This window comes from Kogia breviceps, chromosome 18, assembly GCF_026419965.1.
Source record: "Kogia breviceps isolate mKogBre1 chromosome 18, mKogBre1 haplotype 1, whole genome shotgun sequence".
NCBI lineage: Eukaryota > Metazoa > Chordata > Mammalia > Artiodactyla > Physeteridae > Kogia > Kogia breviceps.
Genome location: NC_081327.1, coordinates 47,024,760 through 47,526,934, shown reverse-complemented (window position 1 = coordinate 47,526,934; position 502,175 = coordinate 47,024,760). Strand labels below are relative to the sequence as shown.

Here is a 502,175-nt window from a genome sequence, read left to right as displayed (position 1 = left end):
CAAACTGAAGGATAAAACCCATATGATCATCTCAATAGCTACAGAAAAAGCTTTCGACAAAATTCAACACCCATTGATGATAAAAACCCTCCAAAAAGTAGGCATACAGGGAACTTACATCAACATAATAAAGGCCATATGTGACAAACCCACAGCCAACATCGTCCTCAATGGTGAAAAACTGAAACCATTTCCACTAAGATCAGAAACAAGACAAGGTTGCCCACTCTCACCACTCTTATTCAACACAGTTTGGAAGTTTTAGCCACAGCAATCAGAGAAGAAAAAGAAATAAAAGGAATCCAAATCAGAAAAGAAGAAATAAAGCTGTCCCTGTTTGCAGATGACATGATACTATACATAGAGAAACCTAAAGACACTACCAGAAAATTGCTAGAGCTAATCAATGAATTTGGTAAAAATAGCAGGATACAAAATTAATGCAAGAAATCTCTTGCATCCCTATACACTAATGATGAAAAATCTGAAAGTGAAATTAAGGAAACACTCCCATTTACCACTGCAACAAAAAGAATAAAATATCTAGGAATAAACCTACCTAAGGAGACAAAAGACCTGTGTGCAGAAACCTATAAGACACTGATGAAAGAAATTAAAGCTGATACAAACAGAAGGAGAGATATACCATGTTCTTGGATTGGAAGAATCAACACTGTGATAATGACTATACTACCCAGAGCAATCTACAGATTCAATGCAATCCCTATCAAACTACCAAGGCATTTTTCACAGAACTAGAACAAAACATTTTACAATATGTATGGAAACACAAAAGACCCCAAATAGCCAAAGGAATTTTGAGAAAGAAAAACAGAGCTGGAGAAATAAGGCTTCCTGACTTCAGACTATACTACAAAGCTACAGTAATCAAGACAGTATGGTACTGGCACACAAACAGAAATATAGATCAATGGAACAGGACAGAAAGCCCAGAGATAAACCCACACACATATGGTCACCTTATTTTTGATAAAGGAGGGAAGAATATACAATGGGGAAAAGACAGCCTCTTCAATAAGTGGTGCTGGGAAAACTGGAAAGCTACATGTAAAAGAATGAAATTAGAACACTCCCTAACACCATACACAAAAATAAATTCAAAATGGATTAAAGACCTATATGTAAGGCCAGACACTATCAAACTCTTAGAGGAAAACATAGGCAGAACACTCTATGACATAAATCACAGCAAGATCCTTTTTGACCCACCTCCTAGAGAAATGGAAATAAAAACAAACAAATGGGACCTAATGAAACGTAAAAGCTTTTGCACAGCAAAGGAAACCATAAACAAGCTGAAAAGACAACCCTCAGAATGGGAGAAAATATTTGCAAATGAAGCAACTGACAAAGGATTAACCTCCAAAATGTACAAGCTGCTCATGCAGCTCAGTATCAAACAAGAAAACAACCCAATCCAAAAATGGGCAGAAGAGCTAAACAGACATTTCTCCAAAGAAGATATACTGATTGCCAACAAACACATGAAAGAATGCTCAACATCACTAATTAGAGAAATGCACATAAAACTACAATAAGGTATCACCTCACACCAGTCAGAATGGCCATCATCAAAAAATCTACAAACAATAAAGGCTGGAGCGGGTGTGGAGAAAAGGGAACACTCTTGCACTGTTGGTGGGAATGTAAATTGATACAGCCACTACGGAGAAAAGTATGGAGGTTCCTTAAAATACTAAAATAGAACTACCATATGACCCAGCAATCCCACTACTGGGCATATACCCTGAGAAAAGCATAATTCAAAAAGAGTCATGTACCACAATGTTCACTGCAGCTCTATTTACAATAGCCAGGACATGGGAGCAACCTAAGTGTCCACTGACAGATGAATGGATAAAGAAGATGTGGCACATATATACAATGGAATATTACTCAGCCTTTAAAAGAAACAAAATTGGGTTATTTATAGTGAGGTGGATGGACTTAGAGTCTGTCATACGAAGTGAAATAAGTCAGAAAGAGAAAAACAAATACTGTATCCTAACACATATATATGGAATCTAAAAAAATGTTTCTGAAGAACCTAGGGCCAGGACAGGAATAAAGATGCAGACATACAGAATGGACTTAAGGACACAGGGAGGGGGAAGGGTAAGCTGGGACAAAGTGAGAGAGTGGCATGCACTTATATACACTACCAAATGTAAAACAAATAGCTAGTGGGAAGCAGCCACATAGCATAGGGAGATTGGCTCGGTGCTTTGTGACAACCTAGAGGGGTGGGATAGGGAGGGTGGGATGGAGACACAAGAGGGAGGAGATATGGGGATATATGTGTATGTATAGCTGATGCACTTTCTTATAAAGCAGAAACTTACACACCATTGTAAAGCAATTATATTCCAATAAATATGCTTAAAAATGTTAAGATATGATGACAATGTCTCATGAAATAGAAAATAATGATAAGAAGATAGAACTTATTTTTTAAAAAAGAAATGCAAACTCTGGAGTTGAAAAGTATAACGACTGAAATTTAAAACTCACTAGAGAAAAGAGAATGTCAAGAGAATAAGAGAAAAGCCCCATGCTGGGAGAAAATATTTGCAAAAGTCCCATCTGATAAAGGACTGTTACCCCCAATATACACAGAACTTGTAAAACTCAAGAGTAAATTAAAAATCCTGATTAAAAACTAGGCCAGTCATTAACAGACATCTCACCAAAGAAGATATACAGATGGCAAATAAGCATATCAAAAGATATTCCACATCATATGTCATCAGGGAAATGCAAACAAACCTACTAGAATGCCCCAAATTCGGAACACTGACAACACCAAATCCTGGTGAGGATGTGGAGGTATAGTGCCTCCCATTCACTGCTGATAGGAATGCATAATGGCACAGCCACTTTGGAGGACAGTTCAGCGGCTTCTTACAAAACTAAACATCCTCTACTATAAGCAACTATACGTGAATAAAATGGACAACCTAGGAGAAATGGACACATTCTTAGAAAAGTACAATCTCCTAAGAATGAATCAGGAAGAAACAGAAAAAATGAACAGACCAAACACAGGTACTGAAATTGAAACTGTGATTTAAAAACTTCCAACAAACTAAAGTCCCAGACCAGATGGCTTCACAGGCGAATTCTATCAAACATTTAGAGAAGAATTAACACCTATCCTTCTGAAACTTTTCTAAAAAACTGCAGAGGAAGGAACACTCCCAAGTTCATTCTATGAGGCCACCATGGCCTTGATACCAAAACCAAACAAAGGTATCACACAAAAAAGAAAATGACAAGCCAATATCACTGATGAATATAGATGCGAAACCCCTCAACCGAATCCAACAATGTACTAAAAGCATCATACATCATGATCAAGTGAGATTTATTCCAGGGAGAGAAGGATTCTTCAACATATACAAATCAATCAATGTGATACACCACATTCGCAATCTGAAGAATAAAAACAATATGATCATCTCAATAGATGCAGAAAGAGCTTTTGACAAAATCCAACACCAATTTATGATACAAACTCTCCAGAAAGTGGGCACAAAGGGAACCTACCTCAACATAATAAAGGCCATTAAAGGCCATATATGACAGACCCACGGCTAACAACATCATTCTCAATGGTGAAAAGCTGAAAGCCTTTCATCTAAGATCAGGAACAAGATAAGGATGCCCACTCTCGCCACTTTTATTCAACATACTTTTGGAGGTCCTAGCCACAGCAATCAGAGAAGAAAAAAGAAGAAAAAGGAATAAAAGGAATCCAAACTGGAAAAGAAGAAGTAAAACAGTCATTGTTTGCAGATGGCATGATACATAAAAAATCCTAAATATGCTACCAGAAAACTACTAGAGCTCATCAATGAATTTGGTAAAGTTGCAGGATACAAAATTAGTACACAGAAATCTGTTGCATTTCTACATACTAACAATGAAACATCAGAAAGAGAAATTAAGGAAACAATCCCATTAACCATCACATCAAAAAGAATAAAATATCTAGGAATTAACCTACCTAAGGAGGCAAAAGACCTGTACTCAGAAAACTATAAGATGCTAATGAAAGAAATCAAACATGACACAATTGGAGAAATATACCATGTTCTTGGATTGGAAGAATCAATGTCAAAGTGACTATACTACCTAAAGCAATCTACAGATTCAATGCAATCCCTATCAAATTACCAATGGCATTTTTCACAGAACTAGAACAAAAAATTTTATAATTTGTATGGAAACACAAAAGACCCTGAATAGCCAAAGCAATATTGAGAGAGAAAAATGGAGCTGGAAGAATCAGGCTCTCTGACTTCTGCCTATACTACAAAGCTACAGTCATCAAAACAGTATGGTACTGGCACAAAAACAAAAATATAGATCAATGGAACAGGATAGAAAGTCCTGAGATAAACCCACACACCTATGGTCAACTCATCTATGACAAAGGAGGCAAGAATATAAAATGGACAAAAGACAGTCTCTTCGATATCAGTGCTGGGAAAACTGGACAGCTACATGTAAAAGAATGAAATTAGAACACTCCCTAACACCATACACAAAAATAAACTCAAAATGGATTAAAGACCTAAATGTAAGAACAGACACTATAAAACTCTTTGAGGAAAACATAGGCAGAACACTCTATGACGTAAATCGCAGCAAGATCTTTTTTGGATCCACCTCCTAGACTAATGAAAATAAAAACAAAAATAAATAAATGGGACCTAATTAAACTTAACAGCTTTTGCACAGCAAAGGAAGCTATAAACAAAACTAAAAGACAACCCACAGACTGGGAGAAAATATTTACAAATGATGCAACTGACAAGGGATTAATCTCCAAAACATACAAACAGCTCATGCAGCTCAATATCAAAAAATAAACAACCCAGTCAAAAAATGGGCAGAAGATCTAAATAGACATTTCTCCAAAGAAGACACACAGATGGCCAAAACGTACATGAAAAGATGCTCAACATCACTATCAGAGAAATGCAAACAAAAGGTATCACCTTGGGCTTCCCTGGTGGTGCAGTGGTTGAGAATCTGCCTGCCGATGCAGCGGACACGGGTTCATGCCCCGGTCTGGGAAGATCCCACGTGCCGCGGAGCGGCTGGGCCCGTGAGCCATGGCCACTGAGCCTGGGCGTCTGGAGCCTGTGCTCCACAACGGGAGAGGCCACAGCAGTGAGAGGCCTGCATACCACAAAAACAAACAAACAAACAAACAAACAAAAAAAGGTATCACCTTACCCCGGTCAGAATGGCCATCATCAAAAAGTCTACAAACAATAAAGGCTGGAGAGGGTGTGGAGAAACGGGAACACTCTTGCACTGCTGGTGGGAATGTAAATTGGTACAACCACTATGGAAAACAGTATGGAGGTTCCTTAAAAAACTAACAACAGAACTACCATATGACCCAGCAATCCCACCCCTGGACATATATCCAGAGAAAACCATAATTCAAAAAGGTACATGCACCCCAATGTTCACTGCAGCACTACTTAAAATAGCCAAGACACGAAAGCAACCTAAATGTCCACTGACAGATGAATGGATAAAGAAGATGTGGGGTGTGTGTGTTTACACACACACACACACACACACACACACATATATATAACGGAATATTACTCAGCCATAAAAAGGAATGAAATAATTTCATTTGCAGCAACACAGATGGACCTAGAGATGATCATACTAATTGAAATCAGACAGAGAGAGACAAATAACAAGGTATGACTTATATGTGGAATCTAATAAAAAATGATACAAATGAACTTATTTACAAAACAAAAACAGACTCACAGATCTTGAAATCAAACTTATGGTTACCAAAGGGGAAGCATGAGGGGAAGTGATAAATTAGGAGATTGGGATTAACATATACACACTACTGTATATAAAACAGGTAATCAACAAGGACCTACTGTGTAGCACAGGGAACTCTACTCAATATTCTGTAATAACCTATATGGGGAAGAATCTGAAAAAGAATAGATAAATGCATATGTATAACTGATTCACTTCGCTGTACACCTGAAACTAACACAACATCGTAAGTCAACTATACTCCACTAATATTTTTAAAAAGCATCCTCTAACAATATGATCTAGCAACTGCACTCCTTGGTAGTCACCCAAAGGAGTTGAAAACTTATGTCCACACAAAAACCAATATGTGGATGTTTTAGCAGCTTCATGCATAATTGCCAAAACTTGGAAGCAACGAAGATGCTCTTCAGTAGATAATGGATAAATAAACTGGTACATCTAGACAATGGAATAATATTCAATACTAAAAACAAATGAGCCATTAAGCCATGAAAAGACATAGAGGAAATTTAAATGCCTATTACTAAGTGAAAGAAGCCAATCTGAAAAAAGTTACATATTGTATGATACTAACTATATGACATTTTGGAGACAGTAAAACAATTGCTGGTTGCCAGGGGTTTGGGGAGAGAGGGATGAATAGGCAGAACACAGAGGATTTTTAGGCCGGTGAAAATACTCCATATGATATTAGGATGGATATATGTCATTAGACGTTTGTCCAAATCCATAGAATGAACACCAAGAGTGAACCTTAATGAAAACCATGGACTTTAGGTGATAATGACGTGTCATTATTGGTTCATCAGTTGTAAGCAATATACCACTGTGGTGGGAGATGCTGATAACGCAGGAGGCTATGCAAGTGTAGGTATGGGGTATATGGGACATCTCTGTACCTTCCTCTCATTTTGATGTGAACCTCAAACTGCTCCAGGAAAAAAAAACAAAAAACAAAACAAAAAAAAAACTTTTATTTAACGTTTTAGTAGAGAAGCTAGTCAGGGCAATTAGGTAAGGAAAAGAAAAAAATTCATACAGATTGAAAGTAAGAAGAGATCTCTATTCAAAGATGGCATGATCTTTTATACATAAAATTGTAAGGACTACAAACTCTATTAAACTAGTTCAACAAGACAGCAGGATACTAGAATAATATTTTAAAAATCAAATGTATTTCTCTAAACTAGCTATTAACAATCCAAAAATGAAATTATTCAAAAGAAAAATACATTCACCCAGGTACTATAGGAAATTACAATAGCCAATTTGAGTAGCCCCTTGGCTTAGGATGTGCCAAAATATTTGTTTAAATATGGATTTTTGTTATTAAGATGATGCGAACGTCTCTGAATATCACTGTCTCCCATGTGAGAAATTCTGGGTAACTACTGAATGAAATCAATTTGTTGCCAGAAGGGATCACACAAGTTTGGAAGGAAAATGAACAGAAATATTTACAGCAGAGAAAAAAAAAATCCTTATTTAGGAATAAGAAAACCCAATAAATTAACCATATGAGAAATTGAGGTTTCTTTTGAATCCGTTTAATCAGAGAAATTTTGTTAAAGGAATATGCTGTTGATATGGCCAACTCAGTTTGGGATCTCCCAGAAATAACTCATCTAGAAAGCACGACCTTATCAAAATCAAAAGAACTTGTTAAAAGATATATTTGATTGTCCTAAACACACACACACACACACACACACACACACACACACACACACACACACACACTAGCTCAGCCTAAAAAAATTCACAAGGTGTCTTTTTAATCCACTTAGAAGTTTTAACAATGGGTAAGAATCGTGCCTTCGATTTGATCCTTGCTGCCTAAGCTCCATCATCCTTTACTGAACAAAGACCTTCTGAAATTTATCTCTCACCACTTGATGATAAAAAGCAGTTACCTCTTCCAAGTCTACATAGTCTCTATGGTCTTTTGTCTCAAAAATTATGTATGTATGTATGTACTTATTTATTTATTTATGGCTGCATTGGGTCTTCATTGATGCACGTGGGCTTTCTCTAGTTGCGTGAGTGGGGGCTACCCTCTGTTGCGGTGGCTTCTCCTGTTGTGGTGGCTTCTCCTGTTGTGGAGCATGGGCTCTAGGCATGAGGACTTCAGTAGCTGTGGCACACGGGCTCAGTAGTTGTAGCTCACAGGCTCTAGAGCGCAGGCTCAGTAGTTGTGGCTCACGGACTTAGGTGCTCTGAGGCATGTGGGGTCTTCCCGGACCAGGGCTCAAACCCGTGTCCCCTCCATTGGCAGGCAGATTCTTCACCACTGCACCACCAGGGAAGTCCCTGTCTCACAAATTATTCAAACTACAGATTTACCAAAATTTTCATCATAGAATAAGAAGAATAGCCATTATTATAGCCTTCAATATCAGTTTACTTCCAGTCTGCCTAATAACTATTGTGCTAATGCCACATATATTAGTTTTCATTAAGTCAGACTTCTCTTCTGGGTACTGTTATTTATAATAGTTAGAATGGGCCAGGTCTGGCAATAACCCCACATTCAGTGGCTTAGTTATATTTTCTGCCATCACAGGCAGCAGGCGACTCTGAACATCTTATTCACTCAGAGATACAAGCCAGTGGGGCAGCAATCCTTTCAAATATTACCAAAGGGGGGAATAATCGCAGGGGGGTATCAAACCAACAGTTAAATTATCTCACTCAAAGACATACATTAACTACTGCTAGTAACTCATCCCAAGTCACATGACTTCAGTTAACCACAAGGGTTTTCAGAAATGTAATCCTTACATGTGCTCTGAAGACAAAGACGCAGTATTAAAGGGGGATTTATTAGCTTACGGTGGGGGGTTAGTATTTATCCCCATAAAAAGCCAAAAGGATTTCAGAAATAATGGTTAAATTGGAAAACCTTTTTTTGATATTACAGCAGAGTATCACATAAAAGTGTGTGCAGATGTACACAGAATGAGAAAAATGTTATATTAAATGTGCTAGAACTGAAGCGAAACTTAAGTGACACAATACAGTGGAAAGTATACTTCACTTTCAACTTAAATATACTATTCTTCCTAGTCTGTCGGCTGGACCAATCACAATATAATAATACCTTATGTCATTTAGCAAAACTCCTGTCAACTTATCAAGATCAATCATAACACTTTCCTTCGTTTAACTGAACTACTTGCTATCTCAAATTGGCAATGTCCGCTCCACAGAGAATTAGCAAATGATACAGTTCAAAGGGATTTTCAAGTCATTTAGCAGTATAACCCTAAACGCGATTGCTTTTCTTCACTTAGCCTCAGACTGCTTAAGGCAAAAAATTGGCAGAATTCTAAGTCACTCAATAGCAGGTGGTAGTGCTGGGGTTAAAAATCAGACCAGCCAGCATCAGCATCACTGCTTTTGCTTATAAATGCAATTTCCTTTGATACACTGAAGTCAAGAGCAATGAATAATTACTCACTAATCAAAATGTAATAAAACGTTTCCATTCACAACAGCAAAGGAAACATGCTGTGACGTATCTAGAAACACAATTTTAAAATATTATCTTTTTAAGGAGCATGGTATTAATAGATAGAGACAGAATAAGAGAAAGCTGAGCTCAGACACATACTCAGGTGCATGTGTGGAGACTTGGCTTATGAAAGGGGTGGTTTTACAAACCACGGGGAAATGATGGCTTTTTATTGAACGCTAATGGGAAAATTGAACGTCCATAGGAAAAAACCAGATATCCTTGTTCATATCACATACTAAAGTTAAGCCCCAATATTCTAAACACTCAATGAGTAAAGCTAATCTAAAATGTCTAGAAAATATACAGGTAATTGTCCTTAGGATATATGGGTAATGAAGGTTTTCTTAAATTAGCATAATCATAAAGGAAATCCTGCTACATCTGTGCCATAAAATAAATTACAAACAGATTCAAAACACAAGACATAGACAAGGAGCTTATTCAAGCAGCCTGTATAAAGAAATCCTAAAAACCAGTAATGTACAAAATATGTATGTGCAATTCACCTGAAAAGCAGCAAACACAATGAAAGAAAATGTTCTACCTCACTGGTAATCAGGAAAAATGCAAATTGAAGCCAATATTTCAGTCCTACACAGGAGAAACTATAGTACATTTTGAGGAAATTGATCTGAGGAGAGAATCACCAGATTGTTATTAACAACTAATATGACGTGGAGAGCAATAAATACATATTCTACTTTGATATTACTTGTAGGCTCTCTTTTTGGCTTCCTCCCCTACATCAATTTTTACTATAAATAGTTCAGGGACAGACAGCAAAGACGATATAATCAAAGCATGCCAGAAAATAAATGCGTGCAGCAGTCTTAAAAGAATTGAGAGGCTTGTAGCATCACGGAGCTGACAGCCCTGCAGAAACCACACACCTACACAAGAAATGTAGCCTGAAGACAAGACGCTCTTGGCATTTAATTTAACAGGGTGCTAATTAGGTGAACAACAACAAGAAACATGCCAAGAAGATACTTTTGGAGATTTTTTAAAAATGCTGAATGGATAGAACAAAACACTAAATATTCTCATTTGAAGTCAGAATGTTTGGTTTCATATGGCTGCATAATCTACCACCTCCAAATGCAGGGGCTTAACGCAATAATTTATTATATTTGTTACAGTTATGTGGGTTGACAGGGCTCAGCTAGACAATTCACACTTGGGGTCTCATACATAATAGCCATCAGATGGTGGCTGGAACTGGAGATTCACATGTCAAGTGTCTCAGTAAGGATGTGGGAACATCTGAGGAATGGCAGGGTATCCTTACATGGCCTGGTTTTTCCCAGAACAAGACTAAGATAGAATCTGCCAGAATCTTGTAACTAGCCTCCAAAATCCCAGACCATCCATTCTACCTCATTCTATTTGTCAATCAAGTCACTAAGGACAGCACAAACTCAAGAGGGCTGGGGATAGGGGTGGACCAGACCCCATCTCTTGACATAAGCAGCAGCATGTGGGCAAAGGGAGGGAAGAAATGGCAGAAATCTTTGGAGACTATGCACTACCCAAGATAACTTCAACATTCCTTCACACCCTAGAGTATATTACTAAAACGATTCTGAAGAGTGAGTCTCTTTATGTGTTAGCACCGTATGTGAATGGAACAGCTCTTCAAGCTTTATCCCAAGCCATGCCTGGGCACAGAAGTCATGAGTACCGCCATGAGAATGGGGTCGTTCTATCTCTATACCCTGAAAATAACTCCTTCTATGGCAGATCAAGTCACCTGGCTTTTTTCAAGGTATTGTTTGAATCACTGAATGTCAGTCGAGTCAAGTCTAAGCAATCAAATCGATTTTGTGAAATGAAATTAAATGATCTTCTGAAAATAGGATATACATGTCTGAAGAAATTTCATCCTAATCTCCCAGTTCATCCCACCCTCCCCTTCCCTCCCTGTAGCCACACGTCCATTCTCTACATCTGCGTCTCTATTCCTGCCCTGCAAGTAGGTTCATCTGTACCATTTTTCTAAATTCCACATATATGTGTTAATATATGATATTTTTCTCTTTCTGACTTACTTCACTCTGTATGACAGACTCTAGGTCCATCCACATCTCTACAAATGACCCAATTTCATTCCTTTTTATGGCTAAGTAATATTTTATTGTATTTTATTGTACCACATCTTCTTTATCCATTCATCTGTCGATGGACAGTTAGGTTGTTTCCATGTCCTGGCTATTGTAAGTAGTGATACAATGAACAAAGAGGTGCATGTGTCTTTTTGAATTATGTTTTTCTCTGGGTGTATGCCCGGTAGTGGGATTGCTGGATCATATGGTAGTTCTATTTTTAGTTTTTTAAGGAACCTCCATACTGTTCTCTGCAGTGGCTCTATCAATTTACATTCCCACCGACAGTGCAAGAGGGTTCCCTTTCTCCACATCCTCTTAGGTTGTAATTCTTACTGAGAATAGCTGATAGCTATATCTATCCTCTAATCCTTCCCTCTTTTATCTGACCTTTGTATCTCAAAGACGAAAACAATATCCAAACTATGTAAATGCCATGGGATACTTTGCTCTAATCCTGGCATGTAGGACAATCCCAATGATCACAAGAATATCTTCATGTCTTCATGTGTCTGTATCATCAGAGGTATTTTACAAAATAGACTAATTAAGTCAAAAATAATAATAAAGTAAATATCTAAAGTATCAAAAATTTTGTGCTGTTGATTTTACAGGAGTCTTTAAAATTTCATACCACTTTAAAAAATGTATATATATATATATATTACATGTAACAACTGTATTACTTGATTCCCCATGTCCTCCTTTTCAGAAAAGTCAAACCACAGGTCAATCAATTTATATATGAACTACCTTGAAAAGCACGAAGATAATTCTGCAGCATCATGGTGAAAAAATAATTTACTTTTGCATTACAATATTTACAAGCATTTGGTTTTTCTCTTCCATGAAAACGTGCAGCAGCTTCACTTTTAAAAATTCGCATTTAGGGAGTATCTTGTTCTGAAGGGCAATGGAAGTTGTCATAGAAACAACCATAATTACAAGAGAGACATTTATCAGGGAGGAAAAGACTTATCTTAAAATCCGATCTACTTTTTCTTTGTTGCTGAGGAAACGAGTCATTTGTTTGTTTGTTTGAGGAGCAAGGTTTCTATTTCACGAGTGTGCAGAGCATTATTGACCTTCTAGGCTTGCACTCCCCAAAGTCCTTTCTTTCACGTATCTTGAGGCTCAATTTAAAGTCAGTGTTCTGCATCCTAAACTTGCTGCTGAAGACATGATGTCTCCTCACAAGAGTGATTTAAGGAATCGTGTGATGAACACAACAGGCTATTGTTTGCATTAGAGGGGGAAAAACATCCACGATATTTCCCAAAGCAAATAATTACCTTCAATAATATGTATTCTTGGCGTATTCAGAGTTAACAGGAAAGCACTGGAGTAGAAGCAGAAAGACATAGGTAAATACCTAATTTATAACCCTTTAGAACTTTGTCTCCATGACCACTTCATATATATCTTAACTGTTGTGTCCAGTGCTTAAAAAATACATATCTTAAATATATGTATATATTTTATTTTAAATATATTTATATGTAATATATATCTTTAACAATTTAGAAAGCTAAATCTGTATTTATTCATATTGTAAATGTACATTTTTTAAGCATTGCATTCAATTTATATATACGTATATTTCTTTCCTGATATTTAAAAAATTGAGACTTTCTTTGAGTTTCATCCCCAGATAGATGTATGGCAACTTTCAAAACAGAGAGAATATAATGAAATTAAAATAATAGTAGAATTTTAGAGACAAGATGGCAGAATAGAAGGATGTGAGCTCACCCCTTCTTATGGAAACACCAAAATCACAACTAACTGCTGAACAACCACCAACAAAAATATGCTGGAACCTACCAAAAAAAGATACCCTACATCCAAAGACAAAGAAGAAGCCACAACAAGACAGTAAGAGGGGTGCAAGTGCAATACAGTCAAATCCCATACATGCCAGGTGGGCAACCCACAAACTGGAAAACAATTATACCACAGAAGTTCTCCCATAGGAGTGAAAGTTCTGAGCCCCACATCAGGCCACCTAGCCTGGGGGTCTGGCAATAGGAGGAGGAACCCCCAGAACATCTAGTTTGAAGGCCAGCGGAGTTTGATCTCAGGAACTCCACAGGACTGGGGGAAACAGACTCCACTCTTAGAGAGTGCCCACAGGGTCTCGTGAGCACCGGGACCCAGGGTAAAAAGTGGTGACCTCATAAAAGACTGGGCCAGACCTACCTGCTAGTATTGGAGGGTCTCCTGGAGAAGCAGGAGGCAGCTGTGACTCACTTCGGGGACAAGGACACTGGCAGTGGCAGTTCTGGTGAGTACTCATTGGTGTGAGCCCTCTTGGAGGCCACCATTTTCTCACTAAGTCCTGGCGCCACCCAACAGCTTGTAGCCTCCAATGCTGGGATGCCTCAGGCCAAACAACCAACAGGGCAGGAACATAGCCCCACCCATGAGCAGACAGTCTGCTTAAAGTCTTTCTGAACAAACTACTAGTGATAAACACACCCCTGACATGGCCCTGCCCACTGGAGGGACAAGAGCCAGCTCCCCCCACCAGTGGGCAGGTACCAGTCCCTCCCACCAGGAAGTCTGTACAAGCCTCTTAGTCTCATCCACCAGGGGGCAGACAGCAGAAGCAAGAAGAGCTACAACCCTACAGCCTGCAGAATGGAAACCATAATCATGGAGTTACACAGAATGAGACAGCAGAGGAATATGATCCAGATGACAGAACAAAATGCAACCCCAGAACAACAACTAAGTGAAGTGGAGACAGGCAATGTACCTAAAAGAAGAATTCAGGGTAATAACAGTAGAGTAAGTCCTCTACATACGAAAGAGTTCCATTCCAAGAGCATGTTCATAAGTCAAATTTGTTCATAAATCCAACAAAGTTAGCCTAGGTACCCAACTAACACAATCAGCTATGTAGTACTGTACTGTAATAGGTTTATAATACTTTTCACACAAATAATACATGAAAAACAAACACACACAAAAAATAAAACATTTTTGGGACTTCCCTGGTGGTGCAGTGTTTAAGAATCTGCCTGCCAATTCAGGGGACACGGGTTCGAGCCTTGGTCCAGGAAGATCCCACATGCCATGGAGCAACTAAGCCCACGCACCACAACTACTGAGCCTGCACACCTCAACTACTGAAGCCCACGTGCTCTAGAGCCTGTGCACTGCAACTACTGAGCCCACACACTGCAAAAACTAAAGCCCATGTGCTCTAGGGCCCATGTGCTGCAACTACTGAGCCCGTGTGCTGCAACTACTGAAGCCCGCACATCTAGAGCCCATGCTCTGCAACAAGCCACTGCAATGAGAAGCCCGCACACCACAACGAAGAGTAGCCCCTTTGCCGCAAATAGAGAAAGCCTGTGCACAGCAATGAAGACCCAACACAGCCAAAAAAAAAAAACCGAAATTATTTTTAATCTTATAGTACAGTACCTCGAAAAATACAGTAGTATCAGCTACATCACCACTGCTTTTACGCTTGCTTCTGGACATCCTCAGCTTGAAATAAAGATACTGTACTACTGTACTTTATACACTACTGTACACAAAAGCACAACCACTTGTAGAGGATGAATGCACATGAAAATGTACACCAGACATGTGAACTAACTTATGTAACTGGCCATGTGAACACACATTTGCATCTTTGAAAGTTCACAACTTGAAGGTTTTTATGTAGAGGACTTACTGTAAAGATGATCCAAGATTCTGGGAAAAGAATGGAGGTACAGATTGAGAAGATACAAAAAATGTTTAACGAAGACCTAGAAGAACTAAAGAACAAACAAACAGAGATGAAGAATACAATAACTGAAATGAAAAATACACTAGAAGGAATCAATAGCAGATTAACTGAAGCAGAAGAATGGATAAGTGAGCTGAAAGACAGAATGGTGGAAATCACTAACACAAAACAGAATAAAGAAAAGAGAAGGTAAAGAAATGAGGACAGTCTAGGAGACCTCTGGGACAACATTAAATGCACCAACATTCACATTATAGGGCTCTCAGAAGGAGAAGAGAAAGAGAAAGGACCTGAGAAAATGTTTAAAGAGATAATAGCTGAAAAATTCCCTAACATAGGAAAGGAAACACTCACCCAAGTCCAGGAAGCACAGAGAGTCTCAGGCAGGATAAACCCAAGGAGCAACATGCTGGGACACATAGTAATCAAACTGACAAAAATTAAAGAAAGAATATTAAAAGCAATGAGGGAAAAAGCAACAAATAACCTACAAGGGAACTTCCATAAGGTTATCAGCTCGTTTCTCAGCAGAAACTCTGCAGGCCAGAAGGGAGTGGCATGATATACTTAAAGTGATGAAGAAGAAGAACCTACAACCAAGAATACTCAACCTAGCAAGGCTCTCATTCAGATTCAACAAGGAAATCAAAAGCTTTACAGACAAGCAAAAGCTAAGAGAATTCAGCACCACCAGACCAGCTTTGCAACAAATGCTACAGGGACTTCTCTAGGCGGAAAAGAAAAGGCCACAACTAGAAACAAGAAACTTACGAATGGAAAAGCTCGCCAGTAAAGGAAACATACGGTAAAGGTAGGAAATCATCAGCACACAAATATGATATCAAAACCAGCAATTTTGAGAAGAGGAGAGCACAAATGCAGGATATTGGAAATGCATTTGAAGTTAAAAGACCAGCAACTTTAAACAATCTTGTTTATATCTAGACTGCTATATCAAAACCTCATGGTAACTGAAAACTGAAAATCTACAATAGATACACACACAAAAAAGAAAAAGGGATCCAAACACAACACTAAAGATAGTTATCAAATCACACAAGAGAAAAAAAAAAGGGAAAAAATAAAACCTACAAAAACAAATCCAAAACAATTAACAAAAGAGCAATAAGAACTTACATATTGATAATTACCTTAAAGGTAAACAACTTAAATGCTCCAAGCAAAAGACATAGACTGACTGAATGGCTATGAAAACAACACCCGTAGATATGTTGTCTACAAGAAACCCACTTCAGATCTCGGGACACAAACAGACTGAAGGTGAGGGGATGGAAAAGGTATTCTATGCAAATGGAAATCAAAAGAAAGCTGAAGTAGCAATACTTATATCAGACAAGATAGACTTGAAAATAAAGACTATTAAAAGAGACGAGGAAGGACACTACATAATGATTAAGGGATCAATCCAAGAAGATATAACAATTGTAAATATCTATGCACCCAACATTGGAGCACCTCAATATATAAGGCAAATACTAACAATCATAAAAGGAGAAATTGACAGTAACACAATAATAGTGGGGGACTTTAACACCACACTTTCATCAATGGACAGATCATCCAGACAGAAAATCATTAAGGAAACACAGGCCTAAAGTGACACATTAGATCAGATGGACTTAATTGATATTTATAGAACATTCCATCCAAAAGCAGCAGAATACACATTCTTCTCAAGTGCACATGGAATATTCTCCAGGATTGATCACATGCTAGGCCACAAAGCAAGCCTCGGTAAATTTAAGAAAATTGGAATCATATCAGGCATCTTTTCTGACCACAATGCTGTGAGATTAGAAATCAACTACAAGAAGAAAAAACTGTACAAAACACAAACACGTGGAGGCTAAACAATATGCTACTAAACAACCAATGGATCACTGAGGAAATAAAAAAAATACCTAGAGACAAATGAAAATAAAAGCACAATGATCCAGAACCTGTGGGATAAAGCAAAAACATTTCGAAGAGGGAAGTCTATAGCAATAAAATCTTACCTCAGGAAATAAGAAAAATCTCACAGAAACAACCTAACCTTACATCTAAAGCAACTAGAGAAAGAAGAACAAACAAACCCAAAGTAAGTAGAAGGAAAGAAATCGTAAAAATCAGAGCAGAAATAAATGAAATAGAGACAAAGAAAACAATAGAAAAGATCAATAAAACTAAAAGCTGGTTCTTTGAAAAGATAAACAAAACTGATAAACCTTTAGCCAGACTCATCAAGAAAAAGAGGGAGAGGGCTCAAATCAATAAAATTAGAAATGAAAAAGGAGAAGTTACAATTGACACCACAGAAATACAAAGGATCATAAGAGACTACTACAAGCAACAATATGCCAATCAAATGGACAATCTAGAAGAAATGGACAAATTCTTAGAAAGGTAAAACCTCCCAAGACTCAACCAGGAAGAAATAGAAAATATGAACAGACCAATCACAGGTACTGAAACTGAAACTGTGATTAACAAACTCCCAAGAAAAAAAAATTCCAGGAACAGATGACTTGACAGGAAAATTCTATCAAACATTTAAAGAAGAGTTAACACCTATCCTTTGGAAACTCTTCCAAAAATCTCAGAGGAAGGAACACTCCCAAACTCATTCTATGAGACCACCTTCACCCTGATACCAAAACCAGACAAAGATACCACAAAAAAATAAAATTACAGGCCAATATCACTGATGAACATAGACGTAAAACTCCTCAACAAAATACTAGCAAACTGAATCCAGCACACATTAAAAGGCTCATACACCATGATCAAGAGGGATTTATCCCAGGGATGCAAGGATTTTTCAGTATCCACAGAAGAGTCAGTGTGATACAACACATCAACTGAAGAATAAAAACCATATGATCATCTCAATAGATGCAGAAAAAGCTTTTGACAAAATTCTACACTCATTTATGACAAAAACCCTCCAGAAAGTGGGCATAGAGGGAACACACCTTAGCATAATAAAGGCCATATATGACAAACCTACAGCTAACATCATAATTAAACGTGAAAAGCTGAAAGCATTTCCTCTAAGATAGGAAGAAGACAAGGATGTCCACTGTCACCACTTTCATTCAACATAGTTTTGGAAGTCCCATCCATGGCAATCAGAGAAGAAAAAGGAATAAAGGGAATCCAAACTGGAAAAGAAGAAGTAAAACTGTCACTCTTTGCAGATGACATGATACTATACATAGAAAATACTAAACTACTAGAGCTCATCAATGAATTTGGTAAAACTGCAGGATACAAAATAAATACACAGAAATCTGTTGCATTTCTATACACTAACATCAAAAGATCGGAAAGAGAAATTAAGGAACCAATCCCATTTGCCATCATATCAAAAAGAATAAAATACTAGGAATAAACCTGCCTAAGGAGGCAAAAGACCTGTACTCAGAAAACTGTAAGATGCTGATGAAAGAAATCAAAGATGACACAGATAGAAAGATATACTGTATCCTTGGATTGGAAGAATAAATATTGTCAAAATAACTATATTACCCAAGGCAACCTACATATTCAATGCAACCCTTATCAAATTACCAGTGGCATTTTTCACAGAGCTATCGATAGAACAAAAAAAATCTTAAAATTTGTATGGAGACACAAAAGACCCCGAATAGCCAAAGCAATCTTGAGAACGAAAAATGGAGCTGGAGGAATTAGGCTCTTTGACTTCAAACTATACTACAAAGCTACAGTCCTGAAAACAGTATGGTATTGGCACAAAAATAGAAATACAGATCACTGGAACAGTATAGAAAGCCCAGAAATAAACCCAGGCACCTATGGCTTATTAATCTATGATAAAGGAGGCAAGACTACACAATGGAAAAAAGACAGTTTCTTCAATAAATGGTGATGGGGGCTTCCCTGGTGGCGCAGTGGTTAAGAATCCGCCTGCCGATGCAGGGGACGCGGGTTCGTGCCCCGGTCCGGGAAGATCCCACATGCCGCGGAGCGGCTGGGCCCGTGAGCCATGGCCGCTGAGCCTGCGCGTCCGGAGCCCGTGCTCCGCAACGGGAGAGGCCACAACAGTGAGAGGCCCGCGTACCACAAAAAAAAATAAATAAATAAATAAATGGTGATGGGAAAAGTGGACAGCTACATGTAAAAAATGAAATTAGAACACTCTTTAACATTGTTCACAAAAATCAACTCAAAATCAATCAAAGACCTAAATGTAAGACTAGATACTATAAAACTGTTAGAGGAAGACATAGGCAGAACACTCTTTGTCATAAACTGCAGCAATATCTTTTTCAATCTGTCTCCTAGAGTAATGGAAATAAAAACAAAAATAAATAAATGGGACCTAATCATACACAAAATCTTTTGCACAGCAAAGGAAACCATAAACCAAACAAAAAGGCAACCCACATAATGGGAGAAAATATTTGCAAACAATGCAAAAAAAACAAGCAACCCATTCAAAAAATGGGCAGAGGACCTAAATAGATGTTTTTCCAAAGAAGACATACAGATGGCCAAGAGATACATGAAAAGATGCTCAACATAGCTAATTACTAGAGAAATGCAAATCAAAACTACAGTGAGATATCACAATGTGATACACCAGTCAGAATGGCCATCATCAAAAAGTCTACAGACAAATGTTGGAGAGACAAATATTATATGATATTGTTTATATGCAGGATCTTAAAAAAAATGATACAAACGAACTTACTTACCAAACAGAAACAGACTCACAGACTTACAGAATGTCCTAATGGTTACCAGGAGGGAAGGGTTGTGGGTCAGGGATAGACTGGGAGTTTGCGATTGACAATGTACACACTGCTATATTTAAAATAGATAATCAACAAGGACCTACTGTACAGCACAGGAAACTCTGCTCAATACTCTGTAATAACCTAAAGGGGAAAGAATTTGAAAAAGAAAAGATACATGTGTAAGTATAACTGAATCACTCTGGCACACACCTGAAACTAACTCAGCGCTGGTTGTTGTATGTATGTATGTATTTATTTGTTTATTTATTTATTTATGGCTGCGTTGGGTCTTCGTTGCTGTGAGCGGGCTTTCTCTAGTTGCAGTGAGCGGAGACTACTCTTTCTCGCGATGTGGTGGCTTCTCTTGTTGCGGAACACGGGCTCTAGGCGCGCGGGCTTCAGTAGTTGTGGCACACGGGCTCAGTAGTTGTGGCTCATGGGCTCTAGAGCGCAGGCTCAGTAGTTGTGGCGCACGGGCTTTTGTTGCTCCGTGGCATGTGGGATCTTCCCGCACCAGGGCTCGAACCCGTGTCCCTTGCATTGGCAGGCAGATTCGTAACCACTGAACCACCAGGGAAGTCCCCTCAACATTGTTATTCAACTATACTCCAATATAAAATAAAAATTTAAAAATAATAAATAAAACACACAAAAATAGTAATAAACTTAAGCAGGGAAGATCAAGAAAGGATAAAACAAACAGAATATGTGATGGAATCTGGTTCACATGAAGTCACTAGAAGGTGCAGTTGACTTCACTTCATTCTCCCATCAGTCAGTGTGATGAGCAGCGCTCTCACCCTCCTGCTTGGCAGTGTCCTAATGATGCTATCAAAGTCCATGCTTAGAGGAAACACAATTCTCTCCACCTCTGAGAAAAACTTCTCCCAGAAGCATCAAAGACCCTGTGTAAAGCACTTAACTTTTTGAACAACATTTTATACTACATCGCATAGGTTTCATCTTGTATGTCAAAACATCTCAAAAATGACAATGATAGAAAATTAAGTTTCAGGAAAAGTGTGCATTGGTGGTGTCAGAAGGCTGGGTTCCTGGTTCATTTCTCCTCCAGATTGATATAAGGATCAAATATGAGCATCCAGGCTGATGGAAAGATTAGAACACTTCAGGTCTAAGTGTACCATTTCAATCAATTAGTTTCTTTAGTAAATTTCAATGAACCAAGTTATATTCACTGATAATTATTGGAGTGCAGTTGTTCTATTTTATCCCTTGCAAGTAGATTAGACCAGCCAACCAGAAGCAGAATTTCATTCTCTTTCACGAGAAGACTTTGACAAAGCCACAGGCTATGTATACATTAGCCTTCTAAATTAGTCCTGCCCATGGAGGACTAACAGGCAGAGCCTACTAGTGTTGGAAACTAAACACACACACACACACACACACACACACTTAGAAGACTGAAACTTCAGAACTTGATGTTATAAAGCATGGCCTTGGAAAAGTTTGGAGCAGATTACAAAGGCCATGAATCTCTGGATAAAGACACGAACAAAATAAATATTATTATGTATCAAAGATTAACTGTATGGAAACTATATCCTAGCCTGTAGCTCTCTTGCTTCTAGATTTCACAAATCATTAAAGGTACACACACACACAGAGCGTGCGTGCATGCTCACGTGCAAATAAACATGACAGCCACATACTCTTATTACCTTTCATTGCAAGTTAAAGCCAGGGAAGGTGACTAAGCATCCAAACATACAAGTGCACAACACACATACACTCACACACACCTCACACTGTCTCCCAGTACCATTTAAAAATGTGAAGGTTATTTTCACGAATCCAAAGGGCCAAATTAGTTTAGTACCAGAGGATGTCAGTCTTAAGAAAAATTCCACAAAGCAAAGTTTTCTTCTTTTTCTGAGATTAATGTACATGATTCGTCACAGACTAACACAAGTGTTTGGGCCAACATTAAGGAAGGTCTGCCTTAGGTAAGTGAATGAGTGAATCTGCTGGATGGGATTCAATGAATCATTTTCAAGCTCTAGCCATGAAAGAGATCGTGCATTCGACACAAAACACTAAGAAATGACAAATAAGCCTGATTTCTATCCAGAGGTGTAGACATGAAACAGATCATCCCACAAGTGATACTGAAACTTCACTTTCATCAAGTTCTGTGAATACAAAGTTCCAGGTGTAATGAGAATTCATGACAGGAACATTCCATCTGCTTGGCCCCCTACTGCAGCATACAGATGAGCTGCCCAGCAGCAGGGAGAAGTTCTGCTCTGTTTCTGCCGTAGTCATTTGATCCTGATCAGACCTTCATTCAGTGAGTCAACATAGTTCTTGAGGACCTAGTGTGTCCTTGGGACTTTTCCTGGGTGTTCCAAATGATTTTGATATTCAATGACAACCAGATTAGCCAATGGCATATTTATTGTTGCCTCAGGCTTCCCTAATCTCCAGGCTGTGAATCTCTTTTCTTTTTCTCTCTCTCATTAAATGTCTTAGAGAACACTCTTCAGTTCTATCCAGCAGAAATGGCATGACATGTTTTCATCAAAAAAAGACAGAGTTGCTCGGTTACCCGTACCTTCTTAGTTCAAAATGATCCTGTCTCTATTATATGTAGCAGAAAAGCCTCAAAATTATGTTATTTTACTTCCTGTTAGCCTTAATGTAAGTTTACCTGTATTCTTACCATATTCTGAATCTGTTTTGGTAATATCATCAGGATATGGGAAGTACTAAAAACAAGAGGGGAGGTTAGAGTCCCCCATTGGCTTGACATTATCCAAAATAATTCCACACAAAAAAATATAATGGAAATTATATTTTAAATATATTTTAAATAATTATTTAAAATATTTTAAATATTATTTTATATTTTAAAAATATTTTAAATATTAATATTAAATATTAATAATTAAATATTAATGGAAACAAAATATTCAGGTTTAAGAATTAGAGTTAATGCCTGATTTTTAAAATTTAAAAGCTCAGGGAACTTCATGAAAGTTCAAATATAGACATAGTCCAGTCTTGGGAGGTGAACTTAACGGTCTATTTCTCTTTCTCTCTCTCTGTCTACACAAACACACACACACACACAAACATACACACACACAGTAAAGAGGATGGCAAATTGAAAAAATGAGGTTTTGTTTTTGAGGGATTTGTTTTATGGGGGGACTGCTGTCATTGTGTTATTCCTTATAAAACTGATAAAAGATAAAATATAGAAGTATCCAGTATGCCAAAATATGGTTTGTTTTTCCCAGCTATCTCTTGAATATATATTTTTCTAATTCATTAAGGATGTTTCTTTGCTCACTTCTGCTCGCAGTGCCATGGCTGGTGCTTTGCAATTGCCACACCTATGGAATCTAAGCTTTTAATGACAAACTTCACATCCTTCCAATGAGCATAAGTTCCCATTAGGATTAAGCTTAAATTGTACTTATGCTCAAGGCGACTCCTTCCTCTCCATCTTGCCACATACCTTACACTATTGTGAAATGGCTTTCTCCATTTTTGTCCCAGTGTGTCCTCTCTCTCCATAGACTTCCAGCCTAAAGCCATCCTTGGGAAGACCCCGCTATACTTTGGTCACTACAGATCTGGAAGGTTTCATCTCATGGGTAGACCCAGGCCACATTCAATGGCCTGATCATTTGGGACCACCTTTAGTAACTACCTTGACTCTCTGTGTTCTTACATGATGTCCCTTCTTGTTTTGACTACTTCCTTCTTGACCTAGGAAGAAGTCCTACTTTTCATACTATTAACCTCCAGTCATGATCTGTTCAGGGAATGGACTCATCTTCAAAGTTGAATAGAAAAAAAACACAAAGTGAGCAGAGGGGGAAACTCAGAATGCATATACTTTGCCCTTATACCTTTACTTGAGACTGTGTCTGTATTAGCTATTCATTGCTGCGTAACAACTTGCCACAAATATAATGGCTAAACCAACACCCATTTACTATCTTCCAGCTTTTGTGGGTCAGGAATCTAGGCACAGCTCAACTGGATCCCCTGCTTTGGTGTTTCTCAAAAACCTGGCAATCAAGCTGGCAGCCAAGGTTGTGGTCTTGTTGGAAGTCTTGACTGGGAAAGAACCGGCTTCTGTGCTCACTTATGTGGCTACCAGCAGGATTCAGTTCCCTTTGGTCTGTTGGGTTGAGGGCCTCAGTTTCTGGCTGGCTGCTAGCTAGGAGTTGCCCTTGCTGTGTGGGTCTGTCCTACATGGCAACTTGCTTCATCAAAGCCAGCAAGAGAAAGCATCTGCTACTAAGATGTAGGTTAGGGACTTCCCTGGCGGTCCAGTGGTTAAGAATCCATCCTGCAATGCAGGGGACACTGGTTTGATCTCTGGTCGGGGAACTGGGATCCCACATGCCACAGTGCAACTAAGCCCGCATGCCACAACTAGAGAGCCCGAGTGCCGCAACTACAGAGCCCAGGCACTCTGGAGCCCGCACGCCAAAACTAGAGAGAAGTCCACGCACTGCAACCAAAGATCCCACATGCCACAACTAACACCTGACGCAACCAATAAACAAACAAACAAACAAACATATAACACAAAGTTAATTCAAATTTTAAAAAAGATGTAGGTTTCATTATTGTGTAATGTAATCAATTACAGAAAATACTTGGGAAGTGATAAGCCATCACCCTTGCCATATTCTATTGGCTAGAAAATTTCTAGGCCACTCCACACTCACAAGGAGGGGACCACACAAAGGCTCGTACCTGAAGGCAGGGATCACTAGGTGGTCACCTTAGAAGCCACCTATTGCAGCATCAGCACAGGAAAAAAAAGTGTTAAAGACTTCCATGCCCACTTACAGCTATGGGAGCTTCGTCCATGGGCAAGTGACTGTTTCCACACAGAATAATATGTTTCTATAGAGGCTGCAAGCACAGTCTGGACCTTACTCAAAACGATAATCTTTTATCTGTTTGTCCAGTCTTCCTAAATTGACCTGGTTAAGGCAAGAATCAGATTTCAGGGAGAATTTTTCCACATAATGGCTTTTTAGCCGTGTGAAAGGCTAACCACGGGCCTATAATTTATTCTTCCCTCCTCCGGGGTCCCTGAAGAAGTTTGACCCTGACCAGAATTCTTTGCAAATATCGACTGATTGAACATACCAGCTAAAAGATAAATGAGTGTCCTGAAAGCGTTTGCTATGCACTGATTACTAACTTAGAAATGATTTTAGCATTATAACCTGGTCCATCTGGATTGTTTATATTACATTATCCTGCAGATCATGGGCTGAATTGGTGCTGAAGCTATACAGAGAACCAGAACAAGGTCGTGTGTCTAGGGAGAGTCGGGAACTCAGCTATGTCCCTGGCTAACCCGTCACATGTGAAGTCACTTCTTGACAAACTCCAGAATATGTCCTGATGTGGGAAAGGACACTCAGCAAGTCATATCTGCAGGGTTGGAGCCTCCCAGATGTTGTGTACGTTACTGCTTCTGTCTCGTATCCATTGATAAATATGCATAAGCCTGGTGTTGGGTAAGTCAGTAACATCTTTCTGAAGCAGTGGGAACGATAAAGGTGAAGGCATTGGAGCAATGTATCTACTTAACAGCTTTATTGAGATATAAGTGGCATACAAAAAACTGCACATGTTTAAAGTTTTGGCAGATGTATGCATTCTAGGAACCACCCCACAATCAAGATTATGGAAACATCAGATTCGATACTGCTGACCCAAACCCTGATAGATGCTACGATTTGGGGTTCTCCTGAAATCTGGGCTCCTCATGTTATGCTGCTGTCTAGGGCTCAAGAAAATCCTCAAGAGTTAGTAAGCTCAATTATTATGCAGGGAATTAAACGGTAGCAAAAATGTTCTTGTTACCCAAGGGCAAGGTGATACTAAGGGGGAAGGTTATAAAGATGAAGAATGAGGTAGTAATGGACTTATTCGGCTGGGATTGTTTCATTGCTGTTGAAAGCAGGATGGGAAAGGAAGAAATAGACAAGATCATTAGTGGCTGTTGGTGGCATAGTCTTGTGGCTTGAGAGGTGAAAAACCATCTTCATCTCCAGCTATGACAGCCACAAACCTTCAGAAGCCCCTTAAAATTCACTGCATGTCACCTAACATGTATGAGCACAAATAATCTGATCATAGAGATCACGATTTGGAATAGAAAATACGTAAAGAGGGACTGAACTCACTCCCTCAGCTGAAAGCATAACAGTTTTTTAACATCTTTATTGGAGTATAATTGCTTTACAATGGTGTGTTAGTTTCTGCTTTACAACAAAGTGAATCAGCTATATGTATACATATATCCCCATATCTCCTCCCTCTTGCGTCTCCCTCCCACCCTCCCTTATCTCAGCCCTCTAGGTGGTCACAAAGCACCGAGCTGATCTCCCTGTGCTACGCGGCTGCTTCTCACTAGCTCTCTGTTTTACACTTGGTAGTGTATATATGTCCGTGCCACTCTCTCACTTTGTCCCAGCTTACCCTTCCCCCTCCCCATGTCCTCAAGTCCATTCTCTCGTCTGTGTCTTTATTCCTGTCCTGCCCCTAGGCTCTTCAGGACCTTTTGTTTGTTTGTTTTTACATTCCATATACATGAGTTAGCGTACGGTATTTGTTCTTCTCTTTCTGACTTACCTCACTCTGTATGACAGACTCTAGGTCCATCCACCTCACTACAAGTAACTCAGTTTTGTTTCTTTTTATGGCTGAGTAATATTCCATCGTATATATGTGTCACGTCTTCTTTACCCATTCATCTGTCGGTGGACACTTGGGTTGCTTCCATACCCTGCTTATTGTAAATAGAGCCGCAATGAACATTGTGGTACATGACTCTTTTTGAATTAAAAACCATTACATTTTAAAAATAAATTAACTAAGGGTTTGGGAGCTGCTCACCCAACCCTCAGGAGAGTAATCCTAGGAACGAGGAAATGGGCTGGGTGGAATGGCCTCTGGGTAATAATGAGAATACTTGGAAGGATCCCTCTTGGCACCCAGTGTACCATAATTCGCACAGTGGGTAGAGGAGGCACTTACGGAGCCTGCAGGTAAAACTCAGAGGCTCTCAAGATGCTGACAGGTAACACCACTACAAAGGCTCATCCCTAGTGTAGAAAACATGACAAGAAAACTTGCTCTCTGGTTGCACTGTCTTTACTGAAATGCATGATTGGGGTGGACACCATGTGTGCATGGGAGATGATGGCCCTACGCTCTTCAGTTACGTGTGTCCCATGCCCGCCCTCCACCTGGTTTCAACTGAAATGCTAAATGAGGATCTTTGCAATTCCCAAGCCCCCCCACCCGTGTGAAAAAATATTAACCAGTATAGAATTCCAGGAGTGCAAGAGGAGATTAATGCTTCAGTTAGCACCAACGGTTGCAGGAGGGACACTGCTCTCCATTAATTCTCTTCCTAACAGCCCTTTCAAGCCCAAAGGCAAAGCAGATGATTTACAGATACTGATAGTGAACTTCTGGGAATTCCTCTAGGTAGACCCATCAGTCGCCTCAGAGGTGCTGTAGATATGTTTCAAAACAAAAACAAAAACAAAAAACTGCACCAAAACGCAATGGCCAAAGGAGACTAGTAAGCAAGCAGGGCAGAGTTAGCTCATGCTTTCTTTTCTATTCCTATTTCTGAAGCCAGTCAAGAAGACTTTGTGTTGATGCGGAACTACCTCTGGGCTATTTTGACTGTTTACACGAGGACATTTAAATTCACCAGTTCACTGTCACAATCTAGGGTGGCTTCCTTTGGTCTTAATAACCATTAAGGGTAAGTTGATAACATCAGTGATACACTGTTGCCTCCTCCAGGAAAAAGCACAGGGCTGTTTAGAGACTGTGATCATCCATCTTGCCCATAGAACATGGCACATAAACCCCATTAAAATGCAAGAGTTGCCCCAGTCTGAAAATTTGGGGAACGGGCCTCTGAGAGCCCTTCCTCAGAGGGTGAGAAATAATTACGATCTAATCTCGACCCCACCACGAAACGGCCCAGAGACTGGAAAAACCACCTGAGTTATGTATGGCAAAACCCCATCTCCCATTTGGCGATATTGTTAGTCCTATTCACAAAGTCACCGGAAAGAAATCTGAGATTGAAAGGTGCCCTGACAGAAACAAGCAAATAAAAGATTTATAAAGGGCTGTCAATCAGGCAGTGTCTCTTGAGCCTCATGACCCCCAAACACAAACGACTGCAGAAGTGTCAGCAACTAGACCACACACAGACTGGAGCCTTTGGCAGAACTCAATATAGCTCCTCGGTGGAGACAGCGGGAATTTTGGAGTTGAATGGGGTCTGATGCAGCTGCTCGATACAGCCCTTTAGAAACGTTAACTAACTGTCAGCTCGTTTTGGGGTGTTGGTAGAAATCACTCCTACCGCCTGAAATCTTCAGACAATCCTGAAACCACAAACGCCCAGCATGACTTGGGTGATGGCTGTCGGAGAAACATTCAAACTGAGAAAGGATCTCCATGACGCTCACTGATGAATGGATATGGTATACTCCCGAGCGCACTTTAGCCGAGGGTTCAAAAGAACTTCACTTCGTTGATGCACAGATTGTTTCACTGCATTTGGAGCCAAGGGTAGAAGCCCTCGAGGACCTCTCTGCTGTGACAGCTAGATTGTCGGAACCCTAAAATTCTCCCCTAGCGATGCAAAATGCCTCATGTCTACTGAGTGGGTTTCCTAAACTGAAAGTCATGAAGCTGCTTGGAAATCAGTTCTTACATGGTCTACATATGGTGGAAGAAGGAAGAGGCTGAAATGCTATTTTGAGAAGTTCTCCATTAGGAGGACAAGTATTTGCTAATCCAAGTAGGGACACTAGAGGGAGCTCTCTTTCAGGAGACTGGCCAAGGCTGGCAGTCAATTTAGAGACAGGGCAAAGAAATCTGAGAACAGACGGTCTGTATTACTAGACTCACACATCAATCTTGCCAGCAGTTCTGGGAAAGAGTATCTGCCCTTACTCAGGGGACATGTTAATAATAATGAAATCAGATCTATTTAAGAGACAATGGTGCTAGTGGAAAAATGTCACTAAGACTGAGCAGTCCAAAAAGGTAGCTGCAATTGGCTATTGAAATGTGGCTGGACCAAACAAGAGGCGTCATACGTGTAAGATACATATGGGATTTCAAAGACAGCACAAAAAAAGAATGTACAAATATCTCATTAATAATTTTATTTTGATTACATGCTGAATAATTATTTTGGATATATGTGGATAAATATATTATTAAAATAATTAATTTCAACTTTTTAAAAAGCTTTTTTTAGTGTACCTCCATTAAATGTAAAATTATATATATGATGTATATGGTATTTCTTCTCAACAGTACTCTTCTAGTTTGCTTATCGTAAATAACCCTGTAATTTGTGGACTTCAGTTGGGCCGAATGATTGAAGGCACACTTGTAGCTTGGATAGGGCTACAGGAAGACCAAGATGTAATACATAAACTGACAGACACCCAGAGTTGGCTACTTCCCTGTGATAACTGGTTCTACACATGCTCAGCTCTTGTCACTACAAAACCAAAAGATTTACTAATTTGGAAGAGGGGACTTGGAGAGATGTATCTGTCAGGTCCAGGACCTCCTGCATCGTGACATGGAATATGCATGCATTGTATCTGCTTCATGTCCTTTGTTAGTTACGATAAATCTTCACACTAAGACGGACATGTTTCCGGTGGATCCAACTGACAACCTGAGCTTTGTATCTGCACAAAGGTTAAAACGCTATTTGTTGTTTTTACCATGTTTTTTTTTAGCAAGGTCTGCGAGACATTACTAATGCTAGGTCTTGGAAGACAGCATTATTAAGCCACCTGAAATCTGTTCATTTTCTGCAGTATTTGAACAATCTACAGAACTATGATGTGGGTCTGCACAAAGACCAGCCTTGAATTCACGTGGTTTGTCTGCAGTCACCTCCCAGGACATGACCCCAAATTGTCTACATGACCTCTGATCATACCTCTTGGATTTAGAAACCTAGTTCTCCACATAAGGAAACTGTTTTCCATACAAAAGGAGGACAACTTTTATTAAACAAATACAAACAAATGAGATCATTTATTAAAATAATAGGACATTTTCTTACGTGGAATAAAAAGCTGATGAAATGATTGTAAAAACTAAAGGATTTCTACACACTATGTTGTGTACCAGGAACTAACATAGGATGGTAGGTCAATTATAGTTCAGAAACAAACTCATAGAAAAACGGATCAGATTTGTGGCTACCAGAGGCGGGGGGTGAGGAAGGGGGAACTGGATGAAGTCAGTAGAAAGGTACAAACTTCCAGGCGTAAGATAAGTAAGTATGAGGCATGTAATGTACAACATGACAATTACAATTAACACTGCTGTACGTTACATATGGAAGTTGTTAAGACAGTAAATTCTAAGAGCTCTCATCACAAGGACAATTTTTTTTCTATTTCTTTAATTTTGTATCTATATGAGATGATGGATGTTCACTAAACTTATTGTGGTAATTATTTCATCATGTAAGTTAAATCATCACGCTGCTCACAAACTTCTATTCAGTGCTGTGCTGTACGTCAATTACATCTCAATAAAACTGGAAGAAAAAGTAAAAATAAATTAAAACAGGGATATTTCTTTAAAAAAAAAAAAACTGAAGGATTTCTAGATAGGTGTCCTCAGAAAGGCAAGGAGGGAAGGACCTGGCCTGCTTAGAAAAACACAGGCTTTACTCTCACTGTCGTAATAGGAAAAGCAGACTTTGAGAATAAATAAAATACAAAAAAATTGGGTGTTTTTAAGAAGAAAGAATAAATTAGAGGAAGAATAATGTAACTTAGGAGAAATTTGAGACCTTAAAAACCAAGATAGATAGAAAAGGGGAAAAAAGGTATAACTGGGTCCATACGCTCACAAGAATATGTCATAAAAGTAGAGCATGTCCTATAGTTTCTAACAAAAAAAATTTCAGGTGGACACAATGGAAATACAACAGAGAAAGGGAGGCTGTCTCAAAAATCAGAATAGATCAACACCTCCTCAATTAAAGGCCAGAACCCAAGAAGCCACTGAAAGGAGGTCTCAACTCTATACAGAGAGAATCTCAGAATATTAGAAAGATTTTAACACGTGGTTACAGGAACTTTAGACAGATATGAGAGTAAGCTCCATACGCAGATATTATTATGTAATGTTAGAGCAATCTATTATTTATAATTAGAGACTGATATATTACTTGTTCCTAAATATACTCAAGAATTGGTAAATTAGGATTTTGAGAGAAAACACAGCAAAGATGAGACATTTATGGGGTGTCAGCCAGGGCAATCATAGACCCAGTCAAGATGTGTGTTGACGCTGCTCTAACAGGACGTCACTTGGATGGGATTATTTCTGTCGACAGGATGAACATGGTCAAGATTTATGGGACTTTATGTCAATTGCAAAAGCTTACTTTGTAGCTCTGGGATTTTTAAATGTCATACCACTATCAAGACTTTATCTAAAGGAAAAAGTCAGGGACATCTCTGGTCCAGAAGCAAAGAAAAGAAAGGGAAGAAAGGGCCTTAGTTCCAGCAAACATTATTAGACCTTTATGTAATATTTACTATAAAGAGCAAAACTGGAACGCAGGTTGAATTGTTTAGACCACAAGAGCATTCTAGAAAATATTCTTGAAACGGAGAAGGAAGGAAGGAAGGAAGGGTGGGGGGGTGGGCAGAAAGCAATCCAGTCAGGGTGATATTCAAACTATTTAGCAGCCAGTTAGAAAGAAACTAGTTTTGATTTCACATTAAGATTAAGCACCGGCCAAGAAAACAGGCAACACGCTCGGACCACAGCAATAAACAAGCCCGCGTCTGTGTAATCAGCTGAGAATAGGCATATGCCCTTCAGGCACAAATAAACATAATGAAAGTTAGAACAAACTAATAATATTTCTTGCATTAGGACACATACACACACTTACATTGAGATTGATAATTAGAAACATTTGCAAAAACTAGCTATAAAAAAATGAGGAGATGAAACGCCAAGATGTGAAAAACATTCAAGCCACAAGGGCAAAAAATAAAGAAATTTTACACGTGTCCAATCATGAAAACTAGGTTAAGTTAACTGAATGCAAATCAGAATAGCTTTAATTTCCTCACTAAAACAGAAGACTTTGGAATAATCAACAGAAACATCAGAGGAGAAGACATGCTAAAGTTATAAATGGATATAATTTCAATGTTAAATCATAATGGAGCGCTAAAATAAATTATTATTTGATGTGTGACTGATTTTAAGGCACATCTACTACTTGTTACCTCTGACCAGTGTAATTAGGGAGAATGTAAAAGACTTCCAATTTTTATATTTTGCTTTTTTTTTCAATGATCATGTTAGAGAATGCAAGGTAAATATATGTTGCTCTATAAAAACAACCAAGAATTTGAAATTAAAATAAGAATAATAATACACCTTACTATAGCATCAAAAGCCACAAAATAATTAGGAATGGATTTAAAATTGGTAAAAGATATGTACTTTGAAAACTAGAAAAAGAACAAAGCATAAACAAATTAACAGAGATGAAAATAAATGGAGAGATACATAATGTTCTCATGAATCAGAAGGCTTAGTATTGTTAAGAACTGATTTCTCTATAACTAACCTTTATATTCAGTACAATCCCATACAAAAAGCCAGCAGGCTTTTTAATAGAAATTGATGAGCTAATTCTAAAATTTATACGGATATTCAAAAGACTTCAAAAGCCAAAAAACACTTTTGAAAAATAAGAACAAAATGAGAGGACTCATTCATTTCAAGATTTCTTCTAAAGCTAGACTAATTAGGATGGTGTAGTGGGAGACGCAAGAGGGAAGATATGGGAACATATGTATATGTATAGCTGATTCACTTTGTTGTAAAGCAGAAACGAACACACCATTGTAAAGCAATTATACTCCAATAAAGATGTTAAAAAAAAAAAAGATGGTGTAGTATGCGTATGAAGATAGAAAAGTAGATCAATGGAAGAAAACAGAGTGCCTACTAGACTCATATGTATAACAAGAATAGGTTTGCCAGGGCTTCCCTGGTGGCGCAGTGGTTGAGAATCCGCCTGCCGATGCAGGGGACACGGGTTCGTGCCCCGGTCCGGGAGGATCCCACGTGCCGCGCAGCAGCTGGGCCCGTGAGCCGTGGCCGCTGAGCCTGCGCGTCCGGGGCCTGTGCTCCCCAACGGGAGAGGCCACGACAGTGAGAGGCCCGCGTACCGCAAAAAAAAAGAAAAAAAAAAAACAGGTTTGCCAAAAAGTTGCCAAAGTCAGTCAATGGGGAAAGATTTTTCTTTTCAACAAACAATGTTAGAATAACTGGATATCCATGTTAAAAAAATAAAAGAACTTTGTCCCTTTCTGGGTATGCACAAAATTAAATCAAAATGAATATAGTTGAATACTTAAAAGGTGAAATTATGAAACTTTTCAAAAAATACCTTTATAACATTCACGAACTCAATGAATTTTATACAGAACAACCACATTAAGACATGATATTGAAAGACATGAATAAACAAATGAATCACAAAATTAAAAATTAAATTTCATCAAAATTTTGTCTTCAATAATAAAAATTATATAATTGGACTCATATCAAGAACAGATAAATAACCCTAACAACTCAATATCAAGACAAACAAGCTAACTTTAAAATGTGCAAAATATATGAAGAAATCCTTCACCAGACATAAATAGCTAATGAACGCATGAAAAATTATCAATATCATTAGTCATCAAGAAAACGCATATTAATATACTAAAAACTCTCTAGGAGAGCTGAAATTTAGAAGGCTGGCAACAGGAAGCTTTTGCAAGCATGTGGGGCAACTAGAAATCTTGTATATCTCCTCCGGGGATACAAAATTGGATAACTATTTTGGAAAACAGTTTGGTTTGCCAGTTCCTTACACATACGCTTACTACGTGCCTCAACAGTTTTATTTCTAGGAATTTACCCAATAAAAATGAAACTTATGTCTACACAAAGACTTCTACATAATTGTTCAGCAGCTTTAGTCGTAATAGACCCAAACTGGAAACACTTCAAATGTCCTTCAACTAGTAAATGGATAAATAAATTATGCTATGTCTACGCACAGAATACTATTCACCAATACAAAGGAATGGGCAACTGATACATAAAATAACATGGGTCAATCTCAAAAGCATTATGCCGGAAAAAAGAAGGTACACACCACAGAAGTCCCTATTTTATTATTCTATTTATATAAAAATGTAGAATAAGATAAACTAACCTATAGTAACAGCAAGAAGATCAGAGCTTGCCTACAGCCGGGAGTTAAGAGGGTGACTTTGTATTTTGATTGTGATGGTGTCAACACTCATCTAGCTGTATGTTTTAAATTAGTGCATTTCATTTTATGTAGACTATGCGTCAATCAACTTAGTTTGAAAATACAGACGGTAAAGGTAGTAGATGCTCTATCAAAGGGATTGGATAGAGGGAATAGCTCTTTCCCCCGTCCTGCAACACCAAGAGGAAAAGAGACCCTACCTGTAGTGCATAAACTGCCTCAGACCTATCAGTTATTGGAAATAATTGAGAATGAGAATCTGAGAAAATCTTTGACTTTCTGATAATAAGACAAGCGTACCTTTATGCTTCGAGATTTAGAAACTTGCTATAAATCTAATATCAGATGGAACAGCTTCACCAAATCTTAGTACATTAAGAAATTGTTAATGTCGTAGATTTTTTTCTCTTCTCTTACTTGTTAATAGTACGTTTGTTCATAGAAAACATTCTCTGTAAATTGCATTTCAATTTGAACCTGGTGTTTCCTAGGTCAAGTGCATTGACATTCTGAGGTAAAGCTTCCTGTCTTTTCCCTAGTGGTGCCAAGTAATTTCACGCCTCAGTTCTTTACGTTTGTGTTGCTTTCCGGGCCTGGAAGTTTGTTCCCTGCTCTCTGTTGGCCGGCTCCTCCTCAATCTTCCAGAGCCAATGTAAAAACTACTTCGTAGAATCACCATTCTGTTTCACTGAGGTGTTCTTTTTTTAAACTTTCTCATTGCACCACATTCTACTCTTTCAAAACATTTGGATCTTATGCATTAATAAATAAGATTTTTTGCTTTCTATCTGTTCTCCCTCTATGCTACGTTCTATGACCCCATTCCTTTCAGTACATAGAAATGCTGTTGGTTATTGGAATCGTTCAGTGCTTTTGGATCCTAGAGATGATTAAAGCAGAGTCAAGGTTTTCATACAAAGAGAATGTACCATTTTTAAATATGTGCTTTATGTAATCACTTGGTAACGTGACTTAATCTGGAAGAAAACTGGGAGGATTCTGAAGGCGGGACTAACATTGTGAACTTTACATTTCTTGTTCCTAAAAGAGTTCTGGTGAATACAAACAAAAAACAGTAACAGCAGCAACAAACCATCAAACAAACACAAATAAAACAACAAAAACTAACTGGTCATCTTTGGAGGATGATAAGGAAACAAGTCTCTTTTTTTGAACGACAGTAGAGGCCAATATATGTGAAGAAAAAACTTACGTATTTGAAAAGAGGGTTACTTCAACAATAACAGTTGAAGAAATCAATATCCCCAAATGAATAGAAAAACTAGTCAAATTAAAACTACAATGACATAAAATAACAACTTTGGCAAGAATGTGGACAAATTAGAATCTTGATATGTTCCTGGTAAAATGTGAAATGGCACCTAGATGTTCTAGAATTAGTAGTGATGGTTGACAGATTTATAAATATGCTTAAAATCACTGAATTGTATACCTTAAAGGGTGACTTTGATGGTAATGTGAATTATATATGCTAAGAAAAATGAAGGGAACTAAAAAGTGAATCAAAACCATGATACTTCAATATTTTTAACTTAAAACTCAAAAATAAATATGTATTTATTCCTAATGTTTGCAAAGAGAAATGAGTGAATATAATCCAGTGATTGTCCTTCTGTGTAATTTTCTCACAATCCACACCCATAATGTATCTTTTTAGAAACTTAGTTTGAGGTTATTTCAAACTGAGTGAGAAATTAAACATATTTTTTGGATCATTCTCAGGGCAGAATCTGTCTAAATATTTTCCCAATCTTTTACAGTTATCTCATCAACACCTAATTTGACAGCTATTTTAAAGCTACTCTTCTTTACTGAGTCTTTCTAAAGCCTTTAATTTAGCTCAAATTGAACCCTTAACTTTCTCTACTTTCAGCTTATATTTCAACAGATTTGGTTTTGGTATTTCATTAAAACATGTAAAGAGAGTAACAGCTACAAGTGACAAAAGTAGTTTTGAAAGCAATATAACTGATTCTTGACAAGCATGCAATTCAGCTGGTATAAAGAGAAAGGTGAGGGCAGGCAAAAGTAGCAATGCCATGGCTACAAGCCAACAGGTAGCACAAAATAAACAGTGGAGATTCCAGTTAGTTCCAGGACAAAGGTAAGTGGAAATTACCTAAAATAATTTCTACTATACTTAAACCTGATATTCCCAATACATGGGAAGGTCATTGCATGCACACGTAGAATAGCAAGGGCAAGAGGATAGGCTTTTGGAAACATAAATGAAGATATTTGACTAGTATTTATACACTCATGGATGAATCTGTGCCCTTAGTTGAAAATATTCTTCAGTCTAGTTTTTAGGACATTTACTGCAAAGAGATGGTGATAACCAAAATTTGATGATTATGAGCATCTTCTCCCATTAGAGTCTCACCTCTCTGTCTTTACTCTGAATGGATTTCTAATTACTGACTTGGAGAAGATTACATGGACTGGGTTCAAATCCTTTTTTACTCTCTAGCTTGGGAAGTGGCTTTCCTCATCTTTAAAGTGGCTATAATGATGGATGTGTTAGGCAGGACAGTGGGTGCCAAAGTTTCCAACACCCTAATCTCCTATAAACATGGTATCTTACTTTGCAAAAGGGACTTGGCAGATGAGAGTAAGGTTAAGAACTCTGAGATGGAAGATCATCCTGGATTATTAAAATGAACCCAATCTAATCACATGGGTTCCTCAAAGTAGAAGAACAGGCAGATGAGTGTGTCAAAGAGACACAAGATGAGAACTTGACCATCTCTAACTGGCTTTAAAGACAGAGGAAGAGGCCATGAGCCAAAGAATGTGGCAGCCTCTAGAAACAGAGAATAGCCCCCAGCCAAGAGCCAGCAAGGCAACGGGGACCTCAGCCCCACAACCATATACAACTGAATGCTGCCAATAGTATGAATGTATTAAAAAAAAAAAAAAATTCTCCCATAGAGTTTCCAGAGAGACACACAGCCCAGTAAAACCTGGACCCCTGAACTATAGAATTATAAAGTAAATGTGTGTTGTTTTAAGCTGCAAAATTTTGTGTTAGTTTGTTATGGCAGCAGTAGAAAACTAATAAGATAAACTCATCCTTATGGAGCTGTGATCAATTTAAAATTAGATAGTCCATATAAAAAGCAAGCTTGTATAGAGCCTATCACTTAGTTGTTAATAGTTTTAGCATCACTATTTTTGTTATCATTAGTATCACAGCACTTATAACACTTGATGAATTTTTTATGGCTATCTTTTTAAAACAGATTGTATACTTCTTGGTGGCAACAGTCATTCTAATTTATCTTGGAATACTCAATTCTAGCAAGATGCCACACCGTCGTGGGTGCCTGAATTCTTTTGTGTGTGTGATATAAAAAGAAAGAAAAAGAATTCAGAGTGCTAGAGTCTGCATTTCAAACACTTTGGAATTAAAATGAAAGTAAACTTATCTGTTGTAACTGAGTCTTAAATAGGCTAGGACATGACCAGGAAAGATTGAGGAATGGAAAACACCCATAAGACTAAATGTTCTGCCCCATGGCTGACTGTGTTTCGACATGGTTGCTGTTAGAGATGATTTGTATGAATGACAGAACATGTGTGGAACCAAAACATAGATCTACATTCATTGCTGATGCGATTGTGGCATCAGAAGTAGGAGTTTCTATTTCCCTCAGGTTCTGCTCAATAAGGCTGAGTAGAAAAGATGAACAACCAATAGTAAGAACAGCTCTGTGACCTCCTCTATAATAAATTTCTGGCCAGTCAGTATTCAAATTGTTCCAAATTGATGTCTGTTTGTGTTACTGCATGCACAGAATACTCATCAGGGATTATACCAAAGGATATGAGAATAGAAAGAGGCTTCAAGAAGTTGAATTTAATTACTAGAAACCCTGTCACCAAGACAGATTTTTTTCTCCTAAGCTTCTATTCTCCTTGCTCACAATGACATCCCCAGAGCTTCGGGGCACAATTTTTACTGCTTTGGAAAATGTTGTTGTATTTTCTATGAATCAACTAGGATTGGATAATTACTTAGTTGAAGTTTACAAACAAAGCTTTTAACATATCAAAATGGAACATGTAAGGCAGGTAAAGACAAGAAAGATATAAAATACCATTGTTTCATGTTAGGTATCACTCTACTCTTAAATGCTTGAGAGTAGGTAGGAGAAAAAATCTCACAGGAATGGGAATTATCTTCATCTCTCTGTGAGGGCATGATCCCCACCTCCTGGTACTTATACATCATCTCCTCTCCTTGGATATGGACCAGACTTGTGACTTCCTTCTAAACTTTAGAATCAGCAAAGGTGTCATAAGATTGCAAAAATTATCTTGCTAGAAGACATTTCCTCCTTTTCAGCCTTTGAGGAAGCCAGCTGCCATGCTGAGATGGCCTATAGGCAGCAACATGTGACAGGCACCTGAAGGTGGCCTCTGTCCACTAGCCAGCAAAAATCGCAACCCTCAGTTTGATAACTTGCAAAGGGACTAAATTCTGCCAACAACCACATGAGCTTGAAATGGGATCCTTCCCCAGTTGAGCCTCAGATGAGACTGACACCATGGCTCACAGATTGACTGCATTTAAATGGAGGATCCTACTAAGCCATTTCTGGACTCATAACACAGAAAACAGGAGGTAATAAATGTATGTTGTTTTAAGCAATCGCTAACAAATATACTACGTTTCAAAGGCAACTTTTTACCTGTGAAGGCTGAGAAAAGTTGCCTACTATTAGGTGTTATCTCCTATTCCCTCATTAAATGCTAAACCAGAACACGGTATCTGTTGGCTCATTATAATACTACATACATCAAACTGGATGACAAGTGGAAGCCAGCCTTGTATTCAACTTCAATACCTGCATTATTTAATTTGTTGTAAAGAGTTCTCATCTCGTTCTTCTTATCTTACCTAGCCTAATCCCCAAGTCAGGCCAGTTCATGTCCCCAGTATTTCTACAACTCTTCTGGTTCTTTTCATTCATAGCCCCAGGTCCTGATTCAGGTACCAATATCTCCCACCTCTTGAATGTATCAATTTCCTTCTGGTCCAACCACCACCTCACCCTCACTGCTGTTTCCTCCCTTCATTTCACCTGTAGCCTGAGCAATATCTCCTATATAAACATGGGATTATGTCAAGTAGATTCTTTAAATCCTTTCCAAAGCCTCTGAACAAAGGCTAAACTCCTCAGTATAATTCATATTATGCCCCAGATTTTATTTATTTTATACACCTAGCTAACAAAGCATATTCTGCTTTCCTAAGGGTAAGATTGTGCGTGTCTTATCATTTTATCCTCAGCATCCTGCATGTTTGATTCAAGCCTGAAACAAATTTGGCAGTTAATATTTGTTGCAGGAATACACGAAACAATAAATAACATATTTGTAAAAGTTTAGATCTCATGTTAAGTGTTCTTACCACCCCCCCAACCCCCCCGCACACACGCACACCCACACGAAAGCTAAGCAATACAAAAAATCTTTTGGAAGTGATGGTTATGTTTACTACCTTGATTGTAGTGATGCTATAATGAGTATGTGTATATACTCACACTTGTCAAAATGTATACGTTAAATACGTGCAATGTTTTGTACATTAAGTACACTTCATAAGGCTGAAAACAATTTTAAAGGATTAAAAAATTTAAAAAATTAAAGGTACCTCTTTAAAAACTGGATCTCATACATTTTGTGCATTTCCTGAAATTGGTATTTATTCATTATTAAACCTTTTTCTGTAACAACCAAAAGGCATCTGTGTCTACACAGCTGATACTCAGGTATTTACATATGTGCACTTGTATCTCCTTACATACATGCCCCAATGGGAAGGAGGAGAAGTGAGAGGAAGCAGGGCACAGGTACAGCCAGGTAGTAACTACCATTGAGTGAGATAATGGTCGTGTCTGTACTCTGTAGGACTCTGTACTGCATAGTTTGAACAAATAGTTAGCTTCCCGGTGGCCACAGACAATTCAAAAAGCACGTGTCTTATACATACATTACCAAGTAAATGCAAAGCTCTGAGAGTTATCTACATTGCTCTCATTTTAACAGAAAACCTTCACCCAACACAACAGAAAGAGACTGGAGAGCCACCCAATGGCCGTGGACTAACCAATCATGAATTTGCCACTTCCTATGGTCCGCACTGTTTGTAACTTTGGCCGCAGATAATACGTTTACAGACACTGCATGCAGATATGAACACACACGTCTCTTTGGCCGTTTCCATATACCGAGTGATTAAATTGTACCAAAGAATTTATTCAAACATTTTTGTTCAGACTCCCCCCCCCCCCCCCCCCCCCCCCCGTCTTTCTCTGAATGATACACAAAGACAATGAAATGAACAAGTCGCTGATCTGCATGAGAGTAAAAAGAATTTCCAGCAAATGTTAAAAAAACGGGGCTTCTTTGCAGGCCATGGATGGAATTTAGGCAGAGAGAACGCAGGCAGAGTGGTGACTCCACCCACATTCCTCGTAGCTGGTGTTCATTTAAAGTAACAGGCTCTGTACAACTTCTTCTGCGCTGGTAGTTCGAGAAGACTTGAAAAGCCATTGAGCGATTCTCTCCTGAACCCAACCATCAGTCTCTTAAAGCATGAAAATTCAGAGTATCTGAAAGCAAGTGGTCTCGTTATTTCCTTTCATGGCTCCATTTGTGCTATCCAGTATGGTAGCCTCTGCATTTGTCTCCTGAGGGTATGAAATGTGGCTAATGGAAATTAAGATGTGCTATAAATGGAAAATACACACTGAATTTCGAACACTTAATGAGTTTAAAAGAATGTAAAATCTCATTAGTAAATTTTATATGTTTATTACTTATTGAAGTAACATTGTGGATATCTTGGGTTAAATAAAATACAGTTGGCCTCTGAATCTGTGGATGTGGAACTTGCAGATACAGAGGGCTGACTCTACTCTGCCACTTTATGTAAGGGATTTGAGCATCCCTGGATCTGGGCATTGGGTTAGGGGTGGGGGCGGCAGGTCCTAGGACAAATACCCTACAGATCCTAAGAATGACTATACATTATTAAAGTCAATCTCACCTGTTTCTTTTTCGTTTAAATGTGGTTACCCCAAATTTTTAATTATATATGTGGTTCCATTGTATTTCTATTGTTCAGGGCTGCTCTATGTAGTACTAACTTCAGTAGTGAAAAGGGAGAGGTGAACAGTGCTTCTGGCAACTTTCTTGCATTTCTCACGGACAGGGAATCCACCTCCTCTGGACTTCACAAACTCTTATGCAGGCCCAAGGCTATGGAGTGAATGGTGAGCCTTTTTAAGTGCTTCCTAGTTCCTTTAAAAAGTAGTGGTGTATCCCTTTAATTATAATTTTTAGCTCTTTGCTCTAACACTGCTATTACTTATCTTGCAAAACACAAGCTGTAGCGAGTGCTTGTCGGGTCCGTCTTCTGATCATTAACTTGCATGCGCCTAAGTCCACCGTGCTATAGTATCTCGTCATTTTGTTGTTTTCATCAATAAAACTTTTTGGTTGCAAACAAAAGAAATCCACTCTGAATAACGTAAGCAGAAAAAGACTGCATTGGAAGGATATGTGCAAACCATGCCTCGGAGGTGGGAGAATAAGGCTCAGTAAACTAGCAGGAACCGAGAGGGGGACAGACAGTGGGAAACACAATCAGGCCCACACCTTGTGTTCTGACACCCCGTCCACTAAATAAATAATCAGTGATGTCAATGTTTCTACTGTCCCTGTACTTATTTATCTTCCTCAAATCTTAGGTGGGAGCATTTGATTTGATGGAGCCCAGTCATCCAGGCCAGTGCCCTTCCCACCACAAGAGGCTTAACTTGACCTCTTGCATGTTAGGAGGTCCCTCCCCTCCACCAAGACTCACGCACGCAAGGGGGCCTGCCACAAATTTGAGAGAGCTGTTCAGAATCTGGGTAACTTAACAATGACAACTATCCCTATAAATCCTTCCAGAAAGATCACTTCTGCAGTCTATCGCAGTGGATAGTAAGTTTGGCAATAGAGGTGACACAAAAATTTGAACTTTCTATTTTTAGTGAAAAAGATGCTAGTGTATTACAAACAGCATGGTCTTAAATGCATCAGTGTATAAAGATACACTTTGTGATGTAACAAACATTTCCTGTGCTTTCCAAAATTAAACTGGCCCTCTCAATGTGTCTCTAATGAGGATTGAATCTTAGCTTCAGAGCCTTTCAGTTTTTTCTTTTTCAATCTACAGACATGTTAGTCTTAACCTAAGACCAATTAATCTAAGACCTATTTGCCTTAGTTCAGCCTCTAAGAATGAAGGATCAAGGAGCAGTAGATAATTGCATATAGACATTTCCATTAAAGGGGACGAGGTAGGTCTTTTTGCAGTTGTTGTCTGTTGACTCTCACTATGAGAGTAACTCTTTATATTCCTGATTTTATATAGAGCTGTGCCTACAACTAGCTGTTCATAGCTTGGGGTACTCACTTAACTGAAATTATCAAATTGAAAAGTCTCCTTTTATTTACTTAAAAACTTATACCCATTAAAGCAATTCATGTGCATCTAAAAAAAAAAATAGGACTTATCATGTAAAGCAAAACTCATCTAACCTGTAATTTCTTGCCCTTAGTCCCACTGATTTGAACTATTTTTTGTTTCAACTATGGAGGTTTTCTTTCAAATCTGGAGGTTATCCATACAACTTTAAATAAAGTAGTCATACTATAATTTAAGTCTGTCATACAGAGTGAAGTAAGTCAGAAAGAGAAAAATAAATATCGTATATCAATGCATATACCATATGCGTTAGACACAGATGTAGAGAACAAATATATGGACACCAAGGCGGGAAGGGGGGGGATGAATTGGGAGATGGGGATTGACACACATACACTACTGATACTATGTATAGAATAGATAACTAATGAGAACCTACTGTATAGCGCAGAGAACTCCACACAATGCTCTGCGGTGACCTAAATGGGAAGGAAATCCAAAAAAGAGGGGATCTGTGTATACGTATAGCTGATTCACTTTGCCGTACAGCAGAAACTGACACAACATTGTAAAGCAACTATACTCCAACAAAAATTAAAAAAAAAAAAAATCTATTATTTGTACCCAAGGCACTGAATGACAACATTTCCACTTCTCATTTCACAGTCTATTGATTCCATAACACCACAAACAATTGTAATTGGTAAAGACAGAAAAGGAAGTAGAGGACGCACAATGGAGAATAAAATACACTGAACCAGAGGTTTCCAGTGACCATATTTGAGACTGGTTTTGCCTTACTCCGTCTCTTAATGCAAGGGAAAAATTGGGGGTAAATTGTCAAACAGACCTGGGCTTTTATTACGTGAGCCCTCGTATGGGAAGGCAGAGGAGCCGCGGCCTTCCTCCCAGACCCATGATGTGGAGGCCTGAGCTTAGGTGTGGGCAGGGGGGCGGGAGTGTTTTGGGCTCTTCCTGCAAAACCACCCAAGCAAGAACCCCTCTCTTCTCAAACCGGGTATCCTCTGTGTCAGGTGCGTTGGTAGCTCAGCAGCCAGAATGCAGCTGCTATTTGCATCTCTGTTGTTTTCTTTTAAAGAACTCAAGCCAAGAGCAACACGTTAAGGAAGCAGAATATTTATTTCTGGCATTTGCTTATTCAGGGCTTCAATGTCGTAAGTTAGAAGAATCTGAACGTCAGGATATACCAAGCACCATGGTGTGTGTGTCAAAAAGCAAAGCAAGGGAGTAGTCACCTGTTACTTGAAGTGAAAACTAGAACTTCTCTAATTCTAATCGCTATTTCTTGTTGCGTGCATGTGTGAGCATGCGTCCGTGTTTCACTGGCACGCGCACACAAATGTTATTGGCGGAGATAGTCTTCTAATTAAATACATTTTGTAACACACTGAAAAACTTCATCAATGAATATGACTTCCACGTTTTAAACTAGCTACATAGTTACCTAAGGGATAAAGGGTATAAATTTTACCATTATCCAAGCTTTAACAGAAAACCTGGTTTCTTGCAGCATTTCCCATCTTAGTTAATGGTAATTCCATTCTTCCTGTGGCTTGGTCAGAAACTTGTAATTATCCTATAGTTCTCTTTGTTTGTTTTGTAACAAATCACAACAAATCCATCAAGAGAACTGCTCAGCTGTACATTCAAAACATGTTCAGATTCCAATCACTTGTCAGCTCTTGGTCCGACACCATCTGTCACTGATTTTCACAGTAATCTACTAGCTCTTCACCCTCCTTCCACCGAGAGCTCTTTAAAATTCCTGGTCTGATAATCTAGCATCCCTACTATGTCTGACTCTGATATCTGCTTTATGTGTTCAAATTGTGTTTGGGGCCCTTTGGTATGCTTTGTAATTTTTTTTTTTTTTTTTTTTTTTTTTTCTGATAGCCAGACATGATGCACCAGGTAAAAGGAACTGCAGGAAATAGGCCTTTAGTAATGTGGTGGTGAGGTGTGAGGGGAGAGGGGTGCTCCATAATCCTGCGATGCAGGGCTCAGTCTTTGAGCTGTGCCTCTGGATGTGAACTTCACAAGTGTCCCTCTGTGCTTTTCTCCCCGCCCTGGGTGAGACACGATGAGTCAAGTGGGCTACGGTTGCATTTTTCCCTTCTCCCACTTGGAAGGCTAAAGGCAGCCAGAGTTGGCTATTTCTCTCTGAGGTCAGTCAGGCTCTGACAATACCCAGCATGTTAGGTTCTGGTGAACTAACTTCTCCTGAGGCAGGCCTTGTTAAGAAGAAGGGAGTGTCTTCTTCACAAAGAAGAAGAAGATTTCAAAATGATTTGAAATGATTTCAAAAAGAAAGATTTCAAAATGATTCCTTGTCTCTTCCCCTCTCAAAAGCCTGGGGGCATTTCCCCCCATGTCTACTAGGGGAAACTGGTCGAGTCCCAGGAGGGAAATCTCATAATATTGTGGGTCCCCCACCGCCATGAACAGGTCCCCCTGGAGTATTCAACTCTCAGATTTGTCCACACTGAATCACTGGCAGTTCAATCACAGGTCAGGTTTTCCTACGCTAGCACTGGTTCCCGAGGTGCTGTCTGCTCCTGAGTCTCTGCCCTGGGAAACTGAGACCCCCTGCATTTGCCTCTCGGCCTCTCGAGTCTTGGGGGCAGAGGTTCTCCCTGTGCGCTGCCCTCTCTTACAGATCCAAGATGAGCTGCTGATTCAGGCTGCTCAGCTTTTCACCGCCTGGTAGGAGGGAGTGGCAACTTCCAAGCTCCTTATGTGCTGAGCTGGAAACCAGAAGTCCCCTCGGGCAGGGAAATACATTTACATTTCATACACTCTCTTTCAGTTGAACGGCCTAAAGCCCACGTGGCACTAAAGCTTCGGTGAGAGTTCTGGGCCCTAACTCATGACTTTACCATTCAAACTAGTGCTCATGTATTCATGCTGGAAGAGCTTCCTGTATTTCTTTCTTCATTCATTCATTCATTTAAAAAATATATATATTGTGCTTCTCCTAAAGGCCAAATGTTATTCTAAATGCCGGGTGGAAAACGTGAATTAAACATGGTTTCTGTTCTCAAACCACACACGATTGGAAGTGAAGTTCAGGGAAAACATTTCATAATGTAACCAACCCTGCCATCTGCTTGGACCCTCTTCTGCACAATGTAGAAGGAGGATTGTGTGGAATTTTTACTACTTAGGAAGGAAAAAAGGTGATAGTGGTGAACACAGTTGCAGCTCCAATATATTTGCATGTGTTATTTATAATACAGTAAATGTATGACTCCAGACATCTACTTTGGATTTGTGTGTGTGTGTGGTCATACATTATATCCTAATGCCAGAAAATATGCTTTCTAGGTGCTTAATTGGATTATTTTATGACCACGATGAATGGTTTCTATACATACAACAGCAAATATGGTCTTGAGCCATTCTAGTTGAATCTTTAGTTAATGTCAGAAGACAGTCCCTCCATCCCAGTACATGTCTGGTAGAAACCCTAAGTTGGTCAGTGAATTTTCTTTTTAAATGGATATTAAATTTAAAATTTCTTAGAATTATTCTTGCATGATGTTTATGCTGGCACATCACGTGAGCTTAGAGAAAATTAGCTTGTTATACAAAATAATGCACTTAAGTGTTTGAAAGATTTAATAAATATGGTGTTTTAAATATTCATAAAATCTCATTACAGACTCAAAGTTTTGTAAAGGGAGTAATTCTTTTAAGTAAATATATGATAAAACATTTTTCACAGCACATCAATATCAGAGTTCAAGGTAAAGAATGTACACTAGATGTGTAATTGCCGCCAAACATTACTCCTGCTACTAGCCTTCACTCATTCATGCATTCATTCATTCAACAAATTTTCTGGTAGAACCGTCAGTGAGTTAGCTGTTACGAAGTGCCGTAACAACTTAAAGATATGTTTAATAAATATTTTTGAATCAACACTGGATACGTGGAGGAACAAGACACAGTACTTTGTCTCTGAGCTCTTCCAGTCCAGAGAAGAATACAGGTAAGACCCAGTCTTAACATATACTACACTGAAGGTCACAAGATGCTGTGAGGGCCTGGAGGAGGAACCCAGTTTAGACAGTCAGAGAAATGTTGCTAAAAGAAATTGTCTCTCATATGAGACTTGCAGGATAAGTACTGAAACAGAGTTCATCACTGGCCTGATGTGTCAGGGATCATTGGGACATTTTGGGCACTTGCTCCTCCTTGGGGTAAGGGAAGATGTGAAGCGAGAGGGAAGGGGTCATTAATTACTCTCCTAGCACTGTGATTGCAAATGCTCTGCTTGTGGGTTGACTAGTCTGTGTGTCACTGCTTTCTCAGGTGACAACAGGGAGTGTAGGTGATGAGGCGGTTCCTCTGGGGAAGGTTCAACCTCATAGCTCTATGGAGCCACTTGGAAGCTGGTTCTGGGGCTCCTTCAGATGATGAAAGTTGAAGAGCAAGTTCTCTCGGGTTTTGGGTCCCTCATCTGTTCACTATCTTGTATCTTTTTTTCAACTTAATCATTACCATCAACATTCCAATGCACTTAATTCTAACTTTAAAGGGAATCTTTTTAAGCCCACACCCCACCAGTTATCATTCTATCCTCTACTTCCCTTTATTCATAGTTTCTCAAAGAGTCATCTCCACAAACCGGTCTCCATTTTCTCAATGTTCGCATCCCACTCCAATCTGGCTGCCAAATTCAGACATCCATTTTTCAAAATCCAATGGGCATGTTTTAGTCCTTATCCTACCAGACATCTCAGAAGTATTTGATGCAGTTACCCCCAACCTCCTCCTCCAACTTTTCTCCTCTCTTGGCTATTACATTATCACCTTAACCATTGTTTCTGAAACCGAGTCCCCCTAAAACCAAGTTCTTCTGTGGAGTTTATGGTGAACCTCTCTATCCAAAACTTTATTCTCTTTCTTGTCCTGCACCTGTTCCCTCTCAAGATTGAGGAGTATCAAAGAAAAGGGGGGGAATGAAACCAAGCAGGACATTGCAGGTCGCTCCCAGGTCCAAAACCCTTTCTGTGTCCTGTGTTTCTTATTTGTAGGCCTTCTCTGAGTTCCAAAGGGAAGATTCAAACAGTTACTAATTAGGGAAGTGAGGGAATGCAGAAGCAAGGGAAGAGCAGTCAAGAAACAAGAGTGCAGTGATAAAGCAGAGTCCTAGTTCCTCCTCAAGGATATATATATATATATATATATATATATATATATATCCCTTTGATACATATCTTTGAGTTTTTCTGATACATATCTTTGAGTTCTTCTACAGGAACTAAGGCCCCCACCCAGGTGGAGGATGGTAACTTCAGGTTGAACACAAGGACTGCACCCCAGACTGGTTGGAACCAGAAGGCTGATGATTGCGATTCTTGACACAGCACCCATTTACCTCACCACCAACCAATCAGAAGAAAGGTATACATCCAGAAGCCCTCTCCCCCAAATTTACCTTTAAAAACTCTTCCCTAAAAACCATTGGGGAGTTTGGGTCTTTTGAGTATAAGCTCCCATACTCCTTGTTTGGCCCTTGTAATAAACCTTTCTTTGTTCCAAACTCCAGAGTTTCAGTTTGGTTCGCCTCACTGTGCATCAGGCACATGAACTTGGGTTCAACAACATTTCTCCTAAAGCTGAAGTACTTCTGTCTTTGTTTCAATTTTCCCTTTTTATCTGATCTTTTAAATATTGAGTTTTCTTTTAAGACTCAGTCTAAGATCTTCTCTTTCCACTCTTTATTCCATTCCTAGATGATCATGACCATTCCCACTGTTTTAAATACTACTCATATATCAACAGTTCCCAATTTCCATTTCCAGCCCTGATGATCTCCACACTCATCTAGCCAAATGCCTACTCAACAATCAGATATGAATAGTTCAGATAGCCCAGAAATAACATGCCCAGGACCCACACCTTCTGACATTCATCTCAATAAAAAGAATTTCCACCCACTCAGTTGTTCAAATTAAGGGAAAAAAAAAAAGACTTTGAGTTGCACTTTTTTTTGGAGCAACTGTGGTGATGGTTTCATGAATATTTAACTATCTCCAAACTCATTAAGTTGTATACATTAAATATGTACAGCTTGTTGTATGTCAACCACACCTCAATCAAGTCGTTCAAAAACAAAAGGAAAAAAATCATAGTCAGTCTTCACAGTTCCCTTACTCTCAAGTCCTACACCCAGCTAATCAGAAAAACCTTGTGATTGATATCTAAAGTATTCTTCAATCACCTGATTCCTCCCCAATGCAACATTCAATCAAGTTGTCCTCATCTCTTACAACTGCTCTGGCCAGCCATAATGTGCTTCATTCCGGTCCATTTCCTCATGTATCACATAGATCCAAATTTTATATGTGAACCAGCTATATCATTCAGCTGCTTAAACCCCATTATAAACATCCTATTCCATCAATGATAGAATGGCCGTATCTCTCATGTATATTCATATGATGCGGTACTACAGAGCAATGAGAGAAAATCAAGTCATGTTATATGTAACAACATGAATACCTCTCAGAAACATGTTGAGTGAAACAAACCAAAAACAAAAGAGCCTTTACTTTATAATTCCATTCATTTAATGTTAATAAAAGAAGTAAAGCCGATCAATGGTAGAAGTCAGAATAGAGGTTACACGTGGATGAGTAATCACTGTAAAGAATGAGACTGGTAATGTTTGATGGCAGCTACCTGCATGGCTTCACTTTTGTGAAAATTCACTGAATTGTATAGTTCTAACTTGTGCATTTTTCTTTGTGAACATTATGCCCCAATATAAAGCTTACTTTAAAAAGGAAATGAAGAGTGTTTGGATCTTTCATAGATCAATTTTTTTGAATTACTAACCACTCTGGGTATATTAAAGCTAAGAAATAGAAATGGCAGAATTTTCTGCTGGGTAATTATTGTGTATTTAGAAAAATGCCTAATTATACATTCAACTGACACACTAGAATGATTTCAGAAAGCCTTGGCTAATACGAAAAATATGTGTTCTGAATAAATAATATCCTGTTGTTAGAAAAGTAAACATCCAGGCCTATGATTAAATAATGTTAATACAACTATGGTAAAGAAAGAAATGGAAAAACATAAACAAAGTCTAGAAATACAACATTACAAGTTCTATTCTTGTTGTTGGGTTGACAGGAATAGAAACATAATTCTGTTTGAGTGGGGAAAAAAAGACAGAGGAGCTACAAGAATCCGTACTTTAGAAATCATAATTAAAACATGACTGCTCCCTTTATAATTGTGAGATTACTTTACAAATACTCAGTGTTGGTATTTTTATCTCAGGTGTCTAGCAGAGAGAGCTAGAACACTGATTTCAGTTCTAGAACTTTGGAGTTACTTGTACACATATTTTTTGAGAAATATAATAACAGACATTCATGAGTAAAAACTATCAAAGCCAGTACATAGGACATAGTCTGTTTGTAATAACACACAGTAATAAATTGGTATTACCTTCTTAGCTTGTAAACTCAAAATCAACGTTCAGAATAAATGCTATGGCTTGAAACCCCTCCATCACAAAGTATATGGTAAAATATTGAAACTGAGCAGGACCCTTTGGGGCCCTCCCAGGTACAAATCCTTTCTGTGTCTCCCATTTCTCATTTGTAGGCTTCATTGAGCCTCCATGACCTTCTGTGAGTTTCAAATGGCAGATGCAAACAGTTGCTTATCAGAGGAGGGAGGGAAACAAAGGGGGAGCAGTCAAGAAGCAACAGTGCGGTGATAAAGCAGGGTCCTAGTTCCTCCTCAAGGGATAAACGTAACAATACCTTTGAGCTCTTCTGCAGGAACTAAGGCCCCACCCAGGTGGAGGATGGTAACTCCAGGCTGAGCACAAAAGTCCTGGAACTTCGCCCTATTACCTCACCACTAACCAATCGAAAGAAAGTCTGCACACAGTGGAAGATAACGAAGACTTTGATCCCCTCCCCAAATGGTTAATTGTGATTAATTCCCCCTTTCTCCCTTTAAAACACTTTCACGGTTGAGCAGCATCTTCAGAATTGGTTCTTGGACACAAGTCCACCTTCTCCCCAGGTTGCCATCCTCCAGAATAAAGCACCCTTTCCTTTCCTATCAACACGTGTCTCTCAAGTATTGGCTTTTGAGCAGCCAAACCTGAGCTTGGTAACAATACAAATTAGAAATAACAACTTAACAAGTAATGTAAATTACAGCATTAATTATGTTCTTTCAAGTTCTTTCAAGTTATGTTTACCTAGGTGAGAAGAAAACGCTGGAGACTAATCCTTTGGATATATGATGTGAAAATTATTAACATGATTAAGTGGTTCATTTAAAATTTATAAATCATTCACTCCCCCTGAAAACTCAGTTTTCCTAAATCATTAAAAGTTCCATATATTAAAGTTGTGGATAATATTACAACCACATAGGCTATAGATGTTTTCTGCTTGGTCATCTTTTTATTGGAATGAAAGATGTTAAATTTCTATATTAATGTTCCCTCTTACCCCTATTTAATTATTTTTCATAAATTTTTCTGATCATTTTTGCAGAAAATCAGAATTTTTACCGATTCTCTCTATAGACTTCTCTACATGAATTCAGACATATTCTTAAGATATATTTACATACAGTTTTTAATAGGTAAGATTTTGTAATATTTTAATGTTCCCGGTGGGGGAAAGAAGTCTCTAAAACGAACGGGAGTTTCATTACCAGTCTAAAAACAACTTCGTTTTTCTATTCTCAAATGATTAACTCCATTTTACAACATCTGATAAACATCAGCCTGAATGGTCTCTTGTGCGAGGATGGGGCGTTGGAGAGGGAGTTGGGCAGATAGATGTTGAAGTTAGTCATGAACGGGAGCACAACCCCTTCAAATTCCATTTCACGACTCACTTCATGTTCACAGCTGAATTTGCATGAAAATCAAATTCATAAATTCAGCCATGGCTTTGATCAGGAATTCTGAGGTTGTTATTGTTCTCTTTGAATTGTTGTAAAAGTCATGGCAGATGGTAATGTTTCTTGAAATGTCTGTTGACACTCGTTTCCTTTCCTCTCCCAGCACAATACCAGGAAATCTTTAGTACCTTCAAAGGATCAGCCCATCTTAGACCCTGAATGGTCCTTAGATCTCAGTCCCTCATTTCAAAAGCTACAATCTGAAACAGGCCTCTGTCCTCTAACTCTTATCCCAGTGACCTTTCCAACATTCCAGTATGGTTTCCAAGAAAGTGAGCACCAGAATCTGGGAAACATTGTGAGTAATTACAAACTCTGCTATAGAAGCAATCGAGGGAAAATCAAGCAATCTACATATATATGTACACACATGCAATTGCTATTATGCCTTTATATGGGATATTTATCGATCTATATTTATATTTCTATATACTCTAAGAAAATTATAAATGGAAATCAATTCACAAATACTTTATATTTCTTCTATATATGATGCATATTTAAACATTTACATATGTCCCCATAGATGATATTTATAATGATTAGCTCAGAGAACACATTGATTGAGTAGAGTTTGGAAATCTGTGAACATCTGAATCCCAGACCTGCTGCCTAAAAGCTATAGGACTTTGGACATGTTATTTAACATTTTGAAGATTTAAATATATATATATATATGGGATTGTTGTGTGGATTAGATAAATGAATACATACATTTTATATATATATATATATTTATATATATATATATATAAATGCTTACCACAATGCCTGACGCATGCCAGTTAAGATCCTTTTTTCAAGTTTCAAAGACATCTATGTGTGCCTGGAAGTGCACTATCCCATACCATGTGCCAGGAAATAGGCTAACTGCTTCTCATGCATAAGCATGAGCATCAAACTCTTCCATTTACCACGGAAGGTTGGTATGACTGATACCCTGGTTACAAGCGAGGGCACAAACCTTGGAGGGGTACAGTGGCCTGATCAACATCTGATGATGGTGACAGATGCAGCTCTTCTCTACAATACAGCCACACATAATTTCAACTTAAGCCACACAAAGTTCTAACTCAAGGACTGCAAGTGTGTTGATTTCAATAGCCTAGTCTCTAAAATTAATCTCATGCTCACAATTTCCTGAAGCATCAGAAGACATTTTAAAGCATTAAAAAATTTCTATTCTGATACATTTTGCCCAGATCTGTATAGTATCATCATAAAATTATACAAAAATTCTTCCCTTCTAGTCTGCTTTTTCCTGATCTAAGACATAACCTATAGGTGGATTTAAAAATGACAATCACCACCACAAGAAAGAGAAAATAGACACCTGTTCTTTGGAACTCTACCCCCACACTATGTTGTAATCTGATATCTCAATAACCATTAATAAATTTCTGGGCTAGGACTCAAGATTCTATTCAGTAATAAAATTTAAAAAGCATCTCTTTTGCATCCAACATTTAGGCAATAGGCCAAGAAAGAAAACAAATTATCTTGACTTGTTTGCCAGCTGGTGCTTTAGACCAAATGGCCAACTACCAAAGAACCAAAGAAACACCATTCCTCCATCACACAGGAAAATGAATTTCTTGCTAAGCATACATACTTCTGACTACTGAATAAGTATCCTAAGAAAAAAATTAACTGCCACAGTAAAACTCAATTTCCTCTCACCCGACATGCATCTGGAAACTCAGGGAAAGACAATATAAAACTGCTGGCAGTAGGGGTTTGGGATTAGTACGGCTATTGATAAATGGCTGTTAATCACCTTTTGTTGAAATTGTTTCAGTATAGTTTCCCATCTCAGTGTAAATATTTTGCTTTTATTTGTTAACATGAATCCTTAAATGGGGAAATCATTATATAGTTGTGTTATATGTATGCGTGTTATATACACATACATATAACACAACTATATGATGATTCATGTATGTGTGTGTATATATATATGTATATAAAATGTTCTAGGCATCTAAAATATATATTGTAAAATAACTTAACAACCCACAATGAATAGTCTCTTTTATGATATTATGCAATCATAATTAATAATTCCTGGTCACTTTTATTATATCATTTATTAGTGTCAGAGATATTTAGAAACACATGAGACTTGCTATTGGAAATGGAATTTGAGATTGGATTGATGCAGATGAAACACTAAATTTTAGCCATATTCACATGCAGAAAAATGTGAACTGGTTAGCAATTTTCTGGCTACCACTAGTTACCCAATTATCATTTAGCACAAATTTTTCTCCGGAAGATATGCCATTTGGAATTTCTTGTTCCTTCCTACTCTCTATATCATTTAACCTGAAGTTTGGAAAGGAGTACAAACATAGCAAATTCCATACCAGCATATATTTTAAGATGGGTAAACTCTTGTGACATAGCTTAATAATTTTCAAATGCACTAGTAGCTACACAGCATATGGCGCAGCAACAGCCCTCCCATGGAAACCTCGTGTCTTATACTCCAGTGACTTCTTTGGAATGTCCACTTAACTCTTAAGTAATTACTTGAGCTGTAAAGAGGTCCAGCTCCTAAAATTCCACTGCATAATAACACTGTTGGTAAATTCTGTGGAATTACCAAGAAGAAGAGCAATTTGGGAAAATCTTGGTTAAAAAAAAAAAACATGATCAGAATTTTGAAATTCCTAATGAAAAAAATACAGACACCTGTGTATATTAGGCATAATCTCCTATTTACGCTTCTTTCCAGGTTACTATTTAATCATCTTTATATTGTAGCAACCTGGTTGAAATCAGGTATCTAAGTTGTTTGTTAAACTTCTATTTTATTCATGTAAAACTGCATCGTTTGGAAGAATGTAACAGAAGTGGCTATGTTAACACTGATTATAACTAAGTCTGACAAGTTCTGCTGACCTATGGAAATAAAATCATAAAACTTCCATTTCTTATGAAAGGAACTGAAACCCTAATTTGAAGAAATGCTCCATTTGCATCTGCATGCAGCTTGATGATTTATGATAGTGAGAGTTTTCATCTGAAATAGAAAGATGCCTCTTCAGGAGTTATTATATAGTGGAAATGAAATTTCCTAACCTATTTAGAAGAACCAGGTTGTGCATTATCTTTCACACTGCTATCTCACTGCCTTCATTTCAATAACTTCTCCTGCTCTTCTCTGCTTACTCTGGGGAGAAGGAGATAAAAAAATACGTTATTCCATGAAAATGGCAAAATAGCTGATATTTATTATATTCAGGTAAAAATCTGCTTGAAGAATAAGTTAAAAATACATATAATGATTCTATTCCTGAATTATTATGTACTTTGTTGCAATATATAGTGGTGGAGGTAACATTTTATCGACTGCATCCCTCTATATTAGTGATATTTCGATATACAACAACTGAGGACAAAGAAAGAAAGAGAGGACTTTGAAAGTTATGTAATGGGGATCAAACGCCACCAAGGTTCACCAAGTTTCAAAACAACCACCTCCTTTATTGATGAGATTCTCTAAGTTACTAAGTGGTCTATTAGTACTTAAAGGTGTTCTTACGGTGGCCAATTACCGCACATAAAAATATACCATTTGGGGGGTCTTATTTTTTTCTGCATTGTCATTTTAGAGACTGCATTTATCTCTTACAGTGTGATTACAATAAAATAACTAGTATGTCCAATGAGGAAACTTTGGAGATGTTATCTTTAATTACTCTAATATAAATCAAAATGTTTTGATTAATTTTTAAAATTTTGATTGCCAAGCTCCTGTTGAAATTCGAAAATGCAAAATCACTCACACTGGAAACATTTCTATTTGAGCTGAAAAGTCTCTCTGTCATAAATCATAAGGCTGCACGTACATGCAAATGGAGCATTTCTTCAAATTAGGATTTCAAGTCCTTTCACATTATAGCACTTGCCCATGCGTGACCTTCAGAGAGAGCTTTGTTTTTTTCTTTCCTCAAACATTTGCAAACGTGACAGGCAGGGTAACATCAAGGAGATGCCGTGCGTGTGTATTTTATAGGAATGTGTCAGCCAGCTGAGTGCGTATGATCGTCAAACTTCAAGGTTAGAAGGGAAGGTAAAACGTATTTCGTTCAACCATATGTTCTGATGCTCGAAGCATCTCCAGACGGAGGCTGACTCTGAGTTTGACCACCCGGGGCTTAATCCCAGCTCCTCCCTGTCCTGGCTTTTGGCATGAAGTCAGTTACTTCACCTGCTGGTGTCTCATTTTCTTCGTGTGTAAAATAAGAATAATAATAATAGAACCTCTCTACAGCATCACCAAAAAGGACTCGAGTTATTACGCTTGGTACCCACTCAGCCCTCCGCACTTCCCATAGTGAGTCTCTGCTCTGAGCTGGGTAACCTCCAGGGAGTTTCTTATTTGGGGGCCAACATAGATTGTCGATGGTATATTTCTTGTACTGAGCCCAAATGCATCTGCTTGGCATTTCTTTTCATTGTCCTAATCCCACCCTCCGGAATTAGGCAGCAAAAGGCCTCATCTCAACTTCTCTTGAATTATCTTCAAATATGTGAATTCAGCATGGGCTCCACATTCAGACTGGGTAGGGACGCAGAAATTTACTGCAGCTAGTAACCTAGATCCTGTAACACCATGTTTCCTTGTGGCTTGAGAGAGACAAGAGACAGAGACGGAAAGGGGAGGGGGGAGAGAGCGCGCGCGCAAGTACAGTGGTGCAGGGGCAAACGAATATAAGTGCTTAGGATTTAACTTATGGTGATCATGTTAATGATGATGATGATGGTGAAGACGGTGAGTCTCCTACGAGGTCAAATACCAGGGACCCTGGACAAACCGTTCAGAGCTTCTTCGCATGTCACTGAATACCAGTTATCACGTGACTGCAAAGTTACCATCATGCCTATAATCTGAATGATCACTGTCGTGGGTGAATTCTCTTCTGTAGTTGTGACAATGAAATCATCGTGGTAATATGCTGCACCTAATTGGCCCAAACTGCCCTAAAGTGGTTGCATATCTTATCAAGATCTGAAATTTTCCCTGATACGCAAACACTGCAGCCCATTATCTAGAAATTCTGAGCCAAGACCTTTCTTTTCTTTAGTTGCAATGCCTGTTAACCCCCACGCTCTATTCCTCAATTCTATTTACTTTTCAAATTGAAAAAAGGCAACCTTTCTGTACAAACTTCCTCCAATAGAACCATATTTCTCTCCATTTTAGGCAAGTTTTTTCATGTTATGGTTAAATATTTTTCCCTCAATTGTTTATATGGTGTGTTTTCTATGAAATATTTTTAAAATAAATTTATTTATTTTATCTCTATTTATTTTTGGCTGCATTGGGTCTTCGTTGCTGTGCGCGGACTTTCTTTAGTTGTGGCGAGCTGGGGCTACTCTTTGTTGCGGTGCGCAGTCTTCTCATTGTGGTGGCTTCTCTTGTTGCAGAGCATGGGCTGTAGGCGCGCGGGCTTCAGCAGTTGTGGCACGCAGGCTCAGGAGTTGTGGCTTGCGGGCTTAGTTGCTCCACTGCATGGGGGATCTTCCCAGATCAGGGCTCGAACCCGTGTCCCCTGCACTGGCAGGCGGATACTTAACCACTGCGCCACCAGGGAAGCCCTTCTGAGAAATATTAAGGGTGTTTATAAAACAAAGCATCACCTTCCCTCTCACTAAGAGAATGATGATGGCCTTATAACTACATCTGTCCTTCCCCCATCCTTCTCTTACAATCTCAACACACGGTCAGTCATCTTTCTACAACATCAATGTTCCCTTCATTGATTAAAATCTTCTGCAGAGTATCACCTACAGAATGAGACGTCTTTTCAAGGCATCCAAAGCAAGCCCGCTATTATAGGAGCATTTATTTTCTCACCAAAGTCACTGTGTTAAATTTCTTGCATCTCACACCGCATCTGTAGCACTACCTGGTATTTACCCAATTATTTCATGCTGTTTTGGAGCTTCCTCACAATCATACCTGATGTTCTGGCTACATGGAAACGCTACCACCCCCACTTAAACACACACACACACACGCACACACAGACACACTCAAACACACACACACATACACAGCTGTTCAGCTTAAACGTTTTCTCCTCTTTGAAGTATTTCCTGTTTCCCTTCGTACTGCTCCTGGCTTTGTAATTTGCATGTGTTACCCTGGATACACTTGTCTGATTTACTTCCCTGTCTCCTCTGTTTGTGAGACCTTTAACTTGCAGAATCTATCTTTTGCTCTGTACCTTTGGTCTACTGTAGACCAAAATTTAGAGTGAGCATCCCACAGCAGCTATACATGCAGAATCCAGAGCCTAACTGTGTGAAAACAATTCATTTCCCCTACAGTGTGACTTGGAACAACTTCTAAATCCGGTTTATCAGTATCTGACTCAAAGAATTAATTTGAGGAATACATTAAAATGCTTAGAATCGTTTTTGGCATTTAGTAAATGTTCAATTAGTGTCTGTTATTAGGTATTTTTAAATTATGGGGTAGTATATATAGACAGGAATGTAATACTAATTAAAACTAAAAGTGAGCTGGCTAAGTTCCTGGGCATTAAAATTTTTAAGTTAAACAATTAAAAATAGGGGTAACGTCATTTTATTCCAGCGTCATTCCGATTTTCAATGATAAAAGGATAGGGACTTCCCTGGTGGCACAGTGGTTAAGAATCCACCTGCCAATTCAGGGGACATGGCTTCGAGCTCTGGTCCGGGAAGATCCCACATGCCACGGAGCAACTAAGCCCATGTGCCACAACTACTGAGCCCGCACTCTAGAACCCACGAACCACAACTACTAAGCCCACGAGCCTAGAGCCCGTGCTTCGCAACAAGAGAGGCCACCGCAATGAGAAGCCCGCGCACCGCAACGAAGAGTAGCCCCCGCTCACTGCAACTAGAGAAAGCCCGCCTGCAATGAAGTCCCAACGCAGCCAAAACTAAATAAAAATAAATTTTAAAAAAGATAAAAGGATAAAAGATAAATTGTTCATTATGTGAACAATATTTAATATTTAGTAAACAATCAATTAGTAATAATCACCAAGTATTTTTAAATACTGGAGTAACTATTTACATATAAAAATGATAGAGAATATTTCTGATATGCAAAAATGAAAAAAAAATCAATAAATTTCCAGAGAGGAAAAGTAGCACACAGGCAACTTATGATAAGTGAATTCTGTTTTTTCTATTATAACTATGAGAGTTCTTTACATTTGGGCCTTCAGTTATAAAGTAGTATGGTTTTTTAAGGACTGAAATTATGTTTTTATTAACTTTAGAATTTATTTTTAAAGTAGTATTTCTTATATTTAAGTATTTGTAAATAACTGAAATTTTCTTAGTTTCTCCTGCTAATTTCTCACTTAAAAATAAATGTTAAGGGCTTCCCTGGTGGAGCAGTGGTTAAGAATCTGCTTACCAATGCAGGGGACAAGGGTTCGAGCCCTGGTCCGGGAAGATCTCACATGCCGCGGAGCAACTAAGCCCATGTGCCACACTATTGAGCCTGTGCCCTAGAGCCCACGAGCCACAACTACTGAAGCTCACATGCCTAGAGCCCGTGCTCCACAACAAGAGAAGCCACCGCAATGAGAAGCCCGTCCACCGCAACAAAGAGTAGCCCCCGCTGGCCACAACTAGAGAAAGCCCGCGTGCAGCAATGAAGACCCAATGCAGCCAAAAGTAAATAAATAAATAAATTTTTAAAAATAAATAAACATACTGTATACATAAACGTTAATTTTAAAAGTTACTGAACATAAGTAACTTTATTTGCTTTCTTCTTCCTGGAGCACGAGAATAAAATTTTGTGTTGGGAGAAAAAAACCTTTTTGATCACAATTTGTACACTTTACACTTTCTATTACTTGTACACATTATTTTTTAATAAAATAATTTCATTTAAAAATATAGATTTTTAAAATGTACTTTAATAAACCTATCATCGTTCTACCTTTCTAATGATACTTGTATATGTGCTTTAAAAAGCAACCAGAATGAGTTTCACCAAATGTAAACAATGATGATTTTTGGATGGTCAGATTTAAGAAAACGCTTCATTTTTTATTTGTGTGCTTTGTTGCTTGAACTGAATGCATTTATCACTAAAAATAATGGTAGACTATATTCCCTAGATGGAAAATATTAAAATTTTTAGTTTCTTTTCACATTTGGAGGGCAAGTAGATATTTAAAAACCAACAATATGGAAAAATAGAATGGATCTGCTGATTACACATTAAATCCTTCTAAAGGTCATGAGACTGAAGTTAAGTAAGCAACTCTTTATAATTTTTAGAATTCATACATCCATTTGGCATATATTACCAAAACCCAGAGGGCATTAAAAGGAAGAGGAATTTTCCACATTTTTAATGCCATTATGGTCTCCCTACCATACAACTGAATCAAGAAATAAAAATATTCATTATGTACTGAAAGCATTCATGTAATATATAATTGTGAAGATATTATGGAAATTGCTGTCTAATCAAATGTAAAAGGAACTGCTGTGTTTGCCTGTCTAAAAAAAAAAAATAACTGTACCACATAAGCCTGTGCATTCTCCGCACTTTGCCATAGGCAAAAAGAATTACGGTAATCCTTTTTATAGGTGCTTACAGTAGAAAATACGTTTTGAAGAATAAAGTAAATTAGCTAAACGCTCCAGAGGCAGAGAATATTGGGGTGATGCTGAGTGGCTCTGCTTTGGCTGTCATTTCCAAAACAGGGAAGAGAGAACGTTAGTTTAGTTTTTAATAGCTAGTTAATATTTGGCTCATGTGAGTTTACAGACAAAAAAATATCAGCTTCATCTCATCCACCTATATCTGACTTCAGGCAAGGACAGAGGATCGATGCTCTGGATGGCGGCAGAATGCTAAACTGGCTCCTCCGAACTGGTTTGCCAACATATTAAACCCTAAATATCTACTTGCTGGCAGACGATCTTCATTTCAAGCCCTTTACTAATGCTTCTCTGCCTTTTCTCCATTTCTTCCCCGGAGCATCTGTTACTGCACACATCACAGAATACACAAACGGGGTTCTCCCTTCTCATTCAATAATCGACCAAACAAAAAAGCCTAAGCAAAGCTGAAAACAAAGAAGAAACAAAATTTAAAAATTCTAGTATTCAACTATTTACAGGAAAACTATACTCTTGGTCTGATTTACCCAGATAATTCCTTACTTTTGCTGTACCATAAATGTGTAAATTCTAATCCAGAATTGTCTGATAACCACAGTTTCAGAGATGAAAGCAAAAGTAAAATAGAGACACCTAATAAATGTTAAATGCTCTAAGTAATCCACTCGGTAATTTCCTTAAATGTCTAACACATACATTGTATTCAGCACCAGAGGCAGTAAAACATAAGCCTCTGTAAGTGTGTCAGATATGTGAGTTCAACTCACTTCCTAACAGTAAGTCCTTGGACACAATACATATTCCCTCCAAAACTGAGTTTTCCTACCTTCAATTTGGACATGATAATAATAGGTAATTATAACAAATAGTACCAGTCTCACTGTGATTTTGAGGCTTGAATAGCATAACGCATATTGATTTCTAAACAGAGCACCTGGAGGTAAGCGTGTGGTAGAAGTGCTAATCATTCATTCCAAATATGTTATACGTAAGCATTCTTTTTAAAGGGGCTCTTCAAAGTCTAAACTTGACACCCAGAGAAGGCCGAAAGCTGATTAGCGTATTTAAGCACTAATTCCTACAACCCGGGGTCACGGCACCTTAATCATCCCCTCTGATGGATTGACTGAGCTGAGCCTCTGCAATAAGTTTCTAGGCACCAGAACTCCCAGGATTCCTAAGTTTAAATAGTTTTTGTCTAAGCTTAAGAAAGAACACGATGAAAGCAAAAAAGGTCAGTATATCCCATGTTCCCCTTAGATGTTAAAGATCCAACGAAAGCTAGTGTTACAAGCAGGACAGTAACACTAACACTGTCCCTTGAGATGTCAGGGCAACAAGCTCCCTCCTGAGGACTGTGTGTGCCACTGGAGTGGAGCTTATGGCGGCTGTGACCCTCAGCGCCAGCCCCTGCTCTGACTTCAAACTGGCGGCTGCTGTGACAGCTCTCAGTGCCTCTCAGGGCCCAAGTTCTCTGGGGGACCCTCGTGTCCCATGTTTACCCCAAAGTGTCTGGCTTTTAGGAGAACCGATAACTCTCAATTGGTCTGTCAATACCACCTCCTGAGCGAGGGCAAGTTAACTAGTATTTCCATGAGTGAAGGCACACTTCTGTGCTAGACTTTCTTCCAAAGATGTCTCTTGGAGAAGCTGGCTGATGTTCCATAGAGCTCCTTTAGAAGACCAAGGTGTCGCGCGGGTGGAATCACACAACTAGTTGACGCTGCTCCCATCCTTCCGTGACTTAGGGAAGATGCAGGCTCACCAATCAAGCTTGGCAGGGCTACCCCTTCACCACCGCCTCCAGGACAGATAAAAGGGACACTTTTATCTGCCTGATCAGAGCTATGTATGTCTACATTTCATGACGTGCTTGCAGGATCACCTCTGTCCCCTTCGGCTGGCTCCCACGTTCCCACAGATCCCGAGGTCTTCACAAAGACGTGTTTAGAACAGGCACCGGGGAAATTTACAACAATGAAAAAGAGAACCGCGAGTGGCTAACTCAGGGAATTACGTGTAAGTGTCAACACCGTGGTTTTCTGACACCCAAAGTGCCATCAAAGAAGGAACAGAAATCTCTTTAAAGAAATTAAGGGAGGGGCTTCCCTGGAGGTGCAGCGGTTAAGAACCGGCCTACCAATGCAGGGGACACGGGTTCGAGCCCTGGTCCTGGAAGATCCCACATGCCGCGGAGCAACTAAGCCCATGCACCACAGCTACTAAGCCTGCGTTCTAGAGCCCGCGAGCCACAACTACTGAAGCCCGCGCACCTAGAGCCTATGCTCTGCAACAAGAGAAGCCACAGCAATGAAAAGCCTGCACACCGCAACAAAAAGTAGCCCCCGTTCGCCACAACTAGAGAAAGCCCGCGTGCAGCAACGAATACCCAACGAAGCCAAAAACAAATAACAAATAAACAAAATAAATCTATTTAAAAAAAGATGTTCCTTCAAAAATAAAAGAGAGATTAAGGGAAAAAATGTTAGATTTAGTAGAAATAACAGTAACATTTACAGGTGAATCAGGTGGCTATGTAATAGAAGCTGAATTGGACCTCTGTGCCTGCATTCTTTTAAAATTTGCTTGATGTTAATATAAATGATAAGAATTGATAGTTAATGCTACGTTTTGCCATTTCTAATAAAATTTTTATAATGGAAAAGCCATTATTACCTGCCTAGTGTGTTAATCTATTCTCTTGATTTCCCCACACACAGAAGTAGCCTTTGCCAAATGATTAATAGTTTTTATGGTCACAATTAACTGTTATTGAGGCCATGGAACTCAGGAGGAAATGAGAAATCCCTAAAAGGCAGCCTTAAAGCCCATAAAGAGACAGTAACACACTACATATTGAGTCCACTTAGACTCTGAGCATGCAGATTAAGGCTCATTTTGTGGTCACCATTAAAAATACAATGCTACAGGCACTCACTTTTGAACAAGGTTTAAAGCAGAGGTGTGCTGGAGACAGCCAGCTTGTACCAGCTCACAAGAAAGCCAATTCTGTGAATTTCTTTTCAACTCTTCATTCAGCAATGTCAAGTTGGTATGTTGAAATGGACCATGGTGGGAGTATTTACACCATGGAAATTGGCAAAAGCTACAAATCAGGACTGTGTTCCTCTCTCTGTTTACCAACACATCCCTACTTAAAAGAGCAAATTTTAAATAATCAGAGTTATTCCCCCAAAGACGTGTTGAGATAAGAAAAAAGACTGAATAAATGCAACAATTCCCTAAATAAAACTCTGCATCTCATTCCTTAATTTCTGTCTTTTTTTTTTTTTTTTTGGTACCCGGGCCTCTCACTGTTGTGGCCTCTCCCGTTGCGGAGCACAGGCTCCAGACACGCAGGCTCAGCGGCCATGGTTCACGGGCCCAGCCGCTCCGCGGCATGTGGGATCTTCCTGGACTGGGGCACGAACACGTGTCCCCTGCATTGGCAGGCGGACTCTCAACCACTACGCCACCAGGGAAGCCCTTGATTTCTTTCTTACTTTATTATTTTATCACCTATCATCTCTGCTTCCTAAAAATTGTCTTTTCTCAGTCTCACTTCTTAAATTCCCTGTTGTCTACTGCATTTTATACATTTATTCTTTTCTGAAATATCTGATTTACCTTTACTGATATTTACTTCTTGCTTTTATTAACAATTATTCATAATCAATTACATTAGACGTAAGTAAGGTTCCCCTAAAACAATGTTTCCCATTAAGAGCCTGATGTGGGACAATTTAGCAAGCACATTGTGAATGAGAAAATGAGTAGTGCTGGTAGAAAAAGGAATGAGAGGACTGAGGGATAACAACAATTGTAATAATAGGTACCATATTACCTATCCTATGCCAGACGTTGACCTTAACACTTTTCATTTACTTTGGTATGGATGTAATTATTCACCAGCTAAAAGCAGTCCCTCTAAGATCAGGAACAGGACAATGATGTCTATTCTCACCAACTTTTATTCAGCATAGTTTTGGAAGTCCTAGCCAAAACTATGGAATCACTGTCCCAGCCACAGCGATTGGAGAAGAAAAATAAAAGGAAACCCAAATTGGAAAGAAGTAAAACTGTCACTGTTTGCAGATGACATGCTACTATACATAGAATAACCTCAAAACCTCAAAACCTAAAGATACAGTGGCATCTTTACTGAATCAATGAATTCAGTAAAGTTGCAGGATACAAAATTAATATACAGAAATCTGTTGCATTTCTATACACTAACAACAAAATATCAGAAAGAGAAATTAAGGAAACAATCCCATTTACCATTGCATCAAAAACAATAAAATATCTAGGAATAAACCTACCTAAGGAGGCAAAAGACCTATACTCTAAAAACTGTAAGACACTGATGAAAGAATCTGAAGATGACACAAAAGATGGAAAGATACACTGTGTTCTTGGATTGGAAGAATCAGTATTGTTAAATGGGGTTATAACATTTTTTTTTTGAGGCTGAACTTCATTTTTTTTTTAAATTAATTTTTATTGGAGTAGAGTTCCTTTACAATGTTGTGTTAGTTTCTGCTGTACATGTGACACAGCAAATGTATGGTCGAACAAAGATTTAAACCCAGCTTTTATTTATGCTTTCTCCAGTGTTTATGATCTCTAGTGATGTGATTGAACAGATGTGTTATTGCTGAAGGGCATCTCGGTGGATTGTAATATGTGAGAAGAAAGGACATATAAACAGAGAAAGGGTGGTTGACTGCTTTTAAGTGAAGGTAAGATAAATATTTCCTGAACTAACCAGAGGAGAGGGAAAAAATGAAAGAGGTGCAGGCATTTTTATAAAAAGATGGACTTTCTGAGTCCTGGAGGTTATTTCAGACTTTGTTGAGCTTTCTAGCAAAAATGGTTCAATTACCAGTCTAAAAAAAATTGGATTTAGCTTTGAGTCAGTGTCAGGAAAAAGATGGCTCTGAGAAATTTGGATCCCCATGATAAATCAATTATTTGGATTTTTAATGTCACTTATTAAGTGTCTGGGGTTCAGTTACTACAGAATTATGACCTCACAGAGCTCTGTTAGAATTGTCTGGAATGAGAAAGCTCTAAGCCAGGATCTAGATTACCCTATGTTCCCTTTCTGTCTCAATTTGGGGTCACATCCTCCATGGGGCAACTCCCCAAGCCTGAATTAAATATTCCAAGCTATGTGGAATGCCCGAGTCCAAGTACTCATCACACTATTGCTGGGCTCCCTTAAATTATAAGACCCATGAAGACAAGAGAGCTATCTGTCTTGCAGATTACTGCATCTGTAGTACCCAGTACAGTGTCTCAATGAACCAATTTTGAATAAATGGATGAAGGAAGGAATAAATGAGGTTTCTGGTGGCCACAAATTTACTATCTATTATTCTGTTGCAAAACCCAGTTTGGTTGGTCACACCTAGACCTCTTCATACTTCTAATTTCAATACTATCTACTATTAATCACAAAATTTTGTTAGAGGCAAGTTTAAATAACAAATAGCCTGCTTCGCAAATCAGTTAATTTTATCCTGGCCATTATAGCCACAACATATTTGGGGGGAAATAATGGTATTAAGCATACACAGATCCTCAGTACAATTTCAGCCAGATTAAAAACAGATCAAATAGTAGAAAAGAAAGAGTGGTTTTAGAAAAAGAACCTTCCTTAATTCCATTCTATTCTTTCTGACCCCAAAACTTGGCCTCATCATAGTTGTCTGGTCTCCAACAAGAGCCACTTCATGTAGCATTGTTGATTCACATAAATGCTGCAACATTACTTCCACAGAAAAGCAGCACACTTATTAGGGTATAAAAGTAATTGCTGATATTGATCTGTTTTTGGATATATAAAACAAGAAGAAAAATAATGTTAAAAATCCCCCCCTAAAAAAAATAATTTTGAAATTTAACAGGAAAAAAAAAAATCCCACTTATTTAACAAGGCCTCGTTGCAAACTTGTACTTGTCTTCAATCAGCAGATTTGAACCCCCCAAAATGGAGGAACAGATAGTTGGCTAGATGGTACATAGAGGTAGAGAGAATAATGGCCCCAACAACGTTGAAAACTAGGAAAAATGATGTTCCTGCAAAATTTGGTCCTGGATAATTTAAGCTGGATTGTATGGCCACCACAAAGAAACTCATAAGGCCAGTAATGGTAAACAGTGAAACTGATATAGATAAAAAAATTTTCTATTATGAATCAACCGTGTTGTATAACTACACAGAAAAGGTCTTAATGAAAATACTTTCAGTAAGATATAATTAAAAGGAGAAAAAATGAAACAATTTCACATCACTCCATGGAATACCACTCGGTGAAATAAACTACGTTAAAGAAAGTAGCTCTAGAAAATATTTTTCTTGACAATTTCTGTCAACACTGGTATAAACCTAATTATTATGATTGTATTTATAAGTATATATGCAAGACTCAGGAACTAAGTGATCACTTCATGCAGAGATGTAGAACTGTATTTCTATTCTTAGAAACAACAGGAACTTCATTTTTCCTTTTAGCTGATGACAGCAATATTCTTAACTCTTCTGATGTGTAGCTTGTAGAACAGGCATACACATTAGGTTGGCCAAAAAGTTCGTTCAGGTTTTTAAGAAGTTATGGAAAAACCTGAACGAACTTTTTGGCCGAACCAATCCTTGGCCAATATGTACTGGGTTATCTGAAAGTATTACTGAGTACTGGTACCCCAGTGTATTACATAATTGATGGGGTAGTTGTTTAAATTCAGAGCCAATTATTTTGTTGAAAGATGATTTAAGAACACATGTGGACTTTTCCTCTTTACTGGAAGTAGTAGATTTTGATAGCATCTATCTTTGGTAGATTAACGATAGTGTGAAAGTAACAAGTTGTCCTTAAGGAATCACTCAGATTTGTTGATAAAAGCCCTCAATGGCTCAATCCAGAGATCTAGTATTTCAGAACACATTCTAAAAGTTGAGTTTGTAAATTCACTTAGAGAGTCACGTGGTTGGAGCTCTCCTTGGAGAACCTTAGAAGTCATTTGGTTCTGTGATGTACTCCTTACAACCTGATGGACCAGCGACTGCCAGTAACATTTTTTTTTTTTTTTTTTTTTTTGTGGTACGCGGGCCTCTCACTGTTGTGGCCTCTCCCATTGCGGAGCACAGGCTCCCGACGCACAGGCTCAGAGGCCATGGCTCACGGGCCCAGCCGCTCCGCGGCATGTGGGATCTTCCCGGACCCGGGCACGAACCCGTGTCTCCTGCATCGGCAGGCGGATTCTCAACCACTGCGCCACCGGGGAAGCCCTGCCAGTAACATTTTTAACCCACACAAACAACGTCCATGTGAATCACAGTTCATAAATGTAACGCTAGATAACACCTATCAAAAAGGCTTTGAAATAGTTAATCTTATTTTACGAACAAGTGAAATGAAGCAATTTGCCTCAAATCACTTAATTTTTTAATGACAGAACCAACACTGGAATCCAGTTATAGTGACTCTTAGTCATAAACTCACTTCAAGAAAATGAATTACATATTCTAATTTTATAATTTGTTTTTCAATTTTTAATACATTTGCCAACAGTTCAAACTCCATCTTCTTTCATAGCTGACCTCCAGATGATGTCACCACAGAATTCAGAATTGAGTAGGAAACTTGCAAGTGCAAAATATATTTTCAAAAAGGGATAAATCATTGAGGGAGTAATGTATCTATTATACCATCACTACTTGCATTCTGGAAGAAATGGGTCCACCCTTCTTTTGCTTGCTTCTTTTGTTTTCCAAATGAGTTAAAGAAAGAGAGCTTCTCTGAGGGAGGCAGGTCAATTCTATCGCCTTGTGGCGACTCAGACTGCATCATCAATCATCTGAACACTCCCAGCTCCCCGAGTCTTTCAATTTCTCCTTCGAGATGGAAGGGCATTTTTACTTCACTTGTTTGGTAGACTATCGTTTGATCTAGGCTCCATGGAACTATCAAAGAAAACTATTAGGATCAGCTCCAAGTATTTTTACTAAAATGTTAACTCTTCAATTATGAGAGAATTCGTATCGATGAATTCTGTCATATTCAATCTTCTATTGCACACACACAATCAGTCTAAAACTGCTAAAAATCCACTTGATCCATGTATCCCTGGTTCTGGTTGACATATTAGCAACGTCTGAATCTGAGATGCTGTGCTGGATCTTTTTTCCCCCAGGAGCAGGGCTCGTACTTTGTCATTCAGGACATACTAAGAACTGACCCTGGTTATTGACTTGGAGGCAACAAGAGGCAGAAAACCCCTGCAAGGCATCTGCTTCAATAAGGCCTTCACTTGGTCTCCAGGCCAGGGGTAGCTAATCTCCTCTGGCAAAGAGGGACTCAGGGACTCTGAAGACAAAAAGGTCTTGTACTGAAGTACCCATTCCTCCCCAGGCAAGTCTTAGGGACTGTTTTTTTCCCCCTATGAGGGCTCTGATTTTGACATGGGAAATCTACGGGGATTGTACATTTAGTTTTATCTGCAGCTTTGCTACGTTGCCATCAGAGCCTGACTTTCAGCACGTTGCTCCTTGAGGCTGCACGAGGTACCCCTCAAAGCTGCATTTGAGGCCACCTGGCTTCCAGAACATGTCTTAAATTGGCAGTTGACTGCCCAGAAATTGTCACATCTTTCTGTAAGTTCCATCAGAAGCCACGCTACTCCATTATCCTGACGTAGAGCAAGAATTCCTTCATCTTCCAGGGCAGTGCCGTGAGCTAGCACCTCCTTCCTGGTAACCCAGCCACTGTGTGCTAGGGATTATTGCCACCCTACTTAACGATGAGCCATATGGTTACAATTACTTTTATTCAGACAAGCGATCCAAATCCTAAAACCCATCGTGAACATCTGTATTTTAAAAATACCTCTAGTACAAATTGTCGTAGTCCATGAGATTTAGAAGAAAATAAAGCCTGAGGAGAGGATTCAAGTGCCAAAACATCATTCGGGTGGCACAAGCCCAGAGGAGAGGAAGGAATGGGAAAGCAAGTGAGGCCGGGGAAGATGGTACGCACCGAGATGCCTACTGCTTCGCAGTGACGCATGGGATGAATGACACAGCAGATCACAGCAATGTTCGTTCACCACTTGGAAATTCTCAAAGAGTTGCAAGGAGGGATCTTATATTGCGGAAGAGAAACGAGGAGGAATCTACCTCCTTGGATCCCCCATGTTTCCCACTTCCTGTTAATTGCTTCCCTTTGGGGAGAGGTAATGACCCCAGACCCTTGAACAGGCACAGAGAAACCCAAGTCTCACACCTTGCGGTGTGATACTCCACCGCACTTCAATCGTCTGGTGTAGGTGAGATGACAAGCAAGAGAGAAAGAAGAAGGCACCTGTGGGAATCTGAGAAGGTTGGTGAAGGTTTTGTCCCCAGAGGGTCCACAGTCACCTCTCATTCACCAACCCACCAACACCCTCCCATCAACAGACCTCACCACACATGTGGGACCTCCACTTTGTGCGCGAGAAAAACAGATGCCGAAGAGAGACAATTCATGCCATGGGGCTTCAGAACCTGCTTGAAGGGAATAAAAGAATTAAGAAGGCCTGCAGTTTTAGATGATACATAAAGCAGACTATAGATATAGAGTGAAGGGGTAATGAGAAGGGAGGAGTTTATTAGGGAAAGCTTTATGAATGAATATGTGATGGGTCTTGGTCTACACTTTTTTTTTTCTAATGCAAAACTTACAAATATGCCTTCTGCCTCTTCTATGTCTTGGTGCCCTGTCATCCCACTATGTGTGTGACACAATTCTCTGTCATATTGTATCAACATCACCAACCACAGCTCAGCCAGTTGATTCAGCAAAGTCCAGGCATCCCAGCATGATTACACATCTTAAGGGTTGATATAGCTGGAGAAGTCTAACTCATTTTTTTTGATAGCTACATTACTTAGGTGATCCCTGACTGTTCTAACAGTCTTCAAGATAGTCAAAGGTATCCATGAATGCAGAGATTTATAGAGAAATTTTTAATGAGAATAAAAACTGCAAGAGAAAAAGGTAATGGACAGAATTGATCATGCCAGGGAAAATATTATCTTCACAATTTATGTAACTGTGAAATACTTCATTCGCATGCAAATCACACTTTTTTTTTTTTTTTTTTTTTTTTTTGCGCTGTACGCGGGCCTCTCACTGTTGTGGCCTCTCCCGTTGCAGAGCACAGGCTCCGGACGCGCAGGCCCAGCGGCCACGGCTCACGGGCCCAGCCGCTCCGTGGCACGTGGGATCCTCCCGGACCGGGGCACGAACCCGTGTCTCCTGCCTCGGCAGGCGGACTCCCAACCACTGCGCCACCAGGGAAGCCCCAAATCCCACTTTTAATTCATAAACACTGAACACAATTTATATAAACTGAATTTATATTACAATATTATAATGCTATTAATAGACAAATTGGTTCCCAAATGTATTAAGTGCATAAAGACGATTACTTTCCTAAAGCAGATGCATAACAGATGATGCAAAGATTCTTTATTACATCGCTTCCTGTAAATTTTTCTCAACAAAATGGGCTTTACTAATGTTTTGAACGTACAATATTTGAAACCTACAACGTGTCATACCCAGATGAAGATCACACACTACTAGAAGATATTTACTACAAATACAGTATAACAATTTAAAATCGCTTTGAATAGCAAATATTTTGTGCTTCTATTTTGTATGACTACTCTACACTCACGCGTGCACACCCCCACACACCATCCCCTACACATCTGTATGTCATAAATCATGAATCATGGCTGTGTTTGACAATGCCGACCTGATAGCGGGATACGGCTTTTGGATCAGTTAATTCCTCTTCTTTTTGTAAAGACAATTAATATTAATAGAAACAATCACATTTCAATTTAACTCTATATGAGCTAAATAATGTGGCCCCCAAAGGTTACATTTCTGTGTGTTCTACATAGTGACTACATGCCAGTTAGGCTAACACAGGTAACATACATGATACCTTGTGTTGTTTAAGATTCCATTCTGATAGTTAAGCTCTTTCTCCAATGCAAACAGTTGTTGGTCTGACTTTCGCCAGTCTGTGCCAGAAAGATTTAAGGACTATTTTGGGACAATTTGGTTAATAGAAACATGTAGGTCCTCTCTAATATGTATGGTTTTAAGCCTTACTTATAGTTAAGTGTTCATGTTCATTGGTTTGTAAGTACAGGGTATTTATTTCTATCGTTCTCTGCAGTGAAATTTTTGAACCTTGATAAGTAACCCTCCCACATTGTTTTGATCCATTTAATTTCTACATTTGAAACAAGACTTTTGTTGTTGAGAACAACTGAACCACTGACAAAGCCTTCCAGCAAATTCATCTAGAATGGGGGCTCTGGCCCATGCTGGGTCGGGAGACTAGTAAAGTCTGTGGATTCCAACACAGAATAATGTTGATATACAGATATCAAAATATTATATAAAAATGTATGTTTATTACATTAAATAACAAGCTTTCATGGCAGGCTAATAACTGCTGTAATTTTCAGATAGGAATATACACTATATTTTGAGATATCTATAACAACTATAATGTCACATGAAAATAGTCTGGTCTCTGTTGGTGCTAATCACAGGGACTGTCAATATTACTTTGGTTAGCGGTCAAGAATCAGAATTAACAGAAAAGCTGCATGATTTCAATTAACTCAGCTATGGTCCAGTTTGCCTCCATCAGATTCACTAATATATCATGAGAATTTAGTAGGATGTCTCCTGAAATTATGTCTTTCAGGGGAGATTTGATTTCTCATATTCCACAGGGAATTCTGGAGCATATAAGACGTTCACTGTATTTTTGCCATGCCTGCGTTCTGTGGAGGAATTGTTTACCTCTCAAACAACTCCAATATACAAGTTGTAAAGTCTTTAGGAAGAATTATGCGTGATAAGATTACTTCTGCTTTATGCAAACTGTAGCAACATGATACTTAGAAAACAGGATAAACACTGTTCATGAAACACTTACATAAATACAAGGCTTCTATGACAAAATAAATGTATCCTTCGGTATTAACATAACATAGGTATAACCACAAAATTATAGGTGCATCTACTATTATTGTGTAATTTTAATAAATACAAGTCAAACTGGCAGTGCTATTTGTCTTTTAAAATACACATTAACTTTACAGTCTCCATTTCCAAGTTTCCCCAGTACTAGTCCCTAAGTGCTTACATCATAAAACTAATTTGATTTATATAAATAAATAACCGTCCAACCAGCTAGTATATCAGTGTTACCCAGCCTGTGAATCACTGAGACATATTTCATTTGAACATACATCCATCAAATTAGTTCCATATGTCAACGCAAGAAGCATTAACTTTCACATGGAGAGAGGATTCTATAAAACCATCACTGACAAGGGAGTTTCACAGCTCTTATTTTTATGTGAAGCTGAAAATCTAATTTAAATGAATACTAAACAAGCTTAGTTTTATTGAATATGTGTGATATATAGTATATACGGCTTTAGCCTAACTTCCAGAATGGGTAAAAACAAAAAAAAGGGCACTAGTTATATTATCTCCATTACCCATAATAATTTTAATTGCATGAAATATGTAGTTTTGAATTAAGCAAACTTTCCTAAGAAGCATACTCAACCTTAAAGTGCACGTGCAGTCATGCATGAGTATGTATGAATGTATGTCCAGACACATGTTCACAGGTGAGCACATGTTGGGAGTACAGGGAAGTGCAAGGGTCTGTGTCTAATAGTGAATGCATGTGTGACAGTGGGTGTGTGCAGGTGTCTCCCGGAGGGGATGTGTGATGGAGAAACTTGCAGGAGATACACGAGAGGGAGAGAGGCATGTGGCACGGGTATTCACTACGTAGATTTCTGAGAGGGATGAGGGAGGGAACTGCGGATTTATGAGGGGGGCTTGTGAGAGAGGATTTGAGAACTTCTGAGGGCCGCAAGTAATAAATACCTACATGGGGATTGAGGGACGTGGGGGATGGGGAGAAGGGGGGGCAAAATAGTAGGTGTGTGTGGAGGGAGAAGGTGTGTGTGGGGGGAGAGGGTGTGTGTGCGGGGAGAGGGTGTGTGTGTGGGGAGAGGGTGTGTGGGGGGAGAGGGTGTGTGTGGGGGGGAGAGGGTGTGTGTGCGGGGAGAGGGTGTGTGGGGGGAGAGGGTGTGTGTGGGGGGAGAGGGTGTGTGTGGGGGGAGAGGGTGTGTGTGGGGGGAGAGGGTGTGTGGGGGCAGAGGGTGTGTGGGGGGAGAGGGTGTGTGTGGGGGGAGAGGGTGTGTGTGGGGGGAGAGGGTGTGTGTGGGGGGAGAGGGTGTGTGTGGGGGGAGAGGGTGTGTGTGTGGGGAGAGGGTGTGGGGGGGGAGACGGTGTGTGTGGGGGGAGAGGGTGTGTGGGGGGGGAGAGGGTGTGTGGTGGGGGAGAGGGTGTGTGTGGGGGAGAGGGTGTGTGGGGGGGAGAGGGTGTGTGGGGGGGGAGAGGGTGTGTGTGTGGGGAGAGGGTGTGTGTGGGGGGAGAGGGTGTGTGTGCGGAGAAGGTGTCTGTGGGGGGGAGAGGGTGTGTGTGGGGGGAGAGGGTGTGTGTGTGGGGAGAGGGTGTGGGGGGGGAGACGGTGTGTGTGGGGGGAGAGGGTGTGTGGGGGGGGAGAGGGTGTGTGGTGGGGGAGAGGGTGTGTGTGGGGGAGAGGGTGTGTGGGGGGGAGAGGGTGTGTGGGGGGGGAGAGGGTGTGTGTGGGGGGAGAGGGTGTGTGTGGGGGGAGAGGGTGTGTGTGCGGAGAAGGTGTCTGTGGGGGGGAGAGGGTGTGTGTGTGGGGAGAAGGTGTGTGTCAGGGGGGAAGATGTGTCGGGGAGGGTTGAAGGGAGGTTTGGGAAGGATGTTGTGGCGGTGCAGAAGTTTTGGGGGAGAAGGTAGGGGGAAGCGTGAGTGCATGTGTTGTGCTGTGCTTGCATGGGTGTGTGCTGTACACCTGGGCCTGCCTCAGCAGTGAGTATTTAATTCTAGTGGAGAGGAATTCCCAGCTTAATTGCCAAGGAAGTTGATGGGAGAGACTGGGATGTAGGGCGAGTACCAAAGAGCGTTTCAACAGCTTGAAAACTTCACGTGAGCCTGGTTCTCCATCACTCCTCACCTTGAATTTACAGGCTTTATCCAGCACCAGCACTAATTAACTGTCCTCTGTTTAAAATCATACAATATTAAAGATTCAAGGTCATTAACTTCAAATCCTCAGTTTGGCAGTGATGTTAAGAAGTTCTGAGAAGTTTCAGTTTAGGACTCAAACTTTTCCTTTTCCCTTCAGACTTAGTGGGTACTTGCATTCTGTGTGATTTTGGTCAGGTACCACTGAGGACTATGCATTTGTGGGAAGAAAAATTACTGTAACGCAGAGAAAAATTTCTGGAAGACAAGCTGCCATAGGAGCTGAATAAACTTCAGATCTGAGAGGGTCATACGGACAGAAGACATAGCCATGGGCTGCAGATAAATAGGGCCCAGTGGGTGTTTCAAGATAGAGAATTAAATCAAGCGTATCAGCTCTTTTGACTCTAATCCCTTGCTGTTTTCAACGGACTTCCCTATATTTTGAACTCTTGAATCTTTACTTTTCACCCTAAATTGTCAATCTTGATAATATTTGACTTGTGGGCTCTAGGTAGTAAACCAAACCTTAATTAAACTCAATACAATTGCCCTAAATGCAATCTTAGAAATATTTTACCATTTTCCATTTTTTGAGTATTTTATGTTTATAAACATATTTACTCACAAGCAACTCATTTTTATTAAGCAATTTGGTGGCTTAACCTATGTCCTTAAAAGGAACAAAAGAGGGCTTCCCTGGTGGCGCAGTGGTTGAGAGTCCGCCTGCCGATGCGGGGGACGCGGGTTCGTGCCCCGGTCCGGGAGGATCCCATGTGCCGCGGGGCGGCTAGGCCCGTGAGCCGTGGCCGCTGAGCCTGCGCGTCCGGAGCCTGCGCCCCGCAACGGGAGAGGCCATAACAGTGAGAGGCCCGCATACCGCAAAAAAAAAAAAAAAAAAAAAAGGAACAAAAGAAAGCACCCCAGACTCAAACCTCATTTCTTTTTTTTATCGACTCTCCTTTCTAGGTGATCTTATCCAGGATCATGGCTTCAACTATCACCTCCTGATTCACGACTCCAAATATTATATCCAGGTTCATGTATCCTCAAACTCAGTCTCTGATATCTCCTACTGAATGTCCAAATGTTTTCTCAAACCTCGGGCTTACATGTTCAAAGGGAACAAAAGAAACTTGAATAAATAATCATCTGCCTCTCACCCTTCCACTGTCACTCAAGCAACTTTTATCCTTCACACACACACACACACACACACACACACACACACACACACACACACACACACACACACAGGCAGCCTCTATGATGGTCCCAAATGATGCCATCTTCCGATACCCAAAGCCTTTTGTAATTCCCACCACTCGACACTCCTGTTTCTAATAAATGGAACCCGTCAACTTTAAAGATGCTAACCTGGGTTTTGCTAGCAGACCCTCCCTCTTGCTGGATTTGATGACGCAGAAGGAGAGAAAAGCCATGTGACCAGTAGCTGAGGGCAGTCTGTAGCCAACAGCCAGTGATGAGCTGAGGCCCTCAGCAACCCTTGAGGAGGTGAATCCTCACAACAGGCTTGTAAATGAGCTTGGAAGGAGATCCCTCCCCAGTGAAGCCTTCAGTGGAGACCCCAGCCCTATTTGGCATCTTGACTGCAGGCTTGTGAGAGACCCTGAAGCAGAGAATCTGTATCCGTATTCCTGACTCACAGAGACAAGCTAGCAGCTTAAAACAACAAGCAAATGTTAACTTTGAGGGTGATTGACTACGTAGCAATAGATAAAAAAGGACACATGTACATGAGTTAGCATAAATTTGAATATATTTTATGTACTATTCTGTACTTTACTTTCATTTATGTAACATATTTATTGAGGATTAAGTGATTAGAAGTGAGAAAAATTACATGAGTTCAAAATAAGTGTGCTAGCCACGGTAGCTAACCATGAGTCGTTATCCTCAGTTCTGTTACCACCTCCACTGTCCCCATGACACCTGCTGTACCAATGGTTCCCACAGCTGTCACCATTACTATTGGGTTAGCCAAAAAGTTCATTCGGGTTTTTCCATAACATCTTCCATACAATGGCTGTGCCTACAACCAGAACTGGGTTAGACTCATTCCTGCCTCAGGGCCTTGGCATCTGCTCTTCTATTGCCTGGAATTATCTTATTAGCCCTGGAATTACCTACATGGAATGTTGTCTCATTTTACTCAGATTTCAGCCCAAATATCAACTCTCCAGGGAAGCCTGCTGTCCACCCTATCTACAAGAGCGCTGTCACTCTAATATCTGTTTTTTTATTTTTTAATTTCATACTGTATGTCATTCACTAGTGAGAAAGTTAAAAGCAGTCCCTGACTTCACAGCTGGGCCTTGACGTTCCCCGGCCCAACATCAGCTACCTCACAGGACACCATCCTCGCACAAGGCCACCTCGTGACTGTGACAAAATGTGACCGCCTCCCCCCCAATACTATTTTATAATAGTGCCTGAGCACGGGCAGAAAACACTGCGAACCCAAACAATCCTCAACTTCCCTCTCTCCCAGCTGAAAGCAATGATCCCTGCTGCTTTACCGACCCCAGCACTGGCCTCTCTCTGTTCTTCACTCCCAGGCAAGATTAAGATTCACAACCATAGAATTCCCTGCATTTCTTGGCAGCATCCAAGCCAAAGCAAAGCCCCGCTTTCTGAAAACTTCCCCCAAATTATCTAACACCAACTCAAACTCTACAGTCCTTTCTAACTTCTTGTTACTGAGACATCCTGTTCCCTTATGGAGTGTGTTGTCCTTTGTTGCAACGAGTGATAAATCCAGCTTTACTTAACTAACGGTCTGTTGGTGGTGGTATGTGGTTAGAGGACATTGACATTAGCTAAGGGAGCTATTACACTTCGTTATTATTGGTTAATTGTAAGCTCTGAAAAGGTGGGAACTTTTTGCTCTTTGTTTTCACTAACACTATCTCCACAACCTAAAACAGAGCCTGGTGTGGGTTCAGTGATCAATACCTTTTTGCTCAGTCATTGAAAGAAGTACTCCTCCCCCTAAAACGTGGGTTGCAAAAGAATCAGGAACGAACAGAGTTTGGAGGACCCCTTATCTGTTTTGGATAAGGTCCCTTCCCAACTGACTTTGTATTATTTAACTCAGAAATTGAGAAACTAGGGTAGATCTTCTTCTTAGGTATAAATCTATTGTAGGGACACAGAAATTTCTCTCTTCTTTAACTTCTCTTTAATAGATAGTAGAAACAAAAATATCAACACAAAGCAACAGTTTTTGGAAACAAATAATTAGATCTATGGGCAAAAGAGGTACAATTTGCTTCCCAGATAAAACCGAAATAAAGTTATGGATTCTACCATGGATCATAACCTCCTTTCAAACGTGAACAACACCGTAATTATTCTGGGGCTACAAGTTTCAAACAGTTTCTACTAACAGTACTGGCAACCATGGTAATAGATGGCTTCATGACTCTCAAGGGCTTGGAAGCATCAATAATTCTTTTTCCTTAGTCTACTCTATTTCTGATGAAGTCCCATACTTTCCTTCTCAAGATCTTAATTTAGACATCAACCCTACTGTCTTCATTAATATCTTCATTATTGCAAGGCACTTATTTACATCTTATCGATATAGTTATAGCTGATGTTCTCTTCAGCTTATCTCTTTATTTTTTAAGTTGGTAAGACCTTCTATAGGAAAATGAAGTAGCTTTTGATAAATCACAGTACTTTCTTCAACATCAGATTAACAAAGAAGAGATTTCACTGAAGAGAAATGGCACCTCTAGCTGAGTATCAGTGCCATGAGCAAGGACCCAGTTTGAGTGACGTTCTGTCTTCTGGCACCGTCTATTTCCCCAGGAGCACACTACCATTACTACACCACGCTGTCCTTTATCCTTGTACATGGCACAGGGAGCGTCAGAAAACAGCGGTACAAATAATTGTAGCCATCGAGGACACGTACAAGATGTTTGAATTTTTTTCTTGGCATTGAAACCCAACGTGCTGACCAAAAGACTTGAAAAGCTACTGTACGACATTTCTTAGAAGCTCATTTATTTTCCATTTCATTTGTGGTTGTAAGTGTACTGTTGGCATTCATTGTGATCAACACACACACAAAAACACAACTATACCAAGCATGCTTACTTTCTCCTGTTTTTGCACTTTAAGTCTGAAAGGCAGACTCTTAGGCACCCCCATCAGAAACATTTACCCCCCACGCTGGGGATACACTTTCTTGGTTATTATATGCAGTTTCATCTCCCTTGTTTCCACCGTGGTAACTGCTAGCGCATTGAAATCCTAGTTACATATTGCATTGCAGTAACTAGGAGATGCTATAGCCTGGAGAGCTTTTAGCGCTACCATCGCTGTCTTGGATTACAACATGAATGCCAGACCATCTGTCAGGGAAGTGCCGCCAAGAGTGGATATTTATCTGGCTTCCCTGTCAATTTAAGAGGACTTAGCAAGTTGGCCACCTGCCAGCAACTACAGAACCAACCTTCGGAGATATGGCTGCTGAGGAAATGACTGAAATTGTACAATTTTCATCTCCCTTTTCATTTCTACTATTTTTCCACGTCTGCACATAATGAAAGGGGAACTGACTCAACAACCCATGCCCTCCCCGGCACCTCGCCGGCTCTTCCACATTCACTCCTGATTCTCTCTCTTTCTTTCCATCCTTTCTTCCTGTCCAAATCCCATCCATCCTTCGGGGCCAGCTGAAATTAAAACCACCAGTGGAATAAAAAATATCTCCTCTACCTTCTGTGTTCTTCTTGGCCTTTGGCCCAACACATTTATCAAGCATCTATCACGTATCATGTTATTGCCAGAAACCTAATAGCTTGTGCACAGCAACATATCAGGAATGTAAAAGCCTCTGTAACTCACTAATCTTCTAGCAAGTGACTAGTCCATGATATCCACTAAGTAGTTATTGTAAACAATTGGACTGAAGAGGCAAATCGCTAACCAAATTTAGGGTTAGTAGAAACGCTTGTGAGAAGCACTTGCTGAGATTTTCCGAGCAGGCCACCCTTGCAGATATAAAGACAAGTCAGACGCAGGAGATTAAAGTCCAGCATGAGAGTCAGGCAATCCTATCTCAGTGTACTAGGTTTATTTCCAATGAGCAATAGGGGAAGGTGTGGGAAAACTTCCAAGTAAATGATTTGAACTAAGGTGCATAGATGAATTGCTTATTTTTTTTCTCACGAAACACAGATCGAAAAAAAAAAAGTTACCTTTAACTAAAAGCCTCACAAAATGGTCCTATTTTCATTTACTCTAGCGGGCAGAAAATGAGTTACAGTTTGTTTTTCTCTGGGATGTTCCAGCTACCTTTGGTTGAAAAATACGGCTGCAATTTTGGCATAATGTTTTTGGCAAAAAGGGAAAGTTTCAAAAGAAAATGGAAGACAAGAGACATTAGATTTGTTTTTATTATCTTAGGAGAACAGCTTTCCAAATGTCCCCTAAGCATAATTATTTCGCCTGAAAACTTGGAGCCTCTCCCTAGGGTTAGGTAAATGACTGCAGGGGAATAGAAGGGGAGGTCACCCAATCGGGAGAGGTCAAGGGTTGTCAGAAATTGTAACGGCCACTGCGGGATCCAACTGGCTTGCAGGCTGGGCGCTCAGAAAAAGCCCACGTTGGCAGCTCTGCTTGGGGTTCAAGAGATTCTGCAGAGGACGGTCACTACAGCCAGTAACAACAGCGAGGTGGCGTGTGTGTATGCGAGTATGAGTGTCCCTAAGAACACGGGCTGCCATACTTGACTGCATGGTGGAATCTCGCAAGGAGTTTTGAAAAATACCAGTTCATGGGTCCCAGCCCAGGGATTCTGATTTGACTGGTCTAGAGTGCAGCCGAAGCTTTTGGATTTTTAAAAAAGATCCACAAAGTTTTAGAAACACTGCCATAAAGATAAGATGACTCGACATAGTATTAGAGACAGCCACAGTCATTGTGAAAACAGATCAGAATAGAGCACAAATTGGGAATCCCAGGATATCAAATTTGTGTGGAAAACAGAGGTGCAAGAATATACAGTTGGACACATAGTAAAACAACTATATCCCAATTAAAAAAAAAAGAATATACAGTTGGCAAATAAGTCTCCCTATGGAATTTGTAGAGGACTTTTTTTTTTTTTTTTTTTTTGTAGAGGACTTTTAAAAGAGGGGGATATGATATTTGTCTTTGTCTGGCTTACTTCACTTAATATGATGATCTCTAGGCCCATCCATGTTGCTGCAAATGACATTATTTCATTCTTTTTTATGGCTGAGTAGTATCCCATCATATGTACAGATATATTACATATATACACAAAGACAAATATACGATATCACTTACATGTGGAATCTAAAAAATGATACAAATGAACTTATTTGTAAAACAGAAATAGACTCACAGACATAGAAAACTTACGGTTATCAAAGGCGAAGGGCGGTGGATAAATTGGGAATTTGGGATTAACAGATACACATTACTATACATACAATAGATAAGTAACAAGGACGTAATGTATATAGCACAGGGAACCATAGTCAATATCTTGTACTAACCTATAACGGAAAAGAATCTGAAAAAGAATATATGTATATTATATATATATGGATCACTTTGCTGTACACCTGAATTACTGTAAATTACTGTAAAACTACACTTCACTTTTCTAAAAAATCAAAATAAATAAGTAATGATAAAAATAAAATAATTAAGGGGACCTAAAAGAGTCATGGTCAATCACGGAGAAAATACAGAAGGTGTGCGAGACCTTGTGGCCAGGAGTTAAGAACCGGAATGAGACTGGTCAAAGGTTCCAAGGAGGAATGGTCAAAGATTTAAGAAAGGACAGCTGTGAAAGGCCCTGGGAGAAGGGCACCGGTTCCTCACTGGTAGCAGCATGGGGTCACCACTTGATCAGACTTCAGGAGGATAAATGTATCACACAGGGCTCTAGGCAAGTATACCCATCCATCACCTACCACCGACGGCACTGAGTATTTCTTAGCTAATTACCTGTTAGCTTGTCAAGTCCTAAGTTAAATAATTCTTTGAGAAACGTTAAGCCAGATACATCTGCATCTTATACATGGCCAACCTTTGGAAGGTCACGGGAAAAAAACATCCATTCGAGGACTATTATGCTGGTCATACCAAATGGAAAATACTACACAAATGTCAGGAAATCCTGCCACAGTTTTAGACCACAAGGACAAAGGTCACTTCATGTTAAGCCACTTTTATCTTTTTCACTCTAGGCACATTTGTAAAAATCGGCGCTTTTACCTATGAATTTGAGGTTTCACAAGAGAATGAACATTTGTAAAGATGCCCAGCAATGACCAACATGAACTAAGGCTCCAACTGAGGGAGGCTGAAGCTCTATAACTGAGACTTGGGTTTAGTTTGGGCAGAAAAAAACAAAACATTTTTTTCAAAAAAATGTTTAAATGTCATAAAGCGTCAAGACTTTTGCACCCGTTTGAACCATAACATGCAATTTGCTGAGGAGACTCGCTGTGTTCTGTCTCCCAAGCAGAGAAAATATACGGCAAAAGCAAACAAATAAGGCTACAGCAGACATTTCCCATTGCGCGAAATGATACACATCCTTCCCAAATTCATTCCACCTGGGGACTTCCAAGATCTAAAATCCCAAGGAGTTTTCGTCCAAATATTTTAACACGTTTAGTTTAAATTTTCTTTCCCCCCATCGGCTGGATTTCAAGACCTAGACGTTCATCAGGACTCTGCTCTCCCTCACACAGAGCCTCGTGGGAGAACGGATAGGGGGTCTCACAAAGGATTTACTTCAATAAAATTCTCTATTTGTGCAGTGTGGACAGGATTCTGATAGTTCTTTGTGTTCCCTCCCAACTGGTTGCTCAAAAAACAACCGTGGGGGGCTTCCCTGGTGGCGCAGTGGTTGAGAATCCGCCTGCTGATGCAGGGGACGCGGGTTCGTGCCCCGGTCCGGGAAGATCCCACGTGCCGCGGAGCGGCTGGGCCCGTGAGCCGTGGCCGCTGAGCCTGCGCGTCCGGAGCCTGTGCCCCGCAACGGGAGAGGCCACAACAGTGAGAGGCCCGCGAACCGCAAAAAAAAAAAAAAAAAAAAGTCAGAAGCCCTGTACATTCTGATTTGTTACTGAGAATTCGAATTTTCCAAATAACTGTTGCGGCCTCTCCCGTTCCAAATAACTGTTGCGGCCTCTCCCGTTGCAGAGTGCAGGCTCCGGACGCGCAGGCTCAGCGGCCATGGCTCACGGGCCCAGCCGCTCCGCGGCACGTGGGATCTTCCCGGACCGGGGCACGAACCCGTGTTCTCTGCATCGGGGACGCTCAACCACTGTGCCACCAGGGAAGCCCTAAAATGATTTTTTAAAAACCTTATTTATTGTGCAAATACATCATGGTAAATAATTTAACTGCTTAATTATAATAAAAAAAATAAATATTTTGCTACTACACCACTGTGAGAGCATATTTGCCTCCCCAGGTGAAAATCTTTATTTACATTCACATTATTACTACTTGCATTTAATTCCCAGAGACTTAAGACATTTTACAGCTCAGAGGATACTCAACTGGATTGAATATCAGCCTACTCAGCAAATTAGGCATTTGCTCATGAACTTCAAAAGAGTCACATTATACTTGAAATCAAAGCAGAATGTTAACATTATCCCTCTTATTCAACTTCAGAAACAAAGAGACAGGAGAGAGAAAATGGTGTGTAAAAACAAAAAGTCACTTAAATCATAGACAAACATGGACCCATGGTTTCTGTCCACATCACAAGCCAAAAATGAGTTAAGTCCAGTCGCTTATATTTAGAAGAATTAAGTTGAAAATTACCATTGATTTAAAAAAAAAAAATTAGATGTTCACGTTTTAGCTTTTTCTTTGGGGATATGGTGCAGGGTGGGTACTTGTTTTGCAAACACGCATTTAAAGTGCATTCTTTTCCTGAAATCAATACCGAAATGACTTACTTGTCAATAACTGCAACACGGAATCAGACGAGGTCATATGCAGAGGCTGGGTGGTCTCTGGCTTAGTGAGGATGAGAACTCGGGCACTCAACACGCGTCCCCACGGAGATTCGGCGTCACCACCTTCTGGAAGTCGCCAGCTCACCGGGTCAGCTCCCACCTCGGGCTGCGGCTTCTTACGCACAAGCCCCAATCCTTTCCCGGCAGCCCTCCCGACCTGCGTCCTCCGAATAACAAGCAAAGCCTAAGAACAGCTCTCGAGCCATCGCCATCGAGACTAACGCAGTCTTCTACCAGCTCCGAGACGTTGATTAAAAGTGGAAATTCCTGTTGCTCGCACTTACCAGAATCACGTGACTGGGTTTGGGAAACCACAGCTGAGATTAATTTTATTTCACCCTATGTTGAGAAGTACTCCGTCTACTACCTAGAGAACGTTGATAGAAGTCACAGACACCCCCAGTGTGCCTATCCTGTTTTGCCAGGCAGTTTGGAAACTGCTTTGGAAAAGATTCTTGGAATTTATGCTTTGACTGTAGTAAAACAATTAATGTTCTCCTATTTGCATTAAATATTGCGTGAAAATAATGGCCTGTGTATTACTGATGAGTCAGTCAGTTGTCTGGATTCAGGTGAAATGCATAATAATTAACACCTATATAGCACTTGGTATATGCCAAGCTTATGTATCCTGAGTGCATTTATACAGGTAATATTGAAAGTCACTTGCAGTGTTAGGATTTGTAAGACATCTTCCAGGAGGCTGTGACAAGTAGGCTTTGGAGTGTATGTTGTCAAATAAAGTTAATATGGAAGACGGAGGTACTTTGAGAATTTAATAGGGCAAATGAGTCTGCAAAGTTTCTACAATGTATCCTTTAACCATGTCGCATGGAAAGTAATCTAGCTGCCTTTATGAATTTCCAACAAAGTAGATTTTTAAAGTGTCTTTTATAATTCAGGCAAGTGACTGTAGAAGAAAACATACACAGAGTCCATAAAACACAGAAGCAGATACACACAAGTGCCTAAATGACACAGGCATATAGATACATGCATACAAACATATATATATATACAAATATTGATAGATATTTTATCCATCTATAAAACACCAAATATATATATGGTGTTTTACATAAACGTTTCCTAGAGGAAATTTTCTGGTCTCTTAAATCACGTTCACAAAGTACACTGTACCCTCTGCGACACTGAGAAGGTAAGTGGTCTGTGGGTGTGTGCAGTTGCAGCCGGGGAAAGCCTGGGAGGCATGGCTGCGGAGCTCTCTGTGGGGGAAACACTCTCACAGGCCACGACCAGCCTGCGTGAGCATGAAGTGAAAAGCTCTGTGTCAAAACAGACGTTCTTCAAAACAGATGCCGAAACTTCACAGCTCTAGCGTCTGCAGAATAAAATCATAATTATATTTTTGCATCAGTGAGACGCAAAACAAGTCAGCACCAACGAAAGGACAAAGAGCCAGAGGATGTAGTGACAAAGATGCCTTCCTCGTCCAAATTCTAGCCAGGCTCCTCTGACTCCAGGGCCCTCTTCTCGACTAGGCCTCATCCCTGCGCTAGAAAGACCTGAACCAGCACTAACAAAGTTTCAAACATCCCTAGGAGGGCCCTAGCTTCCCTTAAAGTGCCGGCCTGGAAAAACTCAAGGCTGCCGAAACGGTTTACTGCTTGTTGCAGCCAACACCTGAGGAAAGTAGGGTAGAAGCCTAGCTTCCGGAATTGCCAGCAAGCAGACACGGCTGGCCTAATCGTGCCTACACTGACTAACCCTTGGTCATTTTCCCTTCCCTGACTCTAGAGCCCCTGCCCACCTCCTCCAGACTCCCCACCTCCCCTCTTTAAAATGCCAGTCACCTTTGTACAAATCCAAGTTGAGTTCAGCTAATGCTGGACTCTTTCCCCTATTTCAATATTTGTTACTAAGTAAAATCTGTCCTTACTATCTTAACGAGTAACTGACTTTACCTCTGACAACAGCAATAGGGACTATTTCAAACAGCCAAGTCGAAGGAGAGATCAGAGGCTCCCTCTTTAGAGAAGAGGGGAAGGGAAAAATCAGACTTAAATTGAACTGAGCTGTGCTTCAAATTGAGGTGTAAAGAAAGTGATGTTTCACGTGGAAAATTATGGTTATTTATTTTTGCTCCATTAGGCATTTTCTGCTAGAAATATACAGAAGTTAAGTATTTGTGGTAAGTTAAGTATCAGGATCAATACTTTAATGTCTTTGATTTTTTTTCTTGGCTTTTGACTGTATTTACTTTTTAAAAATTGAAGTATAGTTGATTTACAATGTTGTGTTAGTTTCAGGTGTACAGCAAAGTGATTCAGCTATACGTATACATATATATATATATTTTTTTTTTCTATTTTCAGATTCTTTTTCCTTATAGGTTATTACAAAATATGGAGTATAGTCCCCTGTGCTATATAGTAGTAGGTCCTTGTTGGTTATCTATTTTATATATAGTAGTGATTCAATCATATGAACCTCTGTGACCATCCGTTAGCCTCACCTGGGGGCCACTACCAAGGAGGCCAAATATGGAACCACCTGAGCAACAAAGCAAACAGTCATGGGACTGGATTATGACCCACTGAATAAAACAAATAAGCATGAGTCCATGAATAATTAAATAAACACTTAAATGGTGGAGAAGCGTAGCTCCTCCTTAGGGAAAAGTCCAAGTTAATAAACATGGAAGGAATGAGGGAAATACAAAACACCATGAGGCAGACATCACTGTAATAACTGCAGGAGGCAAGGTGCGCTAACGGATGCTGAAATCAGTGGGTGAGAGTTTAAGGAGAAACAGGATATCAGCCTAGGCTAAAGGTAACTTTATAAAGGAGAAAGCTGACAGCCACCATACTGACCAAGAATCCAGGGTCCATATCACAAGGAATGGGACATAGTGACATCATGCATCCCATGATACTACGAACTGAGCAGGACACAACATCACTTCTGCAGTGTTCTTGCCAAAAAATGCATACACTCAATATGATCCCGAGAAAGCATCAGGAAAACCAAAACTGAGTGGTATTCTACAAAATGATCAGTTACTCTAAGAAATCAGAAGCGTCAAGGTCATGAAAGATTAAAGGCAGACCAAGGAACCGTCCCACATGGAAGCACGCTAAAGAGACACAGCAGCTACCTGCCATCAGGAATCCTGGATTAGATCCTGGAACAAAAATAGGATATTAGGGGGAATATTGGAGGAATTTGCATAAGAATCTGTAGGTTAGTATCCAATGTTAATTTCCTGGTTTTTATCATTGAAGTATGACTGTGTAAGTTGTTAATATTAGGACGCTGAAGGAAGGGTAAATGTAGACTCTCTGTCCCAGTTTTACAACTTTCCTGGAATTAAAAAATTATTTCAAATAAAAATGTTTTAAAAAAGACAGAGACCTAGCATTTTCATGTGGACCCATCCTTTCTTGCAATATTTCCAAATTCAATCTAAAGTGCTATCGAGACATTTAATTTCCCTCCTGGTACACATTTCAGTTTACTCTTCTGAAAGTTGCTACTGGTGTATGCATGGGCACAGACCTCCATGCAAAGGGCCAGGTCTGTTCATCAGCGAAAGTCCAGCTTGATTAGTAATAAAATGCATTTACTATAAATGTAGTTACACTCTTTCAACATTACAATAAGTAAAGAAACTTACTGATGAATGTAGCATGCAAAATGAAATGTTAATCGCCCATAAGTGTTACTGTGGGTAAATTGGTATTGAACAAGGGCACCATTTTCAGCACTAATCTATCTGATGTGACTCATTTAAAACACATTTCAGTACCTCAGAAACACTATTTAGCAAATTTAGGTCATTGAGTAATTGGCTTTCATTAAAGTTTTCTTAATTGGATACTTTTGAAATAGGTTTATTAGTGATCACAAAATGAATCTATAAAGGAACCTGTAAAAATGGAGAATTTACCATGTAATGGACACTGTATTCATGGTTATTACTATCAGGAGAAGGGCATGTGATAGATAAGCTACATTTTGCTTAATGTTTGTTTGAGGTATTTTATTGCTCTAAATAGGTAGTAAATGTCCATTTAAAAAGAAAAACAATAGTCAGCAAGCTGCATAAAAAGTAACTGGAGGACTGTCTACATTTCTACCAGTTTTAATCAAGTAAGTGAAATCAATCACCCTCAATCATCCTACACGCCGAAGTCACTGGCAAATGAAGCCATGTTGACGCCTGTGTAAGCACAAAAGGGCTGCTGCCATCCAGCCAGTGCACTGAAGCAACTGGAAACATCCAGTCCAATCAAAGAGTATGTGCTTGCTTGCTCTCCTCCGCTCCCACCCCACTCCACTTGGATTTCCAGTGAAACAATTTTCAAACCAAACAGAACTATATTAGAAAATATAATCCACCCAACGAATTACAATATTAAAAATCCCCATCTTCTTCTAATTCAAACACACCATCTAATCTATAATGCTCAAACCATAATCCTTTTCTTTTAAACTAATCCAAATGCTCATAAGAGTATGCATATATTGTATAATTGTGAGCACATATTTTATGCATCTTACATAAACTCAACAAAAGAAAGTTATAGATCAGATAACTGTGGCGAAACCAGCTTTCAATTTTACATAGTGGCATGAATAATACTGAACAGAGAAAAGTAAATGATGGATTGTGGCAGCACTCTTTATAAAATATAAAAAAGTGGGCAGGAGGCTAATGTGTTTCATTAAGAGCAAATAAGAGATAGAAGGACTAGACAATGTAAGAATTGCAACTTATAGAGAACAAAGTTTTCAGAACACAGATTTGTCTTTTATTTGTTTGCTTGTTTGTAAGACAGTAAAAGATTGATTTTAGTAATGCAATATAACCAAGATGCTGATTAAAGATGCTTTATTGATAAGTCCAGCGGCATGAGGGGTGGGTTAATCTCTTTTGCTAATATTAGAGGCTGCATTTAAACATTACTAGTGGTCTTCAGGTCCTGGAGATAAAGATAATTATTTATCTTTGCAGCAGTCTTGCCTTCTTATGGGGTAGTCATGAGAAATTGACCCTTCAGTTATGTCAGTTATATGTATACAGAAAGCAACCAGTGCTCAGTCATTATTTACTTAATCTATATTTATTCAGTTAACTCTGCTGGGTGGCTGTTAATCAGGCCCTGGGTTGGTGGTTGGACTGAATGTGAATGAAACACAGAGGCACATCTCTTGATCTCATGGTGCTGTGAGTCAGGTGTTTTCAGCAGGAGAATCTGATGTAGTAATGGAGACCATGGAACCTTTGCTGAGAAAATGATGCTCCAAATGATGGAAATGAGTTAACTAATTGATTTGAGGAGAGAAGAACGTACTGCAAAGGAACTGCAAACTCAAAATCTGTGCAGTGAGGTCAGGGGATAAATGGAAAATAAATGGAACTGAACTAAAAGAATCTTAGTGTGGGGTTTCTGTGTCTGATCTGAGGATGGGGCCAGATCATGATTATGTTCAGGTCAACCACATAATTTATCATTAGAAATGTAACATTCTTGATAGTGAAATATACATTCATAATTAACCTGGGACACTAAGGGTAACCCATATAGAACATACGATCACCATCACCTTCATCTTCAGAGCAGAGAAAGAGAAACTTCTAAAGACACACAGTGAACATGAGATGACATACAGAGAGGTTTGCAGAGTAGGGGATGGCCAGGAGGTTTGGGGGTTGTGGTCCTCATACGATAAACTAACTAGGAGGCCACTGCAGTGGACTAGCCAAGTGATGACAGTAGCTTGAGCAGGGTTTCTGAAGAATGAGACAAGAGGATAGGGTTATGATACAGTTAAAGGACAAATGGACACATCTTGGTGATGCATCAAATACGGAGTGTGAAGAAAAGGGGCTCCTGGTTTGATTTCAACTTTTGGCAGGTAGGTGGATGGGGCTGCTATTCTATAAAACTGAAAACACTGGAAGAGGCCAGCGGCAGGGAGATGCAGATTGATACCCAGTTGGGATGAAGTTTAGAGCATGAAAGATGAGGCTAGCCTTCACGTTAACCCAGCGGTGACTCCATAGAATGTACCAGAGAGACTATGTCAAAATCCTCCACTGGGTACTCTGCAAGGATGGATACTCTATACACTAGGAATTCACTGTCAAACACTTTAATTGTCCTGGCAATGACTTGGAAGCTAGACCCTATTCTGTGTCTGAAGTAAAGGTTTCTACCAAGTAATATGAATATCTTTCATCCTGGGGCAGAACGAAATCCAGTGTCGGCAAGGAACTGCACTTCCCTTTGGGCTGTGGTCTTTATGTTTTGGGAGTGGGAAGGCAATTGTACCACGTTGGGTGGGAAGGCAGTAGTACAGAAGAGTGACTCATTGAAAGGGCAGGATTGGTGGACTCTAGGAACTGTAATAATCGATACCTGATTGAATTCAGTTTTTCTGCTTTGGGAATATTTTATATTATTTCCAAGATGTCCACAATTTTTTTTCTTTTACTTTCCTCTCTTCTCTGTGTTTAGTGAATTAAGCGAAAAGCTTGGACTACATTCAGAAGCTGGTTATAAAAAAAAAAAACAGAGAGAATCTACTTAGCTTAAACTAGACTCAAGTTTGGTCACTAGAGTAATGGTCTCATGTGGGCAGCTGGCTGAATAACATATAAGGACCAAGATAGGTTTGTAGAATATGATGCCATTCCTTCAGGGACTCCAGAAGACCCTGCGGGGAGGAGGTATGCACTTAAAAGATTCAACTTCCTACAGTCCTGAGATAAGAACTCAAACTATTTTTCCTTGGGTATTAAAGGAAAGGATGATACATGAAGGCCACAGGAACTAGGTAGAGGTCTAGCTTTGTTTCCCTGAGCTGTCTGAAAGCCAGTGGGAGGTTCTAAACCTTTCCCCATACCTACTCCTTCAGTGCAAAAGCAGTAACATGGCAAAAAAATAGTTGCATGTATGTAACTATAATTTTGTTAGCGATTTAGTAGCAATTTTGTTTGTACAATATTATAACTCAGAAAAGATTTCCCTTCAAATTAAGGATCATAAGAATAGACTGACTCTATGTTAACATTATGCTTTATAGCTTAAATTCTATAGCTAAGCTTCAATTTCATGAGAGAAGCCAACAGAAAAGTAGAAATCGCTCAAAGAAAATTTTATCACCGTATTGATGTCATACATCATGAAATTTCAAAAATGATAAGGTCGAAGTGCAGTAAATTTCGCTAAGAAAGTCAACAGGAAATATGAGAGATTTTCTTTCTCTTATACAAATTACAGGTAGAAAAAGGATGTGTGGACATGTGACACCATTCAGAAACTATCATCAGTATTGACCCCACTATAGTTCTTAATAGTTGAAATTAGTCTGGTCAGTGTTTGTTTTAGTTTCTAATTTTTTTTGGGGGGGTATGATAAAATGTGGTGTTTTGTTATATTTGGTTTATTTTCCTTCATAGAACTACAATACTTTTCCAGAAAACGTCATTCTACGATAATTTATTTGGTGCCATAGACTTCTACTAAGAAAAGTTTGCCAGATATCTTAAGCAAATGAAACAAATTATTGCAAAGAGTCTCATAATCATCCTAGTCATTTGTAACCATCGTCTTTTAATATGTATTTTGGAAGAACAGGTCATTTGACTGCTCAATTAAAAAATTAATTTGTTCCTTAGGGAGGGTGGGAGGAAAGCTCAAGAGGGAGGGGATATGCGGATATATGTATACTTACAGCTGGTTCACTTTGTTGTATAACAGAAACTGACACAACATTGTAAAGCAATTATATTCCAAAAGACATAAACAAAAAGAATAAAAACATGAAAAAAATTAATTTGTTCCTGTTGAAAATATGGAGAAACACAAATTCATTCACAGAAATGTAATTTATCAGAAAGTTTCTCACACGAACAGCTTGGAAGCAGATATCTTAGTTCAATGGGCATGAAGCCATGTCTAGTATCAGCACATTGAAAAGGAACATTATTGTATTACGAGCAAACACAAATTAGTCTGGCATGATGCAAGGAATTATGATAAGAACTGGTCTTGCTAGCTTGTGGCTTGATAAAATAGATATTACTAATCTAATGACTTTTCGAAAAATAATGGCTAGAGCTCGTAAGAGGCATATGAAGACAACGAGCAAGTCAAATTGTGAGAATTTCCAATCTTTTCTCAGGAGGAGGAGCAGGAAGTTAGAGCCAAGGGAGGAGCCCAGAGTCCACTCTGGCTAGATTCACTATTTGCATTGCATCCATACATGGAAAGTGAGACAAATGTATGCAAAGAAATGGACCAGACATTCTATACCTAACACAGGAAATATGGGGACAGACAGTGCTCTGGTCTCCCAAGCATTTTACACAGAGAAGCATAAAGGACACCCGAATACAGGTTTCTCTCTAGAAAAGTTCAAACAAAAAGGATCTGGAGTAAAGGATATTTGACTAGTTGGATGAAGAAAAAGACAGTAAATGGGGGTGTGGTAGGCAAAACAGAAACAGACTCACAGATATAGAAAACACACTAGTGGTTCCCAGTGGTGAGAGGGAAGGTGGGGTAGGCTTCAATGGGTTCTAGAGGCAGCCTTTTCCACACTGGGGAATAGAACTGTGACAGTACATTGGGTAACATAAAAGTCCTCTAGTTTTGAATGGGGCTCAGAGCAAGAAAGGGTTTTACTGTGGGTCCAGACAGTAGACAAGTGGTCCTGCCTCTTGGACCCTATAACTCTGCAGACCCTATGCTCTTAGTGGTATCAATGATGGAAGAAAATGCCGTGCAGTCACCAATGGGAATAATACACTGCAGAAATTCAAGATTGGGAATCAATGCCATGTCATTTGCAGCAGAGAAATACCCAACTCTCTAAAACATCCCCTGGCATGCTACTGAGCCCTGCTAGAGATCAAGTGCCTCACACTAGGACATTAAGTGGGGTCAAAATTGTCCATAATGATCTGGGTTCTGTCAGAATCACCAAGTTACAACGTTAGCGGAATGGCCTGCCTAACTACAAAATGGTGCATCTGGGATCAAGCATTAGCAGGCACAAGCCATCTGCAGAAGGCACTAGCCCAGACCCCCATGTTCTCCACTGCTCTCCCCTGGCACGTTTCCCTTGGCTCACACTTAGGGTTGCATGAATGGTCACTTATTACCAACTGCTGAAGAAGGTAAAAGAGTGAACTTGGTGCATGGATGGGATGATTTAGAATGTGGGTGAAGCTGAACTTGAAAGGTGGCACTGCTACAGAGTCCCAATCAGGATAGCATAGAAAGACAGTGGCGAGGAGAGACCCACCCAATGAATAGAACTTTGGGATGGTGGCCCCGGTCACTCACTTGGTATGAAAGAAATGGCCCAACGTTATAATATATATGGACGTACAGGCAGTAATTTGGTCCGTTTGTCAGGACCGAGGAGATTTGGAAGATCAGAGACAAGGAGGTCTGAGGTAGAAGCATGTGGATGGACCTATGGGTAGGTGGGCATGAAATGTAAAGATCTTTGCCCACCAGAAAGCTTATGCTGCTGGGGAATAATCCCTAACAACCAAGTAGACAGAAGGACTTAGCCAGTTGGTATCAACCACTCAATCACTGGCCACTGAAGCGCTCAAACAATGGGTATATGAGTGGAGTAGTAGCCACGGAGCTAGGAAAGGGAGCGATGCATCCTAAGTAGATTAGCTCCCACCCATCAGGACCGTTGTCACCACTGCCCCTCCTGAATGTTCAAATGGTCAGCAGCACAGACCCGTGCTCGTTCCCCACAGAGATTCCCCTCTACAAGGACACCAGTTTTGAGGCCAGCTGTCTACATCAGATCTTTTCTACCCTGAAATGGACAGACATTACTTTTGATTAGCAACATTACTTATTTCAGGTATGGATTGCCTTTACTGCCTGTGAAGCATCAACCAACAGCACCTTGTGAGTGTCGATGAAGACCTTCTGATGGTGCGATATGGAAGGACCAGCATATCCCACCGTACAGCGCACTCTCACGCATCCTTTGCTGTAACGCGGATCTTTAGCCAGTGCAGTGTTACGTGGGAGGTTATGTCAGGGGGAACCGTCCCGATCGGTAACAATAGACAGAGCTGCTGTTACGCTATGGGGGCAGGAAGAATATTTTTGGCATGTAGATGCCCCTTTGACCAATTTTAATGGTAAATGCCAAAGTACAACAGCTACAGCCTGGAAAGGTCATACTAGACAAGGGTTCAAACTCTGGAGAGTTGTCAGCTCGCGATAGGGGAGTCGGGTATGGGTTGTAGAGGAGGGAGAGAATGAGTCCCAGGTGCAGCCAAGAGACCCCCTGCAAGGGCCGGGTCTGTGGTCCGTTCTACCCTCTTCCCTGGTGTAAGTTCCCCCAGGGCAACGAGGCCCACCGGAGTCCTGAAGGAGCTGCTCCCAGAACTCCCAGGAAGCAGGTGGGGCTGAGCAGCAGAAGGTGGACCCTCAGGGACGGTACACTGTGCCACCCAGACCCCCAGACGCTGAGGAGGCCTAGCCTCCCTCTTCAGGAGCCATCTAAGCTGCAGAGAGCTGTTTGTCCAAGTTCATGCCCTGGTCACCAAGCAGTCAATACCCAATGCCTGCATGATACAGGAGTAGAAATGCCCAGCCCTCTCACCCCAATTCAGGACATCTTTAATGGGCCACATCAACAGGCTTGGCTGAGTCTCTGTTGTGATTGTACCAACTTCTCCATGTGCCCCATTTTCCCCAACAGATGTTCATCTCTACAACATTCCCTAATAAATTTCCTTCACAATAATCTGTCTTAAGACTTTGCTTCCCAGGGAGCCCAGCCTGTTATAGCATGTAATTAAGAAACATGGAGGTAGCTAAAAAGAGACAGCTAAAGGAGCTGAAAGTGATATGGCAGGGGATATGGCAATGGAGAGCTATTTTTCCTTCTAAGATTTCTTGTATTGAATACTATTTAAATTTTAAGATATATGCATGTATTTTTTTAGATTTAAATACAACATTATAAATAGGGAAAAGAATAAAAAAATGATTTCACCTGAGAAGCCATTATAACTGTGGGTTGGGTTGTTTTACATCCCATTTTATTTGCATTTGCAAATCTTCAAAGCCAGGCTGCAGGGAAGCTATTGATATACCACAAGTCCAAGTCTCTTACCACATAATATGCAAAATGTTCATGTTCCCTTGCTCCTCATGTCGTATTCTTTCTCGTACACATGCATGTGCTCACTCGCACACAATCCTAACACACAGTCGGCTGCTAAACTTTTTCTTCCCTGTTATCGCTCTCCATCATCCCAACTTTGGAAGAGTAGAAGGCGAGCAGGACCTACTGAATGCATCTGTAAAATTGCGTTATTTAGTTAGATTCGTCATTCCGTTGACACATGGATTGGAAAGTCAAACAATCAGCTACACACTTTAATATAAGATGTGTCATCTTCTATCATGAGGAAAACATTTGATGACTCAGTCAGATCTAACTCATATTGAGTATTTCACAAAGACTATATGTGTTTCGATGAAAATGATCTTTCCTAGAGTCAAGAACCATAAGCCTAAGAAATATTTTTTTAAAGAAAATTCTGTCAACAGCAACGACCTACCAGATAACGGTTTATGTTCATTTAAAAAGGATATGGAAAAGATCAAGAACTATAGGTCATTCTGGACCAAAAGGATACCAAGATCCTTTCTACACCACTAAGTAATTGTCAAAACTCCAGGTCTTAAGGGCACTAATGATCAGCAAAATGTGGCGTGAAAATGAAATTCTTGTCACAGCTTCTTCGCTTATTACATACGACTACATGTCCCCTTGGGAATATAACCTCATAGATATGCGTCTCAGACATTTCATCTGTAAAACTGAGCTGTTCACACTAATATATCAGCGATTGCCAGTTGCACGATGGACTCTGTCGCAAGGTTCTGTTATAGATGAAGGACAATATCATCTGATGAAAGGTAATTTGGAACGCTTGACTTCTGTCTGGTTGGTTGTCTAGATAAAGCTTCTCCTGGTTGCTGTCTTTAACTTACCGCCTGAAGAATTTATTAAATTTGCTTTAAAGAGCAACACTTGGGAAAGGATTTTAAAAAATGGAACTATTTCCTAGAGTGGACATGGTTTCTACAAAATTAAGATGTCATTTCCCATGCGTGACCCTCATTTCATATGCCACCCTAACTCCACTTCATTTGCATATTGCACATTTGGATTTAATGAGATTTGGGAAATGTTAATTACATATTGTTTTCATTTGAACTCACCAATAAAGAATTTTTAAACTTTTATATTACAGCAGTGTGTACTATATTCTTACATATAATCCTGTGCATCTATACAGGGCTCACTATGTAGATGAGCCAAGTTCTTGGCAGAAGTAAAAGGATATCACCCAATTTAAATATAAAATAACCTTTCAGCAAACAACTGCTAACAGTCAAATCATTGTTCTTTGGCAAAACTTAAAATCTATTTTAACTTCCTTTACTTGTTACAATCAGTAAACATCTTCCTATTTTTTCTTTCATTTCTGAGTCCAGTTAAAAGGAAAAATTATAAATGCAGCTTTTGTTAACAATTCATAATAATCATGGGGTGTACCAAAAGGTTCAAAAAAAACCACAAACACCAGTAAAGAAGGCATACATCTACGCATCTTTTTACTGTTTTGACAAAAAAAAATCCAGTATAATTCCCTCATTTTAAACTTTTATACAACATCTCAAAATATATTCTGCATTTTACTTCAAAAGTGCATTTTATTAAGAAAAAAAAAAGGAACAGATTACAAATCAGGGAATGAAAGTCATGGCAGATGATGTATCAGTGCGTTTTGACGCTATAATGTTGAAGTTCCTAGCCGGCAGACCACACAGTATTGCGAGGCTTCACCATCTTATAAACCTGTTTACATTCCAGCTCCCAACCAGGTTAAAGCTGCTACTAAATAACAAGAACACGTGTGAAAGATTCAGAGCTGTTAAAGCATTTGTGTTCAGCTTTGCATTAAATGAAAACTACCATTTTCATGTTCAATCCTTTGATAGCTACCACGAGCCTTTCAACAACCACAAAAATGCCATTTATCCATATAGGTCCTTCATAAACTACTGTTAATTCATATCCTTGAGGTTCAGTCGGGCATTTATAGAAACATCAAAATGGATATAGTGCTGTGAGAAAAGACAGGCAGGTTTTATAAGGAGAGTCAAGAGGGAAAATAAAGAAAAAATATGTTTAATTTACATAATTCCAAATTGTTCTGGGGTGAACAAACTAAGGAATCCAGTTTTTCCTTGGCAGACACCTTGAAAGTGTGAGTGTAAATTCCGAAGTGCCTCTGCTATACAATTGGCTTGTGGAATTCAAAGATAGCTACATGCAAGCATCTTGTTTACATGGCCTCAAAGGTAATTATTGCAAGTTTTATAAAGTTATTGATAATTATTTGAACTTCTGGTATGTATATATCTCCTAATCAAAATGAACTAGTTAGTAAGTTATACTGATTTTTGGTTCTTTTCGAGAAATATACCCCACCATCGTAAATGAGAAGTGACTAGAACGACAGACTTAGAATATGACATGCAATATGCCATCACTCCTTCGGAGGAGCATTCTTGAATAACTCTACTGGATTTGCAAAAAAGGGGGCATGGCTGCAGCTTATATTTCAAAAAGTACGTCCTGGAGGTCAGTGCACAGCAAAATATATGCCTGAGGGGGGATACAGTTTAGAATGAAGAATGGAGCTCTACACTTCAAATTGCCTCTTTTTTCTAATACATAAGAAGATGCTCCATGGAATACAGTAAAGGGAGATCAAAGAAAAGTGGGTGATAAACTTTAGGAAAACAGAAATATAAACCTATAAAGAAAACTGACATAAGGTTTGGGGGAAAATATTCTCAGAAGTATATTTCATTTGAGATATTACAGTTGTAAAAAAAAAACCAATTCTTTGAAGGGTTAAGAATTGTGTTTTTTATATCAACGAGTTTACCTGCCAGCACCGAACCATGAGAGCAAGTTAAACAGAAAAGTGTTAAAGGCAAGACATCACATACTCATGAGCAATGCACTTTGTAGGTCTTGTTACATATGAATTGCACGTTCAGAGCTGGAGCCTGACACTCAAAACCTAAAGTTTTCAAAATCATTGAGGAAAGAAAGCCAAATAGAAAAAGAGCAATACAAACAAACCAGTGACAACAAACATATTTCGACACTACTGATACATTGTATTGAATGCAATACAGAGAAAGGCAAAGGGGTTTATATACTTTTGGCCACTGAAGATGCAAACACCAGCCAAACAGGATCTTAGAAGCATTTCCAGGTCTATGGATAACACCATGGGGACACTAAAGCAAACACAGAATATGTTCTCAAATCAAGCAAGGTCATTAGAGTCCAATTTTGACTTTTACCTCTCACACAACTTAGGTATCACTTACGGCTGAGAGGCCAGTGCTACGCTTTTCACATTGAAAACCTGTAGCTCTCAAGTGGGTTAAACTTCTGTTTTAGATCATATCAGAACAGCTGGAAATTAATATCAATATCTAAAACTCCTTGTTATACAGAATGACCGCTACGAGAAGTATGTCACTGGAACAGGCCTCCTGGAGCTGTCTCGAGTCTGGACATGGCAACATGGCAGTGCTGCAAATCCATTGCCTGTACATTCAGTGTGAGACTTTTTTTTTGTCCCTTGAGAGCCCCTGGCTATTAAATCAGACTGCTGTAATGATAAGGTAAATCACTGCTGCCAATCAGAAGAGGTACTCTTTCTGATTTTCACTGACTGCATTTTGTATATTAAGCTCACTTTTCAAAACAGCCTCAGCACTGTCTACATTCTCTGACCTTTTTGCCTCATTTCTTCTGTATAACCTTTTCTGCTGATAAATGCGGACAGCTATGGCACTGAGGCACAGCAAGATAAAGACCACAACAGCTATCAAACCTAGTGAGAGAAGAGAAAAGAAACACAAAATCAGAATTGCTGTCCAGATAGAAACTGTAGCCTTCACTGTTGAAGAAGTCATAATAAAATTAGTTTCTACTGAAATCAAGCATCGAATTTATATACATTGGAAATATCAATTTCAAATCAATATCAAAACCTTAGGTATCTCTGGATCAAGTGGTATCAAAATATGTTCAGTTTACTTCGGAGTTCTTTCAGTCTTGTAGGTTCACCTTCATTTACTCTGAATGCATATTATATTGGATTTATTCAGTGCATTTATATATACAATATGTTAATAACACAAGGTATTACCTACATGTCTCTAAGACCATGGGGTCACTTCACATTAATACCCAGACAAGTTTTAATTATTTTGAAATTAGAGAGTAATAGTAACATCATAAAATAATCCAATGTGTTTTTAATACTTAAATATGTAAACATTTTTTATTATTTATTTTATTTTATTATCATTATTATTTTTGGCTGCACCATGCGGCATGTGGGATCTTAGTCTCCCGACCAGGGATCGAACCCATGCCCCCTGCAGGGGAAGCGTGGAGTCTTTACCACTGGACGTCCAGGGAAGTCTCTGTGAACATTTTTTAATTGAAATATAGTTGGTGTACAATGTTGTGTTAGTTTAAGGTGTACAGCACAATGATTCAGTTATACATATATACATATACATATATATCTATTTTTTTCAGATTCTTTTCCCTTATAGGTTATTACAAAATATTGAGTATAGGTCCCTGGGTAAACAGTATGTCCTTTTTGTTTCTCTATTTTATAATAGTAGTGTGTATAGGTTGATCCCAATCTCCTACTTCATCCCCTTAAATGTAAACACTTCAATGAAGTTGATTATCAATAATTTGTTATATTGTTAAATAGCAGGAACAAGTTATATATATGAATAATCTTGACTAATGAAATATGTTGATACTAATACATAGAGTAATTATGTCTATATGAGGAATATTGATTGTTTGAAACACCTGATTGTAAATAACAAATTTAAATACCACCACTGTTAGCTATGGCAAATGGTTACCAATCCTGGCATTACGTTAAGTCAGTCTTCTTCAAAGTGCGATCTATGAATCCCTGGTGGTTCCCGGGACACTGTGAGGGGTCCACAGGGTCAAAACTATTCATAATAACTCTAAGATGCCTTTTGCACTGTGTTGTAACATCCACCGATAGGACAAAACAAGGTTAGGTAAACTTCTTGGTACCTTAGCATGAATTAAGGCAAGGCCACCAAACTTTAAAAGTGGTCACTGAATTCATAAAGTAGAAAGCAGGCATTGCACTACGAGATTCATTTAAGAACATCCTGGATGAAGCACTAAAAATTACGCATTTTACCAAATCGTGACCTTTCGCCATAAGTCTTTCTAACATTTGGTGTGATGACATGGGAAGTATTTGTAAAGTACTTCTACTGCAGCGTGAAGTATGACGGTTGTCTCCAGGAGGAATGCTAGCGTGAACATCTGAGTTGAGTTGTGAACTGAACTAGCTGCTTTTTCCTTTAAAGAACACTGTTTTTACTTGAAAGGATGACTGACAGATAAACTATGGTTGTTTTAACTGGGATATCTGGCAGACATTTTCTTTAAAATGAAGTAAATCTGTCACTTCAAGAAAAACAGGGCTTCCCTGGGGGCGCAGTGGTTAAGAATCCGCCTGCCAATGCAGGGGACACGGGTTCGAGCCCTCGTCCGGGAAGATCCCACCTGCCGCAGAGCAACTAAGCCCATGCGCCACAACGACTGAGCCTGCGCTCCAGAGCCCGCGAGCCACAGCTACTGAGCCTGTGTGCCACAGCTGTTGAGGCCCACGTGCCTGGAGCCCATGCTCCGGAGCAAGGGGGCACCGCAATGAGGGGGTCCCCGCCCTGCAGTGGGGACTGGCCCCCGCTCGCGAGCCCACGCACAGCAACAAAGACCCAATGCAGCCAAAAATAAATAAATAAAAATTTTAAAATTTATTAAAAAGAAAAGAAAAGAAAAACAACTGACAATGTAGGATGCCAATGATAAAAGCCAACTTTTCAAATGAAAAATAGAATTTGGAAAACTGTTGTCCGTCATCATGAGTTTGAGAGCTCCCTTGTACTTAGACTCTTCTGATGAAATCAGTGGAGGTACTAATATAGTGTTTTCAGACGAAAACAGGTACAATGAAAACAGTGATGCGGATGGAGTCTCATATCGTAAAACAAGGACCCTTCATCCTAGTTTAAATTAGGTATAAACAACTCTAACAAATCCAATTGAAGCCAAAACTTTGAAGGCCCTCATCAGTCACAATGGATTCCACAGCACAGGATCTGACGGGCATATTCACTACAGCCAATCACAATATTGCCGGGGGCTAAGCCGATTTTTGGCGAGGTCAGCCTTATCTGAGAGAGACAGCAATTCCTTGCTGACAGATCCACCATAAACCTGGTAACTAAATTCTGTACTGTACTTGAAATCTGAACAATTTACTAATGGATACGATTTTTCGTAATTGGTCATATTAATAAAGAATAATTTAAATCAGAATATCCATTTGATGTTCTATATTTTGCCTCTCATCTTAGAAAAGTAATCAGTTGAGTTGCTATAAATATCTCTACTGTCTGGTTATAGGCCTCCAGTCTAAAGAAAGAGATTCTGAACACTTTCAGTGTGGAAAGCTGATGAAGTAGATACAGAGGGCAGAGGCTACTGCAGGCCCCGGCATTACATCCAGACAATCAAAATCATGGTTGGACTCTGGAAATGGTTTGCTCCATGCATGTGATTTCCCTTTTAACTGGAGACAGTGTTATGTCACGGTTTGTCATGTCCACGACAAACCTTGATCTAACCTGTTATACAAAAAAAAGGAAGAAAGGAAGTAGGATACTCTAAATGACATATGGCCGTCTACAGCACTCTGTGACACTGCCCTCTGAAGCTCTGGGTGAATGTGGTTTTATGAGGAAATTATGTAGCTTTCTGTCTAAATCTGAGCATTCATAGCTGTGTATTCTGGCCAGAAACCCTCTACAGTGTCTGAATCAACAGTTTTAAATATCTTACTAAATCAACTTTCCCATCTCACACTATTTATTTATTTACTGTTTGTAACTGAAGAAAAAGATTACCTAAAATGTAAAACATGGGGGAATTAGCCAATTGGAAACTACTTAAATGGATTAATTATTGTTACGCAGTGGGTGCAATTGATGAGTAACGCGACAACAAGTGAAGAACTCTAGCACAACGCTATAGCAGGTGGAGCAACACGCTACAGAACGGTATTCTGTGATTTAGCCGCGAAACTGTGCGTGGCCCCAGGCGAGGCCTTCCGGGCTTAGATGGCCACGACCAGCTGCTCTGCTCCTAAAGCTCAGTCTGCAGTGATCAAAAGCAGACACTCCTGGATCTGTAGACCCCGGCGAGACCCCGAGCAGCAAATCTTCCATAACTCTTGCTCTGCTCTGTGCATTTGAGTCAAGTGAGAATTTCACAGGTCACCTATTAGTTGTCTCCATTGTGTGTTCCATTCCAACACACAATGACTTACAAACAATATTCTAAAGATTAAATACTTGCTGTAACAATAGCTTGACTATACATTAACTACTTATATCTAAATCTGTATATTTATCTCCCTATATCCTTGCTATATATCTATACTAGTTAAATGCACAGAAAAAGCACCATTATGGGACTGAGACAATTTGTTTGACTAGGAATCCCAACCGTTTGCAATGTTGAGCACATTTTAAATGCTATAACTTCAAATGAGTTTTTACCACAGATTGTATTAATACTATATTGATATATTTATTTTAGACATGCAGTTATTACCTACTCTTCTAAGGTTCTACTCTTCTAGGGTTTTAGTTTTTGTTTTTCACTTGTTATATGACTAAATGAGGAACCTATTTTATGCATCTTTAATTTATACCTCATTAATTTGATAAAAAGTAAAGCAACTGAAAAAGCAATGGGGAGGTCAATATTCTCACAAAGATTTGACCAGTACTCTTCTCTGTCTAAATAAAATTCTAAGTTCTTAAAGGAAGTCGGTGTCTACATGAGTAAGGGTGTAAAAAATAGAACCAAATGAATGAGGTATAAGCCCACATAAGTTGCTCAAGTATACGACTAATCACGTTACCTGGCAATATATTGATAATAAAATAATTTACTTTTTATGTCCATATCATATGCAGAGTACGGAGGAAAGGGGAGCCACTTAACATTTCAATAATCTGATTAATAACATTCTTAAGACCATTAATCAGGAAGGAAAAGGTTTATGTAGGGGGTTGGTTTTGAATAAATTATGTCTCAGAGAAAATGCTGGTTTACTGCCAGGAAGATATATGTAAAACTTTGTGTGTTAATTTTGCAATTTAAAATAAGTATTGGGACTTCCCTGGTGGCGCAGTGGTTAAGAACCCGTCTGCCAGTGCAGGGGACATGGGTTCGATCCCTGGTCTGGGAAGATCTCCCACGTGCCGTGGAGCGACTAAGCCCATGCACCACAACTACTGAGCCTGTGCTCTAGAGCCCGTGAGCCACATCTACTGAGACCTCGTGCCACAACTACTGAAGCCTGTGTGCCTAGAACCGTGCTCCGCAACAAAAGAAGCCACTGCAATGAGAAGCTCGCGCACTGCAACAGAGTAGCCCCTGCTCACCGCAACTAGAGAAAGCCCGTGTGCAGCAACGAAGACCCAACACAGCCAAAAATAGATAAACAAAATAAATATATTTTTAAAAATTAATAAAGTAAGTATGAACCACCCTTATTCCATTAGTTTTGTATTTGATAAAATGCAAATTAAAATGTAATATTCATTGAGAGGAGCATCTAAACCATGGAAATATACACCTTTATTAAGCATTAAGGCAACATTAAATATATGCTTCTAATGTTAATCTCAGGTTTTTTCCTACTTCTTACATAAACCCTTGCAGAAGCAGGGATGTGTCCAAGACAAAAAAAATGACACTTCCTCAAATACAGTCAGAACACCCTAGGGAATGTAGATGGCCACTATCAAGCTAAATAATATTCATTAGTACATAGTTTAACAGCTATTCTTCGAGTGTGATGTTTCAGTGACTTATCAATTACTTACACTGAAACTCTCCAAGGAAGCTTGGAATTCAGGATGATGCTATAAGACAATCCAGTACAAATAATAAAGCACCCCACTGACCTCAGGATTCACTGCCTAACTCTTGGGCTACGTGTAGATTCTCCACAGACAGCTTCTCTAGTGCTAACTACCTCATCATTAGCAATGATAGGAAGAGCTCGCTCATGCTTTCTACTACCTCCAATTACTGCAGAGTCACTCTTGATTGTGTTAGTGACGGGTTCTCTGTCATCTCTTGTTCCAGAATGATCTGCAGTTAAAGGACAGAAAAGGGGGAAGAGGGGGATATCGGTGAGTAAAAAGAAGAAATGTTTCAAAATTCATAAACCTTTTAAACCAGAACAGAATTATAGAGGTCAATGTGGGATGTCTGCAATTTTAACCTTAAGCAATGCCCACATGCAATGGTCCACAGGAATAAAGAACTGAGAATCTAGGAGAGAAATGGGAAAGGACTGCAAATTAAACAAAACCAATTTCAAGAGACCATCTCGAGAACACAGAGTCCCAGCATGAAAAGATTTTCAAATGCAGTGGACAAGCTGTGTTTGGGACTGGGTAAAGGAAGAGCCATAGGCCACCTGCAAAGGAGTGTGTCCTCTCCCTTGATGTGGCGTCAGTGCCAGCCTGGGCCACACAGCTGGACTCCGTCACGTGTCCTGTGATGGTGATGGGGGCTGGGCGGCTGCGGTGCAGAGCTGCCTTCAGCGGGGCCACGTAGCTGACCTGCACAGCAGAGAGGCAGCCCAGGAAGCCCTGTGCGCCTGCCAGCGCCGTCTCCTGGTCCACATCACTGTGCTCTGTGAAGCCAAAGAAACACCACAGTGTCGATGACGGTGAAGGTGCAAACGGGCAACGCCACAAATGGACTATTCCAAGTCGTGACGACGCAACAGCAATACATACTCAGCCGTTAAATTCCTTTTGCTTTTGTCTTTATTACAAGAGATCCATTCAATCTTTCCACAACCTCTGGTGAGACATCCCAGGTTAATGAAGACAAGTTTTTAAGTATGGCTAATTAAATATACTGAGAGGTCTCTGGAAATAATTAAAGTCTCTACAAGAATGGGTCAGATAATGAACTGATCAGGGTTCGTGCGAGATGTTATCATGTTAGAGGTTGACTCTCAAAAGCTCTGAGAGACTCTTAATTCTTCACGTACAGCGGTGAAAACTTTCATACCTCACTGACTTTTCTCCGTTTCACTGTCCACCTGTCACTCAGACTGAGATATGTGTGTGCCCCCGATACATAGATAACCCCTCTCCCCATTTTAATGAGCATTTAGTTAATATGGAACTATTGTGGGACAGAGATTGGTTTGAGTGTCAAAATATTCATTCATAATTTTACAGTGAAGAGGATATTTCACGCTTGGCAAGCATGAAATCTAAACAGGGGAATTAATTGTAGACTTTTAACGTTCAAATGTTATCAGACTACGATGCATCCACCCATCCTATATGATCATAAGGCATCAAGACTACTTCCCCCTGTGCTGCAACATTCCGGGACACCAACGTGTGAAGTTTGGCCTCTTCAAAAACTAATATAATAAATATTGTATTGATTGAATGCTTATTATATGGTAGGCACTGTTCTAAGGGATTTGCATGCTTGTGTTTAAACCTTACAGTAGCCATGAGTATCCTATTCTAGTCACACAGAGCAGACCCTTTAGGTTCAGAATTTTAGTGATTTGCCTGAGGTTACTCAGCTGTTGGCATTGTGCACTGGACTCCAGGCCTGTTGGACTCCAAAATCATAAGCTTCTTTTGTTTATAACTGACACATTCTTTCCTTCACTCCACTTATATCTTCTGCAGTGCATTTTTGGCTTGAGATTTATTCTTCTTTTTTTTTTTTTCGCGGTACCCGGGCCTCTCACTGTTGCGGCCTCTCCCGCTGCGGAGCACAGGCTCCGGACGCGCAGGCGCAGTGGCCATGGCTCACGGGCCCAGCCGCTCCGCGGCACGTGGGATCTTCCCGGACCGGGGCACGAACCCGCGTCCCCTGCATCGGCAGGCGGACTCTCAACCGCTTCGCCACCAGGGAAGCCCTGAGATTTATTCTTGAAATGACTCTGGGCAACTCCGTTCTGATTGCGCCTGTCTTGTTATATCAAGGCTCTTGAAGATCAACACTTCCTGCTGCCTCATTTTCATGCACGTTTTATACCTTTTTAATGAAAATACTGATTAGATGTTTAGCATCATGAATCTCACACTCTAAAAAATCTGAAAATTAGACAGATAACATCACTTTCCTGTTGTGCTGGGGGATATGGTATTCAGACCCAGGTATCCTAGCTCTGGCGCCTATGTCCTTACCATTAGGCTGTCCTGCCTCGTAGCACAAAGAGCCCTGAGAGGCTGTCACTTTGCTGCTCCGTGAGCGCCCAGGGAACCCTCAACGCCCAGCACCACACGGTTACACAGGAGGCGCTTCTTCAATGTGTATAAACCAAAGAACTGACTCAGTCCCACCGCACAGCAGTCACTCATTTGAATGGATGGAGATACATTCAAATATACATATTTTTAGAAAGAGACGGGGTTCTTGCTTTGGGGTTTTTTGGTTTATTTTATATATATTTTCTTACTTTAACAAGAAATAAAAAGGAATATACTTTAATAGCAACATAATCAGAACAGTGCTTTTCATATTTCTTCTACAAGGTTAAGATCTTGAATAAAATTTCTATAGACCTGAAAAAATTCTTACCTTTTGAACAACAACAGAAAAAGTAAATAGATAAAATTCACTTCTCTGGTACAAATCTGATATGAGGCAACTTTTAAAAACCCTACACCTTTAAACTGAAAATATTTACCTATTACAAAATATTGTAGAAAAAAGCTTTAAAATCTACAACTTAAACTAGTCTGTCAGTTAATATTTGTTTTAAGAGCTAAATATACAGGCAGCAAACTCATTCCCTGCTCTTTGAGCATCTTGCATTCTAGTAGGGGAGACAGACAATAAACATGAAACAGGAATGGATGAAAATTCTGACGACTGATAATGCTGTGAAGAAATAAATTAGAAAATGTGATGCAGTGTCTCTGGAATAGAAACTTATCTTGATGGATTAGGTGATTTTGTGTGTGTCTATTTTAAGGATGACTCTGCCCAGCCCTAGTCTCTTAATCGTCTGTAGCTATTACTCCAGCATCTTCTGGCTCCATCACTTCTTTCTTAAACTTTGTAAGATGCCCTGTGATTTAGGAATTTTTTATCAGATTGTCCCTGCTGTTTATCTTCTCTCATCTATTACGCATAGACCACGGTGGCCCCTTTTAATCCGCAGACTTGGAAAATTGCATATGCTTTGCAAGCAACTCTTGTTTCCCTTTCATCCTTTTTATCCTTCTGGCCTGCCGAGTATTCATGTTGGGTCTCCTCTGCATATTCTTTAAGTGCTTTTAATCTCCCTCCTGATTTCTATCTTTTAGGACTTGCTTTTGTGGGGGTCAAGTGCTTCACCCACTTGCTCTTCCAGGGGATGATTTCAAGTATCCACAAAGGTCATTCTTTTTTAGTCTGGAAAAATCACACTTTTAGTTCCTCTAGGTCTCTTGGTTGCTTTGCTAGAATTTCCTTACAGTGATCTTTACTCACTTTCATTCAGAATGGGGTCTGTCTCCTTGAATAGCTTAATTCTGGCTGTTTTGGTTTCTCTCCCACTTGACTGCCGTTGAATCAAGGGTTGTATACAGGGTTGTTTTTCTCATCTGCTAGTTGATTCTCTGTCACTGCCTTCCTTAGGGGGCTGACGCCCAGAGAAGGTAGACAGCGTAGCAGCTGTCCCTGTCGGTGAAGCTGCCATCCAAATGCTCACCCAACCTCAGGATAGAGAGGACATGGTCCAAATTTCAGGATTCAGGAAATCCTCACGTTTCGGGTCATTCTCTCCTCGGCAAAGAGGGAAAACAGAAGCACTGAGTTTTCAATGCTGCCCTTTCCCCACGGGGTCCAGGGGTCTCTGCAAGCCAAGCATTCTCCAGGATCCACACAATTCAGGGTCGCCCTTAAGACTTTTCTAGGCTCGTCCCCAGACTCTCTTCCAACCAGAAGCGGGGGGCGTCTCACAACTCTGTCTCACTGGCAGCCCCCAGGCACCCCACCTGGCTGCGCTAGACCGTCAGCTCCCTTGGTTCAGGAAAGTCAGTGGGTCGGAACTAGAATCTGGAGAGAAAGGGAACTATGGGACTTTGCATCCATCTTCCCAGAGTTGAGTCCAGATGAAGTTAACAGCTATATTAAGTTGCTTATAAGCAGTACATAGTATCAGAGAGCTGCACTGACATCTGTGTTCGTAAAGCCAGTGAACAAAAACATTTATCTTTCCTATTATCTGACTCCTGAAATGCCAACAGCATGTGACGGTTAGAACAGGACAGGTGGGGGAATTGTAGATAAATGTCTCTTACTTCATTGAAATCCTGATAAGACAATTATGTTTGGGATGCTTCCGGTTAGAAAAATTCTTAACTGACTCAGATTTTGCAGGTGGTCTAGCCTGTTAAAAAGTTAGCCTCAACTGTATCTTCCAACCAAGGGAATGGCTTCTGCTTTTGCAAAGAAATCTACTAAAAGTTCTACAAGGAAATAGAGGAACGAGAAAGTAAAATTCGTATGAAGCGCCTTTCTGTTTATTACCCAGAGAGAGGACTGTTTCTGGAAAGGATATGAAGTAAATGAAGAACAATAAAAAGAAGAACTGCTTCATGAAACTGCTCGTGGCTGTCAAAACAACAACAACAAAGAAAAACAAAACAAATAATTCAAAAGAAACCTAAGTAGTTTGGCCATACCTATGGAAAAGGGGCCACCTTAAAAAAGGATCTCAATACCTTTAATACATAGAGATAAAGAAAGCTTGCCAGAAAATGGTGCAATGAGTCAAAGGAGCAGTGCTAATGTCCGGCAGGACATTTTTACCATCACAGGCAATTACAACAAGGATTCAACAACAAAAGTTGGTGGAAAAGTCAAATGGCAAAGCAGACAGCAAATACTGTGTGGATAAAGGAGCAGTTTTTTTAAAAATAAACGGTATTTATTTGCCAACCAAGCCTACTCCTCTGAGATACAACCTTGAGAACGTGATTAATATACAAACTATTTATAGTGAGGCATCTCGGGGTAACCGGAGCTTCTCTTTTGCTTTCAGCATGACCTGTGTCATCTGAAGTGTCATCTGACTGGACATTTACAAAATCACAGTGTCCTTAAGTAACTGAATTAAACTTTCTTATGTACCCTTTGGCTTTGAAGCAGGTTTTACGTAAAATGTCCCTGAGATTGAAGTCCGTTCCTGAAGCTCTTCTGAGGAGATGCTGTAGACAGCCTGTTCCTTCTGACCACATACTTTATTTACATCTGGCCTAGATCTCCACTGCAGAAATCTGAGTTACTTCCTGGCTCTGCAGCCTCAGAAGAGATAAATGATCCCTATGTGGTCACTGCCTTTAAATATACCAAAGCTACTGCTCACAGTGAGTGAAAACATCTTCAGGCTTTCAGAAAACTCTTCTAACGTAAAAAACAATCTGTAAACACAACTCAGAACTTAATCTAATGAGTTTGGGATAAACAAAGCAAATGTCATGTAGCCTCTTAATTATGGAGGAATATGAACCCAGTTTATTTGATGTGATGCAACCTGGCTCTTCCCACCATGATGTACCCACTGATTTTTGCTGTCAGTGTTCTTACACCATTACATACCTGGCATTAAAAAGTAATAAACAGTGTTAAACTTCACTCAGCTTCTGAATAGTAATTTTCAGTCATTTTGTAATAGGTTAAATTATATCATTATTCAAAATGTGGGCACATTTGCTATGAGAAGTTTTATGCAATTTCAAGAGTATGCAATGATCTTAATTGAGATTTTTTTTTTTCATATGGTAGAATTGTGACCCAATAAAAGCTTAATGAATTAGCGAAACAACTTTATACCTGCATATTTCCTTTGATTAATTACATAATTACATCATAGAGAGATGTCTCTTCATATACTCTTTGAGTAAACAGGTCTCTTAAAGGAGCCGACTGAGGAATCATTCACTTTGGCCTCAGTACTTAACACATTTTGAACATGCTTAACAAAGAAACGACATCAGACTGCCTGCCTCTTCAGAAGGAAGAACAGAAAGACAGGAATTGCTTTCTCTCTGTCCTCCAGTACTCACTTCTACAGATGAGAATGGACTGTAGGAGCAGTTTTTGGCTCCAATCACCGTTAACAAGCATTACTGGCAGCTAGCAAGCAAGGAGGATAATTTATAGGTAACACTATCTTACTCTGATGACATGGAAACCATCTCTAACCCTCTTTTAGATTTAACGACAACACGAGCAGAATTCACATTTCACCGTCTTTCTTCTGACTAGTGCTATAGACCATCATTAGGCCGGCCGGTCCAGTACCTCTTCTCTGTGGCCGCGCCCTCTCTCCACCCCAAAGGTCCTGCATCCGTACCTCCCGTCAATTCCATCCTCTCTCTCTCAGCCATCAATGCCTGGTCTTTAATAAATTCACGCACACAATACTGTGAGTCCCTGATCATGGCTTTATTTTTTACTTATTCCTGGTACAGGTACATTTTAAAGCATGTCAGTAATTAAAGAAATAAACAATTGCTTTCTCCTTTTTATTTTAGAAATTATTTGAGTTTTATCTTTGTATGAAGGCTTCGAGATTGTGGCAGCTGATAAATATATAATTCGGGATTTGTGACTTTGGCTTTTATCATTTAGTATTTTTTGCAGTGTAAGTTCAGCTCTGTTTTACGATGTTTGACGGCCAAGTGAAAGTGACGCAGGTGACATCCTTGTCGAAGATGTACACTTGCCCATCCCACCTGGAGCGTGTACTCATGATTATATGTACCTCTGACAAAATCCCACTGTCGACCTTATCATTTGCTTTGTAATTAAAATCAGATAATATGTTTCAGCCTCATGAGCGCTCTTTGCTTTTGGCACGTGACACTTCTGATCGATGCTCGGGTATCACGATGAGGAGAAAAGCTGTTTTTAAGTTTCCAGGTATGGCCAATTCAAAATGATGTAGCTGACTGTCTGGAAACGATTAAAGCCACCACAAGGATGAAGTCATTCTAAGTACTGAAGATGTTCTATGACATTTTAATTATTAAAATATTCAAAAATCAAGCTGATGAATACAAAAAAAAAATGATTTAAAGTAGGTTCCTTACTTTTCTTGCTCTAAACTATACTTCTCTTTTAAAACGTGCTTTTAAAATAATGCCTCCATCATCTTAAGAGACGTTTCACAATATATTTACAAAATTCCTCACTTCTGGGCTCTTGAGTTTTACATGAACGGTTCCTGACACATTGAGATTGTTCTCAAAACTCTTCATCGGAAACTGAGTAGATGTCCTTTCGTAGCTGACTACAGACTTTACTTACATCTGGGCTAAACCTCCACTGCACTAAACTGAGTGTATTCCCTGGCTCTATGGCCTCAGAAGAGAGAAATGATCCTCAATGGTCAACAATCACCTCTAATATACAAAAGCTACTACTCAGGATGAGTGAACTTAATCATGCAGCGTCTACTCAAATGAACCATAAAACTATTCTAACATATAAAAGTATCCAGATGCAGAATCCAGAGTTGAATTTTACAGTGAATTTTAAATATGAAAAGCAAATTTAACGTACTTTATTGAATACAGGGGCATCTAAATTGAGCTGCTTGGCAAACAGCTGGATCATCTCACCCCAGCTCCCAACTACTAATGACTATTAACGCCAAAGTTATTGAGTCTTTAACTATTTTAAGTGTAGTAGGGAGTTGGAGATGGTTTCCATGTCATCATAGTACAGCTTGATATTATTTCTAAAATTTACCCTCCTTTTCAACATCTGCTAGTAATGTTGATTAATAGTGACAGCAATCCAAAATTATTCCCACGATTCTTCCTAAGTTTAAGAAATGAGCACTGGAGAAAAGTGAAAGAGGGGAAGAATTTCCTTTATTTCTGGGTTTCCATCTAAAATGGCAGTGGATGGTCATACCCTTAAGTCTTTGGTTGAAAATAGGCAAATTATAACTCCAAAAAATATTGGTCAATGTTTTCTTCTGCTCCCTTAAAAGAAGTATTCAGGAATTATAAAACGAAACAAGTATTTAATTTTTTTTTTTTTTGGCTGTGCTGCCCGGCTTGCGGGATCTTAGCTCCCTGACCAGGGATTGAACCCGGAGCCTGGCAGTGAAAGTGCCAAGCCCTAACCACTGGACCGCCAGGAAAGTCGCACAGTATTTTAATTTATTTTAATTTGGAGGAAATTGGGAACTATTTTATCCCAAGCTACATAGGGTACATTATACTCAATTAGACACACAGGAACATTTTGTATAATGATTAGCTGTATGCCCACTAACCATAAATTCTGTGAGGGCAGATGCAGTGTCTGCCTTGCTGAGTGGCATCTCTGTGTACACAACAGGTGATCACAAAGTATGTGCTAAATGAACAAGGGAGCCAAACGGACTTACAAAAATGAAAAGCATAGTTGATAAGTGAGGGCACGTGAGAATGTGCCTTGCAGACCTCCAACTAGATGAGAGAGATTGACCAAGGGCCCCAGCTGCTGGGCTCTGAAATCCGTCCTCATGCTTGGGCCAGTGTCTTGCTGCCCATGGGCTGTTCCCAGCCAACAGCCCATCACAGCAGGGACTCTAAGGCAGACCCATCCTTTGGAAACATGGGGCTCCTCTGATGGATGACAGACTCACGGGCTCCCCAAAGACTGTTTAACCTTTGTTGACTGCACAGAAGTCTAGGATGCTTCTGTCTAACTTTCCCTCCCTCTCTCCTTCACTTGAAGGCAGAGCTGCATGCCATCTGATGGCTCTCCCAGTCTTGGCAAGCTCTCTCCCCACGTTCTCTTTCACAAGTGTCCCCTTAATAAAATCCTCACATGGTTAATTTTGTCTTGGCAATGGCTTCCTGGAGGACCTTGACTAACATAATAAGAAACTTCAAGACTGAGTAACTCTCTGGAAAACTACTAGTTCCATTTTAGCATCAATTTTGCTATACATCAGTACACCATATTACAATATAAGAATGTAGTACATAACATTTTGTTGTAAATTCATATACCACACCATGTGACCATAAATTATTAGTCTCCTCTGAATTACAAATGATTTGAATGTAATATTAGTCCTTGGTCAAGATCCGCACCTTAGGCACGTACCAAATAAATTCTTACTTTTGAACTTTAATCTTAATTTTCAGCATGAGTGATATGCATTTTAATAATACTCTGTTCTCTGTGTGTGTGTGTGTGTGTGTGTGTGTGTGTGTGTGTGTGTGTGTGTGGTACGCGGGCCTCTCACTGTTGTGGCCTCTCCCTTTGCGGAGCGCAGGCTCCGGATGCGCAGGCTCAGCAGCCATGGCTCACGGGCCCAGCCGCTCCACGGCACGTGGGATCCTCCCGGACCGGGGCACGAACCCGTGTCCCCTGCATCGGCAGGCGGATTCTCAACCACTGTGCCACCAGGGAAGTCCAATACTCTGTTCTTGAATGAAAACATTAACATCTTTAATTCCTTATTAATCTGCTATATTCATTATAAAAAGGGAAACAAATATTTATATAATGAATGCTTTTATTCTACTGTTTGATTAATACAATCCTCCTTATAAAGTGCAGATCAGTTTCCCAATTGTTTTATAATATATTTGACTTATTTCTATTCACACAAAATAGTTTCATCAGCAACTCTGGCATTCAATTTGAAGATGTCATTTCTTCAAAAATATGATTTTATCAACATTATGCATAATTGTTAGAATTTTCTATCTTGTATTTTACATTTTTATGTAAAATGCCTCATCTCAGAACTTGCTAGACTGAGGAGCTCTTGAAATCGGGATTTGTTATAATTATCTGATTTTTTAATTACTGTAGTTGAATTTATGTAACTTATACTATGAAACTCACTTGGGATATTCCAATTAAGCTTCCAAATATCTAAGTAGTACTTTGCACATATTTTTTATCTCCACTATAGCATACTGGAAGAACAATGCAATTGATATTTCCCCTGCTTGTTTGGAGAATAAGAGCGTACAATACTGGTGCTTATCATAGTACTAGAAAGCCTATAAATATTTACAAACTTAACTATTAACCTTCTCAAGGGCCAATATTTTGATCATTCACCCATAGGTTTGATCAAACATTCTCAAGGTTCTGAGATTATGTACAGGGAATGCAAGAAATGATATAGCAAGGTATAAGTAACTGAAAAGGTCAAAAAAATAAAAGATTCCATTTATTATCTTGGACAAAATATTCAAGGTTAGTGTCAAATATCAAACTAGGAACTAAAACCAGACTACAGAAAGTCTCCCACCCCCACTTTTATAACTAAAAAGAAAATCCCTTTTAAAATGTACTGCCCCTCTTTCTTTTTTTTTTTTTTTTTTTTTTTTTTTTTTTTTTTTTTTTTTTTTTTTTTTACTGCCCCTCTTTCTGTTTAGTCCTTGCTGGCAAGTACGAAGAAAAGCGCAAATTTTTTTTTTTTTTTTGCGGTATGCGGGCCTCTCACTGTGTGGCCTCTCCCGTTGCGGAGCACAGGCTCCCGACGCGCAGGCCTAGCGGCCATGGCTCACGGGCTTAGTTGCTCCGCGGCATGTGGGATCCTCCCGGACCAGGGCACGAACCCGTGTCTCCTGCATCGGCAGGCGGATTCTCAACCACTGCGCCACCAGGGAAGCCCAAGCGCACATATTTTGATGTTAAAATGGCAAGAGTATGTTTCTACTTCAGTGCTATCATCAGAAGTAACGAGTGGATAGAAATAAGAATGATAAGGCATTTAGATAGACACTGGGTTATAAGTCATTGGGTTCTAGCAGGAGCGGCTGGCCACTGCATCTCAACAAGGCAAACAGGATCCAGGCCACAACCTAAAGCATAGTCACTAAGCAGCAGAAAAGCAATTGCTTCCTCCTCCATTTTCTTTTAGATCTAATCCTAGTTTTCTCATTAGATGATGGTTTATCCATTTGGCAGCTGACTGATACACAGTCTGTTATTTCTACTTTTATTTGATATGCTTGAAGTGTGAGGGCAATACCGTGTTTCACTATGCTGGACTGACGCAGGACACACGCCAGAGTGGCATTACTATCAAAGTAGCATGCTTGCTCACCTTGCAAAAGGTCCCTGCTCACGATTACATACACCGCTGAGGAAGTACAGCTTCTGCCTTGATTATCATTCACTTCAGAAATGAAATTACGCAAGAGATTTCTTTTGGCATGATGAAGTGGCGTGTGCGTGTGTGTGTGTGTGTGTGTGTGTGCGTGTGCGTGTGCGTGTGTGTGTGTGTCTGGCATATGACTCTTCTGTTCCATGTTTATGCATCACGATTGGGCCAAAGGCCATTCCTTTTACTTACCTAGAATCCTGCCCAGTACAAGGGATCTGACCGCACTGAGTTCTGTACCTGATGCAAGGTGGACTTGTCTCCTCGCTTTCTCGTCAATCTGTAAAATTGTTACGTGAGATGCAAACATCCAAATGGATGCCGTTGTTGAGGACAGGAGGCAAAAGAAAATGATAAAATAGGCAATAGTTAATATGGCCCCAAAGATTTAGGAAAACAAAGTTTAAAGAGTTAGCCATTTATACAGGTGAATATTATTTTCTAAACTATTTCTATGCACCCTCAGATACCAGTGCACCCCACCTTCTATCCCCTTATACCACTTAATTTTTCTCCACTCTATAAGAAAGCCAAAATGGGGAAAACCAACAAAAAGATGCAAGCTATTCTCATCTTGATATTTTTACTTAGCTGGTTATTTTCACTGGAGTCATTCAGCTAAGAAATTTTCCTCTATCTAGAGGGCTGAAACATTAGTGCTTTTCTTCAAAAGCTGCTAGAGTGAATAATTCAACGTTCTCTTCTGTAATTCACATGATTTTAAAATTTATTCTGATATTGCAATCATTAATTTCTGTGCTAGAATTATGGTTGCATGTACACCCATCTGAAGTAAACTGGTTTCATTAGAGTAGCAATGGTCCTACCGATAGCATGTTATGCTAAACTAGAAAGCATTTCCCACCTGGGTAAAGCAAAACAAATAGGAAAGTTTGGCAATTTTAAGTATCAAATATTAATAATATTTTGGACAGAATCTTATTGCTTAAAAAAAACGGAACACGTCTGATGGTCTATGATCTATGCAAGAGGATGTCTTTGTTTAATCTATCCATTATCCAAGTTCTGCTGTAGGTCCTTCCTGCTGGGGAGCATCATTTTAACCACTGCTTCTGTTGCATTTTCTCTATTACCTCCACAAAGACCACTGCTTCTTCTCTGTTAATCTTTACGTGGTGAAGCTGCCCATCGGCCATGTTTTTGAAATCAAAGTTAACAACATCGGGTTCTTGATGTCTATTTAGCTTGTACCTGATCTGCAAACTTCCTAAAGTAGGGGGAAAAAGTTATACTTCAGTTAAAATTGTATTTTAAAAACTACTTAAAAAAACTCAAGAGTCCTTTTTTGATATTTATTAATTTCTGGGGGAAAATTCACAGTAGTTCATCTGGATGTACACTTTCCTCATAATCCCTAGAAATCAGTTTCCATGTGAAGTTGCACTATTTTCAAAATCAAGAGCAAATATGCTGCGAATAAGCAGGCTCTTTCTTGCAAAATTTTCACTTGTCAAATATGTGATTAAGCATTTGCAAATCTCTGTACTAGCCTCTAACTTAAAAAAATAAGATTTAGTATATTATGAAGTGCCAAACTGCTGTGGAATATTGCAATAACGTTGTTTCTATAATCTCATCTTTCAAAAAAATATTTCTACCATTCCTGAAATGCAACTGATAAATGGAATTATTATAAGCAAACACTACTTACTTAATTGCCTGTAAAGATGTCAATAAATTTACTTCACAGGATATCTTCCAGTTTAACAGAGAAAATGTCCTAATATATATAGATAAGCTTCAAGCTCAAAATGTATACAGTGAGGAGAAGTATACTTATTGAACAATATTATTTTTATTTTGGTGTTCAGTGCCCTTGGGCCATATCTGATTCAGTTGAAATGATATATTCACACGTTTGTATGTTCGTTTGTTTTCCTCACCCAGAGGATTTACTCATAAAATTTTTCTCTCTAATCCAGATAAAGGGAAGAGAGCAATGCCAGTAAGCGGCTTTCTGTAGCACACACGTCCTAAGCCGCATACCACTACCCTGCACCGATGTACTAGCATTTCCCGAGGCTGCTTTGTTGCCGAAAATCAGAACCAACAGATTATTTTGTGGACGTTTTCTTACACATAACGCTAGCTTGTTAACATTCTCTCAAAACTCCTCTACTTTGATTCAAAGGAAATTATTTGTTATGTACAACTAGGCATCTTATTTCAAAATGAACCACTAAACTGATACTGATACATGGAATAGTAAAGTGATCCTAGCAATGCTAAAATATAATAAATATTTTATCTACATAAATTAAAAATTCACACTGTGTTAAACTACCAAAATTATAAAGCGATAAAGGCATTTTAAGTATTTTAAATAATCCTCTTAGGGCTTCCCTGGTGGCGCAGTGGTTGAGAATCCGCCTGCCGATGCAGGAGACACGGGTTCGTGCCCCGGTCCGGGAAGATCCCACATGCCGCGGAGCAACTAAGCCCGTGAGCCATGGCCGCTGAGCCTGTGCGTCCGGAGCCTGTGCTCCGCAACGGGAGAGGCCACAACAGTGAGAGGCCCGCATACCGCAAAAAAAAAAAAAAAAAAAAATAAAATAAATAAATAAATAAATAATCCTTTTAGATTAAGTTGATAGGATAGTACTGAAAACCCAAAACTGAATAACAGGACAGGCACGCTTCTTTTCCTCTTTGTAGCTGTTTGTTTTTTTTGCGGTACGCGGGCCTCTCACTGTTGTGGTCTCTCCCGTTGCGGGGCGTAGGCTCCGGACGCGCAGGCTCAGCGGCCATGGCTCACGGGCCCAGCCGCTCCGCGGCACGTGGGATCCTCCCGGACCGGGGCACGAACCCGTGTCCCCCGCATCAGCAGGCGGACTCTCAACCACTGCGCCACCAGGGAAGCCCCTCTTTGGAGTTTGGGAAGCAGGCGTGCGAGAGGACCCATATTGTTCCTGACCGAATGTTCTAACCCAGTTCTCTCTCGTCTGAACAGCACTCACCATTTTTGGCAATGATAACTGAAAGGTATTCTTTATAAAAGGAGTTGACGTAGAGCAGCAAGCTCGGGGTCCGCGTGGTGCGGAAGCTAAACTTGATCGTTTCCCTGCTTAGCCTCATGTCACCGTGGAATGAAGCCGCGTGGGAGCTGGAATTTTTACTTAGGGAGTAATTTTCTTGAAAATTGTAAATCACAGATGAGCCAGATCCAAAATAGGCGGAAATCTCTGAAATGATACGCACATTTCACATTAAAAAATTTAAGAAACAAGGATGTTGTCTGTCATACTGATACTTTTTAAATTTAAAAAATAACTATCCAAACTTTAAAAAATCATTTTACTTACACGAGATTAATATCCTAAATTTGCACATAAACACACACACACTATATATATATATATATATATATATATATACACATATATATATTTGTATAAAAGTGAAGAAGGTGGTAGGAGAGGCAGCTAGCTCGGGATGCCAGAGCTCGGCTCTCCTCCATTACTGTTCAGGGCAGTTGTTGAACGTGAGCTTCAGATGCTGCTCACAGATAAGGTAGCAACGTCTCCACTCCCTCAGAGCTGTAGGTTTTTTGTCTGTTTATTATTTTTACTATCTATAGATACACGTTTTAGATACTACATAACATGTGGATGCAGAATAATATTCCCGATTACACTTAGCAAGATGAACTGGAAATCATTTAGGTTCAGAAAATAAAGACATCCTCTTATAAAGACATGAGGATGTAAAGACATAGGTCTTAGTTCTAACTTTAAACGTGAGAAGCATAGAATGGTAGCAGCAGTGATTGATTACCACAGGTTGATTTCAAACGATAACTTATTCCTGATAAAAAGTAGATGACTTGAAGAGTGCACTTTGGCCAACTTTCCATTAAATAATCTCAAATGCTTTCATTGCAAATCAGGGACTGCTTCAATTTGCAGCCAGTTTTCGTTAGCCTCCTTCAGGTAAAGGTTCAGTAGCCCAGAAACACTTAAATAAAGCAAGTGAATTAAACTCGTTGACATTGTTCTATGAGGAACTACAGCAAACGTTTGTCTGTTCATGGAAGTCTGTTCAGAACGCGAGTACTACACTCATTTCGTTCCTTCCGCCACGACACGGATCAGTGAACAAGACCAGCTGAAAACGAGTCCGCTGTTTCACTTCACCAACAGACAGTTGACATTTCACAGAGCAAAACGACCGAGTATCTCTATTTTGTTACACATCAATACTGAATGGAAACGTTATTTATATTCCTGGAAATAATATTTGTTTGGTAAAACAACAAAACAGTTTTTGTGGTAACACAACAAAAAATGTCTTTGCATTGCTGACCATCTTCAAAAATAACAATCATGCTTTTAATGATCTGAAAAATGAGAACTGCCCATGGGACGGGCTGTTGACACCCATATTACTTAAGAGCATTAGCTGTAGATAGAAAAGAGCAGACAGTGAGCAGCCAACACTCTACAACACCTAGAGGCCACTATTTACCATCAATAAACATGGTGTTCAAAGAACCGCGGCAAATATTTAAGTAGTGAAATGTCATCGGCATAAAATAGGCAATTTGCCAGAAAAAATTCAGAAATGGAAATACTTTTGTTTCAAATTGCTACAGAGAAAACTAACTGCAGGAGGTTTTATTCACGTTGGATGGTCTTGCTGCTGGGGCACCCGCGTCACACTCACCATCAGAGCAGAACGGCCCTGCGTATGCAGAGGAGGTGCAGTCACAGGAGAACCCGCTGGGCTTTTCCCTGCACTTCCCGCCGTTGTGGCACAACCTCCCGTAGCTGCTGCAGTGCCCTCTGCAGCCCGGCTCCACTCCGGGAGTCACCTTGGCTCTTTCTTCCAAGTCCAGGGCCATTCCGTTCAACTGCAGAGACCGAATGCATCCCAGAAAGCCCCTCTGTCGGGTGGCCGTTCCACCTAAAAGGGAAATACTGCAAATGCAAACACGTTCCTAGGTGTTTTGTTCAGGATTTTAAACACAAAACTGAGGCCTCACAGAGGGCGGCCAAAATCATGGCCTTAACAGAGAACCACTGGAGTCTGAAGAGCCAATATACTTTTAGAAGCACGATTTGTGACAAAATAGTAGAAGAATTCAAAAAGATAAAAGATAAAACATGGATTCATTTTTTTTCCCAAAGATTGAATTTGTTATAGATTTGTTTTCTAAAAGAGTTTTATTAAACTTTAAATTGGAGACTTTTTTTTAAATCAGTCTCTTTATTTTAAAGAACTTAAAGGCTCTTTCATTCAAAATAACAGTGATATGCATTGCTATTCTTATGTAGAACCTAATCTTTTTCTTGCAATTTTAAACAAGCATATATTTGTGGGTAAGTGTGGTTCGTCCTTCACATTGAAACCTGATCCTGATGCCGGGACAGCTTTAATTTAGTGAGAACTATGAAGGAATCCTTGAGTTTTTCTAACTTGACTGTGCGTTGATATGATCTTTTGGTTCTCTTTTCATCAAAAGCACACAACGTCAGATTGAGCACGGGAGTATTTGCTTCTGTCAGGCATATTTCCCAGTGAATTTTTTCTAAGTGTTGGACCAGTGTTCATTGTTAAAGATTCTCAACGAAATCGCGAAAGGGGATTAACGAGGACACATTAGATTCGTGTCCTAATCTAAATAATCTGGGCGGTTTACCCAGAGACAGTTAGGTGGTCTTGGGGCCTCTGAAAAGGAGCTTCATCTTTGAACAGATGATGCTGCCTCACCTCCAGGATCCTATACCTGCTCTGTACCTGTTCTCTCCTCCCAGAACGTGTTAACTCCCCCTACCCACCCCCACCACTTCATTTAGCAAGTTCCTAATCTAGCCTCATTTACCTAAGGTCTCCTATTCTCAGAGATTAAACAGGTTTTTTGGTTTTGGTTTTTTGTTTATTTTTTTTTGTATTTCAGAACCAAAATTTGGCCAGAAAGACCCTAAATAAGTATGTCTTTGTCATCATCTAGCAAGCTTTACTTTTGTACAATGTTCCTTGTATATTATCAGTGTATCTCCATCAAAATACACATTCAGTAAGGGTTGTTTCAATCACACTATATCCCCAGAACAAAGAACAGTGCCTGACACATAATAGCTGTGCAATAACTATGTATAATTATAACTAATTATCAATTAATATTAATTCTCAATGAATTTACTGTTAATAAATAATTAACACACTCATTCAATAAACCGACTGTACCTTAGGGGTAGGAGATGGGAGCTTGGTGCTTCAAAAGTTGAAGAGAGGTACAGCCTTTCCTCACAGGGATGTTTGGGTCCCTGGGACTGAGGTTGTCGATAAAACTCAATGAATATTTCTGAATAAATTAATTCTCTGTTTTTGGATAATGAAACACCATGAAGAGGACAATAAAAGAATTTCTGAGAATTCTGAACTCACGGTACTAATGCTATTTAGTCATATATTTCAAATGACTGTATTTAAATATCTGTATTCAAATGGCTTCAGTTGACATAATTTGTGCCTTTTCAATGAAGAATATGAAAGTCTTAAGGGTGTGGGTTATATTTTCTATTTATAAATCCAGATGAAGTATGGTATGGAGCCAGACATCTTACAATTCCAGTTTATGTGGGCAAGGAAGAGAAGGAGTTGCTTTTATCCCAGAGTTTCAGAATTGCTGACACAATTGTTTGATCCCTCCTATATTTACTCAGTCTCCTGCCATCCTTGAAGTCTCTCTTCTCCCCTTACCTTGAAGACATCTTTTCTCTTCCTTCCACATAAAAGCTGCTGCTAACCCAACTCAGTAAGAAAGTCTAGGGCTCAGTCAAGTCTGTGACAGTGATTCTTTTGGCATCCTTGCTGGAGTTTTCTTTCCTGGGAAAGGAAGGCAGCCTGCAGCCTTGGTTTTAGCTTTGGCCCAGGCACTCTTTGGAGGAGGGCCAGATGCTGTGAAATCTGGATTAGAGGTGTATTCCTGGTGTTATTTCATTGACTTCGTGTTACAGTATTTTAAATCACAGTGTAGAGTTTATAGTACACAGTAACATTAAATCATGGCCTGTTATGCATTTGTCACTCTGAAACATCTACAGTCTCTCGATTTAGGGGTTTGTCTCCGTCTACCAGTGACATAATAATAACTAAAGAACCCAGAGTCCAACAACTGAATAATCCATATTCATTGGTTCCAATTCATTCATTCTTGTTTGTTTTCTGCTGTATTGTTTCAAATGATGAGGAACTAGAGGCATAGAAAAGTCCAGGGACTAGCCCATGGGTATAGCTGAGAAATTTTAGAATAAACACATTTAGCCAGAGGCAGAGTTAAGACTAAAACCTACAGTTGGCCTTTAGCTACAAGGATGCCCCTTTCCTCTCCACATAAGAATATGGTCAAAGAAGAAAACTTCCATTTTCTTCTCCCCAGATCACTTTTGGTTTGAATGGCATTTCAGTTCTGCAAGCTTTATTTAGCAGCTCTTTGCTGGACACTGTCTGACATTGGAGGTACAGAGTTATATGCAACTAATCGTGGTCTCAGAGATCTCACAGTCTAGTAATGGATTTAGACAGAGAGACGTGAGCACAACATGATGTCAGTGGCAGAAATAGATACCCCGTGGAGAAGAAGGTCAGAGGATGGGGATATTAACAGGTGAAAATACACATGTAGACATGTGAAATATATGCCTAAATAGCAATCGTAATAGTGAGACGAAAATCAACACAGTTTTGTAAACAGGACTTCTTAATTCCGTACTTTTAAAGAGTTAATGCTTGCCTAATCAAACAGTTTTAAACTACATTTTTAAATTACCAAGAAAATGTAATATCTAATTAGATATAAACATTTACAGCACACATGTATTGAGGATTTTTAATTTACCATTAGGTTTCAAATTAATAACCTTTTATTTTAAGATGTAACTGTTCAGGAAAACATGACTAATGTAAATAGGATTGGGCTTGAAAGCTTAATTAAAGAGTCCAATGACTTTTCCAGGTTAGAGTATGTCCAATTAAAATGAGTTGCAGTTTGATTAATTGATTCGGGATGTTTCCGCTGAGTTATTGTGTTTGGAACTGTCTTCCAATTAATTTTCTATCAATTTACCTGCCATATTATATCAGATATAATGGATTCCGTAACTTCACAAACACTGAAGTATTCTGTGAAACAAATACCCAACGTTTCTATGTGGATGAATATAACTGAATCTGTTCCCTTACGTAACAGTATTGGGATACTGCACCTAAATAAGTGCACACGGTGCTGAGTAGAGACTGAGCCCAATCCCTTTATCCCATTCCACACTCTCAGGAAGTTAGACTAAGTGACAGATGCTACTGTCACAGGGTACAAGCTGGCTCTTTCCTATGCCAATTTTCCACGACTTTTGTGGCAGGAAGACCTTTCATTTTTTAATGGCAAATTATTTATGTGCTGTGCTTGAATATCATTGAGGATTAACTGGGAACAAGTGTGTAATTTGCCCAGGGGCCTTAGAGGAAAAAAGAAATCAAGGTCCCTACACTTCTCTTTAAAATCCAAAGTTACAGAAGCTTGTCAGAGTACAGGGGTTCTCTCCGACCAGGGTGCTGTGCAGAGAAAGGCAGGGAAGGCCCTGATCCTGGGTCACCTGGGGGCAGGGAAGTGACTGGGCGTGAGGGCTGGGCCGCGACCAAGTCGGGGGACTGACGGGAAAAGCGGTCCTCTGTACATCACGCGTTGGACCTTCAGTCCTGTCCTTCCCAGCCATCCCCTAGGTCTGGGGAAGATGCAGCCCCGCAGAAATGATGGTATCAGTTAGTGTAGAAAGCTGTGAGACTGGGAGCCCAGCTATAACTTTGCCATGGAAGGTTCCTCACTGAGCAAAGCCCTGGGCGGGCTGGGAAGAGGAGGACTGTTCTCCCGCACGTTTAAAGAACGATCATGGTTGAAAGAGGCAGGTGGTGTAAGCAACCGTGTCACAGGCAGAAAATTCACTCACTGTTCCCTGAACCAGAGTCAGTGGTGAGCACACGTCCCAGTGGCAGTTGCAGCAGGGAAAAAATGGGTCTACTCAGACTTAAGGCCACGGCACTGTCTGGTTTGACCACACTAAGGTCTATTTCAAAGAAATGAGTGTTGGTGCTATTAGTCATATTCTCTGATCTCAAGAGATCCCATCTGAATCCTGATTTTAGTCAAGTCACTCAGATTTGCTCGCTAGACACAGAAAAGTACACTGGGAGCTTCTTTGGCTAATCACGAGGAAGACCTCTCAAGGAGGGGAGAAGAAAATAATTGAAATAAATGATATGATTACATGAAAGAGAAATGTGACTTTCATTGCACTGCACTTTGGTAATGAGGGAACATATTTACGACTACAAAAGAAAATTAGTCTGTAATAAAAATTATTCAAACATAAAGTTGTTTGGCATTCTCTTCCTGTAACGATATTGTAGCCTATCAAAGATGAACCGAAAGCAAAAAGAAAAAAATCTAGAACATATTATAATTAAGAACTTCTGCTCATCAAAAGACACCATTAACAAATGTGAAAATGCAATCCACAGAGAGAAAGGAAAATATCTGTAGTGAATTTACCTGAAAAGGACTCATCCAAAATATATAAAGAATTCTACCGTTTGCTTTTGAAAGCGGGCAACCCGGTAGACAATGGGCAAGAGATCTGAACGGCCACTTCACAAAGAACGCTGCCCGAATGGCCGACAGAGATTGGATAGAGTCTCCCGATGCCTGGCGTATGCTCATTCCAGTGACCCGGTAACTCCATCCCACGCACACACCCCGCAGATATGCAAGCGCATGTTCACCAAAAGACCAGCACAACGATGTGTTTGCAATATGCAACTGTGAAAGTACACCAACGCCCATCAACAGTAAATAAATATCTTTGTCCTGGCACTGCCGGTGAGTGTCCCCAAAGCTCTCCAGGCCATATGAGTGTGTAACTAGGTTGAAAACCAGCTTTCAGAGCTTCAGTATGCTTAGAGTTCAGCATTAACCTTTGAGTATGGCATTTAGAGACTGCTTGCTCTTGATACTTAATAAATATTTGTAGATTTGATGCAGTTCAAATGCAATGCAAATGACTCGTGAGTCTACATCAGGAGTCCTTACTTCTCCTTCGGGCCCTGGTCCCAAAGTATCGAAATGAAGTTTGCCCCATTTAAAAAGCTGTCAGTTGGGCTTCCCTGGTGACTCAGTGGTTGAGAGTCCACCTGCCGATGCAGGGGACGCGGGTTCGTGCCCCGGTCCGGGAGGATCCCACATGCCACGGAGCGGCTGGGCCCGTGAGCCATGGCCACTGAGCCTGCGCGTCCGGAGCCTGTGCCCCGCAACGGGAGAGGCCACAGCAGTGAGAGGCCCGTGTAGCGCAAAAACAAACAAACAAACAAAAACACCTGTCAGTGAAAAATTTAGGCTGCAAACAAAAATTTTAGAGCTGGTTGAATGAAAATCAATTCAAGGCTAATTTAAGACGCTTCTAAGAAAAATGCTGAGTTTACAAACCAAAACAGAAAATGACCACTGTCACAATTCAGCTTAAAAAAATGATTGATTCTTTTCTCTGCCTCATTTCCGTGGCTGGAGCATGTCTGTGGGTGTAAAATCCCAGCAGTGACTCTCAACATTGAGTCCTCAGTGTTTACAAGGTCAAGGGCATATGTTAATTACACCAGTCAGCATCGTGTTGCTAAACTTCTTTTTTAAGGTCGGGAATAGCACCTCTGAATAGGACTATTTAACGAAGATATGTCATAAATCACACACATACAAAAAAGGACAAAGTGAGAGAACGTGAAAAGGTTGGTAAAGAGCCAGTGCCATAATTTAGAACAAGAACAGAGAAAGATGGGCTACAAATAGGAGGGGAAATCATCCTTTTTACACTGAAAAGCAATGTAATGGTTGAGATTATTTGGGGGAAGGGAAGATGTTCATTGCATTGTTGCTATTGTTTCTTATCTGACTAACACACTACATTAATGTTAACTTTTTCATACAAGGATTTTTGTTCATTATTTTATTACTCCTTCACTTCCCATGCCATCCTACAGTTTAGATTAGTTGAAGATAATTGTGCCAATATTGGGAACTGCAGGGATTGTTAAAGTCCTTCTGTTATAATTCTGTGGGGCAGGCTAACACTAGTTGAAACTCCAAAACTACCTATGATTTCCTTATTCCTATTTCAGTTGCCATATAATTGTTGCCCAGCTGAATCACATTTTTAGTCATGCTTTCTATTTATTTTTACTGATTTTGCTCAGAAGTTAAAGCATTAGTCTTGCCTCAGAGTTTCACTCTGAGATGTGAACACACTTTACGATTGGTCTTTAGGGGAGAGAGTGAAGCAAGCAATGGAGAAAAATACATTGGATTCTTTCATGTTATCCTACTGCAGCAGTCACTTCTGAGAGACTGCCAAAAACTCTAATCTCAAAAGAAAGTAACATCAACAAATATCATCAATGTAGGCCTGGCTATGGTAGCACAGGGAGCTGGAGAAAATAATTTAATTCAAAATTAACATATATTCAAATATCTGCGACGTTCTACTTGTAGGTAAAAGTGTTAAAGATAGTATCTCAAACAAACAAATTTCTACATTATCGAAATTTCTACTGTTTCGTATTTGTAGTACTATAAAATAACTTCATTTAGTATTTGAAATATTCCACAACAGGTTTAATGTTTTGTGCTATATTTGTTTACAAACAAGAAGGTGCATTTTTTTTTTTTTTTTTTTTTTTTTTTTTTCAGTACACGGGCCTCTCACTGTTGTGGCCTCTCCCTTTGCGGAGCACAGGTTCTGGACGTGCAGGCGCAGCGGCCACGGCTCACGGGCCCGGCCGCTCCGCGGCATGTGGGATCCTCCCGGACCGGGGCACGAACCCGTGTCCCCTGCATCGGCAGGCGGACTCTCAACCACTGCGCCACCAGGGAAGCCAAGAAGGTGCATTTTTGGTAAAAGCTGCTAAATGCTGGGGTAATAACATAATCTAACTCTGACAGACTGATACTAACTTGGCCTTTCCGTTTTGCCCTGTATTTCTAAAAACAGTGTTTCCACATAATTTAAAACATCATCATCATCATCATGTGTCTGAATTTAAACATTTTTATTGGGGAAAAGAAAGTGATGCTGAAAACTGTTGACTTACTCTTTGCAATTACATCTATCTCATTCATTTGTCCTGATACCCAAATACAAATGATAGTCCTTATGCATGGTTGAAAATATTGATTAGTCATAATTATTTTTTAATATGGATGGGTGAACTACAAATTAAACTCTTGAACCCTTAAGTAAGGGAAATGAAATTGCCCTTTAAAATTTTAACCAGAAAATCACTTATATTGGATTAAAGTGGAGCCAGTCACCCAAGGATCACTGGCTCTGAGCGCAGACTTAACTCCAACACTTTGAAGGTATTAACACACGGGGAAACAGTTTCCAAGACAATGTCCTTCTACGTCGGACGCACTGGCACAGAACATATGAACAAAGCAGCCAGATTTCCTGGGGAGAGGGTGATTATGGGGCAGGTGGAACCTCATTGAAGGAGGTGGGATATTTTCTCTAGACTATGCAGAAAAACCAGGGGTCTTTTCCAGCCTGGCACAAGTTTGGTCTGTATTGTATATGTGGGACCAGGGAATAGCTTTAATCATGCTACATGTTAGGATTAAGGAAGAAAACAAGAAAAGTTAACTTCAGGTGAAACTAAAGACTGAGAAATGATGTGAAAAATGCAAAGACCTTGCTGAAGGATATTAGCAGGAATAAAATTAGTGAAACACTAACAGCGATAACCGACTCACTAGCAAGAGGTGTGCATCTCCATGTAAAATATGTCCCAACTCTCTTTATCACCATTTCCCCTTTAGCCCGTGCCACCATGATCTCTCATGGGGACTGATGCCGTGGCCTGCTTCTACACTTTCCTTCCATCCATTTTCCTCACAGCAGTAAGAGAACGTGGAAAATGTCAATTAGACCATGCCACTAGTCTGATCCTTTAGAACAAAATCCAAATTCCTCACCATGGCCTTTGTACCATCCTCCTCTCACACCAATTCTCTCCTCAGCCACCACGACTTACTCCTTAACTCCCGAGAAGCTCATTCCCACCGCCTGGGATTCTCTTCCTTCAGATATTCCCAGGGTTCCCTCTTCTGCTTCATCTGGCCTCTGTTCCAATGTAAGGTCCTCAGAGAGGACGTCCAGGAACACCCTACTCGACAGAGAAGCCCCCCAGACCAAACTGTTGCCTGATACCTTACTTTACTTTTTACTTTATTGTATTTATCATTATCTGAAACTTTATATACATACACACACACACACACACACACAGACATATGTGTGTATGCATGCCTGTGTGTGTATATGTAAATTGTTTTTATATATATTTATATACATATTTTTTTTAATTCTGTCTTACTTTTTACTCTTTTATTAGCTGCCTCTTATCTCTTCCACTGAAACATACTCTTACGAAGGCAGAGAACTACTTTTGGTCTCGGTTGCGCTACATTAAACTAGCTGTAATTATTACTAGTTTTTTACTACTTTTCACCCACTTTATGCTAATTCCATAATTTCAATTCTACTGAATCTTCCTACAGGGGAAAGGTATTTTCATCTAGAAATAAAAAAAAAAATGCTGATTTGTTTGATAGTAATGTTGTGAATTGACAAATTACTATTTTGTCTTGTATGTATTATTCTATTAGCTTGGTTGGGGCCCTTTCCTAAGAGTGGTTCACTCTTGCAGTAGAGGTGAAGATGAAAACAGACCCTTATGTGGCCTCTTGACAGCCAACAATGTGCTTCTAACTAAGGCTGCAAGTTTTTGTTTTTTTCTTTAACATAAGTCCATCTTTAATATTATCACATTAACCACTTCAATTTACTCAGTTACCTATGAGTAGGAAGGAGGGAACTGTATAAAGAGATTTTTATTAATAGATGTAACTTTTTTTTCAGAGATCTTTCTTTCTGCCTTCCCTTTTTAATTTTCAACAACTTTGACTGAAACATAAGAAAGACTTCAGTTTTTAAAACTTTCAAGTAACACAATCATCCTTGAATTTAACACATGTAGGAATGTCAAAAGCCTAACCAACTGCCTCCATAAAGATGAAATCTCTTAGATCTTATTAAAATTATAAGACATGACTGATGGCAAAAGACTCAAGTCTGTTCGAACACACAGTTGTGTGTCATAATAGTACTTCTATCATTACAACTACCTGAAACCAAATTAAGGCTAGCATTCCCATCAGACACAATATACAGTGACTCCATTTCTATGAAGTTAAAATTCATATGAAGAATGAAAGGTCAGGCACAGGCAAACTGCAGCAGATTTCACTGAAAAATTCAAGGACTGTTTCAGCTTTCTCAATTTCTAAGAATAGTAAGGCTATTTCCTAGACCCTGACAGATTTGAAATTGCCATACCTTTTGTTGTGGCCATCTCTTATTTTTTGTAACTCAAGAAATATCTATGTCAATTTCCTGACTGAGCTCCTAGCATGTTATTAAAAGAAAAGTTATGTATTTCTTTTCATGATTTCTTTATGATTTCCATACCCTTAAATAAGCTTAATCCTTTGCAGTGAGAGAGAATAAAACAAGGCTGTTAAGCAAGAGAAAATGTAATGGGGATCTGATGAGAATTTTGTCCTAAAACACAACTCTTACAAGTGCTTGAACTATAACTTCTGATAATTTACAATTTATCCTGCTTGACAGCGTTGCTGTGTCGTCATTTACAGTAAAATGTATGAAAAGTGATCAAGACATAATTCCTTGAACTTCATGGTCGATAAGTTCTGTTAAGTAATTAGCAGAGATATAAAATAAAACAAACACGCCCAGAAGGATTCTGCTATCAAGTCTCTAAAATACCAAGTGAATGTATTTAGAAAATAAAGGAACAACGTTTGGATATAAATATGAAGTAGGTGGTCACAAGACATGAGAAAAACATGGAAAATAAGGGACACCAGAAGAACTAGTGAAACTGGTCAAATCATGGATCCTACACACTTTACTCGTGCTTTGCTTTTTTTTTTTTGGCCCTGCTGTTGGCCTGTTTTACACAGGGGTCACTGGTTGGCATCAGCTGGATTTACAAGGAGGGTTCCTCCATTGCCTGGGGAAAAGAGGTACACATTTCCAATATTATATTAAAGACATTAATATTAAAGAAAAACTGAAACAAGTCACATAATCTGTAATAATAAGAATGTTTACGTTAAATTTATACAGTGCTCTATGTCAATCATATCTCAATAAAATGGGAATGGATTAAAAGAATGCAGGTTTAGGAATCAGTCAAACGCAAATTTGAATCTCATTTATTAGGTGGATTTCTGAAGACAGGTCATTTCAGCTCCCTGAAACTCAGTGACCTCATCTGTAAAACAGGGATAATACCCATTTCACAGGTTGCTTACGAGGAAGTAATGAAACACCTGGCGCAGCCTGGAACGTAGGTTCTCAATAAACGGTGATTTGGTGGTGCTGTTATCACTATCTTATAGTTGGTGCTATTTTGTTTTGGCCCATCTCTGCACTTACGTCATGCAAGTAAAGACAAAGTGCCTAAAAGCAGGACTTACCCACAAAGAGCTGACTGTTGAGCTGTAGGAGGACATGCCCATCAGCCGGCGCAGGCTGCGTCCTGGGTGAGAGCTGATCCACTTGAACGGATGCCTCTTTCGTGTTCCTCTCAACCCTAACGTGGTGCCACCGGTTGTCGCTGAAGCGAGTGGGTGACTGCACTGAGATTTCAAAAGGCCCATTCCCCACATCGAATGAAAATGTCACGACTGCAGCAGCTGGAAACGTCAGACACGAAGATTGTTCACGTTAGTCCGCGTGCGGGAGAGCTGAGTCTTCAGTACACTCAGGAATAGCAACCGTAGCATCAACGGTCACCAAACATGAAGACAATGGTTTGAACTCTATGGAAGGAACCATTGACGTCGGCACAGAATAGATGTGGAATGAGACAGTAAAATACATTTGTATTTCGGGGAAAAAATGGATTCTAAGAAATTCATCACCAGAGTTAATTTTTCGTGGCGATAAAAATGAAAGCTATTTAGCCAGGGCAAGAAAACTAAACAGCGTCTGGCATTTTACATAAAAATAATTTTGACGGTGATTCAAAGTTTATTTAATTTCAAAAGCATGCAATATGCATTTTTTTTTTTTTTTTTTTTCGGTATGCGGGCCTCTCACTGTTGTGGCCTCTCCCGTTGCGGAGCACAGGCTCCGGACGCGCAGGCCCAGCGGCCATGGCTCACGGGCTTAGCTGCTCCGCAGCATGTGGGATCTTCCTGGACCAGGGCACGAACCCGTGTCTCCTGCATCGGCAGGCGGATTCTCAACCACTGCGCCACCAGGGAAGCCCTGCAATATGCATTTGATATCAAAATACTAATAGCAGTCTAAGAAGATATCAAAACGATACAGCTGGTTGATTGAATTAAGTAATTTTGAAATTAACTGAGAATTTGGATTTTTAATTTTTTGAATTTAACAGACTTCAGTTGGTTCTAGAGAGGACTAATAATTTCCCCCAATTATTAGATATGTTCAATATCAAATAATTTTCTTGCAAAAACGCTATCTTAATATCATAGTGTTTTTCAAAAGGACACAGTGAAAAGATTCAGCTGATAAAGTGGAAACATAGTAATTTACAGATTAGTTAAAGAATTTACTCCGAAATGGACTCCCGTAGACTTCTAAGGAAGAAAAGACTTACAGCGCAGCTCTAGCCGCATAAAATCAGTAATCCCGAGGTTCTCTAGAAATACCCCAGACGAAGCTGTTGTCTTAAAAAAGAAAGACACATCTGCGCTAAGTTCTCCGTGGAAAGTAGGAAAATGAAGGTATGAAGCCTCAGTATTGAAGGAAGCTGAATTCCAAAATAACCCTGTTTTTTTTTTTTAAAGGGAAAAATAAAAAAGGAAAACAAATTCATAAAATAAATGACATAATTACATTTCATACTTTTTCTTTGCAGTTTTAAAATATTGCTAATTTATACAAATCTGCTTTTCTTTTGTCTCTTAATTATTCAGTATACAAGACATGAAAACGTGATTGGAGATTTTTACAAGGGTTGAAATTCTGGATTCCTTCCAACATAGGAGATCACTGCGGTAACAGTCTGAAAGTTATATTTCATATAAGAAAAATAACCTGCAGCCTAAATACCAAAGCATTATGATAAGATCTGCCAAACATTGATAGACATTTTTTTATAACTTGAAAATTTAAACACCTACATTACTTTGAATAACAAAAACTCTACAGAAGCTCAAAGTGTTTTTTGTTCTAATACTTCTAACACACCTTACAGAGTTACACCACCAACTACCTGTTTTCGTTAATGGGCTTTGTGATTTTCTAAACTGAGATTGGCATCTAATTAAAGATCAAGACACTACTTACTCTGTGCTATGCTGATATTCTCATGAAAATGCTCTTTTCATTCAAAACTATCTTTTATTTTGCTTATAATAGTGAAGTAGGAAAAGGGTTCTCAAAATTTTTTTAAATGCTCAAAATAAGGAGAAAATGTTTAAAAAGTGTAGTGTAAAGTAAGACATCGGCAAAAATGATGTGGACTATACAGTAAATTATAATTTCTGTCCAAATACAACTTCTTATTTTCACCTTCCCATTCATTTTTTTGGTTACATCTACAAGTTTCTACAAGTTTTCTTTTGAAAAAAAATATTCTCGGTCTTATAAAAACAAAGCATGGAAAAGAAAATACACATGCAGTGGGCATGAAGCGACGGAAGTGAAATCCAACTGGATACACGTGGTTGATGAGAAGCATTATCGGAGAAATGAACTAGGCACTGCCGCTGCCACCAGCAAGTTGTCGACACATCAAAAATAAATATACATCTTCAGTTTTAAGCAACTGCCGTCATATGTACTCACAACACTGAATGAAATTCTACTAAATAACCTTCCTGGAAGAAAGACGTATTGATCCTCTGAAGTTAGAACACAGGAATTTCAAAACAACGTTTCGTTACGTTAGCAGAGAACAGATACCTCGTTAAGTTAAAAGTCACGAACTTGACTTGGCTTCTATTTGTTCCTTAGATTATAATTTATTTTCTATAAATTCTGGATCCAAACAAACAGTGCTTACATCTATTGTATTTTTTCCTGTATTTCCTATGGACTTGATTTAAAAGTCAATCCTCAGCTCAAAAGTGGACCATTTTAGAGCTGAGTTTATTCAGCTGAGAATATACTTAGAGGGCTTTTTTTTTACCTTTGTTTTCCTACAGCCAAATGAAACTGTATATTTTCTGAGTATGTCAAACTTTGCCCTTATTTCCACTTTACAGCTATTTCTGTGCCTAGACATTTTGCTCTCTACGAAAGAGAGCAAGAAAAGCAAAATATCAAGCCAGGGGTAATAACACATGTGTTCTTAAAAGTTTTTACCTGACCTATTTTTAGAAGGAATTAAATGCCTTTCTGTTAAAATGTATGAACATTAAAATAAAGCTGTAACTTTAAATTATGGAGTATTATTAAATCTTGCTCATTTGGAGTGATTACTAAGAGGAACACTCAGAATTACTTAAAGATCTAAATTAGATATTATTACGATAAGAACATAATATCCCATTTGTTTCACTTTTCTATCACAACTAACCCAATAAAGCATCATACAGAGGGCTTCAGGGAACTGGCTGAAACGGAGGAACAATTCTTTCAATTGCTGTTATTTTTACAATGAATGCTTCTACAGTAATGAAAACAATTTATTACCTTAGGTAGTTTAAACACTCACACACACATAGTACCACATTTATCTAGTTAGCAAACCTTATTTTACAGACTCACAATAGGTAAAAAATGAAGTAAGAACACTTTATTGAATTAAGAAATTGCTGCTAATTCACAACAACTATAAAGACAGAAAAGGCCAGTATTTCCAAATGATAGCTCAGCTCCTTACAGACTGTGCCAGGACGCACCCAGGAGGATCTGGGCTGCCTCTGAGAAAGGAGGGGCAAGAAAGAGGAAGCAGAGCAGAGCCCAGCAGGCAGACACCAGCCAGAAGCGGCAGGTTTTTGAAGAGAGGATTTCATGCCTGGGGTGGATTAAAAATCCCTAAGCCACACGTGGAGCAGGACCAGAATGCAGGCACTTACTATATGAATGCTCTTTATCACCCCAACAAAATGCCATTTGCAGCAACATGGATGGACCTTGAGATTATCATATGAACTGAAGTAAGTCAGACAAAGACAAATATCATACGATATCACTTATATGTGGGATCTAAAAAGTGATACAAATGAACTTATTTACAAAATAGAAACAGACTCACAGAAATAGAAAACAAACTTATGGTTACTAAAGGAGAAATGTGGGGCGGGGGAGGATAAATTAGGCGTTTGGGATTAACATATACACACTACTATATATAAAACAGATAATCAACAAGGACCTACTGTAGAGCACAGGGAACTCTACTCAGTATTCTGTAATAACCTATATGGGAAAAGAATCTGAAGAAGAATAGCTATATATATATATATATATATATATATATATATATATGTTAAAAAACCATAATGCATTATTATAAGTAATTATTACTAATAACTAATAAAAGTCATTAATAATTAGTAGAGTCTCAATTACATTCAATATAGGGTACTAGAGATTTGGAAAGATTCCTTCAGGGATGCCACTTACTTATTAACTTTCCAGAATTCAAAAGAAATTGTAAGGAATAATGGGACCCATATGGTGTTTTACATAGAAAAGGAAGATGTACTAAGTATTTAATTCCATACATAAAGGAAAAAGAGCCCGTACAGGAAAATTAACTTAGTAGAATATTAAGATTACAAGTAATTTTAAAAATATCTGTTTTGCTAAACTTTTATTTATATCATTTATTAATGATAATGATTCTCCTTTTAAAAGTAACAGATTTATAGAGACAGAAAGTAGATTAGTTGGCTGGGAAGATGGAAGGATTGAAAGATGACAGGGGCTAAGAGGTGAAGAGTTCCTTGTAGGGTAATGAAAATGTTCTAAATTGATTACAGTAATGGTTACACAATGCTATGAATATACTAAAAGTCACTGAATAGTTCACTTTACATGGGTGAATTGCATGGGATGTGAATTATATCTCAATAAAGATGTTTAAAAAAAGGACAGTATTTGAAAAATCTGTTGTTTTTTAAGACATTGTTTTACCTTTAAAATCAAAATGCATATGACACGCTAACACTACCTTTCCTTCCTTTTCAAAACCACTTATATGAAGTATGATTGACATGTAAAAAGCTGTACATATTTAGTGCATACAATCTGATGAGTTTGGTAACACTACCTTTCTTTTTTTTTTATTAAAAAAAATTTTATTTATTTATTTTTGGCTGTCTTGGGTCTTCGTTGCTGCGCGTGGGCTTTCTCTAGTTGCAGCGAGTGGGGGGTACTCTTCACTGTGGTGTGCGGGCTTCTCCTTGCGGTGGCTTCTCTTGTTGCAGAGCACGGGTTCTAGGCACTCAGGCTTCAGTAGTTGTGGCTCGCGGGCTCTAGAGCGCAGGCTCAGTAGTCGTGGCGCCCGGGCTTAGGTGCTCCGCGGCATGTGGGATCTTCCCAGGCCAGGGCTCGAACCCGTGTCGCCTGCATTGGCAGGTGGGTTCTTAACCACTGCGCCACCAGGGAAGCCCCCAACACTACCTTTCTTAAAAGTGAATAAACTAAAATGAAATACAGAAATGCTAAGGCAAGGGATAGTTTACTAGTCAAATGAATCTTTCTGAGCACTTTAATCATTTTAAAAAGCTGGAAATATGGGTTTCTTTAATGAAAACTTTTATTTTGAGAAAACTGCAGATTTTCATGCAGTTGTATGAAATAATAAAGATTCTGTGTACCCTTCACCCAGTTTCCTACAATGATAACATCTTGCAAAATTGTGGTACGCTATCACAACCAGGGCACTGGCATTGATACAGTTAAGATGCAGAACATTGCCGTCACTGCCAGTATTCCTCAGGCTTCCCTCTTAAAGCCATACCCTCTTCCATCCTGCCCTCAACCCCTCCTTAACCCCACGACCACTAATCAGTTCTCCATTGTCATCTGAAAAATGCTCTACAAATAAAGGCATACAGTATGTAGCCTTTCGAGACTGACAATTATTTCACTTGTAATTACTCTCTGAAGATTCACACAGCTTGTTGTGTGTGTCAATAGTTCATTCCTTTTTACTGCTTAGTACGCCATGGCACGGATGTTCCACAATTTACTTAACCATTCACCTGTTGACAGACATCGGGGTTGTTTCCAGTTTTCAGCCTTTAGAAATAAAGCTGCTATGAACATCCACATACAGGTGTTTGTACAAATGTAAGTTTTCAGTTCTCTGGGATAAATGCCGAGGAGTACAATCGCTGAGTCGTGTGAGAGTTGCATGCTTGTTTTTTATGAAACTTCCAAAAATTTCCAGAGTGGCCATATTATTTTACACTGCCACCAGCACGTACGAGTGATCAGTTTCTCCACATACCTACCAGGATTTTGTGTTGTCACTATTTTCTTTTTTAATTTTAGCCATTCTGAAAGGTGTGTAGTGATATCTCATTGTGGTTTTCAGTGGTTAATGACTTTGAGTATTTTTTCAGGTGTTTAATTGCCACCTGTATTCCTTACTTGTTGAAATCTCTCTTCCTGTCGTTTAGCCATTGCGTTCCTGGCTTGCAGACGGTTGCATTCTCACCATGTCCTCACGTGGGCTTTCCTCTGTGCACAGGTGGAGAGAGAGAGGGCTCTCTGGTGTCTCTTTGTCTTCTTACAAAGACACGAATCCAATCAGATTAAGGACCCGTGCTTATGACATCATTTAACTGAAATTATCTCCTTAAAAACCCCACTGCCTAATACAGCCCCATTGGGGGTTAGGGCTTCAACATATGAATTTTGGGGCTGGGGAACAATTCATTTCATAACATCCATACTTCAATTGGACTGCTGCTTCCTTCTTCATTGTTGACTTTTGAGGGGTCTAGTATCTCTAGTATCTCTGGATACTAGTCCTTTGTCAATTCTCAGCCCACATCTTACTTAACCTATCAGCCACAATTAATGGTTGCTTATTTTCCTCTCTTTGAAATATTTTCTTCATTTGGAGTACAGGATACCAGCACTCGTCTGCCTTTCTCATTAGTGGCATCGTTCTCAGTTTCCTTTCTTTCTTCTCGCCCAACTCCCCAACCTATCAGTGTGGGAACGTCTCAAGGGCCTGCCATTATACTACTCCACCCACAATAACTCTTGCGGGCCTTTGCATCACTTTAAATATGCTGCTGACTTATAAATATACAGCTGAAGCCTGGAATTCTCAAGCTAACAACTCCACAACTCTATGTGAGTGTCTAAGAGCATCTCAGCTTTAATATGTTCAAAACCAGAATTCTTCACCCTCCTCTGCACCCCCTTGACCCCAGCGGCAGTCTCCTCCGTCTCAGTTCGTGCCAATTCCACGCCTCTAATTGACTGCGAGACCAAACACCTTGGTATCACTCTTGACCACTCCTTTTGCAACCTACCTCAATCCCTCAGCAAAGCTGATTGCTTCCCCTTTTGAACAATACACACGTGACCACTATCATCACCGTGCCCGTGGCCCAAGCCATCATTACTCCTCAGCTGTTGGTGACATGGTCACCAGCTTTACCCTGCTCCGTCTCACTAAAGCGTAAGTTAGATCACACTGCTGTTCTTCCCCCAATTCTCTCCTGTTTTCCATTCTCACTCAGGTTGAAAAATAAAGACCTTTCAAAACCCTCAGTGACCTGACCACCAGTGTCCTCTCTGACTTACACCGTTCTCCTCTTTGCACCCTCTGCTCCGGACATACGGGCTATTGTGCTGTTCCAGGACCCTATCACCAACGGCCCCATCTCTGCGTGGATAGTCTGGCTTTTCCTGCTGTGAAAAGTACTCTTTCACAGATACCACATGCCTTGCTCTCTTGTTTCCCTCAGATTTGTATTCAAATGCCACCTTCGTGGTGAGCACCTAATAACCATCGTATGTGAAATGCTCAGTTCCACCCCAGCCCCCTCTCAGCTGTACCGCCTTCACAATGCTCACCAGTGTCCGTCACACCAGATTACTTACCTGTTGCCCACCTCCCCCACCTCCGGAGAACTTGAGCTCCAAGAATGCAGATCTTCTTCTCTATTTCTTTTTGTCTATTTCGTTCACTGCCGTTTCTCTCTCTCTCCCTGTCAGTCTCAATATGGGGAAGCCATGGTGCAGTGTATGGGCTCAATAAATATTTGTTGAATGAAATTAAAAGATTCTCTTTGTCATAGTAGCAATCAGAAAGCTTAGAATAATCACGCCCAGTTTGGTTGTATCATATGTATCTCATAAATATACTCAAATTCTTTGGTAAACAAATAGAAAGAGGAAGGTAAAGAGGGGAGACCAAAGAGAGAGAAGAAAGAAGAAAAGCAAGAAGAGGAGGGGGTTAAAAGGGTGGAGAAACTTTAAGAAAATTAAATGAAGGAAACACAAGGAAAGAAAACAAAATGAAACATAAGAATTAACGTAAAAGGAATTGATTAATGGTGAAGGATTATCAGATATAGTGGAGCTTGAAAAATTATATGATTATCTGTTAAAATGGAATCGATCCTCTTTCTTTTTAATGGTGTATATGTAGTCTGCCAAACGGAACAGAACTCTGCCAATGGAAGAGAAATTAACCAAATCACTAGTCAATATCTTTTTCCAGTCTAAGAATACAACGTCTGCAAAGTTATTTATTGCCTACACGCACCTTTGATTATTTAATGCATTCTGGGCAGCTGTGATTTCTCAGACAGCTGAAGAAGTCGATGCAGGCAAAATGAAGAAACTAATTTCAATGACAAGCGTCTTAGAACAATCTTTTCTAACCATGTAGGCTTTGGGGGTGCCTTGCTTAGACATAAAATTTCTACATGATGAATTAACTGAGAAGAAATACATTTCATAAAATTGGCTGAAAAATTCAAATGCCAAAGAGTTAAAAATACTACCTTGTCCAGATTAACAAATTGAGAGCAGAAATTTAGATCACACTTACAACTCTTTAAACCGATTATAAAATGCAGGCATACATTTTACCACATCACAGCCTAGTTCAGGAAAAATTAATACCAGCGCATAAGACTGAGATGCATCCTTGTTAAGTACTGACCTATAAGGATAACTATTCCTTAAATTATTCTGTCAGCAAAAGCAAATCACCTCAAGCTGGAAAAGTCAGTTTGGCCTCAGAATTTCCCACAGCAACACTACAAACTAGAAGATACAGGAGCACTGTCCACAGATTTCTGAAAGAAAATGTTGCCAGCCTAACTTTTTTTTTAAGCATTAAGGTAAGAGATACACCTTGTCAAATTTGAAAGAATGCTGAGAGTAAAGCACATACAAACTCTTTTGGGGAAAAATAAAAATAAAGCATTCCTTCATAATGAAATACAGTCCATCAAAAGATACCTAGAAAAGCTATAAAAGACAAAGTTAACTGCATCTCTTAGTGCAGGTAGAGTAGAATATTATGTACAAAGTGGTGAAAAGTCACAAAGTGTGATTCAAAAATACTATACCGGTTTCTGAAAAGGTTAAACATAGGGTTACCTTTTGGTCCAGAAGTTCCACTCCTAGATGTATACTCCTAAGAGTGGAAATATACATGTCCAAAAAAACACACCTATACACAGATGTTCATAGCAGCATTATTCATAATAGGCAAAAAGTGGAACCAACCCAAATGGCCAACAACTGATAAATGGATGAACAAAATGTGATGTATCCATACAGTGGAACATTATTTGGTCCTAAAAATAATGATTTTTTTTTTTTTTTTTTGCGGTACGCGGGCCTCTCACTGCTGTGGCCTCTCCCGCTGCAGAGCACAGGCTCCAGACGCGCAGGCTCAGCGGCCATGGCTCAGGGGCCCAGCTGCTCCGTGGCATATGGGATCTTCCCGGACCGGGGCACGAACCCGCATTCCGTGCATCGGCAGGCGGACCCTCAACCACTGCGCCACCAGGGAAGCCCAATAATGAATATTTGATACGAGCTACAACATGGCTAATCCTTAGCAATGTGCAGGCTAAGTGAAAGAGGCCAGTCACAAAGATCACAAACTCTGTGCTCTCATCTATATGAAATGTCCAGAATAGGCAAGTCTGCAGAGATAAAAAGTAGATCCACGGTTGACTAGGGTTGGGGTGGGAGTGAGAGGAAAACGGGGAATGTCTGCTAACACATACGAGTTTCTTTATGGGTATGAAAATGTTCTAAAATTGATTGTGGTGATGGTTGGACACCTCTGTGTAATATGCTAAAATGATTAAATATACTAAAATACCATTAGATTGTATACTTTAAATAGGTGCATCATAGGGCACATGAACTATACCTCAATAAAGCTGTTACCAAAAAAATAACATAAGGTTGAACCAGCCAACTTTGTCTTAGAGTTCTGAGGAAACAGATACTCTCAAGCATTTGCCAACTCAGGAAATGCAACACTCATGGCTCTTTCTAGAGGAAAAAAAAAAAAACAGCACCACAGAAAATATCAATTACCTGACAATGCAATCCAAGAATAAATTTTAAAAAATCATTCAAGAATAGAGAGGCTCTGATGATAGTACCAGTGGTTAGCATTCAAAAATAAACAACCATACAAATAATAGCATAACTAACAAAAATTGGGACGTGGGGGAAGAAAAAGATGAGGAAGGGACAGATGAGTGCTAATTTGCCCATTTTTCAGAATAGATCGATGCTATCTAAAATTTAAAACAACTTGAATATAAAACCAAGTGACTCTATAACCTTTAAAATGTTTATGATTTTTTTAAGTTTAGCAAGATCATACAAGTTGAATATATATTTATTAGACATATAAATAATATAAAGCAATCCCTACAGCTTCAATTTGCTTCTTCTTTCTCTGTCAACTTCAGTTAATAAAGTTTTGCAAATTTATTTCTAAATCTCTTTCTATTCTTCTGTCTAGAACAGTGCTTCTCAACCTGGGGCTATTTTGCACCCCAGGGAACATCTGGAAATTTCTGGAGCCATATTTGGCTGTCACAACTGCGGAGGGTACTACTGACACCTAGCAGGCAGGGGCCAGGGATACTGCTAAATGCTCCACAATGAACAGGACGGCCCCCGACCACCGCAAGGAGTTACTCAGCCCAAGCGTCAACAGTGCCGAGGTTGGGAAACCCTGCACTTGCGATATTTAGAAACGTCTGGAATAATGCTCACTGGTATGAAACATTATTTCTGAGTTGGGTGACTCTTGGTGATTACTGTAGTCTTTTCTTTGACATTTCTGTATATCTTAAAATTTTAGAATGACTTCATATCAACTGTCATTAATATTTAATATTTAAAACAATGAATACAGGTATATACACGTAGAATCTTGTCACAAAAGAATATTATTGTAGTTCTGAGAATTATCAGGACTCTCAGTCTCAAAGAAAAATGGAAATCTTTTGAAAGTGTTAGAAAGAATGTTTGTTGCCCCACATTTGGGAAGTTTCTTGAATATCAGTTACTAGCTAGTAATGTAAATCTTTTCAAAAGAACACAAAACAAAAAGCAAAATATGTCATATTTTTCTTTCTTCAAGAAGTAGTATTTCAGTTTTATAAAGACACTGTCTTATTAAAAGGGTGAAAAATCAAAAGTATTAAGTATAAGTAAAATCATGTGCTTATTTGAAAGCACTTTCACTGCCTCAAGCCCACGTACATGAATGAGAAATGGCTCAGGATGGTACTAGATGCCCTTCGTACTTTGTGATTTTTAAAATTCAGAATAAGTCTTTCAAAATATAAACTCCTTTAATTAAAAGTATATATTTGCATATCATTTAATTTCTTATACAATAAAAAACTTATTCCTGTTCTCTCACCAGTAACTCCAAGCTCTAGGTTTCTCGAGCTGTATGTGATAGATCATTCTCATTCTTTCATAAGCTGCTATTTATTGATTATCTTTCATGTAACAGGTAATGTACTAGGTGTCAGGAATACAATAATAAATGAGCAATGGACCTGCTCTTGAGGGGCTCGGAAATAATTAAAAGCCAGCATGAGAAGTATATCTTCGTAATTTACTGAACATTCTCTGCAAGTGTAGGTGAAGTCCTCTGAAGACCTGTGGAAGGCTTCATGTAGGAAGGGCGTGAATGTGAGTGTGAATGGTTTCAGTAAAAGGGTTGGGGGTATGTTGCAGATGAAGGAAAGAAAGCCAGTGAAGAGGAAATGGAGCCAGAGGCCATCCGTGGTCGATGAAGTTTCTCTGCTGCAGGGCCTGCAGAAACAGGGGAAGTTCCGTGTAGGTATCCTCCTGATGGAGGTCAAAAGAACATTTAACCCTGGGGGTCAAATACTACTATGCTTCCTCCTTAGTGTGAGGGGAGAGTTCTGAAGGGGACGCACCTACAATTGGCAGGCTTTCCAATAATTTTTAATGCGTGCTTAAGCTGAAGAATTATTGGTCTAGAGCAGTGGTCCCCGACCTTTTTGGCACCAGGGACCGGTTTCGTGGAAGACAATTCTTCCACGGACGGGTGGGGGCGGGGGGGACGGTTCAGGTGGTAACGCGAGCGACGGGGGGCGATGGGGAGCAGCAGATGAAGCTTCAATCGCGCGCCTGCCGCTCACCTCCTGCTGTGCGGCCGGGTTCCTAACAGGCCGCGGACCAGTGACCAGTCCGCGTCCCGGGAGTTGGGGATCCCTGGTCTAGAAGACTTCTGATGGCACCTCAAAAATGAAGGTGGTCCCGCTGCTCCCAGGAGGGTGAGCAGAAAGGAAAATACACGTACAAGCCCTCTTAGTTATAATCTTTCTATTAACTGTAAACCCAGATGTTTTCCCGTGATTCCTTCCTTTGACCCTTTGTCTCTAAAGTCAGTAAAAGTCGGCAACATATTCAGTAAGATCCTAGGAGTGTCCCGGAGAAAACCCACGTCACTGAAATCTTTACCAGTCGGTTTCTCTGTTTTATTATTCTTTTACAATTTCAGCCATTCTCATAGTTATATATTGGTATCTCCTTGTGGTATTATTGTACATTTCCCTAATGACTAATGGTGTTGAAAATCTTTTCATGTGTTTATTTGGAATCTGTATATTTTATCTGACAAAATGTATGTGCGAATCTTTTGCCCATTTGTTAATCTGAATTTTTTTTAAATTGCACTATTAGAAAGTTCTTCATATATCCTGGATACTAGCCTTTATCAGATATGAGCTTTGCAAACATTTTCTCCCCATGTGTCGTTCTTCTTTCCATTTTTTAAAAATTAAGTTATATTGGAGTAGAGTTGATTTACAATGTTGTGTTAGTTTCTGCTGTGTTGCAAAGTGAACCAGTTATACATAGACATATATCCACTCTTTTTTAGATTCATTTCCCATGTAGGTCATTACAGAATATTGAGTAGAGTTCCTTGTGCTACACAGTCGGTTCTTATTAGTTATCTATTTTATATATAGTAGTGTGTATATGTCAATACCAATCTCAATCCCAATGTCATTTTAAAAGCAGTTTTTAATTTTGGTGAAACCCAACTTATCATTAAAAAAATTTATGGATCATGCTATTGACGTTGCATCTAAGAAATCTGTGCCTAACCCAAGGTCACTATGATTTTCTTCTGTATTTTTTATAGTTTGTGGGTTTACATTTAAGTTTATGATTAATTTGAGTTAATTTTTATATGCAGTTTGAAGTATGGGATGAAATTCTTTTACTGTTTTTGTTTTTGCAAACGGATTCTAATTGTTCCAGCACTGTTTCTTGAAGAGGACTATTCTTTCTCCCTTGAGTTGCCTTATGTGTATATGTATGTGTGTGTGTGTGTGTATACATATATCTATTCTACCCCATTAATTGATTTGTCTATCTCGATATCAATGTATACTGATTTGAATTGTGTAGTTTTGCAACAAGCCTTGAAATCAGATAGCTAACTCTCCAATTTTGTTTTTATTATTCAAAATCTTTTAGCTACTCTAGTTTCTTTGCTTCCCCCTGTACATTTTAGAATAAGCTTGCCAAATTCTGCAAAAAAGAAAAAAAAGGAAAAAAGTGCCTGCTGGATTTCGATTGAGAGTGTATTAAATCTGTACACCAATTTGGGGAAAATTGACATCTTAATGAAATCAAATCTTTCAATCTATGAGTATTACATTTTTATTTAGTTCTTTAATTATTTCTCATAAATGTTATGTATTTTTGTTATATTTATACCAAATAATTTCATTTTTGGGGTGCTGCTCTAAGAGGTACTTTTAAAATTTCAATTTAGAGTTTTTCATTATTAGCGTATAGAGATATAATTTATTTTTTGCATATTGACCTTGCATCCTGTAACCTTGCTAAACTCACTTATTTTTTTTTTTTTACAAATTCTTAAGAATTTTCTGCCTAGAAAACCATGTCTTCAGTAAATAGAGACATTTTATTTCTTCCTTTCTGATCTGTATGACTTGAATTCCTTTTCTTGACATACTACATGTGCTAGGACCAACAGTATGATATTGAATAGGAGAGGTGAGAACAGACATCCTTGTCTTGATCCTGATTTTAGAGAGGAAGCATTAAGTCTGTGACTGTTCAGGATAAACAGTCAGATTTTCAGATTTTCACAGATGCCTTCTGAAACACTGAGAAAGCTTTTTTAAGTTCGTAGTCTGCTTAGTTTTTATCATAAGTACGATGTTGAATTCTGCCGTTTACTTTTCACCTATTTTTCAAAAAATTTATTTCCATATTTATAAATAAATATATTCTTTAAGGTCAACAATATTTACTAAGTTTTATATCTGCAGCACAACTTTAAATGGGACTTTATCTTTCATATCTTTTGTGCTTTTGGTAAAACACCTAACGATGTTATCTATGACTTCTGACATTAAGCAATAACAGCGGTAGTAACACAAAATTTTATACCCATCTACGTTTAAAAAAGTGAAAAGAAAGACTTGGAGTTAGGAGCAAGTTCAGATCTGGTACCTGTAGGTCTCACTCATTTTTGTTTATTTGTCCTGCTTTCTCAAGGCTTCCATCTTCTTTCCTAGAAAAACATGGCTAGATATGAAATTTTCAACATCTCTGGTTTGTGTGATAAATCCAAAATATTATTTTTTTATTTTCACCTTTCCATTTTTCTGTTCAAAGAAAATCTAAAAAGTCTGTGTCTCAATGAAGGGTACTAGCATTCTTATTGTCTCAGCAAACGGTGCTGCCTGCTTTACTCAAGCCAGGAAGCTGGAGATCATCCTCACAGCTTTTCACCCTCACTCCCGTCAAAGTCATATTGAACTTACCTCCCTAACTGAGCCCCTTATTTAAGCCCCATGACAACTATTGCCCAGTTCAAGCCTTCATCATTTTCCTTGTCTTACGTCAAAAGTCACCTTCCTGTCTTTAGGTTTATAACTGATTTCCATGCTTTCAGTTGGATCGTAAGAATTAAGCTAAGTCTTAAATTATCCCCGTCCTAACTAGTGTTCCAGTCCTAATGCCTTCAGGATAATATCCACATGTCTTTCCTCTGCTTATAAGGCCCACAGTGCATGATCCCGTATCTAGAAGCCCTACATCTGCCCAGTGTATCCCACTTGGAAAGGAAAAAACTGTGCGTAGGGCATTGCACCCTCAGAGGTACAGTCTGCCCATACAGAGAAAACGGGGGCAAGTCATCACTCGGCCCCCGTCATTCTTCAGACTGAGAAAGTTTTTAAAAAGGGCCCTTTATGCAGAAAATGCTCTATGACCTTATGTGGGGATGAGCCTCAACCCTCACGTAGATATGGGGGACAAGAAGGCCAAGGAAAGCTCTCAGGGATTGTTTCATTAATCAGTCAGGTGTTAATCAGCATGTCCCTAAATACTTAAGAGTATTTGTAAATCCTTGTTCCTAATGCTGTCCGCCTCCTTCTGCAGCCCCATGGCCACAAAAGTTTGACACTCTAGTTCCTCAGCCTGAAGACTATGGACCTTTCGGACCAGATAATTCTTTGTGGTGGAGGGCTGTCTTGTGCCCCGTAGGATACTTACAGCATTTCTGGCCTCTCCCTTTAGATGCCAGTAGCATAAAACCCCCTCACGGTTGTGATAGCCAAAACTGCCTCCAGATTTTGCCAAAAGTCCCCCGAGGGAGCAAAGTCCCCTTGGATGGAGAGTCACTGCCCTGAGGGAAAAGATGCTGTGTGCTGAAGTTCGTGACGGGAAGTCGGAAAGAAAGAACCCCTAAGGGACAGAGCTGGGAGTGACCTTAGTCAAAGCGGAACAATTCCCCAGGGGTGATGGCAAATGGAGGAAGCCGGCCTGAGCCCCTGAAGGGTTAGGATCCGAGCCAGCAGTGAAGAGTGCACGCGATGTACAGAACAATTTCTCTATAGTCACGCAAAATCATCGCGCTCCTCGGGATGCATCCTGCGTTTGTAATCTCGTTTCTTTGCGCATAACTTGTCTCTGCACGAAATAGCCTATGTCCTCTTTAAGTGACTGTTTAAGGCCTCCTGGCAGAACAGGAAGTAGAGGTGATAAAGATTAGGGATGTGGTAGGTATCACGGCAGACCGTTTTTTTTTTGTTTTTTTTTTTACAATGTATATTCACATTTTTATAGGCCAGTATCATCTTTGCTTTTTTAACTACGCAACTCCTGCTATGTATCTCCATAAATCAATGCATTGTCCGACCATCTCTTCCTCGTTTGATCCCCTAGAATAAAATTTCATTTTAGGATATACTTTTAAGGTAAATAAATATTTCTTCTATTTGCATTTTAAGTTCTGGAAATAACTAAAAGCAAAAATAATTGACGCATCAGTCTCTAACCTAGCTGACTTCAGAGAGGTTATCAACGGATATGTATGCTAATTTCATTCCCTGCTGAAAATCTGTATTTTCTATGAAACTATATTTTAACTAAAACATTCCAGTTTAGAGTGTTAATACACTGAATATACAAAACAGCAGGTACCACTGATATAGACTAAAAACACACACAGACAAACTGGAAAAAAAAATGAGATTAAAAAGTTGAAATGTGTTTGATTAAACTAACATTTCATTCCACCGATGTTCTAATTTCACCCCAGGCCCAACGGTATAAAACTCACCATACATTCTTGATAATTTTACGTAGCACTGAGGCCTTCCTTTATAGACAATGGCACGCAGACATTTAGGAATGATGGAGTGAGCGTACGAACCAATCAAATAGAAATGCTTTGTGTTTTCTTTCTCTTTTTTTTTTTCTTTTCTCCTTTGCACTCTATAGGGGCGGTTTGTTGATTGACTAAAGGAATGATTTCAGACACTGCTTATGAGTTTTCACAAGAGAAGTCTGATTAATTATTATAAGATAGAAACATGGTTCTTAAGTGACATCACTTTCCTCAGACATGTTTACGGCACGTCGTCACCACTTACTGTCTCCCCGGCAGAGCAGAGGCCCTAGTTTATAGGCTGCTGCTGAATGTGGTCGACCGGTGTCTGTGATCACAATCTTAGTTACAGGCAGATGTTCTTTATAAGAAAGGAATCCAGTGTCATTGGTCCTAAAAAACAGTAACAACAGCAAGATTCTTAAAATTATTCTGATGAACATAATTATAAAGTAAACAATAGTCCTTATTGCATTTCAAAGCCAAGATGTTCTGAGCTAAATCTGCACACACAGAAGAGTCAGGATCAAATTACTCATCTGAGAATGGAAAAATATGGCAACATTTTAGTGTCCCTTGCAGACGGAATATAGCTGGTGACTTTTAAACTCTGTTGGCCATTTTCTACCTTTTAAATGAGATGGTTAATCCACAGCCATTTAGTGTAATAATTCGTAGTGTGTTTTCAGATCTACCGTTTTGATATTTGTTTCTTTTTTTTCCCCACAGGATATCTTGTATTTCTGCTCCCCCTTTCATGCCTCCTCTTGGTTTACTTCATATTGTTTTGCATTCGATTTTATTTTTTCCTCACCCTTTAGCTATATGACGGTTTATTGTATTTTAATATTTTCTTTATAGATTATAAGACGCATCCTTAGTCCATCACGGTCTACTTATATGTTATGTTGTATTACTTAATATAAAATGTCAGAAGCCTACCATGGGATAATTTTTAACATCCTTCCCTAAACAAAGACCTGTTCTTTGGGCTATGGTTGTAATATTTTAAATCCAGATGTTATAAACGTTATAATTTAATTTACCTAATCCAGAGAAAAATGCAAACACTGGCTTTTACATTTACTGACACATTCATGATTTCCAGTGCTCCTCATTCCTTCCTGAAGATCTGTGTTTTAATCCGGTGTTAGTTCTGTTTAACCTGAAGAATTTCCATCAGTATTTCTTACGGTACAGCTCTGTTGACAACAGATTCTCTCAGCATTTGTTTAATCCGAACAGGAATTTATTTTACTTTCATTTCTGAAATGTATTTTTGCCCTGTACAGAATTCCAGGTTGACAGTGCTTCCTCTTTCAGCACACTCAAGGTATCATTCCATTGTGTTCTGACCTGTGCTTCTGATGAGAGGTCAGCCTTCATTTGTATCCTTATTCCCCTGTACGGAACGTCTTCTACCAGATTCACCCAAACTGGCTACTTTGAAAACATTCATCCTTATCACTGGTTTTTAGCAATGTGAACAACAAAACCAGGTGTGTTTTTCTCTGGTTTTTATTCTGCTTGAGATCTTCTGAGTTTCTGGAATCCATACACTGAAGTTGTACTAGTTACCTACTGCGGCATAACAAATTATCCCAAAATGCAGTGACTTAAAACACGACTTTTTACGGTCTATGATTCTTCTGATCTATGATCCTCTGTCTCAGGGTCTCTCCCAAGGCCATACTCAAAGTTTTGGCAAGGACTGCAATCAGCTCAGTACCTGAGTGGGGAAGGCTCTATTTCCAAGCTCACCCTGTGGCGGCTGGCAGTACTCTACTCCTTGCTGGCTGTTGGACTGACAGCCTCAGTTATTCTCTGGCTGTGGGTTGAAGGCTGCCCTCAATTCTTTGTCCACGAGAGCTCACGACATGGCAGATTGCTATGTCAAAACAAGAAGGCTAGAAGACGCAGAGAATTTTGAGCAAGTCAGAAGTCACAGTCTTCAGTAACCCAGTCTCTGAAGTGACATCTCATCACCTTTACCATATTCTGTTCTTAAAAGCAAGTCACAAGGTCCATGTGACATACAAGAGAAGGAAATTACACAATGGTGTGAATAACGGGTAGTGTGGAAAATTGGGGACCATCTTCTCGGACATAGTCTTTGCTGTAAAGGCAGTGGACCTTCTGTCATTTCTATGGAAAGCTGAGGGCTTTACAAAGCCCATTTCAATTAATGAGACTTAAGCTCTAAAGTCTGTCTCTCCTCTGGTGGTTGCTGCTGAAATTCCTGTGTAGCTTGTTCAGTTTCCCAGCTGCACCTCTCTGCTTGGTTCCTAGAAATCTCCCCTGTGCATGTGCAGCTCAAGGGTCAGGGGTGTGAGAGAAGTTGATACAGTGGTCTCCCCTCAAGTAGTTTTCTCCTTTCTGACATGTCCAGCAATCAATTGCTAGTCATTCTGGCTGCTCTGAACTTTCCTCTGATACCCCCAGTCAAAAAAAAGTCTAGTATTCTCTTTGAGTTCTAGCCACTCCATGGTAGGTGGTCTGGTGAGTAGCCTCAAGGAAAAGGCACATAAACATAAATCTCACCCACTTAAGTTCCCTTCTTTTAAGGTTTGAAGGCTCCCAACTGTGGTAGTTTCTGCCTGCATATGGTTATTCTCCACTTGCTACAAGTAGGTGTTTTTAATAAAGCTTTCCTGGGATTATAAATGTTATCTGGGGTTAGGTTAGTTCTATGCAAGCTACTTAAGCATAAGAATTTACTATGAAAAATTTCAAAATCTTATTTTTAAAAATTATTTTTGATGAATAAAGTGTCATGTAGACATTGGAGAGCTATTGGTGATTAGATTAGTTTAAAAGTTTTTTATTCACATTTAAAAATACATTATTACTGTGTGGGCATTTTCTGTGAAGGCAGCGAGAAAAAAAAAAGTATCTCCCAAAGGAGTAGAAATTTTGAAAAATTTTGAGTAAGAGGGACAATATTTTTCATACTGAACATATAACAATAAGAGTATAATCATGACACCATATAGATGCCTCCTTTAGGGTATTCTAAAATAATCTGGTTTTTGATATAACAGTCTTTGATGTTTGACAAATGAATAAATGTAATGTCAAATGAATAAATGGAATATTTCAAGCTCGATTTTCAAATCCCTAAATATTATAGATTTCCTTTTTCAAAATATGATAAATGTAATGTTAGTTTTTCATAGCATAGTGTATCCTTTAAGAAAATAAAAGAGCTACATGTTTAAATAATTGTGGGAAATTCTAAGTTTATATATTTAAAGATTTTATAGGCAGATTATTGAAGAGATGTGTTAGTAATTAAAGGCTGTAAATATATTTTGAGAATAATATAATTCTTAATTATACATAATTTTAAAGAGAATGATAATTGACTTACAATGAAAAGCAGACATGAAACAGATGCCTCTGTTTCATCATATTACAGAAATAAAAGGTGTATGACTTAAGATCCATTACCAAAAAATTCAAATAAAAAGATAGTGATCTTACCACTTAGAATTCAGATTGTAATACATTTCATCAAAGCGTACCTTTAATTTCTTCACTGTACTACCTTGTTTAGTATCTGCCTACTTATATATGTTTTGAGTGATTCATTTAAAAAATTAATAAACTTGATTTTGCATAAGGAAATCATATTGAAATCACCATTCATTCCGGTCAGCATCACAGTTGCAGTAATACTGAGAATCAATGCAGTTCCCCTCTAATCCACAAGTACATTTTTGAGGGTCAGGTAAAGAACCTCCCCAATAAGTTTGTGTTTCATTGGTTCTTCCAACCCACCAGCTCAGAGGGGTTCCATCTGAAAGACAAAGGTGAGAAATGTGACATCTGTTCTATACCCCAACGCTTCCATCCAGTATAATTCCCTCCTTCCCAAATCATTAAAAAGAATAAATGGAGAAAGACTGATTTGATGTAGTGATATTCCCAACACTGTAATTGATGGCATTTCCCTAAGAAAGTTTTTTTAAAAGTATTTCATTATTTAAGCTTAAATGATTGATATATTTCTCTTTGAGTAGAAAAGAAACCAGCAGTTCCTATTTAATTCAGGCGTAATAGTAAAAAAAAATGTACTGAGAGCAGATCACATATGCAATTTTGTTAAAAATAATTTTTCGTAACAAGAAGGCATCAAATTATAAACCACAGTAATTAACATATGAGAAACAAAATTGATTTGAGATCATGAAATGCCCATTAAAACATTATGAAATGCTATGTAAAGTTAGTGATTTATCTCAATATATTTATTGGCTAAAAATAAACTAGTTGTTTATTAAACATTAGGCATATTATGGCACTCCCTTGCTATGATTTAAGATATATTTGAAAGTGTATATTTTTTCTTCCATTTACTGGCTTGGCTACTTATTTGAAGACTACAGAAATAACACTGAAAGATCTTTACGCCCGAAGCAGATAATCCACTCAAAAACAAAGTTTCCCTTAACCAAATGCATTTATTTCTATGACGAAAGTTCAGCTACCAGCTCCTTCACAGAGCTAAGACTAAACACGATGCCAAGGAACTAGAGCAAAGAACAGACAGAACATTTAGATGCGGCATGCAGGCAATCTGTCTTAGGGAAAAAACAAGTTAGAGAGGAAAACTCATAGTCACTTGAGAATCACGGCATGAGAAGAAGGTGACATCAAATCAGTCAGCTCCTCAAAGGTGCTTGATCATTTTTCCATTGACTTGCAAACCTTTTAAGTGGCTGCCATTAGCCCTACTTTTACTAATTTCTCCCTTACTTACAAATGCCAAAGCTCATAAAAACTTATTATTAAATTGGACCTGTGCTGATGCAAACCACCTCTCTCCCAGTGTTACTATACATTCCTGTCCACTATGCCAGGAAAACAAGGAGTTGTTGGAAGCTTGTGTTATACATTAATTAATATCAAGAATCTTCAGCTTCTTTAATTGCATGATTAACTGATCAACTAACTGAAGGTGAAACCTACTTGAAGCATTTAGTAGATCTATTTCAACATACTGCTTAAAACATCATGTGTTCATAGATTTAAAAAATAAATCATTATTCCTAAATATTGAATAATATTTTCGCATCTAAATTTGCTATCTTCCTGGCACTTCTCCGATGGTCCAGTGGTAAAGAATCCACCTTGTGATGCAGGGGACGCAGGTTCGATCCCTGATCAGGGAACTAAGATCCCACATGCTGTGGGGCAACTAAGCCCACGCGCCACAACTATTGAGCTCGTGTGCCTCAACTAGAGAGCCTGTGTGCCACAAACTACAGAGCCCACGCACTCTGGAACCCACACCACAACTACAGAGCCCAGGAGCCCTGGAGCCTGCGTGCCACAACTAGGGAGAGAAAACCCACACACCACAACTAGAGAGAAGCCCGTGTGCTGCAACAAAAGAGCCTGCACCACAACGAAAGATCCCGCGAGCCTCAACAAAGATCCCGCGTGCCGCAACTAAGACCCGACACAACCAAAAATAAATTATAAATAAATAAATAAGTAAATAAATAAATAAATTTGCTATTTTCCCTACAAAGTAGAAAGCACTTAATGTTTTAAAGATACCAAACACCTTCAGTTTCCTTCAAGACTTTTTGAAGTGTCCTAAAGAATTTACATAAGTATAAGGAAGAATTAAGAAAAGCATGAGAAAATTTTAAAGTTGAAATTAAAATGATAAAGTATCAGAGATCATGGTAGATCATTTCTATTCTCACGGTTAAAATCCCAAATGGCTTGAGTATTCATATTGAACATCCTTCCAGTGTGCTGAGCTGCAGTCCCACAGGTTGCTGGAAACATTTTCATATACATTTCACTTTATTCATCCACAGTTATGGCACCGTTATTACGTGAAGCTGCTATATTCTCAAGATCTGAAACTGTAAATGTAACTTGTCTGACACCGCCTTCCTGATCTTCCCCATACATTTCTTACTGTGACCTCGAAATCCAAATTGTTCCCTCTTTTCCACCTCAAATCCATTCTACATGAATTCTAGGGCCACAGACCTGAGGAAAACCTGTGTATTTAACAGTTATCCTCATCATCTGTTCTACAGGCTTCTAGAGTTTACTGTTCTCTTTACTAGTGGTTCCCAAACACCTGGGGGCCCTGAAGGTAGGGAATCCTTCACACTCCACGTCGTCCCCTTGACTTCGCGTGGTGCTCGCTCGCTAACACTCTCGCGGATTCTGTGTTCTGGTTCTTTTAGGCATTGACTCATTTGTGATTTTGATTTTGATGATTGTCTTTCCTCTTCTTTCTTCTCTAGTTAAGCAACTCAGTTCCATTTTGTTCCATCACATTCATTTACCCTTCTAAAATTATGGTTCTCCTTCTTCTTAGAATACACTTCTGTACTTGCTTATCTATTTTTCTTTTTTAGATTCTAATATCAATGTTCACGAATAATGAACAATCAGCTGCAGACTGAACTGGTAGGTTCACTATGACCACGATGCACTGGAGAGCTGGGAAGAGAGGAGCTCACTTCATGCACTTTGTATGTGTTATGACACCCAGCCACGCCCACGGCCCCCTGAGGCTGGTATGAGTGGCCCCAATTCAGTGAAGAGAAAATAAAGACTGAGAAATACTCTTCTATCCAAGTTCGCTACCTAGTCAACAAGAGACCTGGACCTTGAACCCAGATCTCTCCCCACCTCTAAATCCTATGCTCTTTGCACTACAGCTATCAGATGGTCAGTCTCCAATGGGATTGGGGCTTCAGGGGGTTAAGATTTGAGGGGATACCAGCAAGATGAGATGAGTTAGGAGGGGTTAAGAGGCTGAATGAGAACATTCTGAAAAAGAAGAAGGAGGAAAAGGAGGAAGACGGAGTGGAACTCAGGCATATGGGAGAAAATGATCGGACTGTATTAAGTGGGTGGAGAAGTAAATAGGATTGGGGCTTAACTGGAAACAAAAGATTCAAAGGTCATAGCAGGAGTTCAGAATTTTTCTGCGTGACCCATATAACACATGATATTCACATATGAAACACATTTCATTTTAAAGTTCTTGTCATTCTGTCTGGAACGCCAACCTCTCTTAAGACGACAAATGAAAGGGAACAAAGCAGCTTTATTGTGCAGATGTCTTAGAATCTTCTCTGACTACTGAAGAAAAACACACCCGATTATTGCTGCAGAAAACAGTGTGCTGGGGAGGGGCAGGAAGGTTCAAAGGCAAGTGGGTCCAGAATACGCAGCTGAGGTGTCCAGACAGAAGAGTCTGCACTGGACAGAAGAGCTAGGAAGGCACTGGAGCTTCTTAAACAGTAAAGTGTTGTGATGGAAGCAGTGTTTCTTACAGGTGAATTCTCTTCATGAAGGCTAACCTTTTGGATGATACAATGGGATGGGTGGGCAGGAGATATGGACTGATGGCCGGCTGAGAGGCCAGCAGGAAAGATCTTGCAGTAACTTCATAAAGTAGGTCATTAAAGCCCACACTAAGGCAGAGCTGGTGGGACCCGAGATACTGTCACATAATGAGATGCTCTAAGGGAGAAAACACAAGACCAGAACCATAATTTAGGAGCAGACTGGTTATTAAAAGTAGAGTAAGGCTTCCCTGGTGGCGCAGTGGTTGAGAGTCCGCCTGCCGATGCAGGGGACGCGGGTTCGTGCCCCGGTCCGGGAAGATCCCACATGCCGCGGAGCAACTGGGCCCGTGAGCCATGGCCGCTGGGCCTGCGCGTCCGGAGCCTGTGCTCCGCAACGGGAGAGGCCACAGCAGTGAGAGGCCCGCGTACCGCATGAAAAAAAAAAAAAAAAAAAGTAGAGTAAAAGAAAGAGTTAAACATGGTTTTCTGATTCCTCTTTGAGCTACTGAAAAACAAACAAACAAACAAACTGTGTTTCTAGCAGACTGTTCTAATTTTCAGTTATACCCAGAGGGTAGCTGTCAACAACCCGTGAAAGAGTCACACAGAATAGTCACTTTCAGAAAAAGAATTCATTTTCATTAGCTCTCTTCCATGGCAAAAAACCAACCGTATGTGTCACTTGCCCTTTATGAGGGATCAACACTGCGCATCGAGTATCAGAACAGAGCCCTTTTCTGTGCGGTTCTCTGATTAAGGGCAGGCAGAGACTCTAAAGACAATCAAGGCTTTGAACAAAGCTCAGCGTGAACTGACCTTGTTCTTTTCTTCAAGCAACAGCCATCTCTGTGGCTTCCAGGCTGCGACACGCTCGCTAAAGACCCAGGGAGCGCACACCCTCGGCGGCTCGAGGTCTCCGCCTCGGCCGACTTAAGCTCCGCAGGAGCTGTTAAGTAACGCACACTGTGTGACGCGAGTGGGGGGACAAGTGCCCCAATTTACTTACCTTCCGTATTTACAAGCCGTGACTTCTTGCAGTAGTAGGTCAGCTCCTGCTCACAACGCTCCGCACGGTTAACTGTGGCCTGGAGCTGCTCCATGCTGGCTGCGTACTCGAACGACCCAGCATAGGGGCTCTCTGGGTTGGTACTGCGGACTCTTGTGACATCAGAGCCATTGTGCTGGATGATGGTCCACGCAGTTTCTTGTATGCAGAAATGGGGGAAGAAAGAGAGGAGACCATCACTAGTCTGCAAAAGTTAAAATAAATAAAGAAAATCAAAATCACCTTTTATCTGAGTCAAATTTTTCTCGTCATCAAACCTATCTGAGAGGTAGAATCAACACAAATGGATTCTTAAAACTTTTAAATTATGGTCAAGTGATTTTTTTTTTCCCTGAAATTTATACGATTGCCACGCATTTGCAGTGTTTTTATTCTACTTTTTCATATAATTCAGCCAGAAAATATTCATGGTGAAAAATATTAAGAAAACTGATTATTAAAATTTGGGGTGCATTTCATCCAATCTGACATTCTGCTTTTAGAAGATGCGTCATTATTTTTCTTCAAGAAAGAAAAAAATGATGCTATTATAACTGTAAAACATCGTTGATTGCTGATGCACCCTGAATTCAGAGATGTTACAATATGAAAAAAAAAAATGTATCTTTGAATTTGTAAAATATTTTAAATGACATAACGTAAACAATGACTTTTCTAGTCTTATTGTATGCTGCCAGCAAAAAGAAAGTCAAAAATTTATGGCCTGTATATATACCTCCCTTCAGACAATTTTTAATTATGAGTGTACATCTATTTCTTTTTTATATCAAGTTTTGGATAGAGGATTTTTTCAAAACGTGGGAAAATGTACAAAATATTTAAGTGGGGAATGCAGGATACAAAACTATATATAATATGATTATGATATATACACAAACACACGCATAAATATATATTCATCGGACACAGATGTTAGGAAATTACACCAGAAATACATCTATTTCTTTTAAAATCAAATGTGAAATATTCATCTTGGTATCATGTGATCTGCATAGTCACGCAATGCAAATAGGAAGTTACTTTTCTGAACATGCGATACAACATCAGCAATTCAACTAACACAAGAAATAATATATCTTTGAGTAGGTACGAGAGCTATCACTATTAGCACCTGAATGTCTGTAAACATTTCAATCATACTGATTACCAAAACTATTTAGATGAAACAAAAATCCGACAAGGTTTGTAACAGAAGATGGCACATCGTATCCATCCTTCAACTTTCCCAGCAATAAATTTCTTATTTTTACTGTGATATACGCAGGCCCAAGAACACATTAATCAAAAGGCCTCCAATTTAATAGGTGAGAAACAGATTGGAAGTTGTCAAAACTCTGCTATAAATGTGCTGTTAATCACATAACTCTTCTGTATTAAGAAGAATATTCCAAATTGGAGGAAAAGAGTAGGTAGAAATCCCCACCAGCCTCTTTTTAGCTAATACATTCACACGGATCAACACAATCAAAACAAGAAACTTCAGTCCCACCCGTCTCCTGGTCATCAGAATTTTGAATAGAGAGGCCTGTTAAATAAATGAGACAGGGGGCAAACTTTTTTTTTTTTTTTTTGCGGTACGCGGGCCTCTCACTGTTGTGGCCTCTCCCGTTGCGGAGCACAGGCTCCGGACGCGCAGGCTCAGCGGCCACGGCTCACGGGCGCAGCCGCTCCGCGCCATGTGGGATCCTCCCGGACCGGGGCACAAACCCATGTCCCCTGCATCGGCAGGCGGACTCTCAACCACTGCGCCAACAGGGAAGCCCCAGGAGGCAAATTTGACAGCCTTACTCCCCTCCACGCGTGGATCATTATTTTCCTCTGAAACAAGAGCTGTTACTTTTATTTCCACCTTGCATTTCAGCTCACCGAAGCGCTTTAACAGTAAAATATTTTCCTTAAAGAGGACATGATATATAAGCTCATGAAATTAATTATGGATGACCAGACAGCAGTACAGTGGAGAGATCATCAGGAGACCTGAGTTGCAGATCTGGCATGTGTCTGTGCCCTTAAGAAAGTCAGGCGAAATCTGAGCCTCCATTTCCAAATTTGGAAAAAAAAAAAAAAAAGAGGTAGAATATAGGAAGCAATATATTAAGTCTCAAATTCTATCATTTTAGCCACACAATCTTGACTATAGAAATTTAAGACTATTAACCAGGCAAATCTGTTAGCCTAGCCTCTGGTGGACTCTGCTTTTATTATTCAGCAGAATGATTCATCTTTTCTTGTGGGGAATCAATGGCGTCCATGAAGCAGCTCATGTCTGGCTGAGCAGCTGCTGAAAGAGAGGGCGATAAACCTCCTTGAAACCTTTGTCTCTTTGCTTTTGGGGTCACCCTGAGAGGGACTTCCCTATCGCTTAGCATCCACTGGGTCATGAAGAACGCGCTGTGTTCTTGTAAGGTCTCTTAACGTATTGTAAGAAATCCAAGGCCATAGTGCATGACAGCTGTTAAAGGGCAGCTCATAGAAATGTTTCCTTTTGAAATTCTAAAATTTCCATACTATGATAGTTTCTGTAAGTGATTTCATTTTCTAATATAAAGTGCTACAAAGGAGGAAGTTACGAGGATGCCGCGCTTATCAGATAATCAAGATGTCCAGGGCAAAGCAGAGACGTGAAAGCATCACAATGGATTCTGAGCAATGGAAATGAGAGCCCGGCATCCATGCTCCAAATCGCATGTGCTTTACTAATAGACGAACGTATGCAAACTATGATACTGTTCTTTCGGACGTGATTGTGTTATCTGATATTTCTACAAATACCTATTTAGAAATTACAACTACAAAAAAAGTAGACTTTACAATGCGTAATTCAGTATTTTGTGATTTAATCTGTCGGTTTTTCCACTATTACAAGACTGATAGGTTCTGATTTGCTAACTATACTGATAGGTTCTGATTTGCTAACTATAGTATCTCCAGCATGTGGGCTTGGCACATGCTGAAAAAGACATTAGTCACCGAAGGAATAAACACGTGAATGAATAAAAACAAAGCGTTGTCCAGACTAGAGCACTGCCTTCCAGGTTATCTGGTTGTGATTCTGTGGTGGCTCTGAGATTTTCATTGCCTTTTAACTATTTTAGAACTTTGTAAATAGGAGACATCTGATGCAACTGCAAAATAATGATAAGGCTGAAACTGTGAAGGGTATGAGACATCCCACTTGCAAGCTAACAAGTTATCTTGCCTTCTATACAAATTGTATCTATTTATCGTTAGCTCGCTCTCTCTTTCTCTCTCTCTCTCTAGATACAGTGAGTGCCAGATGCACCTAAGCCTACTTCAGTTGTACCACGAGAGAGGGACCCCCAAATTACAAGACTTGGAGCTTATAGAGGATGGCTGGCACATCTCCACCCCCCCACCCTCCCCAAAGAGTGAGAGAGGAACTCGGGAATGCAACAAATCTCTGAGGAGAGGGCGGTCAAGGTCTTAGGTTTTAAAATGTAGGTAAATACCTCTGGGGGAGATAAGCTTCAAATCCCTCCAGGGAAATCCACTCTCTCTAAGACGTATTTACATTAAATTATCCTTTAACACAGACTTCCAGGGTTTTTTTGCTTAGCAAGCAAGGCATTGTTTCCTTACAAGTAATTCTGTCTACAGACCAGCAAATTCAACCTGGTAGAGGTCGATGGGCTCCTCCACTAGGGAAGAAGCAAGTTTTGCCTCCCTTGGCCCAGTCACTTCAGCATTACTGATGTGTGGATATGTCTGTTCTTTGAATCCTCTTTGAACTGACTGTAACATCTTACCAGTTTCCTCAGGAATAAGGTTAAACATTAAACAAGATCTTCAAAACGTGATTTTTAGCTTTTATTTTTCTATCTGTATAAGAGTTGTGACGTTATTTTTTTGAAAATTATCCTTTACCAAGTGCGAAGAGGGTTGTCAAGGTAAGGAAACACAGGGAAATGAGTAAGAAGAGATAGCAGAAAATCTATGAAATTAATATATATACTAAAACATTGAAAGACAGTTTGGGTCTACTGGTGTCTCTCCCTGAAAGTGATTTCTAACATATAGATTGTATGTAAAGCAACTCGGTGATTAAGAACTTGATTTATCTTGGGCTGACTGTTATTTTCTAGTGTGATAACAGTGTAAAGAAAAAACATGCTGTTTAAGCAACACAGTTGCAGAGTGTGTGTTCCTTCAGGATTAATAGCTGCGGGTGACAGAGGTGATAAAGATTGTAAGAGTGGGTGGGAAGTGCTATGTTAAGGAAAGCTGCGAGATGAAAGAAAAGCTAGCATCCTGGAGCAAAACTTGATGTAAACAAGGCTGCATTTGAATACCGAGAGCGAGTTATTAACTCTCATAGCTATTAAGAAGGTCTTTACTATTGAAATCCCTAAAGTAAAAATAGTTTTGCTATTATGTCTTTTTTTTTTTTTAATAAATGTATTCATTTATTTTTGGCTGCGTTGGGTCTTTGTTGCTGCTCACGGGCTTTTCTCTAGTTGCAGCGACTGGGGGCTACTCTTTGTAGCTGCGCACGGGCTTCTCACTGCGGTGGCCTCTCTTGTTGTGGAGCATGGGCTCTAGGCGCACAGGCTCAGTACTTGTGGCACGTGGGCTCAGCAGTTGTGGCTCGCGGGCTCTAGAGCACAGGCTCAGTAGTTGCAGCGCCCGGGCTTAGTTGCTCTGCAGCATGTGGGATCTTCCCAGACCAGGGCTCCAACCCGTATCCCCTGCATTGGCAGGCGGCTTCTTAACCACTGCGTCACCAGGGAAGTCCCGTTATTATAAGTCTTAACACTCTCCAGGCTTCTCATGCAATGGTCTCTGGGGCCCCTATCTCAGAATCACAGGCGGAGCTTGGTTTTAATATTGTAGACTTTGGTCTCTAAACTTACTGAGTCAGCGAAACTAAATCCAGGAGTCTTGGTAGTGGGGCACTGGGAAAAGTTGACTTTAAACCACAGAATTATTACTTTCACAAAAGTTAAAAAGCCACGGCTATACCTCTCAGCAATTTCTCTGCACTGAAACAACCGTCTTTAACCGTACAATATTTGATGCTGAGACATTTCTTGAACATAAAACTATTTCTTTACAGAGAAAGCAATGGCTTTAGTGTACAAGAAGAACAAAAAAGCCCTATGCATTTCAACAGAGATAAACCACTGGGATTCATAGTATCCTAATTATTTTTAAATTATATATATATATATTTTAACATCTTTATTGGAGTATAACTGTTTTACAATGGTGTGTTAGTTTCTGCTTTACAACAAAGTGAATCAGTTACACATATACATATGTTCCCATATCTCCTCCCTCTTGCGTCTCCCTCCCTCCCACTCTCCCTATCCCACCCCTCTAGGTGGTCACACAGCACCAAGCTGATCTCCCTGTGCTATGCGGCTGCTTCCCACTAGCTATCGATTTTACGTTTGGTAGTGTATATATGTCCATGCCACTCTCTCCCTTAGTCACAGCTTACCCTTCCCCCTCCCCATATCCTCAGGTCCATGCTCTAGTAGGTCTGTGTTTTATTCCCGTCCTACCCCTAGGCTCTTCATGACATTTTTTTTTTAGATTCCATATATATGTGTTAGCATACGGTATTTGTTTTTCTCCTTCTGACTCACTTCATTCTGTATGACAGACTCTACGTCCATCCACCTCACTACAAATAACTCAATTTCGTTTCTTTTTTTTTTTTTTTTTTTTGGTGGTACGTGGGCCTCTCACTGTTGTGGCCTCTCCCGTTGCGGAGCACAGGCTCCAGACGCGCAGGCTCAGCGGCCGTGGCTCACGGGCCCAGCCGCTCCGCGGCATGTGGGATCTTCCCGGACCGGGGCACGAACCCGTGTCCCCTGCATCGGCAGGCGGATTTTCAACCACTGCGCCACCAGGGAAGCCCAATTTCGTTTCTTTTTATGGCTGAGTAATATTCCATTGTATATATGTGCCACATCTTCTTTATCCATTAATCCGTTGATGGACACTTAGGTTGCTTCCATGTCCTGGCTATTGTCAATAGAGCTGCAAAGAACTTTGTAGTACATGACTCTTTTTGAATTATGGTTTTCTCAGGGTATATGCCCAGTAGTGGGATTGCTGGGTCGTATGGTAGTTCTGTTTGTAGTTTTTTAAGGAACCTCCATACTGTTCTCCATAGTGGCTGTACCAACCTACATTCCCACCAGCAGTGCAAGAGGGTTCCCTTTTCTCCACACCCTGTCCAGCATTTATTGTTTCTAGATATTTTGATGATGGCCATTCTGACCAGTGTGAGATGATATCTCACTGTAGTAAATTATATTTAGAATACTCTGTTTAGAAAGAATTTTCAGTTTTTAACATAGTTTAGGAAATTATCCATTCAAAAGGGATTTTCTTCGTATCTTTTAGCTTGTAACGCTTAAAGATATTTAAATCCACGTGGAATCATCTGTTGGACAGTAATTCTAGACTAAGAACTTTTTTTTTTTTTTAGTTACACATTTGCAAGCTGCCAATTCAGCATTTTGTCTTGCCTCCATAATTGGTATAGCTGATTGCTGTACCTTTAGCATATGTTATTGGCTACAAGCAATGAGACATTGGTAGAATGTAGCCTTTTCTAGTGGAAACATTTTCAGGCTGGGAGACGGGACCAGGGTTTGATGTCTTCATCTATCCCTAATGATATTCCTTAGTCTGCCTCCGTCAACCTCCTTGAGCCGTGGTTTCCGCATTTGCATAACCACATCAGTAAGCAAAGTTTCAAGTTGTAATGTGCATTTTTCACTGGGTTGTTACATTCTGGGACTGTCACTTTTGTTTGAATATGTTTCAATATTCCGGAGCTTCTGAAGATACTTCCCTGTTTCCTAACTGGATTATCTGTGTCTCTGTCCTCCACTGCTTGCTCTTCAAATGGCTTTAAGTTTTCTGAATGTCCTCTTTTTCATCAATACTTTTTGAGAATTTTGCTAAAGCACCTTTAACCTCTGTGTGTGTATATACACATAAATTTACTTCTTCGAATTGTAGAGTTGAGGTGTGAGACTCAGGTAACTAAAATAGGCATATTAGTAATATGACAAGGTAAATGTTGATTTAATAGAAATGAAATAATTCATTCAATAAAATGAAATTAATAATTTCCTTACCATTTAGATGGTCATGAAAAATGTACATGGCCTATAAATTACTGAATTATTATGCATAATAATCATAATGTAGGCATGCATGTATGTGTATACAGTCAATCCTCATCATCCGCAGATTCTCATCATTTGTGAATTTACCTACTCAGTAAAATTTATATGAATCCCGAAGTCAGTTCTTGAGGTGCTCTTGCGTGTCTGTAGACACAAAGCAGAAAAACTGAGTTGCCGAATATGAATATCAGCGGCCCAGCTGAAGTTGAAGAGAGCCACACTCTGACTCCTTGCTTCAGCTCTCATACTGTAAACACGTATCCTATTTGTGCCACGTTCTTCGTGCCTGGTGATTTCACTATCTAAAGTGGCCTCCAAGCATAAAGCTGAAGAGCTGTCCAGGGTTCCCAGGCACAAGAAGGCTGTGATGTACCTTCTGAAAACACACGTGATAGAAAAGCTTCCTTCAGGTAAGAGTTCTGGTGCTATTGGTTGTGAGGTCAATGTTAATGAATCAACAGTATGTATTAAATAAGGTGTCTTTAATCTGAAACACTACTAAAACAAGGTTATATATTGATCAGTTGATGAGAATACTATGACCAGAGACATGCAGGAACCTCATCTTACTGTAATTCCCTGGGAGCAATGGTTCAGTATTCACTAATTCAAGTGTCTGTGGTTACTTTACAGAACATTACTATCACAGATAATGAGAACTCTGTGTGTGTGTGTGTGTGTGTGTGTGTGTGATATTACTTAAAGCTTTAAAGATTACAGATACTTAGAGGTATCTGAATCGCAGAATCAAAACTTCATAAAGCATGTGCATATGAATAGTTCAGGGTGCTTTTGTGGGAATGCAGGATTCACAGGGATGCAGTGATAGACTGTTAAATCTCTCTCACAACACAAACAGAAAAAAATCAAAAAGTTATTTGAGGGCTTCCCTGGTGGTGCAGTGGTTGAGAATCCGCCTGCCGATGCAGGGGACGCGGGTTCGGGCCCCGGTCCGGGAAGATCCCACATGCCGCGGAGCGGCTGGGCCCGTGAGCCATGGCTGCTGAGCCTGCACGTCCGGAGCCTGTGCTCCACAACGGGAGAGGCCACAACAGTGAGAGGCCCGCATACCATAAAAAAAAAAAAAAAAGAAAAAAAAGTTATTTGACACTTAAATTCATATCTTTCATTTGCAAAATTTTCCTCTTTTCTCTGTGAAGCCTTCTCACATTTATTATGTTCAATTCTCACATAATAGAGCGGGGTGTTCTCTAAAGTTTGAGACCCACAGGTCGAAAACAGCTACTCCCAAACCTGGGTGCACAGAAGCATCAAATGGGAAGATTTTTAAAAACACTGATTTTATCGTCTCACCCCAACCCTTTGTGTCCCCCACTGAAATTCATAACCCCCAAAGGTAATGGTTTTAGTACGTGGCACCTCTGGGAGGTCATGAGCTCAACAGAGAGGAGCCCTTATGAATGGGGTTAGTGCTCTTATCAAAGAGACCCCACAGAGCTGCTTCTGTCATGTGAGGATACAAGAAGTCTGGAATCTGGAAGACAGCCCTCACCTAACAGTGCTGGCACCATGACCTAGGACTTCCCATCCTCTAAAACTGAGAAATATTTCTATTGTGTACAAGCTACCCGGTCTGTGGCATTCTGCTACAACACCAAACAGACTGAGACAGGTAGCGTCCTCAACGATGGTGAGAGCAAACAGAAGCCACCTTGGTGTGTTATATGAAAAATCTCTAAGACACATTCTATAGTAATTTTCCCGAATATTTGTGGCCAAGGTTTTACCACGACCCTGCAGTTTTCAGAATTACACATTAATACAAAGGAACTGTTGCTCCCATATCCAACTGCCTTCTCCGTTCCACATTTGAATGTGGAACAGACATCTCAAACTCAAAATGTGCAAAACTGAGCTCGTTATCTTTCCCTTCAAACCTTCTCTGACCACATCTCAAATAATGGCACCTTAATCACTCCAATTTGCCCAAGCCAAAAATGTGGTGTTATTTTTTTGGTTCCTTTTGTTTTCTCATTCCTCACACATATTCAATGAGAAAATTTAATCTCTGTCCACCATCTACATTGTATCATCCAGTACAACCCACCATCTCCAGCTCTTGCCTGGATTCTTGCATTACTTGAACTTGGTCTCCAAACAGACTTCCAAACTCCTATTATACATATACATCTTATCTATATGTATGTACATATTTGGTACACACACACACACACACACACACACACACACACACACACATTTTCTAACTCCTTTCTACCGCTGCTCCTAGATAGGCATTTCCCAACACAGGAGCAATCATGATTTTATTAAAGGAAGTCAGATTGCATCTACCATTGCTTAAAACTCTCCAATGTCTTCTCAGCTCATTCAGGGTAAAAACCAGAGACCTTACACGTTGTAAGGACCCATGACTCTTCCTCTCCTGCCCCCGCCCACTTGATTCCCTCTGGCTCTCCTACTACTCCCAGATTACTCACCATACTCCAGCCACACTTTAGCTGCTGCTGTTTTCTCAACACACCTGGTAAGATCACCTCTCTCAGGACTTAGCACTTCCTATTTCCTCTGCCTGGAAGGCTCTTTCCCTCGATATTCACTGCCAGATTTTAAGTAGTAAATCCTCCTCTGCCATGCCTCCTGCTTCAATTTCATATTTCCTTCTTTCTGCTTATTTTGCTCCATGAAATGCTGACTTCCTGACACAGCGCTATCCAATGTAAACTTTTTCCAATGATGGAATAGATGGCTATGGAGCAGTTAAAATGTGGCTAGTGAGACTGAGGAATTGGCTTTTAATTTAATCTTATTTTAATGAATTAACTTACACTTGTAAAATTTGTTTCAAGTCATTTAGTTATATTAATTAATTTTAATTAAATGTGCATCTAAATAGGCATTTGTTGCTAGTGGCCACTACACTGGACTGCACGATTCATCTAGAATCTATTTGTGTTTGATGGTGAAGGGATCAAGAGTCTATTTTACAATATTTACAGATAATTTTCCCCAGCACCACTTGTTGAAAAGACCATCTTTCCCTCACTGTTCATCAGTGCCACCTTTGCAATGAATCAACTATCCATATATGAGGGAGTCTGTTTATAGATTCTCTATGTTGCTTCATTGGTCTATTTGTTTATCCTTTATCAATTACATGCTGTTTTACTTAGCCTATCAATATAATGTCTATATTATATCTGGTAGAGTTGAGTCCTCCAACTTTACTCTTTAAGACTGATTTGGTTCTTCTTGGCCCTTCAAATTTACTGATAAATTGTAGAATCTGCTTGCCAATTTTCACCAAAAAAATTACACCAACCAACAAACACACTGATGAAATTTTAATTAAGGTTTGCACTGAGTCAAAACCTAGTTGGGAAGAGCTGACGTTTATACCACCATATTGAGTTTTCTAATCAATGAAACTTTCATATTTCTCCACTTATTTAGGATTTAATTTATCTCAAGAGTATTTTACACTTATCTATATAAAAGTTGTGCACATCTTTCTTTAGATTTATTACCGTGTATTTGAGGTTTCTGATGCTACTGAAAATAGAATCTTCTAAAATTTCATTTTAATTGCTGGTATACAAAAATGAAATTAATTTTTACATTAACTTGATATCTAGTGATCATCCTAAATTTTAACAGTTAGTCTGTAGATTGTTGAGAATACTCTCAATACATAACCTGGCCATCTACAAACAATGAGAGTCATAGTTCTTCCTTTCCAGTACATATATCTTTCATTTCTTTCTCTTGCTTTATTGCACTGGCTAGGACCTCCAGAACCATGGTGAACAGAATGATAATAGCAGGCATCTTTGTGTTAATGTTGGTAACAGGGGTAAAGTTTTCAATATTTCACAATAAACTGTGATATGTGCTGTAGGTTTTTTTATGGGTCCTCTTTAATAAATTAAGGAAATTTTCTTCTATTGGTAATTTACTGAGTTTTCATTTTCTCTTTATCATGAATGGATGTTGAATTTAATCAAACACATATTCCAAGACTATTAATTCCTCTTTAAGTTTATGTAAGTAAAGAATTCAAGAATAAAATTCATTTTTGCCCAAATTTAAAAAGTAAATATTTTCAAAGCTTTCATATGTATCTTTTCTCTTTTATTACTATTATTTAAAATATTTTTCCACTTTATGTTGGCAAAAATTGTATATATTTAAGGTATGTAATGTGATGGTTTCATATGAATATACACTGTGAAATGCTCACCATAATCAAGGTAATTAGTATTCATTACCACACTTGTTATATATATATTTTTTCTTTTCATCTCCCTACTCCCCTCCCCTTGGGCAACCACTTGTTTGTTCTCTGTATCTGTGAGTCTGTTTCTCTTTTGTTATGTTTGTTCATTTGTTTTGTTTTCTAGTTTCTACTTATAAGTAAAATCATATGGTATGTATCAATCTTCTAAGAGGAATAAAGTCTATCCTTTTTGTTTTGGGACTTAATAAGATACATTTATTATTAGATGTTCTACACAGATACCACATGCATAGAAAATAATGACATTTAAAATCACCACCATTAAACTACTTTTTAAAGATTTACTTTAAGTTCTTCTACTGAACAATATACATTTTAATCAAGTTGCAAATTATGTCAACCTCTTACTTACTTCACTTTAATTTTGTGTGTTTAAAATTTAACTATTAAATGAAAATTGATTAACTCACCAGTCATATTACAATATAGAAGAAATGGTTCCAGGGGACCACTTCCATCTACATCTACATAGTAAAATCCTGAAGTATTTCCTCTATGCTTATAGGCTTCACATGACTGCTCATAGATAGCTGTAAAAAAAAAAAAAGTATCATCGTAAGTGAAATAGTATAAAATTAATTTCTTTAATTTTAATTTGGACACAGAATACTCCAAGTCTTGAAATTTTTATTTACATTACTGACCAGAAGAAAAGTTAACACACACTTTAAAACAAAACTCATTTTTTAAAATTAATATGGTTGAAAGAAAGTTAGATAGAAAAAGGGAAGAATGAGATTGTATTTTATGGCATTTCTTTTTAGATTAAAGGAATATGAGAATGAAAATTTAGTTTATTTTTACATTAGGTAAAACAACAAAAGAGATGGTAGGTGTTTTAAATGTTAAGATCCTTATAAGTATAATGTGACTTCCATTTTGGACATGCATCCAAATGGATCTTTTGACAACGATTTTGGAATTTCTAATTCTAGTATCACTTTGTAATAACCTAACATGTAAAGCACAATAGTGTAATCTCCTTAAATAATCTGTTATTCAAAAATTATGCAACAGAAAAGTTTTAAATAATGCTTTAACTAGTCTCCTTCCTCACATAAAATTATCTACAGATAAAATCCTTTTTTCCATAAAACAAATATGATTTACAAAGCTTCTTGTGAATAATTTTAAAAGTAATTTACATAAGAAACTTTCTCTAATGCTCTGTAATGAGAATTTAAGATAATTAAAATTCAAAGCAGAAGAAATATAAAATATATGCCCGCAAGTGGTCTCAGTGTGTTTTGATCCATAATTGGATGTTTTTAATTACACAATTATATATTTGCCATGTACAAGGTTTGATATTAACAACTGTATATGATGCACTCATCTCATTGTACACTTGGCCAAATGTAATGGTGACTTCCATCAAGCTTTTAATTTTGTGAAATGAGAAACAAACCATCCCCTGAATATCATTCCTTGATCTATTCTAAATTTTCAAAATTATGTTAATGAGTTTTTAGACCATATGAAATAATGTAACTAATTTTCTCAATGTTACCATAGTTTCTTGGTTTTATTTTATTCCTACTGTATATTACATAGACAGAAATATAAGATGGATTGGTTTCTAGTCACATTTGTATTTTGTGCAGTGAAGTGGGCATATGAAAATGGTTCATTTATATATTACTATACGTGCATACATGCATTGATAAATTCTTTGAAAGAGGCTGGGATATAAACATAACTTTGCAGATGGGGCTGGTATTAGAAAGAACACACAATTGCATGAGGGTAATTGGGAGTACTTTTGCTTTATGTGTATGACTTGGCTTTTTATAACATGACTGTTTAACATATTATTTTCTAGTAAAATCTTTTAAAAGACCCCCATAACTCACCCTCCCTCAACTCAGGCTAACGATACTGATGGCTTCCTCATAATTGGGTTTGTCATCCTGGCCCCATTTCCCATAATGGTCATTGGCAAAACCCTTTGGCTCCCTTTAGACTACCTGCTCAAGAACCTGATAAATTAACTCAATGATTGGATCAAATTGTGGACCACAGATGAAAATATGTTATTTATTCACCGTCTGAATTTTTTGGCTCAGAGATGTTTGTGTTTATACTTAGATTTAGTCATTGATAACAGTTGAAAATAAACAAATAGTCAATTAAACACATTCTATTAGTTTTCTGTTTTGAGTTAGTTACTATAATTGGGATGATACCGGATTTGAAGAATTAAAATACACCGTCCCTTTGCTGCTGGTGACCTGGGACAAGTAACTTGGCCCTGGCTTGAGTGACAGCAGGCGTTCTTCCTGTTCTTATGAGGCACTCCAACACACACAAGCTGATGCCCCAGAAAAGACTGGCCGCATTGGTGAAGGCAGGAGGGTGAGGCCAGAAGGTCCCGCCGTCCCTGCTCACTCCCTCTCCAGCCCTGAGTCAAGACTTCTGAGGGTCCCTTGTGGAGCCTCCAGGGCTGGGAGCCCAGGATTCCAATCTCAACTCTAGCAGGAGTACAAAGCAGTGCACAGTGAAGAGATGAGAGTGGTGAGGCTGAGGACTGCACCTAGCGCCCTTGCCTGAAGTCATGGCTACGGGCCAACAGTACTAAGAGGTAAGTTGCTCAGCAATGTCAGCAACAATGTGAAAAAATGGGAAGGAAATAAATGGGCATTTGGGTCTCCCAATAGGCAAATGGGCATCCCACGCCCTGCACGAGTAGACAAGAAAATGACATGAGTCTTACGACACACGCAAACTTTTCACCAGGAAAAACCTGAACGGCTTCTAACACAGGAAAAGAGTATTTGGTTGTGGTCCCAGCCTCTGGAGCATAATTGCAAGCGTTCACATTCTCACTGTGCCTCAACTATTTCAGGCGCTTCTGGGCGTGGTGATTAATCTCTCTCTGTAACCTAGTAAACTAGGGATAGTAACAATGACTACACCCACCTACTAAGGTCTGGTCATCAGAATTAAATAAGTTGGGACATGTAAAATACTAGAGCAGTACCTGGCATTTAGAAAATACACAATAAAATTAACTATTATGATTAATTCCATTTCTACCATCCTTATTCTCATCATCCTTATTAATGGAGTTGCAAGAGAATTGAAGGATCACCTATTCTCCACTGTATTTTTTTTTTAACATCTTTATTGGGGTGTAATTGCTTTACGATGGTGTGTTAGTTTCTGCTTTACAACAAAGTGAATCAGTTATACATATACACATGTTCCCATATCCCCTCCCTCTTGCGTCTCCCTCCCACCCTCCCTACCCCACCCATCTAGGTGGTCACAAAGCACCGAGCTGATCTCCCTGTGCCCTGCGGCTGCTTCCCACTAGCTATCCACCCTACGTTTGGTAGTGTATATATGTCCATGCCACTCTCTCACTTGGTCACCGCTTACCCTTCCCCCTCCCCATATCCTCAAGTCCATCTGCACTGTATTTTATGCTTATCCTTAGCTGCCTTTGTTTTCTACACGTGTTTTCCCCTTGCCAGCTCTCTTACTCTTTTCTGTCTTCCTTTATTTTGTGTGCTTCTGTAAGCTACCTTGACTACTTTATGAAAAGAAGTGTGGACTAAAAATAAACTAGAAATCAACTGAATGCTAATAAGATCCAGGGTTGTACACAGATGGACATATATACACACAACAACAACAAAAAAGGGAAATAAATAAGGGAATCAGGACAGAGGCCAGAACCACAGGTGTGTGTGGCTTACAGTTGTGGCAAGTTGCTCCCCTGTAGCCCGTGTTTGTACAGTTGCAGTGAAAGGTGTCCCAGGACTGGGAACATTGACCACCGTGTTCGCAATAGTTGGGCAAACACCTAAAAGAAGGTGCAGATACAATTACTACTACTCGTTTTGAGAAATCACAAAATACTAACAATTTATACATGACCATGTGAAAGAAGAATGTCAACAGTAACCTAAAGAGTAAATACAGTGTGACTAATGGTCATTCCATTTGTCGTTATGGTTCCTTAATCACAAAACTAGACCTTAGATCAATAAATTCTTCAGGTTTCAACCAATTCTCAGGTAGCTGTGACTGCTTAATTTTCAACGTGGTGTACAATATCATAGCCCTCTCTTTTCCCTAGTGACATAACACTAATTCAATATGTTGCCAGAAACATCAATAGTTTACATAAAATAACAACATTTAATCATACTGATACTGAATATTTAAAGGAGGAGGGAATAAAGAACAGAGAAGGAAAGAAGAAAGTGGGAGGGAGGGAGGAACATCTCTATTCACTTGGTGTCTACATCCAGGAATGTTGACAAGATGTACAGTGTAGATGCACAAACTCCAAGCAGTGGGTCAGGGCGCATTAGGATGCTGAATCAAAATCACAGGGGCTCCCAGGATATTTTAAATTTTTAAGAGAAATACAGGCATACTCAACATCTGTCAAGCACTGCGCAACTTATCAGCTTCAGATACTTAAATTTCAACATTAAATAGTAATACATTCCACTTAATCATGTCCTATCTTTGAGAAGCTGGAGTCTTAGTAGTTGTTAAAAAGTAACACCATGTGAAATCAAGTTAAACAAAAGTAAGGGTAGCAGTGTCTGATCTGATCCCAAGCTTTGAAAGGTTGTACACTACATTAAAAATAAATAAGATATTTTTCAAATTTTATAATATATAATTTAAAAACATAGATAAGAGTAATATATGTATAAATTACTTTTTCAAAGGTTTCTAAATTGTTAGGACAGGGCTTCCCTGGTGACAGAGTGGTTGAGAATCCACCTGCCAATGCAGGGGACACGGGTTCAAGCCCTGGTCCAGGAAGATCCCACATGCTGCAGAGCAACTAAGCCCGTGCGCCACAACCACTGAGCCTGTGCTCTAGAGCCTGCAAGCCACAACTACTGAAGCCCGTACACAGAGAGCCTGTGCTCTGGAACAAGAGAAACCACCACAACGAGAAGCCGGCGCACCGCAACTAGAGAAAGCCCACGCACAGCAACGGAGATCCAAAAATAAATAAACTAACTAGTTAATTTAAATAAATAAATAAATAAATAAATAGTTAGGACATAAACACTTGTAACGTTGCCTGGAACTAAGCCACTGTTTAAATGAAAACGTTAGTTATATCTTTTGGCTTAGGATACTGTGAAAAAATTACTGAAATACATTAAGGAACCCTGGATAAAAAAGTTGAAGAGCTTCTCGTATCAACTCAAATAGCCCTGATCAAATAACTGATGCTTTTTAGAATTTAAATTGAAAGTTATATTGAGACCGATGCTCTCATTCACCCCAGAATAAAAAAATAAATAAATTACAAAATTTGTCAAGACTATATTCTTTTTTTTTTTTTTTTGCGGTACGCAGGCCTCTCACTGTTGTGGCCTCTCCCGTTGGCGGAGCACAGGCTCCGGACGCGCAGGCTCAGCGGCCACGGCTCACGGGCCCAGCCGCTCCGCGGCATGTGGGATCTTCCCGGACCGGGACACGAACCCGTGTTCCCTGCATCGGCAGGCGGATTCTCAACCACTGCGCCACCAGGGAAGCCCCAAGACTATATTCTTGATGAAGTTTCTGCCACCTCCTTTTTTAAAACTAAGACTGGGAACTTCATGTTTTGCTTTTAGGATTTTCCCAGTTTTAACTGAAAATAACGTTACTGTTTTTTCTGATTATAAAAAACAGATATCCACGGTACAGAAATCAAACAATATAGGAAACAATAGACAAGAAATATAATTTATAATTTCAATATATAAAAATTACCACTATAAACATATATGTGTGTGTATAATGTATTATGTTTTTAAAAGTCTCTATTTAATAATGCTTTGGAAGCTATGTCAACAGGTATAGCACATAAGACCAAGACAGATGGATACATATTTTCTGCTGAATATAAGAGAATGGAATGAATTTAGAGATACTTTTGGAAGTTTAAAAGGTATACAAATATAAAAGGTACGTTGGTTCTTGCTGTTATTTTTAAGATTTCTAGGGTTACCATTAGCCTAAAATTTTCTTTAAAAAATGTATAGTCAAGATTTATCCATAATTTGCTACTTCTGAAAAGCGTTTTTAAGGTGTGGTACCGAAACCATAATTCTCCTGTTGTGCTGTATCATGCTCTGTTTTACAAGCGTGCACCTCCAGAAAGCAGGCAAGACGGATTCCTTGTGTAAAATGGCAGCTGCAGAGAAACCCATGTTGGAGAGGTGTGGGTCTACTTGTACCAAAAGAATGTTCTGCGATCTGAGATGGTCAAAATGACCATCATTCATAGTGTGGATGACCGAACCTCCCCACCCACTGAGGGTGAGGGCTCCCTGCTTCTGTGAGTGAGACCCACCTCAAGAGAGCTGGCCCAGGGAGCCTTGCTACAGGGCTTCCCCGAAATCAGGATTAACGTTCCTGAGCTGGCATGGCTGTAATTACGGAGATGGTCACTGTCACTTATTCCCCAAATCAAGCCACTTGAGGTTTATCGTCTCAATTCTCCCTTTACATATCATCTTTCATTATAGAAAGTATTATTTTATCTACAAATTGAATTAAATAAACACATATTCATAGAGAGAAAATGATGTCCTTCTAATCCATTGTTAAATAAGATTATAATTATTTTTTTCTACACATAGAATAATAACTACTAGTGGTTCAAAACAGGATCAACAGACATTGATAAACGGTCTTCAGATATAATAGATGTGTGTTTATGTTGATAAAATGTTTCATACAAATAAAAAGTTATTCTTAAAACTCAGACTTTGGGACTTCCCTGGTGGCTCAGTGGTTAAGAATCTGCCTGCCAATGCAGGGGACATGGGTTCGAGCCCTGGTCTGGGAAGATCCCGCATGCCACGGAGCAACTAAGCCCGTGCGCCACAGCTACTGAGCCTGCGCTCTAGAGCCCGCGAGCCACAACTACTGAGCCCGCATGCTGCAACTACTGAAGCCTGCGCACCTCGAGCCCGGGCTCCGCAACAAAAGAAGCTACTGCAATGAGAAGCCCACACACCGCAACAAAGAGTAGCCCCCGCTCGCTGCAACTAGAGAAAGCCCGCACGCAGCAACGAAGACCCCACGCGGCCAAAAATGAAAAAAAAAAAAAAAGTTAAGAAAACTCAGAATTTATCTGTTTGCCTCATTGCTTAATTTTTTTAAAATCTGGAATGGCTATGACATTTCATTGAACTCAATAATTAAAAATAACTGCCTTGATGACTGGCAAGATTTAGGCTATAGTCGCCCACGCCTAAAACTACTTTAAAATTATTAACTATCAATTATTATATTAAAAGTTACTTGTCCTCTGCAATGAATGCCCAAAGCTTGCACTAGCATGCCCTGTGCTGGAGTTCCTACTGAAACTACTGGAACATCCTCACACCTTTATCAACACTATGGCTCCAAACTTTTTCACAGGGAGTTTCCTCTTTATTTTCCCTGCAGAGAAGATAGTAATGGGTTCTTCAAGGTATACCTCAGGACCATAGCAACCAGTTAAATTCCTATGTCTCTGAAATAGTATTCAGCTGTCAGGGAAGCAAAATCCAGTTTGATAACTGACCACATAGGTCTCTGCTTTACTGGTACTTGATGGTCTAGATTACTGTTAGGGTATCCTAAGCTATTGCATTTAATGATATATTTTTGGTACATTTATATCCCTCTAAAATTATAGCGGAATCAACATCACCTTTTGTGAACTGGTAGCTATTTGTACAAATAAATAACATGGTCACATGTCTTCTAACTAAATTTTATCACTGGAAATATGAGGTATAAAACTAAAAGAATATTTTCTTATTTCTAATGTGAATATTATCTCTTTCCGGTGGAACAGATGATGGTAAGAAAAAGGAGAGAAAAATGTTTGTTTTACATACAAATTTCAATCTGCTGCCAAAAGTTTGAAAATGGACAGGTCAAAATAAAGAAGTGAAATTGCCTTTACCTGTCTGTGATTCCACAGGAGTCTATCTGAAGGTCGCTGAAGTTCCCAAGAGACTCCTGCTGAACTGAAATCAGATCTACCATCTTGTGACTGATAGAGATGAGTCTCATACATCCCTGAAACCCACCAAGTGGACTTTTACATTTGGATCCATAGCTGTTGTCAGGACAACCTGATAAAAACAAAACAAAACAAAGTTGATAAGGATACATCGTAATGAATCAAGACTCAGTACCTTCACTAAAAAAATTTTTTTAAATAGGCATTTGATTAAATTAAAATGGAGGGGAAAGCCCACTGCAGTCATAATTCATCTGATCTAAATTACAAATAGCAATTCATACAAATGTATTTCTCTTTATTACCACAGGACTCATAGGAAATTACTACTGTTATAATAATTATGTGCAATGATACTAACTTGATCCCAGCTTTAGAAATATACAGATCAGCTCCAGTATCCTGAACATGTCAGGCAGCACTATTAAATTATGTATAACTCAAACAGAGGAACTTAGTCTTTTGAGATGCAAAAAGAAGAGCATAAAGGAGGAAAACATGCACGGTACATAAGAAAAGATAAATCAAGAGTCCTGAAATACCTTTGTGTTTAAGGCTATTCTGAAAAGGAGTTATGACGACGACTTGGAATAAAATTACAACTATTTATGTAATTAAATACTTTTCATATGCATTAAGAGCCACATATACATGCATTTTAATAAATCATAATGGCTTAATGTCAAAAACGTTTCATTGTTTGACTTTATTTACTCTCTGCCTCATAAAGGAGTGTTCCATTTGTATTGATTTTTTTCCTGGCATTTATCTAAGACCTGTTTCTAATTATTTAAATAATAAAGAACTCTAATATTAACCATTTTTGTCTGGGGTTTAATGATGTTCTCAGTGTTTCTCTATCCAAGTGAAATAAACAATTTTATGGAGTATGAACACATATATTATACTTATGTATTTTTCATTAATCTTTCTTTGCCGTTCTGGTTGTCAACCACTAATACAATTTCAAAGAATAAGGAATGAATCAGCAATTTCCTAATTCCTGTACAATCCAAGCTACTTTTCTACCTGGGAATTTCCATTATAATTAAATATTTTGACTGAGGGTGTTTCTCCTTAATGCTTTGTTTTCCTATCAAAATACTTTTACCCAGCAAGGAAAGGCCAGGATTCATACTTAAAACTGTTATTGGGCACACTGAAATATTGTATTTTAAGCAACGGAGACTGAAATTTAAAATTTAATATATCAAGAAAAGGGGATGAAAGTTTTTTGAGTATCAGTTAATTGTACACGGTTCTACACACACTTTCAGTGCTTAAAATTCTTCTGTGGTATAGGATACAGTTACCATAATCTGGATGTGTTTTCTAGGTGACTTATTAACCAATTAAGAATGTTAAAATAAAAACCGAGAGGATAACAGTTCGATAATATTTGGGGGCAACTACAATACGTCAGGAATATAAACAGCGCTGCTAATCTCCTTTTCTCCGGGTGGTGTTTCCTGACGCATTTCAAACTATTTCCGAATAAAATAAATTGGGCGATATGCCTCTATAGGGAACAAAACTAAGCAAACTCACAGTCACGAGGGGAGGTCATGGAACTTTACAGAGAGCACAGCGGTCATATTATGAGGCCCTTCACATTCCTGGCTACAATGTTTCATTAAGCAAGAGATTCTAAAGAACAAAGTAGGGTTCGACCCAGGTTGGTCTCATTAGCCTATGATAACAGACATCCACAGGTTAATATAACGCAACAGCAGAGAGAAATTCAGCACTGAACTGGTTTGAGATGAAAGTTCTAAAATATGAAGATTTCTAGGGAATACTTCGTGCTGAATTAATGGATGGATCCATTACTAGAGGCAGGCAGCATGTTAAGCACCTCTGAGACGGCAGATGAATGATCACTGCATGTACCAGAAGTAAGATGTCGGGTTTGACTTCGGGGTGGTGTGGCCAGTTCACTGGAGGGATGATGTCTGATTTATACAAGCGGGCGTGTGAGGGTGCTGCACACAGTCTAGTATCTCTAGCTTGTGCTACACGGTGTGTTATGCGATCGCACAAAGATCGCACAGGGGAAGGCACAGCAGTTCGACTTTCCTCCATCTTCAATCTGGAGAACCCAGATTTAAATTTTATAGTTTATAAATGATAAAAGCTGACCTCAGTGATTGTTTTGAAAGGCACACATTTGAGGAGGGAGAAAGCGTAAACAATGATGGGCACAGAGTGGCGTGTGGCGGTATATGCAGAACGCCGTGAGCTCCGGGCAGCCCACTCTCTCAATAGCCGCACTCAAGACTGACACAGAAAACAAACACAGCCCAGGCCGGTGGGACAGACTGCCCCTTGGCATGGGGGCACTTATAGGTTAGACTGATTGTAGGTTAGCCAGCTTATAGGTTAGACTGACTGCTGACAAGATAACTGGAAACTGGCAGCTGAATTGAGAGAGGACCAAAGGGGAAATGGATGGGAAGTGTCTCAGAATGTAGGATGTTTATTTACTTGAAGACGAACTGGCTGAAAAATTAACTACCTACAAAAAAGCCCTCCATCTAGATAAAACAGATCCTAGGAATAAAGGGCACTGTCAGCCACACAGCGGAGAAGGTTTTCTAGGGTGACCAATCGCCAAGTTTGCTCTGGGGGTGGGAAGCAGGGAGGCTGTTCCCAGGACTCCAGGCTTTCAGTGCTAAAACGGGAGAGTTGTTGGTGCAGCAAAAATAGAAATGAGACTTCTCTTAAATAAAAATGAGACTTCTGTTTTCTGATAAACAAGGAAAATAAGGAAACAATGAACAGGGTGGGAAACAACATAAACAGGCCTGAAAGAGTTAAGCAGTCTTGGCTATTCTTTAGCTGTTACTACTAACCAACACTTGTAGCTGGACTTCTCCTTCACAAAGCTGATTACTCTCTGACTCCGTATGAATTACACCCTGCACCTGGCTTTCTTCTCCCCTTACACTCTCTTGTAGCATTCTTTGTTTCAGAAAGAAGGTCACCGGCCAATAACTTCAGAAAAGACCAACCCCAGTTACCAAGTTGCCTGATGCCATCTGTGGCTGTTTTGAAATTTTGCAAAAGGAAAAAAAAAAAAGCAAGACCTTCATTAGGATATAAAACCTCTCCCTATTCCCGGTGGGCGGGAGCAGGGGGCGGGGGTAGCCTGCTGTGTCCTCTCTTTGGCCGGCAAAGAATAAAGCTACTTTTTCTCGTTCCTCCAAAAATCTGCCTCCGTATTTCTTTTCGGCACTGGTGCACGGAGAGCCAAGATTTTGGCTTCACCGGTCACCCCACTGCCAGTACCACTCAGAAAATGAGCCCCTGATCCAGTCCTGCCCTTTAGGGGACCCTTTTCTAACCCTCCTCCAGCCATGATTCTGCCCATGGCACCAGGGGGTCTCACAGGAGAAGGTGATGTGTCCACTTGGAAACCGCTCCCCTCTATAGCCCATTCCAGAATCCAGAATTCCCACCCCAGAAGCCCTACTTGGGCTTCCAGAAGGATGGACCTCCTCTACCAGGTCCCGGAGGTGCAAGGCTGGGAGGAGGAGGGAGAGATGTGGCAGCAGGAGGCCTCCTGCTTTCCTTTGGACACTTGCTCACAGCCCTGGAAATGTCAGGATGCCCTGGGGCTTGCAGGGTATATACTTAGTGATTAATAGAATCTCATGACAAGATCAAACATACTCTGGTACTTAAGGATACCAATTGAGAAGATGACTGAATAAACAGAGACGTTGCCTAAGTAAACTTAAGATTGGTTATTTAAATAAAAGCCCTGAAGTTGGAATTTTATTATGGAAACTGTCACAGTATATTGTTTAGGGACTTAGGAATATCTTAATAGATGTCAAATCATAAAGAACATGACAGGAGGCATAAAACTCCAATTCGAGACGATGGTTACCTGGGGACATGAGGTATGATCATGGAGTGACAAATGGATGTTGGTAATGTTATCTTTCTTAAGCTGGAAAATGCATGTGTAGAAGTGTATTTTAAAAATAATAATGAGTATTCTTTAAATTGTATATATGATGTGAGATGTGAACAATACGAAGGAACTGGGTGTGGGCTATTTGGCAACTCCCAGTGTATCTTTGCAACCCTGTGGTAAATCTAAAACTATTCAAAAATTATTAAGTTCATTTAATTAAAATGGTGTACATCCTATGTATCATAATAAAAACAAGCTCAATTATAGAGTGCACATGTGATATATTTCATTATAAAGTAGTATAGTATGAATAAAAATCAATCAAAATTTTGTGCAAAAAAATAGGTAGGCATCATTAAATCTGAACATGAAGGGTTTAAAGTAATTTAAGAATGATGATTCTATTTTCATTACTTACACTTTTATGCAGTCTGTTATTTTTGTCATCTCTTTTTTGCATCATTTAACAAAATGTTTGGGTTTTTTCTTACCTCTTTTAGTGCTTCTAAATCTTTTCCTTTGAAGTGAAAGCTCTTGATTAAGTTGTTCTACACAGATCTTCCTTGACTTACAATGTGGTTACATCTTGATAAACCCATTGTAAGTTGAAAATATCCTAAGTCAAAAATGTGTTTAATATATCCAACCTGCCAAACATCATAGCTCAGCCCAGCCTACCTTAAACATGCTCAGGACACTTACATTAGCCAACGGTTGGGCAAAATCACCTAACACAAACCCTACTTTACAATAAAGCATTGACTACTCACGTAATTTATCGAATACTGTACTGCAAGTGCAAACAGATGGGTTGCGTGGGAACAGAATGGCTTAAGTGTATCTGTTGTCTACCCTTGGGATTGCGTGGGTGACTGGGAGCTGTGGCTCGCTGCCACTGCCCAGCATCCGGAGAGAGTACTTTTCCACAGGTCACTAGCCTGGGAAAAGATCAAAATTCAAAGTACGGTTTCTACTGAATGTGTATTTCTTCGCACCATCATGAAGTTGAAAAATCCTAAGTCAGGGACTGCTTGTATATCTTACCATGTATTAAAGGAACATGTTCCTGTGGACTGCTATAAAATCAATCATATATTCCATAAGGTTTTACAAACCACTTGGTTTATAAATGAACAAATCACCCTAAAGGAAGCAATTATATCTTTTAAGATTGTTGGCATTATGCTGCCTTTCACAGTAACGGATTATGTAGGGGTTTTTTGGTGTGTTTGTTCACTCTTAATATAAGATGAATGATTCACAGTCTGTGTACTTACTGTCAATTCTTAGAAAGGAATTTGTATTTTATTGATGAATAATGAAGACTGGGCTTTCAACCAAATTCAAAAGTGCTTCTAGATAGAAGTCATGATTACATTTCAAAATAACAAGAAGAAACACCTCAAGTCATGATTAAAAATGAGCCTTACTACTAACAGTTTTACAACTTTGTCTTTCTAATTAATGTCAAATATTGTCTTATTTTAATTTTCCAGTGTTAAAGGTTCATTTCCACTTCCAAGGTTTGCTTTTTGAAGATTTTAGTTCAATCAAACATCCCCTGGACAAATAAACACATTTGTTTCTGTTCTTTAAGAGAGATGGCCTGGTGCTGAAGGCTAATGCCTTCATTTTATCAACTATATCAGTGCATTATTACTAAGCAGTGAGAAGAGGCTTCTGGAGCTAATTAAGTTAGATTATTTGTCCACTGGCATAATATTGGCCTGCACTGGGCAGCAGAAAATCAATAAGAATGCTCTAGAAAAGCTAAGAGGCATGATCAGGAAAACAGTGCAATGAAACGAGCCCATAAAATCTGAAAAAGACGTACATGTAAGGCCATTCAACATTAGGAAAGTATAACAAAATTTGAAAGTAAGAACTGAAGAGCATGGTCTACTTGCAAGCAATCTCATTACAGAAATCATAAACGTAAGTCAGTCCACCTCCAAGAAATGCATTTTTAGGTCATAATTAATCATCGTGATCTACTCAACATTTCCATGTTCAAAGAAAGTGAGAAACTATTCCATAATATTGACACTGGTTAAGACACGATGACTTTAAGACACAGGGGTAGTAACTGCGAACATGGTTCATTGCCCATACGGAGCAACCGTCTCTCTTACCTCCAAAATAATAGGTGCCCCCTGAATAAATGTGCTCAGGCCCCAGGGAAGGAGATGCAGAAGCCACTTGGCCGTCCACCGCCACGCTCAGGTAACTCCTTTTGGCAGACAAAGAGATGGAATGCCACTGTCCATCATTTAATCCAACACCTGGGGGAGGTAAAAATCAGTTAAAAGAGATACCTCTTAACAGTGAACATTGTAAGCAGTTGGCTAGAAATAGCAATGTACACATCACTCAATCAAGGGCAGCACTCACAACTGTTAATAAAAGAAAAGAAGAAGGGAGAGAGGAAAGGGAGGTCAGTGGGCAATCAGCACCCTCTGCGTGGAAAGAGTGCATGATTATCTTCCTTTCTTGGGGCCTCAACAGAGAACAAAATTCTAACTCAACTTGGGACAATCCTGAATGGTTCAAATCTTTCAATGGTTCAAATCTTGTTTGGCATGGCCTAATTTTCAGCGTCCACCATGTAATTTACCTTTTAAAAGGAAGGGTTTGGGAAGAGCACAGATATTTTCCAAAATTCTAGGTTATACCCAATAAATGATTTATCTGCTCTTTTACACCTTGGTGTAGTCATTTTTTGTGAGACTAGAATATTTAGCAAAGTACATGAAGTCAATCATTACAGAAATATTTGAAGAGATTATAATGCATGCTGAAAGCATACTGGTATAATGCAAAGTTAAAAAATAAAGCAGCGTGTAAAACCATATTTACATAGCTGATCATAATAATTTTCAGATTTTGTATTTGCACGTTCAACCAGTTGCCATAATCTATTGGTAGCTTCCAAATCAATACTCAGGGCACTTTTGGGGTCAGGCATAGACAGGCACAGAGCAGAGAAAAATTTGAGTTGACTGACGTGCATGCTTCTAGCTGAGGTCAAGTAAGGCAAAACTTCTTATTTCAGCTCTCACATGTAAATCTGTCTTCACATTTTTGTGTTTTTTGTTGGTGATTTTGCTGTTTAAAAGGCCCCCTGGCACACTGATGAAGAGCTGTCTGGTGTTCTTAAGTGCAAGAATGCTATGATTTGCCTTATGGAGAAAATACATGTGATAGATAAACTTCATTCAGGCATGAGTTATAGCGCTGTTGGCCACGAATTCAACATTGGTGAATCAATAATAAATACTAAATAACGTGTCTTCAAACACAATCATACATACAAGGTTGTGTTGACACGCAGACAAAAGTGTTGCCACCACAGGCTCACAGGAACCTAACCCTGTATTTCCCCTGGAAACAACGGTTTAGTATTTGCTAATTCCATGTTCACGGCAACTTCAGAGAACATAACTATTGCAAGTATTGAGAATCGACTCTATACATACAATTCTAATTATATTCCTAATTTTATATAAATATGGGAAAGGACTGAAAGGAAATATCTCTACATATAAACAGTAATTTTTGCATAAAAGAAAAATGTGGTTGTTTTTACTTCTCTTTATAATTTTTCTGTATTTTCCAAGTTTACATATATAATAAAAAATTGCTACAATCAAAAATCAAGGTTGGGCTTCCCTGGTGGCGCAGTGGTTGGGAGCCCGCCTGCCGATGCAGGGGACACGGGTTCGTGCCCCGGTCCGGGAGGATCCCACATGCCGCGGAGCGGCTGGGCCCGTGAGCCATGGCCGCTGGGCCCGTGCGTCCGGAGCCTGTGCTCCGCAACGGGAGAGGCCACAGCAGTGAGAGGCCCGCGTACCACAAAAGAAAAAATCCAGGTTTTCTTATCACCTAGAGAAACAGTCACTAGTCCCTCCTAAGGCAGTCCCAGTGTCATGAATCCAGGAGATGGTGGAGCCTTTCGCTCGTAAAGGGAATTACGTCTACAAAGGTTCTGTTTTGAACAGTCAGCAGACAGGTGGAATCTAAGACTCTCTATTGTATGTAAACCAGTAAGGTTCACATCCACCGAAGAGTCAACTCCGTATGATTTTGCAGATCAAATTACTGAGCAAAAATATAAGTACTCTATTAAATCTAAAAGTCGTGGGCCTCTTTCCTGATATTATGTGCAATTTCTTTATTTCTCCAGCTATTTTTGACCACAAGCTTTCAGACAGCAAATGCATGGAAGGTGCATTAGATGCTGAAGCTCTTCTCCCTGTACTCATTTAGTATAACACAAATTCCATCCTGGGCACTAGAGCTTATTTTTAAATTATATCCATGAAGCAAAAAAGATTTCCAAAGACCCAATTCTGATTTGGTTTGTGAAAGATAATGAGAAAGACCTAAAAACTGAAAAATGAAGAATGTAGGCTAGATACTTTTAGACACATTTTCTAAGAGTGCACTCTGAAATAGACGGCTGAATAGAGTTACATAATCCCTGACGATATGAGACTGGACTAAAATAAATCAAATGTCTCAAATTTGTCATCCTGTGCTTCCTTTAAGAGGATACATTTAGAGTGAAAATGCTTGTGCTGAGTTTTGCGTCACACGGACGAACACTTCCCACCCTCCTCACCCCACCCTGCGTCTCCCGCGATCTCTTCCTCAAAGCTCGGGGGCGCCTGGACACAAGGCTCTGCTTCTGTTATCTCATCTTAGGCTTTCCATTGGCCTGGGACGGTGCTCATCAAACTACCTGCGGTTATGGACATTTTCTTTTCTGATCTACTGCAGACTGATACTTTTATAAAATTCAATAAAAATGAATGACTGAAACATTAAAGAAAGAAGATATATAAAATACAAGCCCACTGACCATATGCTTAGAAGGTGTGGCAGTACCTTCTTTGCTCTAACGGTTTCTAGGAGCTTACTCTCCATTTTTGTAAAAAATGGAGAGTAAGCTTATTACCCATTATCTTGGTAATAAGTATTTCAGGGAACCGGTATATTCCAAGGAGCACGCTCTGAGAAGCAGTGCTCCAGGTAGCTGCCGCAGGAGAAAGTCAAAGGCTTGGGGGCATCTTCTGTCAACACAGAAGCTAATTTAGATTAAGAACACAAGTCTGTCAGGACAGCCATTCCGGGATATGACACAGTTAAACGCACCCATTTGCCCAGCTTGTGGGTTACAAGGTTGTGCTATGCTCGTGGGGGAAACTTCAGAAAGCTCTTCTTGAGCCTCATTTGTAATAGACATCGCTTGCTTATGATGAGGAGACTTTTATTACCTGTCAATGGGATTTATTGCTCAAACTAAATTATGAAAGACCCATTTAATTCATTTCACCTAACTCTACATAATAAAAAGGATAATTTTTAAATTGGATTCTATTTTTCTTTTAAATCTACAGCTCCTTCCACTTTAATGTCTGATGAGAAGTGAGCCCCTTTCCAAGGCCACATCATGGTGAAAGAGGGGAAGAAAAGGAGGAATTGCAGAATCTGTATTTTTTCTGATTCATGGTATAAGGGAACTAAATGCTAATTCTAGCACACGACTCCCGCCGCTCACAACTAGAATGTAGGGGAAGGGATATGTTGTTGGTATAATAATAACAAAATAATAACAGCTTTAGTGACTATTATGCATACCAGGTACTGCGTGCTTTATATGCATCAGGTCACTTAATCTTCAACATTACTATTGTTATTCTCATTTTAAATACGGAGAAAATAAAGCTCAAGAGGAAAAACAAATCACCCAAGGAAGTATCCAGCTGGTGAGCTGATTCCAAAACCCACACTCTTCTCGGCCTACACGACAGGTGGGCCCCTTATTGTTTTGCTCATGTTAAACAATTAACTTTGAGAAGGAGAAAAGCAGCCCCTGAGAGCTAGGGGCTAGCGGCCTGGTACCCTCGGGGAGGCCTTGGTGTTGTGAGATACTGGTGGGCATCCAGAGCTAGGCCTTGGGGTTCTCCAATTGAGCACGAACAAGCTCACAGAACATCAATATTAGACAAGGTCACTCTGTCACTACAATGAATTGGGACCAAAAAAACCCCCCCAAAACAAACAAACCCCCAAAGTGCTTTACAAACTGGCTTAAGCACAGACAAAAGCAAGGCTACTGTGCAAACCACAAAAATACCAAGTCCTCTCCTGGATCAGATGAATAACAAGTGACTTTTTAAATCATTTACAGATCTAGCCATATTTTATTCCTCCATCCCTCTAAATAATACTTACAGAGATACTTAACCACACAGTTACCCTCACCTCCTGGCAGCATTTAATCCCAAGCAATTTTCCATTTCCTTGAAACCTCCATGCAGAACAGCTAACTCAACCTAAAATCCTATGACAAGCGGTCTTTAACACCTTTGTAATGAGACTCTTCCACGGTTTCCCCGGGTGAGGGTTCTCCCTGTTGCCATAAGCAACAAACCCAACCTGTTTGATTGCAGGTATGATCGCTGTGGTCTCTGGGCAGAAACCCTTGACAACTCCAGCTGGAAGAAGAGAAGAACAAATGGAAGGGTTTGCAAGTGCAGGTGGCAGGAGAACGTGGGATCCTTCACAAGAACCTTCTCCCTCTCCCCTTCTTCTCCTTCTCCTCCTCTTTTCTTTTCTCTCTATCTCTCTCCTTCTCTCTTTTTCTCTCCCTCTCAGGCCCCAAAACACATAGACACACAAAATAAAGGAGGAGGAAAAAGGTTTATCTCTGCTCCTTGTATATAGTATCAGGGACCAGTCTTAAAACTGCTGCAGAAATATTGTGACACTTTAGCTGCCATCACTCTTTCATAAGATTATAACAGGCATCCATGAAGTAGGATGTGTAAAGGGGAAAAAAAAAAAGCCTGTTATATAGGGTAGATTCTTTGCAAAGAAGCAAAAGGCAATTATACAAAGGCCATTCCTCAAGGAGCAACTGAAGGACTTTGCCTGTTCCAAGGAACTTTTAGTGCTCTGAAACTGTGCCAGACATTCCTATATTCACTAATAGCCACTAACCAGAATTAAAGCTCCATGACACCAGATTGCTCCTGCCAAGAGGAAAATATGGAGGTCAATGCTGCCAATCCCTTTAGGGCAAAGTGGGACTTTCATGGAAAGTCCAGAATTAAAGATCCGTGACACCAGATCTCTCTTGCCAAGAGAAAAATATGGAGGTCAATGCTGCCATCACCTTAGGGGAAAGTGGTACTTTCAGGGAGCGATGGGGTTCTAAGGGGAAAAGTAGGAATATTCCAACAGTGAAAGGGAAGAAGGGGGAACTTTAAAAATGGCTTCTCCTGGGTGAGGCAAATCAAGAGGGCAGTCCCATTGCCAGGGCCACAAGGGTCACGAATGCCTAGTAACTGAAACATGCAGAAGCATCTCGTAGGCGGAGTCAAGATGGCATACTGGGAGAATGCGGAATTCGCGTATCCTCACAACTAGGGTACCTACTAGGTACTGGTGGGGGACCACGGACACCTAAGGGAACGGGAGGAGCCCCTAGTGACTGGGTGGGACGCGGGGTGTGGGGGTAGTGAAGGGGGAGGAGAAGCGGAGGCGGGATGGGACTGGCGCCCCTGAGGGGCGGCTGGGGGAGGGGAGGAGCTGCTACACCAAGCGACACCCACCCCCCGTTAGGGGGGGAGACCCTGGGGGAGAACGTGGAGGAGGGGCGCGGAGGAACGGAAGGGAACGTGGCCAATGCGTTCCCTGTCCACTTCGGCACCGGGAAGGCTGCTGGGCTCCCGGGCCTAATCCTCGGTCCTCGGAGCCTCCCTCCTGCGCACGGAGCCTAAGCCCCGCCCCCACACCCCCAACCAGGGCCCCATCTCTACACTGGGAGACCCCGTCCAATGAGCTGGGCCTAAGCCCCACCCACACACCCTCACTCAGGGCCCTACCTCCAAACTCCGGAACCCCACACTCCAGACGACCTCCTTTGGATGTGCTGCCTCTCCCCTTCCCCAGGTCCTAAGCAGACACCCCGCCCCACGCTTGAATGTCTCCCCACCTAGACCCCGCCCCCAAGGGACTTTTCCAGCTACCTAGGTCCTAAGCCTAGGCCCCGCCCCATGCTCAAACGTCACTCCCCTAACCGCCTAGGACCCACCCCACCCTAAACCCCACCCCTGCCTAAGTTCCACCCTCATAGCCAGGGCTTTTGTTTTTCTTTTCTTTTTTCTGTTGTGGTTATATTTTACCTTGTTGTAGTTGTTCCAATTATAGTTTTATTTTTCCTAATATATTTTTTATCTTTCTAATTGTATTTTGTTTTTTATTCTTTGATATTATACTGCTCTTTTTTTTTCGTTCTTTCTTTCTTCTTTTTTTTTTAAAAACTGCACTGTGAAGCTTGTGGATCTTGGTTCCCAGGTCACAGGTCGGGCCCAAGATCCTGTGGTGGGAGCTCCGAGTCCAAACCGATGGACTAACGGAGAACCTCAGACCCCAGGGAATATTAATGGGAATGAGGCCTCCCGGAGGTCCTCATCTCAGCACCAAGACCTCACTCTATCCAACTGCCTGCAAACTCCAGGGCTGGACGTCTCAGGACAAACAACCAGTAAGACAGGAATACAGCACCACCCATAAAAAAAAAAAAAAAAAGAAAAAGAAACGACAAAAAAATAGGTTACAGACGAAGGAGCAAGGTAAAAACCTACAAGACCAAATAAACGAAGATGAAATAGGCAACCTACCTGTAAAATAATTCAGAGTTATGATAGTAAAGATGATCCAAAATCTCAGAAATAGAATGGAGAAAATACAAAAACCATTTAACAAAGATCTAGAACGAAAGAGGAGATATGGGGATATATGTATATGTATACGTATAACTGATTCACTTTGTTATAAAGCAGAAACTAACACACCATTGTAAAGTAATCATACTCCAATAAAGATGTTTAAAAATAAATAAATAAAATAAACAGAAAATAAAAAAATAAATAAATTTTATAGTTCTGGGAGGAGAATTTTATACTTAACTTTAAAAAAAAAGACCTAGTGGCAGGACAGGAATAAAGATGCAGAAGTAGAGAATGGACTTGAGGACACGGGGAGGGGGAAAGGTAAGCTGGGACGAAGTGAGAGAGTGGCACGGACTTATATATACCACCAAATGTAAAACAGAGAGCTAGTGGGAAGCAGCCACATAGCCCAGGGAGATCAGCTCGGTGCTCTGTGACCACCTAGAGGGGTGGGATAGGGAGGGTGGGAGGGAGACGCAAGAGGGAGGAGACGTGGGGATATATGCTTATGTATAGATGATTCACTTTGTTATACAGTAGAAATTAACGCACCATTGGAAAGCAACTACACTCCAGTAAAGATGTTTAAATTAAAAAGAAACACCTCAAGTACTATAAGGCTGCATCTGCCAGGCCCTGCCCATGGGAGCAAGAAGCTTGTTTTCAGGCCTGATTTTCGCCTTTAGGCAAAAGCGACAGCAGAAATGTAAAACTCAGCGGAAATCTCAAATTTGACAATAAAGAACTTATTTTAAATAGGAAAATATAACCGTATGGTTCATTAGGTTCTTGATCTGAATGATTTCTGCTTTGCCATCTATAAAGGTGACAGAGACTGACAACATTTTATGTCATGAGTGATGTTGTAGTGCTGCTAATATGTTTTATGCTTTAGACTATTATAATATCCTTAATATTTCAAAAATGATTGAGGCTGGCATAGTATTTTTGAACCTTTCCAAATGACGATTTGTAAAACTACATCACATTAAAAATTTCGCCTGATATTTCAAACATCTGCACAATTCCATTCTTCCTCAACATAATATAAATTTTTATTCCATTGTAAAAAACATAAAAACTCTATGTTTTGAAAACCTGTAAGATTTATAATTTAAATCTCTAGTAGCAAAGAAAAATTGAGCCATCCTTATATAATGGAATGATGCAGTATACGATTCTCACCCACAAATAATAGGTCATCCATTCTCTTCTGAGTCGTTATGATACAACCTGACAACTGATTTAATTACCGTACACTGCACCTGTGAAAGTCTTCTCCTATGAGAGAAACAAATGGACCACGTAGCCATACCATTTAAATAGCCCGCTATCCAATGCAAAATGTACTTTCCTCACCGAAACGAGCAAAAATTAAAACTTTAAAAGAAACTAGAAAGATGGGAATGGGGGAGTTGGTGTGTAAAGTCCTACCTGTGTTATCTGAAGTGCAACAATTTTAATATATTGACTTTCATATTTTGTCGAGGATCCTTGTTATTAGCTATGGGCACAATCACACAAAGTCATATGATGTCATAATAGATTACAGTGTACACGGATTTAAACATTAATTTAAAAAATCATTTGGGTTAGTCTAGATAGACTTACACCTAGTATTTTATTAAGTTTGTATGTATGACTGTGAAGTGTTTAGAAATGAACTAGCTTCATGGGGCTCAGTACAATAACACTGTACTGAAGCAGCTTCTTTAAGATGTTGAAAATTAGGCTATGACTATAACCACCCCAGACGATGTCAAATAACATCACAATAAACTACACATTAATAGCAAGCTTACATTTTTAGTCCCTCATTTTAAGGAGCCTATTAATTAGTAATATGACACTGATTAATTTATTTCCTTTTGTCAAGACTGCAAATCTACCACATTTTGAGTATTGCATTAAAAAGTCACAGCACAGTACCTCTTAAAAATGATAATTGATACTGAAGTTTCAGTTCCCACATTTACACTACAGTGATATACGAACAACAAAAAAGATACACAAAGACTAGGCATATTCATTTGTATACCTGTATTTCTTATATTTGGTTTCTGACTGTATTTTAACTTTTCTTCCTCTCCCAGTCATATTCTACTAATTTTGGTCAAAGTTAATATAGCTGAGTAGTACAATGGCATCTTTAAATTGTTTTTAAAGATCATTTATTAACTTGATGTCTCAGTTTACCCCAATGTGACCCCTAAGTTGCTTGGCTTGGGTATTATTCCATATATATGAAAATGTGATGGAGATCCTTTGTCAAGAATTATATAATTTTAATGAAGAGACAAAAATATCCCTCACCCAAAGCACTGACCTAAATTAGACATCAATTCTCCAGACACTCATACAGTCTCTTTAATTATATTCTAGTCATTAAAATGGTACCATATTGCCTAGAAGTGCAGAGAATTCCATTTGGTTCCCAAATGAGAGACTTTACACAAATTTTCTCCCCAAATATATGCAACACCACACAAACTACAGCAGCAAGTAAAGTTAATTTGACTAAATATTTAGGTTTTACATTCACACTAATATTGAGATACAGATATAGATTCCAGAAAGACCCCTCCCCATCTCTCAAAGACCAGATAAGACTAATAACTGTGTTACACAAGACTCATCTTCCATTGAAGACACCCAGCAAACTTGCGGTCCATTTCAAAGCCTTTCATATTTTTCCCAGAACACATTTCCTCGGGATATATTGATTTACCTGGACTGGGCGAGAGGGTCATGGAAGGAAATTTCGATTGCCCCACAACTATCATTTTGCTTAATAAGAACTGCTCGTGTTGAAGACATATTTAAAAGAAAATCAGAAGCGAGCTCCTCTAAGGAAGAGATAATCTTATTAACTCAAGTATTCATTTGTTAAACAAATATTAATTTGGGGGTCAAGCATAAAAGTTTATGGAGAAGGGACAGAGAGATAATGAAATCTTTCAAACGCAAATACTTTGCCTACAGGAATACACTTATTACCTGCTGTGATGTCACTGGGTAATTTTCCTGGATGGTAGAGATTCAGCTGAAGTTTTCCATCATTAAGAAAGAGGAGGAGAGCCCCTGAAACCAGCTGAAGCTCACGGAATAGCAGAAGCCCCTCCTTATTCCAGGTTCGAAATTGAAAAGTGGCAGAAACCTCATCCTCCCCGGAAGAGCCCGGCAGTGCTAAGTAACTCCTGGGGCTCAGAAAAGTCACAGGCACACACTGTGGTTCTGAACAAGAAAACAACACATTTCCCTGAGAATAAAGTAAAAGAAAAAGCTTTAAGAATGACACTCACATCACCTTAGTGATAAAATCTGAAATACAGAGGCTGTTTATCAGTCTCTAATTACCCCTGATTTAAAACAACAACAAAAAATCGCTGTCAACATGAATATTCAAATCTTTGCCATATGTCTTAAAGGTTCTTCAAATCCAGGGATACATGGTCAGGCAAATCTTTCCCTGCCTTCTCTGGGTGAAATTATTTCCTCCCCATCTCTCAGTTCACAAAGGCCTCTAACTCAATGCAATTGAATTCAATAAAAAATTTAATTAAAACAACTCTTTTTTATGTTTTATTTGGTTTTCTCTTCCCACTTATTTCACCCTTTTGCTGCCTTTGGCTTCTAACCCACCCCATAACATAACCAACATTAATGAGCTACTGGTTTTCCTTCCATGTTTTTTCATAATTCTCTCTGTTTCCATTGACATATACAAATATATATACACATATATATGTATATACATGTTTAAGTTATGTGTTCACTTACATGTACATACACCTAAATATGTTTTGAATACATATACCTACACACTAGGCATTATTTGTTTTATTAAAATAGGAGCCATGTTTTATGCTGTTTACTGTATCATGATTTTATCATTAACCAATAACTTATGGAAATCCCTTTGAGTTATCTGGCAGAAGCCTAATTCCTACTTTTATTGCTTGCATAATATTTTACTATGTGAATGCTCCAATTTTAGTCAACTGTTTCCTTGTTAATGTATATTCACTTTGTTTCCAGGTTTTGCCTCTCTGAACAACGCAAGAATAAATAACTCTGCATGCTTCTCTATGTGCTGGTATTTTCAGTTCTGCAGAAGAGGGATCTAAATAAAGAACTATTGTATCTACATGTTTTAATAAACATTTTCAGCTGCTTCTCTGCCCACCAAAAAAAGTTAAATTCTCCACATTTCCAACAGTAGTACACAAAGGACGCTTTTCCTACATCCTTGACAAAGATATGCTTTTCCCCACATCCTTGACAGCAATAGGTATTACATATCTTTTAAATTTGCATAAGTTCAACAACAAAATGCCAAAGTGATGTATCATTCTTATTTATCTTGCATTTACCTAATAGTATATCTAAGCATTTTTCATAAGTTTGTTGCTCTTCTGGACTCGCTTTCCTCAGAACGGTCTGTTCATACCCTCTGCCTATTTTTCATTTTTCATTTTTTTAGGTTTAACATTGCATAATACAATGTAGTACTTACATTCTTTTTTGAACCATTTTTGTCTTTTTCTTATCATTATGCGTTTGTCATCAGATTTACATGTATTATTTCTTATCTAATGGTTTTTAGGTAGATCTTCAAGATACATTAGAATTGCATGAATTTTCATTAAAATATTGTACATGAAGGATTATTTTGCTATTAGAGTTAAATACATATTTAAGGATTAAAAAAAAACGTACAGGTCCGAACTATTTAGAAATAACTAGAATGTTCCTTAACGGGCTTCAGAAATCAAGATAAATGTTTTTATTTTACTTGAAAATAATCTTCAACAAATTTTCTAAATATAGATTTGAAAAGTCAATGAAATCACTTTATTTAGAAGACTACACATTGGAATTAAACTACTAGTCTTGGTTAAACAAAAACATTTGGCTATACTGTGATTCTGTTAAAAGTGAATTAGCTTTCACTGCAGACAAATGCCTGGCCCCAGTGAATGAAATAACAAAAGCAGAAGAGTGAAATAAACTGACCCATAATGTAAAGGCAATTATAAGAGTAACAAACCTGGTAAAAATGGAAACATTTACCAGCTGCATTTGGACAGCTGTCTGCTACTCTACAAGCAGCAAATCCTCTTGGCAATGAAGAGTGGGTGCTAGCTGCACGAGCAGCTTCTGGGAACTCATTTTGCAATGAAACACTCACATCCATCTCTCTATAATATTTTTATTTTCCATTTAAATTCTTTTCCCTTTAAAAAAAACTATCTAAAAATCTTGCTAGATGGTGTACTCATATAAATACTATCAATTCACACAGAGAATTAAGAATAAAATATTTTGTAAGCAATAAATAATCCCATGATGTGGTTTGGGTTTTGCTGACACAACATGAGCTTACATTTACATATGCTGAATTTTGAACAATTAAAGAAATGTATTCAAATGGATAGATGTGTCTGCTTTTCTATCATTAAGCTGGTTAAGCTAGAAACCACGTTTCACAGAATCTCTTTTCTTGTCTTACTCTGGTTAAAAGTTAGCCAAAGAGGGAGCTTGCGTGATATGAGTCAGAAGTGAAAGGCTGGCCGTTTTCCCCCCAAAGGTTTTCTGTGTGTGATAGAGCCCAGGGAGGGATGATCACAGAGGGGCTGGTTTATTCCAGTTTGTCCTGGCTCTTTCACTGGGCTCCTTCTCTTCCTCCAGACAGCTGGGCTCCACTTTCCAGCGCCTCTGATGATTGTTAAGATCCAAGTCCTAAAATAGATCCTTGTTCCTAAACTCATAGTGGTGCCGCTTCCCTGACTGAACCCTGACCGATAACAGTTGTATTTAAATTTCTGCTGCATTTCCATAGAATTAGAGTATAATGCAGCCTGACGAGCACTGCTCTTGGGACAGACTGGCAGATGCAATCTTGTAAAGGCCTATTAGTTTCTTTTATTGGTTGTGAATGACCGTGGCAAAATACAAATTTTTCAAATGCTTCTCTAATCTACATGGATGTTATCTGATTCCAGGAACTTGGTATGCTTCTTCAGAGAGTGTGTCAGGGAGTATCTTATAAAGGAAATTACAGAGTAAAAGAAATTAGTCTCCTGGGAGTAATACTAGCACAACAAAATAAATTATCAGTTGTACCAAAAAAAGGCCTGCTTTACTTCATATAGATATAAAATAATCATGCCCTATGAATTTAAAATTTTTAACATAAAATTCATCCCTTACATGCATATTGCCAAGCACAGAGATGTTTTTAAGGAACAAGACTAAAGTCTAAAACATCACATCAAGTGAGAATTCAAAATGAAGCAACTTTGTAATGTGGAAAAGCCACGTGGGTTTCCTCATTTCTTCACATGAAGACTCAAGTCTTACCATAATGACGATCTGTGGGTCCTGTTGCTTGGCCAAATCAATAACATCCACTCCATTATAATAGAGATTTTCTAAACACCCGTGAAAATGTTTACGAGGGAATGACACTGATTTCCCAGGTGCTGGAATCCCTCCAAAGCTGATCTTAGAAAGAAAAATGGCATCAATAATATTGTTTAGTGATTTCTTGATAATCTGCTTAAATCATTATGATTAGCAACTATAGCTGTAATCATCATAGATAGACCGATTTTTCAGTACTGTACACTGCCATATTGTTCATTTCAAATGGAGATTTAAAAAAATTAAGATGCAGATTTTAAAACAAATTTATATGCATTCAGTTTTCACTTACACAAGAGCTTGATTATTTTTACAAGTGGCTAATCACACCTGATTTTAATATTTTTTGGTTGTTGAAGAAAAATACATCTTTATATCCATGGTAAGCCTTGACAGCTTTAACAATGTCACCGATTACAATGACATTTTGTTTCACATACATTTCTGGCACACGTTGATATCTGTGCGTTGGAATTGATTATTAATGAATCAATGAATCTATTTATTGCTACATTCTCTCCATCAATCTGCACTGTTCAGGAGTGCCCTTTACCCGCCCCTACCACCACCGATCAGGCAACACATTCTGTATTTACTTGTGATGAGATCTCTTCGAGAACATTTCCTACAGGTGGCAATTTGTGACTACACATTGCAGGCGAAAAAGATGACATTTCTGTGTAACAGTAAATTAACGTACTGGGAGAAAGATGAAGCCTCAGTAGTATATGCACAAAATTTGCTACTTGACTTAGGTCACCTAGAGGAACACTTCATCAGAACCTTGACTGACTCTGAACGTAGGTTTTCTATAGTGTATTTTCTTTCATGCGGCTACACCACACACACATTACAAAGTCTGCATGAACTGGGACGTAACCGTCACACCTCATAGTCGAGATGCAGGTAACTGAAGTCTCCCTGGGCGTGGAAACGATGCCTGTGCTCATCCACTGTGAAGTTGACTTGTTTGCCCACGCGTTGGATGCGCACCGAATGCCAGTGCTGGTCGTCCAGCAGGCTGCCCAGCGTGAGGCTGATGGGCACGTGAGTGGAGGGCAGCTTAGCTTCACCTTAGAGGAGAAAAAAATAACAGCACCATTATCCTCCGTTCTAAAAAAGAAAAAAAAGTTTCTCTGGGGGGCACCGGAGTCTCTCATGACAACTGCAATCTCTTTCCACACTCCATCCAAAACGCTAGTCTGAACTTACCTCAAGTTTGAATATAATATCCTCTCAACCTTGTTGTAATTTCTTCCTCTGCTAATTCTCTTTATTAGCATTACCCACCATCACACTCTCATTTTCCATGTAAATTTTATATTTGCTACAACCTCATTATTTTTACTACCTCAGTGTTTTTCAATGACCCATCCCTTTCATCATGATGTTTGAAAATTGCTAAGTGGTTCTGTCAGCACTACGACATTGAAAGAGGGTCCTGTACAATTTGCAAATTAGGAACCATTTTTACGTGCAAGTACAATATGTGCGTGTATATATATACATATCGCACATATATACATAAACACTTGAATGTGGAAATAAGGCACCTTAATTGTTAAAAGAAAGATAAGCTATAAGAGCGTAAAGTTACTAAGGTGATATCTAAATGACCAGATTTTTCAAGCACTTGACCCAAATGGTTTTACCTGAATTAATAACTAAAAAGAGTTTTCCTCTTCTTAATTCCAGTGTGATGTGATCTCCATTTTGCCCTTTCCGGTGGAGTAGAATCCCGTCACTCTGCATAGTTTTAAATTTCAAAGAAATTACATCCTTTATTGGGTTTAGGGATTTTTGATCAAATCTGTAGAGAAGGCAACTTTTCCCATCAAGATCAACCACCTCTGATCCTAGACAAAGATATTAAAAGTCATTCTAAGGATAAATATGCTTTTCATTAAAGCATTTTAAAAGTATATGTATAGAAAGAGCATTATACTTGTACCCATACATGTATATTTCAGCTCCAAGTTAATCAAAATAATGGAAAATAAAACCACCAAATGTCTAATTCCTGGGATTGATTCCATTTTAGCCTTTACTCACCTATTTACAAAATTCATGATCTAGAAATACATTTTGAAATGTATTCCTAATTTTCTCTTATATTATTAAAGGCTGTTTCTCATTCCATAATAAATTAGGGAAAAGGTTATAATCAATACCCATAAAACCACTTTGCATATTTCATGATCAATATTTTTAATGACATTCTTGAAATGTTGAAGTTAAATGGTTTTTTAGCTTCTGAAAAAGTAGTTTTGAAATCTCAAAATTCTTTCTATATGGCATATATAAAAGAGATCGACACATAAATACATACACATACATCGGACTCATCAATGCCACCTCAAGTATATATTAAACTGACCTTTGTGTTTTGTTTTATTTTATTATTTTTGTGGCTAAGTAATAGTATGTAAGAGCAATGCTATTTTCTGTCTTCTCAAGGGCACTGTTGGAAAGATATTCACTTAATGACATTATAAGGGCTGTTCTGCTGCATTTGTATCATAACTGTTACACTGACAGGTTTTTTCAGCTTTCTGACAGTGTCTTATCTACTCATTGTCAAGATCACTTTTATTCAGTTCATCTGATAAAAGATGTCATGTTATACCAGTAACATAACAGTACATCTGTCAAAATCAGTTGCACCCAGAGCAAAGAACTGATAATACTCAGAAAGCCTTGCAGTGTTTCCTACATTTCACAAGTCAAAGATTTTTTTTAAGGCAATTACCCGTGAGAGTGCATTTATGTAATAAATGAAGAGGTTAGGGAAACCCAATAAAATAGGAAGCTATTTTTCAACTGGTTAGGTGACTTCTCCCAGTCAACAAAATGACATTACAGTTCACTCATCTTGTTTCATTCGACAAAATTATTACATCAACTTGTATGTCCAATATGCATGTCTTTCAGATTATCCATCATATTTAATGGGAACCATTTATATTCACCACCGCCCCCAATTTTTTCCAACTATTTTATGCAGCTATCTTTTGGAAATTCAGAGGTTTGATTTTTCCATGTCTTGTTAATGTGCTTATGAAAGAATTCATTCACCAAGTGCACATGAATAAACATTGCATTCTGTAGAAAGAATAATGTTAACTGAATAATTACTCCTTGTTATATAGCTGAATGAATGTGCATGGCAAAAACATAACTCTGTGTCAAAAACAAATAATGTGTTCTATGATAATTAGATTACAATAAATTAAGAACAATTCCAATAAGACAGACTGTAAATGCTGACACATTTGGAGCTATGCAGTTGTCTCCGAGTTAATGCATTGCTTAAAGGCAACCATCATTATAATGATTTTATTTCAGATAAAGTCTATTTTGGGAATTAGCTACCAAGAGAATTTTTTCCCCTATGAAGGTCTAGCCTGTGATACTTCAGCCTTCTATTTCTTTATTTCTCTCTTCTTCATTATTGTTGTTATTACATTAATAATGGTCATATTAGCCTTTCACGGCACCAAGAGCTTTGTGCCTGGAATATCTCCATCAGCAAAGTGGGATAGTGAGAAACATATTAGACGATTGATGCCTAAAGCAATGGTATACTACTTCAACTCTTAAATGGAAGCCACTTGCCATTTTCTCTCTTACCTATTATGTTCTTACTTGACAGGTATCACACTAGGTAGTTGGGTACCTCCATTCAATAAATATTTATTTAGCCCATCCAGTCTGAGGCCCTGTGACGGATGCTGAGATGAAAGAGGAATCAACACCAACATGGCCCTTGTCCTCATGGAACTTACGTTCAGCGAAGATGGACAACACGTAGCAAGTGAAAGGGTAAGTTCATAAACCACTACGAACCATAACAGGCGTTCTGATCAAGACTAAAAGAAGCCTGGGGTCACTTTAATTCAGGCAGCTGGGAAAGCTCAGTTCTCAGGTCTAGAAACCTGATGCTAAAGCAGATGGTAATCAATAATCTTCTTACTATTGTCAGTCTTCAAGTCCTAAACTTGTCCTCATAAAATAGAATTATTCTTATTATGCTTAATTTTAAGATGGCTAGACATTCTCCCCACACATGCTCTCATTCACTGTCATGAAAGGAGGCTCTGAGGACACTGAGACACTCCAGGGGCAGTCAGTAACTCAGCCCTCAGATTTCACATGCAATGTGAACAATACCCTTCGGGGAAAAAAAGGCTAAATATAATTCCGAATGTAAGTACAATGTCAGTACGGGGAAACTTCAAGTTATATCCGTGTAGTATATGTACAAGGATTCCCATAAAACAAAGAAATTCAGGATGATCCCTAACAGTATTACTTTAGATAGAAAACTCACTTATAAACGCTATTTACAGAACTTATCTGATATATAAAAAGCATGCAATTTTAAACAATCATCATAAAACGTTGTGCTATGATAAATACAGTTAACGATATAAAAATCTGGAACTATCTGAAAAAAAATAATCTTTTGAGAGAGGGAGAGAGAGGAAGGGAGAATCTGAATTTTCTCCAAGGATGCTGGTGGGAGGGACAGGTCTCGCTTGAAACTGATATTACCACTGTTAAGAAAATTGAAAAAGCTGGAAAATAAATCAAAGGAATAACTTCATGTCCTCTCAATGTCATGCTGGAGCTTTTTAAAAGAAGCCCGTCTAATTAATTCTAGGTGAATTCACAAATATCTTATTTTACTATTTATTACTGATGAGGGCCAGTCTCTAAGTTACATGTTCATTTATAGTTTTGTTTTGTTTTGTTTTCCCCATAGAGATGCAAATGACTTCTGTCAGATAGAAAATATATCCCCAAAGGTTATGGTTTTATTGCCCTGTTGGACATTAAACATTTGTGTACTTAACCTAGTGATAGTAATTCAACATTCTTTTTTCCAGCTTTTAGGAACCACTTGCATTCTTGGCCTATGGCCCCTTTCTTCTCGTATAGGACCAGCATCAGAGCATCTTCAAATTTCTCTCTTTCTCATTATCTCTCAAGGTTTGCATTCACAGTCACATCTCCTTCTCTAACTCTGATCCTGTCACCTCTCTTTTATAAGGACCCCTGTGACTACACTGGGTCCACCTGGATAATCCAGGATCATCTCCCCAACTCAAGACCCATAACTTAATCACAACTGTAAAGTACCTTTGTCATGTAATGTAATATATTTACGGTTACAGGGCATTATTCTATCACAGCAAGTTACCTGCCCTCTTTGTCCCTGTTCCTTCATCTGTAACATGGGAATAAGAGTACATTCTTTTTTTAAAGTGAAGTATGGGTGATTTACAATATTTCTTAATAACAGTATATTCTTCATAGGTCTGTTGTATGAATGCATATCTATACAATTTTTGGAAGTTCCTAGCATATAATTAGAATTCAATAAATGTTAACTACTATTAATGCTATTACTTATTAGAATACTGGGCAGGGAAAGAGGGATAGCAAAAATAGTTTAATAAATACATTTGGTGTGTTTATTTTTTAAAAGTGGACTCTAAAAAATAATGCATTTCTGAAGTGCACAAGAAATGCTCAATTACCAATGTCATTGCCAGGTTATGAGCAAGAATGATTTTGAGCCATCTGTGGGTTCTGTGGCTTTTTCTCTGTCTGTCAGCCAATGCCTGAGCTGACTCACCACGGTAATTGTCGGTGACCTGAATCCTCCTCAGTGAATACCTCCATCTCAGATCTTCTCATTTACAGCAGGAAGCAAGGAAAGAAGTGGCTCAAAGATTGCAGGCCCTACTCTCATATCAATTCTCCCCGTGACCCCGGGGAAGAGGTATAGCCTGTTTGATCTGCATGATTCAGAAATATAATCTCCCATAGAATAAAGAGTTTTCTGAAAGAAAATATTCCTATTTCTTTCAGGGAGTTGTATGAGAAGTGGAATTGCTGAAACACGTATTCTGCGCTCCTTCTACAGCACATATTTACGGAGACCTTTCTGCGAACACAGTGGAAGACACAGTAGTGCATAACACGAAGTGCATTTTTTTTTCCAGGAGCTTACGGTCTAGCGGGGAAGACACACGTCCCTGAGATGTGATTGTTCATGCTTCACTTCTGCATCAGGGCTGGGTCCCGAACGATTTCTAACACGTGCAGGAGGAGCTGAACCTCTCAGCCTCAGAGAAGGACATTAACTAATGGGCAGAAAAGCTTCACCTCCGTGAGCAGCAAACTGCTTTTCTACCCCTGCATGTTTCACATGCAGACACACTCCTCATTGTCGTATCTTCCACTTGACCCAGCACCGTTCCCTCTCCCTTGCATCCTATCCCTGCTCCAGAAGTTTGAGGCTTCTCCTATTGTGAGGGGTTGCCATTTGAAAAATCAATGTCTTCCCCACCCTGTAAGTGAATTACTACGAAAAACACATCCAAGGGCATGATTTCTCAAATTGGGGTCCATGGTCACACCACGTGAGAATCACCTAAGGAGAATCTCTTGTGGCCTCCATAAACATTCAACAAACATCCTGCACTCTGCCTGATGTCCGCTAATTTAGAATCTCTGAAAGACAACCCAAGAGTATAGGTTCCTGAGTGATCCTGAGGCAGACGACAGCATAAGGGTTATTTGACAAGAAGAAGAGGTAGCTTACAGAAACCTGTTCTCTGAAAATGAACAACCTCATTGCGTACTGAATTGTACCATGGAAAACAAAATTGTTTTATTTATCTATACCATAGGTGGTACTTGCAGAAAATTGTGCAGGTGGTAGTGACTTGTCCCTGAAACGCCTTTCAGGGAGAAATGGATTCTGTCAGTTAAACCATGACTCATAGCATTATTGATGAGATCAGTTGACTAAGAAACTTAAAAGAGAAAAAATGGGAATAGAAAATGCATGAAATGGAAAACAAATCATTCAAAATAGAAAATTCACTTTATTGAAGGTCATCAAAGAGTTCTTGAAAAAGACATGAGACTCTTCTAATAATTCTTTGGGAATCAACCCAAAAACACAAATAGAAAAAGAGTGCTACCACTAGAGAAAACAGCTATGGACCAAACTCTTCTGGGCTAAATTGAATTCAGTCTTAAACACCGATCATACTGCCTCTCTATTTAAAAATTACTACCTATGAATCACTAAACAAACAGAGGTCCAATTTTGACTTCTAAAATACATTAATGAGACTGAGTCACTGTTCAACTATTATATAGTGAAATATTAAAGCTACAGCATGATGTGTAGGCACGTGAGATCTGCATTACAGAATTGTGCTTTTAAAGAGATGAAGAGGAGAGACCAAGCACTCGCGAAATCAACGGGAAATGGGTTGTTCTATTTTTGCACAGTGGCATAAAAGAACATAGAATGATTTAAGGGACTCTTAGGTTTAAAACAGCTAAAATTAATATGGTAAAAAGGAAGAAGGCACAGGATCAAATGCTGTATATAACCACAGGGAAAAGGTGACTTTACTATCATGGTTTTAAACAGACTGAGTTAAGGTCAGTGATAACACTCCAGGAGGTTATGGAAGCAAACATCATCATGGCCACTTACATATCAATTTAAATTAACCTTTTAAATAGATTTGAAATCGGTAACATCTACTTCATCAAGGACACTGGGGTGTGTCATTGGAGGATGTAAGCTGGATTTCTGTTTCTGATATTTATTTGTTATTTTTGTGATGTCACAGAAATCACTTAAGTGCCGATTCTCTATTTCCTTATTTGATATGTGGAGAATAATTCCAACCTCTCATGCTATGCCAAAAAAGCTGTTGGCACCCGAGGGAAATATCAAAATGCCTTGACAGTTATCATTTAGTATGCTATTATTATCATTCTAATAATAACAACTTTTGAAATTTCGTATGTTCATCTCAGAGATATTTCTCTTTTCGTCAGTTGCTACTGCTTGAGTATAATAAATTTGGATGTTTACATATTTATTCATTTTGGGGCTTATATCATGGCTAATCAGATATTTTTCTTAATAGCTCCACTTAACAAATAGTTACTGAACGTTTACTGTGCCAAGTTCTACAGTAGGCGGCTGTGTAACAGGGAACACATTCCGTCCTCATGGATCCTCCAGTCCGAAGGAAAAGAAAAACAACATGCAGCTCATCCCATCTGAACAGATGTTTTTACAAATTGTTAAGTGGAACTTGAAGGAAAAGGACAGGGTAATATCAGAGGTTTGAGCAGAAAGGTCTAAATTAGGTTGTTGATTAGGGACGAGATCTCTGAGGAAATGCTATTTAAGCTGAGTAGATCACCACCTATGGGAACACCTAGGGTCGGGAAAGGAAGAGGAGGTGGGGAGGGGGAGAAGAGGGTGAGAAGAGCTGGGAGGGTGGGAGAGTCTGGAGAGGGATGGATGGTGTGGCAGAAACTAAATGGAAGAGATCCACAGGGAGCTGAATTACCGGCAGATCACCTCGACCCTGTGACAGCTTGGTTCCAGGTTTCTCTTGGACAGGTCTATTTAGGATTTGTCCTTAGTCCCCGGACGTAACAACTGGTCCTCAGTTATGGTGTTTATTCCTAAGGCAATGCCTTTCTGGCTTTTCAGGTAAAAGCCCAAAGTGTTTAACAAGTCTCCCTAAATTGGCAGAACTTGGACTCCAAAGGTGTCCTTCCCAGAACTAGGCACAGGCTGGATGAAGTCCTCAGGACTTGAATCTCCCAGCTCTTGCTTTTGCCTGGTGCATAGTGGGCATGGCCAAGTCAGGAATCAGGCAAGGATTTCAGGGGAACGTGTATGCAGGAGTCAGCGCTCTCCCTCTCTGACACCCTCCTTTTCAGTATTCCACCCTAAATTTCTAATCACTCTGGCAACCTTGAACTCTGACCCCCGTCTCCTCAGCCTCGTAAAATCTGGCTACTTGCTGCTGAGTATTATGATGTTCTTAGAAAAAAGTCAGTTCAATATGGATCTCCAGGATTTTGCTTTCCATCTTTCAAGAATCGAGTCCTCTCAAGTTGCTGCCTGTTTTGAGTTGAATTTCAAAGCCCTGAAGCATTTTTTTAAACGTATTTTATCCAGCCACTATAACTGCTGTGGGCAGCAAGATAGTCCAATAAAAGCTACTCTGTTATGACTGGCACCTAAAAGCAAATCTCTCTCTTTTTGTGAAATTTTATTACTATTGACTTGTCCATTAATTTATTTAGGATCGCAAAATGGGCATATGCTGATTCTACTATTCCTTGTTTATTTACATAAATATAACTTTAAAGAGAAATCCCCTCTAATCTTCTATTTGATTACCTTGAGGTACAGATTACATAGGAAGAGTAGGATAAATGCTTGATGTTTTCTCTTCATTTATTAGCTTTCAGAATAATGAGTCAATTCCTTAATAGTTCTCCTGGTGACCAACGAGGGTTTTGTGGGTTTTTTTAGTATTATCATGAACTCATTCACTTAAACATAGTTAATATGTTTCAAAACTGCAGTTACTATCTTTATTGATGCTAAAATATTTCCATCTTTGGTCAGTGAGAGCCCCTTCTGTTGGCTGAGTTCTTTTGACATTATTCTGGTGGGTTTTCATAGTCTCCTTATTGTCTGGCATTCTAAAAGCTAACCTCATTTAAATTTTAATATAACTTCACATATCATCAAATTAAAATCTTAAGTCTATAAACTTTGCAAAGAATTAGAATGTATCCACTTTGATTTTAGGCCAACGTGAATCCATCTTCTTTTTAAACTCTGACATAAAACAGGATCCCTCAGCTACAGTATTAGCTGATAAACAATCTGAGAGCAGGGACTGTATTTAAAGCACCTTGTCAAGATTTTAGCAGTTGACATGTTGGAGCTGCTTAATAAGTAGGTATTGGATTCAATCACGACTATTCTGTAGGGTAAATCTGACACATTTCCTGCTTTTCCTTTTTCCCCAACCCAACAGGTGGTGTGAGAGAGCTGCACCCTGAGTAGACAGAAGGCTATTACTTAGTTTTCCTTCAGTGTTTTTTCACCCAGATAAACAATTGCACTTTTCATGTTACTTTCTTATATTTCCTATTAATAAATTTTCTAAATGGAAATCTACAGATGTAGGTAGTTCCAACTTTCAGTATTTTTTACATCATGAAAGGAATACTCTTATTTTAAGTTAACATGAGGTTTGTAATTTCTGACTTATTTCCATTTACTAAATAGAATCCATAATTTTCTTTCACACAGTCTGCATTTAAGCAAATGAACATAAGAGTGCAACACTTCTGCACATTTCTTCTCCGCCAATCCTCTCGCTCAGTTTTCCCTGTGCTCTATGCCTGATCTTCAGTGGACTGAATGTGACACTTGAATGACAGGAAAAGCCTTCCTGAAGTTCCCCAGACCTGCCCCCATTCATTCATCTCTGTCCAGAAGACTAATACCAAAAAAGGACCACCCGATCGCAATACAGGATAACGTGTGCATGACGTGATCCGGAGCAGAACACATCCTCTGACCTAAACAGGAAGTACTAGAGAGGGTGTCAGAAACAGTGATTTCTATGCAGGGAAAAGACAATGAGTAAAAGAAGTATCTAGGTAGGGGAACGAAGGCCAGATGTGTGGTGATCGCCCTTTGCTTCATGAAAAGATCCTAAGACTAGAAAAATCATGAAATCACAGCACTTCAAAGAAACTGTAATTATTTCGCTATGGCCGGGCAGTTGGACGCTTTTATTCTGCTGAGGATGAGGAAGGAGAGATCGTGGATCGCAAAGTGAGAGTGTTTACACGACAGCTAGAGAAAAGAAACTAAGAATTAATACCCAGGGCAATTGCTTCAGCAATTCACCCACCATTACACATTATCTCCTGTGGCTTACCTGCTACTTCTGAAGCATTCCTCAGACTCACTCTCTTGCACCCAGGTATTTTCCTTTCTTGCCTTTGTTCACCCTTTGGGACACACTGAGCAGAGTAGTAGTTCTTCATCATCAAACACTGTCTTTTCTTTTTCTTTCTTTCGCAAGTTATTTCCTTACCTACACCTCTTGTCTAGATCTGTAAACGTGTTCACAGTGGCTATGGCCAAGTCATCTGAAATTTACACTTTCCCTCTGAACCCATAAAATTTAGCTTCTGCTTCTCTCATTACTCAGGAAACAATGTCAGGTTTACCCACATAAAAGTAGAACATGCTCTTTGATATGGATTTTCCATTCACTTGATGCTCCTTCATAACAAGTTACTGTTCTAACTCAGGGTAATAAAACCATGTGTGGTTCTCACAACAGCCACTTTCCCAGCAGTATTCACAGGGACATCTTGCATCTATAACTTCAGCCAGCACACATATTAGGCACAAGGGGCCGGGGGGGTCTGGCATAAAAATGCACACTACCTGAAAAACAGTATAAAGAACCTGTTTTAACTATGACAGAAATGCGTTTCTGTTTTTCAGAGACATGAGTAGTTGTACAAACATAGCTTTAAACTTTATACTTTTATTATCAACAGTAAGTGGAAAGGTTATGATTTAATAACTAATGATATTTTATAGGTTTCAGTTCTGTAACTTCACCCCAGAGGGTGTGGAGTTCCACTTGTCCGTATTTCACAGTCACTTAAACTCAATGAGTCAGCGATGGAATTAATTCTCTCTCCTGCTCCCTTCCGGACCTTATTTGTTCGCCAGTGCCCCCTCCCAGGAAATGACACCACCTTCCAGACAGCTGTTCAAATCTGATAACTCAGTGTCCCCTCACATACAATCACTGAATTCTCTTGATTCAATAGTAGCCTCAGCACACTGTGAAGATGATTCAAGTCAGGAGAACTCTCTCTCCTCATTGCTGGTCCTCTAGTTTGAGACCCCAGCTGTCACTTGCACAAAGGAGTTCAGAAGCCTCCCAACGGAGCTGCTGCCTCTACTCTGTACCCCTCATTTAGCCCTCCAATCTGTACCCCTCATTTCAGTCTGAATGACCGTTCTCAAATACACACCGATCCCTCCAAGCAATCCTCATTCCGTTCTGGACTAGAAGACACCCCTTCTCCTATTTGGACCGTTCTCCCAGCCTCTCATGTGAAAATACCTGCACCTTAGTTTCAAAACCTATTGCCATAAACTTTCTCATACTAACCTCAATTTATCAATCACGTTATTCCTAACACCCTACACTAATGCTACCATATTTTGCATTGAGTTTGTATGATTCTTATGACATTGCACGTTCTCATCTTTAAGAAAAAATATATTACTTTAAATTCCTCCCTATACCCAACAGCTAGTAGATTTCTCTTTCAGCAAGTGTCAATAGACATTTAAAAGATGAACACATGTATGATTCATCAAGAGTACTGGTTTGGGAAGGTGATGGATCTGATTTTAAATCCTAGGTCTTAACACGGGCTGTGTAATCAGCTGTATATCAGTTCTTAATTTCTCTAAGTCCACTTTCGCCCGTATCAGGAGACTTGTGAAGCACCCTGACATACAACATGCTTGAGTGAGTCACTTAGGCAAAGCCCACCCAAAAGTCATATTAACTTGGTGCGGGCAATGGGAACACACACGCTGGCAGGTTGGATGCAATCCTCCAGGCCTTCCTCAGGCTCACAAGAGGCCCACTTCATTGCCAGCAGGTACAGGTGCACTGGGACCGTGACCTGCGAGAAACCTGCTCGTGTCGCACCCTCCCACATTTTTCCTTTTTTTAAGGATTGCGGAAGAATGGCCTTGCGTATCTGGAGAAAACACAGTCTGATCTTGGATCTGGGCTACTCAGGAGAGTTGCAGACAAAATCTTGAGTGGGCTTCTTTTGCTGACCTACAGTTCTTCCTTTTGAGGGCAGGGGACACTGGTGGTCTCAGCTATTTCTGTGCCAGACAACCCAGAACAAGCCACAGGGGTCATTCAGCAGGCCACAAAATGCTAACATCCAAGTACCTACTTCACTGTGTTGTTAAAATGGTAAAAAATAGTACCTGGCACATATTAACTGTTCAGTACATGATGATTAAATAGTATCATGCTTTAGTAAACTAATATTCTGCGAGGCTAATGGTATGCAGAGGTGGAGAATAAGAGTCTTGACTATGGTGTAATTGAGGAATTAAAGTCAATTTGGTCAAATACATTCCCATAAGGCGTTCACACCCAACCCATTTTGAGGTTATTTTCGGTCACCTGTGAGAGTATTTTTCCATTCAGTTTATTTTTTTTTTCTCTTTTATCCAAAATTTTCCGACAGCCATTTTACGTTGAATCCTGCTGTATCATTTTACCGTGCGTGTTTACGTTTGAGTTTAAAATGTCGGCTCTCACTATTGACCCTTCAACCGTGGGTCCATGAAAAAAGGGGGTTGACTAAGTGCCCGCATGATGTGTTTACTCCAAGAGACAGCAGATGAAGTCACAGCAAAAAGAATGTTCCATGGGGTTGCGGGCCGGGTGCGGGGGAATCTGAGTTATCATCCAGCACGTGGCAGCAGAGAACTCAAAGGAGTCTGCACCCCAGCAGGCACTTCATAGGGACGTTACTGTGGGAGACCAGCATCAGTAGCCTTGTGAAACTAACGTTGAATTTACATATGAGATCGAATGTGTATTAAGTGTGTGCTGCTGGGGAAACTGCTTAACATTTCTACGACTCCATTAGATGCGTGATTTTTAGGATTAAATTCATATGTCTATAAAAACTATTATCTGACCCAGAATAAGTGCTCAGTAGCGGTTTGCTGTTATTATACAGTGATAAATAAACATTTTGCAAGGTAGACGCTCTGAATCAGTAACTATAGATATGAATCATTTAGGAGTTTGCTTTGCTGATTGTCCATTGTGTGGCACGGGCTTTATTAAAACTCTACGTTCCAAAGACAAATAAGACTGACTGTCCAGATTCTGTGTTCCAGAATCGCAATTTGGGGTGGGACATATTTTTTAAGGATGATTTTATTCAAGGGGGATCACAGTAAAGGGAGGAGCTGACACATACCAGGAGCAGCTGAGCTGAGCTGCAGAAGCCAAGAAAGCTAGAAGAAGTCAGGCAGATGATGAGAAGTAAGCTGCCCGTGGCTCATCTCTGCTTTAACAGCTGGACGAGGCGTGAGAATAAGCTGGGGTTCTGGAGTCTGGCAGGCTTGGCTGCAAACCCAGCTCTGTCACTTCCTATCTGGGTGGCTGGAACAAGTCACACAGTCTCAACATCGAATCTCTAAGCTCTAGCTTCCTCAATTGCAAAGTAGGGGAACGGAACAAGTCAGCTAATAATATTTATCTGGACTTGGTTTGGAATTATAAACTAACTGGTTAATATGGTATCGGACACATAATAAGCACTCAAGAAAAATTTGTTACGTCTAGAATTATAAAAATTAATCCTATTAACGTTAGTGCTATTGCTACTAATACTATTATGACAATTCTGTCAACGTGGTTCCTCTGTCTGACACAGGGCAGAAAACTTCAACAAGCTGCCTGCCCTCTTTATGACATGCCTTCCTTTTACATAAATACAGTGAACCTGAAAAAGTGATGAAATACATGTGAAGAAAGCTTTAGTGGCTAAAAAAAGAAAGGTTTACTAGAGGAACAAGGATGCAGTGAATTGAACAGTTATGGGTTCTCTTCCAGATTCTTCTGTGGAGTAAGTTGTGAGACGCTGGGCAAATTACTGACTCTCTCCAAACCTCAGATTGCTCGTCTGATGATTGTAGATCATGTTAACTAACGACAGGATGGTGCGGCTTGAGGTGGGCCTGTCAAGAACTCTCAGGTCTCTGTCCCACAAAAAGCCATAATAAAGTACTTCATTAAGAGGAGACTAAGTGAAATCTGTGGTTTCTTTCTTTTATGTGAAAGTATTTCAAACACATCTTACATTTTGGCAGGGGTCTTTACCTTTTCTATGAATTTATGCACAGGGCATAGCATATTTATAAGTGAGTTTCATGGCATATTGTTTTTAGGCTGTAGAGAAAAACATGCTTTGGTCTCAAAACAGATGATTGGTTTTACTAAATGGGCCACTGTCTTTTTTTTTTTTTTTTTTTTTTTGTGGTACGCGGGCCTCTCACTGCTGTGGCCTCTCCCGTTGCGGAGCACAGGCTCCGGACGCGCAGGCTCAGCGGCCATGGCTCACGGGCCCAGCCGCTCCGCGGCACGTGGGATCTTCCCGGACCGGGAAGACACGAACCCGTGTCCCCTGCATCGGCAGGCGGGCTCTCAACCGCTGCGCCACCAGGGAAGCCCCTGGGCCACTGTCTTTTATTAAATTTAGGGTGCCCAAATGAAACATCATCACATATAGTCTATGGGGGGACATTCTAATATTTAAAAGTTAAGATCCGGTCAAAAATATCAGATTTGGATAAATGGATTCACATATGTCTACAAACATGTATCTCTATCTATCCATCTCTGTAACGATTTGTCTATCTGTAAAATGCTTCCATTTCTGATTTAAAATATAAAGGCTGAACACGTAAGTCAATATTGGCATGTATGGGCACAAATAAAGCTTCCCAGGGAAACTGCTCCCGTCTTTATGTCTCTTTACATAGCTCTTAAATCAATTTCAGCATACAGTTTGGCTTTTAACACATCTCCTTTGATATCTATTCTGCCGTGTTGGATAAACAAACACTTACTATATGCACACCCAAACACCTCGATTCGCATTCCAATTCTGCCCCTGGGGTTCCATTCTAAAGGGATGAAACGCAGAAATCTGGCTTTGATAGAAGGCTGCAGTCTGTAGTACACAACACTGTCTGCATTTGCATTTCCTGAAAATCCCTAGAAGAAAAGAGAAAAGAAGGAAATCAATGTACCTGGAGCAGATCTATTTCACTTTGTCTCCTACAGTGTCAACAAGCAATGTATGATTTGCTTTTTTACTATAAAATGGCAACCTTCTTTAAGAAGATCATACTGTTAACAGTCATGCCATAACGTATTTTCATCCACATAAGTTACTATTGTCTAAACCTCCTTCTATCTAGCAGTTTAAATTCCATCATCTGCAGCAAGCCAGCTTTCAAGTATGAAAACCCCAGTAAAGATTGTTTCTATAAGGTGCAGACGAAACATAAAAGTTACTGACATTGGGAACCATGAGAAACACTGAGAGCATCTTCTTCCTGTATTCAAAAGCTAGCGTCTGATTCAGCACAGAAGCTGCTTACGTCATTGATGAATGAGTAAGGTTAAGAGTTGTTTGTATTGCGTCACTTTATCTGACTCACGAACATAAAAGAAAGTCATCGCCAGACGTTCAAGTCAGAGCTGCCCTCTGAGAAGAGGTTGTTAAACTTCATTCACCACAAGGCTGGATACACACCTTAAAAATTGTTGTCGCCTCTCACTTTTATTCAATAAAAAATAATACAATGAAAGCACCTGTATTTAAAAAATTGTTAAGGGAAGTTGGAATCAATAATAGTCTGGAAAGACCTGAAATGAGACTCACAGATTCTAGATTTGGAAGCTAGAAAGACCATCGGAATGATGCTGAACTAGTACCATCCAATTGCGGATGAGGAAGTTCAACGTCAGCATGGCGAAAAAAGAAATCTCTGCCGTTTGCAAAACTATAATATGGTATGACCAGGAGCTATGCTCCTTCCACAATATCAGGATGCATCTACCTAACACAGAGCTCACCTGCAAAACCCACACCTAAACAGCTTTTACTTTCTCCTACGTGACATATGGTAAAGCTTCATATGTGAAAAAGTTAGGATGAGGCACTTGTTCTCAATAATTGATATTTAATTTTTATTTCAGCTTCTCCCCTTCCACCTCTTCCTTCCTCTCCTCCCTCCTTTTCTCCTTCTTGTCTTCCCCTCCGCCTCCTCCTTCTTTTTTTGTTTAACTGTAACAATCAGGATACGTAGGAACCAAATAAAGGATGATGCTACGACCTCTTCAGCTGCATGATAGGTCCCCTTAACCATGACTGGATCAACGAATGAGGTCGCCCTCACGTAGATCATACCGGACAAAGCAAATATTTTAGGAACACCAATATCCAGGGAGTTCATTCATTTGCCTACTTTTCTTTTTACTTCACAAATATCTCTTTACCAACATTTACTAAAATATTTTCTAACACAGTAAAAAAAAAAAAAGTAAGGTTGGGTTTTTCAGTCAAATTAATTTGATTTGATTCCCCTTATCAGTCAACTCTACTTCCTGCTCCCCCAACACCCCCCACCCCAGTACCTCATACACCCAATTTTCAGGCTCACACAAAACAGACAGTTCTATGATGGTGCCTCCAAATTATATCCCAAATCTGGGCATCTCCCTTCATCTCAGCTACGACCGCCAGGTTCAACAAAGCATTCTCTCTCCAGAACTACTTCAGTGGCCTCTGCCTCATCTTTTTAGTCTTCTGTTTCCTATCACCATCCCCATCCCCATCCACATGCCTAATCTCTTTCCCTCTGAGCAGTCAGTAAGATTTTTAAAGGTAAGATAAACTATATTACCCCCACTGCTCCCTTTACCACTTAGAAGAAAATCCAAATTTCTTATGAAACATAACACAGTCTTGGGCGATCTCCTCCATGATGCTTTAAGCACAGGGAACCTCCGTGTAGAAGCCATGCTCAGTCCTCCTGAGGACCCCTGCGCCAGCTGTTGCATAACCAGCTCCTCTTGTCATCTCAGGCCTCGGTCTAAAGAGCGCCACCTAAGACACGCCCTTTTCGATCACAGCTTCTAAAGGAAGTGCACCTGGCACGCCAGCATCTTACCTTTCTGTTTTATTTTCTTCATATTATATATTTTATATTTCTTCATATTACTCATTATTTTGATTATTTGCTTATCTTATCCCCTAAGAAGACAAGCTCTGTAAAGCAGGGAACTTTACTGCCTTCCTTCCATAGTACCTAGAATATGGCTTGGCTCAAAGTGGTTCTCAACAAAGTATCTGTTGGATGTGTATGTTTGGGAAAGACTGGGCTTAAAAACAAATCAAAGTTCAGCGAGTGTCTTGATTATTGTATCTCTATGAAGATGTCAAATGAGAATGTACAAACGAGCACTGTATCTCCTGAGGGAGGAACAGTTATCCAGCATGTTTCAAACATATTAGGCCCACGTTCCTGGCTAATATTTCCCAGAACATAAACAGGAGAACATCGTTTAATCCCACAGATATATGGACTCTGATAACCAGACACTTCTAGAACGTTCCATGCTATTCCACCAGATGAAATTTCACACTGAGGATTTGCTATCAAAGGTTAACTGTATTCTTTATGGTACTCTCTAATCCCCATCCTCACTTCACCTTTGGGGCACCATGGTCTGCATTTCTGTCGAAACCATGAACATTTGCCTGAAAATGTCCATTTATACCAACTTTTTCTTTAGAATGGCTGACGAAGGGCAGGTTCATTTGAGACAGTGTTTCCCAAACTTGGACTACACGTTAAAGCTCCCAGTGCTCAGACCCCGGGCATTGCTGTGTGTGTGTGTGTGTGTGTGTGTGTCTGTGTGTCTGTGTGTCTGTGTGTGTGTCTGTCTGTCTTTACAGGCTCTCCAAGTCAGGGTAATGTGCCTCCAGGATTGAGGACCTGGTTTAAAGACATTCAATCCTAATCAGACCTTCTTACACTTCTGATTCTATTTTCCTGGGTACAACTGGCAGGTTAATACAATACCTGATTATGATTTCTTACAGTGAGCTGCTGGGGGATGAATTAGATAACCCTCCAAAAGATCTCACAGTTTTTCAAAATCAATATAAGTTCATAGATAGAGACAGATGGCACTCTGTGATCTCAGCATTTTATGGGATTGGGAGAAAAGATGCAGGTGACAATGGCAACAGACAGGTAAATGGGAAGAGGACGTCTGTAAATGGAAGCCTTTCACAGTTTATCCGATCAATTTATGAGCTGTTTGAATTTTGAGAACATAAAGACGAAATGTAAATTACTTAGTCTGTATAAGTAATAAAAACAGCTGAGCACATTCAAAATTTTAAGTGATTATTTCTGACAAGGGATGAGGGAAATTGTGAGGTGGGGGGTTATGGGATTTCTACTTAGCACATTTTAGTCATTTCTGAATTTTTTTAATGAGCATGTATTAAGTTTATAATAATTAGCAAAATAAAGTAATGCATAGACATGTAAGTGTAAACAGTGACAGAATAGGCAGAAATCCCATTTAGTAATGCTCTGGGTACCTTAAACAACATTCTAAGATTAATGCTACTGGGAAAACATGCACCATTACTACTAGTTAAATATATTTAACTGAACAATAATACTTGCATTGTTTTGTTCCACTTGTTGCTAACTTTTAAAACATAAGATAATAGAGACTCTGCTGTGGAATTCAATATCTAACGGGAATTTTTTTAGAATGTCTGTGAATGAGACAGGGAATTGACGCCATTCACTTTATAAATGAAAAGTCCAATGCATACTAATGTTCCTAATGTAATTCCCTTGCCTAGAAGACTTTTCTCAATTTGCTATGAAAATTTTTTCATATACTCATAATTCATAAAGGAATGCATGAATTTAAATGTCTCATTCTTTTGAAAAAATAATTTTATTATGAGAATGTGTATGTCTTCCCTTATATTATATATTCTGAACTTCAGTGCTTGTGCAAATTACCTGAGGTGCTGTCACGCACTAAATCTGTGAGAGGGGCCTTAGAAATCCGCATTGCAATGCAGGTCAAGCTGATGTGCGCTCTTGGTCTTTGGCCTGCTCTTTGAACGTTCTTCAGGCTTGTGGATAAATCGTGCTGTTTTTCCCCTCCCTATTTTACCTCAAAACGTTTCAGAGAGGGAAAAGATTTTAGGAGAACAGTTGACTAGAGCTAACCTCCAAAGGGAGAAATAAGTAACAAACGTCTTCTGTGCTATCAATCTGAATGTCTTCAGTGTGAAAGCTTGTGTCTCAACATCAGACACAGCAGAAATATATATTCTGTAGTTTTAATATTTCCCTCAACCCTGTGAAGTATTTTTGTGCCCACCGTAAAACTGAGGATAACAAAAATTATAGAGCTTATGTGCCTAAAACCACACAGCTAGAAAGTGACAGAGTAAGGATTTAATTCTATACTTTTCTGAATCAAAAGCCCATAATTTAGCTAAGCCATCAAAGGCCTCACTCCAACAGAACGTGAAGGCAAACAACTCACCCTAGAGGAAACCTGATATTTCTTCTGAGGCTGTTTTTCCCTTTTTCTCATAATATATATTTAAAATCTTTGACACATCTGGAAGTAATGCAACTTAGATTATTACTGAACTGGGACACAACTCTACCAGTTGACTTTTATAGACAAAAGGATTGTTCTATTAACTTTACATTTTCGCAAAATCACTACAGCTGAAGGGAAACAAAAGACAAATTTTCAAACATCAATAGGACTCTTGCATATAAACAGTAACCTCCTAATAGATGCATCATGTAGAAGAATATGCCATTAGATCATCAAATATATGAAATATCTACAAGTAAAATTAAGGTGATGTGTCTTATGTGATAAAAATCAAAAAGCCTTAATTGTATTTTTCTTTTCTTTGAGACTTGATGATTTTCAAACTCAATGAGATGTTCGAAGATGGTTTAGAAATGTATTCTAACCAAGATAATTTATGGGGTTAATGAATTAAAGTTTTTCACAGGATTTTAAGTATTTTCAACGTGCTTCTAAAGTTTACAAAGAAGTGTAATAGCATTAACTTCTTTTGCTAATAGTAATTGAGCAACTCATCTATGAAAGCCAAGATGTATAAAGGGAGATGGCCATATGGCAGTTCATAAGGGGCTCCAAAACACTGCTGTAATAAATTAGAAACATGGGACCAGTTACATGTGGTTATATAGCAGATCTGTAATTACATGTAAATTCGTCCAGCTCCCACCAAAATAAACAGCAATATTAGTGGAAATTCAATACAACAAACAGGCAAATATTAAAATCCTCTGACCTCTCTTATTCATGTGACTTACATATGACCTTTTTCCAAGTACAATTCATTTTGACACTGTCAGCTAATATGCAGAAACTAAATATATCATAGCAACATGCTAATGGAAATCAGCTCTTTATTTTATGATGTTAGTTATAAATCTTTACTAAGTGTGCCTCCGATGAGATCTTCTGGTCAAGAAAAGCATAAAAGAAAAGAACAATAAGAACTACCAAAAAATGGGAAATATGCTAACATAAACCCAGATAAGAATAATGTTTAAACATATGTTGAACAAGACATTGTAACTACATCCAACAAAAGTTGATTCTATCTTGAGTGTGAATGGAATTCATTTAATGTAATAGAAAACCAGCAATGAGAGTACAGCAGTCAAATCAGAAAGTTAAGTTTTGCTCTGTATATATAATAACTCAATTTTCACTATAAAAGAGTATAGAATTTTATTAATATTAAATCAGTTTCTACTATCCCTCTCAGAAGATATTCAATATCTTTAAAATATTTATTTGGAGGGGTACCAAATTATTAACAATAGTTCTCTGACGGACCACAAACCAGTCATTATTTTAGAATCTGTGGAGGCACAAAGTTGTAAAATACGCGGGTTAGGCCCTTTTAGCATAGAAGGGTTTGAATTCTCAAAACAGAAATATCAAAGGGCAAGAGAGAAAAAGCACACGGAAGATACAATCTTCACTATAGTCCGTAACTATTGTTGAGACATAGTAATAAATTTTCACATGCCTGATATATGGACAGGTCATTAAGCCTAAATTTATATTACGGTGATAACATGTACAATTTTGAGGAAGATTAAAATTTGACTGAGATGCAAAGTAACTTTTAACTAAAAAATGATAATAGGGCTTCCCTGGTGGCGCAGTGGTTGAGAATCCGCCTGCCGATGCAGGAGACACGGGTTCGTGCCCTGGTCCGGGAAGATCCCACATGCCGCGGAGCAGCTAAGCCCGTGAGCCATGGCCGCTGAGCCTGTGCGTCCGGAGCCTGTGCTCCGCAACGGGAGAGGCCACAACAGTGAGAGGCCCGCATACCGCAAAAAAAAAAAAAAAAAAAAAAAAATGATAATATTATGGTAATGGTAGATTAGGAGATGCTGAACAATGCTCCTGCTAAAAGCTGTAGAAAATTTAAAATAGGGACTGAAGCTCTGAAAGACAATAAAATATTAAATGTCCGAGATTTGGGAGAAGAACAGCCAAAGAGACCAACCCTACCTTTGGGGCCCCTGTTTTCCTCTTTAGGTGACTTAAGGATTTCTGAAGAGGAGAAACTGAGCAGATCTGTTGACAACTTCACAGGGTTAGAGACAAAACTTTACTGCTAGAGCCCTCAAGGACATGAATAAACCATAAGCTTCCACAGGTTTTGTGTCAAAACTTTGAGAGTCTACAACTAAGAATAAATGGTAAGACAGAGAGAGGCAACTCCCCACAGGGATGAAAATTCAGCTTTCCATCTTCTCCATCTGTGAAATTGTATGATGATGGTCAGAGATAGCTCATACTCCTTGCTGCCTGCAGAAGCAACTGTAATTACCTTCCGTAGCAAGACATCCTTCTAGATCTCAACTTAGCGTTCATTTTTTTCATATATAATGTCCTACCCACAATAGAAAAGAATAAAACGTTAGCAGAAATTGTTCTTAAAGGAAATTTATAGTCTTGAACATGCACACATATTAGTAAATAGGAAAGGCATCAGTTCTGTTATTTAAAGAACTCGGAAGTCATCACTCTATACAATAAGAAAGAGGGACAAGCTTAAAATCAATGAATTTTCTGAGACCCATCAGAAAACTGAGGTTACATGGTGCTATGGACTAAGTTGTGTTCCTCTAAAAACGTATAGGTTGAAGCCCTAACCACTCCCATCGTTATAGTATTTGGAGGTGGGGCTTTGGGAGGTAATTAGGTTTAGATGAAGTCATGAAGGCGGGGCTCCCATAATGGGATTAGCATCTTTACAAGATGAGGAAGACAGACCAGAGCTTTCTCTCACTCCGCCAGGTGAGGACACAAGAAGGCTGATGTCTGCAAACCATGAAGGGGCCCTCACCAGGAAGCAAATCGGCCAGCACCTTCATTTTGGACTTCCTAACCTCCAGAACTGTGAGAAATGAATGCCCGTTGTTTAAGCCACCCAGTCTATGGCATTTTGTTATACCAGCCTGAGCTGACTAATACATGTGGCAAACCACCCCCATGAGATCTGGAGAGAAGGCCACCCAGAGACAGCAGAAATCTGTCCGTCCACTGGTGCCATAAAATGATAGACACTCTCACGGTAATTCTGATGCATTGATGGAGGCCGAGTGTGGGCTAGCATGAGAGTGAGAAACTCCTGAGGGCTCTGGTCTGAGAGGAACCCCACATTTTTGTGGGCTTTCCCTCCAGGAAACTTTCTATGCTCTGTGGCGGTCAGAAAAAAAGACTTCTTCTTGGCTCTGGCAAGGAGGGGGAAAGGTAATCATTGTGAAATATGCCCAGACTATCTCCATAACAAACACTTTGCCAGAGCCTTATCCCTATGAAGGGCCTCCAGAAACACTAGTGAAGGTCACAGATTCAAGACAAAGGCTAAAACGCTAACAGTTAATTGCAATATTGTAGAATGATCTCATTCCACCACGTCATACCACCGTACCAACAGGACTCCGGTCTCATGGTACTGGATAACAACTGAGAGAAATGCAAAACCCAGACCATATCTGAAGAGGATGCCAAAGTCAAAGGAGAGGCAAAAACAAGGATACTAGATGAGTTTGAAGCCTCTGGCACCTATACCACCTGTAGCAAACATTAAATACAGCCTAATTTCTAGCCAGATTAATATACATTCTCACATGAAATACCTATTTACCTCAGTTCCCACTACTAGATACAATATGTCCAAATTTCAACAAAAAGTTGCAAGGCATGCCAACAGGCAAGAAAAAAAACCGTGTCTGCATAGACAAAACAATCATCAGAACTAGGCTCGTGTATGTCACAGATGTTTGAATTATCAGACTAGAAATTTTTAAAAACTATGATGAATATGCTAAGGACTCTAATGGGAAAATTGGACAACATGAAAGAACTCATGGGGAAGGTAAGCAGAGAGATGAAAATCTAAGAAAGAACCAAAGATTGCAAAGTGTTTAGAAATCAAAAACACTGTAACAGAAATGAGGAATGTCTTTGATGGGTACATTGATACATTCAATGTAGCCAAAGAAAGAACCAGTGAGCTTGAAGAACATACAAATTTCTCAAATTGTAATGCAAAAAGAAAAAAAGTGGAAGAGAATATCCAAGAACCATGGGATAACTGCCAAAGTTGTAACATGTGCAAAAATGGAACACAAGAAGGTGAGTAAAGAGAGAACGGAGCTGAAGAAATATTTGAAGTCATAATGGCCAATGAATTTCTAAAATTAATGACAGACACCAAACAAGATCCAGGAAGTTCGAAGAATAAGAAGAAGGTTAGAAATCAAAATAAAAACTATACTTAGTCATACATATTCAAACTGCAGAAAAGCAAAGATAAAGGGAACATTTTGAAAGCCAGAGGAAAACAAATACCTTACCTTTAGAGGTAAAAGGATAAGAATTATATTGGACTTCTCATCAGAAATCATATAAGCAAGTAGAGAGTGGAGTGAAATATTTAAAGTGTTGAAAGAAGTAAAAATAATCTTGGAATTCTATAGCCAGAGAAATTATCCTTCAAAAATAAATGAGAAATAAAGATTTTCTCAGACAAAAACTTATGGAATTCACTGCTAGCAGACCTGCTCTACAAGAAATATTTAAAAGTTCTTCAGACAAAGGAAAATGATAGAGGTCAGAAACTTGGATCTACGTAAAGAGAGGAAGAGTAGTTGAGAAGGAATAAAAGAAGGTAAGATAAAATATTTTCTTTTTCTTTTTTTTTGTTTTTTTGGCGGTACGCGGGCCTCTCACTGTTGTGGCCTCTCCCGTTGCGGAGCACAGGCTCCGGACGCGCAGGCGCAGCGGCCATGGCTCACGGGCCCAGCCGCTCCGCGGCACGTAGGATCTTCCCGGACCGGGGCACGAACCCGTGTCCCCTGCATCGGCAGGCGGGCTCTCAACCACTGCGCCACCAGGAAAGCCCTGTATTTCTTATTCTTAATTACAACATGACTGTTTAAAGAAACAATAGTAAGAGATAACACAGAATCATACAAAATGCTCAATTACATTCAAATTAGGCATTAAAAAGGGGGAACAGCAACAACAGCAAGAGGAACAAAAAAACACAAGACAAATACAACAAACAGAAAACAGCTACAAACGTGATAGATATTAATCCAAATATATCAATAAGCACTTTAACAGTGGATCTAAATACACTACTTAAAAAACTAGTGCTTAAAACACAGACCTTCAGAGTATAAAGGAGTATAAAGGATGACCAGACCTTGTTATCTACAAGAAATTCATTTTAAATAAAAGACTAAAAATAGATTAAAAGAGATGGGGAAAGATATACTAAGTTAGTGTCAAAAATCCAGAAATAGCAAAATTAAAACCACCGGATCAATAAAATAGTAATCAGTAAGAGTTTATTGTGCATATTAAGAACAGTTTTAGGGACTTCCCTGGTGGTGCAGTGGATAAGACTCCACGGTCCCAGTGCAGCAGTCCTGGGTTCGATCCCTGGTCAGGGAACTAGATCCCACATGCACGCCACAGCTAAGAGTTCACATGCTGCAACTAAGGAGCCCGAGAGCTGCAACTAAGGAGCCAGCCTGCCACAACTAAGACCTGGTACAACCGAATAAATAAATATTAAAAAAAAAAGAAAGAAAGAACAGTTTTAGAACTGGGAGCTTTCAACCCCAAAACTAATATGAAGCTCAGAGGCACATTACAGAATGGCTTATAAAGTGAAAATGAGGAAGTGGTTTAATCTTTACAATGATTGGTTATTACACTGGGGGTTTCCAGCCAGCAGGGGATTGATCAAAAGTGATTATTTAATACCGTGTTTAGGAAAACGACTTAAGTTTCTTTTATGATTATCAGAGGCATTTCCAAGAAGTAAACTAAGTTAAGTTTTGTTCCTGTGCATGAAATAGGCTAGATTTAGTTTTGCTTATGTGGCTTAAATGGTTTGGTCTGCTCAGGGAATTTTCAAGTTTGGTTTTCATTTTATATTTCACTTTTTACACTAACACTACATCTAAATAAACCTAGAATAGCTATATTAATTTCAGACAAAGCAGCCTCCAGAAAAAGGAAGATTATCATAGATAAGTAGGTACATTGCATATTGACAAAATGATCAGTCTTCTAAGATGGTTTAAGAATCCTCTGTGCATATGGACTTAACAGCAGAGTCCAAATAACAAGAGGCAAATACTGATAGAACTGTAAGGGGAAATAGATAAATCTATTATTATAGTTGGAGTAATTGATACATCAAGGAGTCAGAAAAACAGTAAGAATGTAGAAGACCTATATCACTATCAATCAAATGGATCTAATTGACATTTTAGAATATTCCACCCAACAACAGCAGAAACAGTCTTCTCAAGTTTATGTAGCATTCACCAAGATAGACTGCATTATGGGCCCTAAAATATGCCCTCACAAATGTAAAAGAATACAAATCATACAAAGTATGCTCTGAAATCACACTAGAATTAAACTATTAATCAGTAACAGAAAGATAGCTAGAAAGTCACAAAATGTTTGAAAATAACCCAAGAGTTAAAGCAGAAACCCCAAGTGAAATGTTTAAAAACGTATCTAAATGAAAATGAAAGTACAATTTATCAAAATTTGTGGGATACAGCAGCATTTTTAGCATTAAATACATATATTAGAAAAAATAAAGATTGAACTAAATAAGTTTCCATCTTAGAAAACTAAAGAATGTAGAGCAAGTTAAGTCTAAAATAAGCAGAGGAAGAGAAGTAATAAAAATGTATACCACAAATTATTGGAAATGCAAACAGGAGTGCAGTAGACAAAACCAAAAGCTGGTTCTTTGAAAAGTTTCCTAAAATTGATAAATCTCTAGTCATGCTGTGCAAGAAAAAAAGAGAGAGAAGACCCAAATTATCAATATCACAAATGGAAGAGAAGTCACTGCTACTGAGCACATGGATATCGAAAGAAGAAAGGAGAAAATTAATGAGCCGAGGATGAATGAAGACATCAGAAAAAATACAGTAAATTAAAACCAAGGATGAAACAGGAAGTAGATAATAAAGATAATGCTTTGAAGGACATTTCTTTCTTTCTTTCTTGAAGTACAGTTGATTTACAACATTGTGCCAATCTCTGCTGTACAGCAAAGTGCCTCAGTTGTACACATATACACATTCTTTCTTTAGTGTTCTTTTCCATTATGGTGTATCACAGGATATTGAGTATAGTTCCCTGTGCTATACAGTAGGACCTTGTTATCTATCCAGTCTAAATGTAAGAGTTTGCATCTACCAGCCCCGAACTCCCAGTCCATCCCTCTCCCTTTCCCCGGCCCCCTTGGCAACCACAAGTCTGTCCTCTATGTCTACGAGTCTGTTTGTTTTGTAGATAGGTTCATTTGTGCCACATTTTAGATTCCACATATAGGTAATATCATATGGTATTTGTCTTAAGGCTTTGAGGGACATTTAAATGAAAGAAACTCTAGTTAGACTGATCAAGGAAAAGAAAAGTGACACAACCAATATCAGGAATGCAAAAGAGTATCTTACCATCACCTTACACACATTAGAATGATAATAAGAGGATATCTGGAATCATTCTAGGCCAATAATTTTGAAAATTAAGTGAAGTGGACAAATTCTAAACTGCAATTTACCAAAACAGATGAGAAACAGGAAAATCTGAGTTGCCTACATATAGGCGAAATTAACTGTATAATTAAAAAACATTCCCACACAGAAAAGTGCAGGCCCTCTGTTTTCCCTAGTGAATTCTTCTAAACATTTAAGGGTACAATAATGCGGGTATCATATAAACCTCTTCAAAAAGTAGAAAGACAGAATGCTTCCCAGCTTGTTTTGTGAGGCCAGCATAACCTTGATATCAAAATCTGACAAAGAACTTGTAAGGAGGAAAATAAAAACCTGTCTTATTAAAACATAGATCCAACAATCCTCAAAAGATAGTTGCAAAATTATTCTAGAATATAAAAATAAGGAAAAATGGGCTTCCCTGGTGGCGCAGTGGTTGAGAGTCCGCCTGCCGGTGCAGGGGACGCGGGTTCGTGCCCCGGTCCGGGAGGATCCCACGTGCCGTGGGGCGGCTGGGCCCGTGAGCCGTGGCCGCTGAGCCTGCGCATCCGGAGCCTGTGCTCTGCAACGGGAGGGGCCACAACAGTGAGAGGCCCACATACCACAAAAATTAAAAAAAAAAAAAAAAAAAATAAGGAAAAAGTCTAATAGGTCATAATGCAATCAAGCTTATTCCAGGAATATAAGGATTGCTTAATATTTTAAAATTCTTCAATATAATTAATCAAACTGAAGAAAATATGGTCTTCTAGATAGACGCAGAAAGAGTATTTGATTAAATTCAACATCTAAACAAGATTGAAACTTTTAGCCAAGTAGGGAATTTCTAACTCTGTAAAGGATATCTACAAAATTCTTACAGTAAGCATCGCATGTAGGATGAAATTCTGAGAGCTGTTTTGAGTTTGGGACCCAGACAAGTATGTTGTCTACAGACCCTCAATTCAACATTAGTACAATATTCAAATTAGTACAACAAGGTAACAAAAGTGTTTAACAGGTAATAAGGATTAGAAAGGAAAAACTAAAACTGCTATTATTCATAGGCTGCATGATTGTGTACGTAGAAATTTTTCTTTACTCTGTAGAGTGAGTTTAGGCAAATCTGCTGGGTAAAACTCTCTCTATAAATATGAACTGAACTTGCACACCTATTAAGGTGGCCAATATCCAGGACACCGACGATACTAAATACCGGCGAGGATGTGGAGCAATAAGAGCTCTCATACGTTGTTAGTGGAAAGACAAAGGGACAGGAATCACCGAGATACTCTTGAAGGAAAACAAAGTCAGAGGATTTTCTTTACTGAATATGAAGTCTTAAAATGTGAAAAGAGAGAGAGAGAGACAGAGAGAGAGAGAGAGAGTCATACTGGCAAAGAGTTACTCAAACAGACCAATGGAACAGAACAGAGAATCCAGAAACAGACTCAATATATATGGACGGTGAATTTTAACAACGTTTGCAACGCAGAGCCGTTAAAAAAAAGAAACAACAACTTCTTTTAAATGCCTGGCACTGGACCAACTGAATATCTACTGTGGAAAAAAGAAGAAAAAAATTTAATGGTAAGTTGGTTGATTACTACTTTCAATCACACGCAGAAGAGAATTCCAGTAGGATTGTAGGCCTATATGTGAAAAGCAAAACAATAAAGCTACTAGAAGATAGCACAGCTGACCATGTTCACAACTTTAAGGAGGGCAAAGACTCCTCAGACGTGACTCAAAAGGCACGAACCATAAGAGGAAAGATTGACAAACCCGAATCTATTAAATTTAAGAATGTCTATTCACTTGAAGATGTTAAAACAGTGGAAAGAGAAGCCACAGAACAGGAGAACCTATTTTCCAGTATATTAGTAACCGGAACATAGGGAGGACGACAGAGCAATAAAAAAGAGGAATAAAGGCAATACCTAAATGACTAACAAATCTAAAGAACGGTGTCCAAACTCATTAGTCATAGAAGCATTGCAAATTAAAACCAGTGTGAGAGCTGTGCACATCAACCCGGTTGGCCAAAATTGAGGGAAACATTAAAAAGCTAAAATAAAATAAAACTGACAATATCAAGTGTTGTCAAGAATGTCAAGCAAATGGAATTTTCATACACTACTGTTGAGAGTGTAAATTAGCATGATCTCCATAAGAAGCCTTTCACATATTCCACTGAAGTTCAACATATACTTACTTGATGAACCAGCAATTCCACTCTGAAGAAGGCACCCTACGGAAAAGCAGATGCTGTGTAACAAAAGACCTGCATGTTCCTGAAGTATTATTCAGAAGAGACCCAAAGTACAACTCACATGTCCATTTGTAGAGTGGGTAAACAAATCCAGATGCAGTCATACAATGAAAGGTTGTAAAGCAAAGAAAATTAATCAACTATATACCTATACACCACAACATGGATATGTTTAACAAGTATAATGTTAACCCAAGAGGCCAGGAGTAAAAAACATACATATTACATGGTTCCTTCCGTACATAATTCAAAACTGGCATTAGTAGTCATGATAGTGAAAACTTTGGGAGAAGAGGGAGGCAGTAGTGATCAGGAAAAGGATGAAAGGAGGTGTCTGAGATCCTGTAATATTCTTGGCCTTGGTAATATTTAGACAAGTACGTTCACTTTTTGATCATTCAATGAGCTGTACACATACATGCCTTTCACCTTTTTCTGGATGTGTGTTGTACTTCAATATAAAAATAAATGAAAATAATCTTGGGAACTATGGAAAAGAAATACGTCCTTAATGCTTTCAAAGATAGTTCAGTGAAGACAATCAAGATTTAAATTTGCATGTATTTGTCCAAGAGCAAAAAAAAAAAAAAAGACTTTGAAGAATACCTCATTAAAATTGTATTTTTCACTCTTGTGCTTTTTTTTTTTTTTTTTTTTTTTTTTTTTTTCTTTTTTTTTCTCCCACCCTCCCTATCCCACCCCCCCAGGCGGTCACACACTCTTGTGCTTTTTTATATAGATCATTAAGAACACCATGAGAAGTACCTTTCAACTTCGGATTTTAGATATCATATAATTTATCATGCATTATACCATAAGGAGCTCCATTAGCAACTTTCCTTTTACCATTAATATTACAGAGAATAATGGCATTCCTATGACCATTACCATTAAAATAACTATTGTTCACTGATAAAACTACTGAGTTTTCTGTTAGAGATATTATAAAATTTAAAGAAAAATATTCCTCACTTATCTCATATTCTATTAATGTTTTTACAGTCTTTCTAATATATTGATTAATCTTCAGAGAGCTTCAAAATGGCATTGATTCACCTAATGAATTGCTAATAGATTTCCCAAGTAGAAACTTAAATATGTTTTAGAAAGATCCTAAAACACCCATCTTTCCAACAGAATAAAATAAAATATCCATTTATTATACTTAATTTGAAAAACTGAAATGTTTAATCAGCCCTTATTGTTCCATCACTCCTTACTGTTCCTTGTAGTTTTAGTGTCAATGGCTCTTATTTTGGCCTCTGAAGCCATTCCTAATGTAATACATATTAAATACATTATATTATGACTGCATATTATATGTGCATTAATGTACATTCTAATGTGAATTGCAATGTACATTAAATACTATATACTTTATTTAACTCGTGAACACTGTACCTTCATTTAGATCATAACCTAAACCTTCATAGGAGTTTGTCACTCAGAGAAGCTACGTAACCTCTAAGGCGTGCCTAATTGTAACACTGAGTCTTAGCAAGGTACAAAGATTAATGGTCTCTAAAGTATTCTTTTTAAAGTCGGTGCCAACTCGATGTTTAACCAGATTTTTTAGAACACATAGATGAAACTGCAATTATTGTAGTTATACACATATAACTGCAGACATATAGCTATATATGTATATAGTAGTTATATAATACTACAGTATGATTTTGGGTAGTTTGACCTTCAGATTCTGTATAATTTGGTCGCAATTAAAGTTTCATCACGCAGAAAGTCAAGGGAGAGACTAGTTTGTGTGGCAATAATGTAATCAGGGAGCAAACACCTGTAGACTTTCCTATCCCATCCTCATCAGAGACAAACCCACCGGTCCTCTGCGGGCAAAGGGTGAAAAAATACATGCAGCAGACACTGGGTTAGAGGGACTAGAGCAAAAGTGTTCTATTTCAATCAATAATAACACCTGCTTATTTGCATTGCCTTTTGAAACTCTGCCAGATGTAGCAAAATAAGAAAACAAACCAGTAAGCGGCTCACATACCCATGGGTACCTCGACACAGATAAATGGAACAAAGATTACAGAAAACTCAAATGCCTTAATGCACGTGCTCCAGTTTTAATGCTAGGGTGTCTGAGATTTAGAAAATATTTCCTCCACTCGACAAAGCTGGCAAAAATTCATTTATTTCTTGTTCAAACAAATATATCTTTAATCTTTGTAGACGAGTTTTTAAAGCCTCAATAATCATTATTCCAACAACTGAAACATTAATAATGTCTTCACCCCCTCTTCACAGAAGAAAATTAAAGATGTCCTTCTAAACCTTGGATCTGGAGACCTTAGTGTGCCCTGGTGAAACAAGACTACTGTGGCTCTTAATGGATAGGCACCTGCCACTTAATAGCTGGAGGAACCTCCATGAGCTATATTCCTAAGCCTCAGTGTCTTCATCTATGAAATGAGAATAGAAATAATTACTTTCAAAGTTCGAAGTATGAATTAAGTAAAATAAAGCAATTCATATCTGCTTGGCTCATAATAAGCTTCGATGAAGTGCAGCTGTGGTTGCTGTGTGGCGTAGCGATCGGGTCCTCGCACATGGCGCGCCGTCCCCGACGTCGAACTAGTCTGACTGAATAGCATTATTGGGGTTTAATATCTGAGTCTCCCAGCCAACAGCAACTCCTTTGCAACTCCTCTAAAGGTCCTCTGATCAAAGTGACAATACCATTTAGGAAATAAAGTGTTCTAATAAATACTTATTTGAATGTAATTGACAGTATTTTTAACGTCAAGACAAAAATTACCAAGAAAATACCTCCCAGAAAAGTTACTTAAACAAAAATAGTTTTCATTTCTTAAATGCAAAGTCTTACTTCTTTTTAAACTCATGTACCTTTGAATATAAATTTTGGAAATTATACTTCAGTCAGGGTAATCATAGCACCACGTAGCAATAAGAGGTCCCTGAATGCCCATATGATTTCTGTTTCAATGCAACGGAGGTTAGTTGATGAACATTTGAAGAATATTTCAAAAGGATGTAATAAATTTAAACCAGATAACTTTTATAGATATCTGTATGCATCCTTGAAGTCTGTTTATAAAACATATTGCACATGATTTTAATGATACTCTATAGGTTTTAAAATTCTACTTATTTGAATTTTAAGATACTACATTGTTTTTAATATACAGAATAACCATAAGTATTTCCTTAAGGAACCAGATAAAATGCCTCCTTGCTCTGTAGAGATAAAGAAACTAAAATCAATGAATCTGAGGGCACCCCCTCCTAGAATTCCAATGACACAGTATTGGGGCTTATTACTTTATAGTTTAAATATCATTTAATATTTATCTTAACATGACATGTAGTGTAGACTCTACTTTTCTATACATTCAAATTTGCCTTGAATTCTTCCAGAACAGTCACGAATTCTTCCAGAACAGTCACGAATTCTTAGACCACAAATGTGACACTTAGGAATAAAGAAATGACAGATGCAGTGACCTACTCTGGCTTTGTTCTCAGCTCAGGTATGAAAATCATGGTTCTATAAGAAGAGGAAAAAGCATCTGCTCTGAACACGGACTCCTCCAGCAACTCCTCAGGGACTCAGATCTGGATTGAGTGCCAGTACCGTACAGAGTGCACGTGCAGAGAACAGGCTCTGGCAACAACAGTCCTTGATACGAACTTTCTTTCGTACTAGATTCCGGCCTTGGAAAAGTTATAGTCTTTATTTGTATACTGGGAATATACAATGCATTCTTCCAGTTCACTGCTGGAAACCTGAAGGCCAACTAGATGTTTGATAATGTAAATGAGTTACTGTTACTTTTTTTAGGTTCTGTTTCTTTCTTAAAAAATGAAAACAAAAACAGAGGCTTTTGCCTTTCAGAGATGCACACTAAAATAGTTAAGGATGAAAGGCTAGGCTGTTCGTGTTTGCTTTGAAATAATGCAATGGGAGTCATACACAGGGTAGATGGATGGGGCAGGATTAGCCATAATCTGATGGTTGGGGAATGTGAACAAAGGTGTTCATCTTGCTTTTCTTTTTACTTGTGTGTATGGAGTACACGCGGGCAGTGATTTTTGTGATGATTAAATGAATTCGTGTAACAAGCTTAGCATATGTACAAGCTAATACTTCCTTTTATAATATTCTTCTACTTATCATAAGTATGTATTTTGAAAGTTGCCTATTGACAGGCAAGAGACAGTTATTTTAATGTATCTAGTCAACTTAAAAGCTCTCAGTGCACCACACAAAAACTGATTTATTTAGTCATCAAGATTACATTTGATAAAATTATTAGTTTCTGTATTATACTCTTCAGTTACGTAAAAAGGTGTAATCTCGGGACCATTTACATGTTATACATCATGTTTCCAAAACAATTTATTTAGACAGTGATGATATTGAAAAGTGCCGTCCTCCATTTCATTTTGCTCAGCAATTGACCACAGGGAAGGAGCGATCACTAAACTAGTGTGGTTTGATGCTGCTCTCTAGAATAATGTGATCTAATGTTACCTCTTAGGGTGAGGGGTAAAGTGCTCATAGAGAGTGACACTGAAAAAACACAAATCTGTTGATAAGAAGCTCATTAACAGTTGCATTTGGGCAACCTACTAATTCTGTGTCATTTTCGAGTCAGAATTTAAGAAATGAAACTATTTCCTTCTTTGAAACACATGCTTTTATCATACATTTATTAGAAAGTTGTTACTACGACAGCATTGTCGTAAGTTCTTGAAGTACTCAAAACATGAGTGTTTATGTAAAGTACTCTGCAATTCTTATATTCAATCTTAAATTTCTAACACGTCTATTCCCTGTGCTAAGTGATTTCACGTCTGCATTTAATGCTTACAAAAATCTTGACAGGGCCTTATATATAGACACCACATATTGAGCAATGTAAGAATGATTAATCAGTCTTGCCAGACACCCACCTACACTGAGAGTCTAACTCAGCCCCTTAGTTAACCTTACTCCAAGCTGTTTTGCTTCAGAAGTAGAATGATGTTGTTTTAAGGAAGTGCACTGGAGAAGGGAATTCTGTACGGGTTCTTCCAAAGGTCAGATCTAAAGCATTTTTTAAAAAATTATTTATTTTATTTATTTACTTTTGGCTGCATTGAGTCTGCTGCTGCGTGTGGGTTTTCTCTAGCTGCGGCGAGCGGGGGCTACTCTTCATTGCGGTGTGAGGGCTTCTCATTGCGGTGGCTTCTCTTGTTGTGGAGCATGGGCTCTAGGCTCGTGGGCTTCAGTAGTTGTGGCATGCAGGCTCAGGAGTTGTGGCTCGTGGGCTCTAGAGCACAGGCTCAGTAGCTGTGGCACACAGGCTTAGTTGCTCCACAGCATGTGGGATCTTCCTGGACCAGGACTCGAACCCGTGGCAGGCGGATTCCTAACCACTGAGCCACCAGGGAAGCCCTAAAGCATATTCTTAAACACACAGCCTCCTTCAGCTCTAACACAGTAATAATACCCGGAATGCCCAGATCACAGCTCTGCTTGAAAGTAATATTACTAAAAGTGTTTGCTCTCTATGGGGCTGTGCAAATACGAGGCATTATTAAACACACTGACTTATATACGATGTGTTATTATGTCTAAATCCATTGGATTAAAATAATGTGTAGGGCTTCCCTGGTGGCGCAGTGGTTGAGAGTCCGCCTGCCGATGCGGGGGACACGGGTTCGTGACCCGGTCCGGGAAGATCCCACGTGCCGCGGAGCGGCTGGGCCCATGAGCCATGGCCGCTGAGCCTGCGCGTCCGGAGCCTGTGCTCCGCAACGGGAGAGGCCACAACAGAGAGAGGCCCGCGTACCACACACACACACACACCCACACACACACAAATAATGTGTAATTTATACTACACATTTTTGAAGATACTGAATTACTTTCAAGTCCAGAGCACTAAAATATAATTACCCTGGCACATGCACTTGAGGGAATATTATGAAGCAATTAAAATGGTGATTTTTGCAGACTATTGAAAAATTAGCATGCTCTCTTCTTTACTTAAGGATGAAACATGACTGTGTGAGCAGCATAATTATAAGTTAATTCAAAGTTAAGCAAAATACAAAAAGAATAAAGATGATACATTAAAGTTTTAATAGCAGTTTGTTAAGGGATAAACTTACAGATTTCTTTTTTAACTTCCTCCATTTGGCAACTTTTAATGATATGATTATAATACTTATACATAGAAATGTAAACAAAAGAGGAAAAAGCAAAATACATTATTCTTTTTTCATCTACTGTTAGTCTCTTTCCTTTTCCCAAATCCCCTCGTCCTGGACATTATCCACTGCAGTTTCTCTTGCTCTCTTACCATGGGTTCCAGTGACCTCAAAAGAATATCCCCTAACTGAATATCGATTATTGGCAATTTTATAAAAACCCAATTTCCTAAATTCTTTATAACTTTGCCTTTTGATAAATCATCTGAAAAATTAAATTCAAGAAGAACAAATACAGAAAACTCCTTGGGGGAGCTTTACTACTCTGCAGACCAAGTATGAATCACCCTCCATGCGTCTCTCATTCCACGACCTTCCTGTGACAGAGAGATGTACTTGTTTCTCATTTTACAGATGAGAGAACTGAAACTTAGAAAGGTGAAGTGACATCCAAGATCACACACTTAGCAAGTTGAGGAAAAACAAATACACTGTACAAACAGATGCTCAAAATTGTTATTTAAAAAGACAGTAAGAAATAAGATAATACTTTGTGCTTAAAAGGCTGGCCTAATTCAGAAAACTGCATAATAGAGGGTATTGGCAGGAATGTGGGGATATGGGGCCCTTCGTGTAACGTTGGTGGGAGTGTAGACTGATACAGCTCCTCTTGAGATCATGCTTGCCTTATATAATTCAATCACTGATCAATCACTGATCCATGTATATCCTATTACCTAGTGACTCAGTTTCTGGTAATGTAGCCAAAAGTAATCGTCGTGAAAGTGCATAAAGGGGCACGCGGGTGATGCCCTTTGCAGCACGGTGGCTGAGAGCTGAAAGCAACCTGAGTGTCTACGGCTGGGAGAGTGAGTGGCCATGAAGGAGACGTAGATGCCCGGTGTGCACTATTACACGCCAGTCAGTGAGCCCTCTGGATGATTCTGATGCAGGCTAAACAAAGCTCGAGAACCTTTGTACTACAGGAGTCTAAGGTTTGCTGTAGCATAAGATCTCTCTCTCTCCCTCTGCATTCATATATTCATTTATATCCATTTGTTTATTTATTCATTCATTTATTCATTCATTCATTTATAATGCTGTGATTATAACCATGAAATTTTATTCATGAAATGACAGAATTTATGAATTGACGATAACACTAGTATTTTATGGTTCAGGCCTTATTATTTTTGGTTCTTTACTGCTAGTCTTAGGTATGTAACAGTTGCTATAGGTTCTATTCCTAGAAATGCATAATAATGAAAACAAACCTACCCGCCCCCTATCTGATGTTGCTACTGTATGCACGTTCCAAAGCTTCTTTCCTTCTACTGCATGCACAGCCCAACTCTCCTTGGAAATTGAGGGAGTAAAGAGCTACTGTCCCCACTGATCCCACTTCAGTTCATATCTAACCCTTTACGATTTAATCTCCTTCCCCACCATTCTCCTGACATGAACAGCTCAGTGATCACCCACATTCTTCTGACCATCGTATCTAGCAACATCTTTCCGTTCTCGTTCTTCATTTTCCACCATCCCCCACCAACATCATCCACGGATCCTCCTCCGCCTAGAAACTTCTCCCTGCCTTTGGACTCCTAGTTCAAATATCACCTACTGCATAAACCCTTCTCTCATGCCCACATAGGGTGCACTGTTCCTTCTGTAGGCCCCTGGGTCCCCATTCACTCAGTTACTAAAACAGAAGTTGGAGTATAAAGTCCTGTTTGCATGTGTGACTGTGATATCCTCTGCAAAAGGGAAAGTGTCTCATCCATGATTGATTCACCTGCAGGTATCTCACTGCCTAAGGCACAACACTAAATAAGTATCTGCTGAATAAATGAATGAATATTTGATGCTCAAAGCTTCGTAAACATTCATCCCCAACACACACACACACACACACACACACACACACACACACACACACACACACACACACACACCTCTTGGAATACTCTTTAGTCCCAGGTCAAAACCATTCAGTGACCAACGGAGCACGCCCTTCTCAAGCCTCCTGTTGGAATCCACCCTGGTCTCGCATGCCTTTTCCTTCACCCCTGACTCTCACATACTCTCTCCCCATGTGCTGTCTCTCCAGCCAGGCTGCTCTCTGTACTCTCCCGTCTCTTCTCCCCTTTGCCTTTGCTCCCAGGGGACCCGGAATGACTCCCAGACCCCACCCACCCAGGAAAACTCTCCCTGAATTTCTATCACTACTTAAATTACATCCCAAATGCCCCAGTTCCACAAATCTTCCTGGTTCCCCTCAACCCCTTGAGGCTCTGCTTCCTTTGAAACTTCTCATGATTCTCGCGTGTTTACTTACTGACCTAATTATGCTTTTACAATAAATAGCTTCAGTTCTTCCCCGAGTGTCCACGGGGAAGCTACAGGACTTCTGAGCGATGTGGATGTTTCACGTGTAAATGGGGAAGAATGCTACGTCCTGTCCTCACAGAGTAGCATTGGAGAGTGGTCGGTGTGCAGGCCCAGCAGTGCTGACTGACACATGCTATGCATGAGGTGAAGGACAGTGAGAAAGAGAAAAGCAGCCCTGGCTGCTGTCAGCTGGGGGCCAGGCCGGCGTTTTACAACTGAACATAAACAACATCACAAGACACCAACATCACACAAGGTTACCCTGTGACTGCGATGGAGTGAGACAAAAATAAGACCACTCTGCCATCCTGCCTGAAGGCATACCCAAACTCAAAGAACGATTACACCACCAAAGTATGGCGTCCACCTCTTGGGCTAGCATGAATGGCTGCTCCTTCCACCAGTTACAGCTTTAGCCCCGTCCCATTCTCCACCTCATAGATAAAAATTAGGAGACTCAAATATGACCCGCCTTCTCCCTTGTTGTAACAGGTAGTAAGCACGGCATTGTTTGACCATAAGTCTATTGTTACTGCTGGTGTCTGGCTGCTGGGCAGCCATGGCGGCTATTACTGAAATCAGTTATGTGCTATTTTTTGTTGAATTAAACGGCTAGCTCTGATGTGGGTTTGAAAGAATGTGAAGTCATTCCTTTTGCTCTTTTAGATATATAAATGCCTAAGAAGTTAGTTTAAGGAAGTAAAATTTATCAATGAGTTCCATATCATGGAGTCTCTTAAAATATGTCTTACTTTTAGTTGATGTTGAAATTCTTCCTTATTTATGATCAAGATGCTTTTATTTTAACCATTGTTCACGTTAATCAAAACCAGAGATCTTTTCAGGGGGCCACAGTGTTACTGGTGCCTGTCACTGGTTTGTGTGACCAAGATAGAACTGCCAAAAGGTTCTCTGTGTACATTTATTTTTACTGAGGATACTTTCAAAATACCATTTCTCTTTAAATGAAATAATTTATCACACTCTATTTTAATGACCTTCAGCCTGAAAAAGGAATAGTGAAAGTGGAAAGAAAATAATAATGTCAAGTCCTCTGATGTCCTCTAAGGACCTGATCTGCGCAATTTCAGAAGGTCATGATCTCCCTGAAGCCCCACCTCACTGCTTTCCAACTGGCTTCCGTTTATCGTCCTCACGGACATTCCTCCAGGAGCTTCACGTGTTGTCATCAGAAGGAGACCATTTTAAACATACAACTGTCTTTGAAAAAGAAAAATCTTTGTTGGCTCTGGTCACACTGATTTGCCTAGTCGTTCTATTAAATCAGCAGAAATTTATTCATCATGTTATCACTTTGGGAAAGGGAAGTAACTATGGCCCTAAGTAAAAAGGGTGTAAGAAATGTTAGTACTGACTGGGGGAGAAGACATTAAAGCCTGATTTCAACCTTGGGCACTTGCCACGGTAGGAAGATGTGAATGACATAACTCGTCACAGGGGTTGAATTCTCGCTATACTCCTTCTAAGTTCGACACATTCGTTCACTGACATTGCCTAGGGCCTCTTTGATAATCATAATGTTTTAACTGAACTAAATCAATATTTAAGTAGACACCAAGAATGCTGGAATTTAAGTTCAATAAAACTTTTATTTCAAAGTATAATTTTTATTTCAAATAGTGAAAACTTTCATTATAAAAGTAATTTAAATATGTTGTTATAGAGTCTGGGAGGAAAGAATAAGGGAAGAAAAAAGTCCTACTCACCATTGCAGCATTTCTAAAAGTTAGTGGAAAATTGGGTCATTTCCTTTAGCCATTTATTGAAAGTTATAGTTCCATCCATTAAATCATTTTATAATTGTAATCTGATACCAATAAATATAATATCTTTCATTTTTATTAGAGCTAATTAGCATTTGGAAGATATATTTGCTCTTTTTGCACTTTCCAAACACGATAAGGTATGTGCACGTGTGCACTTGCAAATCCAACCTTCCCGATTTCAAAGACAGTAAAGGACATGGCATCTGTGATTTACAGAATAAACTCCATTTTAATAGACACTATTTAAATAGCTTGCTCGAGGTCAACCTGCAAAACCAACTCTATTCTACCACTAAGATCAGAGCCTCTCATGATGAATGCCAAATGATAAGATGAATTTTTAAAGGCACATATTTTCAGATGTTGTAGAAGTCAGAGCTTGCCACATAAAACAGGCATAACCTTTCCCCCTACTCCATTGGATCTTATTCTTTGGCTTCTCTGTTCATCCCCGTGAAGATGAACATATAGACATCCATACACCCATGCAGCCAGAGGAAAAACAACCAGAGGGGAAATGTTTGACACAGGAAAATGTGCTCACAGTCTAATAGAGTTTGTTTCTGTTAGGAAAAAAATGAAATAAACCATTTGCATTGACTCTCTTTTTCCTCTGACCTCATTTAAGCCCCTAATGTTGAAGTTATTTTATAGCTACTTGATAGACCCAACAGTTCTCTAAAGAGGCATCAAGGACTTCTACATCTTAGTCAGATCTCATGGCACGGAGGGCTGAAGAATCTTCTTAAGGAGGCTGGCTGGGGATGCAACTCAACACGAAAATGACATGTTTGCAGCATCCGCCAGGCTCTCCTAATGTGCCCTCCCCTCTCCTGTGGAGCTCTCATTGCAGCCTGAATGTGGCCTCCCCCGACCCCACCACCACTCCAACTACTGTAACCCTGCATATGCTTCTCCTCTGCCAAAAATCAGAGCGAGATTTAGACAATCACGGTTGTTAAGGCCATTTCACAGGCTCAGAGCAGTTAAAATCTTTGTGATAAAATTGTTAAGCCTCTTACGCTGAGACGCCGTCTTTCTCAGACTTGGCAAGAAGCAAATGGCAAGGTGCAAGCAGAGACGCTGGTCCAAGCACTCTGGCTCCCTCCCGCCCAGCACCGAACCTGCAGCCACCTGCCCACTGCTGCCGTGACGGGCGCCAGCTGTCACCAGGCGGGAGGCTCCGGGACGTCTGTGCAAAACGAATGAATCTATGCCCAGGTATCCGTGTCCATGTGCAAGCTTTAACAATTCAAATTCCATGTCCATTTGTTATTTCAAATAAGAGTTCTGCCCTAAGGACTCAACACTCAAAAAAATTGTTTTATTTTTTCTTTGAGTTTGACGGAGCCACATTTCCCAAATGACAATATGTGCCCAGCACAGCTGGCAGTGTTTGGGAGAAAATAAATCTCTGCCCCCCATGCGCTGAGAGGACACATTTTCCCCCATTTCTTCAAGGATTGTGTTCCAATCATTTTGAGTAGACTTACAGTGTCTTGTTTTTTTAAATAAAGTAACGAAGTTGAAAGTAGGTCTGCAGGGTGACTTTCTCTACCCTTCTTTCCCTAGCTGCTATCTTTTTGTAGGACTCACATTATACATCCTTAATATTCTGGTTCATGGTTTTCCAGTGAGAGCTTTGATTTCACAGTTAATACAGGTTCTCCTTTCGGGTGAGTGATATTTAGGAATATTTCCTTAACATAACTGTCCATTTAAAATATATTAGGATCCATTTTTGATGCTAACTGTATTGATTAATTTGACATATCTTACTATTTACTGACACTGAAAACACAAGCTAAATCCTGTGGAATGGGGCTATTCACATTTTAATGTGCATACCAGTTTCCTGGGGCTCTTGATGAAATGCAGATTCTGACTCAGTAGGGCCTGGAGTGGTGCCTGAAATTCCACATTTCTAATGAGCCCCCCCTTTTCACCAGGCTGTTGCTGGTCCCAGAACCACACCTGGAGCAGCAAAGCTGCAGAGCTGCGCTACTGGAGCTTGCTGTATCTGACATCACATGGGAGAACTGTTCAGCCATGATTCCCGAACCCCATTCCCAGAGGTTCTGATTGGGTAGGCTGGCGTGGGGTCTCACATTCTGCATTTCTAACAAGCTCCTAAGTGAGGCTGATGCTGCTGATTAGTGAATCAGACTCCGCATCTCATACGAGGTAATCTAGCTGAGCTATAACGTGCCAGCCTGACCCTTACCCGGGCAAGCATGCAGTCTGGCGTAACAGGACGTTTTAGACAAAGAAACGTTAGCATGCTTCAGAGAACACTCCCCCGTTAAAAAGCAATTTCTAAAAGTCAGATACGAATTGCAAAGACTGCCACTGGTGGAAAGAAAACTGGAGGTAGGTTGACTTTTTCAGCCGAAAATAGTAAGAGATGTGGAATAAAGTAATATTTGAGGTCATTTACGTTGGAAATGTTTACCATATCTGATTTTTTCTCATGTGCAAGAGGGCAGCAGTAATCTTTACACTTTGGCCAAAAGTCAGTATGCCTTACTGTCCACATCCACAGACAAAAGCAGTTAACGGGAACTAAAGGAATATCAGACTCTATACACTTCCCAAACTTCAGGAAGGTAAACTTCTATAGTTCAACCCCAAAATGGTCAAAAGAGTTCAATTTAGCTAAGAAAGCCAAGGAGGAGCAAGGATGGAATAAAAGTTGGCGAAGTATGGACTTATGATGGTTCATTTTATGTGTCAACTTGACTGGGCCACTGGATGCCCAGATATCTGATTAAGCATTATTTCTGGGTGTGTCTGTGCAGGTGTTTCTGCAAGACAGTGGCATCTGAATTGGTGGACTGAGGAAAGCAGATGGCCCTTCCCAGTGTGGATGGCATCATCCAACCTGCTGAGAGCCAATACCTTATAAAAAATATCTTTATGTATACATATAATTGGTTCCCTTTCTCTGGAGAACCCCAACTAACACAGATTTTGGTGCCAGGAGTGGACTTACAGGGACAACCGTGGTTTCAGGCCACATCCTAGGCTTTTGATTTGTACAGCCCTTGATAATGCATGCATGGGAAGGAACAATGCTTACTTACAACAAGTAGAGTTTTTTGGTACCTATTATTTATGGGGCCAGAAGACAGAGAGTTGAACTCCAGTTCGTGAACAGAGGCCCTGTTGTGAAAGCTTACTGAGGTAAGAAACTCTGGACTTCTCTTAGAGGAAGTGATCGCACACTGAGGTTTCAAGGGGGAGGTGAGTCCTGACAAACGGATACAGCCCAGACCCTGGGCTTCAGAGTGTGGTCCAGCCCAACAGGCCTCAAATGCAATGATGAAAAAGAACGTGATGGCTTCAAAAGACCAGCTCCAACAGATAACGTAGGAGCACTGCAGCAACAGATGTCAGTAACCCACCGTGTACCTGAGGCTTTTGCCATTTCCAGACATGTCTTGCCAAATCCCAGCTTTCGGCAACACAGAAGTTTATCTGAGGGCTTTATCTATCTCCCAGGGAGGAAGCATGAGCCCTCCACCAAAGACCGGCCAGAGAGGGTGGATGACTGACTTGCCCTGTGGGTAATAACACTGAGACAAGTGAAGTACATCAGCTCTTACAATTCCCTGCCAGGATTAAGCTCTAGTTGCCCAAATTGCACTTTTATCAGCTGCTTTCCCTCTCTGCCTCATTTCCCCCCTCTCCTACTGATGCTTTGGATCATCTTCCAAATAAATAACTTGCACTCCAAGTCTTGTCTCAGCATCTGCTTCTGGGGGAACCCAAACTAAAACACATTCGTTCCGGCAGGCATATTAGAAAGAATCAGAATATAGAGCACAGACGGGTTCACCATTCTGAGGTTATGAGGTTCCCATAAATAGAACCATTGACGCACTGGATGGAAGAATTGCTGCAAGCAATAATGCAGAAACTACTCTCATGACATTGATTCGAGATAAGTTTCAGAAGTAGATACAAACACAAGACAGACTCATTTGATACGTGTTATGTGTGCACGTGTGTGTGTCAGGACACATACTTCTATAGGTCTGCATGATACCACCGCATTGCCTGACCCCACCACACAGAAAGCTTTATCCTGCTCACAGATTTCCTAACATTTGAGTTTGCCCTAGTATCTAGCAATATCCATTTTCTTTCTTTCATCAGTGAAGGTGTTTTTGTACATATTTATATTCTGTTCTATACTATACAGTGTGATCTACATTACACCAATACATAATATTTCAGCTTATATACATACACATATATAATATTCACTAGGTACATGTAAATTTTTTTCATCTTTTTAGAATTACTTTCCACCACTTTATTCTAGAATTGCTATAAGGGCACAGAAGTTCTTATTACCTATTATAGTTTAATCACAAAATGAATGATTTTACACTACAAGCAGAACCTGTTGGGACAGACTTTACTTTGGAGTCATATACTCTTCAAGCTGTATGACTTGGACAACATTATTTAATTTTGTTGATTTTAGTTTCCTGGCATGTACAATGTCAATAATTATTTCTGTTAATGTAAGCTTACCTGAGGAAAAAAAAATAAATAGTCTAAAATATTTCCTGGCATGGACAGGTTAAAAGTCCATAGATGACATATTTGTCTATCATAGGAAATGATATTATTACACAGGAGATATTATTACAAGTCATGGTATTATACATGAGATAACTATAATTTTAGTACCTTGAGTTTTTCCTTTTATTTTGTGTTCATTTTACCTTGTGCAAATGGATATATTTATGAAAATACTAGAACCGTATTAATGGCTCCTTCATTTGTTTCAAATCCATTTAATCAATAGTCTACTAAGTGTACAATTCTGAATGCTTCAGAACCACCTCGTCACTGCCCCCAAATAAGAAAGAATGGTGTTTTGCTGTGTAGAGGGAAGTATTTTTCCTTTTTTAATTATTATACCAATATTTCAAAAATGCTGACATTCTAGGAGAGTGAATTCCTGGCAGTACACAATGCTGCTGCCTTTCTGGGGATGGAGGAAATAAACAGCACACTACAATGAACTCTCTGGGTAAATGTCTCAGAAATGTTCCTGACGTCACAAGATCCTGACTTAGCTAAATCCATGAGGTGGGAATTTGTAAAGTAATTGCTACTCAACTACATATGAGGGTGATCTGTATGCCTCTCAAGTCAGTGACATAGGAAAATACAAAACCTCTCACTTTGGGGCCAAGTAGACTGGCAAACACCTCTAATGACTGATATTTACACAGTGCTGGGTTTCAGAAAAATTAATGTTTTTTTTAATGAAATATTTTCACTAGCCTAGAAAAGAAGGAAAGAGGGAGATATAGCTCTACTACGTTTACATAATAATAGCAATGACCTTCTTAATAATAATAGTAACAGCTTTACGTTTACGGAGCATGGCCTACACATTTGGCAGTACAAGTAAGTGCTTTACATTATCCTAGCTCATCCTCATGACAACATAATCATCCTTATCTAAACCTCTATTAAATCACACTGGCTGACAACATGAAATCAAGATTTTGTCCGTGTTCAATGGTTTTTCAAACAACATTAATTTTTATTACTTCTTCACTAGATTATTTCATGAACATTAATTCTGAAGTTTCAAAGGGCAATTTCTTTTTTTTAGTACTGTGAACTTGATCTTACCATATTTTATCACAAAACCTGATTTAAAAAATTGTAGAAATAGGGCTTCCCTGGTGGCGCAGTGGTTGAGAGTCCGCCTGCCGATGCAGGGGATACGGGTTCGTGCCCCGGTCCGGGAAGATCCCACATGCTGTGGAGCGGCTGGGCCCGTGAGCCGTGGCCGCTGAGCCTGCGTGTCCGGAGCCTGTGCTCCGCAGCGGGAGAGGCCCGCGTAGGGCAAAAAAAAAAAAAATTGTAGAAATAAAGAAGCATTGCTTAGCACATGATTTATAAATATTAAAAACAGCAATTTATTTCACATGAAAATGACAAAACAGTGAGATAACAAAATCAATTATTTTAGCCCTAAAGGCAGATAGGCCATTGGTTCCAAAGGATTTACAAAATCAATTAATCAATTTCATGAACAGCTGCTAAATTACATACTGAGATCTGAGGCTGGGATGAGCTCCTCTCTGAGCATCAGTTCCAGTCTTCACCAGGATGTTTGATGCTGATACCTAAATATGCATTGCTCTCTGTCTTAAGGGCTTTTCCAATTTGTGATGTCACTTATTAGACTGTAGATACTATTTGGTGAGTATGTTGTCTATGGCATGGCTGTATATCAAATTGCTAAAAATTTAGTGGCTTAAAACAACACAAACGTGTTATCTTACAGTTCTGTAGGTCAGAAATCTGACACAGGTCTTACTGGGTCGAAATCAGTAAGATGTCAGCTTCCTTTTAGGAAGCTCTAGGGGACAATCCATTTCGCTGCTTTTTCCAGCTGCTAAAGGCTGCCTGCATTCCTTGACTCACCGCCCCTTCCTCCATCTTCAAAGCCAGCAACAGCAGTTTGAGCCCTTTTCACACTGAGTAACTCTGACCTCCTTCCATAGCCATCGCTCCCTACCTCTGAATCTCCTCTTCTGCCTCATTCTTTGACTTTTAAGGCCCTTGTGATAACATTGCGCTGGTCTGTATAATCCAAGGTAACCTTCCTTGTTCCAGTCTCAGCTGATTAGCAACTTCAATTCTATCTGCAACCTGAAATTCCCTTTGTCGTGGAAGTTCACATATTCACAGGTTCGGAGATTTAGGATGTGAACATCTTTGGAGGGCCATTCTGCTTACCATAACAGGATGCACATTATTTTTTGTTTGTTTGTTTGTTTTTGTTTTTTTTGTGTGTGTGTGGTACGCGGGCCTCTCCCTGTTGTGGCCTCTCCCGTTGCGGGGCACAGGCTCCGGATGCGCAGGCTCAACGGCCATGGCTCACGGGCCCAGCCGCTCCGCGGCACGTGGGATCTTCCCGGACCGGGGCACGAACCCGTATCCCCTGCATCGTCAGGCGGATTCTCAACCACTGCGCCACCAGGGAAGCCCACAGGATGCACATTATTAATGACACACATTCATTTATTTTTGTCTGGATATTTCCTGAGTCCCTATTATGTTTCCAGCTCCAAGTGAGGCTCTGGAAAATTAACATAAATAATACAGACAGATCTTTGGGAGCTTGCATTTTAGATTTTAGTCTTATTAACTCCTGCAAGTAAACACAGATTGAATTTTTAAAAGGTGTACCCCTGAGAAGGCGAAAGACAGTTTCTAAGAGAAAAAGATGTGAAAACGTACCTGAGCTAGTGACCCATATTGGTTTTTTTAGGCAAATGGTAAGTGACAGCCAGTTCCCATTATTCACAGATTCTGTACTTGTAAACTCACCTACTCGCTACAACGTATTTGTAACCTCAAAATCAATATCCGTGGTGCTTTTGTGGTCACTGGCGGACACGCACAGTGTTGGTAAGTTTGAGCTGCCCTCGGTGCGTGTTTCCAACTGAGTTAAAACAAGGTAATAGTCTGTTTTCCTGTTTCAGTTCTCACCCCCTAAAGCAGTGTCCTTTTCGTGTGCTACTTAGGGTCACATATTCACATTTTTGTACTATTGTTGGTGATTCTGCTGTTTAAACGACCCCTGTGCATTAAGGCTGAAGTGCTGTCTAGTCGCAAGGGCAAGAAGGCTGTGATATGCCCCATGGAGAAAATATGTGTGGCCCATAAGCCTCGCTCAGGCATGAGTTAGAGTGCTGTTGGCCGTGAGCTCAATGTTAATGAGTCAGCAATACAGGCATACCTCGTTTTATCGCACCTCACAGATACTGTGTTTGTGGCAACCGTGTGTCAAGCAGGTCTGTCAGTGCCATTTTCCCAACGGCATTTGCACACTTCCTGTCTCTGTGTCACATCTCGGTCATTCTCGCAACATTTCAAACTTCCTCATTACTATTATCTTTGCGATGGTGACCTGTGATCAGTGATCTTTGATGTTATTACTTGCTGAAGGCTCAGATGCTGGTTAGCACTTTTTAGTGATAAAGTATATTTTAATTAAGGTATGTACATCATTTTTTAAGACAATGTTATTGCACACTTAATAGGCTACAGCATGGTGTAAACATAACTTTTATTTTTTATTTTATTATTATTTTTTAAACATAACTTTTAAATGCACAAGGAAATCAAAACATTTGTGTGACTCGCTTTATTTCAATATTTGCTTTCTTGTGAGGGTCTGGAACTGAACTCGTGATATCTCTGAGGTGCGCCTGCATACATTAGCATCTTTAAACAGAAACACACATAAAACAAGGTCATGTATTGATGGGTTGATGAAAATGTGACCAGAGGCTCACAGGAACCTAACCCTGTATTTCCCCCAGGAGCAACAGTTCAGTATTGGCTAATTCAGTGTTCAGAGAGAATTTATAAAACATCACTATCGCAAATAATGAGAATTAACTGTACTTATTGTATAGCTCTTACTGCTTTAACTAACTGCTGGAAAAATCCATAGTAAGTGTCAAGACGAATCAACTAAATGCATTATAATGTCATAAAAAATTATCTTTAAAGATTTATAATTATGCTCCTAACATACAAATTATTTCATACTTTACAAGTTGCACCTGTCAGGTGTCAGAATAATTCACATGTATATGTCCACTATATGTATGTCTTAGGTTATTTTTCTTTAAAAAAAAATATTGTAGCTGGTTGAATAGTGACTTTAAATGAAATCACTGATTTTTAAATTTTTAAACGCACACTTCAAATGTAGCTCGGGTACTGAAACATATGTTTTCCCTGTTGTTCCCGTTTTCCAATTTTACTCTATATTAGGTATTTTGAGAGGAAAATTGCAGAACTATAAATACAGATGCTAATGAATCATCATAAAAGAAAATCTTTTAAAAATGTGTTATCATGTATGCTTCATACTTTGGAAATGATTTCTAAAAGCCTAGACAAATGTAGGTTAGATAATTTTGAGACTATTACAAAGCTTGGCTAACAGGACCACTTCCAGTCACCTTCCATGAGTGTTCCTGTGAAAGGGGTAAAGGAATCTACCCTGTTGTTAAGGTAGATGCTGGAGAGGTTAATCCACTCGTCAGCTCCTCTCTGTACCACACTCTCCAAGTACGGGGAACTGAAAGGCAGGTCAGTTACAGCCAGAGCTATGCGTGGCCCCAGGCTCAGGCATCACTTAGCCTGAGGTATGGGGGTAGAAAAACAAGAGAAGATATGGCAACCCTCTCATTTCCTTTTTTCCCCATTTCTCTCCTTTTCCTTCCCTGTAAGATCTGCCTTTCATTCCTCTTCTCTATTTCTTGGTAGCAGCAAGCCTCATCTCCCCACTCTCCACTCCCAACCCGGATGCTCCTTTATCAGAATCAGCCTCCCCTGGGTCTGGACCACCTCCTTTCATCCCCGATGGAGACAACCAAATCCACATTAGTCTCAGTACTCTATTCAACTTGGTCCTGATGGTATTCACTATTCTCAGCCTTATTGCAGGTAAAATTATACTGTGTAAGAATGGAAACTTCAACTACTAAAAACTTAAAGGGGAGAAAGCATATATCTGGCATTAAAAGTTTTACTATAGACATTTTCAAACATTTACTCAAGTAGGGAGAATAGAACAAAAAAGTCATCTATATCCAGTTTCAAAGACTGCTAACTCATGGCCAGTTTTATTTCACCTCTACCCACACCCCCTCCCTCTTCATAACCTTCCCTATTAGATTATTTTAAATCCAGTCTCAGATATATTATTTCATGTATAAATACCTCAAAAAATTTCTTTAATGGATAAGGATTTAATTTCAAAAACCTAAAATGTTGACAACAGTTCTGTAATATCATCAACATCCTGTGATGACTGCTCACCTCTTGAAAGTGTATGCACCTGTGTGTGCGCATGTATATGCAATATTGTTCAAATCAGCTTACTCCAAATTTCCATACAGTTGATGTTTGTCTTAACTATCTTTTTACCTATGGATCATCTCCCTTTCATTTTCTCATCAAAAACTGCTGGCCAATTGTCTTATAGTTTCCCACAATTTGCTGATTGCCTCTCTATGGTGTCATATGATATGTCCTATCTAGTTTGTAAACTGGTAGTCAGATTTGGGGGCTTGATTTGACCTAGGTTTGACTTTTTAGCCAGAAGCCTTCAAAAAACACACTGTATACATCTATCAGGAGATGCATTACACCTGGCTGTCTCTGTTTCTATGATTCTACAGATCACTGATGTTCTCCAAGTACGTTATTTCATTAGAGGTTATAAAATGGTGATATTTTGATTCTATCATCCTTTGCTCAGTTTCTTATTTAATCTAGAATACTTCTCTAAAGACAAACATCCTCTCAACAAATGCCTGGCTACCCTGAGATGCAGTTTAATCAGAAAAAGCAGAGAAATCTTGATTATTCCTTTTTTGAACCAGTGTTCAGAATAGTGAGTTGATCCTCTAGCATCTTCCAATGATGGTAAATAAGGAAATTTTTGTATTATTATGAATTAATGAACGATTAACTCACTTGGTGTTTCAATACATTTCTGGAATTATTCTTATTGATATTCTAGTTGAAATCCTTCTCGAGTTGCCTTCTGAGTCTTTTTGACATGACCCCAGTAGTCTTTGGTAAAATATCTAGTTTTCTGGTACTATAAGATATTCTAGATTTATTTTGTATATGTCATGCCTCATATCTGGATTCAGCTGTTTTTTCACAAGGAGTCCTAAGTCCTTTCAGAGTATGATATTTGGGATCCACAATCCAGGTGCTAAGGGAGATCACTGTTTTAGGTTCATGATACCTTCTTGATCAACAAAACTAGGTAATGTTCTATTTTCCTTACAGAGAAAATATATCAAGTTCATACTGATATATCCAATTCCAATTCAGAATTGCAGGATATTTACTTAACCTTTTCAATTTTATTTTATTATTATTATTTTTTATTTAAAAAGTTTATTAAAGAACTTTAAAAAAATTATACAGAAGTAGAGGGAATTGGATGATGCCCTCCACTTGGATCAACAAATGTCAACTTTTTTTTTTTTTTAAACTTAATTAATTAATTAATTAATGTTTGGCTGTGTTCGGTCTTCGTTTCTGTGTGAGGGCTTTCTCTAGTTGCGACGAGGGGGGCCCACTCTTCATCGCGGTGCGCGGGCCTCTCACTATCGTGGCCTCTCTTGTTGTGGAGCACAAGCTCCAGACGCGCAGGCTCAGTAGTTGTAGCTCACGGGCCTAGTTGCTGCGCGGCATGTGGGATCTTCCCAGACCAGGGCTCAAACCTATGTCCCCTGCATTGGCAGGCTGACTCTCAATCACTGTGCCACCAGGGAAGCCCTTCTTTTTTTTTTTTAACATCTTTATTGGAGTATACTTGCTTTACAATGATGTGTTAGTTTCTGCTTTATAACAAAGTGAATCAGCTGTACATATACATATATCCCCATATATCTTCCCTCTTGCGTCTCCCTCTCTATCTCACCCCTCTAGGTGGTCACAAAGCACTGAGCTGATCTCCCTGTGCTATGCGGCTGCTTCCCACTAGCTATCAGTTTTACATTTGGTAGTGTATATATGTACATGCCACTCTCTCACTTTGTCGCAGCTTACCCTTCCCCCTCCCCGTGTCCTCAAGTCCATTCTCTAGTAGGTCTGCATCTTTATTCCCGTCCTGCCCCTAGGTTCTTCAGGACCACTTTTTTTTTTTTTTTAGATTCCATGTATATGTGTTAGCATACGGTATTTGTTTCTCTCTCACTTACTTCACTGTGTATGACAGACTCTAGGTCCATCCACCTCACTACAGATACCTCAATTACGTTTCTTTCTATGGCTGAGTAATATTCCACTGTATATATGTTCCACATCTTCTTTATCCAATCACCTGTCGATGGACACTTAGGTTGCTTCCATGTCCTGGCTATTGTAAATAGAGCTGCAATGAACATTGTGGTACATGCTCTTTTTGAATCACAGTTTTCTCAGAGTATATGCCCAGTAGTGGGATGGCTGGGTCGTATGGTAGTTCTATTTTTAGTTTCTTAAGGAACCTCCATACTGTTCTCCATAGTGGCTGTATCAATTTACATTCTCACCAACAATGCAAGACGGTTCCCTTTTCTCCACACCCTCTCCAGCATTTATTGTTTGTACATCTTTTGATGATGTTCATTCTGACTGGTGTGAGATGATACCTCAATGTAGTTTTGATTTGCGTTTCTCTAATGACTGGTGACATTAAGCATCCTTTCATGTGTTTGCTGGCAATCTGCTTATCTTCTTTGGAGAAATGTCTATTTAGGTCTTCTGCCCATTTTTGGATTGGGTTGTTTGTTTTTTTTGCTTTTGAGCTGCATGAGCTGCTTGTAAATTTTGGAGATTAATCCTTTGTCAGTTGCTTCATTTGCAAATATTTTATTCCATTCTGAGGGTTGTCTTTTCGTCTTCTTTATGGTTTCCTTTGCTATGCAAAGGCTTCTAAGTTTCATTAGGTCCCATTTGTTTATTTTTTGGCTTTATTTCCATTTCTCTAGGAGGCTGGTCAAAAAGAATCTTGCTGTGACTTATGTCATACAGGGTTCTGCCAATGTTTTCCTCTAAGAGTTTTATAGTCTCTGGCGTTACATTTAGGTCTTTAATCCATGTTGAGTTTATTTTTGTGTATGGTGTTAGGGAGTGTTCTAATTTCATTCTTTTACATGTAGCTGTCCAGTTTTCCCAACACCACTTATTGAAGAGGCTGTCTTTTCTCCACTGTATATTCTTGCCTCCTTTGTCAAAGATAAGGTGACCATATGTGTGTGAGTTTATCTCTGGGTTTTCTATCTTGTTCCATTGATCTACATTTCTGTTTTTGTGCCGGTACCCTACTGTCTGGATTACTGTAGCTTTGTAGTATAGTCTGAAGTCAGGGAGCCTGATTCCTCCAGCTCTGTTTTTCTTTCTCAAGATTGCTTTGGCTATTCAGGGTCTCTTGTGTTTCCATACAAATTGTGAAATTTTTTGTTCTAGTTCTGTGAAAAATGCCATTGGTAGTTTGATAGGGATTGCATTGAATCTGTAGATTGCTTTGGCTAGTAGAGTCATTTTCACAATGTTGATTCTTCCAATCCAAGAACATGGTGTATCTCTCCATCTGTTTGTATCATCTTTAATTTCTTCCATCAATGCCTTATAGTTTTCTGCATACAGGTCTTTTGTCTCCTTAGGTAGGTTTATTCCTAGGTAGTTTATTCTTTTGTTGCAATGGTAAATGGGAGTGTTTTCTTAATTTCACTCTCAGATTTTTCATCATTAGTATATAGAAATGCAATAGATTTCTGTGCATTAATTCTGTATCCTGCTACTTCACCAAATTCATTGATTAGCTCTAGTAGTTTTCTGGTAGCATCTTTAGGATTCTCTCTATATATTGTATCATGTCATCTGCAAACAGTGACAGCTTTACTTCTTCTTTTCTGATTTGGATTCCTTTTATTTCTTTTTCTTCTCTGATTGCTGTGGCTAAAACTTCCAAAACTGTGTCAAATAAGAGTGGTGAGAGTGGGCACCCTTGTCTTGTTCCTGATCTTAGTGGAAATGGTTTCAGTTTATCACCATTGAGGACAATGTTGGCTGTGGGCTTGCCATACATGGCCTTTATTATGTTGAGATAAGTTCCCTCTATGGCTACTTTCTGGACACTTTTAATCATAAATGGGTGTTGAATTTTGTCAAAAGCTTTTTCTGCACCTACTGAGATTATCATATGGTTTTTATTCTTCAATTTGTTAATATGGTGTATCACGTTGATTGATTTACATATAGAAGAATCCTTGCATTCCTGGGATAAACCTCACTTGATCATGGTATATAATCCTAATGTGCTGTTGCATTCTGTTTGCTAGTATTTTGTTGAGGATTTTTGCATCTATGTTCATCAGTGATATTGGCCTGTAGTTTTCTTTCTTTGTGACGTCTTTGTCTGGTTTTGGTATCAGGGTGATGGTGGCCTTTTAGAATGAATTTGGGAGTGTTCCTCCCTCTGCTATATTTTGGAAGAGTTTGAGAATGATAGATTTTAGCTCTTCTGTAAAGGTTTGATTGAATTCGCCTGTGAAGCCATCTGGTCCTGGGTTTTTGTTTGTTGGAAGATTTTTAATCACAGTTTCAACATCAGTGCTTGTGATTGGTCTGTTTATATTTTCTATTTCTTCCTGGTTCAGTCTTGGAAGGTGGTGTGTTTCTAAGAATTTGTCCATTTCTTCCAGGTTGTCCATTTTATTGGCATATAGCTGCTTGTAGTAATCTCTCATGATCCTTTGTATTTCTGTAGTTTCAGTTGTTACTTCTCCTTTTTCATTTCTAATTCTATTGATTTGAGTCTTCTCCTGTTTTTTCTTGAGGAGTCTAGCTAATGGTTTATCAATTTCGTTTATCTTCTCAGAGAACCAGCTTTTACTTTTATTGATCTTTTCTATGGTTTCCTTCATTTCTTTTTCATTTATTTCTGATCTGATCTTTATGATTCCTTTCATTCTCCTAACTTTGGGTTATTTTTGTTCTTCTTTCTCTAATTGCTTTAGGTATAAGGTTAGCTTGTTTGTTTGAGATATTTCTTGTTTCTTAAGGGAGGATTGTATCACTATAAACTTCCCTCTTAGAACTGCTTTTGCTTCATCCCATAGGTTTTGGGTTGTCATGTTTTCAGTATCATTTGTTTCTAGGTATTTTTTTATTTCCTCTTTGATTTCTTCACTGACCTCTTGGTTATTAAGTAGTGTATTGTTTAGCCTCCATGTGTTTGTATTTTTTATAGATTTTTTCCCTCTAATTGATACCTAGTCTCATAGCATTATGGTCGCAACAGATACTTGATATGATTTCAATTTTCTTCAATTTACCAAGGCTTGATTTGTGACCCAAGATATGATCTATCCTGGAGAATGTTCCATGAGCACTTGAGAAGAAAGGTGTATTCTGTTGTTTTTGCATGGAATGTCCTATAAATATCAATTAAGTCCATCTTGTTTAATGTGTCATTTAAAGCTTGTGTTTCCTTATTTATTTTCATTTTGGATGATCTGTCCATTGGTGAAAGTGGGGTATTAAAGTCTCCTGGTATGATTGTGTCACTGTCGATTTCCCCCTTTATGGCTGTTAGCATTTGCCTTATGTATTGAGGTGCTCCTATGTTGGGTGTATAAATATTTACAATTTTTAAATCTTCTTGGATTAATCCCTTGATCATTATGCAGTGTCCTTCTTTGTCTCTTGTAATAGTCTTTATTTTAAAGTCTCTTTTGTCTGAGAATTGCTACTCCAGCTTTCTTTCGATTTCCATTTGCATGGAATATCTTTTTCCACCCCTTCATTTTCAGTCTGTATGTGTTCCTAGGTCTGAAGTGGGTCTCTTGTAATCAGCATATGTACGGGTCTTGTTTTTGTATACATCCAGCCAGTCTATGTCTTTTGGTTGGAGCATTTAATCCATTTACATTTAAGGTAATTATTAATATGTATGTTCCTATTACCATTTCCTTAATTGTTTGGGGTGTGTTATTGTAATCTTTTCCTTCTCTTGTGTTTCCTCAGTAGAGAAGTTCCTTTAGCATTTGTTGTAAAGCTGGTTTGGTGGTGCTGAATTCTCTTAGCTTTTGCTTCTTTGTAAAGTTTTCAATTTCTCCGTCGAATCTCAATGAGATCTTTGCTGGGTAGATAATCTTGGTTGTAGGTTTTTCCCTTTCATCACTTTAAATATGCCCTGCCACTCCCTTCTGGCTTGTAGAGTTTCTGCTGAAAGATCAGCTGTAAACCTTATGGGGATTCCATTGTATGTTATTTATTGTTTTTCCCTTGCTGCTTTAAATATTTTTTCTTTGTATTTAATTTTTGATAGTTTGATTAATATGTGTCTTGGGATGTTTCTCCTTGGATTTATCCTTTATGGGACTATCTGCACTTCCTGGACTTGATTAACTATTTCCTTTCCCATATTAGGGAAGTTTTCAACTATAATCTCCTCAAATATTTTCTTAGTCCCTTTCTTTTTCTCTTCTTCTGGAACCCCTAAAATTTGAATGTTGGTGCATTTAATGTTGTCCCAAGGTCTCTGAGACTGTCCTCAATTCTTTTCATTCTTTTTTCTTTATTCTGCTCTGTGGTAGTTATTTCCAGTATTTCGTCTTCCAGGTCACCTATCCATTCCTCTGTCTCAGTTATTCTGCTATTGATTCCTGCTAGAGAATTTTTAATTTCATTTATTGTGTTGTTCATCATTGTTGTTTGCTCTTTAGTTCTCCTAGGTCCTTGTTAAACGTTTCTTGTATTTCCTCCATTCTATTTCCAAGATTTGGGATCATCTTTACTATCATTACTCTGAATTCTTTTTCAGGTAGACTGCCTATTTCCTCTTCATTTGCTTGGTCTGGTGGGTTTTTACCTTGCTCCTTCATCTGCCGTGTGTTTCTCTGTCTTCTCATTTTGCTTAACTTACTGTGTTTGGGGTCTCCTTTTTGCAGGCTGCATGTTCGTAGTTCCCATTGTTTTTGGTGTCTACCCCCAGTGGCTAAGGTTGGTTCAGTGGGTTGTGTAGGCTCCCTGGTGGAGGGTACTAGTGCCTGTGTTCTGGTGGATGAGGTTGGATCTTGTTTTTCTGGTGGGCAAGTCTGCGTCCGGTGGTGCGTTTTGGGGTGTCTGTGACCTTATTATGATTTTAGGCAGCCTTTTTGCTAATGGGTGGGGTTGTTTTCCTGTCTTGCTAGTTGTTTGGCATAGGGTGTCCAGCACTGTAGCTTGCTGGTCATTGAGTGGAGCTGGGTCTTGGCATTGAGATGGAGATCTCTGGGAGATTTTCGCCGTTTCATATTACGTGGAGCCAGGAGGTCTCTGGTGGACCAATATCCTGAATTAGGCTCTCCCACCTCAGAGGTACAGGCCTGACACCTGATCAGAGCATCAAGACCCTGTCATCAACGTGGAAATAGAGAAAAAGGAAAAAAAAAAAAAAAAATATATATATATATATATATATATATATATCGTTGCTCCCAAAGTCCACCGTCCTAATTTGGGATGATTCATTGTCTATTTAGGTATTCCACAGATACAGAGTACATCAGGTTGATTGTGGAGATTTAATCCGCTGCTTCTGAGGCTGCTGGGAGAGACCTCCCCCTCTCTTCTTTGTTCGCACAGCTCCTGGGGTTCAGCTTTGGATTTGACCCCACCTCTGCGTATAAGTCGCCTGAGGGTATCTGCTCTTCGTTCAGACAGGACGGGGCTAAAGGAGCAGCTGATTCGGGGGCTCTGGCTCACTCAGGCCAGGGGGAGGGAGGGGTACAGATGCGGGGCGAGCCTGCGACGGCAGAGGCCAGCGTGAAGTTGCACCAGCCTGAGGCGCACCGTGCGTTCTCCCGGGGAAGTTGTCCCTGGATCACGGGACGCTGGCAGTGGCCGGCTGCACAGGCTCCCGGGAGGGGAGGTGTGCACAGTGACCTGTGCTCGCACACAGGCTTCTTGGTGGCGGCAGCAGCAGGCTTAGCGTCTCATGCCCGTCTCTGGGGTCCGTGCTGATAGCCGCGGCTCGCGCCCGTCTCTGGAGCTCATTTAAGCCGTGCTCTGAATCCCCTCTCCTCGCGCACCAGGAAACAATGGTCTCTTGCCTCTTAGGCAGGTCCAGACTTTTTCCCAGACTCCCTCCCGGCCAGCCGTGGCGCACTAACCCCTTCAGGCTGTGGTCACACCGCCAACCCGAGTCCTCTCCCTGCCATCCGACCTCCGAAGCCCGAGCCTCAGCTCCCGGCCCCGCCCGCCCCGGCGGGTGAGCAGACAAGCCTCTCGGGCTGGTGAGTGCCGGTCGGCACCGATCCTCTGCGGGAATCTCTCTGCTTTGCCCTCCGCACCCTGTGGCTGCGCTTTCCTCCTTGGTTCCAAAGCTTCCCCCTTGGTTCCAAAGCTTCCCCCTCTGCCACCCGCAGTCTCCGCCCGCGAAGGAGCTTCTAGTGTGTGGGAACCTTTCCTCCTTCACGGCTCCCTCCCACTGGTGCAGGTCCCGTCCCTATTCTTTGTCTCTGTTTGTTCTTTTTTCTTTTGCCCTACCCAGGTACATGGGCAGTTTCTTGCCTTTGGGGAGGTCTGAGGTCTTCTGCCAGCGTTCAGTAGGTGTTCTGTAGGAGCTGTTCCACATGTAGATGTATTTCTGATATATTTGTGGGGAGGAAGGTGATCTCCACGTTTTACTCTTCTGCCATCTTGAAGGTCTCCCCCAACCTCTTCAATTTTAGATTTTTTTCTCTTTTCTCTTGCACTGAAATTTTGATTTCTAACGATATTTAAATGATTGCTTAACTGTTTTATCAAAAGAAGTTTTAGAGCCAGGAGACAATATTTTAAATAAAATATAATGGGTATCATTAATAAAATGTGTTTATTGAAAGTAGTTCAAGATTTTTTTGTCAACGGGTTCTAAAACAATAAAAATACACAACTGCTGTGCTTTTAAGTCACTTAAATTAATTCTTTTCTGTGTGTGTGCCTTTAACTGAACATACAGGTTTGTTTCATGTTACTGTTCATCTTTAGAAATAGCTTCCACGTTTTTATTTAATATTGGTATACAATTATTAAATTGTGTATATTGCTTTATAGTTAAATCTAAAAAACAAGGCACGTCCAGAAAAGTCTAGCTCCTATCCCTATTCCATCCTTCCCCCATAGGTTATCACAGAGGTAACATTTTTTTAATTGGTCTTGCTTATCCTCCCGTTTATTTAAAAAATATGAGCAAATATGTAAATACATGTGTATATTTCCATTCCCTTTATTTAAATAAATGGTAGTATACCCTATCCATTTTCTTCACCTTGTCTTTGTCAAGGTAATTGAACAAATGTGACAGGTAGAGGTCAGATATGTATTAATCTTTTTAAATGGTCTTCACCCTTTAAGGGTTAGCCAGATGAAAAGTGATGATCTCATGAAGGAAGGGTAAGTAGAGTCCAGGTCAACCTACAGTAAATTTTGGAGCCTTTTCCAGCCTAATTCCTCAATTATCACTGTCCACCTGCATCCTCTTTTCACTAGCATGACATCAGAATTATTATCTCGAGTTCTCACGGAGACAGCTGTGCATCTGTCAGAGTCTCTGCTGAGAGAAGACTGAGGGGTGGGGGACAAGGAAGCTACTGTGTCTTGTCTCATGTGTCAGCTTTGGGGACTCACTCCAAACACACATGAGCGGCCTCTATCTTAATGTCTCCAGGAGGCACAGAGTTTTAGAGAATGTCAACTTTTTTTAAAAAAAGAGGTACCTTCATTAAAATTGTTAGATTTTAAATTTTAGCCCATCCAATGAAATGCATTTTGGGGAAGATAATGTGAAAGTATCTATAAATTCCTGAGAAAGTTTCAGGAAAAAGTAATTGTGGGTAAATGATAATAGGCAATCGAGAAAAGCAGTTATAAGGTACAGAGAAAAACTTGGGAAAGTTGCAAAGCACAGTCGCAGAGGAGAATAACAGGAGAGAAGGTCCACGGATAGTCAGTAATAATATGGTAATAATTACAGTGGCACATATCTAACTGAAAAGAAAGTAACTGCGAGTTCATGATGCATCATAATTTTTTCTTGGCATTCTAAGGTGCACATATTGATGCTTGTGGTGTGGAAGAAGCATCCTATATATATGACTTCCTGAGCACACATTGGCTCTATCCTTGGTAACTGCTGTATCATCGGAACTTTTACATATTTATGGATGATTCAAGTACATATTGTTCTCTTCCAAGCATTGTCTAGTTGTGAGAACACAGCTCTTCAGCTATATAGAAGCAGTATTTCTAATAACAAGCAATTGATGAAAATTTTTAAGAAAAAAAAAAGTTCCCCTAATCACATTCAGTTTCAAAGTCATCTCTTAGTCCTCTTATTGTTACACTTTGCTTGAGTCTATTCACATAATCTTTTGCATTTTAAAAAATGGGGAAAAGCATAAAAAATACAGACTACAAAATGTACCGATCATTTCCCTTTAAAGTATAGCAACACTAATTTCAAAGTAACCTTGCAATCTGAAGGAACTTAGTTTCTAACGTCCTTTTCATCAGTGAGATGGAGACCAATTACACGATAGAGAGAGGCATGTAGTTTTTCAGAATATGTAAATCCTAGTTCTGTCTGCCCATGCCAGAAACGGCTTGATGCCCTCAGCAATCTGTCACCATCCTCAGCCCCACTGATTTCATTTTGGATGCCACAAACCCTTTAGATATAACATCTTATTTAAATTAAAATAAATAATAGTGTATGTGATCTAGTCCTAAATATATAGAGTCATTTTGAGCACATTTTCCAGCAGAATATAATGGACCTAATGTCTTGCGAAACTGCAGTAAAGCTGAGTATTAGTTGGTATTTTCCTCAAAAAATATGTAGAACTTTCACTATGAAATTCTGACTTGGGACATCAAGCATTTGAGCAAATGTCACTAAACTAGACAGACAAATAAACTCACAGCCAAGGACTTCATAACCCGAGGTCATCAAGACGTACACCATTTTATAGATATTAAGCGTATCTTTTAAAATCTGAACTTAAGCATAGAGAAATCCTTCACATATCATTAGCCCAAGTATGGTACAGGAAGCCAGAATATTCCACAACCATGAATCAATTTAGAGAAAAGATGAGGACCACTGTCCTGGCCAGAACCAGCTAAGATCAGTCAGTAGTGATTAAAACTGATGTGTGTGCACATAACTACTAAATTAGAAGTAGGAAATCAGAAGGCACTCAAAAGATAATGTCACAGCTTGGTTAATCTACAGTTCTATTGGGAGGAAAGGTGTGATTAATAGATTTATCTCACATGAATGATAATCTGAGTTATGAGGGTGTGACCTCTGGCTGCCATGTACAAGGTAGGATGGCAATAATAAGACAAAATCAGTAAGAGGAAGAGTGTCATATTTTGGAATTGACTCAACTAAAATCAGAAATGGAGAAAGACAGAAAGTAAAACCAATGCCAACTCTAAACTCCAAAGAAAGTTTAAATGATAAAATAAATTTTACAAATTAAATTTTTAATGGAAAAGAAACATATATAGAATGAGAAATAGGAAAGGAAAACTATCTAACCCCTAGATTGTGGTAAGAGTTTCTGTTAATTTCATTCTTTTTCTGGGTATGTGAACTTCCTCTAGGATGCCTTCCATAGTCACTTCCAAAACTCATGAGCCCTTTGCTTTCTTTTCTCCTACTTCCCATGTCTTTCTGTGAACTGGAATGATTTGTTAAGGACCAGAAAGTAGGGCTGATTTAATTAGATCCTATAATAGCCGAGGAACGATGCAGAGTGAAAGGCATCTGTGATGACTAATTTCATGTGTTAACTGGGCTAAGGGATGCCCAGATAACTGGTAAAACATTATCTCTGGGTGTGTCTGTGAGGGAGCTTCCAAAAGAGATTAGCATATCCCAGTGAAATCCAAATTAGCAATTTGGAACCCAAAGTGAATTTTGCTCACTTTTCCCAAATGCTACATGTCCATGGAGTCAGTAAGTTTTTTTTATAGATCTTCTGTCAATTCCGTATGAATTTTCTTTCTTCCTCATGAAAATAAGCCAGCAAAAAGAAAAAAAAAACAAACCTCATTTCTCCTCCTCTATGAATATCAGCTGGTTACGGCAAATTCTGGCCCTCTCAGCTCGGGTCCTCTCCCAAATTAAAGGTCACTTCCTCATCCTCACTGCAAACTTCTCAGCAACTCTCTGCTTCAGTATCCTTTGGATGACTTATAAAACATCCTGGACTTAAATGACCTTCACGTGCTCCTTTTTAACACATCCCTGCCCACATCTTGGTCCTTAATCATTTCCTGTGATTGCACCATCTTTGAAATTCTAAGTGCTTATAATTCTACTCTTTGATCCCAGACAACTAGACCTTCTAGCTCTCTCAATTCCATTCTCCCACTCTTATTTACTTTTCAGCCTCAAAAACTCCACCGTTCCACTGACACTTTCCATCTCTGTGACAGTTAATTTTACGTGTCAACTCGACTAGGTCACAGTACCCAGAAATTTGGTCAAATATTTTTCTAGATGTTTCTATGAAGGTATTTTTAAGATGAGATTAACATTTAAAGCAGTAGAGTTTCTAATAAAGCAGATTACACTCCCTAAAGTGGGTAGGCCTCATCTGATCAGTTGAAGGCCTTGGGAGAAAAAAGACTGACCTTCCTAGAAGAAGGGAATTCTGCTAGCACATTGCTTAAGGCTCGAACTGTAACTCTCCTATGTGTCTCCAGCCTGCCAGCCTACCTTGCAGATTTTGGACTCGCCAAAACTCCACAATCACATCAGCCAATTCCTTAAAATAAGTCTATTGTTCAACATCCTATTGGCTTCATTTCTCTGGAGAACCCTAACATAGTCTTCCATCAGCACCCCTGCCCCCGACTTCACTTCCCCCCCTACATGGTGCTAACTCTATGACACTTTCCTTCTTCTATGCTCTTGCCAGCCCAAATGTGTCCTTGTCCTAGACAAGTCCTCCCATCACAGTATCCCCATAGATTCCAACACTGGGTCAGACTAAGAAACTACACCCTCTGCTCCTGCACATGGCCAGCTGCCCACAGCTGGAGAAAACCAAACAACACCGCACACGGGCGCCCTGTGTGTGTGTGGTCTCCAGCCTATGCTGGGCTCTCAGTGCAACACAGAGATTCTTTTCCTAGTCGGCACCATTCTCACTTCTCTTTGTTCTCAGTAAACACAGGAACTTTCTGCCCCTTGAGAGACCTTCTACGGACTGAAGTTCAAACCCCTCTTTATATTTTTTCTTCTTCTTTTATAAGAAGATATGTCTCTCTTCAAAACCAACTGGGATCTGGGTCCCTTTGCTCCACCCACTACCTGTGGAATCACCCATTCACGTTCAACCTCTGGACCTCCATGGGCTCCCACTCAAGTTCTAACCAAGCTCAAGTCTCTCCACTAACAAGTCCTCTATTTGTCTCTGCATCACTTATCCTGTCTGTTTACCATTATGCCGCTTCCTTTCTCCACACAGCCAAACTACTGGGAATAATATTTGCCATTTCCTCTTCCCTTGTTCTTACCATGGTTCCTTTCCAAAAAACCACTGCATTCAGTCAGGCATTTACTTTCACCTCATAGCTGAATTGCTGATAACCTCAGATCTATTGCTAATTTTGCATGAGTTTTTTTTTTTTTTAATCACATGGTACTTTTATTTATTATTTTTTTAAAGTCTTAGATACTTAATCTTTTGCAGTCAAGCAGATATTTCATTTTTGCCTCTAGGGAAAGCACAAAATTCCAAAGCTGCTGTTGAAGATTTCAGCCCCTCTAGTCCTTATGTAGTTGTGAGCTGAGTACTAAAATGCTGACTATTGAACTCTTTAGAATGGCGCCATTGTCAGCAGATCGAAAATCCATACTATTCTTCACCTGATTCTTTGCCAAGTTCATAAAGGTGTTTATATTTTTCAAAAAACCTTTGCATGAGTTTTTAATTTTTTTTTTTTTTTGCATTTAATTCTGCAAAGGTCCCTTCCTCCCTCCCTCCCTCCCTCTCTTCCTCCCTCACACAAATTCTTTAAGGCGTGTATTATTGCTATGCCCAATTTGCAGACGAGGTAAAAGCAACTTGTCCAAAATCACACAGCTTGTAAGAGACGGTGCCTGTATCTGAAGGCATGTAATCTGGTAACAGAGATGACTTTTTCAATTGCCCTCCATAGCCTGCCATCTCTTCCTTCTTTTGCATGCTATAGCTCTGGTACTTTGAATTTGACATCCCAACTATTCAAGTCACTCTGGGCTCAGACTAGAGAAATAGAACCAGGGTTTCCAGAAAGCCAACCTAAGCATGCGTACAGAAATTGTGTGCTGATGGCATTTGCGACTGTTGCCCCAGATTATCAGATCCTGTCGTATTTATTCTGTTTCCAATCCAGAGCCTGGGGATGGTGAGTTTCAACGGAGGAGAGGAGAGGAGAGATGATTCACAGGGACTTTCCAGGGAGTAAAGGCAGGAGACAGCCACGTTCTATGGTGTGTGTGGTCCAATGTGAAAGGTTGTATAGATGCCCATGTTGCAGAAGACTCCAGTACAAAAAGCCCTACGCAATGTTCTAAGCAGACTGTAAATAGAAGTAAACAGAAGGAGTATATTTCACGAATATATAGACCTGTTGTAATCACATAAAATGTAGTTCCTTGTGAAAACATCTTTTAAAAAATTGTGCTATAATCAAGTGTATACAGCTCAGACGAATTAAACGCTCAAAGGCTAAGAAGTGAAAAGTACAAACCAAAAAAGTGAGAGAAGCCCATATGGAAATTCAATGTTTGTGTGGTCATGTATCCAAAGAGTTTGATTTTATGGAAAAAAAGAAGAGAGAGAGAGAGAGAGAGATTGAACAGACCAATTTCTTTCTAATTTAGAGCCGTTTTTGTATTTACTTGTCATCTTTGACATGCAAATTTTTAAAGAAAGCATAAATATCACTGTGAGCTTAATTAATTCATGTATTTATTCTAACCTAAGGATCAAAAATCTATTTCCAAAGTGACACATTGAAAAGAGGTTTTTTTACCTTTAAATTTCAGAGTGCAAAAAATGGAACTGCCATTACCATAATAGCTTTGTAGCTCTTGGGACAATTTTCTGCAGCTTTTCCACAAACTTGCTAAAATAAATACAAATTTTTTTTCCTGAAACTTATATTCCCCACTCACCCCCAGCTCATGATGACTCTGACATATTGTAATAAAGCCATTGCTCCCTGAGGATCTCTCTTTTCACTGATCCAGGAATTTTCCTCTTCTCTCTCTCTCATTGAAAAAGAACCCTATTACTGAGCATTTAAAATGTTCAAGGCTCTAAAAGGAAGACAACCTTTCAGTATGAGAGATTAATAATAACAATAAGAAGCACAGAAGGGAATATAGGAGTTCAAAGCCAAATAAAATTTTCATTTGCAGGATACCAATCAAATATGATTTCTTTTGAACTACATTTCTCTGATTTATAGACACAGCTCTGCAGAATATTTCCTAGTATTTTTGCTTCCTGTTTTCCTCCCTTTATCATCACGGCTGCTTCTGGACAAATGCCCTAACATTTTTCTAAAGCACGGCTCTTCTAAATCAAGGATTATTCTTTATGAACATTTCTGAAAGGAGTAAAATGTAGATAACAGTACAAAGAGAAAGTCTTAGACAATACCAACTCAGAGGCAGGACTCCTAACGGCAATTAGGAATATGGATGGAAAAAACCAAACAGTTCAAGTCCTGGTTCTTATGGCTAGGAGTTCTTCTTTTACATACTTATACGAAATATCAGATGGATGCCCTCATCTCAGCACACACAGACCTCTGTATTGTAAACTGGTAGACACATCACCAGTTTACTGTATTTTGGATTTGAAGTAAGTAATCACAAAAGTGTTTCCTTTTACTATTACGTTTTTATTAACATCTATTCTAAACCACATTAGCAAAAAAGTATGGTGGTCCTATCTCCAGTCATGTTTACCATCTCCTTGGAATATCTCCTACCTCCTAGGAATTCAGTACACATAGTATGCATTTTAGCCGGTAGCATTTGGGTATTTCTGTGAAGCATAAAATTTGGAACAAAGGAAAACATGTAAGAATAGTGAAGGAGAATGAAAAATATATGAATGAGGTTTGAAATTCAGTTGATTAAGGTTATACAAACAATGCAAAGCACTCCAGAAACGCTTCTTGGAAATAACACTATGGAAGATGTCACTGGAAGTGAGACTCTAGAGATGAATTGGTGACTCCTGGAGAAGTGATGGGACAGGCTGAACCACAAAGTAAGTGACTGCAAGGCCCTAAGTTGGAAGGGATGAAGCCCGCCTCCGATAAATGAAGGACATGACCCACGAGTCTGAAAATACAAGAAACCTTGGTGAATGTCCCAAGAGTGGCAATTAAGTGTCTGAAATTGGAGCTGTGGGACATGAGGAAGCCGTTAGCGAAAACGTGCCAGCTCTGGAGTTGGGTGGGGCCATCAGGTCTGCCAGCCAAGCAGAAACATTTCAGTCGGATAGCAGCGTGCTGTTTTTGTACAGCAAATGCGTGTAACAGCCCCATCCCAGAGGCAAAAACAAATGTGTATTAATCCAGATACACTCTTGTACCTGGTCCTCTGCAGTGAGCCCTGGACTCATCTGCAAAATGCCTGATGAGAAATGGAGCAATGCTACCTTTCCCACATAGAAAGCAAAACCATACCCTGAACCACAATACATATTTTGATAAACAACAAAGGACTGATTCATAATTTATTATTTTTGTTCTCCTGCCTTAGAGTAGATGATGTGTAAAAAATGACACTTGGGCTTCCCTGGTGGCGCAGTGGTTGGGAGTCTGCCTGCCGATGCAGGGGACGCGGGTTCGTGCCCCTGTCTGGGAGGATCCCACGTGCCGCGGAGCGGCTGGGCCCGTGAGCCATGGCCGCTGAGCCTGCGCGTCCGGAGACTGTGCTCCGCAACGGGAGAGGCCACACAGCAGTGAGAGGCCCGCGTACCACAAAAAAAAAAAAAAAAAAAAAAATGACACTAAACCAATGATTTAATCTACACCATGAATTCCTTTCCTTCAGTATATTTTGAAATACTGTTCTTTCCTAGCTTTGTATATTCATCGATATTGGGAGGAAAAAGAGCTAAATGTAAAAACTTTATAAATCTGGCTCTAGTTAACATGAACTTAAGTGGGAACTTACTATCTTAAATCTCAATTCCTTCAGTATCAAAGTATCACTGATGGACTTTCTTTATGGGTTGATGGAGAAGCATGCAATTTTACTACTGAAAGGAATGAGTGATCACTCAGTAAGTATCAATACCTCGGTCTGTAAGAAAATGAAGTTCATAGAGGTGAGTTGTCCTCAGGAACATACCTTCTTAGGGCTGTGCTGGTCGTGTGCTTGTTTCACTTAGAACCGTGTATCACTGTCTCCCTGCTCTGTTCTGAGACACAGGGAGGGGGGCTGAGTGACAGAGGCTGAGAGCCCCAGGCCCCTGTGTTAGCAAGCTGCCTGCTGGGCACCAGAGAGAGCTTGACAGGTGAGGGGAAGGGAGGAGCCAGGACATTCCTCTCTGCTCTTGCTCTGCCCCAGGCAGCTTCTTGGTAGCAGCTGAGCCTCTTACAAGGCTCCTGCTCCCCCCATGGACACACCCTGCTTCCAGAATCCTCTATTGGGCAGCCTCGCCATGATTCTAGCACTATCTGGCCAATGTCAGCCGCAAGCTCTGCAAACACCACCTTCTCACCGTCCCTCCACTCTTAGAGTTACAGCATCTGCTTGCTGTTGCTAGGCTCTGAGTTGCTCACCACATCACACGTGGTTTGCTTTGATCTGCTTTTCCATCACCTGTAACCAATTTCCCAGAATGACTTTGCAGTTTCAGATGCCTGGAGTAATTTCTGATTTTCTGACTGAGTATTGACTCACAAACAAATTTAGTATCAGAACTATGGTGGTTTTCTATTCTATGATCAAAGATTAGATGACATGCTGCACATATAAGTGCCACCCAACCATTATATAAATATAAACGTATATTTAAACTACTAAAAGAAATATTAAAATAATATATGATGCTATATATTGATAACTCCCATAGGCTCGATACTATCAATAAATGTTACAAGATAATGTCATATAAGTGGGAAATATCCATCATCTGTTTTTCTTAAAAATTCAATAATTGGATCATTTCCTATCCATTCCTGTTATCCTTTGTTTCTTTCACTCCCAGATTATCCCTTCTGAAACCTCATATAAATCCAATCTTTACCTGTGTTTTTAATAAATAAAGATATATTCCACCCATTGTCCCCATCTCTTTCTCTTCACTCCTTAAGATTTATTCTTTAGTATCAAATGACACTTCAATTCAAAATTTTACATTGGTTTTGGAATTCACACCAGAAATGGCCAGTGTATTTTTACATCATGTCTCTGATGGCCATACAGTATTCCACTGTGCACAGGTACTATAATTTACTTAAGCAAGTGACCTATTCGTGGTGGATTGGATTGATATTACTTTACTACTATGGACAATGTTGCAACGGAGATTCTTGCATCCTTTTCTTCTGCACAGTGCAAGTGAACTTGCAGGATAAATCCCTGGTTTGAGTTGGTTTTTGGTGTAGATTATATATTTGGATAGATTTAAAGCATTAGCCAACATTGTTTTGGATTCCCTTCCTTCAACACACTAAAACATTCATTACCTTCTAAGAGTCTGTATCTATTTATTCTCCCATGAAAAGAGTCTGGGAGTGCCTCTTTCCCCATGTCTCAGGGCAATGTTTCTCATGCTTTTAATCAGTCGAGTTCTCCTTCCAAATGTGGATTTCACACACATGATACTTGAACATATAGCATAGAGGATACTTAAACCAGATTACTGGCGGTCCAGGTGTGTGTGTGTGGTGTGTGGACTTGGGAAAATAATCTCATCATCCCTCAATTTTCTTATACACGCTCTAGGCGTTATCATAGTACCTAAATCACTGGATTGTGAAAATTAATTGAATATATATATATATATATATTAGTATAAATCAATATATAATGCATGTAGAATAGTGGAATAGTGCCTGGCATATACTAAGTATTTAATAAGTATTCCTCCTCCTTGTTTTTAAAATGCTTCTTGTAAAAATTCACTTTTAGTTTATTCTTGTGTTAAACAGTAGTATCCATAATATACCATGGACTTGATGTAATAATTTTAAAAATTTTAAGAAAAGTCATTACAGTAAATGCATAACTATTAAAATTAAAGAAGATATTATTTTGTTATACACCACAATTTGGAAAATAATGTCTTAAATAACACTGTAGTTCCAAAATTCCCATTTCTTTCACTCTTTTAGGAAGTGTTGTATTTCTTCAATATTAAATTAGGTTGAAGACACTTTTACAGATTCATATATCATGTTTTCCTGTCTATTAACTACCTGTTTATATTCTGCCTACTTTTTAAAAGAATAAAGCCTTGTTATCTTTTGGTTTTTTAAATTAGTTTATTTATTTATCTATTTTTGGCTGTGTTGGGTCTTCGTTGCTGCACGCAGGCTTCCCCTAGTTGCGGCGAGCGGGTACTACTCTTTGTTGCGATGCGCGGGCTTCATCGCAGTGGCTTCTCTTTGCGGAGCATGGACTCTAGGCACGCAGGCTTCGGTAGTTGTGGCACACAGACTCAGTAGTTGTGGCTCATGGGCCGTAGAGTGCAGGCTCAGTAGTTGGAGCACACAGGCTTAGTTGATCCGCGGCATGTGGGATCCTCCTAGACTAGAGCTTAAACCCACATCCCCAGCACTGGCAGGCAGATTCTTAACCACTGCACCACCAGGGAAGTCCCCTAAAGCTTTGTTTTTTGTTACTAATTTTAAAGAATGTTTTGTACCTGTGCTAATAGAATTTTTCGATGATGATGGATGTGTTTTCTATCTGCACTGTCTAATACAGTAACCACTGGCTTAATATAGCTACTGAGCACTTAAAATGTGGCTAGTATGACTGAAAAACTTTACTTTTATTTCATTTTAATTAATTTAAATTTAAATAGCCCTATATAGCTAGTGGCTACCATACTGGACAGCATAGTCTTAAATATGAAGGAAATTGGATCTTTCCCATTAGAAGGACAAAGTTAACATCTGGCTTATAGCTTGTTTTTTAAAAAATTTTTTAAAATTGAAGTATAGTTGATTTACAATGTTGTGACCCAGTCTCTGCTGTACAGCAAAGTGACTGAGTTATACACATACGGACATTCTTTTTTTCATATTCTTTTCCATTATGGTTTATCACAGGATACTAAATACAGTTCCCTGTGCTATACAGTAGGACCTCGTTGTTTACCCATCCTATATATAATAGTTTATATTTGCTAATCCCACACTCCCAGTCCTTCCTTCCCCAACCCCAGCTTTTTTTTTTTTTAACCTAGCCTTGATCTTTAGTCAAATCCTTCTTGCAACACATACTCAAGAAATGTATAGGAGTACACTGGATCTAAGATGAACCAGCATCCTGCTGCTTATGTTTTGTATTAAATTAAGAGTATGTACTTGATTATCCAGTTTGCTTATTGAGTAATCTGATGGTTCCCATACTTTGCAGCAAACTGGAATAACAGGATACTGTTTTTTAAATCCTAATACCTGGGTTCCCACCCCCATATATTATTTAATTGGCATGAATGCTGCCTGGGCATCAGAATTCAAATGGCAGTAAAATTTGGGAAACACGGGCATAACTTGTCATCAGTGAGTAACCTGGGAATGATGAGATGCAGATGCACCAGAGAATGGGGCTGACACATGTCTCTGAGGAGTTACATCACGAGCAAGGTATAAGAGCTGAAGTGCCCCTGGAGCTGATGGCTGTCCTGCTCTGTGGTGGTCCCACCCACTCAGCCTCCCCCACTGTGACCATGTTTATCCCAGTTCAAGTTGTTGGGATACTTAGAACCTGTTCAGCATAACTGAACACCCATTATGCTGTTGCTTGTCCGTGATCCTTTTTGAAGCCTAAGTAAACTTGTAGGTGAATGAAGTCTATTCAATCATAGGCAGTCTGAATATCAGTCTTAGCCCAAGACCACTGCTGCTAATAATCAAAGTGGGCCTTGCCATCACTTAGGCTAGAAATATTTTCCAAAAATTTATACTTTTTCTTTTAATGTTGTTTATACTCTTTTTTTTTTCATGCAGCTTTGAAAATATTATCCAATTTTTCACCTTTTCCCCTGTGGTATCTGGGTTTGGCTTTCTTGCTTAGAAAGACACACCCTTCCAATATTATATATGTATCTATACATTGTCCTGAGAGTTCTCTTAATACTTTTGTTTGTGTGTCTGTATTGTTTTTAAATATTCAACTAATTAAGAATCTATTTTGATATAAAAATGTTATTATTTATTTTTCTAGAAGCTATAGCTTACCAAGTTCCATATTGACCAATTTACATTCCCTCACATATTTTCATTGCTCTATCATAGGAAAATACCTAAATGTATTTGGATTTGCTAATGGATGTTCTATTTTGTTCTTCCACTACATTTTAATGTGCAAGTATAAACATGTTTTAATTAACACAGATTTGTAAAATTTTCCTAATATGTAGATTCTCCTTACTACTGTTATTTTTGCTAACAGCTATTTTCTCATATTCACTATTTATATATGAAATTCAGAATGATTTCACTTTTGAGTTATTTTAGGTAGGATGAATAGCTTCATAATATTATTTTCTATTTCAAATAGATATGTCCTCACATTTAATCATCTTCTTTTATTCCTTTAGTAATATTCTAAATATTATTTTCATATATCTCTTATATTTCCTTTAAGCTTTTTCCTTGATATTTATTAATTTTTGGCTCTATTATAAGTGGACTATGTATTTCTTTTATATTGTCTACCTAGTTATTTATATGTAGGAAGATAAATTACTGGTTTTAAAAATTAATTTTATTCTTAGGCACATAATTTATTTAATTATCTTTTTAAAAATAGTAAGATGATTAGCTTAGATTTTTAAGGAATTATTGTATCAATGCCAAATCATACCTCCTTTCTAGCTTTATATATTTTTCTAGCCTCTGATTGGACTGAATTATGTTTGATAAGTTTGAAAATTAAAAATGTAAAACAGAAAAGAGAGACTCATACATTAGTCTTTTAGAAGACCTAACTGATTGAGTACTGGAGAGCAATAAAGAAACATTTCAGACTTAATTGATATTTATAGGACATTCCAGCCAAAAATAACAGAATACACTTTCTTCTCAAGTGCACATGGAACATTCTCCAGGATAGATCATATCTTGGGTCACAAATCAAGCCTTGGTAATTTGAAGAAAATTGAAATCGTATCAATTATCTTTTCGGACCACAATGCTATGAGACTAGATATCAATTACAGGAAAAAAATACAAACACATGGAGGCTAAACAGTACAGGTAAAAAATACAAACACCTGGAAGCTAAACAATATGCTACAAAATAACCAAGAGATCACTGAAGAAATCAAAGAGGAAATCAAAAAATACCTAGAAAAAAATGACAATGAAAACATGACAACCCAAAACTTAAGGGATGCAGCAAAAGCAGTTTTAAGAGGGAAGTTTATAGCAATACAATCCTACCTTAAGAAACAAAAAACATCTCAAATAAACAACCTAAGCTTATACCTAAAGCAATCAGAGAAAGAACAACAAAAACAACAACAAAAAGTAAGCAGAAGGAAAGAATCATAAAGATCAGATCAGAAATAAATGAAAAAGAAATGAAGGAAACAATACCAATGATCAATAAAACTAAAAGCTGGTGCTTTGAGAAGATGAACAAAATTGATAAACCATTAGCCAGACTCATCAAGAAACAAAGGAAGAAGACTCAAATCAACAGAAGTACAAATGAAAAAGGAGAAGTAACAACTGACACTGCAGAAATAAAGGATCATGAGACTACTACAAGCAACTATATGCCAATAAAATGGACAACCTGGAAGAAATGGACAAATTCTTAGAAAAGTACAACCTTCCAAGACTGAACCAGGAAGAAATAGAATATATGAACAGACCAACCACAAGCACTGAAATTGAAACTGTAATTAAAAATCTTCCAACAAACAAAAGCCCAGGACCATATGGCTTCACAGGCGAATTCTATCAAACATTTAGCAAAGAGTTAAAATCTATCCTTCTCAAACTCTTCCAAAATATAGCAGAGGGAGGAACGCTCCCAAACTCATTCTATGAGGCCACCATCACCCTGTTACCAAAACCAGACAAAGATGTCACAAAAAAAGAAAACTACAAGCCAGTATCACTGAAGAATATACATGCAAAAAAACCTCAACAAAATACTAGCAAACAGAATCCAACAGCACATTAAAAGGATCATACACAATGATCAAGTGGGGTTTATCCCAGAATGCAAGGATTCTTGAATATACACAGATCAATCAATGTCATACACCATATTAACAAACTGAAGGATAAAAACCAAATGATCATCTCAAAAGATGCAAAAAAGCTTTCAACAAAATTCAGCACCCATTTATGATAAAAACTCTTCAGAAAATGGGCATAGAGGGAACCTAACTCAACATAATAAAGGGCGTATATGACTAACCCACAGCCAGCATCATTCTCAATGGTGAAAAACTGAAACCATTTCCTCTAAGATCAGGAACAAGACAAGGGTGCCCACTCTCACCACTATTATTCAACACAGTTTTGGAAGTTTTAGCCACAGTAATCAGAGAAGAAAAAGAAATAAAAGGAATCCAAATGGGAAAAGAAGTAGAACTGTCACTGTTTGCAGATGACATGATACTATACATAGAGAATCCTAAAGATGCCACCAGAAAACTACTAGAGCTAATCAATGAATTTGGTAAAGTTGCAGGATACAAAATTAAAGCACAGAAATCTCTTGCATTTATATACACTAACAACGAAAAATCTGAAAGTGAAATTAGGAAACACTCCCATTAACGATTGCAACAAAAATAAAATACCTAGGAATAAACCTACCTAAGGAGACAAAAGACCTGTATGCAGAAAACCATAAGGCACTGATGAAAGAAGTTAAAGATGATAAAAACAGATAGAGAGATATAACATGTTCTTGGGTTGGAGGAATCAACATTGTCAAAATGACTATACTAGTCAAAGCAATCTACAGATTCAATGCAATCCCTATCAAACTATTAATGGCATTTTTCACAGAACTAGAACAAAAAATTTCACAATTTGTATGGAAACACAAGAGACCCCGAATATCCAAAGCAATCCTGAGAAAGAAAAACGAAGCTGCAGGAATCAGGTACCCTGATTTCAGACTATACTACAAAGCTACAGTAATCAAGACAGTATGGTACTGGCACAAAAACAGAAATATAGATCAATGGAACAGGATAGAAAGCCCAGAGATAAACCCACACACATATGATCACCTTATCTTTGATAAAGGAGGCAAGAATATACAATGGAGAAAAGACAGCCTCTTCAATAAGTGGTGCTGGGAAAACTGGACAGCTACATGTAAAAAATGAAATTAGAACACTCCCTAACACCATACACAAAAATAAACTCAAAATGAATTAAAGACCTAAATGTAAGGCCAGACACTATAAAGCTCTTAGAGGAAAACACAGGCAGAACACTCTATGACATAAATCACAGCAAGATCCTTTTTTGACCCACCTTCTAGAGTAATGGAAATAAAAACAAAAATAAACAAATGGGACCTAATGAAACTTCAAAGCTTTTGCACAGCAAAGGAAACCATAAACAAGACCAAAAGACAACCCTCAGAATGGAATAAAATATTTGCAAATGAAGCAAATGACAAAGGATTAATCTCCAAAATTTACAAGCAGCTCATGCAGCTCAATAACAGAAAAACAAACAACCCAATCCAAAAATGGGCAGAAGACCTAAATAGACATTTCTCCAAAGAAGATAAGCAGATTGCCAACAAACACATAAATGGATGTTTAAAATCACTAATCAGGGCTTCCCTGGTGGCACAGTGGTTGAGAGTCCACCTGCCAATGCAGGGGATACGGGTTCGTGCCCCGGTCTGGGAAGATCCCGCGTGCCGCGGAGCAGCTAGGCCCGTGAGCCGTAGCCACTGAGCCTGCACGTCCGGAGCCTGTGCTCCGCAATGGGAGAGGTCACAACAGTGAGAGGCCCGCGTACCACACACACAAAAATAAAATAAAATTTAAAAATCACTAATCATTAGAGAAATGCAAATCAAACCACAATAAGGTATCACCTCACACCCATCAGAATGGCCATCATCAAAAAATCTACAAACAATAAATGCTGGAGAGGGTGTGGAGAAAAGGGAACCCTCTTGCACTGTCGGTAGGAATGTAAATTGATACTGCCACTATGGAGAACAGTATGGAGGTTCCTTAAAAAACTAAAAATAGAACTACCATCTCACCCAGCTATCCCACTACTGGGCATATACCCTGAGAAAACCATAATTCAAAAACAGTCATGTACCACAATGTTCACTGCAGCTCTACTTACAATAGCCAGGACATGGACACAACCTAAGTGTCCATCAACAGATGAATGGATAAAGAAGATGTGGCACATATATACAATGGCATATTACTCGGCTATTAAAAGAAACGAAATTGAGTTATTTGTAGTGAGGTGGATGGACCTAGAATCTGTCATACAGAGTGAAGTAAATCAGAAAGAGAGAAACAAATACCGTATGCTAATACATATATATGGTTCTAAAAAAAATGGTTGTGCTGAACCTTGGGGCAGGACAGGAATAAAGACGCAGACATAGAGAATGGACTTTAAGACACGGGGAGTGGGGAAGGGGAAGCTGCGACGAAGTGAGAGAGTAGCACTGACAGATATACACTACCAAATGTAAAATAGATAGCTAGTGGGAAGCAGCTGCATAGCACAGTGAGACCAGCTTGGTGTTCTGTGTCCACCTAGAAGGGCAGGATAGGGAGGGTGGGAGGGAGACTCAAGAGGGAGGGGATATGGGGATATATGTATGCATATAGTTGATTCACTTTGCTATACAGCAGAAACACAACACTGTAAAGCAATTATATTCCAATAAAGATGTAAAAAGGAAAAAAAAGAAACATTTCAAAAGGACAGAATTGCTTCCCAGAGAGAGGATCTCCATATGTAGCTTCTTGGGACTGGGGAATGAGAAAAGTTAGAAGCAGACATCTACAACACTGAATCACAGCAAAAAAGAAGAAAAGAGGGTGATGTTTGGTCACTGAACTGTCACACGGTAGAATGTGAGATTACAAATTGTAAAGTATTTTTAAAACATGCCATCCTCTGGTTAATGATTTGAGAATAATCTGGATGAGACTATGCACTCTGAAGAGGGCACCAAATCAAATCTCCTGCTATAACTCTAATCACTCTCTTCAAATTATTTTATTTCCTGGCTTAGGGACAGATCAATTGGAAGAATGTGAAGCAACATTACCATTTATCTTATATCACTGTATACATGTTTCCACAGCTCATAGGAGTTCATATATATTTTTGTATATTACATATTGATGTAAAGTTCCAATATACATGTGCCCGAGAAGTTTATGAGAAGGGACTGACGTAACATGTTACAGAATGAGCACAGATGCGAGGAGGTGAAATAAACCACGCTGCTTGACAGAGAAGGTGCCTAGCAAACCATTCTGACTCATGACTGATGTCACATTAAAAAGCTCAATGCAGCCACCTTTAACCATGCACTCCTAGGTTAATCATTTTCAAAAGGGCGGAGAACTTACAGTTAAATAGAAATGTAAACAGGAGATTCCTTGAGGATAAAGACTAATAAAATAGACTTTCAATAAAAACATCTTTTTGGCACTCAAGTAGAGGCAGTGTTGAAAGGCTGAAGCAGCTTAAGGCACTCTCCAGGCATTTGCCCAAGTACTGAGCCAAGAATTGCAAAGTATTATGCTTGATGACTTGACATGTTGACTTACACGGCATCAGCACTGTTATACTTTATATCACCACACATGACTTTTGAAGGCTTAGAATAACATAGGGAAAGGTCTAGGAAGGTGTGCCTCACAAGGCGAGGAGTCCACCAGTCTTACCACACACCTCCCACTTGTATTCCTGCCTCCTTGGGTTTCCTATTAAATGCCCTCAGTCACCTATTTATTTGACTGGAGATAAATAAATGTTAAAATATTTGCAGGTGGTGCTTCTGCGCTGTCTGGCTTATGGAGTTGACAACTCATCATTCACAGTGATAATAATGCCGTGAATATTTTGCGACAGGGGATGCTTATGTCTAATTGACTATACTTGTCATAGGCACTCCGTGTCTTTCACCAGCCAAACCCAGAACCACGACACTCAACACTTCTAATTAAAAAATAGTTATGCTAACTTTAGAAATGTGCTAATATGAAATTATGGGTTTTTTGTTTGAAAAATCAGATACAATTAAAATCCAGAGGGAGGAGATATGGGGATATATGTATATGTATAGCTGATCCACTTTGTTATACAGCAGAAACTAACACACCACTGTAAAGCAATAACTCCAATAAAGATGTTAAAAAAAAAAATAGCACCTGACACATTTTTTTAAAAAGTAAACTATCGTGCATAACAATCATATTTACTTAAATAATTCATAAAATTAGTACCATCCCATTCCTTGCCCTTATAGTCTTCAGTGTAAAAGAAGCTTGAGCATATATCAGAGAGACTTTCTATAGTTTGGCTGTAAAGTTCCTGCACATGTTGATTTGCTTAAAATAATTTCTAAGATGTTCGTGTCATGAAGTTTCAGCAGTTGTTCTTAGATGAGTGAAAATTATACCTTACATTTCCTTTTCCAATCATGTACAATAAACTGGCTGAAAAGTCTTTTGATCATGGATGTTGAGAGAATTTATTTTGTCTTCAATTTTAGAGGAACAATTTCAGTAGCTTGCATTTCTAAGGTTTCGTAAAACATTTATATGCTATCTAGTAGAGTACTTTGTATAAATTACATTTGTGAGCACTGGACTATCAATTTTATTCCAAAGAATAATTTTTTAAAATATCATATATCTCTCAAGTTTACAGTTCTATTAAATATATGCATGGCCACATAGATAACAAAACATTTTGCCTTTCTTTTTAAAGATTGTTTGTAAAAAGCAGCAGGGCATTTGATTAATTCTTTCAGGTATGAAGAAGTCACTGTTCTCTCTAGTGCTTGAAGAGGGCTAAATAAAGGGAGAATGAGGAATCCTCATGGCAGCATTTCCATCCATATTGATGGGTTTTATTTTATTTGTCTCTAAACTTGTAACAACTGCCTTTTCTTCCTGTTTCCATCACATACTCGTATAATGCCTTAGGTGTTTCCTAACTCTCTTTCACAGATTTATTAGTATCATCTGGAGCAGACTGTGAAGCTCTGAAAGAAAACTGGCAAGTTTTGTATAATTTGGATACATCCCATAATATCTACAAAAACTGGGCAAAAAAAAAAAAAAGTTAGGAAACACATTTGTAAAATGTGACAAAGGGTTAAGTTCTTTACTATGAACAGCAATTAAAAATTGTTCTTTGGCCAAAAAAAAAAAATCCGAAAAACAAATTAAAGTGATCTGCGTTATACCAGGTGAAAATGTCAAGAGCCAGGGCACAATTTGCCATGTTTCATTCTTCCTGCGTTGGCAATTACAGATTCACAGAGAGGGAGCTTCCATCAGAGTGGGACCTGAGTAACTGTGGGGTAAAAATAGAACTATTCGCCTATCTGGGATGAGCAGGTAGCATGAGTGTGTGTGTGTGTGAGTGTGAGTGTGTGTGTGTGTGTGTGTGTCTACACATATCAACAAAGTGTGAAGATTTGACACTGTTTTACCTACACCATATCCTTACCCGTTTTATGTGTGGCCATGGCACCAGCTGCACTAAGTCTCAATTCTGATCTTGACATTCATCTACTTTCTTCACCATATTCAAAATTATAGTCCGGTCGTTACCAAACTTGACAGTCCATTCTGACCACAGTGTCACTGGTTACTACATGGGAAACCATATCTCTGGATAATGCCAATGTCCATTCTTTTGTTCACACTTTTCCAGCTTCATGGAACTGCTTCCTTAATCCTTCCATAATCCAAGTGTTAATGCTTTTTTCAACACCCATGTAAGTCCTGCTTTTTTTGACAAATTCATTCTACAGTGATCTCCATATTCTGTCCATTTCCAAAGCTCTAGGAGTCTGTACCACACATTTGCACGCTCCTCTGACTCATTCTTTGGTTTGTTCTGATGTGTTTTATCTTTTCAACAACATTAATATGAGCTCTTTTTTTTTAACATCTTTCTTGGAGTATAATTGCTTTACAGTGGTGTGTTAGTTTCTGCTGTATAACAAAGTGAATCAGCTATACGTATACATATATTCCCATATCCCCTCTCTCTTGCATCTCCCTCCCACCCTCTCTATCCCACCCCTCTAGGTGGTCACAAAGCACCGAGCTGATCTCCCTGTGCTATGCGGCTGCTTCCCACTAGCTATCTCTTCTACACTTGGTAGTGTATATATATATCCATGCCACTCTCTCACTGTGACCTCTTATAATACAGAATTTCATACAAAGTTAGGCACAGATTAGGAGATCAATGTATTCAAATCTATTCATTGATTGATTGACCTTTTTTTCACTAATTTACTCAACAAGTGCTGTGCCACACTGGGTGCTGAGTGCTGCAAATGCAAAGATGAGAAAGACACACCTTTTCCCATGAAAAAGTTCAAAATGTATAGGGGAGAGAGAAATGTAGCCTTCTAACTCTAAAGTACATTAATCTGGTACAATATAAATGTACTAAAAGGAGGAGTTGATAGGTGGAGGGAGGGGTCACTTTTAGTTGTGTGATCATAAAAGTATCCTATAAGAAAGTGCATTTCATTTATTGGTTCATTCGCTCTTTCCCTTATTCAGTCATTCATTCAGCAAACCTTTAGGAATTGCAGGCAACATGCCAGGTACTGTTAAGATGGGGGATACTGGGATGACAGGTTGGAAGGTAGAGCGTCTATTCGCAGGGTGCTCACACTCCAGAGGGGAAAACAATGAGAAACCCAACAAACGATAGCACAGTCTAAAAAACAATGTTACCGCGCCAGGTAATTGTGATCGATGCTGTCTGTCTTTACATTGATTGGTTTGGACTGGTTAAGGATATCATTCACGTCGCTATTGCACCCTGAGCACCTCCCCTTTAATAAGTAAGTGAAAAAGGCAAATGTGCACTATCTAGGTTTGGCTTTCCTCAAGCTTGATCCATGAAAAACAATTAATTGTCATAGTTAAGATTAAAATTTTTTTTTAAATATCAAAAACATACATCTTACTTAACACAGCTAAATATTAGCACGAATTAGCCGCCATATACCTAGTTTAAAATCCAATGCTTATTTTGAAAAAAAGAGTAAAAGATAATCCAAACACCTAGTTAAAATAAATACCTCATTAAGCTTTCATTGCTATTTGTTCATAATTACTGGTTATTTTATCCCTACTTTGAACGGTTTTCATGGAACTAATTCAACCATAATATCCAATGTTTCTCGCTCTTATACAGAACTTTAACTTGCTTTGGATTTTAATGCAGGTTTTCTTAAAAATGCGTAGAGAAAACTTCTCCCAGACTGAGAAAGAGGAGGGCTACATCTTCTCAATTCAATTTACATCAATAAACATGCACTGGACGACCACCAAGTACTTTAGAGATACAAAGGTGAGTAAATCACAGTCCATTTTTTCAATGACTGTATAATGTATAACGGACTTCTAGGAAGTTTCAAAAGAGAGGCCATTGACTGATCAAAGAAAATTATCATTATGGGCCCAGATAGGCCTCCAACTTATCTGTGTGCTAAGAATGATGCTTCATTAAGTTACTCATTTTCTCTGGTTCCAGCAGCTCAGGCAGAGGAAAATTAAAAACCAAAAAAAACACAGTCCTTTGATTGCAGTATGTTGTCCCTGGCCCACATAAGATCCAAACCAATACTTTCCTACACTAAAAAAAGAAGTCCGTTCTTCACCACCAAGCAAACTTCCTTTAGCTTCCCTCTTCCATTGGGTGTTTATATACCATCAGTCAACTACAAATACCACCCATTTTATTACAAACGGCCTCCCTGTCAGTCTCCCCTACAGGAGCTGTGCCCTGTCCACAAAACACAGCATCTTACACACTTGAAAAGACTAGAGAATGGTTTATATATAAATCATATATGTGTGTGTATATATAAAATATATATATAAATATTCCAAATATTATACATAAAAACCTCCATATACTAGAGAGATTAATTCATAAATCTCAGTCATCAGAAGAAATAAAAGCAATAAATTCTTTTCAACAAACTTAAATAAAGACAATGCAAAACTACTATGTTATTGAACAAAACTTAAAATTTTTTTTATATAGGTTTATTTTCTTTCTTTAACTTCCACACTATTTAGTGCACTAATAAGATTTTTCTTTTCACTTTCTGAGGACTCTGTGAAATAAGTTTACCTTTAGTATTTTCGTAAATTAAACCATAAAATGTATTAGAAAATGAATAGTAATACATTTTCTCTTGAAAAATGTTTTCTAAGTAATTCTGAAGATTCTGTTTCTAAACTTAGTTTAAGAGATTCGTAAAGAGCATGTAGGGACGACTCTACCTCTCTCTCTGAGAGGCTATGAATTCTGTTGAAGAAACATACCCAGATACTGTCCTCTTGTCGATACTGTTTCCAGTTCCTGCCACTGTCACTGGACATTAGGAGGTAGCTGGTCACCCAGTTGGAGCTCCCATATCCCCCTTGGGTGGCCACAGCTGTGATCTCCATTCTCTCTCCAAGGTCAATCTGCAACCACTGGTATTTGTTTGACACAAGTGGAGACCAGCCACCAGCTCCTTTTGTGAAAAGAGAAAAAGGAGAAATGAGCAAAGAATTTGTTAAAAATCTGTTCGTGAACTAGCAATTCCGATAAGACTGCTCCTCTATGGAACTTAAGAAAGACAAATTTCCAAAATACGAAACTTTCCATAATGCTTGAAAAATATAGAGAAACAAGTATGTAATGTAAATGGATGGAGCCTATGTTAATTATGTTCATTTCTAGGCGTTTCAACCACCTGACACTGGGAGAGTTAACTGAATGAGGTTAAACTCATTGAATGTTTAAACCACTTAATTTGACAAGCAGACATCCACATCAACACTTGGAACTGGCAAGTTTACTGCCCACATGCATGACTGTGTAATGATTTGGCCTTACACCCCTTTGCCCAGAACGTGATTTACCTTCACACTGTGGTGGAATTAGAAGACTACCTTTGATGTCTGATCATGTTTAGACTCCTTAGAGAAAGAAGTACAGCATTGAGCCCGGGAATACAAAGATGGCCAAGGGACAGTTCCTGCCTTCGCCGTCTTTACGGTCTTATGGGAGGAAAAGACATTGAAAAGGGTATTTGAAACACAACATGAAAAGTGTTAATGGTGAGGCAGGTGCAGGGAATAATAACACAGTAAATAATGGAGAGCTCTATCCAGTGATAACTGGCTTGCAACAGCGTGTGAGAGACCATTAAATTTTCAGCAATTTTGCAAGATGATTGTTAAAGATAGCCATCTCTGCAATTGGCCATGGTGGGAGTATTTAAACCACGAAAATTGCCCAACTCTGCAAATCAGTACCCACTCCCACCCCAGCCAGTTTACCAACACATCACTAGTTGTATCCTATCTGGGAAGGGGGGTGGTGGGTGAGAGGACAGTGGATAGGAGAGCCATGGTAAATTGTGTTTGAGCACTCAGAAGTGAGAAACAGAAGTCTGTTGTATATTCAAGGAAATATGGATAGAAGAGAATTTATTGTGTTTTGTTTTATCCAAATGCACACCAGAAAATTACAGACGGGATTACCTACGTTTCATTCTTCCAGTTTACTATAATAGTGCTTTATTTGAGGAATTTATTCAAGTAATACTGACATTGCTGACTGTGTAAGTATTATGTAGTCACTGTAAGAAACATGAAATAGGGTTTATCCCATTCTTACATCCATAATTATCTACTATTCAATATATATTAAAATGCAGTATCTGTTACGTAACATACCATGTAAGAATATTAGTACATGTTTTCTTTTCCCCATTCTTTTGCCATCCACCTTGAGACTCTGATAATAAGTTCTGACATTTCAGATAGAGATTACCATAAATTTATATACAGTTTTTATTCAAGCATTATTCTTGACATCCATGCCCTGTTCTATAAACCTTGAGTCAGGCACTAATACAAAGAGATGCCCAATTTTGCTATTACGGTAAGGCACATACCTTTGTGAGACCTAAAGGGACACATCTGTACTAATAATTGCTTTAATAAGATTTTAAAACCCTTCTGATGGCAGATACAACACAGTGACACTCTGAGAGATGCAAAGCAGAATTCTGGGTTACTTACAGCTTCAAAGGAGAGAAGACTGCAAGGAAGGGCCATAGAGGGAAATGCCAACACAGAACGGGTGGCAAGTTGAAGTCGTAGAGGGCAGCTTACGTATGGCAAGCGGGGTAAGGTAAGCTAAGTTTTGTGAGCTCCAGGGAAGAGGGCCTGTGTCCGGGTGTCTGGACCTGGCTCCAGGATGATCAGGGTTGATGTATAGTGGCCACAGAGGGTGTGAGCACAATAAAAGAAGGGGTTGGGTTTGGACATAATCAGCTGCTCAAGAAGGGGACTGACGAGCTTCTAGTCAGGGCCTCAAACTGAGTTAAGACAGCATGTTTTTTAAGTATTATATTCTAACAGTCTCCTCCCTTGACAGTATCCCACTAACTCCTGATTCTTTTTTTCAAATTTTCTTCTTTCTTGGAGGGAATCATTGTTCAAAAGTGTCTTCCACTTTGTACATCAAAAGTACAATGCTCTCCTTGTTGATCCAACATATTGATACATTGTGCAATTTTTATTGGTGTGTTTTTACTTTTCATCTTCTCTGTATTTGCCCCTGAAGAACCTGTGGTTTTGGCTAGTAACCTGGATGAGTGGAGTTCTCTTGGTCACCAATACCATCTACCATGTTTAGGTGAGAGTGAAAATTTCTTGTATTTTAAGTAAGAGGGCTTGCTGGGTAGACATGGGCCCTGGCTGCATTTTGGGGTGTCTTGGGGTCATTGACCTGGCATGGCTCTGCTGTCCACAAAGGGCACTGCTCATGCAGCCTGTCTGCAGAGCAACAAGAGGCACAGTGCTCTTAACTAGGACACAGCGGTGTCCCCCATATTGTTATGATACATAGATGGGAATCAGCAGTTCCCAATGGATGTAGAAAAGACAGTAGCAATAGGGGTTAGGGACTCTCAGGATTTAGCTACCTGACAGTGGGCTCAACCTTCCTCTCTAGAGTTACCAATAGACCATGTCTTTGAAGTATGGGTACATGAAGGGAGTGGTGAATGGGTAAAAACTTCCCTCTACTGTCGTATCTAATTTTACAATTCTGCCTCAGGGCCTATCAAAAGTTTGGAAGTTGAAAGTCTTCCAGGGTCCGATGTTCACCAAGCATCCTTGGTCCATCTGTGGCATACCTGCATATGTGTTACAAATGCCTATCTCTCTGCATTTTTATCATTTTTTGCATAGAAAAGTTGGAAAAGAATGAATGAAGTGCCCCCGGCCAGCCATCATCTTTACCTGGAATTTCTGTGTTTGGAATTTTATCTACATCACCTTATACCTTTGAGAAAATACTGAGTTATTTTGTTTCGTGCTCTTTCTAGTTAATTTTAATGGTCTAAAGTCAGTAATGAAGAAACATTTTTAATACAGAATTGCATAATGTCTCTGTGGCACTGTGACATTCCTTTATAGATCAGTATTTAAAACATGAACACATGAGAGAAGCGCAGTGGGAAAAAAAAATCAGCGTAAGTCTAGTGAGTTGAAATTGGATCATCAATTCTCATCAGGAGCAAAAGAGGAACCTCTCACTGACCACTCCTCTTCCCAGGATCACTCACCATTACAGCTGCACTAACCAACTTGAAACATCCGCAATTAATTGACCTTGAACATTTCAATTTCTCACCTGTGGTGAAAAGGTACTGCTGATCTGCTAAATCAAGTGCTACCATTAACGAGGTACACCAATAAAGTAAGGGAAGTTCAGATGCGCCTAGGCTTTACCAAGTAATTTCAGCAAGATAAGTCAGCCAGAGGGAATCCAGAGAGTCCTACAGGGTTTTAAACTGTGTGGCTCTGTAGACACACATGGTATAAGTGCGTGATGGAGTGTTATGATTGTTCTAATTTTAAAACAAATGTTGACTAGTAATATGGAAAATGCAAACATACAGATATAGATAAATAGACATGGATATAGAACTCAGCACACTTTGGGAGTGCCAGCCTATGATGACATGTAGGGACAATAGTGACATGAAATGAAAATGCAGCTGCAGCTGAGGTTAAGCTACCCCAGGCGTAGCGTCACTGCCAAACCACCTAGCCTTCTGGAGACGTCGTATTGTCATAGTGTTTACTTTTTGAATGGAGAAAATGATGGCTAACTCCAGCAAGTTGTTAACCCTGAATTACTATAAAATAAAATATAGTGAACTTTTAAAATTTACTAACTAAAATTTTCAGCTGGTGGTCAAGTATTATTTGTCCTTAATGATGCTTTTAATATGCCGATAGAGTCAACATCAGGTAGAATGTCGTGAGACCAATGACCATCTTTCCATAACCCCATCTACTCCATGGTTACTGACACTTAATCCACAACACAGAGTCTTATTCCTCCATTTCTTTTCTTCCCCATATCGCAGCCCTCCTTCCCCTATTCCACCCTCCTTTTTCTCCCGCCTTGGCCTCATTACTGAGACTTGGCATAATAAAATGTCATAAATTTATTCAAACAGAAACATTTCTTGCATCTTCATATCACAGCCTGAAAACTCACACTTAAAAGCCCTCTACCCATTAATGAGACTTTTACACTAAGCACTGAAGTACTGCTATGAGATTTAAATTTAAAAAGCATAATAAGTGCCTATTGATTTCTCTCACAGACAGCAAGCACGTGAGTATATGGTAGTTGTTACTTTTTGAATTATAAAACAATTATGATTGCTATGGACTCCAAAGAGTTACCATCACAGTAAAGTTGAGCTTTGGAAAAATTTAGTTACTGAATGACCACAAAACACAGCATCCCTTGTGTCTGTTGCCTACTACTTTTAAACACCAGGTTCCTCAGGAACTGGCTTCTGTAACACATGTTGCTATGGACTGTCAGGAAGAAAAAGCAAACTAAAATTTATCCGGTGCCTACTGTATGCTAAGCACTCTCCTAGAAATTTTATGTACCATATTAAATTTAATTATTAAAATTATCTAGTGAGAAGAAATATATTTTAACATCTCTTCTTTTCAAATGAAACTTTTAAAAAAGAGATTCACAGAAGCTAAGTAAATTTTCCCAAAATTTTATTATAGATGAGAAATTATTTTTTAATGATTTTAATCTGTTAGGATCTCATTTAAGAAACCTCCTCCTTTTTCATTCTTTAACCTTGAAATAATTATACAACCACCATTGCCCCAGAGTGGTATATTTTATCCCAAGAATAAATTCAAATAATAGATTGCATTATTTAAATATAAATAGGTAACTGGAGGAGTTACATTTAAAACCCTTACATCCTTTCTAGTAGGTAGCACCAATATTTAGTTCTGGACATGGAGGCACACGTTCCAATTTCATGGAGTGAAAGAAAAATCGAAGAAAAAAATACTCTTGGTTGGAGCTTTAAAATACAGAAAAGAATCACTTCTATCCCCCACTGATACTAAAAACAGCATGACTGCCACTGCTGATGGCCATCAGCGAACGTGGTGTGTCACAGTGTGTCAACTTTGCAGAGGTTGGAACACACGAAAGGGCAAGCCATATTTCTCAAGATGTAAAGCACAGGACACAGGTGTTCAAGGACACAAAACACAAGTGAACACAGTTCAATGACAGTCCTAGCCATCATTATGGCATCTACATTTCTAGAAAATAACTGGCTTAATTAAAATTGTCCTAGGGAAGTTTCCCTCTAAGATAATTACATTTTTTCACATGTGATTTCATCTAGATTTCCCCACAACTGTAAGTTTGCCTGGATCATTTTGATCCTGACGTTGAATTACAATAATGTAAAAAGAAGAGAAAAAACATTGTGCCAGTATTTGTCTGTCTCCCTTAAATGGTTCGCAGTGTTCCGGGGCCACCATTTAGAACCTTATCAAGCTTTACAGTTTTACCAGTGTAGTTCTTTTCGCTGGAAGGCAACATGGCCATCGATGCTCTGTGCCTGGCTAGCCTGGCCTCACGCACACTCCTGAATCTTGGCGTTGCTGCCCCTGGTCACAGTTATTATTACAGGTACAGGCAGGTCAGCTGAGCCAAGCCAGCAGGGCAATTCCAGGATTTCGTTGAGACCATTAGAGAAAGACCCTTTTTTTCTGCGTGAACGCTGAAAGGATGGGAATCGGGCATCGAGCTGTAGGAGCAGTTGTTGTGGAAAACCTGAGTGAGGCAGCAAAGACCCAAGCAGAACTGAGAGATGAGGTGAGACCCAGTTCTGATAGCACAGCCCAGCATCCCTGGGCCCGCAGGGCTTCCCTGCACTTTCCAGGTAAGTGAGCCACTGGCCAGCCCCTTCCCCGTGTGCTGAACCCACTCGGGCCACTGCATCAGCAGGTTTCCATTCTCTCCTTCATTATTTTTTTCTCCTTAATGATCATACCCATTAATGTACATGCATGCTGTTATTTTTCCCCCTTTAAAAGAAAAAAAAAAAGTTCTCTTGCCTCCACTCTATTTTTCCTGCTTTTTATAGTAAGGTAATATGTTATTTCAAATAAGATGTCCATACATACTCTTTCTGATGTTTGTCATTTCGTTCTATCTCAGGCCAATTCCAATTAGACTGTCAGTCCACGCCACTCAACGAAAACTGCTCTTGTCAAGGTTACCAAAGAACAGCATGTTACTAAATCAAATGGTCGGATTTCAGGCTTCCTACCACTTGGCCTGTCAGTGACATCTGAGACTTTCAACTACTCCCAATGCCTTGATGTTCTCTGTCCACTTAAACTTCCATAAAGCTCCTTCTCTTAATTTTCTTCTTAGCTTATTAGTTGCTCCTTCTCACTCTCCAGCGTTGGTTCTTCCCTTTATCTCTTCCCGCTGAAGGCTGAGACGCTCCAGGGCTCAGTCCTTTGCCCTGCTTCTACTCCGTCCTCATCTCCTTGCTGACCTCTCTTGGCCTCATGGACTTAAATATTAGGTGCCAATAATTCCCTAGTTTCTATCTCCACCCCCAACCTCTTCCCTGATATTAGACTCTCTACTTGATATCTTTAACATTTCCCAAACCAAACTCCTCTTCTTCCCCCAAATCCTACTCTATTCACATGCTTCCCCAACACAGTTTATGACAGACAATTCCATTCGTAAAGTTTCTCAGGACAATTAAAAAAAAAAAAAATAGAGTGTGCTTGACCCCTTTCTTTCTCTCTCACCATACTACCAAACCAACAGAAATACTGCTGGTGCTACTCAACTCTGCAGAATCAGAGGATTTCTCCAGCTCCGCCGGTGCTCCTTTCTATTCCAGCCTGGATTCTTGCCATAGCAACCTAACAAGTCTCCCTGCTTCCCCCTTTGCTCACCGAGACTCTCTCTGTTCTCTATACAACAGGTTTACAATATTATTCCTGGGCTCAAAACACTGCAGTAACTTTCACTTTCACACACAGTGAAAGACAAAGTCATTACTATACGGCCTCCAGGTTCCTTAAATGGTCTGCCCTCCTTGCACGGCTCCCGCCCCAGGTCTGGCTTCCCAGATCAGTACCCTCTGTCAATGACCGGCCTCCTCAAGGTTCTTCTAGCAAACACCATTCTCCCATCTCCCACCCCACGCTTTGATAAGCCATCCTTTCTGCCTGGAGCGCTCTTCTCTGAGATAGACTGGGCTAAAATCTCTGCTACCGTCAAGTCTTTGCTCACATGTGACCGCTCTCATACAAGCATTCCTCCCCTGACCTTCCCTATTAAAATTCCTTCCACTCAGCAATCCTGCTCTGCTCCCATTCACCTTAATCTAAACCACTTTTAATTTTTTGTCAGATATGGACATATTTATACATATATTTCTCGTTTAGTATCTTTCTTTATCCTTTATCTTGCCCTATCAGAATATAAGCTCAATGAGGCCTAGGGTCTTGGCCTGTTTTGTTCAAAGATAGATCCTACATGTCTAGCACACTGCCTGACACATAGTAGGTGCTTAATAAATATTCACTGCATAAAGGAATGAAATAAATCTGTTTCCATATGGGTATAAGAAGACTATGTTAATTCATATACCAAATATGAATATATTACACCTAGTGGCAAAAGCTGGAACTAAATAAAAGCACAAGACACTTCTCTTTGCAAAATGGTACTTTCAGTGAGGTTCTCGAAGAGAAAGCTTAGGCACTTGGCTGAGACACACACACACACACACACACACACACACACACACACAGAGGCATGCAAGTAAATACACACAGCGTCTACCAACCGCCTCAAAGTTCCCTAGTTTAATCAATTGTAAACTACATTTCCTAGATGTATTTATTGCTCTATTTTTGGATTTTTTGATACAATGAAAGAGATGCTTTTTACTTCATTTCCCCAGCAAGGTTCTAAATTAATAATACCTTACTAAATTCTCATAGGTTTCAGTGTTTTGCTGTTGATCAATTTTTCCTCCCAGCAGATTGGCAGACTGACTTTCAGCCCTACTTCTTGTACTGCCAGATCAAACGTTTCTAAAGTGTTCAATAATTCAGTGGATTAATCAGTAAATATTTACATCCTTTCTCTGCTTAGGCATTTTGATTCGTATATTTGATGTGCAAATTTTGGGGAAGCCAAATTTCCTCTAGGAGACTAGAATAAAATTACAAAACCACCAAAAGCTGTGCGTTAGTTTTTTTCACCACAGCCAGTTTTATTTCATTCGAATTAGTAGCTTTGGAAAAATGACTTTGAGCACATGATGTCTGGAAATGCAGACGGTAATCAGGACTTGCCCGTGTTTTGCTCTAAGACCATTATAATACTTTTCTAAAAGTTTCGATTTAGATCTACTACAGTGAGGCAGGTCATTTCAGTAAATGACCTCATGCATCAGATAGAGCACACTGACAATATCCCAGAGACTGAAAAACCATTTTTTGCTTCCCTACCTTTTTTTTTTTTTATCTTCCCCAGCCGGAGACAGATGATAAGCTGCCATGAGTCAAATGTCCTCATATCACTCCTGGGTTAAGAAACTGAAGTCACTCTTGTACCCAACAGACATTATTTCCACATAATGACTGGAAATGCCAGCAATACTAGGGCATAGTATATGAAAAAAAGGGAAAAAGTACAAAACCAGTTCCAGGCATTTGATTGATTAAATCATTTAATATTTTCCCAATTTGTGAAAACGCTAAAACATTAATACAGCATCACGATCCCAATGAATGAGATATGTTTAACTCTGGGCTTAGATCTTTGTTGAATTTAGTCTTGAATACACATACTTTAATTCTACGATTTATTCCTTTTTAAGTATTATTTTATTGTGGAAAATTTTATTTCACAGGCAATGGGAAAAATTATTAGTGATGCTGGTGACCGAGACAGCCTTAACATTCCCCTCAGCTTGACTAAACTTCAGACAGGTTTTTTTCCCTGCCCATAGGCCCCTGACCTCCCTTTTCTGAGAGCATTTAATTGAGGGAAGTTGCAGTTGTAAATTATTTCTCTGCTCCTTGCAATGTAAATCTTCATCAAGCCTCCTTACAGTTTTACAATCCAAGAATGTCTTTCTCAAGGACCAGAGTCACCCCTCTGAAATGTAATCAAGATACAGCCCTATTAGCTCATCAACTCAGTGCTTAAAAACTCTCCCACCTTGATTTCAACAGAGCAGAGTTCAATCTCTCTCCCCTACTGCCGAAGTCTTGACCCCCATTGCTATGGTCTTGAATACAGTCTTTCTCGTCTTTTTAACTCAATCCAGTGCAATTTTCTTTGACAAGAGATAATTGGGGTTTTTTTTATTAGAAGGATGTGCTTTTCATTTTTCTACCTAATGAGTCAAGTTCCCCAGAAACCATTACACAGAGTCTGAGAAGATAAAGAACAATGCTTAGAAATGAATGAGGGTCTGAGCAGAGCTAACCAGAGGGGTCCTTCAGGATTGTGACAGCGTCCAAAGACCACTGCCCATCTGCTCTACCTATGAACCAAAAGAATGTCACAGCCAGCTGCGGGGAATCTGAATAGAACAAGAAGTGTCATGGGGGCGTGGCCAGAAAGGGTGATGGCCTTTGTCACGAGAACAGTCGAAGGGACCAAATGACCACTAAATTTGGCAGTGTGAGGACCAACCAAACCACACTTAGCAGGTATCACTGGCCTGGGACACAAGGATCCAATCAATGATCTTGTGGTGGACAACAACACAACAACCGACATATGTCAGGGGAGCCCCCCGCCCGAAGTGCCAGGACACCATCTGAGTTCCTCTCACGCCGACTGTCATTTTGGAAAGGAGTGGAAGAAAGATTAGGAAATCAGAAGGTCTGAGCACTTACCTGGAAGAGACTGACACAACCAAAGGAGGTTCCTTTACCCAGCAGAGGCTAGGGGGTTTGAGGTGACTTGGTAAGTGGGCAAAAATGGAAAAGAGTCTCTGAGCTGAAGAGCAAACAGGATCTTCCCCGGCTAAATACAATACACGCAGCTGCTAAAGCTTTGGCAATACTGAAAAATATATGGTGTTTCCATGTTACTTCCCAACTACTAACATAACCTGCAGACTCACAGCTTTGCAACTAGTGTGAGAAAATCAGATCAACCAGTATTTCAGATCTGAAGGATGAAAGATACTAGAGTGTCTTTATGAGTGTCTTGTGCGTGTGCTTAACATCCCCGAAGCTGCCGATTATGCATTTTATATAACTTATGATTTTCTAAAACTGTATGTGGATTGGCCAGAATGAGGTCATTTGCACGTGTACACGGGTGGTCGACCAGAATCAATATATCTATCTGGTTCAAAAAACACTTTGCCATATGCACAGCATTGATACAGTCAGGTCTACGCTGCTCCAGAGCAGAATCACCCCACATTCATTGGGCATCACACTGATTTTTGGTACAAAGAAGAGAGAAACACACACACACACACACACACACACACACACACACACACACACACAGTCTGCTGGCTTTAACAGAAATAACGTTCTACAATAGCATGTGGAGTGGGATCCAAGTAGGACTGAATGTGTGAAGCCAACAGGTGAAATACTCCTCCAGCATCGGGGAACCAGCTCCACGCGGCCCTGGGCCCAGGTACGAAGAGTGGAGCACACAAGCGTTAGGGCTTCATAAAAAGAATACAGGGAAAAATACGCTTTTACAAGATTTATTCCAAAATGGCGATACCTGACCATTAATTTTGCCAGTGATACACATACAGTTAGATTTTTTAAATTATCCTCAATTATTACATGTGTATTCAATGGTTTCTTTACCTCATTATGTAAAACAAATCCCGTTTCGACATATGAGAGTCTGGGAGAGTTTATTGTGCCAAAATAGTGAAGACTCCAAATAGACGAAAATGGAACAAACCACTGTTGCGTGGTTTTTGCCACTCAAGCCCTTTTATTTATTAATCTGATTTTAGCCTACAGTCATAAACTCGTCATTCTGTCATTGAATCACCTAAACTGAGAGATAAACACCTTCTAAAATTAGATGCCACCAATTATTCTGTATTAGAAACAATAGCACACATTGCCCTGGCTTCACCAAGAGGAAAACGGTCTTATTTTGAGGGAGTGTGATCGAGTCGGTCAGGATGTGAAAGGTGGGGAAGCACAAGGAGAAGACGAAAGAACACATCGTTTTGCTCTGTTTATCTCTATCTTATTTCTATTTGTAACGTATAATGGAAAGTTCTAAATTGTCCTTTTTGATAAGAAGAAAGTCTCACAGAGGAACCTCACTTCCACTTGAACCAATGAGGCCTTTCACACGATCGTCAGGCCACCTATCATGGTTCATGGTTCCCAGTGTCTATTGACCCACTGAGTCATAAAGTAGAGCTTCCAGCTGGGAATGAGAGTTAATGCCAACTCTCTGGATCAGAAAAGATGGACCCCAAACGTAGGTCATGCTTCTGCCTAGCCAGTTTCAAACTGCTGCTGGCAATGCTGTGCCTCTCACCCACACCCCTGCGCCCTCCCACATGCTCTGTCACCACACGGGAGAATGCGGCAACCGAAAACAGCATCCTAGCAGAAGCAGCTCGACGCATGTTCGCAGCGACAGCTAGGACAACTATAAAAAACCAAATACTTTTGATAAGCAAAAGGAAAAGTCAGTTATCAACATGGATCATTCTGGAGCAATTGTTTTTGCTTTTACGATATTCTTTTTCTGAAGAATTAACATAAAGGTTAATTTGTTGGTACTGTTTGGAATGTATCTTCAGAGTTTAGAATTTTGCATTTTAATTTTTTAAGTTACCACCAAATTTTTTTTTAAGTTTTTTAAGAAAAATAGAGAGGGCTTCCCTGGTGGCGCAGTGGTTGAGAGTCCGCCTGCCGATGCGGGGGACGCGGGTTCGTGCCCCGGTCCGGGAGGATCCCACGTGCCGCGGAGCAGCTAGGCCTGTGAGCCACGGCCGCTGAGCCTGCGCGTCCGGAGCCTGTGCTCCGCAACGGGAGAGGCCACAACAGTGAGAGGTCTGCGTACCGCAAAAAAAAAAAAAAAAAAAAAAAAAAAAGAAAAAGAAAAAGAGAGAGGGAGAGATAGGGTGGAAACATCTGGAGGTGATGAATAAGTTTAGGGCTGTGATTATGGTGATGGTGTCATGGGCATATACTTATCTCCAAACTCATCAAGTTGTATACATTAAATAGGTACAGCTGTATACATATCAATCATACCTCCATAAAGTAGTTTTTTAAATTAGCAATTCATAATTTTAAGAAATATGAATGTAATATTTCCAGAGTCAGCTGAGCTTGTCAAACATAAATGTCAAGATCTTTATATTTTTGTTTATAGGTATCAATTTTTCCCTTAACAAATCATAACTGAGTAGGAGAGTATTGTGGTGTGTTAATCGCCATAAAAAAAAGGTTTTTTGCAAAATTATATGCAATCCTAGGATTTTAGGCTCCTTTACATAAAACACGGGAGGGATAATATAGTTGCATGGATGTTATATTCAAGGGGACCTCCCAGATGATCTTCAGACAGAGTTTCAATAGTGAATTCACGATTTACATGATTCTTCAGGGATGATGCTTTCAAAAAAAAGAACAACGGCTTTTTGCTTTTGCTATTTTGACATACTGTATCTTTACAATATCTATCTAGGTCAATAAATGAGCTGCAAATAAAACCATCAGGAAATGTTTCACGACCAAAATTCTGTCACTTATGGCAAGTCCCTCCTTCTCTAGCTCCAGATGACACCGTAACTTTCTGGGTTTTTTTCCTCACTCCTCTGGCCAGCCCTTTTCAGCATCCTTCATAGAGCTCCCTTTCTCTACGTTTGCTGAAAAGCTAACACAACTGTCCTCTCCTCTTTTACTTTACATTCCCAGTGGATTACATTTCTCATGCCTCTGGCTGCAATGATTAATTTTTTTTTGTTTTTGGATGACGAGGCCTGATCTTTATTTTTAGCTCTGACTTTCCTTTGAAATCTGTATTCCAAATCCTGAATGCTTCCCATATATCTATTCATGGATGCCCTACAGAGATCTCAAACTCGACATGCCAAAAATGGATGTCTTACCTCCTGTCAAAACCATATGGCCGTATCATTCCCATCTTCAAGTCACTCAGAGTAAAATGTGAAAATCATTTCTAATTATTCCATTTCAATAATAGAAATTTCTACATATGTAGAAATTGCCAGATCTGGTCAACGTCACCTCCAAAGTGATTTTCATTGTCCCTTTTGCATTTCGTTATTCCTTAGTTTAAGTCCGTATGTCAACCACTCAGTTAAACTTATTTTCTGTATTTATTTTTAGTTATGGGGGATACAACTTTGAAGCAAGTAAATGAAAGCATGAAAAGACATGAAAGCATTTGAGAGATCCTAGTGAGGCAGAACTGAAAGGCCTTGATGTCCTGTGGGTAACCCCTTCGATGTCAGACGATGGGAGGGCAAGGAGCATGGAGAGGACAAAGTCAAGGATGACAGCTTGGAAACCTTTCTGGATGGTGGTGCTGAGAGTAAAGAGTCATCAACCGAAGGGAAATCTGAAAGACGTAAAACTGAAGGAATGGGAACCCTAAGGAAGTACGAAGGACTCAGAATGCTGCGAGTGATTCATTGTGGAACAGAGGGGCAGGCCTTCTAGGGTGATAAAAGTGAAGGAAGCAAGGCCACTGGGATTTGCACACGTTTTCAGGATTTGGAGAGGAAATCAGGAAATTGTGTTCTGAGCCCGATGGCCTACCTTTCCTAAAAATCTTCAATATGTGCCTTTTAGAAAACCAACCTGTTTTTGCCATCATTCCCAGAGTTGCTTTGGTAAAAGCAGGTTGAATCATTTTTCTCCTGGTTACAAAAAGCATCCTTTTTGACACAGCATTTAATTCAACTTCAGTCTGGCAGTGGAGCCTCAGAAAATAGTCTATTTTTCTATGAAGTCTGTTCTCATTCTCCACAATTTCATCTGAATTATACTTATTCCTGTGCCTCTTACTCAGCCAGGACTTTGTTTCTTCCACCTCTCAGCTGCATCTCAAATACCACCTCACCCACAGTCTCACTTTAAGAACTTTGTAATATGAGATAATATAGTTTATTTATGTTTGTTAAATTAATAAATAAGAATCAAGTTTCCTATTAGAATACCACTGTCATATTTGAAACCCACTTGGCAGAAACGTTTGTGTGCTGCTCAGACATGAAAATGAGGCTTGCCATTAGCTGAACTGCTATTGTTCTAATATGGCCAAACTCAGAGCAATTGAAATAGATTAAATAGATTCTGAGATGACTTCAGAAGGTCAAAGGGCTGTGAGAGTTTTGCTTTCTAGTAACAAAGTAAAATGACAGACTTTTTTAATGAGCAAATCGACATTTCAAAGGATCTTAAACTCTATGCCATTTCTTTACTAAGACATAGTTCTGATTAATTCCCATCAATTTTGGGGGGAATATCTGAAATTGTGTCTTGAATTCCAATGAGTAAATGAATATTGGCCAAATATTAATTTAATAAAGTATCAACATAATAAAGTATCAACATAATTAAGTATCTTAAAGTTTAAATGACTGTGGTTTGTGTGTAGATTACAAAGTGGTAGATTTCATATTTTTGAACAACATAATAAACACTTTTAACAAACTCTTTTCAGACTTTTTCAAAAATAAGAAGACAGAAATGAGAGGTTAAAAGTTGAATAAAGGAGAAGCTATAAAGTTTAGGATATTTCTAATTTTTAATAAAAATTATTAAGCACAAGAAACTAGGTTATAAAATACCACTTTCTTTACAGTCCCTAAATGTCATCCCTCATAACAAAGAATATAGAATTTATCTCCCTAATTATATTTACTAGTTATGCTTTTCAGTACTAGATCACACACAACCTTTTCAAACAGAGAAAAATATGGTACACAAGGAATTATCAATATCATTCTAATCACCATCATTAATAACCACGATTTACATCCTAAAAACCTAAACCAAAATGTGATCATTATACCCATCAGCACATACATAATCAAAAGAAATGCTAGGTATATCCAGAAAAGAAGAAAACTCTTGATTTGAAAAGATATATACACCCCAATGTTCACAGCAGCACCATTTACAACAGCCGAGATATGGAAGCAACTTAAGTGTCCATTGACAGATGAATGGATAAAGAAGATGTGGTACATATATACCATGGAATACCACTCAGCCATAAAAAGCATGAAATAGTGCCATTTGCAGCAACATGGATGGACCTAGAGAATGTCATAGTAAGCGAAGTCAGACAGAAAAACAAATATTATATGATACCACTTATATGTAGAATCTAAAAATTAATACAAATGAATTTATTGACAAAACAGAAACAGGAGGGACAACTTCCCCGGGAGGATGCACGGCACGCGTCAGGCTGGTGCAACGTCACGCTGGACTTTGCCACTTCAGGCTCACCCTGCATCCGTACCCCTCCCTCCCCCTGGCCTGAGTGAGCCAGAGCCCCCGAATCAGCTGCTCCTTTAACCCTGTCCTGTCTGAGCAAAGAGCAGACGCCCTCAGGTGACCTACATGCAGAGGCGGGGCCAAATCCAAAGCTGAACCCCTGGAGCTGTGCGAACAAATAAGAGAAAGGGAAATCTCTCCCAACAGCCTCAGAAGCAGCAGATTAAAGCTCCACAATCAACTTGATGTATCCTGCATCTGTGGAATACCTGAATAGAAAACGAATCATCCCAAACTGAGGAGGTGGACTTTGGGAGCAAGATATATATATTTTTTTCCCCCTTTTCTCTTTTTCTGAGTGTGTATGTGTATGCTTCTGTGTGAGATTTTGTCTGTACAGCTTTGCTTTCACCATTTGTCCTAAGGTTCTGACCGTCCTGTGTTTTTTTTTTTTTTTTCTTTACTTTAAAAATTTTTTCTTCTTAATAATTATTTTTTATTTTAATAACTTTATTTTATTTTATCCTATGTTATTTTATCCTCTTTCATTCTTCCTTTCTTTATCTCCCTCCCTCCCTCCCTCCCTTCCTTCCTTATATTTTCTCCCTTTTATTCTGAGCCGTGTGGATTAAAGGCTCTTGGTACTCCAGCCAGGTGTCAGGGCTGCGTCTCTGACGTGGGAGAACCAACTTCAGGACACTGGTCCACAAAAGATCTCCCAGCTCCACGTAATATCAAATGGCAAAAATCTCCCAGAGATATCCATCTCAACACCAAGACCCAGGTCTACTCAATGACCAGCAACCTACAGTGCTGGACACCCTATGGCAAACAACTAGCAAGACAGGAACACAGCCCCATCAATTAGCAAAGAGGCTGCCTAAAATCATAATAAGGCTACAGACACCCCAAAACACACCACCAGACATGGACCTGCCACCAGAAAGACAAGAGCCAGCCTCATCCACCAGAACACAGGCACTAGTCCCCTCAACCAGGAAATCTACTCAACCCAGTGAACCAACCTTAGCCACTGGGGACAGACACCAGAAACAACGGGAACTACAAACCTGCAGCCTGCGAAAAGGAGACCCCAAACACAGTAAGATAAGCAAAATGAAAAGACAGAGAAACACATAGCAGATGAAGGTGCAAAGTAAAAACCCACCAGAACTAACAAATGAAGAGGAAATAGTCAGTCTACCTGAAAAAGAATTCAGAATAATGATAGTAAAGATGATCCAAAATCTTGGAAATACAATAGACATAATGCAAGAAACATTTAACAAGGACCGAGAAGAACTAAAGAGGAAGCAAGCAACGATGAACAACACAATAAATGAAATTTAAAATTCTCTAGATGGGATCAATAGCAGAAAAACTGAGGCAGAAGAATGGACAAGTGACGTGGAAGATAAAATAGTGGAAATAACTACTGCAGAGCAGAATAAAGAAAAAAGAATGAAAAAAACTGAGGACAGTCTCAGATACCTCTCAGACAACATTAAATGCACCAACATTCAAATTATAGGGGTCCCAGAAGAAGCAGAGAAAAAGAAAGGGACTGAGAAAATATTTTAAAAGATTATAGTTGAAAACTTCCCTAATATGGGAAAGGAAATAGTTATTCAAGTCCAGAAAACACAGAGAGTCCCATACAGAATAAATCCAAGGAGAAACACACCAAGACACATATTAATCAAACTATCAAAAATTAAATAAAAAGAAAACATATTAAAAGCAGCAAGGGAAAAACAACAAATAACACACAAGGGAATCCCCATAAGGTTAACAGCTGATCTTTCAGCAGAAACTATGCACACCAGAAGGGAGTGGCAGAACATATTTAAAGTGATGAAGGAGAAAAACCTACAACCAAGATTACTCTACCCAGCAGGGATCTCATTCAAATTTGATGGAGAAATACAAAACTTTACAGACAAGCAAAAGCTGAGAGTTCAGCACCACCAAACCAGCTTTACAACAAATGCTAAAGGAACTTCTCTAGGCAGGAAACACAAGAGAAGGAAAAGACCTCCAATAACAAACCCAAATCAATTAAGAAAATGGTAATAGGAACATACATATCGATAATTACCTTAAATGTAAATGGATTAAATGCTCCCACCAAAAGACACAGACTGGCTGAATGGATACAAAAACAAGACCCATATATATGCTGTCTACAGGAGACCCACTTCAGACCTAGGGACACATACAGACTGAAAGTGAGGGGATGGAAAAAGATATTCCATGCAAATGGAAATCAGAAGAAAGATGGACTAGCAATTCTCATATCAGATAAAATAGACTTTAAAATAAAGACTACTACAAGAGACAAAGAAGGACACTACATACTGATCAAGGGATCGATCCATGAAGAAGATATAACAATTGTAAAAATTTATGCACCCAACATAGGAGAACCTCAATACATAAGGCAAATAGTAACAGCCATAAAAGGGGAAATCGACAGTAACACAATCATAGTAGGGGACTTTAAAACCCCACTTTCACCAATGGACCGATCATCCAAAATGAAAATAAACAAGGAAACACAAGCTTTAAATGATACATTAAACAAGATGGATTTAATTGATATTTATAGGACATCCCATCCAAAAACAGCAGAATACACATTTTTCTCAAGTGCTCATGGAACATTCTCCAGGATAGATCATATCTTGGGTCACAAATCTAGCCTTCATAAATTTAAGAAAATTGAAATGGTATCAAGTATCTTTTCTGACCACAACACTATGAGACTAGATATCAATGACAGGAAAAGATCTGTAAAAACATAAAAACACATGGAGGCTAAACAATACACTACTTAATAACGAAGTGATCACTGAAGAAATCAAAGAGGAAGTTAAAAAATGCCTAGAAACAAATGACAATGAAAACACGATGACCCAAATCCTATGGGATGCAGCAAAAGCAGTTTTAAGAGGGAAGTTTAGAGCAATACAATCCTACCTTAAGAAACAGGAAACATCGCCAATAAACAAGCTAACCTTTCACCTAAAGCAATTAGAGAAAGAAGAACAAAAAAACCCCAAATTTAGCAGAAGGAAAGAAATCATAAAAACCAGATCAGAAATAAATGAAAAAGAAATGAAGGAAACGATAGCAAAGATCAATAAAACTGAAAGCTAATTCTTTGAGAAGATAAACAAAATTGATAAACCATTAGCCAGACTCATCAAGAAAAAACGGGAGAAGACTCAAATCAATAGAATTAGAAATGAAAAAGGAGAAGAAACAACTGACACTGCAGAAATACAGAAGATTCTGAGAGATTACTACAAGCAACTCTATGCCAATAAAATGGACAACCTGGAAGAAATGGACAAATTCTTAGAAAGGCACATCCTGACGAGACTGAACCAGGAAGAAATAGAAAATATGAACAGACCAGTCACAAGCACTGAAATTGAAACTGTAATTAAAAATCTTCCAACAAACAAAAGCCCAGGATCAGATGGCTTCACAGGTGAATTCTATCAAACATTTAGAGAAGAGCTAACACCTATCCTTCTCAAACTCTTCCAAAAGATAAGCAGAGGAACACTCCCAAATTCATTCTATGAGGCCACCATAACCCTGATACCAAAACCAGACAATGACATCACAAAGAAAGAAAACTACAGGCCAATATCCCTGATGAACATAGGTGCAAAAATCCTCAACAAAATACTAGCAAACAGAATCCAACAGCACATTAAAAGGATCATACACTATGATCAAGTGGGGTTTATTCCAGGAATGCAAGCGTTCTTCACTATACGCAAATCAATCAACGTGATACACCATATCAACAAACTGAAGAAGAAAAACCATATGATCATCTCAACAGATGCAGAGAAAGCTTTTGACAAAATTCAACACCCATTTATGATAAAAACCCTGCAGAAAGTAGGCACAGAGGGAACTTTCCTCAACATAATAAAGGCCATAAATGACAAACCCACAGCCAACATCGTCCTCAATGGTGAAAAACTGAAACCATTTCCACTAAGATCAGGAACAAGACAAGGTTGCCCACTCTCACCACTCTTATTCAACATTATTTTGGAAGTTCTAGCCACAGCAATCAGAGAAGAAATAAAAGGAATCCAAATGGGAAAAGAAGTAGTAAAGCTGTCACTGTTTGCAGATGACATGATACTATACATAGAGAATCCTAAAGATGCCACCAGGAAACTACTAGAGCTAATCAATGAATTTGGTAAAGTAGCAGGATACAAAATTAATGCACAGAAATCTCTTCCATTCCTATACACTAATGATGAAAAATCTGAGAGTGAAATTAAGAAAACACTCCCATTTACCATTGCAACAAAAAGAATAAAATATCTAGGAATAACCTACCTAAGGAGACAAAAGACCTGTATGCAGAACATTGTAAGACCCTGATGAAAGAAATTAAAGATGATACAAAGAGATGGAGAGATATACCATGTTCTTGGATTGGAAGAATCAACATTGTGAAAATGACTCTACTACCCAAAGCAATCTACAGATTCAATGCAATCCCTATCAAACTACCACTGGCATTTTTTACAGAACTAGAACAAAAAATTTCACAATTTGTATGGAAACACAAAAGACCCCAAATAGCCAAAGCAATCCTGAGAACGAAAAATGGAGCTGGAGGAATCAGGCTCCTTGACTCAGACTATACTACAAAGCTACAGTAATCAAGACAGTACAGTACTGGTACAAAAACAGAAATATAGATCAATGGAACAGGATAGAAAGCCCAGAGATAAACCCACACACATATGGTCACCTTATCATTGATAAAGGAGGCAAGAATATACAGTGGAGAAAAGACAGCCTCTTCAATAAGTGGTGCTGGGAAAACTGGACAGGTACATGTAAAAGTATGAAATTAGAACACTCCCTAACACCATACACAAAAATAAACTCAAAATGGGTTAAAGACCTAAATGTAAGGCCAGACACTATCAAACTCTTAGAGGAAAACATAGGCAGAACCCTGTATGACATAAGTCACAGCAAGATCCTTTTTGACCCACCTCCTAGAGAAATGGAAATAAAAACAAAAATAAACAAATGGGACCTAATGAAACTTCAAAGCTTTTGCACAGCAAAGGATACCATAAACAAGACCAAAAGACAACCCTCAGAATGGGAGAAAATAGTTGCAAATGAAGCAACTGACAAAGGATTAATCTCCAAAATTTATAAGCAACTCATGCAGCTCAATAACAAAAAAACAAACAACCCAATCCAAAAATGGGCAGAAGACCTAAATAGACATTTCTCCAAAGAAGATATACAGATTGTCAACAAAAACATGAAAGAATGCTCAACATCATTATTCATTAGAGAAATGCAAATCAAAACTACAATGAGATATCATCTCACACAGGTCAGAATGGTCATCATCAAAAAATCGAGAAACAATGAATGCTGGAGAGGGTGTGGAGAAAAGGGAACACTCTTGCACTGTTGGTGGGAATGTAAATTGATACAGCCACTATGGAGAACAGTATGGAGGTTCCTTAAAAAACTACAAATAGAACTACCATACGACCCAGCAGTCCCACTACTGGGCATATACCCTAAGAAAACCATAATTCAAAAAGATTCATGTATCAAAATGTTCATTGCAACTCTATACAATAGCCAGGACGTGGAAGCAACCTAAGTGTCCATCAATGGATGAATGGATAAAGAAGATGTGGCACATATATACAATGGAATATTACTCAGCCATAAAAAGAAATGAAACTGAGTTATTTGTAGTGAGGTGGATGGACCTGGAGTCTTTCATATAGAGTGAAGTAAGTCAGAAGGAGAAAAACAAATACCGTATGCTAACACATATATACGGAATCTAGGGGGGGAAAATGTCATGAAGAGCCTAGGGGTAGGATGGGAATTTAAAAAAAAAAAAAAAAAAACAGAAACAGACTCCCTGACATAGAAAACAAAATTATGGTTACCAAAGGGGAAAGGGGGGACGGGGAGGGATAAATTAAGAACATGGGATAAACAGATACACAGTATTATATATAAAATAGAATAACAACAAGGATTTACTGTATAATGCAGAGAACTATATTCAGTATCTTGTAATAACCTATAATGTACAAGAATACATATATATATCCAGATCACTTTGCTGTACCACCTGAAACTAACACAATATTGTAAATCAACTACACTTCAATTTTTTAAAAATGCTAGGAATGACTCTGGATCTGCTAGCTAAGAATAGAAATCACCGATGTATTCTACAAGGTACTAAGTACGTCACTGTTCTTGATTCTCACGATAAGCCTAAGTGATAGAAACTATTATTTTTCCCATTTTAGCCATGAAGAGACTGAGGCAAGGGGAGGTAAAATCACTTGTGAAAGGTCACAGAGCTGCAGTAAATCAGGCAAAACCCTAAACACGGTCCTACCTCAGAGCCTATTCTTTGTGACTTACGATAATGGCTTCCACCTTCATGAACTTTATCTTTTATGAAAGAAGATGACACATCAGCAGGTGATACACATTATATGAGGAACTGAATATACACTAAAGAAGTTTAGGATACGGCAACTGCTGGCTGAGTGATAAGGGAAACAGAAACATTTCATTCAGGTTCTAGGGTGGGATTTTGAAAGGTCAAAATGAAGGGTTGGAGCCTTCGGAGCAGAGGAATGACTTGAGGGCAGACAGGTGCAAGGCACGTTTTCCAGGATGGCAGTAACAGACTGAAGGGAGTGAAGGGACATGGAGAGGTCAGTGGTCACTACGGCAAGAAAGGAGAGTGGAACCAGATTGTAGAAGTCTTCCATTCAAAGCTAAGGAAAGAAGTGTCAAACTCTCAGCTCCTGAGGACCACCTAGTGTGTGTTTTCTGTTTGACACACACGTGGATCACCAGTTTTAGATAACTTGACAAATAGAAACCATCCACAATTTTAAATGTACAGAATAAACAATATGTTAAGATCACTAATAATAGGCATAGTTCTTCATATTCTTTTATAAGAAGATGGTATTTGCAATTTAACAAGCTATACCCAGCCTGATGGATAGTTTGGTCTGTATGGGAAGCTTCCACAGTGAGTTGGTTTAACTATCACTCTTGATATTTACTAAAGAAAAAAAAATCTTAACTTATACACCACTGAGAAAAACAGATGTCGTGAATATACAAATTAACATATTGACGGATTTAGTTTTCTGAGCAACAATCAAGCACTGGGAACATGTGAAACTCTTTTGGTTCATGTCTTTTGCATCACAGTCCAATTTTTAAAAGAAATTTTTGCATCTTTCCCCCCGACATCATTACATCTTGTCTCATGAGAGGTAAGTCCAGGTAAGTAGTATGCCAGAAAGTGTTTAAAAACTAGTTCTCTGTGGGGAAAAGTCCTGCTTTACAGCATTTGTCAGTTCCTGTGGTGTAAATGCTCCCTCCATGGCAGATTTCAAGCTCCCAATGTGACAATACTGAGTTGGGAAGAGCTGCTCTCCCAGGCCGGCAGGTTACTGACCACATCTCAGATAAGCTACTTGAGCACAGCAGTTGGAATCATATTAGAGTTATGAATTTCTCAGTTACAGCCTCAGGTGTGAAAAGTGCATTTCTTCCTAACTCACTCTAATTTTGTCTCTTGAGCTCCTATTCTGTCCAATGTAGAAAATCAATCTAATCATTTCAGAGGAACTCAGTCCAGTTCATGGATTTCTCAGTCGGTTCAGGATTTTATTTACGTCACCTTCAGCTTTGAAATGCTTGCAGGGATCTGCCTCCCTTCCTGCCGACCCTGGGGGCAGTGGAGACCAGGACCACTCTTTCTCCGTGTTTTGCGTGGGCGGTCAAGCAGCTTCCACTCTGCACCTAGGTGACTGGTTGCAGATTAGTTGGGACATGGCTTTGTCACAACATTCTGATGCTTGTCCCCCCAGCCCTGGTGTGACGCTTTGCCCACACCCACCACTTCACGCCCTAACTTCTGCATCCATTCTTGGTGCCCACAGCAACTCCTGGTTCCCCTCACATGCCATCCAGGGCTGACGTGGGCCCTGTCACACCACTGTCTCTGCAGTGCAGCAGCAGGATGACTTAGTGACTTCTCTTGGGGCGGGCAATCTCCTCTCCAAGCACCCTTTCACATACAGACACCTGAGTGTGAATGAAGGGTTCTGTCAACTTTCCTACTATGGACTTAGTTTGAGGACAGGACTTCAGGGAAAATGATCCCTCACACTTGCTTTCTCACATCTCTTCCCTCAGTGGGGTACGGGGAAAAGGGATTCCTTTAGGCTGGTCACTTCCCCTTTCAAATCATTTATATTTTAGATCTAAAAGGTACCCACTTAACTTTGTTCCTAAGCTGGGCAGTGACCATCCTTTCCCTTAAGCCATGGGTGGCGTGTGCCTATCTGCGCTGAGAGGGGAGACGAAGGACCAGTGGGGAGGTCATGTCTAATTCTGCTCCCCCCATCACCCCACATAGAGAAATAGCCACCGATGCAATTATTATTGTCATTAAAAATGCTCATATTTCATCCTTTATTAGAGCAATGTATGCACTCACTTTTCCCAACATTGACCAGTTTACTTTCATGCAAAAAAAAAAAAAAAAAAAACCCCAAAACAGAAACCACTGCCCACTTTTTTACAACACAATAAAAAGAACCCCCCAACCCCTCACTTCCCAGCAACCTTGGTTTGGTAAGACAGTCACACTGAGATCTGTGACTGTCTGCCCACTCTCCTCTGTGAACAAGGTTTCTTGTATCCATCCAGGGCCACCTCAGTCCAGTTCCACAGCATCTTCCAATCTGCAACGTTCACCAAATGATCCAGAACACAAGGAAAAGTGCTGTCTCCTGCAGTATGGGTCACCAAGGCTAACCAGATTCAAAGGCTGATGAGGCCTTTGCACTTACAAAGGCAGAAGCAAGATTCAGACTCAGAAATCAAAGTGGTTCTTACGTTGAAGAAAGCAGGAGTCGACTAGTATTTTCTCCTATTTACTCCTCCATATCCAGAACTACTGAAAAAATCTAGGTTGTGATGGTGTCTTTTGAGAGACGAATTTTGCAAACAGTTTATTCTACTTTGCTCCCCAAGCATAATATTAATAATGAGATGGGGTTTTGCTATTAGGAGTGCAACTTTGATGCATATCAAATTCATAGCATTCACACTAGAAGACACTAGTTTAGATCCGTTTTACAATGTGTAACTCTTTATTGATAGTCTCTATTTGTTGAGACACCATGCTCCTGGTTCTTTGAGCATATTTAAGAGAGACAATTTAAAGTCTTTGTCTAGTAAGTCCAATGTCTACCCAGTGGTTTTCTTATTTAGATGCCTGTATGAAATCACCACATTTAAATATGCACATATCCCAACTTCTACGATTTAATCTTTGTACCAAAATCACAGTCACTCCTTATATTTATGATATTGTATATTTACTAGATTTGTAGAAGAAACATAAGTAATAACACACAAATTAAGCAACGATAGGTTACTTAACAGAAACTATACAGGCATGCCTCAGAGATATTGGGGAATCAAGACCACCACAATAAAGCAAATATCACAATAAAATGAGACACACAAATTTTCTGGTTCCCAGTGCATATAAAAGTTATGTTTACACTATACTGTCGTCTACCAAGTATGCAAGAGCATCACATCTTTTTAAAAATGTACATACTTTAATTTAAAAATGCTTTATTACTAAAAAAATGCTATCACCTGAGCCTTCACTGAGTCGTAGTATTAACATCTAGATCACTGATCACAAATCACCATAATAAATATGATAATAATGAAAAAGTTAGAAGTATTGTGAGAATTACCAAAATATGACACAGAGACACAAACTGAGCAAATGCTGTTGGAAAAAATGGTAACAACAGACTTGCTCGACACAAGGCTGCCGCAAACCTTAAATTTGTAAAACCACGATTATCTGCAAAACACAATAAAACAAGGTATGCCTGTACTCTGTTAGTGAATTGCAGACAATTCATACATTCTTACACTTTAATTTGTGAAAAGTTTTTGAGTATTTTTTATTCCTTTTTCCTTGAAACTACCAAATGATCTGCTCAACCACTGCATAATATTAGCTGGACTTCGGAAAGCACGTTCAGAAACACCTATACATGCAAGGGAGGTAGGAATGAAAGTCTTAAGCAGGCCAAAAACAAGGTCACAACTGTGCTTTAAATTTTATTTTTATTCAGGAAAGCCTCAAAGTTGCATGACTTTAAAATTGCAAGGTTATTAAAATAACCTTGGTTAGAAATCCAAAAACTGCATTCAGGTAGTAGCAATGGAAACACCCCCCTTCTCCCCCCAAAAAGAGTGTAACAGAGACAGATTGCAAACCACGAATACACAGGATTTATCATCTTCAGGAGGAGGGATCAAGGGAGAAATAAAAGGTGATTCTAAGAATTTTAAGCCATGGTGATTAAGATAACCACCAGGAATCAGAAAAGAAAAATGATTACAAGCAGAAGCTGGTTTAGATGTGATATATTTAACTTAAGACTTATGTTGAGCTTTTTTGTGAAGACAAGACATCTAGCAGGCAGCTGGAAAATTCCAGCAGGCAGTTGAAAATACAAGATCGAGATTGTTAGACATGTTTCTCCTCTAGCACAAATGTGGGAGGTGTCTGCACAGGCCTCCTCCTGAGGCCCTGGCAGCACACCACCTCATTCAGGGAGGGCATGCACAGTGCCAAGGTCAAAGACAAGGCTCTGGAAAAACCCACATAAACATTGTCATTTTGGCATGGAGTCTCTGATCTTGTGTTTCATTTTTATACAGATATTTTTATATAGTCTATTAAGTCAGTTGTATTTTATATGGCCAATTTTACAGTCAATTTTATGTGTGTCCCTTTTCTTTTGTTAATATTCATGATATGTCAATTTTTTGAAAAAGGACTCAAGGGAAAAAGTAAGAGAAGAATAACAAATAATCATCAAATCACTGAAATGTGATTTTAGGCTAGGCTTCTACTTAAATTATTGGACCTTTAAGGACCTAACAGTTCCCACTGAGGGAGAAAATCTCTGATATAAAGTCCTATTTGAGAAGAAACACAGAGAAGTCCTTCTAAAATAGTGTAATTTTTGGGCTTCCCTGGTGGCGCAGTGGTTGAGAATCCGCCTGCCGATGCAGGAGACACGGGTTCGTGCCCTGGTCCGGGAAGATCCCACATGCCGCGGAGCAACTAAGCCCGTGAGCCATGGCCGCTAGGCCTGCGCGTCCGGAGCCTGTGCTCCGCAATGGGAGAGGCCACAACAGTGAGAGGCCCACATACCGCAAAAAAAAAAAAAAAAAAAAAATAGTGTAATTTTTGTACATCTTTTCCCATGGAATTACATCTGAAGGGCAGCCTTCTAAAGGGTTACAGTTAAAAATCAGATGAGATAATTTATGAGAACAGATTTTAATTTGCAGAACTATTAGAAAGACAGACAGACAGACAGACGTGTCATATATGAAGTGACGTCAGTAAGATGGCAGAATAGGAAGTCTCCCACTCATATACCCCTCAGCAACAATAATCTGGCAGCCATCCACGGACAGAAGCCCCTTTGTGGGAGCTTTGGGATCCAGCCACAGGCCCAGAGAAGTCTTGCCCCGCCCAGGGACCCACCAGGAGACACGCCTGACGGTACCCCCTGGAGGTAGGCCCACTGATTTTAATCTAAAAGAAGATTCTGAAACAGTCCTGTAACTAAACCCCAGCCCTCCCAGCTGCAGTTCAGGGGCTGGGCAGGCCAGCCGACGTTGGTGTGACTGCAGATCTTAAAGTAGCCCCATCACCTGACCCCGGGCCCTTGCAGCTGCGGTGAGGGAGCAGCCTTGCCAGGATACACGCCATCCCTGCCCCCAGAGGTAGGCCCTCAAACCCTAGTCTGACTATGAATATAGAATTGGTCCTGGAACCCAGCTCCACACCCTCTCAGCTGCAGATCGGGAACGGTCCTGCCCGCTCAGGAATGTGGAGGGAGACACCTCCCCCCCCCCGAAGTGGCCCTGTAACTGGGCTTCAGCCCTTCCCGGCCACAACGGAGAGCAGTCCCACCTGCCCTGGGACCTGGTAGGAGACACGTGCCTCCACGCCCCTGAAGGCAGCAGGCCTGCAGACCTTGTCCCAGCTATGGGCCCTGAAGTAGCCCTATGAATCAGTTCTGGCTCCTCTCAGACACAGTCTGGGACTAAACCCGCCTGCCTGAGGACCTTCCCAGTAAGGCTCCTTCAAATGCACAGACAACAGCGCAAGGCTACTTAGATCACAAAAAATCAAGCATTTGTGACACCATCAAAGGACACTAATAAACTTCCAGTAATTGTCCCCAAAGAAATGAAGGTCTCTGGACTAACAATTCAAAATAATCACCTTAAGGAAGCTCAATGAGATACAAGAAAACACAGACAGATAACTAAACAAAATCAGGAAAGCAATGTATGAATAAAATGAGAAGCTTAACATTTCCAAGCAGTCTTTTGATGAGATGCAGCTCAGAACTTTCCCCCTTGAGGACAAAGCTGGAAGATTTTACACATGAGTTCTCATCTTCTGTCGGTCAAGGTAGCCTCACACGTAGGCAATAGTGCCCATACCCCACCATCAGAATGTATGGTGCCCAGTGGGTTCCCTGGAAGCAGATCATCCCTCAGCATCAGAGGAGCCACAGGGCAGGAAGCTACAGGTAAGTGGTACCATCCAATATGAGACCCTGTTACACCTATGGGAAGCTGAACTTGGTCCTGGTTGGAGAAAGAGGTGGGGCCGAGAAGATGTAAGTGTTGCCTAAGAGGTGTCCAACACACAACAGCACATCTGTAATTATAACAGTCTCTAATATGAGTGAATACAAAAAAGATGGTCTTCTACTGCTAGCTATAGTCACAGTTCCAATCCATCCTCTCCTGGGTAAGATGCTCAAGATACTTATGCATAGATCAGACAAGAAAGCTCTAGGCGCTGCTTTCACTGTTTCTCTGGTTATGCAACCCACCATGCTTTCAGAACACATGTGCACCCCAGCCTAGAGAGAGCGTCTCGGGTGGAGGTCAAGCCCGACCCCCTTCACACATGTATGCCAATATTTTGTTCACAAGAGAGAGTGGCTTTTAATTTTCCTTCCTTGTTTGTCCTTGACAGGGTTTGGTATCAAGGTTATGCTGGTCTCATAGAATGACTTGGGGAGTATTTTGACTTTTTTTCTGTCCTCTGGAAGAGAATGTGTAAGATTCGAGTCACAGCTCCCTTAAGGGTTTGGAAGACTTCACATATGAATTCATTTTAGCCTGGAGTTTTCTGTTGGAGCATGTGAATTATGGATTTACTACCTTTACCTGACAGGGGAATATTTAAATTTTATTTTATTTCTTGGGCACAATTTTTCAGGCTGTGCTTTTTCAAATAGTTTGTTCAATTCATTTAAATTTTCACAATTATTAGCAGGAAGTCTGTTAAAATATCCTCTTATGTTTTCGTCTTACTGATTGTCTATATCGCATGTTTTCTATTACATTAATTGATGTACTGTTCTTTTATTCCTTTCCTTTTCCTTACTTTGGGTTTAATCTGTTGTCCTTTTTCTAATTTCTTGAGAAACTGAATAAGTAGGCAATGGATGGGTTATTAATATTTAGCTTTCGTTCTTCTGTATTATGTGCAGTTAAGGCTATCCATTTGATCTAAGCTGCATCTCACAATTCTGACCTATAGTATTTTGTTATCAGTGAGTTTAAACGTTCCCTAATTTCCACTGAGATTTCTTTTTGAAAAGTGTGTTAATTAAATTCCACACCTTTCTGGGTTTTTAAGTATTTTTTAATTATTGATTTCTAGTTTAATTCAACTGTACTAGGGCACCTACTCTGCATTATATAAATCCTTTGAGATTTGTTGAAACAATTTTTATGGCGCTGAATAAATTTAAGTAAATATTCTAGGTACTCTGGATAAGAATGTGTATTCTGCAGTATTTGGAGGCAGAGGTTTATATATGCCACTCATTATATAAATATAAATTACATATGTAAATATTTTGTCAAATTTGTTAACTGCTGTTAAAATCTGTATTTCCACCGATTTTTTCTTTGGCATACTTCTTAAATAAGCTACAGAGAGAGAAATACTAAAAACCTCTCACTATGTTTAGTGTTTCAATTTGTAATGTCTATTTCTCCTATCACTTCTGTCCATTTTTCTTTCTGTATTTTGAAGCTCTGTCATTTCGTGTAGTACATGTCAGACTCACTATATGGTATTTCCTTTTTCTCCAGGATCTTTGACCCTGAAGGCCTGGCTATCTTGGTTTCTCTCAGATATCTTAAAGTGGTTAACTTTCTAGCTGGTTTACTTGTTTATAGAAAGGCAACTAACTGTTATGGGCTGAGCGTGTCTCCACCCCCACCCCCCAAATTCACACACTGAAGCCATACCCCCCAATGTGATGGTATCTGGGACTTTGCAGAGGTGGTTAGGTTTAGATTAGGTCTTTAGAGTGGGACTCCCCGCCGATGGATTAGTGACCTTATAAGAAAAGGAAGACAGATCTTTCTGTCCCTCCCCACATGCAAGCACCAAGGAAAGGCCACGTGAGCACACGGCAGGAAAGAGGCTGCTGCAAGCCAGGACAGGCTCTCACCAGGAACAGAATCTGCTGACACCCTGATCTTGGACTTTGCAGCCTCCAGAACTGTAAGAAAAAAATGTCCGTTGTTTAAGCCACGTCGTTGGTTGTATTTTATTATAATGTCTAAGGCTAGGGTTTAGACTAGAGTTCAGACACTAGCTTTTCTAAATTATTCACACAGCCAGCCACCTTGCTAGCCACCTTGCCAGTTCGTTTAGCGGGAGGTAAGACAAAGGCTTAGGTAAAGTTCTATCATGCAGAGTTTCCTGGGAGATCAGGCTGTGTGGGGGGCTTCACTTGAAATCGCTTTCCTCCCCTTGCGAATCCGGCTTCTTATACACTCCCTCACAGTTTTCTCCTGGGAACCATCCCCTAATACACCTTTAGCACCACAACTGTTGATCCAGGGTGTGCTTTTGGGAGAACTCAACCTAATACATCACCCAATTACTTACTCACTGTTTATTTTCACTGTACCTACATGTGAAATTTTCCTCCTCAACAGAATGAAAAATATTAGATATACACAAAGTAGTGTAGCCTATATATTAATGATAATTTTAACTTTTATGAATGTATTTTAACTGACTAAATTTAAGTTCCTGTATCAATTTCAAGAGGTTCATATTTATAACTTGAATTCCTATATTTAAAACAGTTGAAGACATTTCCTAAGCCAGGCACATTCTGTGTCTTCTAGTTTGAGAGGACTTAGAAGGACATTCTGCCTTAAGATTCTCCCCTTCTTCTTGAAAATCCATCAACGTCACTCACTCACATGCTTTGAAAATCTCCATTATTAGAGTGAGTCAAAAGGAAAAGAGATGGTGCCTATAGAATATTATAAATTTTAAAAGTACATTGTCATACAATTCAGAGATCCCCAAATTCAACCCCATACTTTTACAGGAAAGGAAAAAGGAGAGGAAATAACTTTTCCCCAAGACCACCCACAATTTAGTATTATAACCTAGTTTTTGTGATTCTAAAACCAGCATTTTTTATCACTATAAATTTCTAGGATCGGCTACATGGCACATTCACTGGGCTCACATTATCAAACTGATTTAAAGCTGAAGAAAGCATGGTACAGGAAAGACAGTACGATAAAGGGTAAGACTGAGGGAGGAGCAAGACACTGGCCAGGGATTAGAAGAGAGTAGAATATGTTCTTAAGGAAGAAGGCCCAGAAGGGAGAGCTACATCCAAAGTGAGAGAGAAGCAAACATTCAAGAGGACAATCACCTCTGGTGTTAAATCAAATGAACTGACAGAAGAAGAGAAGTGATTCTATATTAATCCCAGAAGTGAGAGCAAACTCTCCTATACTTTAATGAATAGAGGATACAGGCATATCAAGAAATAAGATGTAAATATTCACTGATCTTTATTTCACCTTCTCAAAGCCAGTACGCAAAATATAACCTATAAGTACATGTGACACACCACTGACCATAAAACTGATCTGGAACTTCATTTGCCAAACCTTTATTGAAATGTTAGTAAGTTTTTTTTTTTAACTTCATAAACCAATTTCCAATTGCTAAAAAAGTAAAACTATTTTAAATAAAACCACCAGATTACCCTAGGTCACAGACTTTGACTAAGGATGTATGAGAACATTTTATCTTTACTTCAAGCTAATAATGAACATATAAAATATAACTCTTGGTTTGGCCCTGAATCAAGGCCAGCAGTTTGGCTGTTGGTGTCAAGCAGGAGCCTAAAGAAGTCTCTTTCTCTGGTCTGTTGGCCATTTCAGAACCTTGGAAATACAATGGTCAATTCATTAGAGAGAAACATCTAAGTCATTGGTGATAGATATGGGCTAATACTTATTTGTAATTGATTAATACTGGGATTCCAAAATTTTGAGATCTCTGATTTAACTCATTCATTAGAATTGTAATACTGTTAAATCCAATTACTACAAAAAAATTGCTGAGGATCCAAAAATAGTCAGATGATTCTGAACTGTGAGCTTTCTTTGAATCTTATCCTTTCATATGGTCAGGGCCCTGACTTGTGTATTTTAGACTTCATTCAAATAGGAAACCTACATTTACTATTGGGCTGTAAAATTTTTTGAGTTGTATATTGAACTGTGAAAGTGCATCTATATTACGGACATTGATTGAGAAAGTTACTTTCATAGTAAATGCACCATTTAAATATGGTGATCTTCATTATATGAAAGGCATAAATCTTGCTGGATTTCATTTGCCTGGCAAGATGTACAAATATTTGGAAAATAAAATGTATTTTCTTTAATAGGAAGACTTCCTTGCTCTTTTGAAAGGAAAACTGATTTTTTTTCTATTCTGCTTATTAAATATTTTACCAATTTATTAATTATTGTAACAAATGTCTGGTAAAGGATTACTGCCCTTAATATATAAAATTCTTGTGCAGAGTAATTAAAAACTAAAGATAAATGCTCAAAAAAAAAAGCAAATTCTTTGACCCTGCTTTGCTCTATAATTAATCAAGAATAAAAAGACTCTTCTGCCAGAGTTATGAGGATGCCTGAATTTTGAGATTACCTCTGTATAAATCAAAGTATATATTTGGTCCTGTGCGGTTTGCTAAAGTGGGGTTAATTGGCAGGACATACTCTGAAACTGTTTAACATTCTCTTGGGACTGTGCCTTTGTAATACTTGTGGTTACAACAGTGCCATGATCATTTTCAATAAAGCCAAAACCACTTCAGTATTATCCCTATTCTTCCAAAAGAAAGCTAGAGAATTAAAGCATAGGGGTTAAGTATTTCTTCCATCTTTAAAAAAGTGAGAGACAAATGTAAAATAGATAGCTAGTGGGAAGCAGCCACATAGCACAGGGAGATCAGCTCGGTGCTTTGTGACCACTGAGAGGGGTGGGATAGGGAGGGTGGGATAGGGAGGGTGGGAGGGAGACACAAGAGGGAGGAGATACGGGGATATATGTGTACATATAGCTGATTCACTTTGTTACACAGTACAAACTAACACAACATTGCAAAGCAATTATACTCCAATAAAGATGTTAAAAAATAAATTTAAAAAATTACTTCCTACTTAAATAAATGAATTTAAAAACGTCTTCCTAAAAATAAATTAATTAATTTTTTTAAAAAGTAAGGTAGTAGGATTTAAACCCAGGAATGGTGAATTGATCCAGATAAGTCTAACACCAAAGTGTTCACTCTTCACCTAAAATGTCATGCTCCACTGGAGAGAGTACAAAGGAGAGAAGCAGAGCAGGTTAACTAAGGTTCAGGTGCGCTGGAGAAGCTCGCGTCCTGTGACTAGGGGGGTGGCTCTCAGGGATCTGACTATTCCGGTATTTTTGTCAGGTCCAAGTGCTCTCATCCCAACATTAAGAACTGTACATTTCCTAATCTCAGAGATCAATTAGGGCAAGACAGAAAAATAGGGCAAAGCTAATACAAAGTTGGGTGCTCACAGCCTGACTCAGCACGGAGGTGTGGGTCCCTTGCAATTCAGGTAATTATTCAGGCCGAGGGCTTACTCCGGCACATCGCATCCTGCGTGTGATGGGAAGCAGTTGATATGGAAGCAAATAAGCTGTTGGCATCTTTTGTTCTCTAGCCAACTCTATAAAAATAGGCGGTCCCTAATGCAGTCAATACTCCACACTCAGTTCGTGAGGCTCACCTGCCCCATTTGTGGTCCTGGGGACCACCAGGCACATTTCAGACCTACACCCACCATGCCAATGAGGCTCGCCTTTTCTGAGGCCTGAGTTTTTTCAGTCCTGTACAAAATTCATCTCTTATTCTTTTCCTCATAAAGTACTGGTTATCAAATATATTAATTTTATCATTTTAAATGTGACAATTATAAACGATTATATGCAATATGTTTAATGGCAAGAAACGTTTACCTCATCTATCCTCTTAAGCACTGACACGCACCATGCGTACCTTGGGAATTTATCTCTGCGATTTTAATTTAAGCATAATAGTTACATGTAAAGAAGCACAATGATTTAGGGCAGTAAGAATTGCCAAATAGGACTTCCCTGGTGGCTCAGTGGTTGAGAATCCGCCTGCCAATGCAGGGGACATGGGTTCAAGCCCTGGTCGGGGAAGATCCCACATGCCATGGAGCAACAAATCTCGTGCACCACAACTACTGAGCCTGTGCTCTAGAGCCCGCAAGCCACAACTACTGAGCCCGTATGCCACAACTACCAAGTCCACGTGCCGCAACTACTGAAGCCCACGCGCCTACAGCCGGTGCTCCACAACGAGAGAAGCCACCGCAGTAAGAAGCCCACGCATTGCTCACTGCAACTAGAGAAAGCCCACGTGCAGCAACGAAGACCCAACACAGCCAAAAAAAGAGGAAAAAAATCGCCAAATAATTCTGTAGAGAATGTTATAATTTTCCTCACTAGAAGTACATCCAGAATGAGAGTTCTCCCTGTCAACTAACTAAATATGCTGATTTCTCTACAGACAGATGCTTGATTTTAACAGCAAACCCTATAGGCATGAGGAAAGCATTGCTTTATAAGCATTTAGAGTAGAACGGCTTAGCTGTGGATAAATAAAATAGACAATGGGAAAATACAGACATACATTCCACTTTTTAGCAAAAGAGGAAATATTTTGATCTTACAGAATAAAGGAGAGAAAACTCACAGTATTGGTTACTTATGGAAGCAAACTGCTATATAATTAAACACACGTACATATATATGTTTACATTCACACATACAAATATTTTGTTTTTGCTGTGTAGCCCCATTTTATTTACTGCATTATACAAGCACGTCAGTTTGCAATAACCCATTTCCAAGGTTTCCCAAGTACATGAAAATAAAGAAACATCCATTTGGATTATACTGCAACTTCAGGAACAGTTCTACATATATGGCTTCTCATATTCTGTCCTAAGAACACACTTGGACCATTAAATGGCACACTAGAACCTGTATGAACTGTACACTGATAATGGCAACGATTTAAGATGCCGAATGTAATTCAAACTACACTGAAACTGCAAAACTGGGACTAATATACAAGGGCAGAGAGATTTAACTCCACTGCAAAGCCGGTATTAGTAGCAATTAGTTTTTGTTTGTTTGTGTGGTTTACAGTTAATTTTGGATCACACGTCTCTGAGCTATGAAATCTGTCAGGTTGAAATTGAGATGCATCTTCCCAGTGCAAAAAAAAGTACGAAAGAAGTCACTCACTCAGTGGCACTTGTACTAGCTTCCCAGGGCTGCTATAACAAAGTGTCACTAACTGCACAGCTTAAAAGAATTTACTCTCTCACAGTTTTGGAGGTTAGAAGTCCAAAACTGAGGTGTCAGCAAGGCCATGCTCCCTTTGTGGGCTTTAGAGAAAAATTCTCCCCCTGGGGCTTGCTGGCAATATTTGACACTTCTTGGTCTGTAGCTATATCATTTCAATTTCTGCTTCTATCTTCTCATGGACTTCTTCCCTCTGTCTTCTCTGTCTCTGCATCTCTGTGTATCTCTTTCCGCTTAGAAGGACACCAGTCACTCAATTTAGGGACCAGCCTAACCCATTATTACCTCACCCTGATTATGACTGCAAAGACCCTAGATCTAAACAAGGTCACATTCTCAGGTACTAGGTGATAAGAATTAAATATATCGTTTAGGGGGACACAATTTAACTCACAGAAGTCTACTCTTTGCTCCCTCCCAAATTCATGTCATCATCATGCAAAATACATTCACCCCATCCCAACATCCCCAAAAGTTGGTGTTTTTTTTGTTGTGTGTGTTTTGTTTTTGTTTTTTTTTTGGCTATGTTGGGTCTTCATTGCTGTGCGAGGGCTTCCTCTAGTTGCGGCAAGCAGGGGCCACTCTTCATCGCGGTGCGTGGGCCTCTCACTATCGCGGCCTCTCTTGTTGTGGAGCACAGGCTCCAGACACGCAGGCTCAGTAGTTGTGGCTCATGGGCCCGGTCGCTCCGCGGCATGTGGGATCTTCCCAGATCAAGGCTCGAACCCGCATCCCCTGCATTGGCAGGCAGATTCCTAACCACTGCGTCACAGGGAAGCCCCCCCCCAAAAAAAGTTTTAACCCATTCTAGCATCAACTCTAAGTCCAAAATCTCATCTAAATATAATCAACACAAGAAATCCTAAATCTTATCTTCCAAACCATCTAAATTAGACATAAGTGAGACTCTGGGTATGGTGCATCCTGAGGAAAACCTCCATCTGTGGACTGTGAAACTAGAAAACAAATTATCTGCTTTCAAAATACAATAATGGGACAGTCATAGGATAGACATTCCCATTCCCAAAGGGAGAAACTGAAAGGAATAAAGGGGTTATGGGTCCAAAGCAAGTCTGAAACCCAGCAGAGCAAATTCCACTAAGTTTCAAGGCCCAAGTATAATCCTCTGTGGCTTGATGCTCGGCCCTCTGGTCCTGCAGAGGCCCCACTGGCCCCAGACTCAGGACCTACGGAGACCTTGCTGATCTAGCTTCCGTCTCTTTCAGGCTAGGCAAGTAGTGTTTCTGCTAGGATAAAATTCTCAAAAACTGCCTCCTATGCAATTGACAGAAGCATGTCCTCCACAGATCTTTCTGGATAACCCCATCTGTATTCCAGGGTTCAGCTGAGATGATGGACTGCATTCATAGTCACACTCCTAATTACTTTAGCAAAAAATGTGCCCACATCCTTGATGTTCTCTCTAGAGCATTTTTTGCAGTATAGATAGGCTGAGAAATTTCCAACTCATCAAATTCTGGTTCCTTTTTTGCTTGACAGCTCCTTCCTCCATTCATCCCTTTCCTCTGGTGTTTTACTATAAGCTGCAAGGAGAAACCAGGGCACATCTTCCATATGTTGCTTGGAAACATTCTGAGGTAAATATCAAGTTCATCACTTACAAATTCTCCTTTCCACCCATCACTAGAACACAACTCATCCCACTTTCCCACCACTTTATTACCAGGATTGCCTTCCCTCCAGTGTCTCATAATATGACCCTCTTCTTTTGGAGACCTCTCCAGAAGCACTTTATCCTCCACATTTCCACCAACAGCAGTCTCTTCAAGGCAATCTAGGATTTTTCTATCACACCCCTGAAAATTCTTCCAACCTCTGCCCATTACCCAATTCCAAATCCACTTTCATATTTTTAAATATTTGTTTCAGTAGCACTAAACTTACAGTACCAAAATCTATATTAGTTTCCTAGGGTGGCTGTAACAAAGTATCCCAAACTGGCTTAAAGTAACAGAAATTTATTCCCTCACTGCTCTGGAGACCCAAAGTCCAAAATCAAGGTGTCACCAGTCACGCATCCTCTAAAAGATCCTTCTTTGCCTCTTCTCACCTTCTGGTGGTTGCTGGCAAACCTTGGAATTCCTTGGCTTTTAGCTGCATTACTTGAATTTCTGCTTCTATCTTCACCTGGCCTTCTTCCCTCTGTCTTCTCTGTTCCTGTGTCTCCAAATCTCATTCTCCTTATAAGACTTTATCTGGAGCCCACCCTAATCCAATATGACCTTATCTTAACTTGATCACATCTGCAAAGACTCTAGGTCTAAATAAGGTCAAATCCATAGGTATCAGGGTTAAGATGTGAACATATCCTTTTGAAGGACACATTTTAACCCACAATGGAATTAAGTGACAAAATTAAATTAATATACCTCAAAAAAAAGTAAATTTTCTTCTTCCTTACTGGTAGAAATGGAATAATTACATTTAACGGTAGTCTTTTTCTGATTTCCTTTCCCCATTACAGGGCCTAGTGATTATCACAGTGTTACCCAGGGCACTTCTTATGTCATAGATGGAAAGCAGTGGGCTGTTGAGCTTGCTTCCTTATTTCTTGCTTGTCTGTTCTTTGGCTCTAAGTTTTCCAGATTCCATAGCAAAAAGGTAACCCTATCTGTGTTTCTAGGATACTAGGATCTTTATTTGCTGATTTAGTTTATTTATACATGACCTGCTGACTTAGCTGAACACCCTTCCAGAGCCTGATTTAAATACCACAAGGAATGTCGGCATACTAGTATAATATACAGCCTTTAATAAATCATTCAAAATCTGATATTCTCTTGTGAACTCTTCATGTAATTAATAGGTAAAAAAAGAAAAACTAAATAAAAAAAAACGTAATCAAGCAGGTTGACAACCAGCAAAAGATAATTAAAATGATCCTGTTGTGTTTCTCCATTTCATTAACATGCAAATGAGATTCATGAAGTTTAATATTGTGTTTCACCAAGAGCCACAGAAACGAATTAAGAATGAAAATGAGTCCTACTGATAGAGACTCCCGATGAGTATATATATTAATGCAAAATATGATTTGATCAAATCAATAACATATTATACATATACATAGAGAGAGAGATTTATTGAACCTCAACAAATGAAAATAAAGATAAATAGTTACATTAAATTTTGTATCTCTTTTGATGGGCCAAATCCTATGAAACATTATAACTCAAATGGAGTGGTGGTAAATGCTAAACTCTGCTTTACTTTATAAAGAAATATAAGATAGAAACTTCATTCTAAGGTCAGTGTTGTGACGACAGCATTCCTACGGAGAGGACTGGTTGGTTCAGGATCTGGACTGACGCCCATAGGGCTAGGAAATCCCACTTGCCTGTGGTAAGGGATTCAGAATTGAAAATAGGAAGAGATAGTCCAATGTGACAATAACTTTCACTATAAGGCAAATAAATGTAACTGACAAGAATTATCTACACAAATATATTCAAAGCCCACAAAATTCTCCATTCGATACAAGGATCTCAGTTATTACTCTCCAATGATATTCTCACACTAAGAAACACACAAAGTTATCTCTGCAATGGAAGAGGCCACAACAGTGAGAGGCTCGCATACCTCAAAAAAAAAAAAAAAAAAAAAAAAAAAGACAGCACAAAGGATAAGATCAAGGAGTAAAATTAGAAGAAGTAGCTGTGAGAAGAAAATAATAGAGTAAATCACAGTTTTAATAATATATGATGTCGGTGCCTTTTTTTATGGTTGTTAAAAATATTTTCTTTATTACTATTGCCAATCCTCTTTCCATAGAATGCATGAGCAGATGGGTTTTGCCTTAGCATATTATAGAAAGGGATAATAATGATACTTTGTCTTTAAGTGCAGAAAGTTTTGAAATTCTCTTATATCTACAGCAAGTTGCCATTTAATTATCTGCACTTTTCTTTAAACATACTCAAGCAATGAAACACAACCTACCTAAGAGATAGTCAACTATACGAACTGAGTACTCCTAACGGAGCATGAAAGCTTATTAACTTCCCATTCCTCAACAGGAGAGAAAGTCATGTCATTCATTTTAAGAATTAAATAAACTTAGGGATGATTATTGTTAAATAACTAGCAACTTTTAAAATTGCTTCTTGCAAACTTCCTTGCTTATCTTGAAATAGAGGGCCAATTAAATTTTCATGGCTACTGTATACATAATGATTGTATATTGTAGAAAAGTATATTTTAGGATCAAGATGGCAGAGTAGGAAGACCCGAAACTCACCTCCTCCCACACGCACACCAAAATAACAACCACTTAGAAAGTAACTGTCAGGGATTCCCTGGTGGTGCAGTGGTTAAGAATTTGCCTGCCAATGCAGGAGACACGGGTTCCAGCCCTGGTCTGGGAAGATCCCACATGCTGCCAAGCAACTAAGCCTGTGTGCCACAACTACTGAGCTTGTGCTCTAGAGCCCACGAGCCACAACTACTGAAGCCTGTGTGCCTAGAGCCTGTGCTCTGCAGCAAGAAAAGCCACCACAATGAGAAGCCTGTGCACCACAATGAAGAGTAGCCCCCACTTGCCGCAACTAGAGAAAGCCCGCATGCAGCAATGAAGACCCAATGCAGCTAAAAATAAATAAATAAACAAATTTATTTTTAAAAAGAAAAGAAAACAAAGTAACTATCTATGAGAACAACCCGAAGATAAGAAAAGATTTTCCACAACTAAAATATAAAGAAAAAGCCACAACAAGACAGGTAGAAGGGACAGAGATGGAGTCTAGTCAGTAACCCCAGCACAGGATCAGTGACCCACAAACATGAGGGAAATCATAGCAACAGAGGTCCTCCATGAGGGGCATGGTGTTCAAGCCACACATAGGGCTCTCAGCCCAGGGATCCTGCACAGGAAAAATGAGGCCCCAGAAGTCAAGCTTTGAAAACCAGCAGGGCATATGTTTGGAAGAGCCAGAGGGCTATAGAAAACAGAGACTCCACTCTTAAAGAGTGTGCAGAAAATCTTACATACTCCAGGTCCCAGTGTAGAGGCAGTAGTTTGAAAGGCACCTGAGTCAGACTCACTTAATGCCCGTGGAGAGCCTCCAAGAGAGATAGGAGGCAGCTAAGACTCCCCTGGGAAATGAGACACTGGTGGTGGCCATTTTTGGAGTCTCCTCCTACTGAGCTGACACCAGCACTGGCAAGTGCCATTCTGGAATCCTCTCTCTAGCCTATTAGCGCCAGGAGCTGACAACACCCACCAGTGAGCCCACAACAGCCATGCACCACCAGGTCACATAGCCAGCCAGGTTGGGGGTCAGCCCCACCTGCCAGTCCACCCACAGTAGTGGGCCCTGCCATAACAAAAGGGCGCATGCAGCCCACACAGGGGACACCCCTGGAGCATCTAGCTCTGATGGTCAGAGGGGAGTGTGCTGCTGGCCCCAGAGGACATCTCCTATGGAAGACCACTTCAAGACTGGGAGACATAATGGAACTACCTAATACATAGAAATAAACACAGAGAATTAGGGAAAATGAAGAGACAAAGAAATCTGTTCCAAATGAAAGAACAAGACAAAACCTCAGGGAAAGAACTAAAGGAAATAGAGATAAGCAATCTACCCAATAAAGAATTCAAGATAATGATCATAAAGATGTTCACCAATCTTGGGAGAATGGATGAACAGAGTGAGAACTTCAACAAAGAGTTAGAAAATTTAAAAAGAAATCAGAGCTGGAGAATAAAACAACTGAAGTAAAAAATACACTAGAGGGTATCAACAGTAGATTAAATGATACAGAAGAATGGATCAGTTATCTGGAAGACAGAGTAGTGGAAATCAACCAAACTGAACAGGAAAAAAAAAAAAAAACGTTTTTAATAAAGGTAATTAAGGGACCTCTGAGACAACATCAAGCATAGGAACATGCACATTATAGGGCCCCAGAGGAAGAAAAGAGAGAAAAAGGACCAAAGAATTTTTGGAAGAAATAACACCCAGAAACTTCCCTAACCTGGGGAAGAAAACAGACATCCAGGTCCTGGAAGTACAGAGTCCCAAACAAGATGAACCCAAAGAGGTCCACACCAAGACACATTATAATTAAAATGGGAAAATTAAAGATTAAAGTGAGAATCTTAAAAGTAGCAAGAGAAGAGCAACTAGAAGGGAACTCCCATAAGACTATCAGCTGACTTTTCAGCAGAAACTTTGCAGGTCAGAAGGGAGTGCATGACGTATTCAACGTAATGAAAGGAAAAAAACCTACAACCAAGGGACTTCCTTGGTGGTCCAGTGGTTAAGACTTTGCCTTCCAATGCAGGGGGTGCAGGTTCAATCCCTGGTTGGGGAGCTAAGATCCCACATGCCTCACAGCCAAAAAACCAAAACATAAAACAGAAGTAATATTGTAACAAATTCAATAAAGACTCTAAAAATGGTCCACATCAAAAAATCTTAAAACAAAACAAAAACCCTACAACCAAGAATACTCTACGCAGCAAGGTTATCATTCAGATTTGAAGGACAGGTACAGTTTGGCAGAGACGCAAAAGCTAAGAGTTCAGCACCACTACACTGGCCTTATAAGAAATGTTAAAGGGACTTCTAAGAAGAAAAGAAAAAGCCACAACTAGAAATAAGAAAATTACAAAAGGAAAAAATCTCACTGGTAAAGGTAAACATATAGTAAAGGTAGTGGACCAGCCACTTACAAAGCTAGTAGGAAAGTTACAAGACAAAAGTAGTAAAATCATCTGTATCTACAATAAGTATTTAAGGGATACACAAAATAAAAAGATACAAAACATGATGTCAAAAACATAAAATGTGGTGGAGGGACTAAAAACATAGAGTTATTAGAATGTGTTCGAGCTGAAGAGATCATCAAATTAAAATAGATAACTATACATAATAAATAATTATATATGAACCTCATAGAACCACAAACAAAAAACCTATAACACATACACATAAAAAAGAGAAAAAAATCAAAATATAACATTAAAGACAATCATCATATCAGAAGGGAAGAGAACAAGAAAAGAAGAAAGAACAGAGAAGAACTACAAATATAACCAGAAAACAATAAAAAAATGGCAATAAGTACATTCCTATCAATGATTACTTTAAATGTAAATGGACTAAATGCTCCAGTCAAAAGACATACAGTAGCTGAATAGATTTAAAAAAATAAAAGACCCATATATATGCTGCCTACAAAAGACTCCTTGCAAATCTAAAGATACTCACAGATTAAAAGTGAGGTGATGGAAAAAGAAATTCCATACAAATGGAAACAAATAGAAAGCTGAGTTAGCAGTAATTATATCAGACAAAACAGACTTTAAAACAAAGATTGTAATGAGAGACAAAGAAGGACATTACAGAATGCTAAAGGGATCAACCCAACAAAGATATAACACTTGTAAATATATATATGCACCCAACATAGGAGCACATCAATATATAAAGCAAATATTAATGAACATAAAGGGAGAAATTGACAGTAATACAATAACAGTAAAGGACTTTAACACTCCACTTATGTCTATGGATCATCCAAACAGAAACTCAATAAGGAAACACCGACCTTAAATTACACATTAGACCAGACTGATTGATATATACAGAACTCTCATCCCAAAATAACAGAATATACATTATCTTCAAGTGCACATGGAACATTCTCCAAGACAGATCACAAGCTAGGCCACAAGAAAAAGTCTCAGTAAATTTAAGAAAATTGAAACCTTACCAAGCATCTTTTCTGACCATATGAGTATGAGACTAGAAATTAACTACAAGAAAAAAACTAGAAAAAACATAAACACATGGAGTCTAAACAATATGCTACCAAACAACCAATAGGTCATTGAAGAAATCAAAGAGGAAATTTAAAAATACCCTGAGGAAAATGAAAATGGAAATCCATGGCAATACAGGCCTACCTCAGTAAACAAGAAAAATGTCAAATACATAATCTGAACTTACACATAAGGAAGTAGAAAAAGAACAGAGCCCAAAGTTAACAGAAGGAAATAATAAAGAGCAGAGCAGTAATTAAAACAAACAAACAAAAAAAGAGACCAAGGGAAAAAAAGACCAATGAATAAAAGAACTGAGTTTTTTGATGAGATAAAAAAAATTGATAAACCTCTAGCTAGACTCATCAAGAAAAAAAGAGAGAACCAAATAAATAAAATCAGAAACAAAAGAGGGAAAGTTACAACCAACACCACAGAAAAACACAGGATCATAAGAGATTACCACAAATAATTATACAACAACAAATTGGATAGCATAGAAAAAAATGGATAAATTTCTAGAAACATACCATCTTTAAGAATGAATCAGGAAGAAACAGAAAATCTGAATAGACCAATTACTAGTAATGAAATTGAATCAGTAATCAAAAAACTCCCAACAAACAAACGTCCAGGACTAGACAGCTTCACAGGTGAATTCCACCAAACATTTAAAGAAGAGTTAACATCTATCATTCTCAAACTATTCCAAAAAATTGAAGAGGAAGGAATACTTCAAAACTCAGTCTAAAAGGTCAGCATCACCATGATACCAAAACTAGACAAGGACACCACACACACAAAAAATTACAGGCCAATATCATTGATGAACATGGATGCAAAAATCAAAATATGCAATGCATTAAAAAGGATCATGCACCATGATCAAGTGGGATTCATCCTAAGGAAGCAAAAATGGCTCAATACCTGCAAGTCAGTTGATGTGATAAACCACGTTATATGGTCAATTAATGTACAACAAGGAAGGCAAGAATATACAATGGGGAAAAGACAGCCTCTGCAATAAATGGTGTTGGAAAAATCAGACTACACGCAAAAGAATCAAACTGGACTACTTTCTCACACCATATACAAAAATAAACTCAAAATGGATTAAGCACTTCAATGTAAGATCTGAAACCATAAAACTTCTAGAACAAAACATAGGCAGTATGCCCTTTGATATTGGTCTTAGCAATATATTTTTGGATCTCTCTCCTCAAGCAAGAGAAACAAAACCGAAAATAAACAAATGAGACCTAATCAAACTAAAAAGCTTCTGCACAGTGAAGAAAACCATCAACAAAACAAACAGGTAGCCTACTGAATGGGAGAAGATATTTGCAAGTGACATATGCAAATAGGGTTTAATATCCAAAATATACAAAGAACTCATACAGCTCAATATCATAAAAACAAACAATTCAATTTAAAAATTGGCAGAGGACCTGAATAGACAGTTTTTCAAAGAATACATAGAAAAGGCCAGGCTCAACATCACTCATCACCAGGGAAATGCAAATCAAAACCACAATGAGATGTATCTCACACCTGTCAGAATGGCTATCATCCAAAAGGCAAGAAATAACAACTGTCTGTGAGGATGTAGAGAAAGAGGAACCCTGGTGCACTGTTGGTGGGATTAATTGGTGCAGCTGCTATGGAAAACAGTATGGAGGTTACTCAAAAAACTAAAAACAGAAATACTGTAAGGTCCAGCAATTTCACTTATGGGTATTTACCCCAAGAAAATAAGAACACTAATTCAAAAAGATACATGCACTCCTATGTTCATTGCAGCATTATTTACAATAGCCAGGATATGAAAGAAACTTAAGTGTCCTTTGTAGATGAATGGATGAAGAAGATGTGGCATATACATATACAGTGGAATGTTTATTTTTCATTAAAAAAATAAAATCTTGCCATTTGTGACAACTTAGATGGATCTAGAGAGTATTATGCTAAGTGAAATAAGTCAGAGAAAGACAAACCAGTATGATTGCACTTATATCTGGAATCTAAAAAACAAACAAAACAAAATGAAATTAGATACAGAGAACAAAGAGGTGGTTATCAGAGGAGGAGGGTTGAGGGGATGAGTAAAATAGGTGAAGGGAATTAGGAGTTACAAACCTCTAGTTATAAGATAAATAAGTCATGGGATGTAATACACAGCATAAGGAATATGGTTAATAATACTGTAATATCTTTATATGGTTACTAGACATAACACGGTGGTCACGTCACAGTGTATTTAAATGTCAAACCAATATACTGTACACCTAAAACTAAAATTATATAGTACATGAACTATATTTTAATTTTAAAATGAAAATAAAAGAATTCTAAAGAAAATTTATTTTATAAGATACATTAAAAAAATCGCCAGATTTAGGGAATTCAATTCTTTGGCGCTAAAATGATGATACAAGATCTTGGAACAGGTGCATCCCTTTGCCATTCTAGAGCCAATCCTAAATGTCATGTACATCTCATCAGTTTCTGCCATTTGCTTATTTACAATACATCACTTACAATGATTTTACTAAATGAGAATGGAAGATGAATGAGATTCGTCATGAACCAATCAGAGCAGAAAAAGCAGACTTACCATCTCTTCGATTTAGCCTTGCAAATCCAGGACCATGGCTGCTAGAGAGCTCGGATGAACTGCTGAATGATGCCTGAGACAAGGCAGACACCAGAGGGTCATCACAATCGTCTGCCAAAAGGAAAAATTCCACATCCAGGTTAGTAATGTGCTGACAGCTTACTTGGATTCAACAGATAAAACAAACAAAACAAAACAAAACAATAAATCTAGGATCTCTAACAATATGCCCACTGCTTATATATAGTGTAAGTTCAATATGAGAAAAAGAATTTGAAGACAAGAGCATATGGAAATGGAGAAGGAAAACTTCGTAGAAATTACAAAATAGTATCTTGAGGTAGAAACGGTTTACTTAAACAAGAAACAAAACTACCTAATCAGTATTCCTAATTTACATAAATAAATGTATATTAGGAAAGAATTATAAACTTAACTAGATTAAAACTAAGAACTTAGGGTTGTCAAAAGACATGTGATGTAAAGAGAAACATCACAACATGGAGAAAGTACTCCCCAAACAGTTTATAATTAGTATTGCAAATTAAGGAAAAAAAAATAATAATAAGGAGAAACAAAAACTCCCTTTAAATCAGTTAGAAAACACCCTAGAAAAAAATGACATAAGGCTAGACCAGAGAGTTCACAGCACAGAACCGCTATTAAATGATGATCAAACTCAAAGTGTAAATTAACACTACAATTAGATACTATTTTACAAACAGCAGACCAGCAAGATTTAATAAGTCTGACAACACCAGATGGTCCAGATAATGTGGGCCAAGAGAAACTCCAACATCCTGCTAGTGGGAGTGTAAAGGCAAGCACCTACTTTTAAAAAACAATTTGTCATCAGCTTGCATATTTGAACTTCTGTACCCCATGGTCCATTGATATGTATTTCCTCCTGGGCAGAGCCTCCCTATGATGAACTGCTGGTCTCAAGAAGCTTTGCCTTCTGGGTGTTAAACAAATACTAGTATTTATTGTGTGCCATCAGAAAAGAAGTTGAGAAGCATTAACCTAGAGAAACTCTTGTATTTGTGCACAGGGAGATGTGTGCAATTTCTAGCAACAATGTTCATGATAGCAAAAATTGATTAACAATCCAAACATTTACTGATCAAAGAAGAGATCAATAAATCATAGTACTTTTCACAATGAAATAACATACAGCAGGAAAAAAGAACTACAGCAACACACACCAAAAAATAAGTAAAATAAAATAAAAAGGGTGGATCTTAGAAATAAAATATTTAATGAAAAAAGTTATAGAAGACCATATAATATATGTTGATAGAAAGCTAAGTAATACATTATTTAGGGACACATGTGACTAGGAAAAAAAACTATTTAAAAAAACAAAGAAATGAAAAGCTTAGAATTCAGGATACTGGTTACTTCTAAAGGAAGGCAGTGTGTGTGTGTATACATACACATACCTGTATGTGTATATGAATAGGTATGTAAGGATATATATGAAAGTATATACATGTCTTATCTATCCTATTATGTATATCACATATCCAATAAAAAGTAAGGCACAAAGAGTGAGGAAAAGTATAAGAACAGTCTCATGTTGACCACAATATCTATACATGCTTATTTTATTCAGCTAATTCTTCATTTCATGCAGTCTTCAGATTTTCATTTTATACAATTATTAAGTTGTTGCCAGTTTTGCTCTAATCAGAAAATATTTCTCTTATATTTAGGATTTAACATATGTTGTTAATTAAAAATCATGCAGGATTATTGTCCCAATTTTTAAATTAACAATAAACATTTTAAATAAATCTAGGAATTATCTAGATTCATCTGAAATTTTATGAAGCCTATGCTTCTTGAACATAGGTTTTTTATAAAATAGTCACTACCAGTTTTACTGCTTAAAAATTCAAACTACAATATTTTTCTGCAGTCCTGCCATTTGAAATATGTACTTTTTCTTAAAGTTAAAGGTTTAAAGTATAAGTGGTAAGTAAAAATTTACCAACTTAACATTTGACTGCCTTTCAAAAGAATTTGCTAAAGGTAGCATTTTATTTTTTAAGATTGTCTCATTTTCATTTAAAGTCCCCTTTTTCTTCTTTCACACCTTAAACTCTTTAGCTCAGTGGCCCCCAAACTTTTTGGCACCAGGGACCAGTTTCATGGAAGACAATTTTTCCACAGATGTGGGGGGATGGTTTCAGGTTGATTCAAGCGCATCACGTTTACTGTGCAATTTATTTCTATTATTATTACCTTGTGATATATAATGAAATAATTATACAACTCACCATAATGCTGACAGGAGGCGGAGCTCAGGCGGTAATGCGAGCGATGGGGAGCGGCTGTAAATACAGATGAAGCTACGCTCGTTTGCCTGCAGCTCACCTCCTGCTGTGCAGCCTGGTTCCTAACAGACCACGGACTGCTACCAGCCTGTGGCCTGGGGGTTGGGGACCCCTGCTTTAGCTAGCTCTTAAAAAAGACTTGATAGCTGGCCCACAGTTCCTGCATGTCTATTGACTGGCTTAAGTACTGACGCTCAATCTAGTTGTAATTCAAGTGTTAAGAAGTGTAGATATAAAAAGACATAACAATCCATGAAGTGTTGAAGGAAATTCTGATTACACCCAATCACAAGCAACAACCAAAATGCTTTAGTATGCTGTGGAAGCTATGATGTGTGTGTTAGTGTGCACAAATGAGCACACTATCTATATTGGGGGGGGGTGTGCATTTGTGGGTGCGTGTCTACCAAAACTATAATCATTTTTGAATGATTATGAGTATTCAGGTATAAGTGTGACCCAACAAGGCTGTTTAACTGCAATTCACAATCAATTATGCAGATTCAAATCAATGTTTCAGATGTAAAATGCCTCTCCATTGCAATCACTCTAGAGGGCATATATTTATTGCACGTTTGTTTTTGCCACTATAAATTGAGACTCAATACTGTTTTATTTTTAGCTTAAAAAGAATGGGATTAATCTAAGAGAAGGGGTGCTTATTCCATTTGTGAGAAGAGGGACATGTGATACAGGAAAGAGATCGGCAGGGGACGGGGTGAGGAGAGGACAGATGGGGGCTTCTGGTGTTTGGTAAAGTTCTAGCTGTAGGTCTGATTGGTGGTTACATGAGTACATACATTTCCCCCCAATCTGTAGTATGTTTATTTGGCAGCAGAATATTCTAAAGTTATTCTTACAAAGAACTAATAATAGTGAACACACATTCAGTGAGCACTCTCTGCTAAGAACTTACAGCCATTCAACACGTAGTTACCAATCTTTACCACTCCTCTTTGAGGTACTGATATTGTTTTACAGATGAGGTAAAATTGAGTCACAGAGTTTGGTAAATCTGCTCATCTCATTGTGATGGGACCATGATGTTTATAAAGTGAGTTGGGGTCCAGAATCTAGTAAGTAAGAACACCATGATTATAATCACTATTTCTTTAGGTTTGGAGTACAGGAACATCATCAGACACCATAATGACATGAATAAAATACCTCTCAGGAAGGTACACACTCCAATTCCACGTTTACCAAGCTATTTGTTTATTACCAATTTGATCTGCAATAGTCTTAACACCAGGGGAGGGGGATCTCAGCAATAATGAGTCTGGAGTGAGTAAAACGGATATTTCCCTCTAGACATTAATGAAATTGTATTCTGGATTAAAAATCAGTCTCCGTGGACTTCTCTGGTGGCGCAGTGGTTAAGAATCTGCCTGCCAATGCAGGGGACACGGGTTCGAGCCCTGGTCTGGGAAGATCCCACATGCCACGGAGCAACTAAGCCCGCGAGCCACAACTACTGAAGCCCGTGCGACTAGAGCCCGTGCTCCCAACAAGAGAAGCCACCGCAATGAGAAGCCTGTGCACCGTAATGAAGAGTAGAGCCCCCCTCCCCCCGCTCACCACAACTAGAGAAAGCCCATGCGCGGCAACAAAGATTCAATGCGGCCAACAATTATTTAATTAATTGTAAAAAATGAATCAGTCTCCTGTGAATTTCATTCCAGAAAACCAGTTTTCTCTGACTGTACCAGTTAAAGCAGTAAAATGCAGATTCTGGTCTCGCAAAGCTGGGAACCATAACCGGGGGTGATTTCCCTCCCCCTCCCAGGAAACATTTAGCAATATCTGGAGACACTTTGGTCATCACAACTTGGGGGTACTATTGGAATCTAGTGGGTGGAGGCCAAGGATTCTGCTAAACATCTTACAGTGCCCAGGGTGGCACCACACAACCAAAAACTATCCAGGCCCAAATGTCGACAGTGCAGCCATTGAGAAACCCTACCCTGCACTCTGGTAAAAGCAGCCCAATGGACTAGTTTTGTCCTGGACTAATCCCCCAGCTAGAACGCTCAACTTCCTCTCAAATTTCAGTGATTGTTAGTTCTACTTCACAGCTTTTCAGAGTGCATATAATCATCATTCAGAGTGTATAAATATACAGGCGTTTCAGGAAGGAGCTTTTCAAAGCTGAAATAATATATTATTTCAGCTCAAAACATAATTGTATTTTTTAATTAAGTACTATATCAGATCATCATACTATCCTGGTCCCTTCACCAAGGGACCAGTATATATGTACATATATACTACATTGTATGTATATACTACACATATACTATATGTATATACTATACATATATTTATATAATAGTATAATGTATTATATACATACTATATGTATATGTACAATATTTGTACTTATATATGTATAATGTGTATAATCATATATATGTATAATATATGTATAACACAGTATAGTTATACAACATACAGTTATACTATACTGTGTTATACATATGTTCTACATATATTACATATACAATTATACATATAAATATGTAATCATATATACAATTATAATAATTATACATACAATTATACATGTGTGTACAGGCATGTGCATGTGTGTTATAACATACATATATTACAACATACATATGTATAATGTATACGTGTGTGTGTGTGTGTGTGTGTATATATATATATATATATATATATATATATACATACATATACACAAGCTGACCCTTGTATAAATGCTAAGTTGGCTGTCATATCATAAGTTTAAGTGATGGCATATACTTACATGGTAACCTTATATAGATATGTCTGAACATATTTATATATACATATTATATGCATAAAAATGCAATAACAATACGTATGATTTTATACAGACATATATAAATATATTTCACATAATATGAATAATACATATAATACGAATACATTTCTTTTTTTTTTTTTTGGCCACATGGGGCTAGTTTATTGCAAATACCTCGCTCTCTCCATTATTTTTGCTTTTTGGTCCATTTTTCCATAAAGAAAATTAGAACACACCCATACACCCAAAGGGGAGGAGGGTCCAGAAACAAGAGGTGGGGTGGGACATGGCCTCCCCTGCTTATGTCTAGGCCCCGGGGATGGCCCCCCAAAGGCTCCTCTCCTTCCCGAAAGCACCCTGTCTCAGTACCTCTAGGGTCCAAGGAGGCAGTGGGATATGGCAGAGCCTCTGTCCTTCTCCCTCTTGTCTCCAGGCGAGACCACTACAAGTGCTGGGACTTAGCGGGGAACAGGAGAAGGAAGACAGGCAGACGGTGGTGCGGTGGTATATGTAATTTACGTATTTACGTATGTAAATATATAGTGTGCAAGTACTGACACCTCTGCACCCACCCCTGCAAGTCTCCAGAGGACTGCCCACCACAGAAGCTGCTGAACAGGGAGAACCTGGGCCAACTGTGGAGTGGGAACGTTGGGCCTGGACCCTGGACGGCTGCAGCCCCCTTGCCGCATCCTAAACAGATAAGCAGCTCAGGTTGTGGCCCTCACCTCACCACACCTTCAGTTCTCCCCCGGCACTGTAGCGTGCTCGTCTCTCTCCAGCTTCCTGCACGTCAGTGGCACATGCGTGCCGCTAGCTCTGGTTCTGCTCAGCTCTCGCGTTGCGTCGGCGTGGAGGTCCTAACTCCCAGTTTCCCTCTTGCTGCCTCTTAACCCTAAGAAGGAAGGTTCCTAAACTGCAGGGGCCCAGTGGAAATTCTCTGCTGCCTCTCCAACTTTCAGGATGGGCACCTGGGAGACTGTGGCCTTCCTGGCCCCCCGTGCTGCTTATTGTACCTCCCACCACCTGCACACGGGATGGATAGGGCTGTCTACCTCCCAGCAAGAGAGCCCTAGCCTGCATCCCGCTTTCCCTTACAGCGGGAAACAGCACCAGGACCGCTTCGCCCCGGGCCTTAGGCTGCCGCATTGCATGCTGGGACTCAGCTCCCGCCGCTCCTTCGTTTCAGGTGCTGCGGCTGAACTGTGCTGCCGCAACTCGCTCGCAGCCGAACGTGGTGGGGATTGGGTAGAGCTTGACAACCTTGGTGAAGAAGGGAAGTTGACCGGGAGAAAAAAAAGCACATTCTAGGTACAAGGGGCACAGGAGAGTATGAAAGACTTCAGTCACCAGTGAAATTTATAAGCACAGTCATCAGGGGGAAAGCTTGTACAATTCAAAAGGGTAGCAAGGCATGTTTGGTTAATTAGTTAATTCTTTCCGAGGAAGAAATGAACATCACTCTTACTACTCTATGCTTTTCCAAAATTATATATGTTATTTTTTATACAACTTTTCATAGTCAGAATTTCCACATTAAACTTGATAATACAGTCGGAAATGTGAAACTATAGTTCTGTCTTTTTTGTAATTACAAATTTGGTGGGTAATTTTTTAGTATTCTCAGTCTTTTTTGATTTCATGTAAAGAGTTTTAATGAATTATGTTAGAATATACATATTCCAGGGGAAAGAATTCCCTGATTTCTGTTGAGACACTTTCTTGTGTATGTGCGTGTGCACACACATGCAGAAAGAGACACAAATCCACAGCTTTCGAATCAATACTTCAGAAAAGACATCATTTACTCCTCACTGTGAGAGAAGAACTTACCATTGTCATTAAAAAGACAATGATAAATTAGACCTCTGGCGAATTGTGTATATGAAAAAACTCAATAGCCTCTTACAAATAAAGATGCGAGCTATATTGAAAGTATTTTAATATAGCTTGATCAAAAGTAATTTAATTTTATTTTACAAAGGGATTTAATTCATAATTCTGATAAGTAAGTAAAAGCTGTTCCATTTTTAATAAAAGTAATTCAATTTTCTTAATCTCTGTGCAATACTACCTGTACTAAGCTAGTAGTATATTAGTGCATATTATTGGCTGCTTATGTTCTCAGTCCTTTACATGTGTTAAATCCTGACAAATACCTTATACTATTTGCTACTATTAACTCCATTGTACAATTGAGGAGAAAGGGACACAGTGGTTACACGATTACCCAAAGGCACACAGCTGTTGTTCGGAGCCGCTACATTGTTGAAACAGGTACTGGTAATCTAAAATATAGCTGACCAAAAGTAGGGCTAATTTTCAGTAACATTCAGCTTAGTTGCCACTGAGTAAAACAACCTTCTCTGTTATTTGGAAGACCCACCAAAATCAACTGCGTACCTGCTAATGTATCATATTTCCCATGGGAATACTCATTGAAGAAGGATAGGACAGGGCAGGACAGGATAGATAGGAAACATGCTTAGAAATCTTCAAAAATTCCCATATACGAGAGGCAGAAGTGGGACTTTTGACAGGGAGCTTTGGTAACATTGGAATCTCAGCCTTTTCAGAAAACAGTTTACTATTTAGACCTAACCCAAATATTCCACTGACGAATGCAGGATTAAGGAATGACCTTCCCTTCAAGAAATCTGCTTCCTTAGAGAAAATGTTCTATTCTGATCTATATTATTGAAATTGTCATCCAGTTGAAATTAGAAATCATGGACTAATTTAGGAAAAGTGTGGAATTAGGCTAACATAGGTCAGAAATATTGTGTACAAGGCAAGATTTCATCCCCAAAGTGAGAAAACAATATTGTTCTTTAACCATAAGCCAAATCTGAGTTAGTTCTACAGATTATTCAGGTCCAGTTTTAGGATTCCAGGAGGAGTCCCATCTTCCTGCCCTGGCATGACACAGGATCCAGTCCCTGAGGACCACTTCTGCCCAATGAGAGACTGAATACACAAATGGACAATGGCCACACTACACACAAAAACAGAACTTCTGACCCATAACGTGCAACAACCAGCCCAGGAACCAACCTGCTAGCCTCGGTAGCCACCGCAGAAGCCTAACGATAATCCCTTGTAGCAATTGGGCCCATACAGCCAGTACTTGGTAAATATCTTACAGCTTCTCTAATTTGTGCCCCTGCTTCCAACTTAGGACTGGATAAATCTCTGCTAAATACAGAAGAACCCAAATACGCACACCTAATCCATCACACAGGATGGCCTGCTTCTGGTTACCCTGTCTACAGCTTCCCCCTGGCAACAGCTTCCAATCAAGGCATACCTGATGCCTTCTCTCTTTTTTTGTCTTTTCACTATAAAGCTTTCCCTTGCCCCCTGCCTGCCTTTGACTCTCTGCCAAACACAAGCGATGGTGGCTGACTCCCTAGCTATAGCAAACTCTGGATAAAGAGCCTGTGTTTGTTCTCATTTGGGTGGCCTTCGTTGATTTCCACATCAACGAGCTCTTCCCAACTCTGCAGGCTCATCCTCACAGTTGTAACCACCCTAAGCATTCACTCAGCACATCAAAGAAAAGCCACAGAAGGCCATCTTAAGAATTTGTAGAAGACCCAGGTTATGTTTGAAAAGTAGCATCAGCCTCCTGATAAAATAATATATACACGGATCAGCCTCAGGCTGTCATTTTATGGAACATGCACCTATAGTAATTCATCCTAGCTACATAGTATAATCACTTGAGGGAGGTTTAAAACTTTCCCATGACTGTGCCCTATTCCAGGTCACTCGGACTTGCTTTGTCTGGGGTGTAGTTTAGCCAGGACCATGGTAATTTGGAAACCACTAAGACAGACTTGCAAATTAATTTCTATCCAATTGAGAGATTTGTTCCTTTTGCAAAACTCTTTATGCTTTTCATACTGTTTCATGAGGCTATTTAAAGATTGAAGAAATGGTTATGGTATCACACACCCCATCCCTTTCTCCCTATGTAACTATGTCAACTGACAGTGTGTGGAGGCAGCTACCACATAGTGACATTCTGGTGAGAAAAAAAGAAAAAGAATACATTTTAAGGAGTAGTGATGATACAACTGGGCTTGAATAAAATATAATTTTTCATAAGAGTAGGTGACAAAATATGGGCCTATCCTGATTTTTCTCTCTCATCATTACCTAAAATAACATTTCAACTCAATTAGATACCACTGAGTATAGATCACTGCTAAATTCTTTAGCTTGAGTAGTGATTTGACTCTGACATGAAAATTAACATTCACTGAGGAGACTAGTTTTAGACATAAGACAAACATGAGCTTCTAACTTTGTCAATCAGTGGCTTAAATCTAAAAAACAACATATTGCTGTAATTCAAAATATATTGCTGCAACTCAAGTAAATATTTATCAGTATTTTTTCTAGAGCTGAGTCAAAGACAGAGATGATTTTCTACTTGTCAAGAATTCATTTTGGCAGCAGCCTATAAATTTCTATGCATTTTCTCCTACATAATCCATGGGTGAATAACATATACACACACATAGATACATATGTGTATGTGTGTGTGTGTATAAATACTCTGATGTTCATGGGATAAGGTTTCACTTGGAGGCAAACACTGGCTTACATACCCAAGTTATAGCTTTGGTTTGAATAGCTTTCCCAATTAATCTTCACAATTAATGGATTAATGGGAGGGCAGTTAACTTTTAATAACAGCACAGCCAGAGGCTGATTGATTTTAGAGGTTTAATAGCAACTATTTAAAGTCCAGATATTAAGACAAAGAGACCTACAAGTCCACCAAACAAAACCAACCAAAGGTGAAGGGGTGGAAGAAATCATTTAAAAGTAAAGACAGGATCAGAGTTCTAGGAATCTGTACACAACACAAGCCTTTACTGACAGATAAATGACCACATGTGACACCATGATGATGTTACCGAGTCTAAGCTCCTACTTCTCGCTGCACGACAGGCCAATAAATCAAGAGACAAGTTGTTGGGCCAAGGAATAACAACTTTATTTGGAAAGTGGGCAGACCAAGAGGTTGGTGGACTCATGCCCCAAAGAACCATCTTTCCTGATTTAGAATTCAGGCTTCTTTTATACTAAAAGGGGAGGGAGTAAAGTCAAACATTTCCTGGTTCTGGTCAGCCTGTGAAGGGATGTGTTCATTTCTTCCTCCCTGCTGTCCTTCACAGGTGGGCCTGGTCAGGATGTTTCCTGTGAGCTAAACAAAAGTATTTTAGCTTAATGCTCATTAACTGGGAGGCAGGGTTCCCAGAGATGGGCCATTATGTATAATTTAAGCTTACAGGCAACATCCCTTTAGTGATTAGCTTGTAAGAGAGTACAAAAAGTTCTTCCCTATTACAATGAGTAGATTTAAGACTTGTAACCATATTTCAAATTCATTCCTTTTATGACCAAATCTAAATTTCAGAACTGACTTTTGACTAAAAAAGACTTAAAGAGAGAAGCTTTAAGTAGGTATAAAACTCAAAATCATTCAAATAATAAACTGTAGAATGTACAATGTTTATAACAGAGATATAAAGGGGCCTCTCATAAATTTTGGATTTTTGTGGAGCAGAGGTGGGGAGAGGTTTAGAACATTAATAGGTGTGTAACTTGGATAAAATAAAATATGCTTCAAATTAAGGAAGAGGAAGGCCAGTCTAAAGAAAATTGTCATGTAAGGTTAGAAATGGATAGTTACAAAAAATAATAATACAAGTAAAAATGATGTTCACCAAACATGAGGTTTATGCTGTTGACAATCTAAACACACAACATACAGTCAAGCAAGAGAAAAGATGAAAGCCGTAGAAAGTACCACATATAAATAAATCCAAGGACATTCTGTCTACATTTGCTCATACACAGATTGAGGAATGCATACAGTGTGAGCTCAGGTATAGGAGTTTATGTGAATCCTCCTCCATTTATTGCAAACAACACACATTAACATTCCTTTAAATCTATGATAGAACAACTAAAGTCAAATGGTAATGAAGGTGTATCTTTAAAAGAAAATAGGTTTAAATGTATAGAATAAAGAACTTTTCTTCTGTTTTTTTTTCTTTCTTTTTAATAGGTTCACGTAAAAACTCGAGTGGGGGCTTCCCTGGTGGTTCAGTGGTTAAGAATCCGCCTGCCAATGCAGGGGACATGGGTTCGAGCCCTGGTCCGGGAAGATCCCATATGCCATGGGGCAACTAAGCCCGTGCTCCACAACTACTGAGCCTGTGCTCTAGAGCTCACGAGCCACAACTACTGAGCCCATGCTCTGCAACAAGAGAAGCCACCGCAACGAGAAGCCCGCGCACCACAACAAAGGGTAGCCCCCGCTCGCCGCAACTAGAGAAAGCCTGAAACACCCAATGCAGCCAGAAATAAATATATAAATAAATTTATTTTTTAAAAACTCTTTTTTTTAATTTTTGAATTTTATTTTATTTTATTTTTTTTATACAGCAGGTCATAATTAGTCATCAGTTTTATACATATTAGTGTATACATGTCAATCCCAATCGCCCAATTCATCACACCCCCACTCCTACCCCCCAGCCGCTTTCCCCCCTTGGTGTCCATGTGTTTGTTCTCTACATCTGTGTCTCAATTTCTGCCCTGCAAACCAGTTCATCTGTACCATTTTTCGAGGTTCCACATATATGCGTTAATATACGATATTTGTTTTTCTCTTTCTGACTTACTTCACTCTGTATGACAGACTCCAGGTCTATCCACCTCATTACAAATAACTCAGTTTCATTTCTTTTTATGGCTGAGTAATATTCCATTGTATATATGTACCACATCTTCTTTATCCATTCATCTGTCGACGGGCATTTAGGTTGCTTCCATGTCCTGGCTATTGTAAATAGTGCTTCAGTGAACACTGGGGTGCATGTGTCTTTTTGAATTATGGTTTTCTCAGGGTATATGCCCAGTAGTGGGATTGCTGGGTCATATGGTAATTCTATTTTTAGTTTTTTAAGGAACCTCCATACTGTTCTTGAATGAATTACTACAGACAACTGCTTGTTTTTTACAGCCCAGGAAGAGCGGCAGAGGGTGTAAATGGCTGCTGTATTAGTTTGCTGTTGCTGCTAAAACAAATGACCACAAATTTAGTGTCTTAAAGCAACACAAATGTATTATCTTACAGTTCTGGATGTCAGAAGTCCAGAATTAGTTTCACTGGGCTAAAATCAAGGTGTCAGCATGGTGGTATTCCTTGTGAAACTCTAGGGGAGAGTCCGTTTCCTTCCCTTTTCCAGCTTGTAGAGGCCGACTGCCTCATGCACAGCCCTCTGATCTCTGCTTCCACCATCATATCTTCTTCCTGACTCTCCTGCTACCCTCTTTCACGTACTCTTGTGATTACACTGGGCCCATCTGGATAATCCAGGATAAAATCCCCATCTCAAGAGCCTTAATCTAATCACATCTGCAAAGTCCCTTTGCCAGCCCCGTTGTAACATTCAAAGATTCCAGGGATTAGCCTGTGGACATCCCTGGAAGGCCACTGCTCTACCTACCACAATTACCAAACTGTTGGTGTAGAATCAAAAAATAAAATTTTTTTCATTGCCCAGTGATTTTTTTTTTTTTTTTTTGTGGTACGCGGGCCTCTCACTGTTGTGGCCTCTCCCGTTGCAGAGCACAGGCTCTGTATGCGCAGGCTCAGCGGCCATGGCTCACGGGCCCAGCCGCTCCGCGGCATGTGGGATCTTCCCGGACCGGTGCACGAACCCGCGTCCCCTGCATCGGCAGGCGGATTCTCAACCACTGCGCCACCAGGGAAGCCCCTGCCCAGTGATTATTAAAAAGTATTGATAGTTTTGAGTCTGATTTAGTGACACACATATACTGCTTTAATGATGAGACTTTCTATTTTGAGTAAGCCATTAGGGTTAACAATGGAATCCACATATGTGACTATAATTTCAGAGCAACAAGACTATATCATTTCCAAAGTCACCTGGAAGATTATCCCAATCCTCTCCTCAATGCACAAAGCTGAAAGAGGTTCTTCTCTTCATTTTGAGCACCTGCTTCTTCTCCAAGTCTCAGCTGTATTTCCTGATTCTCTATGGAACCCCTCCTGAACCACCAGTCCCATCCCTCAGGAAGGTCCCTCCTTAACCTCAATGGGCTTCTATGACAACACCTCTCAGGTGATCTGGATCTCCACTTGCTGGGATGAAAGTGTCTGGAGGGTCAGCATCATAAGTTACATGTCATCTCACCCAGAAGCCAGAATATAGCATAGCATAGTGATTACAAGTACAGCTTCACAGCCATGCTCCAGGAGCTCAAGTCCTGCCTCTGCCATTTACTGAATGACCTTAGGCACTTTATTTAAACGGCCTTCCCCCATCTCTCAATGAGGATAATGACAGTACTAAGGTAAGCAGGGCTTTCTGAGAATTAAATGAGTCAGCGTATAAAGAATTCTAGTACCTGGTATATAGTATTGTATGAGTGCCTGTGATTGCTACCTTAAGTAATTATTATAAATTCAAACATTTCAAGAGTTGGAACTGGATAAAATTTAGCTGGATATCTCTTACAAAAATCTTATGATAAGAATTAACCCTCGAGAAGGGGAAAGAAAGAGAGGACAGCGTTTAACATGCCCAATCACATTGTTACTTTCTCTCTAAAAAAAGTGGCACAGAATTATTAACCTGAAAAGGAAGTTAAATGTCCTTGGGATGCACTGTTTTCTATTAAGGAATAATTTTTAATGTTCCAAAAGGCCATATTTTTCTTTATATCTCTTGAATTTTAGAGTTACTTGCTTCATTTACTCCAGAAAAATAGAATTTAAGACTGCAAATGATGCAAAAATTGAGTGGCCATGATTCATAAGCAAAGTGGAAAGGATTCAAAGGACACAGGCATCTCTTCATTTAGACACCTTTGATGATGTAGTTAGAATGTTCACAGCATTCAGGCTGTGCCCAGCTACTTCACATGTGCATGAAGTCACAGCAACGATGACCTCCTAAGTATGTGATAGTTCCATTAACTGATTATTTGCAACCTGAAATTTCCATGTTTTAGACTTTGATTCCTGGAGGGAAAATTGGGTAAGCCTCACTTCAGTTCCTATTCTAGTCATATTAGATGATATTTTGACATTTCTGAAGAAATACTCCATTTTATTACCAAATTATTTTGAGAGTTGTTATTTATATCTCAAAATATCACACTTAAAGATGAAGGCTCAAGTCCTTCATAGTCATAAGAAATTTTTCTGCAGATAAATGCATTTTAATAGGTGAGTCCACAAAGCTATCTAATAAACAGCTATTTCTAACTAAGGGACAGGGGAGTGGGGGGCAAGTTAAGTAGAAACAATAAGCTTCTCTGAGTTATAACATGAAGTTAGATGGAGGATATTTCCAGTTCATTGGCTAAGATCATTTGTTTGATGTCATAATTGAACAAGGGATGAGCTTGGCTGGCCTCTGGGATTGATTTCCACTCTGTTTTTGACAACTTAGTTAAAAGCTGGCTAAGCAGGTATAAGTTAGCTCAATGGGACAACAGGCTGATACCAGTTCTGAGTTCTGGAACAACCCCCTTTCCAACAAGGCCACACTCCCACCAGAGAACCACCACTTTTCAAGGACACTTAGATGTTTCCAGCCCCTGATCTCCTTAAACATAGGTAGCATCATAGCACGGGCCCCATAGCCAGGAGAGCAAGCCACTCAGTAGTCAGAGTTTTAAGATGGCCCCAGGATTCCAGCCCCTTGTAGAACTTTGTATAACCTCCTCCCCTTGAGTGCAGGCAAAACCTATGAATGTGATAGGATGTCACTCCTGTGATTAGATTACATTATAAAGCAGAAGAGATTTTGCAGGTGTAATTAATTAAGAACTCTAATTTCATTAACTTTAAGTTACTCAAAAGCGAGATTATCCTGGGTGGGCATGACCTAATCGGGGAAGCCCTTCAAAAAGTCTTAAAGGTCAAAGACACAAAGAAGTCGGAGAGGACGTGAAACACGAGTAAAATTGTTCCCACTGCTCTTGTAGAAGAAAACTGTCATGTGTTTCTTACCATATAGTGGTCTCTAGGAGCTGAGAACAGCTCCAAACTGACAGCAAGCATGAAATTGAGGGCCTCAGCTGCAAGGTTATTCTGCTATAGCATGGGAGTTTGGAGAGGACTCCAACCTCAGATGAGACCATAGGATGCATCCTTCATCTCTTTTAAAAATTATTGTAACCCTGTAACATCCTGATAACATTCCTTTGTAACTAAACCAAATACTGGTAACTCATTTACCTCGTGGTCTTTTCATGTTTATGAGTATACATATTATTTGTAAATATCACTTTTTAAATAGTTAATTTTATCTTAGATATATGTACTATGTCTTGAATTAGATCATAAATTATTTTAAAATGGAAAACACATTTCAATTTTTGCATATCCCACCATGATTTACTTTTGGCCTCAAAACACAACTTCTTAAAAAAAAACTTTGAATCTTTGTCATTCAACTTTAGCTCTTAAAATAATTAGCTTAAGGGCTTCCCTCGTGGCGCAGTGGTTTAGAATCCGCCTGCCGATGCAGGGGACACGGGTTCGTGCCCCGGTCCGGGAAGATCCCACGTGCCGCGGAGCGGCTGGGCCCGTGAGCCATGGCAGCTGAGCCTGCGCGTCCGGAGCCTGTGCTCCGCAACGGGAGAGGCCACAACAGTGAGATGCCCGCGTATCGCAAAAAATAAATAAATAAAAATAAAATAAAAAAATAATTAGCTTAAAATAATCCTTAGAGCTTTTAATATGATGATGGTATTACAAGTGGCCATATGTTGTGTTGCTTTTCAAGACTACCATGCTTAAAAACCGATTATTCCCTACAGCAGAAACTAACACAACAGTGTAAAGCAACTATACTCCAATAAAAAAAAACCACAACTGATTATTCCCATAATAAAAGACAAAACCCAAGAGTCTCATTCAAAATTTTTCTCTTTTTTAATGCTAATTTTTTGTATACTTCTACTTTTACTTCTCTGGAATTAGAAAGAATGGTGTATAGTTTCTACTTTGTTTTCATGTGAATAAGTTATCATTTTCATGTTAATTCCTACAAAATGCTGTTGAGTGGACCAAGTATTTGTTACCTGTTCACACCATCACCACTCCAATATAAAAGACATCCTCTCCTTGACCCATCACTCCGGTACTTCCCTGACATGTCACTGCATCTAATCTACTGCAAAGTGACTTTACATGTAGCAGCTAAGGCATTAATAGGATGAACTGATCCATGCCACTGTCCCAAGGATATCTTAACTGGAGGCCTCTAGAGAAAAGTGCTAACAACAATAATAGTTACAGTATTGCATACTATGCCTTAGCCGCGGTAAAACCTTACAACAAACTTGTAAGGAAGATATTATCTCCATTTTCTAGATTGTGAATTGAAGATCAGAGAATGTAAATTTCTTGTTGAAGACTTTGGGCTTTTTTTTCTTGTATTCAACATCTTTACTTTAAAGACTATATTATACTACCAGCACACCTCCCTCACTTTATTGCCTGAACTTTTAAAGTTATTTGAGCCAGTGCATTGTGTACAGTATCCTAATTGGACATTATGTGGGAGAGGCAAAGTTGTCTATACAGTAGACAACAATGGAACATACTTTCCATAGTGAGAGTTCTTTAAATGCATCTATATATATATATATATATATATATATATACACACAAATGTATTTATTTATTTATTTACTTATGACTGCATTGGGTCTTCGTTGCTGCTTGCCAGGCTTTTCTCTAGTTGCGGGTTTCTCACTGCGGTGGCTTCTCTTGTTGCAGAGCACGGGCTCTAGGAGTGCGGGCTTCAGTAGTTGTGGCACATGGGCTCAGTAGTTGTGGCTCATGGGCTCTAGAGCGCAGGCTCAGTAGTTGTGGCACACGGGCTTAGTTGCTCCGCGGCATGTGGGATCTTCCCGGACCAGGGCTCGAACCCGTGTCCTCTGCATTGGCAGGCAGATTCTTAACCACTGTGCCACCAGGGAAGTCCTAATGCATCTCTGATATGACAGATATCACCTTCAAAGTATTGGCTAATTTAATTTTTTGAAGACAAAACACTGTAAAAATTGAAATTAAAAATCTCTACCATGTTCTAGAGAACACTGAGCCACAGTCAGGAAGATGAATCAGTATAGTACAAACTTCACGCGACTCTCATTTCTGCCCTACCTACTCCTCCCCAATCCATAATCAGTATTAAAAGCCCACCACAAACACTCCTTTGCTTGAGAAGAGAGAGCCTGAGTGTCTGCATATCAGATAATGTCTCCATTGATGAGAGTGTGATGCTGGAGATGGTTTACAAGCCAGTTGGCCAATATCCCTGCAGACAACTGGGCCCTTGGAGAGCAAACGGCTACAGCCACCTCGTTAATTCCAGGATGTGGTCACTCCACTTACTGGTTTTCTGCCTTAATTTCAGATTCTAATGAATTTCTCCACTTGGTTGGGCGTTAGAACTGAGGCTCTGGTGCTTCCCAGCACTGGCTCCCTTCCTACTCCCACACACGTTTGAATGGGGTAATGTAAATAATCTAACTGCCATGCATAAAACCTGGAGCGTTTGTTCTAAATTCATTTTCAACTCTGCTTGCCCCCATCCCATCAACCCTTCTTATGAACACTATAGGACTATTACATTTCGATGATTACATTTTGGTTAAACTCCGCTATTACAGTGTGATTAAACTAGCAGTTCTATTCGGGTTCCAATGCTCTGTGCCACTGCTGCGACCGTCAGCTTGGAACGGCCTCTATACAGGGAGCCATTAGCTGACCTCCTTGGGCTCAACTGTCCTCCTTGTCCTCCTGGCACCCTGTATAAGCCTCTTGCACAGAAAGTAAAACAACACGTTGAAATCCTGCGTTCACACGTTTCTTGTCCCCATCTAAATGCTCAGCCCCAGAGTGTAGTTGAAAAGCCTCCACCTTTCTGGCTGTGACAGTAAAACAAAAGGAAAAGGGTGGTTACAGAGATGCTGAAGAAGGAAGAACGAGTAATTTGTGACCACTCGAAGAGATGGGTGAAGGTAGCAGAGAAATAAAAGTGTCTTGAAGGGTCTCTGACTGTGGGTTATCAGGAAAAGATAACACATTTGATCTAAAGAGCACAGACATGATTTCTGGCTTCTAGGTTAGTATCTGATTTACCAGGTCTTGTAGTATGAATAATATTTTTTAAAGAAATATTTAAAACAAACATTTTTTGTATGTTGCAAATGCCTAACTAAATCAGAAGTGGCAAGTTATTTGGAGTCTTTGGGTAAAGGGATATGAAAACAGCATGCTGGAGGACTACATATAACCATTAGCAGAGTAAAATATTATCCATTGTTTGTCTATCTATCTCTCTGTCAAAAATTTCTCAGCTTCTTTTTGTTTAGTAAAGTTTGACAAATTTAAGGAATAAAAACCAATTATTTCATAGCCTGAGAATATATATTTCAATTAACTTGGGAGAAGTTTAAGTGATAGATTGAAATCAAGATTTTCCTGTAAAATCACTATCTCATTCTTCAGTACTAAGGATTTAATTTCCACTGTGAAATAACTCATGACATGCATGCACACCTGGAAGAACAGGTCCCTTTTTATTTTTTAAAGGTGCAACATAATAAATGAAATATGTTACTGTGGTTGAGTAAAATATAAATAATCATGATTTATTAGAATTCATTTAATACCTCAAGTTCTTTGCAACGTAGAGCACTAATATGGGTAGGGCACATTCTTATCTAATAGAATTTTGAATGTATGTTTGCTGGTTTTCAGCAAAATTTAAATTACAGTGTATTACAAATGCTGAAATGTTAAGTGGTCAGGATGAGTTAGCTAAATGGTTATCATCAATTTAAATAGTTTGTTAAAGACCAGTTGCTGATTTTGTTGTACTTGAAATTCTGATGTTCAAAATACTAAAATATTTTTTTAAAAGAGCTTTTCTTCTTATTTTTCATAAATCTTCTGAGTTCACTTATAAATTAGAAAAGGTTATTTCTTTACAACTTTGTTGAGTAAAAATCTTCTGGGTTTTTCTTCATAGCTAGATGTGTCCAGGGGCATATCTTAAAAATGTAACAGCCTCAAATGTTTCCTGCCACAGATTTTTAAATCTCACGAGATTGTGTAACCCTGTAAAACACACTGGCAGATTAAAGCTCTCTAGAGGGGCAATTACCTTAGCTTTTCTCAATGCTTGAGGTATCAAAGATGGTCAGTATTCTATAGCATTCATCTATAGTTTCTGAATGCTTAGATATAGCAAAAGAAGTGGATTTGAAATTATGAGGCATTTCCCAAAATGGTACAATTAGTACCATTTCTCTCTTTCCTCTCTCCTTCTCTCTCTCTCTCTTCCATTTTGAGAGCAGAGTCTATATACATCTTTATGTACCTGTTTTCTAGCACATGCTTCAACATGGAAGGCACTTGGTAAATGTCTGTTCAACTACATTGAAGAGCAAGTTGTAAAATTTTAATCAACTTCTGCTTTTCTATTTTGTCTAGGTCCTCTTTTTACACATCAAGTGACAGATACTTCCACCCAGACTGTATTTGTCCTGAAGCCTTTAAACAACCCAACTAAAGGAATTCAACCTTTTGTCAGAAGGAGCAAGTACTGAATGTCTACTTTCTAAGACACCTGGGTGGGGTGGGGATAGATATATGAGTGGGAGACAGACAAACATAGTTATCAGTGATGGGGAAGAACAGTCCGCAAAAACCTCAATTCAGGTCACATTCCTGTTCCTGCCAAAAACAAGAGATGTCATTAAAATGTAACAACATGCGATGCCAGAAAGCACTCTGTGTGAGCCTTAGTTCATACAGGTTTTACTCAGTATATCACCATGGCATGGACCTTTGTAAAATATTGCATTATACATACCACACACAATCTCAAAAAATTCAAACATGATCCTTTGTAAACAGAGTGGGGAAGAGAATGAAAAGGAAACAAATAGAAATGAATTAAAATTCCTTATTCAGAAAGAAAGCAGCTACATACAAAAAGCATATTACACTTTTTGGAATATAAACACAGTTATAATAAAGCAAAAGTAAAAGCCAATAACTGGAATAGACTATTCCTTGATCTCACGTCTCTCTCCATTCAATCAGTCATGACATTCTGTCAGTCTTACATGTTCACACGGAACAAGTCTGTCTCCACTGTCACTGTCTCAATTTATAGCTCTTGTTACTTCTTACGGGAATTAATTCACCCGCTAAATATCAGATTCTGTGTTCCCAAGACAGACTCCATTCCCCTTCCCTCATCACTCCTTCCTTCATATTGCCAAGAGTTTTAACTTTACAAAAGACAGATCTAATCTATGTCACACACGTGTACATATAACACTTCTAACAATAAGATGATCCCCTAGAGAATATCAATACTTAGGTTTTTTTTTTCTTTCTTTTTTTTTTTTCTTTGCCGTACGCGGGCCTCCCACAGTTGTGGCCTCTCCCGTTGCGGAGCACAGGCTCCGGACGCACAGGCTCAGCGGCCACGGCTCACGGGCCCAGCCGCTCCTCGGCATGTGGGATCCTCCCGGACCAGGGCACGAACCCGCGTCCCCTGCATCGGCAGGCGGACTCTCAACCACTGCGCCACCAGGGAAGCACAATACTTAGGTCTTTGCTTTACACGTAAGACTCATGACCTGGGATGCTTCCTGACTATTTCTTTAGTTTTCTCTGCTGCCAGTCCTCGCTTTGAGCCAGTCCTTCTGGACGACTTGCAGTGCCTTCCAATGCTCCGCGCTTCGTGAGGCTCCTCCGAACTGGAATGTGTTTCCCCCTACTTCCCCCTCCTGGCTCTTCTATTTGTCCAAGAAACCGCTTTCTCTGGTGTTCCGCCTATAACCAGCCCAGAAGCCTCGTATTCCTGTCTCTCATCATGGCAATCACACTGCTGTGCTTTTCCACAGAACTAGAAAGTGGCAATGTTGAGCTTTAAGCCCAGGGTGGGCTAGTTAAGTGAGCCAAAACAGCAACTGAGCACATTGCGTGTAATAGAACTAACCACCCTATAAGCACCCTGAATAGTAGTGTACATTTTCTTGTAAGAAAATCAAAACCTTAGGCATAAAATATGATCTCAAAAGCCTTTGTGTATCTGGGAGTCAAAACTTGCATTCTCAATTGTTAGCAAGAAGTTACCGATTCTGACCATTGTAACATTTCAAAACCACTGATGCTGCAGACATGTGTAATGATAGGTAGCACACTGTAGAGGCTAACTAAATATTTGCTGAGTGAATAAATGAATAAAATGAGCAGAGTAAGGTAAAGCCCAAAAAGCTTCAAAAATTATAAGAGTAAGGAACACTTTAATAGATTGAATGAATAATCACCCCACCCAGTGAAAAGTAATCGTTTGTATGAAACCAAATACATCCAGGCAATGTAAACATTATTTCACTAAGACTTTTTATAATATTCTTAGTTAGTATTTCTTCTTTCTTTCTTAGGTATAATTCTCTAAATCATCAGTGCCAACTGAAAAATAACCAGAGTCCCAATGAGTGCAATTATACAGTTCATTTAATATAGAACATATTCACCGGTATAATTCATGGGGATAAATTTACAAACTCATAGTCAGTGAAAAATATAATAACTCATATCAACTCTAGTAATATTACTGGTCATATACTGATTTTTAAAGGAAATGAGAGGAAACATATAGGTTACCAAATAAATCAGAATGGCATTACATCAGGAATCTAGATTGAAATGAAGTGTTATCACAGCCTGCTTTTCATTTGAATTACTTTAAGGCATGTCTTTCTGTCTTCCCCAAATGGTTTGGGGTCCCTGAATGGCAGGGATTTATGATTTTACCTCATTAGCCTGACTAGGAAAAAAACTCACGTGTCGTTTTAGCGGTTGAGTAGATGGATCATTTCTTTACCTACCACACTCACCCTCCAAAATATAGATACTCCAGGGTAACTCTGGTATTTCTTTTGCTGTGCACCACACTGGAAGCTCACTTAGAAAATAAGCAGAACCCCTGCAATGGCAACTGTTAGACAGATAGGTACGTACTCTGTTTATATCTCTTACTTTTAGAAGAATGTAAGGCTTAAGAAATTCTTGTTGAAGAAGAAGGAGATTACTTGAATTAGCTCTATGTGTATTAAATAAATTTAATTAATTAATTTTTTAAAAAAAGAAAGTCTTGTTGAACATAAAGAGTAAAGACTGATCACAACCTTCAGTTCTAGCCTCTCTGCTAAAAATGCTACATTCAGTTCTGGGCATCAACTGTATCTTTTAATTAAAAAAATAAAAACAGCACATTCGAGAAGATGCAATAAATTTCAACTCTCAGATTAGCCATTTGCTTGCGGTATTTCACCTCGTATTTGACTAGCAGGTGAAATTAAATACATTTATTTTCAACAATATCCAATTAGTTCCAAGCATATAGCTATAAAACTGTGAAGATATACTTTGTGAAAGGTTGCCTTAAGTGCAGAGTCACAGAAGTCCACCTAAAAAAGTGGATTGTACAAATTAAGAAGAAATTCATTTCAGAACCAATTAATTAATGCCCTAGGAAATCGTTTTCCCTTAATATTTTGTACTCGTGTGATTGGGAAGATAGAAAGAAAACTAGAAAGCATTCAATATTGTTATACCTAGAACTAGAAAACTCATGAATATTGTTATATCAAAGATAATATTGAAGACTTCCCTGGTGGTGCAGTGGTTAAGAATCCGCCTGCCAATGCAGCAGACACGGGTTCAAGCCCTGGTCCGGGAAGATCCCACATGCTGCGGAGCAACTAAGTCTGTGCACCAGAACTACTGAGCCTGCACTCTAGAGCCCACAAGCCACAACTACTGAGCCCTCGTGACACAACTACTGAAGCCCACACGCCTCGAGCCCGTGCTCCACAACAAGAGAAGCCACTGCAAGGAGAAACCCGCACACTGCAACGAAGAGTAGCCCCCGCTTGCCACAACTAGAAATAGCCCGCGTGCAGCAATGCGGACCCAATGCAGCCAAAAATAAATAAATAAAATAAATAAAATGTAAAAATAATAATACTGAAATGGTGATCTCATTGATTTTTTCGATAGAGCAAATTTTTAAGGTGTACTGTATTGCTTGTGCAGAGTAACGAGGAAATATTAAAGAGAGCTGAGCTAGATGAATAGGGGTCAGTAGTCAAAGCAAGAGTGAGACACAAAGTGCTCTGAATGTCTCTGATATTTTTCTTTTTCAGAAAGAAACTGGGATTGATGAACACCATTCAAAGGCATATCAGATATTTCACAGAATCATATCCACTCTGGGAGACTGGCTAAAGGGCTATTGGTCCTGGTTTAGCTGTGAAAACAGAGTTCTCATTCAAAATTGTAAATCTGAAGTTTTTCTTTTTCACTGTGATCTTCATTAAATATAGGTTGCTTTTCCTGATTAAGGAGGGAATAAAAGTAGGGAGGAATACCAATCTGTTTTGTTGAGATATTGAAATTTTTCTCAAAAAGATGGAAGAAATTATCATTTTTTTTTAAAGGAAGACAAAACCGAAGACGCCAGAAGGAAATCAAAATCAGTACCAAGGGAGGAGTGATATGGCCGTTAAGAGGTTCTTCCCATAAACAGTGACTCATGCCTTCTGGAGAAGACACTAGGCTCATGGTTACAACTGAAAACCTGCACTTGCAGCCGCCCATCAGAGGCCACGGGCACCAAGCTCCTGAGAGACACACGTGTAAGGATGATTGGTGATGCTGCTGAGGGCTGTAGAGACAAGACGGCTGTGTGTGTAACTGACAAGACCAATGGATGAGTGAGCAGGTTTCCTGGAGGGTGACAGATGTGCTTCTGCGATCTGTCAAGTGTGGCGATCTCTACCCACCACCTCTGATTCATGTTTGAACAAATGATACCACCGGAAGAGACACAGAACCATCTTTAAGTGTTATAAATTCTAGAGCAGGAAAGGGAAGGGTGTTGACAGTTATCGTGTTAAATTTCTCCTTCCAAAATAAATTTAGATTTTCACTAAAGTGGGGTAAAGACATTGAACACTTCCTGACACTGACATGTGTAAATGGCTCAAGATCCTGTGATCTTAGAGAATTACAGGAATCTTAAGATAGCCATATACTAGAAACAGACACTGGTAGACTGAGAAACTTTAAAAATAAATCAGTGAACAACCAATTGGTTCTTAACATTTAAATAAGAGCATATCCACTTGATAAGTTACGAAGAACCATTTAAAAAGACAAAGAATATTTAGCCACAAGAGAAATGCACTGGAGATGATGGAAAAGCATGCATAAGAGAAAACACTGGTGTGAACAGATGCTACATTAAGATTGAGTGAAACAATGTATGGAGAACATCTGTCCCAGTTCCCAATACTAGGAGGGCATTCTACAAAATTTAAATTAGACAAATTTTAAATTGAATTTAAAGAAGTTATGAGAATGATGATTGTTCATTTGTTTTACCTATGTTGTATTTGGTTGGTTTTGGCTTGACCCAGGGAATAAAGGGAGAATCTGTGTGCTCTGCGTGTTACAGATTAGAAGTGGAAAAGCTCCAGAGAAACCAAACTGCAAAATCAACTTTTGGGAAGGGGACATGAGAAACACAGGGAGAAAATCACAACACAACTGGAGCTCGGTAACATAAAGGAGAAAGGAATTGGGAGGGGGATAGCGGGATGTCAGAAACTCTCTCGGGCAGAGGCAGTTAGAGAGCACCAGGCCCAGATAAAAGGAAAGAGAGAAGCGTCAGGGGGTGCTAGCGCCTGCGACAACCGGGCAGTGGGGGTTAGCGGAGGAGCTCCCTGCGCGCGATCCCAGCAACGCCACTGAAGAAGGGGTCCATGGAAAGACAGCTTAAAAAAACTTGTAAGATGACTTCGCTCGCTTGACCGGTTTCAATAGGTCAGAGCAATATCTGTCTCAAATACCAAGAGAAGATACATTTTATTCAGGCAGTTGAAACAGGGAGAGCATTTACTATGGACTGAATTATGTACACCACCCCACCCCTCCCCCAAATTCATACACTGAAGTCTTAACCCACCATGTGACTGCGTTTGGAGATAGGGCCTTTCAGGAGGTAATTAAGGTTGAATGAGAGCATAAGGGTGGGGCCCTAATGGAATAGGGCAGGTGGCCTTATAAGAAGAGGAAGAGACACACCAGAGAGTTCTGATCACACACAGAGGAAAGGCCATGTGAGGACACAGTGGGAAGGTGGCCATCTACGAGCCAGGAAGCGAGGTGTCACCAGGTATCAACCCAGCTGGCACCCTGATCTGTCATTTCCAGCCTCTAGAAATTTGAGAAAATTAATTTCTGTTGTTTAAGCCACCTAGTCTGTGCCATTTTTTATGACAACCCTAGCAGACTAATACAGCACCCAAAGGGAGCGTATCCCTGAACACGGGGAAGGAGAGGGGTTTCACAGAGGCAAGAAACAAAATTGAAGAGTGCCTTGGTCTGGCAGTGTTGCAATCTTGCAGAAAGGAGCTGGTTTTCCTTTGTGATTTGAGCTGTTCCAGCCCCTTAGAACCTATTCCTGGAAATATCGACTCAAAGAAGGAATTTAGACAGAATGGATAGGTCCTTGGGTATCAGTGAGCAAGGGTAGGGGGTTGTCGGTGGAACTCAGAGGAGAAAAATTTACACTTATACATACACTGGGTGATGTTTGATACTTTATTCAACTCGTAAGGAAGAGCTTGTTGATAAAATACAAGTGATAGGATCCTTGGAAGAAAACAGGCACATTACCTTATAATTTATCACACCAGGGAGGGAACCCTGAAAACAGGCAAGTGTGGGTTCTAATACCCAGGGGAGGTGATTTATTTATTTATTTATTTTGCGGTACGCGGGCCTCTCACTGTCACGGCCTCTCCCGTCGCGGAGCACAGGCTCCGGACGCGCAGGCTCAGCCGCCATGGCTCACGGGCCCAGCCGCTCCGCGGCACGTGGGATCCTCCCGGACCGGGGCACGAACCCGCGTCCCCTGCATTGGCAGGCGGACTCTCAACCACTGCGCCACCAGGGAAGCTCAGGGGAGGTGATCTTAAAGGTTCACGGAGAAGATGAGTGTATTCCATTTCAAAGAGCAATGGCTTTGACATCATGAAAGTTGGGTTCAAGTCCCAGGTTACCCTTCCTTACTCAGTGGCTTTGGAAATACCTCCTACCTCCTAAAGTTCAGCTTCCTAGTTTGTAAAATAGTGATAACAATGTCTGCCCTCCAGGCCTGTGAGCTACACTCCACCAGCTTAGAGTCCACAGAGCCCAATGCAAAAGGAATATTTGTCAATATTAATGATAACATACGTCATGTGTGCAAAGCTATGAACTATAAAATACTAGCAATGAAAGTCCCAAATGTTTACCATGAGGAGGAATAAACATGAGAGGAATCTTAAAAATGTTGACATTTTACAAGAGCATAAGCTTTAAAAATGTGTGCAATTAAAAGAGGAATATACAGGGGCTTCCCTGGTGGCGCAGTGGTTGAGAATCTGCCTGCCGATGCAGGGGACATGGGTTCGAGTCCTGGTCTGGGAAGATCCCACATGCCGCGGAGCAACTGGGCCCATGAGCCACAGCTACTGAGCCTGCGCATCTGCAGCCTGTGCTCAGCAACGGGAGAGGCCGCGATAGCGAGAGGCCCGCGCAGGACGATGAAGAGTGGCGCCCGCTTGCCGCAACTAGAGAAAGCCCTCGCACAGAAACGAACACCCAACACAGTCAGAATTAATTAATTAATTAATTATTTTTTAAAAGAGGAATATACAAGTTCAGAACTCATTAATGCTTGTCAAAATTACTAAAGGCAATGAAAAACGTTTTGCATATATTTATAGACAAAAGAAGACCAAAGAAGTTGCAGGTACACTCTTTATAAAGTTAATGATGAAAAGGAAAAAAGGGAAAACTGATTTTATTTTTCGTCTACCCTCCATAAAGGAGAAAAATCTTCAAATGGGAAAATGTAAAATAAAGGAATCGAAGCGCAAGATAGATGAAGGAGTTGAAAATTTCTTCCTGAAATGTGGCAAGAACTTTGTGGTCCAACTTTCCAAATTGAAGATGATGACCTGGGAGGCCCCACAGAGATAAGGAGGCACACTGATGGCAAGAGGAAAGATGCTGTTCCAGGTTTATGCTTATGATGCATTTTGGGTTTGCCTGTCCATTGAACATCCTCAATCCAAAAATGACCTGATAGGGACTTCCCTGGTGGCGCAGTGACTAAGAATCCGCCTGCCAACGTGGGGGACATGGGTTCGATCCCTGGTCCGGGAAGATCCCACATGCCGGGGAGCAACTAAGCCCGTGCGCCACAACTACTGAGCCTGCGCTCTAGACACCGAGAGACACAACTACTAAACCCGCGAGCCACGACGACTGAAGCCCATGAGCCTAGAGCCCATGCGCAGCAACAAAGAGAAGCCACTGCAATGAGAAGCCCGTGCACTGCAACGAAGAGTAGCACCCACTAGCCACAACTAGAGAAAGCTCGGGCAGCAACGAAGACCCAACACAGCCAAAAATAAGTAAATAAATTTATATTTTTTTAAAATGACCTGATATAGTGACCTATCAAATGACATTTGCTGTAAATAAAAAAGGAAGCAGAGAGAGAAAGGGAGACATATTTTCTAAAAAATCAGATTTGATACTCTATGATCAGGAATAGGCGAACACTCAAGTTTCTACTGAATTTCTGTTAGAAGAATGAAGAGAGGTGAGGTGGTTTGATCAGGCAAGACTCCACAGAGGAATGAGCTGAGGCTTGCTTTCATGAGAAGTTGTCCAGGAGGATTTAGAGGAAGTGATTGAGGGCAATTAGGCAAAGGGAACAGCAGCTGTAAAGACCAGGTGACAGAGGCTAGAGGACACTTGCAGTGGGGCAGGATTGTTAGGGAGAGAAAGCAATTAAGACAGACAAAAGGGGAAAGATAAGCAAATTCACAGGAGGAAGATACTTGTTTGCTACCTAATAAGTTTGGACTTAATATACACCTAACAATGAAATACAGCTGAGACAAGACTCGCTTTCATTTTGATAAAAACCTTAAACATTGATTAAAAACATCAATTCATTACGGCAGACACCTAAAAATATGATATATGTGTAGTATTTAAAAATACTGCATGAGTCACAGGAAGTAGTGAGGGAGGAAGGGGACAGCTGCTTCGCAGGTCTCTCAGCCAAATCAACCCTGGCAATCGCAAAGATGACAGATGCCACGGCCAGATCACCCTCACATCCAGGAAAGTGATCACGGAAGGCTCAGTTTTGCTAACTCAGAAAAAGAGGGCGCTGCTGGCATCTTCTCTAGAGAATGTGTCAGTGATTAATGATACTACATACATTCTTCTCATACTAATCTGTTTCATGTTGCAATTTATATATATAATTATATATATATATATATATATATATAAAATAGAGAGAGAAAGAGGGGGAGAGAGACAAGGCAAGCACATATCAAGTCTTTTAAGAGGTGAATATGATCATTTACAAGGCCACACCAGCAAACGACTCAGTTTTATGCATCAAGCATAGAAAATTATTGTGATCACAATTTTATTCTTAGTACCCAAAATTCTACATCATATTTTTGGTAGCCTCCTTTTTCCATTTCTGTAGTAGACATTTGACTATGAAATATTTTATCATATTCCATTTTGTGATTAGATCCTATAGGTTGCTATGAATTTAAGAAACCAAAAGTTATCTTCAGTGTTTGCTCTTTGCTTTCTTACACGTATGCTAGTTCTTTTCCAGAATTTTCTCTCTTTTGTGTGTTTTAGGAAGAACTACACATCTTATGATACTTAAAGTTGTGTTATGACATTTTACAAGGCGCGTGATGTTTTCTTAACAGTGTTATAATACAGGCTCATGTTAAAGTACAACAGTTCAAATAAGCACAGAAATCATACTCACAATGGAACAAAAGAGCCTAACTGAGCAGCTTTATAACCTTGTACAGAATTCCCTCACCACCACTTTAGATAGAATTGCTTTTATTTTAGCAATGTTCTTTTAATTAAGGCCTAAACATCTAAAACATGGCAAATGTAAATATGTATGATAAATCCTTAATTATGAGGATTGCTAAGCATTCATGCAGCTTTCTGCCTTGGAGATAGATTCTTTTTGTTCAAAATCCGCCAAAATTGAGAGATAAAAGTGAATGGATGTGGAAAATGTAAAACTTTGTTTAGAATGCCCTTCTCCTGGTAGCAGCAGCACTTTACCACATTGTCTTCTAGAGTTAAATTGTGTTTCAATTTATCTAGCGGCTTTTAAGTCAAAACCTCTCCTGCCATTTTCTGCCTTTGTTGCCGTATTCAGAAAGACTAGCACCCCGAGACTGACTAGAACGTGAGTTAACTATTGGGGATCCTGAGGTCTTCATGGCCTTTGCCTAGAAAATAAAGCACTTTGAGGTCAGAAAAGGGCAACACTGTCCCTCTGCTTGGGATGGGTTTAAACTGGATCCAGAAAGACCTCTTGCTAATATTTTTAACCCCACACACTATTTTAAAACTATACAAGAGGGCTTCCCTGGTGGCGCAGTGGTTGAGAGTCCGCCTGCCGATGCAGAGGACGCGGGTTCGTGCCCCGGTCCGGGAAGATCCCACATGCCGCGGAGCGGCTGGGCCCGTGAGCCATGGCCGCTGAGCCTGCGTGTCCGGAGCCTGTGTCCCGCAACGGGAGAGGCCACAACAGTGAGAGGCCCGCGTAACGCAAAAAAAAAAAAACCAAAAAACTATACAGGAGACTATTCTGGTATGGTAGCAAAAAAATAAAAATCTTATTATGTATCCCAACAACACTTAATTGAAAATGTGCCACCTAGGGGAATGTCTTCCATTTCTCTGCCGACATGGCCTGTTTCCCAGTCCCTACTCACAATATCTTCCAACATATGCATGCACACACACACACACACACACACACACACACTGACAACTTCCTCTCAGCAATTCATTTCCCTCACATACCACTTTGCATTTAGTTCCTTTCTTCTGTTTGGTTATCTACTGATGAACATATCTTAAAAGACAAACATATCAATATCTTTGAAAACTAAAGACAAGTCTTGAAGATCTAAATACATACTCAATCTTTTAGAACAAAGCTGTTAGTCCAGAGAGAAACTGAACTTTCTCAAATTTTCTCGAAAAATCTCTCTTTGGGGTCTGATACCCAAAGGTAATTGGTTTACATTCACAGGAAAATGTGGGGTTCTCAGCTATGGGCCACAGGGTCAAAGGTCTGTTCATTGCCATCCAAGCATCTCCCAACTCCAAGACTTGCAATAAATTCCTAGGAGAGTTTATCAATGCCCTTCAACGGACATTCAAAAAATCTCTCTTGGGACTTCCCTGGTGGCACAGTGGTCAAGACTCCACGCCCATGAAGGGGGCCTGGTTTCGACCCCTGGCCAGGGAACTGGATCCCATGTGCATGCCTCAGCTAAGACTTCGTGTGCCACAACTAAGAAGCCTGAGTGCCACAACTAAGGAGCCTGCCTGCTGCAACCAAGACCCAGCGTGAGCAAATAAATAAATAAATTTTTTTACAAAAATCTCTCTGTAGGTTATAACTACAGAGTAAGTCTGAATTAACAAAATTACAGGTTGTAGTTTGTCTTAAAACTATATGATAAATGTAATTTAGGAAAGCAATTGAATTTATATATTCACATACTGTTTCTAAACTAATATCGACCTGTGACCTCACATGTAAGTACCATATTTGCCAGTGAGGGGAAAAAAATGGTTACAGAAACAAATATGTTTTTTATAATTTAGAAACACATAACATCTTATTCTGGAGTACTGCCAAGAAATAAGAGGTACTCACTAAACAAAGTAATTAGAGCTATACGACAACTGATACATATCACACCCTTTTTTTCCTTTGTGATTTAAAAACCTTAGAGGTAAATTTCTTCACTGTTCTATTAAATACTTATAGCATTAAAAAATTTTATAGTTACTAATTTTAAACTACTTAAAATGTCAAATGTTTTTAGGCTGCACTCACTTTTCCAATTATTACAGTGGAATGACTCATTAACTGTAACATAAACGGGCTCATTTTTACCTCCAGTTATGCTGTTTCTCTGGTTTTATGACCAGAGTACCACTTTTCCGTGAACCATGACCAAAATGCACTGGGAGAGAAAAAAAAAAATGAAGCACATACTCTTCCTCTTCCAAATACCAACTCACCTCAGAAGAACTGAAGTAATAATGACAATTTGTAATGTATTTTGCATATACATTCTTTACCAGTAAGTAATACTGTAGTTTCAGGTACCACGTATGTGAATACCTTGGCAAAAGACACGCTTGCAAAAACTTTATCCTCTGAAACTGAATTGGGAAACAAAAATATCTTTACTTGTGCTAGTAGCATATCAGATATGGTGTTTACCAACACGGAGTCACCAAAACCCTGCAGTGATCAGCACCGTGGAAGGTCTAAATTCATAGATTATAAACAAGGAATGATAGTTCTAGAAGTCAAATAAATAAACACATATATACATACATGCCTAACTGAAGCACACAGCCAGACAATGACAGCCTTAGAACTCCTTGAAAAAATTCAAATGCTGGACTCTCAGACATCAAAGTTTCTCCCAAAAAGTTACTAAGAAGATAATCCAATGGTCAATGACATCTTGATTATTTAGAAATGCATTTACTGTAACTTAGTCTTATGGGTAAACTATCCATTATTTCTCAAGAAATTTTAAACTTTAAAAAAAAACTCAAAGACTTCAAATTACAATATTAATATTGTGGATGAATTATTCATTTAAGTATATTCAGTTAATTGAGGCTTTTTGATGAGTTCATTCTTCCTTTAAGGACCTTCAGTGATAAACAAAAGTTCTTCTAAAGCTCCATAATTTTTTGTCTGCATTTAGTTTAGGGCATTTATTTCTCTTTCTGAGATTTTCCTTTTTATAGGGACCCAAATCAAACTGACCTTAGCACGTGATGCTACAATTCAAGACATGTTTTTAAAGGTCTGTTTGTTAAAGAGTGTTTCTAAAAGTTCCCACCTGAAATACCCATTAAAACAACAATCCATATATTCTATGCGAATTCACCCCACCACCACCAAGAACACAGCTCAGTTCACTTCATGATCGTGGTTAATCCACGGAACATCCTCTATTTTAAGCACATACTCTATGACGGGTCCATCCTTCCTTATCATACAGTTAACTTGAAAAACTGCAATAATTCTAAATAAATACTAAACAAGTTACTGAGGTCAAGATTTCTGAGTCGATAAAAATGAAAAAATAATTAAGCTAAGCAATAATGGAAACACCAGGCCACTTAAAAAAATCAAACTGCATTATTTAATATTTCACCAGAAACAGTCACCTACAAATCTGAATACACATATCTGGGATTTATGTAACAATGCTGGATAAATTCTTATTATTCTTCCTACTGTTTTCAGGGGCTGGGTCATTCTGTAAACTTTCAGTCACAACAGAGGAAAGGAAAAGATTATTTTAAAAGGGCAGAGAAGGACTTCTTAAATAACCTGACTAATCAGTGATATGATTCGTAAGTTGATAACATTAAGGCCCCAATACGATTTATCTAAGGTAAAGGAGATTCAGATTCTAAATACAGTATCAAATTGTGAAAAAGCGGTGTTTGCAAAGCAAGACTTATATTCTATTGTATAAAAGTTCAGAACCATGTCATGCGAGTGTCACGATCTTTTATCATCTATTTACCATGGAGAGTCATGAATCCCACCATCATTCTCGTCCACACCCAGAATAAGTCACATTAAGCGAGCTAGATGAGACAGTCTTAGGCCGTCTTTGATCTGGAAATTGGTCTTTTGATAAGACAGAAATCTTCATTAGCTCTGCACCATTGTAAACACTATTATGAAAAATAAATCATTTTAACATATGGCCATTTATTTGGGGGAAAAATGCCACAGTGAAATTTCAAGGAAAAGAATTTTTAAAATATTATATTGTATCATATTTTTTAACTTAAACTTTTTAAAAAAAACACTGTAGTAAAGAGTAATGTAAATAAAATGAGGCCACTCATCAGTTCTTGGAAATGAAAATTAAATACAATTCCAAACGGACAAGGCATTTCCATAAAAATTAATTATCTTGGCATGAGTAGGTAAAAGGCACCTGCTTAATTATTATGAATTCTCAGTGGGCAGTGCTTAAGTGAAAATCTATTTTTCAATTTATTCTAGAAAGTTTGCCAATTTCAGAATTTTTAGGAAGCTGCTACTGTAAAAGTCATAGGGACAAAGGCATTCTTCCAGTAAGATGATTTACATCATACAATCAGTGATTTCAAATGCATTTTCCTTATTAGTATGGAATGGAATATTTTACACTAATGAAAGTATAAAATAACAACAGAATTTTCATTCAAAATATCTAAGCTGCAATTACTTATACACTTTATTGAACTTCTTATACTAAGGGGATTACTTGAGATTGAAAGTGTCTCTTTAGCAGCCAAAACTGCTGAAACTTTGCAAATAGTTATAAATAATTCATAACTATGGAAATAACAAGATTTCTGAAGAATAATGTCTTTAAGAAGACACATATGAAGAAGGTGCTAATGAAGGCTTCTTCTGTTATAGCTCCTGGAAATTGTAGCACTACCTTCAGCACTTCAATTCTTCAGGAATGTATTTGCATGCTAAATAAAGACTAAATTTTATCATAGCAGTATATAATTTATCCACTATCCAAGTCACATCATGATATTACGTTGTGTATTATTTAAGTCAAGGGTCAATGAACTTTTTCTATGAAGAGCAAGAGAGCAAAGAATGTTATTTAGGTCCTTGTATAACAAGAGGGAAATCAATTTTAAGATAATTTTATTGAAAAAACTAAAAATATAATAATAATTGAGTATAAATTGTTGCCATACAGGTCTACTAATGAGAAGAATGAACAACTAAAATTTGAATTTCAAATAATTGTTTTATGCCACAAAGAATTCTTCATTTAATTCTTTTCAAACATTTCAAAATGCAGTAAATCAACTATACACCAATAAAAATTAATTTTAAAATATTGGAAAAAAATGTAAAAACCATTCTTAGCTCACAGGCTACTACACAAAACAGGCAGTGGGCTAGATCTGACCCATGGGCCATATTTTACCAACCTCTGAACTAAATATTACATTATCTTACAAGTGACATTATATAATTCTATTAATTTGTTTTCACTAAAGAGGTAAATTAATTCAATCTTGATACAGAGATTGGCTTCCATAAAGGAATTGTTTGCATGTGATACAAATTCTGAAATTAATTTTAGAAAACATAAAAATGTTTTTTACTTAGGTTAAGCGCTAGGTATCACGTGGAAGTCATGTGTTTGATTCCTTGTTGGCTATTAGCTGTGTTATCTCCATAGCTGGAGGCTGCCCTTATCAGAAATGATTTGGGATGCATACTATCAGGAAAGGGGAGAGTGCACCAGATTGATGAAAACAAATCAGTATTGCTGTTAGAAAAGTGAGTCAAAGTTCAGGCTCATCTTTATATCCAGAGGTCAGCTACTTATGTATTGTAACTCGTAATTGTATTTTAACAGTACTTTACTGTTTATACTAGTAATTTTTGCTATGGAAAAGAATTTGGGTGGGGCGGAGGAGGAAAAAAAGAAAGTTTCTAGAAAGACGTACAAGGCTGAATTTGAACAATTTGAGAATCTGTCCAGTAGCATTTAGGTGGCATCCTAGAGCCCACAAGAACGATCATCTATTCAAGTCATTACCTTCATCTTTTGTTCATTTTAACATATTCTTTAGTGCTTCTTTCAGGGTAGATATCAGATACAGCCTTTATTCCAATTATGGAAAAGAAAGCACACAGTGAGAAATTAACTTCTAATTATGTCATTCATAAGCTACTTGTTAAGCATTAAATACTCTCAGTATACCTGAAGCCAGAGAGCTTTCATCACATGATCTGCAAGAGTAAAAATAAAAGCAAAACTCTTAGCTGCCTTCCGACTTAACACCTTTTCTTCTTTTACAGTGTCCACCCCTCCCCCAACAATGTCTTAATGCTCAGAAGGAAACTGTGGGTTCATAAGAGCAATTTAAAAATAAAGGGACTTCCCTGGTGGCACAGTGGTTAAGACTCCACGCTCCCAAAGCACGGGGCCCAGATTCGAGCCCTGGTCAGGGAACTAGATCCCACATGCATGCCACAGCTAAGAGTTCATGTGCCACAACTAAGGAGCCGGTAAGCCAACACTAAGGAGCCCACCGGCCGCAACTAAGCCCCAGCGCAACCAAAATAAATAAATAAATGAAAATAAATATATTTTTAAAACAATTTTAAAAAATAAAGAGATGACTCCCTTTTCAGTGCATGTATCTTACTAGCAAGTGAAGAAACCAACAACAGCCTGTGCAGCTTATCAAAGAGCAAACCCTACTAGGAGGCTCTGTCTCTAAACTTTCACAGAAGGAACCCTTCAATATAATAACACCCTGACCAGAACAAGGAGGAAAGACCTGGGGCTGGTTCAATGCTTTTGAAATGTCAGGTAGGGTGCTAATAGCCAAAGAACGTGGTCCATTCAACGTTTTTCATCTTTAGTCAGAAGAGGAGTCAGCAGACACCAAAGATGTATAAGCACATGCATCTAGTGGTTTATGCATCTTTATATAAATATATACATATGTTCACACACACACACAAAGATACAGATGAACATGTATGTATGTATGTGTGTTTGCACAGAAACCTTCTAATGTAAAGTTACTCTGTTGATTCATTAGATCGACTAACATTCAAATTAAAGTGTACCTAATCCCTGAGCTGTCCCTGGCGTATAGAGTCCTGTCCCATGAAAGCTTTCATACTGGCGGCCTTGGGCAGTCTTGGGCCGACTCAGTGGATAGCAGATTTGCTCCTGGTGAATCAGCTGTAAATAGATAGAGGGAAAATGTCTTTGTATTCACCAGAGAGACTGACCTTTAATTTCTTTTATTTTTATTCAGTTCTCCCTGACTTTAATATTGGTGTTCAAGATTGATTCAGGTTTTAATATAAAGTCTTGTCCAAAAGAATTACTGGAGCTATTATAGTACTTTAAAAACACCTACGCTGGTTGATGGTCACTTGTCACTACGCTGAATTACAACCTTGCTGGTAAACATCTAGACTTGTTCCTCCAAAAAAGATACAACACGTGGAGTACCAGGACTTGGTAATAAGGACCCTGCTTTCTTTCCCCCCCACAAAATACTAATGAAATAAAACTTGGGAAATGAATTTTTTTGTTTTATATCTACTGCTGCAAATCATACTGTCAACGTGATAGTAACAAGAAATTACTAAATGTACCTTTAATTATCTGAAGTCATTTAACTGCATTTATGACACTTTAAGACCAGTCAACTCTTAAAACATATGGTAACCAAGAATTCCAACTTTAATATTTAAGTGTTCCTAATAATTTTAAATGCTATAGGTTAAGTTAATCAAATGTTTAAAAGAGCATTAAACTACTTCCTGAAGAATAAACCAAGGCTAAAAGAACACAGAATCAGGACTGAAATTCTAAGTGTCAGGAGAGGCCCGGCCAGAGCTAAGCACCCATGAATCTTCTGCTCTCCTCAGATCTTCTCAGCAGCTCATCTTTCCTTTGAAGAAGATATATTACAAAGAAGCTATTGAATGTCGATCTGCCTTTTATTGGACTTCAAGAAAATTTAAAAGTGTAAACAACTAATAGCCCCGTCAGTCACATTAATCAATTATAAAATCAAACAGTCAGCGTATTGGAAAGACAAGACTGCCTCCAGGCCAGACTTAAGCTCTGCTTTTCTTAAGGGAAGGATGCTTCACATGATGTGCTTTATATTGTAAGAGTGACCTCTAGCGCTTCCTTTTTTGTTGAACTTCGGTAGTTGGACGATGAATGACTAACGCGTTTTCTACAAAACTTTCTCTGTATGTGTGTGTGGGGGGTCTGTGTTGTTATTGTTTGTCTGTTGTAATGTTGGTCAAATGCTGCTATGACAGCGTTCCAAGATTTTGATTAGGTGAAAATATGCACATTTTATTGACTCATGGGATTCTGACACCCCCAAGTTAAAACAGAATCTAAAACACAGTGCAGCATCCGAGTGAAGTTCTCTTCTTTCAGAGTGACAGATATACCACGCCATTAAATGAGCTAATACTGAATGGAAGCACGGAATCACAGTGGCCATTCAATGTAAGCGAGCGCTTGGCTTGTGCCCGTAAGGTCATTTATAATGTTCTTCCCGCATCAGAGTGCTTTAGAGCACTCAAGCGACGAGCCGTAGCAAATGCCTGGCTGCTGGCTTATTTGTGTCCCCCAAACCTAAACCTGCTTGAACAGCAGTGACATAAATTCCTGATCAGGCCTCATAGCCCTTTCTTGAAAAGCCGATGAGCTTTTCCTTTAAAGTCCAAGAAAGAGAGAAAAAGTTGTATTTGCTGAGCTTGTTGATCATTCATCAGGGAGGGGGAAATTCTCCCGTTGAGAGATTCGGGGCCAAATGTAACTTTTCAAACTCTTCCTTATCTCTAATAAAAAGTGGATGAAGGGACCTCTGTCAAATTATTTTGGATGATACTTAAATTAGAAATAAGGTCTTAATAAATCTTCCCTGGGACCATTAACTCAGAATCAGAATATTCAATCACAAATTTATAAAGTTAAAAATTCAAGAATAATACTTTTGAAAAAAGCACCTGAATGTATTTCTTTAAGCAAGATGTAGGAATCAAGCCCCCTCTTTCAGCAGTGCTCAAGTCTCATTCTGATGGCAGTGAGGGCACAATTCCTAATATTGAGGTTCACCTCTACCAGTGCTGCCCCTGAATCCTGCAGTACATTTCAGTTATTATCCTGGCATCATTTTAAAGATGCAGCCAGCTATCAGTCTGCCAAATTGCAAACTTCAGAAATCTAAGCTAATGTAGCATAAAGTCTGCCAGTTGTTCTCCTGTTAGACATAATTCCAATAAGATTCAGTAAACCTAAAAAAGGGAAGAAACGAAGACATTCACAGGCTATTCCATGATTAAGATGACGATTTAATGTCTTACTAGAACTTGAGTGTTCTCAGTGAATACACAAAGACGAGAGGACAAGATTCTGCTCAGAGACAAAAAGAGAAACGATACTTTGCATATTCTGACCAGACCAAGAGGAAAGACATGTGTAAACCCAGTCGTATTTGCAAGATTTTAAGTGATGCTTCATTTATAGCAATGTGCTTTGCAGCAATTCCAGCTGCAAATAATAATCATAAAAAACAACAGAATTAAAGTTTTGCAGAAAGGCCCCCTTCGAGTTCTAAATAATTTGCTGTATACTTACAGGAATTCCCAGCTAAAACCCTGTTCCAGTTTGGAGTAGATAACAGAAGTAGCGTCTTGAGAACAGCTCCGGTGACAGACCCCATGTTCGCATTTATTGGGCTCCTGCAAAAGACCTTGAGTGGCTCTCCGAGGGCTCCAGTCCTGCTCTCAGTCTCTCTCTCAGCTCTGTCTGGGTTTTCAGCACCTCTGGGTCTCTTGGTCTCTCTACCTCCTCCTCTTCCTTCTCTCTCTCTCTCTCTCTCTCTCTCTCTCTCTCTCTCTCTCTCTCTCTCTCTCACACACACACACACACACACACACACACACACACACACAAACACACACACCACAGCCCTGACTGCTCACTGAAAAGCTCTCAGCATCTTTCCGAATGAGCATCCACACTGCCGAGGCCACGCCCACTCCTCGCAGCCGTGGTCCCAGAAATTGGCAGCAGCAGCGTCCCTCCTCCAAATTCACAGCAGCGCTCAGAGCTCCGCCGTGCGCTGCTGATGAAAGCTGGACTTGGAGGCGAGGCCTGCCGCTCCTGGGCCTCCTCGGGGCTCCCTCCCCTCTCCTCTATTCTTCAATAATCCTTAACCCTTTTCTCCCCTCTGGAGATGTTCGTTGGGGGAGGGGTGAGGCGGTGGAGCCTCCTGATTTTCTGGAGGTCTTGCCTTCAGCAGAACCAGTCAACATACTGAGCTAATTCCTGATTATCCGGGAGTGCATCCAGGTAAAATTGTGTTTTGTTTCAAAACAAAAGCATAAAATGAGACAGAAATAACTAAGCAGCATTGGTAAATGGTAGCTAAAACTGTCCTTGGGGAAAATACTTGCTGTTGTTTTTCTCTGTTTATATAAAATTATCCTCTTCAGCTATGGTGCCAGGATTTTATTATGGAAATGCCTCACAAGGAAACAGACATTCCTGTTTGGCAGATATTTAAAATCATCTAGTAATAGTCTGCAAGAAATTAACATTTCTTATTTTAGTGCATCAGGAGTACAAATCCACAAACTGAATGCTTTGGATAGATCTATTTTGATGAATGCTTCAGGCTGTGAATACACAGTGGCATTCTACAATCAAATTCTTTAATAATAATTCCCAAAAGGCCCAAAAATAAAAATGATGGGATACTGAAGAAAGGGAACCCCTCCCCCAAAACACACACACACACACACACACACACACACACACACACACACACTCACACCAAACCTCCTAAACAATATAAAGATGTAATTCAAATGGCCTAAAGGAGAGAGGAGTAAAGTTGAATTCAGAGGATCACCAGCTACAGAAAAATTACTCTTCAAATGGCTGATCCATGGATACTGCCAGTTCTTGGATAGAATATTAAAGTATTTAAATAATGGAGCTAGTATCACATAATGATAAGTGTATAACATGGTGTCACAGAAGGATAAATAAGCTCTTCAAAATAAATGTCAAGATATTTAACTTAGAATGTGCTAAATTTTATAACAATAGAACACTGAGGTTCTCAAGCACTTCTTGGTGATAACAAGTTAGAAGAAACATAAGCATTCAGCAGCAGCAACCTTGCTGGAGAATGAATGAAATAAGGGGGAAATGACAGAAGCATTCACCATAAGAGCTAGCTCTTGCCTACAAACAAAGCAGAATAGATATTTTTAATTTCCCTATTTTGCAGATGAGAAAACAAGAACAGGGAATTTAAATGACTTGAGGAGATCATAGTTAGTAAATAAAGCACTGAGGATTGAACTTTGTTTCTCTGACCCCAGTTTTACTGCTCTCACCCTAGGACTTGCTGCCCTGTCACATAAGAGTACAGCTCCTTCCTGACCTCTGTCAAAGGCAGTGAAAACCTGAAGCCCTTTAAAAAAAAAAAAAAAAAACAGCAAAGGAAAAGAAAGGTCATTGTTCAAGTGTTTACTCTGTAATTCTAGGCCTATATCCCTGATTTTGTCATTTTCTAACATAACATGTTAAGCGAAAGCAGATATAAATTGACAACTTCTGTTAAGTAATTATTGAAGGGGATTAAATATTGTTGAACACATATTATATGCCACTTGTTATCTAATTAAATTATTATAGCAATCTTTGAGGGAAATATCATTGTGCCCATGTAACAGACAAATAGGTTGAGCCTCAGCAAAGTTAAGCAGTATATCCAAAGTGCCATGGTGAGTAGGTTCAGTATTCTGGTCTGCAAAGCTCTGAAAGTATTTCCTTCAATGACTCCACACAGACAATTTTTGGAAGATGGCAGAAGAGTAAGACGCAGAGATCACCTTCCTCCCCACAGATACCTCAGAAATACAACTACACGTGGAACTGCTCCTATACAACACCCACCGAACGCTGGCCGAAGACCTCAGACCTCCGAAAAGTCTAGAAACTCCCCACGTACCAGATAGGGCAAAAGAAAAAAGAATAAACAGAGACAAAAGAATAGGGACAGGACCCGCACCAGTGGGAGGGAGCCGTGAAGGAGGAAAGGTTCCCACACACTAGAAGCCCCTTCGCGGGCGGAGACTGCGGGTGGCGGAGGGGGAAGCTCCGGAGCCGCGGAGGCGAGCGCAGCCACAGGGTGCGGAGGGCAGAGCGGAGAGATTCCCGCACGGAGGATCGGTGCCGACCGGCACTCACCAGCCCGAGAGGCTTGTCTGCTCCCCCGCCGGGGCGGGCGGGGCTGGGAGCTGAGGCTCGGGCTTCGGTCGGATCCCAGGGACAGGACTGGGGTCGGCTGCGTGACCACAGCCTGAAGGGGTTAGTGCGCCACGGCTGGCCGGGAGGGAGTCGGGAAGAAGTCTGGACCTGCTAAGAGGCAAGAGACGATTGTTTCCTGGTGCGCGAGGAGAGGGGATTAAGCGCGTCGCTTAAAGGAGCTCCAGAGACGGGCGCGAGCCGCGGCTATCAGCGCGGACCCCAGAGACGGGCATGAGATGCTAAGGCCGCTGCTGCCGCCACCAAGAAGCATGTGTGCGAGCACAGGTCACTGTGCACACCTCCCCTCCCGGGAGCAAGTGCAGCCCGCCACCGCCAGGGTCCCGTGATCCAGGGACAACTTCCCCGGGAGAACACACGGTGCGCCTTGGGCTGGTGCCACGTCACGCCGACCTCTGCCGCCGCAGGCTCGCCCCGCATCCGTAACCCTCCCAACTCCCCAGGCCTGAGTGAGCCAGAGGCCCCGAATCAGCTGCTCCTTTAACCCCGTCCTGTCTGAGCAAAGAACACACGCCCTCAGGCGACCAACACAGAGAGGCGGGGCCAAATCCAAAGCTGAACCCCAGAAGCTGTGCAAACAAAGAGAGGGGGAGGTCTCTCCCAGCAGCCTCGGAAGCGGCGGATTAAATCTCCACAATCAACTTGATGTACCCTGCATCTGTGGAAAACCTGAATAAACAGCGAATCATCCCAAGTTGAGGAGGTGGACTTTGGGAGCAAGATATATTATTATTTTCCCCTTTTTCTCTTTTTGTGAGTGTGTATGTATGTGCTGCATGTGATATTTTGTCTGTATAGCATGGCTTTCACCATTTGTCCTAGGGTTCTGACTATTCCGGTTTTTTTGTTTTTTAACTTAAAAAAATTTTTTTTCTTAAAAATTATTTTTTATTTTAATAACTATTTTATCCTACTCTATTTTATCTTTTCTTTTCTTTCTTTCTTTCTTCCTTTCTTTCTTCCTCCCTTTCTTCCTCCCTTCCTTCCTCTCTTCCTTCCTTTCTTCCTTCCTTCCTTCCTTCCTTCCTTCCTTCCTTCCTTCCTTCCTTCCTTCCTTCCTTCCTTTCTTTCCTTTCTATTTTTTCTCCCTTTTATTCTGAGCCGTGTGGATTAACGGCTCTTGGTGCTCCAGCCAGGCATCAGGGCTGTGTCTCTGAGGTGGGAGAACCAACTTCAGGACACTGGTCCACAAGAGATCTCCCAGCTCCATGTAATATCAAACGGCAAAAATCTCCCAGAGATCTCCAACTCAACACCAAGACCCAGCTTCACTCAACAATCAGCAAGCTACAGTGCTGGACACCCTATGCCCAACAACTAGCAAGACAGGACTACAACCCCATCCATTAGCAGAGATGCTGCCTAAAATCATAATAAGGCTACAAACACCCCAAAACACACCACCAGATGTGGATCTGCCCACCAGAAAGACAAGAGCCAGTAACATCCACCAGAACACAGGCACTAGTCCCCTCAACCAGGAAACTTACTCAACCCAGTGAACCAACCTTAGCCACTGGGGACAGACACCAAAAACAACGGGAACTAGGAACCTGCAGCCTGCAAAAAGGAGATCCCAAACACAGTAAGATAAGCAAAATGAAAAGACAGAAAAACACATGGCAGATGAAGGAGTAAGGTAAAAACCCACCAGAACTAACAAATGAAGAGGAAATAGGCAGTCTACCTGAAAAAGAATTCAGAATAATGATAGTAAAGATGATCCAAAATCTTGCAAATAGAATAGACAAAATGCAAGAAACATTTTAAAAGGACCTAGAAGAAATAAAGAGGAAACAAGCAATGATGAGCAACACAATAAATGAAATTAAAAAATACTTTAGATGGGATCAATAGCCGAATAACTGAGGCAGGAGAATGGATAAGTGACCTGGAAGATAAAATAGTGGAAATAACTACTGCAGAGCAGAATAATGAAAAAAGAATGAAAAGAACTGAAAACAGTCTCAGAGACCTCTGGGACAACATTAAATGCACCAACATTTGAATTACAGGGGTCCCAGAAGAAGAAGAGAAAAAGAAAGGGACTGAGAAAATATTTGAAGAGATTATAGTTGAACACTTCCCTAATATGGGAAAGGAAATAGTTAATCAAGTACAGGAAGCACAGAGAGTCCCATACAGGACAAATCCAAGGAGAAACATGCCAAGACACATATTAATCAGACTATCAAAAATTAAATACAAAGAAAACATATTAAAAGCAGCAAGGGAAAAACAACAAATAACACACAAGGGAATCCTCATAAGGTTAACAGCTGATCTTTCAGCAGAAACTCTGCAAGCCAGAAGGGAGTAGCAGGACATATCTAAAGTGATGAAGGAGAAAAACCTACAACCAAGATTACTCTACCAAGCAAGGACCTCATTCAGATTTGATGGAGAAGTTAAAACGTTTACAGACAAGCAAAAGCTGAGAGAGTTCAGCACCACCAACCAGCTTTACAACAAATGCTAAAGGAACTTCTCTAGGCAAGAAACACAAGAGAAGGAAAAGACCTACAAGAACAAACTCAAAACAATTAAGTAAATGGTAATAGGAACATACATATTGATAATTACCTTAAATGTAAATGGATTAAATGCTCCCACCAAAAGACACAGACTGGCTTAAAGGATAAAAAACAAGACCCATATATATGCTGTCTACAGGAGACCCACTTCAGACCTAGGGACACATACAGACTGAAAGTGAGGGGATGGAAAAAGATATTCCATGCAAATGGAAATCAGAAGAAAGCTGGAGTAGCAATTCTCATATCACACAAAATAGACTTTAAAATAAAGACTATTACAAGAGACAAAGAAGGACACTACATAATGATTAAGGAATCAATCCTTGAAGAAGATATAACAATTATAAATATTTATGCACTCAACATAGGAGCACCTCAATACATAAGGCAAATACTAACAGCCATAAAAGGGGAAATCGAGAGTAACACAATCATAGTAGGGGACTTTAACACCCCACTTTCACCAATGGACAGATCATCCAAAATGAAAATAAATAAGGAAACACAAGTTTTAAATGATACATTAAACAAGATGGACTTAATTGATATTTATAGGACATTCCATCCAAAAACAACAGAATACACATTTTTCTCAAGTGCTCATGAAACATTCTCCAAGATAGATCATATCTTGGGTCACAAATCTAGCCTTGGTAAATTTAAGAAAATTGAAATGGTATCAAGTATCTTTTCCAACCACAATGCTATGAAACTAGATATCAATTACAGGAAAAGATCTGTAAAAAATACAAACACATGGAGGCTAAACAATACACTACTTAATAACGAACTGATCACTGAAGATATCAAAGAGTAAATCAAAAAATACTTAGAAACAAATGGCAATGGAGACACGATGACCCAAAACCTATAGGATGCAGCAAAAGCAGTTATAAGAGGGAAGTTTATAGCAATACAATCCTACCTTAAAAAGGAAACAACTCAAATAAACAACCTAACCTTGCACCTAAAGCAACTAGAGAAAGAAGAACAACAAAACCCCCAAATTTAGCAGAAGGAAATAAATCATAAAGATCAGATCAGAAATAAATGAAAAAGAAATGAAGGAAACAATAGCAAAGATCAATATAAGTAAAAGCTGATTCTTTGAGAAGATAAACAAAATTGGGAAACCATTAGCCAGACTCATCAAGAAAAAAGGGGAGAAGACTCAAAGCAATAGAATTAGAAATGAAAAAGGAGAAGTAACAGTGGACACAGCAGAAATACAAAAGATTATAAGAGATTACTACAAGCAACTGTATGCCAATTAATGGACAACCTGGAAGAATTGGACAAATTCTTAGAAATGCACAACCTGCAGAGACTGAACCAGGAAGAAATAGAAAATATGAACAGACCAGTCACAAGCACTGAAATTGAAACTGTGATTAAAAATCTTCCAACAAACAAAAGCCCAGGACCAGATGGCTTCACAGGCAAATTCTATCCAACAGTTAGAGAAGGGCTAACACCTATCCTTCTCAAACTCTTCCAAAATATAGCACAGGGAGGAACACTCCCAAACTAATTCTATGAGGCCACCATCATCCTGATACCAAAACCAGACAAAGACGTCACAAAGAAAGAAAACTATAGGCCAATGTCACTGATGAACATAGATGGAAAAATCCTCAACAAAATACTAGCAAACAGAATCCAACAGCACATTTAAAGGATCATACACCATGATCAAGTGGAGTTTGTCCCAGGAATGCAAGGATTCTTCAGTATACACATATCAATCAATGTGATACACCATATTAACGCTGAAAGATAAAAACCATATGATATTCCCAACAGATGCAGAAAAACCTTTTGACAAAATTAAACACCCATTTTTGATAAAAACCCTGCAGAAAGTAGGCATAGAGGGAGCTCACCTCAACGTAATAAAGGCCATATATGACAAACCCACAGCCAACATCATTATCAATGGTGAAAAACTGAAACCATTTCCTCTAAGATCAGGAGCAAGACAAGGATGACCACTTTCACCACTATTATTCAACATAGTTTGGAAGTTTTAGCCACAGCAATCAGAGAAGAAAAAGAAATAAAAGGAATCCAAATCAGAAAAGAAGATGTAAAGTTGTCACTGTTTGCAAATGACATGATACTATACACAGAGATTCCTAAAGCTGCTACCAGAAAACTACTAGAGCTAATCAATGAATTTGGTAAAGTAGCAGGATACAAAATTAATGCACAGAAATCTCTGGCATTCTTATATACTAATGATGAAAAATCTGAGAGTGAAATTAAGAAAACACTCCCATTTACCATTGCAACAAAAAGAATAACATATCTAGGAATAATCTACCTAAGGAGACAAAAGACCTGTATGCAGAACATTGTAAGACACTGATGAAAGAAATTAAAGATGACACAAGTAGATGGAGAGATATACCATGTTCTTGGATTGGAAGAATCAACATTGTAAAAATGACTCTATTACCCAAAGCAATCTACAGATTCAATGCAATCCCTATCAAACTACCACTGGCATTTTTTACAGAACTAGAACAAAAAATTTCACAATTTGTATGGAAACACAAAAGACCCCAAATAGCCAAGCAATCTTGAGAACGAAAGATGGAGCTGGAGGAATCTGGCTCCCTGACTTCAGACTTTACTACAAAGCTACAGCAATCAAGACAGTATGGTACTGGTACAAAAACAGAAATATAGATCAATGGAACAGGATAGAAAGCCCAGAGATAAACCCACACACATATGGTCACCTTATCGTTGATAAAGGAGGCAAGAATATACAATGGAGAAAAGACAGCCTCTTCAATAAGTGGTGCTGGGAAAACTGGACAGGTACATGTAAAAGTATGAAATTAGAACACTTCCTAACACCATACACAAAAATAAACTCAAAATGGGTTAAAGACCTAAATGTAAGGCCAGACACTATCAAACTCTTAGAGGAAAACATAGGCAGAACACTCTATGACATAAGTCACAGGAAGATCCTTTTTGACCCACCTCCTAGAGAAATGGAAATAAGAACAAAAATAAACAAATGGGACCTAATGAAACTTCAAAGCTTTTGCACAGCAAAGGATACCATAAACAAGACCAAAAGACAACCCTTAGAATGGGAGAAAATAGTTGCAAATGAAGCAACTGACAAAGGATTAATCTCCAAAATTTATGAGTGACTCATGCAGCTCAATAACAAAAAAACAAACAACCCAATCCAAAAATGGGCAGAAGACCTAAATAGACATTTCTCCAAAGAAGATATACAGATTGTCAACAAACACATGAAAGAATGCTCAACATCATTAATCATTAGAGAAATGCAAATCAAAATTACAATGAGATATCATCTCACACCGGTCAGAATGGCCATCATCAAAAAAATCTAGAAACAATAAATGCTGGAGAGGGTGTGGAGAAAAGGGAACCCTCTTGCACTGCTGGTGGGAATGTAAATTGATACAGCCACTATGGAGAACAGTATGGAGGTTCCTTAAAATACTACAAATAGAACTACCATACGACCCAGCAATCCCACTACTGGGCATATATCCTGAGAAAACCATAATTCAAACAGAGTCATGTACCAAAATGTTCATTGCAGCTCTATTTACAATAGCCAGGACATGGAAGCAACCTAAGTGTCCATCAATGGATGAATGGATAAAGAAGATGTGGCACATATATACAATGGAATATTACTCAGCCATAAAAAGAAACAAAATTGAGTTATTAGTAGTGAGGTGGATGGACCTGGAGTCTGTCATACAGAGTGAAGTAAGTCAGAAGGAGAAAATCAAATACCGTATGCTAACACATATATATGGAATCTAAGGGAAAAAAATGTCATGAAGAGACTAGGGGTAGGATGGGAATAAAACAGAGACCTACTAGAGCATGGACTTGAGGATACAGGGAGGGGGAAGGGTAAGCACTGACGAAGTGAGAGAGTGGCATGGACATATATACACTACCAAACGTAAAATAGATAGCTAGTGGGAAGCAGCTGCATAGCACAGGGAGATCAGCTAGGTGCTTTGTGACCACCTAGAGGGGTGGGATAGGGAGGGTGGGAGGGAGGGAGATGCAAGAGGGAGGGGATATGGGAACATATGTATATGTATAGCTGATTCACTTTGTTGTAAAGCAGAAACTAACACACCATTGTAAAGCAATTATACTCCAGTAAAGATGTTAAAAAAAAAAAAAAAAATGACTCCACACAGAGGAGTCATGTTCTCCCAAAGAGAAAAGTTGTCTTCCTTTTAAAACTTTATACTTAACATTGTTCCCATAAAATAAATTAGAGAATGCATTTTTAAAGGATCAGCACACATATCAAAAATGAAAAATAATTGAACCTTTTTTGGCAATAATAATTTCTTTAGGACAAAGTGTAAATTCTCATAGCAACCGTTAAAGATGGATTTTTCCATATCAATAGGCTATGGTAATAGAATGAGTTGGAGGCTGGCACTGAATAAAATACCTGAGTATTTCAATCCATTGCACCACCAGACCCTGCCTGATGGCCACAGAGGAGAGAGAGCCACATGGACCACATGATGCAGTGGAGAGAGTTTAGACATTATAAACAGAGAAGCCCAGATATGAATTCAGCTTTCACTGTGGTTCTGATTAAATGACTCATTTACTCTGGTCTTCAATTTCCTTTTCTTAAAAAGTAAGAGAATAATAACTACAGAGCCATTGTGATGTAATGCGTGACAACCCCCCACTGAGTGCCTAACACTTAGTGGGTACGCAGTTACTCGCTGGCCTTAGATATCTGCATTCTGTCTATAGAGAGTAGTGGTTTGAGCGGGCAGTGTTGGAGTCTGGTAGTCCAGGTTCAAGGTCTGCTCCAGCGCCACCTCCAACCAGCCTGCCCTTGAACAAGCTGCATATCATCCCTGATGCTTAGTTTTCTCATCTGTGAACCAAGGACAGGTAGAGTATCACCCTCATGGCTGAGACAATGCTTGTAAAGTGAAAGACCCTGAGAATTAGACAATCAATGTTGTTCTCGTAATCACTGTATTATTACAGCTCACTTTGCACAGATGAGAAATCTGAGGAGAGGAATTACAGACTTGCCAGAGGGACATGACTCATTGGTGGCAGAAAAGGGACGGTCACCAAGACCTACTGACTTGTGCTTCTTTTCTTCCTCTCTACCATTAAGAGTGGTGTTTAATGTCAGGGAGGGAAAAAAAAAAAAAGAGTCTGAATGGGAAAAATCAGAGAAGTGTAGAGACCTAATTTTGCACATTACTGTACTGCTGATTCAGACGTCACAAATCATTTCTCCCTGTGTATGCATTTGTGGTTATATTTTCCACCGATTAAAATAAAAACAACTGCTGGTGCTTCAGGTTTGGCGTATGCATATTATGGGCCAGACCCTGCCTGAGAAAGCATTATAAATCATACCAAATATTCCAATTTGTAAAATAAGGCTTTCAATTTCCTCTTGGTACAACTTGCCAGAGAACTGTATGACCCACAACAGTGTGCAGAGAGGCTCCTGGACTGTCCTTTGGATTGGAACAGGTTCATCGGGTCACAGTGGAACAAAGTCACATCAAAAGACTAGAAAGAGATTAAGATGCAACTCCTTTGTTTCTCTAATTCATGCGAATTGTGTTATCTGGTGCCTGAACCTCTTAACTGATTTCTGGATTTCTTACAAAGGCAGTTGGTTTGTGGATGTCTCCCTAGGGGAAGAAGAGGCTGGGCTTCCTATTCTGCAATTTTGTTGATGTTGCTACTCAAAATTTATTCTTTTTGTGATTTATGAGAAATATATTTTGGTCATCTGAATGACCAAATATATTTTTCTTATATATATGCTTGGTCTTCCTCCACATTTCCTGGCTCAGGACCTCCCCAAACCTTGGAATTTCCTAAGCGTAGACAGTGGTAAAGGTGTCTTGTGATATGTGAATAGTTGACTTTTAGAAGCACCTAATGATGGGGGCTGGTTGCCAGGAGAACCAATCATGTGGTTAGAGGATTGGAACTTTCAGTCCCACCCCCTGACCTCCAGGGAGAGAAGGGGGCTAGAAGTTGAATCAATCATGCCTATGTAATGAAAGCTTCCATAAACATTCAAAAGGACAGGATTCTGAGAGCTCCTAGGTTGGTGAACACGTGGCGATGCCGGGACAGTGGTGCTCCTGGAGGGGGCATGGAAGCTCCATGCCCGTCCCCATACCTTGCTCTAATGCATCTCTTTCTTCTCATTGTTCCTGAGTTATATCCTTTTATAATAAACCATTGACCTAGTAAGTAAAATGTTTCTCTGAGTTCTGGGAGCCACTCTAGAAAATTAACTGAACCCTCCTTGGGGACCTTGAACCCTTCATGGGAAGCTCTGATTTATAGCTAGTCAGTCAGAAGCACTGGTGAAAAACCTGGACTCGTGACTGGAGTCTGCATTGGGGACAGGATGACAGTCTTGTAGGCTGAACCCTTAACCTATGGAATCTGATGCAATCTCTGGACACTCTGCTAGTGTCTGAGAATTGCTTACTGGTGTGGGGGACCCCACACACATTGAAATTGGTCTCAGAAACCTATTTATGAGGTACAAACATTTTGCCAAAAGCTCCTTCCTAAATATATTTATATTGGATATAAACAATGTTTTCTTTGCCCTAACAGTCAACAGATAAGAATATTCATTGTTGTCACTGTTGGGATTGAAACTTTATCAAGTTCATATTTTATTAATGGCATTTACTTTTATTTTGTATTACATTTTCAGTTAAGGGACTTGACATTCTGTAACATAAATGCACTTTTCACGAGCGATCTTTATATTGACCTAAGTGTTACTATTTTGTTTTCCCTTTTAACCAGGATGTTACAAATAGGGTAAGTGATGACTTCCATAATAACACACATATTGAGTTTTGCAAGTTTGCGAACACCCAAAGCTCTAGCAGGTGCATTTTTCCTATTAACGCCTCACTTGACACGACCCTTACATAATAAAGACAATTTGCAAATAAAGATACAAATTATAGGCAACACTGGCTGCTCTCTTCAGAAGATTATATTGGGTTGGCCCAAAAGTGCCTTCGGTTTTTAAGTAAAAATAAAAGTCACATTTTTCATTTTCACCAAGAACTTTATTGAACAGCATATTCACCATTTTGTTCCACTACCTTCTGCCATTTTTCAGGCAACTTCATAATTCCATCTTCCCAAAACTTTTAATCTTTTTGAGCAAAGAACTGTTCCAGGTACCTTTTACAGTCTTCCAGATAATAGAAATTTTCTCCATTAGGGGAATTTTGTAAAGACTGAAATAAATGGAAATCCAAAGGTGCAATGTCTGGTGAATACGGTGGATGAATCAGAACTTTCCAGCCAAGGGTAACAGTTTTCACTTGGCCATCAAAGAAACATGCAGTCTTGCATTATCCTGATGGAAGATTGTGCATTTTCTGTTGACTAATTCTGGATGCTTTTTGTAAAGTGCTGCTTTCAGTTGGTCTAATTGGGAGCAGTACTTGTTGAAATTAATCGTTTAGTTTTCTGGAAGCTTATAATAGAGGACTCCCTTCCAATCCCACCATATACACAACATTACCTTCTTTGGATGAACACCTGCCTTTGGTGTGGTTGGTGGTGGTTCATTTCACTTGCCCCACGATCTCTTCCGTTCCACATTGTTGTATAGTATCCACTTTTCATCGCCCGTCACAAGTTGTTTTAAAAACAGAACGTTTTCTTTACGTGTAAGTAGAGAATCACATGTGGAAATACCATCACGAAGGTTTTTTTTGCTTAACTTACGTGGAACCCAAACATCAAAGCTATGGACATAACCAAGCTTGTGCAAATGATTTTCAGCGCTTGATTTGTTACTTCGAGTATGTCGGCTGTCTCCCACGTGGTATAACGTTGATTGTTCTCTATTAATGTCTCGATTTGATCGCTATCAACTTCAACTGGTCTACCTGACCATGGAGCATCATCCAGTGAGAAATCTCTAGCATGAAACTTTGCAAACCACTTCTGACATGTTCGATCAGTCACAGCGCCTTCTCCATACACTGCACAAATCTTTTTTTGCATTTCAGTTGCATTTTTACCTTTCTCGAACTAATAAAGCATGATACGCCGAAAATGTTGCTTTTTTTCTTCCATCTTCAATATTAAAATGGCCACACAAAAATTCACCAATTTTGACGTCTTTTTTAAAATGCACACTGATATGATAGCTGTCACGTACAATCTAACAAAATTGTTTCGAATGAAGTTAAAGACAACTAAGTGTTACTAGAGCCGTCTTACGGAAAAAACCGAACGAACCTTTTGGCCATCCCAAATACCTCTGCATGTCATACATAGCTTGCATAATTCAACAAGATTTAAAATGAGATATAGTTTTCAATAGAAAGTATTAAGGAGTCTCAGACATCATTCTGATTAAAATATTGTACAGTGAGTGTGATGTCATTTATGACTTTTGAAAGTCTCTATTTTTAAATGTTATTTTTACTATTTTAAACACTTAATTTAAATTTATTTTTAATAAAAATAAATTTTAATGTAAAAACTTTTAAATTTATAGAAGAATTACAAACCTAGTACAGAAAGTTTCCATTTACCCTCCCCTCCACCCACCCCCCCACGCAGTTTCTCCTATTATTGATATCTTATACTAGTTTTGGTACATTCGTTATAATTAATGAGTCAACACTGGTATATTATCACTAGCTAAAAGTTCACATCTTACTCAGATAGCCTTCCTGTTTCCTAACGTACTTTATGCATTCTCGGGTCCCATCCAGGATATACTACATCACATTTAGTACTTGTGCCTCATTAGGATCCTTTTGGCTATAACTGTTTCTCAGACTTTCCTTTTTCTTTTAATTATTTTAATAGTTTTGAGGCATAGTGGTCAGCTGTTTTGTACAATGTTCTGTATTGGAATTTGTCTGTTGTTTTTCTCATGATTAAACTGTGATGATGAGTTTTGGGGGGAAAGGCTACGGAGGTAAAGTGCCATTCCCATCACACCATATCAAGAGTACGTACCATTAATGTGAGTTATCATTGATGACGTTGACCTAGACCACTTGGAGAAGGAAGTGTTTGTGTTTTCCCCGCTGTCAGGTTACTCTTTTTTTCATCCTTCCTTTGGAAGCAAGGCACCATACGCACACCACATTTAAGGAGTGGGGAATTACGTTCCACCTACTTGAGGGCAGAGTATCTATATCTATCTATCTAGTAAAAGTATATACTAATAGTATATTTACTAATAGTAACTATATATACTGTATATATTTGGAATTCTTCCGCATGACAGATTTGTCTATTCTCCCAATTTATTTATTTAATCAATCATATGGACTCACGGATACTTTTGATATATGTTAGCTTATAATCCAATATTATTTTACTTTGTTACTGAAATTGTTCCATCTTTAGATGAAAAGGCTTCTATCAGTATCCTTTTTAATTGGATCCTGTGTGTGTCTGTGCTTGTGCACATAAGCACACTTTAGCACTTCCTTAATTTCTGGCACTATAATATTCTCTAAGCTTATCTTTTTTTATTTTAGTTTCTTAAAATTTTTTAAATAATTTATTCTTATTATTTATTTATTTTTGGCTGCGTTGGGTCTTCGTTGCTACGCCCGGGCTTTCTCTAGTTGTGGCGAGCTGAGGCTGCTCTCCGTTGCAGTGTGCAGGCTTCTCATTGCAGTGGCTTCCTTTGTTGCGGAGCACGGGCTCTAGGTGTGCAGGCTTCAGTAGTTGTGTCTTGCAGGGTCTAGAGTGCAGGCTCAGTCGTTGTGGCACGTGGGCTTAGTTGCTCCGCGGCGTGTGGGATCTTCCCAGACCTGGGCTCGAACCCTTGTCCCCTGCATTGGCAGGCAGATTCTTAACCACTGGACCACCAGGGAAGTCCCTTCCTTTTAGTTTTTAAAAGATTTCATTTTTAGGGCAGTTTTAGGTTATATAACAAAATTGAGGGACTTCCCTGGTGGTCCAGTGGTTAAGACTCCACACTCCCAATGCAGGGGGCCCGGGTGCAATCCCTGCTCAGGGAACTAGATCCCACATGCCGCAGCTAAAAGAGCCCGCAAGCCGCAACTAAGACCCAGTGCAGTTAAATAAATAATTTTTTTTTAATTGAGAGAAAGGTACAGAGATTTCCCATATACACTGTACCCCCTTATGTGCATAGCTTCCTCCAGTGTCAACATCAGACACTGGAGGGGTACATTTGTTACAAAAGATGAACCTACACTGACACATCATAATCACGTAAAGTCCACAGTTTACTTTAGAATTCACTTTTGGTCTTGTACATTCTGTGGTTTAGACAAATGTATAATGACATATATCCATCATTATATTATCATACAGAGCATTTTAACTGCCTTAAAAATCCTCTATGCTCTACCTACTCATTTCTCCCCACCTCACCCCTGGAAACCACTGATCTTTCTAAGCTCATCTTTTATACTTCCTGCCCCAGTCTTAGATTAAACTATTTCTTTAAAGAGCAGCTGGTTCCTTTTACTGGAGAAGGGTATCCAAGATCTAGGTGCTAAGTGTGCTTGTTGCTACTGGATATCCTTACTTCTAGGTCCCCTCAGCTGAAAGAGCAAAGAAATATATGTGTACATACGAACCTGTGTATATCCAGATATCTGTAACTATTTGTATGTTTATCCATTAGGATCTATATTAAGCTAAATAGGACTTTGTACTGCCGTCTCCAACTCTAACCTGTTACCACCTGGATTATTCCATTCCCTTCTTTTTCTTGTTTGTGAACTGCCATTCCAACAGTCAGAAATTTGACTCCCATTATCCACCATAATTTATGTAATTGTTCATTTCAATGTGCCTTTAGAATAGTACCACAATTTATAATCTTTACCAACTAAAGTATATGCTTTGGTACTATTTCTTTAGTCTTACAGACTCCACTCATTTCCAAAGTTACTTAGTTCAGAACCTTTTTCACCCACCCCCTTGAATAAGGTTTTCTCCTATGTTTCTAATACAAGTTCTTGTTTTGTCATATTCTACATTCCATCCAGGGAATCCTACCCTCCTAAATGATTTTTTTTTCTAATTTGCTCATATTAAGGTTAACTCTGTGCTTTATAAGGTTCTATGGGTTCTGTACCTTATGACAAATACATAGGGCCATGTATCCATAATCATAGTATAGTACAAAATGGTTCTTGGCCTTAAAGTCTCCAATCTTTTACCTATTTAACTCTCTCCTACCCTCCCCTAACCCCTGGTAACCACTGATCTTTTTTACTATCCATATAGTTTCGCCTTTTCAAGAATGTCATATAATTGGACTCATACAGTATGTAGCCTTTTCAGTCTGGCTTCGTTTGCTTAGCCATGCACATTGAAGATTCATCCTATGCTTTTCATGGCTTAATAGCTCCTTTCTTTTTCTTCCTTAATAACACTCCATTGTTTGGGTATGCCACTTTTTGTTTAACCACTCACTATTAAAGGTCTTCTTGGTTGCTTCCAGTTTGGGGCAATTATTAATAAAGCTACTATAAACATTCACATGCAGTATTTTGTGTGACACAATTTTCACCTCATTTGAGCAAATATCTCAGAGTGTGATTGCCAAATCATTAGTAAGATTATGCCTAACTTTGTAAGAAATTGCCAAATTGTCTTCCAAAGTGGCTGTTCCATTTTACATTCCCACTAGCAGTGAATGAAAGTTCCTGTTGTTCCGTATCCTGGACAGCAATTTTATTGTCAGTTTTCTGGATTGTAGCCATTCTAATAAGTTGGTATCTATATTTCGTTGTTGCTCTAACTTATTATTCTCTAATGACAAATGATATTGAGCATTTTTTCATATGTTTATTTGCCATCTGTGTATCACCTTTGGTAAGGTGTTCATTTAGATCTTTCACCCATTTTAATTAGGTGTCTTATTTTCTCACTGTTGAGTTTAAGAGTTTTGTATATTTTGGATACAATTTATTAATCAGATATATGTTCTAACAATATTTTGTCCTCATCTGTGGCTTATCTATTCCTTGTCTTAACAGTGTCTCTCACAGAGCAGGTTTTTAAAAAATTTTAATAAAGTGTGTTTTTTCACTTATGTTTCTCATGGATCTTGATTTTGATGTTGTATCTATAAACTCAAGAGCTCATAGATTCTTGCCAAAGGTTTTTAGTTTTATAGTTTTGCTTCCGACATAGGTTAACAATCCATATTGAGTGCATTTTTGTGAAAGTTAAACATCTGAAAAAACTATCCTTTTTCAATTGAATTGCCTTTGCTCCTTTTCAAAGATTAGTGGACTATATTTATGTGGGCATTTTTCTGGGCTCTCTCCTCTGTTTCATTAATCTGCATCCTATTCTTCCACCAATAGCACGCTGTCATGATTACTGTAGCTTTACAGTAAATCTTGAAGTTGGATAGTATCAGTCTCGAACTTTGTTCCTATTGAGTATTGTGGTGGCTATTCTAGGTCTTTTGTCTTTCTATATAAACTTGAGAATCAGTTCGCCAACATCTGCAAAAGAACCTGATCTGGGATTTATTTGGGATTATGTTACATCTATAGATAAAGATGGGAAGACATGACATCTTAACTACACTGAGTCTTCCAATCCATGAATATGGATCTATATTTTATAGTTTTCATCAAACTTGGACAACTTTGGTCATTATTTCTTCCAAATTTTTTGCCCTTCATGTTCTTCAGGGACTCCAATTACATGTATATTAAGGAGCTACAAGTTGTCCTATAACTCACAGGTGCTCTTTTCATTTTTAATTTTCATCTATATTTTACTTTGGATAGCTTATATTTCTATGTCTTCAAGTTCACTAATATCCTGTTCTGCCATATTTAATATGCAGTTACATCCAGAGTGTTTTTAATCTTAGGCACTGTCACTTTTAGGCCAAGAACTTCAATTTGCATCCTTTTTATTTCTTCCATGACTCAACTTTTGGGCATATGAAATACAATTATAGTAAGCATTTTTAATGTCCTTAATGCTCATTATAGCACTTGTTAGATTATAATAATATTATTAGATTATCATTGATAATTTTCCTCATTATGGGTTGTGTCCCCTGCTTCTTTGCATGCCTGGTAAACTTTGACTGGATGACAGGCATTGTGTGGATTTTACCTTGTTCACTACTGGTTATTTTTGTATTTCTTTAAATCTTCTTAGCTTTATTCTGAGATACAGTTAAGTTACTTATAAATAATTTGATTCATTCAGGTCTTGCTTTCATGATTTTTACGTGGGTCTGGAGTAGTCCTTAGCCTAGGACTAGTTATTCCCCACTACTGAGGCATGAATTTCCTGAGTATTCTATACAATGACCTGTGAATTATGAGTTTTCTTATCTGGCTGGTAGGCATAGGCATTCTTCCATACCTGTGAAAGTGCCAAAACCTCTTTCCTCTAATATTTTTTGATGTTTGTTCCTGGTCTCAGATAATTTCTTCACACACATGGGCTGGTTAACATTCTGTTGAATACTCAACTCAAGAGAAACCCACCATAGATGTCTGAGGTTCTCTCTCTGTGCAACTCTTTCTTCTGTGATACTCTCCTCTGTGAATTCTAACTGCTTTGGTCTTCTCAAATTCATAGCTCCATCTCCTCAACTAAGGGAATCCACCAGACTCTGAGTTTCTCCTCCCTAAACCATGGCCTAGAAACAATTCTAGAGGCAATAAACTGAGGCAATTGTAGAGTTCACCTGTTTGTTTCTCAACTTTCAGAGGTCATTGTCTTTGTCACCTGATATCTAGTATCTTAAGACCAATTATTTTTCATATTTTGTCTACTTATTTTGGTTGTTTTAATTAAGAGGATAAATCTGATCCTGGCCCCTCCACATTGGTTGGAAGTATTAAAAAAAGTCATTAAATATCTCTGCTATACGTAAGGTGAACAAGCTATTTTATGAAGAATCTTCATAATAAATTATGTCCCTGACCAAAAGTCAGTTAACTACCCATGAGGAATCGAGGGGTTAGAGGAGGAGAAAACAATGTTTTTAAAAAAGCTCTTTTCTAAACCACGTGCTTGAATTTTTCTTTAAGGTGAGTACTATGTGGATATGCTCATGTCTAATTTAATATCATTAGGCATCATAACACCGGTATTCACTGATACGTTTTCCTTACATGATCTTTCTTGATTTAGATGTCTTCTTTGATATAGAAAGATTAGGATGACCATAAATCAGGATTAACTTTACACATAAGAACAGTAGGTGCACAAAATTCGAGTGAGAATTCAGGAGCTAGAAAATAAATCCTTGATTCCATCAAATTGTTTTAAATATATTTAGCATAAGATACGCTAAAAATACTCAATTCCTTAAACAGATATAAAATTGTGCTTAAAATTCAAGTACACTAAAAAGGTAAGATTGTCTTTGATCACCCTCATCTACATTTCAACCCTTTTCCTAGGAACTGACAGGGATTTAGGAGAGAGCAAAGACCACCAGATTCAAGAGGGTCTGACAGAAAAGAAAAGCGGGGGGGAGAACAGAGAGTAGATGTGGTAGGGGAAGGGCAGGATGCCGAAAAAGATAATTACGTGTCAAAGATGCATCTGCCTCCTGTGCATTTTTGTCTCAGTAAAACCCTGTAACTACAGCATTCAGAGTTTTACTTCTCTGATAGAAAAAGCTTATCCCAGTAGGAATGCATAGCATTAAGAAATGTCATGCCTAGATTTGTGATCTCTTTATAGTGAACTGATTTAAGCATAAAAGAACACAGTTACTGTAGAAAACAAAGAATTCTGTAGATAAGGACTTTGAATATTTTTTATACCCACTAGTGTTTGTTTTAGAATTCTAGACTGCCTCATGCAAAGTATCCATTTCTCAGAATAATGAAGCAGAAACAATTTTGGCCTCAGTCAGGTCCAGGAAAATCAAATCCACCCACCGCCTAGATCTTCCGATCCACAACGCCTGGCAGGTGTAGTGCCTAGAAGCCGAGGTGCCTTAAGGTGGTTTAAGGGAGCAGTTCTCCAACTCTCAGGCAGAAAACCACCGTTACAGAAGAGTGAGGATAGCTGGGGTTAATCTCCTACAAGTAAAACTGGTCGTTACTTTTGCAAACATGCTAATGGTGCCATCGCTACAGTAGCAAGAAAAAGGAAGAGTGCAGTTCCAGGGTTCACCTGCTTTCTTAAACAGACTAGCTCACTTTCTGTGTGCTGTCTGAACAGTGTGGGAGGTCAGCCCTACCAGGGGGACTGGATGCTTGAAGTCATTCATTTTGACCTGCTGTTCAACATGGTACCCACTAGCCACATTACCATTAGAGTCCATTGCTCGGTTGCACCATGCACATTTCCAGTGCTCAGTAGTGGCTGCTATGTTGGACAATGCAGATACAGGACATTTCCACCAACACAGGAAGTCAGACTGGACAGTGCCACTCCAGATGTTTGCAAAGGCTGGGCAACGTTTTTATAACATGCCGGTATTTCAGTACCTAATTTTTCCATTAAAAACATTTAAAAGCAATTTTCCTTCCACGCTTACTGAAATCATGTGCATTGAAATTTCAGATTGTAAAGTCTCGAAAGAGGAAAAATGTCTCTATGCTTTTTCTGGATGAATAGTAAACTCACCCACCTGAAATAACCACCTAGAGGGCTTATAGACAATATTCCTCTGTAATAGTAATAAACAGTCCTCTAATACAAATTAGTGTGATACTCTGGTTCATGTCTTTAAATTAAATAAGTAAATAAATAAATAATTTAATTAAAACAAAAATAGTTTGGATATGAGAAAAGAAAGGAAAAAAAAAAAAAAACACTTTAGAAAAACGGCCTAAAGATAGAATAGAACTGATGGCAGTTAAAACTTTTAAAGAGTACTGTGGCCCAGCTGAACGAAATGGTGAAGGGGATGAGACCAAGAGCAAGGCTTTTGAATTTCCACTTCTTTCACCCACTTGACCAAGTCACCAAATCTCTCTAACACTTATTATTTAAGCCTGCCTTCCAGGTGTGTTGTGAATATTATACTAAAACAACTAACACAAACTTTCTAGTTCCCATAAAACACTGAGGGTTTAATAAATGGGTTGAATCATTATTAATCTAAAAATAAACACAAGAAAACATATTAAGTTATGTACATTAAATATAATACAGCTTTATGTATGTCGATTATACCTCAATAAAGTAGTTTTAAAAATATAAACCCAAGAAACTGCTTTTAAAAAAACTTTTGAAAAACACCTAACAGGGACTTCCCTGGTGGCGCAGTGGTTAAGAATCTGCCTGCCAATGCAGGGGATGCGGGTTCGTGCCCCGGTCCGGGAGGATCCCACATGCCGCGGAGCGGCTGGGCCCGTGAGCCATGGCCGCTGAGCCTGCGCGTCCGGAGCCTGTGCTCTGCAACGGGAGAGGCCACAGCAGTGAGAGGCCCGCGTACCGCAAAAAAATAAAAAATAAAAAAATAAGTTTCTGGATTGGGTAGCTTTGAGAAAGTCATGCAAAGGTTTTTAAACACCCCAAAATATTCACACACACAGAGTTGTTTTTCAAATTTTCCCAAGGAAAGTGGAAAGTTTTTCAAGTTTTCCTACCATGTGTGAGAAGTCCTCGGCACTTTATTGAGTTGCCTCAAAATATAGCCTGTATAATATTTTGGTTTCTTAATATGCATATTAACACTAAGATTATTTTATTACTCTGTACTTACACTTTCCATACTGATTAACCTACTGCTGGAAGTTGTAAATTTTTGGAAGCATAGCCATGATTTTCCACAGTAAATAAAACTGCAACATCTGCACATTACTAAAACTTTAGCAAACCCTTAAGAAATATATGCAAAAATATTTTCCAAAGTTAGATATCTCGGTTGCAAGCAAAAGAAAGTAATACTGGTCACCATAAGCAGAAGGAAATATAATAGAAAAATAATGCAAATTCATGGGATTCTTGTCAAGGACTTGGGTTAGAAATTGCCCAGAAACCAAAGCAGCCCTAGGAGCTAAGAGCTAGGAACCGTCTCTCCCACGGTCTTGGACTCATCAGCACCTGGCTTGAGTGGAAGCAAGTAACCAACCCAATCTCAGATGCATGCCCGCCCACTGGCTGCCAGTGAATCAGTAAAGAGGTGTGACCCACCCTATGGCTTCCATATTGGTAGGAAGTCCTCTGCTTCTCACCAGTCAACCCACTGGGTAATGCCCGAAAACCAGGATGGAGGTAAACTTTGAGTAGGCAAAAAATTATAAATTTGCCCAATTACTTCACACATACCTTATCCCACATTACACTTCCGATCAACAATGTTTCTCTGAATGTAATGGAATATATTTTTTACAAACAAAATTGTGCATATCTGTCCTTCAAGGAAGGCAAAGTCTCATCAGTGCAGAATCACTAGATCATGTCCATTTCTCCTCTAAAATCATTATGTCCAATCTCCATTTTTCTATTATTAAAATGCCACTTAAGTGCACAAGTTAATTACATTTTCCACAAAGGATGATTTACATACCTTAGGTTTCTTCTCTGTTTAATAACTATAGAAACCCAGATTTCTTACTTTATCTGTGCTTCAAATATCTCACTGTTTTAATTCCAAAAAATCCAATATTTGATACAAGTACCCTCTTCTATTAAATTGTTTTTGGTAAATACGTCTTCTAGTAAAAATCCCATTGTGGTACTTTTTAGCAAATGAGAAAATGAGTGCTTCCAATTTTCTTAGCATTGTCTTTTGAATAGGCTCCAAAACAAAAGTAGACATAGCTCTTTGAAGTTTGGTTCAAAAAGAGTAGCTCATAAAGTAACACTTAATAAATATGCACTATGCTCTTGCATTATTCTTAAATTCTGTTTAACATTTTTTTTAAATAAATTTATTTATTTTATTTTTGGCTGCGTTGGGTCTTCCTTGCTGTGCGCAGGCTTTTCTCTAGCTGCAGTGAGCAGGGTCTACTCTTCATTGTGGTGTGTGGGCTTCTCTTTGGGGTGGTTTCTCTTGGTGCAGAGCACGGGTTCTAGGCACAAGGGCTTCAGTAGTTGTGGCACAAGGGCTTCAGTAGTTGTGGCTTGCAGGCTCTAGAGCGCAGGCTCAGTAGTTGTGGTGCACAGGCTTAGTTGCTCTGCGGCATGTGGGATCTTCCCGGACCAGGGCTCAAACCCATGTCCCCTGCATCAGCAGGCGGATTCTTAACCACTGCACCACCAGGGAAGCCCAAATTCTGATTATCTTTAACGGGACCAGAGTGAACTATTTATGGAAGAATAGGTTCCATATTCTTCTTCTTTATTGCATTTTCAATACTGTACCATTCTCTGAAGCCATGAATTTACAGACCCTTAACGTTTAGAGAATGATGAGTTGGACTGAAATGCCATACAAAAAAGAAAACTTTTACAAATTCTCCAGAAACTCCTCAGCCTAGAAGGTATCCAAATTCACAACACCGTAATTATAGTTCCTTAGAACACAAATAATCTTTCCAAAGAATTATTTAAATAGAAAGGAAATCCTACTATTAAACCCCACTTTAAATGGTACAATGTTAGATAACATGAGAATTGCATAAATATCAAATATGATAACTTCAATAAAATTTTATTTCATTAAAAGACTTTAGGTTAATCCAAAGTCTATTTAGAATCTGTTCTGATGAGTAGAATTTAATTAAATAGTCCCAATCATACAAATTTAAAATTTTGAGTGTCTATCCAATTCTTTTTTCATAATGTATATTCCAGCAGACTTATGTATATGAGAATAATAAGAGTTATTATAAGGATTGAAGGAAATAATGTATGTAAAGATATCAACACACACAGTTTTAATAATAACAGTGGTAAACAAAAACAAACATGTAGATATAGAGAACAGAGTAGTGGTTACCAGACAGGCAGTAGGGGAGGGTGAAATGGGTAACAGAGATCAATCATAGGGTGACCGACAGAAACTAAACTTTTGGTGGTGAGCTACACTGTAGTGTATACAGAAGTTTAAATATAATGTCTTACACATGGAACATGGAACACTGTAAACCAATGTTACCTCAATACATTTTTAATTAAAAATAAATAAATAATAATAGGGGTAGTAATAATACTTATATTCCACTCATTGTCTTTAGGAACAAGTAAGCTTTAATTTGAAATTTTCCATCTAAAATCTTGACACACATTAAGGCTTCTATAATGACCTCTAGTATGAAAGGTTTTAGAGTTTAATAGAGCGTGTTCAAAACAGTGCTAAGGCAAGTCCACAAAAGTATTCTTAAAGTTGTACCAAATTGAGCGATATGCTTTTTGTTTATATGTAGCAATCAGAGCAAACACTTTGAGTCTGCACATACGGGGAAAATTTAGCAAATGAACTTTTTATCTTAAAAGCTAACAGATTCTCCACATGTAGCAATACATTAACGAAGCTATTATCTGGAAAAGATTAAAGGATAAAGACACAAATCGATGGAACGTGTGTGTGTGTGTGTGTGTGTGTGTGTGAGAGAGAGAGAGAGAGAGAAAAGGAGAGGGAGGAGGGGGGAAGTCTTAGAAAATGTGCATAGTAACGTGATGCAGGGGATGAGGAAAATAACTCAAACAACATCTCACATGAGGCTCTTCACTGCTGATCTAGTCTAGTTATTGTCAAACGTCAAGGTGCCTCATCATAATCACCTGAAGGGCTTGTTAAAACACTGAGGGCCCCACACCAAGATGCTGATTAGTAGGTTTTAGGGGGCCCCAAATTTTTGTATTTCTAACAAGTTCCCATGTGATGCTCGTGCTTCTGGCTGAGGACCCCACTATGAGAACCACTGGTCTGGTTCGTAATAGGTTGACAGCTTATTGCTTTGTTCTCCTGCTTGACAAAAAATCCGAAACATGTTTTTATGAACAATATATATGACTGATACTATTAATGTTTTCTCAGATTTTACCAATGATTATGAAGTATAAGTTATTAAAGTTTTATTATATGTGTATACATGACGGAAATTATCTCATATCCTGGGAATTGCATGTAATATATAGCTCTATCCAACAAACATATTTTAAAACATTTAAACATAAATTAGATGCAGTAAGCATTTTTGGCCATGGCCAATAAGTAAGAATAGAGAACATCGCTTATTTTGATACAAATTAAAACAACAATGAAATACCATTTTTCCCTTTCCAGAAAAGCAAAAACTAAAAATGCTTTATAATGTCCTACACCCTGTTGATGGAATTTGAAGGTGAGACCACCTAGAAAGGGTGATTCCAGGGTATATCTAGTGGTGAGATTTGGACCTATTGTTTATAGTTTATTATAGTTTCTTGTATTAAAATCAAACTATAAAATGTTATATATGTAGTGAAAAATACATTGTAATGTTTTAAAAACTTGCCTTACTTCAGTGCAAGTTACAGATATGAGTAACATAATTTGTAATTAAACTTGTTTCTTTTGTGAATTCAAAACATCCTTTATCCTATAGTTAAATTCAATAATTTTGTAAACAATGTATTTAATAAATTAATGACTGGTGATGGTAAAGTGGCACAGAAGAAGAAAAAATCCACATAGACAGACTGCAAAACAACCCGGAGAAAGGACCTGTGGCTGTGGAATCATGATTCCGTCCACTTGGGCTGTGTGACTCATATGTCATGACTAGACACCTTCTCCCTACAGAAATATCCATTAGCTGATTAACTGCTCCCACGCGGCTCCAAGTGCCCTGACCACACAGGTTAATAACATTGCTTCTGGGCTAGCCTATCATGCTACATTCTCCTATTTTTAAGAAATTATATACTAAGGAAGCACAGGCCAAATAAAGTACGTATATTACTTAACAGGGTATACTGAACAAAGGTCCTGCCACGTTTGCAGTAATTCCCTTTATTTCCTTGAACAAATATCCTTTATTCACAGGAGAAACTCTTCTACAGCAACATGAAATTTCCTAAATGTCATCAGAGTTTATACAAATACATATATATATACACATAGATATGTGTATATATATATATATATATTTGGAGGTAAAAGAACCAAAAAAAGTATGACCAAAATCAATATCGAAACCTCTATTGCTATACTGCCTAAAATGTACCAAAGGAATTAACATTTCTGAAAGTTAATTTTCTTGATATGTAAATCAAATAAAAATATGAGATAAACTAATCATGTTTCACACTAAAGAGGTTAAACAAGGCTGGGAAATAGTAAAGAAATTAACCTACATTTAGGACAAAGTTAACCTGTTTTGGAAGCCTCTGGGAACCACTTAACAGAAATTGCATAATCTTGCATAATAGCAGATCGACTGACTACTCTAGAAATCTGCTGATTCAGCATTTAATTCTTGAAGAGCAATTATTGGGAAAAGAAGTTCTGTCAGATGATAAAATTAACATTGCTACAGTATTTACATTTTAAAAATCTCTGGTGCGAAGTTAAATTTCATGGAGACAGACAAAATGTGTGTGTGTGTGTTGCATATGTATACAACATACACACATGCCTACATACACACACAACACACACATCCTCCAGTGGTATAATAAACCTCATTCTTTAATGATACAAATGTATCTCTTTTCCTGATTCCAGCTGAGTCAACTATGCCATCAAGCATTGACCAACAATAACACGCACGGCTATTTCTTTTTTAATTGGTCCTAAGCTTGTGCAGATTGTTTTTCTATTTTTCTGTTTTCTAATGTCAAAAAACAGATACCCTTTAGTAAAATCTTGATATCCTTCCCCAACACTGGTATGTCTTCTAAGTTGATAATTTTCCCACAATTTTAATAAATTTTTAAAATTTCAAGTGAAAACAATCAACTTATCATACTTACAGAACTAGAACATAAGAAATCAGAATCTCTATGTTTTAGAAACTTCTGTCTTGTGCTTACATTTTAATGACTTCAGCACTGGTTTGCCCTCCCTTCACATTGACTACTCAGGTTATCTTTCTGAAACCTAGAAAGATGAGAAATTTCAACTGCTCAGAAACTACAGATGATCCCCCTTTGGCTGCAGAATATTGGCACCCCTTACCAAGGGCACAACTTGATGCAACTTTTCAGTGCAGCCTCTACTCTCGCAGTACAATTACACATAGCCTTTTCTCATCCCTCAACATCACTGTAATTCCTGTGCTGTCTATCATCTACACTTCCTTTGCCCTCCCCAGGGATCCTTCGCCATCATCATCAGCCCTGAGATCGTCTGACTACAATTCTGCCTGGCTTCTCTGATGACCTAGATGTATTCCAGCCTGGAGCTCCGAGAGCACAGATCTTCCTAGGTGAGCAGAGCGCCACCACTGAACAACCTTGTCTTAATTCCTCAGCCTGCCACTGGGAGAAAGGCTGAGTATGAGGAACAGACTTTACTGATAGTTTAGGGAAGTTGAGAAGAAACTACGATACAGCAAATGAAACGTGACTGTTTACAGGAGGGAAAAAGACCAAGCCCTTCTCATGGTGTTGTCCCCCAAAATGACCCCACTGTTAGTTCTAATTGCCTTTTCCATGATATTTAATGGTCTGCTTCCCCATAGATTAATACCGTGTTTTCAAAGCCTGACAGTCTATACCGTCATTCCTCCACAGGAAAATCCACCTCCTACTGACAGGGGTTCATATAATCTCAGTGTCTTTCCCCATCCCCACCCACAACCAGGACAGTCTGGTGAACGTAACAGTCCAGGGGCCAGAGTATGTTTCCCAAAGCCTGAGATATGATTTCAAAAATCACACCACAGTGGGACTAGGGCCAGAAAACGTAGGGTTTGCCTTGGTTCTCCATGTCCTGCAGGGTGGTTCAGAGCAGACTCCAACGCACTACATCATTCTCTTTGAGTTCTTTTCACATGAGAGGGGAAGACATGACTCTTTACTCTCCCTTCAGTGCCCCAGACTCTGCTTGTAAGATACCCTGCACAGGACACACACACTTGCACATGAACATGAACACGTACATTTGCCAGCATGCATTCATTCAATAGCTGTCTTTTGAAACTTCCTATGTTTCAGCAACTGAGATCAGAGGTGTGTTTACAGTGGTGAGCAAAGCCGACTTGGAGCTTACAGTCATGCAAGGCAGACAAGTCACGTCAAGCGCAAACTTTAATTAGATGGTGTAATAAGCAGAGCTGAGAAAAATTGTAAAGCAGGCTCTAATTATCCACTCAAGGGTACTAACCCAGTCTCGGGAGCAGAAGAGGTGTCTCCAAGGAAATGACTCTGACTTTCTGTCTGAACCATAAATACTGATTGAATGAAAGAGGAAAACTTGTGACTGACCAGAGGAAGAATCTCTTAAAGCTTACAATTGCACCAGAGTGCACCAAGCTGCTAAGACTGACTCAAGACAAATCCATCACTCCTGCAAAACATAATTCCAATAATATACTACTGTGACGGTGCATCAATAAAATCATACTATGAAGGACTGTAGTTTTTAAGCCCCGATCTGGCTATATTTGGAAGAAAGTATATACATTTATCTTATATTTGAAAAGCTCTTTCTTTCAACATTTAACACCAGCCAATGCTAAAGTTATCTTTGGAACCATTTTCCTTTGATTACACAAGCCTCAATGGCACTTCATCTTCTGGCAAATAATAGACTGATTATATAGATTTGCTCTAACCTTCTGAAATTGCTGGGAAAGAGCATATCTATAAATACACAGTGATAATTGATGGTCAAAATGCCAGCCGAAGTTGGAGCTCATTGAACAATTTTAGGCTCAGGAAAGAGAACAAGTTAAAATTGCTCTAAGCTCATACTGCTTCTAAAGATTCTTTCCTTTATCACCATGATTTCTGAATGGGTTCCAGTGATACTGTTACAGTCATAATATGCCTCTCATCTGAGTTGTCAAAATACAACCATTATATTCTCTTAGCCTATTAATTTAGTAATGCTTGATTAAATGCATAGTAAAAACGAAAAATTCAAAGAGTAAGTAATCCAAATAGTATAAAAGGCTACCAAGTAAAAAAACAGTCTCTCTTTGACCCCCAGTCCCCAATTTTGCCAGCAGAAGTTTCATACTATAAAAGCTCCCCTACGTTTTCTTCTTTGTCCTTCGCAATACATCTTTTAGCTCTTTCCAAATAACCACAGAAGACCTCCTCCACAGTATTCCACCCCACAGCACTCCACCCTATGGTGGCATTTAACATACTTATACTGATGATCATTTAGCTCCTTCTCTTTTGTTTCTGTCACAGACACCATAGTTCTAAACACAAACACTGTGGTAAAGCATACAAAACTTCTGTAAATATATATATATCTTGATGTCTGTAGCAGACATACTAACATTCTCCAAATATTTAATTTTCTCCCCTGCATGGTTAGGCAATACCATGTGACTTTTATGTCCAGTGAAATGGCCAGTGAAAGGCCACAATTTGATCCTCCTGCCCTGCCATGGTGTTCCATGTTTCAGCTACAAGATAGTGGAATTTCTATCTGATCAGCTATGGGAACCAGAACCTTGCCCCTACCACCCAATCCTAACCCACGCTGGACTCCCAGCAGAAGTGAGAAATAACTTACTAACTATCAAGAAAAGTGATCATCTTTGTCATAGCACTTGTTCCATGGATTTGGGTATTCACTCAGTAGACAGCCTGTAAATACAATTGTACCCCTGTATCTTGTGCTTAAAAGCCACCATATAAATTATCTCCCTTTATCTTGCTGAGGAAAATTGATGCTCAGAAATTTTAAATCCCCAAGTCTTTTTCTTTATAAGATTTTTACCAAACAGAATTGTTATTTAAAATCTTGTAATATATAAATGTTATGTATACAAATAGGTATGTGTGTGTACTTCAACTGTAGTTCTTATTAGAATGCATATATTTGCTGTATAATATCATTCTTTTTCCTTGTTACAGTCTCCCTCCTTTCTTCCAGCCTGTGGATTGATAGTTTAACCTGACCCCCAGTCTTTCTTCATTTTACCTGCAGCTGACTGAGATTGTCAGCCTCCATGGATAACGCAGATCACCTGTCCCTTGATTCCAACTACCTATTCCAATAGTCTGTTGGAATTCCATGAGTACCACCGTTGACTTAAAAGATAATATGACCATTGTTGACGTGTGACATATGTACGGTACATATGCACATGTATTACAATTCACTTCCTTAGTGAAGAGTCTCTACTATAAACCTCGTCTTCAGAGCTCATGTCACAATGATTAATTTTATATTTGCTTGCATGCTTATTTAATTATTACACGACTACCCTCTACTGTAAGCTTCACGAAGACAGGGATCCATTTGCTTCATTTCTGTACTTCAGCCCAAACCCTTGGACTAGCATCTGGCTCATTCAATTTGCTCAACAAACACTTTTAGAATACTTTATTTTGTTTAATTATAATGATGGGTGCTTTTATAATTAACATAATGATATTCAAAGCAAATGTTCAACAAAAAAACCTTGGCGCATGAATATATAATTTGAGATCATTATTGTCCCTCTTGATTTTCCTTGACACTGATTGCACTGAAGTTTTATTTCATGTGTTTTGTAAAGTACTTAGATATGTTATGATTTTTATGTGCTCATATGCACCTGTACACCCTGATAAAGATCCAGTATATGTGAGTATGTGTATTACACACACATATATAAGTGAACTCTGTAAAATATTAATTTAAATCAGTGGTTCTCAGGGGCAATTTTGCCCTCCTCCCCAGGGGATATTTGGTAATGTCTGGAGATATTTTTGGTTGTCACAAACCAGGGACAGAGGCTACTGGCTTCTAGTGGGTAGAGATGGAATGTTGCTAAGTATCCTCCAATGCACAGAATGGCACCTCCCCCCTCCCCGAAAAAGAACTATTCAGCCCAAAATGTTAATAGTGCCGAGACTAAGAAATCCTGACCTAAACCATGACCTTTACATTTTAATACAGAAAAAAGTGTAATGCATTTTTTCTGAGTTAACATGTGTGATGCATGTCATTATTCAGAGCAAGTAATATATTGGTTCCTTTTGTTGGAAATGAAATGTTTCGCTTCATCAGCTGTTGCAATCCATAGAGTCTCAGTGTCATCCTTGAAACTGGGAGAAAACAGAGTAAGTTTATATTTATGACATGTCTCTCTGAGCTAGGCTCTTCACGTTGGGATCTTGCTAAGTTCCAAGCGGGTCTCCTTGGTGTGCAGGACCCTTGCCCGGAGGTGCAGTCTCAGCTATTAGAAGACAGTGAATGTGAACTAATGCCTAATCCCAAAGTCCCCTCTAGAATCTGCCTCTATAAATCCTCGTTCTCGGTGTGTTTATGTAAGGGCTCCCTCATCTTCTGCATTAGCAGCAAGTATAATTCCTTTGTGTGCCCAGAATGGACAATGTGAAAGATAAAATGGTGTTTCCCATTCCCTGGGGGAGATGATCACTTTTACGATGCTCTAAGCTACTCGATTAGTCTTTTACAAGGGAACAAAGTAAGCTGTTCTATGTATGCCTCAAGCAGAAAATCTTTTAAAACACATTTGCCTGAAACACTTTGAACACTGAATTTGACCATCCCTTCACAGCCTTGGAGGATTTAATAATTTACAGGTCTGCACATTGGCCATAGGAATATTTTGTCATTGATGTTTCCCTTAAATTATACTTGCTTGAAGTCAGCATGGGGATGAAATTCTTTCCAGTGAATACTCTGATTTCTTTCACTGGTTTATCAAGGATGCTTATTGACAAGTTTCCATGGATAGCATCCTGCCTTTGTACATCATTTTTACAACAAACAATCACAACATTAAGGAAGATTCTTTATGAAGAAAAAAAAAAAACTTGGACATCAATAAAAAAGTATATTTTTCATCATGACTTCCTTGCTTTTATGCAAGTCGAAAATTTTCTACTTAACTTATCGTTGAATTCAGCATACACTTTAGAGAAGCAAGAATTCAGATCCCATCTGGTAACTTGCTTCAGCCCCTTGATTGAGACCGAATGAGCAGGTTGGAGCACGTGGTGAGGGGGCGTTTGGGTTTTCTCAAACTCTCTGAACTCAGAGAAGCAGATTACATCAAGGTTATAGTTTGCATCTTCCTCCTCCCCCAAGTGAAATTATAAGAATGTGATGGTAAATTGAAAACAGTGGGTTTTCAGCTAACTGTTTGATCAGAATTTAGAACATTAAATGGATGTTTATTGAGCTATACCATGTGTTTAATTATAAACTCCATGGGAGGCTGAGATACAAAAAGGAACATGTTTCAGTGTGAGGAATGAGATGATACATATATAACCATTATAAATGATAAATTAGTGTTAAGTAGCTCAGTACTGTAGGAAGGAGGTACCATTTCAGCTGGTACTGGAACAAGAGAGGCAGGCAGAAATGGAAGGTAACAGTCCTTTTAATAGGGACCAATACAAAGGAGAGGAATACCCTAGGGTACTGGGAAGGGGGACATCTGACTCTCTAGAGCCTTGCTGACCAATAGAAATTTAATGCATGCCACATACATGATTTTAAATTTCCTAGTAACCATATTATATAAAATAAAATAGATAAAATTCATCGCAATATTTAGCCCAATATATCCAAAGTATCATTTAACAAGCAATAAATATAAAACTATCAGAGATATTTTATATTATTTTTATATTAAGTTTCTGAAATTCAGTGTATGATTTTAAATTACAGCACTTCTCAATTTGGACTGGTCACATTTCAAGTGCTCAGTAATCACATGGTACTAGTGGTTACCACATTGGACAGCGCAGCTCTAGCATTTTTAACAAAGGTTATGGGGAGCCAGGAACGAGCTGAACAATGGAAAGGAGCAACATGCATTTCTCCACTGTGGACTCTTTCTGCACCAGAATGTACAAAATGGGCAAAGGAATGCATGCCTGCCTTGTATATTCTTCTGGACTACGTGTCCAATAGTTCAGCTTGCAGGAAGGCTGCTGGATAATACTCTGTACCACCACCCCTCTCTTCTGTGAATGGAGTTACCCTTAGGCAATCAAAACCTATGCATTCTTGTAGCCAGTGGAAAAAGGCCCTGGGGAGGAGGGACGATGTCTTAGCTGTTTCAGTGTTTGGCACTAGAGGCAGTCTGGCCAATTTTGGCTCAATAAATTGTGATGAAGATCTATAAGTAGGAAATGGAATTAAGAACACAGAAGATTAAAGACTGAAATGTACTATTTACATTCATGCATTTGTTTGTGTGTTACAGAATTTATAGTCAGATATAAGATATGCAACTGATACACAATGGATATAAACACTACTATTTGAAAATTAATAAACATTTGACCAAGACAGCCTTAATATTCTCTTCAGTTTGATTAAATGTTAGACAGATTTCTTCCTGACTATAGGCTCTGACTTCCTTATTCTTAGAGGGTTTACTTAGAAAACTTGCAATTGTAAATTCCTCCTCTGCCCCTGTGGAAGGTATGTAAATCTTCTCCCAGGCTCTTGTCAGATTTACAACCCAGGGAATGTTTTCTCAGGGTCTTGGGAACCATCTCTTTGAAAGTAAACATCTCAGGAGATAGCACCCGTATCTCCCAGTCTCTGTGGGAGAGTAGGAGACTAACTTTGATGGACACCAACTAGCAAACACAAAGGCCTAATCACAGTGAAAAACACTTGCAAACTCAGGAATAATTCTGATGTGCTCAACATATCCCATTGACCAACCTCCCCCTTAATGTCCTCCAGGACATTTCCACTTACTCACCCCAGCACTTAAAATCCCTCCCACCTTTTGTTTCAGGGGAGTTGAATTCAGTCTCTCTCCTCTATTACAATAGTCTAAATAAAGTCTTCCTTCCAGTACAATCTTTGCTTTGACAACTTACTAATGTACAATTTTCCTAGTTCCAAAAATAATGTAGGAAATGAAGTAGAGCTAAATAATAAACATGAAACATAGAATAAAGAGAAAAATAAAGATAGGGGACTTATAATGGAGCCAAGCAAATTGCCTTGGAACATCTAGAAGAGGTGACCCAGAGGGGGGAAAAAAATCATGTATTCATGGGGAAAAGATGAGGTAGGATTTAAGGAGCTAATCTGTATTTATGTGGGGAAAAATAAATTTACAAAATATTCCCTAGAAGTGTACAGCCCTATCTATAAATTGAGATGGTCTGGGCATATCAGTCATTTTTATCTGTCTAGCTAAGATGTCTTTCAGTTTCTCATGGAGGTCCTTCAACATATACATTACTCTGTCATCTGGTAAGTGACTTCCTCATTACGTCCCTTTTTACTCTGAGGGCTCTGCATGCTCTTGGCTTTCCTGGCTACGTGTGAACTCTCACCTGGACTTTAGAGGTTAACCTGGGCCTCTCATTAAGTCCTGTTTCACAGGTCAGGGTCCATCCTCAGCTTTATCTTCTGAATTGTCCTAACAGTCCAGGGAATTTATTCTTGTTCTAGGTATGGGCTAAAACAGAAGGATACAAAGGCTATCTCTAAAAGATCTAAAATATATATCACTTATAGGAGTCAGAATACATTTCAGATGAATAGATCATTAGCCTGTGGACTGTGGCATTTAAAAAAATGTTTTATAGTCAAACACCTGATCAGAATATTTATGAGTAGTGGGCACATAAATCCTTTAGTATATCTATAAATAGAAACAAAAACATCTTGGAAGCATGTTTTCCATCATTAACCATAAATATGTTGCTCCTGAGAGTTATGAATTCAGCAAAGCAAGCGGAGTTTTATACAACAACAGATCTTAAAACACTGTTAGGTGAAATATAAGATATGTAAATTAAGATATTTAGCCTAGCCAAACAATAAAGTCATTGCAACTAGCAAAAGCATAAACCTAAGATTATTTATATGAACCAACAATCACAAAATGTGTATTTCAAAAATCAGCATATATAACGAAAGTTGTGTAACGGGTGTCCATTTTCTTTCCCTGGAAGTTGGCTCAGTACTTCTCTCGTGCCCTAATATGAAAATAGAAACTAAAGTTTGTAGAGTTAAGAATCTCCAGATTGGTTGTTAATGGATTCTAGAAATTATGGATGGGATAGAATTTTTAAAACCTCTTTACAGATCTTTCATGCTTCTTTCATCAAGTGAGTTCAGAACTTTTCAAATATACCCTAGAATTCTATGAGTCACAAGAATAATGGACACAGTCCGGCATTTTATGAAAGGAGAAATATATTCTCTAGCTTTGTGAAAAAACAAATGTTTCTTCTCTGGAACTCCTTAGATTTTTGTTTAGAAAACAAAAGAAGAAAGAGATAAGAAAACATGGGATTTTTTTTTTCTTTAGTATATATCAACTCTGAGAGTGTCCATATATTTTAAATAAACACTACATATTGAAATACATTTTATGTCTAAATTTTACTAGTCCCAACAAAATATTTTCCATGTGCTTGTGGTCCTTTTTCCTGTTCCAAATTGGTTCTTTTTCGATGAAACTACCAGATTTAAATGCAAAGTTATAACACAGAGTATTCACCAAGTGAACTTTAAAATTCTTTAAAACTTATCATTCCTAAAATAACCCATCAAATCATGCAAACTAATAAGAATGGATAGAAAGATAAGTACTTGCCAGTATTTACAACTGGAAGACTGTTTAAAGAATAAGTTTCTTTAAGTTTTAAGTCAGATCTTTTTTTTTTATTTTAAATTTTTGGCTGCATTGGGTCTTCGTTGCTGCGCATGGGCTGTCTCTAGTTGCGGCGAGCGGGGGCTACTCTTCGTTGCGTCACGCAGGCTTCTCATTGCGGTGGCTTCTCTTGTTGCGGAGCACAGGCTCAAGGCACTCGGGCTCCAGTAGTTGTGGCACGCAGGTTCAGTAGTTGTGGTTCATGGGCTCTAGAGCACAGGCTCAGTAGTTGTGGCACATGACCTTAGTTGCTCCACGACATGTGGGATCTTCCCAGAGCAGGGATTGAACCCATGACCCCTGCATTGGCAGGCGGATTCTTAACCACTGCGCCACCAGGAAAGCCCCCTAAGTCAGATCATTTTAAATTTAGAAAATAGACCTATGTGAAAAAATAGTTTATGAAGAGAAATGCAAATTAGAATGACAGAAAAAATAACTTTAATATGAGAGAAGACATTACTTGGGCTCTGAGACAAATACACTTCCTGAATTGACCTCAAATCCTATGTGATTTTTTTGCTTAGACTTGTCCTATTATTTCTTCAAGAATTTAATATCCTAGCACTTTAGTTTCTTTCCAAAGTGAGAACTATCTGAAAAGAAGTGGGAGCATTTGACAAAGGGCATTGATTTTTCATTACCTGCACATTTGCTGATTTACTGTATTGGTTTGTAGGAAAAAAAAATAGTTAAATTATTGCAAAGCAGTGATCAGCTTATGGAAAGCTAGAGAGTGGTCCAAACAAAAGCTCAGAGCCATGACATTACTGACTGCATGTCCTGTCTTAATGAACTGTGTAAACCACCCTCCATTACAAATGCTGCTAGTTTAACCTAACTTCACATTGTTTTCTCCTTTAAATGTTTCAAACACTGAAGTCATAGAGTAATCTGAATCTCTATTGATCGCCATCTCCTTGGGATTGCCACATCCCAAGCCCCACTTGAAGCTGGTCTAAAATGTTTTCACTTTTTACGTTTAAATAACAAAATAGAGGTGGCCAGGAAAGGTGAAAAGTGTTTTACTCTTCCTCAGGTCAAAAAAACAATCACAGAATTTGTTTCACAAAAATTCAGATGTATTGTTCATTTCCAACTAAGAATGAAAAAGGTGACTCAAGTTGTCTTGGTTAAAGCTGCACTCGGGGCTCATACTTTGCCTTACCGAGATGAACTCTAAGTGGATCCAGCATTCAGCACTTTTTGCAGGGCCTCTCACTGTTGTGGCCTCTCCCGTTGCGGAGCACAGGCTCCAGACGCGCAGGCTCAGCGGCCATGGCTCACGGGGCCAGCCGCTCCGCGGCACGTGGGATCCTCCTGGACCGGGGCACGAACCCGTGTCCCCTGCATCGGCAGCCGGACTCTCAACCACTGCGCCACCAAGGAAGCCCATTCAGCACTTTTTGAAAAGCTTTCATCATTCTTCTCAGTGTTAGTCATAGCTGTAACCTATGAAAGAAGTCTAACCCAGTGTGCCTTTGAAGGTAAGCTCCTAAAATCTACCTGGAGTAAACTGCCAGATGATACCCTGGATTAAATCAATTATAATGACAACTCAGATTGATTCCTACCCAACTATCCATTCAAAGTCAATTTTAAGCAATTCTTATCCTGCATTATTTTGGTCCTCAGTTCTCTTCTAGGCTCTTGAAGGGCTAATGTGCCCACCCCCTTGAGTGTCTATTATAGAACAGAGCAGTTTTAAATACATCTATGCTTCCTAGGTTTGATTAAGTGTGGGCATAGTGAAGCTATTTTATTAAAGTGTTAAAACATATGGGGGGGTTCACTGGTGGCGCAGTGGTTGAGAATCCGCCTGCCGATTCAGGGGACACGGGTTCGTGCCCCGGTCCGGGAAGATCCCACATGTCGCGGAGCAGCTGGGCCCGTGAGCCATGGCCACTGAGCCTGCGCATCCGGAGCCTGTGCTCCGCAACAGGAGAGGCCACAACAGTGAGAGGCCCGCGTACCAAAAAAAAAAATGGTGAGCTCCTTCTCTCTAAAAGGACTCATATAAATGCTTAATGGTCAACCAAGAGAGAGGTTATCATAGAGTTTCTATATTGAGAATCAATGTGGACCAAAGGATTTCTTAACTCACCTCCAAACCTGATCCTACAGTTCTCTAACGTACTGGTGGAACTGGCCTCATTCACATTCATTCACGGAGACATAAATGGAGCATTCATTTTTTAATCTTTTTTTCCACCTATTTCTTAAGGTATGTTTTGAGGCCAAGTGTCATTTGTTTGTTTCCTGTGGCTACAGTCACAAATTGGCACAAATTCAGGGGTTTAAAACCACAAATTTATTGTCTCACAGTTCTGGATGCCAGAAGTCTGAAATCAGGGTCACTAGATTGAAGTCAAGTTGTTTGCTCCCTCCAGCTTCTGGTGGCAGCCAACATTCTTTCACTTGTGGCCACATCACTCCAAGCTCAGCCTCCATGGTCTCAAAGCCTTCTCCTCTGTGTGTGTCTTTTTCTCTTTCGTCTGTATCAAATCTCCTTCTGTCTCTCTCTTATAAGAACACTTGTTATTGGCATGTAGGGCCCACACTGATAATGCAGAATAACCACCCATCTCAAGATCCTTAACTTAATCACACCTGAAAAGACCTCTTTTCTGGATAGAGTAACATTTATAGGTTCTGGGGAGTAGAATTTGAAATCTTTGGGTGGCAATTAATTGGTCTCCTACAGACATATAGAAGATTATTGTCAGCCATTATTTATTAACTGTTACTCCAGCTATGCAACAGTTTTGGAGTCAGACCAATAGGTGGTATTAAGAGTCAGACTCCCTGAAGCTCCTTTGCACTAAAGAAGGAAGAGTTTTAGAAAATATTTTGCTTATAAAATTTTAGTGCTGATGAAAGTGGTGATTTAAAATATAATAAAAAAATTGTATAAGTAAAAAGACTACAGGCATCCTCTGTGCAAAGCACTTCATTGATGGGTAGTTTTAGTTAAAGTACTTTTAAAGGGTAGAACATAAAAAGTGGATCTACGTGAGATGCAGAGAACAGACTGGTGGTTGTGAGAGGCCGGGGATGGCGAGATAGGAAGAACAGGTGAAGAGGGTCAAAAGGTACAAACTTCTAGCTAAAAAATAAATAAGTCATGGTGACTACAGATAAATAATCTGTATGGCATATTTCAAAGTTGATAAGAAAGTAGATCTTAAAAGTTCCCATCACAAGAAAAAAAATTCTGTAAGAATGTATGGTGATGGATGCTTTTGCAATATATACAAATATCGAATCATTGTGTTGTACACCCGAAAATAATATAATGTGATATATTAATTATACCTATCTACGTGGAGACTATTCATATGTAAAAACTTCACAAATATTTTTTTTAAGTTAAAAAAGAACATGGGAGAAAAATGTACTTTATAAGAACCTGAAAGGGCCGTTTCAGGGAGGAGAAAAATCTTCAATTCTGGGATGGGATGTCATGGAAATATATTAGTAAATGAGTTTTCCTAATTATCTACAAGCAGAAATGGGAAATTCTCATTACACTTTTAGCTAACCTTTTTTAAGAAAGTGTGATATTATTAAAAGTTGTTTCTACGATATTTAAGGAAGTTCACGGTCTCAGATTCTCTGTTTTCTGTTGGCTTTTTAACCGTCTTTTCCTAAGAGTCTCCTATGAGATTGGCAGTCCTTTCAGTTTGGGAGAATTTTTTTCCTAAACAACTTGGAAGTATTTCAAGAACTGTTTTTAGTAGTAATTCAGTGCTTTATTGGCTGATGTTGATTGAGAGGCATAAAAGGCATAAAAATTTAAAGAACTATTTTAAACTTTAAAACTGTTTCCATTTGATTTTAGTTTGAAAGTTTGAAGTAGCTCCTATTTTGTAAGAATTCTTTCACCTACCATCAACTAATATCATAAAAAAGAAGTATTTGCTTACACAGAATTTTATACCTGGAAAAAAGTAAGAAAGACTGAGATAGCACATCTTATATAGTCAATGTTGTGTTAATATTCAGATACATTACATTAATTCTAATTTTAATAAAAGGATAAATAACCTTGTTTATTGAAACTATACATATCATTAATCTTTTTTTTTAAAAAAGAAGATGTTGGGGGTAGGAGTTTATTAATTAATGTATTTATTTTTTCTGTGTTGGGTCTTCGTTTCTGTGCGAGGGCTTTCTCTAGTTGCGGCGAGCAGGGGCCACTCTTCATCGCGGTGCGCGGGCCTCTCACTATCGCGGCCTCTCACTGTTGTGGCTTCTCCCGTTGCGGAGCACAGGCTCCAAACGCACAGGCTCAGCAGTTGTGGCTCACGGGCCCAGTTGCTCCACGGCATGTGGGATCCTCCCAGACCAGGGCTCGAACCCGTGTCCCCTGCACTGGCAGGCAGATTCTCAACCACTGTGCCACCAGGGAAGCCCTATAATTAATCTTGATTGGCTGCAATAATAAAAATTATTCAAATACTATTTTCCATCTAATAAAAGCTTTAAACTGTTGAAAATGTCACTGTACATCCGAATCTCTGATATTTTCTCCTTTTCTGTTATCGGAACTTTAATCCTCAATTACTGTGATTTCTCCATCCCATGCCCCTGTTCCTTCTGCTGCCTACCACTCCAATTCAAAAGTTTAATTCCCCAGGTGGGAAGCACTGCTGTTGGTCAAAATACCGTCAATGTCTTGATTATTGAACAAACACTTTCTAATTATTTATATAGTCATGCATACTTTACTCCCTTCCTTCTTTCATGTATTCAGGAAATATCTAATAAACATGGTGCAGGCTTTGGACTTAATGCTGAGGACACAGAGGTAAATAAGACAGAGCTACTAGCCGGGGGAAGGTCATACCCTAGTGGCTGGGGCGGAATCATCAACGTGGGTCTCCCAACCTCATCACTCCTGACAGGAGGGACCAGACAACTCTTTGTTGTGGGAGGCTATTCTGAGCATCATAGGACTTTTATCAGTATCCCTGGCCTACACTCAGTGGATGCCAGGAGCATCGCCCCAGTTGTGGCAACCAAAATGTTTCCAGATATTGCCAAATGTCCCCTATGGAGAAAGATGGCCCCCAGCTAAGAACTATAGTTATACACCAACATGTCAGATTCAGAAATAACACAAAGGTTGGAGGTTGATAAAAGATCAGAGAAGGCTATATAGAAAAGGTGGAATTTGAGCCAAATCTTAAAGAAGATGCATCATCGATTAGCCAGTTTTATACTGTTTCCAGAAAATTCTAAGTAAGGGAAATATTACACACAAAGGCACAGAGTGGAGCTTTTGCATGATTAATGTGCAGACAGACAAGGGAATTACAAAACATGGGTGCTCTGAAAGGTATAAAGGTAGCAAATGTCAAGTAGTAAGGCTGAAGTTACAGGGAAATGTCAGATACAAAAGTCTTTGGGTAACATGTCAATGCTATGGACTTTATCTTATAAAAAACGAGCTGCTGTTTCAACATGACAGGGGAACTGGATTTTGAATAGATACCTTTTGTATTCCCGTTAGAGTACAAGATCTATAAAGACAAATCATGTGTGTTTTCAAATATGACACACACACAGCAGAATTATACATATTCAACAAATATTTGTTGAATGAATAATACTAACGATAATAGCATTAAGCACTGGTATTTATTACACTCTCATTGTGTGTGTGTGTGTGTGGTACTCTCTAGCTGTTTACATGAACGACAAAGCTGGGGATCATACCTGTGAAGGGAAGGATCTTGGAGGCAAGGAAATGGTTAGAATGTACTGAAATACGACACATTTTAGAAATAATAGGAAAGTAAAAGCAACACTAGCAAATGCTAACACCAAAGAATATCAAATGATATCCATCCATCCATTTGGTGTCAAAACTCATACTCGATCTCATACTAGGTTATTACCTAGTGTTTTTTTTTTTTTTTTTTTTTTTGCGGTACGCGGGCCTCTCACTGTTGTGGCCTCTCCCGTTGCGGAGCACAGGCTCCGGACGCGCAGGCCCAGCGGCCACGGCTCACGGGCCCAGCAGCTCCGCGGCATGTGGGATCTTCCTGGACCCGGGCACGAACCCGTATCCCCTGCATCGGCAGGCGGACTCTCAACCACTGCGCCACCAAGGAAGCCCTAGTGCTCTTTTTTAATATGATGCTGCCCCTCTTATACCATAGTTTCCCTCTGTTAAGCTCTCTTTCGTTTTTCGTTTTGGGTTTTTTTTTTCGGTTAGGCCTTCATTTACTTCTTTAATTTTTCTGTTTATAAAAGTTCAAAATTCAATTAACCATCAAGTTAAGAAGAAAAAAGGGGAATTTTATTCAAGCCAAACTGAGGATTATAGCCTGGGATCAGAATGACATACTGATATTTTACACAAAGGTCACCAAGGATACATGGTCCAGTTAAGCACGTACAAAGTGAGCAACAAGTCACCATGACCCCCTACAGAGCTGGGAAAAAAGATTATTCTTTTAAGAAGTTACACTGCTAGTGTCAGAAGAAAGAAAAAAAAGATTGATCTTTACAGTTGAACAGGCACGCTCATCTTTGAGAGTCTCTGGGTTAATGTATAATGCAGATGTGCATTGCACATTAGGGAGGGAAAAGGCCCAAACAAAGACACAGAGAGAGAATTTTATGTTTAACTTTTTTCCTGTCCTGCTTTAAAATATAAATTTTATTGCCTCATCACTATCAATGTTTTTGGCGAGTGTTCTTCCAGACCTCTTTCTGTGAGCACCACCACAGGGCTTACTAATTATCAGGGAAACGCAAATCAAAACCACAGTGAGAGGCTTCCCTGGTGGCGCAGTGGTTAAGAATCTGCCTGCCAGTGTAGGGGACACGGGTTGAGTCCTGGCCCAGGAAGATCCCGCATGCTGCACAGCAACTAAGCCCGTGTGCCACAGCTACTGAGTCTGCGCTCTAGAGCCCGCCAGCCACAACTACTGAAGCCCGAGTGCCCAGAGCCCATGCTCTGCAATAAGAGAAGCCACCACAATGAGAAGCTCGCGCACTGCAACCAAGAGTAGCCCCCGCTTGCCACAACTAGAGAAAGCCCGTGCACAGCAATGGAGACCCAACGCAGCCAAAAATAAATTAATTAAATAAAATTTTAAAAAAACAACCACAGTGAGATATCACCTCACACCTGTCAGAATGACTATTATCAAAAAGACAACAAATAACAAATGGTGGTGAGGTTGTGGAGAAAAAGGAACCCTCACACATGCTGGGAATGTAGACTGACGGGTACAGCCACTATAGACAACAGCATGGAGGGTCCTCAAAAAATTAAAAATAGAACTACCATAAGATCTAGCAATTCCACACCTGGGTATCGATCTGAAGAAAATGAAAATCCTAGTTCAAAGAGATATATGTCCCCCTATGTTCATCACAGCATTATTTACAATAGCCAAGATACGGAAGCAACCTAAATGTCCCTCAGCAGAGATAGATAAAGAACATGTGGTCTGTACATACAATGGAATACGACTCAGTCATTAAAAAGAAAAAAAATAAATCTTGCCATTTGTAACAACATGGATGGATCTAGAGGGTTACATGCCAAGTGAAATAACTCAGACAGAGAAGACAAATTTCTCTTTTTTAAGCAAACATTAGTATCTACCTTTACTTAAGTTCTATAATGAGCAAGTGAGATAACCTTTGGAAGTTGTTTAAGCAACATAAATGATCATTAAGACCTGCGGTTAATGGGCTTCCCTGGTGGCGCAGTGGTTGAGAGCCTGCCTGCCGATGCAGGGTACACGGGTTCGTGCCCAGGTCCGGGAAGATCTCACGTGCCCTGGAGAGGCTGGGCCTGTGAGCCATGGCCACTGAGCCTGTGCGTCCGGAGCCTGTGCTCCGCAATGGGAGAGGCCACAGCAGTGAGAGGCCCACGTACCGCAAAAAAAAAAAAAAAAGACCTGCGGTTAAAATGTACATGGAAATATACGTTCTGCCCAATGTGGCATATACTTATATTCTATCAATTTCCTTCTTAAGAACATTCCCAATGTTCTGCTTACATTAGTTTATTGATTGGGTTTCAGTATAAATACAAGCATACCTCATTTTATTGCACTTTGATTTATGGCATTTCACAGATATTGCGTTTTTTACAAACTGAAGGTTTGTGGCAACCCTGCATCAGGCAAGTCTGTCAACATCACTTTCCCAACATCATTTGCTCACTTCATGCCTCTGTGCCACACTTTGGTAATTCTCTCAATATTTCAACCTTTTTCTTTATTACTGTATTTGTTATGGTGACCTGTGATGAGAGATCTTTGATGTCACCATCATAATTGTTTGGGGGCACCATGAGCTGTGCCCGTATAAGACAGCAAACCTAACTCATAAATGTTGTGTGTGTTCTGACTGCTCCCCCGACAAGCCATTCCTTGTCTCTCTCCATCTCCTCAGGCCTCATTATTCCCTGAAACACAACAACACGAAATCAGGCCAATTAATAACCCTACAGTGACTTCTAAGTGACCAAGTGAAAGGAATAGTCACGTGTCTCTCACTTTAAATCAAAAGCTAGAAATGATTTAGCTTAGTGAGGAATGCATGTCAAAAGCCAATACAGGTCAGAAGCTAGGCCCCTTGTAGCCAAACAGTTAGCCAAGTTGTGAATGCAAATGAAAAGTTCTTGAAGGAAATTAAAAGTGCTACTCCTGTGAATACATGAATGATAAGAAATCAAAACAGCTTTATTGATGATATGGAGAAAGTTTTGGTGGTCCAGATAGAAGATCAACCAGCCACAACATTTTAAGCCAAAGCCTAATCTACAGCAAGGTAGGTCCTAACTCTCTTCAATTCTAGGAAGGCTGAGAGAGGTGAGGAAGCTGCAGAAAAAAAGTCTGAAGCTAGTAGAGGTTGGTTCAAGAGGTTTAAGGAGAGAAGCCATCTCTATAACATTAAAGTACAAAGTGAAGCAGCAACTGATGACACAGAAGCTGCAAGAAGCTATCCAGAAGATCTAGCTAAGATCATTAATGAAGGTAGCTACACTAAAGAACAGACCTCCATAGCTAGAGAGGAGAAGTCAATGCCTCGTTTCAAAGCTTCAAAGGACAGGCTGACTCTCTCGTTAGGGGCCAATGCAGCTGGTGACTTGAAGTTGAAGCCAACACTCATTTATCATTCCAGAAATCGTAGAGCCCTCAAGACTTAGGCTAAATCCACTCTTCCTGTGCTCTGTAAATGGAACAACAAAGCCTAGGTGGCAGCACATCAGTTTACAACACGGTTTACTGAATATTTTAAGCCCCCCATTGAGACCTACCGCTCAATAACAGGAATAAAAGGTTCCTTTCAAAATATTACTGCTCAATAACAAAGCACCTGGTCACCCAAGAGCTCTCATGGGGATGGACAATGAGATTAATGTTGTTTTCATGGCTGCTGACACTACAGCCATTCTGTAGCCACGGATCATGGGGTAATTTTGACTTTCGAGACTCATTATTTAAGAAACACATTTTGCATGGCTATAGCTGCCACAGATATTGATTCCTCTGACGGATCTGGGCAAAGTCAGTTTAAAACCTCCTGAAAAGAATTCATCATTCTAGATGCCATTAAGAACATTCATGATTCATGGGAAGTGGTCAAAATATCAACATTAACAGGAGTTTGGAAGAAGTCCAACCCTCATGGATGACTTTGAGATATACAAGATTTCAGTCCAGGAAGTAACTGCAGATGTGGTGGAAAGAGCAAGAAAACTAGTATTAGAAGTGGAACCTGAGGATGTGACTGAATTGCCGCGATCTTATGATAAAACTTGAACGCATGAAGAGTTGCTTCTTATGGATGAGCAAAGAAAGTGGTTTCTTGAGATGGATCCTACTCCTGGTGAAGATGTTGTGAAGATGTTGTTGAAATAACAATAAAGGATTTAGAATATTACCTGAACTTAGTTAATAAAACAGCAGCAGGGCTTGAGAGGACTGACCCCAACTTTGAAAAACTAAAGTGCCAGGTAACGTCGCATGCTACAGAGAAATCATTCATGAAAGGAAGAGTCAATTAATAAGGCAAACTTCATCACTGTTTCATTTTAAGAAATTGCCAAAGCCACCCCAAACTTAGTAACCATCACCTTGGTCAGTCAGCAGCCATCAACATTAAGGCAAGAGCCTCCACCAGCAAAAAGATTAGGACTCACTGAAAGCTCAAATATTGTTTAGCATTTTTTAGGAATAAAGTGTTTTTAATTAAGGTATATACATTGGGTTTTTTTAGACATCATGCTACTGCACACTTAATAGATTACAGTATAGTGTAAATATAACTTTTATATGCACTGCGAAACCAAAATAACTTGTGTGACGAGCTTTATTGTGATATTTGGTTTATTGCAGTGGGCTAGAACCAAACCTGCATCATCTCCGAGGTATGCCTATAGATGGAATTGAGATCTCATCAAAGTAAATACAGAGTGCACTTGAATACACGAAAAAGCAAGCGTTTGCTATCAAATATTTTAGACATGTGAAGCATCTTTTCTTTCCTTCTCTAAAACAAATGCATAGTAAATGTACTTTTACTTCTTAAAAGAAGTGCTAATTATCTAAAAATCTTTGTAAAGTTATTGAAAATACAGAGATTTTTATCCTCAACAAAACTTAAAGAGTTGAAGCTTAACTGTGGAGTTTTAAACGAATTTCATGCACATGGCATTTAGAAGTAAGTCAAGCATGTATAGACTTTATATCAAACATTTTCATGCTGCCGGTAACAATGCTGTGACCAGGGATTTTGTCCTTTGTTTGTTTACAGCTTTTATGTCTGTTTTTCAGATGAGAAACTATAATGATGGAAGTGCACAGTCAATGAGCCAACTGTGTCCCTCCTCAGTTTCATTCTATTTTGACAGCTCATTTCATTTCTCCAATTTAAAAAGTAAATTTTGAATCTTATTTCTGTGCTACAGACTGTATGTCCTCACATCCAACACGATGCCATTTGTGATTTTAATGAGACACATTCCCAATGCCTTCCTTTAAGTCACTGATACCTATTTTAAAATAACACTTGCCCCCTGCTGAACAGTACCAGAAGATTTTAATTTTACTCTGTTGACAAGTATCTGAACGATAACTTATTGAATAGTTACCTCATACTTCTATGGTCTACAAAGTGCTATAAACTGACCAACAATTTCTGCAAAATAAATTAGTTTTGCTTCTCATCCCTTTTCTACCACTGCATCTGATCAGTTCCAAGATTCTCAATACCAATGGCACTATTTATTTTAACAGAAGAAAAAACCTGTTTCAGAGTAAGTTTAGTTGTTATGTTAATGAGTCTGCATGAAAAGTTCTCCCACTGACTTAATAAACAGTCCTTCCCTTTGTCTTTTACCTTTTTGTCCAGAATCCTAAATTCCTTTTTATCCAGATTTTCACTCCTCCCAGGTTCCAATTACATGCAAACTCTTATGAGCCTGGAGTTTCTGTGGGCATATGCATGAAATGAAATGTAACCATCCATGTATTTCTTTTCGTGTTCTTTTGTTATTAAAATGTATTAGTCTTACTTCTTTGTTCAGGCGTTAATTTACATAGCGTGAAATACAAATTCAGGAGGCATTACCAACATTCTGCCTTGAAAATATAAAATTTTCAATAGAGCATTCATAGAATACCTAATTTTAAGGAAAACACGCTTCTTTTTGAACACCACCACATGAAACTGTCAGAAGTATATTCCCCTGTAACTCAATGATCTACTATATAATGTAACTTAATTAGGCTTTAATTAAATAAATATTACATCATGTGCACAATAAATGACAACTTTGGCATAGCATGGCAAACCATTCTTTAGAATTTCAATTCATTGTCTTTTAAGAGCCCTCCTACTGCAACTTATATTAATCACGTTTTTTGTTTTCTGTCTTTCCTGATACTTTGATATCTGGGGCCTTGCCTACACCGACGGAGACATTCCTCTGGGATTTACTAATTCCTAGAGAGAGCGACAACTCCACCAAATGCGTGCCTTCCATATGCAAACCAACCATTCCAAAGCCCATCCTCCTCCTTTATCTGGCTCTCACAAGGCACTCACACTGGCCCCAGTATTCCCCTGCCCTAATCCCCCCAATACTGAAATTATTTAAAATAAACAATCCTAAATTCGCTTACCCTCCCGCAGAAGCCTAGATAAAGGCTCTTGCCCACATTTTCTCTTTGTTCTCTCTGCGGTTTTTTTGTTTTTTGTTTTTTTTTGCGGTACGCGGGCCTCTCACTGTTGTGGTCTCTCCCGTCGCGGAGCACAGGCTCCAGACGCTCAGGCTCAGCAGCCATGGCTCACGGGCCCAGCCGCTCCGCGGCACGTGGGATCTTCCCGGACCGGGGCACGAACCCGCGTCCCCTGAATCGGCAAGCGGACTCTCAACCACTGCGCCACCGGGGAAGCCCGGGGAAGCCCGGGGAAGCCCTGGGGAAGCCCCCCTCTGCCTCCTGATGGACGCTGGTGCTTCCCTGTGTGGCAGGATGTGTCCTTCCTCTTGGGAACTATGAGTAACAAACTGTTTATTCAATGGCCATTGCCTCCTGATCTGTTTGCCTCATTTTACCTGAATAATAATAAAACCTACATTTTTTAGAAATACCAATTAAAGTTGACATTAACTTTTTTTCCTGGGACAAGCTGTACCTTTTTCACAAGACCAATTCAAGATCTTAGATCAGAGGGAAAAAAAGAAAAAAGTTGTTCAACTTTATATTTGAGAATTAATTTGGAATATGTTTTATATGTATATGCTACTGTGAAAGGATTTCAATATAAAAAGGAATTAGAGGACATGGAAAGGAGAATCTCACAACGGGCCCTCAAGAAAACAAAATGTAAGAACTAAGAGACTGGACTTCCCTGGTGGCACAATGGTTAGGAATCTACCTGCCAATGCAGGGGACACGGGTCCAATCCCTGGTCTGGGAAGATCCCACATGCTGTGGAGCAACTAAGCCCATGCACCACAATTACTGAGCCTGCGCTCTAGAGCCTGCAAGCCACAACTACTGAGCGCGTACACCACAACTACTGAGCCTGCGCTCTATGGCCTGCATGCTGCAACTACTGAAGCCCGCGCACCTGGAGCCTGTGCTCTGCAACAAGAGAAGCCACAGCGATGAGAAGCCCGCGCACCGCAACGAAGAGTAGCCCCCACTCACTGCCACTAGAGAGACTGAGTTGCCTGATTTACAGAAGACCAAAACTTATCTCCTGACCAATAAACACCCACCAAGTATCTCTCCCCATCCTCAAGCCAATGAACTTACCGCTTAGACTATGACTGGACTTTGCCCTCTTTGTACTCCGTGCCCACCCTAAATACAGCCCAACCTGAACCCTCAGCAGACTCGCCTGTAGCTTGCTACAGTTTGCATTTGCTAAAATGCAATTCCTCTGCTATTCCCAAATAAACTCAAATTCTGGTAATTCAAGCTTGCCTCTGTTTACCTCCTTATTTAGGTTGACTATATAGATATAGATATAGTTATAGTTAGGTAGATATACATATAGATATAGATTTCATCTCTGCGATATCTTAATTTTTTTCCTCACTCTATTTTCTTCTTTTGTCATGTAATTTAAAATATTTTATCTTTTCTTTAAGGAATTTGTTTAGGGAGATTTTGATTATATAAATTATCCTGGTGACCTCTCCTCCTCTGGGCAATTTTTCTTTATGATCTATATTCTTTTTTCCCCTATATTTTAACTCCTTTTCCCTTTTGATTGGTGGTGGGGTGACTGTGCTCATATCTCATACTGGGTATTTTCTGACTGGTCCTCAGCAGAGCATTTGTCACCCATGTATCTCACGGAGGCATCTGTAACAGATGTGGGTATGCTACTTCAAACACACTCTCATCAAATCTGTGATTTCTTCTGTCTTTCTGTACACCCCCCTTCAGTTTCAGTATCCATGATGTCAGTGTGATCACAGCAAATGTGTTTATATTAATTTTTGACCTGGCAACTGTTATTTACCTTCCCGCCTTCTTTAGGTAAATCATGAACATCCCCCCGCCTTAGACTGTAAGCTAAGTTGTAGATTTTAAAAACCAACCAACCAAACAAAAAAGGGCTGCAGCACAGTTTTCCCTCCATCAGTATCTCCTCTGCCATTCTGAGGTGTTGGCCGGCTCACATTCATGTATCCCATCTCTCTGAACTAAACAGAAAAGATTTATCTTGGACTCAGTCACAGGCTACCAGGAGAATCTTTAATGCCCCTTATATCTGAAAAGGTATGTTTGGTTTCTCTTATCCTCACTTGTCTCTAAGCATTATTTCACAATACTTAACACATCTTCCCATTTTGGTGTGTTGGAGTGTGATCATTTCCTTGCTTCCAAAAAAGTTAGGTTTTTTCCCTCCCTTTTTTCTTGTTTTGCTTTTTTTTCCCCAATGGATTTAGAAGCAGAGGGAAAAAAGAAATTGCCTCTTTTCTGCCTTATTCAAGCAGAGGGGACCTGCATATCTTTTTTTTTTTTTCTTTCATTAGCCTGGAGGAATACTCAAAAGCAATTATAGCAAGACCAATGGTCAAAAACTACAGTCAGTATTGGTGAGTGAATGACTTACCCTAAAAGTTGACACGTGCATGAGATAAAACGACAGTAATTTCTATATGCGTGCAGCATGAAATTTGTGGGTTTTTTAAAATCTCATTTAATTTTCACAATAACCTTGTGAATCAGGCAAATCGGGAGTTATTATCTGATTACTATAAATGAATAAGCCTGAAAGCAAATATGTCATTTGCTCTAGTGAGGAATAAAATACTAGTAATTCACATTCTATTGTCATTTCTTATAAATATCTCTGCTTCTTTGAATTTATAATATGCAATAAATGCAGAAGTATATATTAATAACAGGTAGTTGACTTCTAAGGTAAATAAAAAAGCAGAATCATTGTGTCTTAATTAGGATTCTCCAGGATGAAAGTGACAAAATCCCAATCGAAGCCAGCTGAAAATAGATGTGGTAAACTGAATAATGCCCTCCCAAGGATGTCTATGTCCACATCCCCAGAACCTGCCAATATGTTACCATACCTGGCAAAAGAGACTTTTAAAATGTAATTAACTTGGGCTTCCCTGGTGGTGCAGTGGTTGAGAGTCCGCCTGCCGATGCAGGGGATACGGGTTCGTGCCCCGGTGCGGGAAGATCCCACATTCAGCGGAGCTGCTGAGCCCGTGAGCCATGGCCGCTGAGCCTGCGCGTCCGGAGCCTGTGCTCCACAGCGGGAGAGGTCACAACAGTGAGAAGCCCGCGTACCGGAAAAAAAAAATAATTAATTAATTAATTTTTTAATTAATTAATTAAAAAATTAATTAACTTATGCTTCTTGACATGGGGAAATTATCCAGGATTAAATGGGTAGGCCCACTATATCCCAAGTGTCTTTATAGGAAGGATGCTGGAGGGTTAGGGTTAGTACATGCAGCAGTCACTACCACTCTGGCCCTGCTTGCAGGGAGGATGGCACTTGGTCCCTGTTCTAACTGATCATACATGTGAGGAACTGAGCTGCATCATTTTTGCCCTTTACATATTGTTAAAAGAGCATAATAGCCAGGGGTGGCATCAGAATGCGGTTAATCGCAGAACGCCAATTTTCCAAAATGGGTTTTTCAAATAATAAAATTTCCTTTAGTTGATTCTTCAAATCCTTGGTCTGTAAGCCAAAACCTAGAATCTGGATCCAGATTTTTCTGTCTCTTAGCTCTGCCTGTTCCCTAGCACCTCAGAACAATGGGCTGCTTTGATGACAGGCTCTCTTGCCTCGCTACATCTAGTAGTCGGCCTCTGTAGAATGGGTAACTGTTAATCTGTCAGGTAATGAGTCCACATCAGCAGGTATGCCAGAGGAGCCCAGGGAATCTGGCTTTGGTCAAAAGTTGCTCCATCCTAAGGGCTGTGTATAATCTTATTTCTTTTGCTTATCTGAGTTTCTCTCCCCGTGCTTTTATCTCACTAATGAGCATCTGATTTTGAAAAAAATAAAATTACTAAATTCTACACTTGTTCTTTCAATTAAAGATTAAACCACTTCTAAAACTATATTACCTTATCTTATTAATTTACATAATAATAATATCTTTAACTTGTTATCCAATTCTATTTGAATTCTATTCTAATCAAATAGAATTCTTTTTCTACTGAATATGTTAGGCTCATGTTTTAAAACTCAAAACTCTATTAAAATTGGTGGGGTTTTTTAGAGTTCCTGCACATTTCATTGTCCTATTTTAGGTCTTCATCTCTCTTTTACTTGCATTATATATGGGAATCAATTCCCGATCCTTTACAGGAATGAAGATGAAATTATTTTGTAGTCATTAAAAATCTGTGCAAATGACATCAACACTTACTTTTCTTATTTATCAGAATACTTCTTTAATCTTTGAACACTTATTCCTTCTTCATAGTTTTGAATGGAAGACAGTAAAATGAAAACAAAGGAGTAACTGCAATAAAATGATAGAGACAGTTTGGAGAGAGAGAGAAAGAGAGGGAGTGTGTGTGTGTGTGTGTGTGTGTGTGTGTTTTCTCCCACATTCCCATGCACTGGGCAATCAGAAAACATACATCTTAGTTCTGACAAACATTTGACCAAAGCGTTTAAATCAGAGATTATCACCAAAGAATGGAATTGTCAGATTCTATTTTTATTTAATCAGTGCATTCCATACACTGTATAGTGCGGATACAGAGCACTCAGGCCCATTTTATGACCTGTGATAAAATGCAATAGAGATTCTGGCCACCCATCAGATAAAATGCCTCCAACAAGTGTCAGTAAGAGCTGGTTTCTGGATTTCAAACTGTTAATCTTTTGAGTCCCAACTGGGGGTGATAATGTATGAATTTTTGCTTCATTTGGGGGGACTAACATAAACTATTTCATTAAATCCAGAAACGTTATGAAAATATGATTCTCGTGTGCCCTGTGCTAAAAATCATGTGATGGTACTGAGATCCTCACGGCCTCAACACCTGCCCAGAAAACACATTTTGGACCAGAATACTACCTGTGACAGCACTACAGTGTACATCCCTCATCCTCAGTATCGATTCCTGTTGCCGTCATTGACACGTGATTTGAGGAAAGGGTTGATTTCTCAGTTGAAAACCCTCAATATATGAGAAGAAAAAACATATAGCTGTGAATATATTTTGTGTGTCAACCTAGAGCACAAAAAGTATGTGCTGTTTTGCATTTAGGATTTGGACCTTGGGAATTTTACCATTTGCCCATGAAGGGCTCTCATTAGTCCCCATGCTTCTGTCTTTGACACAGACTTCCCCTAAACCAGGAACAAAGAGAGCAAAGCGAGAACGTAAGCACAAGAGACACAACTGCACATAGTTGTAATAAAATAGAAAATTGAACATGGGATATGTTTAGAGAAAGGAACAGACTGAAGCATTCTGCATCCAGGCAAATGATGCTTTGTTTCCACAGGACTTTCCAAACCCTGCCCCCTACACAGGAAGAAGGCAGCATTTACTAGCAATAGTGCATTGTTTCCAAGATTCCTCTGCTGAATAATGGTACAAAATGCTCTGGCTACTTCCCCAAACTATACATGCTCTTGCTGAGCTCTCTGAGGTTTCAAGATGGTGAGGTTATCTGCAATGAAAGAGCACAGAAGGCAGTCTACTTCCTCTTCCCATATGTGGCCTACTTCCCTACTCAGAAAGCTGAACTATTTACATTTCTATCAGGCTTTACACTGGGAAGAGGTGCTCTGTGTGATGTTAACATATCAAAGCGAGAGTTTATAAAGAAGAACAGAAAGAAAATACAGTAGTCCCCCTTATCTGCAGGGGACTGTGTTCCAAGACCCCCAGTGGATTCCTGAAACCATAAATAGTACCGCCCTCTGTGTACAATGTTTTTTCCTATACATACATACCTATGATAAAGTTTAATTTATAAATTAGGCACAGCAAGAGATTAGCAACAATAACTAATAATAAAATAGGACAGTTATAACAATATACTATAATAAAAGTTATATAAATGTGGTCTCTCTCTAGCGCTCTCTCAAAATATCTTATGGTACAAATGTAATGTCTTTTCCATCTTAACTAAGTACTTGCCACTAACTGTGGCTGTGACATTTTCAGTTTGAGGCATGACGGCAAAACTAGCATGAATTTCTTTTTTCTTCTTTACAATTTAGAGATAGAAGATTTATTCTTACAATACATCTTAGCAACCTCAGCACAGGATTGTTTTTCTTCCCTTATTAAGTCCCGAACTTTCAAATTTTCACTTCAAGGAAGCACGTTAAGGCTTCTCTTTGGCATATCCAAATTGTCAACATCACTCCTCTTGCAGTTTGGGGCCATTATTAAGTAAAACAAGGGTTATTTGAACACAAGCACTGCAACACCTTGACAGTCAATCTGAAAACCAAGATGAGTACTCAGTGACTAGTGCTAAGGAATGTGATGGACAAGTGGTGATCCACAGGCAGGTTGGAGCCAGATGGCGCAAGATTGCATCATGCTACTCAGTACGGAGCACAGTTTAAAACTTATGAACTGTTAACTTCCGGAACTTTGTATTTAATATTTTCGGACTGCAGTTGACCTCAGGTAAGTGAAACCATGAGAAGCGAAACCACAGATAAGGGAGGAACTACTGTATATACCCAAAGCCATGGAGATAGGGTGGATTTCCCAAGCAGTACATTTTTATGAAGGAGGAGATCCAATAATGGAAGTAGATGTTGGGGACCCAAACCAGGGCAGAGAGAAGGGAAAAATCATAGTTTGCCCTTGTGGACATAATCTATGTATCACAATATCCTATGCACCTTGTAAGTGTTACGTCATTCAATCCTCATAACAGCCTATGGGCTTAGATCTTTCTTTTAGTGCCCATTTTACAGGTGAGAAACTGTTAAGTAACCTCCCTAAGGTCACACTACTTGTAAATGGTGGAGGTCAGATCTGACTGCAGACAACCTATCTCTGGAGCCCCGAATGTTAACCTTGTTAAGAGAAAACCACAGGCCCAAAATGGCATCACTCATGCTAAAGCCCATGGAACCAATCCTAGATTTAATACCTGACCTAACTGCAGTTTCGACCTTCCCCAGGAACGTAATCTTAATCACCTACTCTGGAATTTTCTGGTCAGTACCAATGAGGTAATCTGGCATATGGGCCTCTTCCTCCACCCACTCCCAATACACACACACACACACACACACACACACACACACACACACACACACACACACAGGAAGAAGAGGTAAGCAACATGAGAGACACTCGCCCTTCCCCCAAAAGAAGGTGACTGGCCTGAAACAATTCTTCCTCTTCTTTTGATAGTCACTTCCTTGCCCCAACCTCCTCCTATAACCACACCCACCTCCCCCTCATTTTGAACAACTCCTCAGAGCAACCTTCTGTTTACTAGATGGGATAACACCTGATTCATGAATTGTTGAATAAAGCCAACTCGATTTTCAAATTTACTCAGTTGAATTTTGGTTTTTTAACAAAATCTACACTTTTCCTCTTTCTTTTTCTACAATACGAGAGATGACATCAGACTCTGCTATCATGGCTTGGGAAATAGGGAGCTCCTTTTTGTCTACAGGCAATTTCGGTAGAGGCTAGGAAGAAAGGTTTTCCTGTGTCTATGTCTCAGTTAATGTGCCATGATGGAGCAGCAGATCACACAAAAACCAGGAGTCCTCTTGAGGAATTATTTGATGCCACTTCTGATAGCAAGAAACAGTGATAAATATTAAATTGGGGGCAGTGATTTCATTCCCTGGGATCTGGGTGCAATTTCTTGTAGCATATGTTTTTCACCTTTGCAGCCCTAAAATATTTCTTTCAAAAACATTGACTTAACTATGATCAAGTGAGGGTAACCCATAAATATGATATTGAATGATTTATCTATATGGAAAACTGTTTATAAGACTCTACAGTGAACAGAAGATTTTTTTAGATATTGAAATAGGTGGATTTCAAGGGAAGACATGTTCATGAAGTAAATAAAGGAAAAAGCAAATAATAAAAGGAACATAATTTTGATTTTTTTCATTTGTGACTTATTTTGTATGGTGGTTTAAAAAATACTTGTTGAAACAGCATACAATGCAATAACAAAAAAATGAACAACCCAATCAAAAAATGGGAAGAAGACCTGAGTAGACATTTTTCCAAAGAAGACATACAGATGGCCAACAGGCACATGAAAAGATGCTCAACATTGCTAATTAGTAGAGAAATGCAAATCAAAACTACAATAAGGTACAGACTCCACATGGGTCAGAGGGGCCATCATTAAAGAGTCTACAAATAAATGCTGGAGAGGGTGTGGAGAAAAGGGAACCCTCCTACACTGTTGGTGGGAATGTACATTGGTGCAGCCACTATGCAGAACAGTATGGAGTTTCCCCAAAAAACTAAAAATAGAGTTACCATATGATCCAGCAATCCCATTCCTGGGCATATATCCGGACAAAACTATAATTAAAAAAGATACCCGCACCCCTATGTTCATAGCAGCACTATTCACAACAGCCAAGACATGGAAACAACCTAAATGTCCATCGACAGATGAATGGAGAAAAAAGAGGTGGTACATATATACAATGGAATACTACTCGGCCATAAAAAGAATGAAATAAAGCCATTTGCAGCAAGATGGATGCAAATAGAGATTATCATACTAAGTGAAGTAGGTCAGAAAGAGAACAACAAGTACCATATGATATCACTTGTATGTAGAATCTAAAATATGACACAAATGAACTTATCTATGAAATAGAAACAGACTCAGAGACATACAGAATAGACTTGTGGTTGCCAAGGGGGATAGGAGGTGGGGAGGGATGAATTGGGAGTTTGAGATTAGCCAATGCAAACTATTATATATAGAATAGATAAACAATAAAGACCTATTGTATAGCACAGGGAACTACATTCAATGTCTTATGATAAACCATAATGGAAAAGAATATGAAAAAGAATGTATATATATCATAACTGAATCACTTTTCTATCCACTAGAAAATAACACAACATTCTAAATTAACTATGCTTCAATAAAATAAATTTCTTTAACATCTTTGAGTATAATTGTTTTACAATGTTGTGTTAGTTTCTGCTGTATAACAAAGTGAATCACCTATATGTATACATATGCCCCCATATCCCCTCCCTCTTGAGTCTCTCTCCCACCCTCCTTATCTCACCCCTCTAGGTGGTCACAAAGCACCGAGCTGACCTCACTGTGTGATACAGCTGTTTCCCACTAGCTATCTATTTTACATTTAGTATTGTATATATGTCAAAGCTAATCTCTCACTTCTTCTCAGCTTATCCTTCCCCATTCCCGTGTCCTCAAGTCCATTCTCTACACCTGCGTCTTTATTCCTGTCCTGCCCCTAGGTTCATCAGAACCATATTTTCTTTTTTATTTACATTCCATATATATGTGTAAGCATATGGTATTTGTTTTCCTCTTTCTGACTTACTTCACTCTGTATGACAGACTCTAGTTCCATCTACCTCACTACAAATAACTCAATTTCGTTTCTTTTTATGGCTGACTAATATTCCATTGTATATATGTGCCACACCTTCTTTCTCCATTCGTATGTCGATGAACAACTAGGTTGCTTCCAAGTCCTGGCTATTGAAAATGGTGCTGCAATGAACATTGTGGTACATGACTCTTTTTGAATTATGGTGTTCTCAGAGTATATGCCCAGTAGTGGGATGGCTGGGTCATATGGTAATTCTATTTTTAGTTTTAAAACAAACCTCCATACTGTTCTCTACAGTGGCTGTATCAATTTACATTCCCACCAACAGTGCAAGAGGGTACGCTTTTCTTCACACTCTCTCCAGCATTAACTGTTTCTAGATTTTTTGATGATGGTCATTCTGTCTGGTGTGAGGTGATACCTCCTTGTACTTTTGATTTGCATTTCTCCAATGATTAGTGATGTTGACCAACCTTTCATGTGTTTGTTGGCAATCTGTATATCTTCTTTGGAGAAATCTATTTAGATCTCCTGCCATTTTTGGATTGAGCTGTCTGTTTTTTGATATTGAACTGCATGAACTGCTTGTATATTTCAAAGATTCATTCTTTGTCAGTTGCTTCATTTGCAAATATTTTCTCCCAATCTGAGGGTTGTCTTTTTGTCTTGTTTATGGTTTCCTTTGCTGTGCAAAAGCTTTGAAGTTTCATTCAGTCCCATTTCTTTATTTTTGTTTTTATTTCTATTTCTCTAGGAGGTGGATCAAAAAGGATCTCGCTGTGATTTATGCCAACGAGTGTTCTGCCTATGTTTTCCTCTAAGAGTTTTATACTGTCTGGCCTTATATTTAGGTCTTTAATCCATTTTGAGTTTATTTTTGTGTATGGTGTTAGGGAGTGTTCTAATTTCATTCTTTTACATGTAGCTATCCAGTTTTCCCAGCAAGATTTATTGAAGAGGCTATCTTTTCTCCATTGTATATTCTTGCCTCCTTTATCAAAGATAAGGTGACCATATGTGCGTGGGTTTATCTCTGGGCTTTCTATCTTGTTCCATTGATCTATATTTCTGTTTTTGTGCCAGTACCATACTGTCTTGATTACTGTAGCTTTGTAGTATAGCCTGAAGTCAGAGAGCCTGATTCCTCCAGCTCTGTTTTTCTTACTCAAGATTGCTTTGGCTATTCAGGGTCATTTGTGTTTCCATACAAATTATGCAATTTTTTATTCTACTTCTGTGAAAAATGCCATTGGTAGTTTGATAGGAATTGCATTGAATCTGTAGATTGCTTTGGGAGGTATAGTCATTTTCACAATGTTGATTCTTCCAATCCAAGAACATGGTATATCTCTCCATCTGTTTGTATCATCTTTAATTTCTTTCATCAGTGTCTTATTGTTTTCTGCATAAGGTCTTTTGTCTCTTTAGATAGGTTTGTTCCTAGGTATTTTATTCTTTTTGTTCCACTGGTAAATGGGAGTGTTTCCTTAATTTCTCTTTCAGATTTTTCATCATTAGTGTATAGGAATGCCAGAGATTTCTGTGCATTAATTTTGTATCCTGCTACTTTACCAAATTCATTGATTAGCTCTAGTAGTTTTCTGGTAGCAGCTTTAGGAATCTCTGTGTATAGTATCATGTCATTTGCAAACAGTGACAACTTTACATCTTCTTTTCTGATTTGGATTCCTTTTATTTCTTTTTCTTTTCTGACTGCTGTGGCTAAAACTTCCAAAACTATGTTGAATAATAGTGGTGAAAGTGGGCATCCTTGTCTTGCTCCTGATCTTAGAGGAAATGGTTTCAGTTTTTCACCATTGATAATGATGTTGGCTGTGGGTTTGTCATATATGGCCTTTATTACATTGAGGTGAGCTCCCTCTATGCCTACTTTCTGCAGGGTTTTTATCAAAAATGGGTGTTTAATTTTGTCAAAAGGTTTTTCTGCATCTCTTGGGAATATCATATGGTTTTTATCCTTCAGCGTTAATATGGTGTATCACATTGATTGATATGTGTATACTGAAGAATCCTTGCATTCCTGGGATAAACCCCACTTGATCATGGTGTATGATCCTTTAAACGTGCTGTTGGAATCTGTTTGCTACTATTTTGTTGAGGATTTTTCCATCTATGTTCATCAGTGACATTGGCCTATAGTTTTCTTTCTTTGTGACATCTTTGTCTGGTTTTGGTATCAGGGTGATGGTGGCCTCATAGAATTAGTTTGGGAGTGTTCCTCCCTGTGCTATATTTTGGAAGAGTTTGAGAAGGATAGGTGTTAGCTCTTCTCTAAATGTTTGACAGAATTTGCCTGTGAAGCCATCTGGTCCTGGGCTTTTGTCTGTTGGAAGATGTTTAATCACAATCTCAATTTCAGTGCTTGTGATTGGTCTGTTCATATTTTCTATTTCTTCCTGGTTCAGTCTTGGAAGGTGGTGCGTTTCTAAGAATTTGTCCATTTCTTCCAGGTTGTCCATTTTATTGACATATAGTTGCTTGTAGTAATCTCTCATAATTATTGCTCCAGAATCAGTTGTTACTTCTCCTTTTTCATTTCTAATTCTATTGCTTTGAGTCTTCTCCCTTTTTTTCTTGATGAGTCTGGCTAATGGTTTATCAATTTTGTTTATCTTCTCAAAGAATCAGCTTTTAGTTTTATTGATCTTTGCTATCATTTCCTTCACTTCTTTTTCATTTATTTCTGATCTGATCTTTATGATTTCTTTCCTTCTGCTAACTTTGGGGTTTATTTGTTCTTCTTTCTCTGATTGCTTTAGGTGTAAGGTTAGGTTGTTTATTTGAGATGTTTCTTGTTTCTTGAGGTAGGAATGTATTGGTATAGACATCCCTCTTAGAACTGCTTTTTCTGCATCCCATAGGTTTGGGGTTGTCATGTTTTGTCATTTGTTTCTAGGTATTTTTTGATTTCCTCTTTGATTTCTTCAGTGATGTCTTGGTTATTTAGTAGCATATTGTTTAGCCTCCATGTGTTTGTATTTTTCACAGTTTTTTTTCCTGTAATTGATACCTAGTCTCATAGCGTTCTGGATGGGAAAGTTACTTGCTAAAATTTCAATTCTCTTATATTACCAAGGCTTGATTTTTGACCCAAGATATGGTCTATCCTGGAGAATGTTCCATGAGTATTTGAGAATAAAGTGTATTCTATTGTTTTTGGATGGAATGTCCTATAAATATCAATTAAGTCCAACTTTTTTAATGTGTCATTTAAAGCTTGTGTTTCCTTATTTATTTTCCTTTTGGGTGATCTGTCCATTGGTGAAAGTGGGGGGTTAAAGCCCCCTACTACGATTGTGTTACTCTCGATTTCCCCTCTTAGGGCTGTTAGCATTTGCCTTATGCATCGAGGTGCTCCAATGTTGGGTACATAAATATTTACAATTGTTATATATTCTTCTTGGATTGATCTCTTGATCATTATGTAGTGTCCTTCTTTGTCTCTTGTAATAGTCTTTATTTTAAAGTCTATTTTGTCTGATATGAGAATTGCTACTCCAGCTTTCTTTTGATTTCCATTTGCATGGAATATCTTTTTCCATCCCTTCACTTTCAGTCTGTATGTGTCCCTAGGTCTGAAGTGTGTCTCTTGTAGACAGCGTATATATGGGTCTTGTTTTTGTATCCATTAAGCCAGCCTATGTTTATTGGTTGGGGCATTTAATCCATTTACATTTAAGGTAATATCGATATGTATGTTCCTATTACCATTTTCTTTATTGCTTTTGGTTTGTTTTTGTAGGTCTTTTGCTTCTCTTGTGTTTCCTGCCTAGAAAAGTTCCTTTAGCATTTGTTGTAAAGCTGGTTAGGTGGTTCTGAATTCTCTTAGCTTTTGCTTGTCTGTAAAGGTTTTAATTTCTCCATCGAATCTGAATGAGATCCTTGCTGGGTAGAGGAATCTTGGTTGTAGGTTCTTCCCTTTCATCACTTTAAATCTGTCCTGCCACTCCCTTCTGGCTTGCAGAGCTTCTGCTGAAGGATCAGTTGTTATCCGTATGGGGATTCCCTTGTATGTTATTTGTTGCTTTTCCCTTGCTGCTTTTAATATTTATTCTTTGTATTTAATTTTTGATAGCTTGATTAATATGTGTCTTGCCATGTTTCTCCTTGGATTTATCCTGTATGGGACTCTCTGTGCTTCCTGGACTTATTTCCTTTCCCATGTTAGGGAAGTTTTTGTCTATAATCTCTTGCAATATTTTCTCAGACCCTTTCTTTATCAGCTCTTCTTCTGGGACCCCTATAATTCGAATGTTGGTGCAATTAATGTTATCCCAGAGGTCTTTGAAACTGTCGTCAATTCTTTTCATTCTTTTTTCTTTATTCTGCTCTGTGGTAGTTATTTCCACTATTTTATCTTCCAGGTCACTTATCCGTTCTTCTGCATCAGTTATTCTGTTACTGATTCCTTCTAGAGAATTTTTACTTTCATTTATTGCATTGTTCATCATTGTTTGTTTGCCCTTTAGTTCTAGATCCTTGTTAAACGTTTCTTTATTTTCTCCATTCTTTTTCCAAGATTTCGGATCATCTTTACTAACATTACCCTGAATTCTTTTTCAAGTAGACTGCCTATTCCCTCTTCATTTGTTTGGTCTGGTGGGTTTTTACCCTGCTCATCATCTGCTGCATATTTCTCTGTCTTCCAGTTTTGTTTAACTTAATGTGTTTGGGGTCTCCTTTTCACAGGATGCAGGTTTGTAGTTCCCATCGTTTTTGGTGTCTGCCCCCATTGGGTAAGGTTGGTTCAGTGGCTCATGTAGGCTTCCTGGTGGAGGGGACTGGTGCCTGTGTTCTGGTGGGTGGGGCTGGATATTGTCTTTCTGGTGTGCAGGGCTGCATCCAGTGGTGTGTTTTGGGGTGTCTGTGACCTTATTATGATTTTAGGCAGCCTCTCTGCTAACGGGTGGGGTTGTGTTCCTGTCTTGCTAGTTGTTTGGCATGGGAAGTCCAGTACTGGACCTGTTGGCCATTGGGTGGAGCTGGGTCTTAGTCTTGAGACGGAGATCTCTGGGAGAGTTCGCACTGATGGATATTACATGGGGCTGGGAGGTCTCTGGTGGTCCAATGTCCTGAACTCGGCTATCCCACCCCAGAGGCTCAGACCTGACACCTGGCTGGAGCACCAAGACCCTCTCAGCCACACGGCCAGGTACGTGGGGACCTTCTTCCCTTTTGGGAAGTCTGAGGTCTTCTGCCAGCATTCAGTAGGTGTTCTGTAGGAGTTGTTCCACATGCAGATGTATATTTGATGTATTTGTGGGGAGGAAGGTAATCTCCACATCTTACTCCTCTGCCATCTTGAAGGTATCATAACTGCTTCTTAATCAGTCCATTCTGCTCTAAGTCATTTCTGCCTTGAATCACGTGTACTCTGTCCAGATGGTCTCAATACCACAGTGCTCTCTCTGGTTGCCTCCTTGAAGTAGCTCCCACTGTGGAAACTCGGCACAGGAGACTATTATTTGAGGTATAAGAAATGCCTTCATGCTTATATGTATTGGATAACATCTCCTTATGTCTAGGACTTTGGGGCTTGAACAGACCAGACTTGTTAAATGAAAATGGACACATTATGGTCTCCAGAGATTACTGAGTTGAAATGACAATTATTAAGAGGAAACCTCCTCAATGGCCCCATTATATCAGAGACTAACCTTCCAATTTTGATAGATCATGTCTTATCAACTAGTGCTAAAAATGTACACTGAATTTATTCTTTTAATGACTGAATTTGTAAATCATAGTGTTCCAAAAATGCAAGTTATCGATAAATACCCATTACTTGTAAAAAATTGTATTGAGCACCTGCTTTGTGGTAAACTTTCCATTTCATTTTGAAAATGCAGAATGAATCATGTATGATCCCTGTTTTCTTGTTGCTCGGAGAGGATTGAATTAGTCATCTCTTGATATAGTAAGAACATAATTCCAAGACTATCTTAAATCCTCAACTGCAGGGACTAGTTTCACCTGTGCTTCTACATGGACCAACAACTGATAGGAAACAATTGCCGTGTGTACTGGACACGTAATAGACTTCAACCGTCTTCTATTCCAACAGCTGCTGTGACTACCAGCTCTGCCTGAGCCCTGTCAGCTCTGGCTAACTTCTGACAAACATCCCCCTGAGAGCACCTCTACTTCTCTATGGGCCTTCCTTGCTGACTTCTCCAGGAGAATCAATGGGATAAAAGTGTCCATACATGCATCTCCAGAAATGCAAGACCCCACAGGGCGAACCTCTGAACAGAAATGTGATTCATTCAATGAGTGCTTCTCCCTTCCACCGTAAGTTGATTATAAGGCAGTTTATTCAGCTTCTCAGGGGTTTGTTACCATGGGTCAGGCAACCAGTCACACTCAACAAACTTAGCAGCATCAGCATGAAAATGCATCCTCCTCCTTTTTTTGCATCCCTCCCTCTCACTTACTCCTGCTTCTTTGGTAACAGCACATCCACCCTCTGTCCCAGGCCTTGCTTTCAGAGGAACGCAGAATAGGACTCAGCCAAAGAAGAATTTGTCATGAGTCATGAGGAAACATGGAATGAGTTACAAGTGAAAGAGAAGAAAATAAGCAAGAAATGAAATTCTGTTATGAAAGATGAAATGAAATATTAGATAAAGGAAACAAAGTCCAGCTGAAGAACTTGAGAGAAAATATTTTAATCACTCTGAACAGTGATAAGACTCTGAAGAGCCAGTCTTCTGACTCTGAGGTTTCCTCTGTTGTAAATCTTTTTGACTGAAAAGCTCTTGAAAATCAAAACTCATTAGAGAGTTAAGGTAATGGTTCTCCTCCAAAATGTCTACTGTTTGCTTTTATTGCTGTATTACTGCCAGCAATATTGAGAGTGCTGCGTCACTCCAGCAGGAAATGGGTGGATCAGTGTCTTCCCCAGAGATAAATGAAGTAACAATGTGGTAAAAAGCTCTTGGTTTCAGGAGGTGAACAGTTGGATCTTTAATTACAAAGGACTGAAATCCATTACAACACGACGGGGAGTGTGTTTAATTTGCAGAAAGAGAGAAATAGCTGGGTTTTGTGACTTAAATGACCTTAACACAAAAACCCAAGAGGACCCACTTCTAAAGGGCAACGTACAGCCTCTACTCTGAACACACAGACAGGCTGTAGGATAAGAAATTTCTTCCTCTTGAAAACTTGAATGAGAAAAGGATGACACATAATCTCACTGTTGTCTGCGAGATTTACTCTCATGAGTTCTGCTTTATAGTTCAGTGAAATGCTTAAACCCTAACTTGTTTGTAGAAATAGAGCTATATTAGAAAGCAAGTGGGTATTGTATGGAATTTGTGAGTTTTTAACTTTGCTTTCTTTTCAAAGTATGTCACATCTCTGTGTTTTTGTTTTGTTGGATTTTCAGGGATTTTTTGAAGAAAGCAATATGCTTTTATCTTAAACAAGTATCAGTAGTTTGCAGAGTCCCCTACCTTATTAAGGACACAAAGAATGCTGTGAAAACATCTAACTCTCTTTACCCCAAGTTCTGAGGATGTCACTGCTACTGTAAGCCTGTGGTAAATAGTATTAAAGCTTTTGCTTCAGCAAGGTCTTGGTCCTCAGCTGAACAAACAGAAACAGGCTCCTCATGAGAGTCTTAGTATTCAACACCCTCGTTAAGTAATTCTAAAGGAATCCAAAATGGCATTCATTTTGCATTGTAATATTTGGTGTTATGAGATCATTGAGAGGTAGAGACAATCATTTCTAATGCTTGCTGTTTCCTTCCACAGGGAAAGTAGAGAGACATCAATTAGTTTAACATTCAGCCCTATGACAACTCCTCATTCACCTTCCCCCAGGAAAAAGGAATGATTAAACACCGTAAGCGTGCCAGAGGCTCGACCCCTGCTGCCCTCGTCCGAGGGAGTACCCAGCGTGCTCTATGAGAACTCAATGGAATTCATTTTAAGGTGATTCAAGGAGAATGCCATACCACCTCCCTCCAACCACCCTCTTCTCTTTCAAGGAAATTTTGATATCAAATATGCTCAAATTTATTTTACAGACAATCTAAAATCTACTTTTAAATGACGATTTCAAAACACATTTTGTTAAGCATTTTCAAAGAAATTATTGTTTGCCTACCTTGTTTAATTGACAATTTTAAACAAAATAAAGTATTTAAAGTCCACATTACAAAAGTCCATAGAATTTACATGTGTTATTTCTTAAAAAAGAAAAAGAACACAGAAAAACCTGTAGACAAATGTTCATAGCATTTGTCATTAACTTTATTTGCAATAGCCAAAGACTGAAAACAAACCACATGTTTTCTGATGGATGAATGGTTAAATAAACTGTGGTACATCCATACCATGGAATACTACCCACCAACAAAAAGGAATGAATTATTAATACACAGAACAACTTGGAAATGTCATCAAGGGAAATGTGCTGAGTGAAAAAAGCCAAACCAAAAGGTTACATATCATATGATTCCATTTATATAATCTTCTTGAAACAACAAAGTCACAGAAATGGAGAAGAGATTAAGGTTTTCCTGGGGTTAGGGATGGGAAGAAGGTTGGGTGTAGTTATAAAAGGGTAACATGAGGGATCCTTGTGATAATACGACTGTTCTGTATCTTGAATGTAGTGGTAAATACACCAACCTGCACATGTGATAAAACTGCATAAAACGAAACACACACACACACACACACACATACACATGAGTACAGCTGACCCATGAACAAATGGGTTTGAACTTCATGGTTTACTTACACCTAGATTATTTGCAATAAATACAGTATGTACTACATGATCAGCAGTTGGTTGAATCCAAGGATGCGGGACCTCCTTGGATACAGAGGGTTGACTATAGAACTTGAGAATCCCAGATTTTGGTATCCATGGTAGGCCCTGGAACCAATCCCCCACAGATACCAAAGGACAACTGTACATGTAAAAATGGGGAAATATTAATAAATTCAGTGGATCATATCCTAGTTATAATATTGTGGTACAATTTTGCAAGTTGGTGCCATTGGCAAAACTGGGTAGAGTACACAGGATCACTTAATGTTATTTCTTACAGTTGCACCCAAATCTAAAATTATCTCAGAGTAAAAAGTTTGATGGGACAAGGAGGAAAAAATAAAATATACTTTTTTCCTCATAGGGTTGATCCATATCATGATCAGATATCAATTTTGGAACCATAGAAAAAGAGGTTTGCAAAAGTGAAGGACAAAGTACATTCAGTTCTGTAGGTAAAGTTCTTTCTCTATTGCACAGTATATTTTACATATATACAATTATGTTTGTTTGTGGATCTTCTGAGAGAGAGTGGCTTAGACTTTTTAAAAACCTTTCACTTAACAGCTTACAATTCTGATTTTCAAACTATTTCTTTTATGTTTTTATTTTATTTGGAATCAGTTAAATAAAGCATTTTCATGATTTTACCATGAGAGTCATAATAGCTTTTATTTTCATCTATGATCCTTGTTTAGAGCTACAATGGCATACAGACAGGTGGAATTCTTTCTTTACCCTATTAAACTGATCTTTCACTCAAATTCTTAAGACAGAATTATCTCTATTCCCTCATGACACTGCCTAAAAACATGCACTTTTCTTTATATTCAGAAAATAACATGGGAGAGACAAGCCATTCCAAGTCCATGGTTTATCTCATGTACCTACCTTGAACACTATGAGACTAGTGAACTAGGATATTTTAATTACTAGAATTGATTTTAAGAAAATTGAGTTAATTTTAAGGAAACTTATTATAACTTTGAGTTCCCCAAATCCTGTTTCTGAAACTCAAGTAAAAGCAGACTTTTATCTCTAATAGCCAACCCAAGATTATGTACTGAGTCTTTAATACTCAAAATAATCATTCAATTAGTGCATTTTACTTCTTTTATCTACTTGTGATGACTATATCTTTAATTAACTAGAAGGAGGAACAGAACTAAACCCAGGTCAATTATTACGATTTATGTACCTTGATTAGTGCATGAACAAAAACAGGACTAAAAGCACTCACGGTGATCTAATTTCAAATAATAAGAGAAAAATGAGATAATCTAAACAACAGTCTCAACAGGAAACTAGACCTATTAAAAAATGTAAGAATAAGACTCAAAATTCTAAACCCAAGGGGCAGTTTAAGTGATCACCATTTTTTAAAGACTGTACTTAATTCTATTTTCTGTTTATCTCTAATTAAAATAAACTTTTTTCCCCTGAAAACCAAAGAATGAGGAAAAGAGCATCATGTACATGTCATTTAGGGATGTGAGAAAAGAGAAGATGTATTATTTGCTGAATGATTATATACTGAATTATTCTAAATAATATTCTCAAAATTGTGGTGAAGCACTGCCTACTCTTTCTGTCCAGTTCTTTTCTGTTTCAGTTGCTGAATTCCCTCTGTGTTTAATATTTATCTCCTCCTGGAATTGTTATTGCTCCAACCTGCAGCCTTAATTGCCTCCATATTGTTTGAGGTTTCTATCATATTATCTATTTCCTTTTAGTTGATGACTGTTTTACCTACTGGTCAATCCCAATGAAACACCAGCCTATAAGATCCCCCTCTCTTTGTCAGCTGACAAATTAATCTGCAAATCTGATTTCAAAAGCAACAGTTTACAAAACTGATGGACCTTTGCTGTAGACACAAAGATAAATACTTCAAAATCATACATTAATTGGTCATATCGGTTCTTTAATTTTGGTAAAAATATGTATTTCAGCTTTGCTTGTGACAAGTTTAACTGAGATCACTACACATGTATGTGTGTATCCAATATGGTAGCCACATGTGGCTATTGAGGACTTGATATGTGGCTAGTCCAAATTCATATGCACTACAGTTATAATACACATGCTAGATTTCAAAGACTTTGTATAAGAAAATGACTGACATATCTCCTTAAAGTTAATAATTTCTTATATTTGTTATAATCTGCTATAATTTACAAGGAATAAAAATAATCCAGAGTCTCTAAAATTTAATATCACATTGTATAATATACAAACTATAATTATTAGATACATAAAGAAAATGGAAAGTAAGACCCATACTTAAGAGGAAAGGCATTTAAAGAAGATTGATCCTGTAATATACCATATGTTGGATTTAGCATACAATGTCCTAAGCTATTGTAATTATATAATTATATATAATATATCAAATATTTAAAGGGAAATATTAATTTATTAATAAATAGGAAATCCTAGAGTAGAAATATAACTTAAAATATTATAAATTCCAAGACTGAAAAATATAAAACCTGAAAATTTAAAAATCCATTGGATGTTCTTAATACTGATTAGAGATTGACAGATAGTGAACTTGAAGACAGATAAATAGAGATGATCTAATCTAAAGAGCAAAGATTAAAAATTGTTTTTTTAATTTAATGAGCGTAAACTTAGGAAAATATGCAACAATATAAAAACTTCTAGCATATATGTAACTGGGTTCTGATGAGAAGAGAGAACACGTAGAGTGAGAACAAAAAATATATGAAGAAATAATAGCTGAAAATCTTCTCAATTTGGTAAAAGACAGAAATTCCAGAAATTCAGCCAATCCAAGGCAAAACAAATGAAAAGAAAATCAGAACGAAGTATATTATAATAAAGATAGTGAAAATCAAACACAAAGAGTACATTTCAAAAGAGCTACAGAATATGATACACTGCATAACAGGAACAAAAATACAAATAATCATGGGCTTCTACTCAGAAACTTATAGGGGCCAGATGACATGACATGACATATTTAAAGTGTATTAAAACAGAAAACAAACAAAAACTATCTTCTAAAGTTTAACAGCCAGCAAAGATATCCTTCAAGAATAAGCCAAAACACTTCATTTTCCAGTTGTTTTATATTAGTATATGGAAATACTTTTATTGATTTTTTACACTATGGATTTGCTAAATTCATTTATTGGTTCTACTAGTTTACTGTAGATGGCTTAGGATTTTTGTATTTAAAATATTATGGGGTTTGCAAATAAAGACAACTTAAATATGTTTACTTGCAAACATTTTTCCCTCTCACTTCTTTTACTTGCCTTTTAACATTAGCCAAGATCTCCAAGGCTAAGAATAGAAGATTATGCCTTGTGTATGGACTTAGGTGGAAAGAATTTCATACCTCATCATTAAGTATACATAATGTTAGATGCAGGTTTTTTGGTAGCTGTCCTTTATCTGATGAGCCAGGTTTTATACTCCTTGTTTGCTAAGAGGTCTTATCACGAATTCATGTTGAGATCTGTTCAATGACTTTTTTGCATCTATTAACATGATTATATCATTTTCTCTTTTGTTAAAGTGGTGAATACCTTGATTGATTTTTAAATGTTAAAACAACATTGCATTCTTTCAAATGCACCCCTCTTGGTCATGATATATTATCTCTCTCTTTTTTTAATACATTGCTAGATTAAATTTGGTAATTTCCATCATGGATTTTCATCTATGTTCATGAGACATACTGGTCTTTAATTTTTTTGTACATATTTATTTTGTTTTGGTATCAAGGTTATGGTGATTTCTTATGAGGATTTGAGAAGTTTTTCCTTCTCTTCTATTTTCTGAAAAAGTTTGTGTAAATTGGTTTTAATTCTTTATCATATGTTTAATAGGGTTCTTCAATGAAACCATATGTGACTGCAGTTTTCTCTGAGGGAGGTTTTTGATAATGCATATTCTAATTTCCTACTTTTTTGTCAGTTTTGGTAAGTTATCTTTTTTCAGTGTATTTATTCATTTCACCAAATTGTATTTATCAGCAGACACTTGGACAGATATTCGCTTATCACTCTTTTAATATCACAGATTCAGTCGTGATGTCACTGTCATTTTTATATAGATCATTTTTTCTAAATCAGTTTTTCTGAGGTTTCAATTTTATTAATAATTTTAAAGGATAACTTTTGACTGTTGATTTTCTCTATTGTTTGCCCATTGTCTTTCTTTGGGTTTAATTTTAACTTTTTCTAGATTCTTTAGGTGGAAACTGAGATTACTGATTTTGGACAACTATTCTTTAATGTACGTTTTTAATCTATAACTTTTCCTTTAAACACTCCTTTAGGTACATCATACAAAATATGATATCTCCCTGTGTATCATGTTTTGTTTTAATCCTTTAGTGAGTAATTAAATAATTAATGGATGAAGTATTGCTACTGGAGAATTAGCAATCTGAAATAAGAGAGCTCTTAACAGTTATGCTATTTTGTTTTGCTTTTTCAGTAAAAGTTGTGGTCACACAAAACTAATTCTAAGATTTTCCATTTATTATTAATGAATGGAAAAGCTTTAAGAGTTTCACTGAGAGAAAAACCATGAAAACAAGTACATATGCTCTTCCTGAGACATCATAAAATAGATCTGATAATTAAATTCTTTTTTTCTTTCATCTGGACTTTTATTCATAATTTTATAAATATGCATATAATTTCTATACTATAGTTTTAGAAGTTATATATTAAAAAGGGCTGTCATTTGTAAGATTCCATGTACATATGTTTCCATATAACAGAATTTTTTTTTTTCTGTTCAGAATGTTCCCTAAAGAAAAAAATCCTATATATTCTACCAGTACATTTGCTTTCTTTATGGAAAAGATTCTTCAAGTAATATATTTTTTTTTACTTTCAGACATTGATGGTCTCGTGCGTAATCACATATACTGAATCTGAAAAATGTAAATGAAAATCCTGCCTATAACTATATAGTAAATCATTTTTTATTGTTTCTCCTGATCAGTGTTTATGTTGTGACCTCTATTTCAGTTGGCATCAAAATTCCATGAATAGCTTATTATTTATATTATTCCTTACACATTGCTACAGTATATATAGCACAGCTAAGTTTTCTTTATTATCCTCACCTTGAGTCTATCTATAAAAGATAGGAAAATAAAGAAAGGGAAAGAGTACTGACATGTAATAAGCTCCTGTTCTCTTCTCGGTGTACATGTAGTACTTTTTATACAGTGACTCAAAATCCCTTTAAAAATTATTATTTTTACTGTTTTATCAATGATGAGACTGAGGCTTAGAGTTGTAAGAGGATTTGCTTAAGGTTATATAGTTTATAAATGTCAGGGCTGGAAATGTTCGATCAGTGTTTAATAATTTTTACCAATACAGAGAGTTGGTTTTCCCAATCTTTACATAGAAACTCTTGCTTTAAAATGCTTTCTCTGTTTTGTGTATCCCTACCAACTAAGACAAATTACTGACTTTCATTTTTAGGTTCTATAACAAAGACTGTTAGTTCATTAAGTGTTATTTTTTATAATGTAAATAATCTAAACCTTTTGTCCTAGACATTAATATTTATGCTCTTTCCCCTCTAATTACCCATTCTTTACAATGTACCTTAAGAATTTATGTTATTGAGATTCCAAAACTTAAATTCAGTCCATCTTTGTCAATTTCTCCTATTTCTCTTTTGTTCTGCTGTACAAAACGAATGCCCTTTCCCCATTCAAGGATGAAAAGATGAGTGGTAATCAGTAAGGAACCCACAATAGTAACTGCCAGGCAAGCCAAATGCTCTGCATCCCTCCCCTGCCTGTCCACCATTTGCCACAGGAAGTGAGAAACAGAGGTGCTTCCCATCTAGCAGGAGAATGGATGTGAGGATATGGGCCTAGGGAAGGGACTCAAATTTTAGTTAATTAATTAATTTTTAGTGGAGGAAGAGCAAATGAACACAACTTACAGTGCACATAAGACAACCACTAGAGATACTGAGAAACAGTAATACTATTTAATATACATTGAGTTCCTACTGGGTTCTAAAGGGTTTTATATATGTACTTAACTCTCATAACAAACATATAATAGGTACTATTACTCTTTTCACAAAAAGTAAAGAAAATTAGGAAGACAGAACTTTTCAGTCATTTCAAGTGGCCTATCAATTTTATACAAATAGTAAATGGTGGAGACAGGCCCATTCAGCTCAAGATGTTTATACCATCTTGATATATATGGTGACATATCACTTAACTTCCTTCCAAATAAACTTGAAAACTTTAATGAAATGGATGGTTATCTAGGAAAATATAATTACAAATATAATATTTAATAATATAATAAAACTACAGTTGACCCCATCAAAAATATATAATATAAACAAATAATAAATGAAAAAACCTACCACTCCCTACTAAAAAATACAAATAAATTAAAAGGCAAAAATTTCAACAGATAATTTCATGAACTCTGTGACTTGTATTTAACATATCTACACTTTTCAAACATTGAAAGCAAAGAAAATATTTGATGATGATAGAGGTAAGAAAAAATTTAAATAAGTCTGAAATTACACTGCACTTACATAAGTGTGATAAATAATATTAGACTAAATAATTATAATAAAAATTAAATATGATAGGTAAGTTCTGACTCACTTATTTCTTCATTAATAATACAACTACTTTTTTAAATTAACTGGATTATTGAGGGTAATGCCCTCTAGAGCACATCACAATTTTATGTGCATTGGCTGGCTACTCCTCCCCTGTCATATGGTTTATCACACATCCAGTCTTCTTTCCTGTGCTGCCCACCTTAAAGGACATGGGCAATAGAGACAGGAGAAAGGAAGAGCCTGCATGGGATCACACAAGTGATCTCAGGACCAAGGCCTAGAAAAAGTATCCATCACCCCCTGCTACGCTCCACTGTCCAGAACCAGTCGCATGGCCTCAATCTACCTGCAAGGGACACTGGAATATGCACTCTTCCCACATGTCTAGAAATAGGAAATGTGATTGGGGAACATCTTGCCAGTTTCTGTCACAGTCTGCATTTGTCATATCCAAATACCCACTTAACTCTTCCTCACAAACATGAAAACACTCATGTTCTCTCCAAGGGTGTCAACATAATGGCCATTCATTCCATGGATTCAGCTCCCATCCAGGTGATGCACAGTCTTTTCCTCTTATAAAACAGCCAGTGTTTCCCTGAGCTCATATTTTCCTTGTAATACTTAGCCAAAATACATTACTAAGGTTCTTTTCGCCAAATCCTTCCCCTAGAGCTCATTAGAAACAGGTCTGCCTTTCAAGTTTTCCCCAGAACCAATTATTTTACCTAACAACTTTTTGATACTATGCCATCCCCTGACTAATGTTAAAAGAAATAAAAAGAAAAGAAAATCATGATGCTCTCAGTATTCATGGATAAGGAAGCTGTTGATGATATGAATCACTACATAACACAACCGTCTCTTCATGATGAATTTCCTTCCAGAGGCAGTATTAAGAATTGTGTTTTTCTTAACATCTGATTCTTTTTGTCATAAAGACAGTATGAATCATTTCTATCCTTGCCTTTGCTATTATAAAATCAGGTAAGTTTGCGGTAAACTTTCTAAAATTCAGTTTTAAAACCTGGACTTAGGAACACAGAGCTTGAGAGAATGAATTTAGCAATTAATCTCCTTGGTTTCATCCTTTTTCTTCTTCTACCTATACTGTTCCATTGTTCCTCATTTTAAAAATATGTTTAGTTATATATTTAGTTATAAATTAGTTTAGTTATATATTTGATCAGTTTCTTATCCTCTTAGGATCAAGGCTGGAATATAAAAATAAGCAAGCAAATATGGGTAAGAATTAAGGTCATGATGACTTGTAGAATCTCTTGGTTTTGAGCCTCTCTCTCTCTGAAATGTTTAAGTTATGAAATATTAGAAAGTATGGAGGGAAAAGGCTCAGAAATCTTGACTGGTTTTTAAAGTAATGTAGATCTATTATCTAGACTAATATTCTCCTTTAAAAAGTGACCTGCAGTGTAGAAGATGCCACTTAAGTTGTTTTTAATTTGCTGATGATTGACAAGGGAGGTCAAAAAGTCTCTCACTTTCTCTCTGGAAGGGACATTAGAACAGATGCTCACACACAGATTAATGGTCCATATATTCCAGTCTCTTGTTGCAGACCAACTGATAAGGGACATAATTGTCCTTTACAATGGGCATAATTTATTCCTGCCTTAGGTGGCCTTAAAGCATGATGACTGCTGGGTCCTGTTATGTTATCCAAGCAATTTAGCTGAATGTGCGATTCCTACTCATATCTATATATCATGTCTATACATTGCCAGAAAATTGTATACTAAATGGTTTCAGCTCAGGAAATGTTTTTCTATTCTCATAGAATTCTAGCAAACATCATAAAATAGACGTTCTACCCCATTTTGATGACGTACTCTTTCACTATGGAGTTAAAGCACATTTACATATCACTTTGGGGGGAATATGTATTTTTGACATTAGGAAGTCTCCAATGCATATACGCTTGATATGCAAATTCATCAGCACAAGAAAGTGATATCAGGGGAAGCACTAATATGCAGAGGCATGGACTGTACCATCCGGAATACTCAACCCTGGAAGCATACCAATGAACCATGAATTTCTAGGGTGTATCCTGCATTGTCCTTCTCATGTAAGAGATATTAAACCACATGCCTCCTCCATCGTCTTCTAACCCACAAAACACATGTCCCATACCTCTGTGTTTTCCCGATAACTCATGATGGAGTCTTCCATCATCAGATCCTTCCTCCCCACCTTGTGAATGACTTCTAAAGCTTCCCAAAGATATAAACTGTCCCTTAGGTCTCAGAAAATCACAAAGACTATATTTTTGTTATGTAGGCCAACTCTTAGCAATTGTTCTCAACATATCACAGGAATTAATTCTGTAAGTAAAATACAACTCAAAGAAAAAGAATCATAGTTTTGAATGCAATATCTTTCAAATGTTCTATTCTTCTTACCATTAGCAATGAACAATAAAAGAAAAATGAGTATGATCCACACCATTTCAATAAACAGACTTTTCTTAATCATAGTAATTACTTAACTCTTACCCTGAAGGGAACCCCAGGAGGTAGCTAATTGATCACTCTACCAACTGTGATCCTTCATTAAGTCATATGGCAAAGATGGTAAGCAGTCTCTACTATATCACAAGATCTCCTGATTTCATAACCTTAAGAAGACCCTACTCTAGTTTATAATTATTCTCAAGATTTCCCATTATTTAACCAGCAGTACCCCTATAGAAATGGTAAGAGTAATAGTATATTAACACTAGACTATTAATCTTATTTATGTATATAATTACGTACATACATAATCATATATATATATATATATATATATATATATATATATATATATATACGTATGATTAGTAGTCTGATGTAAATACATGGAGAGAGAGAAAGAATCAGCACTTTTCCTGGTTCTTCTTAATGTTCTACATAACTCAAGTTTATTTACTTTTCTTTGTTTAGTTTTTTAAACATCTTTTTGAAGTATAATTTACATGCCATTAAATGTCACCCATCTTAAGTGTACAATTCAATTATTCTTTTAAATTTATACAGTTGTGCAGCCATCACCCCAGTCCACTTTAAGAATATTTCTATCACCCCAAAAAGATTCCTCAGGCCCATCTGTATTCAATCTCTGTTTCTACTCTAGCCCCAGGCAGACACTAATCTCTGTCTATGTAAATTTGTCTTTTCTAGACATTTCGAATAAATGGAATCACACAAAAAATAGTCCTTTGGGTATTTTTTTCTTAATCAGTTATCATAATACTTTGAGTTTCGTTCATGTTTTAGTAGGCGTGATTATTCATTTTTATGATTGAGTAGTATCACACTATATGGGTATACCACATTCTGCTTAGCCAGGTTTGAGTGTTCCCACTTTCTGTCTATTATGAATAATGCTGCTCTGAACATTCACAAGTCTTTAGGCAACCTACATTTTCATTTCTCTCGGGTAGATACCCAGAATGGAGTTGATGTGTTGTATGATATGTTCATATTTAACCTCTTAAAAAACTGTCACACTATTTTCCAAAGTAGCTGTATCATTTTACATTTCACCTGTAGTGTTTGAGGGTTCCATTTTCTCCACATGCTTGCCAATACTAGTATTATCTTTTTCTGTTACAACCAATCTAGTGAGTGTGAACTGTTGCTCCATTGTGGTTTTAATTTGCAATTTCCTAATGACTAACGGTGCTGAACATCCTTTCATGTGTTTATTAGCCATTTATATATCTTCTTTGGTGAAATGTCTATTTGTATATTTTGCCCATTATTAACCGTTTTGTGAAATGTTATTTACATAAGATATCGTTCATCCATTAAAAGTGCACAACTTAATTATTTTTAGTATATTTACAGAGTTACGCAACCATCACCATAACCTAATTTTAGAACATTTCATCATCTCCGAAAGAAAGCTTGTACCCATTAACAATCACTCCCCATTTTTCTTCTCCCCCAACTTTTAAATTGGGTTATTTATTTGTTTTGTATTGTTGAGTTGTAAGTGTTCTTTAGATACTCCTGAAACAAATCATTTGCCAGATATATCATTTGCAAGTATTTTAGCATAGTCTGCTGCTTATCTTTTTATTTCTTAAATAAGTCTTTTGGAGCACAAAATCTTAATTTTGAAGTCAGAGTTTGCTATTTATTCCTTTATGGATTGTGCTTTGGATGTCATATCTGAGAACTCTTTGCCTAAAACAAGATCACAAAGATTATGAAAATGCTTGGCCTTATGGAAAAAAAATATTATGCTATTCTTGTGGAGAAAATTGAATCTCATAGAGTTAACTAACTTCCTCAGGGTTTACAAATAAATAGCTAAGTTGTTATGCTTTGCTCTTCCATTTTTAGAAAGACATTACTAGGCTCTCTTACCTTACATTTGCTTTAATAAATACTTATTAAATATTGAATATTTAAAATGAAGCCTTAGAATCTAAACTTGTTATCGACACAGCTGCATCAGACGGAAGGCAAGTAGTCCATACAATAATTGCATTTTCAACAGGAAGGGATATTTTTCTATGAACCTTTGCAGAGCTATGTGACTGACTAATTAGTAGTATACCTAATAATGAGGGGGGAAAAGCATTTGATTTTGTTTAAAGAAACAGAACGAGATCAACTAGGAAGTTTATAGATTATATAATGTTAGTACATTAGTTTCTTTTGAATTAACATTTTTTTGCATTTTGTGATAACTTTGAAATTGCTTATTAGAAAAACTTTTAATAACGAAATAAACAACAGAAGTCATATAAAACTGGTATGCTCCATGTGGAAAAAGAAGAAGAAAAAAAATCTCTGTTACTCATTTTCCTTTCTAGCCTCTGAAGTAGGTGGTAATAGCAGTTTCTTCTTTTTTCTAATTATAGAGAAAGTAAAGTAAAAATAGAAAACACAGCAACAGAAAAGCACAGTCAAATGATTCTAATGGGCTCTTTCGCATTCTTAAAGAAATCTGCTATTATAATAGTGATTTTTCACTGTGTCATAGTGGTTTTGTATTAGTAATATTTTTCTATACGTATTCTACAACACTGAAATCTACTGAGACTTTATGGTGATAAATCAGCACTAAGAACCTTTGATAATAATATGATAGGAAAAAATAACATAAAGGATGTCATACATTCATACATTTATCATAAGCTTCTGTCATTTTGAGAACATCCAGAACATGTACACTCAGAGTATGATTCTTCATAACCCCTGGCACCTTGATTTTACAATTTTCAGCAACCATCTGTGCCCTTACCTATACTCACACATTGTTTCCATCACTCTTCACAGTTCAGCATCTTTACCTGTCAAACCCAAGAATTATGATGTGAATGAGTGAGATCCACAAAGCAATCTCTATTGTGCTACCAAACTATCTTGGGAGAATTCTAGATCCAGGTAACACTATCCTATAGAAGGCTATGATATTTAGCATTAGGAAGCAAGAATGTAAGCCCTATCAATACTAATTATTCTGAGTTGGACCTTGGAAAAATCACTCCTAGGTCTAGTTTACTCAATTAGAAAATGAAAATGAAAACAGTAGGTCATCCTTACCAGAAATGTTATGTGCCTAAATAAAACCATATGTAGTAGACCTCCCAGCTTGAAGTTGAATTGAAATCACTCCTGTGATGCAGGCACGTCTGTGCAAGGGGAGTATAGATTTCAGAGCCTATGGTAGACAGAATGGCAGGGACAATGAAACACAGGTCAAGAGTACATGGTTTTTGAATGGACAGAGAGCAGAAAGCATCAGAGAGGTGGACCAGAGGGAAGCAGAACAGAAACTGAACCGGTCCTGCAGAGACAGTCGCAGGGCTCACAGGGTCATGGGTACATGACACCATCTATATGCCTCTGAGTTTCTGCATAGCCCCTTTCAAACAACCTTCTTCATGAGTTTCAGTAGATTTTTTTTGATAGCTATCACTTCGTTATTTTATGTATCTGTCACCATGAAAAACTTCCTTCTTAAACTGATCTACATCAGTTGCTTATAAAGCATTCCTTTAATTTAACTAAATGCTCATTTAACTAAATGCTCCAGCTTAGTTACTGAGTTTTGATGATGTGTGATCAAACCTTTCTTGAATTCCAGTTGGCCCTCTACCTTTGTGGTCCAATCTAGTTGCATTTCGGTCTATGATACACAGTGAAAATAGCTGGTTATAGGAACTATGCATGTTCAATCTTACTTTAAACATGGTAACTGAAACCAGTACATCAGTACGGATAAGACCAGGGGCTTTACAATCAAATCTTGGTTTACATTCTGTTTACATGACACCTGGCAATATTCATAGTTACTAACCCATAGGTCTGTGGTGAAAATGAAATAAAATGATGCTTGTAGAGTACCTGGCAGCATGCCTAGCACATAGGATCATTAAAAAATTGCTAGCTACCATTTTAAATTTTCTAAGTTAACACTAAAGAAGGTCTAGTTCAACTGATTCCTCTGATCAAGTTCCTCAAAACATAATGTACTTCATTAAAAATAAATGAATACATAAGCATATGCTTCATAGTTTAAAAAACTACACCTATGTGAACTAAGGAGTAACGTATACTTGTTAAACCACTGGATGCTCTACATTTTTGCACTATATTGATTTGCCTTGAACCCACTATACTCTAGGTGGTTACCTTGGGAGTTCCTACTGTACTTCCTATGGAGACTATGTTGTTTTGCTGACTAATTCTAACCTTTTCATTTCTTCTCCCAATCTTATTCTTTCCAACTTTTCATCAAACTTCCCTCATCAATCATGCTTTCTCATATGCATATCCAAATGTTTTCTTTTTATGGATTGCATTCCTTCAACATATAAAAACTCTAGAGCATTCCCCAAATGAAAAACAACATAACACCTTCCTTCCCCCAAACCCCTCACCCTGATTTCCCAACTCATTTTCAATGCATCTAATTCCTTTCCTTTAAAATCCAGTTTCCTGAAATGAGTTCCCATAAGTGCTGGACCACCACATACATAATGAGCAGTGAGCATGGGGCATCAGCAAAGCAAAGGCACAAAATACCAAGGAGTCCATTACAGTGTATTCATGCAGAGCTGTGCAGTTAGATAATATACAAGAAAGCTATTCCAACTCTAGAATTCATGTGAATTTTGGGTCATTTTGAAAAATGAAATTGTATTGAAAATAATCTTTAAGAGAGTGGGCTCTATTGTCCTTATGCTTATAGGCACTAAAGGTCTTAACCTGATTTGGGCTCAGTTTTCCACTTATTTCTTCTCCTTTCATTTACCTGTCATATCCCTTAATACAGCTTCTAACCCAAAACAAATCTACTGAAACTGTTTTTGTCAGTATCACCATTGCCTGCCTTATAACTAACACAGTGGCCATGATCCCTTAATTTAACAATAACTCTTCAGAATGTGGCAGTGTTGACCCCCTTTTCTTGAAATCTTCTATTGCCTTGACCTAACACTCTGTATATCAGCTATACTGAAGCTCTCTCCGGTCCCTGAAAGAGTTAGATACTCAGTCTTACTTCCTGCCCTTGGACTTTCACCATTGTGTTTCCAATGCACATCACAGTACCTGTCACATAGTAATGGCAGGTACCCAGGGAAGATGGATGAACTCATCGTTGAGGGCCTGAATCTCATTATCCATGACACTGTAGCTTTTATTACCCTGTTTGACTCCCATGTCTGCACTGATTTTCTGTCATAACTCATCTCCTTCTACCTCCCCAACCTGGTCTTTACAATTTTCTGGTTTTCTTCTCTAGATTCTATGACTCAAAACATTTTTAAAGTGAAAATGTATATAGACATGCAAAAGCCAGTTGTGTTTCTATACACTAACAATTACCAATCTGAAAAGGAAGTTAAGAAAACAATCACAATTACAATACCTGTACCATTGAAGAGAATAAAATGCTTAAGAATAAATTTAACTAAGGAGGAGAAAAGACTTACTACACTGAAAACTACAAAACATTATTGAAAGGCATTAAAGAAGACACATATAAATGGAAAGACATCCCGTGTTCATGGATTAGAAGACAATATTGTTAAAATGTTCATACTGCCAAAGCAATCTACAGATTCAATGCAATGTCTCTTAAAAATCCTAATGGCATTTTTTTTACAGAAATAGAAAAAAACATAAAATTTATATGGAACCACAAAGGACCTTAAATAGCCAAAACAATCTTGAGAAAAAAAAAACAAAACTGAAGGCTTCATACTTCCTGATTTCAAAACATATTACAAAGCTGCAATGAAAACAGTATAGTCCTGGTACAAAGGCATATAGACCAATGGAATAGAATAGAGATCCCAGAAATAAACCCACACCTATACAGTCAACTGATCCTTGATAAGGGTGCCAGGAACACACAGTTGGGATAGGAAATTCTCTTCAATAAATTATACTGGGTAAATTGGATATCCAAATGCAAAAGAATGAAATTGGGGGCTCATCTTACACCATATACAAAAATCAACTCAAAATGTATTAAAGAATTAAACATAAGACCTGAAATTAGACAAGCTAGACCACACCAAAACCAAAAGCTTCTGCACGGCCAAAGAAACAATCAATGGAGTGAATAGGTAACTTACAGAAAGGGATAAAATATTTGCAAACCATGTATCTGATAAGGGTTCATTTCCAAAATACATAAGAAACTCCTACTACTTAATAGCAAAACAAAACAAAACAAATAAGTAACCCACTTTTAAAAGAGGCAAAGGGCTTGAAAAAAACATTTCTCCAAAGAAGACATACAAATGGCCAACAGGAATATAAAAAAATGTTTAATGTCAGTAATCACCAGGAAAATACAAATCAAAATCACAATGATAACAGGAGATTAGAGCTGTGTTAAGGGCAGAAAAAAAGAAGAAAACACCCATTTCATAGTGGCCTGAATATTGGTCTGATTGGATACTGGATATTAGTATTTTTAACTACTGCTTTTGACCTGCAATGAATGACTCCAGCCATACTTTTAGAAGCCACTACAGAGACTAAGAAAATAAACTTATGGCTGCCAAAGGGAAGCAGAGGGGATAAATTAGGAGTTTGGGATTGATATACACACACTACTGTATATAAAATAGATAATAAGAACCTACTGTATAACACAGGGAACTCTATTCAGTACTCTGTAATAATCTATATGGGAAAATAATCTGAAAAAGAATACGATATATGTATGTGTATAACTGAATCACTTTGCTGTACACCTGAAAGTAACACAACTTTGTAAATCAACTATAGTCCAATATAAAAGAAAAGATTTTTTAAAAAGAAGCAACTACAGAGGAAAACTGTCCCTAAAATAAGTAAAGCCTCATCTTATATTTCGGTGGTGTTATACCAAAACTGTATTAGAAATATTTCTGGAATATGAAGATACTGCTAACTTTGGAGGAAGGAAAATAATGTTGGCTTTATATTAATAACTCATTATCCTATATCAATCAACTCCTTGGCATAATATTAAAAATACCAATAAAAATGAACATTTACTGTGAAATTGTTAAAATGGCAAATTTTATATTATATATATTTACCACAACAAAATAATTAAAGCAAAAACTATTTTTTAAAAAATGAGGTATCCTTAGAAAACCATAATTCAAAAAGAGTCATGTACCAAAATGTTCATTGCAGCACCATTTTCAATAGCCAGGACTTGGAAGCAACCTAGTTGTTCATCAACATATGAATGGAGAAAGAAGACGTGGCACATATATACAATGGAATATTAGTCAGCCATAAAAAGGAATGAAACTGAATTATTTGTAGTGAGGCGGATAGACCTGGAGTCTGTCATACAGAGTGAAGTAAGTCAGAAGGAGAAAAACAAATACCGTATGCTAACACATATATATGGAGTCTAAGAAAAAAAAAAGTCATGAAGAGACTAGGGGCAGGATGAGAATAAAACACAGACCTACTAGAGCATGGACTTGAGGATATGGGGAGGGGGAAGGGTAAGCTGTGACAAAGTGAGAGAGTGGCATGGACATATATACACTACCAAACGTAGGGTGGATAGCTAGTGGGAAGCAGCCGCATGGCACAGGGAGATCAGCTCGGTGCTTTGTGACCACCTACAGGGGTGGGATAGGGAGGGTGGGAGGGAGGGAGACGCAAGATGGAAGAGATATGGGAACATATGTATATGTATAACTGATTCACTTTGTTGTAAAGCAGAAACTAACACACCATTGTAAAGCAATTATACTCCAATAAAAATGTTCCAAAAAATGAGGTATCAAAAATAGAAATAAATTAAAAATGAGGTATCACCTCATATCTGTTAGAATGGCCTTATCAGAAAAACAGGAAATAACAAGTGTTGGGGAAGATATGGAGAAAGTGAAACCCTTGTGCGTTGTTGATCAGAATGTAAAATGGGGCAGCTACTATGAAAACAGTATGGCGCTTTCCTGAAAAAAATCAAAAATAGAGCTACCACGTGATTCAACAATCCCAATTCTGGGTATCTATCTGTTAGGAAAGGTGGTCTCATGCATACAATCTTTTGACACCCACTCAGCCATATGGATGGGTTTGGGCCTGGCACACTTCCTTACCACGAGATAGAGTCCTCATAGCCTGTGCTGAACTTGTCACCTTACGTGGGAAAACGTTTTCCTATTTCAGACTCGATCTGTGCTCCTTACATCATTCTGCTTAAGCATGTGCATGATATGGCATCTTGACAACTCCATGACTATATCTGTCCTCTGTAAGAGGTGAGGACAGGATGCTCCTGCTGGAGCACAGAGGGATGCATGCAGAACAATTAATCTCCGTCAGCTGAAGGAAGGGACCTGCTGGCCACTGGGGACTGACATCCACCACTGAAGCTGATCTTGCTGTGTCCCTTCTCCACGTGAGTAAAGCATTTTTCCATCCAGTGCCTGATTGCATTATTTTTCGTGGTGACTCCAATACCATGATGCAGTGGTCAGAAGTGCTCAGACTTCTACTCCTGATAATAGGCAACAGATGCCGCTTGTTTGACATTATCCAAGAGAATTAAAATCAGGATCTCTAAGAGATAAGTTCATGTGCACTGCCATGTTCATTACAGCATTGATTTACCATAGTCAGATTTCGTTTGCTAATGGGCAGCCCAATTCTCGGATGTATTTAAATCCATCTGGTGCTTTCCATGTTTCTCTGATGGAATGCATGTTTGTATATTTCTAATATCTGCCTGATGGAGCAATCACTTAGGGCAGCCAGCAGGAGGTAAAATAAGCCAGAAAAAATCCAGGGCCCACCAATATCAACTATGCCAAATTTTTTAAAGCAAGCATTATTTTGAGCTCTTTTAAGATAAGAAAAAGGAAAAGAGAGCACCCCAGAATAACATGTTTGAGTTTCATTTTGAATATGAGAAATAAGAAATGACTCATTTTTACAAGGAGAAATTAAGTTTTTAAAATCATTGTTATAAAATGAGACTATAAAAAAGAGAATGAAGAACAATTAAATGTAGCATAACCCATTCCTGCTTCATCAAATCTGTGATTCAGGCAACAATTAGTAGTCTTTAAAAAATGATTAAAGCATTGATAAGGAAGTACATCTGAGCAAATACTAAGCTCCCTATCTCCCATTAGTTGCAGTATTAAAAAAATCTAAAAAAAAAAAAAATACACTTTCTCAAAATGTATCAAGTGGTCATTAATCTGCCACAAAAGCACCAAGGATTTTGTTGTCTCTGTTACAATAGTAAATTGAAGGGTCTGGAACCACCAGGCCTTAGGACTAGAGTGGCCCCCTCGTATCCACGGGTTTTACATCTGCGGATACTGACAGCTGAGTGTATTATGTCATTTTACACAAGGGACTTAAGCATTAGTGGATTTTGGTATCAGGGGGTTACTGGAACCAGTCCCACACAGATACCCAGGGATGACGGTACTGCTTTCCCATATGAGTGAAAGAGCTGGAAACCAAAGCCTTGTAAAATCAGCTCCAACCTTCTTTTTTCTTTTGAACAACTCCTTCTTTCCACACAAATCCTCTTCTTTGCTCCTATTAATCTGTTGCACATTCTATTCCTAACTCTGCCATGGCTCTTGCTGATCTCATTTCCTGTCATTTCTTCCACTTAATTTCTGACTCATCCAAATTCTCTTTATTCTTCAACTGTCAGAGCAGTTTCCTATCTTCTAAGAACCTTTTCCGTTAGTCCATGGAGAAGTCCTTTCCAATGGTCCAACTTGTCCTTTTAAATAAACACCATTTACCTCTTATTTCCTGTTCTTGTTCTTTGATGTGTACTAAAATACTAAAGTGTCTACATTCCTCCAACGTTCTTTAAAGCTAGTTTGCACCACCCATCTTATTTTAATTCTTTCTTGCACCCAGTAAATTATACGTATACAAGAAGCACTCAGTATTCATTGGAAAATAAAAACTATGAACATGCAAATGAGTGAAAGCAAGTTGAGGCTATTATGTTGACTTTTCTTTGGAGACAGCAAATTAATGTTTACTTCTATTTAGTTACCCATGAAAAGGAGAATTTTTGTAGAATGTAAATAAAGCAATTACAGCAGAAAAGAGGAAAAATAAATATGGACAACAATTTTGCATACATTTTAGGAAATGATTATGAAGTAAAATGCCACCCAAAGACTAAGTAGAAATAACTTAATATATAAATAAAAGTAAAAAGGAAATCCAAGAAAATCACACTTCCAATTATATATCTTTCCTTCCTTTGATTTGAAATGCAAGTAATCTTTAAAATACATACATTTAAACATTTTTTCACACCATCCAGGGAAGTAAATTTAACAAAGTATGGTAAGTGGTCAGTACATAATTCTAAAAAACCATTCAACTTCAATGGCTTCACAGTTCCACCGTCGCCAAGGAATAAAGCAGAAAGAACTCAGCCTCCATTCAAACTATACCTTAATATTACCAATAAGTTGAATATAATTAGAATTACAATTAAATGTTATATCATTTTTAAAAGAAAATTATTTCTTCATCAAGTTTTATAATGGCCTTTGGCATAGTACAGTGAAATTGGACCTAAAAATAAAACCTTAAATGAAAAGCTCATATTAACTAACAATTTTCATACTTCAGAATTTCCCTGTGTGTTTTTCTCCAGTGACCTTTCTGATGACAAAGCCTGAAATGACAGTCAATTAAATTTATATCCCAAGGCACACTATAAATTTGTCAGAAACAAAACAAGTGCACTGTGAATTTCATGAAATCAGCTCTGGGTACCAGGGAGCAGAGGTAGAGAAGAGGTTGTGGGTCAGTCCTTGGTGGTCACGTTGACATTGACATAATGATGCTTGAATCTGCATGAGGATGAAGAACCAAGAAAGGCCTTCAAAGCTTCCTAATATCAAGCATTTAATTACCCCAATGTATTTCAATATCAGTCCCCAAAAGCAGAATGTGGCCCCATTCCTAGTCATGAAGCTCACAAATTCACATGTATGTACCTTCTCCTTGATAATTTAGGTGAAGCACAGGCACTGACAAAATGCTCATTACCTTTTCGATGCAGATGAGTATAATACAGGATAGAGGATCTCAGTGTGCATTTTCTCTCAAATTATGACACCACGTCTTACTCTTGGCCAGTTCAAACTTTCATTTCAAGTGGACTGTTCTTCTTTTGTATTTTTTTCTCCCTAAATGAGAAAAATTATGTAAAATAAACAAAAAATATCCAGTTTATTTCGATCCTTGTATGAGTGATGTCTAATGATGCCCTCTGTTATGTAAACCAGGTGAAGGTTGCGCTTCCTCATTATTTTTCAGTTACATGAGAACCATGGAATCATACTCTTCGAAGAATAGATGGGTGCCCATTCTTTTGGGGAACTGTTGTCACAGGAAAATTTGTCTTGACATCATATGAGTCCTTACATTCTAATATATTTAAGTAACCCTATAATGGATGACCCACGTCCCCTGTGTTCACCAACACTCTCTGTGCACTAGGGCAATCCCACCTGTGAATTCTTAAGGCAACAGATCAGCCCCAGACACAAACCGAACTGAAAATTGTTCTCCTCTAGACCTGAAAAGATATTTCTCAAAAGCAGGTGCTTATTCTCTTCTTACTTCCTGTGCTGAACACACATTCATTAGTAATTTTATATCACAAAGGTTTTTAAAAGCAGATTCATTGGCAGTAGGAAAGCATTTTGAGAAGTAAAATACCTTTAGAAACTTAAATTTCTCCTTTCTCTATTTTTTAAAGATTTCTCCCACATTTATGTTCAAAATATATGCTTCTTTTCCATTAACATTAAATATTTATCATGATATGAAAACATGACAGTGTATTAGAATGACTAAGTTAAATTTTAAAGTCATTAGAAAAAGCAAAAAGTTGTGGTTGCTGTTTTTATGCAAGCGGGGGTAGAAGGAAGCTCTTTAGAAATTACTAGACTGCTTCAAACATAATCTTTTCAAATACAGTGAAAGAGAGATTTGGTTTCAGCATGAAGCCATGTTTTGATTCTGTTTCCTGAAGAAAATAGTTGAGAGTTGTGCGAACTTTTCCTTCCATAATATCTTGACCCATTTGAGAAACCCATCTGTTAGAATAGCATGAATCTCTCTGCAAGTCATCAGCTCAATCAAGTGGAAATATGACAAAGCAATCAGGATGATCAAATAAACATGAAAGGGATTTCTGGAATTTAATCAGAAGTGAATATCAAAATACTTGTTCAGGCGGGAACTAATTCAAGTCTGACTCATTTGCTCTCCAACAAGGTAATTATTTGATATCCCATTATGGAGCATCCACTGTTTGCAAAGGACTACTAAGAAAACAAAAACTTAGCTTCAGTCTTTCTTCTCAGAGTTTCACTTGGGGAGAAAGACTTTGATAGTGTCACCACAGTGTCAACTGTCATACTGTTATAACAAAGGTAGTACTTAATATAGAAATAGGGAAGAGAGACTGGTAGAACAGAAGGATGGAAAAGGACCATAAAGAAACATGTGCTACCTTGGGTGTATTTAATTAATGTTGATAGATGGCTATGGAAAAAGATGGGCAAGAAAAATGACTTTCCAAACAGAGAGAACTATACTAGAAAAAGTAAGTCAGAATGAGGGGCAGGAGATTTTGATTCTTGGCGTGTGTTTAAAGAGGTTGAGTAGGAGAGTGGGACCAACAGGTATCTCTTTGGAAAAGATAATGTTGGCAGCAATTTTGAGTTATGATCTCCTAAGTGAAACGTGCACACTCTGGATGGAGATGGGTAGGGCTCAAGAAAATAAACTAGCATTGATTTATTTTTACTTCATATCTGCAATTTCAAATGTGTTGCATTTTATAATGTTCATATTATTTCAGTAAAATAGAACATGTCCTTAAATTATAAACGTGTATGTATCTGTTTGGTACATATACCTTCCTTTGACTCTTCAATTTCTGCCGAATACCTCAATTCTGATACTAAAAATAATATTAACGTTACCAGTACCAACAACAGCCCTATTTTGTCTTAGCTGAGATCAGAGATAACTGATGTAGAAGATGGCTTGGAAAGGAATAGATGGGATCAGGTTGAGTTAGAGAAATGCTACTATTAATCTTAAGCTTTCATTGCTTTGGAGAAGTAGAACTATAAGATACAGTCAGTAACTACATATAGTTAAATAGGTGGAGAAGTGGAGCCCTTGAGATGATTTCAAGGCTTAAACATGAATCAAATTGGTATGATATGAATCAATAAACAAAATTCAACAAAGGAAGAAAATCGAGGGAGAAAATATGAATCACTAAATTAAGACTCTCAAAAAACAAATAATCCATATATTCTCTCGTCTCTTCATCATGGTGATTTGCAGGAAACAGCAAATTTAATTAGCTTAGTGAACAGCATTATGTTTCCATCCAAGGCCCAGCATCTTCTGCTCAAGTAACACAGCTGGATGAAGATAGATAATTCTCAGTGCAATATGTACTGCCAATGGCTTTAACTTTTTCTCATTCCAATTAGTAGATATAGCTGGCAAACAATCATTTTGTATTTGGAAATGGGGATGGGATCAGAACCCACCCCAAGTTTACTGTGAGAATTAAATCAGTTATTAATGTAAAACATTTAGGCGAGTCCACAATACAGTATATTACTAAGGCTTAATACATGTGAGCAATTGTTATCAATAATTATTCACATCCAAACTGTGTATGTTGAAACCCTGGTTTCTCTATTTATAAATTTTTTTTACCTTGGATAAGTGGAATCATTTCTAAAACTCAATTCTCTCATTGCATAATGAACATAAAAGTATTATTTTTTAAAACTTAGAAAGAAGGCAAAAGGATGACTGCGTCATTTTACGGCCATACTGGAGCGCTTTTGAATGGGTCTCCACAAGACAATGACTATTAATTCTAAAGGGGAATCTGCCTTTTTTTAAAACTATGTATTTATTATTAATTCGCATCCAGATTCTAGGAAGTTTCATATTAACTTGTAGAATTGTTTTGTCTGTTAAAGCTGCCAAGGATTTTTGTCTAGAAGAAAAGATAGCCCTCAAACTTAAGGTTGTATTGCCTTGTAGGACACTAAGCCAATTTTGTACTATATTTGGTGATCTTATGACAGCATTTTTTGTTTCTGTGTTTAAATGTACAGTATATCTTGAATTCTTTCTAACCAGCTTTAACATTTAGGGTGTTTTTCCCTCATTAATGGACTAAATGAACATTTACATGTGCTTACTATCTGTTTGTGTGAGTTATTATATAAAACATTTTGTTATATAAACTTCATTATATAAAACATTTTATAGGGACCTCCCTGGCAGTCCAGTGGTTCACACTTCGCCTTCCAGTGCAGGGGGTGCAGGTTCAATCCCTGGTCAGGGAGCTAAGATCCCACATGCCTCGGGGCCAAAAAACCAAAACATAAAACAGAAGCAATATTGTAACAAATTCAATAAAGACTTTAAAAATGGTCCATGTAAAAAAAAAAAAAATCTTTAAAAATAAATAAATAGGGGCTTCCCTGATGGCGCAGTGGTTGAGAGTCCGCCTGCCGATGCAGGGGACACGGGTTCGTGCCTCGGTCCGGGAAGATCCCACATGCCGCAGGGCGGCTGGGCCCGTGAGCCATGGCCGCTGAGCCTGCGCGTCCGGAGCCTGTGCTCTGCAACGGGAGAGGCCACAACAGTGAGAGGCCCACGTACCGCAAAAAAAAATTAAAAAAAAAAAAATTTTTTTTTAAATAAATAAATAAAACACTTTATAGAGTATTCTTTTTAATGGCTAGTATTTATTGAGTACTAATTAAATATTATGTACGATTATTAATTCATTGGTTTCTAAACACAGCAATATGGGATGGGAAAGAGCATCATCCATATATTACAGACAGACTCTGTTTTGTGATCACCAGTCATTGACTGAGTAAATGTCAAAGCTATGGGAAGTGTACCCGGCCCTGTGAATTACCATTCTTCAATTACCTTTATCTCTTGACTAAAGGAACTTAGCACATAATACCACAGAAATAAATTATCCTTTTATCCACCAAAACTTCATCGTTAGCATTTACCACTTTTATTCTTTGAGAGTCTTACTTTATGTTTCATTATTTTCTCACTTGATTTCTCTTTATTCTGTATTCTGGGCCTTAATTCAGGTTATACCGTCAGTCATTAAGATCTAATATTTTGACACTGTCTCAGGATCCACATCCCCAAATTTATAATTTTAAAAATCACAAACAACGATTCACAAAATTCTACAGCTTTTACCTCTACAAAGTGGAAGAAGGTATAAAATAATAGGATATCTAGCCTCTGACTCTTCTGCTGTTGCAGTTTCTGACTAAACCTGACTCCCATTTCTCCCCAGTCTGAGGTGTACCCTGAACCAGACATTTCTAACCTCACTGGCCCTGGGTATCACTACTGTTATTGTTGTTGCTGTTGCTGTTGTTGGGTTTGAGGCATTTGGAAGAAAGTTGAAGTAAAAAAAAGTACATGCACCCTAAATGTATGTATATTAAATATAATACTATTCATGTTCTGCTTAGACTTAACTTTTTGCATCTTACAGATCAAACATAATTTGAAATTTAAATGACTGTAACAATGAGTAAAAATTAAAATTCAAAAATCTCTTCCTTTACTGCCAGTTGATTGCCTAGCAGCCCCTATGTCCCTCCAAGATGAGCACATATCACATAACTCTATGTTTCTGCCAACATTATATTCCCAGAAGAGGGATCCGATGGACTGACTCCTGCTCAACATCTTCACAAACACATGATGTCAAGAGACATAATCTGAATCTTTTCCTTCCTTGCATTGGGTAGTACAGTTTGCTCTGTTGGTAATGCCTCCGATATACCCACCTCTCTTGATATGCCCCTAAGAAACCCTAAACATTCAAGCAATGCAAAACGTTCCAGAGTACCGCCTCTTTCGGCAGTAGCTTCTCTCATCCCCTGTTCCAAATCACCTCCCTCCTTTAGACTTTTTTCTTTCAGTGCTCCAACACTTTAGATAGCTTACCTTGTGTCATAGGCAAAATATGCCTCCTCCCACCAAAAAAAGAGACACCCACTGTGAATATATCACCTTGCATGGCAAAAGGAACTTTCCAGATAACATTAAGCTAAGGATCTTGAGATGGGAGATCATCCTGGATTATCTGGGGGAGTGGGGGAGTGTGGTCCCGATGTAGTCATAAGGGTCATTATAAGATGGAGGCAGAAGGGTCAGAATCAGAGAATGAGATGTGATGACACAAGCAGAGACAGAGAGATTTGAAGATGTTATGCTGCTGACTTTGAAGATGGAGAAAGGGGCCATGAGCCACAGAGTGCAGGAGAACTGTAGAATCTAGAAATAGCAAGGAAACAGATTTTTCCCCTAGAGCCTCAGAAAGGAACAGAATCCCAACAACCCATTTTATACTTCTGAATTCCAGAACTTTAAGATAATAAGTTTGTGTTGCTTTAAACCATTAAGTTTGTGGCAATTTGTTACAGCAGAAACAGGAAACTAATACATCTTGTATTGACATAATTAAGTCTTCCCCTCCAAATGGGAAGTTCCCAGATGATAGACTATGGCTCAGTCAATTTTGTTTCCCAAGGACTTCTTTAAAAATAATTAAATCTTCAATTAATATTTATAGAATGGATTACTGTTTCAGAGCAAACAATTTAATAAGTCTGTGCTTGAACGGGATATTTATCCCCAATTTGGTTAGTCGAAAGGGACACCATTTATGATCGTGAATAGTTTTTTATACCTTTTGTTAGGCCAAAAGGATAATTGCCGGGGCCCCCTGGTGGCGCAGTGGTTAAGAATCCACCTGCCAATGCAGGGGACACGGGTTCGAGCCCTGGTCCGGGAAGATCCCACATGCCGCGGAGCAACTAAGGCCGTGCGCCACAGCTACTGAGCCTGTGCTCTAGAACCCGCGAGCCACAACTACTGGAGCCCACGTGTCCCAACTACTGAAGCCCGCGTGCCTAAAGTCTGTGTTCTGCAACAAGAGAAGACACCACAATGAGAAGCCCACGCACCACAACAAAGAGTAGCCCCCGCTCGCCGTGGCTACAGAAAGCGTGCGCACAGCAACAAAGACCCAACACAGCCAAAAATAAATACATAAAACAAATTTATAAAAAACAATAATTGCCAAATTTATCCCAGTTCTGGATAGTATGTAGGTTTATTTATGGGCCATGGTATTTAGGTACCAAATGGAAAAACAAAACTCCACATGCCTCTCTGTAATATTTTTTGCAGGAAATAAAACGGAGACATATTTCCACAGTAAATCTAAATGTCTTCTATATTACCAGGTTTAAAAAGGTTATGCACATTAGACATTACATCAGTGCTCGAAGTACGTTAGTGCTTTTGAAAACAGCTGCCTACAATCTCTATTCTCATAAAAAGAGTGACCACAGTCTGTGCTTTTTCTAATGGCTTTGAAATGTATGTTAACTTAGAAATTCCGATCCACATTAATGTTTGTGTATCATAATATAGAGTATTAATGGAAAACATAAAGGGGGAAAAGTCTTTACAAAACAGGACAGAAGGAGAAACTTAGGTGTCTCAAAGTGTTTTTGGTTTCAAAATGCTTTCCCTTTGGCAATGAATATGCTTTTATAAAAGTTTCATGAGGCAAAATTATTAATAAATGTGTGTATTTAGCATACAATGAGAGAAGAGAAAAGAGCCATTGATTTGGAGAAACTTTTCTATATGACAAAAGTTTTGACCTTTGTATACTGAGCTGACTTCTATGACTTCTCACTGTGGTCTGTCCTCCTGTTCACAGAAAGTTGGCGGGCACCGGTGGCATGGGCTAAATGTCAGTGTGTTATCTAAACAGGCCAAATATAAGGGCGCCTATGACTTCAAAACTAGCTGTACTCCAGCAACAGTTTCCTGACATATTGGGTGCACATTTCTTTTCTCAGAAAAATGTGATCTCCATCATCCTGGTTCTACCTGGGAACCCTTGTCTGGTTTACAGAGCAGTGAAAATGGAAAACTCATTCTTATAGCAAAGTGCAGCTTTATCACTCAAGATACAAGAATGGAAATGTACAGAGAAATGATGATAATGATGACGACAACGACTGGTTACTCACCCTTTACTCAAGTGGGCAAGGCAAATATGAAGAGAAATTTGATTCCTTGAAATGAAAGGATGAACTGCCCAGCAGCAGGCAGCAAAGAGCAAATTCAGCAGAAGTGCCCTTAACACTGCCCTGCATTTTGCCTACATAAAGAGGCAATAAGCATTTCTTAAGTGGCTGTTCCTTACCTGAACCAGCAGGGAGAGAACATATACATGCACACTGTGGGTACTTAGTGTCTGGAAATGGGGTTAAGTGCTGCATTTGACTTTCTCAAGGCTGAAGAAAATGGAGATTTTATAAAAAGTAAGACATGATGTTGGAGATTGGTGGCTGGCTGTCTTGATCTTCTGCCCTGCTGCAGAGGTGGGCAGCATAACCTCAGGGTCTGTATGAGTAACAAGGCCCCCCCTCAGCCCACCTGCTGGTCACAAGGAGTATGGTGCATTTGTTCTGTGTTTGACAAGTTCACATTTTACCTTGGGATATGAATTTAATGGACAGAATTCAAGATCTTTGTACATGGAAAGGGTGTCTAGGTAAAATACTAGAAAGAAATTCTGAGCCATGAAAATTGCCTGTTGATCTGAGCTAAATGGTTTCATAGAACCAACCACAGCCTGGAAGCACCTGCTTTCTGTAGAATATATTATTTTTTTGTTGTTGTTGTTTTTATTTAACTACATCATTCATTTTAAAATATCAAAATATTTTATTCTTTTAATTAAAATAAAATACTTTTAGAAAGTTGAAAATGACCAGGATTGTGGAGTGGGGCGGGGAGAAGAGGAAAAAAAGAAAACAGTAAGAATCCAGTAGGAAGAATGGGAAGGCAACCTAGTAAGTGAGACTTAATGCAGTTGGGCTTGTGCTAATGAAATACATTTCCAAAGCAGGTTTTCACTGGTCTGGCTAGAGAGTGTCTTAAAATGGTAAAACTGGTGTTTAATGGCCTAACATTAGTACTGAATAAGGGAAGTATGATACAACATCTAAATGTTGTACATCACACTGATGAATACACAGGAACTCAGTGTGTGTTTTTTAACAAATGAACGGATGAATGAAAGAATATGCAATTTACATTTCAGTTCACGTGAACAATTTATTATGATACTTGTAGACATTATTTTGTAAGTTACTAGTTTCCAAAGAATTTGAGATTTTTAGAATATCTGCTGTTTTATGGGAATAGTAAGATAGAATATTTAAGCACAGTATTGTTTCATGTGAGCGTGCCATCAGATAAACAGACCCAGTTAAAAGTCTTGTTTTCCAAAGTAGAAGTGGAAATTATTTTACAGATGCATCATTGCAAATGTATCATGTAAGTCTTCTATAAATTTTAACTTCTCTTTCTGTTCCTAATTTTTTCAATAATAGTTGAATTAAACTATTATTTACTTTTGTAAAGAAACTGTCTAAAAAATATTTTAAAAATTAAGGTCCTGATGAGTCTCCTCATTATTTTAGTGGGAAATTTTGAAATATAAATATGTTTTATTACCACATAACCATTATATTTTTGAATTATATCTATCAACCCATCTATCTGCAGTTCCTGGATACGAAACTTTATTCATTTGTGTTCTCTCCTCATAAAGCTATATCAGAGATTCCCTAATACTTTATTAACTGTTCAAAAATTAATTTTACAATTTACCCAAAATTATCATTAAGAGGTTAAACCTTCTTTGGAATTATCAATATTTTAAAATGAACTCTCTTTTTTTAGTTTGCTTTACCTAATCTTTTAGCAGAAATCTAATAAACAAAAACCTCTTTAATTGTATTTAACATTTTAAAATTCCAGGAAGTTTTCATGTTGACGGTGTATAGCTAAAATCTGCTTCGTTTTTTTTTTGTTTGTTTGTTTGTTTTGTTTTTTTACCATACTGACATTCTCTAATTTCAAAACTCTTTGGGAGCATTACAGAAAATGAAAGAGGGGAGACCTTCAAGACGGCAGAGGAGTAAGACGTGGAAATCACTTTCGTCCCCACAAATACATCAGAAATACATCTACATGTGGAACAACTCCTACAGAACACCTACTGAACGCTGGCAGAAAACCTCAGACCTCCCAAAAGGCAAGAAACTCCCCACGTACCTGGGTAGGGCAAAAGAAAAAAGAAAAACAGAGACAAAAGAATAGGGACGGGACCTGCACCAGTGGGAGGGAGCTGTGAAGGAGGAAAGGTTTCCACACACTAGAAGCCCCTTCGCGGGCAGAGACTGTGGGTTCATACTTTTGTAGAATAATGCATTCCTCTTTAATATGGAATTAATTATATCTGTTTGTAAATTTCTTCTTGTTTTAAAGCACTGTATATCATAAAGTCCATCTGTCACTTTTTTCATATACTAAATTACCATATGTATTTGGGTCTATTTCATGACTTTTTAACTTTTTTTATTTTTTAATTTTTTCTTAATATCTTCATTGCAGTATAATTGCTTTACAATGGTGTGTTAGTTTCTGTTGTATAACAAAGTGAATCAGCTATAGAAACACATATATGCCCGTAGATCCCCTATCTTGCGTCTCGTCTCCCTCTCACCCTCCCTATCCCACCCCTCTAGGTGGTCACAAAGCACTGAGCTGATCTCCCTGTGCTATGTGGCCACTTCCCACTAGCTATCTGTTTTACTTTTGGTAGTGTATATATGTCCATGCCACACTCTCATTTCGTCCCAGCTTGCCCTTCCACCTATCCATGTCCTCAAGTCCATTCTCTACATCTGCATCTTTATTCCTGTCCTGCCCCTAGTTTCTTCAGAACCATCTTTTATTTTAGATTCCATTTATATGTGTTAGCATACTGTATTTGCTTTTTTCTTTCTGACTTACTTCACTCTGTATGATAGTCTCTAAGTCCATCCCCCTAACTACAAATAACTCAATTTCGTTTCTTTTTATGGCTGAGTAATATTCCATTGTATATATGTGCCACATCTTCTTTATCCATTCATCTGTCAATGGACACTTTTTAAGGAACCTCCATACTGTTCTCCATAGTGGCTGTAACAAATTACATTCCCACCAACAGTGCAAGAAGCTTCCCTTTTCTCCACACTCTCTCCAGCATTTATTGTTTCTAGATTTTTGATGATGGCCATTCTGACCAGTGTGAGGTGATACCTGATTGTAGTTTTGACTTGCATTTCTCTAATGATTTGTGATGTTGAGCATCCTTTCATGGGTTTGATGGCAATCTGTATATCTTCTTTGGAGAAACGTCTATTTAGGTCTTCTGCCCATTTTTGGATTGTTTGTTTTTGTGATATTGAGCTGCTTGTATATTTTAGAGATTAATCCTTTGGCAGTTGCTTCGTTGGCAACTATTTTCTCCCATTCTGAGGGTTGTCTTTTGGTCTTGTTTATGGTTTCCTTTGCTGTGCAAAAGCTTTTAACTTTCACTAGGTCCAATTTTTAATTTTTGTTTTTATTTCCATTTCTCTAGGAGGTGGGTCAAAAAGGATCTTGGTGTGATGTATATCATAGAGTGTTCTGCCTATGCTTTCCTCTAAGAGTTTGATAGTGTCTGGCCTTACATTTAGGTCTTTAATCCATTTTCAGTTTATTTTTCTGTATGGTGTTAGGGAGTGTTCAATTTCATTATTTTACATGTAGCTGTCCAGGTTCCCAGCACAACTTATTGAAGAGGCTGTCTTTTCTCCATTTAAATTCTTGCTCCCTTTATCAAAAATAAGGTGACCATATGTGCGTGGGTTTATCTTTGGGCTTTCTATCCTTTTCCATTGATCTATATTTCTGTTTTTGTGCCAGTACCACACTCTCTTGATTACTGTAGCTTTGTCATAGTCAGAAGTCTGGAAGCCTGATTCCTCCAGCTCTGTTTTTCTTACTCAAGATTGCTTTGGCTATTCAGGGTCTTCTGTATTTCCACACAAATTGTGAAATTTTTTGTTCTAGTTCTGTAAAAAATGCCATTGGTAGTTTGATAGAAATTGCATTGAATCTGTAGATTGCTTTGGCTAGTATAGTCATTTTCACAGTGTTGATTCTTCCAGTCCAAGAACATGGTATATCTCTGCATCTGTTTGTATCATCTTTAATTTCTTTCATCAGTGCCTTATAGTTTTCTGCATACAGGGCTTTTATATCCTTAGGTAGGTTTATTCCAAGGTATTTTATTCTTTTTGTTGCAGTGGTAAATGGGAGTGTTTCTTTAATTTCTCTTTCAGATTTTCTATCAACAGTGTATAGGAATGCAAGAAATTTCTGTGCATTAATTTTGTATCCTGCTACTGTACCAAATTCATTGATTAGCTCTATTAGTTGTCAGCATCTTTAGGATTCTCTATGTATAGTATCATGTCATCTGCAAACAGTGATGTTGTACTTCTTCTTTTCCGATTTGGATTCCTTTTATTTCTTTTTCCTCTCTGATTACTGTGGCTAAAACTTCCAAAACTATGTTGCATAACAGTGGTGAGAGTGGGCAACCTTGTCTTTTTCCTCATCTTAGAGGAAATGTTTTCAGTTTTTCACCATTGAGAACAATGTTGTCTTGGGTTTGTCATATATGCACTTTATATGTTGAGATAACCTCCCTCAATGGGTACTTCCTGGAGGGTTTTTATCATAAATGGGTGTTGAATTTTGTCAAAAGCTCTTTCTGCGTCCATTGAGATGATCTGTGGTTTTTATGCGTCAGTTTGTTAATATGGTGTATCACATTGACTGATATGTGTATATTGAAGAATCCTTGCATTGCTGGGGTAAACCCCACTTGATCATGGTGTATGATCCTTTTAATGTGCTGTTGGATTCTGTTTACTAGTATTTTGTTGAGGATTCTAGCATCTATGTTCATCACTGATAGTGGCCTGTAGTTTTCTTTTTTTGTGACATCTTTGTCTGGTTTGGGTATCAGGGTGTTGATGCCCTCGTAGAATGAGTTTGGGAGTGCTCCTTCCTCTGCTATATTTTGGAAGAGTTTAAGAAGGATAGGTGTTAGCTCTTCTCTAAATGTTTGATTCGCCTGTGAAGCCATCTGGTCCTGGGCTTTTGTTTGTTGGAAGATTTTTAATCACAGTCTCAATTTCAGTGCTTGTGATTGGTCTGTTTATATTTTCTATTTCTGCCTGGTTCAGTCTCAAAAGGTTGTGCTTTTCTAAGGATTTGTCCATTTCTTCCAGGTTGTCCATTTTATTGGCATCTAGTAGCTTGTAGCAATATCTCAGGATCCTTTGTATTTCTGCAGTGTCAGTTGTTATAGCTCCTTTTTCATTTCTAGTTTTATTGATTTCAGCCTTCTCCCTTTTTTCTTGATGATTCTGGCTAATGGTTTATCAGTTGTGTTTATCTTCTCAAAGAACCAGTTTTTAGTTCTATTGATCTTTGCTATTGTTCCCTTCATTTCTTCTAATTTATTTCTGATCTGATCTTTATGATTTCTTTCCTTCTAACTTTTGGGATTTTTTTGTTCTTCTTTCTCTAATTGCTTTAGGTGTAAGATTAGGTTGTTTACTTGTGATGTTTCTTGTTTTTTGAGGTAGGATTTTATTTCTGTAAACGTCCTTCTTAGAAGTGCTTTTGCTGCATCCCACAGGTTTTGCGTTGTTGTGTTTTTATTTTCATTTGTTTCTAGGTATTTTTTGACTTCCTCTTTGATTTCTTCAGTGATCTCTTGGTTATTGTGTAGTGTATTGTTTAGCCTCCATGTGTTTTAATTCTTTACAGATTTTTTCCTGTAATTCATATGAAGTCTCATAGCATTGTGGTCAGAAAAGGTAACTGATATGATTTCAATTTTTTAAATTTACCATGGCTTGATTTGTGATGCAAGATATGATCTATTCTGGAGAATGTTCCACAAGCACTTGAGAAGAAACTGTATTCTGTTGATTTTGGATGGAATGTCCTATAAATATCAATTAAGTCCATCTTGTTTAATGAATCATTTAAAGCTTGTGTCCTTATTTATATTCATTTTGGGTTATCTGTCCATTGGTGAAAGTGGGGTGTTAAAGTCCCCTACTATGATTGTGTTACTGTTGATTTCCCCTTTTATGGCTGTTAGCATTTGCCTTATGTATTGAGGTGCTCCTATGTGGGATGCATAAATATTTACAATTGTTATATCTTCTTCTTGGATTGGTGCCTTGATCATTATGTAGTGTCCTTCTTTGTCTCTTGTCATATTCTTTATTTTAAAGTCTATTTTGTCTGATATGAGAATTGCTAATCCAGCTTTCTGTTCATTTCCATTTGCATGGAATATCTTTTTCCATCCCCTCATTTTCAGTCTGTATGTGTCCCTAGGTCTGAAGTGGGTCTCTTGTAGACAGCATATGTACAGGTCTTGTTTTTGTATCCATTCAGCCAGTCTATGTCTTTTGGTTGGAGCATTTAATCCGTTTCCATTTAAGGTAATTATCAATATGTATGCACCTATTACCATTTTCTTAATTGTTTTGGGTTTGTCTTTGTAGGTCTTTTCCTTCTTTTGTGTTTCTTGCCTAGAGAAGTTCCTTTAGCATTTGTTGTAAAGCTGGTTTGGTGGTGCTGAATTCTCTTAGCTTTTGCTAGTCTGTAAAGGTTTTAATTTCTCCATTGAATCTGAATGAGATCCTTGCTGGGTAGAGTGATCTTGGTTGTAGGTTATTCCCTTTCATCACTTTAAATATGTCATGCCACTCCCTTCTGGCTTGCAGAGTTTCTACTGAAAGATCAGCTGTTAACCTTATGGGGATTCCCTTGTGTGTTATTTGTTGTTTTTCCCTTACTGGTTTTAATATTTTTTGTTTGTATTTAATTTTTTATAGTTTGATTAATAAGTGTCTTGGTGTGTTTCTCCTTGGATTTATCCTGTATGGGACTCTCTGTGCTTCCTGGACTTGACTATTTCCTTTCCCATATTACGGAATTTTTCAAGTATAATCTCCTCAAATATTTTCTCAGTCCCTTTCTGCTTCTCTTCTTCTTCTGGGACCCCTATAATTCGAATGTTGGTGTGTTTAATGTTGTCCCAGAGGTCTCTGAGACTGTCCTCAATTCTTTTCACTCTTTTTTCTTTATTTTGTTCTGCAGGAGTTATTTCCACTATTTTATCTTCAAGGTCATTTGTCTGTTCTTCTCCCTCAGTTATTCTGCTGTTGATTCCTTCTAGAGAATTTTTACTTTCATTTATTGTGTTGTTTATCATTGTTTGTTTGTTCTTTAGTTCTTCTAGGTCCTTGCTAAACGCTCCTTGTATTTTCTCCATTCTATTTCCAAGATTTTGGATCATCTTTACTGTCAATACTCTGAATTGTTTTTCAGGTAGAATGCTTATTTCCTCTTCATTTGTTTGGTCTGGTGGTTTTTTACCTTGCTCGTTTATCTGCTGTTTATTTTTCTGTCTTCTCATTGTGCTTAGCTTACTGTGTTTGTGGTCTCCTTTTTGCAGGCTGCAGGTTCGTAATTTCTGTTGTTTTTGGTGTCTGCCCCCTATGGGTAAGGTTGGTTCAGTGGGTAGTGTAGGCTTCCTGGTGGAGGGGACTGGTGCCTGTGTTCTGGTGGAAGAGGCTGGATCTTTTCTTTCTGGTGCACAGGACCGCATCTGGCACCGTGTTTTGGGGTGTGTGTGAACTTATTATGATTTTAGGCAGCCTCTCTGCTAACAGGTGGGTATGTGTTCGTATCTTGCTAGTTGTTTGGTATAGGGTTCCAGCACTGTAGCTTGCTGGTCATTGAGTGGAGCTGGGTCTTCGCGTTGAGATGGAGATCTCTGGTAGAGCTTTCTCTGTTTAATATTACATGGGGCTGGAAGGTCTCTGGTGGACTAATATTCTGAACTCGGCTCTCCCACCTCAGAGGCTCAGGCCTGACACCCGGCCGGAGCACCAAGACCCTGTCAGCCACACGGCCAGGTTCAAAGGGATATTCTTGCCTTTGGGAAGTCTGAGGTCTTCTGCCAGCATTCAGTAGGTGTTCTGTAGGAGTTGTTCCACATGTAGATGTATTTTTGTTGTATTTGTGGGCAGGAAGGTGATCTCCACATCTTACTGCTCCACCATCTTAAAGGTCCCCCCTATTTCTTGACTTTTTATTCTATGGCAGAATTCTATTTTTCTCTCCATGAACCATAGCAAACTATTTGAATTTTAGCTAATATATAGTAATATCTGATACAGATTACCTCCCTCATATATTTTTTTTAATTTTATTTATTTATTTATTTATGGCTGTGTTGGGTCTTCGTTTCTGTGCAAGGGCTTTTTCTCTAGTTGTGGCAAGCGGGGGCCACTCTTCATCGCTGTGCGCGGGGCCTCTCACTATCGCGGCCTCTCTTGTTGCAGAGCACGGGCTCCAGACGCGCAGGCTCAGTAATTGTGGCTCACGGGCCCAGTTGCTCCGTGGCATGTGGGATCTTCCCAGACCAGGGCTCGAACCCATGTCCCCTGCATTGGCAGGCGGATTCTCAACCACTGCGCCACCAGGGAAGCCCCTCCCTCATATTTTTAAAATTATTTTCATTGCTAGTCTTACAATTTCCCTTTTCTGTATAAAGTTTAGTGCCCATTAATCTAAGTCCGTGTAAAAACATTGCTGTTATTTTTCGTTTTGGTGAGTAGTGAGATGAAATTTGGAAAGTAACTTGGATGGTACTAACATCTTTATAACACTGAATTACCCTAAGAATAGGTGATGTTTTCCTGTTTGTTTGAGTCTACTATTTGTCCTTGAGAAATATTTCAACCTTTTCCTCAACCAGTCCTCTATCTGGTTCTATTAATGTTTTTATATTACTTACATACCCTCATACCTTACTGAATTTTTTTCATAATTGATTCTTTTGTTTTTATAAATTTATTTTATTTATGTTTGGCTGCATTGGGTCTTCATTGCTGCACATGGGCTTTCTCTAGTTGCAGTGAGCAGGGCTCTTCATTGTGGTGCATGGCCTTTTCATTGCAGTGGCTTCTCTTGTGGCAGAGCATGGGCTCTAGGGGTGTGGACTTCAGTAGTTGTAGCAGGTGGGCTCAGTAGTTGTGGCTCGCAGGCTCTCAAGCGCATGCTCGGTAGTTGTGGCGCACGGGCTTAGTTGCTTGGCAGCATGTGGGATCTTCCTGGACCAGGGCTCGAACACATGTCCCCTGCACTGGCAGGCAGATTCTTAACCACTGTGCCACCAGGGAAGCCCCATTAATTGATTCTTTAGATTCCTTAGAGTTTTCCAGATATACGTACAGGTCAGTAGCAAAAAAAAAAAAAAGATAGTTTTACTGCTTCTTTATCTGTTTTATCTATTTTTATGCCTCTAAGTCATTTCTCATGATCAATTAATTTGACTAATATTTGCATTAAAGTGCTGATTAGTGCAGAGATTGTAGGCACAATTGCCTTGTTCTTTTTGGAAATATCATTATTGTTCCTTATTAAATAAGATGATACTGACTTTAGAAGATATGCATGTGTATGTGCATGTGTATATACACACATAATGCACATTGTGAATATACACATATAACACATGTGTGTGTATATACACATAATACATAATGTGTCTACACAGATATATATGACATTAGTGTACATGTGTATGTGTGTTAGTCAAACTGTGGAAAGTTTTCTTAGAGTTTTAAACACTATTTCTGTTCCACTGTTTTATTCCTCAGTAATTGAAATAACATGAATGTTATTCCTTCCTTTCCTGTCTTCCTTTTCTTCTACTTTCCATTTTACCCTTTTTAATCCTTTTTTAAAATCTCATTTTTATTCTTTTGAGTTTTGTTTGTTGTTCATTTCTATTAGTAATTTCTGAATTTATGAATAAAGGTGGTTCTTCATATTGTTAAATGCTTTTATGAATATATTTAATTCCATGTTAACTATTATTATACAGTTTACTTCTAATTTATGATTATTGTTTCAGGGAGAATTTCCATCAACTGGTATACGTTGACTTCCTATTTTTCTTGCTATCTTCACTGTATTGAAGTGTTTTTACAAAATTTCTAGTTTAATAGTGCTCTGTCATTGTTGCAACATAGAGTTACTTAGTGGATGTTCATCTTTGTTTTGGTGGTGTTAATGACAACAAATTAACAACTTTACATTAAAAAGTTATTTTTCAAATACATATTAATAATGCTTAGTTTTACTTCATTTCAATTCACTCTAAAGATGAAATAATTTTTCTGAATTAGCAATGCTATTAAATTAAAATTTTAATAATTGTAAATTAATACAAACTAAGTAATTAATAGTAAAAGCATCTTTTCTCTTGTTTGTATTTTTTAAATTGATGTAATGAGAAATAAATCTTTGTTCATTTAATGTTTAAATTAATATCCATTTAAAATTTTACAGATAAGTGCATAAAGCCTGGGAAGAAACTCAAACTGGAATATGGGATAAAATATAATTTTTTTTTTTTTTTTTTTTTGCGGTACACGGGCATCTCACTGTTGTGGCCTCTCCCGTTGTGGAGCGCAGGCTCCGGACATGCAGGCTCAGTGGCCATGGCTCACAGGCCCAGCCGCTCCGCGGCGTGTGGGATCTTCCCAGACCAGGGCACAAACCCATGTCCCCTGCATCGGCAGGCAGACTCTCAACCACTGCGCCACCAGGGAAGCCCTAAAATATAATTTTCTTAGATAATGTCAAGATTCTGTAACAAAAAAGAGGTGTTTTCCCATTTATTTTGATATATCTTAACAGTAAACCAATGCTAAACTCAGTAGGGTAATTGAGATGCTCTTTACAAAGATGTGGGAAAATGTTAAGGACAACCAACAGGGCATGGTACTCTGAGGCCAGCCACATAAGAAAGCTATGGTACTCTGAGGCCAGCCACATGAAAAACCTATGCCACCTCTTCTGTAGGGGCAAAGGACTGGGTGGTTGTCTGAAACTTGAGGAAATTGCTAAATAGAAAGTGACAGTTGGCAGGAGCTCTGGCCATCGATAGAAGGGAACAATCAAACCAGGTGAGTTGGCAAGGATGGAGCCAGGGTAATAAGTACACTCCTCCCCTCTGTCTCACAATGCACTCAATCTGCAGAAAGATTCTGAGTGTTCATTGCAGCCTGGTATTTAATTGATATATTTTTTATTACTGGATAATTTATCTTTTAGTAATTATCAGTATTTCAATTTCCCTTAAAATATCCATCCATGTCATTTTCCTACTTTATTTTATTTTTTTTACTGTTTTTTTCTCAAGATTTGTATGATATATGCATACTTTAAATATCTCTATATTAACTATTATTCTATAATAAATGTTGTAAAGGTTTTCCTTAGTTTATCATTTGATCTTTAATTATTTGCAGTGCCTTTGATGTAAAGAAGATATGTTTTGTAGGGCTAAGTATATTAGGGCTTATTGTATTATTTCTTCTGGGAATTTTTTAAAAATTATAAATACCTTTCTTATCTATTTATTAGCCTCATATATTTGTAGTTTTTTGTGATATCTACGGTTTAAGTAAAAGTGTTAAGTATAGATGTTTAAAAGAGCTCAGAATATTTTTTCTTGTGATTTTAGATAAGAATTCTAAGGAGTGTGTGTGTGCATGTGTGTTTGTGTGTGCTTATTTATATAGATAATTAGCCCAATGATTTTTTAAAAAATAATCTATTCCTTTTCATTTTATTATATGCATCACATCAGAGTCTCTTGAAAGATAATGTAGATTGTTAAACTGATCTATTTATGCCAGCATCACACTGTTTTAATTATTATAGATGAATCATTTTGGGCTTCTGATAAGGCAAGTCACTTTGAAGCCTGTTTCTGCTCAGTGATGCTCATCTTTTACACTGAATCCTTCATTCAGTTCCATCAATCGTTTCCCACACAGAAAATGTAAATCCAATAGAGTTTCTGTGTTGAGAAACCTGGGGCGTACAGTAAGAAAATGGAACAATTTGCAGAACACTTTATGCAAACTCAAAAATGTACCTCATCCAATTTGGCAATATAAATCTCTCCACAAATTGCCTTTATGTAAATTGGCTGATCCAATAGGGTGATCCAATCACCTTTAAATTGTCATTCATAAAGGCAAGTATAAAGCGGCTTTCTATCTATCAAAAAATGTGTGTGAATAATTGTTTAGTTTGATTTCCGTATGTTTCTAATCAATGTAATATAGTTTTGAATTGAGAGTTAAAGGCAACTCAAATGAGGAAGAAAATTATTACCCAGCTTCAGATCTGATTCACATTAAAGCAAAAGTTATTTCCACACTTTTTAAAATAAGTGCTGAAACATCCAGAAGCTGTGCCTGCTTCCATGATGAACATGTTTTCTTGTTGCACCTTGGGGAACTGGGCTCGCGAATGCACAATGTTCATCAGCTCTCTCATTCTCTGGGCCACCTGCTAATTTGCTGTAAGCAACAGCAGTGATGATGATATTTTTGTGTCTCTACCCACTAAATTACTTTCATGCCCCAAATGTCCTAATTTGTTCCTCAAAGGGTCCATAGTTGATTTTCAGAAGGAAATGAAAATGTCGGTTGTGTTGTCCGCCTAAGTTCCCCACAGGTAGATGAGTCTTATGACACACCGGCCACCACCTCTGCTCGGAAGTGATGCCGTGCTCAGCATCACTTGATGGGGCTCCTACATTAAGACTTACAAAACCCCCTATCCGTCCCCGGGCCTGTGAGAGAGCCTCTCCTCCACGGCCTCCGTCCCGCCGCCATGTACCTGGGTGAAGCGCTACTGCTGTCCCGTGTCAGGCCCACAGCCCCAGGTTCGGCGGCGGCCGACTCGGCCGCGCTGCTGGGCCGGGCCCGCGGGCAGCCCGCCGCAGCCGCCCCGCAGCCGGGGCTCGCGTCGCCTGGCCGGCGACACTACAGTGAGGCGGCGGCCGACGGCCAGGACGACCCCAACTTCCTCAAGATGGTGGAGGGCCTTCTTCGACCGCGGCGCCAGCAGCTTGGAGGACAAGCTGGTGGAGGACCTCAAGACCCGGGAGAGCGAAGCAAAGATCTGTGAAGGGAGCATCCTGGAGGCGGACTGTGGCATGCTGATCCCTGCTGCCAGCGAGAAGCAGCTGACCGTGTCCGGTGCACCCAGAGTCAAAGTTAAGAAGCCAAGATCATTGCTGAAGGTGCCAACGGACCGACAACTCCAGAAGCTGCTGAGATTTTCCTAGAGAGCAACATCATGCTTATTCCAGATCTCTGCTTGAACGCTGCAGGGGTGACAGTATCTTACTTTGAGCGGCTGAAGAATCTAAATCATGTCAGCTATGGCCATTAGACCTTCAAATATGAAAGGGATTCTAACTACCACTTGCTCATTTCTGTTCAAGAGAGTTTGGAAAGGAAATTTGGAAAGCACGGTGGAACTGTTCCCATCGTACCCACAGCACAGTTCCAAGACAGGATATTGCGTGCCTCTGAGAAAGACATCGTGCACTCTGGCTTATCTTACACCATGGAGCGCTCGCCAGGCAAATCATGCGCACAGCCATGAGGTGTAACCTGGGATTGGACCTGAGAACAGCTGCTTATGTCAGCGCCACCGAGAAAGTCTTCAAGGTGTACAATGAAGCTGGTGTGACCTTCACGTAAACAGGACCAGATTGCGGCTGACTTCTTCACTACCCTCTTCACCTCTTCATCTGCAGACCTATCACAAGTTTACATGTAACCACAGAAATCTCTCTCTCATGACTTAATAGATAATGGACACCATTCTCAACAAGTCAATCCAAATCAGACCCTTAAGAAAAAAAGTTAGGGGATCATATATAAGCTAATAAGTGATAGTAGAAATTAGCTACGTCAGAGAGCCATTTGGGCATTTTGCCTTTAAATAAAGTCTTTACCCTCTGCCTGTACTGCCTTGCTCCACGGCTGTTTCCCAGCACAGTCAGCTGTAGCCCTGGGAAAGCACCTTTTGTCCAAGAGCAGTCAGTCACTTCCCACTTCAGCTCTGGACAGATCTATCAGGTGCTTGGACACATTTAAGAGGCAGGTATATGGCATTTTCAGGAGGTAGCATGGTCTTCAAGTGAGTTATTGGTATTTCAAATCAGCAAAATAACTCAATTTTACAAGTTACAAACAAAAAAAAACTTTCTCTTCATGCATTTTATTCTTTTAGAATAAAATAAGTACATGCTGCTGTATTAAAATTGCCTTTAATACTTAACAAGCGTAACCTTGACTCAAGCAGTCAATGCCTGCAAACATAATAAAAGAAAAAAGCTAGTATTTTTATAACATAAAACAGTATCATTTATAACTTGTCAATTGCATATTGTCATCCAGCAAAAATAAAAAGTCCGGTAGAGAATTAAGTTATCTTCATACCTGCAAATGATGGAGACTATTTTTGTTAAGACTGCTGGAATTTACTAACCACAGTTATGACATAGAGTCCAAAGAGTGCAGTAACCTCCTTAACATGTTAATTAATTGTCCTCTTTTGAAGATCTCTTGTGTTGACTAACTGAACAATAATTCAGGTAGAGTGCCCCAGAAGAAAACCACTTGGGCTCCCTCTTTGGAGTTTGGCTGGCGATTCTAATCATTGCCAATGGCCTCGACTCACCCTGAATTTATGTCCTCATTTAGAGGCCTCCTCTTCCATACATGGCTTCATTCCCAGTGGGCTGGAAACAACCTAGGGTTGTGTTTTGTTTGGAAGTTGTTTGCCAGGGCCTTTTGAACAGTAGTGTCCCAATGAAGTACTGGATATTATTTATGTAAGAATGAGCTTTTCTTTTGTTAACCATAATATCCTTGCAGAAATTTCTAACTACTTGGTAACTGCATGACTTAACTGGGTGACAAAAGCAGTTATTAAAAAGACTACCAGGAGATCTACAACATGGCAGAAGAGTAAGACGTGGAGATCACCTACCTCCCCACAAACACATCAGAAATACATCTACATGTGGAACACCTCCTACAGAACACCCAATGAACGCTGACAGAAGACCTCAGACTTCCCAAAAGGCAAAATAAATTCCCCAAATACCTGGGTATGGCAAAAGAAAAAACAGAGACAAAAGAATAGGGACAGGACCTGCACCAGTGGGAGGGAGCTGTGAAGGAGGAAAGGTTTCCACACACTAGGAAGCTGCTTCGTGGGCAGAAACTGCAGGTGGCAGGGGGTGGGGGGAGCTTCAGGGCCGCGGGGGAGAGCGCAGCAAGAGGGATGCGGAGGACAAAGGGAAGACATGCCCGCACAGAGGATCAGTACCAAACTGCGCTCACCAGCCCAAGAGGCTTGTCTGCTCACCTGCCGGGGCGGGCGGGGTCTGGGAGCTGAGGCTCGGGCTTCGGAGGTCAGATCCCAGGAAGAGGAGTGGGGTTGGCTACGTGAACACAGCCTGAAGGGGTCTAATGCACCACAGCTAGACGGGAGGGAGTCTGGGAAAAAGTCTGGACCTGCCTAAGAGGCAAGGTTTCCGGGTCCGTGAGGAGAGGGGATTCAGAGCACCACCTAAATGAGCTCCAGAGACCGGCGCAAGCCGTGGATATCAGCGCGGACCCCAGAGATGGGCATGAGATGCTAAGGCTGCTGCTGCAGCCACCAAGAAGCCTGTGTGCAAGCACAGGTCACTGTCCACACCTCCCCTCCCGGGAGCCTGTGCAGCCCGCCACTGCCAGGGTCGCATGACCCAGGGACAACTTCCCCGGGAGATCACACGGCGCGCCTCAGGCTGGTGCAACGTCACAATGGCCTCTGCCGCCACAGTCTCACCCTGCATTCCGTACCCCTCCCTCCCCCCAGCCCAAGTGGGCAAGAGCCCACTAATTAGCTGCTCCTTTAACCCTGTCCTGAACGCAGAACAGATGCCCTCAAAGACCTACACACAGAGGCAGGACTGAATTCAAAGCTGAACCCCAGGAGCTGTCCAAACAAAGAAGAGAAAGGGAGAGCACTCCCAGCAGCCTCAGGAGCAGCAGATTAAATCTCCACAATCAACTTGATGTTTGTACCCTGCATCTGTGGAATACCTTAAATAGACAATGAATCATCCCAAAATTGAGGCAGTGGATTTTGGGAGCAATGATATATAATTTTTCTTCCTTTTTCTCTTTTTGTGAGTGTGTATGTGTATGCTTCTGTGTGTGATTTTGTCTGTAGAGCTTTGCTTTTACCATTTGGCCTAGGGTTCTGCCTGCCAGATTTTTTTTTGTTTCTTTTTTTTAGTATAGTTCTTAGCGCTTCTTATCATTGGTGCATTTGGTTTTTGGTTTGCTTGCTCTCTTCCTTCTTTCTTTTTTTATTGCTTTTTAATTTTTTTACTTTTAATAATTATTTTTTATGTTAATAACTTTATTTTATTTTTTGTTTTTTTCTCCCTTTTCTTCTGAGCCATGTGGCTGCCAGGGTTTTGGTGCTCAGACCAGGTGTCAGGCCTGTGCTTCTGAGGTGGGAGAGCCGAGTTCAGGACATTGGTCCCAGAGACTTCCCAGCTCCACGTAATATGAAACAGGGAAAGATCTCTTAGAGATCTCCATCTCAACACTAAGACCCAGATCCACTCAATGACCAACAAGCTACGGTGCTGGACACCCTATGCCAAACAAATAACAAGACAGGAACACACACACACCCATTAGCAGAGAGGCTGCCTAAAATCAAAATAACGTCACAGACACCCCAAAACACACCACTGGACGTTGTCCTGCCCACCAGAAGACAAGATCCAGCCTCATCCACCAGAACACAGGCACTAGACCCCACCAGGAAGCCTACACAACCCACTGAACCAACTTTAGCCACTGGGAGCAGACACCAAAAACAACTGGAAATATGAACCTGCAGGCTGCGAAAAGGAGACCCCAAACACAGTAAGTTAAGCAAAATGAGAACACAGAGAAACACACAGCAGATGAAGGAGCAAGGTAAAAACGTACCAGACCAAACACATGAAGAAGAAATAGGCAGTCTACCTGAAAAAGAATTCAGAGTAATGATAGTAAAGATGATCCAAAATCTTGGAAATAGAATGGAGAAAATACAAGAAATGTATAACAAGGACCTAGAAGAACTAAAGAGCAAACAAATAATGATGAACAACAAAATAAATGAAATTAAAAATTCTCTAGAAGGAATCAATACCAGAATAACTGAGGGAGAAGAACGGACAAATGACCTCGAAGATAAAATAGTGGAAATAAGTACTGCAGAGCAGAATGAAGAAAAAAGAATGAAAAAAATTGAACACACTCTCAAAGACCTCCGGGACAATATTAAAGGCACCAACATTTGAATTATAGGGGTCCTTGAAGAAACAGAGAAAAAGAAAGGAACTGAGAAGATATTTGAGGAGATTATAGTTGAAAACTTCCCGAATATGAGAAAGGAAATAGTTAATCAAATCGAGGAAGCACAGAGAGTCCCATACAGGATAAATCCAAGGAGAGACATGCCAAGACACATATTAATCAAACTTTCAAAAATTAAATACAAACAAAAAATATTAAAACCAGCAAGGGAAAAACACAAATAACATACAAGGGAATCCCCATAGGGTTAACAGCTGATCTTTCAGCAGAAACTCTGAAAGCCAGAAGGGAGTGTCATGACATACTTAAAGTGATGAAAGGGAAAAACCTACAACCAAGATTCCTCTACCCAGCGAGGATCTAATTCACACTGAACAGAGAAATTAAAACCTTTACAGACAAGCAAAAGCTAAGAGAATTCAGCACCACCAAACCAGCTTTACAACACATGCTAAAGGAATTTCTCTATGCAGGAAGCACAAGAGAAGGAAAAGACCTACAAAGACAACCCCAAAACACTTAAGAAAATGGTAATAGGAACATACATATCGATAATTACCTTAAATGTAAATGGATTAAATGCTCCAACCAAAAGACAGACACTGGCTGAATGGATACAAAAACAAGACACGTATATACGCTGTCTACAAGAGACCCACTTCAGACCTAAGAACACAAACAGACTGAAAGTGAGGAGAAGGAAAAATATATTCCATGCAAATGTAAATTAAAAGGAAGTTGGAGTAGCAATTCTCATATCAGACAAAATAGACTTTAAAATAAAGACTATTACAAGAGACAAAGAAGGACACTACATAATGATCAAGGAATCAATCCAAGAAGAAGATATAACAATTGTAAATATTTATGCACCCAACATAGGAGCACCTCAATACATAAGGCAAAGGCTAACAGCCATAAAAGGGGAAATCAACAGTAACACAATCATAGGAGGGGACTGTAACACCCCACTTTCACCAATGGACAGATCATCCAAAATGAAAATAAATAAGGAAACACAAGCTTTAAATGATACATTAAACCAGATGGACTTAATTGATATTTATAGGGCATTCCATCCAAAAACAACAGAATACACTTTCTTCTCAAGTGCTCATGGAACATTCTCCTGGATAGACCATATCGTGGGTCAGAAGTCAAGCCTTAGTAAATTTAAGAAAATTGAAATTGTATCAAAAACCTTTTTTGACCACAATGTTATCATTAAAGGAAAAATTCTGTAAAATACAAACACATGGAGGCTAAACAATACACTACTTAATAACCAAGAGATCATTGAGGAAATCAAAAAATACCTAGAAACAAATGACAATGAAAATACAATGACCCAAAACCTATGGGATGCAGCAAAAGCAGTTGTAAGTGCGAAGTTTATGGCAATACAATCCTACCTCAAGAAACAAAAAACATCTCAAATAAACAACCTAATCTTACACCTAAGGCAATTCGAGAAAGAAGAAAAAAACCCCAAAAGTTAGCAGAAGGAAAGAAATCATAAAGATCAAATCAGAAATATTTTTAAAAGAAATGAAGGAAACGATAGCAAAGATAAATAAAACTAAAAGCTGGTTCTTTGAGAAGATAAACACAACTGAAAAACCATTAGCCAGACTCATCAAGAATAAAAGGGAGAAGACTCAAATCAATAGAATTAGAAATGAAAAAGGAGAAATAACAACTGACACTGCAGAAATACAAAGGAAACTAAGAGATTACTACAAGCAACTATATGCCAATAAAATGGACAACCTGGAAGAAATGGACAAATTCTTAGAAAAGCACAAACTTCCGAGACTGAACCAAGCAGAAATAGAAAATATGAACAGACCAATCACAAGCACTGAAATTCAGAATGTGGTTAAAAATCCTCCAACAAACAAAACCCCAGGATCAGATGGCTTCACAGGCGAATTCTATCAAACATTTAGAGAAGAGCTAACACCTGTCCTTCTCAAACTCTTCCAAAATGTAGAGGGAGGAACACTCCCAAACTAATTCTATGAGGCCACCATCACCCTGATACCAAAACCAGACAAAGATGTCACAAAGAAAGAAAACTACAGGCCAATATCCCTGATGAACATAGTTGCAAAAATCCTCAACAAAATACTAGTAAACTGAATCCAACTGCACATTAAAAGGATCATACAACATGATCAAGTGGGGTTTATCCCAGGAATGCAAGGCTTCTTCAATATACGCAAATCAATCAATGTGATACACCATATTAAGAAACTGAAGGATAAACACCATATGATCATCTCAACAGATGCAGAAAAAGCTTTCGACAAAATTCAACAGGCATTTATGACAAAAACCCTGAAGAAAGTAGGCATAGAGGGAACATAACTCAACATAATAAAGGCCATATATGACAAACCCACAGCCAACATCATTCTCAATGGTGAAAAATGGAAACCACTTCCACTAAGATCAGGAACAAGACAAGGTTTCCCACTCTCACCATTATTATTCAATATAGTTTTGGAAGTTTTAGCCACAGCAATCAGAGAAGAAAAAGAAATAAAAGGAATCCAAATCAGAACAGAAGAAGTAAAGCTGTCACTGTTTGCAGATGACATGACACTACACAAAAAGAATCCTAAATATGCTAACAGAAAATGACTACAGCTAATCATTGAATTTGGTAAAGTAGCAGGATACAAAATTAATGCACAGAAATCTCTTGGATTCCTATGCACTAATGATGAAAAATCTGAAAGAGAAACTAAGGAAACACTCCCATTTACCATGGCAACAAAAAGAATAAAATACCTTGGAATAAACCTACCTAAGGAGACAAAAGACCTGTATGCAGAAAACTATAAGACACTGATGAAAGACATTAAAGATGATACAAACAGATGGAGAGATATACCATGTTCTTGGATTGGCAGAATCAACACTGTGAAAATGACATACTACTGAAAGCAATCTACAGATTCAATGCAATCCCTATCAAACTACCAATGGCATTTTTCACAGAACTAGAACAAAAAAATTTCACAATTTGTATGGAAACACAAAAGACCCCGAATAGCCAAAGCAGTCTTGAAGAAAATAAACAGAGCTGGAGGAATCAGGCTTCCAGACTTCAGACTATACTACAAAGCAACAGTAATCAAGAGAGTGTGGTACTGGCACAAAAACAGAAATAGAGATCAATGGAACAGGACAGAAAGCCCAGAGATAAACCCATGCACATATGGTCACCTTATTTTTGATAAAGGAGGCAAGAATATACAATGGAGAAAAGACACCCTCTTCAGTAAGTGGTGCTGGGAAACCTGGACAGCTACATGTAAAAGAATGAAATTAGAACACTCCCTAATTCCATGCACGAAAATAAACTCAAAATGGATTGTAAACCTAAATGTAAGGCCAGACACTATAAAACTCTTAGAGTAAAACATAGGAAGAACACTGTATCACATAAATCACAGCAAGATCCTTTTTGACCCATCTCCTAGAGAAATGGAAATAAAAACAAAATAAACAAATGGGACCTAATGAAACTTAAAAGCTTTTACACAGGAAAGGGAACCATAAACAAGACGAAAAGACAACCCTCAGAATGGGAGAAAATATTTGCCAGTGAAGCAACTGACAAAGGATTAATCTCCAAAATATACAAGCAGCTCATGCAGCTCAATAACAAAAAAACCAACAACCCAATCCAAAAATGGGCAGAAGACATTTCTAAATAGACATTTCTCCAAAGAAGAGATACAGATTGCCAACAAACACATGAAAGAATGCTCAACATCACAAATCATTAGAGAAATGCAAATCAAAACTACAATGAGGTATCACCTCACACTGGTCAGAATGGCCATCATCAAAAAATCTACAAACAATAAATCCTGGAGAGGGTGTGGAGAAAAGGGAACCCTCTTGCACTGTTGGTGGGAATATAAATTGATATAGCCACTATGGAGAACAGTATGGCGTTTCCTTATAAAACTAAAAATAGAACTACCATATGACACAGCCATCCCACTACTGGGCATATACCCTGAGAAAACCATAATTCAAAAAAATTCATGTGTCACAATGTTCATTGCAGCTCTTATTTACAATAGCCAGGACATGGAAGCAACTTAAGTGTCCATGAACAGATGAATGGATAAAGAAGATGTAGCACATATGTACAATGGAATATTACTGAGCCATAAAAAGAAACAAAATTGAGTTATTTGCAGTGAGGTTGATGGACCCAGAGTCTGTCATACAGAGTGAAGTAAGTCAGAAAGAGAAAAACAAATACCATATGCTAACACATATATACATGGAATCCAAAAAAAAAAAGGTTATGAAAAACCTAGGGGCAGGACAGGAATAACGACGCAGACGTAGGGAATGGACTTGAGGACACGGGGACAGGGAAGGGTAAGGTGGGAGGAAGTGAGAGAGTGGCATTGACATATATACACTACCAAATATAAAATAGAGAGCTAGTGGGAAGCAGCCGCATAGCACAGGGAGATCAGCTCGGTGCTTTGTGACCACCTAGAGGGGTGGGATGGGGGGGTGGGAGGGAGAGTCAAGAGATATGGGGATATATGTACACATATAGCTGATTCACATTGTTATTATGCAGAAACTAACCCACCATTGTAAAGCAAGTATAAGCCAATAAAGATGTTTAAAAAATAAAATAAAACACATGTTTTGGGTTAAAAAAAAAAAAAAAAGACTACCTTTTCCAAAAAAACAGACTTACCATACCCAATTTAATTTGATTAGCTATCCTTCTGACAACTTGTTAGCCGTCTCTTTCCTTACCGCCCCCCACATGAGAGACCTTTTACAAAGTATCTTATAAATAAATAAATTTGACAATCTATAGCATATGATTTGTCATTCTTATGATACTGACAAAAGCAACTGGATTTGAAATGAAGTTCTGGGCATGAGGAGCGGGAGGAAGGAATGAAAAAGAATGTTTAAGAATGCAGACAAACACGTGCAGACAGCACAGATCAGCCTGTCGTGCCCGCCACCTGGGCACTGGTTCATATGCTGATTTAGCCAGTGAGGAAAATCTCCTTTAAACCGAGTGGGAAATTATAGTTACCAAATTAATAATTTCTTCTTCAGCATATATATGTTTCATTGCTCTGTTTCCATCATTGCACGGGTCACTTCTGACCTAAGAGCTCTTCACAATTCTTGATCTCATTAGTGTAAAAAAATATGCCCCCTAATCACTGCCTGGCAGAAAGATCCACTGCATGAACCAAGAAGAGTATCTCCAGGAGCCCCTGAGCCGCTATGCTAGGAACTGGCTCTGCAGACGGCTAATGCTTTGTTGGGAGATCTTTCAACATGAAAACCATTTGATTCATCAGCTTAGAAGAAGTGGGGCATATGCACACTCTAGAAGGGTGAAACGCTAAGGCCTCTGAAGAGGCCAGTGGCCACGCCAGGTTCACATCACGTAAAGACATAGCTTCTTCACAAGCTCTGACGGCCTCCACAGCCCATGCTGATCCTGCAGGTTTAAAGCCGGGACGTTCTGTGTTACGTGTAACACACTGAGGACTCTGCCTTACCTGCATTCCCTGCTTCTCCTATACTACTTATTCAAGTATTTTGGGATCCATGATGAGTCTGTGTTCAATGGCTGATTACCCAAATGTTTATGAGCATCTATTACAGAGAACAACTGATGACAGGTGGCAGAATTTAAAGAAGAAACAACATAGTCATTGCCTGGCCTCTGAGCTAAATATCCTGCAAGGGAGACAGGTACATTAAATAAGAAATTATGGTAACAGTTCATAAGAACTGTGATAAGAATTTGAAGGGACTGTAACATGTACCAAGATCACCTCATCTAATCAAGGAGGACCAGATAATATATTTGATAAATTCTAGCTGGGCATCATTAAGTGAATAAGATGACATTTAGGCTGGTGCCTGAAAGAAGATTTGGACCTGGTTCAGTGGGAAAGTGACAATGTAGGAGTAGCAGTGGAGATCAAAACAGGCGGACGGATGAGTAAGGGAGAGAGCAAGGTGTCTGAGGAACTGAAAGCAGGCCAGGACAGCTGTCATGGCGGATGGGCCTGGGGGAGTGATCAAAGCTGGTGCTGGAGCGGGAGGCCATGAGAGGTCTTCCAAGCCAAGTTAAAAAAAAGGAAATGTGTCTTTATGGATCCTGATGATTACAGCACTCATAAGGTGCCTACTAAATAAGAGTAGACTTGCTTTTGTGTTACTAAAAACAGCAAATTTATAAATTTCTGAGCACTAAATGAAGGTGTCATGTGAAAATGCATGGCACACAGAAGGTACTCAATAAATGCTTAATGACTCTGCAACTGAATGACTTTGCCAAATAGAAATTATAACTCCATCCATTTGTAATGGTTTTGTAATGCACATATGTGCAAATTTCCTTTTTTATCATCTTAGCAAATAATATTTTATCTTTAAAAATAATTCTTTAATGTTTGGCAGAAGTTTAATTTCAAAAAACTTAAAGGCACTGAAATAGATGATTGCATATCTCCATCGCAGTGAGATATAATTATAAGCACCTTGAACGGGAGCACTATAAATAAAAAGAACTCATCAGATTGCTTTTACAACCTGAGCAACGCAGAGTACTTAAACCAAGAAATTAAATTCTGTAAAATTAAAAATGCAATTCTATACATCAGATTTAGCAATGATTTTCAAGGAACTGATAGATCTCACAGTTCTGAAACAGCTGGTTTGGTTAAATTGTAGTAGATGACTAGTGTGTTTGCTATTTCAAACACTGTCTTCCATAAGCAAATTCACAATTTAAATTTTCAAGTCAACTTGATTTGAATAATCCATATAGTTTAAAAATGTGTGTGTGTGTGTGTTTGTGTTTCTGGTAAAGGCTTTACAAGAGTGGTGTTAATTAAAGCCATCTTATAGTATGATTTGTATTGTGAAATAGTCTTCATAGTTACAGAAATACAGGCTATTGCTGATGACAAATTATTCATGCTATTCTACTTAAAAATGTTATGGTTAAACCATTATAGACTATGAAACACATATAGAGTATTTTTCTATGTGTACATGTAGAACATGAACAGAAATATGGAGGGAGTTATGAATTGACTACAATTATCTATGAGAAAATCATAACATTCTTCATAGTATTCCAGGTATTCTGTGAAATATTTTCTTACAGATTTCGTATCATACATCAATAATCAACCCATATTACTTTCTATATATGAATGAACGCTTCTGTGATTTTACTCTCTTCTCCATGTCTCAGTGTATCTTGAAGAACACACGTTATTTTTTTCAGTATTTTTAAAAAGAGCTAAAAACTGCTGAAAATGATAGTTTTTGAAAATGCATATACATATGCACACACACAGTTTATTTCTAAGAATAAAATGAGAAGGATTATCTTCCCTCCTCCACTTCCCTTCCAATTAAAAGAGACAGACCTCTGTCACATGGAAGGCTGGGAGCTAAGAAAGGAAGAGGCTCTTTGTCTACAGCGATACTCTGTTGGAACTTGCTCCTTCCCCTGGTACCTTCCAAAGAGTAAAGACTAGAGGAGCTAGAAAGTAAAATCTTCTTATTGCTTCTCGCCCTTATATCTTACGCTATCCTTCTGGGTGCCATTAACACCTGTCCGCACTTCTATAAATGATCCCTTAACAAATTCTCCTCAATCACCCCATTTGTGTTCCCTCTGCTCCTGGTGAGAACCTTGGCAGATTCAGTAACTGATACAAGAAATGTCCCAGGAAAGCAACTTTCAAATGAGATTCTGAAATGTGGTGCTCGTATTTTTGAGGGATACTCAAAAAGCCACTTTGCTGTGGGACATTGGTACAATGTTAGGCCACAGGATGAGATAGCATCACGATGATTCAGATTTTTCCTGGTGATGCCATGGAATGAGATGCAAGTGGAAGGCAAGATGTGCGAGATCATGTAGCTGCTATCATGGAATTAGTAATAATCATGAAAATGGGGTTACCTGGCTGCTTCTGAGAGCTGATATATATGGATTAAAAATATAAAATGAAAACCTATTTAGAAACCAAGCAGAAAATCAGAAAGTCTTGATGGCAGCTTTGAAGGAACACCTCATCTCCTATTGTCTTGGGTTGGACATGACTGAACACCAAGCACAGCCGAGGATATGATTTTAAGTGTTGAAGAGTGACATCCATCTCCCATCATCCCTGACTTATAGAATCACTTATCCATTACCATTTCATCCCATACAACATTGCCTCAGACCAGGGGAACAACTGTTACAACAAAGGAAGTTCAACAATCGGCTCACTCCCATGTAAATCACCGGGCTTATCGCATGATCCAGTCTCCGAAGCCAGTTGAGGGAGAATGCTTTGCAAGTTCAAGTGCATCACAACACAATATGCTATTTCCTGACACAGACTGTGCAGGGATCTATGAGTCCAAAACCAAAAGATGGCGGTAGGAGTGTCTCTGTTATGCTAAGAAATGCACTTAATGAATTCTTCGTTTCTTTGTCTGGCAACACTGTGATTGAAGGAGTTTGAAAGTCCTAGTGTCCAAGGGAACAATGTTTCCACCAAAGAATGTAGTCAAGGACTGATAGAGTTAAATGATGCGGCAAGTCTCTGGCCATTTTGAGGTCCTCAGGTGCTGACAATCAGGGTGAGAAGGGAGCTCAGCAGACTGATTTTATTTCTGAGGGGGAATCGAGCTGATGCTACACAATGGTGGGGAGAGGTATGTACAAATAAAACCATATGTAAAACCTAAGGGATTCAGTGGGGTGCCTCTTAGTATACAGTTGTCCAATAGTCAGTGAAAAACTGAGATAAATCCTGAAAAACAGGAACACCAAATATTAAGGGGTTTTTTAGAAATGAAGGTTTCACTCACAACTTCAAGAAAAGAATACCATTACTGGTGATGGACAGTAAGTGAAACACAAGATAGTAGGAGAATAAAGGTCTAATTATTGACTTTGGCTTTGTGAAGAGCTACATAAATGGGGACTGTACCAATAAATTCCGTTCTCTTTTGTTGCTGTTAATTGCTCCCCACCTTTTCCCCTGCTACCTTAAATAACAGTGGTATAGCAAGCATTTTAGATTTACAGATAGGAATATGTTCTAACTGGTATTTCCTCAAGATATTACATTATGTAATCAGGCCTGTGAATTTGTGTCGAGTGTACAAATTTTCCACCCATATAAAAATTGAGTGGATGTAAAGACAAAAGCAATGGGTTATGCTACATATCTTCTGTTAATCTCTCCAATAGTGGGCACTAACTGGATATCAGAGATAGAAGGAAAGGAAGTTGGTGGCTTTATTCTATTGCTTCCTCCCTGCTGGATCATCTTCAGTTGGCTCTCTACCAAAGGCCGAACTCTCTTCTACACAGCTACTATCCCTGGGTTTCTCAAGTGCAGGGGAGGTAAAAAGTCCCTCACTCTTACTAGGTCTGAGGCACTGAATTATTCTTTGTTAACTTCCCTAAACCCTGCCCACCCCTTTGTAAATATTCCTTTCATTAACTTTCCTTGTGAAAAATATCTGAGTACAGAATTCTAGATTTTTATTATTCTTTCTTACTCTTTTCTACCTTTGTCAACAGGAAAAAACTTTAAATGGCTTCCTATATCAAGTCTTCCCAGTGCATTCAATGTGATTTTTATAGAAACAACTCTAATTTTGTATGAAACCATTTTCAACTGGCACAATCTCTAACTAAAATACACAGAATATTATGATGTCCAAATTGCCTAAGTGGGTTTGGGAACAAAAACCATTGACCAAGATAAGCTTGCAACTTTTCTGGTAGGAGAAAAAGTAGCAAATGCAGTCTACCAGTCACAATAGTTCAACATCCCATGACAATCAATGGACATAGTTCACTGAGAATGGCATCTGTGAAGCCAGCACATTGGTTAAGCAGAGAGAATCACTTAAGAGAAATACTATAAGTGCATCCATAGAAGAGGATGAGAGCACCTGGGAAAAAAGTGTAGAGTATGATCGAAAGTGTCTAGGACGGAATCACAAAGAACACCGGCATATAAGAGATGTGTCAAGAGGAGGAGCTGAGAAAGGAGACTAAGGAGAGAACGTCTAAAATACTGGAGACTTACAAGGAATTTCTTGTTAAATAACAGGGCATCTTCTGTCCTAATGCAGTTGAATTCACAAATTCTATGGTATTTTGGAATGAGCACAGAATCGTAAATTTTTTAAAAGATTTTTTTGATGTGGACCATTTTTTTTTAATGCCAGCTATTTATTATGGTCAATGTTATCAAGGAAATCTTTCTCACATCTTCCATATGACACTCATATTTCCTACTCAAGGAGAAGGCTTATCTAATTCCATGGGCTCACGCTGATATTCAAACACATCTTTCTTTGAAGTCTTAAATATTTTATCTGAATCAAACAAGTTAGTGCTTGTATACACAATAATTTGTATTATCTTTTAATTGTTTCATGTTTGGAGGCCTTGCTCCTTCTAGCAAGGTGAACTATGGTTTAGGGGTCATATTTTATATTTATTGTGGATTTACCACTGCATTGTACAATATATATAGTCAATATTATTACTATTTCTATTGATTATATTTACCACATAAATACACATTGCTTATATTTACTATTATTTATATATCTATTGCTACTTCAACAAATTATTGCAAACTGGCTTAAAGTAACACAAATATATTATGTACGTTTGAAGTACAACATGGATCTCACTGGGCTAAATTAAAGGTGTTAGCAGGGCTAACTCTTTTTTGAAAACCATAAGGGAGATCAGTTTCTTTGACTTTTCTAGCTTCTAGGGCCACCTGCATTCCCTGGTTCCTGGACCCCTTTTGCCATCTTCACACTTTTGACTGCAGCAGTGGGCCAAACCTTTCTGATGTCGTATCACTCTGAGTTAGTAGAACTCATGTTATTAGATTGGGTTCAGCCAATTAATCCAAAATAATCTCCTGATGTGGACCATTTTTAAAGTCTTTATTGACTTTGTTACAATATTGCTTCTGTTTTATGTTTTGGTTTTTTGGCCACAAGGCATGTGGGATCTTAGCTTCCCGACCAGGGATCCAACCCGCACCCCCTGCATTGGAAAGCGAGGTCTTAATCACTGGACCACCAGGGAGGTCCCCTAGAATTGAAAATTAAAGAGTCCTGGCTGTGATTTCTGCCTCTGACTCTGAGGTGTCACAACGACTCTTTGTCTCTAAGCCCCATTTACTTTAACTGTAAATGTAATAATTATAAATCAGAGAGTGGCCATGGGAATTATGTAAAGTGTCTTGTACAAAACTAACTCTTCACAAGTGCTCAGTAAATGTGCATTTCCTACTTTCCTCTTTGGCACAATATCTCAAGGATACATTCTAAAGTGGATGAATACTGAGAAGGAATTCCAATTCATGGTTTTACAAAATATGTGTGAATTGCTGCCTCTTCTTTGCCTTATTCTTAATCTGGGCCACTTACTAACAATTTCTCTACAACTGAGGGAAAATGTTCTGCTTTATAGCCCAGAATATATGCCTTGTGATTTCCTGATTGATTTTATTGATTTTTATTTCATACTACTCAGGTCTTATTTCTCAATTTAGGTGTTCTCACATATCATGCCATTTCAATAGTTTAGCTGAGCCCCTATAGAACTGTGCGATCAAAGTCCTGGGTGAGACCTCAATTCTCTTCATCAAGACATCTTCCGGGGGGATGGGGGCTGTCCTAGAGCCAACCTAGGTGCCCATAAAAGTATCTGCTATAGAAACAGCACTTCCTCCAAAGGCGTGATGGAAGAACCATTCTCTGGTTATAATATTGAAAGCCATGAGAATAGGTTAAACTGTGGAGTTAATGTATTAATAGAGAAAACTAATGTAATCCTTTATGTGATCTAACAGTTAACTTTATGCACAAAATATACAAAAAATGTAGAAGATACAAACTGGCAAATTTCTTCCTCTTACATATCATTATAAATCTAGGAATTTAAAACATAAATTTCAAGATGGTCTTAAACCTAAATTTCCCAAAGATAAAACCCAAAAGAATTCCACAGACTCATCTACTCATGATTTGCCCACAGTGTTTCATTGGTCCTCTTGAATCTGCAAGATTCAAACCACTGAATCAGACCAACTTTAGAGACAGCAGTGTGGCAAGATGCAGCTGTAGTTAGGATTGGAAATGCACGTTTAATCTATGTAAAAAGTTCAGGATAGAGTTACTACTCTATCCTGAAATGTACTAGTATAGAGTTCCTATATTCAATTATTATTGTTCTTAAAGAAAAATTGGTAGAGAGTCCACGATGGTTGTTATTATCATGACAGGTTCTGAGATTTATCAGACTTCAACCTGTTTTGAAATCTGTATTCATTAAAATACCTCCAAATGGACACCTCAAATTCAAATACTTACTTCTGAAGTAATGAATGAGATTATTAAACTCCATGCCCCTCTAACACCCACCTAAGTGGACATTAGAGGTTATTGTTGAAGGGAACTCAAGTGTGTCACTGGAATAATAATATTTTAAATGACATTTTGAAATTTTTTTCAAAATATTAATGACATTTCCATCAGTCAGTAAAATATTTTCACTCTTGTCTTTTAAATTATATTTACTTTGAAAATCCCCAAATAAAGTTGCGTGTGTACACGTGTCTCTGTGCATGCCGGTGTGTGCAAAATCTTGTTACTACTGGCCTTTTTAAATGAGAGACATCAAGATGATTCAAGAGCAGGTAAAGTATGTATATGAGAAAATTTCCTAATCTAAATTTGAATAATCTCATATATCTCACTGACAATTTCTTTAATGAGCACAGATTTTATGCTCTGCGGTTATTTCATCCCACCATAGGCAAGAGACCAGACAGCTTTAGGGTTTTTTTTTTAGAAATATGGGGATGGAAATTTTATTTTTTTTTTTTAATTTTTAAATTTTTTTGGCTGTGTTGGGTCTTCATTGCTGTGCACGGGCTTTCTCTAGTTGTGGTGAGCAGGGGCTACTCTTTGGTGTGGTGCGCGGCCTTCTCATTGCAGTGGCTTCTCTTGCTGAGGAGCATCGGCTCTAGGCACGCGGGCTTCAGTAGTTACAGCTCGTGTGTTCAGTAGTTGCGGCATCAGGGCCCTAGAGCGCATGGGCTTCAGTAGTTGCGGTGCGTGGGCTCAGTAGTTGTGGCTTGCAGGCTTAGTTGCTCTGTGGCATGTGGGATCTTCCTGGACCAGGGATCAAACCCACGTCCCCTGCATTGGCAGGCGGATTCCTAACCACTGCGCCACCAGGGAAGTCCCCAGATTCAGTTCTTAACAGCCATCTGGGGTTGGACATCAGTTTGGGGATTGGATACACTGCACACACAGTTTTCCACCATGCAGATAATTTTGCTTCCACCAAAGAATCTAATTAGGACTCTAAGCAAAGATCATTGTTTTAAAGAATTACTTAATGATGTGCTTCCCTGGTGGCGCAGTGGTTGAGAATCCGCCTGCCAACGTAGGGGTCTCGGGTTCGAGCCCTGGTCCGGGAAGATCCCACATGTCGTGGAGCAACTAAGCCCGTGCGCCGCAACTACTGAGCCTGCGCTCTAGAGCCCGTGAACCACAACTACTGAGCCCGCGCTCTAGAGCTCATGTCCACAACTACTGAAGCCCACGTGCCTAGACCCCGAGCTCCACAACAAGAGAAGCCACCGCAATGAGAAGCCCTCGCACCGCAACGAAGAGTAGTCCCTGCTTGCCACAACCAAAGGAAGCCCGCGCACAGCAACGAACACTCAATGCAGCCAAAAATAAAAATAAATACATTTATTTTTTTTAAAAAAGAATTACTTAATGACACTCTAGCTAAACTCCTAAACAAATGTACTATTTAAATGAAAAGTACAACAATTTACAGGTCTATGATTCTGATGGGAGTTTTGTTTAGGAGCTGGAAGAATCCCTTATTCAGTCTAGCTAGGTCAGCATTCTTACTCTGCTGGCATCTTAGCTGACTCCATATGCCATTTACACAAACACTTGTTCTTGTGCTTCAGCTTTCACTGATTTGGAACTGTCCCTTTTCTGCACCTCCCCTTTCCTACATTTTCTGCATCCTCCCCTGTAGACTTTACTTCTCTTGCTTCTTTGCTCAGCTCCTGAAATCTACTGTGAATCATGTATTTAAAGGACATTGCATGTACCAACTGGTTCTTTGAGGAGGTCTCTCCAACAGAAAATACAGCATTTTTTTCTGATACTATCCAAAATACAGTCTGTGTACTTCTTGAAAGCCCCATCACCTGCACTTTGTCCCTGACAGATAAGAACATTTCCTTCAACAATCTTAGGGTTTATAGCAGAAAGTCTTGGGTAGGGTCACTTCTACTCTCAAAGGAAAAAATAACCTTCCAAAAAAATCTTGCTTCTCTTGCACATTCATTTTTCTACACTTATAAACATCCTCTTGTGGCTAGAATGGAATATCAGATTATAGTAGCCTGGCAGAAGTGCCCCGTTGGCCCTTTTAAAAGTTCACTACTGAAACGTGGGTATCTGGATTTCACCAACTCATTTGACTAAACTTTTCATTCAAACTGACAAAATGGTGATATGTGGACTCAATACTCTTTAATGACTTTGCATTTTAATTTATCTACATTTGCCAAAGCTGCTGGATTGATTTTCACCATGAGGGACATTTACATTTTATGACAGGGGACTCTGGACAGTGCTGACCTGTTCAGCATTTGTATTGATGATCTGAAGTAGAATACAGAAAAAAATACTTACTATATTCAGGAAAACATAAGAAAAAATACCTTACAGAGCTGAATCGCTAAAATAAATTTTTGAGATAGGTTTATGTAAAATATTACAGCTAGCAGGCTATTAGCTATTTCTCCATTTTTGTTTACTTCCAAATTCTACATTACATTTAAAGACCAATTCCTGTTGCTAACAATCGTTGAGCAATGAATTATGTTACTCAAGGGTGTGTTTTGAGAATCATCTGTAGCTCTGAAGTCAGACTGCTTGCATATAGATTCTGGATTCCATTCTCACCAGCTATGTGACTTTATTTAAGTTCCTTAACCTCTCTCTGCCTTGGGTGATAATACCAGTATCTATCTTACCTGGTTCCTGGGAGGAATAAATAACTTAATGAATGCAAATCATTTGAGCAATGCCTGGCAGATGGTATGTGCTCAGTAAGTCCCAGGGATTATTATTATCTTTTCTTATTATCTTTTCTAAATAGCCTTGCAAATGGGATATGTTTTCTTCTATATTCAGGCTTAAATTTTATCTTCAATAAAACTGATATGATAAGGGAAATCCTCAATTACCTGAAATTCCTTTTTAATTTTTATTTGAATGTTCATTTATGTATTCACACAGTATTGACAAATTGGGAGGTTTCCTTAAAGGAAATCCCACACTTCAGCACTGTGAAAAGAAATGAGCAATTCAAGAGAAAATTAGATTAAATCTTTAAATTAAATCCCAGGTTTAAAAAGTATCTTAGTAGAAAATGTACCAGTCTGGTTTCCTATTAAGATCTAATATTTTCCCAATTGTGTGGTAATGGGGGTTGGGGGAACATCCCTTAGGCATTCTCATGAAAAGATTTGGATAAACAACTAGACAGTGTGATTAAGCCCTCCTCAATAACATCAAAATCACCTCCAACTTAATTCTACTCACTCAAAGAAAGAAATTACTTCATTTCTAAGTTAATACAAGGTTCCCTTTTAATGTAATAATTGGCAGACAATATTATTTGGCTTGCTACACAATAAGCCTAAATGTACACTGAGGGTTATTAAATCAGTAGGATCTTCAAGGCCATAGAGAACAAGACACAATTGTTTTATTTATTCTCAGGCTTTCCTCTGTGACTTGAATGTTCAGATCTTGTTTACCAAGTGATTTTTGTATTGGACAGGTAATTTAAAAAAATCATGATTTTACCAGAAAAGACCAAGAATTAAAGTTAATAGAGTAAAAGAAAAGAGTGAACCAAAATAAGTTGTTTTATTTCCATTTTATCCGCTTCATATTCCTCATATACGAGAGGGGAAAAAATGGATATTTACACTGAATATCAGAGAGTTTGACATCTTCTCACCTAAATACGTCTTCAACAGAACATTTTCAGAATTCTTTTCTAAACATCCATGAACATTTTCCTATGGCTTATTTCTAAATCTGTAAGCCCTGTGAGAGGGAGACTTTGCGTCTCTTGGAAGCTGCCTCATCCTAAACAGAACGAAATAAAACCCAAAAAAGAATCCTTTAAACTAAAATGGAATCATACATGCTGCCCTATGGGGGGAAAAAAAGGAATATACGTACATACATACATACACACACACACCCCACCCTTCCTCAAGCCATCTCAGTGTTTCACTTCACCATCAAATGCCTTAAATATCATGCACTGTATGTAACTATTTTACCGCCATTCATTCCTCTACATCACTGCAAACTGAATTTTTAACTATCTGTATGTGATTCTCATCATTCCACTGTAACTTCTCTCAGGGAAAACAATGCCCTCCCCCCAAGTCAACATCTTTTCCCTCTTCCTCCTCATTCAATTTGTGCTCTCAGCAGGAAAACATGGTAGATGGCTGTTCCTCCCTTGGGCATCCCCTGCTTCCAGTCTGCCCAACTCTCTTTTACCTCATTTCCCTTCTTGCAACTGCCCTGACACACAGAGAGAATTCTTCATAATTCCTTGTAGGGCACTTGCTGAAACTACTTGTTAGCCCTTCTCTGACACTAAGTAACCCAGAGGGAGTGTAGCGGACCAGCACCATATAGAGAATTTGAAGTTTGGATCCATTGAGCTTATACCTTGGACAGGTTGAATATTCTCCAGAAAAAGAAATATTTTCAAAAGGAAGTAACTAGAATATTGGTATCAAAAATATTTTGTCTTAGCCAAGGGGGATTCTCAAGAGTAATTTCTTCTATGAGGTCAAAGTCTATTTTCATACACACTGGCAACACGCTGAAACAAGGACTTAATGCTCAGAATTCTGTGCTCCTCTTTACCTCACTGTCATCTTCTTCCCCATCTCCCACTTCCTATTATAGGAGATGGGACTGCCCACCTGTTTTCCTCTTCGCTCATCCTAGCCCCAGGCTATTTCTCCCCTGTGACCCTCCCTTGGCTAAGAAGTCTCCCTATGCCTTCTGCTGACTCCTTACTGAGCCTGTACATCTCAGATGACCTGTGGCTTCTTCTGCAACACTTCCTAGACCAGCCCCAAGTTGGTTCATGCTTCTTCCCAAAGCTACATTAATAGCCCGTATGCATTTCTATGGTTGCACTTGGCCAGACTTCATTAAAGCTCTCGGATTTCCCGGTGGTTTGTCCCAGTACTGTGATCTCCTATTTACCTTTGAGTCCACTGGGCTGAACATAATGTCTAATATATAATAAATGCTCAGTATATATCTGAATCAATATATGGATGAATGAAAAAATATTGAATTTAAGGTTCCTGATGATACTATCTTGAAACTCATCATCAATGAAAAAAAGTTTAGTAAACACAAAATACATTTTCTGAACCTCACAAATTATTTACCATAACCTTATTACTGTATACTACTATGTTTTCACTATTATTACTAATTAATCAACTTTATACACTGATATTCTTATGGAGAGGCTTACTGCACATATCATGTCATTTTGTTTACAGAGTCTCAAAGAAAGATACTGTGAACAAGGTCACATGTCCCTTCTCTGAGAGGGTTTGATAAATCAATGCTCTCAGAGCAGAGTTGGTATTATAAAATATTATGGGGGCTGGAATGATAGATCCAAATTAAGGACAACATCACTTGCTACTCATCTAGATAACAAATTTCAACAACATGTACTGTTATGTCAATTTAGGTGCCATCAGAAAAAAAAGAATGATTTTTAAAGTTTAGTTTTATTACTGAAAAATATGAAAAAAATTTTAATTTAGTATGGAAATCTAGGCAAAGTAATCCCATTAATGTCAAAAGTTTTAGCAAATGTGCTTGTGTCTCAGGCTACTTTATAAAAATATGTAGCAATGTGAATTACATTCAAGAAATAAAGCAAAAAGATGAGAGATGCATGGACAATCTCCCTCATGATTGGGGCTCATTACTAGGACAGGATATCAGTAACTTAATAAAAATTCTACTGGGGCTCATTTTCAAGGAGTCTCAAATATTTTACTGCTTGAATAACTTATTATTATAACTTATTATTGAAGTTATAAAAATATAATTTCAAGATGTATCTATTCTAAATAAGTCTATACAATTAAATAATATTGTTAGGGGACTTTTCAAGCCCTTGCTCCTTAATTTATTTTCATCCCCTTTCAAATTTCATGGGACACTTTGGGGCATTCAATTTCAAACAGAGTTGTGTAACAGATTTCAAATTAAATAAAAGTAGATTTCCCTGTGATCTAAAAATGGATAAGTTTCTAATCAATTATGCATATAGTTCACTTGGCTTGTCCTTCATAGCGTAGAATTTCTAAAGGTGTTTAAAGTTGGGAAAACCAAGAACAGCCTCTCCACCATATGCTATCGTTTCTTTAATTACAGTCCTATTTGGTTTCTTAATGAAGTAAAAATAAAATCCAATATATAAATGTTATGACATTTAGGGATACCTAATTTATGTTCTTATCCTGTGACTTATTTTTCTTAATGAAGAATTAGAGTGGGTTAAGTCCTTTAAAGCCAAATATATTCTAACCTACCTCAACATATCAGTTTCCAAATAATTGTATTTTTATTTTCAAAGCCATTCAAATACAGCATTTTACATCTCCTATGAGGCCATTGTTCTAAGCACAGGCACCTTCATGAAAATGCAATCAATGTAATTTATCATGTACTTGAATTTGAAAAAAAGCCAGTCCAAACTACACATTAACTCTGAAGGCAACCACACTGATTCTTATTCATCATAAAAATATTTTTTATGTCATCCCATTCTATTCATCTTTACCTTATGAGTTAGTGAATGGAAAATGAGATAGTAAATATTATAAATAAAAGTATCTTTAATAAATTGTAAGATTTGAAACTTATATTTCCTAATATTAAATAGTGATTATAACTATTTTAGTTTGAGCAATCATGTATCAGACTAGGGGGTTAAAATTTTTCACTTAAGAACATTTCAACATAAGAATCATAGTTTGAGAATATTTTAATATACAAACTGAAGATGAAGTAAACTGTTTTGTTCCTCTTGATTTAACTTTTTAAAATCTCCCTGAGAATGGCAAGTGAAAGAGTAATTAGCATACATGTTTTTCCCTCAATATATTATGCCATAACAGACATGTCAATAGAAGAATTGCGCAGAATTCTACAATTACTCCCTGTGATTCACGTCCTTGTATAGCCCTCTTCTGTTGAAAGTGGGAGGTATATGACAGAATATGATTAGGTTGTATTATATGGCACAAATGACTTTTTAAAAAGAATATTATTCTCCCTGGGCCTGACCTAATCAGATGAATCCTAACAATAGATAAGGTTCTTCCTGGAGAAAAAGACTTAAAACACAGGAGGGAGATTCAAATTGAAAGAGAGTCTTAGAACCTGCTATATGGCACAGGGAACTCCACTTCGCTGTACAGTAGAAACTAATACAACATTGTAAAACAACTATACCCCAATTTTAAAAAAAGAAAGAAAGTCTTTGTTGCTGGCTTTGAAGATGGAGGGAGTCACATGGCAAGTTACCCTAAAGGTATCAAAGCCTAAATGAAAGAGCTAAAAGTACAAAATTTTTAAAATACCACAAAAATTTTAAAATAATACATAGGAGAATATATCTATAACCAGGTTCATGCAAAACTCTCTTAGATGCAACACGAGAAACATCATTCATAAATGAAAAAATGGATAATTTGGACCTTATCAAAATTTAAAACCTTTATGTTTTAAAATACACCATTACAAAAACGTAAAAACAGGCATCAGATTAGCAGAAATTATTTACAAAACAAATATCTCATAAAAGACTTGTATCAAAAACTATAAAGAATTCTTAAAACCAAGGAATATAAAAACCTGATTAAAAATGAAGAAAAGTGTAGAATTGACATTTTACCCTCCAAAAAGATACATTAATGATTAAGAAGCACATAAAAGATAGTCAACGTCATTAGTGATTAGGGAAAGGTAAATTAATACCACAATGTGATTCCACTTTACACCCACTAGAATGGCTATAATTAAAATTTTTTAATAGACAATAAGAAGTTTTAGAAAGAACATGGAGAAAATTTCTAGTGGGAATTAAAATAGTGTTGCCACTTTGGAAAACAGTTTTGTTGTTTCTTAAAATTTCAAACATGAATTTCCCATATAACCCATCAATTCTACTTCTAGGCAACTACTCAAGGTAAATAAAAAACATGTCTACACAAAGACTTGTGAATTAATGTTTCCAGTAGCATTATTAATAATAGTCAAAAAGTAAAAACAATCAAAATGTCCCTCTACTGATGAATAAATAAGATGTAGTATATTCATGCAGTAGAATACTTAGCAATAAAAATGAATGAACTACTGCTATACACAAAACATACACATGAACCTCAAAAGTGTTATGCTAAGTGAAAAGAGCCAGACATAAAAGACCATATATTAAGGCTTCCCTGGTGGCGCAGTGGTTGAGAATCCGCCTGCCGATGCAGGGGATACGGGTACGTGCCCCGGTCCGGGAAGATCCCACATGCCGCGGAGCGGCTGGGCCCGTGAGCCATGGCCGCTGAGCCTGCGCGTCCGGAGCCTGTGCTCCGCAAAGGGAGAGATCACAGCAGTGAGAGGCCCGCATACCACAAAAAAATAAATAAATAAATAAAAGACCATATATTATATGTTTCCATTTATAGGAAACGTTTCCCTATTTAGGAAATGCCTAGAAAAGGAAAATCTATAGAGACAGAAAGCAGATTCTTGTTTGCCTGGTGGTGGGAGTGGGAACTGAAACTGACTCCAAATGGGCACAAGGAATCTTTAGGGGGAGATGGAAATATGGGATAATGATGCTATTTGCAAAACTCTGTAAATTTAGCAAAAATTATTGTACACTTAAAATGGGTAAAGTTTATGGTATGTGAATTATATCTCAATAATGCTGCTTTAAAAATTACACAGGTAATAGGTATGACACAGACAGTAACTTGCAAATGTTGGCATTTCTGTCTTCACAGCCAAGGCTACGCTATACGGTTTTCCTAAACATACCGAGATCTGTGAGATGTACCTTTGGCCTTGGAGTCTCTAAACTGCTTTCCTGCAGCTGAAGCATTTTGTATTTCTGTTGCTTGTCACAATTACCAACACAGCTGGGGTATGTGGATCAAAGTGAACTGTACTTGTCGGTCACAGTGTTAACACTACCACTTAGGGGTATGGTGCACAAGCTTAAAGACTTGATACCTGGCTAATTGCCAGGGGTGGGAGGGAGAACAATTAGATACTGAATTAGACTTACAGTGAAACTTTTATTATTAAATAGGCAGAAACCTGTACTGACAATCATGCCAATGAAAGAAGGAGTTGGCTGAGATAAGTTCATTGATGCAAAATACAACATGATTTTTGCAAATACACATATGTATTTGCAAAGAAAGAAATCTGAATGATTTCTTTCTCTTGAGGGATACTAATAAACATTGTCAGTATTTTAACAATGGAAGTATCAATTAGACATACATTAGAGAACTTGCTAGAAGGTCCTCTTTCCCTCGGACATTAACCAGGCAAACTCTGATTATTCTGTTTCTAGCGTATGCTGAAAATATAAATTAGGTCTGACTGAATAACACTAAATTGGAAAGCATAGTTTACAGCTTTCAAAATCATATTTAGCCTTCTTAATGTGTCCCTAGGGCAAATTCCCTCAGGGTATATTAAATTTATAGGGCATTAAATAATGGCTTGTGAATTGCAAGCAACGTATATTAGCAATAGAGAAAAGAGTAGACATAATATTGAAATCACATTACATGAGATATGTTTCTCATATTTTCAGAAACTAGTATCAATTTTTTCTTGATTCCATGGATAATGAATTTAGCTGAATCCTTAGAAACCAACTGCCTGTGTTTATCTGAAAACCTGTTCTTTTAAAATAGATATTCCTATAGGACATGTGTTTCTCAGTTTTTTAATTTTAATATTTTCCCTTAAATCGACTCATATTAATAACAAAAAGACAATAAACAAAAAAATCATGTACAATACTTGATACCAAAACATTAAACTGAACTAGAATTACTATATCTCACTAAGAGTAGATTTAAAAGGTAAATTAGTTTGGTTAAAGGTATAGAAAATTTTGTTTCCTCTCTCAAAATAAGGTTATTTTGAAATAAGTGTGGTAAACATTTTAGTAGTGCATAAATATACCCCAAAACTGATAAATCTGATATAAAATGTTACAGACTACATAAAATTCAGCAGATAACATATGATAGTAAAATGTAGAAAACAGTAAAATATATTCGATTTCCATTACATTGTTAGATGACAATAAAGTGTCTGGAGTCTAGAACTAGGACTTTGTTTCAAAAATAATTTCACTTGAAATGATGTGTAAATGTGTTATCTATAACAAGGACTTCATCTCTATCTTTTATTCTATGTCTGAAGTGACACAGTTTCTCAGAGATTCTTATTTTCAAGTTCTTCACGTGGATCTGAATTAGACATGTTAAAGTATTAAATATAAACAATTAGACTACTGAGCAATATTTTCTCTCTCCTCATTTGATCTGGTTCTTGTCACAGGCAAATATTGAAATTACTCCGACCCTATCTCTCAGTGTTGGTCTCCTGATAATATTCAATGGTTAACCCAATACGTTTTGCTTTACCAAGGGGAACCATTTCCTTCTACATGACAAGGAATCTGTGTGTAAATAAGTCATGGAAGAAACTATTGGGGATATTTGTTAGACACCGGTGATAAAACCCTCCTGTAGTCCTACTGGCCTCAGAACTAAAGTATCCTTGAAATACATGTTCATACTCAATAATATAAGTATACAGGATAAGTATGGTTCTTGATCTAAAGTTTTACTATGTAGACTATAGACAGGTATAATCCTGTATTGTGCATTCAGCATAATTGATGCTATTGCTGATGCCAATGTTCTAAATTGCATTTATAAGACCGATAAAATGGAGAGACTTACTGATGTTCAAAGTAACCTTCAGCTCAAAATTTAAAAAAATTTTTTTTTAATTTCATTCAGTTTTAAGCACAGTCATAAAATTAAGTGGACATAAGTCAGAAGTTTGAATAACAGTGAAAGGTTGATGAAAACTTTCATGGGTCACAGAACACCTGTATCTGACAGTTTTAACTATAAGAACTTTAAAATTACATGTTTATCCATTTATTTAATAAATAGTTTTGTAGAATTATTACTATACATAAAGAAGAAATAAGAACTCTGGTTTGGGAAATGGCCAACCTCACCCCTGAGAACAACCCTCTAATTGAGAACAATTAGAAAAACTGCAAGAAAAAAATTATAAAATTATGTGTGAAGGCATCAAAGAATCAATGAGGCAATAAAAAAAATTAAAGAGTGGAAGTCCAGGGTAAGAAACTTAGTGAGATGAACGCAAAATTAAAGTCTATATTTATCACAGAAGTTGCTGTTGATTTTAGAAGAGCCAAAGAGGCTGAAAAGATCAGCAAGGCTTTTGACAGATTTACAAGTTTAGGAGTACAAAAAAAGAATGAAGGACTTTCCAAGTAGAGAAAACCTTGGTAAATCACAAAGGCTATCCAATAAAAGAAGGGTGAGCTAGAGATACATCAGCCTTCATAAGATCAATGATTCCTCATGACCCTACCATCCATTCAAAGCAAACTTAAAACCTCTCTGGAGAAAAGGTACATCCTTTTAGGGTGCAAATTATTTTGACAATTTCTTATTCACAATATACATCACTGAATGTTTTAAAAAGTCACTATTAGCAGATGATACTATGACAAAGTCAAGGAAGCAACAGAGAATACAAATAAATCTACACAGGATTCAGGTAATAGAATTATCATGAACTTTAAAATAACTCTGCATCATATGTTTAAGGAGATAAAAGAGATCAAAACTTTGACACAGAACAATAAACTACAAAACATACAAAGAGAATTCATATAATGAGAAATTATCAATTATTGAGACTAAAAACAGTGAATGTGTTCAACAGCAGATTATACAAAGCTAAGGAGAAAATCACTTACCAAAAATACAGTAAAAAGTAAAATGGCCAAACCAAATAATAGAGGGGAAAAGAGTAAAACTAGGGTGTAAGTTACTTTGGGGATGAAAATAGTTTACATGTTATTGAAGAACTGAAAGAATAGAGAGAAAAGGGCAGAAAAAAAGATGGGCTGAGAATTTCCCAAAACTGACAAAAGACATCAAGCCACAAACTCAAACAGCTGCAGGGAAAAAAAAAATAATTAAACAAATAATAATCAAATAATTATAGGCAGATCATATTTTTGAAAAGTTTCTGAAATTCTTTGAAAACCAAATAACAAGAAAATAATTTTTAAGTATTAATGGGGATAACACGCAGTACCTTCAAAGAACCAAGAGTAAGTCTGGCAACAGACTTCTCAACAGAAATTATGGAAACAGACATAGAAGGAAATCTACAGAGTGATATTTTTAAAATGCCAACAAGGTATTCTTTTCTGAGTGAATGTGTAAAATATTAGGTGAATCTAAATGAATGCTGACTGCAAAAACAATAATAATAAGGCATTGTGACATTTAAAATATGTAATACAGAAAATTAAAGTGCCTGAGAACAGTAATAGATCAAATTCATATACTCCAAGAATTTTGTTTTCTCTATGAAGTAAGAAAAAATTCTAATATATGTTAACTTTGATGAGTTAACATGCTATGTATGTGGCATGAACCTCTGCATCTCTAGGAAATTACTGAAACAATTTTCAAGGACTGTGTAACTTAAAAAATCATAGAGGAGAAAAGACAAAAGAAAATATACATTTTAACTTACAATATGAATGGAGAGGAAAAGAAACAAAGAATAGGCACATGAAATAAAAACACTAATTTAAAACATATAGGTAGCCAAAAGGCACATAAAAAGATGCTCAACATCGCTAATCATCAGGGAAATGCAAACCTCAAATGCAAATTTCAAATTTTGAAATGCAAATCAAAACTACAATGAGATATCACCTCACAGTCAGAATTGCTCTTGTCAAAAGACAAGAAATAACGAGTGTTGACAAGGATCTGGAGAAAAAGGAACCCTAGCATACTGTTGGCAGGAATATAAATTGGTGTAGCCACTATGGAAAACAGTATGGAGTTCCCTCAAAAAATTAAAAATAGAACTACCATATGATCCAGTAATTTCACTCCTGGGTACTTATCTAAAGAAAATGAAAACACTAATTCGAAAAGCTATGTACACCCTAACTTCATGGCAGCATTATTTACAATAGTCAAGATATAGACGCAACCTAAGTGTCCATCAACAGATAAATAAATAAAGAAGATGTGGTATTTATATAATGAAATATTACTCAGCCATAAAAAAGAATAAAAATTTGCCATTTGTGACAACATGAATGGGCCTGGAGGTTATTAAGCTTAGTGAAATAAGTAAGATAGAGAAAAATGAATACTGTATATTTTCACTTATATGTAGAATCTAACAAATAAAACAAACAAACAAATATAACAAAACAGGAACAGACTCACAGATACAGAAAACTAGTGGTTACCAGATGGGTAGGTGTGGAGTGAGGGCCAAAATAAGTGAAGGGGATTAAGAGGTACAAACTACTGGGTATAAAATAAATAAGTTACAAGGATGTAATGTACAGCACAGGAAACATAGCCAATATTTTATAATAACTTTATGCAGTGCATAATCTATAAAAATATTGAATCACTATGTTGTATATCTGTATCTAATATAATATTATAAGTCAACTATACTTCAATAAATATGTATGTTGCAAAATAATTGATAGAACCTAAAGGAAAAATAGAATATCCATCATTTTTTTTAACATTTTTATTGAAGTATAATGGCTTTACAATGGTGTGTTAGTTTCTGCTTTATACCAAAGTGAATCAGTTATACATATACATATGTTCCCATATCTCTTCCCTCTTGCATCTCCCTCCCTCACACCCTCCCTATCCCCCCCTCTAGGTGGTCACAAACCACCGAGCTGATCTCCCTGTGCTATGCAGCTGCTTCCCACTAGCTATCTATTTTACATTTGGTAGTGTATATATGTCCATGCCACTCTCTCACTTTGTCACAGCTTACCCTCTCCCCTCCCCATATCCTTAAGTCCATTCTCTAATAGGTCTGTGTCTTTATTCCCGTCTTACCCCTAGGTTCTTCATCACCCTTTTTTTTTCTTAGATTCCATATATGTGTGTTAGCATACGGTATTTGTTTTTCTCTTTCTGACTTACTTCACTCTGTACGACAGACTCTAAGTCCATCCATCTCACTACAAATAACTCAGTTTTGTTTCTATTTATGGGTGAGTAATATTCCATTGTATATATGTGCCACATCTTCTTTATCCATTCATCTGTTGATGGACACTTAGGTTGCTTCCATGTCCTGGCTATCGTAAATAGAGCTGCAATGAACATTTTGGTACCTGACTCTTTTTGAATTATGGTTTTCTCAGAGTATATGCCCAGTAGTGGGATTGCTGGCTCATATGGTAGTTCTATTTTTAGTTTTTTAAGGACCCTCCATACTGTTCTCCATAGTGGCTGTATCAATTTACATTCCCACCAACAATGCAAGAGGGTTCCCTTTTCTCCACATCCTCTCCAGCATTTATTGTTTCTAGATTTTTTGATGATGGTCATTCTGACCGGTGTGAGATGATATCTCATTGTAGTTTTGATTTGCATTTCTCTAATGATTAATGATGTTGAGCATTCTTTCACGTGTTTGTTGACAATCTGTATATTTTCTTTGGAGAAATGTCTATTTAGGTCTTCTGCCCATTTTTGGATTGGGTTGTTTGTTTTTTTGTTATTGAGCTGCATGAGCTGCTTGCAAATTTTGGAGATTAATCCTTTGTCAGTTGAAAATCCATCATTAATGTAACGTTTTAATTGATCCTAGTACCTAATTAAAGCCAATAAAACTAGCAATAATATAGAATAACTGAATAAAAATAATTTTAAAATTAGTAAACCTAACTCATATACTGAATACTATGCCCCAAAACTTTGGAATATATCTAATTTTTCCTCTATTTCCAAGAAGAACCATTAAAAACAATCATATCCTGAAATGTAAAATAAGTCCTGAACTCAGAATTGATTGATATGAAGTACATAATCTTGCACTATAGAATAATTAGGCTTGAATTTAGTAACAAAAATATAACTAGAAAATTCCCATATACAGTAGGCAATTCTTATTTAAGTAACCTATAGATCAAGAAGGAACCATAATTTAAATTTTAAAATACTTGAAAATAAACGACATGTTAGTTTTAAAACATGGTCTCAAATACCTCTGACATCTCTCCCTTTTTTTTAATTGAAGTATAGCTGATTTACCATGCTGTTGACTCATCAAGAAGTGAGATCCATGTGCCTTCCACTTGAATTGGGGCTCTGTGTTTTACCAATAAAATAAGCTGGAAAAGGGTACTGTGCCTGTTTCTGGCCCCTGTCTTAGGAAACTAGTAGGTTCTACTTTGTTTCTTTGGATCCTCACTCTTGGACCCCAGACACCATGCTGTGAGGAAGCTGGAGCAGCCTTTGCAAAGACTTAGGTGGAGTTGCCCACATGAAGGGAAACAAAGGTGCCAATTTATCAGCCACGTGAGTGAGCCACTCTAAAACTGGAATTTGCTCCCACTGAAGCCACATGCAGGAGATACAAGCATTCTTCACTGAGCCATGACCAAGACTGCAGACTAACGAGCTAAATAAGTGACTGATGTAGAAACCAGAAACTACTCGCTATCAGCAAAATATGCCTGTTTTGGGCTTCCCTGGTGGCGCAGTGGTTGAGAGTCCTCCTGCCTATGCAGGGGACACGGGTTCATGCCCCGGTCTGGGCAGATTCTACATGCCGCATTGCGGCTGGGCCCGTGAGCCATGGCCGCTGAGCCCGAGTGTCCGGATCCTGTGTTCCGCAATGGGAGAGGCCACAACAGTGAGAGGCCCGCGTACCGAGAAAAAAAAAAAAAAAAATATATATATATATATATATGCCTGTTTGAAGAGGCAAGGCTGGAAGACTGGAAGAGTGTGAATCTCACATAGTCAGCAGTTTACTGAATCAGATTCCCCAAAAAGAAGATCGTGTTTTGGTAGGTAGACTTAAAGTACATATGCTCCCATCAACTGATTAGATGCCCAAACTGTGTGTTACACAGCTTTCTTTTTAGCTGAAACACCACAACATGTTGAGGATGGCAGAATAATTGGTAGCACTTGATGGCTTGCTTCCCTCCAAGAATTCACAGACATTCTGTCTGTGCTGTAACCTTGTGTGAGCAAGTCCAAAGCCATGGAACTCATCTCAAGAATAACCTGAATTTTTTTTTTCTTAGATTCCATATATATGTGTTAGCGTACGGTATTTGTTTTTCTCCTTCTGATTTACTTCACTCTGTATGACAGACTCCAGGTCTACCCACCTCATTACAAATAACTCAGTTTCATTTCTTTTTATGGCTGAGTAATATTCCACTGTACATATGTGCCACATCTTCTTTATCCATTCATCTGTTGATGGACACTTAGGTTCCTTCCATGTCCTGGCTATCATAAATAGAGCTGCAATGAACATTTTGGTACATGACTCTTTTTGAATTATGGTTTTCTCAGGGTATATGCCCAGTAGTGGGATTGCTGGGTCATATGGTAGTTCTAGTTGTAGTTTTTTAAGGAACCTCCATACTGTTCTCCATAGTGGCTGTATCAATTTACATTCCGACCAGCAGTGCAGGAGTGTTCCCTTTTCTCCACACCCTATCCAGCATTTATTGTTTGTAGATTTTTTGATGATGGCCATTCTGACTGGTGTGAGATGATATCTCATTGTAGTTTTGATTTGCATTTCTCTAATGATTAATGATGTTGAGCATTCTTTCATGTCATGAAGAGACTAGGGGTAGGACGGGAATAAAACACAGACCTACTAGAGAATGGACTTGAGGTATAGGGAGGGGGAAGGGTAAGCTGTGACGAAGTGAGAGAGTGGCAGGGACATAGATACACTACCAAATGTAAAACAGATAGCTAGTGGGAAGCAGCTGCATAGCACAGGGAGATCAGCTCGGTGCTTTGTGACCACCTAGAGGGGTGAGATAGGGAGGGTAGGAGGGAGGGAGACGCAAGAGGGAAGAGATATGGGAACATATGTATATGTATAACAGATTCACTTTTTTGTAAAGCAGAAACTAACACACCATTGTAAAACAGTTATACTCCAATAAAGATGTAAAAAAAAAAAAAAAAAAGAATAACCTGTAAGAGTATGAGAGATCTGCTGTCATAGAATGTGGGTTAAAGCCATTGATCCCTTCATAGAATATCTCTCCTCATTAAAAAGCAAATAGATATGTTTGAAAATTGTTAGAAAGAAAACAAGCCCAAATTTGTAATGTCTATCTTGGACTTTCATATTTTAAAGACAGAGCTTGACAGATGCTGATAGACAACATTCTAAAGATGAAAGAGAGAGGTCAGAAAGCAAGTGTTAAAAGAAAATGGCTGTAAGTCAAAGATTTGGATCAGTTCTCAGCTCGTCAAAAGCAGCAGGCAATGAAGGTTTTCAACTGAGTTACAGCTAATTACAAACCAATGTAAGTGAAGAGTACAAGCGTGAAAGAACAAGATGAGAAATTTTCATCAACATTCCAAGAGGGAAGAGGTGGGCTCCTCACCTTATCATCAGTCCACTGATAAATTCTGTATCAATTTTACAACTATTTCGGAGCTCTGAAACATTTCATAACTTTCAATTTGGTCTTCAGACTATAGAAACCCCCATATTTCTGTCTAAAAGTCTGCATACTCTCAGAATTTGTAATCCTTGGTTAGATTCTCTCTCTCCTAAATTGAAAAATATTTTGCCTCCTTTGTGCCTTCCATTTCAGAGTTCAACATATTCACCTCCCCCCATATTTGGGGCAAAGCATAACGGGAATTTATTCTAAATTTAAGAAAAATATAGAGATACAATTCTTGTATCTTAGCTAAGGAAAGCAAGCTATGTTGCTTATGGTTACACACTGTGGATTTATTTGCCTTCTCTTAATGTCTTCAGCATAATATAGCAAAGTATTAAAGTACTTGACCTGGGACCTCCTTGGCTGTCCAGTGGTTAAGACTTCACCTTCCAATGAAGGGGGTGCGGGTTCGATCCCTGGTCAGGAAGCTAAGATCCCACATGCCTCGTGGCCAAAAAACCAAAACATAAAGCAGAAGCAATATTGTAACAAACTCAATAAAGCTTCAAAAAAATGGTCAACATCAAAAAAACTCTTTAAAATAAATAAAGTACTTGACCTATATAATACTGTTAACGATATATAACCATTTTCAAAGTATGCAATCAGCAGCAATGATCATTTTCATAGCTCCATTTTTGTATTTCAAATTGATATCGATATACATATTCCTATAGATTAGATAGATAGACATTTGGATAGATAGATAAATGGCAATGCACTTTCTTTCTTGTTGCCAAATGATGTACATTTTTGACAAACATGTATTAATACATATATTTCACCCGTGTTCA

At 38.7% G+C, this 502,175-nt stretch overlaps 1 protein-coding gene, 1 non-coding gene and 1 pseudogene across 2 annotated transcripts; 2 read left to right on the top strand and 1 right to left on the bottom strand.

The window, feature by feature from the left end:
- Positions 1-96,341: 96,341 nt before the first annotated feature.
- Positions 96,342-361,050, bottom strand: CNTNAP4 (contactin associated protein family member 4). The gene is made up of 24 exons (XM_067018557.1): positions 360,549-361,050; positions 321,915-322,025; positions 276,003-276,196; positions 209,908-210,055; positions 195,980-196,183; positions 195,216-195,400; positions 194,265-194,408; positions 190,899-191,160; positions 181,293-181,442; positions 175,179-175,350; positions 170,953-171,059; positions 167,662-167,781; positions 155,747-155,944; positions 151,052-151,208; positions 147,675-147,802; positions 131,894-132,064; positions 130,740-130,958; positions 119,798-120,037; positions 118,093-118,317; positions 116,209-116,342; positions 115,307-115,394; positions 104,423-104,641; positions 104,020-104,091; positions 96,342-98,674 (listed from the first exon to the last, which is right to left on the bottom strand). The coding sequence occupies exons 1-24, from the start codon at positions 360,631-360,633 to the stop codon at positions 98,481-98,483; spliced, it is 3,927 nt and encodes a 1,308-aa protein (XP_066874658.1). The 5' UTR covers positions 360,634-361,050; the 3' UTR covers positions 96,342-98,480.
- Positions 307,918-308,049, top strand: LOC131745642 (small nucleolar RNA SNORA2/SNORA34 family). The gene has a single exon (XR_009332377.1). It is a non-coding gene; the product is annotated as a small nucleolar RNA SNORA2/SNORA34 family (small nucleolar RNA).
- Positions 361,051-466,749: 105,699 nt separating the features above from the next.
- On the top strand, positions 466,750-467,627 carry LOC131744361 (glutamate dehydrogenase 1, mitochondrial-like; annotated as a pseudogene).
- Positions 467,628-502,175: the final 34,548 nt, after the last annotated feature.

Coding starts and splice junctions, on each gene's coding strand:
- CNTNAP4 (XM_067018557.1), bottom strand. CDS start 360,633: ATGGGGTCTGTCACCGGAGCTGTTCTCAAGACGCTACTTCTGTTATCT. Junction 171,060..175,178: donor TCCTGTGGAATCACAGACAG/GTAAAGGCAATT, acceptor ACCTTCTTTTAG/GTGTTTGCCCAACTATTGCG. Junction 115,395..116,208: donor AAGCAGTGGTCTTTGTGGAG/GTAATAGAGAAA, acceptor ACAATTTTACAG/ATTGACGAGAAAGCGAGGAG.